The sequence below is a fragment of the Athene cunicularia genome (genome assembly GCF_003259725.1).
Source record: "Athene cunicularia isolate RWA chromosome 2 unlocalized genomic scaffold, athCun1 chr2_part1, whole genome shotgun sequence".
In the NCBI taxonomy this organism is placed as follows: Eukaryota; Metazoa; Chordata; class Aves; order Strigiformes; family Strigidae; genus Athene; species Athene cunicularia.
Window position 1 is genome coordinate 44669146 of NW_020799095.1, and position 442846 is coordinate 45111991.

At 40.1% G+C, this 442846-nt stretch overlaps 1 protein-coding gene and 1 long non-coding RNA gene across 3 annotated transcripts; one reads left to right on the plus strand and one right to left on the minus strand.

Moving 5' to 3' along the window:
• Positions 1 to 27025: 27025 nt before the first annotated feature.
• DPP6 (dipeptidyl peptidase like 6) lies at positions 27026 to 354333 on the minus strand. Of its 2 annotated transcripts, none has more exons than XM_026841734.1 (26): positions 354274 to 354333; positions 207588 to 207702; positions 199121 to 199219; positions 175022 to 175116; positions 171844 to 171918; positions 152210 to 152262; positions 134815 to 134896; positions 117558 to 117678; positions 87493 to 87647; positions 86291 to 86388; positions 81466 to 81589; positions 80526 to 80564; positions 70134 to 70241; positions 69455 to 69546; positions 67840 to 67887; positions 65588 to 65706; positions 45435 to 45482; positions 40785 to 40883; positions 38397 to 38466; positions 36218 to 36412; positions 35434 to 35488; positions 34439 to 34544; positions 33503 to 33561; positions 30948 to 31020; positions 30775 to 30848; positions 27026 to 29268 (listed from the first exon to the last, which is right to left on the minus strand). In XM_026841734.1, exons 1-26 carry the CDS (start codon positions 354322 to 354324, stop codon positions 29122 to 29124), a joined length of 2400 nt encoding a protein of 799 aa, XP_026697535.1. In that variant the 5' UTR covers positions 354325 to 354333; the 3' UTR covers positions 27026 to 29121. The 2 variants fall into 2 exon arrangements, with proteins under 2 accessions (XP_026697535.1, XP_026697534.1); XM_026841733.1 differs by lacking the exon at positions 354274 to 354333 and adding an exon at positions 290598 to 291309.
• On the plus strand, positions 176776 to 181258 carry LOC113476306. The gene is made up of 2 exons (XR_003397704.1): positions 176776 to 179915; positions 180422 to 181258. It is a non-coding gene; the product is annotated as an uncharacterized LOC113476306 (long non-coding RNA).
• Positions 354334 to 442846: the final 88513 nt, after the last annotated feature.

Genomic DNA, 442846 nt, shown 5'->3' on the forward strand with positions numbered 1-442846 from the left:
CCCCCGGGAACCCGTCGGTGCCGGGCGGCCGCTCCGCGCGGCCTCTGCTGCCACCTGCCGCCCGCAGCGACCGGCTCCCCCCGCCCCTCGCCGGGCCGCCACAACCTGGATTTTCGTTTTATGAAAATCAGGAAAGTTGTTATTTCCCCACGCCCCTCCCTCCCCTCCAAAAATGCTGCCGCAGCTTGCAGGAGTTTATGTGCAGAGAATGCCTTTCCGAGGGAGCGCTGAGGGGTGGCTCTGCCACCTGCGTGCGGGAGTGACCTCCTCTGCCCGTCGACAGAAAGGGCATCTTGTCCTAAATCTGCTCGCCCCAAGGGAACTTGGACAGTGTGAGGCATTTCTCCATCAGAAGACACAAAAGCCCAGGCCACTGGTAAGTCTGAAAAAAAGAAAAAAAAAAATCCTGATGATGCCTCCACCAGCTGATGCTGTTTCCAGTTACAATTTTGTCAGGGTGGCATTCAGAGAAGTAGATGTGTTTTGGAAGAGGGGCCCCACGGAACTGCTGAGAGTTCTCTTCACTTCTCTGACTTCTCTTCAGTTGAGAAGGCTGAACTGCCTTCTGAGAGCTGCTGGCACAGCCTCTGCCTTCGATGATGGGAGTGTGGAGCAGGAGCAGGGGGATCTGATCCTATCCCCATCCCTGCTGCACAATCCCTGCTCAAACCTCAGCTGAGACTTCTTTTCCACCTGTGTCTCGCTGGAAGTTTTCACAGTGGTTGCTCAGGGCTCCCAGTGCTTCCTGTGGAGGGCTGGTGTGAGACTCGCTTCATTAATATGTGTGCATCTCCTCGAGGAAAGTGCTATATATTGTAATTACAAAGTGCAGACAGAGATGACAGGCTGAGTCACTTCTGCTGTCCTCAAGTAGGTCCCCTCCAACAGCACTGCAGCATCCTGGCGTTAGAAAACTCTCTCAAAACATCAACACCCACCTCCATATCAGGATGCTGGGCACTGCATGAGCTGTGTCTGTGAATTTGAACCTTTTATGGTAAGCCTGAGCCTTACCCAGCTCTGCTAACCGTGAGCTAGCAGCCCTTGCACCTCTGCACAGTCAGGGACATGGGGAGAAGGAGTTTATGAACCAAACACCACTGTGAAATTTTGTCCATGACTTTGGTCCTTGTCTGACTTCTTCCTTCTTAAGCTTGAGTGATGGTACTCAGCCAGGTAAAAGCTAATCTCATCTCTCTTCTCACTTCATGGGAAAGAAACATTTTCTAGAACAGCAGAACAAACACCACCTGCTTTCTCATGTGTAACTTCACAGATATACAGTAAATTAATAGTCTTTCCATGAGGACATTTATGGCTATAGTTCAATCCAAGCACCTGTTTTCACACAACTCGTAGCTCAGTATCTTTAGGACTACTGTCTTTGCTAACACTGAGTAGCAGGTTAAGGAACCATCAGAGCTGGGGAAGGGAGCAGGACAGACAAGAAAATCAACATGTGCACCAGCGAAGAACAATTATGTAAGTCTTCCTTAGCTAAAAATGTGAGTTAGCCCCACATCTTGGTTTTCCTCTTTCTCATGTGATTTCTCTCAGTACTTTTATTTTTAGTGGACTAGAAAAATTTTCTGATTCTGTGGCTGCAGCAGTTTTTAACCTGTTTGTCTGGCTATTAGTGTGGTGGTGGAAGTTATAGAGCAGCCAGTGGTCTTTAAGTCTTTCTTTCTGATCTAATTATATTTTTTTTTCCAGGAATTTTAAATAAAAATAACAGGAAATCTGAATATTAAGGGCTAAACTTAGGAGGGAGGTGAATCCCCAAAATGGGAGGGCATGCTTGTGGAAGGTGGAGAACTTGCTGCTCAAATCCTTGCCTGAACAGAAGCAAGGCATGGTTTGTGTTTTGCCTGCATTGACATGGACCAGGAGCTCACGATCCTCGAGTTTAGTGATTTCGTGAAGACATTCACAGCTATGTGACTGGTAAAATCTTAATCCCTGCTTTGCTTTTGCCAGCTCTCATGAGCATCCTCCTCACATACCCAGAGCATCTGCGGGTGCTGCAGCAGAAATGAAGGTCGGATCTCGGCTGCCTGCGTCCCTTGGCCCCAGCAGCAACGTGAAACCTGATCGATGGCTGGGCTGGAGCCTACTCTGTGTCACACCCCTCGTGTTTCACAGCTCTGGTCTTGCAGGGGTCCTTGTGCTCCCGGAGTCCACTTTGCAGCAGGCTTCCACTAGATGGAGTGGTGTCTGAGCGCTCAGAAAAGCCGGGGAAAAGCTTGGATGCGATTTTAAAGCAACTGCAACGGAAACAGCTATTGAACCTAAAAAGTTTTCCTTTTCCTCAGACCTCTTTATAAAAGGAAAGTTTCCAAGCTGAGATTTGTGAGGAAGAGCTCTGTTTCCCTGTAGGGAAACAGAGCTTTTCTCCTTCATCCTGGAATGAAGTGACTTCCTTTCAGCCCCCAGTGTGGGAAGAGTAGCCGGTGGCACTGGTGACCCTGTGTCACAGGATGGTGACATCCCTGTCCCATGTCCCATGTCTCCCTCTCTCTACCCCCATCCCAGTGCACCGCTCCTGTGTCCATCCTCACAGCCAACACGCTGGCCCAGCTCACAGCGCCTCCCTGGGTTTGGCTTGGCTTTTGGCACCTAGATGTTCATGAGAACCTTTTGCCAACCAGCTGGAAGCTCTTGCTTCAGTTTGAGGGTCTGAGTTCACCCAGGCTGCAGCATAAACTGATTTCACCCAGTTGCATGCTATTTCCTGCAGAGGCAGCCTGAGGAAGACTGGGCCATGTGGCAAGCCATGGGCAAGACATCCTGGACTTCGGGTGCCCAAATGCTTCTTCTCCTTGAGTCCATACTGGGGCTGGAAATGTAGACACCACCCACATCTCCCCCCAGCGTGGTCCCTGGCCATAGACAAGGCATTTATCTGGATGCAGGAGATCAGATGTTCTCCCAGGGCTGGTGCTCAGGGCCCTGCTTGCCTGGATCAGGCACATCCTCCCTTCGCAGCTTTGTTGCCACTGAACATGCAGGTGCATTTGCCAGAGTGCAATGACTGCACGTGGCTCTGACCTGCATGGTCTTATGCTGCAGGTCAGAGGTGCCAGGCTGGGTCCCCGTTGGGGTCTATCTCACTCATTGTCTCTTCTGGAGTGGCCAGTGCCAATGGCTCTGGTGGAAGGTGCCAGCAAAACTGCCCTGTGCTGGAGGTAATATGGGAGAGCCTGCCCCTGCATTTCCTAGCCCTGCTGATAGCCCCATATCGGCTTGTGCTCTGAAGTCCTGACACGTCCGCGCGCAGAGGCATCCTGCGGTGCGTGCATATGTTTCAAGAGCTGCAGTGCCGGGTGCTCATGCAAGGCAGTGTGCATCGCAGAAGGGTCTGTTGCAGAGATGCAGACACAAGGCTGCAGAATCCCAGACCCAGTGCCCCACCATCGTGCTGGTGTGGGGTAAAGGTGTGGATGGTGATGCTTTCATATGACAGCAACCTTTCTTTTCTTAGAGATACACTGTGAGAGGAAATAGGGAGGGAGTGACAAATGGATGACCAAAGATTAAAAATAAGCAAATTGGTGTGAATTAGAGAGGCACATCCAGCTGCAGACCAGCAGTGAGCTTGAGCTGGCTTTACTGCCAGGTTTCACTGGGCAACGCTCCCTCTGTCACTCTGAGGCATTGCAATTCTGAATAACGTTGGGTTTTGTAAGGCTAAAGGCTGTACATGTCCAGTGCTGCAGACAGTTCTTCCCTCTTTAAAAGGCAGTGGTCAAAAGATAAATCCATCTGTGCAGCAAAGAGGGTGAAAACTGCAGGTAGCCTTAGCTCAAATAGTGAGTAAGGAATCACAAGAGTCTGAGCAGCCTCAGGCAACATATTTCAGAGCTGACAAGCTGGAAGACTTGGCTTTCTTCAAACATACCTGGTCTCCCCAGTGAGTAACGATAATAGGATCCAAGCAGGGAATCAGACATCAAGACAGGCTGAAGGTTATGGCACACTGTTCAGATGAGCTGGGGCCCTAGAGAGGCGGCCGCTTGCAAAAGCTGCACAACTTTTGTCAAGTGCCTTTTGAAAACTTTAACTGACCTTGAAGTATTGGGATTGAAGAAACATTGATCTGTGAGAAGTGGGAACCGTTTCTCTTGCTCTGCAATGTTTCAGTTAATTATTGGAGCAGAGCTTTGGACCCATGGGCCTTTCAGTTTGATGGCCTTTCAACTCTTGTTCCAAAGACCTTTTATGGTTTTTATGGATGGGAAATGTTTCACCCACCAGGAAAACACAGTAGGTTCAAGGTGATTATTCAGCAATATTTGGGTGACACAGATATTATCATTTTTGAGAAGGACATTTTTTAGGCAGTGCATTCAGACAGATGTAAGAACATGCCTGAGAAACTAGGATGACCCTTCCTGTGGTTCATCCACATTTGTGGGGTCTGTTCTGGTGTCTGTTCTGGAGGTACACCCTCTGAACCCTGATGGGATGATCCCTCCCTGCAAGATATCTACTCCTTTCGGAGAAGATGTGTAGTGGAATCAGGACTTCCAGAGTGGCTGAGTTTTTTCATTCGGTTGCAGACCCATCTGAACTTTGCTGAATGTTTTACCTTGAATCCTAATGTAGAGAGAAAAAATACATAATGGAGAGCTTTTCAGTCAATTCACAATAAATTTACATACTTTAAAGCTTTAAGTATTGATCAAGAAATCCATAATTTGATAAAGGAATGTGTATATTATCTGACTAAAACTCAGAAAAAATATCTAATCCCATCTGTCTCTTAAATTTAGAATGAGGTTCACTTTTAAGTGAGACATTTGCTGTGATTCAGCCCTTATCTATGGCTGAACTTCAACATTGTGGCAGCATCCTGCTCCCAAAGAATCCTTAAAGCTGAACTGAGGCAAACCAGGGGGAAGGGTTTTCCAAAACAGGAGCCCTCAGATCCTGCATGGGTGCTTTTCTACCATTAACCTCTAATCTTTTCTAAAAAGCAGTAATTGCTGTTAGGGGGGTTGCTCTCTGGAGGCCTTCTGAAGACCCTTCTGTCCGTCTGAATGACGTCAAACCGTGGTTGGTGTTATTTAGTTGTGCCTGTGAATAAGTTGAGTGACAGACACTGTGAAATACTCTAGAAAGGTGAAAACACAGGTGTGGCTCCACTCAGCACATTTGCTTTTAACCTTACCATAATGATATGGGAGAGCAGACCTGCACTAGCAGGATGTAATGACAGGACAGTTTTCCCATTTCTTGGGCTTCCCAACAGGGTTGGCTGCTGTCCTCCTGTTCCTGTCTCAAACTACTAGGAGGTCTTTTGTTGGCTCTGTAGGTGATGCCAACCTTTGACTTTGTGTTACTAGAAAAAACCAAAACAAAACAAAACAAAAAACCACTTATAACTGTTCAAAATCTGAAGTATCTTAACTTCTTGTCCAGAGTCCATCACACTTTAAGGGTAAGAAAGGCACCCTGGGTGTGGGGGGGTGTGCAGATAGAGAGAATTATGTTGATCTATTGTCCTAGAGCTATTAGCATACAGCCATGGAGAGCTTAATTTTCCTTAGCAAAATTGCTACGTAATGAATCTCTAGCCACAAATAGCCCTGCTTGGTTACCCATGAACCAGAGGAAATTTGATCTGACTTCTGTGCTCCAGGTCTCATGAGCAGGGTTGTTAGATCAGAAAAATATTTCCTTGGTTCACAATCAGAGCACGCCTGATCTGCAGTCACTGAAAAACCATAAATGTGAACACACACACACACACACACACACACACACACACACACCCCCATGTCATGTGTAGAGAGTGGCCTTTTATCTGAGGGCTACACATGATGGTGCTTGTGCCTGCAGCACTGTGCCGGGGCTGTAGGCTGTGATCCCTGCACGGGGGTTGCTCAGAGCTGAGCCTCAGCCTCATGTGCAGTTGACCCTGTGCCTTGGCTATCCTCTGATTCTGGCTGCACTTCATGGTGGGTATAGTGTAAAATAAAGCTTGTCTTGCTCTACCCCTGTGGCATTTTTCTTGCTGCTGATGGGAAGAGTTTTGGCTAATGTGAATGCAGTGAAATGCCGGTTACAGCTCAGTTAATTGCTAAGTAAGCAATTTCATTAGCTAGTAGTCAGTCTGCAAGATAATTTCATTAGTTGGATGTGCATCATTACCTCTCCTTTCATTTATATGAGAATTATAAATTTCATTTGGATGTGTATTTTTTTCTTCCTTTTCTGTTTACAATTTCTCCTCCCTGCTTCCTTTCACTGCCATCCCCCCATACTTGCTAATGATATCTTAAAGTGAGCTTTGAATAGTCCTAAATCAGAATAGAATAGAATAGAATAGAATAGAATAGAATAGAATAGAATAGAATAGAATAGAATAGAACAGAATAGAACAGAATAGAATAGAATAGAATAGAATAGAATAGAATAGAATATATTTCAGTTGGAACAGATTTTACAATGATCATCTAGTCCAATGGACTGACCACTTCAGGGCTGACCAAAAGTTAAAGCATGTTATTAAGGGCATTGTCCAAATGCCTCTTAAACACTGACAGGCTTGGGGCATTGACTACCTTTCCTTTTCTACCTGTTTTCAAAGCATCTGGCTTTTGGATGTACTTGTGCACAGCCATGTATGTAACCATGCCAGTGCCTTGCCCTGCATAAAGTCTGTGCCAAAGTATATTCTGAGTTCTTGCTTGTCTGCTCTCCCAACAGGTTGGGATGTATCTGTGGTCGTGTGACTTGAGGCATAGATAGACTGTTGAGATGTTCCTCTGGTGATGCCAAGTGTGTGGCAGCCAGCCTCACTAAAACTTGTCTTATCCATGTGCCTCGTACTTTGCACTTTTCAGGGGAGGGTGCAGATATATCTATGCTCCCTGACAGGGACTAAAGAAGCCCTGCCTTCCTCACGCTCCTCTTCTTCCATGCTGGATGAAACTTCCCTGGACAGAGGATGCTTGTGGTTTTCATGTGGCTACTCTCTGTAGGAAGGCATTTCTCATTGACCATGTTCATGGAACACACCCATCCGTCCATCTATCCATCCATCCATCCATCCATCCATGCACCACATTTCTTCCTTCTCTTCTCTGCTCCCTGTGACCATGCCACTGCTCACTCAACCATTTTTTTTTTCTTCTTTGTCAGCCAGGGGCTGCTGATGGGGACTTATTTCTGGGCTATGTGCTACCTCACCTGAAGTGGAATAGGCTGAGACATTCAGAAAGCAGAGACAAATTGATTGGTGGTATTTTACCTCTCTCTGAAATTTAAGATCTGCTTTTGGAGGCTTTTTCAGAAGCTATTCATGCACTGTTAGATTGAAATTGTATTTGCAATAACTTATTTCTGGAGCTTTTTTATTGTGCTGTTTGTGCTGGTAATTAATTATTGAGGCCGCTTATTTACAGGTGGTGCTTATTTTCTTCTAGCACCTCCAGTGAGATGTGAAAAGCAACATTCTTTGTTGCTGGTACAGAGTGGTAGATATATCCTCTTTCAGGGCAACACTGTAATCTAAGCAATAACTCTGAGAGAGATTCAACCTTTATTTAGAAAACCAGAAAGAGTCAGAAATTCAGCCTTTGAGATCACATGCATTGGTCAGTAACCTTGCACTTGTCTGCTGCTGCTTTTTTAAAGTTTTGTTTGTTTGTTTACACTTTACATAAAAGGAAAGGTTGCTCTCAGCTATTCCCATGCTTCAAGGTTGTAGTCTCCACAGCCCTTGCATTGCAGCACTTTGCAGCAGACTATTAAAAATCTGGCAAATATGAGTCCTTCTTCCTCTTCTGTCCCTTGTCCCTGGGAAAGACATATGTGCAGTGTTATCACTTGGTACTGATAGTTCAGTACCTTCCAACAAGCTGCATTTTGCTGTGCAGCTGCAGGTTGGGAACAGTGTGCTGGCTCCTTTGTCACCCCTGACACACAAGAGAAGCTGGAGAGAAAGTCCTTGTGGATGTATTTAGCATAAGCCTTCTCTATCCCAGAGCTCTGGATGATCTTCTGTTCCAGGCTGGGGGAAAAGGCAGGACTTGCACCATCTGCTGCCTGGAAGGCCAGTGAGGAAAATATCTGCAGTCCTTGTGGGCTTGAACAAGTCAACATGACTTGTTGACTTGGATCAACATGGGTATGACCCGTGGTTTCTTTAAGAACTGGTTAAAAATCAAAACCACACTAGGATTTGTGATTTTTTCTTTTTCTTCATGGTAAGTAGAAGCCATCTCATCAAAGCCAAATCTGAACCAACCAAAACTCAACCTGCATGAGCACTGGCATTTTTTTCTACTGTTTCTTTTTCTCTTACCCTTGTGTCTCTCTGCTTTACTTCTTCTTAGAAACTTTAAGCAAGCAGTCACAAACCCATCCCCTTTGAGACACCAACTGCATTTTTTCAGTCCCAGTGACAGTCACGGTGCTGATGAGATCATGGCTGTAACCACGCACTGGAGGTTCCTGATTCTGCTAAGAGAGATTTGGGTCATGCTTCTATCCACCATCTTCCCTGCAACTTGGTGGGATGAGAACCCCATGGTGGGCTCAGTACCAGTTCCAAGTCTGGCTTCCAAAATTGCCATAGTGCCACCGTGGACTTACAGCTGGACACTGTATCTGCAGGAATAGGCATATGTATGGGCTGCTCTGCAAGCTGCCCAGGCATTATGTACTTCCTTAACACATGATGAAGAGCTTTGCAATCTGGCATGTCCAGATTCAGGCATGATGCTTCTCTCCTTTTGTCAGTCTGCTCTATGTTTATTTATGTCCAAACGTATCACTGCAGTACTTAAGCTCCCTTAGTGCCCTGTTTTGGAGCAGGGTACATGGGCCAGCAGGCAGGGCCAGGCAGATATTGCTCCAAACCAGCTATGTGTCTGCATGAGCACTGCCAGGAGCATCTCATGCTCCCAGCACCTGCATCAGGGCACAACCTGGCCACCCGGAGTCCATTTTTAACAAATTACTTAATTCTTCTCCCCGCCTGCTGCTGAAGCTGGTTGGGAGTGGAGCAGTGGGAAGCATAATGCTTTCCAGAATCCCAGTCCTTTCCAAAAACCTTGCCTTGCCTTGAGTGACAGTGCAGAGCTGTTCCTGACACCCACCTGGACCCTGGGCTGCCCAGCCTGTGCTTTCCAATGGTCCTTTTTCTTCCTTTGGATGGTGCCTTTGGCAATGAGCAGCACACTAAAGTGAGATCCCTGTAGTTTTTCCTGCCCCACTCTTCAAAACAACAAGTCTCCTTGGAAGGCTCTTTTTTTATACAAACAAACACCGTTTTATCCTGTATTTTGCTTCTTCACAGCTGTGGCTCTGAGCTCTGGCACCTGCAGGACAAGGGCTGCCAAGAGGGACTGCAGGGCACGTGTGTTTTCACACTGCTGATGCTGTACCTGATGCTTTGCCTCTGGCACCCAGCTTGACTCTCTACTGAAGCGTGTCCAGGGGCTGTTCTCTCTCCCTGCATTTTAGAAATGTGTTTTAAAATAAAATAAAAGCTGCCCATGATGTCCCAAGGAGAAAGATGCTGGAGAAAGTCCACTGCTAATTTTGGATAAGCAGGAGGGCAAGTAAGTAGTTCCAGTTTTTATTGAAGTCTATCAGCACATGCTGCAAAAAGAAGCATATTCTGAAGAAGGAGGCTCAGCTTTCTCACTGTCTGCACATCTTCACAGATTTCCTTGTCTCAAACCCTACAAGGACAGAGGTGTGGATAAAAATGTGAGAGCAGGATTAGGCATCTGCGTATCAGGCCCCCAAGTCCATACTGTTCTCTACTCTCTCTCACCATTTGCACTCAAGCACAGTGGAGATCATTCATATCAGTCACAGTTATGTGCTTTTTTAACTTCTTTTTCCACTCAGTCTCAAAAGATGCTGAGCAGATGGAAACCTCTGAAAGATTCAATGACCTTTAGCAGGTTTTGGGTTGAGCCCCGATGCCCATCATGGGCTGTAACACTGGAGAATATTTAAACGTGTTCCTGCTATTGCATGGTGAGTAACTCCACTCACTCCCAGTCCTCCCAGGTCACCTCACTTAGGTACAACTGATATTGCTGACTCTGAATGTAGTGCAAAGCACTTAATCCTTGCCATGCTCTGCTTCCCTGCCTGTAATGTGGAGATAAGGGGACTCCCCAGCCTCTGGGGGCTGTGGTGTGTGCAGGTGCGAAGAGACCTTCAAAGCACCACATTGCTCTTGATGTGCTCTCTGCAGCCTCCTGAAGCCAAGCTGCTCGTGGAGGTGGACTAGGACCATCTGGGAAAGAAGCACTCACCATATAAAGTCCTTCAAGTCCGTCTCTGCTGCAGGTATGTGTCCAGCTTGTGTGACTTGCTTTGGCATTTGCTCCAGTGATTTATGCCCACAGGGTGGAGCAACATCATCTGGAGGAAAGGGATTTGTCTTTGTGTGTGCAGAGATGTTGAGGTTTAGTGTCTGAGAAGCAACAGGTGTTTCAAAGCCATGCTGTGAATATTTAAATAAATAAACAGCCAGTTGGCATTTCCCTGTCCTAATAGATCTGAAAAGGCTGCATCCAGTGCCCGCTGAAACCACTGCACGTTTCCCCAGTGATGACGACTGTGGTCCAGGCTGAAAGTGAGTGTGCTGGGGTTATCTGGCAGTTATGGAAGATCTGCAGATCCATAGCATGAGGCAGATGCTGACACATTATCGTAACTGATTGATGCCATCCATCAATGCCTGATTAAAATGAGCAGAAATGTTTTTTTTCTTCCTCTGCAGTGGAAGAGCTCTCATGCAGAAAGTGCTTCTCTTAATTACCACTCTGTAAACCCTCAGCAAGACAGAGCATCAGCATTGTAGCTTAATTCCTCTCTGCTGTAATAACCTTCTAATTTCATAAGTGCATAAAGCAGGATAATTCATGGGGTTTCGGTGGTTTTTTTTTTTTTGTTTTGTTTTTTTGTTTTGTTTTTTTTTTTTTTCTTTCATTTGTATCAGAAGTGTCCTTCATTCAGATGGAATTGCAGAAGATGTTGATAATAAGACAGCTATTCTTACAGTAATTAGAGGCAGAGCCATGCTGTAATCTTTGGGGTGTGGGGGAGTTCAGGCTGAGATTGCAGATCCAGCTTTCACATCTGGCTTGTTTCTATTATTGGCCCATCTGAGCTCCCTCACTCAATTTCTAGGTGAAACCCTAGTTTGACTGATGCCAGTGACAAAACTCCCATTTGCTTCAATAAGGTTGAAATTTCATCTTTTTTTTTTTTTTTTTTTTTTTTTTTTTTTTTATATATGCCATGACATGTTTAATTTGAATAGATAAAGTTACTTTTTAAAGTCTTTATGGTACAGGTATCTCAAACATTTAAAGAGGAGTGTCAATGGGTACCTGAGAGTGTAACCTCATTTGCAAAATCTGACTGTGTCAAGGAATCCCATAGGAAACTTAGGCATGGTTGGCACTCTTATATAGCAGTAATAGTTAAAGGGCATATATCAAACAGGGAGGAGTGTCTAGTGCTGTATGGTGAGATTTGGACAGGATCATGTGAGGGGGAGAAAGGGATGGGCAGATTCACTTAGAAGACACTACGCCCCTGAATTGCTGGCAAGCACACACCAAAAGGTATTAAGGAAATTTTGAAATCAAAGTTAAAAATTAGTTTTGTCTGGGATAAATGCCAGAGAGTGAAGGTAAAATAGAAAATAAATGCAAGGGAGGGAAGGTAAAATACAAAACAATGGCAGTTGCAGGAGAGGCCAGAGAGCAGGCATGGGGGGAGAGAGGGGTAAGAACTAACCCATGTGTCCCCTTTGCTTTGCTGGCTTATACAGAAAGTAGCAAGTGAATCTTCATAATGGTTTTCTAGATGCCTGCTGGGTTAAGAAGGGATTATTTCAGCCTAGCTTGGAGGCTGGTGTGGCAGCAGGATAGATGAGCACTGTGGCACCTTGCACCACGGCTACATCAGCAGGGATGTGGCTGCAGTGACACAAAGGCTGTGTCCAGCCCCTTCTCAAGCATCAGGGATTCTTCCAGGGCAAAACCCAACAGAGCCAGTGAAAACCAGAAAAGCCCTTTTGCACTTAAAAGTTTTTTTTTTTCTCCTTCCATTGAAAGCAGTACAAAGATCTAGGGAAGGCTGGTTTAACAACCCAAGGCAACAAGGAAGCAGTGAGCCGAGGATGTGGAGGCAGTGGCAGGCAGAGCAGGGGCAGCTGTAGCAGGCACAAGTGGAGTTGCGGTGCAGGGTGAGAAGGCTGGGAAGGTGCCCAGTGTTCTGCACTGGGTGATGGGAGGTTGGAGAGCCCAATGTGTGAGGCAGAGATAAATGCTGAAAAAAAGCCTTGTGCATTACCATTAGCAACTTGAGCCTTCCTGTATTGTTGCTACAAGAGGTAATGAATGTCTACCTGTGTCAAAGTGGGTTTACCTGACAGGTTTTTACAAGGAGAATAAGTATTGCTTTCTAAATCTGTGAGGAACAATGCCTGGGCAACCCAGAAAATGGTCAAGGATCCCCAGAAAGCCAGGAGCAGAGCTATAACCTGCACCCAGTTACCTGAATCCCAGGTAATCCCCAAACCCCCAATCAGCCTTTTGCTCCACATTTTTTGGATGTGGTTTTCCTGATAACAAACCAGACAAATCTGACCCCCAACCAGATCGCTGGGGCAATTTTTGAGCATCTGTCAAAGTCCCAGTCTGGAGAGCCACAGTCCCTTCTATATATTGGTACCAGGTCTGGTCCTTGTGATGAGAAGCAGAGTGGCTCTTGGCAGGCTGACTGGGAGAGCAGTTGAAGAGTTAAGTTTCATGAATCTTTAGCCCTGCAAATGCACATCCTCTTGGTTGGTGCACCCAATACGTTGGTTCTTTTAGGAGGGAAGTAGGACTTGTTTCTTGTTGTTTCCAGGGAGACCTCTCTGAAGTCTCCACTAGCATACCACCATATCCAGCTATAGCCACATCCACCCATGCATGGTGGTCAGAGCTGGGAACAGACAGGGCTCTGACCCAGGGACACCACTGGCATGAAACCACAGCTGCAGCACCAATGCCTGTGTGACCACGAGAAGGGCTGCTGGCACTGCACGTTTGTGCGCTAAGGAAATACAGGGCATGGACAGCCAGTGCAGTCATGCAGAGCGGGAAGTGGTTCGGAAGGGTGGAGACAACTCACTGAGGGCGTCTCCATTCAACTCTCAGTCCAGGTCAGGAACATTCTTTGGAAACCATAATCCTCATTGTCTCCAGTTACTACCACACTGGTTCTTGTCAGAGGGGTCTTGGGGCACATGTATGAAACAAGTCCCATGCCACTTGTGAATATAACATTAAATCCTCTTGGTGTTGCAAAGAGAAGACCTGCCTTATGCAGCCAACTACTGTCCTGATGTGGCAGACTAAGGTTTGTTCCAAGCCAAGGTTTATCTTGAAGCTCTTGTAATAATGAGCAAATTAACAACCTGGAAAAACCACACACCACAAATGGCTCTGTGATCAGTTTTATCCAATTCTGATAAGAGCACGTTTTGGTCAGCCATGTATGAGGCACAAGAGATTCGAAAACCTCAGGGAGAAGCACATTTTATCCCCCCGAAGAAGAACAGGCTGTTGCAACCCGATAGGAAACGCAGCTCCCCAGGGAGATGCCTGGAGGCAGGACTGCTCTCTGAACGGTGGCTCTGGCTTACCACAATATGGAAATATTAAGGTTGCAAAAAAATCACTTAATGGCCCCAAAGCCCAAATAATGTGCCATTGGAGTTCTCTGTAGATTTTTTAATGATTGATGATTTTGATGAGTGAAATCAGTTACCTAAGAAATCCCACCTTAAATTCACAGGGACAGCTATTAATTTTTGTATGCCTTGCCCAGGACAACTTGCAGCCCACAGCTCAGTGTCTCATCTGTGTCCTCCCTCCCTTCTCTTCTGTCCAGCTTCTTGCTCCTGCACCATTGTTTGAAAAATTACAGAAAAAAAACCCTGCAAGATTTTTCTTGTCTTCCCTTCTTCACTCTTATTTCTAGACATGGTGGTTTTTTAACATTTAATTGTTCTAATTGCCTAATTATCTGTCTCACACAATCGTGATTCACAGCTGTAAAATATTTCTGATCTTCTAGATGAACATCTCATTCAATTGCTCTCATGGAAACCAAGATGAAGTTGTTTTCCTTGGATGGGAGGATGGCCAGTGGCCATCAGAGCACCAGTTTCAGCTTCAAAGTGAGCTGTATTTGCTGTAGTTTCTGTTCCTGTGGAGATATCCCCAAGACCTCACGGGCCACAGCTCTGTGTTCCACCTCTGCAGGCTGGTTGGAGATGCAGAAGGGAGGAAAGTTTGGGTGCAATAAGCAAGAGACAACTGCAGTATCCCTTTGCCTCCTGGCAGAGTCAGACCTCCCTGTGCAACATTTTGGGGGTCTACTGTCTATAGGGATACAGGCACAAGCTGCTCAGGGCTTAAGGAGCAGAAAGGTTCCAGAAGGAGTAATTCCAGAGGTGAAAAAACATGAGAGCAGGCAGAGCTGAGGTCCGTCATTCCTTTGTATTCTCAATAAAGTCAATATCCAGCTAAATACCCAATGTTCTTTTCAGCAGCTCCTGAGGGCTCCATTAGCCATTTGAGAGACTTTGTACTCCTATGACTCAATTTATTTCAGAGTCTGAATCATGACCTTCTGCACCACAGCACAACAGGGTACATTAGTGTGGATCTTAGCCTTGTGCTTTTCCGAAAGCAAGAATGGTGTCCAAATCTGGTGGTTTGTTGTGGTGTTGTTTGAGGTTGGGGGTTTTTTTGTTTGTTTGTTTGTTTTTTGTTTTTTTTTTTAATTATTCCAAATGTTCCTATCTTGAAGAAAATGTTTGCACTGGGAAATAAGTCATTATCAATGCAAATGGCAGCAACCTTGTGGGACTGGCTCATCCCAGCAGCAGGGACACTTCCCAGATAACCCAGATCATCTGAACTGTGTGGTTGAACCGTAATCCAGCTGTCACAGTTTTGTGATGCTTTTAAAGAGCAGAGTTTTATCTGCTCCAGCTGACTGTGTGCAGCGAGGTGTTTGGCTGGTGACAGCAGAGGTGTTTGCCTCTCTCCCTCTATATAGTATTCAAGTTAAAGCTGTCAGAGTTGTACATAGAAAAATGGCTGTTTATAGTACTCGACAGAGTGAGCAAGTTATGAAGTAAAAGCAGACAGTCTCCATATGTTCATGTAGTGACTAAAAGCCTGGGAATTGCTAGACTACATTTTTTGTAGTAGGCTTTCCATATTTATGTTTTCCTGGACTCAGCAGCTAGACTCAATGTATATGCATTGGATTTGCTGAGCTTTTGCAGTAAAGAAGATGCTGAGAATCCTTGGCTCAAAACTGTGGGGTTTGAAGTGTATGGTAGAGACTGAATATGGCAGGTGTCAACAAATGTACTTAAAATGTGAGCAAGTGGTCAGTCCTGGGCAGGCACATGGCAGATGGGTTTGTTTTTCCATGCTTTTCATCTCTCTTTCAAAAACATGATTACTCATAAGTTAAATAAGTTGCCACACAAATACACCAACACTCTGCTATGTAGCTTATGTATATGGAAACCAACCCATAAACCTTGTAGCCTGGGAGTGGTCAGCAGATGAGAAATGTCCATGCCAGGATATGACTGCACTTGGAGAAAGGGCAACACTAACATGGTACAAAATTTAAAGCTGGCTTCTGAGTGACAGAGAGATGCATTTGGAGGATTTGAAATTCCAGCAAGTATTCCCCAGGCAATGCCCATGCCTTAAAGCAGGCCAGTGTCCTGTGCAAATAAAATGCTGTAGCACTGACTTGCCTACCCACTGGGGCATGTGGGGAGGGAAGGTTGCACAAGAAGCCTTTCACTTCAACACTGGCACTTTTTTTTTTTTTTTCCGCATGGATGTGCACTGGACAATTTCTTGCACACCCTAAATGTCTTCCCCTTCTTCAGGAGGACTAGGCACATTCACATCCAGGAACACAAGAGCTCTGCTCTTGAGCCAGCACTACTGATGCTGCTCCTCCCTTTCCATACCAGCCCCATGCAAGGGCTGATCTCACTTAATATGCACAGAGCCAAGGCTGGGTTCAGAGCTGCCACATCCAAAGTGCCTGAATAGGAAAATGAGACCCTTAGCCACTCTGAAATATGAGTCAGCTCCAGAAAATTTACTTTTTATTTCCTTTTTAAATTTTATTAATGAGAAAAGAAGGAGAAGGCAGAGCTGGAGGGAGAGCCCGACTGTGTAGCTGGGGAGCTCTGCCTCTCGGAGACCACTAATAAGCAACAGAGTGGATGTGACAATCCCTCTTTCAAAGATGTGCTCTTGCTTCTGTGCAGCATCACTGGCCCTGTTTGTGGAGCTACAAGAAGCACAGCCCTGACTCAGAAAGCGTCCCAAGGGACTGGGCTGTACAATGTGTGTACTGGGAGATGCCTGAGCTACTGGCCTTGCACAAAACCCCAGGATACCTCTGTGCGCTGACTGAGACGCCTCTCCTGCATCCCACTGGGCAGCAGGCATCAGTCCCATCAGCAGCTGGTAGTGGTTGTGTGCTTGGGTCAAGGCCAACCAGATCAGGGGAGGTGGGTCATGAAGCAGGGTACACAGTGCTCGCCTGGTTTTAAGGAGAGTGGGGAGGGTCTGAGATGCCATTGCTACAGTCTATGGGGATGTGTGGGGCCGATCCAGGCTGCTCCCTGGGCTGTGCAGACATAGAGTACACAGCTGTGTGGTGTTAGATTCATCAGAGCTATATCAAGAGGCCCTTTTCAGAGCCCCTTTGTTTTTGATGCTGTGCAAAAGCCACCCTCCCCAGATGCACATGCCAGTTCCCGAAAGACTTGGGAACACTCATACTGGGCAAAGAAAAAATAAATTAAAGAACTTTGCTGCTCTGGAAATGGTTTGTAAGCCTTCTAAGGGAAAAAAAAAATCTTTCTGAAATTGGAACCTGATATCCTGATAAATTGGTACTGATATCTCTATTACCCTCATGTTGCATCACCATGAATGAATTTATGACCTAATGTGTTTTTATGTCTTCTTCAGCACAAGTTTAAGAGCAACATTTATCTCTGATCTCACCAATTCTTGGGTCAACTTGGTGGCAAAGGTGATATTTGTTGTCCTCATGCCAGAGACTCCACTAATGAGGCCGAGTGTTTTATTCATTAAGGGCAGGGAAATCTGGAGCTTTATTCAAGAGGTCCCAGTGGGAAATTTGCATGAAAATTTCATGCTGTTCATTTGCAGGAGCCCTGCCCAGCAGTGTATGCCCTTCTGTGCCACACTGCCCTTTCCCTTATTTCAGGAAATGGCCTCGCTTTGCTTCAGCAAACCTTTTAATAGAAATATAACATACAAAGGGGGGTTTTGTTGTGTTTTGTTTGTTTTGTTTTTTTTTTGTCTGTTTGTTTTGCGAAAGTCATGGGACTGGGAAGCTGTTGTCTATTTAAAAAAAAAAAAAGTAGACCTGAACTTTGGAGACCTGGGAGGCCTTTTGACAGCTCTGGCCGTGTTGAAACACTAGGAATTTGCACTAGTCTTATTAAAGATTGAAAAAAAACCTTCTACAAGCTTTGAAGATGCAGAAAAGCAGCTTCCCAGTTCTGAGCAAATGAGTGGATCAATCTGGGCCAGCAGGTCTGTAGTGTTTGGACATGAAAATAAATCTGAGTTTAATTTACAAAGTTTGGCTTCAGATTGTCAAATGGGATTTGCTGAAGCTCTGGTCATGCTTGCATTTTATTTGACTGTGTCCTGCCTACTTGACTAAAGGTATTGCAGGCATTGACCAGACTAAATCCCTTTCCTGGGGTACACTAGCATCTATTTCAGATAACATTCTTTGCTTTGTTTCATGGATGATGTGGGAAACTTAAACCCATGCATGTGTCCAGGCTCTATGCTGCTCCATGCTGTGCTGTGTGATGGTGGCTGGACCCTGAGACTTTCCTTTCCAGCCCTGCCCCCCCACCCCTGACTGCCGTGGAAAGGGAAGTGAGGTATAGGTACAGGTACCAGATCTCCACTGGCCACAGAGAAGCCAAGGGGACAGCTGCACTGAGATGTCTATCCACAGACATGCTTGTAGATAACTCAAACTCTACACTGAGGATTTCACAGACATGAGCAGCCATAGGATTTTTCTCTAAACCCTCTGGATAGAGGACTTTGCCTCCTCTTTTGTTCCTAGTGATGCCTCCTGCGACGTTGGACCATTCCATGGTTATCCTGTGGGTCAGGCGGATGGTGACACTGCTGTGGTGGTGCACCTGCATGGTGCCAGGACTGTCTCAGAGCACAAGGGCACTTCAGACACACTCAGTCAGGCTGTGACTCTGCACTGAGACAACCTTTAGGGTTACTTTTGGAGGGAGGAGGTGATAATGAGGAGAGAGGGGTTTTTTTTACATCATTACATGATAGTGATGACCATAATCCCTGTAAGCATGATTTTCTGTGAGACTGTGAGCAATACCAGCTGGACAGTGGGTTGTGGATGTTTCCCACAAATGCTTTCTGCCATGAAACACAGCCTGGTGTGAAGGAACTGCAATTGCAGCATCCAAAACAGTCCCAGAAATTTCCTTCAACAGCAGCAGATGTTCCTCTGCAGCAGGAATAAATTCTTCTGTAACATTTCAGGGGAGACCGGTCCTGTGTCCTGTGTCCAACTTTTCCTAGATTTTTATTTATTTCAATGTTTTGAAGCTTGATTTCCTCCTTTGCTCTTGGAGCCCCCAGTCATTTCAGACATTGCTCCTCTGCTCTCATTTCAGAATGTCCCTTTCCACCTCTCAGACACTGTGTCCCTCAGGGAGCTCCATGCTTTCTCCTGCCCCTTCCTCTCATGGGGACAGAGCCAGGTCAGGTTGCCCTGTACGTGGGGTTCACACCCTGGATCTCACACTACAGAAAAGTCCCCACAGAGCCCAGTGAGTAAGACCTGCTTTCCATTCTCTTGTGTTTTGCCATCAGGCTTTTCCACATGGCTTCTTTGCTGTCTCATATAGTTCAGCTCAGCCTTTCCTCTTGATGAAGAATAACATCATCATCTCCTGCTGGATGCCTGTTTTTCTGAAGTTTGCAAATACCTAATTATCCTTGAGACTCTCTTTTTCCAGTAGCAAATGTCTACTGGGTATATATCTTATTCTGGGTATATACCTTACAATGGTTGAGCATTGGCGATATGCCATCTGCTTCTTCAAGTACCTTATTTTCCTGTTCCCAGTGCTTTGCAGGAGGATGTCACAGGAGAGAAGTTAGAATTAAACCAATCTTTTTTTTTTTCTTTTTTTTTTTTAATGGGAAAAAAGTATTGGCCCATAAAACACAACTAGCAAACCAACACATGGTCATTGTGATTGAATCAGTCCAACTTGGAAGCCTGGCTTTAAACAGAGGGGATGTGATGTATGAACCCCAGTGGAGGGGATGGGTCTGCAGTGTGAACGTGGCCAGGCATGATGTTTGTGGGACCTGAGTCCATGCATTAGCCACTGTGCCATCTGGTAATTGTAACCCCGACCTCAACCCACCAAGCAGCTGACCACAGTCTCTGGTCTTGTCTTCAGCATCCAAATGCCATTGGGAGAGGGAAGTGTCTTCAGGAAGGAAAGCCCAGGATAGTTTCAAATGGCGGTTCCTTGCTGGAGAAGTGATTCAAACTGCTGGGCTTTGTCACTTAAGCAAGTCTAGCTTGTGTCCTGCATGGAGGGTAAATTTAGGAGTGCAAGCTTTTGGAACTGTTGATTAATGATTGTTCTGGCAGCCTCTCAGAGTGAGATGTTGAAGCAGAGACTCCTCCAAGGGTTGTAGGGGACTGCACATAGCCCCTCTGAGCGTTGCCACTGAGCTGCATGCATCCCTCCCTGTGTGTGGCTCAAGGCTTTAAGCTATTTTTGAGGGAGAAGCAATTTTTCTTCTTGTTGGTGCTCCCAGCACTCCCCATGCCAGCTGCCCCGAAGGCTTGGCTGGCAACTGCGCTGCTGAAACTCCTAAGTAATTGATACCTTCTAAAATTGCACCTTCGAAGCAGTTGACTGGCTCCTGCTATGAGCTCCTGAATAATTGAAGCAATATTGGTGGGTTTTGCACTGAAGTACTAACAGCTGTGGTATGTTTTGATATTTATGAAGCCCAATAAATTATGGATTAGTCAGTGCAGTGAGCCCAGCGTGATGCTTATTACTGCTGGAGTGCTGGAGCTGATGATGTGCTATTCATCCCATTTTACTTCCATTGTATGGCTGAGGATGACTGGTATCTATTACTGGACTTAATAGAGCTTGCTTGCAGGTTTAAGTTCCAGTCCCCGAGAGCCAGCAGTGTGTTTTAATTTGTTCTTCACTCTACAGATTTTAGAAAGACATGCTGGGACTATATTTCAGGGTCACAGGGTGATCACATCGATTCACAGATCACATCACATTGACTCACAGATGTGGAGATGATTGTTTCTGCGGTGGTGGAGATGGGTGTTAGCAGAATTAGCAGCAAGTCTTGTCATTAAACTGGAAATTATACAAAACCCAATCTTCTTTGCAAGCTGATCTGAGGGTAAATATCGTATATCTTCTCTGGGATGCCTCTTTCATTGCAAAACTTTTCTTCATAACTGAGCCAGTGCTTGTGAGATTCAACTCTTCACTCTACTTTCTATTATCTGGCAAATTTTGTTTCATGGTTGAAAAAATTTTCACTTTGCAAATTATCCAAACTTATTCCAAATTTCCCCCCATCGGCACAAGCTGCCTGCTGCGAATGGATAGGAAGGGAGGAAATAACCGTTCGGAGCAGCAGATGGCATCCTACCACTCAAAAGCTTCCCTGGCGCTGTAAAGTATAATAAATAGATAAGAGCAAGTGTCTGTGCTCTGCTTATAGCTGCAGTAAGCAATTTGATAGAAAATTGAGGGGTTTGTTCGTTTCTTAAAAGTCATTCCTTTACAGATCTAATGCTTTCTTTGTTTTCCCTGTCTCCTCTGGTAAAAAAGAGGTATCTATAGCTCATCTGCTCACCCAGATTTGCCTGGTCCATGCAGCCCATGCAGCACCTGTCATCCCAAAGTGGGCATCTGGAGATGGTGGCTAGATATATTGTGCCCTAAAGTGCCTATTAGTCTTCTGTAAAAAAAAAAACCCAAAACTATAAAGAGGGCCTAGATTGGATGTCTAATCTATGGAGATGTTCAGTGTAAACATTTACATTTCAGCCCTGAAAACAGCTGACACTTGTCCAGAAAAAACTTTGTCGTGCTAACTTTTTCTTAAAAGCATCTTGGTACAGGTAACCCGGAGGCTTTGCAGGCAAAGTGAGCCTTTGCATCCAGTGAAATGCTTCAGACAGGGGATTTCTTGCTCTTCTTTCTTTTCTGAAGGTGCTGAGGGAATGAAGGATATTTTTTCTTTAGAATCCTGATGTAGGAAAGGGCAGTGCTTTTCCAACTGCTATTTGTTGAGCCAGAGTTGCAGATTTTTTTCAGGGAAGTTTGGGCTGAGTTTCTGGCTGCTGTTGCTGTGTTGCATGATGAATTGTTTACAGTCTGTCACTAGAGGCAAGTGAGACAAGTTTCTCCCATCCCAATTTCCTTGAAAATTATATAATTGAAAGAATCATCACAGTGAAAACAAAAGTCTACTGGATCACAGATAAATCCTACGCAGTTAATGAGGTTTGAGTTTAATGTTTCCAGGGCTTCAGTCTTCAAAAAATGCCTCTTCAAGAAGAACTGAAGCCCACTGTGCTGAGTCAAGAAGGGTGAAAAATACTGACATAGCACTGGCTCTGGTTTCCACTCAAGGCTGGGACACTAGTTGCTCTTTTCCCCTACAACACCATCACCACCAGCAGCTGACAGATGCCTTATTGCCAGCTCCAGTATTGATAACTGTGATTTTTGTTCCTGTTGCAGCACCAGACCCTCTGTGGCTTTCAGTACAACTCTTCACGGCTGACGTGGTTACTGCTCGTATTGCCACCACTGATTTCCTCTGTGACCGTTAACTTTCATGAACACAAGATGCAGGATAAAAATGCAGGCATGGCTGGCAGCTTTTGGGTGAGAAATGTGTCCCTTTTTGTTCCCTCCCAGCGCTCTCATCATCATCATGGGTGCAGCACTTCTTGCTCCTGGCAGCTCTGAGAGTGCAGGCTGTGATCAGCTACTCAGAGCCTCTGCCTCAGGGGAACAGCTGGGAGCCAGATCTTAGCCGTTTTCAACTCACTTTTTGATTTCTATACTACTAAAAATTTCCCACTGAGGCTTGCTAGCTAGTAAATTTAAGATTATTGGTGTTAGGTTTGCTTTTCTCATCTGCCTTTTGTGGACCTCTCTTAAAGCACAGACTGAAAATGTCTGAGGTGGAAGGTCTCTATGTCTTTCGTGGGCATAACCCTAACCGTATCAGGGAAGGGACCCCATCTCAGGATGGACTATCTCATCGCTGGGCTCTCTCTTATCTTTCCCCTTTCCTCTGCAACACTTTTTAATAGGTGGCAAACTTTTGGGTACATGCCAGACTCCTGCAATGGCTACATTGCCTCATGTAATGGCTATGTTGTTTTGATGAAGAAGGAACCAAGTACAGGTAAAAGAGCATCCTGAATTTCCTGCTTTCTGTGCATCCAAATGTGAATTTACAGGGAACAAAAGTCAGCCAGAAACTACTGCAATGGACTGCCCTGCTGAGCTCCTGAGTCTCCACACTCTTTTCCCATGGTGTTTTGGAGCAGAACATGGAACAGAGGATTTGCCTTGTTCAAGTTTTGCTCTGGGTTTGGTTTTCCAGGTGGAGGACTTACCCCACTTCAAGAGGCTCCTAGATGAGATGGTGGGAGCAGGTACTTGGGAGCTTGTGCAGGCTGGTTACCAATCCTCACTACAAGTAGTACAAAAACATTATTGGAAATACTCAGCACAAACTACATTTCAGGACGTTGAAAACAACTGTTGCAAAGACAGTGTAAGGCCTTTTTCAGCAAGGAAGAGAGCATTCACATCAGCTCAAAGAGTTGTTTCTTTCTTTAAAATGACTGAAAAGGTAAATTTATTATGAAGGAAGGAAAAAAAAAATGAAGGAACCTTGCTATTCCACAGGAATACTGAATCACTATTTACTTTTGTGCTTTCCTGGGGCCTCATTACATCTATATTTGCCTTTTACTTTTCTCTCTTGGTCATGGAAATGGACATTTTGATTAAACCTGTTATCCCAGTGAGGAGGCAGAATGTAGCTTCATTTAATATGAAGCTTTTAATGAATGTCTTGAAGCAAAAAAAAAAAAAAAAAAAAAAAAAAAAAAAAAAAAAAAAAAAAAAAAAGAGAAGAAAAAATCCATTTTACAAAGAAATTTTGAATCTTTCCCTTCACAACTTCTGACACCACAACTGCTGTAGCAGAAATTGTTGTTTACAAAGGACACCAATTATTGTGGCCAAATAAAGGACCCAAGACCACACTGGGAGGGTGATTTTACATTTGGCCATGCAATGGGGAGAAGCTGGTTCCTCCATCCTGGGGCAGTTCCAAGACTGGGCTGTTGGAAACCTGTCCCCGTCTGCCTCACATTGGTGTGAGAGTGGCAGCAGGGGTAGTTTCTCCCTCCCACTGGTCCCTGTCCCCAGAGGTCACTCCATTTTCATTCTGTCCCCTTTGGAGTTGGTCAGTCAGGGTGATCCCAGCTGAGGGTGATCAGAAAAAGGATGTTCTCAACCCGTCATTTCTTCAGCTGTGATGGAAAAGTCAAATGGTGTTTTAAGGTTGTTACAATCACACCAAAAAATGCACAGACAATAGTTAACTTTTGGGGCTTGTTTTGGAAATGAAAACTCTGGTTCTTCTCTAAACGCCTGAGTGCCACACTGGGATGTTTTAATAATAGACACAGGGTTACATCAGTGTCGTGACGTTGAGACAGTTGAAGATTTTCCTCTGTTAATGCTTAGCAAAGACATTGGCAGCTGCTCCCAGAGAGCAGGATCATTGCTTACCCAGTTTTCCTGTCATGCAGACTAGACATGTCCTCATTTCCCCTTGGCTCTGCAGCAAAATTAGGTGGAAGATGCGAAAAAGGAGGAAAGCCGAAGTCTTGTTTCCACGTACATGCTGCTTGCTCAGTGGCTTGTGTCACTATGGAGGTGAGCTCCTGATACCTGCTGTAAGCAATGGGTGATGTCTTGCTCAGAGCTATTTCAAACTGATGTATTCTTCCAACAGCAGAGGCATGGGCGCCCCTGGGTTATAGAGTCCCATCTGTCTGCACCAGCTGCAGTGAGCAGTGGAAGGGTAAGGTGGGATGCTTCACAACTTGAAACACCACAACTGGACACACTGACTGTCTACAGGCCTCTCTATGCTCAGCCTATCCTTTGTCAAAACATGAATATTGTGATATGGTCTCCCATCCCTCCCAAACACCCCTGCTTTTCCCTCTGTGAGCTGCATGATTCTGCACTTACCACAGGCTGCAAGGTGGATGGAGGGCTGGCTGGCTGGTGGGAGAGCCAGTCCAGCACATGTCTTCATATCAGGAGGCCTGGTGCAATAGGGAGGACAAGTAATTAACCTTTGGGATCTTCTCTTCCTTATTCCTTCACAGCAAAAGAATAAGCACCAAGCAAAGGACGCTAGCCAAGTATGAATTAACTATTAGAACAACAAATTTATTTTGGTTATGGCTTATTGGGAGAACTCACCATGATGCTTTTATACTTGTCTCTTTCTAGTTTCCAAGGGGGTGCTGGGTTTGCTCTCAGACTGTAACCATGCTGAAAGGGGACAAGACAGAATGATGGAGGAAGAAGAGACACGTTTTAGCAAGTGCCCTTAACTCTGCTCTGAGCCTCCAGCCTGAAGCTTAAGTTGGGAGAACAAAACAGAAATAAGAAAACAGCTGCCTCAATAAGAGGCAATGACTAAGGAATTGGCAACTGAGATCTTAAGCTTTTTCTGCTACCTTTTCCATTTTTGCCTTTTCCTCCTTTGCAAATGGAAAGCAGATAAGTTCAGGGAAGAATGAGCACCAAGGTGAGCCAGCATTTATCCAGGGCAAGGAAGAAGGTATCCTCAGCACTCACGGAAGCATGCCTGGAAGCTTCATGGCAGCCCCAGGAAGGACTGCAGGGCAGATGTGCCCTACGACCTGGTATGCGAAGTTAAAACATGCAGTGCCTTACCTCTGTCAACCTGAGCAAGATTTGGAGACACAACATGAGCATGACAGCAAAAGCACTTCTCCAGGTACCAGCACAGCTCCACAAGGATAACAGCATCAGCCTCGTTGTTTTGGTCTCTCCCACTAGACACCGATTTTTCCCTGTTGCTAACAGCACTCTCCACTGGTCTTCCCATGGGAAAGGTTTTGTGAGCATCCCACATACCCTTTCTCCACTCTTTTTTTTTTTTTTTCCTTCATACCCGTCAGAGATTTGGCATTTATTTGGCCCAAGCTTGTGGGCAGAGCTTGGATGGATTTATATGCTCCATGCCTGAACCCATAGATGATTACAAACATGGCTGGCTGCCTGGCTTTGTTAATTAGCTACCAGCAATGCCTCATTTTTCCCTTTGTGGTTTCCTTCTGAACTAGTAGGGCACTGCTCATTAGTTCTCTTCCGCTTTAGGATGCCACAGTTGAACATTATGGCATCCAGAAATGCTTTATTTGTTGGGACAATAAAAAAAATATTAGTTACATTTAGGTAATTAAGCAAAATAACAGCAAAGCTATTTTGTACTGGTACAATCTGCCTGCCCTGGACCAGTGCTCAAGCTTCTTGCTTCCTGATTTGTTGGCAACAAAGATTAGAGTAAGTGTCCACAACAGTTTCTTGGTTTTGCTGTGAAATACTAGATCTCTCTTCCTGTGAATCTGGTTCAGTCAAGTTGGTATCAGCTGATGGGCCATCGCTCTGGACACTGATGAGGTGCAGTGAGCCAGCAGGTGCCATTGGAAAGCATCCTTGTCACCCTTTACTTCCAAGTGGCAGCTTAGCTTCACAGCCTGGATACATGATTGTCTTTTAGGGTTAAAAGGTATTTTATGTCTTTATTAGGCCTAGAGATATGGGTGTTTGTGCAGATTTAATTTTTTTCCTGAAGTTATTGCTTGAGATGAAGAGGACAGTGTATTGTAGGGTACAGTCATAGCCAGGATTTTAAATTTGAACAAAAATCTCCATTTTCCCAGGAAATCTATGAAATGAAAGGATTTCCTTTCCAGGTGTAAAGAAGGTGTAGGAACATCCAGCTGATCTTGCAGTCCACAAAGTGCTGTTACAGACGACAGCGAGGGATGGCCCTAACTTGTCCCCCAGCTGTTTCATTCTGGGATAGTCACTCCTGTCTTCACAGCCAGCGGAGTAAAATGGGCACATATTAAAACTGCTGCTTGTTCAAAGGAGGTGTCTGAGGATGGCACTGGCAGGTATATGGCTGTCCTCTTGGCTTGAAGGGGAACAAATATCTGAATTTGGGTGGGATGACTCCCTCCTCGTTTGCTCCTTTCCTGATAGAGAATCATCTGCAGAAAATCTGCTACGAAACACTTGGTAAGTTTTAGTGCTTTGTTCCCACTTCATAACCCATAAGTGACCTTCGGGAAAAGGGACACTGGATGAAATGGCAGAAGTCCCTTCGATCAAGCTGTGGTGTCTGGCTGATGCCCTTAGGATGCCTGTGTGCCAGGTCAGCAGGCAGAAAGGGAGGAAAGGTGCATTTTTACCAAAGACTAGAGGGTCGTAGGGGTCTTCTCATGAACTGCTACGTTGGCCTTGAACTCACTTTGTGCTACTTCATGTTTTCCTCAAAAGCAGTCACCATTTACCATGGTGACACCATTTATCAAGGTTACAGGCAGACTAAATGGTGATGTGTATTCATTTATAAAAATTGGTTTTAATTTTTTTCATCTGCACCCTGGAGTTGGGGCTCAGTTCAACAGGAACAGCACTTCCAGCAATTCGATGCTTATTTAAGTACTTAACACTAAATAACAGCAGTAGCAACCAGGGTGGTAAAATAATGTTTTATTCCATGAATGAAGAAACACTACCATGCCACATCCTAAAGTTCTTTCTACAAAAGATTGTGGACAGAGCAGATTTTTACATTTCTCAAGTCAAGTTCATTTCAGGCTTTTGAGCCTGTTCAGTGTAGCAAAATCTGGACACGCAGCATTCTCATTGTCTATTTGGCATTTTGCCGGATAAAGCAGATTTATACTGTAGTTCTTGTTCACACAATGTCGATGCACTGTAAATTAAAGAGGATAATCAAAACCAAACTAGGTAATTTCTATGGTTTATCAATATATTTTTCATGATGGTCAAAGTACAACCAACATTCAAAGCTTAAAATAAAGATAATAAAAAAGACACACTAAAAGCCACAATGGAAACATCATCATTGCTGTCAGGATGTGAGTTTACCCACAGTACTATGTAAAAAGTAGAAATCGGTATTGACATTCAAGCTGTCAAAACAAGAAAAGAAATTACATTAATTGTTATAATTCCAAGCTAGTACTTCTAAAGAGTCCTGATCAGCAAAGAAGTGTTATCGCATGCATGCTGAACACAAGACTAATATTGGATTGGGGACCTGACGAATAACTGACTTACATTCCTTTATATACAACAAAATGAAATATACAGTATTAATACTGGCTGTACATTTGGTCAGAATATTTTACAAGGAGCGACACTAGTCAATTTTCTTACGATGTGGTAAGTGGAAGTGAATGAAGGTTGGCTTTCTTTCTGGGAGTTGCATGTTTTCATAATAAGCTTTAAAAGCTGCTTTGCACTGCTATAATGAAGTGTTAGATATTTTAAAGCAAAAATGCTCCCCCTTTTTTTTTTTTTTTTTTTCTTTTATGCTTAGCAAAACTAGTGTGAGCAGAAGAGATAATTAAACGTGTTTGGAATGTGCTAATCATTGACCTGGAATAAAACTAAGCTGCAGAGAGCATGTGAAATAAATGTCTGCACATTGGTTTTGTTTAAATGGTTTTATGAGATGATTTGCGAAGTATCTGGTACAAATTCCTGCTCCCATAGCCTCATCTAGCCTTTTTCCAACAGGCTGCCAACCAATTGTTCCAACACTAAACAAAGAAAAAAAACCTGTGACTGTCGCCTATTTTTCTGTAGTACAATAAAAATATCTCAATGTTAAGCTGATTTAGCTTATTTATGTGCATATTTTTCAAGGCTGCCAAAGAAAATACTCAATCTTGCAGGCAAAGGCTGTGCCAGGAACATGAGAGTGAGATTTCCTTTGCTTTAGTCTAATAGATTTTTTTAATGTCTGGGTACCTCAACCCTCATTGCCTCTTTTAGACCCCTAAGGTCTAAAATGAGTTGGTTAATTCAGTGTATGTTTTTTCCCCATCCAGAACAAGCTGAGAAGCTAATAAGGTAAGCATGAAAACCAATGAAAACAGAAGTAAAAGCTATGCAAAATTAAGAAACAATTACAGGAAGGTAAAGATCGGTGTAACTATAGTGATATTTTGTACAACTGAATTTGTGTGTTCTGTAGCAATGAGAAACCTTCTGAACATGGGAAAGAGCAGGCAAATATGTATGAATCAGTATCCTTCAAAATAATTGTGCTGTAATCTTTTCCATGTATTAGGTTAGATTTTTTTCTGCACAGTGTGATGCTAACTATAGTAACCTTAATATGGATGATGGATTTCACTGTTACTGCTTGGTTGCTTGAATGCAAAGAGACATTAAATCTTCCAGTCCTCAAAGCAGTTTCTTGGGATGTTCCTTCAAGTTCAATGTCTTGCCACTGTCATGCTAAAAGTCACTTTGTGGCCAACAGAACCAAAAGAAAATAAAGAGAAAAAAAAAAAAAAAAGAAAAAGAAGATGTTGGTTGTGATGGATTAATTTCAGACAGCAGTTTCTGCTGAGTTCACCATGCTGAATGTTCTTCCATTTAGGAAGGAGTTGCTGTCAAGTAAAGCAGATGAGCTGCTTTCAGTTTTCTTTAAATACATGCTAACAACGTAACATCTCTTTCTTCAGGAAAATGATCCAGTTGCATATTGTTAGAGAGATCTGCCTTGTGCTTAGCACGGACAAGAATGGTTAATCGTCATCCTCCTCCTCTTTCAGTGGGGCTATTGGGAGTTTGTCCTGAACTTGGAAACATTCTACAAAAAAGTTGATGATGGAGTTGTACAAATGCTGCTCTAATGCTGCATTGCTAAAGTAATGGCTTTCATCAGGGTAAATCTGCAAAGAAACAAGGAAATACACAGCATTAGGAGCTTAAAGTCTCAGGACTGACCACCTGTATCTGCAATTTGTGGTGGCCTGCAAACCCGTAACTCCTTGGCACTGCATGTCTTCCCAGGGAGGCACATGAGCTCCAGGGTAGTACAGGAACCACAGCACTCTCTGTGCAATTTGGAACTTCCTTCAAAAGGAACTTTTCTGGGGATGGGTTTCCCATTTAATTCCATTCTGAACAAGTTCAGACTAAGCAGAACCAGACCACACTTAAAAATAATGCTTGCTCCCTGTGAAGACTGAAAAAAAACCCAGTGCAAATCTGTGGAGAGAAATGGCGTCAGGTTTTACTGACTAAAATGAGGGTTTTAAAGAAAAAGTCATTAAGTAAAAAATTAAAATAAAGCTTACTGGACAAGTAATTAAATAGAAAAAAAAATGTGGGCAGCTAGAAATGAAGTAGTTTAAAGACAACAGGTAACTTTGCACATGTTGAAGGAAATGTGAGAGTATCATAATGGGTTGTCTAGACTGGGATATTGATGGGGGAAAAGAGTTTCTAGGGCTGGATGCTTGCAGACAGAACTGAGGTGCTCTGAGTACCTTGATACAAGATGTAGATCCCTCCCTTCAGTCCTCAACTAATCTTTGATGTGCATCAAGCACATCTGTGCCTTCAGGCTCCTATGTATAACGCTTCTGCATTGGGGAATGTACCGAGGAACCTGTTATTGTAGCGCTGACCAAATCTGTGATGGGCTCATTGCTTAGGTCCTGTGTCTGTGCTCCATCCTACCTGTCTTTGGAGCATGATGGAGCAAGCATACCCATCATATGAAGCTCTGCAGAAATGCAGCCAGAGGGAGCTGGTATTCAGTAAATCAGGCATTAGGAGGATTTGGGCACTGCAACACAACCGTCTATACTGTGAGCTGTAGCACAGCTCCTGGCATGGATTGAGACTGAGCTAGCTGCAGTCTCCTGGTTGTGGCTTGGGATGTAGTAGAGGGTAGGGACCATCCCCATGGCTGGTGGATGTGTTCATTTAGGAAGTTTTGATAGCTTGGATATGGGCCATTCAGCAAACCAGAGATGTAATTGGGTGGAAAGGGGCTTTCTAGACCAGAGTATGTTGTTTCCAGTGGGTTGTCAAATTTGACATTTCTCTCCTTAACTTTCCTGGTTGATTTAATTTAGATCCCTGTTTCCCTGTAATTCATACTAAATTTGGTCTGTTGTTCCCAAAGAAAGTCAACAGGCATCAATTTCCTAGAGATATGTCTCTTAAAACCTAAGTTACTGTAATTTAATAACTGTTCTACAACTGTCCAGACCAAAACAGTGGTATCAAATAAGCATGGGAGTATACAGAAACACATCATGTGCTGGTGCTATTTCTACTGCCAGGCTGTGTTTGCAGCTGGGTTTTCAAAGCTTGTTTCATAACAGCAGTTTGAATTCAAACTGGGAAATAACTGTTCAAATATGAAAAAATGAAACATACTGTACCTGCAAGCTGTAATTAGCCTTTGCCCTAATTAGGTGTGTGATAAGGTCTGCAGTATGCTGAAAATGGATTTTTTCTGTAAAAACAGATTACAATCATTAAAGAGGCAAATTTAATTAAGAAAAATCAAAGCCAAATCAAACATATAATGAGCTCAAATGATGGGCTAACTTACCATCAGCAGTAGCATGAATGATCAAAAATGTCTGTTCCTTCAGTAATGAGACTCTGTGTGCTAATTTGGTGATCTGTGAAGGTAAAGGTTGCAATAAGATTAAAAATCTCGCTAGAAATTAGCAATTTATATTGGAGAAAATAGAAACACTTAATTCCATTTGATACTTCATCACAAGGATAACAACCAGACACCAGTACAGCATATTCTCTTGGCTACTTCAATCAGTCTGGAGGTAAAATAGAACCCACCCTTCCAGTCTCAGTATGAGCAGCAGGAGAGGTCAGAGACCCTCTTCTGTTCTGCTAACGTTCACCAAAAGCCTGAACTGCAGAACACATTGAAAATGTCAAAGTGAATTTCCAGTGAATACAAAACACCGATGAAAAGTGTGCACAGGTGCCTATGCCCAAGAACTCTCCTGAGACCTGAAGTGACTTTGGTGTGGTTTGAAAGCCAACCTCAATGAGCTCTGACAGCCTAGGGGAGGATCTGATACTAAATTCAAGTGTCCACTGCTGAGAATGCCTTTGCCCCTAACTGTCTTTCAGATGCACAGGGGAAATACAAATCTGAGTGATGGCAAATGGTACTGGGTAAGAGAAATGAAGGACTTCTACACTTTTTGCTGCATTATTCAGAAGAATGCAAGTGTCAAGGAGACTCCAAAAGTCTCCAGAATAGTCTTGGAGTGGAAAAAGATATGTGTGTCTCATAATCACAGATGTTACTGCTTTATAGGAGGGCAGGAAAGAAGCTGTCTCAACTTAAATTCATGTTTCCTTCACTGTTTAAATGCATGTGCCCTAGCTCTGTTTTGCTTAAATGACAATGTATTTTTTAGTTAAGACACCCTTTTAGCAATCCTATCTTTTACCCGTTTTCATCTTCCCACTCTCCTACATGGTTTCAACAGAAAATAGACAAATGCATCTCCAAAAGAAACAGGACCTTCCATGCCTGGCTATGGAGGTCAAATTAGCTGGCTAAAAACGGTGGCATGTATTATTAAGTTATGGTCACTGTCATTTTACATTACAGGTATGTGTATCTCTCTTTGTTTAAAAGATAAAGCAATTCTGAACATAAGAAGTGGGCCTGAGTATTTCTTTGGTGCTAGAGGTAAATTTTTAGAAATTTTGGTTGATGCAGGCCTGTTCTGGCTTTCTTGAAGCTCCACACTCTGTATGGATGTCGAAAGTGTTTGAAAATTTTAAAAGGGTGCCCTCTTATCTTCCCTCTATTGCTGGACTTCATTAATGAGTTCTCTCATCCTCAGATTGCTGGCTGTGATGCTTAAGTCTCATGACAGTGTAGACACATATCTTGCACTCTGTTCTCCCCTATATGGCTCCTTCCTTTCTGCTCCTTCAGTTGTAACCTGCCACACAGCAATACAGCTTTTTAGGAGTCTGCATCAAGTCTTGGATTATGTGACCTTCAAACAGTTCATGTCAGGTCCATGGTTAGGAACAGTTCTTCTCCGTAAGCAACTCATGGCTCAACTGTGGCATGTAGGAGGTGTGTTATCAGTTAGGGTCCTACCCAGAACAGTGCCATGCTCTGCAGAGAGCTCAGGTGCTGTTCCTAGCAGATAATCCCAAGTCAACCAAAAGTACCACTATTTGCTTCGGCCAGCTTTTCAATGCACAGAGCATGTGGCAACACAAAGCTCTCATTCTGGAATATTTTCCCTTGCTTTCACCTCTTCTGACCTGCCTTCAAATTTCTAAATGGATTAAGAGAGTTTGAAACAATCGAGAGATCATGAGTGCAAAATCTGAGAGACAATGAACTCAGTATTTAGATAGCCAGGAAAAGCTTTCCCTGCAGGGGCAGAGGGCGCAACCCGCCTTCTCTGTAGGAAAACAGTTTCAAACCTTTGCTGCCTTCGTGTCTTCTAGCTGAAGACAAGGCTTAGTAGGCATTACAACGCTTTCTGTTTAAGCAAACATTGTTTGTGTGACTGTTCTTTATTAGGTTTTTCCTTCATGTAATTGAAGGAAAGAAGACGCCAATCCTATCACACATATTAAACAATATCTTCAGTAACTGGTGCCATGTCTCCTTTTCCATGTCCTGCTCAACTCTGGCATAGAGTTCTGCCTACCTGAAATATCACGTCTGTGCTTGCATTGAAAAAGTCAAGAGAAGCTGATCTTCACTTGACTTTGGGTCAAAAATTATACCTCAGAGAGAATCAAATTGGCAAGACCATTCGGATGAACTTTAAAGGAGATTGTGACATTGTGTTCACTTGGGCACATGAGAGTAACTCAGCTTCAGCTCTTTCAATCTGTAAAACTGGAATAACTGTATTTACCCAATTTAGAGAGGCAGACATGAAGACAAATCAATAAAAAACAAATCCATCATTACTATTAACAACAAAAGCAGTATGCAGGCTAAAGGACACCTTCCTGCCTTTTAAACATAGAGTTTTACTAGTGAGTGCATCTTGTATATCCTTCTCCCTCCCCAAAAGAGAACACATTGAGGAAGAGTTAAAACCCTGTTCACATTTTATTAAGGAACTGTAATGTCCATGCAGTTACCTCATATGCTCTGTTATCAATCCCATGCAAACCCAAGTATCTTTCAGAAAAGGCTGAAGCTTGAAAAGGAAAAAAAGAAAACATCTCTTTCAGTCATAAGTGAGTATACTGATGCTTCTGAGTCAAATACTGCAAATGCTAAAAAAGATCTTATTTTCTAACATTGCCTTAGTTACATAGGACATATTTCTAAAAGTTTCTGAAAATGCACTAAGAAGATGTACAATACTATGGTCTTTCATTGCCACCATGTACTTACAGTTTCTAAATAAGTCACAGAAGAGCTTTTTGGGTTTTTTTTACCTAATGCAACCCAGATATGAGAGAAGAGCACTATCGTGTTGTGTCCTTTCTCTTTTAACACGGGACCATCTCCATCAACAGTCTACTGCAACCTCCCGTTGGGCTCAGGGTTAACTGTACGGGACCTGAAGGCTGTCTTAACATCACTGACTTTCCCGGCAGTCCCCTGATTTTCACTGGCACTAAGTGCAAAGGCAACTGGTGTCCCTAAGAGAAAGGACCACCATATGCAGTGGAGTATTGCCATCAGAGAGAGGATGAGGCCGGCAGGCTGGACCACAGCTCCCACGGATGGATGGTTCAGGCAAAAAAGAAGCACATTCAAGGCAGTGGTACAGGTTGGTGTCCTGTACCACTGGACAGGCTGGAGGTGTTTAGAGCTAATTCTCCTTTATTTACAAGGAGTGAATAAGAGAAGTTATTTTATTACTCTGACCACCATGGTTGGTCCCTCTGGTGCCAGCAAAATTGCTCTTGAGTGGGATAAAAAGCTTTATAGCCCATCCTAAGAACACACACATAACAAAACAGGCAAGATCTTGCAGAGGGAAGAGAAGCTAACTGGGAAAGTTTAGGGCAGAAACATCATTTGCGGTCAGCAAGAGGGTTTGTGGGCTCTGGGATGGGGTTTACCATATAGTCTGAAGTCTGTCAGTGGGGAAAGAGCAGCTCCACAGGCGAACACCTGGTTCTCTTCACCGGCTGGAAGCATGTAAGTGCTCAGGTAGCCACCATAATCCTGGAACACAAAGTGGGCAGGGGCATCAGCAGTCCTGCCATGAGGCACTGCTGCTTCTGGATACAGAAACAGGGCAGCTGAGACCTTGCAGCAAACTCTCAGCCATTATAGAGCCCTTAATACCTTGCCCTGAAAAAACACAAAACAAGGGACACCTCCCTGGCTTTGGCAGATGTGGCTGAAGATGAGCTCTGCACTCACTGCACTCTCCTGAAGGCAGGAGGGTTGTGTGCCCAAGGGCTTGCCTCTTTGCATCCCACTTTATGGCTGTTGGTCTAATCAGTTATGTTACCTCTCCAGAATATTAACCCAGTCTTTCATTATTTAAAACGGACATTACAATTTCAGAGTCTGCCATCAGCCTGTTAACAATTTCCTGCAGAGATGCTGCTGTATGTACAGATCTCTTTGCCCACTCTAAGCCTGTATCTCCCACAACAAACAATTTCTACTTGCAGGCCCATTCTCATTTCAAATGCTCTGTACTTTGCAATTACTGGGTGCACACTGGGGTGCGAATCAGCCTCAGAAATCAATGTTGTTGTTGTAACTTGTAGGACATGCGCTAGATCGACCTACATCCCCAAAGACCTTAAGGGACAAGATGAAAATGAAATGAAAGTTTGCAAGGGGAAAAAATAATTATCTGACAGCGTTTTTCTGACAAATAGTCACTTTTTGTACTGGGAAGTTAATTAAAAAAAATAGACTAATACATTGATAAAATGAAAGCTTTCATCTTTAACATCTCTGAGCAAGAAGCAGTCTATCTAAAAAATAAATAATAAAAAAGAAGTCACCACTGACATATTCAATAAATCAGGATTTAGCTCAGCTGCTTAGTCACATCAGCTGACATCAGCACAGAGCAACAACAGGAAAACATTACCTTCCCAAACACACCGACTCGCATTTTATCAACGTAATGCTCCTTCAGCATTGTCCTAGAACATGAGAGAGGAGAAACAATGAGTTAAAAATGTTTTTCCCTTAGATATAGCAAACCTAGTGTGACTTTTATCAGCTTGAATTTGGGGTGGCCACAGAGAAACGGTGTAGACAATCTATATTCACACTGCTACATGCTGCTTTCACATGAGTCTCTGTTTGATTTAATCTTGCAACCTGTTGTGCTGGATTTGACCAAGCAATGGAAAAAAATAACCTGCACTACCTCTGAGTGTCATAATGAAGCTCATGCTATTTCATTATTCTGATAGCGGTTTTAGCATGATTATGTGCAAAATAAATCAAATATGACAGGACTTAACATTTAGGGTTTTGCACTGTTTTTTCTGTTTTAAAAAGTTTAAGGGTTTAAAGATGGATTTTTCTTCCAACTACCAGAGCAGCAAAAAATTAATGTAGGAGTTGATATTGAAGCTTACTTGTTTGTAGCTGTATGACTGTACAGAGCTAAAAATAAATAGGCTTTGAACACGTGATACAGTGCTCTAATTTAGCTCTGTTTAAGGCTTGTTTTTCTCCCTCTGCACTGTCTGGCATGAGCTCTCTCTCACAATCCATCACTTGGTCACAACTGTATGACTACATTGTCCTTCCCTCCCATCTCCTTGCTCTACCCCACACACCACTAAAGCAGTCAGGACTAATGACAGTCTTGGGTTAATTATGATTAATGAATTAATTTCTTTGATAACAGTGTCATTCACCGGACAGCTTCCAACTGATCCTTCTCTTCCAAAAGGCCCAGTCTCCTCTTAACCTCGTGCAATAGCTTAGTGCCTTGGAAGCCACTCCCGCGGCCGTCGAACTTCAGCACGATGGCATTGTGAGAGCTGACCATGACGCTTTCCCATGTCACCTCGAATCTCTCTGTTACGATCTGGCTGCCAGGCGTCCCGTCTCTGAAACAGAAACAGGCATCAAGCAAAGGCAATGGCACCAAGCACAGGCCAAATCCCCTCCCTGGGGCCAAGAGCTTGCTGTGGCAATGGGGACCAGCAGCTCCTGCATGCACCGTAAGGCAGAGAAGATTTCAAGAAGGGGAAACCAGTCTCTGCAACGATGATATGCAGAAGGCTGGCTGTGTGGGATAGGTTTTGAGGCTGGGGTGGAGGGTGCAGGCTGGTTTCTGCCACCCCCCTTGCACAGCAACTATTGCTGTGTTAACTGAGTTTTGAACAAACCTAGCAAGCATATCACTAACCAGTCAGGATTTCTCCTGTGAGTAAACCAGGGCAGTGACGCAGAGGTCAGATGATTTTTCCTCATTTATGCCTGCTCTAATCTATAGCTATTTTCTACAGGGATTTTTTCTGGTGGAGGGGTTTCTGTGAGGAGTCTGGCTTTGGGGAGTGCTGGCACTGCCAAAATATGTTGGATGAAACTTGCAGACATCAGTTCTCTTTTCCTTTACTGGCAAGCACTGGGGTTTCATTTACTGCCCACATTCACCCAGTCCAGATCTTCCCTCTCCAATGGGCTTCTCAACAGTGGCTGTAGACGGAGCTGCCAATCACTTCTGTCACCACTGCTTCACACAAGTACAGAGGGAAAGAGTGCTTTTAAAGTGATAAAACTAACAGCTTAAAAATGCCCGGGCTGGCACAAAATTGGTGGGTAAGGGTAAGGGTAAGGGTAAGGGTAAGGGTAAGGGTAAAAGGGGTGCGCAAGTCTCACTCTTCACCCTTCTGCTTAGAGCCCGGTCCTGCTTTATTCTTTAGAAATATTGACCCCACTTCACCAGACAGCTAGGAAAAATCAAGAGATGATAAGTAATATTTTAGGATGGGGATTACTGTAGAGCCACTGGCACTTCCATCTACTTCTTGTCCTTTCTGGGGTTCTTGGAGACATCAGGCAACTCACTGCAGGATTTTAATGTGCATGTGACTTCAGTCATTTGCATTTATTCAAGTGAGACCCAGGCACATCCAGCTTCAGAGGCAGCCTAATCAAGTGCTGTTAGCTTGATGAGTACCAATCTTCCTCAAGCACTTGTATAATGAAGTACATTTTCTCTGCAGTAATTTTGTGATGTAACGACACACTTATTGCAGTGTTTTTGTCCTTCATGGAGGGATGTGCAGGATGGTGTTCAGGCATTCATCAGGGATCCATCCCTCCTGCATGAGGCTTCTCTCTCATGGGGTGCTCCCTGTCAGGGAGCAAGTGATGCAGTGGGACGAAGCAGGGCCAAGCAGGTTCTTCCAAGGTCAGTGACTTCCCTTCCTCAGCTTCTTTCCAAATTGCCAGAAAAAACCTCAGTAATGTGTATTATTATTACTAAATGTTGCATAAAGAAATACCCATCTGCTACGCCTTCCAGGAGAAAATCCTACTGACCTAATATAAATGCTAACACTGTGGAGATCTTCAAAGGTTTCTAGCTCTCTCTTTACTGTCACTTCAGGGAACACCAGCATGTACGTGGGAAGGATTGCTGCATGAGGGCATCTAAAATTTAAGCTGTAGTAAGGCTGACTGCATCCCATTCTAAAACTACCTGTTAAGCCCATAGTGAGTGCCTTAAGCATTGTAACAGAAAGTCAACATCCATCTTTTATTCGTCCCTCTCCTGTTTCTGCCTCCAAAATAATTGAATTGAGAGTGTATGTGGAGCAACTTTACAAAATCCTACAATTTACTCTTCAGGATTTCACTAGGCACCTTCTTGAAAGCTCAAACATGGAAGAGAGAAAGGACCTATGCATAGCCTCTCCCAGCTCTGAGTTGAGATGGGGGGTAGGGGCCAACATTTTGGACTTAGGTGCTAAAGTTGTTGGGCATTCATTGTACAAAACATATCTTCAAAGTCTCTGATCATGCCCAAGGTTTCCATGCTGCCCTAACAATGTGAACAGAAAGAAAGGACAAGGGAGAACTTACACAACCAAAAGCAAGGGGTAGTGTGCGGTGTCTGAAAAAGTTGCTGGCTTTAAGATCTGCATTGGCAATTCTAGGAAAAAAAGCACAAATAACAACATGTCTTCAGTGTGGGAATGCTGACATAACTAATAGATTTTTCTGGTGTTTTGGCCACTTAGGAGAAGGAACAAAATGGCATTTCATCAGAGGCACTAGTAAATAACACCTTAGAAACACAGATGTTGTCAAAGACCCATATTATGATAGCCGAGGTGACAAGAAATGTAAATCGGGAGTACAGCGCGAGCTGTTCAGTCATGCATCACTTTTACAGCATTCAATTAACATCTGGCAATAGCTATAATTTTCTTTTTTTGGCAGCTGGATGAGTGACGCAGCCAGGAATCAATATTTCAGGGCAGCAGAGAAGGGGGAAAATTGGTGATGAAAATGATAATTTAAAACCTAATTAAGTATGGTGGCTGGGGGAGAATAGGATTATTTTGCTATAATGGTGCAAAGACAGATAGAGAAACATGTATTTTAATCCTAACTTCCAGAGGGCTTAATTGTGCTGTAAAACAGGAGGCAAATTGTGTCGAAGCCCGTGTTGTTATATTAGTACGGAACCAATGTAAGTGAGGGACATGCACACCAAAACTTCATTTAACTGCTTCCTATGGCTTCATATCGATAGCCAAAACCACTGCCATACAAATGCGTTCCGCATCAATGAGAGAACACATTTATTTTTAAAATGTTAACTACAATCCAGATTAGCAAAGACCCAACAATTAAATCAGTATTAGGAGCATTTTCAGTAGATTAATACACAGATTAACCACGCTGTTTAAGTGGTTTGCTTTGCAATTATTGTCTGACACTCCACCTAATTAGTTATTTCATCTGAATGCTAATAGCTGCAAATTGGATCAATGGCCCAGGGACAGCCAAAAAGGCCATCGCTTGACTTTAAATATAACTAAGCACTATGTGCAGTGTTCCCAAGGCTGTTCAGCCCAAAGTTTTGAAAATACAGGGAGGGCACAGAACAGCTACATGGCTGCAGCCAGCTTGTATTTATTACACATGTATGTATATATTTTACGTTGAATGACCAGAATTGCATTTCAGTGATACCTGCAGTTGAGAAATTTAGCATCAGGCTGAGTTATTTCTAATAAGATGACAATGCCACTAGGGATTGGCTCACAGTGGGGATAGATCGTGGTTTTTATGCCAGGCTCTTTCCCCATCTTTTCCTGCCCATAAGGCCTGGAAATGCATGCCTGTTCTTGTTATTTCATGCACTGGTTTATGTTCCTAATGCCCATGTGGAAGCAGAACATTGAAGGGCCATTATCCGTTTTGAATGGCAACTGTCTCTCAGCCTTTGCTTCACACTTTATAATACCTGGTGTTGGTTGAAATTAGTAACCTGCCATCTATCACACCTCGCTGCTTTTATTTCACTGCATCCAACCTGAGAGGTGTGCTCCTTTTCAGCATGGGAAATACTACAGGTCATACTTTGAACCCAGGTTCTTTGGTGTTTTGGTTTTTTTTTTTTTTTTTTTAGAGTTGCCACCATACGCAGAAACTGGGATTTTTGGGAGCCATTACACAAGTCTGAGTATGTGGATTTTCCACATATAGGTAAGATATCTGCTTACAGCCAGAGGAGATGCTTTTTAGGATGTTTCAGGTACAACTACAGAGACAGTTGGAAAATGTTTACACTTTGGCTGTTTGCCACTAGGCTTTTCTCTCTCTGTCATACAGATATATGGGGAATGCTTATACAAGTGGTACAAATAATGCACCAGCTGCAGATATAAACTGCTCCAAGTTTCAGCCTTCTTTACTCCAGGTGAAATCTCTTTTGGCTTTTCGCATAAAGCTGGTTTTTTTCAATCCTATCAAATGATATGGCTTTCTCAAAGAATCCTGAAAGGCTCAGATGGGCAGTCGTTGGCGACTCATCTTCATCCACTGCAGTTCTGTATTGTATACTGAAAGGCAGCCACAGCTGTAGCCAGCAAGCACATACAGTATCCCACTTCAAACCCATCTTAAATAATACACCAGTCCTGCTAGGGCAAATGACTGAACAATGGGGGCACCACACCATGTCATTTCCCAGTGTTTTTTTCTCTATGAACAAAATGTTAAAAGGAAAAAAAATCCCAACCCTATCATTTTGCCTTTTTTCAGCAGCATTCTCATCAAATCCTGTCTCTGTAATAACCTCCTTATGTAGCACATCTTAAGAGAGTGCTTTGCAAAGTGTGTGAGTTTATTGAGAGCCAAAGTAATTTTTCCTCCTGCCAGTCTAGCCAAGATGACTGTATCATTTCACAGCAACAGCAGTGAAAAAGAAAAATAAGAGAGAGGAAAGGTGCTACTTACTGTAATCGTCTATCCTGATTTCCATGTATTCTACCTTAGGCATTTGCCTGTCATTTACAGTCAGCTGCACATTTTCATTTACCTCCAGCTCAAACATTTCTGAAAGAAAAAGGACAAGATCACAGAAACTTTTGGCATTGTTTGTGAAAAAGCATTTTAACATTTTATAGACACCTTAGTATTTGTTACACAAGTCTCCTTATGAAAGAATTTCCTTCTAGTCCTCACAGACATCTAATTCAGTTAAGTCTTTGAAACCTCTTCCAGGTTCTGCATTGGCAAAAAGCTATATTTCTGAAATCAGTGACATTCAGCTGATTTACAGCAAATGGGAATGTGATCTGTGCTGAGACAGCTGGGTCCCAGTCAGACATATACCTGTCATGCAAAGCTAGACATCAAATGTTATCAAGTCTGTGCCCAAATTACACATAAAGAATGGGGAAAGGGATGAGACTGTGGAGGGCTTCAGGACAAGGTTGTGCTGCTACACAAGAGAAAATCCATCAGAAGGAAAGCCATGGGGAGAGAAGAGTGAACAAAGATCATACCAACCTGCAACATCAGGTTTTAGAGCAGTCTTGGCTTTCGGAGTGTTTCAAGAATTGTTCATTTTGCTTGTGTGTCCTACCCAAGAACTCTTTGGGGCTGAAATAGAGGATTCCTTCCTCCTTTCCAGGATTAAATTGTTATTCCCCACATCCTGGCCATGTGCTCTAGCCACAGAGCCTCTTCTAGAAAAAGCAGCCACCTCTAACATCAGAAAGAACAAGTCTTTCCCAGCTGGTAAGGAAGGGGCCCATCTTTACGAGACATTTCAGGTTGTATGTCCTAGGTGGTGGGAAATGTCTCCTGGTGATGGTGAGGCTACTGAGCCCCATGAGGGAGGGCTTCAAGGGCTGGGGGGATCCCACTGTGGTGATGGTGAATCCTGGTCTGGGGAGCCCACTGCAGAGCTCATCCCCATGGCATGAGGTTGGGTTTGAGTCAGGGGAATTCAGGGCATTTTCTCTGCCATGTGAACCCAAGGAGGGTTTAAGGTTTCACACCAAATTATGTGTTTTGTTGCCTGTAACTTCCCTTTCCAGGCACACTGATAAATAGATGTGTAACCCCAGCTGCTCAAATACTACTTAGGGTACCTGGTTATCATGCTCTCATTGCCCATCTCTGCTGAATAGGCAGGCACAGCACAAAAACATGCCCTTCCCAGTTAATATATTTCACAGATCTTTCAGCAATAGTATATTGATTCAATGACTATTCACCCTGCTTCTGAAAAGCCTGGCTCATCTCTATTGAAACTACAACCCCCACAAAAGTGCCAAAGCAACAGCCTATTACGTTTAGTTAAATATTAAGATTCTCATTTAATTATGGCACACACAAGTAGCTTTATCAGCAGAAAGGGGCTTGCCACGTAGGGGAATTTAGTCAAGCCGTTTTATTTGTTCATATAATTGCATTCACATAAAGCCAGGAAGACTGTGGATGAAATAAAAAAGATTGGCATATCTCCTAAAGGACTCTCTTTTCTGCTTTAGGACCACAGGGAGCTTGAGTCTGTGGAGTACAAATGGTCATTGCTTAATTAAATGTAAGCACGCTATAATATTCAGTGCAACTCACTATTATCAGATTATTGCAGAATATAGAGGCAAACTCCCTTTATAGAGTAATGGGCTCATATTAAATAAGTAAATTCAGTAACATGCAACTGTCAGTTGCCCTTTATTCAAAAGCAGAAGAATGAAGGTAAAAAAAAAGGAACCAGGGGAAATGCTAATCATATGCAGAAAATCATGAATTTCAGTAGCGGATGTGTTCTGTGCATGACTAGATCAAGTTCTCTATGTAATAAATGCTACACATATATATCTGTCAAAATAAGGTGTTACTTTTTCAAGCCCTTCATTTGCTGCTTTTGTTTTATAGTATCTCTTATTTTATTCACCTAAAAGTATTTTATAAAAACTGTACAGGAGGCTGTAACACAGTCCATGAGAGCACTACCCTCTACATGCTGTTATAACCAGTCAGTCATCCCCACGTCTATGGCAAAATTAAGGCATTGTGTTTAAGGGGGAGGAAAAAAAAGAAAGTGACTTTGGAGCTGCAGGTCAGAGATAACTCTCCTGGCCCTGTGGCAACATCCTCTGTGGGTGGAAGACCCTTGTGGGCATCACCAGGGCTGCTCTGCAGCTATGGTCAGCAAGGGCACTGCCAAGCCCTGGTCTGCTGGGAGGAAGAAGAGCTGACACACCCTTGTGCAAAGGCTGAGATATGAATGGTCACTGATGCAGAAAGATTGAAAAGCTAGGAGCTTGCAATTTGCTCTCAGTATTATTAAAAAAGCGAGACTTGCATTTTTGTAGACAAGAATAGCTACAAACGCCAACTTCTGCACATTTATATCAAAGAGTTTCACAAGGGATCACATTGGCACATGGAGCTATACCCCTATCCCACTATTGCCAACAGCAATAAACTTGGCTTCACAATGAGAGCCCTCCTCTGGACAGCAAAATCTGTCAGCTCCATCATGGCAACTTTTATCCAGAAATTATAGACCAGTGGGGAAACTGAGTCACGAGGAAATGAAATATTTATTTCATGGTCATCCTGGTAAGCAAGATGATGGCAGATGGTCTAAGACATGTTCCAGGGTACGCTGATGAGTGGAGACCTCTAACACCCTCTGCAACTACCTGAAAGGAGGTTGCAGAGAGCTGGGGATGAGTCTCTTTAACCAAGTAACAAGCGATAGGACAAGAGGGAATGGCCTCAAATTGCTCCAGGGAAGGTTTAGACTAGATATTAGGAAGCATTTCTTTCCAGAAGGGGTTGTTAGGTGTTGGAATGGGCTGCCCAGGGAGGTGGTGGAGTCCCCATCCCTGGAGGCGTTTAATAGTCAGTTGACACAGTGCTGAGGGATGTGGTGTAGTTGGGAACTGTCAGTGTTAGGTTAATGGTTGGACTGGATGATCTTCAAGGTCTTTTCTAACCAAGATGATTCTGTGATTCTGTTGTGCTGCCTTGCTTTGGCAGCAAAGATCTCTCTTGCTGCCCTTATAGGACAGTCATGCAGCAGTATATTGCTTTAACCTAACTTGTTCCAGGATGCTGCTAAATTTTATGCATGTCTTCTTCTGCAAAGGAACATTTTAATTGGAAAAAAAAATATGGAAAACAATGGAAGGATAGATTACAGTTAAATGTACAATATATCTCATTAACAATATGGGACACTTGACACTAGATGAAACACTACTGAGCATTTCTATTTCAATGGCAACAAATCAGATCTTAAATTTGATTTTAAAAAATTTCATCAGAATTTGGGATTTCACTTGACAGATCCTGCTTTACAAGCAAAACTGTTCTACCTGGAGTAAGGGCTTGAAATGCGTGTTGCCAACAGAAACTGAAAAAACAGAATAAAACAGGGAACACACAGAAACTGTATAAAGCAAGATGGATCCTATGCTTCTTTCTTACATGTCCTGGTGCCACAGGATTCCTTCCTTTGACACGTACCATCTTCAGTGGGAAATGAAGCAGCTCAGCTTTTCACAGAAAACCTTTAGTTTGAGAGCCAAATTCTCTGGTTTGCTCTGCTCCTTTGCAGAGACAGCAGTGTATTGTAAATCCAGTTAAGCTAAACTGATACCTGATAAACTGGCCACATATAGAGCAGCCATAATAAAGGTGTTGCTTATTATTAGGATACTAGCAATGCCTGAAGTCCCTAACTGCAGGCTAAGGCTGGGTTAAACGCTACATTAAAATGGAAGGTAAGGGTCAAAGTGACGGGAGCAGGTAAATCGTGGTTTCACATAAGACTCAGTCCCACACCCTGCTATGAAGTCTCCTGAGATTCTTGAAAGAGAGAAAGGGGCACCTTGGTTTAAGACCCCTGTAGAGAATGAACAGAGAAAGGCTTTCTATCTGAGGCTTCCTGCCACCCTGACTTGGGGTAAAAACCTGATCTTTCTGGATAATTTTTGTTGTTACAGGTGTGAAGGAGGAACCTGAGAAAATTCATGGCTCACTGGGCTCTACAGAGAGTCCTAAACAGTCTAGCAATGGCTACAGCCAGTACCAAAGATTTTGAGGGAAAAACCCCTGTATTTGGAATTATTCCAGCTTCACACTGGTGTAGATGTGAATCATTAGCATGAAAAACCTTACCAAACAGTAAGTGCTACAATCCCATGAACAGATCAGGAAACCAGGCAGAGGTACAACTTGTGGGGGGTCACTCCTCTGTGTTATCTCTTTCAACCTGGTAATCCATATCAGAGTGATTATTTTTGAAAATTATAGATTAAGCAAAACATTTCTTATTTTTGAGTAAGACACAAATGAATGTTTGTGAAAGACTAACAAAAAGAGAGAGAGATCTGGACTGTGCAGTTTTTAAGAAAGTCGATAATAAACATCATTCCCAAACCACTGTTTTCATACCCCAAACAGAAAGCTTTTGTGATGGCAGCACAACAGCTCTGCAAGTCCCTCTGACTTGCAGACTTGCATTTAGGCAGACTCTGGGCTTCCTGCTAGTCTAAGTTTACCAAACAGCAGCTACATCTCAGTGTTCTGCTTGGCTACTTTTCTCTGAAGAATTGCAAGGCTCAAGCCCATTCTTACTCTGTGCATCAGTTGCGTTGTGAACAGTCACCATCGGGACTCGGGGACCTTGAAAAGAGGAAGAAAAGAACTTGGTTAAATATCTATCGAAGCACACACAGACGCATATGAACCTGGTTTTGAATTCCATGGAGCTGAAGACTCCTGAGACTTGCTTTCCATGCAAGAGTAATCTAAAAAGCAAATCACCCTGGTATTAGAGTCTATGAATAAATGACAGTACTGTAGACTCGAAGACATGCGAGGTTTCAAAGCCCTTTCCCAACGGACCACTAAATGCATCTTTCCCTAATTTGTAAACATTAAAATTAGCACAAACACAATTAAATCACTTGATTTTAAAATTATTCTGATGACAACCCAAACATCAGAGCACAAAGCATTTACATTTTGTATGCTATGAATAACTGTTGCTGTTTGGCAAATGCTTTGAGTTTTATTTTATTTTTTTATTTTTAAATGAATTAAACACCACTTTTGATCCCACATTAAAAAAGACTACGTATGCTGTCCTAAAATACACCATTTGGGTATCAAAATCCGTCAGTATTATACAAAGAGGATTATCATTACTATGCAGTGTGCATGTGTGAACCAAAGAATTCACTGCTGTAGGATGCTACAGTCTTTAGGATGCCAGAGTCTTTACTACAGGGTGCTAAAGTCTTCAGTACAGGATGCTGTAGGATGCTACAGTCCTTAGCACAGTGGTCTTGATTCAACTTCTTGTTCAGAAAGTCACCAAGTGGCTGACCAATAGAAAAATGGGATGGTACATGAGATTAGGTTCATTTTGTATTTGTCAGCTTCTTTCTCTCTGTTTTCCAATTATAATCTGTTGACTGCTCTGGGAGACAGGACACTGGGCCAAGATGAGCTTCAGTACAGTCAGCCATATACACTACCGTACCTGTCCATAGCTTCTCTGGACACATTCCAGCCCCTCAATGTCTTTCTTGTAGTGAGGGGCCCAGAACTGAACACAGGAATCGAGGTGCGGCCTCACCAGTCCTTTATGGCAGGACTTCTCTTTCGTATATACTGTACTTTTAGTTCAAACTTAACTATGCGATGAGGGTGTGCAGCTGGTGGGAATGGAAAAATTTGGAACCATCCATACAAAAGGCCCATGGAGGAAAGATTGTTAGGTGTGTTTACGACTTTCTCAGGCTCCAACAGTCTGGTAGCACACTGCTGGCATGCAAGGGAAACCTGCCATTGAACTACATTGAATATCAAAACCCCCCTTTTTTAAGCTTCAAAATTAAGACAGCTTAAAGAGGCTTGATATTCACTGAGATGCAAGCTTCTTTAAGATATTTTGAGTCCTTCAACCTAGAAGCAAATCCTGCATGATGACCAGTAATGTGCACCAGCAATTTGTGTGGGGCTGGCTGAGAAAAAGTCCCTGAAATGCTATAACTGATAGCGTGCACACAAATGACAACAGGCTACTGTGAGCCATCCATACTGGTTCAGTAAGTGAAATACATTCCTGAGAGCAAGAAAGACTTTCAGCCAGTATGATTGTGTCAATGGCTTTCCCCACGCTGCCAAGAAAGCACATCCCATTGCATACAATCAAGAATGTTTAACACAGAGCTTAGCTATACAGAGGCAGAAAAAGGTTTTATTTATAATTAAGCTGACCAATGGGGCAGCCTGACTTTTGTTTCCTAGTGGTTGAGAACTTTCTTCACGAATAATCCAATTCCTTTGTTTGCAGCATTTTCTTAGAATGTAGATAGTGAGTATAATGCACAGAGGAAAACCATGCTTTACTCACCAGGATTTAGCTGAATTTATCTTTCTACTACCAATATACATTGATATGCTGACCATATTTATTCATAAATTTGCCCTGTCTTTTCCCTGCAGTCCCAGAAGCCAGTATGCTGGAAAAGCAACAAACCTAATAAACAATTCATCATGGGCCTGATAAAATCATCACTGAAAATAAAAGGAATCCTCCCAAATGACTTCAACTGGAGCTAGACCAGTCCTTTAATTAACATTAAAATGCCCAACAAAAAGAAAGGGATAAAGTGAGAAATACTATGCATATAATAATTTTATTTTCTAATTTATTTTTCCTTTTTGTGTTGGCACTGAAAAAAAGTGTGAGAAACTAATAAAGAAAAAAGCCAGTATGTAGTTTATAAAATTCCATGTATTACACATTGTTTCCTTAGTCTCTCACTACCTTACTGTCATTTCCCCACATCAATATTTTAAAGGTCCCATACAAAGTTATTCAGTTTGAGATAATATCAAATAAAAATATTTTAAAATATATATCAGTATCCTTGAAAAGGTAGACTTTTGCATTTCTCAATTTTTATTTTTCAACAAATGAGGAAAAGTGGCAAAATCAGGTTTGTGAGAAAGATTACTCTTGATATTAAACATTTCCAGTGATGACATTCCAGTTAAACAATGCATTGCACTCATGAGTAGGTTGGAAGTCATTAAGAAAAAATCACTTTTTTAAGGAATTATGTAAATTGCTTATCTCAATACCAATTTTTAAAGTAAAGCAACCTAGTTAACATGCTAGACTATATGTTTTAGTGCACACACATCAAAAGTCTTTCAACACATACAAGTTGAGTGCCTAACACCTGACAGGGACAGAACAAAATTCTTGAAATTAGAAAGTGTATATTCATTAGCTGCCTCCCGTACTGTATTTTTAAACCTATAACGGTGTGACAGCCCCATTACACATGCCATCTGGTAAATGCCATCCACTGTCATTTGTGGATCTGAGAGTGAAACCTAATTTGTTCAATGAACTGCTGGGAGCTGACAGAAGCAGAGCGAGGACATCCTCTGCTCCATGTCTCCTCTCTCCAGAGCCCTTCTAAACGGGCTTTGATTGGGACTCCCGAGCCCTGGCACATTCTGCTGCTTCTGTTATTTAATCAGCACTGATGAGTGCCTGTGTCTACCCGTCCCCCTTGGAAACTTTGCAAATGCTCTGCCTCTAGCTTACAGAGGTCCTGAGTGCATATGACCTTCAGGTGCAGGCTGGATTTAAGCATTTGGTTTTGCTCCTTGCAGATTAAAACACGAAGTGCTCTGCTTTAACTAAGTAAAGCAGATACCAAGCTGCTTTGCCCCTGATGTGAAAAGGTAAGAGAAACCCAGCACATACCCCATAACCTGGGTGACTGTTCCCAAAATCATGCACTTGCCTGCATGATGACGGGATGGTGTTGATGCTGTTGGATTTATTTCCCTGGCTGCGGATGTATAGTGGTAGTTACAAGTAGGACAGTGTGGCACCTGGCACTGCTGCTCCTTGCCACCGCCCCCAAAATTTTTAGGATGCTGGGTGACACTGTCCAGGCTCTGTAACCTCATTATCCTTCTCTGCATCCCTTTGACAGGAGCGAGACAGGGTGCACTGGAGTGCTATCAGCTGGAACTGCTTTACCTGGCTTGCAGGCTCCACTGCCCTCCGCTCAGCTCCAGCATTGCACTAGCTAACCCCAGTAACTTGACAGCAGTTTTAATGCTGCTGCTTTATTTATAGATTAAGAGAAAGGTCCAAAATGACTGATAGGAGAACTTCTGTGTGTACAGACATACTTCATACATTCCTGGATAAATGCATAGTTAATAATGGTGCATAAATCTCTAGTTACAGGAATGAGATTTTCAATTAATACAACTAAAGGTCTGGCTTTGTCATAAGGCCTTTGACTTTAAAAATGTTACTGTCATTATCCATGCTAGAAGTAAATTAAGCCATATCAGTATGACACAGGCAAATATATCATCAAGGAAGTGCTACCCGCCGTGATCTGAAAGTGCACTTTAACTCAGTGCCTCAGTAACTTGACATGAAAAAGCATTGGCTATGGCTTGTCATCAATTTTTTAAGCAGCTTTCATTATAATTTCCAAAAGGGTTCTTCTTAAAGACTATCAGAAAGAAGCAACTCTAGATATTTAGGTGGTAAGATCTAGGTTTCCAAAATAAAAATGGAAAATAATACAACGTTGAACAAAATCTTTACCAGATTATTTGTTTTGTAATACTTTTAAGACAATATTCCACAGGATTCCCCATGTTTTCATGATCTAAACAGTATAGGGAATTCTATCAGAACTTTAAAGTGAAAGTAGTAAAAAAGAAAAAGAAGTAAAATTGCAAAAAAATGTAATCAAAGTTGTATATATTTAAAAAAAAGAAAAAAAGAAAAAAGAGGAATTGTCTTATTCTTCTCATCCATATTCTCAAAGGCTTCAATGTGGCAGATAATTTGAGACCAGAAGCTAAATTCACAGTGTGTAAACAATGAAAATTCAAATGCTCTCTGCCAGCACCACCAGCATATCTCTTAAGCACTGATGAATGATTTAAAAGAGCAGCTGCAAGCAATGGGAGCTGAGAGGTCTGGCTCTGCACAAGTGAGATAATTGGTAACAGCCATCTCTGTGTACAGATTCCAGATCTCTTTATTTGCTAATCCATGAATTATTTATATGTGCTGCATAAAGTTCATATGTTGGGGTGATATTATCAGCCTAATAAATAAAGACATGGGGAGTTCTGTGAGCCACTGCTTACAATTAAAGTATTTTCCCATTTACAGTTTTTTCCAGTCTATGCTACAGACAGATGTTCGTGATGTTTGCTTTGGCAACCTTGTTGACACAAACATCAAACAGATTTATGCTGCTATTCACCCTCCCCAAGGCATTTAATTCTTTAATCTAATCTTTACTTCCTCAAATGTAACTTGTCTTGTAAAATAATCAATACCGTCTTGTTCCTGGGCAACACACAGGATTGCACAAACCACACCAATGGTACTGCCCCATCTGAAAACAGTAATAAATTTTATGCTTAATTTATATAGAGCAGAAATAAATCTGGTTGTTCTGACATGGTATCACCTTGCAGTGTCTAGAGGGCAAATGTCCTTAATTATGCTACACAAAATAGGTCTGATGAGTTCTTAAAAAAGGTTGCTCAAGCGAAAAAGCATGGTCACGTCCTCAGTACATTCCACAGGCTTTGGAGAGGTACCTACAAAGAGAGATGTGGGAAGCTGGGCTGATGATAATCAGCTCCATCCCACTGTGCATTCTGTGGTCACTGAAACACAGAAGGACATGGGACCTCTCTGTCTGAGAATACCCTCCCTTGCTTCTTCAGGTAATTGTGTATTATTTAAGTTTTGACAAACACCCTCTAAATATAACTCTGTTTTCACTGATGTAATTCCTACTGGTGTCTTGCTCTCCTGATAGAAGCTGCCTTCTAACTTGAAGCTACACTGGCTGTCACTCCAATTTACACCTTTCTGGGTTTGTTCCAGCAACCTCTTTTCTTCTAATCATGAGTATTCCCATTATAGTTAGAGCAGTCATGTGTCACCAAAACTCTCATCCAGTAGGATAAACTAGATTATTTTAGCTCCCTTTTTTAAGACAAAGTTTATTTTCCTCTTACTCTTTAATGCAAAAACATTCAGTTCCTCCTTCCTGAACAGAAATGACCAGGACTCTACCCCTGATGCAGAGGACATCTTAACGGGTCCTTATACTGGGAAACTGTTTGCCTGATCCATCCTAAAAGAGCGTTTGCCTTTTCCATTACCACAGCCATTAGATGGTTTGCAGTCACCCAGTGATCAGCATTGTATGTCCTGGCACTCATCCGCTCTTCTGATGCATTTGTAACTTCTGAGCTTCAAGCATACAACACAAATTCTTGCCCTGAGTCACCGTGTACTTAATTTTGCTCTTTGTGCTATTAATTTCTCCTACTCCAGCCCGGCAAGACAATCAGCTTCTCCAGTATTTCTCTGTCTTCTGACGATGCTTATCAGCTTTGTTGCCTTAACAAATTCCATTAGCTGCATCCAGCTTTGAGTTCACAGGCTGCCAAGGAACAATCTAAGTAAGGTCATTCCCAAGACCAACTCCTAATGAACCTTGCTGCTGATCTCCAATTAGCCTTATATTTCTCTTCATCATAATCTACTGCCTTCTTTCATTTAGCTGGTACTTAACCTTCCTGTACAATTCTTTTGCTAATCCCCATCCTCTCCTTCTTAATTAATATCATCCAATGAGGTATCACATCGACTGGACTGAATGAAAGCATTTCCTTTCTTTCATGAGGCTTTGGCTAAGGTTTTCAAAAGCTAAATGTAATAACATATGTGGACGGTTTCAAAGAGAAATGTAGAAAACCTACAACCTTCAAGAAACATTGCAGCAATTCATCCATTATAGTGGTAAGATCAGCTGTAGAAAGGAAGTAGGTTAGGAGAATTAGCTTGCAGAGTTCCTGAACCTGGTAGTGCACCATGACTGTATACCCAGAGACGTAAATACCGGAGATAGGAGGAAACCACTCCAGCTCATGTGAGGATCACTGACTTCCCAAAAGGCTAAGGTGTTTTGTTCTAGTATGCTGGTTCAGATCTATGGTTGGAAGAACTGAATCTGAACAGAGAAATCCCCATAACCAACACTCTTTTTTCAATTTCTGTTCTATTTGCTGTTATTTCTAATTGAATTCTTCATTAATTTAATTTCTTTCACTTCAATTTTAATTCAGGCTTTATGAAAACTTTGAAAAGAGAAGAAAGCAGAAGTTTAACACTTGTCGCTATTTTTAAAATGTTAAGTTTCTTACTGGGTTAGTAAATGCTAATCCTAAGAGAAATACTGTATGTGGAGGAACATGCCTGACATTTTCTGTATTCCCTGCCTACCTTGGAAAGTCTCTTGTGGTACCTTCTGTTTGCGTAACTCAGGATGCCCAGGAAGACTGTGCACTCTCCATCCCTGGAGACTCTGAAGACAAGTCTAGACACAGCCCTGAGCAACCTGGTCTGATTTCTTCTCTGATGCTGCTTGGAGCAGGAGGTTGTACTAGAGACTTCCTAAGGTTCCTTGCAACCTGAATTCTCCTATGATTTTGTGATTCCATGATTAAAAAGTATCACAAATGGCAGTACCACCATGCTGGAGACACTGTGTAGCCATGTCCTGGTAAAGCTGTAGAAGGGGAGGAAGAGCATTGCAGTCCCTGTTACTCCTCCCAGCTCCTCTAATAAACATACATTCAAGGGAAAAGGATATTTCCTTGTAATAGCAGCATGAAAGAAAACACTCTCTTCTCAGAGCCATTTACAACTCATTAACACTGACAGAATAAAATCCCACTTCATAATTTCTGTTTATTCCACTAAAAGCCTAGTATAAATTGATTTCAATAATCTTAATTTATTCTTTTTCATAAGTAAAATTCTCTTGCAAGAAAATAGTGGTACCGTAGCTAGTTAAGTAATAACTGATGCTGGGTATTAACTTTAACAAAAAAACACCATACAAATAACATTGCTTCACATTTTCTAGTTATTAAGCTGTTTTCCTCTCATGAGTTCTCAGGTTTTAACATATCCTTAATGTACTGACTGCATTAATAAAGGACTAAACAAGTATCATGCAAACAGAAAACAAAAGCCAGAAATAAACCTTACAGCTGGTCCAGCTGGCAAACAAGGTGAAAGAAGCAGTTTTCCTTAGAGGAACCTTTAAATCTTGTGGGATGGTAACATCTGTACTATTCACTGCAGAATAATGAGTTCAACCAAGGTCGCTCATATAGCTGGAAATAACACACATGCACCCTAGACTCAACATGCAGAAGGCCACTGCCTGATTTGTGAAGCTTCATTATTTGAAGCATTGGAGGAAGCCTGTTGTCGTGGTCATTTATCTCCTATGAGTGGAGTTCAGATAAAATTTTATATGTGCAGAATGACCGAATGACAAGAACCCTGGCTGCAAGCAGATGATAGATCACCGTCCTCTGGGCAATGCCAGACAGCTCATATTTATGAGCAAGAGTCCAAAAGAAAACAGGATCAAAGCATGTAAAACCAAGGAACACATAGTGCTTTGCAGAATGAGGTAATTTTAAAGGCGATAGGAGTTTCACTTTCATTCCACAATCGGTGTTTTTTCCATGGTACGATCCGTTTTTTTCCAACTGGAAATTACAGGTGTTTTATTAAATACTCATGCATATTTTTTTCCGCTTGTTCTATGTCACTGAGTATTTATGGGTACTTTACACCTCATTAAAGATGTATAACAATACAGTGAAATATTTTATAACATAAATGAATGGTCTACTTAAAGGAAGACAAAATGTAACTGGATACCCACAAAAGCCACCATTTTAATTAACCTCAGACCACTTTACTAACGATGTTGCTAACAGCTGATAGAAAAGAACTTATATTTCAAATTCCAAACAACTAATAGCATCGTCTCTTTTTCTGGAGAAAAAGTTTGCATAAAAAGCATTTTTCATATCAATCTGCTATTTTGAAGTTCTACGATCATGTGAGGGAGCGAGAATGAGCTCTCCCCACCCCAACCTGCATTTACCCATGGGATTTCTGACCCGTGAACTGCACACAAAAGAGTTGAGATGCAAGAGCCAACCTCGGCTGTTGAGTAAGAAAGGGAGTCAAGTGAATGCAAATGTGAATTATATAGTAATTATAATATAAATAGGACCCAGAGATTAAGTCCGTGCATGCTTTCAAACAGCAGAAACTAATTTAAGCTTCATAAGCCTCAGGAAAAGTTCCAAAAGGTCACAGTTTGCCTGGAAGCACTAATTATAGCCTCCCGCTACTGGGTATACAAAAACCCAAGTGTTGTTGTAATCATGCATGTATAGGAAACCATTCTGGTCACAACAGATAACAGTCACCCAGTGACCTAATATGTGTTCCAGTCCTTGTGGACATACAGTGCTGTGGTCCTCCAAGATGTATTGATGGAAAATGCTCTAAAGTGCTTTATAGGTAGTTATTGCAGTTCATAGCAAGGCAAGGTGGTGCACAGAGAGGCACAATCAGCCGGGAGAGCAGGTAGAAAGCACACCTTCCCCTGAGCCTTCTCCTCCTGGGAGCTATCACCACCTGGGAGCTATCGCTTATAGCACCTGCAGTAAGGAAAGTATTTAAAGTTGGCTTCCAGCCTTGGCTGGGGTCTTCAGAGCTATTGATATGACTATGCTGAAGTGTGGTGCATACGCCATTGGTAAAATCTGGGAAGCAACCTTTCACATTTGTTTAAACCAGAGCGTGCCTATTGCAATTCTCTATCTGTAGGCTCTTGACTTGGTTAATAAAACCCCTTTCCAGCACTAGTAGTTATTTCAGCATCCAATTAAGTCTCTTCAGACTACCTCAACAACGTCATTTACTATGATCCTCACCAAAGGTCACCTGAGTTGCCAGGCTCTGGCCCTCTTAGTAGGACCAGCTGCACTTGAAAAACATTTACTTGAATTTCAGTAGGAAGTGCTTTGGAGACTCTAAGATGCTTTTCCATTAGCATGACGAGTAGTTTTATGGTATTATTAGTTGACACTAAACCCACATGCTTCAGAAATATTTTCAGGCAGCAGGCTTTTTACATAACTAAGTGGGGATTAAATGTAGGTATTTCCTCTGTGTGCATTTTATTTCCTCTGTGTGCATTTAATGTTTGTTTCAGGCCCTGGAGTGAGATACTTGTATTCACAGCAGCAAGTTTTTCCCAGACATCTGCCAGAGATGCTCCAAGCCACATTGGAGTGGTTACATGGAGAGGCTAAATAGGAGCTTCAGCTTCTTCACCTCTCAAAAGCGAGAAAAAGAGTTTCTACCATTTTAACCTGGGTGTTATCAACAGAAAACACTCCTAATGAAACACCGTCCCTGTAGTGTTAGACAAGCAAACACTTTTTTCCCTGTTCAAATCCTTCTTAGAAGATCAATACTTTCATATCACCCACAAGGAGCAAACTGCACATACATACATATCTAAGGACCCTCCAAACCAAAAAGTCGCAGGATGATATCTCCCCTCACAGCTGCACTGGGTCTCCTAGTTCCTGACACGCTCACAGTGCTGTAAAAACATATAATACATAACGACATGCTCTAAGCCAAAATGGGTTATTATATTTTTCATAACTGCTTTACTGCTGCTATAACTCAGAATTCAATCCCTTCAAGGGGTTGTTGACTATCTAAAGACACTGAGCAATGCTATGGTGGCATGGGAGGTTGGTCTTGCTGGAGTCCCATCCTGTGACATGCCAAGGGGCTCCCTTCTGCTGCTCTGGGTACCTCCGGCTCCCGCTGTGGCTGGTGGGATTTAAGAGCATTCAGCACCTGGGAGAACTGTCCCGGCACTTATTAAGGCCTGTGATGTAATTACAGACTAGTTATTGAATTGCGATTGAGACGAAACATCACACAGTGCTGTGAGCTAACAGCAAACGTGTGCAGCCATGCCTTGTTAACTCTTCACTCCGGTATGATTTAATCACTTTACATGCTGGTTTTGTTACAGGAGTGCTCTCCTGCATACTAATAGCTGTGTTTCTGCTAGGAAGGTTTCTCTGCAGTGAATAGATTGAAGATTCACTGAATCTTTCAAAACCACTCTGGTAATTTATTCACCTAGGAGCCTCTATGTCCCTTATTGTCACTGCACATCTGAGCATTGCATTGCAGTCAGTAATGGATTTTATTTTCACAACATCTCTAGGAAGCTGGAATTACAAGACCTGTTTGGGATCTCTAAAGGAGCTTGTGACAGAGAAAAAAATCTAACATGTGTCCTAACTAGCATTTTGCAGCTAGTTAGGACTTCTCAGACCACTGTTACCAAATGTGTCTTTGAACTCTCCATGTCTAGATACAGACCAACAAATTAAAACAACTCATACAAAAACCACCTGTTTGTAAGTACATGTATCATAGGTGTCCACATTCAACTCAGGATTTAGAGAATCCAACAGTGCTATACACATGACATTATTATTTTGTTATAGAAAGGGAAAACAGAAAGCAATACCTCTACTTTTTTCAGATACATTTGCCTAAATATTAAGTTGTTTTATAAAGAGCCAAACAGATCCAGGGAAAAGCTAAGCTGTGTGCTTTCATTATTGCTTGTGCTGATGTTTACCTGAGCATAACAACTACTAAGAACAGTCTGGTTCCAGGAATGCTGTTGATGAGACTGTGATATGCAAGATTTCTATGTGATATGTAAGGCAATACATGAGCAATGTAGTTGGGTTTTATGGACAAAATGTTGCTTTATGAACTTGTGCTGTATGAATGGTAGACCTCTCGCATCCCTTTATGGCTCCTGGCATCTGCTTGTCTATAGTTAGGATAAAAAAAATCCTTCTCTCCAGATTTTCCATTGCTTTCCAGGGATGGTAGGTCTGGCCCAAATGGCACAGGTTAAAAGGTCTGATTAAATGAAGGAATTGAGAAAGATGTAGCAGAGGTTCATTATTCTCCTGCCTGAAGGCATGAGCCAACCTCTTATTGCAGGAGCTGGGCAGACATGTCCCTGATGGGTACATTATTGCAAAAATCCTGAAGAGGGTAATTATGCACCATCCACTGATGGAGACAGGCTACAGAGCTAGAAACATTTCTGGTCTGTTCCAGTAGCCAATGGTGCTTTGCCTTGGAGTGCTGTCTTGCAATATGAGGAAGGAAATGGGGGTCACAATACTTGACTGAAGATGTGGCCATAGGCGAGCCACTAATTCTTGGTCTACCTCTGCTCCCCACTTCGTAAAAGCATGAAAATGATCATCTGGGGCAAGGTTGCAAAGGGCTTTATACATCTTTCCATAACGCAAATTAAACACTTCATGCAGTATTTATTTTACCAACAATAAAACTTCTACTCCCTCTTCCCTGTATCCTGATAAATCTCAATATAGAATTATCCTGAGATATTAAAGAATATTAAGCTCTTCCTGTTAAAAGAGACATAGATGTACATATTACTGCCAATAACATCTCTGCAATGATTCCATGGCCCCCTCATACTAATGGAGAAACTGAAGCAAAATATGATTTGATTCACTCATGGTGAAAGACAATGTCATGATCTTCTTTACTGAGGCAGAAAAGATTCATACACTTTTATTCAGAAAGTAAGCCCCTAGCAGTAGAAGTACCTGTTTTTTTATGATGACTATTATAGACAAAAACCCCTCATGAGTGCTATTTTAGAACTGATTAGATTTTTTTGAAGAAATTTGTTGATTAAAACTCATACCTCTAGTATTTTATGGGATTTTTCAGGGGAAAAAAGTCGCCAAACTCAGCATTATAGAGGGTGCAGATGAAATGGACTGATTCCACGAGAAGATGGGCATGTTAAAATATTACTTTGTTACAGTGAAATTCATCAACAAATCCAAGCACTTTATCGGTTTTAAATTAGCTTTTCTTTGGAACACATTCAAGCGTTCATAATCCCACAAGAGAATAAAACCCTAGATTTTCCAAAATATCTATCTCCTCAAAAAAGACAAAATCTTCATGCAGTAATGGCATCTAAGTATAGCCAAAATACTAGAATCAATGCCCAGAATTTTATGTTTACCCACATTTAAAAAAAAAAAAAAAGATGGGTTTATAAATCCTTGAGCTGAACTACGTCAATGTCAATGGTGCTGGATGCTCGTGTTTCAAAGGATGTTGGCTGGGCTTATCTCATGCTGTAGATATGGGCTATAAAGCACATAAGACAGCATTAATGACTCAGTTTTCCCACTTTTCTGACAACCTCCAGCCTCCTTTAAAAGTTCTTCTGCACAGGAGTGCTGGGTAGTGTTTCTTAGTAAAATTCCCTTGCCACACTATTACAAGAAATCAGAAGAGGTGCTAACTGGATTTAGAAAGATTGCACTGATCAAAGGCATGAGCCCTGTTTTGAATCCTGGTCCCAACAAGCATAAATGCTGAGCTGATGCATTCTCCTAAAGCAGCCCTCATTATAAATTAATGATTTCCCTTAATGTCTTTTGTAACTTTGACTCACCTACTCTAAAAATTTCTGTGTATATGGCATCCTTCAGAAGTGTAAACATACATTTCAGACTTGTATCACCTCTGTGGGTAGGAGCCTGTGTTGCGACCATATCAGAGGGTAGCAAAGTCTAAATTTGTAAAATGATTCCGAAACGTGGTTTTAGACCTCTCCATAGTGGAAGGCTGAACTTTGATAAATCATGCTCTGGATTCTATGGTGTTAAAACGTGATTAAAAGTTAGGTCAGGACAACCTGCCACAAAGCAGAGCCAGATGATTTGATGAAACTTGGTAGTGAAAGACTTTACTTACTTCAACAAAAGTCTGGAAAATAAAATAAATGTAGAATAATAAAAGGACTTTTTAATGCTCAGAATAAACCTAATAAGTGAAAGCAGCAAGTAATGCTCCTAAGTGTTCTCATGTCCAGATGGTGTTTCCATATTCCACCAAGAGGGAGAAAAGATGATAATTAAATTCTGAAGAAACAGTTTAAGGAGTTGAGAGATTTACAGTTATGTGCTGCCTCTATAAAGAATAAACTTGCAGCACTTGTCTTTAAAACTCATAAATATACAGACAGAATGAATTACATGTACAATGGTATGAGGAATTTGATTCAAATTATCACTAATTTGGTTGTGTTTCTTCTTCATTACTATGAATCGCTCTCAAAGGGGATCCTTAAATTACAAAGTTTTCCTACACCTTGCTTTTGCACTACTTGTTCTCTGTTTAGGGGACTGAACCAGGATTTTATCTGGCAGGACCTAAGAGCTATAAATCCTATTTTAAAAGATTCCCCAGACCTATAGGCATCCTTCACTACTGTGGAGCCAGAAGTGTAGTTACATAGCTGTTGTCTTCATGGTTGCTGGCTCAGAGGACATACCTGAAGAAAAGCAGACATATACTCAGATAAATTCCTTTCCTGTCACTGCTTTAGGTATTTTATCAAGCACAGCTCAGTTACAACATATCATTTTGCTCTACAGCTACAAAATTTCCTGCTAAAAACAGTAGAAATGACTTCATTCCTGTTACCTGTGATTACTGATCCACAGCATCTAGGCTAAGCTACTGATAACCACAGTGGTAGACAGGACATCCAAATCAGGTGATAATACTTTAATGTTTTTATTAGAAGACTCAATTTTCCTTTCTCCAAAGAGAGAGACAGGTTTGAAGAAATTTGATTTGCACAATACTGACAGTCAGGACTACCAGTAAACTACAAACAGAGGTTCCAGTAGAGATAATCTTCAAAGAGCTAGGACAAAGTATAGTGATTTTATGGTATTTTGAATCAAAACAATCTTACTGTTTCTGGAAAAGGAGGAAGGACTTGAGACCTGTAGGAGAAGATATTGTTCCCTGTTCTGTTACACTGTTGTCTCTTCGCAAAGTGAAATCTGAATTTTCCCACATTGGTCAATGAATGAAAGGATAATACACAGTACAGTGGTAAAGGCACTTCTCTATCACCAGCAACCATGCCAAGCATGAGATAACAGTTTTCTCTTAGCCCTCATTACAGTTCCCTCTCCTCTGTGTAACTACCAATTTTCTTTGTGTCATCCCTAAAAATGATTAATCCCTTCCTGATAATGCATGATTATGGAGAACTTTAATTAGCAGGCTGGTAGGCATTCCTTTAATTAGCAGGCTGGTAGGCATTCCTACCATTCCCAACGACACCCCCCCTATCATTTTCATCATGTATTAAGTGGCATTAATTGCAGTAATGTATGCAAGTGCCAGAGGTCTTCTCACTATTCCTCTTGTCTCAGAGCTAGAAGGCATTAACCCTTTGTGGGGCAGCTCACACCTCCCCACATGCATTGAGCTGGCCAGGATCCGCTTATGGCTGAGGTCAGTTGATGGAGACTGAGCAACTAATGTGAAGAATGCTACAATGCCGCTGTCTGCAACAGCGAATTGAACCCCAGGATCCGGAAAATCTTTGCCAGTTCTGTGTGTTCAAGCAAAAGTCTCAGTGACTTCACAAATTTTTTAAGAGAGTTGAGACACTGTAACCAAACTTGCTACATGGAATGTCAGAGTACAGGTTAGCCTGCAACAGAAAGGGTTGCATGTCCTTTCTTCCTCCATGAACAACCTCCTTAGGACGCAAGTTTTAATAGTGATGGCAGGTTACACCAGGGAGCAAGGGAAGGAGCCATTGAAGACAAGGTACATCTATTTAAAATGGAAATTCTAAACCATTACACAGCTGACTACAGTGGTAGTTGTTTATAAGGCTTCATCCTTCATGTGAGAAGGAGCTATCACCTAAAAATGGTCTTTAGTGCTTTAGTGGCTCAGTGTCATTCAGCCTTGCATGGTTGTGTTGGTACCATGGTACTGCTGGGTAAAAAAAATGGCTGGATGGCCGGTCCCAAAGAGTTGTGGCGAACAGAGTTAAATCCAGTTAGTGGCTGGTCACGAGTGGTGTCCCCCAGGGCTCGGTTTTCGGGCCACTCCTGTTTAACATCTTTACTGATGATCTAGACGAGGGGATCGAGTGCACCCTCAGTCAGTTTGCAGATGACACCAGGTTGGGTGGGAGTGTTGATCTGCTCGAGGGTAGGGAGGCTCTGCAGAGAGACCTGGACAGGCTGGAGCCATGGGCTGAGCCCAACTGGAGGAGTTTCCATAAGGGCAAATGCCGGGGGCTGCCCTTGGGCCACAACAACCCCCAGCAGCGCTACAGGCTTGGGGAGGAGTGGCTGGAGAGCTGCCAGTCAGAGAGGGACCTGGGGGTGCTGATTGACAGCCGGCTGAACAGGAGCCAGCAGTGTGCCCAGGGGGCCAAGAAGGCCAATGGCATCCTGGCTTGTGTCAGCAATAGCGTGGCCAGCAGGGACAGGGAAGGGATCTGATCCCTGGACTCGGCACTGGTGAGGCCGCCCCTCGATTCCTGTGTTCAGTTTTGGGCCCCTCACTACAAAAAGGACATTGAATGACTCGAGCGTGTCCAGAGAAGGGCAACGGAGCTGGTGCAGGGTCTGGAGCACAGGTCCTACGGGGAGCGGCTGAGGGAACTGGGGGTGTTTAGTCTGGAGAAGAGGAGGCTGAGGGGAGACCTCATCGCCCTCTACAGCTCCCTGAAAGGAGGCTGCAGAGAGCTGGGGATGAGCCTCTTTAACCGAGTAACAAGTGATAGGACAAGAGGGAATGGCCTCAAGTTGCACCAGGGAAGGTTTAGACTAGATATTAGGAAGCATTTCTTTCCAGAAGGGGTTGTTAGGTGTTGGAATGGGATGCCCAGGGAGGTGGTGGAGTCCCCATCCCTGGAGGTGTTTAAGAGTCGGGTTGACACAGCACTGAGGGATCTGGTGTAGTTGGGAACTGTCAGTGTTAGGTTAATGGTTGGACTGGATGATCTTCAAGGTCTTTTCCAACCTAGACGATTCTGTGATTCTGTGTTTAAGCCCCACTAAAGAAACTGGAATAAATTGCTTTCCACAACCAAACCTTTTAATTTCTTACCCTTTTCTCTATGCAATTGAATTTTACATCTCATTCCAGATGAGAAAACCCCATCCACAACTAAATTTATGTAAAGTAGCAAATCCCTTCTATCCAGATCTTATTTCTGTTTATCTTAGAGGGAATCAGTGGTAGTGCCTGTGCTGGTTTATGAGAGGAGACAGAAGTGTAAGCCCGTATTTTATGATGAAAATGACAGTAGGACTGACCTTGCTCTAGCACATATTGTTTTTTTGACAGTGTCTAGAGGAGATAGACAATCTAACAGAAGTCTGCAAAGCATCATGTTTCCTTAGATCCTGCTATGGTAATTCAATTATAAGCATATAAAATTAGATGAAAAATAAGGTAACTAGCCTTCTGGGACTAAGTGATTGCAATAAATGTTGCCTCCTGACAGCAAGCATTACATTGTCCTCTTAAAAGAGAGGTTACTTTTTATTACAGCATACTTCTCTCATTTCAGTCTGTGCCAGGCAGCACTGCTATTAAGCACAGTCTGCAGAACAGCAAAAAATACTTTAAGACAATTATATGCTGCCTCTAAGGTACCAAAGCAGTGAGTAGAAAACTTCCAACTCTCGACCTTTGGGATCAAATGAACAATGGAACAATGCCAGACTTTTCTTATGTGGTTGTTGTTTGTTTGTTTGTTTTTTAAAGATATGTTTTTGCTTTCCATTGCCTTTCATTTAAGTATCACTGAGTACTTTATATGCATCGGTAAGTAAGTAAGCCTTGCCATCCATTTTAGATAAGTTAATCTGAGCAATAGTTGGTCTGTGTCTCTAAACCTAGCAAAGTTTGCAGCTGATCACAAAGCAAGTTAATAAAAGCAATGGAGTGAAACTGAGGTATGGTGGAGGTTAGTCTCTAAGTGTCAGTACAAAAATTCTTTTCAAACCAGAGATACTTGCCCATGCATCTGTCCTGTGGACAGCTGAGAAAATACATTTTTTTAAATTATTACAGGCTTGACTGTAGTAAAATCATTTATATTTATCTACCTTTGAAGATACATATGTGTCTGATATAAAGTCATACAGCAGTTACTCCTACAAACACACACTTTTGTAGACAATCACAGAGTATACAGCAAGCTCTGGGTGCTTTTATACAACATAGGTGGAGAAGAAAGCATCAAACAGCAATAGTACTGTCTGCTACTGTCTGATCATTAACATTGACTCCAACAGTGATTTTCTGGGGGAAGCAGAGGTGGGAACTCCTGACAGAAGCCCCTGGGTAGCAGATGTTGCAAAAGAAATACTTGGCCAATCTGGTGGGCTGCTGCTGCTCTACCTGCTTGAACAACTGCAGGGTAAGCAGGGCTCCTTGATACATGCTCAGTCAATAGCTTTTCCATCTATGTATTGTATGTGTATATGAATAAATAGGTTTTTCTGCTAATCAAAAAGATACTAGAGTATGATGGCTTATGAGCAATAAAATAATACCCTGAGAAAGTGAGGCAAGGCCAAGCTTTGTCTAAGCAGCCTGAGGAGCTGTGGAAAAGGAAGTCTCCTATTAGTGGATCCACCAAATCACAACAGCTCTACCCTAGTTCTCTGACCAAAGTCTTATGGGATGATTACTTTTATCCAGAAGTCTGCATTTCATCCAGAACAGATATTTCCACTGACATGACTCACATCAGCTGTAACAGGAACCAAAGGGAGTTGTCTCTGCTGTAAATGTACTCATAGTAGGTATCTGACGTTAGATGGATCCTACATGAAAAGTGCTAAAAACAAATGGTGTTTCTGTAAACTGCTTAAAAGCAAAGAGGTTGAATGATGTCTCACTTGCAGTTATGGAAATAAGGAATAACTCCACGAAATGTAATGGACTGATATTTTTGTAAAGTCTTTAAAAACAGAAATCTTACCAAGATCTCTGTATTTTCTCATCTATACATATTTTGCAAAGGCATCTGAATGGAGGCATTGAAATTAGCTCCATAGTTCAAGCTGTGCTGTGTTTGTGCTACTCTGAGATTACAGTTTGACAATTTAGTCCTGTATAATGAAAATTCAGACAAAGATATACTCAGCAGATGTAAACAGATCTAAGTCTAATGACCTTACAATGGAGGTACTGTTTACAGCATCTGAGAATCTGGCCCACAGCTTGTTAGGCAAAATCATTATGTTCTATACTTGGATTAATGTAGACACTAATAAAACTCATTAATCTCTTCAGATATCACTACAGGTTTCTGTGAATGAAATATGATGTTATCCAAACATATCACCTCATAATTGTTGATAAGACCCTTTAGAAACCTTTACCTTGTTATTCAAAAATGCTTCTAATTATGGTAAAGCAATTATCTTGGCGCAAAGGCAATAGACACTGTCTCTAGTAGCTACGGACAGCTTTTCTTGAAATGAAAACAAGAGGAAAAATGTACAGGGTTTTTCTTTTAAAGAGACAAACTTCATAAACATAACAACATTTACTATAGACCTGAATTTTTTTGGGGGAAATGACATTCTTCTGCCTATGTCTGCCATAACTACAGATTCAGAGATTTACAGGTAGTCTGTTGAGTTAATTAGTCCATTGTACTGTTAATGCTACTCTTATGTACTGTATTTCCAGGTATTTTTTAGAATACCTGTAAATGCCCCCAAAATACAGTCCATGTTCCCTCCTTGGGGCAGAACATGTTTTTACAAATATCCATGTCAAGACATATTGCTTGGTAATATGTTAACCATTCTACTTCTCCATTTTATTATCATCATTTTATTTGTTCACCACAAACAGCTACTGGCACCAATGAATACTTGCCAGTCAGAGAAGCGGTAGTCCATGCATTGCCAAACAGTCTGATAATGTTCAGCAGAGACATATATAGCTGCTTATGACAGCACAGATTTTATGTTACACACACGTTTGTTTTCTCCTGAGCTGTTGAAAATAAGGCGTTTCTTGTTGGCTTGCTGCTTTGCAATGCTTGTTTTGGAGGGCATGCAGCTATTCAAGCAGCTTCAGTCATAGCAGTGGACAACTGGTGTACATGCATTACGTATGCAATTTAAGATAATTAAGCAGAATTAAATTATGTAGTATTAAAGGCTACGTAGTTCTGAATTTATTCTTAACAGAACTAGAGAAAGCTGACTTTTATGACTCTTCTCCTGAAACATCCCCTACCCTTAGCCTTTTGGATACTCTAAGGCATTTTCAATGAAATCTCTGTTGGATCCAGAGATTACTCCAAGTTAAGGTAAATTTATGATGAACGAGCAGTGAAACACTAGATATCCTGTACTCACATTGTCCATTAGGTAGCTTTCTGCAAAATGCCTTTTCTTGGCATACTGTCTTTTCATTGTAACTTACTCTGAATCCCCTTGTTCACAGTACTGGTACAAGCTGATGCATTTGGAACTCAGTCCCAATCAACCACAGTTAATCCCACCTCACTGGTCTATCTCTCTCAAACTTTCTGATGCTTTATGGCCTCTAGGTTTTGCTGTTACTTTAATTTAAGTACGCTTGGAGTGGCTAGAGGAATGTACCTCTACCTTCAATAGTCAGATATGTACACATCTGCTTTCTAGTTAAAAAAAAAAAACCAAAACACAAAAAAACAGAAGAAAAAAGAAGAGTTAAAATTAAAGCTTTAAAAGCAAAGTGACACAGATACTTATGGCCAGTCTTTCAAAGCTGCGCACAGGTACACACGACATCTAAAGTTATCAATTCTGGCTCTAATTCCCATCCTTAGGCACAACAAGTGCAATAGCACAACCCAACATACCTTCACATGTCAGTAGGAAGTATTCCAGATTGTGACTGAAGGATGCACTGAAATAAGTACAGTTTTCAATCAGATCACAAGACAGACACCGTCTGTTGAAGTTTCCATTTGTGCTTGCACTGAAAGAGTTAATACAAGTCCATGAAGGTCATTGAGTAAATGTTATCTGGAAGAAACATTACTTGAACCTTACTGTACTGTACAAGAACATAAATATAATCTGTCCAACATTAGTAAGAGACAAAGCATTTCCATTTGGTTGAGTTTAAATAGCAGTAATGGCTTTCTTTTTTTTTCTTCCAGAATGGAGAATATATAAAAAGATACTGATGTCTTTTTTTCTTTTTTTGCAAGGTCAGGTGGTTATGAGGGAAATTATAGTTTTTAAAAGAAAATGATGGTTGCAATTCCACAACAGGAAGTAATTTGGTGAATGAAGGCATGAAACAATGGAGCGGTATTTCTACACCTACAGGCAATAAAGAGCTGGAATTGTTTTCTTTAAGTTTCTTACTGGTTGCCCCACTGGTCTGATTTGCTAGCAGCTGCCTCACAGGCCAAAGACCATTTTGGTTGATTAAATACATGCTCTTATAACATCCAGGTAGAAAGGAAAGATTGTATTTAGGGATCTGTTTCTGAAGAAGGTAACATGGCTTCTCCATATGCTCAGAAGTGATTTCTAAGAGTCTACTATATACTGAAGAATGAATTACAGATCATTAGCAAATATTAATAAATAGTATTTTTGCACTGCTAAAGCATTTTGAAACTTCAAAATGCTTCAAGAATATTATATAATAAATCTTTCCAGTATTACTGTAAAGAAGATGAGTGGTTTTTGCTACCATTTCGAGGTAGAAAGAGATGAGGCTGAGCAACCTGTTTAGGGCTATCGACTGAGCTGAAGAGCTCTCATGTTCTTGTTTAGGGTCAGAACATGTCTCTGACTTAGAACCCATTTAAGGCTTCTAAATCAGACAAAAAAAGAGAAAAAACCCAAGCAGATCTTCATCTGATATAAGCTGTCTGAGCTCCAGTGGAGCTTTGTCAGTGAACATATGCCAAGGTTGCTGCTGATCTGACACCTTTGGGCTGGGATGAGAGATGGTCAAACTACCCAGTGCAGGAAATCAAATACCTGATGTGAGGCCAAGATCCCTGTGTCATCAAAGTAAGGTCAAGGATGATGACATGTTGGGCATCTCTTTCCCTGTTGCCTATGTGGGGAGGTGAGGTTAATGAGGCACCAGAGTGAGCTGCATGCCAAGATGCTCGAGGAGTGGGAAGCACTTTGGCTCATGCCAGCAGCTCTTGAGCAGTTCTGCCTAGACTCAGCTTTTAAAATGAGATTTTCTTCCCATTTCAATAGAAAAGAATGGTCAATATATTTTTTGATTTTTTTTCTTCAAGAAAATAAACATTGAGCTGAGCTACTCTCAAAACACTGTGGAGTGCAGTGAAAGGAAAAAATGACTGAATTACATGTAATTTAGTTCACTCTCGTTTCCTTCCCACTGAGGGAAAAAAGGTATGACATATGTTAGAGAAGAAAAATGTACTGATTGTCCCTTATCAACTGATGTTATCACCAGCTCTGCCCTTCATTGCAGATGGTGAGATGACAGTGGGGTGTTTGAGAAGAAAAACAGGACGAATGCAATAATTATTCCAAAATGATTATTTAAAAGTTTGGATTTCCTCCCCTTTATAATCTGCTCTCACGATACTTCGCAATAGCTACACTACCAATAGCTTACTATTAAACTAGCCTTTTACTTATCATACAGTTAGGGAGAATACTAAAGTCATCTGGAATTGAAGAAAACCATTTGCAAACATAACATATTGTTATTTCTTTTCAATTTTGTGAAGAGGTGAGATGCTATCAATTTTCCAAGAAAACTGCTATCTAGAAGTATGTTTATACCATTAGTTTATGCAACTCTGAATTCTTTCAAGTGCTAAGCAGTTCTGTCAGAAAGTTTTGGGACAGTTTATCAATCTTGAGACCAATTTAAAATTTGCAATAAAATGAGAAAATCGCTAAATGTAAAACATTTCCAAATGTCAAGCGATTTTTTCATTATTGTTATGCTCTTCTGTCTATGCCAGTGACACATTGAAAGATATTGCAATGCCATTAAAGACAAACACATAAGAAACTGTTTCTATTGCAATTGCTTATATAATGATTCACATAAGACTGAAAAAATGGGAAATTCTCTTTGTGAAGTTAGTAAAACACACACCTGTATAAATGTCGCCTTCTTGGCAAATCTTCTGTGCTGTGGAAATAACTGGGGGAAAAAAAAATCAGAAGGCAATTGTATCATTAGAAGGGTGTTTACTAACATCTTAATTCACATCACCATTTTCCTGATTTTGTAAATGCAAGCAAAATTTCAATTGAATTAGAAAAACATACAGAGGGACACATCACTGCAGAGGCTCAAGCAAATATGTTGCAGGCTGCACTGCAGTTAAAACAAGGATGGAAATGTTTGGGTCCTAGACTGGCCAAGTTAGTGGATAGAAAAGGATCAAGTGGTTAAACGAAAGACCTTCACATTTTTACCTTAAGATTTATGGCTCAGAATTTTCTTCAAACACCTTTCTTTTTTCTCTAGAACCAGTTTCTATTTTTCTGACCACCTTTTATTCTTTGCCCAGATAGACAGCTAACTGAGGTCTGATGTGAAACCCACTGAAACATCGTCTTTGAAAAAGGGAATTGGACTTCCAGGGAAGACAGGGTATGAAGTACTGAATAATACTTTATTGCCCTTGTTTTGTGCTGAGACTGTGGTGAACTCCTTTTCTGGCTCAAAAGCGAAAGCCCTGTTGTGTGGTGACAGGTTCTGAAGGTAATAGGTACTGCTGGAGGTGGCCGGCCTCAGTCCAACATGCAGGGTCCAGGTCGATTCCCCAGATGCATTTCATGTGAATAATGACAGACCACAGGAGCAAACATAATGTTTGTGGGTTGAATAATGTCAAGCAGAATATTCAGCCCTGCCAATTTGCTTCCAATAAACTGCACTTGCCTAGATGTATATTTTGTCTGCACAAATTTTACGTCGTATTTTCTGCTTGACTGGCCAGCTAAAATGCAAATAAGACTTTGGTGCTAGTTTGCTACTTAGCTCTGCCAAGTGCTAAAGTCCCTTATATCCTACTGAAGCTATTGGTAATCAAGAGCATTCAAAGCCTTGAAGGAGCATTGTGCTCTTAATGATCATTCAAAGTTTGTCATATACCAGAGAGTTTTTACTCAGCTGTTCAGTGACCTGAAGAAACTGAGAGAGTATTGTATCCACTTGAAACTTTGACTGGAAAGGAATCTATATGGTATTTGACTCCAGAGAGCCTTCCAAACATTTTCTTATGTAATTTCTTGAAATGTATTTTTAAAAGTAAACATTTACAGAAGTTATTTTACAAGCATAAAGGGCAAGTCTGAAGAAGTGGGGTTGGTTTTGTATTCTAACTAAATACTTCTTTCCTGGTGCACTAGTGTTTTTGCAGGTCAATAGAAGATTCTTTCTAAACCTGGTAGTCAGTGAAAACAGACCTCTTTCTTTCAGAGGTTAATATCAGAAGTTGCGGCAAGAGAAATCACTCCTCTACACAAATGTATTTAATAGTCACAGAAAGAGAGGCTTGAACTATGCAGAGAAAGTCAAAATAAGACAAGATATATGTAATGGTGTGAGAGGTTAAGACAAAATGGAGACAGGTTCTCCTGCTCTCTTATCTCCATCTCCTTATGCTCATACATCTCAGATGCATCACACCATTGTAACTAACTCTATAGTCCAGGGCTAAACAAAGGAACACCGATCTGTCAGACCAAACCTTACTTACATTTTATGCCTCTTTTCATCATATGCCAATAACTTTGTCACATCCCAATCGCCAGATGTAATAGACTTTAAGTTGTCGCTGCTACTATTGGGCTGACAGAAAGAAAAGAGAATTAGATTACTTTATGCTTAAAAGAAGATCTCTGAGCAAAGCTTCTCTTCTGAAGAAGGGAGCTCTTTCTACTCCATTGCCTATTAAAAATAAACCATGCATCTGCAATTTCTCCCCCTCCCCCTGCTATTTCTTTGAATCTGTAGGGATAGAAATAATAGAGAGTCAGAATCACCTTAACCATAACTCCACTGAAGATAATAGGATGAATTCAGCACAGAATAGCTTCAAACCCCTTCCTCTAATCCAGCGTGCCCATGAGATTCTGATTAATCCTTTATGGCAGTGCAGGGATTTACTTATTTATGTACAACTAAGGCGACATTAAAAAATAAACCAAAGAAGTTATATTGTTTAGAAAGAGACAATTGGTTGACCTGTTTCTTCTAAGTATCTCACTTGGAAATTCATGTTATCTTATGCCCAGTAAAGCATCACTGAAGGTCTGTTTTATGCAGAAGACTCACATTCTGCATTTGCACCTTCCAGTCTCGCTGGTACAAGCACAGATACTACTTTTTATTGCTTGCTGCATCAGGTGAGGCCCAAAGCAGCAGCAGTGAGTCACCTGTGATGATGACATGGCGATGTGGTAGAACTTCCCACGTCCTCCCTGGGGAATGGCTCGGACAAAGAAAAACTTTCGACCATCCTTGGAAAAAATCGGCTCTTCATTCTGTAAGCAGCAAATTTAAGGGTTGTATTACTGTTAATTTATTGTATTTTAAATTGCTCAGCCCTGCAAAGCCCTGTGAAATTAATTCACAGTGAAATAGAGAGCGCTCTTCAACAGCAACCTGAGGCAAACAAAAAGCCCACTGAGTACTGGAGAAAGTTTTTAAGATTATTGCTTCTTGCTCTCAGGAAAGCAGACAGCTTTCAGCTGTAGAAAGACAGAGAGACAGGTAGCAAGGAGAGTTCCTTGCCTATAAAGTCAATTCCTGTTTGCAAAGCAAAAAGTACACATACAGCTGACTTCTTGGGGCAGTTGGAATAAAGCTTTCAGAAATGGTTTGAACCTCACTGACACAAGTATGACAGAGCCTGTTTGCTCTGCTGGAAGAACTGATCTATTCCTGTATTCGAGGAAACACAACTAACATCATCTAACTGCTGTCTTTTCCTGTCTTACAAATGCTTATTTCACTGCATTATTTAAAAAGGGGAGGACATCTTGCAAAACTGTCTTTGACACAGAGCTCCCAGGTGAACGTGATGATTGGCTTTTATTGGGTGACTAGAACTTTCAACCAGGGATAGAAGAGACTCAGCAGAAGGAAATCAAACACCACATATGGTAAGCAAGCACTTTCTAGAAGGGTCTTCATCTTCTTTTTGTACAGGAACCCTGAGGCACATGGGAAGTCTCCACTGCAGGAGTTGCTGAACAGCACATTACAAGGGAAAGCAGAAGGATGGGCCATATGGTGTGACACAGTAGCACTGTACCAAGTGAACTGGCTAGATGAAACTCCTCTACTCTGAATCTTGAATAGCTGGGACTAAAACAAAACCTGAACCTCTGATGAACCTCTCCTGTGATATCAGGCTTTTCTGTGGACTGGCTGAGCCCTGCCTTCCCTGGCCCAGCTTTACGTATCCTTCAAGGGCAGTTAACAGGGAATCTGTTGCTCGGCCTCTTCTGGGTCCTCCTCTGGGTCGGTGTTAGTCAAACACCCTGGCTTTCTGCTTGGCATGTGTCAAGATATCACACTTGAGCCAGCAAGAACTTAGTTGTGCAGGGAGATTTATGGCTAATGCAAACACCTACAGCAAAGAAATAAACATTTTTATTTCTCATAAGCTAACACATTATTTTTACTGTAAGTTACTTTGCTTCCAGTTTTTCACTGATTAATTATTTTCCACTATTTATCAGATTTATCAACACTGTATTAGGTGTTCAAACTGTTTGGTTTTCTTTTTATTTTCCCCTGTTTAGGTTTTTAATATATTTTAAAATATGCCCATTTACAGCCTGTTGCAGCTCTATGAAATAATGGTTTCATTTGTTTCTCACATTGTTCTTGAACCTGAAACATGAAACTCTGTATTATTTCCAAATGTCTTTCAAGACAAGAGAAACCTCACTAAAAAACCACTGTGATTGATAACTTGGGTAAACCTTCTGCTCGACAAGTTTTCCTTTACAGAGGTAATAGCAATGAGTTCACCGTACATTTCTATATTTGTGCCTACTTCATTATATATTCTAGCAATACATCTCTGCCAACGAGAGCAGGCATCGTGCAGATTGGTTTGAGCTTCATTCAGAGTTACAGGAGAAGGAGGGACATGGCACAGATGACAGATGTGAGGTTTTAGTACTCGGCTGATATATAATGAGACAACCTGTTTGCATATTCCTGTTGCTGCAAAGAAAATGCATTAATACAACCAGAACTTTGTTTAGATCTTCACAGAGATGGTGACTTATCCCAGATAGCAAATGGGGGGAACGTCAAGCTGAAAGGCTTTTCGAACAGGTTTTTATACTCTAGGGAGCTACACTGGGCACATAATTAAATACTCTGCATGTGATACAATTTGAGCCTTTAGTTGACTATTATCAGTGGCAGTCCGGTGAAGTTCCCACTGACTGGAAAAGGGGAAACATAACCCCCATTTTTTAAAAAAGGCAAGATCATTGAGCTATTTGGGGTACAAGAAAAATAAGGAGGTGATTGGTGACAGTCAACATGGCTTCACTGAGGGCAAATCTTGCCTGACAAATTTGGTGGCTTTCTATGATGGGGTTACAGTGCTGGTGGATAAAGGAAGAGTAACTGACATCATCTATCTGGACTTGTGCAAAGCATCTGACACTGTCCCACATGATATCCTTGTCTCTAAATTGGAGAGACATGGATTTGATGGATGGACCACTCGGTGGATAAGGAATTGGCTGAATGGTTGCACTCAAAGAGTCACATTCAACGGCTTGATGTCCAAGTGAAGATGGGTGACGTTCCTCGGGGATCAGTGTTGGGACCAGCAGTGTGTAACATCTTTGTGGGTGACACGGACAGTGGGATTGAGTGCACCCTCAGCAAGTTTGCCAACAACATCAAGCTGTGTGGTGCGATCAACACACTGGAGGGAAGGGATATGCCATCCAGAGGGACCTGGACAGGCTTGAGAGGTGGGTCTGTGCAAGCCTCGTGAAGGTCAACAAGGCCAAGTGCAAGGTCCTACACATGGGTTGGGGTGATCTCCAGCACAAATACAGGCTGGGCGATGAGTGTATTGAGAGCAGCCCTGTGGAGAAGGACTTGGGGGTACTGGTGGATGGTAAACAGACTATGAGCCAGCAATGTGTGCTCACAGCCCAGAAAGCCAACTGTATCCTGGGCTGCATCCAGAGAAGTTGGGGTTGTTCAGCCTAGAGAAGAGAATGTTCTGGGGAGGCCTTATAGTGGTTTTCCAGTACTTAAAGGGAGCCTATAGGAAAGATGGGGAGGGACTCTATCAGGAAGTGTAGGGATAGGATGAAGGAAATGATTTCAAACTGAAAGAGGGTAGATTTAAATTAGATATAAGGAAGAAATTCTTTACTGTGAGGGTGGTGAGACAGTGGCAGAGCTTGCCCAGAGTGGTTGTGGATGCCCCCTCCCTGACAGTGTTCAAGGCCAGGTTGGACGGGGCTTTGAGCAACCTGGGCTAGTGGAAGGTGTCCCTGCCCATGGCAGGGGGTGTGGATATAGATAATCTTTAAGGTCCCTTCCATCCTTCTATGATTATTGACTGGATCCCACAACACTAGAACAGAAGATCCCTCCTTGAAAATCACAGGAGACTGATTTAATGCTCGTAAAAAACCCCACCCTTTCCTATGTAGCATGTAGGGAAATTCTGGAAATTTTTGACACAGGAGGCTTATGGAAGCCTCTAGTATCAGAAGGTGTGAAAAGCAATTGAACAAACTTATTATTCATTAGCAGATCCTAAAGGGAATAGACACAGATATAATCTCAAGTATCTGTGATCTTTTTATTTTAGGTGATGGTGAAATATGAAAGGACTAGTCTGTGGAAAGCAGACAGCTCACACACTGTCCTTAAATACCATCAACCGTTGTGTCTGTTAAAGGCAGAATGATGGAGCAGAGGAAGCAATGGTGAGACTCAGTAGGGCACTTCTTAAGTTCTTATGGCTCTTGTCTTTTTTGCTCAGCTAGATGTCTGTATTGAGACAAATGAATTCTATCCAAAGAGTCAGGGTCAGTTTCCAGAAATCCTCTGCTTTGAAGGCCAAAGCTGTCCTCATGTCAGCTACATGTAGCAATAACTCAGTGCTCTCAGACTCAGGTATAAGGGGAGAAAAAAAGTAAGGTAACTTTTATGATAGGACATCAGCTTAAACAGAAGCTTAAATCTGACTAAGTAAGTGTGGGTCCCCAGTCCCATTTGCCTTTCTGATGCCTGTGTGAACAGACAGTGGCCTGGTTCAGGAAGCAGATCTATCCAGAGCTGCTCACCTGAGATGGGTGATAGCCCCTGGATGGAGGAGGAAGGAAACAGGTGGTTGGAGCTGAAGACTACAGAGTCATCCTCAGAGTTGAAGGAATAATCACTAAACAAAAGATGACCCTGTGGCTGGAGAAGGAATTTGGGTTAACCAACTTGCATTGCTATCAATAACAGAAAGAGGAAGCAACTCCATTTCCAGCAACCTGTTTATTGCTACGTATCAAAACGATGCCATCAAAGACTTCAGTTTTGGTGGAAGAGATAAGGTGATGGGAGGCTGCTGGAGAGCACTGTGACTCCTGGAGGGATCAGTGCTGGAGTTCAGAATTGTGCAATATAGGTCACTGCAAATGGTGAGGAGAGGGAACCAAGGAGTGCCTTGGAGGTTTATCCCAAGTTTGGCAGAAACAGGATGAATGAGGGGACCATGCTAAATGCAGTCTGAACTTCTACAGGTCTTAGAGAAGGGCATGAAGTCCTGGAATAAGGAACAATAAAAAACCCCAACCAACCAACCAAACAAAAAAAAAATGAAAAAGAGTGTATTTGGTTGTGTTTAGAGAGGGATCACTGAGCATCACTGGATCTGCAGCCACCTGAGGAAGACTCCTTTGGTGAAAGAAGGAAGGGCAAGGTGCATACAGGATTGTGGGGAGTGCAAAAGTATCTCTGATCTTGAGGATTTCCATGATCAAACATCCATTGGGACAAACATTAGAAAAAGAAAGTACCCACTTTATGGTGAGTCAGAGTGCATGAAAGCCACGGGGACCCATAAGTACAGCACCACCAAAACCACCCACACATTAACATGGGTCAAATACTCATATTGCAGCACCACAGGCTGCATCTCCAAACTGGTCTGTCTGTGCTCCCATGGTTCAACACACTCCCTACCTTCTGCTCTTCTAGAGTACAGTGCTTCACATGCTTTTGGCTGAACTCCATGTGCTTCCTCACAGAAACTGGTGGGAAAGCAGATTCTTTGAAGTTTGGTTTTATTACTGACTTGATAATTATATTTCCACAAGAATTACGTTTTCCTGGTTCATCCTCAAGTTTTAAAAAGGAAACCAATTAATCTGAATAACTCAATCTTTTTCTCTGATTCTCTGATGCATTTTTCCTTTCTCAGCAGTCTCCTGCCCTCTCTGTCTGATCCACCTTTGCCCATGTCCTGGGTTTGAGTGAGTGGTGGGGGGTTTTGGAAGCAGGAAAGGGGGCTACAATGGTGGAGAAGCCTCTCAAATCTCCCCTGGCTCTAAGTCAGACCCACCTCTGTCCAAGTCCAAGCCAATTAGTGACAGTGGCTGAGCCTCTGTGATAGCATATTTAAGAAGGGCAACTTGGGAGGAGGAGTTGGAGTTGTGAAGAGAACATCTGTGCTAACACTGAGGTCAGTGGAAGGAAGGAAACGCAGAGAGGAAGGTGCGCCGGGGGAAGAGATCCCCTGTAGCCTGTGGTGAGACAGCAGGGCCACTTCCCCTTGCCACCCATGGAGGTTACCAGTGGAGCAGATGCCTGCCTGCAGAGTGCCCCACACTGGAGCAGATGACTGAAGGAAGCCGGGACTCTGTGTGGAGAAGGTGTAGTTTGGCACTGGGAGGACTGCAATGCGCAGGGGTGACCCATGCCAGAGCAGCTAGGGAAATGCTGCAGCCTGAGGGAGTCACTCACGTCAAAGAAAGTTTGTGGAGGACTATCTCCCATGAGAGGGACACCACACTGTCAGAAGTTTCCCCACTGCAAGGTGGAAGAAGCAGCAGGAATGACTGCGCCCCGCATTCCCTGTCCCCTGTGCCACTGGGACAGATGAGTTAGAGATATTGGGAGCAAAGCTGAGTCTGGGGAGAAGGGAGGGGTGGGGGAAGGTGTTTTCAAGATGTGGTGATGCTTCTCATGGTCCTACTCTGTCTGTTACGTGTTGTTGTTAGTGTCTATATTAAATTTATGTTCTTTTTATTTTCCTAACCAATCTGTCTTTTGCCCATGACTGTAACGGGTGAGTCATCTCTCCCTCTCCTTATCTCGAAACTCAATCATTTTCCTTGATTTTCTCCATCCCAGTGCCTGGGGGGAAGGGGGGAGTGAGCAGCTGTGTGGTGCTCAGTTGCCCTCTGAGCTCAGACCATGACACCCCAAATCCCAGAAGTAATGATTTTGCTCCATAGGTATTTTTATTTCAGGGCAACGTCCTGATACTTTAAGTGTCACAGGGCCATAGTGCTGATAAACAGGTATGTGTGACATGAATCCTTTTAACCCTTTGCAGTTTGGTAAACACTTCACTGAAATCTAACAAAGTGTTAAAAATGTGCTTTGGCTTTACTGCAACAATGAAGACACCTCCTCTTTTGGGCACAGGAGGAAGATCTCTTTCCATCCCCTGCCACACTCAGCCCCTGGGGAAATGGGGAAATGCTGAGTTTCATCCTCCATCCCTGTCTCCATGCTCATATGAGGTTGGGTGCACGACACCAATGGCCATCTCTGAAGCCAGGGTACCTGCCTCAAGACACAGGGTCATCAAATGGAGAGGAGACCATGCTTCTGGGTATCAGTCCTCTCCAATGGATGAAATCAGAACTCTTCATTTAAGCACCAAAGACTCTCTTTGTAGCCAGAAGCTGCTTTGTTAGCTCTGGCAGATGAATTTGGATGTTTGAACTATGGGACTCCATGTCCTATTTCTGCTACATCTTTTGTCTTTAAAGTAACATTAGGTCAGTTACAGGTTGTCACATCATAAAAGGGCTTTACAGGGTGAAAAAGCCAGTTTTGTTTCTAAGGTTCTCTGAACTCTGTTTTTATTTTTAAAATCTCTTTTCATACTACCTATGTGTAAGAATCATTACTGGGTTATCATGCTGTCAGAATTAAGGCAAGCAAGTTGTAAAAGCAAAATGGTGTGAAGTTTTCAACATCTCAACCTTCTGACAGAGAAAATATCTTTAGTTTCAGACTGAGGTAATCTGAAACACTAGGGAAATAGAACTGGAAAGAAAAAGTCAACCAGAAGGAATTGTTATCAGTGGAAGCCAGCCGGCCCATGAAGGCAGTTTTGGAGGCTTTATGTCTCTGAACAATTTTGTGGTAATCTCCTGGTCTTGTCAACAACAGTGTCAAAGCCTATAGCCTTTGATGGAGTTGTAATTGCACCCTGGTTTATAATTAAATTTGTTCAGGCCACATTCACAATTAAATAAATAAACCAATTAAAATACCAGTAAAGTTTTCTTCATCAGGTGCTCAGAAATTGTCTTATTTCTCCGTTGCTGACTCATTGTCTGCATATGACCATCACTGGCACTATTGGAAAATGGCTTCTTCACAAACATTGAAACAAAATTGTTTACAGCTATAATTACTGTTTCAAAGAGTTTGTATATTTAAGCAAAAGTATGAGTAAAGTTCAGTCTGGCTCTTACGCTCAGAAGTGCACAAGCAAGTATATAAATAAAAGCAGTAAAAACTTCCAAAGTCCCTAGTCAGTTTTGGTGAACATGTGCTTGTTCTTATTTGTGCGTAAGGTTTGAAAACACTGGCTATATCATCTGACAAGGAGCAACAGATACTTTCTAGCAAAACCTGTGTAAATTCTGTTTATTTCTCATTATACTTTGAGTAATTTATCCTATTTTTCAGCTACACAGACAGTGACAGCAGTATTTTTCTTTCCATATGCTGGAAAGATACTCTCCAAATATTTTGGACTTGAATAAAATAAATTCATAAACTTAAGCCCAAAAGGGAACATGAGATCATTTACTATGATCTTCCATACACAGACTATTAAATGTCACTGAGTTACCAAACTACTGCAGCAACAACAAAATTGGAATTCATGGGTCGTATGCCCTATCTCAGAACTTCCAGTATTTCAGACAGATGAAAAAAGTCAACCCTGTCACCCCTGAAGACTCCTTCAACATCCTTGATCACCTGATGCTGATGCTTTTCTCTTCTCCTGCTGCCTCCCAGTCTACGGTGAAGCTTGCTCCTATTCCAGGAAGACCACATGCTCTTAAATTCCCAAGAAAAAGGTAAAGGTCTTGTATGCTTTTCAAACCAGGTGTATGGATACTTTGAAGAAGTACTCTAAGCAACGAGGCAAGCAGTTCAATTCTTCCATCCTAGTGATTTGAATTGGGGGTACTTCTCAGAAGGAGGTTTGGCCAACGTAGCATAAAGAACAAGTTGGCTAACCAGGCAGTGGGTGTTTCTTCATAGTGGGCTGAATTATGCTCAAGGTCCATTGACTGTGTGACCACACTGCTCACCATACTGGCTGTGTACAGAGGGGAATTGGGTACCTGGCTCATATAAATATACCTATATTAAAATGTCTCAACCAAGGAATCTTCATCTTGAGCTGAGTCACACTTCTGAGCTCCTTCAGTAGCTGCCTAATGTGCAATTCATCTCCTCTTTAAAGAGGTTAGGGTATTCGCAGTAGCATTTAACATTTTCACATCGTTCTCATAGTCCGACACACATGCCATGAAAATAACTTTCCAGTTATCTAGATTAATGTGTCATAGAGTAAAAGGTAAATACAGAAAATACAATTATCCTAGTAATTTCATATTCAATCAAAACTAGAATTTTAAGTAATTTTGTTGTCAGAATACAGGCAAAAGAGCTCTGTAATTCTTCAGACTCTTACAAAAGCTTTTGAAGAATAGTATCAAATGTCTCCAAAGTCCATAGCAAATGCTCTCTTAGTTTAGTGCTGAGATGTCTGACTCATTTGGCTGTAATGAACACCCTTCTCTAACCTCAAACTCAGTATATGATGTTTGGAGATGCAGTAAAGCAAACTATATTTCCCTGGAGCAGGCCTGTTAGAGAATGACAGATCAAGACAAAGCACCAAGCTTGTCCGTGTAACAGGTAAACGACTAAAGAACCACAGCAGTGTAAAAACACAAGGTCTACTCTATTGTGTTAATGGAGGTCCCTGTAAATAGCACTGAAAGGATTAAAACTATCCTTGGATTTATGAAAGAAATGAATCCTGTGAAGTACTAGTTTTTTAGATATAAAATATGAGCACTTTCATTTTCTCTTGACTTGGCTTGTCTTTGAAGCTTTTCTTTTCTACTCAAGCCAAGGCTGCTCTTATGTATGTAAAGAATACTTCAGCAGCATTTTTACTCTATACCTGAGTATACCAGCAAAAGATTATTTGAAATGGTTGGAGCACAAAATCTATTTCCTCAGTAAAATAATTTTTTATCTGGATCAGACATATCCCATTGCTGTAGGACAGCCACTGGAACAGAGGAGATCATTGTTCTTGCTGTGAACTGATGTACTGTAGTTTCTAGAGGTTCTTGGATCCTCTGAACAAGCTGTGACAAAAATATGAAATGCTTTAAATCTGGACTTGGAAGAATATAGTACAAGATCTTTATCTGACATGCAACTCCCTGTCTGCCATTCTCATATCCCATGAAAAACAGTTCACTGCCGTGGCTGAATTGGTATCAGCAGCTTCTCTCTAAAGAACAGCTTTATCAAATCTGAGGTCACTTCACAAACTGACTGCTGGGGAAGTGTTATAAATGATCTTCCAGAGATACACGTGCTGGAAATCTAGAGGTTTTATATAGACATATGTTGAAAAAAAAACCCTTTTAAAAAAAAAAAAAAAAGTATATATAAAAAGAAAAATCCCATCAATTGAAATTTGTTGGAGGTTTAAACTGTTTTTTTTTTTTTTTTTTTTTTTTTTTTTCTTCCCCCCCAGGATTTATTTTCATCTTTGTTCTATTTCGTTTGGGGTATGGGAGCACATAGTGATACAATGTAATAGTATTATGTGCAAGGTATGGTTTCAGAAGAATTATGTTTCACAGCTGTCTGTTAAAACGAGGTATTAAACTGCGCAGTTTCTCTCCATTCTGTGCTCCACATAAGATCTCATTGTTTCAATTGCCCAATCAACACTTTAATTTTATTTTTTACCTTTCTTACATTCTTAAATAATTTTGTCAAATTGATCTTAAATTACTTATAAGTCCTATCTGCATGATTTTGTCTCTAAACAGACATAGGCACATTTAATAAAATGACCTCTGATCTTCTGTTTTCAACAGTGGACTTCTTTCCTGTCTAGAAGACCAGAAAACAACTATTGTACTGCTTAAAATCACCATCAGTCTCAACATATGGTGTGAAGGACTACCTCTGAGGCTGACAAGTCTCACACAGATACTGTCAGTGGGTGAATTTCCACCAGCATCAGATTTTCACCTCTTTTAAATACCATAAATTGCAGGCAATGAACAGTGGGACCTACCAGAGAAGATGGCATCTTCAATAAGAAGAACTTGTATATTACTGTGAAACTGTTTTCTATAATACAAACCATGCCATCTTCCAAGTATCTTTCTCAGGTCTGGAAATCAGTTTTTCTCTTTGGAGGAAAAACAAAGAAAGAAGAAAACCTACAAAAAACTTGACCACAAATAGAAAATCACTATTACCTGTCTGTGCAGCCAGCCTTCACTTTCATCTTCATGTTTCTAAAACAAAACAAGATCATTAAATACCATACTTCGTGTGTATGACGTTTACTTATCAGTGCAGGAAGCAGTTTGATTTAATCTGAAAAGTTATGCAGAAGCACAAAGAAAACTGCTTAAATACGTGTTTAGGAGTATAATCCAGTGACTGCTATCCTTGGCTTTCCTCTCTGATGAATAAGCATTCACTCATTCAAGAAAGCATTTTACTCATACAGACAAAACACATAAATTCACAAGAGATATTATTCTCCAAAGAAATAAAGATTGTTAAGAAGTAAATAAAGGTTGAAATAAAAGTCGCTAAGAAAAGATTCTGCACTGTGCTCTATGCACTGTATTGCCTCATTTTTTCAAGGGATAGATATATCAGAATACTCTTCTACTGTGCAAACACCTATGCCAATTTAAAAGATGGTATCTGCTATTACTTACACAGGTTACATCAATACACTCTTTATATTAATATGTCTATAGAAGGTGTATTACAATTAACTAAAATGAAATCGTGGGTAGATGAGTATGAGACATTTTTAATGCCATTAAATATATATAATGCCATTAAACTGGAATGTTGCAAAAATATTCAGGTTACAAACTGTTGATGTGTGTGTGCTTGTGCATGTATACAGTTATTTCAGGACAAGTAACCACTCTCTTACACACACACATGTACACACACATTGTGTGCAGAGACATACCATTCCTGTCTTTTTAGAAGGTGTAAAAAAAAAAAAAAAAAAAAAAAAAAAAAAAAAAGTAACTATTGCAAACATTGTTTATATTCTGTGCCTGCCTAAGTAAATGAGTGCCAGCTGACCTGTCATCACGTAAGAATACTTTCTCCTTACATGGGTTATGAAAACTGATGGTGAGTGACCATTTAGCTCATCTCTCCTACCTTTGTGCAGACTCCCGTAGTGGCATCGCAGAGCGTCAGGATAGACACGTTCTGGGCCCTGTTCAGCCAGTTCACTGCCACCTTGGTGCTGGTTGCCCATTTCACCATGGTTATGTAGTAGTCCCTGTAAACACAGACATACATGAAAAAAAATCACAATACTGACATCCTCATGAATTGCCACATGGCAGAGCAGTCAGTCAGAGGCTGCTGCAGGCAAACGGTCCAGGAGACATCTCTGGTTATTAAGAATGTTACATCTTGATGTCTCTTGGCTTCCTTATGTATGGATTTCAACCCCTAAAAATGACATTTTTAGGGCTGTGAAGGTGTTTTATCTGCCACTTCTGAAAGTAATTTTCAAAGAAGAGATGAATGCAGAGATAAAGAATCTTTCAAGCTATTCAGTCTTCCAAGAAGGACTGACATGCCTGGAGCTACAAATTTATGCACAGGTGGAAAAGAAACTGCAAACAATTTCCATTCTGAGCACACTAACTGGCTGACTCAGACCCATCACTGCCAATGGTTGGATTCTTTATGCTTATGAAGAGTTAGTGGCCTCTAAATATACCTACTACACACCAAAATATCTACAAATGTTGCATTAAAAGGAAAATAGCAAGAAGGATCGAGTTTAGAGAGACATGGGGTTTTTGTAAAGCAGATGCAGCTGGCTGTCATAAAGACATCAGCAGAGATGTGACAGTTTACACTGGCAAAACCACCGTCCCAGACTCCCTGTACCATCCTCTACTGCTGGACATATTCAGGTTGTGATAATACTTGGAGGAAATCACCAGTGTGGGCTGCACATTCCTGTCATCAATATCTTGCTCAAGAAAACATGGGAAAAGGCCTGTGCAGTAGTGAGAAATGGAACCATCTAGGCTGGGCTGGGCTGGGCTGGAAAACATGGGCTTACAAATAAATACACCAGTGGTTGCCTTCTCGGAGCCAGTCTGCAGTGGTACTCACAGATGGCCACCTCTGCAGCAATTCAGGGCTTCAACACTTACCATCTGTAGGGTAAAACTCTCCCTGAGATGACAAAGCTGGTGATGTTATAATATACTCTGGGCTATGCGGGCCAAAGACATGCTTAAATTATAATATGACTTTTCACAGCATACAGTCTATAAAAAATTTATTAGTTCATTTGTTTGCTATAAAATATGTATAAGAAATTGTTGCTCTCATCGGAATTAATGTGCTGTGTCACTGGAGAGCACTTTGTGTTCTGGCAAGCACTCCTGCATATACTAAAGAGAAAGGGCAAAAGCAACAAAGGACCGTTTGTCTAGCAAAATAACAAGTTGGAAATTGATTTTGTAGTTTTCAGTAATATTTAGTGCCTGAATTTGGCTGGGGAAAAATAACAAAAGATCTCAATGACTGCATCCACTGCACTGGAGGGAAACTTACTTCCAGGTGAGACAACAGCAGTCTGAAAATTCAGTGCCTGAAATAAAATTGTAATTTTACTCTTTATCAGCAACATCACTGGCCCTAAGAGGAAAAAACCAACAAAGCAAAATTAAACTGTATAACCATCTCTTCTTTCTCTCCAAAATTAACTGAGCAGATTCAGCCTCCTCAGAAAGGAATGTGAATTTAGTACATACTGTGGCTTGAAGCCTTTTTTCCATAAATCCAATTTAAAGTTTGAAGGTAATATATTAAATTTGTACATCCCTCTCACAGTTTGAACACAGGAGCCACAGTTCTTTTTCAGGAATTTTTAATTATTATTTTAGGTCAAACATTATCTTCCCTGTCACCCCAGAGATGGGCATGGAATCTCAATTTCTCTCTGAAGCCTCTCCCAGCCATCAAGCCCATGGATACCTCAGCCAGCAGACAACTGCAGATACTTGTATAGCTATTATTCTAGTCTCAGCATAGTGTGGAGTCTTTAATTCACATCTCTTCTGTAGGACAACCAAGTTTTATGCTTCCCATTTTGCAGAGGAAAATGAGACAATAAGGTGTGATTCATCTCAGTTAATTTTAAACATCTGCAGCTCCAACAGCTGCACTGGCTGAGCAGCCAGCAGAGAGAAACAGGGATTCAGTGCGTTTCCCAAGCTCTCTTCCCACGACCTGCCCCAGATGTTATACAGAGATGATTTGAGGAGAACATGTTTCTTCCCACAGAGTGAAATCTAAATCAGGTGCCCAACAAGTTTGTGTGTAGATATTCACATCAGAGCAGGTTACATCCTCCCAAAGGAAAGGAATAGCTTGTCTGAGTCCCTTCAGGAAGGGTGCAGTGATGCTGAGCTTTCAAACCCATTTCCCCTCCCAGTAAGATGTTGATGGTTGGGTTTGTAATCATCCGAGACTGGTAACTGTGTATCGCCCTTATGCATACCCTAACTTTACTTGGCTGCTTTCTGGAAGTATGAATCTAAAATATGAATACTTAAATTATGACAACAGTAGTAAAGCCATAAACACCACAAAGAACAGACAATGATATATTATGTGGACAAATGACAGACAGCAGCCCAGCCCACAGTCCCTGGGGCACAGCTGGCTCCTGCCTCTGATCCACACTGGAGTTGTCTGAGTTTCTCCATTATTTATTTGTTTATGACCCATGCAAAGGCCAGTGCTGATTTCTGCACATAGGGGAGATAACATATTTCTTCAGTTTGCCACCTGGGATGCAAATATTACATGAGAAATAAGTTGAATCATGGTCTAATTCTGACCACCTGCTGATTTAAATCTTGGGGTCCAATGGTTTTTACCAAAATAAAATATGCTGTCAGGTATTAAGTGTTACAACACTTTTTTCTTTCCCCTGCAATTTCCACATCTTCCTTTCACTTTCTTTTTCTCCCAGAAAAGCATGGAACTGGAGAAAATCTGGCAAAAATGCTCAGAATGACAGATTTTTAAGAAGGAAAAATTATCAAAATTGTACATTTCCCTCAAAAATGTTTTCCCATCATCAGGTTTTATTTGGGCTTTTTTGTTTTGTTTTTGTTTTGTTTTGTTTTGTTTTTTTCCACTGAGAAACATCCCAATTCTGTGGAAAATTTATGACTTCCTTTAATTCTGAAAGAAAAAAGACCCTGGCATATCTTCACTTTATTCTCAGCTTTATTAATTGTACTAAACCACTTTGCTCCAGATAAAAAGAACACAAAGAAGTGCTGCTCTGTCCATATGTCATCTGCATTAACAGATTGAGCACATTGAAATGCTTTAGATAGGACTGCTCTGCTTGAAGATCCTTACCACCAGCTTCCCCTGCTTCTTCGAAACTCCCTTCTGTAACTAAATGTACGGTACATCCCTCTTGTCTGTTCTAATGAAATGTTATCACACTAATCCTCCCATTTCAGAAAACATATGCATAATGAAAATGCACCCCTATTGCTCTAGCAGCACTACTTATATCATGCCTTAGGGATGGAAACTGCCATGGTTCTGATGAAATATAAAGAGACTAATTAATTATGATATATTTTGCATCATTTTACAATATTGATTGCAACCAAATAAATTACAGCCACCCATAACCACATAGGACAAATTTATTAACAACACTTGGATCCCACAGTCTGAAGTTACTACTGTAATTAAAATGGTTTTGAGCCTCTGTGTCTACAGAGTATGCTACCAACAGAGAAATTATATTGCCCAGGAGCTGCAGTTCTGTGATCAGACACTGCGATGGGGATACCGTGATCCTGAACTGCTGCCTGCTGTATACAGTTCTGAAGTTGTTTTTTTGAAAGACGAGTGCAGTTACGCCCTTTCAGTTTGGTCACAGGTCATACATCTTTTGCTGCATAAATGGATTTGGAGTATTTTAGAATTATTCTGTGAAAACGTGTTCTGAGGTTGGCACCAGTTTTCCTAGCAAAGAAGGGCAACTCTCACCGTAAATAATTCCACTAGTTTAGCATCCTCTCATCAGATGACTACACATTCTATGCACAGGTCTTATATATTTACCATGCACAATGAAGAGCAACCCTGCACCCTCTCCTACCCTCCAAGCTGTCCTGTTTCATTAGCTCTGTGCTGTACCTCTACCTTTATTGGCACTGGAATTACAGATCCAGCAATCTAATTTAGCAATCAGTAAAAAAAGGTGAGCATGCATGTTGGTTGGATGCTCCTATAAGAACAAGTGAATTGCTGGGAGGATTATTTTGCAGCATTGCATTTGGAGGGGTCACTATGGATACTTGAGATTTCATTGATACTTGAGACTTGATTTCTCCCGGCCTTCAATAAAGCTATTTCAAGTTTAAATCAAAGTTACAGAAATCTGGATTTGGATTCTGATTTTTGCAGGGGCGAGTGCTATGCATTACCTAAAGCTGCTTCTTTCCTGAACAACGTGATCCTCCTTTCAACTGTCGACAGACCCATAAATGTAACTCAAGCTTTGACCACATGCTGAAGACCAAGCCAAACTTTCAAACTCTTGCTGAATGCAGACCTAAGCACTTTCTTAATTAGAAATGGGTGTCTAAGTAGTTGGCTGAATTGCAGGCCAACTTCTAAAATACGCTTGCCCTAAAAACAGCAGAGAGCTTGCTTTATTATTTTTAATGAAGATTGGGCAATGTATTTGCAGAATGTCTGCTTGGTTTCATTTCTATGTTCCCATCACAAAGCTGTGAGCTCATGTTTGCGATGTTATAGAGCTGTCCCGTTTCTGCTTCACGGTCTTTCATACAGGCTGCAGACAATATCCCTCCTACAATGCCAGTGATTACATATGAAATGAATGTGTTCTTATGGATTTAAAGTCCCATGAGAATTGGGGTCCAGCATATCAGGGTAAGAAAGCACCTACCTCATTCTCTGATCATCCGGGGGAGTCATTTCCAGGTCATGGGTAGGTCCGTTCAGACCAATCACGTGCAAAGAAATAGTTGGATTTTCCATTCCAGCCTGGATTTTAAAATAAGAATAAATTACTGTATTTTATACAACATAGAATGGTTTTGCTTTATTACATCCCCCTGGATTGTAAAATGCATTCCCACTGTATGGGTTTACAGTCTGGACTGCTGCGGTAGTTCACAGGGAAATTGTGACTGTAGTGCTGTGGCACAGAAGTGTGGAAAGGCTGGCAAGCACATTGCAAGGGGTAATTTTAGTTAGAACATCTCTAGCCTTGGTAAAAAATAATGCTACTTTTCATGGCAGCTAGAAATACTGCTATTTATCTTTTCATAAAAGGTTGTCTACCAGGATGATGGTAAATATAGTAAATCACTGATTCATTCTGTATTGTAGGAAAGGGCATCCCCTGCTGAATCATTGTTACTTTCCACAAAACCTGCATATATGTGGATCTCTCTCCTGTTAAATTATGGTTCAATTTGGACCAACATGCGAGGTCTTAGGTAATCAGTGCATAAAACGAGACACCCATAAGAAATGACTGCAGCACAGTACACTCCTGTACTGTCTTATAGCAGAAAATTACAGCAATAACAGCAGCAGTGTATTAATACTGTTAGAGAGCTGTGCTGGTGCTGTGTACCCACTGCAGGACTTCTCTACAGGCCTCTGCAATCAGGGGAAGATTGGCTCTTAAGTCTTCTCTGTCTTTCACTGTATTCTTTGCAATGTTCAGGCACTATGTGTCTTCAAAACCAGACTATTTTTTCTGACATTAGGTCATCTCGGATATTCTAAGGAAGCCCAAATACTACATTTTCCTTCTATAGAAAATAAAATTTATCTAAATGCAGAAATGCTGGCTTCCAAACTCTCAGACTTCTATCTAGCATGGAAGCACAAAACAGATTTTTAAAATTTTATTTTAATTATATTTAGAATGACTAATTCTCAAATCAGAAAAGGGCAATTTTATAAAGGCAACTAAAGTGTAATGAAGACAACATACACTGAGGAACAGCTGATCTTCCCTTAGATCTGTTTATTTTCATTGCTTATGAATGTGCACTATTAGTCTCCTCTCTGAACCTACTGGATTTTTTTTTTTTTTGATAGAATAACAGGACTGTTTGTTTTATTTTCCCTTACCTTTGGATAATGATAGGTTTTAACAGTAGGGTAAAGGCTGCCAGTGTATACTGGGATTTCCATGGTGGGGACTCTGGAGGCATTAATTGTTGCATATGCTAACCTGGTGCCATCAGGAGACCACCAATGAGCAATATGCGTCTTCAAGATCTCCTCTAATTAAAAAAAAAAAAAAAGAGAGAGCGAGAGAGAGAACAGAAAAATGGCTATTAGACATAAATTACTAGTTATCAATAAATGAAGCAGCTTAGATATGAAAATCCCAGTCTAATCACAGCACAGGGAAGATGTCTCAGGAATATCAATTAAAAATGCTCATTAAATTATTCCATATACACAAATGAACACAACTGATAACAATTACTGTGAATATATAGGTTATTAAGCATAATTATCTTGCTCAAGAAACATCGAATTATTCATATTAGTACACATATTCACGACAGCATAAAAGGCTCTGCTGCTCCCACTCTGCATCCTGTACATGGATATGTGAACATATAGAGATGCACACGTTGGCAGAGCTTGGATTCCTACCTGCCTGATGCTAACACAGTCGATGCTCCCTCAGGGCTAACAGAGCACTGTGATGACTGAGGTTTTAGTTCTCCTCCATAAAGAGTTCACAAAGTCATACCAGACACATATTAATGGATTCAAATAGCATTTATACCTAGATACAAGTGCTTCAGCTACAATTTAAACCTTCCTAAGCACTGTTGCCAGTTAGGAACAAACAAAAATAGCAATTTTCTGTAAGTGATGCAGTGCTGGAACTTTGTAACACTGTACAAGGCATCAGGTTTTACAGTCTGTGGCCTGGATATGATCTTGACTTTTATCGCTGTTTCATGTAATTAATCACTTTTGCAAAGCGGTATTACATAAATAGCCAGGGTCAAAGACTGATCTTTTTTACCACTGAATCTGGGGATTCCAGATTTTCTGGTGGTTTGAATAATGTAGTTGCTATTGAAACGGTACTCAGAAAGATGCCAATACAAATGTGTCAGAGTTCAACTATTTAAGGAGAAAACAAGATTGCCATCATAAGAAATTATTTTGAAACTAGCAGAATCTAAATCTCGTTAAGCACAAATTCAGAAAGAACTCTGAATTTCTAATACCTTTTCTTATAATTTAATATTCTTCATTGCAAAGATGACCTCAGCTTATAGATATCCAGAAAAGCTATAACATTTACTCTTTGTCCAAAGTCTTTTCAGTTACTGACATTTGGAAGACACTAACTTGGCTTTTTAAACCTCCCATTTTGTGGAAGGCAATAATGTAATCCATTTTCATTAAGAGGCTTAATATCATGAGTCATTCCTATTTAAACCATAGCAGAAGGACTTCCATATGCTGTACAGATTGATGGGCAGGAAGACAGGTCCCATTACTTTAATATGAGAATAAAAGAGGCTGCAGAGTGTTCCCAAGCCTTCAACACTGAAGTCCTGCTGAACAAGTCCAAGCAGCTCCAGTGTCTGCTGTTATCGCTAGTCATTGCAAAAATGAATGAGGATTTTCAGAGTTCAGACCCATCATGTTTGTACACCACCCTATAGTGACCCCTCGATCCAATCAGAATGTCCCTCTGGTCAGAAGAGTAGAAACTCACCAAAGACTGTTTTATTATTTTAAAAAAATCCTGGATGAGTGATCATTGGAGAATAGACAGACAATTATATTCATCATAGATCAAATGAACATGTTTGTTACTCCAGACTTCGATATAGCACAGAGATAAAACTCAAGGTAACATTAGAAAGGGTGCAAGGGAAAATCACCCTCAATAGTTACGCCTGCTACAAATAACAAATTAATACTTCATAGTAACATCTAAGTGAGATTCTGGAAAGATGTCTAGAAAGTTGCAAATATTACATGGGAAAGCACATCTCTGGCAAATTTGCTTTGCTGTGTTGTCCCACCTATTGTGTGCACATTTAAAAATGCTGCTTTTGACTTTTGTTGTTGTTGCTCTTTAAAGAGATAATTAAAGAGTATAAAGGAAAAGGAGCAAAAACGGCAGATGAATCCTTGACATTTTAACATTAATTAGGAATTACTTTATTCAGCAAACATTTTCTTCAGGATCTCAGACTTAATGAAGCAGTTCTCCTGAAGGTCACATGCCAAGAAAGGGTTTAGTGCAGGTTTTGTGGTCCTCTGTTAATAAGATTTAATTGTGTGAACCTTTGCCTTGAAACAAAGCCAGGACCTTGCCATTTTCAGCAAACCAGAGAACATCCTTATGAAATATAAAATGTATTAATACCAGAAAGTTTCAGCTGAAAGTAAAATACAATTTGTAGACAAATTGTTCATGGGGACACTTTAGTTTCTGCGCTTGTGTTTACCACATGCTCAGAAAAAACAGTTGCATCAATACTCTTGGGTCTTTCTAAAGTCAGTTCAGAACCCACTTCGCATATAAAAGAAAACAGTTTCTCCTTAAACACCAAAGCCCTTCTCCACATATACCTCATAGCCTCCTAGTATAATGTAATTATATTATAATTGATCAAATTATAATATTATAATTGATCTAAACTTTGGCTTTCTTCCTCAAAGCTTGCAGTTGCTTGGTGCTACATGATGTAGGGATGCTGTGAGTTTGCTGCAGAGATTCCTCACAGTCTGGTGGCTCACAGCCTGGTCACAGAGTTGATGGCTCTGTGCATCTTCTTTTTCCATAGCTTTGCTTGCCAGCCATCACACTGGGGTGTGCAAACCCTAAAAATAGTGAGAATGAAGTGTGCAGTTGCTCTAACTAAACAAGGACTGTTCACTCTGGGCGGCTGGAATCAGCCACAGTGTCTGAGACAAGTCAATGCTTATTCCACTTTAGCACACTCAATATTGAATCACTCTGAAACAGTTGGATGACCTTGCTTATAAGGTGTGACTTTTTGGTGGGGACATGCATTAGACAGCTGGTAATCCAGTGAAATGTTTATGCTCAAGAAGCGTTACAGTATGTGTATAGCTGAATAAGACTCAATTGAATGATCATTTCAAAGCTGTGTGAAACAGTCTTCTAAGTTAATCGACCCTCAGGAGGAGCATTTGAAGTCCTAGGCTGGAGTATATTCAGGGACAATTGGGTATATATCCATTTTAGAGACTTTAATATCACTGGATGAGAAAAGAAAGGAGACAATAATACAGGTGTGACAAGAGGCATCTTCCCTGAGCTGAATTAAAGGTTACTGCATTCAGTGTGTTACATAGGTGGTAGTCTTTGGTATCAAGACCTGAATTATACCCAGAGTGAATCAGGGTGCCCTCAAGCAGGAATGCCATCTCTTCAGAAGAACGTGTTTCCTGATAGATGCTTTCCTGACCATCATTAGGAAGCAGAAAGGAGGAGTCCTTTGCTGTGGTTCTCAGCTGTCAAGTAACAAGATGTGACGAACCTCAGTTTAACATGTAGCATTTGGCTGTGATAGCATAAGGGCAATCTCTGGATGGACTGCACAGTTGGTCAGATTGCATGGACACTTCTATCAGGTGCATTATCCAAAACTAGCCCAGCACGTATATACAAGGAAAGGAAGCATCTGTTTATTTCAAACTGTGAGTTTATGCCAGCAGTACTTGCAAGAGCAGTGAAATGGGCACTTGTATCTTACTTTAGGTAACAAACTTCTCAAGGAATCATAGTAAATAGGGCTGGAAGAGATTTCAGCATATGATCTGGCTCCCTCCTTCATGGACTATTTATCCATCCCAATCATGTAAGAATCTTCGCAAGTGGATTTTGCTATTCCTTTTGATACTTGTATAGCACCTTTAGTGGAGGTCTGGCCATAGAAATCAAACACTTAATTTTCATTTCCATCTCTGTTTAAGCACTTAACAGACCCACTGGAGTGCACCCAAACCTCTGCTTTTTCTTACAGAGTCAATGCAGGGAAAAGTATGAGCACTTTATGTTCTGCAACCTCAGCGGCAACCAGCAGATTCTGGTTAAAACCTGTCATATGAACCACATTTGGAAATCCACACAGATGGTTTTAATATTCTGAACCATAATCTGCCATTCTGGTATTTCAACAGACATTTCTATGATAACTCTACTTCTCAGGCTTGTGCTGAGTTCTAGACTGGCAGAGATACTCTTTGTTAATAGGTACATGTAAACACCATGGCCATGGGGTTTCTTCATGCATTTCTAAAAATCTAACTAGTTCTTTGTCCATCCCGAGTCATATTTGAGAATCAGGCCTTTCTGCTGAAGGAGGTAAAGTTCTCGCTTGCTTTTAGGGAAATGCCAAAGCCTTCACCAATGACTGCCTGGGAAATCCATTGGTAGCTTAGTGCTTTCTTTCAGTTTTTGAAGTCATCACAAAGAACTTGTAACTTGCAAGTGTGAGTTAATGGAAACAGAGACTAGCACAAGAAGACAAGGATGCTTGGACAGACCAGTCCTCTGACAGATACTATTGCAACCCCTTTCTATTACTTCCCCCCAAAAAGAATGAATATGATGATAGGAGGAAAAACTAAGAAAAAATAATAATGAAATAATTTTCAGGTAAAAAAAAAAATTTGTTTTTCTGTCATCACAGTTAACAGAGGCATATAGCTGTATTAGCTGTATAATTTACCCACCAAGGCTATATATCTACTAGCATCAATACCCCAGTATTGTACAATATACAACAAAAACAGCTGGAGACACCACCCTGATCAGCCACTTTCCTTTGGCTGCCCACATGCTTCTGCTCTGTACAAGGCAGGATCCCGTCACTCCACAGCCATTCTCCAGATGTGCCCGTGCCCATGTGTCCATGTTGCCACCCCTAGTTGGGAGCGCAGTGGTGATCAAACCAACACAGCCCCACTGTCAGTGGTACACAAAGCCTTTCTACAGGAGTGAACAAGTCAGTGAAAGACTGGTCCTAAGAGCTTTTCAATCTTTAACTGCTAACATCTTCTAATAAGGCGGCACAGGAAAAATATTACAATGAATGCAAAGAAATTAACCTTTTATCTTCCAAGGAAAATGTTACTCATAGATCCATGCTGCAGTTAAAGAAGAGATCTTCTGGAGATCTGAATGGTGTGTACAAGATGTAAGTGGTGTGTCCACCCTTGGTGAATCCCCTCGTGTTAGCTGATGAGCTGCAGTTAACAACTGCAGTGTCATTAACTTCAAAAAAATAACTTCCATTTATAACAACTGAGAAGGTGTCCTTCGAGACTGAGCAGAAAGGGTTTTTTAACTGCATCTAGAAGAGTAGAGGCTTTCTGCATCTCAAGAGGTCAAAATAAGGATGTAATGGATACAAGCACTTAGGAGGTTTTACCTATTAAATAAATCAATTTCTTTTGTACAATTAAAATTTTGTTCTTGTTCCAGACATTGCATTTTCTTCTTCAGTATGAAATAAAAACAATATTATTAATGTTGTGCCCACAGAAGATAAAACCAGATAATAAATAGTTTGATTCTCCTCTGAGTAGATAGATACATGCGTACACACACAAACATCTAATTTTCTGTTAATAGACCCATTAATTTCAGAATACTTTAATTTTTTAAAAAAGTATTATGCAAGATCTTCTCTGACAGAGGGAACTTCCCCTTCTATGTTATTTATTGCTGATGTGGCAAAGTGCAGCAATTCCAGGAAGCATAATCAGTGGTTTAGTTTGTGCGGTGTATTGAAGCTGGTGCTCAGATCATTAAGTATTTGGTGTGCTGAAGACATTCTGCTGTTTTATTAAAACTGTTAATAAAAAGGAATTTTAAAGAAAATGAAATTAAAGCCTAACATAAAGGCCATGGCTTACATTAGGAAAGAAAGCTCAAAAGAATTTGTCAGTAGGAAGCGTCAAAAGAACATAAGAGGAAGAGAGATCAGAGAACAGGAAGGGGGTCTAGGAAAGGAGAAAACAAAGACTTCTGAGACAGCAAAACCCCAAGGGTTCTCATAGAAACATCAAATAAATACAAATGCTTATTTGACAGCTGCCATCTGTTTTAAAATCAATTACTAGATCATCTCAAAGCACCAACCACCCTTCCAAATTGATTACTATTGTATAGTTTGAAAGCAAGTATTTTTGCCCAGTTAGGGAAAACATATTGTTCATATCGGCCTTCACTGACACGTGTTTCAGGGATGGCTTTAGAAGACCACTGTGCCATCTTTCATACACACACAAGCAAATTTTTCTCTCAGTTGCTGTAGTGTAGATCTACACCAATTTCCATTACGTCATTGTAATAGGTATAAAATGGATGTAAAAGTAGTTATGTGTATGCAAATAGTATAAAACTGGTTTATATTACTATATACAATCTATATTTGCCTGTGTTGACATTATTTTGTGCTGGTGTCAGCAATAGCCCTGCAGCACTATTGATTTCAGTGCAATTAATCCTCTTTCACAGTTGTCTAATTGAGTCAGGTGGAAAAAAAGTAATTTTGCAGGGCCACTAAACAATCCAACTACCTTCTGTGGAAAAAAAAAAAAAAAGTATTTTTTCGGCTGAGCCCAAACTCCAGGCTCAGCCCAATCCCACAGCCCCTTCATGCAGACAACAACCATTCTCAAGTTGTTTGTGGCATCATCCAAGAGATCCTTAAGAAAACCCGAGCTGCAGCACTCACACCAGTGACCCTTCACTCCTACGTGAAACACACGGCCTCCTCTGCCACTGACAGAGGACAAGCTTATGAAGAGTAAAGTACTACTTGCTTTTGTGGCATTTTTGAGGACATGCTTTAGAGAGCATGTTTTAAACATGAAATCCTTGATCCAGGAAGCTCACCACCTGATGGCAGCAGCATTATGCAGCCATGGAGCTGAACAGATGCGGGAAAGAAGTTCCCATGTGTTCAGCAGACAGAAAGAAGTGGCAGCCTCTCATCTTGGGGAAAGGAGGCCAGTCGGGAGATTTGCATCTCCTCAAGCACTGGGAAGGTGTGGGCTGCAAGTGTCATTTATTTCCCCTTAGTCATGCAGTTTAATTGCTTGAACACACGTTGTTTTCCACTCACGCAGTCGTGCACTGTGTTGAGACAGCGAGAGAGGGTTTGGCCAGTGCTTTCTGACTCCCTCTGCCCAGATGCTGGGGACCTGGAGAGAAGCTCATTTTGGGGAGCTGGTTCATGCTGGGCACTGAGGACAACTGCATAGGACTCTCCATGCATTATGCATGGTCAACAAGGTCGTGTCTTGCCTCCACACCTCTTATGTAGGCCCCAGAGCTGCTGCATGGCCTGAGCCAATCCCAAGCTCAGCAATGATGGAAACACCATGAAATGAAATCTGAAGGAAAACGGGCTGTGCTCCACCTTTGCTTCTGTGAGATGAAGGGACCCTGTGTAACACCACCACAAGCTGCCATGCTCCAGCAGAAGACGCGTCACCCCTGGATGATCGCTGATACCTGACAAGGATCCCTGAGGGAACAACACAGAGATAGGGAGTGTCCAGCAGAGCCAGAGCATGCACACCAGAGGCAACTCTGCCAGCCAGCCTGGCCAAATCCTGACCAATCCAACCTGGGCTCCTTATCCATAGTCCCAACTACCAGTAATACCCACCATTGTTTCTCTGAGGACAATCTTTAGGACACCTCTCCCCATGGAGGAGGACTGAGATCATGTTAGTATGGCATCAAGTTACTGACACAGACTTTCTGAGGCTACTCGTGTCACCGACATCAAAACTGCTGGTTTAATGCTTGAGGTTTTTTTTCCTTGGTCCATTGATTCTTCTAATTTGTTGTGTTTCCAACAGTAAAGGATTCTGTAGTTGTTATATGAGTCAGGGCTTTGGGGTGTTGTTTACAAGGTTATTGACAAGTAGCTGCCAGACCTTCTTTGCTCTCTGAGTGCTTGGAGGCTTCAAAATGCTGGTGGTATTGACTACCAGCCTGATTCTGTCCTCAGTTACATCTCTGCAGTTCCTACCAGGATACATGCAGGAGGCCAGGCTCAGGCTGTAATAACTAAGAAACCACAAATGTTTAAAATCTCCCTCATTCATTCAAATGGATTTGTTGAAAAGAAAAAACAAAACAGATTCACTCAAGTGTGTGATGTCATCTGAGAAGTGCAGGCGGATTCTCACAAGTAAGAGAAGAATTCAGCTATTTGGAAATGGCTGCTGGGGCTGGGGGCTCCTCCAGGCCATCCTGACACACTGGGCACACTCAGCTGTACAAATCCCACTTGAAGTGCAAAAAGCCACGGAGAGGAACCGTCCCTCAGACCTCACATGAACCCTGTGTCTCCACCAGGAGCAACAAACAGCTCCCCAGGAGGTCTGGATCCCCATCCAGAGCAACCAGGGCAAGCAGGCAGGGTTACCACATGTCATAGACAGTGACATACTATTCTGAGGACACATCAGTATTTTGGGGCCTGTTTTGAAACAAACACTGTCTTCTTTAGACAAACATGGCAGAACAGCACTGAGTTGACTCCACATCCTCCTTCTGCTCTTTTCAGAAGTTTTCTTCCCTGTGATTCTGTCTTTTTCTCCCCTGTGCATCATCCTTAGCAACCCTTAGTTGTTTGCTTTCAAAAGCATTAAAAATTAATGCTTGCAATAGCTACTAACAATTACCAAGTTTCCTCCTCTGGTAGTGTGAGTCAATCTTGGCCACAGTAGAAACTTCTTGGACCATGCTGGCTAGATGGACATGCAGACATTTCATCAACACAGGCAAGTATGTGATCTGTCAGAATGTCCAGATGTAATAATGAAAAGGGGGACTGAATTATCAAAGTTGAAATATTACTTAGAGATCATATTGTCAGATATTCCTGTTTCTAACACTCACTCCAAATTGCAAATGCATCTAGAAAACCTGTCCACAGTGTCACACTACTGTATGCCACTAATACATAATAAGAATGTATTTTTCCATCACCTGGTATAAACATAGACCCACAGCCTGTTGTCAGCTCTCCATGAAAGCCTCTTAGCTAGAGGCACTAAATCTGTAGAAACTTTTCCTGGCAAAAGCCTTCTAAGTAATTTGCACTGTAGCTCACTGCTGTGGGAAAATGTTCATTGCAAGGTCGTATTGTCCCTTTTCAATTGCTAAGGACCTAGACAAGGTAGAATTCATGTTGCCCAATTGACTGGATGCAGTAGGGCTTCTTATAGTCAAGTCCTTTTTCTTTTCTTTTTTTTTTTTTTTTCTTCCTCTGCCATTTAACAGGTTGCTGTGGGTGGAAATACAATTTGCTTATCTGTGCAATGCAGTGAGACAAATCAAGGCTTTCATTATATGCTGAATATTACTCTATTCAAACCTGCTCAAGTAGCTTCCACTTCACCTTTCCTTTAAATTAAAAGTTACAGGTTATTCCCAACTAATCTATGGGTTTTATGATAGGAGGAAGATGGACAGCCAACCTTGACACAAGGGATCCATTTCAATAGCTACAGGCATATCAAGAAAGTTAGTGATCACAAAACCCTGTGAATTTGACTATCAAAAATTCATTAGATGATTGCAATAGTTCAAGAACACAAGTGCCCAAAAGCAATCTCTTTTAATGTTTCATAAAGAAATATGAGAGATAAGAAGACTGAACAGGCTGACATTGTTATTAAAGAACTTGATTCTTCAACCCTATGGACTTTTATCAGCACTTGTGCGAGTTGCCTTTCTCTGAATTACTTGCATGATTTATTCACCCTGAGCAGCACCTGCTAGTCACCTAGCATGAGTGCTAATAAGCATCTGTTAATATTGCAAAATACAGCCCTGGTTTATAAAATGAGAACTATGGCACACTGGCTGAATACAGTTTATCTCCAAATTTTTTATCGAGTTTAAACTGTTACAGTCATTGAACAGTCATTAAAAACCCACTCAGAATTTATATTGCCCAACTATGGCAATATTCCCAGAGGTTTCAACCTGAACAGTGTTTCAGGATCTGGCTGTCTGAGAGATTTAGCTCAATAATGATTCAGAGGATGAATCTGATTTTACAGTACTGAATAATCAGAGGAATCTCTGAGATTATAATAGAGTTACCCAGGAATAATAAAAAAAGAGAGCAGGATAAAAACAGAATTCAAATTAGCTTATAGCAACATTTCAGAAAAAAATATTAAGTAACAGAAACATTAATTATTAATGAAGGTAATGGCATATAATAAGGCTATACCACTGATGGATCAGTGTGGTTTGATTGTATTTATCAGAGTGGTGGTACTTGCACGTCGAACAGAAATTCTGCTCTTTCCAGGTGCAAGTCCTGAGGGACCTCTACTATGGCCTCATGTAAGCACACAAAAAAGACAAACATACCTGTACGATTATGTCCACCTATCAAAATCTCTTTTATCTCTACTGCCACAAAATACTTATTTTTTCAGTATTTTTGAGCTGTGGACTGCTGTGTAATAATTCTAAATCTATTGGCAAAAGCTTGCATAATCACCTTCCTTGGACCACTTGCAATTACCCACTTCTCTCCAGGGAGCTGCAGACTTCAGGCTAAACCCCACTAATGCTCAGAAGATACTTACAGATGTTTTGGGTACAGGTGATGTCTTCAGCTGCACTATCACAGGAGGGAAAGCTGTGCGGTATCCTGCACCTAGGGCAAGGGCACCCAGTCTGTGTAATTCTGATCAACATCCACAGCACAGAAACTCTCATAAGTGAGATAGATAATAAATAAAACTCAAGTGTTTTGCATATGCATCATGTCTGATAGGGAAATGCTGGCAAACCATAAATCAGTTTGCAGCAAACGACATTTCTGCAACCACTGCTTAGAAGCCCCTTTACATTAAGGTGATAAGCACATGCCCAGACAAGGAAAGGCAAATTAGGGAAACCTCTTCTAGTGAGGTGGAAGGAGTGGAAAGAAAGCTATTGTGAGTTGTTTCCATTCACATTTGCAGAACATGAAGGGTATGAAGGCCTCCAAGGGCCCTGAAGGGGCACTGGTGGGGTGAGCAAAGTGGTATCACCCAACTCTTGCTCATGAGAGGGGAGCTGCCAGGAGTGCACAGAGTACTCAGTGCCTTGCCCAGTGAAGGTCTGATCCCTGACATGTTTCTCATCACAGGTACTAGCCCCCATATGTCTATATTCACTAACATTTTTATTTTTGAATTTATGACAATTTTAATTTCCTTGGAGAGTCCAAAGTTTACGTCTCTAACGACTACTGGTTTTCTTTAAAGCTACAACAATTAAAGTCTTCTAATGAGAGTTTTAATTGGAATTCCAGAGATTTAGAATTTTTTTCTTTAATTTTGTTGTATTGGAGTTTTTTACTCCCTATTGTATTTTGTTTCTCATAGTTGTACACTGATTCCATTATTTTCAACTTTTTAATTTCAGCTGATAAAAACCCCATCCATAAACCAGCATATAAAAATTTCTAACCCCCCCCGAAATGTATAGAAATGTATATATAAACACCACACACAGAGCCACGCAGTAACAGAAAAAATAAATTGTCTGCATAATTGGATCTAAAACTGGTATGAAAAAACCTTATTAAAAATGAATAACATAGAAAGGCAATTAAAAATTTTAAGGAAAAAAAACTGATTAATTAACTGCAAATTATAAGTATTACTTTGAATTGCATTGTACAGAACAGTATCAAATTACTAATTATCCTTGCCCGCTTTGTTCAAAGATCATGAATGTGCATTTTAATTTACACTGGAGTAAGCTAAATATACTGAGAACCAATATATAGAATTTTTCAGAAATCGCTGGGGATGAGAGGAAACTCCCCCATTACCATATAAATGACATGCACAGAGTTATAAATGACACACACTAGATCCAGCTCGTATTGTTCCTTAGGATGTAGCAGGCAAATACCAGAAATTATAATAAAGCTTATAACCTACCAGATAATAAATGTAACCCATACCCCATAAATCCCCATCTACCAAAGATAATTTTGTCTGCTGTTTTTTGCTGATTAAGAGGGGCTTCATAAAAAAAATACTCTCCCCCTTTCCCCTCTTTATCTGTTGCATTTATTGGCAGGATGGAGGTGGCTCCATTTTTATCTACCTAACAGCTCACAATAGCTAACGTAGACTAATCTTCATTTCCAAGGCCCTCATAGCCTGCTTACCCTTAAACACTTCCTATTAGTATCGAGGACAATTCCCACATAAAAAAAGACTCATTACAGCAGCTCCTTTTTCCACTGGTATATTTTTACCATGACATCCACGATGTTAGCAGCACTGCTGTGTTGAGATCACAGCTGACTGATACTATTGCCTGCAGCGGTCTGGGGACTGGGTCTGGTTTTACTTAGCACTAGACACAGTTATGCCATAGGACATACCCAGCTGGCAAGTACTTTCACACCACCAGACTATGAAACGTGTTTTGAAATGCCTCAAAATGTTTGGAAGGCAAACATTATCAAATTGCAAAGAAAATACCATTGTCCTTGTTGAGTAGGACCAGAACTGCTGAGTTGTACTCCTCACCCTTTATTATTTATCCCTAAAAAAAAGTAATTTTCTAAGTCATGTTATTCCTGGAGTATTCAAATGTGGGCGACACTCAGAGATGCCAATTTTAATATATAATGTCCTTTCTTTCTAAGACTTCCTTGGATACCTTTAATCTTTTCTAACTTTCCCCCTGGAAAACACAGCAGCTCTGGGCTGGCTGGACATCCCTTCCCACTGATGACGCAGAACTGCGGCAGTCCCTGAGGTGGGTACTCTGCCCTGCTCCTGTGGGGACAGAAACCCACGTGTGGGAACATCCATCAGAGAGGGAGGCTGTGATTTACTCTTTGGGCTTCTTCAGAGTGATGTACCTCTGTCATTCCCTCCAGCTCCTGAAGATTGTGTGCTCCAGTCTGTGGCTATGTCACAAATAGGTTGTTGGCACATTATGTGCTAGGTTTCATATTCATCGGGCTTAGCAGGATTCCCCTAGTATGTGAAAATACTCAAAGTATGGTTACAACATGATTACACAGTTTTTTACTATTTTTCAGAGCGAAGAGCATTTCTTTAAGAGAGATACCAGGATGTCTGGTTTCTGTTCTGCAGATCTGCATTCAAGAACTGAAAAAGAGACCTTGATATACTGCTATAAACACGACCACCTGGTTGGCTAATTGCCTGTAAATTACCTTTCTGTGCCTTGTGTACTCAGAAACCTGGCTTAGTGCAGTTTTAAGTCCAAATCCATAACTGGTAAAAATAATGTATCTAGTGATGCATACTAAGGATCCACTTATTGATTTTCAGTATAATATAAAGAAATGTAACAGTGTTATGCTTGGTCCACTAAGGATTTACATGTTCAAAGGAGACAAATCTACTCCTTTCATACCTGTGAGTGTACTACACGATTCATTATTTTCCACTTGAAAACAAAACCAGACATTTACTGAAGAAAACTGCAGCCAAGCAACTATTTTATGCTTCCTTCCCTTTTTCAAGCATTCAGCAAAGTGCACACTGTTTCCACCAATCTAAACTACAAGCTTAAAGTGAAGTCAGACAGGAGAAGCGACATTTGATCTTCAGGCACGTTTTAGCTGCTGCATTGAAGGCAAAGGGCTAGTTTCTCCTCTAAACCATCTCTCAGCTGTGCTTTCAAATGCATACTTTGTCCTAGAGGAGAACAGGTCAAACATGAGAGAGCACTGGGCAGGGACAGTCTCTGGATGTCCCAGGAATGTTATTTTGCTGGAACCAAAGCCAAATGCTTTGTGATCTGCTGTTTACTACCAAGCACTTAGTGGACTTGTGTCTGTAATTTCTACACAGTCCAAGCAAACAATTCATGCAGGTGAACACCAGTTCTGGAAGGGGACCAGAAAGTTTGGCTGTTTTAAAATCAATATGCTTAGTTAGGGACAGTGCTTGGGCTTTGAGCAACATGGCTACATCCATCACGTTGCCGATTTCCTCCTCTCCCTTGGAAAGAAGCTGTGTCAGGACTGGATTCTGTAGTTGCTGTTTTGAAAACTCAGTGGTGTGGAGGAAAACATACCTCTTGGCTTCTCCACTCTTCCTGCAACTTCCCTTCAGGCTGAGGTGCCATTCAGCAGTACTGTGCTGTGTGATCTGCTCATTAAAGATAACCTTGGACCTCAGTAATGGATGGATCATGTACTACAACACTTCCGAATGGCAGCTCACACTAGAAGAAAATTGTTATTACGTCTGCATTTCTGTCTTACTACTCCTACCTCTCATCTGGCACTGCATGCTATCTGCTAATGAAGCCAGAACAACACCGTTAATGTTATCATTTCTCTTTTTTGGTGTTATTATTCTGTCTTTCATAATTTTAAATCTCACAAAAGCATTGAAACATTTCTGATGCATATAAGGCTTTCCTGGTTCACTATTTGCCAGGTTGAGTTCTCACTAGTAAGGTCAAAATCAGATGCCCAAAATTCACAGGTAGGCTCTTAAATAACAGATGTCTCATATGCAGATTCAAGGTGTTCTTACTCAAACAACGTAACATTTCAACTGAGCTCAGCATTTCCACAAAAGGGTTTTTTAAAAGAACCCTGACTCTGTGAGTGGGCAGAAGTGAACTTCTTGTTCATTTCAATGCGTTGTCACTCGAGCTGTAGAAGCAGAAGAATGCCAACTTCTCCTACCACTGATCTAGGTCTGGCGTTTATCAGCAGTGTCCATGAGCCAGAGCAGCAGCCTCACTGACAGACCTGGCTAAAATGGGGAACCCTCCCATCCCACCAGTTTTCTTTTATCCTCAACAGCTGATGCAACCTCCACAGCTGTACCAGATGCCAAATATTAGAGAAAAGAGCTGAGAAGCAGGAAATAAATACCTTCATTTGGCTAGAAAATTATTTCTCCTGGGTATCATTGCACATAATACAATCTGGGTAAGTGGTAAATACAAGGGCTTTTAGACCTTTATCAAGAGCCTGCACATATACAGACCTTTGGGCAACACACAGAGTGTTGGGGGAGAAGGGTTGAGAGGAGAGAGAGAGAAAACAAGATAATTAATTAATCTTTTCCCTCCTCATGGACTGCAACTTTGTGCCGTGCCTCTGAGGGGCAGCACAGCCTCAGTTTTCACACCTGAAACTGTTCAGATATTGGGGGCACAGCTTTTACCTCCTGTTTTATTTTCATGATTTCTAACCTGCTGGTGATACTCCAGAATAATACGTAACAGTCTCTGGGTTAGTAGGGGTCAGTTCAATAATCAAGTGAAGTTTAATTTTTAAAATGAGATATTGAATCTTTCAAGTCATCTCTGTGCCTACAGTCTGAGGCAGGCTGGAAAATCAAAACAAATGCAATAAATACAATGATCTCCAGATTATTCCCATCAAGTAAGATTTATTTCTATGTCTGTTTTCAGACTGTTGCCTTCAATTTTCAAAGCACAATAGCATGAAAACCTAATGTTTTGCTTTTAGGAGCTGTTTTTCTTCAGTTCTATTTCTTACCAGTTTCTCAAATCTTTAATCTAGCTATCTTGAAAGCCTCCTTTAAAGAACTGCTCTTGATCTAGTCTTGCACAGTAGCAACCGATGCTGGTGGTTGGGTTTGTTTTTTTATCTGCTATTGTTGTTAAATCAAATACAAGACAATGACTCAACTTTGAGGAAAAACAAAACTAAGGTAGGAGGCAAATGCTTGTGAGTCATATGCGTAAAACAGGAAAGGACTGAGTGATCTGCTCCTATTTTCTGGGATTTGCAAGTCAGGTAAGAGCCCATCAGCCCCTCCACGATGCAGAACAGAAGTAATAGCCTGCAGAACTGGGGCAGCTTTAACAGCAGATGTTTGCCTTCTGCTCATGGGGTGCCCCATGATGGACTGGAAAGGTTCCTGCTCCTGGTGAAATCACTTGGGACCAGGCCAGCCTTCCTGCAGTGACTCACATAGACAAATCTCTCCAGTTGTGCATCCCTCATGCCCTGTGACCAAACCTGAAGAGGACACGCCAGGGGTCAGTGCTGGGGGTGATCACAGGAATGTGCTGAGAACAGCCAGATCTGGGTCTTTGTGTGATGCTCTGCATTTTATTTGGTGTCTGGGGGCCAAGGTGAGACTCTCACCTCAGTTTTGTGGCCTAATTTCTCTCATCTCCTCTAAAACCAGGTCAATAATTGTGCCTCAGTTTGCCTGTTTCTAGAAAGATGGTAATAATTCCTATGCCACCAGGACATTATGTGAAGTTTTATTAATTGATGGTTGCAAAAGGCATTAAGATCAAGACAGAATAATTGCCTCAGTGAAGGTCATAATTAGACACGTACCAAGAGATACAGCTGAGCATCATCTGCAATGCTCATTTAATTTCATTCTTGTATTTCAGCTACAAGTGTGTGGGTGCTAAGGAGGAGAGCTGTTCTTACAAAGGTGACTGCTGTATTTAGCATGAAGTTTAAGCACTTTGATACACTGACACCTGAACAACCCTGTGCAAGTGATGTTATACACATTAGAGATGAGAGAAAGTTTCACAGTGAAGACAAGAGACGTACCTTTCAGTGGAGTAGGACAGATGTCTCTGAAGGGAAAGCGAGTGAGGCCACCAGCAATCCCTGGTCTGGGAGGAGAGACTTGCCCAGCTCTCCTTGGCTGCGGGTCAGCTCAGGGGCCAGCGTTAATCTGATCAAAAAGGGGATTGTGAAAAACTTATCCGACTCAGGCTGTGAAATCATGCTCTTGAATCCTAGTAATTTCTACAGTAACCTGTTGTCATGTCACGAAGAATTATGATCTAAAGTTGGGGGGAAAAGAACAAGCTGACACACTTTCGTGAATCCCAAATCCTGCTGTAGGCAGAACTGGAAGACTTCCCGTTTGAAAATACTTATATGTCTATATAGTATGCCCTAAAAAGTTCTTTGTGAAACACTAAGGCTTATATTTCTAAAGGTGACAGAACTGGGAAGCATCCCAGGATTATCAGAGAATTTGAGAAAAATGAAAATTAATGCAGAAACTTTGGAGACGATTTCAAGAAAACATGCAGCAGAATGATGGATTTTTGTACTCACAAAAGCTTATAAACGACATCATTTTAAAAAGAGAACTTTTTAAAAAAAAAATTCTGCACTCAGCTCACTTTTCTTTTTCACTGAGTATTTTATGTAACAGAGTATTGAATTAAAATTCAAGTCAAACAAATCCCCCACAAACACACCGCCAAAGAACCGACCATACAAACTAATCACAAGCAAAATGGCATTTCAACTCACACTGCTTCTCTCTCATCAGGATGTTATTTGCATACTATATTTTTCCAGCAAATCATGCAGATTTCTGACTGCTTGCTGCACTCCTATCGAATCCTGATAGTGAAGGTAGCTGCTTCTAGCTCTCCATAGTCTTACCACATGGTGGCAATATAACTTCCACCTTCCTGCTAAGGAGTTGAGCTGCCTCCGATTTCCTCCATTACTTCTAACTCACTCTAATGATCATATTTGTAGGTGCCAATTAGAGTCTTCTGAGTTTCTGCTTTCCATTTCCTCTATAAATTTAATAGAGTATTGTTGGGTTTATCCTTCAAGTAAACTCTGCAACATTTCCAAGAACATTAAATCCTGTTCTATAAGAATTTTTCTTTCAGCTAATGCAATATTGCACATTTCTCGGATCTCTAATGAAGTTTTGAAGACCACTCTGGAATAACTCCTTTTTGCCGACAAGCATTCACATGTCCTTCTCTATTAACTCTTTCTCCCCAAGATAGTACCTCTCTCCTTTAGTCTACGTTGCTTTTGTTGTCTCATTGGAATTGGAAAGAAAAAAAAAAGTCTCAAATGATTTAAAATCAGCTTAAAAAGAATACGTGAAACACAAAAAAGAAAAATTAGGAGTATGTACATAGCAACCACAACAACAACAAAACAGCGAAAGATTCAGCCTGGAAAGGAATTACTGATGCCTAAGAAAAGGTGATTCATCAAGAGGTGATTCATTCAGATCTTTGTAAACCACAGTAAGGACTAAACTTGTAGTTTTCATTTTAAATGACTGTGCTACTGAGAAAATGAAAAAAAAAACACCCCACATCTCTTTGCTACTACTTCATTTTAAAATCAGTATGTAGAGATAGTCTAGATCTAAATTATGATGTAAACCTTTTTTCTGCATTCTTGAATAAGCATTGATACTTCTCAGACTGGAATACAACTATTACTATTACAAAGTCTCAGTAGAAAGGTATTATTCTCTTGTCCCCAGCCCAGGCACCACAGATTTAAGGCTTAATTGGTTATATGCAAAAATATAGCACTATATAAGTCAGTGGAAACACTCAAAAAAGAAAAAAAAATCTTGAAGCAAAACTCAGAGAAATTTAAGGATTTAAGGATCTACCTGTTAGAGGTATCAACTTCTGCTTAAATGTGTAATTTTGCTCTGGATCTAATATATAAATCAGAGTACTGTACTTACTAAGTGAGATTGTAATTGTGAATTTTATATCCACTTTTCTGGCACATTTGTGTGAATTATGTGAAATACTTTTGTGCTAATAAATTGGAATTCAAATACTCTGCCCAACAGACTGCAGTGGTTGCCCTTTGCTGTATAATCACTACCAGGTGAGACAAAGAGTAAATGTTCTCTTGGTGAGGCTTTCATCCATATGGCCATTTCAGTTGCAGAATCATCTAGGAAACCTAGCTATATCACAGGAAATTTTATGGATAAAAACAGAGCACTTGTTAGTTTGCTTTGGTACTATATACTGCTTCCACTCATTAAAATCTCAAAAATGCTTTAAAAGTGAAAAGAGATTCCTTCAAAATCCACAGTTAAGAAATTTGTTAATAAGAAGCATTTTAAATTATAAATAAATTACAGTATTTAACTCTTAGCAGCATTTTGTGTTGCCATGCTGTTTGATGTGATTCAAAACAATAGACTAAAATTTTCCACTGCAGAGTGACATGCAAGAACTTTCATGGTATTAAAGCTTCTTATGTTTGGACATTAGAGCATGACAATTTTTCAGTCACTATCCAGAAAAAAATAAAGAAAATAAAAGGTAGTCTAATCGTAATTTTCTGGTATGCAAACAATAGCTTGTCAAGCTGGTAGCACAAATTGGCTGAACATATGATCATTCAGCACCAAGATGACACAGATGAATGTGGAAATGGCCATGATCCTTTTAGAAGAAAAGAACCGGGAAGAATGGCATCAAATCCAGCTCTACAGGGCCTGGCTGTGCTGTGGAAATATTTCTCAAAGTAGGAAACACAGTTTGCAACAGAAAGAAAAGAAAGCAGGCAAAGAGGCTGGGGAAAACATAAATGGTTGGCACTGTTTTTGCTGGAGGTGCAGATCTAAGCAGATGTAGAAACACTGGTTTATCACTCAGTCTTATCCCCAGTGCAGTAGCTATGGTCTGGCTCTGCCTTGGTGGGCCGCAAAACATGTCTCGTGACGTATAACTTCACCTCCAGACCCTGAGGAATCCCAGTTTATGTGGGCGAGGGCTGCAGGGAGACAGGAGCAGGGTGCAGGTTGGAGCAGCGCCTGCCATTGTTTGCCATGGATTTGAAGGAAAATATCTCCTACTGGTTACAGCATTGCTTGGTCTCTGCAGTTCTTAGCCTGCATCTCAGGATACCAGGATGAGATTAAAGGCTTCTGCCATCCACCTGGATTTGTTTCCTGCTGTCCCACGCTGGATGCTTTGCACCACTGTGGACCAGGAGCAGCTGTAACCTCTGCAACCCACCCTGCTGCAAACACACGGTCTTTGCAGGCACCTGGTATCCCCAGCCTGGCACACAACAGCCAGTACCTTCCTGGCCACTTGTACTTTACTACTTACCCATCTGAAAGTTTTAAGATAATCTTTAAAATATGCTATTTACCTCCACTATTCTAATTACTGTTAACTCTGTGGCATAGTTTCCCCTGTAGACCTGTACCCATTGAAGACTGGAAAACAGCTGGTGCAGAAGCTATGCCATATGGTAGTTACTTATAGCAACATAAACTAATTGACTGTTGAGGGTGATATAATCCCTGGGTACTTTATCTTTTAGAAACTGCTGGTATGTCAACCTGATCGCTTTAAAGATCTGCCCTAGTTCTTCAGTTCTCCTGATCCAGAGCAAAACCCAGGTAGAGTCACCTCCATGTCCTGGTTGGTATCAACATTGCAGTCACACTGGGCTTCTTTGCCCCAACTTGAAAAATACTGTGTACTGTAACACCCACATCCCTCATGTCTGAAAATTCTGAGGTCCAGTGGAGAGCTGGTAGCTCAAAACACTGGTGCAAAAGAAGTCTTGTTTTTCCAGTACCAGGATCTGAGCACATTGGTTACCATTCCTCATACAACATCAAGCACATGCAGCACAGATAGGAATATTGAATGTTGTTTTTCACATATCAAGATTTAACCTCCTGCTTTTTCTGCTAGAGGAAACGGTGGACTTCAGCTCTGTGGGGACATCCCTCATCCCCAGCCGGCCCTTGGCAGTAACTCACCCTTTTGGGTTTCACAGGTCATTTCCTCCTCTGCTCTTCCAGGCAAAGACCCGCTCTGACCTCTGACTGTTTACAGCTGGTACTAGGATCTGGAGTTGTTTTTTAACTGCGCTTCAGTTTGGTTTTTAGTCTTTTTTTTTTTTTTTTTTTTTTTTTTTTTTTTTTTTTTTAATTATTTCTGATACTCTCTTGATTTTTATACTATAATACAGCAATGGACAGGCCAACTCTCCAGTGAGAATCACATATCTCAGCAGAATTTTCATCCCTTTCATGTAGCTTTTACTTGTTCTAATTTGGACAGAGTACATTTATTTTTGCTTTTTTTATTTCTCACAGCAGATACTCCTTATTCAGGCCAAGGAGCAGTGAGACAAAGAGGATAGCTATTTAAACAGCCCATAGTTTTTGCACTGGCCTCTGAATTTCCATAAGCAAGACTATACCAAGGAAGAACCGGTGTGGCAAGAAAAAAAATGACTAAAATTTATTTTTCAGGTCAAATTGATGGAATTATGCACTAACATAAAACTTCTATGGATTTCTTTTAATTTGACTGTTCTTTCTATCCTTTTAATAGCTTCTTGACTGCAGCACTTTAAAAATACTAACCTTGGTCTTTTTTCTTCAAAACGTTTTTCAACAAAAAGTTCATAAAAACCCTCAGAAGAAGAAAACCACCAACTTCCCTTGGGGGAATAATGAGGCAAATGTAAATTTATCACAATAGAAGGCTCCATTCTCTACACCTATCTTGTACAAGCAGTTTACGTGGGTTTACCCTGCTGTATATAAAAACAGGTATTCTGTAACTTCTGAAGGGATATTCCAAAAGCTTCTGCAGTCATTTTGTAATCTCAGAGCCAGTATGTCTAACTGCAAAGAGATCACAAAAAGCCATCAAAACTACACATAATTGTAGGTCTAGAAGAAGCTCAAAGAAATCTTCTAATCCCCCCCTTGCACTGAAATAGACTGATGCGTATCTCAGCAACCTATGACAACAATCTGTCTAATTCACTCTTAAAAATCCCCCAGGACAGAGATCCCTACAGTATCCCTGGGCAACATGCCCTAACAGATATATTTTCCTCCAATATTAATGTACATAGTTTTCATACAAATTAATGCAATTCTTTTAATCTTCTACAACATTCTGCAGCCTGGAAGATTCTAATGTATGTCACAACCCACAAGCTCAGTTCTACCTACACAGAAATTATGCATTTTTCTTTTATCTGCAGTGAACCTGACCACCTAAATGTATTCTCTGTGCTTTATCATATCAAACAACAGGTATGATTTTATGGAGGAAAAACATAGCTCTCAAATTTGAGTGAATTTGCAAATACTCTTTAACATTCACACTATTTTTTTTTTCTGGGAATAATGTCAGTTTAAGGTTGCAACCCTGATAGTGGACATAAACCATGAATATTACAGTGAGACATTCAGCACCCTGGTGCAGATCCAGAGCACCACCATTAAGTTCTGTGGAGTTATTCCAGACTTCAGATTGGCATGGTACAGGTCAAAATCTATTCTGCAATATTTAAAGTGGTGGTATACTAATTACTTATTAAAAATACCAGCCTAATCAGAAAATGGGAGCAGAGATCTCCAAGATAGTATTTCACCCACAGCTACTGTAAATGACTTTGGTGCAGAGAAACAGAACTCACATACAAGCAGAAAACCATAACAGCTCTGTTACACAACTTTTAATACACAATTAAAAAAAAAACAAACTTGACTCTGTGATACACTGTCTCTTTTCAGATACCTACCAGGTGCTACTTTCATACTCTGCTACTCTTCTACATATTTTATTTTTAATTTTTATTCACATACTCTTGCTTCAGTAGAACAGTAGCTAACTGACTGGGTTTAGTTTGGTTGCAAACTGGGTAGCTCTTTTCTCACATAAGGTAATTCAAGAGGTAACTGTACACCTGACAAAGCAGTGGCAGCGAAATAACAGTGGAAAAGAGAAGCGATTCTACCACAGCAGCTGGTTAAATTTTGTGGAAAGCTGCACATTTCAACTAAATTGCAGAGATCAAAAGACTTACTCTGGATTTAAACTGCTGTAACTGAACACAGTTTATGCTCTCATGTTTGCTATATAGACCACAAATCTGTTTTCAAGAAAAGCTTCATATAAATTTCAATAATCTCTTTAATCACATAGCCAAGCAGACCTGAACAAGTCAGTCACAATTTGTTGCAATGCAGATGAGTGTTGCCTTTCTGAAAAAGATTAAAATACTGGCAACAGCAGAGTATGACATTTTTATTTTTACTATTACTGCAAGTATATAGAAATCATTGAGTGATGATTGGATGATTTAATCCAACAAAGAAACAATTTCATCCAGCAAAGAATGAATTGCAAGAGACTGCATTGAACTATAAGAAACTACCTAAAATATTATAAAAACATTTCAGACTTATTTAAAGTCTTCCCTCTGGCTGTGACCAGGCTGGCATTATATCTGGAAGCATAGTACCTAATTCTAGAAAGGAGAATTTTCTTTTCCCTTATCAGCCTAAGCTATGCTAGCATTGAGGTCCTGCCTCCAAGCATGATGCCAAGAGAAGCATCAAGGCTCAGAGCTCTTCCTAAAGAAATGTACTTTTAATAGGATGTCTGTGAAAGAAGAGTGCAAGCTTCCGGGCAAACACAAACAAATTTGCTCACTGAACACCTCTTGACTTAGAGTACTGTCAGCTGCTGGCTGACCAGCGACATCAGGACGGACATCTGGCTTCCTTCCACCACCCCAAGGAGATCAGTAAATAACACTCTGTTTTCCTTCCAAAAGCCATCCCGAAGCCTGAATGATGGCAATCCAAAAATTAGAGGATGACAGGTGTTGGGGTTGGCTGGCAGCCCCTTTCCAAACAACCTTCTGGAAAAAGGGAAGGTTAAAGACTGGGCTAGAGCTGGCAAGGTTTATTGTGGTGCGGTGCTGGATCTTGAAGCCAGTCCAGATAACAGCACATTTTAAAGTTTTCAGGAGCTTGCTGATTTCTAGGCAGGCATTCTCAATGTGCATTGTAAATGGTTCAGTTTTTCCTGACCTTAGCCAACTGAGAAGGGCCAGGAGCCTGTTCCTGGTGATGCAATCTATAATATGAACTTCCCTATGGCAGGGCAACCTCTGCCAAAGCAAGAAGGTGAGGGAATTTCTACTAAACCTTTCATAACATAATCTGGTGAAATTTAGGGGTCTCTTTTCCTCTGCTTTAACATGAACAAGGCAAAACAATGTTGCATCTAGTTCATCTTCCTTGCAACAGAATTACGTATGGTGGAAATAGCCACTTCAAACACATGGCTGAGGCCAAGAGCTGCTCTTCATTCTTATTTTGACTGCAACTGAAATGGCCAGATGTTATGCACATTTGGTATAAATGGGCATGCTGATAAAGGTGCACCGAAAAACAGTCACCTACATTTTCAACAGGCAGCCAAATAATGGCTCACTTGAACTGTATGGCCCCAGGTGCTACACAACAGCTGCATATACTGAACAGGCAGCACTGAATGACCACCGATATGCAAAACAGAGGACAGCTTTCTATTTTAATATGATGACAATGTCACTGAAGCACCACACTGGCTTTGCTACTTCACCTGAACAAGCATAGAAGTGAGGGAACAAATTCAATGCAACTTCCCTAAAAGCCCTGAATAACATCAGCATGTACTTGAGGACAAACTAGTGAGTTTTAGACTTGGGGTGCATTTTTGACACTATCTGATGCCATTACCCAGTTCCACATGTTTCCCTACCCACCTTTATGACATAGCAGATGTGTATAACTGCAAATTTATCCATGTCCATGATTTTCTCTGTGACTGAATACGTGCAAGTTGTTAAAAATGAATTAAAATCTGCATTCACTGTCCCAATGATTCTTCACATTTTTCATCAAAAAGGAAACATCTGTAGTCCTATTAGTGCTGGCCCCTTTTTATTGTCTGGAGCCCTGGCTTTAGCATTCTTTTTGCAAGAGATTTGTTTATCCAGAGTATCTTAAAAAATTCAGTGATAACTCAGTTTAATTCTTCATTTCATCCTCCCCAACCAGGCCTTGGAGCTACTAATTACTGGGAAAGGTTAGACCTATACTGTGAAATATTAGGATATCTGATCTCCTTCTCCAGTGACACTGAACAGGAATTTTAGGAGTTACTTGCTTTCAGCCTAATTATGAATGTCCCTTTTTAAATTCAGGTATAATGTGATCATCAAAGTTCCTGTTTCCAAGTAGAAGTTCAGTGTTCTCATATTATACAATGAAAAATTGAGCACACAGACGAATTAGGTAAGGCACTGTTTCAGTAGACTTATCTATCATTTTCTCAGTATTAAGATCACTTCCAGAGTCACAGGATTAGTACTTCTAAACTTAAGAAATATATCTACATCACTTGCTTGAAAGACTATAAGCATAAAAGATACTGCTCAAAATAACTGCTATTTGATTTGGCAGCTGCTACCAGTCAATGCACCTCTGAGACCAGCCATACATGTTCTAAATATACCCTCTGATTTTTGTGAGTTGCTGATTATATTATGGAAAAGATTTTTCTTTTATTGTGTTCTCTTTCCTCTCTTTATAAAGTCTAGAAAAGGAACAGAACCACTATTAGCATGAATCAGCCAGTAGCTTTGAATGTGTAGTTCCCATAAGCTCAGGGAGAGTTTCAGGGAAATGCATGTGAGGGGAAATGGGGAGCCTTTACTAGATCCTGCAGCAAAAAATTCTGCAGTTTCATTGTCTTAATGACGATGACATCCTGGCCTCTCCCACCAGGTGTCACTGCGAAGTCACATAAGAGGGTCTGTTGGTGATAACGTAAACGCAGGCCGAATGAAGATTAATAAGGCATACAAGTCATTGCTGAAAAAGAGTTTCTTTTCACTCATCCTCTTGCTCCCTAGCCAAAAATAAAGCATAGCAGCACTGCTGTGCCTTAAGCTCAACAGAGTATTAATTTTAAATGATGGATACATATAGCTCATGTTGCATAAGAGCTTTAAATGCATGCCATGTGAGCTGGGGCTGGTGCCTGGCTGCCAGATGTGGTTCTTGCTGATGTGAGGTTGAGGAGACGTCCAGATGTGATGTCACAGCCATGGTGTCAGGACTAAGTCTGGAATGGGATGCTCACTTTGAGATGATCTTTAGAGACTTACAGGACAAACCTTTTCTGATTTCTCTGACGGCGACATGAGATTAGGGAGTAACTCAAATTCTTCTTTTTGCAGTCAAAGTCCCTAAAAACCAAAGTCCCTAAAACCCAAAAATGTGTTCTGCAGAACAAGTTGCAAAATAGCTTGCGTATTGATGACACATGCTGCAAAACACAAGGAAAACCGTGTTTCACACTCTGTGAATGGGATAAGCCCACACATAGGTGAAAATCCTTCCTTCCACTCCCACTAGTGGCAGGAGCACACACCAAAGTGTCACATCCTGCTTTCCCATGGTTTCCAAGCGCACACTTAGCAGAGTGTAACTCCAGAAGTTATGTACCTCTATCTGTGAACACAAACTTGCTCAAAGGAGATCATGCTAGGACTTGATAGTAGCGCAGCCCAGAAAGGTCCGTGTCCTGTTCAGCAGAGTCACGTTAAGGGACCCTGAATTACCCTGCTAGGGTGTCCCCGGTCTGCAGCACCGTGCCAGCACAGAGGAAGGTCCTCCTGCCCCATTCCCTACCATTTAGCACCACACAATCCCAAACTCAATGAGCTTCCAAACTGCAAAGCAGAACACCACAATCTTTTCTTTGCCATTTAGCAGGATCACCTCTGGCAGACCCCCTTGCTGCCATCCTGTCTCACAACATCTGAACAGTCTCTCCAAGTGCCTGTAGCAAATTAAGATGCTTTAATTACACCATGACAGAAATAATTTCTGTTGAAGAGTGCTCTAACAAATTAAGTGAAATGAATTTTACTTGCACTTCACTTTTAAAAATGTACATTATTTCTATTAAAGTACTATACTTACAAAGAACATATAAATACTCATCCTATCTCTTTGAAAGTACTTTGTGCTATACCACCATTTGCTTTAAAATTATCTTTAAGAGTCATTGTTTCTAAAATGTATTCTCAAACCAACAACAATCATACAGCAAACTGAAATATAAAACACTCTTTTCTGGTGCTATGCATTTAAATGCTTAGCTGTTTTCAGCTGCAGAACTTTTAAACTCTCTTTTATAGGATATTACTCCATTTTAGTGTAAGCATCTATCAGGCACAGCTCTGAAAATGTTAAGTCAGACTATGAAAACATTGTCAACGCTTATTTTAGTAATAAAAGCCATGTTTAATCTATGCATTCATGTTACAGTAATCTATGTAGCAATCTATAACCTTCCAGCTAAATGCACTAAGTAGATTAAGCTCTGATTGATTTGAAATGTTTTTCACTATATTACCAAAAGTCTACAGATCAGCATAAATACCTCAAAGAAATTTTTTGCCCTTTGGCAGATTTACAAAAGTAGAGATTAACTGGAATTGAAATGAACTTCTGCATTTTTCCAGGGCAAAAAGCCTGTCAAATCTACTCTGCTTCCAGACTTAGTAAAACCCGTGATTAATAGTACAGTGCATCTATTCTGTCGTGACAAAAGCAATCACGTTATGAAGAAAAGTGTTCCCTCTGGGTCTACCATTCATATGAAGTGTCAGGAGTTACCCCAAATGGTGGCACTGCTGGGACTGCCATCTGCATAGTGTGCTGTGCAAACAGCTCTTGGAAAGGGTGGGACTTTTGTTGATGCGCTCTTGCCAATTACAATAAAGGACTTTAAAAATTGGCTTCCTCAAATAGAAAACACCAAGTTTTGTGGGTTTTTTTTGTGCTGTGTTTAGGGAAAGTGAGAAGCAGGTCGTGAGCTGTCACAGTAATCTGGTGGGCGCTGCAGGGAGGCTTGGCTGCCACTGCCGGAGGTGGCGAACTTCAGCAACAAAAAGAGCATGCAAGGGAAGAGGAGTGAGCTGAACTCTCTGTGATCCCGTTTCAGCATTTCTCGCAGCTTCTTTGCAGACTATCTGCTGGAGACGGCTGCACAGATGGAATGAGATTTCTACATATGCTCAGCATTCATCTTGGTAGCTCGCTGAGACGGCGACAGCGCAAACAAACATGGGTCTGAGCATCCTCCCCAGCTCTGTTAGGGAGGTGGAGAAGACACATCTGTAAATGTCTGTGGGAATGGGGGAAGAGGAAAAATAGCCTTGAGGTGGTAAATCCCGATCCTTGCCCAGACGTCAAGTGATTCCAATCAGGTGAATCTGGATTTAAAATGTTGTTTGTTTATCCTACTGAAGAGGAGGCACCCCAAAAGAGGAGAGAATTTAGAAAAACAATGGTGCCAGTAGCAGTGTGTCGGCAGAGCATCTCAGCTGCTGCTAGGGTAAAACTTCAGCCTCACTGACAACAATACCTGGATTTCCATGGACTCCAGTGGGGGGATGTCATCCATCTCCCAGCAGTCCTTACCCATTTACCACCACACAATACTCCATTTCTTCTTGTATCCCACTCCATCCATGCATGCAGAGAGCCAACATCTGAACACTGCAGAACCATACAATCCTGGGACCCCACAAATCGTTCATGCATCTGCCATGAGTTCTCAGTGCTGATTCTGGTCCCAGATTCACCTCCACAAGGACTGCCCAAGTAACGTAGTGCAAGAAAAGGAGCTCAGCTCACACAGTCCAGCTCTGGATTTAATTTTGGATTCTGCACCCCAGCACTTGGGAACATTTATATGTCAGGTTTTACTGTGGGCCCTTCTACACCTTGCTTGTGAAGAAAGAGAAGTTTTACTTCGATATAAACTGTTCTTGGACACAAAGTGACAATTCCAAAGGGCTGTTTTATCCTTATTTCTGTAAAACGTACTCCCAGTAAATAGCAGGTTCAGTGGTCCTACTCTACATGCTGCTGAGGGGTTACAGAACCTTGCTTCATGCATTCATTTCTTATCCCAACACATTAACATAAAGTTAACAAGGAAGTTGTTCAAGGACAAACCTGAAAGACAATGTCAGCCAAGAAACTGCCTGAGCAATCCCATAATTGAATAAAAATATGCGTCAGCAAAACAAGTGTCATCACAGGCTTGCTGGCGTGCTTGGAGTTCACCAGCTTGACAAACTCCTCTCAGCATGGTGCTGTGTGGGGACTCTATGACAAGACCTTATGTACTAAATGATGTTTATCAGCAAAATACAGGTACTAATATGCACCTTTGACCTCCAGAGCGAAACAGGCTTGCCCGCAACTTCAGCAACAAATTAATAAATAAAATTAAAGAAAATAAGCATTTTGTAACTTCTTAGCCACTCCTGTGGTTACAACATGCTTCACAAGGAGGACATTCACTTGCAAATATTCAGTGGCATAGTGTAAACACACATGTAAATATCAAAAATAATCTAATCCATCTTATTTTTCCACTGATGCGTTTGATGAGTTTGTATACTGGTTTATGGGACCAGCTTCTCTGGGAGTGGCAAACAAAATAGTTCATTTTAATTCCCCCACTTTTGAGTCCAATGGCCTCAGCTTAGCTGTGATACAGAGTAATTTATGGAGTGATTCATATTTTTACACCATTTAATGGCGAACAGCATTTCACAACATATTCTGTTCCATTAAGCCTCAAGGAAGCTGGGAGCAGGCAACAGGGCAGAGTTAACAGACGTATCCAGACATTTCTTTTTCTAGAGATAAGAAAAGCTTGGGACTGTGCTGGGACCTACAGGAGAAAACTTTAGAGGGAAAATGTGTCACAATACGTTGTGTGCATGTTTCATGTATATATATGCTATATATTTTTTCAAATTTTAATTCAGAAAAGTATTAGCTTAAAAGCCTATAATATCCCCCCAAAGAACTGAGGATGGCTGGGATCCTTTCCTAAGCTAGTGAGCAGGTGAGATTATTTTGCAAGGAGCTGCTCACAGACACCTAAGGGACCATTTGCCAGCTGAAAGGCCCAAAGTGAAGCAGTGCTCCAGTGATGACCCTATACACCATCAGGCCCATTTTCAAGGGAAAGAAGCCAATTACTGTGAGGACCTGTTTGCTTTTTAAAAATTTGTAGGCAGCAAGATCTGAGCATCTTCCAGAGCCCACCTAGTGCTGTAGAAAACAACCAATCAAGTAAAATTCTTTCCTCACTTCTTCTTTTGAAATAAAACCTCTTTTCCTCCCCATTTCTGTCCTTTTCTGTGATTTGAAACTGGCCCATCTATGAGTGATTGCAGGTGCCATTAAATAATGAAGCAGTTCTGTTCATTAAAGCTTGGTGATTTATTACCTTTGGACTAAGGGAAAGAAAAACAGCCTGAAAACAGAATTCTTACATCATTTCACATTATTTCCAGTCCAGTACTTCAGACAACTGTCAGAATAGCAGATTTTCAGCTCCGAGGTCCACCAGTCCCCAGAAATGCAATGCTGAATGTCTAATTCCAGCCAGTTCTGTAAACCTAGAGTATAACGTAAACTCATAACTAACTGCTGCCCTAAATGTCATGTCCTACCTTCATACAGCCAGTCGCTGAGCCCATTGAAAATAACACCTTCCTTTCCTGTGGAGACCACTCGGATGGCTTGTTTCCCCACATGGGCACAGTAATAGATGTTATTCTCAAAGATAAATATCTGATTTGAAGGGAAAAAGAAAGAGAGAACAGCATTAAGCAGTGGCTCCATTATAAAATGTTGCATTTTGCTTTTACAATAATTGGCAGTACAAAATCACATATCACATTTTTATAGCGTATTTTGTCAAAAAAGGATTTCCACAGCTTGCTTCCAATGCCATCAACTAACAGAAAGATGATAATTTACAACAAACTGAAGCCTTGGTCCTTTGATACAAGCTTTATTTTTCTTGCTCCTGTCTTCATTTCAGAAATTGAACAGTGCAGTTAGAAGGCATGAAATGAAGAATGCCATTGCTCAGCATTTTGAAGAAGTGGTCCAGGACACAGTAGCAGTTTGCAGAGCTGATGTTGATGCTATGTGGTGACTGAACTGACTACTGGAAATTGCTTCTTGCTTGTTTCCAGCTGCTCCTGCTTCCTTAAAACACAGCTGGCACTCTATTAAATAAATCTGAATCCAATTTTTAACGCAGATCCAACAAGACAACATGTATTATTGAATAGGGGGCAGTCTATGTGACTGGAGCACACTGGCCAAGAAAGCACAAGAAGGCTGGTCTTTCAGCTGGGGAGCAGGTGCCACATGCTCCATGGACCCAAAGCGATGTGCTAGACCTTCCACCCTGCCCCAGTCCCCAGGTCACCTTCCTACAGGAACCAGAGTGGATGGGAGAAAGGCACCCTTGGGGTCTCACCTCCTTGCCAGCATGGATGCAGCTGCCATAACTCCCAGCCTATCTTTGGTAATCTTTCCCCTCCTGTTGCAAAAATCTAGTGGGTTCAGGTTGCTGAAAGATTACATAACCAAAATGTTACAGGACCTCACAGCTCCTCGGGAGGCCAAGGGCGGATCCACACCAAGGATCACTGTCAGGTACCTGAGCCTGTCTCTGCAAATGCCTGCTCACACCCCTGGTGCTGTCTCTGGGAAAGAAAGTGCATCTTGGAGAGGAATTTATAAATTTCTTACCAATCATAAAAATTTCAATTCAAGATTGTCAGGAAAGGAACCTAACATAAGACTCCCAAATAAGCCTTATGGGTTTTTTTAAAGCTAATTTCATGCAAGTTGTTAGATCTACTGTTATGAGAATGCTTTCAGGAATCAAGTTGTTTATTTAGTTGTTGAAGTGCTGATCAGTGAGAAAAACTTCAACCAGATATTTAAAAGAATATTGTTCCATGGCATCAGCCTTTATCATCTGGTTAAATGCTTTATTCTGTGTTTTGCTGACATTGATGACACAGATCCTGTCCTCCTCTCATCCCAAAGTGAATTGCATCCTGCTCGAAGTAGCACTCTTGTTCTAAAATATTTTTAAACTCCATTCATACTGCAAAGAAGTACTGAAGAGGGTATCAGAAAGCCATTTAGACTGAAAGAAAAACCATTAATATTATTTAGTAGATATTTACAGATGGGGTTTTATACACTTGAAGATATTGGAATAAATGTTAGGTATCTTTACCATGATACTAGAATGACATTTCTCATGTTACACTTATGACAAGACAGAACTGGGAAAAATATTTGCTTTCAGCTTCTGTTTCACATCCTATTATGGTACGTGTTTCACCTAAAGATGAGCTGGAGAGATTCCAGAAGAAAGTACATATCCTAATTGAATTTTGGCAGCAGTTATTGTGAGTTTGCCTAAAGGTAAAAAGTGTGACTGAAACTGTAGCTTGCTTTTATTCCTTTTAAACTAAGAAAAATTGCATCCAATTAATATTTTTTGAAAGCAAAAACATGTTGTGGAAGATACTACATTCTCCTTCCTACCTTGATTTTCAGTAAGCAAAGGAGCCAGAGGAGGGATGCCAAGTAAAGAATGTGTTAGCTAGTCTGCATATGGGAGGGTTGTTGAAGCTTAAATGCACATAAAAATCAGGAGGACTAAACAGAATTAGATACTTCGGACACAGACAAATCCAAATCTGTGTCCAAGAGGTAAACATGCTGAGGATGCTTGGGTGGGGGCTCTTCTGTGACAGGCACACAATCAAGTGGAGTTATTCAAGTGATGCAACCCTTCCCTTGCCCAGATTCTCACAGCAAGTGAGGGTTTTGCAGTATTTTGTACTGTATTCAATTTTAAATGAATTAACTGGAAAAATAAAGGTGATTGACAACCTGTTCCTGTCCTTCATTTTGTAAAGCATTGCAATGTTTTCTGTCTTCACTGTTTTGTCTTTCAAAGCTTCATTGCACTAATCAGGCTGCATAAGGTATCCAGTAGCTGCAATGGAAAAATAATACAGTACTCTAACTTCAAACTGTCTCCCATATAATTTGGAGTCAAACTGCAGCACCTCATAGAGAATTTAAAATTATCCTCCCAACTACAGTGCCTTGTACCCTAAAAATGTCAACCATAATCAAGATAAAAGATAACTGAAGCAGCACGAGGAATATTTCTGTGTAATGTATCTTATAAATTAAGAAAAAGCTTTTGAACTTGCGTTATTCATCAAAATGAAATGTCTTTGGATTACATCACATTCTGGGTTAGAAATACCTACATAATATTTTGTACTGTTTTGGTTTTATGACATCAGAGCAGTGCTTTCTATCAAATGATCACAATCCTTTCAGCTAATGAGAGGATAAGAAAATTTAGCAAAGAAAAATAATTTTAAAATGCATGGACATCACTTTCCCATTATTTTATGTTTGCTTTAGTTCTAGACTGATGTAATATGACAATAGAAGGGGTCAAGCTCAGTTTTATGCCTCTTTGTACAGGAGACAAAGACCAGATCCAAAATTTCTGGTGTCTTCTCTTTTGGTGTGCGTATTTGAGCAAGACTTTCCCCCCAACATTCTTGCAATATATATGCCTTTTATCATGGACAGCACATGAAGTCCAACACTGCACACAGCTAATGGCATGGAAAACACCGTGTCTGTTTTCATCAGGACACTTTCAATGCAGAGAAAAGAGAAGATATTCTGAAAGAAGCAAGAAGGATGGAAACATCCATACATAAATTGAAGAAACTGAAATTGCTAGTTCCATAGCATAAACAAGGAAGACAAAAGCTCTGCAAGATAATGCAGAGGAAACAGAAATTTCTCCAAAACAACAAGGAAACCAATGAAACCTAGAAGAAAGCTGCTTGAAAGCGGATAAAAATATTTTTCCTAATGAAATCAGAATTCATGCGTGGAACTCCTTGCCACTGGATGTAACAGAAGACAAGAATTTCACTCTGGATGCTGTAATAGATGCCCAAAAGATGAAATACCTCACAAAAATAATTGGAACATCCAGGGGGATTAAGATAAAGTTGTTGTTATTTAGTTGTTGGGGTTTTTTGTTGTGTTTTGTTTTTTTTTTTTACCAAATGCATTCACTTAATCCAAGGGTAATAAAAATCAATGGGGATTTTGCTGTTGGCTTTATGTGGCTCAGGATGTCACCTCAAACTTCCAGCATAAGATACAACCCCTTTAGCCTCAGGTATCAACACATCACTAACTCATGTAAGCTGAGAAGAAATCTCTGCCTGTTTGCTACTTGTACTAGAACTGATTAGTTCAAATCATTTGACATTCCTGTGTGACACAACTAATATTGGAGAAAAAATACTAGACTGGTTGGACCACAATCCTGAGACAGGGAGAGAATTTTAAGTCAAAAATTAAATATTTATCCAGTAAGATAAATTTATACAGTAAGGTAAATGTTTAAACTAACAACAAAATAAACTTAATTCACTTAAAATATACAAATGCCTTAAAAACACTGTTTGATTTAAGGAGGATTCATTTAAAATGTTTTTGCAACTGCTTAAGGGCTTCTCAGGTAATGTTCTCTACCAAACTGACCCAGAGTGGTATTAAGTAATTATGCTACAGTAATAAAAATACTATTCCTTTTAAATGGATTAATTTATGGACCTTTTCAGGAATCTAGTGAAAATAATCTCTTTAAGACCACACAGTAACCAAATATTTTGAGTGGATGAATACTACACCTCCTTTTACAGTTCAACCCACCTTCCTTCCAGCCAAAGAGGTGAGTGAAAGTCCTATTTCTTCACAGACCAAGAGAAAATAAATTCATATATATTAACCTGCATTTTTACTCCTTCTATTTATTTTCCCTCTGTAGGGTGGAATTCTAAGTATATGTTCTCTTTACCCCATCATTTCTAACACGTATAACTTGTCAGCTGAACGAGCGGCATCACTCAAACTTAGCATCTCCAAGAATAAAGTTAATGCCTGGATGCTTACTACTTTAAATTATTAGCACATTGCAGAAGCATGAATGTTTCCTACACATTAGAAAGCAGCCTTCCACACTACAAGGCCAGCCCACAGAATTTAACTATGAGAGAACAGTTAACATGGAAAGGTTGGCCATTTAATGTGGAGAGTTTGGTCAACAAGAACTGGCCTTCATGTATAGACAGGAACAAAGTCTTGCCTTGACACTGTTTTAAATTCCAAGTCAGTCCAACCTTCCTTGGAGTCTGAAAAAAACAGTCACAAAATGTGGGGAAAGTGAGTGGGGAAATGTAACTACAAATCAACATGCCACTCTCTCCTCATCCAACATAATGTACTTTATTGTCTCATGTTTTTAATGTTAAAGCCTTCTGTTTTGGTTTTGTTTTTTGTTTTTTGTTTTTTTTTCTCCAAGAGTAGAAGTCTGCTCTTTTGCTGGCAAACCAGTTTTCCTGAGGGCATATTCTGCAGAATAAATAACAGATTCATTTTATAATTCTGTGCATCTCTCAGAAATGCTTATATTTAGCTTGCAGAATCTGTAAGAAATATCTGTGTAAAGGTAATTATCCATGGACTTCACTGTTGAACAAATGCACAGAGAAGACAGTCCCTACCCCACCAGCACATCATTTTAATAGAAAGAGTAGTAGTATTGTACCCATTTAACATGTAAAAATGAGAGACCAAAGATAAGACTCAGTTGTCCAAACATAGAGCCATTTTAAGCCCCTTCATGAATCTAAAACATCTGGCAGATATGATACAAGATATATGGGAAACCTTTGCTCTCACAGAGTAGCATCTAGAAGCCACATACTTTTAACACTCTTCAGCTGAGTTGCTCTAGGAACCTGTGTTTAACCAGGCAAATCCTATTTTAAATATCACACAGGAAGACTGGCAAGACCATGAGATCAATTTCAAAGCCTTAACCATAAATCATCCTTACTGTAATTTTTTCGTATCAGGTAGACTATTACAAGTTTGTGAAGACTGGGAGAGAAGAGTTCCAAACTGTGTATTGTCCTGCCATGAAGTGCATGTCTAACTGATCCATTTATTGGCAGAGTCATGGTCAGCTTTAATGTGATACTTACTTGAACTCCTATCTCCTTCTGCAAACGCAGACTACGGCTACTGTAAAATCCCTTTTCCTGAATAATAAAGCAAAATAGTTCTTGTATGTATCTCACTTTGCACTTCTGCCATTGCATATTCACAGTGTACACTGGTAGGATTCAATACTGCCTCATCTTGTGCAGGACTTTTTGTGGCCTTTTGCAGATGGCATCATCTAGTCTGCCTTAGAGGCCAGGTAGACTCAGCAGAGATGCAAGTACCAATGAAGACACAGAGGAAGATAAAATCTCCCTAACTTCAGGGATTATCCTCCAGCAGCTTTTGCAGTGTGCTGGGTACTCTGAAGTCCAAATAAAGTCAGACAATGCAGTTCATCTAAGTTAGGTATCTTATCTACCCCTTCCACTGAGTACAAACAGCCAACAGCCAATGTCAGATGCCTTCATCCACTCAAACTCTGCTCCATTAGCTCTTTGAGGGTCACAAGCATGCACTCAGACCATCAGTAGATTAACATGGGAATAAAAAAAATGAAAAGCATGGTGAAAACAATCTTGGAGAAAAGACCATCCTCCCTCCCAGATTTACTGATAAACCAGACTCTGGCTTCCTCATGCACATCCTTCAAAGTCTCCGAAAGCCCTCACCTTCTGCTGCAGGACAGTGCAGCCCCAAAAGCAGGACTGTAGCATATGTTCAATGACTATCACCTTGATGCTGTTGCTCATAGTCCCAACCCCATCCAAGTCCTTGGGCTCTTCTATCTAAACCCCAATCACATGAAATTTCTTAAGCAACAGCCACCCATTTCACCACATAAGACCTATCAGAATATATGCGGGCAAATTAAGTTAATCATTTTAGGTAAATCCAGATTTCTGTAAGGTTAGGCAGTCCTTGAATGGTGCAGGACCACATCACTCTGATATATAAATGGGGATTCAACTGCTTGAAATCAATCTACATACAATTTAAGGTTCCTACCTACTTTCTGTCAATTATCTCTTCAGTCAAGAGTGCATGTGAATATTTGTATTGGGTTTACATGTCAAGTTTTGGTAGCAGCAGGGGAAGGAGGGCTGCAGGGGTAGCTTCTGTGAGAAGACACCAGGAGCTGTCACTGTGTTGAACAGAGCCAGTTCCAGATGGCTCCAAGACAGACTCACCGCTGGTCAAAGCTGAGCCCAACATCCATGTTAATAGTGTCTTTGTGACAATATATTTATAAAAGGGTAAAACCACTGCAACAGATGTGAGAGAGGAGTGAGAAAATGTGACAGAAACAGCTCTGCAGACACCAAGGTCAGTGAAGGAGGGGGAGGAGGTGCTCCAGGCTCTGGAGCAGAGATTGCCCTGCAGCCCGTGGTGCAGCCCATGGTGAGGCAGGCTGTGCCCCTGCACCCATGGAGGTTAACGGGGGAGCAGAGATCCACCTGCAGCCTGTGGAAGCCCTCATGCTGTAGCAGGTGGGTGTGCACTGAAGGAAGCTGCAGACCCTGGGCAGCCCAAGCTGGAGCAGGCTCCTGGCAAGACATGTGGCCTGTGAAGAAGAGCCCAGTAGGATTTCTGGCAGAACCTTAAAATTTTTTAACTTCCATTCATTTTTTTGTGGTGTCAATAGGAACGTTTTGTGCTGAACTGTGTATTAACTATCTAGATATTTATAAGGTGTTAATATATCACATTGGTCTGAAAGCCTCAGGAAAATATTTCCAGGGTTTCGAATTTTCATATCATGACTATAAATCGTTTTGAGCACGATCAAGCTCTTCCTGAAAATGGACACAGAGGAGACCTCTTCCTTCTCCCCTCCATTTCTAGCGCTCTCTAATTCCATACAAATATTTTGGACATAGCCCTTCTCAAGCCAGTTTTGTTCTTCCATTGCCATACAAAACCTGGAAGCTGAGGACAGTGAAAATTAAAAACTGCAAAGAGAGAAAGATTCCCTGCTGTTTTGTCCAAGTTAAATCTTGTCCTTACCACATGGAATTAGCATGCCCATCCTTGTCCATGCAGCATCTTGAAACAGATATGATAATTGTGTTTTCACTTTGAAATATCAAGGAAATCTGACAAGCATTGTACCGGAAAGGTCTTGGCATTTTGCAGTTATCATTCTTACATCAACTGCAGCAGAAAAATGTGTGATCAATTCAAAATCACTTCTAAAGCTTGTTGCTGATTGACTATGCATTATTTAATGAATACTCTGCCAATTTCTTCTTTTGAATCTCATAAAATGAAAAGTTTGATGTTCAAATAGCTAAGTTCTTAAAAAAGGGTAATAAAGCCATAAACTGCTTCTCACCATCTTACATAATAAGAGCTAGTATTTTAATTAGGCTTTTTTTTTGGTTGCCATTTAAATATAGCTTGATAGCAAGTGGAAAAAAAATGTAAGACAAAAAACTTCAAAATATTTTCATTTTCTCTATCAAATGGTTCATGTCTGCAATTTAGGAAAGAGATAGATAACAATTATGATGGAGGAATGAGATGTAGAATTTTTAAATCAACTTTTTTTCTTTGCAAAACCAAAATGTCATTATTAGAAGTGGTGATGAAGCAATAAAACTCTTCCACACAATCAACACTTTGCAGAGAATCACATCTTGATAAATTATTGACAGAAAAGGCTACAGTTCATTTTTTCATACCAGGGTTTCTTTAATTCAAAGAAAGAAGCTAACTCCTTACCAAGCCAAGGATTTAGAAGACATAGCAGTTTCTGAAGGTATGCAACAAATAGATAAGGTTTACTTTAATTCAACTTTACCCTGCCCAGGGATGGGCAAAGGTGGCATACAGACCAAAGCAAGGCCTATATCAGTTTTAAAATGATTCTGCAGGAAGGCTTTCAGGACAACAAAACTGAAAACACCCCAGCGGACCACTAAAACCAGAGAATACAGTAGTACAGCTTGATGCATGTAACAACTGTGCTGATCCATAAACACATCAAAACCAGTATTCATGACTTCTCATTGGAGATCGAAGGCTTGTACGCATCTGGTATCAGTAGTATAAGAGATTAACTGCATGGAAATCAATACAGTGAAAGGAAATGTAATTGATTCTGCAACGGAAAACTGTCAGAGTTACTGTAAAAGACAAATGAAAAATCTGTTGCCTTCAGTGGCTTTGATTGCATATCTAGAAAAAGAGGTGCAGAAGAGTCATCACTTGTAGATTGTGGAGATCTCCCAATTTTAGCCATCTATCTTGGAAACTGCTAATATGCCTTGTAAAATAAACATTAAGAACTTAGTTTTGGTTTCATCGCACATGATCAGCAAAGACACTAGGGAGTCGGAGAGAATGGAAAAGCATTCTTTCATGCATAGAAATATCCTCTATTTCTATGAGCAGTGTCCTGGCCTCATTTAAGACCTCTTCAGAGAGCATATAGCTCTCCATGTCGGTTAGGAAAATCAAAGCTAGTCTGGAGCTGAATTCAGTGAGGTACATGAAGAGCAATAAGAATGGCTTTGTAAATTAGCAGCAAAAGAAAGTCTAGGGAAAATACAGATCTGCTGTAAGTAATATTATTTAAGTATGAAGTATGTTCTCCAACACCTATATATTGCAATTACATGTTAGGAACAGTTAAGGTTTTTCTAAGATTAGCAATCTTACTAAATCATGTTTGTGGAGTGTATACAGTATTCAGTAAAGTCTGGAAACCTTTTCTCCAAGAAATGATAAAGCTCCCTTTAGAAAGCTGAAGAGTTTGTAAGATCTTGTGGTTTTTACGGTCTTTAGAGACAATCCAGAATTGGCAAAACTGATACTCGAGATAAAAGTCCCATATAATGGACTATAGGAGTAATGACTGAATTCTATGATCTAGAGTCACATTCCGTTTAAATCAGGCACAGAAGAGATTTTTTTGCCTTGCTTCTCCCAGCTTAAGTCTTTAAGTGCATTAATATTCTTCTCAGTCTTCTACAAGCTTCTCCACATTTTTGACATTGCATCATTACAAATGCTGTGTATTTCCATTTGTATTCTGTGAGCAGGCTAGCCCACAACATGTACAGATTCTGATTGCACCTAGAATCTGCCAGAGTCCAATGAAAGAAGCAATTATCATGATTCTGGAGATCTGGAGATTTAAAAATATATGTTTCAATACGTTGTCCTATTTTCTGTTCTTCAGTGAGAAGAAGAGGGTTTATTTCACCTCAACAAAGAGAACCATGTCTTCTTGGATTTCCTTGCCCTGGACTCTAATGGGGTTATTTTAATTTATAACTGCCTTGATATATTAAAGAATTTATCAGTAAATGTACCATTTAGTATGGAACTCTGATTCTGCTTTTAAATTCTGCTTGATGGATTATCTTGTATTCTGTAACCTAGTATTGCTGATGGTTATGTAGGGCATCACTACAAATTAGATTATTTAATGTGAGATGACAGAGTCTTTCATTTTAAATATTTTATTGTGTTATAGAATGAATATTTGGCTAAGGAGAGCAGATATTACTTGTCAGCATAAAGAAACTGGCAGCTGAGATTCAGGGTTCCTCCAGGTACACATCTGACCTTGGACAGTCAGCTAGTCAATGTAATATTCCTTTTTAATACAATGTTTAGTAATAGGAATGATCAGCATGTATTCCAGGAGCTGAAGAGTAGAGCTAACAGAACTATTCCTGAAGCTTTCTCATGGGTCTGATGAATGGCAGTTTCTGGGGAAGGAGAGACCACTGCCACAAATGAAGGTGAGCTTAGGTGGCATCTGTATCCCTTAGATGGCACTGCTTAGTCCTGCTTGTCGTGCATCCTAACATGTATCACATAATCATACTCTCACCAATTACTAAAGTAAAAGGTAACTATTTTCATGGCACAAAATAGCACCTTTCAAAAAAACCCACTCTTCGATAAACAGTTATTTCAATGGACATCATCTACCAACAACCATTTTGTAAGATGCCAGAAACCCTTCTGCACAGACCTAAAATAGATGCTTCTAGCTGTTAGATCTCTGAAATGAAAAATGCCCTTAACAAAAGATACAGGTTCAATATCCATAAAGTACAATTGAAATTAAAGGAATATCAACATTTTAGACCTCTGTAATAGGAGGGAATTATTTGCAGTGGAACTCACCCTATACTAGAGTTGTCCTCTTAGGAATTTTGGATTTTATGCAACTGCAGTAGCACATAATGTAGTGTGGTAACATATAAAGGAAGAGAATTCAGCTTGCCCTATAGTGCAACGAAACAATTGCTCTAAGCTAGCAAGTCCATCAATGCATGCATCTCCTGTAGGTACATACTTGGTTTTCTTAATGCAGAGTGTAAATGTCCACAACATTTTATATATTAATGCTGTAAATCCACTGTAAGGTAGGAATATATTGCCATCTTCATGCTGTAACTTACCCAGAAAACAAGGTGACATGTATGAAGTCACAGAGGAAGCCTAAGGCACTCTGTCACCTACAGGGGCAATGTCCTACACCCTACATCATCCTATGTCTCATATTTGGATGTAAAAGCAGTAAATTTCTCTGATTTATTGGTAAAACTTCTATAGCAAACAATAAATTGCATTTTTTCCTCTGAAATCTTTCACACCCACAAAAAGAGCAACAGCTTATTTACAAGAAAATCACCTGTATCTTCTTTCAATAACATTTATTGTAGCATCTTCAGTTATCTTAAATATTTTGCTCTTTTGCCTCTGATGAAAATGCAGTACAAAGATTGCTGAGATGGGAAGGGACACAACTGCTCTCAGCAGAGCTCCATAACACTGACTAGGCCAAAGCTTCCCTTTGGTGAACAAGGACCAAACACATCAAGCCCACTGATGCCAAAGGAAATTACAAGGATGCGCAAAAATAAAAACAGGACACTACTGCCACTGTAACCAAAGAGCAGAGCATCAAAGGAAAAAACGGACACAACACTTTTCCAGTGGAATTCTTTGAATAAAATGGGAAGATAGAGAGAAGGGAGAATCCCTAACCAGAATAACCTGTCTAGGTATTCAGTCTAAGTGTAATATGTCTTACTGGGGTTTTCCTAAAAAAAATATTCTGACATTGGAAGAGGGGATGAGGGGGAGACAGCACATTGTTATTCTGAAACTCCTGTTTTCCCAGAATTCAGGGACCATGTAAAAAGCTGCCTGAATATGCTTCACCATGCTTAAATAGGGCTTATATAGACATTAGGAAGAGGGTCTTTTTCTTCCTTGAAACTAGCAAGATAACCAAGCCAGAATAATTACATACAGCAGACCACAGCTAAATATTGATTCAGATGTCATTGGAAAAATGAAAAGGTGAGAGAACAGCTTGAAAATAATGATGTAAAAATCTATGAAATAATGGTGGAGACAAATAGACCTACAGCAATTATACACACAGCAGTTCAAAAGTTCTGTTGGATTAGGAACAACAGCAGATGATTCAGTACCTCCTGTGAAAATGGTTCTCCTCACTTTATATCTATGCAGCCCTTTTGCCTAGAACTAAACTGGCATGACAGCACAAAATCAGGTGAGGATAAACCTGCTAATTAGAGGAGTCACTCCAGGTGTCATCACTTAGTCAGTTTTTTTGCATCTAGATATTCTAGTTGGCAAGACATTTTTCTTAACTGTACTGCACTTTTAAAACAGTAATATGTATGACAATAAGCTGTTTACCAGCATGAGCATTCACTGTTTGATGGCACCAGCAAAGCCCTAACATAGTAGGGGCTGAAAGACTTTTCCTCCTTTTTTCCCCAGCATTTGCATTTCACTGAGATTGAGATTTCTTAACGTAACCTCTGCACCTGCTTGTGAAACATAACTTCTATTACCTTTGAACCGATTATACACTTCATTGCTGCATAATCTACAGGAATAAAAGTTAGTATTGCTGCTCCAAAAGACTTGACACTGGAAAAGGTTTATTGACTATAAACGCAGGAGAAACCCATTTTGACCATTCTCTGGGGTTGCAGTAAGTGCAAGGGCATACAAAACTTTGGGCAAGTATGATCCTCTTCATGTATGTTTTTAGTACTTTAAAGAAATAGTGGAAACAGTAGAAGACTGACTTACCAGGAGAACCTCAAAAAAAATGTTTCTCTTTGCTGAAGAATAAATACTATGATCTATGAGAGAGGTTTTTTTGAATTATAACTGCTGCCTCTAAAGTTGTGCAGAACTGCTTCTCACAGCATCTGATGTGTCACCTTTATCATTAGTATCTGTCAGGGCTGTTACAGATTCTGATTTAGGAGAAAAAAATCGGAAAATAGCAGCACAGCAGAAGTTCTTCTGCTTTTGAAACTGGAGCTCAACAACTCCTGTGAACTGCACTTCAGTGCTGACAATGCAGGCAAATATTCACTGCACATTATTAGAGCAGTCCTACTGCTTGCTCCTTCTTTTTGACAATAGGGCCCATGTATATAACTAGTTTGTCCTTACAGTACATATTTTGAACCTGGATGTGCTCGTTTTGGGATAACTTACATAACAGCCTCCTGAAAAGCTTCAGGTTTTTTTAATTCCTTGAGCACTTCAGCTACAGATAAGCATTAGACAGTAGCAGTCCCTGACTTCAGCCATGCTGCCAAGCAAACCAGCAAAGGAAACCTCTTCACACTGTACTTATTTTTCTTGATAAATAGAGGGGTCCAAGACTGTCAGGCACACAAGTTTTGTGGAAACTGAGTTCAGGGTCATAGTAACTATTAACATTTGCGTCGATATTATTGGGGCAAATGTACCACAGAAAACTCATGTGAGCCCTCTGCATGTGGGCAGAACCTTGCTCTAAAAGATGTAATGTGATGAAACTGATAAAACATTCTAATAAGATTAATTAACAGAAGGTTTTTTGTGCCAGAATTGAAACTCCAAAAGTGGGTAGCTGTTGAGTCATAAATGGCAAGATGAGAAAAAGAGAGGAAGTCTAAGGAGTCAAGATTTTTACAAAGATAACCACACACAAATCAGGGCAAAGACTTAACCTTAAGACTGCTTTGCAATTCTATAATGCCACCAACATCCTCATATTGCTAGAAAGTATGCCACAGACTGTTTGAGGATAATACAGCCTATTCACTGAAAACCACCAAGCACCGTGCTGAATGCCTGTAAGCTGATGCCGTCAAATACCAGGGGGACACTGGGCTGTCAGGTGCACCATGAAAAGGATGGGTTTTCATAGACATTTTGCATAGTCATTTACACCCACAAAGAAGTGACTATATCACACTGCTATTCCAATTTAATTCACTCATTCTACAAAGGCATTAATGATGGCTCACGTCATAGCACAAATGAGAGGAATGAGCCTTTTAATAACAGCCACCTTTAAGAAACGTGTTCCCTCTTGCACTGAAGTTAGTGTCTCTCCTTCTGTTGACTCAGGAGCTCATACTGGTAAGGGCCCAATTCTTCCACCAGTTTTGGAAGATTTAATTTGTTAAGACATTGACTGAGATCTGAGAAAGGCTGAAGCATTTTTCTTAGGTGCCAGAGTGAGGGATTTTTTGCATTCTGATCTTCTGACATAGATTTTCTCAGATCCAATATCTGCCATTATTTATACAGCTCTGTTGGCATGTGTGGCATTCTGCAGGGTAGTAAGAAGTCAAGAACCATGCTCTGAGGAGTTAATCATCTAAAAATTGGCATATAACTTAATGAGTAAGGACAAAAGAAAACAAGATAAACAGAAAATTGCTCCTGGGAAAGTTCCATCGTTTATTTTTAAGCACAAAGAATGCAGATCATTCAGGCTTCTTCTGTTTCAGATTTGTTTCTTTTTTGAATGATTACACATGCAAGAAAGAAAGAGGTCAGACACAGTGACCAAAAGTTCCCCTAGGAAGAATGAAATAAAATTACAAAGGGAATAAAAAATTTTGGAACCAAGCCCTGTTACTCTCCTTTGTTTTGCCAAAGAAATACAAACCAGGAGATTTCAAGGAGAAAGCTTTTTATTTCCTGAAAATTTGGGTATCTTCAAGGTGATGCAAAACCCATGCCCCCTTTGCTCCCACCTTTCCTGGGAGATGTAGCATGCAGTTGGGCTGCAGACTGCAGAGGGGTGCTGCTGTGAGCACAACTGGAGCTGACACATGCTCGTGTACCTTAGGTGCAGTTGTAGGACCCCAACATGTGTTTGACCCTGTAACCACTTAGAACCAGGGAAGCTGACATATAGATCCCAGCACATTACTCCTTTCCATTCCACTTGACATTTTTTTCCCTCCTCCTCCAACAGAACCCAGCCTACATTTAGGAAGCACATTCACACTACAGACTTCAATTTTTCTCTGCCTTTGCACTCAATGTCCCCACAGAAGAAGACACAAATTTCACTGGAAATTATATTCTGGGCAATTAGTCCTGAAATACAGAACAGTGAGCACTGTATATTTTCTCTATCTCATTTATAATGCTTGTAGATATTTTTTTTTTAAAGTTTCTTTCTCCTCTGTCAATTATCTGCTGATCATTAGCTACAAATAGATTATACTGATGCATGCATAAGCCTGCTTATTTTATAAACTACACTTGTAATTTTATTTTAAGGTAAATGACTGGCAAAGAAAAGAGCAAAAAGACACATATGTTAGAGGTATGTAAGAATGCTTAAGATACCAGTGAGGTTCTCCTCACCCACCCTGATTCCAAATGCAAGAACAAGGAATACAGCTGAATTACATGCCAACAGATTTACATATTTGGAAGCTAAAAAAAAACCAAAAAAAAAACCAACCCAAAAAAACCCCAAACCAAAAGAAAAAAAGGAATATACAGAACAAATCCACTGTTGGAGGATATTTCCAAGATTCATATGGAATTCAATAGTAACAGGAATCTTTGAAGTTACTTCAAAAAAATCTGCCATGAGTCCCTCAGAAAGGACATGTACTAAACTTGATGTCTTAGGGAATTAAGTTTTTTTGATGTATATTTCTTAATAAAAATTGGTGGAAAGGGCTATCAATTATTTCAGCATTAAAGGATAAAGCTGGGAGTGAAGACACCTTCTCTTGGACTGATTACACTGTCTTGTTGTATATATAATTTGTCCATTTTGATATGAATATTTTTCTTTTCTATATAGTTATGTTACTTTGGTAGAGATGGCAATGGAGGAAGTAAATTGGTCATCTTGACTTTGGTATGAAAAATGTTAAATCTTCTTTCCAAGGTGGAAGTTAAGTACACCCATTCAGCTTGGTAAAATAACATGAATGTGAATCAATAACCTGCTGTGACTCAAGGTGCTGAAGGCAAAACTATATTAAATAGCAAAACTATATTAAATACAGGAAGATTCACTTGTGAGATGGAAAAAATCACCAACGCAACTCAATGCTACCTTTCAATTAGCAGGTGTAGCTTTCACTATACATTGTGAAGCTCAGTTTGCTAGACTTAAAATAGAAGGAGCTAGTGAACAGTGAATGAAAAAATGCTGGTCTCTTGCTTTCTCTGCCATGTCCTAAAGGTAGTCTCTAGTTTTGAACTTAATGTGCATTATCATCAATTGGCCACAAACCCAATGACAATATCACATCAGTCTTCACCAATGAATACAGAAAAAAAGAGTTTGGTCATGATCAGACCCCAATCCCTGTGAATCAGTACAAACTGCTCAGCAGTGATCTGTTGGGCAGAAGACTAAGGAATTTGAAATGGCATATGTAAGAGGATGAAAGTGGGGCATGTGTATGTGTGCAATGAAAAAAATTAACTCCTCAGAATTCATTTTTGCATAGAGGTAAAAAGCTGCTGCATCTCCATTCCTATCAGATTTGAGATCAATGATTCTCTCAAACCTGATTTTCCCAGTAAAACAGAGGAGAGACGTTTCCTGTTCCTGCGTGTTATGTTTCCTCCAACCTGACTTGCAGATCAGCAATTATAATGTCTCCTATTGCTGTTTTTTAAATCACAAAATTTGAAAACAATCTAGTTAAGGACACAGACAAAAAATCCCCAAGAGGACTGGGGACAGGAGACATGCCAGATTTTATCAGATAACAAACTTGTAAAGCTCATTTCTTGGTATAAAAATTCTATAGCAAAAAAAGAAATTGCCACTTTTTCTTTTCTTGTTACAGTGGAAAGAGTGTTTGGAATACGCAAAACCTTAATACTGGATTTGCACCAGGAAACGAAGCCAGGGGATCTGACCAGGAAATATGTGCTCTAAAAAATGAGCAAATCCAAGATGGCAGTGGCTGAGGGACAAAACATTGGAGATTTCAGGATTGTTGCAGTATGAAGGGCTCCATGAAACACAATGAATCCCTGACAAATGGGGTTTTTTTTTAAGCCAACTCTGAACGCTTTCCAGAATATACTCCTACTTTTGTCTATTTCACAAACAACTACAAGGCAAATTCAGGGCAACTCTGCTCTAGAGAGGTGCATTCTCCAAACAGAGCTGCTAATATTAAAATATCCCTAGTGCCAAGTCTGAAGATGCCCTTGTGAAGCAATGATATGCTAACTAAATCATACTGTCTATTATGTCTACAATCTGTCTGTCCAGCACTGGGAGAAGCAGTTGCATCCTCTCATAAAGTGTTCTTCCCTTCCATAAAGAGTTCTTTCTCTTTATTTTTAGATAGAATTACTTTGTAGTACATGTGTGTATTTGGGAACTTTATAAATAAATTACATGATAAAACAATGCCCAGAAAGGTGCTAGAAGTTACCACACAGGTTTCAAGAAAATAGTCAATAAAGAATTATTCTTTGTTTAGTTCCACATCATAGCAGGATGGTTTCTAAATTCATTTGCACACTTGTTCTTTCTCTTACCAGCTGTTGCCCTTTTGGACCCCAACCAGCATACTGAAGCTTTGCATTGCTGACCTCAGGGGGATACAAATTCTGGGGATCCCTGCAAAAAGAAAAAAAAAAAAAAAGATTTCAGCTTCAGAAATGTCCTTATTTCAGCTGCTTTGGAAATCCACCATGACCTCATAAGGTGTCTTTCAGCTGGAATCATCTAGTATTTTGTGCCAGATGTCAGTAGATTTTTTTAGCATAAGGTAAGCACTATACCACTAGCAAGCATTGGTAAGATCAAGTATTTAACTGACAATTTCTGTTTCTTATTAATATAAAGTTAAACACATTAGTTCCACTGCTGACTTGCCTAAGCCTTAAGAATTAGTCAAGGGATGGCAAACAAAGTAATTGTATTTATCAACACTGATGGTGTCCACAAAGGATAAACAATAATTATATTTTTGAATCACACTGCCATAAGAAAAATATAATTTCATCTTCTTCACCCTGTGGCTTTTATGCCTAATAATTTTCCTTTGAACATGACGGTGAAAAGTTTAGCAACTGTATAACAACTGCTATGCAGCCTGCCTTCGAAGGGAAAAGCTCCTATTAATACCAAGTACCTCATTTTTTTGGAAAAGAACATAAAAATGCTTTTCTTGTTCCTTCATTCATTACATTCATTTTGTAGCAGAACTTCAGTGAGACACAGCAAATGCAATATAGAAAAAGGAGGCATTTTTGGTAAAGGTCAGAGCAGCATAATGTCATTTTATCACAGACAGCATTGCCTTGACTGTATTTATACTCAGCACAAATAATTACATTACATATTCTGAAGTCACACTGCTATAACTCTGTGTATAGTAATATTCTACAAACAAGAACACTAATAAAGCCTGTATACAGTATGCCTCATTAGCAGATCTCAAACTGCTTTTAAAAGTAAGGATATTATCATCACTGGTCTACAGATAGGAATAACAAGGCAATTTCAGGCCAATATAACCCAAAATCAGAGAAAAGAGCCAAAGCCTGCCTAGCCCTTAAGCAAAAAGCGTTCTCTTCTTGTACAGTTTATTTCTTCATTAAAGGGAATGTTTTCCAGATCATATTTTCAAAACAGAACAAAACTAAATGCAATAATGAGACACTAACTGAATTCTCTTTATTGCCTGCTTTGTGACCTGGTACCGTACCACAGTTACACTCCAGCTCTGCCCTTTCAGACAAGAATTCCCTTGGCTGCACATTCCTGCTGCACTGGGGCTGTTGTAGCAAGTACAAAGACAGCAGCAAGAGGAATGTTTAGAAATTTTATTTTGTGCAGTTTATCCAACGTGCAAAAACTATTTTTTCCTGTTAACTCCTGTTCAAAGGCCAGCTAGAATCAGGGCAGACCCTAGAGGAGGACACCAATGCCTATAGTTTCCCCCTTCCGTAACTCTTGCAGTTGAAACAGCAACTTCTGCTCTCCTGCTAGAATATGTGTATCAGTGGTTATAAATCATAACCCATAATGTCTGCAAGGCCCCTGAGAAGGGGTCTGTGGAGCCAATTAAAATTAAAGTGGTCAAAATTACATCTTTGATGCAGATGGGATCCATTAGGAATGTGGAGGGGCAAGAGCAGTTTGTTAAGGGACTGACCCTTCATGTCTGAATGTACTGCAGGGTGTCCAGATAGGCTCTATAGGCAAAGTGTCATCCACAATTACTGATGGTGGAGTAAAATGATATCTTCTCATGGTCTTCAACTAGAAGGTGTTTTTGTGGGTAGCCTCAAGTAATTTTCTTAAGATATGGACAAGAGACAACATAACTCTCATACTGTACTCCTACAGATAGTAGTCACAAAATTCATACTCCAGTAAGAATACCTATACAACTTCTCTTGGATCTGTTCAAGCCTGTATGCATTAGCTACTTCAGTTTCAAGTCAGCTATTCCTGTTAAGACTCTCTGGCTAGCTGTCTTGATTATCTTAACAGAGAGTAACCTTTGAGTATAGGAGGAAGAGAGAAAAACAGTGAGTCAAATCAAAACCTCTTATGGGAGAATAAAAAAGTACTTCACTATTTGTCAAACAAACTATCTAGTTCTTGGAGTTTTTTATCTATGGTGAAGAGCAAGACAGGCTGAGAGAGTTGGGGTTGTTCAGCCTGGAGAAGAGAAGGCTCCAGGAGACCTTATAGCAGCCTTCCAGTACTTAAAGGGGGCTACAGGAAAAGTGGGGACGGACTCTATCAGGGAGCATAGGGATAGGACTAGGGGTAATGGTTTTAAACTGAAAGAGGGTAGATTTAGGTTAGATATAAGGAAGAAATTATTTGCCGTGAGAGTGGTGAGACACTGGCACAGGTTGCCCAGAGAAGCTGTGGCTGCCCCCTCCCTGGCATTGTTCAGGGCCAGGTTGGACGGGGCTTTGAGCAACCTGGGCTAGTGGAAGGTGTCCCTGCCCATGGTAGAGGGGGTGGAACTAGATGGTCTTTAAGATACCTTCCAATCCAAACCATTCTGTGATCTATAATTCTATGAAATTACAAATAGAGGGGGAAATATAATCCCTAAATAAACAGATTATACAAACTATAAGATTTCAAACCTGTAATGTTTCAGATAACACAGGTGGAGCTAAAGAACAGATAAATACAGCCAATAATTCAGACCAGAGCCCAGACAAGTTCTGCTCACTGCATCATCTTTCAGAAGAGAAAAACTAACACAATGAGAAATGCTGCATAAACCAGATTTGGTAGCTGATAAGGCAGAAGGAAAAGCACTCCATCCAATCTACCAGCAAAAAGTTCTGCTGCAGGCAAAAAAGCGAAGTCATCTTCCCTTTCTCTGGTACGGCTGAGGAAAAATAGAATTGCATCTCCTGAGTTCCTTCTTAAATTGTTCAGAATAGCTGAGGAAACTGTTTTGTAGCAAAATCTTGCTTGTTTGCCTTGAAATCTTTTAATAAATATGCAGATAGAAAGGCTGACTGATAGAATTGCATATTGTCTGGAGGTGCCTGATCTACAAACCTAGTTACCATAAACTGCCCCTATATTCAGCACATAACAGCATGAACATCCAGGTTGTGATGTAGACCACTGAAAGCAGATGGTAGCCAGGCATCCATCATCACACTGTGAGTTACTCTTTTTTACCACAAGCTATGATAGCAGTCTAAGATCCTAGTTCGCCCCCACAAACACTCCTGAAAGATGGACATTTTTCTCTTGGTAGATTTTGTCTTGTTCCTCATCTCTTGTGAAGAGAATCCTCTTCCCTAGAGTAGCAGCATTCACTCCCTCACCCGCAGGAAACTTCAGCGTCATGTGCAAGGGTATTGAGAAGACATCCCTCCTTGCCAAGCCTGATCTAGCAGACTTCAGAGAAACTGCAGCAACGATCTGGAGATGGGCCAGGGGAGACTGGGCTGTCAGTAAGCCTGAAGGTGGCATGAAAATAAAGTTCGCCTACTTGTGAACCTTAATGTGAAAGACCAGATTCCCATGGGTTATGTTCCTTGGGCTATGTCAGGTGCATGGTCTGAGGTGGAATACATGTGGACTCCCTCCCTGGCAGCCCCAAGCAAACCCCTTTACGAACCTGTTATATCACCTACAGAGAGGAGAAGGAGTTGTCTACACAGTTGCTCCAGTCAGGATGGCCACAACTCTCTACTGCTCTCCCCAGGAAAGCTCTTAGTGTTCCTCAAACTAAGAAATCTGTCTGGAGAGCAGCTATCGAACACATTTCCAATTACCTCGTACTATTCTGGACCGTTAGCTCTCCTTGGTAAAAATCCATTAAGGGAGTGAGACCAAATGCACACCTATATCCTGGGAGAAACACGTCCATCTTCCAAGTGCTGCATAAATGGGATCGCATGGTGGTCAGCTCCTTCTAGGAGGTATGTTATTGCTGATAAGCTATAGTCCTCCATAGCTATGCCCTTGCTTCTCCTCCAAAACTGCCTGATTAAAATTCCACTCTATTTTTTTCTTGAATCAATCAATATTATGGATCATCTCAGCCTCTCCAAAGAGCTAGTACTCCTCACAGACCCTTATAATTGGGGCTTGTTTGGATCTGAGGCTTCCCCTTGTGAGCTCATTTGTGCAAGGATGCTTGCTTGGAAATAGGTTATTCTGAAAGCAGTCTGTATCTCTTGGTTTTGGTTTGCATGAAGAACTACATCCTGCATCCTCACACCATTTTCACTATTTCCTTAAGGAAAAGAACCTTAATCTTCATTTCCAGCCAAAGAAATGGCAAGGACTTATTAAAGGGCTGCCATTGTTTCTATCATCTCTTAAAATGATTGATTTTAAACCCCAGGAAAGAAGGGAATAATAATGTTGTTTTAGGTCTGACAGAAGATGGAGCAGATGCTGTATAAACTCTTCCACGTTAAGATGACATTGTCTAGACTAGAGGCTGTTAAACTGTTCCAGACATGGGCATGGTTTTATTAGCACAATGTTCAAAAAACATTATTGAAGTAGTAAATTGTGAAATTTGCTCATCTAGATGAAGTTTCTGCCAAAAAGTCTCCCCTCAAAATTTCCAAATAAGGGAAATTCTTGAGTGCAATTAGTGTGCTGTCTGCCAAATAATTTTTGCTTGTAATTTAGCTCAGAATATATACGTTGAATAAAAGAAACTAATCAATTATATCAGGTTGCCTGGTTTTAACCTTAAAAAATACCATGACTAATAAGGAACTAATTTTAAAGAGATTGTATTGTTTCTGCTGAAATTTTTACATCTGTGTGTTCTCTCTTCTGACATTTTCTCCTATTCTGAAGAAGACCAATTTCCCTCAGAGACTTCATGGCACTGAGTCTCTTGAGCACAAAAATGACAAATTGTTCTATATTAAGTTCTTTGGAAGCAACTTAAAAAACAACAGAAATGTTCCACTGTAATTGAGGGAGAGGCTCCTTTTACTTTAAAAAAAAAGTAAATATATATATATATATATATATATATATATTTTATAATGCCAGAGTGAAAAAGTCAGAAATTGAAAAAAAGCAGTTAAATTCTGGGGTATGGTATGTTCTTCTAGGGTCTGTTTAAATAACTTTTAATTTTAATTTTAAATGCAGAACAATAGGATTTGTATGGAAATTCTTTGCGCATGTGATTAAAATTAACAATTTGCACCAAAGGCTACTCTGATGTGTCCATCCTCTAAACAAATAACCAACACTATGGATATGAGCTGGAATTAGTTCTTACGAAAAACTTTGAACCCCCTTGCTTAACTGTGCCATAAATTTGGAAAATATAGAAAGTATATTACAATTTCATTAGTATAGACAATGAAGTTGAAGAAATAAAGACAATTTTAAAAAAGTGTGGGGAAGCCAGAAATATCCCCTCTTGTTATTTTGCATCAAGCCAGCACTGACTATTCCCAGCCCTAAGCACATCAGCTCACAGTACTTTAAGCCTTTTTCGTGGTTAACTATAAAAAACTATATATCTGATCTATCTGTCTCAGACCCAGAATGTGGTGTCTTCCCATTTACTTCCAATAGCATAAAATCAGACACGGGCTTGCACAGATTTCTTCTTCCTTAGAAAGGAAAGAAAAGAGACATAAACCACCACGTAGAGAAGAAATCTGGAAAGGTTATAAAGAACTGGAAGCTTCATAATATTTAAGATCTTCTGAAATGTAATAAGAAAAAAAGTGCAATGGAGAAAATTTGTGAAAAGAAATAGAAGTCTGTAAAACATATGTGTTGATAAATGTACAAAGAACCACGGATACGTACTTGGAAAAAGAGGGAAAGATTTCCAAGAAGCAGGAATGCCATTTCTTGAGAAACAAAAATGCATCCTTAAACAATTAAATGACTTGTTTACTTCAGTATTTACCAAGGAGAAGAGGAGACAGGTGACATTAAGAAAATTGCTTCCCAGGAGATACACAGAGACTCGCAGTGAGATAGAATAAAATATAATACAAATGGGAATCAAAGACTTGCCAGAACAGATAATCAAGAAATCAGACTGTCAGAAGATGCAAATAAAAGAATCCTTCTGGAATTCTAATAAATGTGCTTAAATAGATGGGTAAGGCTCTTCCATTCATCTAGGCTTGTCCGCTATTGAATATTTAATGCACATACGCACACATACACATATTTTCCTTACAGCACTTTTCAGTGAACAAAAGTAGGAGAAGATAATGAAAGCAATTTTAAACTTATTAGTTTCAACTCCACATACACATCAGATCATTCAGTTGTTCTTAAAAACAACTGAGCTCACCAGCCATTTTGTCCAAGATGAATGAATTCTATGGATTTAGAACATAAAAAAAAAAAAAAAGAAAGAAAAAAGCAGGGGAACCTAAAACATTTGTCCATAATTTGGCAATGCAGTCAGATTCAAGCCAACAATATGAGCTCAGAGATCTTTTTGATTATAGTCTGCCTGTGTCTGTAGAGCATCCATCAATGTAATAATTGGTACTGGGCTCGCAAAACCTTGCACAACACTAATACCACTTTAAAATCAATCACTTGTCAGAAAAGGAGCCACCAACTGCCATTGGAAATTATGTAAAATGATGGCACAGGCTTGCTTTTCTAGAGGTCTACAAAAACTGATTTAAAAATGCATCCAAGTCTGGTACACAGCTAGGAGTCACGGTAATGGAGGCTGAAGGACTGCAAGCCGTTGATCAAAATCTTTAGGTTTCCCTGAGTAAGCAAACAGTGGAAATGGTCCTTGGATACTGGTAGCATTACTTTTAAAATGATGACATTATCATGTTTCTCATGTGACCCCTCTAAATCATAGATGACAGAGTGAATTTTTACTCCATTTTTTAAAAGAACTTTTGTTCCTGGAGTTGTATTTTGCTTCCTAAAGAGACAATGAGAGGTGATAGCATTCAGGTGATAAACACAACCACTTAAAAGTAATTTTCTCTCATGCTATAGAAGTTTCTCAGCCAGCTCTGATCTCAGAGCTACTCCAGGCACTGGATTTATCAAGATTTCAAGTCTATTTACGTACAACAATCTTTACGTACAGGCATGGTAAAACAAAAACCTAAATATCTGAATGCCATCAAGAGTGCTATTCAGAATTACAGCTAGCCAAAGTTCAGCCATCTAAGTACCAGAAAAGAACAGGTTGAAGAAAAACAGCCCAGTAAGTACTGAGATGTTTAAGAATTAACTGGGACAATCTCAAAAATAATGAGCCTGGGATGAATGCACATGGTTCTTCAGAGCAACTCTGCCAGTCTCCAGGAAAGGATGTTTGTGATGAAACCTTGGCATTTTCCATCCAGCTGACCTTGTCAGACTTCCAAACCCTAACAAAAATATAGCACCATGATGTGATGCCTGCAGAGAGCAATACGGGATTATTAGTACATAAAATGAGATACAGCTGTGATCTCCTACTATCAGAGCCAGCAGAAGTGCCTTGTTACAATATGACTTAACTGGACACTGGGTCACACTTTTAATTGGGGCAAGATTGATTCTTGGGCTTGTGTTCTAAACTAATCTAACAGTTTGTGTTAGTGGGTTTCAGACAAAACCAGAATGACTCAGTATTCTCTGTATCTTTTTGAAAACTAAGAGTCTTTGAGCAAACCTTATTTATTCTCATGTGAACAGGATGAGCTCTTGGAGGTTTGTGTGTAGGTTCTGAGGAATACTGAAACACAATACACTGCTGAACAGCCTCTTTCCACATAGACCATGTCCTCATCAGTTAAAATAAACAAGGCATACACTTAGTAGAGACATTATCTCCATTTCTCATCAACAGTGATATGATCACTTTTAAGAAATACCACTATTAGCCTGATTTCAGATACAGTTTAAAAGTGGATTGTAAAATACTCTCCTTATTTAAAGGACTAAAATATCACTCCAGCCCTACAGTTCTGCCCCATAACAGAGATGCATAGACTGCAAGTATACTGGTAAGAGGAAATGCTTATGTTTGAAATGAGGTGTAACTTTTGCCTTCATAACTCTGCATATGTGGGGTCCTTTCATTCTTCTATTTCCTTATCGTGTGTGACATGGGAAAGCAACCTTTTCTATTCCAGTCTTATCTCCTTAAATTTGTAGTGGAGCATTCAATAAATGGAAGGTTAGGATAAGGGATGAGGAGACATCAAGGCTGATGTGACACAGTGTGGGCTATCAGCCTGGGATTATATCATCTTTTTTATAAAGAGACTTTTTCAGTGGTTACTGTATCAAGAAAAGCCCTGGCTGTAGCATCCTTTCTCCACCCAAAGGTCCTTTCTTGCATTTCCTAAATTTTCCCATTCCCTTCTTCCCCATATGTTCTGAGCTCCCCAAGGGAGCAGAATGCCTGTTTTGGGATAACAAGAGATTTTCAGCCTATTAAATTTGATTGGTGTCTACCTGTGAAGTCATCACAGAACCAGGTAGCAAGGAGGAATGGGAGCCCCAGGACACCACTGAGGTGCAGAAGTGCTATGGCAGAGACTACTATATATTGCTCAGAGGTGGGGCACAGATCACTACATAGTCCTCAGTGACAGGGCACAGGTCACTATATAGCCTGAGCCTAGGCCCCATTAAACCCCATGACAGTAACAAAATGCCCATAATCTTGCATGTTTGATTCCTCAAAAAAAATTTCTTTTCTTTTCAGGTGCCCGCAAAAAAATGAGTCTGTGGTTTGTAACACGCAGTGCACATTTTTTTGTAATGTGTAATCAAACGACAACGCACTGAGTGTTTAAGTAGGCTGAAAAAGTTTATCACCCAACCACAGCAACAAATAGTCAAGGCCCGGGCTGCAGGGTGTCTCCACTGCTATCATGGCCCCCTGGGGAAATGCATGTTTCTTGTTCTTATTTTAGTGGAAATCTCCCCAGAACCTTGAGCATTAGGACAAAAATGCAAACCAAAAATTGCAAAAATGCAATCCCCACAATGAAAATCCACCTACAGAACAATTTAATTTCTGGGAAGGTGATGCATGGAAACAGCAACTGTACAGGCTGTGGTTAGCTGCCTATTTGGTACTATGTACCACCATTTTGTATGCTTTTATTATCCACCTTTATTTCTGTTTTCTGTCAAAACTGAATGTACTTCTGTCAAAACTCAACCTTGTTGTGTAAGAATAAGGAGAAAAACCCATGGGTATTTGCCAAGTTTTGGTAGTGGTCAGGTTGGGATGTGCATGTGGACTGCGTCGGTGTCTGTGGTTTGGAGGCTGAGCCTGGGAATTGGAGAGGTTCATTCACACTGGGACATGTGAACATTTCCAAATCCAGTGAAGAATATTTACTCAAGAATAGAATCTAATAGTAACCCTGCCTTCATTTCAGGTGATGCTGCCTCATGCAAATACTATGGGATTGCTTCAACCCTTTCTTTCTTCTTTTTTTTTTTTCTTGATGAGCCATAAGATATTGACCTTTTCTGTAACATAAGGAGGTTGGTTGCTGGGCTTTTCTCTGCTAAACTGTTAACATCTGCATCTAACTATTAATTACCCAAGAACTTTTTTTTTTTTTCCTTTTTCAGTCTCAGCAGTCATTACTCTAATTCTTAATAGCAAATTCTCCCATCAGGGGACTATTCGTTATTATTATTGCTATACATGGTTTCTAAGGTGTCCACCCACATCACAGCTGATTCAGGAAGAGAGAAGCATGCGATAAGAATTGCTTTGCCTACACAGGAAAGGAACATTTCACAAAAAAAAAAAATAAAAGCAGTGACCAACATGGGTGAACAAATGGCAAATCCCCTCAGGAAATGATATGGTGTTGAACTGCTGAAGTGGATTTCCTCCCACCGGCACAGCTGAGTCCTGACTGAATTGTCTTCCAAGGTTGAGCTGCTTTCAACATGCCACTGCTTAGAAGTGAGTGATGCTCAAATAACGGCCTTGCTTGATAAAATGCTGGCTCTTTCTTCTTAAAGAGGTACAAAATGTGTTTGCAAGCAATAAGCCAGTATGTGATTTAACCACTGTTCCAGTGATTTACAGAGTGTTTAATTCAGATTATTATAAAATGCAAGAAGCCCAACGGCTCCAACAGGGCTTGAGCCAAATGCCAGTAAACTCAACTAAAAGATTCCTATCCACTTCAGAGGATTTAAGGTCAGGTTCCACAATAAAGCTATCAAGTGTAACTATTTCAAGGGCCAGTCTTCTGCTGTCAAAATACAACTGAAAAAGCGTATCACATCATGAGGATGTTGTTATTTATAGTCTAACATAAAAGCCACCACACTATGTAGCAGAGGTGCCTTAATTAACTATATAAACTATGTCAAAAAGATGATAAAAACTATAGAATCATAATTGGTAAAGAGGGATAAGAGAAAGACATAGCAATAGCAGATTGTGAACTACAGAATACGTTTTTCTACTCATTTAACAAATTTCAAATTGTTTTGGTTTTACATACCTTTTCATAAGGGTTAATTTCAACCTCTATTTATCATTGTTGGGGGAAAATATTCAGCTTCTCCAAGTACAATTTAATTAGCTGAAAAAGGACTATTAATTACAGTACTTCCCTCTTAAAATAAAATGGGGGTTCTTGTACAAGTTTATAAATGTTAAAGAGTGCAGTTGTGCAGCACTCTCTACAGTTATTATTACATATTGCCTCTCTGTCAGGTAAACAATATTTCTTTCCTTGCTTTGCAGATGGGGACACTGAGGCACAGGAAGTTTCTCTAATGATATAGAGAAGGGGCATTAACAGGCCAGAACAAAATAAAATATAACAATCTTGGTCAAATGGACAGATATCTGCAGCAGAGCCAGTTTCCTGAAGTTTTTTTAACCATAATTCTAAATAATGAAACACATTCTCTCACTGTGAATATGGAAATAGGAGCATGTGCAAGGAAAACCTTGTTGTCTTGCAAAACATTATACAACAGGGTATGTACAAATCTGATTAAGTTTTCTTTAATTAACTTTAACCTCTTTCCTGCCAGTAGCTCATATAAAAGAAGGAGACAGGAACATTAGTGAGAGCTCTCCAGAGAGATCTACAGACATCACTTTGAAAATTTACTTACAGTGAAGCACAGGCTCTATTCCTCCTCCTGTTATCACTTCTGTGGATCTCCAATGTATATTTTGCACTCATTCAACTCATGGGACTTCTCTTGAAGCTACTGGGAGTTCAGTGTAGGAGATGCATGCGGTATTTTACAGACCTTAGCAGAGCAGGCAGGAAGAGCTGAACTCAGCTCTGCAATTGCTCCTGTGATCTACTTGCCATGCTCCTCTGACTACACCATATAAATTTGTGAAAAAATATGGATTCTGCTTAGGAGTAACTGTGTACAATTCACTCCTTCCCAAACAAAAAATCAATGAGGAGTGGGAATAACTCCTGATTTTCTCACTGATCCCTATAAGCATATTTGGAAGCTCCCATTGACACATCCCAGCTGGGTGTGCTAACACTGCTCAGAGCTCACAAGGGGGTCAGCCCTAATCCCTGTCACCTAGCTATGGTCAGAGGTAAACAGTTCATGCAGAACTGGGTGAGCACTAGGAGGTCTGAGGAAACATATGTTTTATGCTGGGCTTTATTTTGGGGAATGCAAACCGACACAGAACTGTAAAAACATGTAACATTTCTGCTGGTCAAAGCCAAAAGTTAAAGGTAGATGTACCCCCTTGAATATCAATCTAAAATTAGCTCTTGCTTACGACCTGCAGTGCCAGATCAAACCAGTGGTCCAGCAGCACACACTGGTGTGAAATGACCTTAACACTGGTGAGGGAAATCCTGCAACAAGGTTAGGGGAACACTCTGGCCAGTCATGGCCTGACCATGTAAACTCTGAACAAACTAAGCTTTTGTCCTTATTTCAGTGAAGGACATGACTGACAGATCATCCACACTGAACTCAGTAAGAGCAACATTATTAAAACCCACCAAAGAATAAACCCATTTTCGGTGGTTGGATTTCATAAGTAGGTTGTTGCTTACATTGTATTGCTAAATTTTAATTTTCCCAAGTTAAGAAAAATAATATTGGGAAATAACTCTATATGGTATTTGTGTTCCATTTTTTCCCAGCACGAGATCAACCCATTCCACATCTAGACCTGCAGATGCTATTGCAGTACCTATAAATTGCAACTAGCTGGCAATTACAATGTGGCAAGTGCAACTGTGGGGTTATGAGAGGAGCTCTGCGAAAATACTTATAATGTAGACGGCTGTAAGCAGTTATCAGCAGATATATCCGAAAAGCAGCACTGTTCAGAGGAAAGCAGATGGGACTGTACGAAAATGTTTGTACCAGGGACCATGAGCAGCAAACTCAGGGGCTTGTTCCACTAGATGGCACACAACACCAGCATCTCATTTTTGGGTGAACAGCAGGAGAAAAATGGGTGACATGCAGGAAAGCTGAACTGAGCATAACCCCCCTACACACCTCAGCCCAGGAAAATGAGATCTGCGTGTCTTAGCAGGCTCCCCCTGTGAAAACTAAAAACCATGGGCCATTGAAAACAGAAGGCAAACGTGGCAAAAGCGGTAGGGATTTCTACCCTGAGTATACCAAGAGACTCTGAGGAGGCTGAAATAACAAAAAAGAATTAAATCTGTGCAGTATCCCTGCAGGGATATTTACTTTCTGCTACTTCATGCTTATTTTTATTTTTAAATAAAATCCATTGAGTCTATGTCATTAGCATATATTAGTTGTCCTATAGAGAGACAAATTTTTTTTTGCTACTCCTTATGTGGGGAGTTTACTTCCACAATAGCTCTGACGGAAAAATGTTGCAGTGCTGCACCCTGTATAAAATACCATTTGTGAATGTATGTGCTAAGGATGTGCCCAAATTGGCTTGTCAAACTTATGAAGAGCTCAGAATGAAATCTGGGAAAATGACGTTATGAGCCCCTTTTGACTTCAGACACAGCCTGAATCTGGAGAGTCTGCAGAACACAGCAAAAATAATTAGATATTTCCCTTTAAAAAGCAATTTAGGCTGGCAGATTAATGTCACGTTATTTAAAAAGTGATGCCACAGTTAGATTAATTGGCTTCCTTATTAGTTAGCCTCAGCAGGGGTGTAGCAAGGGCATGAGTGGGTACAAGGCCTAAACCGTCTGGCCTTTCTGATGAGGCAGATCATAGTTGAGGATGAGGAACAAGGTAGAGAGAGCACAGGGAAAATGACACTGTCACAGCCTGCTTCTAGAAGTGAGTGACTGATGAGCAGGAGGGATATTGCCAGGGGGACGTGAGTTTGTTCCCCAGCAGTCACTGCTGATTTGGAGGTATGCCGAGGCACCCCCGACAGGGTGTAAAGCTGGTGTCTACTTGCAGAAGAGAACTAATGCATGAAAACAGCATTTGTAGAAATGGCAAAGGGACTGTTGCTCAGTGTCAAAGGCTTTTGACACTTGTGTTATGGTCAGGTGGAAGGCAAAGATGATGCCTGTGGGTTGCAAATTTTGTCATTACCATAGGACTTGGAACGTCAAACAGAACTGAAACTTGTGCTGTGTACGTGTGCTTAGTCCTGCCCTCAATCATCTTCATCCACATACATCTATTAGAGCAACACTCTTGTGTTAAATATGAAATAAATACATGATGAACAGATTTCTACCCCTTCACCCAACAGAGGCTCTACTTTCAGTTGCAGTATTTCATCACCTGTTACATCATGTTTATCTGCTACACCTGTCCTCTTTCTTTATGCACCACCATAAAACATATGTGGAACTCCAAAGGCACAACAAATGCCCATGTTCTGGGGAAATGGTAATGTGCCACCCTTTCCAACACTCACATGCACTATGATCACCTGAAAGATCAGTGCAACTGTTACTGTACCATGTGGTTTGCAGTGGCTGCATACCTACTTACAGCCCAAAATACTTCATAAATCATTCCTGCATCAACATGAAATGCAGCAATCCTTCCAAACCTCCTCCTGCCAGTGGTCGCCTGATCCATCACTATATCCTGCTGCAGGACACTAATGTCTGAAACACCTGTGTGCCTTCTGGCACCCTCTCACTTCCCAAATCTTCCCCTTATACTGGATACCATCCTCTGACACATCCAACCCTCCAACTGCCTGCACCACTGTTCAACCAAACATGAAGAGCAAGGCGAAACACAGCTGAGACTGCAACATAGCTGAAGCTTGGGGGAACAGAAGGTTGGTTGTCAGGGATGAAGAAAGATCATGTAGTAGTAGCAAACTTCCTGGACCACTGTATTGTTAATTTTTAGCGGGTTTAATACATACTATGCATGATACTTCTATTTTTTCCACCTCGGTTTTGTCTGGAATAGAACTATGCTGTCAGTCAAATGCTTTTGCTCTTAGCCAGGTTTACTACAGATAAAAAGCTTATGTGCTTATGCTGTGTGTTCATCCTGTTGCTCAACACCCTTTCAGACCACAGCCTAGTTTTCAAAAACTAAATAAATCCTGTAAGTTCCTGGAAAAAAAAAAAAAAAAGAAAAAAAAACCCCAAACCAAAAAACAACCAACCAAAAGTCAAAAACAAAGACCAGATTGAGGTGAGGAAGGAAAGAGACTGAGGTCTGGAGTGTGTCACACTGGAAGACCAGAGCTTTGACATGGATGATGGCGAGAAATCTCCCAATTTCTGTGTTCCAACTGTACATGAAAATAACAAGCTCATAATTTTTTTGGTGAGACAGTCACAAGATACAGGGAAGCAGGTTTCACAAGCTCCAGGGCTCACAGATTTTAAATCACGTATGTGTCTGCTACAAAATTTTTTGTACAAAGTATTGTTTCTCTGTTGCTAGGTAGAAGCCAAAGAAAATTACTTCATTTTTTTGTTGTTGTTTTGTGGGGGTTTTTTGGTTGCTGGGTTTTGGTTGGGTTTTGTTTTTGTTTTTGTTTTTTCTGTGGGTTTTTTTGGGGGTTTTATTTGTTTTTGTGGGGTGGCAATTGTGATGAGACAAATCCTTGAGGAACACCTGAATGTAACTAGTATTTTTACGGGGAAAAATGCTGAGAGATGTATTTATATTTTGCCATTGGATCTTCTCTATTGTTAAATCCACTGATGAGTATACCAAAGAAACTGGATTGGAAGGAAAGCACGGGACTCAAAAAAGTAGGTGTTGCGATGTCTGACTTCTAGGACTTTTGCCCTTAAAACACCATTCCTGTGTTAAACAATGATGTCCGTCCAGTAGGAAGGCTGCTGATCCACTGTACAGAGGCATAGTCAGGATCCTGCCTTCTCTCAGGGACAGGCACCCATGGATGCAGAAATCAAAAGGACTTTAGGACCTGCCCCAGTGTTCTCCTAAACCAGAGACACTAATCCATTTAATATGGTGGTATGGGTGAGAGAGAATGGATATAAACTGAAAGGGGAGGTTCAAGTTAGATATAAGGAGAAAGTTTCTCCCCACGAGGACAGTCAGTCAGTGAGGCTGTGCAGTTTCCATCCCTGCAGGTTTTCTAAAAGCTCTGAGTAATCAGCTTTGAGCAGGAGGTTAGACCTTGGAAGAGCCTTTCTAGACTGAGTCATCTGGTGATCCTATGATCATCCTGTGTATAAAACAGGCAGATTTTTTTAAACTTTACAGGTCTTGCCAGCTATTGCAAGGATTCAAAACACCTACTACCCATTTAGCCATAATGTATAGAAATGACAGCTTAGTGAGAAAGAATAGCAAATACTGAAATTATGCTTTATAACCAGAGTTGTGTGTATGTTCTATGGAAATGGCAGAACACAACTATACTGACCCTTTTTACCAGTCCTGCACAGTTATCAACAATATGATACTTAAAGCACAGTTTCCTGGCTTTTAGCTTTGTATTTACTAACAATGATTTGAGGAATTTTGCTGTGCAACTTATGCATTTCCATTGGTGCTATGTAAATGTCACTCTGAAACACCATGCATGTGTCTTATTGGTACGGTGGCATTCCATTCCTGATCAGTTGGGCCAGTCCTTAAAGTATATATAAAAAAGATATCAAGGGAAATGCAGGTAGAAACTATGGGCTAAACTCTAGAAAAACAAGACAAGTGAAATGAGCTGCAGGGTGATGGAGTTGGAGCTGCAGGTAACCTGCAGTGCCATAAAGACAAAGATGAGAAAGAGGGATTAAAAAAAACTGCAACTAATCAAAGCTAGGTGATAGAGTGAGTGCAGAGGAGGGCAATGAAGCTGGTGAAGGGCCTGGAGAACAGATCCTATGAGGAGTGACTGAAGGAGATGGGACTGTTCAGTCTGAGGAAGAGAAGGCTGAGGGGAGACCTTATCACTTTCTACAGCTACCTGAAAGGACATTATAGAGAGGTTGGTGCTGGTCTCTTCTCACAGGTGATTAGTGACAGAACAAGGGGGAATGGCTTTAAACTCCAACAGGGGACGTTTAGACTGGACATTAGGAAAAAATTTTTCACAGCAAGAGTGGTCAGACAGTGGAATAGGCTGCCCAGGGAGGGGGTGGGAGTCACCATCCCTGGATGAGTTTAAGGGTCATTTAGATGAGATGTTGGGGATATGGTGTAGGGGAGAACTTTGTAGAGTAGGGATGATGGTTGGACTCGATGATCCCAAGGGTCTTTTCCAACCTGAATGATTCTATGATTCTATTCTATGATTCTAAAGAAGGTTCCCCTCAAGCTAATTGAAGTCTATGTTAAACACCGAGCCTACCTCAGGACCTCCAGTGGACAGAGACCTAAATGAGGAGGCACTGTGTGATGGAATTTTGTTACTTGTAATGATACAAAACCTTCCATGCTACCTGCTTTAGGTAAAGCAATATCCTTTCATTAAGTTTGGAAATGCTGTGCAAAGCCTATGTGGTGTTCTTGTTTGTCTGCACTTACCTCACACTCTTCTCTGAAAAGACAAACCATAAACCCGAAGGCTTGCAGCTTCAGTATAATTGTGAGTGCGTGTATCTAAGCAGCATTGAGATCCTGGGAACAGACTAATGGTCTATCTGCCTTCAGATGGGATTCTAGAGAGAGCATTTCTATCAAAGGAATCTGCTGAGAGACCCAAAACTGAAGGGCGATGCCTCAATTCTGACCAAATATAAGGTACTAAACACCCCTGGATAGATCCTCTGACAGTGCTCTGGTGAGTGGCCAACTGCAGCTCTCAGCCAGACGCCAACACATCTATATTCCAGACAAAAACTTGAAGACTGGAATATGAAATTCATGTAGTCTGACTCTCCAGGGAAGCTGAGTACTTCTGTTTCCAGACTATGTCATCTTTTGTACAACGCAGCTCAGTGGATGCTATAGCTGAATGCCAGACCATTGCAAAGGGCTGTCACAGGAAACCATTTGTCACGATATACATTATTTTGCAGAATTCTTAATGGCTGAGTTTTTAAATGAAGACATTGAAAAATTGCTTACCCATGAGGTATTTTGCTGAGGACATAATATGCCGTATATGAATGTTGATACACCTGCAAAACGAAATTAAGAAACAAAACAGAATTAAAAAATATATTAGTAATTGTCACCTGTGTTAATAGGGCTCTTTTTCTGCAAAAACAATCTAACATTTATGGCTGGGGAGCTCTTATAAACACTTCAAAATCTGTAGTAGAAAAGAACAATCATTAATTCACCTAACGCTGTTGTGTGTTCTTTTCATCTTGCACTTTATTACAGTGTTTGGCAAATCGTATACATCCAGATGCTCTGTGTCGTTACCATGACTACCAGGTCTTTGATTAAACCAGGGGCACATGGTCTCTGCAAGGGCTAAATATAGAACAATCATTAATGAGGACACCTTGGTCAGCTGGAGACATTCTCCATCATTATAACTAGACAAAACAGGGTTATAATGCATACTTTTTTGCTTTATTCTCACATAAATAAAACAGGGAGTGATGCTGGGTGATCTCGGACCGGGTTGTAAGACCCCTGTCAGTCATCAAATAAAGCCTTATAGACTTAGGGCGTAAAGCTGACCTCATGTTTGTTTGACCTGCTAAGCTGCATCTTCATATCAATTTGCATTCTTTGAGCCTTGGGAAACAGCTTGTCATCTTGCATGGCAGATCATCTCAGAAGGGAGAGTTTATTACTTATTTTCTAAATAGCAAATAATATCACCAGAGTCAAGGTCAGCAGTTTAAGAGCTGGTGATTTTCCACTAGTGACAATGAAATCCTTAACAGTGATCTGTGGTTGCCCAAGGTGAGCAATGCTGAGCAACACGAGAGTCAGAGCACTAGTGTGAAAGGCCTAAATATGAATGTCTTTATACACATTTATATAGGCACTCACTTTAGCAATTCTTTCCTGTTACTGTGTGCTACTAAATAAATAAATAAATAAATATCCTACTTCTACTTGAATCTTTAAGTCATTTGCTCTCCAGTAGGTCCCATAAAGCATCCTGTCCCAGAGGACAAAGGAGGAACTTCTTGAATAGTTTCTTCACCAATCAAGTTTGTTCAAAATTATTTTTCCTAGGTACCTCTGGTTTTGCACAATTATTTTATTTTATGTATGCCAAGAAACTAGAGATGCCCTGGACGGTGCTGCTGCCCTCAGCAGTGGCCATCCCAAGCACATCACTAGTATTACAGACAAGTAAGCACTCTCGAGGTCAAGCCTGCATAACGGCCTCTGGAACAGGCTTATATCTTTTGCGGGCTCAGATAAACACAACACACATCATCCTGTAGATATTAAAACAAACTTCTCTGTTACTGTTTAAATCCAAACACACTAAATTCTTACACCACTGCATGGACCCCCTGAAGAAAGCTACCACCAAAGTATAGAGGGGAAAGCACTAGATTTCTGCCTCTGAAATTCAGAGACTGATGTCGCATTGATGTGATTCCTTTCTTCTGTGCAGTTCACTTCATTACAAGGACAGTATCAGGTTACATACCAAAATCATTTCCTTTTAGCCATTCAGATACATAAAGACTCCTCCAGCAAGGTGAGTCTTTGGTGCATCAATATCAGGAAAGGTCTAGGAACACAAGTGAATTTACTGTGAGCTAGCATTTATTTTAGTAAAGGTGTCCTTTTTAGATCCACCTGTTTGAGATGATGAGAAATACATTACCATTATCTCATCCACATCCAATCATACCAAAGAGCTCTTGAATCTTGTAATTCTGATGTTGGAGACCTGGCTGATGCATGTGGCCTTAGAATTTATTCCAGCTTTGGTGAAGCTTTAAAACTGCTAAAATTTCTTAAAGGAAATGCACTGGAAGACCAAATTTTGTCTACAGAGCTGAAAAAAACCTAATAATACATTGCTATTAAATACCGAGCAACTTCTGTCTTCAAATATACTGGCAGTAGATGTAGAAAATTATGTAGATATCTAAATTAAGATCTGAGGCGAGGACTTGTGTTCAAGGTAACAAGCCATGCTGTGTGGTCAGGTATCAAGAGGCAGAAGCCAGCCCCAAAAACGAGTTATAAAGAGACACCTTCAGAAGAAAATAGAAAGATGTGGCAGGCTGGAGGGAAAAGAAACAACCAGGGAAATTCTGAGCAGGATATCTACTGATGCCCCTACTTATGGTACAGAGTCCCCACAGCCATGATAGAGAGTTTAGAGCTGTCTTAGAGCCATTAATGGAAAATAAAGTAAAACATTTTCTTTGCCAAGAGGGCATAGGAGTGGGGAAAAAGAAAGTTGCAAGACTAAAAGAACTCCTTTATTTTCTGAACATCATTTGTCATCCTCTTGGGTCTTTAGCCAGACTCTAAAGTATCTCACATCAACTGTGCCTGTAGCATGTAGTCTTCAAAGGCTTGCAGCTGGCAGAGTTCATTCACCGGGGCAATACTTCCTCAGATAAATCCTTAAAATCAGTAGGTTTGTTCATGTAAACAACAACTACTTGTATGAGCAAAGATTTCAGGACCAGACATTTATTATTATAGTTCTGAAGGACAAGAGCACATGCAGCATAAAAGTCCTTCTTATCCCTACTATTTCAAACCTGTTTAGAAAAACACACTGTGAGCAACCCTTCTAAGCAGACAGGAATCCAAAAGAAAGATCACTTATTGTCTTCTGAGAAATGAAATGGCTGCTCTCCTCTTACATATGAAAACCAAATGAAATTATTTTAACTTTTCGAGAGGATGGCTATGTCTGCTTAATATTTCAACTAAAATTTCTGCTGGGGTCAAGTTAAATTAGTCCATTCACCAGCAGAAAAAAAACACACCAGGGAAAAGTGCAGGAAAGAGACAAGCATTCTTCTGAAAGCCAAAGCTAAGCCTCAGTGCTTACTGGACAGTGCTTAAAAGTTAGTATTCATTACATTTAAACTCTCTTTTTCTGAGGCTTAGACAACAAAAATAACTGTTCTGTGTTCCCCCTCTCTATGCAAGGAGTGCAGCAAAACCCATTGTACTTATTTGATGCTCTTAGCCCTGATTTTTGGCTGGATTCCAGAAGCACACAGCTCCTCTCAGTATAGAGGCATATTTGAAGGTAGCAGAATTTCTGGCGTTTTGCTCTGTAGACCCTTGTGTCAACATATACCAACATAAGTTCGAACAAGTTCAAGGTTGCTCTGAAGGGTTCTAGGTATTACCAAAATTGGCTCACAAAAGCTCCCATGCCAGCTGTGACCAAAGACTGCCATAAAAGTCATTATACTAAAAATGCTGTTCCAGAAACACTCTTCCACTGGGCTTTTCATCCCAGGTCCCAGCACAGATCTTGCTTACTTTCAATATATGTTAAGCTCTGCAACATATGCATGTTTACAGTGAAACCATAAAGGGTCTAAGAGACAGATTTATCTGTTTCTGCTTAAGTCTTGGAAAGACATTTATCTCTCTAAAATTCAGAAAAATACAGGACTAATTATCCAGGACAACACCTGAAGCCACTGACCTCATTTTATGTAATCAACAAAATAAACCTGGACCTGAACAGATGACAGCAGAAATGCAAACACTGCAGCACATACAGAAGCAGAGAAGAGTATTCACCTCTCCTCTGCTACCAAATTTCAAAATAACAAATAAATTGTGGTTCTTACAAGCTACAGAAACAAAAAGGAAGAAGCAATTTCTGCGCCACATCACTGCAAAGTATGGTGTGAATGGTAGAGTAATGTCTCCTTGAAAGCACTTGCTTCATCTCCAAGGATACAGGTCCTAGTCCAGTGGGGTTTACTTAAATAGAAAACACATGTCATTTAATAATATAATGGATCTGGACTCATTTATTCATTGTAACTATTCATATACTCTAAATTAGAAGCCATAGCTCTTGTTCTTGACCCAAAGCAACTGCACAGATACTTGATATAAGACCAAAAAGACAGACAGGTTCCTGGTTACCTCCCTACATCTCCCCTGGTTTTCACACAGACACAAGCTGGACAAACAGAGACGCTGCCTTCATTAACTTCTTGTTAAAAGTTTTAAATTGTCTCTACTATTTTCAGTTTGGCACTGCCGGTTCAACTCACACAGGATTAGGGAATGGTTTTAGCTGGAAGTTAGGGAATTTTTAGAAGGAGATTGTGCAATGTGTTTTCAGCATATTTTGGCTAGTATGAAAGATTGCACTACCTGCTGAGAATTTATCACTAACATCTGAAAAAAAGGAAGAGCTTAGTTTACACTACCATCTTCTGTGCTGGTTTCTGTCACACTTTGTGACATGCTAGCACCAGCAGTAATCAGCATTTAGCAAAAAGCTTTCTTTAATGTTCATACGAAAAGGTGCTGAATTAATACAGAGAGGCACATGCAGACTTTCTTCCAAGGAGGTTTATAAGCAAAGAAGGAGGGAAAAAGCCCTTAGAAGAAGACTCCCCAAATCAGCCCAATGCTCTCATCTTCCAACAGGCTGTTCTATCAAAACATCTAATTTAGGGTCTTTCCACTCAGCATATTAAGCAGTTCACAGATCTGAGATTAAAACCAGGTGGACTGGCTGTCATGATCTCATGATTATTACTTACTTGATAAACAGAGGAATAACACATCCTTTGCATCCAATTTCTAATCACTTCACAGAACCTTCGTTCATAGGTCCTTCATGCAGTAGTGTTATTTGCATTAAAGAATTATCTAGAAAACTCACAAAAAGGCCCATAAAACTTTAGTGTGAAAGGAAACAGTTACAGGACAGAGTAGAAGTGCAAACTGTGCTATAAAGCAGCTTGCAAGGCTTAATACAAAATTTGTAGTACGTAGTGCCTTTCTTCTTTTTCAAAATGACACATTTCATCCAAAAAGTCATCCCAGTACCCCTAAATAAAAATGTCCACTCTAAATAGCAATCAGAAATAAAACTGTACAATGGTTGGCTAAAGTCTGAAAATAGCAAGAATATATTTTAATGTAATTAATTATAAAGCACTCAGTAGTTGTCTGGGTAAATGGAATAACTTCTTACTCTCTAACAATAAAGTATATCTCCAGTAGATCCCCTCAGGATTCTTAAGAGACTCAAATTGTCTTTATAATCTATTCCCTTTTACAAACTACAGTAAGACAATAAAAATACAGCACCAGTGGCCAGTGGAACAGGAACTGCCAGATCCATTAAAAGGGTTTCCCAAGAAGAGTCTCTAAAAAGACATTTGCTGGAAGTAGATCATGTATAGCCCATTTTCTGACCCATTCTATGAGCAGACAAATCCCCAAATGCACATATGAATGTCAAACTGAATGAATAATCATAAACATTTGACATAATCACATATTCCACCTTTCAAAAATTGTCCTGGCACCCTTAAATGGTAACTCATGCTGTGATGCAAAATATGCAGGTAAAAGATGAATTGCCATTTGGCCTTTAAAATCTGTGATATTTAAACAGGCTCTGAAGTTGACAAATTAAGAGGGAAAAGAGAATGAGGTAGACTGCAAGAAGGCTGATGCTCTGCATTGGCAAACAGCTCACATATCTGGTACCCTGTTATCTAACAATGACATGAAAGGGAGGGAAAAACAAGTTCAGAAGGAAAATCACAAGCAAACGTTAGCCAGAGGTTGTGTTTCTTTCTATAACATGCACATACCATGCACAGTAAAGCATGACACAAGTCACTACCACGCTGTCACACTGATTCTCATATTGGTCCATCACCAACAAGAAAATATTGTGTTATCTTTACAGTATAACTATGCCATTCATACAAGTCTTCCAGTAGAGAAAAGGATAATTATTTGACTAAAAATACCTCACTGCCATACTTCTTCATGGTATTCTGTGGAGAGTTAAAGCAGGTCACTGTACGTGTTTGTAGAATTTTCTTCATTTTTGATGAAAGTCAACATCAAAGACCAAATTTTCACTTAATGAGTCAACTTCATTTGCCTTGATCAAAAATCTTTATGATTACATCGGTATTGTTGGGGCCGTACAACTTGAAAACTGATTAATAACTTGAACCCTTCTGTTCTGTTCAGAAATCTTTCTTTTCTTATTACTTGTGGAACTGGCCCTCCAAAGGGATGAAAAATCCATTCCCATAACTGACCACCAAATTTTTGGTAATGTTTTGTTCAGTTTATGATCTTTCGTTCTCCCATGTATTTGTGATTTAGAGCATAAGGGGTAACTTCTGGTTCAGGCATGGTCTGTGGGGAGTTAGGTAATGGTCTTTTCGTTTTTTTCTGTCAGTGGAGACAGACTGGTCAGCAGTATTCTCCCCAGCCCAGCTACTTTAGCAAAGTATTACCACCATTTTATTGCTAATAGGCACTCCATAGTAACCAGCCTGGAATTAGATTCTCTGAAAAACCACATGCTATCTATTCCTTTTGTGTCACTGTAATAAAAAAACCACACCAAAATCCATACTAGTATTTTGTACCCTACACTCAGTGAAGCTCGATTGCTTGAAAGAACCAAACAAATCAATAAAGCCATATAATTTGAGGTCTTTTCAATATTCTCACCTTTCAAATTCATTGCGATACTGACCTATTTTGTTTTCTTCTGAGACGGCAAATTCTCTTTTGTCTGTACACTGAATTATCCCTTTACACTTTATCACTTCCCAAGTAATGTACCTCTAATACAGTCTCATGCCGTGTGCCAACCTGTTTCTACATCCCTCCAAGGAACACTGCCCATTTCTCTTTGTGTCTCTAATAAATTAGGAAAACCATAATGAAATGTTATCAACAAGCATTTTCTGTGTATTGATTCAGCTGGCAGCCAAATAACCCATAGCTGTTATCAAACACCTGATTTGGGATGCTCTTACCCACTGCACCACATCCAGCTGAGCAGCCACAGGTGTAACATGGCCACAGACACAGAAAGTGCACACTGAGAGTGCTGTGACTCTTCGGGACGGTCTGGGGAGCTCAGGAAAGGAACAGAGACAGGGGAAATAGGTTTGAGTAGGAAAGGTGATGAGAAGAAGGGGTCTCTGGATCAACTGACATACAGAGCATTTGGCAACTGGTTACCTTTGCTATAACTGTCTCTGTTCCAGAGGAACTAACTTAAATTAACATTTGGGCAAAAGAAGAAAGATATATACCTGGGGAGTGCACATACTACAGTTGAGTTATGGGAGGAAACCATTTTTCTTGGAAATAAGAGGGAACAATCCCAACCCAGCAGCATAACTCAATGAAATTACATTGCCAACGCTAAGCAGTTAATGTCTTGGAGAGACCCAATGGGTCAGTGCCTCATCTCAGCCACACCAGTGTGAATAAGGAGCTGCTCCACTGCTACAAAATGTTGTAGGAAATCAAGGATTAGCAACTGGGTATCTCCAGAACCAGGAAAAAAAAATCTAGCAATTATATGGAAGAAGGGAATAAAATGTTATGTACAAGGGATGGAGAGTGGAAGAACACAAGAGGCAATGGATCATCAGGAAGAGTCTTTGCATGGTTTTGTTTTTCAAACCTTTTAACAATTTAATCTCTGAGATTGACAATTAAATCACTGCAATACGAGTCTGAAGAAGCTTTTCTCCATTAGATTGTCCTTGAAGCATAGAGGACAACCAGGACAGCTCTCCAGTCATGCAGTGCTGCAAATACCCTGTCACTCACACTGGAGAGGCTTCCTTGGAGCAACAACAATCTCACATCAAGGTGACATCAGGAAGGGGCAGCACATTCATGCCACAGGGACTTGCATTTTAGAAGCATTTGTAACTCAAGCTCAAGCCAATTGTAATAGGGTCATGTGCTGCAGGCAACATGCATGGTTAATATGTAAATCTCTCCCACAAACATACAGGGGGAGTGCTGGGATTAGAATCTGATTTTCCAGCCACCAAACCAAAGGCTTCTGAACCAGCAAAGCCAAGAACTTACTCCTTCACAAATAAGTGTCATCTCTAGTTTGCAAAATAACCATAAATAAACTGTGATGACAACATCCACTACAGTAATAGATGGATTGCAGTGTTGTAAGATAATGCTGTTACTTCATGTTCCACAAACTGATTATTTATCTCAGTTGTTTCATGATAATAACTCTTTATTAAAAGATTTGTTTCCAAATTACACTTTTGAGAGCCTTATACTGCTGACAGAATTTGAAGGCCAGCTTTAGGATTTATCACTTTGTGACATGTTGGAGGTAAAGTGGATGCTCTTTTTGTTACAAATGCAGCTCCAGAACCAACTTGGGCTACTGGTATTAACATACAGTTCGTGTGCCAGTTCTCACCCCTAGGAAAGCGTTAATCCAATCTGCCAACTGCTGCTGCACTCTAATACAGCTCTGCCCTGCCAAGCAATTACAAAAGCCTCCTTTTGCTCCTGAGCCACCTGTCCCTCCCAGCGCTCCACTGGCACCAGCAGCACCAGCAAGCACTTACAGTCACTGGCTTAAAGGACAACTGCTCCGTTTTTAACTGGTAAATACAATGGCAGCTACAAAATTTCCTTAGCAGGATTTTTGCACCAGCCTTTGTGCACTTGTTGATCAGGTTATTGGAAAGGATCTGCCATCATGTTATTAAGAACTATGAGTGAGGTTTATGAATAATGAACTCGTTATGTTGTTGATCTTGTTTTTAAACTTTTATTGGTATTCACACCACACAGTATAAACTCCCAGGTTCCCCTCCCACTCTGCAGCAGGTGTGGTGTAAGACTAATTCTCCAAGCACTGTACTTGCCTGTTTTATAGGCCTATTCAGAAACTTGGAAATGAGAATTAAATTATCAAGTACAAAGTTAATGTTGTAATTCTAACATACCAAGCAATGTTTATCTTTTCCTTAAAGATAAACAAATAACATTATTACATAATAAGTACAAAAATAGCCTGGGGCCAAATAAAAGTTTTAGAAGGAGACAACAATTATCCCCAACCCAGGAAACACAGAAAACCTTCAAATCCGTACAAACATACACAAAACATACAACCCTGATTCTCTTGTAATATCTGTGGTCATGATAATACCTGTATTGAGTCAGACTCAAAGTCCATGCAGTTCACTATCCTGGCTCGGACAGTAGCCCAAAGTCGACTCAGATAGAAGACTGGAGTTAGCTTACTTACAGTCATCCTTCCCTCAAAATACTTTTCCAGGCTCTCACAGTTTGCAGCTTGGAGTCACTCTCCTTGCAGCTGTCTACCTTGAGGGGTGTCCCTGCCATTGACCTCTCCAATCATTCTTTACAAGCATTTATACTTTTTGCACTACAACCTCATGTAGCAACACCCTCTTCCCAGACAATGATGCCAAAATCCTGTTTGGGGTCTGATTCCTCTGACCAGTCTTTGGTGTCTGTTTTAGCCTTAGATTTACACCCTGGAGTACACTGATTATAAAGGTAGTCCAGGGTTGATGATGCATCTACGTTGTTTACATCTACATTCCCTTGACTGACGCTCAGCCTTGTTAACTCTGGAGTTGCAAGTCTGAGGGCTGAAGGACAGCATGAGAAATCAATGCTTAATAATCAATGCTTTTAATGAAACATTAGATAATGCCTTCTTTAAATGAAACATTTCTTGAGCTGAGCAGACCAAATGTGGAAAGATACTAAAAACCGTTTCTGTGAAGTTTACAATGCAAATGGTGCAGCTTTGTAGCAATTATGTGAGAACTAAGCCATGAAAATGAGCTGAATGCTTAGTATATCTAATTAATTTATTCACTTTTAAATAATCCACTTTAGCAGCAGAAATTAGCAACTACAGAACCACGGCATATGTTCTTTGTATTAAAATTTACTCTTAGTATATAAAAAAATGCTTTTTCTACTACAGCAGTTGAGAAGGTGAATACTACACAGCAGTTAGCACTATGACTGAAATCTTTTATGATGGCCATAGGCTCTGGGCACTCTTAGAAGACTCAAAGAAAAGAATCCAAGACAAGAAAGATTAGACCTTCAAAAAGCATTAGAGAGAAGCAATTTAAGAGCACTGAAATGGATGAGAAAGGAGAATGAAAGTATTCAGATACATGCCAGGAAATCTTGGTCTATCATCCTCTATCTGTTCAGTGAAAGATTCATTTTCCTCTTCTGTACGAGATCAGAAGACCCTGACCCAATGTACATGTGGATCTGAATCACTGGGGGTGGCATTTTTATTTTCTGACATAAGGAAAAATAAACTGAAATCACATATGAAACAGCAGGACATTTTGTTTGTCATCCTTGTGATGCTGTGGACATCTTCCAAGGGATAAATGGCCTGTGGTGATGATACGCATCTCTTCAGAAAGTAAAGTGAGAGCAAACAGGGCAGGAAGAAGCACAGAGCATCCCCTGTTCCTTGCCTGCTGCACAACCTTTCAAAGCACCACCATCAACATCATCACTGTGTGGGTATTCTTCCACTCCTGCACACAAAAATATGAGGACTCACACTTTTAAAGACCTGACTAAAGCCCTATGATTCATTTCTCTTTTCAAGAAAGAGCTTTTTGAGCAGAGAAAAGAAGAAAGGAGATTAGAAGATTCCATTTTCAAAACTGGGTCATTAGCTGCCCAAGGAGGAATGTTAATTATTGTTTTTAACATAGCCCTGATAAAAACTTCTGCAGGCAGCTAAAGAGGTAAAAGGCACTTGTTTAGGGTAAACACAGAGCCACACACTCCTTGAATTTAGGCATGTAACTCAGCTAAAGAGGAGAACATTTGCATCAGAAGATTTGCATTTCTGAGTACAGGAATTTCATTGGGGTGCTCTGCTTAGTAAGATCTGATTTTCCAGAAGAGGGCACTAAATATGTTTTTTTTCCTATTTCAGTGATTTAAAATAAATAAATAAAAGAGACTGGAAATCAGAATAATTAGACTGTAAACTCCTGCAGGCTGGGACTGCTTTATATGTTTCTGCATAGACACTAGAATTAAACTTTCTGATTTTGCTTTCTAATGCCTTTTGAATCACTGTTGTTTTCCCATTTTGCATTCTATTCTTAATATATTTCTTTCCTTGACATTTTAAAACAACTGTCTATACTTATCACAGTCCAGCACAAAATGGGATTTTTATTGTCCCTAGAAACTTAGGAAGCAAAAATATGCTAAAAACAGGAATGCACCTCTATGTAATTTTGAAGCCTCAGTATGTTGCAAGAAACCTAGTTCATTATTAAGTTCTAATTTCTTTTAAATAATTTTTATATAGCTACATTTATTTCATTCCTCTTAAAGAAAGTTCCCCTGTGTTTCACTAACATGGATTCCCATATGAGTGCAAGAAAAAAAATGCAATAATTTTACTGCTGACTGTCTATCTGATTTTGACTATCTAGGAGACCTTGTACAATCACCTTACCTATGTTTTATTCAAAAATAAATTGCAGGTTATTTTTAAGATATTTTGTGAATTTTGTTAGAACATTAATCTCTACCAGTCTGTCTGTTCAAGTTAGCTGATCTATACACTCAGAAAGGTAGAATGAAAAATCTAATCTTATCCAAGCAAAGAAAAATTGGTTATTTTTGTATCATAGTGTTTTGTCTTGAGTCTTTTTATTTTCCCTTCTCTGTTTGATGAAAATCTCATTTGCTAAAGAAAATATTTACAGAGAAAAGACTGCTGATAGCTGATACCAATACATAATATACCTATGTACTCTTGCATGAAGGCTAATTATTTCTGACTTTTGATATTACTCTAGTCTTCCCTGGAACTGTGGATTTGCTTTTTGTTTACTGATATATATCTGTGCCGGTGAATAAATGTAGGATACAGGTTGTTGGCCTCTGCTGTCCAACTTGGTTTGAAATATTTTGCACTCAGTCATGTCTGTGTTGAAGTCTCACAGCTCAAATCAAGAGGTTTAAAGTTTAGTTCTAACTCCATTTATCTATATTATCAGAAGAGTTTAATCCCTTGTTTTTAATAGAAAATAGTTAAAGCTCAGTGCCCAGCAGCTGAAGTCAGCATACTCCGTTTTTAATGTACTCCATTTCACACAGTAATTTTTTTCAATATTTTTTGCAATAAAAACACTAAACAACACTCCCTGGAATGGGGGCTCAGTAAGAAATTGAGATTCGGTGCAGTTTTAACTGAAACCACTGCCATAAAGGGAGCGTGCATTAGCAAAACTGGAATGTGGAGACTGAGGACTGCAGGAAGACTGGCTGGGCACAGCTTTGCTTCCTAGCTCAGGCAAATAGACTGTATTGTGTTTTATGAATGAATCATTATTTCAGAAGCACAAACTTCCTGTTGAAAACATCCCCTAGTAACAGGGACCAACAGAACTAAGAAAATGGGATCCTAATGGGGTTTTATTGCTTGCTCCTGGAAAGAGCTGCCGGCCACAAGTAAGCATAGTGGTTACCCATGGTAAATTCAGGGTCCCCACCAGTTCCTTCAATGTTGAGATGATTCCATTTCTAGAATACCTGCTGAGGACATGACGCTGGGGTGAGTACCCATTCCTTGCATTTAAGGGGTGCAATTCTATGGATAATAAACACATGAAGTCTTCACCCACCCATTCCTCTTTGCTGAATTCAGTGCCTATCATTTCCCCCTTATAAAGAATGAAAAATAAAGAAGTATGCACATTTGGATATGTCATTTCACTCCACATTTTTTGTTACTGCTTCTATCCATAGTTACAATGACAGACCCTTAAATTTAAGTAGGAACCCATTACCCCATGGCCCAAGGAACTTTACCAAAATATTCCTGCAGTTGATGCACTTGAGTGCCTATCCCCACTCTAACTCCTCGTTTAAGCTGGGAATTTTTCTGTAATTAATTAAACTGAGCTGTGCCAAAGCAGAAGGATTTCTGCTGAGAGCAAAGAACCATTCAGGCTACATAAAGGAATGCATTTTCTGATGGAGCTTTGTAAGGATTTGAAATGAACCATGAGGCTCCACCAAACCAAATAAAATAAAGAATAGGTTTGACCTCTTTTCTTCCCCTATGCTAGTCCAAAATTGGTCCTGAAAGCTACCAAGACGAAATTAGCTTCTGTAATTTCTTCTTCAAAAGGGAGCTCTAGGATTAAACTTGTCACTAATTATTGCTCCACTGTACTGTGCCTGTGTCCAAAAATTTCTATTCTAAACACACAATGTGGCAGAAATTGGACAGAGAGATGACTGCTGAGCAGTAAAAACAAATATCCCCACCACCTGATAAAATGTTTACTCAATTAAAATGGGTATCCACCCTCCCATAGCAAGAATTAGTAATTTTGTAAGCATGTGCAGCAGAAAAATATTTGGCATCAAAATGGCTCTGCTGTCGAAGGCACAACTGAAGACACCTGAGAAGACAGTGTTTGCACAATGCTGTAATAGAGTTTTGAAAACCCATAAATCCCTCTAGAGTTGTGTGGCAAACTTCCCTCTCTCTGTGCCACCGCAGATATCAAATATTAATTAGGCTGAACCAATTACTGATACCAAGACACGACAGAAAAACTCAGCATGTTGGTATGTGTGACAGAGATATTGCTACTTCTGCCTAAACTGAGATTCATTGTCAGGAAAACCTCCTAGCTGCTCAGACTTTGTTTATTAGCAGCTTTGGTTTATTTAATGCAAGGTGACCGCAAAGTGCTGGTGTCCTGGGTGAGCTGCACACCTCCAGGTCTGACAGAAAAGCAAATGGAAGTGTAGAAATGTTTTTGAATCAACCTTCTCTGATGCCTTTGAAAATCCTCTTTTGTCTTGTTGCTGTTCAGCCCACAATGAAAACGGCAGATTAGGGAATTTATTCATGGTGATTTTGAGATTAGAAAAGATAGGCAGTCTTTCACAAAGGATATTTTAAGTAGACCAGATTCCTAATTAAAAAAACTCCACAGCACTCTCCTTTTAAAATAAATTATATTCTCTACATTTTGTCAAATAATAACACTTGCTTCAGTTTCAAATCCAAAGTAAACTATCACCCAGAAAATTAACCTCCCCTATGTTCTCAGTACTTTCTTGTTAATGCAATACTTCTGGACACACAAACCTTAGCCTTTGTTATGTAAATATAGCCGGATCATTTCTGTTCTCCTTATCACTACAAATAGGATAAAAAGCACATTATTAAACAAGGATATTTACCCTACTGATCCTGGATGTTGTAATAATATGACTCAAAATAGGACTCAAAAATATGTAAGAAGGACCAAAAAGGTGGCCCCCACTTTCAGCCTTGGAGCCCCAGAATCACCTTGCTAAAACCCACACAGGCATGCTCATAAAAATCGTGCAGTTTTCAGAAGTTGTAAGCACTTAGCTGAATGGTATTAGCAATATTTATTCTATTCAAAGCAACCGAATATGTTGTTTTTGTGAAAAAGACCCAAGATTTAGAAAATCATCAGATTTGATGAGTAGTTGATCTATCTGGTTCCACTAATTCATTAATAACTTGACTTCTGCTCATTACAGAAACACTGACCGACTACAGTCCACTGGTGAATTGAGAAAAGAGAAGATAATTTGCTTGAAGATACACACAGATATAATAACAGAAAAACATTTTAACTAATATAGACTTACATTATTAGGACTGACTTTTTTTTTTTTTTTAGGAAGTGAAACTACAGTTATTTAGCCTAATAATGGGTAACTTAATTCTCATAAGTAAACAAAGTTACAGTGCTTTAGGCTTGAACGTATTGGGAAAATAGTTTTAGTCCCTAGCGTTTGATAATAGTCAACGCTGCCCTTATATTGTGCACTTTTACAGTAGAGATGGAGTCCTGGTTTATGAGAAACAGAGGTGCAAAACTGCATTCACATGAAAAAAAGGATATGAAAACTATAAACATAAGCTTTTTCCCTCAAAATGCTCCACTGAAAAATTCTACTGGTTTACAACAAACACCAAAAATTAGCAAATCATTTCAACCACGTAGCATTATTTTATGGTACAAATGTTCTAACTGTGCTCACTTTACATAGTGTGATCACTATACATTTTCATTGATCTAGAAAACAACATTGGGAGGAATGAAAAAAGTAAATTTGAAATATATTTATTGCCACAGAAAGAAAACAGGCTTATGCAAATTTCTAGCACTGGTAAATCCATTTCAATTAAGTAATAAATATCATAGCTACAATATTAGCAGTATTAGTGATGATAGTTATGACAGTGTCTAATTTTCAGAGGCATATTTATCATAATAATAGTTCTCACCTAACTCAAAAGGATGTTGTGAAGATTCATTAATATTTATACCCATTAGTGTTTTGGAAATAACAAGCATTATATTATTTTAATTTTTACATGACTAATTAAAGCAGTCTGAAGTTGTAATTGGAACCATAAGCACAAAAGCTGTTCATTCCACATAATCAGACTTGGACAAATATTAAAAATAGTAACAACAACAATAATAATATTCTACTTCAGATTAATGCTTTTTTACTTCAGTCATGCTCTAAATACAAAGTCTGGGGTTTGGACTGGGTTTTTCTGAGGTCTCTTTGATGTCACCACTCCCATGAGATCTATGACAACAGGTAGGGAGAAAAGAATTACTAAACTCACCACATAAACTAGTCCAATAAAAAAAAGTGGGGCCTGTTCTAATTACAATGATGATTAATTCTTTGCAGCTTTCAGCATTATAAAAATGCATTCCTTTAACTTCAAAATAGGTAATAGCGTTTGTTGTATCAGCTATAAAAGTCTCTAAGCCCTAATTGTTGTACAGAAGACTTAGCAGTTTGGTCTGTATTAATCAGGCAGGATTTCCTGTGCGTAATTGCTCTTAACTAGCTCAAACACAGTAATGGACTGGTAAATTGGAAATGAAGAACAAACAGCTTTAAGAAGATTCTCGGCCACTTTATTTCCTCTCGCATTACAACAACAGCTATTCATAATAAAGTCAATTAAATATTCTATTTAATGTCTCACCATGTCACTCAAGAAAATCACTTCTCATTTATTTTCCTCTATTTCTTCTATTCCCATTACACAAACGCCACTGGTTAACTCTGACTACCACAGAAAGCTACACGAGCCCGTGTGGTTTGGTTACTCATCATTATTCTTAGCCCATCACTTTTCCAGCTGCAGAAATGGTACTGAATTTAAGAGATGGTTCGTCACTTGGCTACTTGGGAAATCCCTTTTGGAGACCAGAGAGACCCACAAATGTGATTCCAGCCCAAACACCATAGATCTCTGTATCTCCCTGGGATGTGTGCAGGGAGCATGGAGCTTGTCCAGCAATGCTGGTGAAGCCATGTGCTGGGCAAGAGTGGCTTTGACCTGGCACCACCAGAGACAGCCTTGACCCTCCGCATACCTTCTGCTGAGAAGTGGTGGCTAAAATTCAATTTGCCTATGTGTTTTGGGGCTACTGAACTCTATAGCCAGAGCCCCACACACTTGTTTTGGTGAAGGATGATTTAAAATCAGTTTCTCTATGGGTGTGTTTATTCCCCAATGCTTTCCCAAAACTTCATCCTGTGGTTTCAGCCTCAAGTCGGACTCAAGCCTCTAGTATAAAGAAACAAAAACCAAACCAACAACAGAAAAATTGCAAGAATATTTTAAAGACAAAGAAGCCTGGCACCTTCTCTATGACCTTTCCAGAAAAAGAACAAATTTTCTGTGTTCAAGGTTAGAAAAGCTCCTTATTAGCACAAGGCTTACCCGGAATATTGCTGCCTGAAAGATTAAACTTCTGTAAATATAAGCACTGCATTTAGAATGAAACTTGACAGCCCGACTAGCCACTATGTACCCATGCCAGTCTCACAACTGCCTGCCAAGTTTCCTGGGAGAAATATATTTTAAGGATCATTCTTTAATTCATCCCCTAAGATGATGAAGTGATACAACAGGAAAACACACATTAGTTGCCTCAATATCTTTGCAAAATAGGTGACTGCCAGTTCAGGGCTGCGTTATTCCAATGTGGGTGTCAGTGCTGTTACCCAGATCAACACTGAGCAGAGATGTTTCTGTGCAAATAAAAACCTTAGAATAAAGCTATTACTGGAAGGAAATATCTTTGTAGCATTTTCCTTAAAAATATTTCACTTCATCGGAATGACACACTATGTTTTTCTATTTTGATTTTTATTCCTAGCTGGTATTAAAAATAGAGGCTGAATCCATTCATATTAGAATTCAGATAAATTATTAATTCATATGATGTATATTAAGATATTATACACATACGTAAATGCAGCATAACTCTATAGTGTTAAAAAATGAAAACACCTATACTCATAAAAAATTAAAAGACAGCTTGTCATACTTTTAAATGGCAAAAAGCAAAACTTTGACACCTGTAAGTACACAATAGTTTGAGTAAGTTTCTTCTTTGAAAGTATTTGTAGAATTAAACTTTAAACAAACCTTTGCCAATAGATTCCCTGAAATTTCCTTTTGACTTTGCAACAAGGACAACTGCCCAAGGCTTTGCTAATCAATTTCTTGTGTTGCAGAAAACAATGTAATTTGAATTTTATCCAAGAATACAATTTAAATGCAGAAAATGTGAAAAGCTAACTAATATGCAATTATTTGTAGCCACAGTCTGCATAACAAGTGAGAAGAAAGCTGAATAAGTAATTTAACAGTTATTGCAACTTTAATAAACGAAGAGCCACCCATCATGGCTTAAGGATGCAATATTCAGGAGTGAATCTTACTACCCCTCTATTAGTATCCTTCTTCAAAAAGATATCTTTGTATCCTTTATAAGCATCGACCTTAAAGGAAAAAGGAGGGCATTTAGTTTAGTTTAGTTTAGTTTCAGAAGTCTATGTCAGGAACTCTAGCTATCATAAACTCATATATGAATACTTGAACAGATTGCAATGATTTCTTTCACCAAATACACTTCACATCCTGAAATATTTCCAAAGGTCATGTTTCCTGCTTGTCACCTTATGTCTTCCTTTCTGGAAGAAGACACGGTGTCAGGAAGGAGCACCTGGCTGTGTGCTGCTCTCTCTTCTCCATCCAGGCATGTCAAGCACCACAAACTCCATTTTGCCTGTACCTCAAACCCACAAATCTGCAAGCATTGACATGCAGAGAGGAGGATGAAGAGGCAACACATCCAGCCCATCTCCTTCCATCCTTCTCCTCCTCCTCCACTGCCTATATCAAGCATTCCTCTGCAGGCTGAAAATGAAGTCCGGACTGCAAAAGCTCCTGTAACTTTGCTTCTTGCAGATCTGGGCATGCAGTCCTTTTGGTGGATGAAGGTTGAGAATAAAAAGTGAATTTCTTACTACTGCTTTTTAGGAATGAAATTTTAAAGACATTTTTCTTTTGTTCTCAGAGGAACTGAGGAAGCCCTCTCTCCTCAGGGCTCTTCTAGACTGTCCAGCGCATCTGAGCAGTGTTGGCACAGGGCTACCACAGCCAAAGCCCAGTCTCCACTAAAAGAACTGAATTTTACAAAACACCTCTGGCAGACAAGACAGGAGGGCTTACAGGCAAGGGCTTTGCTTGCTCAGTGGCCATTAGTTTTTCCCCATATTTACATTTAACTTAACACTTCTACATGCATCTGTTTAGAACTCTGTTAAGTTTCAGGCAAGTGAAGTTGCACCAGTAATGTAATGATATCCCAGTGAAAAAAGTCTTTAGGAATTACCCCTAAAGTTTCTGATGCAGATTTATTTGAACATTTTCTATAACCAGGCATGGTTGTCCTGACTTTTATAACACTGTGAGTCAGGAATAACTCCAAAGATAATAGCAGATAAATCAGATGAGCAACAGAACCACAACCTCTACTACGTAAAGGACCAACAAATTTCCTTTGGCTAGCAGCTGAAACTAGATTTATTTTACGGAAGAAGAATTACAGCTGCAGGTGAATGAATTATTTTCGTTTTGAGGAATTGGTGCAATTCTAGATTATAGAAACAAAATGTATAGGGTTATAGTTTATCCAAGTAGCACAGCAAAGCTATCATTCAAATATTTAATGTCTTATACCATCAGAATTTTAAAAGAAAATAAGTATAATTCATGCCAAAGAACTGCTTCCCATGTGTTTGACTCTATAGTCATAATTTAAAAATGACTCATTACACTTTTCTCTTTTGAAGTTTGGTAGAAAATTCACCCTAATCTAAAACTTAGGAGTAACCCAGTGGTGATTTCTTACAAATGATTTATACCTAACACTCTGAAGAAAAGGATTTATAATGAAAGTGATAGCTCAACTCTAACTGCAGCGCTGGGAATGGTGACACCATAATTAATGTATTATTTCAGTTGTGGGAGACACTGACAGTTGCTTTTTGTTCTGGGGAAGAAATTTATAGTGCAACTGAAAAAAGCACCATGGAAAAAAAAAATAATTCACAGAAGAGGAATAGAAATCCCTGTAGCAAAGACATGTCCTTACAATCCCCCTCCCAAAGACTATAAAATCCTGGCAATGACAATGTTTCCTCTACGGTGCAATTTATACCGTTCTCTTCTACTAGATGGCAGTATGACATGCTCTCAGAATATGTAAGTGCTGGGGAGGGGGGGGAGAAGGGGGCGGGTTTCTTTCTTTGTTTCATAGGAAGCAATTAATTTAAAATATAATTTTACTGGCATAGAAGCGACAAAAAAAAAAATATCCCGCCACTGGCTGTGTATTTTGAAATCAAATCTATTTACTTACTGGTTCAACATTAAAGGCAAAAAGTGCATATTCCCGGTCAGGTGATACTTCATATCGAATAGCCTTTAAGGAGACCTAGAAAATAAATCAAACATTGAAATAACTGTTTTTCAGTTTTCAAGCCAATGACATCCAGAACTAATTGTTAAGACCATCTTTCTAATGATAAAGAATATTGCTGAACTAAGTGTTTTGAAAATTAACACATCACATCTCTTTTCAAAACCCAAAAATATTATATCCCATAAAAGAAAGCGTAACGGCATTGTGACTCAGAGCAGGCAGCTACCTCAAAAATCAGAAATTTCCTTACCAAGTTACTGCACAGTGGCTGGTGGGGCAGCTGTGGGCAGCAAGTAGTTGAAAACTCTGATAAATGTTAATTTATTATTTCCTTCTTATTCCCTGCAGTCACTGGCCAAAGTGCAGCACATAACAAACAGTAAATACCTGCTGAGGAAAATTAGTATAAAACACACCACTACCTCTCCCAATTAAGACAACACTGAGGAAAATTATCCCATTTTCCCCAGTTACAAAAGTCTGTGGGATGCTGTGGCGATCCATCTTTCCAGGCGCACCCTGACCTGCGTTCTGCAAAAAGCTACGCTGTCTTACTCAGAAAAAGAGATGCCAAAATATCTCAGTCCTTTTTCCCTCCTTCACTTTTCATTTGTATAGGGCAGACATTTCTCCTTTCCAGTGTGTTTTCATACAATACACTGCTGGCACACATAGCACCAAGGTCAATGAGAGGTGCCACTAATGTGCCACTCATCCACTGCCTTTTAAATCTCACCCTCCCACCTAACAAATTAGATACAAGTCCTTCAGAGATTCCCATGGAGCAAAATGGAAGGGGGAATTTGGGCTGCGGGGAAATGCAGAGCATCTCACTGGGAGAGTCCTCCCCAGGGTCAGCAAGGCTGGAGGCGGTGCAGTGGAATCCAGGGGACAGCCAAAGGCAGAGGGGATTGATCGCAGAATGGTTTCTGTTGGAAGTGACCTTTGAAGGTCATCTAGTCCAACCCCTCTGCAATAAGCAGGGATATCTTCAAGTAGATCAGGTTGCTCAGAGCCCTGTCCAGCCTGACCTTGAATGTTTTCCAGGGATGGGGCATCCACCACAACTGGGCAACTAGGGGGGCACCAGGGTAGAGTGAGAGCCAACAGTGTCAGCATGAAGACAGATTTTATTTACTGTTATATTAATAACATGGATAAAGGAAAACATGCAAGGGCAGCAAAAGTTTTTTCTGACCCAGGGCTGGGAAGGAAGAGGACAAAACCAATGTGCCTGGATGAAATGTAACAGTGGTTCTTGTATCAGAACTTTTTGGATTAATGTGGAGGTGATATTATTAAGATTTATTTAATGAGAAGGCAGAGGAGCAACGGTAGAACAGGCAGTAGGAAGGTCATGGCATGGTAAAAAAAAAAGGATTATCTTGTAACACCGTGCTTTTCTTACAAATAGCAAAAATTAAAAAAACATGGGAATAAACAGAGATCAAATGGAGGCAGTCTGACTTCATCAAAATTCAGCATTAAAGGAAACCAGCCCATACCTTTACCCTTAGTAGAATTGTAAAGAAAGGGGTTACACTCTAGTAAAAGAGAATTGCTTATGTGATGTGAAGATGATCAGGGGGCTGGAGCAACCCTCTCTATAAGGACAGGCTGAGAGAATTGAGGTTGTTCGGCTGGGAGGAAAGAAGGGTCCAGTGAGACCTTATATCAGCCTTCCAGTACTTAAAGGGGGCTACAGGAGAGATGGGGAGGGACTCTTCATCAGGGAGTATAGGGATAGGATGAGGGGCAACAGTTTTAAACTGAAAAAGGGTAATTTAGGTTAGATAGAAGGAAGAAATTCTTCACTGTGAGGGTGGTGAGACACTGGCACAGGTTGCCCAGAGAGGCTGTGGCTGCCCCCTCCCTGGCAGTGTTCAAGGCCAGGTTGGACGGGGCTTTGAGCAACCTGGGCTAGTGGAAGGTGTCCCTGCCCATGGCAGGGGTTTGGGACTAGATGGTCTTTAAGGTCCCTTCCAACCCAACCCATTCTATGATTCTATGATTTAATGTAGCAAAGGTTGATGGTTAAATGGCAGCATGTAATGTTTAAGGTTGGGTCCTGCAATAATAATTCAGTGATGAATTATTTCTCTCATTAAAAAAGAATTAATAGTGTACTTGAGCTTTGCATGAGTCATATAGTGCAGAATAAAATCAACCTGGAATGTGGTCTTATAGTTTTATTGTAGATTTACTTTTAGCTTTTGGGTTTCTAAAGCTGTTTTCTGCAGATCTTGGATCATTAAGATAAGTATCTGTTGGCTATCCTCTGCTTTTGTAGCTTTGCAACGATACAGTACCACAAAACCACCTCAAGTTAGTAAAAATTTCTTGCTTTCACCAACAGGTGCTGCGTAAGTGACAATTTACCAGGACAGAGTGATTCATATCTCATTGTCAGAGTAAACATAAGTGTATTTTACTTCAGAAATTAACCTCTTACAGGAAATACTGAAAACACTCTGATATTATTGTACTAACTTCTGTGACAATGCTGGCTTCATCTACTACAAAAACCAACGCTGCAAAACACTTTAATCATTATAAATAATACTCTGTATCAGCTGTGAATTTATTTTCTTTTCATTCATTTTAATAACCACCTACTTCTTTTCCTAATAATTTCTTAGGGTTTCTCTCATATGCAACTCCACTTCCATTCATCAACACTATTCATTAACAACACTGAAATTACATTTCAACCATTAGGCAAGAAAAATCAGCAAATGCACAAATTAAAAAATAAGTATTTGCATGGAGGAACATGGAGAATGCTACCAATAAGCAGTAAATTATATCAATTGTTTTTTCTATGAAGCACACAAAGATGAGAATTATGCATCTTTCAATTATATATGATATGCAAGACTAGCTTCAAATATCTATATGGTACTTTTCTGTAGTATGAAAGAAACTGAGCTTGCAGAATAATAACAAAAGCTGGAGTTCAATTTCACATTATCAGTCACTGCGTAGCCCATAGTATTACCGCTGTATTGCTTTTCCTTGACAATACATGAAGTTGAAACTCAAGTCATTTTCTGCTTTACTGATCCAAGTGCAAGAGAACTGTGAAATTCTGCTCCTTATTATACGAAATACTTACAATTTTTTTGTTTTCTATTAATATTGTTGAATTGTTAGTTTCGACATTCCTCAGAATCACTGTGCCATTCTGGTTTCTATAAATGAATTCATTATCTGCAAGAAGAAAAAGAAAAGAACATTAAGGAAATCTGAAATTGTCTGTTTGCGTAGAACCTAATTATCGATTTGAACCAAAAGTACTGCTGGGAACTTCCCCTAAAGAACAGAGATTTTTTTTTTTTTTTTTTTAACACACATTGCTGTGATGTTGAAGTGGCTTCCAGGACAGTCATTAAACAACATGTTTTATGTTTTTCATGTGTTTATTCTGCTACACTTTCCCAGAGCTGAATGCAAGAGGATGACCTGTTTTGAATGTACATACACAACTTGCTATATTGTTAGTGTAGAAAAAAAACAGGTTGAAAAACATTCCTTATGTTTAAAGGTTTCCATGACCCTCTGTGTCTGTAGGAGGTTAATAAGCCAGGTGCTTAGAAGGTCTCTGAAAGTTAAAGGCAAATCACCCTCTAACAAAGCAGATTCTGGAATCTATTACTGTGCAGATCTTACAACTCTGCCATGCAAACTTTTACCAGAATGATACGCATGCAAAGAAATTGCCGTTTTCACATGGGACAAGACTAATCAGCTTGTCCCTACTGCACTTTGGGACTACTCCAGCACTCAGGACGTCTGGACAAGGACAAGAATCCCCTCTGGTAGCTGTTGTACAGGCAGGTGATAGTCCCCAGCTCTCAAAGCTCAAAACCTACTCGACAGAAAGGCTGGGGTAGACATATGAAAGAAACTCCAAATGAGGGTTGGGTGGCAGGTCAAAGGTTCAGGATGAAAAACATTACAACAATAAAGGGTTGTCATCCTGTCAGATGTCATAAACTGAAGTTCAAGTGCTTACGTGCACTGCCCCACAGATAAAACATGAAACATACATCTCAAGCACACTGCCATTAAAAGATTCAGCAGCTTTTCTTGACACAGGAGTAGGGTTAATGGTTTTTTTTGCAACCTGGCTAAACTAAGATTGGGAACTGATGGATCCTACTGAGCTTCTGCCTCCAGTTTCCATTAGGGAAACAATTCCTCACTGCCTACCTTTACTATGACTACCCCAGTGTGGTTATCATGGTGCATCCCACAAATGTTAGGGACATATGAATGGTTAAACATTACGCATGGGTTGTCCTGGGATAAGTCAAAGGTGAATTTATATCCTGCAGGATTCATACAAACACAAACTCAACTCATTGTAACCACAGAAAGATGCGCACTGCCGGGCTCTGGGTAACTGGGACAACACAGGGTCCATAGACCCACTTCTTTCAAAACTTTGGTGTACAGACCTAGTATACTCTTCCTTATCCGTGTTTTAGGCATCTTTTATTTCTAAACTGATGATGACAATCCTCACCGCAGTCATTAACCATCTGTGTAAAATGCTCTGAAAGTGCAGATGAAAAGTTTCTACACTCTACCTATTACTATCAATAAAAAAAATAATCTCCTACATGTTACAGTTTTATATGTAAGCATAGGAAAAAGAGGTAATTTCTAAGATTCTGTGAGGCAAAACTGTTTCTGCAATACAAATTATCCTTGCCAAACAACAAGATTTCTGAGTTAAGATTCTCAGTGTGCAAATCACAGCAGCAGCCCTTCAGACTCATAGGCAAAGCTCTCAAAGCATCTCTTTCTTTAAATTATGGAATAAATTTTATCAACACCTTTGATCCTGAATAAAAAATGCAGGATCTGAAGTAGATTAAGACTTGCATTTGAGACCAGAGTAATGAAGGAAGTTCCTGTTTGGATTTAACAGTATTAAAATTTTGTCATTACTAAAATTTTTGTCATTACTTCTGGAGTGTTGTCCAAGGGTATGGCATTTTCATAAGCATGTCTGATTATATTCAGGCCTTTAAAATATTGCTTCATACAATTTATGACTGAAAAAACTAAGATTTTTAAACCTGGGAAAGAACTGATTGAACAGAACTAGGACAGAAGTCAAAAAAGTCATAAGCAGCATGAAGAAGATAAATAATGAATACTCATTCCTTGTCTTTTCCAAGATAAATATTGGGAGGCACTAAATGACACCAGCCAGTGACAGGTACACACAGAAAGTAAACAAGCTGTGGAAGTCACAGTCCCAGAGTAGAGCAGATGCCCAGACGGCATGTGGGTCCAAACAAGAATTAGAAAAATTTAAGAAAAATCCATCAAAGATTATGGGTCTTGAGGGGAAATTCTTTTCAGAAAGCCCTTGAATCTGCAATTGTCAGGGACTAGAATATCCTGAGTTATCATCTTGAGAAATTCACCTGCGTTTTAAAATCCTCCCTGAGCATTTACTCTTGTCCTGGGCCAGACAACAGAAGAGATGATCTCTGAGGTCTGATTCATGACTGACTGATTTATAATTTTAACCTCCAGCTTCTGTGTCCAGATCCTTGAGAAATGCTTTCATGTGAACAATTTAGGAAATGATACAACAAAAGGTACTAATGCTTCCTCGCCTTTATATCCTTAGGCCATTAACGCTGAAGCATCATTTGTTGTATTAGGAAAGCACACAGTCCAAATTTTTACTTTCAGGTATTCCAGAACAGGAATAACTAAACTGAGAGACAGAATATTACCTAATTATCAGACATTTTGAAAAAGATTACTGCTTTAATAATCACCTTATGTCAGTAACACAGAATGTTTTCCAATTACATACATACTAAGTTCTAGACAGAAAAATCACATTTTAAATATGGCCAGCAAAGCATTTGGATAATTGTAAGACTCTCAGGGTATTTCCTAATTACAGAAAAAAAAACTAGCAATGAAACTCAGCTCAAAGTTCAGTACACAGGTAAAGTAGCTTATTAATCTAATGAGTCTGTGGGGCTGTTAATATTTGGTAGCTGTTTCTTGAGCATTACATGAACTGATGGAAGTTACATTACAGCCCATAACGATATTGCTCTAAACTTTTATTGCTCCCTACACTCCAAAACAACATAACATTTTAATAAACTGTGAAACTTCAAGATGATTATGTAAAAGTTGCTCCATAGTTGGAAGTAGAAAATGAAAGACTTTCCCATTATTTGTTAAAGTGTAACAAGTTTGAAATCAGGTGCTAATCTGCTGCATGTACTTCTGGTATGAATAAGGAAGAATAAATGAAGCAGTGCTGGTATGTTAGGGCTGTAAATCTTGCTATTATATTCAATACAAGCCATCAACACAGCATCTGAATTAATGAACAGAAAATTGGTCTGCTTAAGAGAAGAACAAATTGATCTGCATTATATTCCAAGCAAAACACTGTGAGGTTTAGATGGTCTGTAAGTCGTATTATCTTAGTCCTCAAAAGAATCAATGACAATATTCTGGACTTCTGTTTTGAAATGTGTGATTTGTTCCAGTGCAAGAGCATTTATTTAAACGGGACATACCTCAATCAAAGACAAAAAGCAATGCAGCAATCTCTGTCTGTAATGAATTCTGTCCAGCGAGCTGATGAGAATTTGCAGCCTGATTTATAGTTGTCACCACAGCTGATAAAGGTCATCACTGCATCTCATTTTTTATACTTGCCTTTCTTTGGGGTTGCTGTTCAGCGTAAATGATGCTGAAAATTGTAACTTTCAGGCATAAAGCCATTTATTCTATTTCTTTAACATCAGAGTTCACTTCGCCAGCTCCTCCCCTTCTTTTAACTTCCAGGAAATTGTCTGGTTGGTAGAACATATTACGTGTCTGTGAGTGTAGACACAGATATGTAGTCACGCTCACAAAAGTGACTGATTACAGAAAGCAGTGATTACTAGAAATAATGGAGCAGCCTTGGTGCTGTACAGAGTCAGCATAGAGGAATGGAAGAGCCTTGGCAGAAGGTTTTAAAAATCTGATAAGCAGAACAGATGAAATCAGAAAACCCAAGACCAATGATATACTTGCAGTGTCAGAGTTTTCCAGATTCTTTGTGCACAGCTTTTTTTTAATTCAGTCAGGAAATATGCAAGCAGAGAAAACGGTTCTAATGACAGAGAGCTCAGGTCCCTTGCAGTCACTGAGCTCTCACCAGGAACAGCACACATGTAGATTCACTTAGCCAGGCAGCTCTGCCCTCTGGCCTCTTTTTTAGGGTGAAACAAGATAAAATGTTGGGATTTTTCTTAAGAAAATAATGCATTATACACTGTGGCCCCAATGCGGGTTTTGCATTTTCAGGTGTGCTACCTTGCAAACCCTTTCCAAGGTTTTACCATCAGAAAAGGCATGGGGTCTCTGGAAACTTGCCCACTGGTGCTGCTGTGGTGCTGAACCTGGAACTGGCAGTTGAAACTCAGGAGAAAGATCATAAGGCCATCACAAATATCATTTGGGACTCCAAATCATCAGCTCAATATGAAGAGGCAGCCTAAACAGCCAACAAAATGATGGACACCATCAAGAGAGAAAGAAAGCATTGTTCCTTTGCCATGATTTAAAACATGGGAGCACAAAAATTCATGGACAACTGATAAACTGACAAATATTAAAGGAAATAGGTGGGATATATCATCTATTATCACTAATGCAGGGCTGCCTCATTATGGACTTCTAAAAGGGGCCAGGCTCAAGTACAACACAGCATCAGCTATTGCTGTGGTTAGCTCTTGTCTGAGTCAACACAGCTTTTTACATTGCTATGTGTCAGACTGGGCACGAGGATAAATAGCTCATCACAGTGGACTAGAAGGTCTGGGACAATTTTGCTGCTAGAAAGACTAAGTTTGAGTGCTGATGGTGCAAAGAAGCTGAAGGAATTACATCCACCTACAGGAACACAGATTTGCATTAGCGTCAGTGCTCATGAATTTATTGCTGTACAGCTTCTCTGACGAGACTAAGTACAAACCATCAGAGAGACTGGTTTATAATAGCAGGACCTATGTGCTTTTGAGGAGAATTTTCATTATTTTTCTGAGATTATGGAAAGCAGAAAGCAGAACTATGTGATAAAAGATGGGAAAGAATGAGAATTTAAATCCAGATGTAAAAAAGAATTTTAAATGAAATAGTAATTTTCTATCAGTTTAGCAACTGATGAATGAAAAACAGAGGGAAAATAGTTATAAAATTCACATGCATCAAGTCTGTAGTAAAAGTTAATGAAAGGCATAAGTCAGTATCAGGACTGTTAGGACAACTCCACTCATTTAAAGCCACAGACTCAAAGGAAAAGCCAACTTCTCAAGTACTGTAGTATCAGATCAACAGACGTGAAAGATAATTGAATGAGTCTCGGTCTGATGAAAGTCAGCATCGAGGGAATTATTGTTCTCAATCCCTAAGATTAAGGGAGATTGGTGAATAAAAGAAATTTAAATCCTAAAGTTGTTCTGAACCCTTTCAGCTAAATGAGCCTCCGGATACCAGCATGACTGACAAGGCTGGCAAACAGATTATGCTGTGTCAAGAGAGCAGAAGGCAGCATGCCCCGTGAGAGCCTGCATTGCTCCCTGGGGACCGAGGTCACACTGCACCAGGCCATGTGCACTGCTGAGATGGAGCTCTGTGCTGGCACAGCGAATGTCACAGGGCCACCAAGAGAGGATTGGAACTCTTCTGTTATTTCTCATCCCTGCTGCTGTAGGAAGGTCCTTGCTAGACCTGACCTCGGGCATGACCCACGGCAGCTGGCAGGCAGTTTGCATCTGATGGGCTTTACAGTGGTGTTAGAAACCCGGAAAGAGTTCTCTGAGCTTTCCACTATATTCTATTCAACCCCAAGAAGCCAATTACTGCAGCTGGAAACAAGTCAAGAGCCTGGTGTTATCACCTTCTCTCTTCCAAAAAACCAAAAAGCTGTTGTGGGGATTTTAATGATCCAAAGCAGTCAGAATTTTAGGATTTTATCTTACATCTGAAGGATGAGCCTTCCACCAGCCCTGCAGCACTGTCCACTGCAGTGCAGGGCATCACTTAGCACTCAGCCAGGCTGACACCCCTTTGCTGATGCAATGGCAGTGCCTGAATCAGCTGAGGGTTTCTTGGAGTCCTCCCAGGCAGGTATTGATCAGACATAACTGGTTAGCACTTACCAGATAACAAGATAACAGGCAGGAAGGTTGCAACAGTAGGACAGGTGTTTTTTCAGACAGAGTTGGTATTTTTAGACTGTCAACGGCATGCACTACAATCATATTTATTTGGAAAAATATGTGAAGATGAGGCAGTGGAATTAATTTTTTAAAATATCTTCTGCTTTTTAGTATTCCAGAAAGTTTTCCTAAAGGCCAAGTGAGCCCCAGCACAGTGGATGGAGACTAGAGGTGAGGAAAGGAGTGGGTGCTCCTCGGGTGGGCTTGGGCATGCCACAGCACACACACACTGAGGCCAAAGAGAAGGGTCTGCCTCTAGAAAGTCGACCTGTGGCACACAGGAAGAAAAACACTGGCTTACAGCAATTACCCACATTTGCAGGATTGGGAGAGGCTGCCAGTTCACACTGAAATACAATATGTCTCTGCTGGAACAGCATCATGACTGAACCGGGTACCCAGGCAGGCTGCGGGCTCAGCAGCAGGGAGTGTTCACCGCTGTGACTACCAGCATTCATCCCTGCAAGCCAGCCCACGGGCAGCAGAGCCCTGAGGGGAGAGACAAGCCCGTCACAGACAGGCTGTACTGGGTCTGGCTGAACTGGAATTGTTTTTCCCCTGTAGCAGCCCTCACGGTGCTGTGTTTGATGCTGGGAGCTGGCAGGGTGTTGGTGGCACCCTGGTGCTGTGGCTGCTGCTGAGCAGTGCTTACACAGCACCGAGGCTCTTTCTGACATTTCCCCCCTCAGTGGGATGGGGTAGGCAAGGTCTTGGGAGGGGACACAGCCAGGACAGCTGCCCCGAACTGGCCAAAGGGATATTCCAGACCATGTGACGTCTGCTCAGGATAAAGCTGGGAGAAAGGAGGAAGGGGGTGGGGGCACCCTATGGGAGCCCTGCTCCTGAGAAGGCCCCACATCGCCTGTCCATGAGAAGGAGAGAATAAATCTGTTTGCTTTTGCTTCTGCATGCAGACCTTTGCTTCGCTTTGCTTATATTAAAACTGCTTTTGTTTCAACCACAAGGGTTAGTTTATCTTCTTTCCCCTCTTTACCCTGTTGAGAAAACAAGGGGAAAGGGGGGGGGGGGAAAGCGATAGAACGACTTGGTGGATACCTGGCATTTAGCCAGAGTCAAACCATCACACAGGCAAAGCACAAGGCGTACGTACACATTGAGTACAGCCATCCATGCAGCTCACATGAGTCTCATGGAAAGGAAACTGGGGGGACTTAGGATTTCCTGTAAAAAAATGCTTTCTGAGCAAGACAGGGGAGGAAATAAGACAAGGTGAGGTTAACAGGCTGCTGTGCGTGGGGCCAAGACCTTAAAAAAAAATATTAATCCTGCCAGATGCAGCAGAAGCACAGACTTGTTATCTTCAGAGACGGGTTTTGAGAGAGAGAACCCAAGGCGTTGGGAAATAGTGGAAGCAGAGAGCAAAATAACAAAACAGGGTAAATTCACAGAGGAAATAAAACCTGTGAGGAAAAAATGGCAAACATTAACAAGAAGCACCAAAGAAGAGGAAGAAAGTTGAGCATGATATGAGCACAAGGATGAGCACATACAGGCTTAGAGAAATACTTATTTTACTTTGCTTTCATAGAAGGGGAAACTGTATCTTAATTAGTCGGCCTGCGGGATTACTGACCCACTGAGGACAACATCTGCCTAACTGGAGTTACATACCTTTGCATGACTATGAAAACGATCCTCCCAGGACCTGCACTCCCTTGGGCAGGTATGGTTTACTCCTCAGAAAAGCACAGGAAATAGATGTTCAAGAAATGCTAGGACCATGCATGCTCACTAACTGCTGTAAAACGTAACCACGTAGAACATAACGCAAAATAAAAGCACAACTAGTCCCCGATGGAAGCCTTTTCAAGTGTCCAGACAGGTGTAATCCCAAATTCAGGTGGAAAAGACCACCATTGTGATGATGCATTTAATACTATGATCTGTTGTTCTTTCAAGTCATACTGCAGTGCATCTATTTGATATTTATAGCATGTATCTGAATCTGAAATTCCCTCTCTAAAGCAGAAGCCAAGCTTGTTTTGATACTGAGCTGCTTCCCAGCGAGAAAATGAAGGGAAGGCTTCCTGTCCCCTGTCCCCTAGTGCTGCAGTAGTCTGCCTCTGGGATAACAGAGAGAGTGGGAGGCAAGGATCATGACTGGTGAAGAGCAAAGAAACCCCATTTCCATATCCACAGCTTCACCCCACCCTCAGTGAGAGCTGGTCCTTAGGACAGTCCCTGTAGACCTTGGCACTTCATTACTCATCACAGCCCCCTGTCACCACCCTGCCTTTTGTCTTCAATGCACCTGCCCGCACCAGCAACTCCTTTCTCTTCAGCCTTGATACTCTGCAATGCAGAAATAAGTAAGGAGTCTGTTACACTTCATGATGCTGATGCAAGGGAGCAACAGGGGACGGAGAACAGCTTGCCTTTAACAACATTGCTACAGCCTTTAATTCCAGGAGACAACTGAAATCCCATTTTTATCTTTCTGGCATTATGGGTCATTATCCTTTTACTGTTTCCAGCATTTTTTTTTTTTTCAGATGAGAGGCTGAAAGGAAAACTTCTTTAAATAGGTGATTTACCGTAATTTAGCTAAATGCTGTGTAACACATTGCATTGGTACATTAAGTAAGTGCAACATCATAGAATGTGCTTTATTATGCAATAAGTGGTTTTAATTGCTCATCACCTCAATGCAGTTGCACTTGGTGCACCAATATGGCACTTTTACAGTAGTACCAGTAAAACAAAACACAATTATAGCTCAGGAAAATTCCCATATCAATGTGCATCTCTAGCAGGCTTGTAAATTAATTTGACAAAATCTTGAAGAAGGCTGAATTCTGGGAAAACTTAAAACTGTAAAAATGAGTAATGCCAGTCTGTTTCTATTTTTTGTCTAATCCCATATCTTTCAAGACCCAAATTGAAAAAAAAAACTTATTCAGTCTCATTGAGAGAAGACCTCAACACCAAGCCTGAAATCCAGGCAGAGCACACCTTTGAAATTTCAGTCCCAAATTTGAAACTGGGGACAATTCTGCTGCTGCTTCTCATTTGCGAGACTGAACTCTGCTTCAAAGGGCCCCTATCTGGGAACTCTGTAGGCTCAGATCATGGCTTACTGGCACAGGCATGAAATGCTGAAGTCCGTGTGAGAAACAACTTCAAATAACTCCTCTTCCCTGCTTCTACCTGCTATTATAATACATGGAGGGAGGGAGGGAGAGACACTAGAATCAGGAAAAAAATGAATACAAAATCCTTTGGAGTATATTTTGACTCCTTACAGGGCAAAACATCCCAATTACAAAACTGCTGCAAAATCCTAACAACAACAGTGAAATTGTACATCTTGTTGCTTGCTGCCCTCAGTTTATCTCTGTAATGACTGACAGCAGCATGGGGACATTGCACCACACTGAGCTGACTTTGGCATATTCCGGAGCCGAGAAATCTTCCTCAAAAATTCTCTACCATCTACTTTTCATGTTCAGATGTGCTTATGCCTGCCATGTGCTCTTCAAACCCTAGATGTTATAGCAGGAAAAGTGTTGATGACCCCTAGGTTACCCGTGTCCAGATAGGTGGAGATACTAGATTATATTTGTCCCTTTGATTCCCTGCCAGAAATTTCCCACATTCAGCACAGGCCAAATGCAATTTAACCCCAAACAACTAATTTCCCAGGCAATGGTCTCTGATGCCTTTATTCACACCCCTCATATTTTTTATGGTCTCACCATGCATCTGAACAGCAAAACAAGGCGCAGACAAGCTCCGCAGTGTGACCTGCATGGGCGGTGCAGCCCCAAATACACAGTGGCACAGATTTTACTGGGAGTACAAAACCCCTAGGGCTTCTGCCACTGTAGTTGCTAGCTCATATGAGAGCCAAAGGTACCATTCTTGCTTGGTCATCCCCACCTTGCCTGCTCCGTGCAGGTACGCTCACACCAAGCACTCTCTGGTTGTCCCCCAGGCCAGAGCAGCATTGGTCAGCGACCTCCCTCTTCCCTGCCAAATGCACCGGACCTAATCTGCCTCATTTAGTTTGGCTTCACACAGGCAAGCACAGAACCCAAAGTGTTACACATAAATGTAATAATCCATTTGACACTAAGAAGAAAACGAATCCATTAATAAATTTTCATTGTGACCCCGTAGCTTGCTTTCTTAATTCCTCTGTGCATTTCCTTGACTCCTCCTCTTTGCTTCTAACCAAATTACACTTGTTAGTGTACACGATGAAGAGAAAGAAAAAGTAGGGTAGTAGGGTTTTTTCCTTTTCATTATTATTATCGTGGGCAGAACACTGGAATTTCAGGACAGACTGAATGACATCTTTGATTATTAACAAGCATATTTGCTGTGCATACAGATCTGGATAAAGGTTTAATTATCTTTGTGTGCAATATTTCACGATCCCTTTTACACTACTCCATCCTTTCAGATGTGTCTGGTGAGGTATGACTGCGCTGAAGTCTCACTGTAAAAGGGGTTTGGCAGAGCCATGGCCATCACCCAGACATCAGGTTTTTGAAAATCAATGTAGGTAAGACATGAAAACCAACGTATTACACACTTTGGTTACTGGTGTGTGATTACTGGTTTTGGACTGGTCACAAGAGGGCACCATATTACAGAGCCGACGGAAACACTTTCAACACTTGGAAAGCACCATTAATAAATAATTGGATGAGATGCTGGGCAGTGGGCTTGGCAAGGAACATTACTTCGAGGAGAACAGAGGCTCCCTGCACCCAACTGCAAGGGAACTGCTATCTCAGGAGCAGTTTGCAATCATATATACAATCCCATTGGTTTTAAACTAACTGATAAGGCAATGAAAAAAATTAGTGCAATCTTAGTAAATAACATCTCAGATTGATCTGCCTGCAGTGACTGGGGCAGCTCCTGTAGGGAGCCCCATACCAAACCCTATAAATGATCCCTGAATTTCTTATTTCACTTGTTCTTATGTTTATTTCTCTCTCCACCAAGGAACTGACATCATTCATAATTTACTGTCTTGGGTGATTTTGCTCTTGAATTAGAAGTGGTTGGCTGCTAAAAGGGCAAATGTGCTGATGCAGGTGCTGAAGCAAAAGAGCCAATATGAACAATGCAATGGATGAAAATTAAGTGCAATGGATGAAAAATGGTTACAAACAAAAGAATGACTGGTCCTTTCTTGAATTCTGGACAACCTTTTGTCCAAAAGTATCTTCTCAATGGGTTAATAACTTTCAGCAGATGGCAATGAAATCAAAGAATGCCCTTATTCAATAAGAAGAACTTGACTTCTTCAAATTTTTCTTTATTTTCTATTCTTACTTAATTTCTTTGTTACTCAGGGCAATTCTTCTTTTTATTGTGCATTTCCATGCTCCTGTCATGGCCTTTATCTTTCTCTGGATCATGTCTATTCCCAGTACAATCTATCTTTTCAGGATGGAGCAACCCAAACTCACTGTAGTGAACAAGGTAATAATGTCCCTCAAACTGGATAAAAGCATGCTATTTTCAGTACTGTTGTCTCCTGAATATAGTCCAATATTGTTTCCCCTGATTGCACCAGAAAATTAATTATATGTTCTGTTTCCTGCCCTAGCAGAAAGAAAGCAAATATAAAATATGGAATTCTAATTAACTCTCTCCTGTTTTTCATACTTATACTATTCTGGCTTGATAGTTTAGCCATATTAGCCATTCTGTGCCCATTAGGAAAAAAAACCCAGGAATATTACAATTACTGATATATAATTCTATTTATAAAAATATCTTCCTTTGTGAGGTACTAAAAATAGAAAAAAAAAATGTTAAAGGTTAATTTGCTTTAAGGATATATCTTATGTATGGTACTGAGTTTGGTATCAGCTAAATGCTTCAAGATAAAAGGTAGCAGTAAGCTCTCACAAATGCCACCCCTGAAATTGAAACCCAGAAGAAGGAAAATACAGAACATATGGAATAAATATCTATACGTACACATATACTCTGGGAGATATTTTTAAAAAAGGTTTAGGACATTTTTTATGTCACAGTTCACAGCCTGAACTCCCACTGGGAAGGAGAATAAGGAAGTAAAAGATACCTTAAAAATTTTAATAAGAGTCCTGGCTTATGCACAGGTCTTCCAAGAAACACGTCTTGCAAAATGAATCAGTCCATCAACTGAAGCAATAATAAACAGCACTGAGAACAGCTTCACGTGGCCCAGCATATGTGCATTAACCCCATTATGGTGTGGATGGGCCAGCTCAGCCCCCGCTGGCTCCGCTCCCTGCTGATACTGCCAGCCGGCTGAGCATCACTGCCAGCTGCAGGAGCAGGGTTTGGGTATGGGCTCCTGTCCACTAGGAAATGGGAAAATTGACTGCTGAGCAGAGAATAAGTGTTTATTAGATAATAAATTAGACCATTGGAAAAATTTCTGGACACTTTTTCCAGGCAGAAATGGTGGATTTTATATGTTTGTCCAAGACCTGATGGTCTTCTCAGCCCGCCTGAAGGTACCACACTATTCAGATATTACTACAGTGCATGAGTGGCAAGGCCATCACTTCCAAGCAGCACCTGGACTGACTTTGCATAAACGACCACACTAAACATAACTGCAATGAGCCCAAAGTCTCTTTGAACTACTGGATTTACCACCCCTGCAACATACAGATGATTTTTCACCAGGTCTAATGCATGCCAAAATAACCATCATTTATCCAGTACATCTGAAATTTTGCCCTTTATGGGGAAATTGTTTCTGAGATGAAACTTTTTTTTCTCCCCTTGGCTTGAGCTTTGAAATTTCCCATTGCCTTTTTACTAGACTTTGTTTACTTTTTTTTTCCATCCATGAAACTGAAATCTGTCTTCCCTGGAAAGTGAAAATGCTTTGAAGCTGATTATTCAGATTTTGTGAATTATTACAAATCTTAATCATTGACAAATCAGGTACAAGGCTTCAAAAGAATCTGATATTTTAAAAATATCTTTTCTAATGAAATTAAACATTGGATTCTTTTCATTTACCTTCCAAATCTGTTTAGCTTTTGAAGGGCCATTTATATATAACTGTAATAATATCTTTGAGTATGAAAAATTGTAAGATTTATTTCATTCTCTTTTTAAACCAAAGTAAGTAATTTTCTAAGTCACCTATCCCCAGAAGCTGGGACTTTAGGTCAAGTAGAAAAATGAAAATTTGGCATCATACCCAGCTGGCAGTTTTGTGAAGGCAAACTCCCTGCACAGCCATACATACACAAACCTGGCTACATATTCCATTCTTTCTCTCCATCAATCGGATGCTCTAGGGAGTTCTTTTCCATTCTCCTTTTCCTTGCATTTGTTCTCCTTCTTTAATCTATTCATACTTATCTTACCTTGAGTTCTTTTCCTGATAAGCATGAGACTAGAAATGTTTTTTAAGAGGTGTTATACTCTAATAATCTGGGATTGTTTCTCAGCATGCACAGACACTTCTCTCTCAGGATCATTTACAGGATCAGAGATTATTCCTCATTACTGGCAATGGAAAGAGATGTCAGCAAAGTAATCTGTTTTAAAAGTTAGGAGCATGTGCATAGACCCAGCACTGGTTTCACATAAAGGTGTGAAAATCCTGTTCGGACCTATATTGCATAATTTTATGGCATCATGATAACTCAGTGTAGTATAATTTGGTACCAGGTCCATAGATTTTAACTCTTAACACAGCGCAAAATCTTCTGGTTTCTCTTTGAGGTCAAACAAATTATATTACATGCATGCACTTGTCTTAAAATGCCATGAAACGCAAATAATTTGAACACATTTGAGAAACCAAACCTGATATTCCTCTGTAATCCTTGTGTATAGTTCCCATCCCATCCTCTCTTAAAATTATTTATTAGAAACAGAAAACATTCAAGAATTTACAAGGATGGTCCAAAGTACTGATCTAAGGCCCATCAAAGCAAAGCAAATAGGAGCAAGCTCCCAAGTAAGCAAAAGGAAGCATTTCCTCATGCAACAGCTCTTAGGCCAGTGAAACCAGTTGACAAAGGACATGGTGGATGCAAGAGGCTCTAGAGGACACTTGGCAAGTGCCTTGGAAGAGAAAAACATTTGGGGTTACTAAATAGAAAACCTAAAAGAGGATGTGATAATTCCTTGACCTAAAAAGTGCATGAATCTCACTGCCCTCTCACTCATCCTTGTGCACATATTGCTGCTCATGGAAACAGGATTTTGGGCTGGGCAAACCTTTGGTCTCTTCTGTTCTTAACTGAATTTTCACTGATGTGAGATTTGTATGTCTACCTTTTAAAGTATAATTATATGCCCTTGATCAGTGATAATTATCTCACTTTAAATTTATTTCAATGAATTATAAAAGTCTGGTACTATTTTTTGTAAGAAAAAGAAAAAAAGTACTGCTTCTTATATGTTCAAGAGCTTAACGCAGTCAGGAGATCCAAACTCACCAGGGACTTTCTTCTTACAGAAGTAAATCTTTGCCTGCCAAATTTTCAGTTACAAATATCTGATCTAAAGTTTAATCACCAGTATTTCCCATCTCCAAATTATGAAATTATAGTATCTCATCATATATTTATTTAATGTTCATTAAAAGGAATAAGTGGAAGAATGTTGGGATTCTAGAGGGCTTTATGCGAGAGAATGGACATGTGAGCAATCCTGCATGAGAACAAGACTGATAAGAGCCTCAGCCAAGCAAGACTTTGATAAGGATGTGACCCTGAATGAGGGGGGAGAAACTCGACGAGACAAACAACCCCCGGAAGGGGTTGGGATGGAAGAGGAACTTACACAAGGTGGGAAGCCTGGCAAGGCTGATGGGGCACTTCTTATCCAATCATAAGAAGGGTTAAAGCGCGGGCTAAGTTAACTGTCCAGTCTTGAGGACTTGTACTGCATGTTACTCACGTGTGTGGGAGAACATTACAAAAGGGCTTTCTTAGTTGTAATAAACGGGCATTGCTTGATCACGTTGGTCGTGTGCGTGCTCAGCAATCCCGCAGAAGAATACACACTGCTCTAATTAATCTCTGGTAAGGACTCCATTTTCATCAAGTGTCCAAGAGCGGTGGAGCAAGCTCTGGGAAAGCTACTGAGTTAGGAAAATGTGCTTTGCACCAAGTACAAATGTCAGAAAGTAATTAAATTTGGGCAGGGCAGTGTGAAAAATGGAAAACTGCCTTGTTAAAAAAAAAAAAAAAAAAAAAAAAGTCAGAAAGTTGCCTCTTGCAGAATAGAGGGCACCTAAAGACGGACTGTATTGAAAGACACAAACCTTCTAGAAATCACTATTAAGGTACAAGCTGTATGTATTAATTGGGATCAGCTGCTTACCAAGAGGCCCAAACACCCTGAAGACCTCTCCTTTCTCCATCACCCCTTTACAGTCCTACCTTGAATGTGCTTCTTGCCCAGCATATCCTGCAAATATGCACCTCATTTCTTCTCTCTTTCTTTCCTAGGTGTTCATCTCCCAGGTGCTCCTTTCCCAAAACTTTTCCACTCTCACACCAGCCTAATTGATAGGAAAACCTTCAGCAAATTCACGCAATGCGTCATTCTCGATCTTCTTTACCTACAGTTCAAAACTGAGTTCCCCACTTGTCTACCCAGATTTTCTGAGCACTGCTGGATCTAAATGAAATATATTTCTTACTCCCTCCCAAAGCAATTCTCCTCATGGTGAGACACTGCCAGCTCCTGGGCAAGGAGAGAGACTATCACCCTCTGCTGCATCTAGTTTGCTCCATCACCCAGGAGTATGGTTTTCCTTGTTTCTCTCCCTCCTCTCTCCTGTGTTATACTTCTCCGAAGAGGCAAATGAAAAAAAGCCCACAACTTTATTTTAGTACAACTTCAACCAGGTGGGCTGCAATTATGACCACCCTTTTAAAGGCTTATCAAAAGCAATTTTTGTCACAGCAGTACCCCCTTCCCCAGGAGCTGGGGACAGCTAGGGGCTCACCATTACCCACTTACAGGTGTCAGCTGGGGAAGCACATCCATCAGTGTCACACTGTACCTCTAGTTGTTCATCCAGATATTTTAACACCCACTGACAGAACACCTAATCCCTCTCCCAGTTAAACCCCGGTAAAACCAGTGCCTTTCCTTCAGCTCTGAGAGCAGTGGGTTTTGATTTCAAAGCACTTTGAACTAGATGATAAAAACCCAATCCTTTTTTAACTGGATTCAAACTGTTAAGCACATAGGCAGAACTGCCGCGTGTATTTCTTTTTTTCCAGCAGCAGAAACACTGCTGATGTGAGCCGCATCTTCAAAAGTCCCCCATGGATGCAGCTGCTCCCTGTGGCAGCGTGCTGTTTCCTTCCCGTTTCCAGTCCTGCTGTTCTCCTTTATTTTAATCAAAAGGCTCCCCTCTGTGAACTGGGTGCAGTTGCAGTACGTCTGCCTGGCTGGCACAGTAAAAGGACTCAGCACTGAATTTAGCAGCTTTCCATTTGCCACCGGCAATACAGAGCACAGAAACGCTGCTGCGCACCTTGGTGTGACATAAAGCATGACGATGCAGAGGAGCAAAGAGGGCAGCTTCTACCTAATTCCCATGGATTTTTGCTTCAAATCTGAAAACAAATCTAACATACAAAGGAGTCCAAGTGGTCCTAGTTTTCACACACCTGTTGCAGTTTCAAATTATTCCCCAAAGCTACTCCTTGCTAGCAGACATAGTCATGGCAGGAGGCATTGCCTTGCTTCTGAGTGAGAGAAAAGCACTAATTTTAGCAGAGCTGGACTTGAAAGGGAAATGGGCAATCTGTTTTTGCTAATGGCTGTAAAAAGTATAGGAAACCAGCTTGCTGGTCCAATGTGAGAGTATGACCATCATGTTGCCTGTTGGGGGGAAGCCTACTGTTCCTGCTTTGTTTTAAAAAATCAGTGGGAACAGAATTAGGCAGTTATGGGGAGTAGGTGTTAGTAGAACCCAGACAAGAAGGAGAAGAGAAGTCAAAGGACTTATCCTGCCTCTTCCAGCCTTCTTTCATTTGCTAATTGTTCCTTTCAATATTACCCTAGCAACTGGATGTGTTTTCCAGCTCTTCATCTTAAGCCATTATGACATTTCTCAGGCAACATCACCGTATTGACTTCCAGGCTCATTTTCCCCTTTTGCACAACTCCAGCTCCTGCCCCTCCTTGCATGCCACCAGGATCCTCCCCGTTTGCCTTGCTCCCCGGAGTGACTTTGCAGCCTGTCACACTGCCAATGCTCTCCTCATCACTCATTCCCTTTCATTTCATTTCTCTCAGGTGACCTTCAATCCCACCAGCCCTGTCTGTGGACTGGACTCTTCACTCAACCTGGCATGGTGCAGGGACATAAATATAAAGCTATTGCATTGAATGTCTGAGGCCACTTATTTTGGTACCTCAGGAGGATGTTTGACTCACAAAACTCAACAGCAGTCGGTGACACACAGGGGAACGGTTAGAGTCCAGCAGGCTTTGGAGAAATTAGGTTACCTATGGAGGCTCCTAAATATACGGTTAGGCACTTACAAAAATCTTGACCTCCTCAAGACATCAAAATACTCAAAAAAGCAACAAACAAAACCCTCTATTTGACCGTTACAATGTTAGTTCTTCTTTTCTAGGGCATGATATTTTTCACAAACAAGACTTTCTCCAGTACATATCTCCCTCCAAATTCAGATGTTGCTGTACGTGCCAAAGGATGATTTTCTCAGTCTGACAGCAGCATGTGTGCCCCACCAGCAACTCCAGTGCTGCAGTGAAGCTGAAGCGGGGCACTGAGATGCTGCTAAAGCCAAGGTACAGAGCTTCTCTCCAGCTTGCTCCTGCAGAATATATTAATTTTTAAAAGGGCCAAATTGATTTCTCATTTCATTCTCTCTACCAGTAATGAACAAAACAGCTACATGGCAGAAATGCTCTCCTCTATGGCTTATTACAGTATGTTAAAACGCCATTAATTCCCAGGTTTTCTGTCTTTAGTGAATAGGTTACTGTCGCTGCTGAACTTCAGCAATTGCCCAGCAGCTGAAAGTCAGGAGCAGGGCAACTTCTCTTCAGTGCTCTCAGAGTACAGGTATGCAGAAATCTCTGAAGAAGATGATCCAGGATGGGGTCTAAAATAAAAATTATGGTTCAAATGGTTTAACATTTTTTCTTTCTTATTGTGGCAGCTGTGACAGAGCATGAGCCCTTCTCTATTCTGCTTTGCCAACATAGGATGTCTCTTCATGAAGGCATTGTGATTAAGAACAGTAATCAACCATCTCTAAAGCACATGGACATTTCCTCTGACACCAACACTACCTAAAAATTGTGCTTATTTAACTACCATCCATGTATTCATGAAACACAACAGAGGGTTTCCAAAGGCCATCTCCATTAAAACATCCACATGGGGGTGGCTCTCATCTGACAGCATCTGGGTTCAAGCGTGCCTGCATGGAGGTGCAGCCTCTTCCTAAAGCAGACACCAAATACACAAAAGACTGCAAACTGCACTGCCCAAGGAAGACAACTTTGTTCCTCTGATGACAAACAAAAGGATGAGGGTTTTTTTCATGCCAACAGCCCAACCTTGCCAAGGGAAAGGCTCCTGCTGCCTTACGACTTGGATGGTTGCTTGGAAGCAGTCAGTCATTTTGGCCCGTGGTTGATCAGCCCAGAGAAGCCTGCACTCCAGCTAACCATGTTAGAGCTGTTTAGCAGCGCAATTTTAGTCTTGAGGGCTGTCAAAGAAGTACCTTAATGCAAATCTTTTTCACAATGAAAAATATTAGCATTTACAAAGTTCTTAATATCTATGCAAAGCAAACTATAAATAATTAATTTACTCCACAAGCATCTGCATCATTTGAAATGCATCAGTGCTTTTATCAATAAGGTGCAATGGATTTACACTGCACAGAATAGACTTGGGGGCATTTGGGCTATCCAACTATTGTTGATCTGAGCATTATTTACTAAAGGTAAACTGAAATAAATTACCTCAGTTACTACACAACGATTTTTTTCAGCATGGTAAATAAAACTTATTAGTTCTAGGTCATTAAATTCAATATTAGACTTTAAAAGAGCCTAGAGATTCTATGATGCTATTAGTAAAACATGCAACAAAACATATGTGCTTCAGTATTAAAGATAAAAGAATTACTCTATTATATTTAGATTTAGTTATGAATGCATTTTTCAGAAGGACTTTTGAGATAAAAGCCTAGCTGCCATTCTCAGATGCGAGCTAAGCACGCAATGATTCTGGCTCTCACCGAGTGGCAGGTTTCCAAATAACTAAGCCATTTCAGAAAATGTCATTCGGAACCTTTTGCTAATTTACCCACTATTCCTCTTTGGATAAGAATAAATAGTATTTTGTTAGTGTTGCAGGTGAAGCAGGTGGGCAGGGACTTTGGAGAGCCAGGCTTGATTTTCAGAATTTTTTAAGTCAACTTCCTATGACCCCAAAATGTGTCCTTTGGTGTCCTGTACCTCAGTGCTCCTCACTGCTTGAATATATTGTGCTTTTCATTTCAACCTTTATTCTTCCAATTTGGCTACCACCTCTCTGCAAGGACTGTCTTGCTGTGTCTGGCCAGTGTCTAGCACAAAGAAGATGCACTCCTAGTTGGAGCCTCCAGTCACTAACACAGAGCCAAAAATCCTGGCAACAACCACTGCTACATATACTCTGTCTTGCAAGATGCCAACACCAAGGCTGGGAAAACATCCTCCAAAAAGTAACTGATGACAGCACACTGCATCCAGTCAATCCAAACAACCATGGGCAGTACATTATAGGCTGCTACTATGTTCTTCTAACTACAGTAGCAACATTTCGATGTGGGCAAAATGTATTTGCCATTACTTACAAAGACAGAAGATAACCATAAGCCTTTACAAGTGGGGTATACGACTCAGTCTCTACTGCTTATTTTGACATTGGGCATGATGCTGCGTCCCCACTAAAAAGCAGGAGTACTCCCAAGATGCTGGGAGGCAGATTCACAGATGATGGGAATCCCTGCAGCTCCATAGGGCCACAAAGTCAGCACTCATAACCCAACCAGCTTCTCAGGCCAGGTCCAGGTAATGACTAGCACTTTTTGTTTTCACAAGAAATTGGACGTCTGAGCTGTTCTTCAGCATGAAATGCCAGCACCTTTCTTTATACTTTTTTTTTGTCCACCATTACATTGCAGCATCCTAGCAAGCTTTTCAGAAACCTGAGGCAAAATCCTGTGTGAGAGAAACTACAGGAAAAGCCCTGTAACTGTGAAGCCTAATTACAAAGTAATGGGGAGCTTAAGAGCAGACCTGCTAAGCAGTTAGAGACTAGACTAACGAGTGGGCCATCTGTCCTTAGGGAGAGGGCTAACAAAAGGCCGGCACAGGACACACTTGACAGTGTATGGAGGAAGATATGCAAATGAGGAAATGTCCAAATACAACATTTAAGATACACTGTACGAAATGAGCTGCTAATTGGAGCTTGTATGCATGCTTAGCATACGGACAACATAATTATAGTTGTAGAGGAAAGGGAAGTTCACAGTGGAGGATGGCAATAGAACTGGTGCGGACTGCAATGCACCGAGTGATGAGCAGCAATGTGCAAGAGGACGCACGCGATGGAAAGCGCTGGAACAGAGACACAGTTCAGACTCTTCGCAGTTGGACTGCAGGGTAGAAGGATGCTGTCTGAGCACCAGTATAAGCTTAAATTTCCTGTACTACATTGCTAGATACCTACTACACTATACTACTATATACTAAGATGTCCTGAAGAGTGAAACTTTCACAATAAATCCTGGGTTTACTTATGCTACAGGGCAAATGTAAGTGATAGCAGTCCCTGAAAGTAGAACTAGAAACAAGCTCTGGAGCAATCAGCTCTGGTCTACACATGCGTTGCTCCCCTCTGGAGTGCTCTTAATGGAGTCAATAACAATAGCTGGGGCAGTAGAAGACAGTGAAAGCAGCAGCTAATTGAGCAAAATATTATTTCCTCTCCTTAAATCACTGGATAAAAATGCAAACCAGAATTTGAAATTACAGGTGGCATTACAGAAATTCCAAGAGGTTCAATGTTCCACCTTTGACACATCTCTCACTTAAGTAAAATACATTGCAATTCCAATATAAAAGATGCAAACATAGCCACAAACCAGCCACAAGTTGTGATTGAAATCTTAGAGAAAGCCTGTAAGCTTTGCATTGGAAAAGTAGTTATGTCAGCTTTGAGACTGGTTCTCCCTTTTTTCTTTTTCCCCCTTTTTTCCATAGCTACTTTGAGATTGATGGAATGACAGAGCTATTCATCATAAATATGTTATTTTTCCATTTGCCCACTGCAAATCAAGAAAATGCTTAAGCATCAGCTCATCCCATCAATTTCAGTGAGCTTTCAGCATATTTTTAAGGGGAATCCTGAATAGAAATACTTTTTTTTTTTTAATTATTATTTTAAGACTTGCTGTAAGACTCATTCAAGTCAAAAGAAAGACCTTGCTCCTATGGAAGGTTTGAATCAGATGCTCCCTTACTGGGAAGAACACAGATATTTTTTACTGGCTGAACTATTTTGGAAGCAAATCCCTCACATGATTCAAACACTCCTAAACATGCAACACACTTCATCTTCGGTAAGCTTACCAAACTCTCATCTTCTTCAATAACAAAGAGGGAAAGGAAGAAGATAGGGCTTTGAAGAGTCAAGAGGACTGAATTTTGTAGATCTCTGAATAACCATGATATTTTTCCATATAATTAATAGGAGAAGAAGGGGAAGAAGGACTGAAAACAGCTACCTATATTTTAACAATTGTGTGGATTCCCCACAAAACATCAACTCATTTTGACATCCAATTTTAAACGTGCAATTTTTAAATACGTTATTTTTCTGCCAAGGCATTTCAGCACTCTTGTAAGTTTTATTAGTTTGGTTTAGGCATTTTCAGAGTCTTTCACTTGCATTTTAAAATCTGAGAATAAGAGACCAATAGGAATGTGTGCTTGGGAATCAGGCTACTGGTCATTCATCTTGCTTATCAGGGACCTTAATCAAGATTTCACCACTTAGCCAGATGGAGAGAGCTGCGAAAAGCAACTATAATGTAGAAAGGTAATTAATGTTATAAAATGACTTTGGGTCCTTGGATGAATGACATTGCAGACTAGCGTCTTGCCCTTAAATGTGAAGTCACCCTTGGGTAAATCTACAGAATCTATTGGCTTCATAAAATTTCTCTAGAGATATTAAAACCAGTATCAGTGGTATGGGTAGCACAGCAACAGAACAACTCCTCCTAAAATATCTGTGCAAGTCTGCACAATACTACTTTGTGCTTTGTCCTTTACAGAAACAATATTTCAACAATTTCAGATTAGGCAAGACTGATGCTAAGTTGTGCTGGAGTCAGTGAGAGTACATAATGTAGGGAGATAGAGTTTAAAAGACATCAAGATCAGAGTCTTAATAAGAGTGTATAAGGCATCGGTATGTGATCATAACTGGAAAAGCATGAGAAATACTGTTTTTTTTTTTTTCACAGAAGACCGCTGTATTGTGGAAAATATGCCTTACATTCATGTAAAGCTATACTCATCAAAGGGGCATGTTATACATAGCTCCATGGAAATACTTCATTTTCTGTTCCTGCAAAAGTTTATTTAATTCATTATCGTTCCCTCGTACTCTAGCACATAAAACCACATGCAGTTGGGGTCTCAATCAAACACCTCTTCCTTCATTAGGGATATTAGGGATATCAGTGCTATAAAAAATGGATCCTAAGCAACTAATTCTGAACTGCAATGCAGCTAGTATTTCTGTAATTATTATTCCTAGTGAGTGGTTATGGGGAGCATCATTGCCCCCAATTACACAACCTGAAGAGCTCCTGTCCATCGGCAGGTGTGTTTGTGAAGGTGCATATTGCCTGCAACTGCTTTCCCCTGTAGCTGAATTGGTGGGAGAAGTTGGAGACAGCTGTGCTGAGGGCAGCTGGGGAACATGTTTAGTCAGCACTACCCTTTAACACTCTCCCTTTTCATTACAGGTATTAAAATTGTTCCCAATGGGCATAACAGACAAGGAAGGCCAAATATGAGGAAGAATGCTATCCAGTTCCCCATTAAATTCAAAAGAAAAATTAATAACTTCAGTGATAATAGGAGTTGGACAGGAACCCACATGAACAGCATACCACAAATCGTTTTATTTTTGCCAAAGCTTGTTCAGACTGCAGCAATTTCCAGTGAGAGCAGGAATCTACATCCCCCAAAACAGCTCTATTCCAGCAAATACTACATGCATTAATTCAAGTATTATTTGGTTTTCCCCTGACTAGAAAATATAAGGCAGCAGAGGATAAAAAGAGCACATGGCTTGCGTGCAAGGACCAGTCCAGCTGCTGCTGGACCACTGCTTGTTGCTTAGCAATGCTTCACCTCTCTGCCAGGAAAAAAAAAAAAAGTTTGATGAGGGAATATAAACCTGAAGGTTTTTTATTTTTTTAGTTTTATTTTTTATTAAAATAGTGACTGACAGTGCTCCAACCACTTCCTTCAACCATGCCCTACATCACCTACTGAATGCTGGAAGCTCTCTGGGACAAAGGCTGTAGTATTCAATGCCTAGCTATGAGCCCACTGGAGAGCCTTAAATAAAAAAATTATAAAAACAGAGCAGTGGTGTTTGCATATTTATCAGGAGGAAAGCTGGAATAGAAATCTGGGGATTGAATTTTTGGGCATGGTTCTGAGCAAACAACTCCAGCTGCCCTTGCTTGAGCAGAGAGTTGGACAAGATGATCTCCTGAGATCTTTCCAAACCCAACCACTCCTTGATTCTGCAATTCCAGGAACAAAATAAAGAATAGGAGGAATAAAGAAGGAAATAAAAAAGATACACCCAGAGAGCAAGGAAGCAAAGCAAAGACACAGCAACACATTCATGCCTCACTCACCAGTTATCCATTTAGCCTCTGGGTCATGAATTTTGAATTCATCACTGAAGAGATCTTCCACTGTTATCTTCTTCTTTTGAGACAAGCTGTTATCTTCAACTGTAAAACATTCAAAACCAAACTGCCATTACTTCAACTTTTAAATGTATCTGAAAGTACAGCAACAGTGAATAGTGCCATGTCATATGTCACTCAGAAATGGTCTACATTAAGCTTTCTGTCACACATAAGCCCCTTCCCACTGTCAACATTATAAAAGTACCATCTAGTCGTTCACAAATAGAAACCTCCTGATTGTTTATGCCTGAACTCAACAACTACACAAAGACCAAGATACAGTCCAAAACACACAGTTTCAGACATAACCTGGTCAAAAAAGATTTTAAGTCATAAAAACACACTTATACATGTCACAGTGCTATATAATGATGACTAATCTGAAGAATATTAAAGCTGCTTAACACTAAGACCATTCTGAAATCATTAGTTAAATTTTTAAAAAGCAATTAAAAGTGACCAAGTTTTTATAGCTTTTTTATTTCCTTAAAAACTGTCACACACAAGCACAGTTGCAAAAGTATTTAGCCTTATAAGGGTAAGCCTCACAGAAATTATTTCAAGAATTCACAAAAAATTTTCCATGGGAATCAAGACACTTGGCTGCAGAAATGTTTTTGAAAAATCTATGAGACATAACCCTAAATCCTTAGATGTTGCATAACTAGTCCATACAAATTTTCATTTTTAGTGAAAGAATATAGAGTTTCATTTGCAAACATGGAAACCTGGACAGCTTTTACACTGAAGAACTAGACTGCCAGTTTAAGATGTTGTAAGATCAACCTGCAGTAAACAGTGTCCTTCATTTAGTTCATTCTTCCTAACTCTACAGTGTAGCACGCCACTTTCCCCACAAATACTTGCTGTATGTCTTCCTCTGCTGTCCTTCATACAGCCCTCGCCACATTTCTTGTGATTCAGTCAGAGATTGTCAACAGATTTCTGATGCAAAGCACAACCTGATGAAAATCCAGAACTGATTTCTTTCTGCATATGTATTATTGTTACAAGGAAATCTGTCTCATCTAGGATGTCACCAAGACTAAACACCCAAAGCCAACTGAATAAAACCAAGGCACAAATTTAACCACTTAAAATTTGCTGCAGCTAGCATCTTCTCTATGAAAAATTATACCTTTGCATTTCTATCACTACCTCTCCACTATGTAACAATTCTCATAAGCACAACACAGAGGCTCCTGGGCCTATAACTGAAGTGTGCATGCGGAATCGATGGATTCTTGGGCCTTACAGATGAAGAGTATATATATATATTACATCACAGAACTGTATAGTGGGTGCTCAGTTAATATGAAAATGGATGTTCATTTTCTCAAAGCTGAAACTTAGGAAAAAACTAAATCAAACAATTTTGATTAATATATTCCTTTTTTTTCCCCCAACAGTTTTTGGGTTTTTTTTTGGTTATGACAACCAGTCACCTTCCACGAATAATTTGTTTTCAACATTCCATTTTTTGCTGAATAACTATTTTCATAGAAACCTTTCAGTCAGTTTTAAACACATTTGCTCTTTAAAGGAACATGAGGCCACATTCTGAGTATTTCCACAGCAGGATTTTGTGCTTCAGCATCTCTCCTGACTACAGAATCCTCATGCCTGAGGTCTATTGATATCATGCAGCCTTAGCTATCTTTTAACATTGTTTAGTACTAAACTTTTTATATTGAACACACTCATGATCAGGAACAGTGGAATCAGACTCTCTGAAGCCATTTATTAGAGGAAATATGTCTTCTTTACTACACTAAATGGAAGCCTCTGGGCTACCTGAGACCACTGACAATTACATATGAGCAGTGTTTTGTTCCACTAAAAGATGTTTTAGTACAAACTATTATTATTAACAAATTAAAATATATTCTTCAATTTTCATTTTTTTTTCCAAGTCTAACTGAGGTTTCAATCTCACTGCTCAATGTGGCTTCCAAATACCAAGACACATTAATACAAGCCCTCAGCCAAAACCCTCTGTGTAACAGCATTGTGCTGAGTTCTTCTGCATAATTTTATTTATTAAAATGGAAAATATAGGTCAGAGGAACTCCAGGAAACTGTTTCAGTTAGTTCTCACCATGGTGCAAGGCCCCAGCACCCAGCACTGGATACCTGAGGAGATGAGGCAGTGCAGAGCAGGAGGTCAGAGTCCACATTCAGCCCTGGGCTTACTGTTGTTTCAGAAGCCACTTCCCAAATGTCACCCCAAGAAACATGGACACCCTCTTCCCCACCACGAGGGCTTCCAACAAACATGTTGGCATCCAGCAAACCTCTGTGCTGGAGATTTGGGAAGGGGCGGGGTGGGATGTCCTTCTCATTCCCTCTTTCTGTGCAGGATGGAGACAGCTAGTCTGGGAGCTGCCCCACCTTTATATCTCTGCAGCACTGCAAACTCCTCACAAGGGACAGTAGGAAGAGGGAGAGGTAGCACCTGAAGCATGCACAACCAGGAGCCTCCCTAAGGCAATGCTGTTGAGAATCCCTTACTGTGTCCTGCAGTGAGCTGTAATAGCTGAAATAGGTCCCATAATGAACCACGGACAACATTAATCTCAGCCATAGTGCTGGGGAGAAAACAAATAACTAAATAATCAATCAATCAATCAATCAATTATTTTTTAGTAAAAAAATCAGATTTACTGACTTGTCACTTAACACATAGGTAAATCAGAGAACTCCTTAAGAATGCCTACTCCATTCCTTTGGCCCCAGAAGAGACATTTATGGTGGAAGAAATGCAATTACAGGATCTCAAGTAGCCCACCCTGTCCTGAGCAGCAGTTTCTGAGCATGTTGTAAAGCATCTAAGTGAGCTGGTGGACACAAATTGTGTCCACACCCAGCTCCAGAGACCTTGATGCCTCCTTGGGTTTATGGAAGGAGGGGATCAAGCATGTGCCACCACCTGTTTTGCACTCATGTCCCCTGCCCCCAGCAGACCCAGATGGCAGCTGCCAACTGGGGACTGACAGCACAGCGGCATGGCACAGTGCAGGTGCCACAAGGACTTGTGGTTTGAGTGCCAAATCAGAAACCCACCATCCAAACAACAAAGTGACATGCTGAGAAAACCAAGTGAAAACCATGTCTGTTTTATTTTTCATTTAATATTAAAGGCATGATGGGAACCCTGTGTTGGTCAGACCTTTTTGGCTCATCTTTCCGCACTTGAAGCCAGCACACCCAAAAGAACATGGGCTGAAAACCTTCCTCTCCAGAACACAAACAGAACAAAGATCCTCCAGAAACCCAGAAAACTCAAACAGAAAAGGCCTATGAGCTGACCTCCCTGCCTGTTTTACCTCTGCAGCACCAATCCTTTCTTTCAAGCTCTGTCTCGCTTCCAGCAATGCTCAGAGGCTGTTTGATGGCTCAGAAAGCTTCAGTCACCTTTGGGTGCCCACTTTCTTTCTGTCATCCTTGGGGCTCAGCTACAGGTCAGTGTCAGATGCTTTTTTCACACGCCCCCTGGGCTATTGTGCATTGCAAGCACATGGGTAAGTGTACATCCGTGAATGTCCACCTCTCAGTCTCCAGCACACCAGGAACTCCCTTCCCACCTCAGCACACCTGCTCAAACCCTGGGCAGACCTAATTCTTTTTTTCCCTCAAAGGACCTCTCTGTACCCAAAAGGCATTGGCCACAAGGCAAACAGGGAGCCTTTCTCCCTTCTGTAAAATCCCACTTTTTTAAAATGGCATATAATACATAATAAATTTTATATATTATATATAATTTATAGATAAGAACTGTGAACAAATTGATTATACTCCTTCACAGCTGGTCACAGGATATTTCCTTGCTCTTCACAACTAGCAAAAGTCATACAAAGCTTTCTAGGCAATGTATTTGGCTGTCTGACAGCATGCTGTGGACTAATGCTATGCAGTGACTACCTCGGTACCATCTCTGAAAAAAGTTTCCTATGAATTCTGTAAAAATTTTAATATGGACTTGGGTGTACTTTCTTTTTTCAGCTAATGGTCAGATTTGAAAGGGGCAAACTTGATGTGTATCTGAAGAAAGATTTAAATATCAGGAACAGATGTGCAGGAAGTCCTTGTTTGCCTCAATTTCCAAACAGAGGGGACTAGAAAGCATCCTCTTCCTCAGCAAAATGTCTAATGGAATTTGGGGAAGGTTTTCTCAATCAAAATTTCTGTAGGATTTGGTCTTCAGCTTTGATATATGTGTGTGTGCGCAAGCACACGTGCATATCTATAAACTTTTGCATATCTTTCTATAAATACACAAACAACACTGCTAGGATGGGAAGTCATACAGGTGCCATATGCTGTGACAAGTGAGCAACCACCAATTAGGAAAGGCTCAGTCCCACACTTTCATCATTTGTATAAATAGGTTCACATTTTTCAAAGGTGGGTGGAATGGCAAGACTCACACACACATGAAATCAGAGTCCCTCAGCGTAGGCAATTGTGTGCATACGGTGTACTATAGTGTAATTAAATGCAAAGTTTCAGCAGTTACTGCTTCTTTTGAGAACAGTGCTCTAGAATACCAAAGAATATACAAATCACAGAAATGATGACATTTTATTAGGATTTTATAAAATAAGACCTAAACATTAGCTAGCAATAAAGCACTGCTACTGTAATTATAATGTCTGCTGAATGCAAAGAGCACTCTTCCCAGTTTATGAGCTAATCTTAAAGCCGGGTGAGTGACCTGCCTTTGAGAAATGCATACCAGTAGGGATTTCAGCCTTTCTGCAGCTGAATCCAGAGTTAAAACTTTCTTTAAAGGTTTGGGCTGATTTGCAAAAGAATCTTGAAGATATATATAAATCCCTTTTTTCCTCAAATATTAAATACTTTATCTGTTCTGATAAGCAAGCCATCCCCATTCCCCACTCTAACACTCTCGATTTTGCAGGAGACTACCTAGGAGACTATCCCAACTTTCACTGTATTGGGAAATACGACCATCATGATGCAAATTATGGGTCCAGTTAATCACTCTTCTTTGTCTGAATACAGATTACAAGACTGCATGCTGCACTCTATCTCATATATGTCCTAAATTACTCTCTGTAGGCACTGCCTGATGTTCAGCACTGGGTTTAGAGCATCTCTGCACTGCCTGCCTTGGTATTGCACTGCAAAACAGGCCTTCAAACTAACAGAAAAGTTTGAACTAACTAACAAAACTACTTAGAGAAGAATGGTTTTCTATCCAGGCAGATGGCCAAGATAGATAGGAAAAAGTAAGGAATTCCAAGGTAAAATGCAAAATGTTATTTGTACTAGTATGACAGTGTCAGGCTGGACTCCAACATTATAATCAGAAGGAAGACTTAAAAATATTTTTATTTTATTTAAAAGTATTTTCAAACATCATGCAGTGTCCATGCCAGACTGCATCACCCCACTTGAGACATTTCCAGTGAAGAAGGTTTTTTTGTAGGGTGTTCTTCTGATGTCACTCTCACACTTGGCAGTAGCTCCCCATGAATATCCACAAAACTGCTTTGCTTCCTTGCTTTGCTGTCCTCCTGTCCCTTATTCGCTCCTGTTCAAACATCCATCCATCAATTATTTTTCAATATTGCTACCAAAGGATAAACATTTCCTCTTCCAGTGAACTGTTTATACCAAGGAAATGCAGACTCTGCTGCTTCTTTTAGATGGGCTCCTCCATCTTCCCCACATCTATCTTGTTAGGATGTGCTATCCTCAGTCAGGATTAGCAATGTAATACTTCTTACATTTGTCAAACCGGCCTCAATGTCTCACTTAGCCCTGGCTGGTGGGAAATGCCTGTGAAATGAGTCTCCTGTTACCCTCTGCCATAGTGTGTCCTTGTGACAAGCTCCAAGCCACAGCAGCAACCTAAGCTACCTATTTTACCCTTGGCAGAGTCTCACCATGAAGCAGTCTGGATCCATGATAAAAACAAAAGCAGTACTGAGTTTAGAGGTTTTGTATTTGCATGCAGGGGACAGTTTTGAAACACCAGAAGAGGAAAAAACAACCCAAACCCAGTTTATCAACAGATCGGGTAATTAAAACTATCAAAAAATGCGAATGGAAATTTTAGCATAGAAAAGGATTTTGCATATTCCTAAATTTTAAGCACAGAGAAATGGTGCTATCTGGAGTTGTTGCTAAGTACATACCAAAACCATATGTGTATACATATGTGTGCATATGTATCCCAAACAGAGAATGTCTTTGTGAATGCATATACAAATGTAAACACACAAATACACTTTTAAATTTTATTTGTAACAGAATGTGGGTTCACATTCCTACTTCATACTACGTAAAATAGAAAGACATCATAATAACGCATATTTACTTGTGTCTTCTTAAATTAGAAACATTAACTATAGGGTCTCAATGCTCAGCACACCTTTTCTGTCTAGGCACTTACCTGGACAACAGCACTGCAGAATCTCTAGTCATAACAGTCATTAGTGGATTTTATGTTTTATTTTCTCTATGGAGAAGTGGGAGCAGCATTCAGAAGTCATAAATGAGGACTACAGTGGAGCCCAGAATTGAAACAAGAGCTGCTAAATCCTCATGAGATATCATTCTCACCATCCTTATAAAGAAATCTTTATTACAGGTGATCTTGTGAAAGAAAAGACTGTCTGTATTTAAGAATGTATAGGTATGCTTATGCTTCTCCCCATGTATCCATCTATACGGAATCATACTCTTTGATGGAAGTGGCACCCATGGTCTTACCTATTCAGTGCAAGCCACTGACAGCTTCTTGAAACCCACAGGTATAGGTTTAGGAATCTAGGCTTCAGTGTGCTTTTCTGAAAAGTATGGGCCTGCACTTCTGTAAAACAGAATGTGACATTTCCATACCTAATGGGTAAGGGATGATATTTTTCACTGCAAATAAGTGGTGCCTGATGTGAGTAAAGTCCACAAACCATGCCCCAAAACATCTCAGAGGTGAACTGCACTATCCAAAGGTGTTAGATCTGAACCCTAGCAAAAGTAATTTAAAAAATAATCCTTAATTAATCTTAACCTAAATTAATTTAATTACTTAATTACTCTGGCATGACCATGTGCTACTTAAATTTACATTGAAAACTTCAGGATAGCATGAAATAAACTTAGCATGGCATGATGATAAATAACCAAAAGGATAACAATGATTGTTTCATTCATTTTCAGATGAATTCAGTGCGGTCCTGTATTTCTTGATTTACCACTGTCTCCAGTCTACCATACAGCAGGACTGTGGGATAAGAATTATGCCAGTGAAGATGGCCCAGACCTGCTGAACTACATGTCAGTTCACACACTGTGAGCTAGAAATTTCTGCCACACAACTTCCATTTCGTTTTTCCACTTCACCATTCTGTGCTCTTTCATTTCTTATGGTTTAATTTCTCCCTTGCCTCCATTCCTCTCCTCAGCTCTGTGCTCTCTGTCCTGCTGTCCCCTAGAATCACTTGCATGTACTCATCCAAGAAGGATCCCCCTTCATCTCCTCTACATCCCTCTGCAGGGGACCGTCTGCTTTCTCCTGTGTTTTGTAGCTCCTCACCCTTTCTGACAATGAATTATCTTTTCTATGTCTTGTTTCTCATTTGTTTGTCTTTTTGTATTCAGATCACAATCTTCTCAGAGCCATGAAGGCGCATTATTTCTACAAAGTAAGCAGGCATGGAAATTTACAGGGCTGTATAAATATGTAATAACAATAATCATAATGATACCACATTAACATTCAAGCCTACAACCTCTGCAGCTACTGTAAGAGAAGTAACTTACAGAGGTTATGTGCAGAGAACTTTGCTGAAACATGGTAAGGGGATTAATTTAAAGATTCCCTTATTGGGAAGTTACTGATTACTTGCTGTGATTAAGTGCTATCTGGTACACAGTTATCTGGAATTGCTTTGTAAAGCTGAAACACTGTGGTCTGATCTAAAAATCAGTCCAGCTGAAGGGGATAGGATTTAGGTGCCAAAGCACAGGCATCTAATGCCATTTTAGCAGGTCTAGGATATGCCACCCAACTGACATGTCCCATGCTGCTCCATGTGGCATGAACTTCAGGAAGTTCTGTGTCTTAACTGACTGCCCTATGGAGATGGCTCTCATATCCAGGCGTATGTAAAATGATACTCCCTAACTATATTTAGGCAACCAAGTTTCACACTTGTACCTTCAGCTCAGCAGCCCTGATCTTTGAACTGAAATGTAAAACTCTAAAACAATCTACCTAAGAATGGCCTTGAACTCAGTGTCACACCAAGATAAATAACAGGAAGGATGATTCCTTTGATGTCGACTTTGCAGTCAGTTTGCAATCTCTTTACCCTTGGAAGTGTCAAATTACAGAAAAAAAAAAAAACCAGAATGAAAGCGAGTTAAAAGTTATAAATACCTGGTGTCAGGAGTATAACAGAGGTGACAATCAGGGAGCAGATAACGAGAATAACAAGTAAGGCAATTGCAATTCCTTTCCAGTTTCTTTGAGGAGGATTACTCCCCACCAGCTCCTAGAAACATCAAAGGAAAGTGAACATTCAGAAAAGACACTTAGCCAAGAAAACAAACAGCAGAATGGAAACAGAAAAATACATCTGCAGAACTACACCATTCACCCTGCGACCATGGTGGGTAAAGGCCATAAACCAAACAGAATTCATGCTGTTATGAGACATTGTGGTATTAACTGAATCCATCCCAACTCATATTATACAATGAATAAATGTGATGCACCCATAGGATGCTCAGTAGTGTAACGCACCGGTCGCTCACACCAGCACTCATCCAAACTCACTTATCAAAAGCCAATTTCCTACCAACTCTCATTAAGTCTGGGAATAAAGAGCTATACAGTAATTTTCCAGAGACTTTTATAATAAGATGCCAGAGAAGAATACAGGAAGGTAAAAAATTCATAGGGGCATGTATGGAGATAAAAATCAACAAGGATATTCTCATGGTGTTTGCCTTCCCAAAAAACATCACCTCCCCTCAGGGCACTTTGCATGCATTTCTATGTTGGTAGGTCTAAGGACATGAAGACAGGATCCACATCTAGCATATACATTAAGTTTAATCACATCCTTAAAAGTTTAGAACAAAAGCTCCATCACTATTAACCGATTAGCTTTGACTTCACTGTGGTTGTATCATATGTTCTATCTACAATGTATAAGACATCACTGCTCTCGAGACAGGTTTTTATGAAGCGCTGTGTTCACATTCACAAGATCCTAAATATTTACTGCACTTCATCCCTTTCGTGCTTTTTGCTGGATTCCCCTTAGCACTGTGCATTAAATGTGATTTGATGCACACACTGAAACATCTCCAGGAACTGTACAAAATATCAGTGCACTCCACTTTCCTGGAAGACTGAATTCACTCAAGAGATCTGGCCTCACAGCCAGAACAACTCTGTATGCTCCTCCTCCTTGTCAGCCTCACCAATTTAGAATTTTTGCCTCATTTCCTTTATTATGAGGGATGGTGGGTCTAAGACAGACCTGTTGGTACTTCTTTAAAAGATTCTTTTACTTTTTAAATTTTTTCAGGAAAACAAAAAACTTTATAATAGGCTAAGTTCTTCTGTAGTTCAGGGAGTTTGTTTCACTCATTGTAACTTTTTCTTAGACACAAAACATGACCTGAGCAGGGAGGTCAGGCAAAACTCACAGTTTTGGTTTCAGAAAAGGCTGGAAAATATTTTTCAACTTTTTCCCTATCAAGAATCCATTTCACAGAAGAAGATAATGTTGAGACTCCCTTCCTGTATGTTTGGAGATATATCCATTACAAAAGGCTATAAACCTGCAATGGAAAGAAGCCAGGTTTGAGGCATTAAACATCTGAGGTAGCATCTGTATTTCATTATTTATTCTAGTTATGGAAAAGACATGATGGTTCTCTTCCTTCAGGCAAAGAGGGGTAGAGGTTAGCACACCCTCCCCACCTTGTCTCCCCCTCATTTGCACTTGGCTTTCTATTTGAAATGAAAAATAATTGGAGGAAGAAATTTATAGTTTATTATTCTTACTGGAGAAAAATCTGAAAAGTAGGTCAGGAGCCTTGAGAAATGTAATTTTGCCAACAAGCAAACAGAAAGAATATAAATACTTGCATTTTTATAGCGTCTTCACCCTAAGCACAAATAAAAATGTTCATTAATTTAGACTTCTAACACCTTTTTTAGGAAACTGTTATGGTCCCCATTTTTCAGATGATGCAAATAGGTTCAAAAGGGAGCCCCTGACTTTCCCAGGGTCACACACAAACTGAGAACTAAAGCCAGGAAAGGAATCCAGGGCTTCTTAGTAAGTGGCAGAAATATTCTTCCTTTCACATCAGAGCACAGTGGGACCTAGAGGGATGACAGGAGAACGGGGGAGAAGCAGCTGAGAAACCACAGTACTTCTACCCAGCAAAGCCCTGACAGAAGGTAAGATGCAGGCAGCAGTACAGGACTGATGGCAACAGTCACATTCCTGAAAATAATCTAACAGCCCTCTCCACCCTGAATGGTCAGAAGCTTTAAAATTGAAAAAAAATAGTTCACAGAGTTGAATTAGATCTATAAACCCAGAAGTAGTTCAAAAGCTTAATAAAACCTTGCATTAAGTGAGGTTTCCCCGTCCATGACTCCCAGTGTGATAGAAACCCACACATGTGCTTAAGCTTTCAGGATATCAATACTTCCACTGAATCCATTATCACATCATAATCCTATTAATTCTTCAGTCAGCCAACCAATATTTGAGCAAAATAATAGGCAAAAAGAGTGGGAATTTCTAGTGTATCAAGAGGAGGAAAACTATTCATAAACAAAACTTCAGTGTTTAATACACTGCAAGGATGCAGAAAGGAACATTTTCACTTTATTTTCAAAATTCTGTCAGGAAATTTCCCCTGATAAAAAGAAAAAAGAGATAAATGACATTTCAAAGAAAGGTAAGCTTTATCCAGCACAGGTTTGGAAAGCAGCTTTTTTGTTCTTCTCAGCCATTTCAAGTCTCTTTTGATGGAATCACTTACAGTACAACTGCTGCACACGCATCATACCATAGCACCACCGCCTTAGAGCTTATCTGTATTTCTGTTAATTTCAAAGAGATGTTACGGTGTCACTGTGACCAGCTTTTACTTCCAGGAGGTTACAGCTTCACCACTGGTCCATGATACCCCATGTCCTTGGAAGCAAACTCCCACCCTTGAACAGGAGGAGTTCCCACAAGTGGACATCAGCTGCCTATTCACACTGCTCAGGAAAGCCTCTGTGCTTGGCACTGAAGCCAGGAAGGTGTTTAAACCCTAGGCAGATTCAAGCACACAAATAAATGTTCTTGAAGTGGTACCTCAAAGTGGTTTTTCCAAGGCACAGCACAAAGCCATAATTTGCCCATTCCTGAAAGATCCCAGCTTGCAGATGTAAAGACAGAGATCTAAACCAACCAGCAAGCAGATACCTTTCCTCAAACATGGCTGTTAATCCTAAAGATACCACTTTGGTTTTAATACTGAAATCTGAGCTTATTACACAAATGGAAATAAACAAAGCATGCCCAATTTCTGCTCTGATGGAATGATTCTACTGGAAACAGCATAAAAGGAAACATTAAAACAAAATCACTAATCATAAGTCACCTGCTCTATGCTTGTCATGAAGAACTAACACAATGCCTGCATGACCTCTGCAAGCAAGCTAAAGCCCTTCAGCCTGCTTTTTCTCCTTTTTTCCTTTGCTGTTTGTTTTCCACCCCCTTTTTTCTCTCACATAAAACCTTAATTGATTTTGGATTAGGAAAGTAAAACAGATGTTACCACAGGTTTTAACATAAGCACACTTCATTGATGCTGCATATTAAAAACTGTAAATGTTACCACTTTCATCTTCATTTATGATTGAAAAATAACGCTACCCACCTGTGAAGTTGACTTTGAAGCTGTAAATCCGGACACCTACAATATTTTAAGACTCTAAAATATAGATCTGTGATGACTTATTTTCCTGTCTGTGAAAGAATCACTGTACTGATGTGTTATGGATGGAAGCTGGATGTGCTCTAATACAAGATGCTGTCAACAAAATTATTTCTGGCATGTTTATTTTAACCTGACAAAAGTCTGCCAGCATGATGGCCATATTAGAGTAATATAATAGCTTCTTAAAACAAAAACTCATCATATACAACTTCTTTTCTTTTTTTTTTTTTTTTTACTAGTCACGTCTATATTGCAAAATGAAAGAAGGACAATATAGACATCACTCGTCAAGTTATTGGTATTATTTAATAAAAGCTATAGATCCTGGGCCAAAATCTCTGAAGTATCAATAGGGGGATAGTCATGGTAGGCCTCTTATTCCTTTTCAACATGGAGTTGCCACTTTTGGGCAATAACAATAAAACCTAGGTGTGTTATAGTGGAATATATACATTCCAGACATGTGTGCTGTATGTGAGGGCCCTTCCTGAAGCAGGTGACATTGGGTGACAGCTGGAGACAGGAGACTGATCTCTCTGTTATGCCAGTGTAAATCAAAAAGAAAATAAAAGAAAAAAAAAAAAAGGAAAAACCAAGAAATGAATGGTATGAAACAAAAACAGGTGCAGGATTCCTTATTGGCTTCAGAGGTGGTAGGATGGGGTTTATAGCAAGGGTTTGTATGGTTTCCATACCTGCAATTCCTGAAAGCTCTGGTTCTCGGGGTTTTTTGAGTTGCTTCTAAACTTTAACTAAATGACCTGAAATACTACACACTCACAAACATAATAAATGAAGAATCTTCTAGCAAGCTTGTCAACACAGTTAATCAGGAATATGTCTTCTACCTTCACCTCAGGCTACCTTGTTCTGAATTAAAACTTTTGCCTGATGACATAACAGTGAGTGCAATGTCTCTGGCAAGTCAGCTCACCAGTTTCAGAACATGGCCCAGAATAAAAACTTTGCTGAGGAATTAAGGTATGGAAACACTGTTGTCCCTGGCAAAAGCTCCGATGATGTTCAGTAGAAAAATAATCTTGCTCCTAATTAGTTCTTATAATACAAAATTGCTGCAGATTATAACTGCTAAACAGTACAACAAATGAGATAAGAGTAGGTAACTCATATGGTTAGATTATTAACCTTGTGTTGCAAAAAAAATAAATATTAACTGCAATAATAATGGCAGTAAAGTAGATGCATTACAGTGGTTACAGCAGGAGGTTTGCTGAGACCTCTGGTTACATTGCTGATCGATACTGCCTTACTGTCTCATTGCACTCCTCCGCCTGTCTGGATCCTCTGCCACTCTCCTGACTTAAATTTAGGATGGAGTTTCTTCGTGGGCAGGAATCATTTTTGGTACCCTGCCTGGCACAGTGGAAACCTCAAACACTAAAGAACTTAGGCAGTATAATAATATGGATAAACAATAGTAAGCATGTAACTGCATCCTTCTCATCTCTGAATTCAAGCTGAGTTACTTTTGTTTGGGTTTTCTAAATTTTCTTTTCTTTCTCCTCGCCACTCACCTCCCTCCCCTCCTGCTGCTGCAGAGCACCCTAAGCTGTGCTCCAGCTGGTGTGATGCTGAATAGCAATCGGTTTGCAGATAGGCTCAGAGAGCCTAAGCCCGAGGCTACAGCAAACTCAGTTGTTCTGATGCTAAAGGTGACATTTTAGATTGAGAAGAATAAAAACTTGGTTTATTTTTACAAATGAGGCATGGCATGCACGTGGGCTTTCCTGCAAAACCCCAACAGAAGGATTCAGAGGGATAAAACCATCCTTCCCATCACAGTGACAAAAGACAGCTAGCTACATTATGTTTGTCTTACATCTTCTGTTGATAATAAATGCTTTTGCTAATAGGGAGCAATGACTTAATAACAGTTAACATCTTTGCTGTCTACTCTCCTGCACCCCGAGTAAAATCTTTTACCCTGCACACAATGCAACACGCTATCCTGCCCTGAATTTCTGGGAGGCTCTTATATCAGTGCCTTAAAGCCACTCCTTTTGGCACTGTAGCACCATCTCCTCTCACAATTTTCTGCAAAGTGCACATACGCAAATGCTTTGAGGTTGGGCATTAATGGAGTGTTTGAGAGCAAGCGAGGAAAAGGCTGTAGCTGTAACACTCAGCCCTTTGTAAAAATAAACCTTGCATGTTTTATGCTTTGATGGAGCTTTCAGTCTTACATGTTTCTATTACAAAGCCAATAGGAGAAAATGAATGCCATCTGTACCTTACACCTAACTGTTAGCTTTAACAGATGATGGGTCTTCCACAGTTTTAGAGCAGAAGGCAACAGATCCTCAGCTAGCACTGACTGACACAGATCATTGGCTCCACTGGAGCAAAGCCAGTCTGTGTCAGCTACAAATGAAACCCAGTGTTACTTCTAAATTTAAAAAAAAAAACCTTGTAAAAAGATCTAAATACAGTAATATCTTGGGATTCCTAGCTGTACTGTATTGCTGAAATGGATATTTAATAACATCCCATCATTTTTATGAGCATTACGATGAAACAGTCTTGGATCCCCTCCATAGCTAGCAGCACTAAAAGACTAATTTAGCATCTCTGTATTTTGAACTGGCATCTAACATGACTTTTGTACTCAAGTATAGTAACTACACTGCAACATCCTCCTACCCCCTTACAACGTACAAATAAGCAGTAGTGCCATTTGAAGCATTCCCAAATTATTCCTAGTGCTTAGTGACAACGTGGCTACATGGAATTTCCAAAATAAATTCGAAGTTAGGAACATGGATTCTGAAATCCTGTCAGGAGCCTATCTCAAGGTGACAAAAATTCAAGCTGCAAACAACAACTGGACCTGTTGCACTAAGTGTGGCTGCGGCCAAGGGCATGGAGAAAGGAGACGGCAATGTTATATGTGTGGATGACACACGACATACGTTATTAGAGATACTTTTAGCCTAGAACTGTGATGGTCATGATTTAATGTCATCTTATTAATCTTCTTCACTTTCCCACCATCAATTTGGTTCATTCATTGCTGTAACCTAGATGTTTTTATAGCACCTGGCACAGTGGGACTGTAAATCCTCACAGGGGCCCTTAGCTGCTACTGTAATTCAAGTCATAATTAAAGAACCATTCCCAATAGTGACAGAGCCCATAAAATCAACAGCATTTCTTTGATTTTATTTCAGTGTTTGATATAAGCACACACATCCATCCACTAAAACAGAACCAAATCATCTCCTCGGGTGAAGTGTCTGCCATAGCACCAGTAAAACTTGGTTTGATGCTTAGAATTTTATTTCATAGGAGTCTGTGTTATCATCAGATCTGTGAAAAGGCTTGGCAAACCCAAACGCCACAGATTATATCACTGATCCCAAGACCCCTGTATGCCACAGCACTTGCTTAGCTCCAGTTTTTCCACTATAATGCTCTGACAGCCTGGCTCCCTCCAAACCGAGCTGCAACACACACACACGAGCCTTGAAACAGTTCGTACCCACACAGAAAGCATCTGCAAAACGTGATGATGCCAAGGCATGCCAGGATGACATCTCTCTAGTCTATTTCTTGTAAAATTACGATCTAAAGAAATGGGAAAAGATGCTTCTCTGCAATACTTGAGAGCTTGGCACAGCTTTGTCATCTCCCCTAATTCCAAAAAAATGCCATTCTGCTTACATTTGTAAACAGGCAATTACATTTTTTAGTGAAACTATATTTCAGAAAAAAGAAAATATCATTCAATTTATGACTCCGAACATCAAGGAAGAATTTGTGATAAGGGAAGTAGCGAGGTGTTTAATCTCCCTGGGTAGAAGACAGCATTACAAATTCTGTTTAATATTATATTTTACTAACTCCTAGGCATTTTTTTTCTTCTGTAATCTAGTTTGTAAATAATTTGTTTCTAAATAGTACAGGTAGGAAAACACAAGGTGAACAGAATTTAATTCCTAAATAATTTGTTTGGTAACAATGTGAGAAAGAGCTGTGAAGACAGCCAAGTTTTGAGGTCACCACATTGCAGAGACAGTGGGAAGAGGAATACAGAAACTGTGTGTACAGCACGGGGGGGAAGGAAATGGTTTTATCAATTTCATTTTGCACTCTCCTGAGGCGTCCATCAGACTCAGGATGCAGAAACAGCACTGCGTGCTAAGAAAGTAAAAATTACCTTGCCAGGTTACCTGCAAACGCTTCTGCGATACAGTAATTATTATATTAATTCATGTGTGAATTAAAGCAGCTGGGGCTAGGGGAGGGTCGCTCCTCCATGGGTTGACATATGTAACTCTCATTAAGACACAGCAAACCTTGATGCATGTATGGGAAAATAAAAAAAAATTAAAAAAAAACCCACAAAAAACAGAAAGAAAGAGAGAAGCACCCTCAGTACAACCTACCATGCCAACCATCATCTATCATTACTATCTGAAATGCATCGGCTGGTTTTTGTTCAAAATATATTTCTCTCATCATCGCTTCTTACAGGATGATGGTGGACTGGAGATTTCAGATGAAGTCCCTGGATGGTGTGAGGGCTGCAAGGTGACAACTCCTGAAGATCCCATGGCCATGGGAGCAGCTGGGCAAACCAGGTCAGAGGTGGGATTGACCCCTGAGTCCTGGAGTTACATGGGGAGATGGGGGACACAGACAGACCAAGGGGCAAGAGGATGGTGTGGGACTGCACTGCAGGGAGAACAAGGCTGCACTGACAATTCAGAACTTTTTCGTGGGAGAGAACATTTGATCAGAGCCCATAATAATGAGGTTTCAAAAGTAATGACAATTACCTGAACCTCCATGATGAGACACAACATAAAATGCTTTTATGTACTGAAAAAGTAAAAATGTCCAACCTAACAAGCATGTGATGATAAAATCTGTTTTGTATGCTCACTAAAAGACTGGCTGAATTTAGTAAAGGACCAGTAAAAATTGCATACTTCTCTCCTTGGTGGGACTTCAGCGATATCTGTTTTTACATAAAAGTTGAGTTCAGCAGGAAAAAAAAATAAAATTCCTCAAATGAGCCAGTAGGATCTCATGAGAGAGAAAAGTTCCTCCCTGTTTCAAGCCAGAGCCTGCCCGTACTGAGGTCAATAACAACATTTTTAGTAGCATTAATCAGATTATGGTGCTGGATTTCTCAAGCATCTGAATATCCTATTAAAATCAAAGTATAGTATAGGAGGTGTGTAAAATGCAAACTCCAGAGCTATCCTTGATGCTAAAATTCACAGGTGATTTTTGTCTTTTACACTACTTTTTGTTTAAGCACAAGTCATTTACTGTTTTGAAAAGAAGAAATTATTTGATGTATCAATATTTCAAAGACAACACAATTGTATTATTCTTAACTCTAGCAATATTTATATTAAGATGCTACTTATACTTCTACCTTTAAGAGAATCTTAATTTTTTGTTGTTTCTAGGATCAAGATATATTTCATGTGTGGGTCTCTAGTGCTGTTTCCATCTGTAGTATGCAGCCAAGATTTTAATTAAAATTATAGAAGGAATATTCTTCTCTGTTACAAATTTTAACAATGTTGAGCAAAGGAAAAATGATGTGTAAGTGTGGAACTGTGTTTTACACAATGCTTTTAAATGAAAAGACATTAGCAGTTCTTGGAGTAGCATGAAGCATGAAGGCTTTTTTCTCCAAGCAAAGTCCCTTTCTCCTCAACCTGTACAGCCAAGATCTTTTTGCTTAGTCTCTCTCCCCTTCTCATCTCCTGAATCTTTCATTCCTGGTTTCCTAAGTAAATACAAACCAGTAAATAAAGCATACCAAAATCTGTTCCCTTGTTCCAAGGGCAACTGGAGAGCACACCTCTCACCCACAACAGCCAAATCCTCTTACACTGCAGTTCAGCATGACTGTATGACTTCTTTACCAGAACAGTCCCTGGCCCACTCTGAACCCCAGGCTTTCCTGCAGCATTCCTGGAGTCCTACTAGTAATGGGCCAGAACCATGACTGGGAGCGTGCTAAAAAAAACACACCTATGCTTGGTCCCCTGCACCCCTCCAGGTTACTTCAAAATATAATTGAAGCCCTAAACTCCATCTGAGCCCCAACTCCAAAACCTACAGTCCCCAATTCACCCCCAGTTCTGCAATTCTTACTCTTAAGGAAATTAATTTGCTTAAGCTCGAACCATTACTCACACGGGAGAAAGAAGCAAGGGACACAACAGCGAAAGGAGGCCTGTCTTTTCCATTTTTACAATGTTAACTATTTCTTTCTGGCTAGCAGCAACCTGTGCTGATTTCTGTGAGCACTGCTTGGATGATGAAGGGAGCAGAGTCCTCAGGCTGCAAGACTGTCCTCAAAATAACTGGGAGACATCTCAGTTCTCCTAATGGGATTTGCTTGGGCTTTTCTCAGATATTCTTGAATCAGAAGCCACTTCATGGATCTCCTGATTCATGAAGTTAAAAAAAAATGAAGTCTTAATTCTCCCTGGCCCTTCTCCAGCTCTAGCTTAGGAAAACTGTAGTTTGAAGAATTACACACCTTCGAAGGGTACTCAGGGTTTTGGCGTGAAATGCCAGCAGGCTGGCTCAGCACCGACTGCTGCTGTCAGGCAAAGTGACTCCAAGGTCTCCAAAGGTTTATGACTCTTATGCTCGATCTGTTTTAATTGATTTCTATTTTTACTAGGGTTCTCAGAGCACATTACGAAGAGCTTTGCAAAGTAATTTATTTTCATTTTCAAAACTTTCTGGGCGGCAGTAAACACAACTAACAAAGTAAGTAATTTTTCCCCGGGAAAGCAAGATGCCAACTTTCTTTCCCATAGCGAGCTGTGTTAACTGTGGCACCACACCACAGGAGCATGACTCCTTGTAGGAAAAGAACACTTTTCTTGCTCACTTTTAATTTGAAAGAAGTATCCTTAATTCAATACAATACTGAGACTCAGTAAGTGGATTACAGAATGGAATGGAGACATTCACATTCCCATTCAAAAGAAAAAAGCAAAAATGACTGACACACAAATTGCAATTTTTTTCTTGCAGAAGATCTATTTCACAAGGGTCACTGCCACCCAGCAGCAAAGCCACTGCATTATCATGATCATTTTTAATCTCCCTACACAATTCATGTTAGCATCTTAACAGCACTGACAAAAGCACCTCTTCTCTCGAATCATGCTGCTGGTTTATCCGTCTGCTTTTCACTGGCTTCAAGCTTTAAAGTTTCTGCTGTAATCAAACTTCTTCCTTTAATTTCGTGACATTCTCATTTCTGATGTCAAAAGTGAGAGAGTGTGGGTTAGAAAGGTCCCCTTTGCATTTAAAACTGAAGTTAAATGTAGAAATATCATATTGATTTAAACATGCTGTAGGATTTGAAAAGAGAAAAATCACCCAAGCTGACAATACAATGACTTGTGTGTGGCAGTTTCATTGCATCCCATGAAAAATGCACCAGAGATGGGAAGGAAAAAGGCAAGTGTCCAAGATAGTTTCTTCTCCACAACTCACCAACCTGTTATTCTCTCAAGAAGTAGGGTTTGGCTTCTGAAACTAAGGGGTCTTAACAGACCAGCAGGCAGGGAGTGCCATTTCCACATTTCCCTACAGTACTCAACAGAGCTTCAGATCAACTCCTGATCTAAATACACATAAAAGGGTCCTCTTATCTTCATCTCTCTGTCCATCTCACTCACTTTACAAGACTTAAAGACATCCTAAACTCATGTGATGCTGCGACAAACATTCCAGTACAGACTTCCCTACCAAGTAACCCCAACTAGCCCGCTCATGCATGCTGCAAACACCACACTGAATCACGCCCAGTCCAATGTCCTCCGAGATGTTCAGATTCTTAATTACCTGTGGCTTCACCAGGATCCAGGCACAGAAGCACTCCTGAGGACCTGGGACTTGATGCCTCTCTTATCCCTATCTAAATTCAAAGATAAAACTCTTCCATAACTAATGAGAGTTCAGAAGTGATCAGATATGTAGCTGTGGGAGAAGGAAAATAATGGGGGCTGAAGCATTGGTATTTTTAAAGAGAGAAGAGCATTAGCACAGCCAGGATTTCATTCACCATGTGAAAAATCTGTCCGGAGCAGAATGGGAACTCTACCAATTAATATAATCTATAGATGCATCTCTCCAATAAGCAGAGTTACAGGGATCATTTTTTGTTGACACACACCGTAAGGGAATGAAAAGGTTAATGTAGTGTATGTGAGTGCATTTTTAAATATCAATTTAAGGGAATTTTCTCTGCTGTAAACTAGGCTCTGGCACCAGGGAAAACTATTCAACTGAAATTTTAAAAAAGGAACAAAAGAATTTAATTTAAAGCTACATTATGATTGCATTGCTCATTGGTGCACACACAAAAATCAGCAACATGTATTTCATTTTTAACTTCTTTGATTACAAAAAGGCTATTATCAGTGAAAGATAATGCTGAATCATAATTAGAAGCAGAACTCTCCCTCCTACCAGCCTGCACAGCTCAACATTTTCTGTACTGCAATATAAAGTAATTTTGGTTCTTCTCATATTCAGCAGCTTGTGACCCTTCTACCTGTGGTCACACACACTTCTGTGTACTCAGAAAAAGCAGGGTTTGGTTTCTGAACTCCAGACTTCCCATTCAGCAAGACCTTACACTGGCCTAGCTGCAGCTGAACACATGAAGAAATTTAAGGGCAAAAATGATGAAGCTTTTGGACTTGTGGGATCTGTATAGAAGATCTGAACCAAAGTTTTCAGGTTTCCACTAATGTTAACTGTCAGGAAAGCAAACGTGGGATCTGTATAGAAGATCTGAACCAAAGTTTTCAGGTTTCCACTAATGTTAACTGTCAGGAAAGCAAACCTCAGCTGAAATCCTGCTTTTTCAAGAGGGCTAAACCAGTTCTCATAACTTCACAGCATGGTCACAGGCTCTCAGTTTCCCATTATCTGACTTTCAAACTATGGACTCATATTCACACCAGCTATACATAGGGCATCTTCTTTACCTGCAGAGAAGAGGACACACAGCACTACAGTGACATTCACACTCAAAGGTACAGTAAGAGCATGTCCTCGAGCTGACACAGCTCCACATGATGTTTCCCAAAACTATCACCAGACATAGCCCTTGTGCTTTTCTCAAGTGACATTTTCTGTCACCAAACTCAGGAATTGAAAGGCAGTGCTGAGAACAGCAAGATTTTATGACATGTTCTGAATCAATGAAGTGAAGAAAGAATATGACACAACTGATCTGTGCTCATATGTTGGCCACCGTGCTGGTTGCCAAAAGATAACAGCAGCACAATGAAGGGACAGACAGGTCATATGAGCTACTCCAGATAAATCAGCTGTATTATTTTCCTTCCACTTCATTGACATAAATACCGGTGTCATTCCCTTTGTGTATTCAACAGCCTTTTATCTGGTCCATCACTGAAACGTCCCTCTATAGAGAACAGGTAATTGTCAATGTAAAGAATCTGATATTTAATGATGACAGATGAATCTTCAGCCATTGCCAAATGCTCTCTTGAGGAAGAGAGGTCAAGGCTCTTCTGCTCTTGGCATTTTACTCTGCTGCAGTGTCCCCTACAACGCTGAACGTGCCCCACACTGCCCTGTGTGTCCCTTCACAATATAATGGGATTTTCTACTTCTCCCTCCAGAAATTCTTCACCTGTTGGTCAAACATGTCAAGAGTATGTGATTATATATTAGTATAATCTTTTATATCTGACCAGGCTACTATAGACCGTTTATTCCCTCCTCTTACAGATAATTTGAGCTATTAATGAAGGGAGTGTCAAGTGCTAATCTTTCCGTTGTCAGGATAAAACATAATGGCAAAGCCCACCACTTCACCTAAAAATTTAAAACAAAGAAGCAAGGCACAATACTAAAATATTACAGTCCTTCTGTCACATTCATTTGGACAAGAGGAATGATGAAGGCAGGATTAAAAAAAAAAATGAAAGAAAACAATTAGACTTGCAGAGATTCTTACTACATTACTACATTACTAAAACAGAGAAATATATATATATGTATATTTACACACACACACACACACACACACACACACACACTCTCTCTCTCTCTCTCTCTCTCTCTCTCTCTCTCTCTCCTGTTTTTTAATTTCCATATCCTGGCATGGGAAAGCAGGGACTCACCCCCTGCACACACAGCCATTTAGCTCTCTATGAGAAGTAATTTATTTTTTATCCATTAATTTTCACCTCCTTTGAAATGTGAAACAATCTGTCCTTTAGTCAGCTAAGTGGAGCTGGACCTTGACTCCTCTGAGGAAATACCTTGCAAGTCAATAGCTGCAGCCCCTTCCCTGTTGGGTAGGACCAAGCAACGGTGGCAAACTGCAGCAGAGATTCATCATTTCAGCTAATCCCCTCCCCATACAGTGAGGGACTATACTGTAATAAATAATTAATGAAAGATATGTCTGATCAGTAGTTCAAAAGAATCAGAGGAATTGCAGAAGTAAAAGCTATTGGTTTGGGGGTTTGGTTTTTTTTTTTCCTTTTCTTTTTTTTCTCCCATGGGCTTCTTTGGGCTCACAGGGAAAAAGAGACCCTTAAATCTGAAAGCACATCCCATCACCATGTGTGCTCCTGAGAGCATGGTGGCTCTTGGTATGATATATCCAGTGTCTCCAGTAGCTCACTAGGGCACCTTGAGCCAGGCTGTCTTTGAAACATGGATCACCGTGTTACAATACCTGCCTGAGAAGCTGGGATAAATGCTGGGGCAGTCAGCCTGGGCTAAGCTCTTACAGCCACATGCTCTTGGGACCCCAGCGAGCTAATTTAAAGCTAGGACTTGGGACAGTGACTGCAAAGCAGACATGCTCTCATTTATTTTTTAGTAGGAGGAGGATGGAGGAGGAAAAAACGTGTGTTTTATGACCTCTCCTTGTTAGCAAGAAATATGATAAGGCTGTGCCTTAGTACCCAACGCTTTTTTGCAGTCTTGAAATATAAAAATCACTGCTTTTTTGTACATAGTATTTTGCCTTCATAAAATATCGCTATCATAGCCTTATAATGTGAAATGAAAAAGCCATATTATTTTCAGGAAATCTCATAGCAAACTAATGGGGCACTGCAAAACTCGAGATTGTTCTTTTTTTCATTTTCTTGGCATGAATTTAACAAAAAAAAATCAGAAGCTAGTTCATTCTCTTACATAACCATTTGTGAAGGACTCTTAAAATTCACATCAACAGTATCTCATTCCCACTTTTCCCTTAATTTCCATTTTGTTTAATGGCTTCATCACTATTTGTTTGTGATTTCAGTATTTTTTTTCCATCCTGAGAGAGAGGAAAACTCTTCTAGGTAATAGGACAAAGATCTGGAATCTGTCTGCTGCTGTTGTGCTTCTGTAAAAAATATAATAACAAAAAAATTCCCTTGCAGGGAATAAGCCCAGTTCTACTTTTTTCCCTGGGGTCTGGTAACACAATTTCAGTGATGCCAAGACTCAAGATGCAAGTGTCACATGAGGAGGTTCTCTCAGCACAAGTTATGCAGCACACCCCCTTTGCAGACTGAAGACATTAAGTGTAAAATAACCAGTCTTCCAAGGTCCTAACAAGCCCCTGTGTTACAGGCTGTACCATGCAGTCAGCTTCTAGAACAACAAAAAATGTCTGGCACAGATAGAAAAGACAGCTAGAGGCTTGTATTAAATTTCTTTGTGAAATTACAGGAGGTACTTAACCTTTGTCCTGTAACTTTTCATGGGAAATGAGAACATTTGCCATCCAGGCAGGAAGTCATTATCCCCCATGGGAATGAAAGATGTCTTGATATAATCCTGATCCTTTGATAACAAGACTTCTGAACCTGGATGCCCTCAAAATATGAGTCTACAAAACATCCATGCTTGGGTTCATGCTGAGCATGGACTTCCCAAGAGCCTCCTGTATTCTATGCCGTTCATACTTTACATCCTTCTTAATTACAATTCAACAAATTTCTTACTTACCTTAAGCCTTATATTAAAAATTCAAATTCCTAAACCAGCAAATGCATCTGTTGCAGAAAGAAATATGTGGAAAAGTCCCAGTGAGAGAAATGGTTGGAAAAGTTAAATTTGTATAGACTTTTTAACGCTTGTACTAGTTCAATTTTTGGATTTTGATCTAATTCCTCTCCCCCTCAGTCAGTCACTCCATGGTAGAAGTGACTAACTATGCATGGTGGAAGCCCACAGTACAGATCCGGTTTTTGATCCAGTAACAGACAATTTGTTAACCTCACTTAGTAGCGATGTTAACGCTGTAATCTGCATCCTCCTATCTCCTCACTGGTTTGTAGCTTTCGCTGACACTGTTTTCCCCATAGTTTTCCTTTTCACTCTAGGAACAGAAATCTGGGGGGAAAATTGAGGTTTTTACTAGGTCATCTATACAAGATATTTGAGTAATTACATTGAAAGAAGGGCTAAATTGTTAAAAGCCATTTAGATGCCTGTTTTTTCCCAGTTTCCCAAACACCTGTAAAAATTGATGCCAATTCCTAACCATTTGAGATAGCACCCTTTAAGAGCCATATACCTATGGGTTTCCTGCTCACATACAGAGAAAAAAAATCTCCCATAAGGGTTTTGAGGCAAGGGCTTAGCCTTTGAAGCTTAGCCTAACACATGAGAGGTTTGCTGGCCAGGGCACAGAGCAAGGGTGCAGCTCCCCTTATTTCTGCTCAGTGAGAGAGGCCAGAGCTGACCCGCAGCACAGCAGCCTCCCCACTCTGCTCCCACGTGCCAGCGGTATCTCCTCTGAAGCCATGGCCAGATAACAAAACACATGCTCCCACACTGCAGCTGGTCTTGCATCCATGCCCATAGGCAGCACATCTGTGGTGTGAGCAGCAAGGGGAGAGGTAAGAGCATCATTTCAAGTAAGAGGAGCAAGGTGGTTACATCACCTTGTCAGGATAGGAGCACTTGATCTTGGCTTGAAGAATACCATTGGGCATGCTATTTGTTATCTGCTCTTCTACACAGGTACACGCACTCTGTGTATTTTATTAGCTCCTGTTACGCTGCATGATTGGATACCACATATAGTTCCAGCTTACCGCTTTCATTATGAATTATTAAAACATTTGTCACAGAGGGAGGAAGAATCCCATTTCTCTCTGCTACTACTTGGACGATCGTAGCAGTCACAGTAAACTGCCTGAGCATCCTTCACGGAGTCTGATTCAGCAAAGACCACTGCCATGAGTGGACATGGTATCAGCAAGAGGTGGGGATGCTTGGCCTGCCTCATAATGGGCCTGCACTTGGAATCAGCCTCCAGAAAAACGCTTCCCATGTCCATTAGGGATGACATTTACCTTAGTCCAGATGGCACTCGTCACCCTCTGTGCACCATTTAAGCTCTGAGCTCAGAAGGAGGGTGTGTGGTGTATGGGGATGATGTGCGTAGTTCTTCTGAACTGCAACAACCTTCTTTTTTTTTTTTTTTTAAGGGATATGTGGGCAATTAAGCAAAGGAATAAAAAATATGTAACTTCCAAAAAAGCAAAACATGACTTTATTATAATTAGGTTTTGTTTGTCTGTCTATGTTTTATTAAGTAACTGTACAGTGTGCCTTGGAGTATTACTGATTTCTTCATTGAAATATAAATTTAACACTGCATATTATGGGAAGCTCCTAAAATCAGTAACTGTATTTAACACTTTACTAAATCCTTTTGATACCAATTAAGAAATGATGCTGTCAGTTAATGCATGATACTGCACTATGGCTTTTCTGCCTCCTTTCTGATACGATCCTCTCTTTCTTCCACAGGGAAAATAGTGCTGTGAAAGGGCCATGGTTTTCTTTGGCCTCACATGCCCCACCGGCACAGCTGTAGATGAACTCAGAAAAGCATTTCACAGGATGCCTTTCTGCAGTAGGGAAACAATTTAAACTTGTGCTCAGGTCCCATGGGCTTCAGGTGGCTGGAGATAGGAGTGCTTAGTCACTTCCTAGATATTCTGCTGTATGATTTACCAACACAGATACCTGCTCTGCAGAGAAAGGCCCAAGACACAACATAGGTGGCTATAACAGGGGTATCCTTTCCGTGGCAGGAGGATGTCTGTCCTGTGTACAAACTCTTATATCACCTCCCTGCAGCAACCAGCCCTCTCTGTGTACAGTGTGGGGAGCGGAACATGGGTGCCTGTCTCTAAGTGGATCTGGCCCTTAATCAGAAAACGGAATTAAATACTATGGTGTTTCACATGCTAATGACTCAAGGATATAAATTATATTTGACAAACATATTAAACATCTCATAAAACATGGCAGAATATATCCTGTGTTTTCCTGCTTTTTCATAATTTCAATAAATCAGATAAAAATGATGCCACAATGTTACAAGAAAAGATTATCAGGAGTGTAAAAATAAGAAAAACAGTCTGCTACCACACACTTGGAAGATAAAACACAACAAGGTCTTTACAACGTTGGATCAGAAAACAGAAACTCTAATTAAGTTTTGATATGATTGATACTGTAGATTTAAGTACTCCATTATGCAAAGCAAACCAGTGAAATTGTGGTATGTTTCCTTGTCTTGCTTCAGCCTGCATCTCAAGGGGGCTTGTGAATAGTTAAAGCTATATCAGAATTCATCAGTTTTTAGAGAAAAATTAAACCTCAACATTGGTAACTATGATATAATGACTTACAAATCAGTGTATAATTAATCTTGATATTAACTTCATACCCTTGTGGTATATGATTTATTATGGCTTATTCATCTAACTTCTTCTATGGGTATTACTTCACGCACATACAATCAAATAGCTTTCGATGTAGTAGCAGTTGCTACTTCATAATAAAGACGTTAACTTTTTTTGGAAAAGTACTTTTATATCAATTGATCATACTCTATTTTCACTTCTCTAATGGACTTGATAGTGATTAAAAATTAAACCTGAAATATAGATCTCATACTTCCATCTTCAACCTGACTGCGTTTTTCATGAGGTTTCATAGTATATTTTTATTTCGAAACCACGTTATATATCTATAGTTTCACATACCTACAGCCTTCTTAAATGTATGCTTATTCAGGGAGGTTAACATCCTCTATTGTTTCCTCTGATTAGACTGGGAGTTCCCTAAGAGGTTTAAGCATTTCAAGAGGCAGCTTATTCAGTTTGACTAACATGGCTCTTCCGGATGATGCTGTAACATGTTGTAGGATACAACCATTAGTTTTATTTTGGTTTGTAGCTCTAAATTGTCTTTCTCCCTACGTGAACCCCAGCTACTGCAAGACAGGTAGTTACTTACTTACACATCAAAGCAGCTATAAGAAAGACAGTCCCTGAGATAGCCAGACAGGTCCTTACTTGTCTTTGAGGAATGTTTCCAGATAGAGGTAAAAGAGAAAGCCCAGCACACATCAAATAATGTGAAAAATGCTTGGAAATAAATGCAAAACTAACAGCATTCCTGCAACAGCCAAGAAACATACAGGAGAACAAAATGTAATGACCAGAACAGAAACATAACTATTCAAAAGAAAATTTCCTATATTAACACTGCTTCTTTACTCTTTCTCAGATATTATTCCTCCTCAGACTTATCATTCATTTATAGACTCCTCTAAATTCAGCCAGCCTCCCAGTGAGGTAATGGGATGACTGGATAAATTGGCAATTACAAGCAGAAATGCTGCAGCATCTCAAGAAGATGGCGATGTTTGTGTTGGCATTGCATGGGGATGGTCAGGTGCAGGCAATAGACATACTCATATATCCACAACAAATAAAAGATTTTACCTGTAGTGACTATCATTCTGATAATAACCAGATTTTCAAATTCTCAGCAGTCTTGACACAGTGGACCCTAAAAGTTCCCATCAAAACTATGACCTCCCCATATTAGAAATTGTCCTAACATTACACGTAAAGAGCTTAATTAAAAGAAGCAGTGTTGACGCTAAAGCCTCTGTTAAGCAAATCACTGTTGACAACCTGAAATGTTTTAACATCATTAGTGTACCTCTGAGACAGCCAGCAGCTGAAAGCCGACATTCCCTGAAATTAAGGTGCTTCTCCCAACCCTGTCCATAAGTAAGAGCTCTTAAGAGTCTCCCTGTCCCTCTACATATGTCAGAGAGTTAGTTTGTTAATATAAATCAAATTCATGTGAATTAGGATCTATTTCAAGAGGCTCCATCTTCTGCTACCTAATCCTGCCTAAAGACAATGCCCTGCAGCAGATTCACACCTGGAATTGCATCATTCTGGCCAGAGTAAAAAGCAACTATGTTCACCATATGTTTACTAGTTAAAATAAGATTCTTGCATAGATGTGATGGATATCACCTTTGGAAGAGACAGTGAGCTACCACACGGACACAGAAGCCAGTAGCAGTCAGTACAGCACCAAAGTCCAAGCAGGTGGCACTGCCTGCCATAGTGAGCGATGTACATTGCACCCCAGTTCAGCAGCGTGTGTTCACACACAGAAATCAGGCTCTGTAGGCCAAAGTTACTGTTTCAGGTGAAAACGCACTAGCTTTCCAAATTGCTGTAAAGTCATAAGCCAGATCCATGCTAAGATAACAGCTGTTTGCACATGACGCCCTTAGAAAGCAGCTTGCCATGCTGTCACTGCGAATAACAGAAAGCTGCTTTAGTTTGGTTTTCCATAATCATTCCCAGCTATGCTTCATAGTTTAAAGATCTAATCCTGTTTGTAAAATTCAATTAGGCTTTAAAATAAAAAAAAATTAGTCATTAAAGTTTTAGATAAACAGATCTAAGCTAAGAACAAAGCTGCACCACTACTACAGTGAATTTCAGGATTAAAGAAAATCAATATACTGTATCATATTCCTGTAAAATATTATCTGCGGTATAGCTTGTTTTCTCGTTTGTGCATGAAGTTAAAATTTAAGTCTGATTTTCAGTGACTGCTATTATGGTGTAAACATTAAACAAAAAAAGAAGAAAAAATATTCACCTTCCATTTGGAGTGGCTGAGGAGGCAGAAGCCCTGGGTCTGAACAGCCTCCCAAAGGGGAGGCAGCACAGTGGCACCTGCCTTTTACTAGACATCTAACATAGCAGTGCAATGACAATTTTCATTTGCAATCAAATAAGAATTAGTCAAGCTATATTTTCACTTGCTATTTTGCTTTCCCTGGTTTTTTGCTCTCACAGATATCTCAGGGTGAGGCCAAGAGGAAGTCATGGTAGAAGGAGAGGGCAAATTTTCCTTGGACTGGTGGTATCTTACAAACCCCAAGTGTAGAAATGGCACAACTGTTTTTTGTCTCTCTTGTAAAGCAGATTCTTGTAAACCTGTATATTAAGAAATGTTAATTTTATTCCACTGTCTCTACGAGGTGATTTTCAAATTCCTGTTGATTTAATAAAGAATTTAGGTGTTCAGCACTTGCAAAAACACTGCCGTTTAGATAGACACCTTCAGACAGATTTTAGGTATTTAACCTGAAGAGTCAACATTTGCAGTTCTCCAGCAGGATTACTTAGGTTTTCAGGGCAAACTTCTACATAGTCACATGCGCTTCATATTGTGCTAACCTGGATCCTTGCCTTGCCGCTACAGATGTGCCCATACTAAGTAATTAAACATGGCCTGGCCCAGGCAGTGGGACTCAGTTGTCCATATCACAGCAACTCCATGTCCACACCATAAGCAAAAAACAAATACATCTCAGAGGAAAGTTTTGAGTTCAGCCCAGAAGCATCAAGTGGCCAACCTCATCTGCAGCGTAAAAGAGCTGAAACAGTGTGGAGGTGTTGGAGCGTGTCCTGCCATCACTGAGCAGGCCATTACAGTGTTTAGATTGTTGGTACAGATGTGAGGTTTCTGCAAACTCAGGAACAAACCCTTAATGAGCCAGGAAGAAAGGAAGAAGCTCTTTAATATTGTACTGAACATTTGTTGTCCTTTCATACGATTCTGGGATGCAAACTTTTCCAGAACCAATGTGGACTTTATTCCAAGAACAATCTACCTGATAAATTCCTACAGAATGGCAAGAAAATCTTGGGGAGAAGAATAAAAACAAGCATTTTTTTTCTTCTCAAATATTTAATAGCCATAACCTATAAAGAATTGTTGAAGATCTGCCAACATTTCCAATGATTTTCAAAGTCATACCATTTTTACTTGCTCCAGAACTGCTGATATCAGCAAGCATGCCCTTCTAAATAATTTATTGGCATTTCTACATAAATTAGGTACTTAAAGGTGAAGATGCCATGAACCTTGTGGAGGCTGAGTGCTCACTACATGGGCTATAATCCATCAACCCAACAGACAGATTTCCAAACTGGCTTAAACCCCAGCAGGCTCACTTCTTGGAAACAGTTCAAGGACTCCAGAGACTGCAATACGCTATTGAAATGTCACTTGTAGTAAAAGCACATTCTACACAAAAATAAATCACCATAAGATAAGGTATAAACCTCAGATAGTTATAAATTGATCATTTAAATCACATGTTAGTTACTGCTTGCAAAAATAAGCAATGCAAAAATTATGTTTACTTCAGCTAATGTATTATAAAAGACAGGGCCGTTTACAAGGCAGAGCCATCAGCTAAAACATGTATCTCCTCCATGAAGTTTAAATCCTTCAGTAACACACTTTAGTTCTGCCTATCAGTTTTTAAAGTCACCATGGGCTTTTTTTTCCCCAAACCTATATAATAGCGGATGACTGGTTTGCAGGATTTGGCCACTGGAAAATGTTATGTTGGTATGTTACTCCGCAACTACTATACTTAAAAAGGCTCCCTGACAGCTAAGAAAGAAACAATCTGATGATGGTGAAGAAAGATATTTCAAGATGAAAATTGAGGATGAGAAACCAGTAGACAAAACCCTAGCAAGGAACAGGTCAAAATCTTTAATCACCAAAACTTGTTTTGAGATGAAAGAGAAAAAAAATTATCAAAGGTGGCTCCCATGCTGGCTAGAGGACCGCTGCAGCTAAGTTTGCGTGGCTATTGTTCGGATGAATCCATTGTTTGGATGGATCCCTGAAATACATTAGTATGAGGGGGTGAGAAAAAACAGTGATGAAGTAAATGCTAAAGGATAAGGAAATATGATAAAAGCAGCATTTCTACCAGAACCATGAGAGCAGGAGTGGTAAACTTGCTACTTGAGATAGAACAAGACTAAAAAGGGAAATAAGGAGGACAATCAGCACTAATATCTGACGGGATTAAGTTACAAAGAGTAAAAAACATTACCAGCCCAAAATAGTTTAGTTATGAAATCAACACTGCTGGCCTAAAAGTTACGGAAAGCCTGAGTTACAGCAGGTGAAGGAGGAAGGAAGCTGCTGACACGGGAGATAAGAAGTGAGTGTCTTTTTATCTCCCTGGTCTCTGGGTGCCTAACCACAGGCCACCAAGAGATGGGGGAGTGCTCAGCCCTCCATGTATGAATACAGGTGCAAGTGCAAGAAGTCCTGTGTGAATACAAATCATGGTTTGCATTTATTAAACACGCTGCTGTTATGACCATTGAGAATTCACAGGAATGGACACAAGGAAAGATGCCAGCATAGTGAACTTTTCAGCTATTAGCCAAAAAATTATTTACAAGTGGGTTTTTTTTTATCTAATTCATAGCACAAACTCAGACTATGTGGGGGCCCAAACAAATTAATAAACTTAATGGATGCTGATTAATTAAACTAGGGAATTTTCAAGTATAAACAGAATTTGTGGATTCTGGGTTTTTTCCCATTTATTCTTGAAGTCTGCTTTGACAATGGGTTAAAAATGTTTCACTGCCCATTCTTATTGACTACCAAAAAAAAGGGAGAAGATTAAACATTTGTATACTTGCTGTAAACTATGAGTTTTGCATTGTTCCCTAGCTCTTTGTTCTTTTCAGTATTTGTTTCTGACTCTGACAAATCAGCTCCCTAAGCACTATCCAGACAATAGTTTCGAGGACAAATAGAAAATAAGGTATAGCATCATCTTCCTTGTGAGGAAGATTCTTCTGTTAATCAGAATTCATTCACCATAAAGATTTAAACCATGTTTGACTTCCTACCTTGCTACTTGCCATTTCTAACATTACTACCTGTTTGAGACACCCAGAAGAAATGGGATTCTGTGTTCACATTTACACTACACCATTACTTTATCTTAATGACTAACACTCCCTGTTTAATAAAGCCCTGGCATCAACTTTATTACATCCTGCAGTGCTAATGATTTGGTAGTCACCTAATGCATTAATCTTGATTCATGGCTCACTTGAAATATTTATATAGTACAAAATGCTTAAGTGAAGGTCAGTTGCATATAAAGCTTCGAAAAATAAATTGCAAGACTTTTGTCTTGCCTCTAGCTCCTTCTCAGGACAGCACGGCTCCCCCCACCCCTGGACTAGCCCTCGTTGTGCCCCCACACATATAACCCTGCTCTCCCATGCCAGAGAGGGCCAGGCACTCCTGTACATGGTCTGCTCCTGTTCCCCAGCTACCTACACCTAGCTACAAACCAAGACCTACCAAGGACCAAAATTCCTTACTCTGCATCCACCCCACATACATTGAAAGTGCCTGAGGCCCTAATCTCAAGCAACTAAAGTTCCCTAAATATAAAGGAATAGCATCATTTGAGGATACTCAGGAGCCAACCTCAAAAGGCCTTTGCATCATGCGATGGATAAAGCAGAAGTCCCTATTACTAGAGTATTAGCAAATATATGGTGACAAATAAGGTGTCGATATAGACAAGTTTAGAATTGCTGCTTCATAAGCACACCAAAAGATACATGGAAACAGTTGAAAAGCACACAATGGTACCTACAACATCAGTGGGCACCAGGGACCCTGGCAGGAAGGCAAGAGCTGGGTTTAGGAGATGGTCGAGCTACTGTGGGCAACAAAATGAGCCATATGGGAAAAAACCCAACATTTTATTACTGAAGGAAGAACTTTATTTTCACTGCTTTTTACATTCATAAAGGAACATGTACAAATGCTTTCAGCTGGTTTCATCATCATTCTTCTGACATTAAAAGTACATCCTGGCCCAGGGAAATTCAAGACATAGGACATAATGTGGACAGGATGGGATCTAGAATACAGGCAGAGAGATAAAATCTCTGAAAAGGCTGGATAGACCTTTCTCTAAGTATAAAAGGAGTACACTGAATCCCAGCCATAAGTGCTTCTGCAAGCCTATTCCCAAGCCACACCAGGCATGGTAGACAATACAATACCACAGGCTGCTGAGCCTGTAACCAGCTTTTTGCCACTTCTCCAGCATATACCTCAAAGCACACAGGAAATGTCAGTAATCTGCTTCCAGCAGCACTTACTTTATGTGCTACTTCTGTATGCGGTATGTGGTTTTCTACTAGAGCATTTCAGCATGGGTTGTTGGCTGCAAGATCTTGTTGAGGCTGAAAGTTAGCTGTAAAAGCTGGGGTTGGTGAGGAGGAATACTACACAGCCCTTTACACTTTGTTCTCTTTGCAGCTGTTTTTTGTTCCCTGTGCACTCTCTGATGATATGAATCATGAAACAGAAGGAACAGTTTAATCAATAAAGTGTTTAATTGCTAAAAATTATTCCACAACCACAAACTCACAGCCAAGAGGCCACACTATCTGTCACTGAAGATGCATTATGAGGGGGAAAGAAAGAGCTTTGAGTGTCATTAGCAAAACAATAATAAAATAACCCATAAAAATTGAAAATATGACCCAGAGAGAGTGTATAAACATAAAGCAGTGTGGTCTCCAAGATGGAATCATCTTGCATTACAGATAATTCCATATAATGTGGTTTAAAATGGCAAGCTACATTTGTATTTTAAGGTGTGCAGACATGTTTATTATGTGCAGTCAGTTTATTCTACTGCTTCATGAATTCAAGGAAAAATGGAGTTTCCATCAAATTGAATTACATTAAGTGGTCACTGCGCATTGAGAAGAACAGTGTATTACTCTCAAGTGAAAGATCTACCTGGAAACATATGTGAGATCATTAATTTCTAAATATTAGACATTGTGTCATATAGCAATGATTAAAATGAATCTGTTGCAGTTCTGATCCTTTATATACAAGGCTTCCTTTAATACTTACCCACTCTGCTACGAAGATACATGTAAAGAACCCAGCAAAATAATCTGCTTCAGCACTTGTGTTGTAATTAAATGCAGTCACATGTTGGCACAAGTAATGACCACCATCTGCTCAAATCCATGGCTAGTCTGTCCTTCACCACAAATCACAAATCTCCACATGTCCAGCAAAATGCCCGTTACCATCTGATTCTCCAAAGTACCATACGAATAATCTGAATATGCAACATGTTTGTTACAGATGAGTGCTAATGTATTTGGCCTCTAAAAATGCTGGCCTGGTTTTGAATGCTTTAATACTAATAACATTAAATGCTTAAAAGAAAATACACTAAATGACCTGGGTTGAAAAGGCAGGTTTCAGGCATTAGAAAAAGCCAAGGCTTATGTTGCCTCTTCAGGCTGCAAGCATTTACATGCAACATCATACCCTGGTCATAAAGCACCCTTGCCTATGACTGTATCTCCTTTATTTCACAAAGTTTATTTCACTCTGTGGGTATGCTCAATGCAACTCTTTCACTAATTATTTTTATTCTGTTTGTACCTCCCACCTTTTTACTACTCACCACTCAAACCTCGTTACATTTAAAGATTAACTCCCTTGAAAGTTTTCCATCTGCATTTCTACACCCTCAGATGAGGTCTGAGCATTTTGTGAAGTCTAGACTCTCCCACTGTTCACATAGTGGATTTGCAAGCACATAGTCTGCAGCAGACGGCCTCTGGGACAAAGCTCAGCATTTCTGCATTACTTCAAGCTCTCATTTCTGTCTGGAGGGACTGGGCATGGTTTTGTCAGAGTGTATCACATCCCAGACTGCTAGTAAGTATCTGGACACCAACTCTTCTGAGTCTTGCAATGGTTAAGATTCTACTACAAGGTGTCAATATTGACAGGCCACATAGCAGCTGTGGATGTAGGTGTGAACAGCAAAGCTGTGAGCCTGCTTTTCACCCAGAAGTATGGGCATAGTGTATGGTATTCATTAGTCCAACCCTTCAAGCTTTATCCACTTAAGGAATTTTTATTCCTAACACTTTTTTTAAGAAAGTGAGGACTATTATCCTCTTTTGACAAATGTAGGATCAATGCTTAGACAGATGAATGTCCAAATTTACTTCTAATTTGAGATGCCTAATGTAGAATTCACTATGTCTATCTCAGCTTCTACAACCGATCTTAAAGATGACAACTTATTTCACTACACAGCCTCAGCTTAATCTCTGAAGTCAACAAGCCTGGTGACTGAACAGGATAGAGGGTCCAGTGAAAAAAAACTCACCCAGGGTGCTCATGTAATTAAAGACAGTGCAAGGATACCTGTATATGCAAGAGACACTTTGTATTTGCATGCAGCCTGACTCTGCTAGTCAATCTACAGGCAATTTCTAAATGAACACTGCTAATGAATGGGAGTCTCTCTCATGCTCCTGAGTCTTCTGTTTTTTTTTTTATAGACCTTTGATGAACACAGATTTCTTGGTAGCTTTTGCATGCACAGCGAAGTGCAAGTATAATGGCCACAAGTTGCAACATGGGGAATTCTGATTAGACATTAAAAAAAAATCATAATAGGAGTAGTAAAGCATTGGAACAAGGGCTGTTATGCACACCCTTGAAGAGTTTCAAAGCTGGATTGCACGAGGCTCTGAGCAATCTGATGTAATGTAGTCTAGCCCTGCTTGGAGCAGGTTTGGGCTAGGTTATTGTAGCAGTACCTCCAACCTAAGCTTTTCTGTGACTGTCCTTCTGTGATGTCTCCACACAGCTTATGCTGCACAGTGGGGTGCAGTGACTTCTCCCCACTCCCCCATGGACATGTTCATTGTTCCAAATGAAAAGGAAATAAATGGAGCACATTCCTGATCCACTTTATTTTGAATCATACTCATATATGGTAGGTTATTTATGCACAATCCCTTCTAGGCCTCCTTATGACTGAGCAAGCATCAAACAAATGTATATTTTCCCAGTGAGATGCCACAGTTTGGCTCAGGCAATTGGATCATCATTACTGGAAATAGCAATGAACTGTATTCTATGTGACATAAGTAAATTCAAGGGAATGAAATACCTAGTTCCAATTATAGTGTCATCCATCTAGACTTTCTGATAGTCCTGGAAGACAGATGGTCTAGAAAATGGCTGTAATCATCATATAGATATAGTTTAACTCCTAAGACATGTTAAACCAGCAATATTTTCAGAAATATCAACCTGCAGATGTGAATGCGACCTTCTGATTGGGTAGGTTCAGTGAAATACATAAGTAAAATTTCAGAGAACTTTTCCTTCAGATATTCTTCACTTTCAAAAAGTATTTTAACAAAAAACTTAAACATGACCACTATTAACTGATTTACCATTAGTAATAATGAATACGTCAAGCTGAGACTCCATGATTCTCACTTTGAAAAAATCTTCTTTGAGATGGTTGGAAGACTTTCCAGGATATGAAAAACACAAGACCAACATGTGCATCAGTAAATGATGTTGAAAAGCTACATCTTAAATAAAAAGGCCAGAGTTCATTCTATGTTTCTGAGGCCAAATAACACAACTGCTCCTCAAATCAGGATGGTCATGTTTGGAAGGGTCATGGGACACCTGGTTCCCCAAACCGTGCCTCTGGTGTTCCTGTGACTGATTGTCAGGAGCCAAGAAAGTGTTCAGAAGCAGCTAATAGGAGCAGCAAGGCCAGTGCTCAGGCCTCAGTCCAGCCCTGCTGTCAATGCATATATTCATGTAGGTGTTGCAATGTGTAGGTACATGAATATATGTGCCAGGGAGACACATTTTGGTGCTTTACAATACAAACACAGACTTCCCCAATACACAGTTGTATACGTAACAAGGTTTTGTGTATTGTATACAAGTACAAAACATGATTCTTGACATTCTCAAAGTATTATCTGAATTTATCACCTAACAACTCTTACAACAAATAATCCAAATTAGTTCTCAAAACAGGACCTCTGTACCATAGTAATTTTAAAGAAGAGTTTCTGGAAGCACATACTGTCTCTGAAAGAGAAAACCAAAAAGTTAATCCTGATGTGATTTATTATCCCCTTCATCCCACGCAATAATTCGATTGTCCTTTGTGTCATGGCCTGATCCTGCAGTCCTTTCTTTTCTGAGTTGCCTTGTTTTCAGCAAAGGGAGGAACGGCTACAGGATTAGGTCTGACCCCCAACCAATATTCTCCTCAAAGCAAAATGATACATTCTGTCTGCTCAGAATTGCCATGAGAGTTGGTGGCACAGGGAAATGTAATATTTCTTTGGTAAATAAGGTTAAGTTATATTGCTTCAGTTTTCCATTTGAAGAGAGCCAAATATTTCCTTCTCCCAGTCTTACTGGATTCAGAAAGTCACACATGAATAGAGCATGTGGAGATGGGATGCAGAATATCTGTGGAAAGATCCATACGGCACATGCAGATGGGATTAATCTACTCGTTCCCTAGATGTAATTGCAGTTTCACAGAAATTCTGCTAAAAACACATTTATCTGGCAGTAAATAAGATGACTAATTGCAAAGGATAGCTGCATATAAATTCCAGACTGAAATTTTTGGCACATTTCTAATTGTCATATAAAAGAAAATGACATACTCTCTCAACTCATTTTTCCTAATTAAATGCAAAATATTACATTATTCCTACTACTCTTATTGATGGAAATGAAGGCTATTTCAGTTTAACTATCAAATGCAGCATATGGTTCCCTGATTATTGGTAGACTGTGCAGCAGAAGTCCTGGGCAGATGATTTCAGGAGAGGATCTGACCATAACTCTTACTGAGACCCGTATAGATATTCTCAATTCAGACCTGAAAACTCTTCTGTATAGAGTTGTTATGAAGGTGATGTGGCCCTAAATTACTAACTACAGGATTAGGGTTTGTTTTGTGGGTTTTTTTTCAAAGTTCTCTAAATAAATTTTCACATACATTTCAAACACAAATTTTGTATGATAATCAAGCTGTTAGAGCCATCACATGCTGATGGCTTATCAGCAATCTTTGCTTGCCTCTGACCTGTTTAGAGCAAAAGGCTACTACAAACCAATTACCCAAAGTCACATAGGATATATCTGGCAGAAGAACTCAGATCTCTAGTATTCAAACTGACTCTCCATATAGGATTTCTAACACTGTAAAGAAGGCTAAGAGAAATTATGTAAAAATTCTTTGCTGCCAGCTTTGAACAATGAAATTAAAAATTCCTTTAAAATAGCATACAAGGTAAGATATTCTAGTATATGTAACATTAAAGAAAACCAACCCTACAACAGCAGCACAGAGCAAGTCTAGCACAGAACACACATGTTTTAGTAGCACAGTGGGAATTTATTGTTGCTGCCTTTATCTGTACACACAAGAAGTGCTCTGTCATTCTGTCCATATAATAGGATGCAAAATATGCCGGTTTTTTAATTGATTAATATCTACCAAACAGCACAGTATTTTCCATGTGGGAAAACACATGTTAAGAAGGAAAAAATCAAAAAACCCCAACCCAAACCACATTTAAAGTGCAACATTTCTCAGCATTGGACATAAAAAAAATTCAGTAAGAATGCAGTTGGTTGAACATCATTACTTGCTCTGACTGTGAGTCCCTCTTTATGCATGAGGATTCTGAAGTCTAATGAGTATGCACAGGGCATTCCCACTGATTCACCAAGACAGAGAAGAGATTTGGCTGGGATTTCATACAGAAAATAGCTAAGAAAAAAGCAAAATACAGGTATGGAGAAGCTGTGCTGTGCTCCAGGATTCTATCTTCCCTTCGTAACAGAGCAGCCTCATATAACTGCAGCTATTTTCCCTGCCTTGCTGCACACAAACCCTCCCTAAAGCATGCTTTTGACATTTTTCCATTAGGAAGTTTTTCCAGACCCAAGGAAAATATTCTGCAAGGGCTCTTCCTCACAAATCTCATGCACTGAACTCCTCTGCTCTGCACAAGAGACTCAAATGTCTGGATACCATGGCCAAAAAAGACAGAGAACACCATTCTCCCTTTTTTTTTTTTTTTTTTTTTTTTGATAACTGAGCACTGCCAACCCTTCAGTAATCAAAGAACATGAGTCAGACTCATAAACACACCAAATTATGAGATTACTTAAAAGCCATGAATATTTTCAAACAGAAAACCTAAACTGTATCATTAGCTTTCTGGATTTGATCTTCCAATACATTCATTTCAAGGGCTTTTTTGTTTGCATATTTAATGGCTTTAAGTTGAGGTCTGTCTGCATATAGTCACTTGCTTCCTGGAGTAGGGACAGTAAGAGAAATACCAAATATTGTGAGAACTGTGATAAAAATAAAATAAAATAAAAAGGGAGAAAATGAGAGTTTACAGCCTTTGGAAGAAGGGGCTGGCCACGCACAGTGATTACAGAGAGGCTGTGAGGCTATGCAGGGTGGAAATCAGAAGGGCTAAAGCCCAACTGGAAATTAATTTGGCCTCTGCAATCAAGGATAACAAGAAAAGTTTCTATAAGTATGTCAGTAGCAAAAGAAAGTCCAGGGAGAGTCTTCATCCCCTGCTAGATGACGGAGGAAATTTGGTAACAAGTGATGAGGAGAAGGCTGAGGTGCTTAATGCCTTCTTTGCCTCAGTCTTTAATAACAAGGTTAGTTGTATTGATGAAATCCAGCCTCCACAGCCAGAATACAGAGACTGGGAGAACGACCCCCCTGCAATCCAGGAGACAGTCTGTGACCTACTGCATCACAGAGACACACACCAGTCTATGGGCCCAGACGGGATACACGTGAGGGTGCTGAAGGAGCTGACTGGGGTGCTCACCGAGCTGCTTTCCATCATTTACCAGCAGTCCTGGCTGACCGGGGAGGTCCCGACTGACTGGAAATTGGCCAATGTGACGCCCATCTATGAGAAGGGTTGGAAGGATGATCCAAGAAATTACAGGCCTGTCAGCTTGACTTCGGTGCTCGGGAAGCTGCTGGAGCAGCTCATCCTGAGTGCCATCACACAACACATGTGGGACAAACACATGCTCAGGCCCACTCAGAGTGGTTTTATGAAAGGCAGGTCCTGCCTGACAAACCTGATCTCCTTCTATGACAGAGCGACCTGCTTATTGGATGAGGGAAAGGCTGTGGATGTAATTTACCTTGACTTTAGCAAGGCTTTTGATACCATTTCCCACAGCATTCTCCTGGCAAAAATGACTGCTTGAGGTTTGGACAATCGCACACTTCGCTGGGTTAAAAACTGTCTGGATGGCCGGGCCCAAAGAGTTGTGGTGAACGGAGTTAAATCCAGCTGGCAGCCAGTCACGAGTGGTGTCCCCCAGGGCTGGGTTTTGGGGCCACTCCTGTTTAACATCTTTACTGATGACCTAGACGAGGGGATCGAGTGCACCCTCAGTCCGTTTGCAGATGACACCAGGTTGGGTGGGAGTGTTGATCTGCTCGAGGGTGGGGAGGCTCTGCAGAGAGACCTGGACAGGCTGGAGCCATGGGCTGAGGCCAACTGGAGGAGTTTCCATAAGGCCAAATGCCGGGGGCTGCCCTTGGGCCACAACAACCCCCAGCAGCGCTACAGGCTTGGGGAGGAGTGGCTGGAGAGCTGCCAGTCAGAGGGACCAATGGCATCCTGGCTTGTGTCAGCAATAGTGTGGCCAGCAGGGACAGGGAAGGGATCTTACCCAGGGACTTGGCACTGGTGAGGCCGCACCTTGATTCCTGTGTTCACTTTTGGGCCCCTCACTACAAAAAGGACATAGAGTTACTTGAACATGTCCAAAGAAGGGCTACAAAGCTGGTCAAGGGTCTGGAACACATGTCCTGTGAGGAGCAGCTGAGGGAAGTGGGATTGTTTAGTCTGGAGAAGAGGAGGCGGAGGGGAGACCTCATCACCCTCTACAGCTCCCTGAAAGGAGGTTGCAGAGAGCTGGGGATGAGTCTCTTTAGCCTAGTACACAGTGATAGGACAAGAGGGAATGGCCTCAAGTTGCACCAGGGAAAGTTCAGACTGGATATTAGGAAGTCTTTCTTTCCAGAAGGGGTTGTTAGGTGTTGGAATGGGCTGCCCAGGGAGGTGGTGGAGTCCCCATCCCTGTAGGTGTTCAAGAGTAGGGTAGATTTAGAGTTTAAGGATATGCTGTAGGTAGGAACTGTGCTAGGCAAATGGTTGGACTAGATGATCTTCAGGGTCCTTTGCAACCTAGATGATTCTGTGATTCTGTGTGATTCTGTGATTCTGTGAAAAATTGAGGTTTACAACCCAGCAATGCCTCTGCCTCCACCCATGTTTTGTCAGAGGAAGCCAGGTAAGGCCCACAGTGGCTGCTCTCCAGATCTCACCTGAAACTTATGAAGATGCTGGTGGCTATAGAGCATCCTTGATAGTGGGAGAGAAAGCTGTGGTATTTGTAGTAGCCGTGTGTGGTCAGGAACTTAATGAGATGGGTCAGGAAGACAAGCAACAGGGATCTGATGAGAAACAGGCCGCATGGGGACTGATGAGAATATAATCTTTCACTGTTTTTCCATCCTCATGAACACATCTCAGCCTAGCAATGCACCAGGCCATTGATTCATCAGTGCCAAAGACAAAATTTAGGATCATGAGATCCATGTACTGAGCATGGTTACAGTGACAATCCTGAGATGCTGGCTATCTCTGGAAATTTTGAAGTCAAAACCAGTTTCTTCAGCTCAGAGATACATATCTCCTTTCATTTTCTGTCGCTTAAAGAGTGTCAGCACTGATAGGACTGCAGGACACAAACCTTAGATGTTATTTAAATATATCAATTTAGGGGAAAACATCAGCAAGATATGGCAACAATATGAGCAGTTCTATCAGCCAGAAATATTTCATATCTAAGTCTCGAATTCTTTAGAGAAATCTTCAGACTCAAAGAAACAGCAAATGCTGTATAATTCATCTTCATAGCTGTGTGTGATTTTTATCACTGACATACTACTGCACTCCTGGCTTTTACTGAAGCCTGATTCCTGCTAAAGGTGTCCATTTGGCCTTGTTGAGGTACAATGCAATAAAATCACCTTTTCCTGTTTATTTCTTCTGGAGTCAGTGAAGGACTCAATGGCATTCTCCTGCTGGAAAGCTAATAGCTAGACCTTACATTTGTTTCAGCAGTGTAAATCTATTTCAATACCACTGATTTCAGTGACATAATATGTGGTTACATCTAGAGAAAGCTATATTTGGTGGTGCAAGTCCTTCTCCACAGATAGCTGGAAACAGGAAAAGTGTTTTGAGAAAATATAGCTGTGCCTTCGCCCTTTTTTATATTCTCTGTCTGACCTCCTAAGGTCATTCTTATGTTTTTTGTGGAGCAAAAGTGCACCTAGCCTACTCATTTAGACTGTTGAGTTATGCCTCAGAATCCATTTCTTTAATTACATAAAATATTTGGATCCTTTTGTTTAAGTGGATCCTCTTGTTTAAGTGGAGATTGTAAATAATGCACTGTTTAATACATTTTAAAAATCACCTGGTATCGACCAAACTATTTAATCTAACTTGGTTAATTTGGAATCAATATTATAATTAATTCTCTACTTCATCTGTCTCTTGAAGCAGTGGAACAAAAGAGCTTATATCAGTTCAGCCCTGTAGGACTGTGTGAAACGCTGGGACTGTATTCCTTCTTCCCCCTGCTAAGTAATATTAATCAGCAGAAGGAGTTCACGCTTTTAGGAATGCTGTATAGAAGCAAATCCTGTCAAAATTTTTTAAAAAAAGTTTCACAACTTCATTCTTCTAATCTAGTGTCTGATTTGATTTTAAATCATTAGTTGGGCTGAACTACACCAGCTGAACTTTATGTAAATCGTAAGGATTTGTCCTCCCTGCATTCCTGTTAAACAGTGAAGTACTCCTGGGCTCACTTTACTTGAAGCTCAAGGTACAGAGAAACAGGAAAAAAAAATCAGTCCCACTGACTCCAGTGAAGGAAAAGTCCAACCTGCCAGACTCCTCCAGTGCCACCCAGTACAGCACTCAGGTCTCCATTACTATCACAACCACCAAACATAGCTTCCATCACCCTTTCAGAGAAAAAAAAAAAAAAGCCTGCCAGATTTATAATACAGTGCATATTTTACATGCCAGCAAGGACAACAAACCTACTAGAAAAGCAGGTTATCACCAACCCCGTCACTCTCTTGTCTGCCAGTGACCCAAATGCTGAAGGATCATTGAAAATCGTGATAACACTTAATACATTTTCCTAACTACCGGTCAGCCAGACATATGACCAGAGGGAACAGCAATGGCTGAGAGCTCTCAAACACAGCCCACACTGCAAAAAGAGCAACTGCTACAGAAGTTAATTCTTTCTCCTGCAGCAGAGAGCTACTCTGCAAAACTTCAATTCCTTGTAATGTCCAATCCAAACATACTACACATCATTATTTTTTAAAACCCTTATTGAAGAAGCATTTCTGTTATCTGTCTCCCTCCTAGAAGAATGTCTTTCCTATCCCACAGGACTTGTACTGTGAAATGGGAATCAGGACAGGCTGGAAAAGTCTGTTTTCCACTTCTACCCTGAGAGCAGCGTTGGGGGGGTCTGGTGCTCATCCAGGGGCACTGGTCCCTTCGTTTGGTGTGATGCCAGGCAACATTGTAAGTGAAGATCAGAGTTGAGTAAAAGAGCCAGAAGCCTGTAAATAAAATAGTTAGAAAACATATACCACCATGGAGATACCAGAAGGATTTAATGATTTAAAACTTCCTTTCCAGAGTCTTCCTATTCCCATGACTCTTAATGAGTTTTATAAAAGCTGTGAGCATGCAGATTTACTCACCAGTATTGGCAAACTCTTGATACTTCCCTAATGCCATGTGTTTAATAAAAAATGCTTCTTTTTAGAAAAAAAAAAACAACACAAAAAAAAACCCCAAACAACTTTTATGATGCAGGGAAAGTTTGTTAACACAACTTGAATGATCCCTTAAGACATTCAGAAAACCAAAAGATAATTCAAGACAACATAACAGTTCAAATTTCCTGATTTCTAGGGCAATCTTTAAATCAACTCAAATCATGACTTATAAACCCCTGATGCCAACAACTCTGCAATGATTAAAAAACCTTTGTTGCTTTAGCTGACCAGCACAGTAAACATGTATTGGTACCTCAAGGCAGCTACCAGTGAACACTGCCCTGGCAGCTGGGCTTTCTTTGGTGGAGCAAAAATATATAGAAAAAGAAACCTCGCATGCAACAATATCAGATCCCAGCAGTGTTAACTGCAATCTACTGGTGTGCTGAATGTGGCACAAGGGACAATATTCAATCCATCTCTCACTACGAGTCATTTCTCTGATCCCTTCTCTGGTCGCTGACCCAGCAGCTGGACTTCCCGGGAGCCCTCTGGAAATTGTAATGTTCTGCCCATAAGTTCAAGTAGGACAAGTGAAAAACAAGTGTGCATCTGAATGACTTGCAGATTTTGAAGGCTTTGTCCTTAACGTTGTGCTCCTGGCAAAGTCGCACTCCGAATGCAAATGACCAGCAGGGGTGACAAAATCACAACAGATCCCTGATTAATACTGTTTGCCTCATTGCCCTTTACTACATCTCCAGTGACAACAGCCAAATGCAGGGATGGCGTTGGGGAGCAACTTTGAACCCAGACTGCATTAAGAAACAGATTCCCCCTTCCCCTGAAATTCCTACTTGTATGGCTCAAAGCTCTCTGTAATAATTTCCATCTTCCCATAACAGATGCCCCGGTAACACATTTGCTCCTGCAGGTTTACTGATTAAAACAGCTCAAAGAAGAGCCTATGAGATTTGGCTTTTAATAATTCCATTTAATAAGAAAGAAAAACAAAACAAAACAAAAAAACCCCATACTTTGTTTATTTGCCTCACTGCATAACAATTTTTGGCAAATGCTGCTACTCAGCTGAATTTAACAGCATACTAAGTTGTTGCAATACTGACAAATACAGAGCACACTTGTTATAACCATGTTAAAAACGATGACAAGAATCCAAGCTTTTCTCTGAGGATTACTGGGAATCTTGTGCCCTTTTCACAACTGAGATCCCCAGAGAAACTGCCCTGTGCCTTTCCCAGTTTAAAATTTTAAGATGACCTGCAAGAGTCAGAAAAAGCAGTAGTCAAATGCTGTTCTTCCCACGCCAGCCCCACTAGCTTCAAAGAAGGTGCACAGGAAGCAGAGAACAATTAAGCGCAGTTTTCAAATCATGCCATCTCAATACAGAGCATCACCGCTAAATTTTGTCCAGTAGCTAATTTATAATCTCAGTTACAGAAATTTTGAGAGAATTATGACAAGCAAACTGGGGACAAAACAGCATCTCAAATATCTTTGATTATTAATCTTTCTGAGACCAAAAGGGATCAAATTCAAAGTTGAAAACAACTGAAAGATAAAAATATTAGTCAGTCCTCTTTGAGCAGTGTTTTTAATTTAGTTTCTACTCCAGTGGGAATGCCAAGTACAGGTAAGTCTGATTTGGTATATGAAAAATTTCAATGCTCAAAGTGCAAAAACCAGAGCTTTGCTCCTTCTTAATGCATAACCACACAAACCTCTCCAGTGTCATTTTTGGACATCTGGTCCTTCTTGTTTGCTTTTTGAATTAGGTACGACATTTTCATCACACCACATTCCTCTCTTTGGCCTATTTGCACTATGCATGCTGATAAAATAAAGGGGCTCGTGAGCTCTTCTGAGGCAGCAAACAGCATTTGGATACCCAAGAGCAACTATAATGTATGTGGAGAGAGAAATAGCATATGCTATGTCCTGTGCTAAGAAAGCATCTAGCAACTTGCAAAAGGTAACATAATATTCAACCTCCACGTAAAAAGGACAGAGTAAGTTAACAGGCATATATTTTCATGCTTTAGCTTCCAAGCTTCATCTAGGGGGAAAAAAAAAAACAACAAACCAACTGTGGCAGGAGGTCCATTTGAAGAAATATTTCTAATGCTTTGTAGCTAGTCAAAAATTCTGAAATAAAATTTTTGAACCTGACACTATGTAGTCACTGAAACCAACACTTCTGCTGGGAATGTGTTGATTTTGATGAAATCATTAGAAAAGCTGTTTTACATTTCTAAATGGTTTGAACATGAGAGAGACCATCAGCAATAACAATAAAGAGGGATAAAATATAATTGGGTGGCCAAGACAGGCAACTCAGAAGTAGGTCAAAAAAGTCTACCAGTCTCAGAGCTGAGAAATGAAGTTGGCCACTCATGTCCCTGGTGAGTGGGTTTCTGTCTCCACGTGGCCAATCTGTTTTTCTAGCCCAATTAATATTTAATTGTTTATGCAGCTGCAACAGGAAAGACAGAGAAAACCAGCCCAGAGCAGCTAACTGCTGAATGGTTAGCACATTCCTTGGGGAGGTGGGAGAATGGCAAATACCCTAATTTCTCTGCAGTTTGCTCTTCTAAGCTCTATTTTTTTACCGAGAACTTATTCAGTTCTTGGTTTTTCACCCACACAAAACAGGAAAAAAGGAGCATATCTTGAAAAAAAACCACACAAACAAACAAAAACCCACAAACCAACCACAAACCTGAGCATTTTTGTTAGACAGAAACATTACTCCCCATACATAACCACAAATAAACCACCAATAGTGCAACTTTAGTCCCTCTATGGGCTCTCTGAGTTGATGAGACTCTCCCTATTTCTCCTTTTCAGGAAAACATCTAGTTACTCCCTCCCTTTTGCAGACATCTCACAGCAGGCTCTACACCAGTAGTACTTACACCCAGAGCTCAGCTGGGTTTGGTACCAACACACTTTTCTCTCCAAAGATTGCAACTCAAGGTTAGAAGTGATCGGATCAGTCAAAGACTATCAAATATTAACAAAAGAAAAAAAAAACAAGACTGAATGGAAAAAAAAAAGTTTTAATACAGACAAAAAGATCCATGAGGTCTAATTTACTCAAGCCTTTTATGTAGGTCACTCCTACACTCATCCCCTCTGAGATTGGGCAGCTGTTTTCTTTTCATCCCAACTCACCTGCCCTTTTGAAATCTTGCCCAAGGTCACTGTTATTGTCTGTGTCTTCTCAGCCTCTTCTGCAGTGTCAGAGGTGCACATCAAAACAGATGGCTCTACATTGTCTGATATCCCTTGAAACATCAACCAGGAGGTGTGATACTACCAGCTAACACAGTCCTCCCTCCCTCTCATTCTTGGTTATTTTTTATTAGCAAATTAAATATTCAATACGTGCCCTGATGAAATCACTGCAGTAGTTAGTCAACACATTGTATGTGTTACTTATCACAAATGTTTTTCCTGCCATTCTCATCTATCAGTGAACCACAAGCCAAAACAGAACAACTGTGGATAATGTATGTTTTTCAGAAGTTGTTCAATATACTGAAGTTACAAAGGGATCTGTAGGAGCTGGATGATTCCCACATCTACCACAGTGCTAAATGCCAGCTGTCCATTGCTAAGCTAGGCGTTTCAGCAATGGGGCACTTTCAGATGAAGTAGTCAGTGATATCTCTGCAAGAAATGTGAGCTATGTGGGGAGCTTCTACACTGCAGAAATTAGACACTGATCTGTGCATGTAATGAAAAAAATGGCTCATCTTCTGGCACTGCAATAGTCAATGTACAATGGCAACATTTATTGACCTATCCATAGCTGTGACACAATTAATGGCAATTTGGTCCCAGAAAAAAATGCGTGTGATTGACCCTACTTCATTAGTCTGGAGATTATTTTACAAACTGAGAGCAAAGTGCTGTGATTTAACAGATGAACTACAATAGCTGATTCATTTAATCTTATTTCAACTCCAACAAACCCAGTTACCTTTAAGAGATAATGTATTAAAGGAAAAGCCTCTCTACAAGTATTGGTCGCAGATGAAAGAAAGTAAGTGTCCTTTCTCTGGATTTGTATTTCAAATGGATCTTCATGTGCTTAACTTTATTGATTCAAGCACTAGGTATGTGATTAGACAGATACATAGATGTAGTGTTTCAACTGATCTACATTCATGACACCACACAAAAGCATTCAAACAGCATTTTAGCTTTAATCTCAGATATCCGACTCTGCAATAAATTCTTTTTCCAACCTAGAACATCAGTTTATGAAGCCGCATCTGTAACAATGATATGGAGGACTGCAGGAAACCTTTGCTAAGGAAAGACACCCTAAATACCTTTTAAGTCTAAGCTGTGGTGAAACAGTAAATAAGGCAGCTTTCCCTAGCCTCCTGCACTTTTATGTGGTGCAGGCACAGACAAACCCTTGTGTTTCCTCAGTGAAGCACTGAGACTGCAAAGCAGCCTTGACATTGACTTGAGTGGGGCAGGACTCAAGTCCCAAGGGGCAGGAGCAAAGCAGACCTAGAGACAGCCAAAACCTGAGGGGCAGAATATTAATATTAACACAATATTAATAACAGCAACAACGAAAAGGGTTTCTGATGAAACATTTGATTAATAGAAAGTTTATTTTTTTCCTTGTGATACATACAAAATGAGTCTGTTCTTGTGTCTTTTCAAATGTATACTAGCCACAAACCAACAATATTTTTAATTTGGTTTAATTTGGTTCAAAGCTATTAATTTTTTCCCAGCCCTTGGGGAAGAACCGTTTTTCATTTTTCCTTTGGGACTGATGTAGAAAGAAAAAATGTTCATTTGCATAGCAGTGTGGATGCAACAGTTTGGGGAATGGGAAGGAGCAGGGGCAGATTCATGGTCCCACGGCCTTTCCATACCCTGCAGATGCATCTGGACAGCATGGGGAAAGAAAGGAGCATGAAGTGCACAGTGGAAGAAAAACCACTAATTACATCTGGTATTTTCAAAACACCAAAAAGAAATTAGGCTATTTATGAAGTTGCCAAATTCCTCTAGGCAACGTGGTAATCCCAGCTAGACTACAAGAGTGAAACAGTACACAAAGAAAACTGCCATCCCTTCTGGGTCTGCCTCATTTGGGATAGCTCAGCATCTCCACAGAAGTCACAGCTATTTTGCACCCATTAGGAACCAGCCCAATTATTAATTTCAGTTTAAAATGTTCAGTTATCTTATATTTTAAATGAAAGGAAAATCTAGGTCAGATCACGCAGTTTATAGGAAGTAGACTGGTGATACAAAATCCACTACCGGACATGATCTGAATTAAGAAACCTGTCATTCACCCTGACTTGTCATTGATTACACCTCCTTTAGAGACTGAAAACAGCTGAGAGGAACAATTTATGCTGAATAGACTTCCAGAAACCATCAGCAGCAAAAACCAGCATCAGACCTTTCAGGGCTCTGGTTCCTCCAGGGAGTGAGAGGAGGAAGAGAACCGGTTGGCACAGACTGAGGCATGCTGTTGCTACTTGTTTTCACCTATCTTCTCCTTAGGATTTGTGAAGACGCACTGTCATTTCTGTCTTCAGCGTTCATTCAACATATATTGCTGGGTTGTCTTGCTATGCGCTTTATTTTCTAACGGGTGGGGGTGGTTCAAGCCCACGAGTCGCCCTCAGGTTGCCTGAGCCAAAGTAACAGGCAAATTAGAAGCCTAGAGGAATTAGGAGCAAAAAAGGTACTTGGAAATGAACATTGAAAGATATGCAAGCTTGACTCAGACCCTCACACCTCCTTCTTCTGTTGCAATAGTCAGGAGGAGATTGTTCTATTGTCTTCTGCAGCTTCCATTTTACACTCCTGTCATACATCTTTCTTATCTGTTTGCTCAGTTGTTTGGGGTTCTGTTTAATTTTCTTTTTAAAATTATTTTTATTGTTTTTTCTCTTGAAGATAATCTGTTTGCTAGAGAGAAGTCCAGCCTCTGTTGATTAATTCAGCAGTTAAGTGTCCTTTTGTTTTTCTTGTGAATTTTAAGATGTAGACTGGATCATCTTGAATCAAGGATGTTATCAGGATTGGGTTTTATTCTAATGCAAGCAGTAGCCTATTGCTGATTTCCAGCACAGAATCACTAGTCATTTCAATACAGTTCAGCTTTAATAGACTGAATCATTGGCTGTTTTTGTCTCTTACATAAAAGAAGAATCAGCCTCAGTAATCAGAGCTAAATCTCAATACTAGGCGGAAAAAAAAAAGCCCACTCTACTTCCCAGTGCCAAAAACCGCACATGCCCACTACATAAAGAGAGCACTGTTAAAATCCCTTTAGCCAATGCCTAGTAACCAAGGATCTTTTAATCTGGTTAGATATTTTACCAGCTCTTTGATAATGAGCATCAGAAGAAAGGCATACTTCACCCTAGTAAATTACCATGAATTTGTCCCTAAATTGTCCTTAGGAAAATTCACCTGATAGTTTCAGTCATTTTCCATTTTGTACCTTTTACCATCTAAAAATGTTCAGATACAGGTTCTTCCATGAGACAAAAGACATTTTTTCTCTGATCCTATAAACTATCTTTTCTGATTACTGTAAGATATTAAAAAACTGCAGATTTGCCTTGCTCTCAATCCATCCTTTTCCATACTCAGATTAAGTGCTTTACCTATAAAAGACATTTCTGATGCATTTCAATTACATTGGCATTATGAGACACACATCTACATGACGGACAGATGCGTCCATTTGCATGTATCATCCTGCTGAAAAATATTCTCTAGCAGATAAAGGTTCATGACCTTATTTCTCAAATACATTTCTAAGTAGCATCCTATTACAACACCCCTAATTTCAGCAACAGGGCATAGGAAATGACAAGAATCCCAGGCCAGGGTTGGAGAGAAAGCACTATCTGTTCATTGGGATGGCTCTTTCTTAACAAAGGCTCGTATTCTCTGAAACTTGGGAGAGTAATTTCTGAAATCACTTCTATATACAGCATTCAGAGAAGAGAAATGAAAGCAGCCTACTTCAAAAAAAATAATCGTTACAGCTCTCATTGTTAGTCAAAAGGGCAATGTTAACAGTGGTCCCTGCTATACAAAAAAGATGTGGACAGGCTGGAGAGGGTCCAAAGGAGGGCCACAAAGATGATCAAAAGACTAGGAAGCCTGGCATGTGAGGAAAGGCTGAGACAATTGCGTTGTTGTACCCTAAGCCTTGAGAAGAGAAGGCTTAGGGTAGACCTTATCACCAGTTTCTGTATTTAAAGGGTGGCTACAAAAATGAAGACTCCTTTTTACAAGGAGTCACATTGAAAAGATGAGGGGTTATTGGTACAAGTTACTTCTGGACAGATTCTGATTGGACATAAGTGGAAAATTTTTCACAATGAGAACAATCAGCCACTGGAATAATCTTCCCAACACTGGACACTTTTAAGATTCAGCTGGAGAGGGTGCTGGGCCATCTTGTCTAGACAATGCTTTTGCCAAGAAATGTTGGACCAAGTGATTTTTGAGGTCCCTTCCAAGCTGGCATTCTATGATTCTATGATCAGGACGTCCTACCAGAAGTGAAAATCTCATTTATCCCTGGCAAGGCAAGTTATTGCTATTCATGAAGATGCTCTTAAGTTATGCTCTTGTTCTGGGAGTCTTTTAAGTGCTTTTAACACATGCAGTTGTCAGAAGAACCAGTTGAAATTCAAGCAAGGCCAGGCATGAAGGACTGCAGCAAGCCAGTGATCCAGCTCAGGACTGTGGCACAAAGGACAGGTAGTTTCCTCTGTCTCACATTGACTCATATCTGCTGGAATTAGCTCTTCTGAGAGAATAAGTATTGGTTACTGCAGGACATAACAGTTGCCTACCAGATGAACTCACCTGGAAGACCGAAGGATTTGAGGACAAAAAGATTAAAAGCTTTGCAATACTGAGCAAGAAAAAGGTGTTATGCAAGTAATGGATTTTTTACCCTTTTTCTCAGTCTTAGGTTTCTAAACAATTTTGCCTGAAAGAAGTTTGTATCTGCAACACATTTACAAGAGTAATCAGTGATAAACAATTCCTAGTGGCTGCAACTTGCCAAAGTAGTAAGCTACTACTGCATAATTTCAGTCCTGTTTACAGAGAATCTAGGTTGTATTATAAGTATTGGGACAAAACCAAGCTGGCATGAGAGCATTGATTTACATATTCTTCTTTATGGTTTTCTAGAAGGAAACTGAGTTGCACTGCCGGAATGAAATGCAGACACACTCCCCGCCCTCCAAATAGCCAAAACCTCTCTAGGCTTTTCTGTTGGGCTGAATTGCCAAAGGAAGCATCAGTATTTCAGCCTCTCAGAATTAACAGCGATTATTATCTATAGAGCAGATAAAGCAGAGATGCAATTTTACAACTGTTTCTGTGAAAAATGCAAGTAAGTGTTAAGGAAGAGTAGACAGAAGAGTTTCTTTGGTACCTAATAACCAAAACCATTTGGGCTTCTATTTGCTGAATATGAGCAACTGACCCAACAGTTCCTGAAAAATACAACCAAATGGGTGAATTTTAAATTTTATCAAATATCAAAGGAAACCACTGCAGAGAAATACAGCTGGGAAAAAACCAAAACATTTCTTTAAAAGATGCTGAGCTCACCTCCTGCACCCCATAATAAAATGAATGAGAGCTGCCTTCTCATCCCAACAGGAGAACAAACACTGTAGCCTGAAAATTTGTCACAAAGGATCTGTTACAATGCCCTTTCAATGTTTTGTACATTTCAGACAGGTTTCCACTGCATCATTATTTCTATTGCAAAAGGCTCTAGACAAAACTGCTTTCACAGTTTCAGGCATTGCAACTGATGCATGACCCCAGCTTAAAGACAAGTAGAGTTTTTTTTGAATTACATGAAATGACTGAATATGGAAAAGAAAGGAAGAAAGAACAAAGGTACAGGAATAGAACAACACAGTCCCACAGATGCACAATCTGACCATCTTCAAATTCAGTGTCAATTTTATTACAGAATCAAGTAGTCAAGACATTAATTTCTAAGAGTAACCCTTCTTTTTGGCTAAATTAACATTAATGGACAGAAAACCATAAGGACTTAGCCTTATATACACTCTCTCCCATATCTAGTTGGGGTTCAGCTCTGAACACAGAAATATTCACCCAAAGACTAACTTCCGCAGTTCGGGCTTCATAGGCATGATCTCTGACACCTTTGGTGAAACAGTTCTCAGCGCGACAAACAGCATAGCTGTTGCAGAGACATGTGAAGTTTTCTTGAGGGCACTGGCCCAGTTAAGAACTATACAAACCACTGAATAGTCATCAGATAAGACTCTGGTCATTGAGGATTGTACAGTTAAATTTACAACAGTGGAATATAGATTAAATGTTAGAAAGCACAGGCCACAGAAATTACCAAACTATTTTTGCTGGGTATTTTTGTATGTACTGTCTATTTGTATTTCTGAGTAAATTTTGCTCTCTGTAACAAATGTTTAGACCTTTAAAATGATGGGATTGCATAGAAATAATCAAGGATATCATCAAGCTTACATTACATAAATGTTTTAACATTGATTTATGTGGCAGCACAAATTTTCAAAGAGGTATACACAGATGGTGTAATAGCTTGTGTCGTGAGATCATTTAGTAATTAACCATTAACAGTATAATCTCTGGGCACATTAAGGCAGTGTTAAGCCTAATTCAGAACTGCATTTCTTTGTGGATCTTGCTGAAAACTTTTACTGTTTTCTTATTTAGCTTTGTGTAAGCAGAGCATGATGATACGTATCTACTAGGAGAACATCTATTCACCCTTACTCTAAGGAGAAACAGAGAAAGGAATCACATCTAGGGAGTTGCTTTGACATCATTCCAGTTTCTATTTCAATGACAAAACCTATATCAAATTTTGCTCCCTTGTTCTCATGAGAGAGCAATTTCAGGAGAGAGCTACCAGTAGCCTCATTGTATACATCTAAATACCATGTTTTATCTGCATAAAACTGGCAGGATTTGAAGATTTGAATATCCTTTATAAAGCAATTGATACAGTTTTGGCTGAAACAGAGGCAGCAAGCTTCAATCTCAATACAAAGTGAGACACACTGTTCTGAGCTTCATTTAGTTATGTTAATCAGCTAAACAACTTGAGAGAAGAGCATCATGAAGGGTAACCAAAGGGAGAGGAGATAAGGCTCATTTCCTTATCACTTGGACAGAAGGTGGAACAGAAAGGGTTTATCAAGAAGGAAGGCTTAGAAAAATTGTAATTCAAAATAAAAATGAATCTGTTGCAACTTCAGTTCTAATATCCAGCAAAGTTAAGCAATTTATCCCAAATTGCCTCCCTCAAAGGTATTTTGTATATCTCCCTTGAGAGCTAGGCTCAGCAAGTCAGAGATAAAGTAGTTGTTTGCAAGAACCCTCCTCTGAGTACTGGCTTTTCTGTCCTCTTCCAATTATGAGCATAGAAATATTTTGGTGCAAAATCACTGTTTCACTCACATAACTCCAGGAGGGTATTTGGTATGTTAGAGAAAGTACATCACACTCTAAGGTTTCCATGTGTAGAGCTCACTGGTGATTTGGTTGTCAAGAACAATTTTTTTTGTTATGGCTTTGGTGTTATTTTGGCAGCTTTTGTATTTGTTGTTTTCACACAACCTGATTCTATAAAGCTTCTGATAATCAGTTTGGTGAGGTTTGGGAGAGCTGTTTAAAGGACAGAGGGGAAAGGATCAACATATGTTATTTTTCTAATGCAGAAGGTAATCATGGAGTAATTTTCTGTATCCCATATGCGGTAGTAGCATAAAGCCCCGAGATATCTTCTAGTAGTGTGCTTAAGTGTGTTTTTCAGGTGGTTCATTCAAAGATGTAATTATTTCCATAGAAAAGTACCTTGCTGCATGAAAGTTGTACTTAGATGGCTGAGATGGGCTATGTGCTTTTCCTTTCAGTGCAGATGCAGCGATGTCTAACTGCATCATGAGCATGGGGTGTGTTTTGAATAACAGCTTGTTGGTGTAGCAGTAAGAGCATAGGTTTGTGAGTTTTCTATGAATGCTTTCTAGATTGCTCTTTTTTCTGTTGAACATGATACTTACAATTTTTTTTCCTGTTATAGGAATATTCTTAAGACAATTTGATGGAGGACATGTAGTTAAGGAATTTGTGCTAAAAAGACAAAGAAGAGACTTATTACCTGTCAGACTGGAGAATTACATGTCCTACTCCTTTCAATCACATTAGTAAGTGGGTATATACTTGCCTGCTATTCCTACTGAAAATTCACTGTGGATGTCCAGCTGTGATTTTATGTTGCTTTACAAAACCTTATCAGCTATTAAAGTCCATTTGCTCTGGGGATTTCATTATGTGAATATTTCAAAATCCATTTGTCAATGAATAGCAGAATCGCCAGTCCTTTCTTGGGGGTCAGTTCACACTGAGTATTTGTTGTCTTTCTACTGACAGCTGAATGACAAACCAGTGCAAGCAGAACTATTTGAAGTAATATGAAACGAACCTATTTCTATGCTAATATGCTTGAAACACTATGTTTCTCTGACAATATCAAAATGTTGGAGTCTATAAAATGTCTATACAATATTTGTTCTGTTGCTGTGTTAATAAACAAAGATTCATTATTCTAATTTTGTCCTTGATTCTCTGTAACCTTTGTAGAAAGAAAAAAAAAGGCTCCTAAATAGCAGTAGTGATAAATTAGCACAGCGAACTAGACGTATTTACATGGACATAGACTTCATATCGAAACACTTATTACTGCGGGCAAATTTAGTTTTCCCTTTAATCAGATTTTACAGGTAATTAGCAGTCAACTAAGATTAATTACAATTCATTTTGTGTTAATGTCATCTTTTGGTCACAGAAGGTTTACACAATATTTTATTTGCCAGATGTAAAAGCTAATTCTTACATAGACACATCAAGGTTACACACATATGTTTTTAGTTCACCACATACCTCTTACTTGACCCACAAATACACTTTTGCATGAGATACCTGTTAGGTCTCCAGAGAGGCATACAAGATCCCCAGCAAGCCATCTAAAACCCCATAAAGCTCCAAGTTGTTCCACCCAACCAGACCTCTGCATTATACAGCTGCAGTCAAAAGGGTTATCAGACCTGTTAAGTTCAGTACGTTCAGTGTGAGATCATACTTTCGTATCTCAACCCATACTTCCATGCAGTTAGATTTAGGCAGTTCTGCAGTCTCTCTCACACTCCTTCCCCCAGTCCCAGATACAGCTGCTGCTGAGTCCTTCAGCTGTTGTGCTGTACTGCACTGTGAGGGTAGGATCTGCCACAGGTTCAGAGGAGCTCAGCGAGCTGGTGGTCTTTCCAGTTGTATCTTAGTACTACAGTCCTTCCAGTCAAGCAACCTTGTGCACCCAAATGATCTCACACCATGGAGAAAAAGGATAAGCCTGGGGATATTGCCTGGGAACTGCCTTCAGGGCAGGCTGGGAATCTTACAGAGACATCAGAATAACAAAGCAAGCCTGTAGATTTATGGCCAAATCATTTCAGGAAAGATCATTTGCTTTTCAAAAATGCAAGGTAAGACCTTGAGAAGGCTGTAACTCCTGACATTGAACCACGTTGCACCATGCCAAAATGCTCTTGCCTGGTTTCCTACTGAGACAAGTCTATCGTTCTGGTTTGCTTTCCTCTCTTCTATTGCAATCCATGTGCATTCATGTTCATACAGGAGACTCACTGCCTGAAGAGCTAGTCCTCCCAGGCTGAATCAATCTGATACACCAAATTAATAGAGCCACCAGTTTCTGTTCCCTCTCAGGCCACTTTTACAGAGATGTATCAAGTCCCCACATTACTTCATGCCCTACTGCATCAAATAATTGAGCTCACATTACAGATGTTATTCTATACAGAACCAAAGCACCTCCTGACCTGTCACCATTCAGGAATGTGAAAATGGAGAGTAAAGGGAATGAGATTTTAGGCCTCATCACAAATAAGACAGCAGAGCTGCTACTTAAACCAGAAAGAATAGAAAATCACATCTGAAAACCTGTTCAGATAGTAAGCTGTAAAGGTCAGACTCAAAGCTCATGGGCTCCAGCATCTCAGAAGGCATCAAGGCTTATTCTAAACATCCCACTTTCTGGGAGTAGGACAAGTGAAAACAGTATTTTGGGTACACCTCACATACTCAGAACTGAGAAAACATCTATCAAATAACAGAAGCTGAAAGACAGAAAGCATCAATAAACAGTTCCCAGGAGAGCCACACTGCCTCTGTGCAAACGAAAAGGGTGGCCCTGAGCAAAACTCACTGGCAAGAAATTTCTCTAAAACATAGATCTCTCTTTGGAGCACCACTGGCCCCCTTTCACATAGGCTTGATCTCATTCAGATCCCAACACATAGTGATTCTTTTTCAGCTGCCCCTAAGACTTTATAGGCATGAAAAACTCTAGGATGTCAATGACACCAAGACTGTGTGAATCAGTGGAGACTCAGTGTCATAGTCAGATGGAGGAGACAGGGGCAGTGAAATGCTGAACTGAACTCTCCTCCTGTCACATGCAACTTGTGCTAACTTTGTGCTGGTGTCAAGTGAGAAAACACTCATTGACAGGTTTTAATATTCCTCTCTAAACCAAAAGGTTTAAATGTCATAGTCTGATCTCAGATAAATAAAACCAAACCAACAGAAATCACTGTGGGAAGTCACACAGACATCTTCCTCTTTTGTTTTCCCATTGCCCTCTTCTCATCTACCTCAACAAAAGAAAACCAAGAAAGAACCAGAAGTATACGATCCAAAAATGAAGAAGTGGATGTAAATTTACCACGACTATTTAATGTATCTGACTGTGAAGCACTCTGAAACTGCTTAGCCTGAATGAGGAAATAAATCTGATTGAGAGGTGAATAACTTGAAGTATTTCATCAAACTCACTTGAGGCAGGAAAGCAGAAACACATATAAGGTGTGCACTCTGCAAAGATTCCAGCTGCAGTTACAAAACCCACAAAATTCATTTCTGACTGTAAGACCAGAGTTTGAGGAATTGTAGGGGTTCCCTTGCAACAGCATGGAAAACTCTTTTCCATTATATCAATTCCCTCCTGCTCAAGTGGAAAGTCTTTTGCAAACATCTGCCCCAGATACAAACAACTCAAATGCCTTCAGACCATCAGGGCAGGAGGATGCTTATCAAGTCTTTCTTACCATAGTACGACATGGCCTTTGAGTTGACCGTGCAACTGCGATAATGCAATCTAGAGTCACGACACAATTGGAAAACAGAACCCATTGGCACCCTATGTTTAACTTCTCTAGATGAGTCATCTGGCAGTGTAATAATTTAACAATACCCTGCACTGATAACCTGTTTTCATCTAGTAATTTCAAAACACTTTACAGTACTTCACAAAGCTTAACCTACATTACCCCTGTGAACTAAAAGCTACTCTACAGAGTTCTTTTAGAGGAAAAAAGTGAATGAAGGTCCAGGGTGAATAAGTGATTTTACCAAGGCTACTTTAATAATCAGTGATAAAATTGGAAACAGGAATAGGAACACTGATAGTCCAATTTTCATACATTAATCTTGGAAGAGTTCTCTCTCAGCAACTGTGTTGCAGAGGTGATCACAATGACTGTCTGTAGCAGTCAGGTCTCCTAATAGAAACAATTCTATTAAAATTAATAAATTTAAAATTTAAAAAATTCATTTAATGAAAATTAATTCTACATGCACATCAGTTCCATCTTTGTATTTCCTAATTAGAGCCTGCAAGTTCTTTTGTTTACTGATCAAACATTTAGAGAACTAAATACAGAATATCATCACTGTCTGTCACCAGAGCAGTTGTCCAGGTCTACTCTGGCCTCTGCAATAATCACCTGACTGTGAGGTCTGTGAGTGTCCCAGCACTGTTCTACCATGACAAGGCTAGATCAGACACGCCCTGTTGGTGTGAGCACAGGACTAGTGTTACACAGCTTTGTGCCCATCACTGTGCAAATTTTCTCTTCTCTCATTAAAGTAGATGGGTGTAGAAGAAAGACTTTTTCTTTCCAGCACTTCTGTGTTCAGCACAACTATTTTATTAAACTGGAGAATGAGAGCTCTAGCAAGACTTTATTATCTGCTTAATATTAGGAAGATATTTTTCCTGTCCCCTTTACCACACAACACAGTGATCCATGCAAGTAGTGAACCAGGTGATGCAGAAAAACTAAACCTACCATTCCCACTCAAGAAAGTTGCACTGTTGAGGTCAATACAAAAGGACCTGTTAGCCTTATTCATGCACAATCCCAACTTGAGGACATGGACAGACCTGACATAATGTTTTCAATGGTTCCAGCTTTTCAAAACCTTGAATCCTACTCTGCAGGGTTCAAGAGCCTGCCCTTGTTGCTGCTGAGCAGTAATTATGCTACCCCAATGTGGTTTCAAAGGAAACATTTTTTAGCTGAAGTTGCTGCATGTGTGAAACTAAAGTAAAGAGTTTGGCAAAATGAAATTGGGGCTCATGATCACATTTGTGTGCTTGCACAGCACCTTGCACCAGTCCCATCCAGGGCCTTTGAGTACTCCTGCAGCATTAATATCAATGTTCTATACAGACAGCAAGTTCATTAAACCCAGTCAGGAAGCGAAGTGAGTTCAGTAGACAATGGAAAGACCAAAAGACCAATTAAATGAGACCTTATACATAATTCATGGAGGCTTCCACCAGAATTCAATAAAAAAATTCTGCTTCAGCAAGCTAAGCAAATCATTTATCAAGAGGAAATAAAAAAAATGAGACAACTTTCAGTACTTACATATGATAAAGTATTTAAAAGTATTGTTGCAGTTTATGCAATACTTAAGGAAGGATACAGAACCTAATTTACATCAAACAACTTCTTAATATGAACTATAGAAACTTCAAAATCAGCAAGAATTTATATGAGTTATGTCTCTCTCTTCACAGAGAAACTTTTAATTCTTTTCCCTTTTCAATATTCTTCTATAAGTACTGCTCTCTGAATTCTTTATTCTCTAAAATCCCTGAGGCTATAGTTTATATTTCTCCAAACAGCATGTTGGAGCATGCCAGTGCTCGCTTTTATCTGTTCTACAGGCTTCTTATCTTCCATCCAAACCAGAGCATCAATGCTCTCCATTGCCACACTCCATTTTCTTTCTGACTTCATTTGTACCCTTCTAATGCAATATTCGTATCCTTTCCCAGTATCTCCTTATGACAGAAATGCCTTCAAGAGCAGACAAAATAATTGAGGCACTTCGCCCTGATTCTGAGTCACCTGCATCTATTCTGAATCACTATGAAACACTGCATTAAGCTCTATACTTAGAATATGTTGCAAATATAATGGGATTTGAAATACATTTCAACAACCAACTCATGTCATATATCAATATGAGCAATGAATCAGGAGTCTGCAACTACATAACTACATAAGTACCAAAATCCTGATCCTTCATGTAAACTAGGTTGAGTAGGAGAGCAAGTTAACTATTCTAAGTAACTGCAGGCATCTACTTTTGAACTACATTTTCATAATACTTTGAGAAGTCTCATTCTTTAACTTTAGAGGAACGAGCATTTCATGAGGTATGACTCGTCAGATAATATCTTGGCTCATGAATTCCCAAACTATGGTGCCTGGCAGTGTATCTCAATCAACAGTCTTTGGGCCACTGCAGTTCACAAAATAGCCTCCCAAAAGGTAACAGAATCTTCCACATGGGCAAATAAGAACACAAATAAACCAGAGAGAAATACCAACAATAAATGAAAATTACAAGTTTAGCCTAAACTTTATTTTCCTACGCAATTCTGCACAAGAAGGTTTGGAATTATTTTTTTAAAAGTATGTAATCCTTGAGTAAGAAAGGGCAAAGATACTCGTCTATGGATCTGCACAGAGCATTCACAGAAGCAGATGGCCACATGGTGTTGGTGTACCTCTGGTTATCATTCATTAACCTGCATTTAAAAAAAACAAACCACTTTACAAGAACCCATTGAGAGCTTGACTCCCTATATTTTGCAAGTTTCCAGCATATTAAGAGATAGCTAGAAATATCTACAGTGCTTTCTCAAAGCTACTATTCTCTGCAGGTAACTGCTATAGCTGCTGCTTTCATGTAGTATAATCCTTAATGGAGACAGAATATGACCATGGTACAACTTTTCTCGTACGATGTAGTTCACATGAGAAGTCTTCATACAACCCCCTCTCGGTTCAACATTTGTAAGTAGTGCCAGTCCAACTTTCTGCAATCATTAATGAAAATATCAGGCTGGAATTTCCTTCTTCAGCAACAATACACAGCAGGAAACTATGCAGCATGACTGAAAGTGATTAATAAGATTTCCTTGAAATAGGACACTGACAAAATTCTCCCAGTACTTTCAAACTCCAGTGAAGTAAAATCAAACTGAACAAAACCACAAAGTGAACCTTAGATTCTATATTGAGGATCAGAACGATGCTCTAGCTGAGTGGGTACCCTATTTCCAAGTGTCACTAACACTTTTAACCTCAGAGAGATGCATATGTGCTTCACAGACAACTACAAGAAACCCTGAACAAGTAGGACTCTTTGATAACAGCACATTTCATTATAAAGAGCTATGCCTTAGAGAGCAGGCAGGATTAGATAAGCAGAAATCCTGGCCCTGTATGGGCTTGTTTAAAACTCCCAAACTGAGTGAATACTTCAAATAATTTAGTAACATTATTTATTTCAATAAAAAGTAGATACTGCAGCCTCACCAAAGGAACATTTCAGTATGCTTATGTTCTTAGGCCATTTCCATCATTTCAGTTCTGATTTTATAATGAAAGTTAAGGACTAATCTCAGGTCAGAGACATGTCCTTATTAATCTGCTTGCTGGGAAGGGAGGTTATGTGTATTTATCTTTGTGTATTAAGGTTAACAGTACCGTTATTTAAGGTTATGAGCCATCCCCTTGTTTGCTCTTAGTAAACTAGGATAAAATTTCATCTTTCATAATGATGATTTGCTTCATCAAGAGATAATTCAGCAACTGATAGTGACACCAAAAAAATATATTTCCTAAGAGATGACAGAATAGTCATAACTATTTTTGCAGAAGGGAAGAATAAAATGCCAGCAGTTAGAACTGAGAGCATTAAAAAAAAAAAAAAAAAAAAAAAAAAGTTCTCATCTAAAATGTGCTGGGGGTAAAGAAATAATCTCCAACTAAATTATGCACATAGAGATGCAAAATACCATTCTCACCTAATCACAACCCGTTTGCTACTGCCAGCTCAGTGAGTGTCCTGAGGCCAACACCTGCTGCCTCCGTGAAAGAAACCCAGGCTACCCTCTTGAATCAAAATACAGCTTGTAAAGGGGTCTTAGACCTGGACAAAACTATTAAACAAGCAGTAAATATGCAGCAGACTACTTAAAATAGATGTCCCAAGCATATAGCAAAGTACTGAGAACAAGTTGAAATAATAATCTACATTTATAAGACTGGAAATTCTCTATGCAGGGAAAAAATCTTGTGCATAATACATAGGAAATAAGAATTAGAGCTAATATTTCTATAATGCTGCACGCAAAACATATTCATAAATGTGTACACATGCACACACATGACTCCAAATCCTTTCACACACCAAGGCATTTTACCTCCACACTTTAGTTACACTTCTTTCTGGAAAATAAAAATTTTAAATGGTTGCTTCCCATTCCATTACCTTTTCTCATCCTCTACTTGATACAGGTCCTTCTGTTTCATGGTGACTATGATAAATAGCCCATGAAAATATTATGCATTCTATAGCTATGTGTATTATAACATCTTTCAATGACTACCTACAATTTTCAGTAAAGGAGAATTTTGGGATAGATCCAATAGCCTGGACTCCCTTTTAATAAAATAAGAGACAGCACAATTGACTTTCTGTAGTCCTTCAGAATAAGAAATCAAAGCCTAGCATTCTTGATGTTTCAAACATTTTCTAAAAATGTAGAAAAAGCAAGTATAGATATATCTGTGCATAAAATAAATGGTCTTCTATGTTGAGCTTACATGACCATTTAAAATAAGGTTTGCTTTTCCTGCAGTGGATTGTTTCCTTTGGGTTGCAGACAGCAGGGAAACCAGGTACAAAAGAACTGCAGACCACAATATCCTGATAGTGATGCAGGATTTAAAGCCCCAACATTGAGAATCTATGGTTCTCCAACACTTCATACATGGAGGAGAGTCAGAGAAAACAAGATTTGTTTTCAGGTTCTAAAATTGAGTGAATATTGACAGACAAATTCTGAACTGAATGTCATTGTTTGATCTGTCATTATTATATGAACAATTTTTAATTAAAAGATACCTCCTCTAAACTTAATGGATCTACTCGCATGAGTCAGGTGTGCGGGTTTTTCCCATAAACATGACACAGCCAGTAATATAAAGGCTTGAGAAAGTAGTAACTGCAATAACAACTTATACTTTATTCATTACAGATGCATAATTAATAAGTTTATGTAACTAGAAATGGAGAGAAGTGCAAAAGATACGAGTGAAAAAGGGGGCATAGAGCAGCTTTCTATTTAATAAATGCATTAGTCTACAACTTAAATCATGTATATGCTTAACACATCTTAAAAAATGAAGCTTTTTGGTGACATTTTTATCTGGCTCTGAACTAGCTGTAAGTTCTTTGTCTCAACTGCATTTGGAAGAAATCAGAAGCATTGTGACACAAAAGGAATCACAATAATGCATAAGAAAACAGATATCCTCTATCATGTTTGTCTTCTTGGAGATAATAACATTTGTTATTTGTTATTGAATAAATTCTACCTCTAACTGGAACTATTCCACACTTGGTATTAGTCTTTATTGTGCTCCTATTTATCTCATTAGTAGTTACTTGCTTCTCTTACCCCTTGGTACTTCCTACTGTTGCCCATCTCTTCCACATGGTCCATGTCGTCTTTCAGACAACAGCCCTTTAGGGGCCATGACTGTTGCTTACTGTCATACTTATTTATGCCCAGTACAATACAGCTAAATTGTTCCTGGCCATCAGGTGGAATTTCAATATGCATATTAATGTACAACAGTAAAACATCTGTGTAGGATGGGAGTATCCTGGATGCTTTACAGAAATCAACAGTAATACAGATCATCCCCTGAACTGCATATGACTTAAAATTCTAGTTTGGCAGCCTTGTCTCCATGAGTACATCCTGTGGGTATACATGAATCATAGAGGAGGATTAGTGCCATTTGTAACAGTCGTTGCTGAGAGGCACAGTTTCCTCCATGCAGAGCCCTAGTGAAGACCACATGGTGCTGTGTGGGCACAAACATCCAGTCTGACAGCAGCCAACTACAGGAAAAAGATTTGGGGCCATGAACATTCCCAGTGAGTGATTATCAACTTGCTGGCTCTGGGAATCAGGGAAGTCTGAATTTTCAGGAGCAAAGAGAACGACACACTGACCTCTGCACACTCATTTGAAGGCCAATGTTAGTCTGCTCGTTTTAGCTGCAAAGCTTGGACACAGGCTGTAATTTGATTGTCTGGATGATACAAGCAAAGCTGTTACCTAACGAGGACTTTATGTATTAAAACAGCAACAACAAAAGGCTATAATCTATTTTTAAAAAAGAAAAAAGAAGCTGAATCAAAAATCACTGAAGAATTTATGATGGGGAATAGAAAAAACAACTTAAGAAAGGCAGTGTATCTGTTACAAGAATGTGGGGATATGTGTAGATTAATACAGAAGAAACAAAGAAAATTATGGAAATTAAGGAAAAGTAACATTACAACTATAAATCTCAAGTGGCTGTATTCTGTTTGTTGCTTCTTGATTTGCCAGGCTCTAAAACTTTTTCCCTATTGAGAGCTTCACAGGAGAGAAACCCATTACTTATGCTAATAAATATAACACTACCCAACATAGAAAAAACGCACATACGTGCAATTCCAGCTGGAAGCCATGAGTCTGCCTGGATTCTTTCAAGCAAATTACATTCTCTCAGGTGAAGATTTACAAAGCTGTTGAGTCCTTACTACATGAGTTCTCTCTTTGATGTATCTGAGACAGAAAAGTTTTCAGCTTCACACGTCATTTGTGGCAACATATGCTATTCCCTTGGGAATTAGTACAGTCACCGAGGATTTAGACCACTTCCCAACCTGCAACACTCCTGTCACTAAGCACTATGAAACCTGAATTTCTTTGCTTGCAGAAAACTTGTGGGGCAAGTGCTAAAACCTACAGGAATCCTGAGGATTGCAGACAAACCAAACAACTTCCAACACGTTCCTGCTCAGAACCTCAAACTTCACCTTCTAGACGCTTTTTCAACATCAACTCAATGTTATAGTTTATGAATTCTGGTTGTCTTGTTCCCCTGAAAGTTGATGTTGCTAAAAGGGAGTATCAAATTCTCTTCTAATCCTTACAGAAAGGGTCGGGGAACTTTACAGCTGTGATCTGGACAGAGTTACAGCCCAAGTCAGAACACTGGCCATGGAAGAGAAAACTACTCTGTGTGCTGATCAGCCAGCTGGCATGACAGCCAGATCATGTAAGTGTTGAGCTCATCCTCCATCCCTTCCTCATGTGGCAGCATCAATCTGAGTTTCTTTATTCCAGTACAGCCTTTAATTTTTGTATTTGGACTTAGTAATTTTGAGATCACTGTCCGCTCTGTCACATTTGGCTGAAATCAGCTGCTGAAATCCACAATTATTGGCAGAGATGGACAGAAAAGTGAAGGCATGGACAAAGAGCATGATTGTATTTATCTTTCCAAATCAAGCCTAGAAGTGTTTTTTCAATTATGAATTTTTGGTATCAATACACAAAGACTTTGCCCTACCAGAACGTATAGTTTTAGGTATGAAGCAATCCCGGAAATAACTTTATTTCATTTTTTTTTATCATTCTATTTCTTTCTAATTCTTCAGCAGCCACTATTTCCTGCTCCATTCCTGAATAAATAATAGTTCTGGAATTCTGGGCTTTGAAATTATACTAGAATTACTTTTATGATCCTCTTTGGTGGCATGCTGTCTTACATCTTAGTTTCAGTGTGAGCAACTGAGAAATTTCTTCTATATAAATTACAGCAAGTAGGTACATAATCTTTTGGCAATTACTGATGTACTTTGCTGAGACATACAAAACAATTTATGCCACTGTTCCTGCAAAATGCAAAAATTATGCTTTCTAAAGGACTGCATAAATAGTATGTATTTTTAACTTAGTTCATAGTAATTTAGTCTCTTCTGTCTACATTCTCTTGAACCAAGAGATCTCAGATACTGTCGTTCATATATGAAACACTTGAATAGAGAAGGGTCCTAGCTGTAATTCTTTCAATTAGACAAGAAATATTCTGTAAATGTCAAGCAGCGTTCTTTCCTTTCAATGGAAGTTTTAATCATGTCTGTATATATCATATCAAGACATTTGTTGTCTTCAAGACATTCATAAATGTATATAATTATCTGAGATTAGGTATACAGAATTTAATATGAAACTACAGTTATGGGATACAAAAGATACTACAAGAAAGGCAACATATAAAATCTTTAAGAAGAGCATTAGCTTCAACAGTCTAAGAAACTAAATGCTGCTGAAGTGTTGTGGATCTGGAGGATTGCATGGAAGGCAAATAACATTAGCTGATAGAGAGCATTGCAGGAAACCAAAAAGAAATGAAAGGTTACCAAAAAAAAAACCCAACAACCAAAAACCCAGAACTAAAAGGATAACAGTAGGATTCTGTTCCCTCATCATAGATGTCACATACTATTTCAGATGTCATGGGGCATTCTGTTTGGCTTCCCTCTGCCACTCCAGAAAGATGCAGGTCTTAAGTTCTCTGTATATGGTAGATGTCAAACTTGGGCAAATGTCTTGGACAACAAAGGGCATGAAAATGGCACTAGGCTTTTATGTTTTAATAATCAAAGCCATTCTTAATGCTAGGAAAAAAACGCTCATAATTCTATCTGAAGTCATTTGCAGACACAATGAATAACTGTGAGGTAATGACTGCTTATGTGCAATATCGTTTTGGCCTAACTTCAAGCTTTGACTTAAGGTCAAAGTATAAACATGTCTGACATAAATGCTATCTTTCAATGGGACCAAGTTCCAGGCCTTAGAAATAAGAAACGCTTTATGCAATAAGTAATTATCACAGCATTTCACTCTCCAGTTTAAATCCTACTAGAACAGTCTCACATAAGTTTCTGTTCATGTTTGTAGGCACTCTCTTCTAACTTGCTATGTAGAAAAAAAAGGTAAATTATTTTTCTGCAATTTAACTATACTGTAGGTCCATTAAACAAATCGTATAATTTAATAATGACTCTGATGACTAATGATATCCCCGCTTATAACCAGCAATGACATTTCTCAACATCACCCTTGCCTTGGTATAGTAAGGCTGTTAAGAAGAATGTAAATTTAATGCTTGAGGATGTTTTCAGGTTCATTGGCAAAAGGGGTTGAAGTGAGTAATGATTGTTTCATGCTATTTCAAATAGAATACCTTTATCAGAAACAGAAAGTTTCTTCCTACACAACGCTTCAAATATGCTCAAGTCACCACAAGTCTATTCCTACAGGAACTTAATTCAAGCAAATTCATACTTTGTGTAAGCTTTTACTTTTTTACTTTACCTTTTTTTTCTTTTTACTTTTTTTTTGTTAAGCCAAAAGTATCTATCAAGGTTCATGCAATGCTGAGCAGCCATTTTTCTGTTTACAGGTATCAAACAAAAATATTAAATATCACACATTTTCTAATATTAGTAATAAAACTTGACAGAAATAACTCAACTGATATGCAGTGATTATTTGTAAGTCTTACACACAGAAAGTTGCAAAATATCATTATAATAAAAGGCAGCCACTAAGCATAACTAGAAGTCTGCATATCAAGAGACATCAATAATATCTTTGATGTATCTAAGCTAAAAGCAGGACACTAGGAAGTATTTTCTCAGAACTACATAGGGAAAGGTTCATAATGTGTACAACAAGGGAAAATGCTTCCAAGGCGTTCATTCCTGCACATTTGCCAATAGAGAAGTATGTACAATAACTACAGACATGCAAAGTGCAGACATAACAGTTTATTTCCTTTTTATCAGGAGCAGACGTTGCCCCAGCAGACACAGAGAGGATGTCTCACCCAAATTCACCATCAAAATGATGTCTGAGGAGGAAACCACATGAAGGAAATGCAGTTACCAACAGACCAGAAAATAGTAGATGCGGTAATAGTAAATGTGTAATTTAAGATTTATTGAAGACCTCCCATAATTCAGGCATACTTCAAGCAAAACTGAGCCCAGAATTCACTGTTAGTAGACATTTGTAAGTAGATTGCAGACATTTTCCCACATTGATATGACTGGCATCCTGAGCTCAAGAGAGAAGCAAGGAGGGATGAAAGCATGAAATAATGTTAAATCAGAGCTCTGCTGAAAGATGATTCAGAGAAATACTAAAAATAAATAAATAAATACATAAATAAATCCTGATTTCAACTAGTTTTGCACCCAGGAATTCCATAATCCTTTGCTTTTATTGCTCACAGTATTTCTCAGACATTGTGTCTTTGAATAATTTGGATATCAGATGAAAAAAAAAAAATCTAGCCTGTGGCTAAATTCTGTAAAAAATATGTCATCTAGAGCAGATTGCTAAGAAATAGAATTTTGCTGAAATATCATTAGATCTGCAAGAGTTCATGGAAGATAAATAACATGAGCTTTTAGCAAGCATTGTAAGTTCCTGGGAAAGCAACCAAGAGTCACAAAAGAAATCAATATAACTAGAAGGATAACAATGTTTCAAGTAGTAGGGTTTAGTACCTCCAAATATCACTTGCCTTGTAGGTACTTTTAAAATAATTCTAACATTTCAGGAAGCCTCATGAGCAGTCACTGGTTATACTACATTCTCTTTCAAACAAACAAACCCAATTTTTAATTCTGACAACTGGGATTACTTATTTATAGTTTGTTGTTTAAATAGTTTGGTTATAAGTGTTTTCTGTTATGATTTGGAGAAGGTCGTAACTGGAGTATTTATACCAATTTCTATCGATAAAAGCAGACCATATCTTGTTCACTTTAATAAAATAATCCCAACAATGGACCCATTTGCAATGGGTCATACAGATGAACAAGTACTCTGTAAAGAGTAGGATGGTCCAGGTCCTTCAATGGACCAACTTGCAGAAATGGAACAAGCTCAAGAACTGCAGAAACCTTCTAGCAGCTGACGAAAGTTATTTCCTATAAACTTCTCCCAAGAGTCATTCTGCCACAGTAATGATGAATGCTGTTCCTATTCAACGGAGGAATAGCTTCTCCATCCAGCTCTAGAAAAACAGCTGAAGTCTCAGAGGAAATGGAATATGAAAATACATTAGTCATTAACTTCACTATTAAATGGAGCTTTGTAGTGCACACCATAATTCAATTTCTGGTGAAATCTCATTTTTGTATGTTTTCTTTATCTTATAGAAATTTACTGAGATCAAAGTTTTTACTCTCTCTCTTGGTAGATCAGTGAAGTTGGAAGAAGGGGCTGATTTTTTTCCTTCAGAAGAACAGACAGCTATCTCACAGATGCCCACAAAACCATAGGTGTGCAGTAGCGCACAGAGTCTGCTCTCATTCTTTCAGCAATATAATCTTGCTCCTTGTAAGAATAAATCATGGGGTGTGATAGAGGAGTGAGATTTCATGCCACAGAATAACAGAGACTTCCGAAAGTTGACTCATCTCTTACAGATGGGCTTACATGAGTGAAAACCCATGTGAAAACCCCACTGTGCTTAAGAACACATTTAACACATAATATTAGAGATTTAGTGATACATTCCTGTTGTGTAAGAGAATGAAATCTTGTTATTCCTAAAACTAATTTATAACTAACATTTAAAATCTCATCATCATATGGACTGCTACTATCTCATTAGGGTTGTTAGAATTTTTTTTTTTTCAATAATAAACACAGTAAAAAATAAAACAATACAGAAATGCAATTTAAACCTAATTTAAAACATATAGTTCAGTACTCATAAAACAGAAAGAGATGAGATACTAGGAGAGAAGGAATAATGAAATAATTTTGTTCAAATTCCCCTCTGAATTGGGTTGCCAGAACCACTGCAGGCAATAAGCACTGCAGAGTCTCTCTTTTGTGTCACTATCCAGCCAGGCTTGTTGAGCTGCAGGCTGAACTTCCCTCCTGAATACAATGGAGAAGGGATTCCACTTGCAAGTGCACTTTTCCTCCCTTTCAGAGTCCCACTGATTATCAAAAAGTCCCACTCTTTTGGGATGATTCATTGATCCTAGGTATTATGATGTGCTCAACGTACAGTCCTGTACTTTAGGATCCTTATCAAATCCTAGGAAGAAAGTGACCTTTCTATTGTCTTCCTACTCTTTTCTGTTTCACTGTTTGTGCTCATCATCAACATGATGTCTTGCTTTACACCTAGATCTTTGGAAATAGAGACCATCATAATGACCAGAGTTACTAGATATTATTACAATATGAACAAGTATATGATAACCTAAAAATAGGAGTGAGATTTGAGAATAAAGGGTGTTGGAAAGTCAATTGTATTGGAAAAAATAGGGAAAAATTTAGAGAATGCTTTCCCAATAAAGGATAGTATCTTCATCTAGTCTAGCCACCTCTAGATATGGTCATCTCTAAAACAGAATTCATCGATATAGACCTGTCCAGCATGGTAAAAAAACATTCCTCCATGATGTGCACCTTAGTTTGTACCTGGCCGTATCTGTGCTACTAAAAGATTATTATTTCTATTTGATATCACAACTCACCATGGCAGGTGGAACCCATGCAACAGTGGAAAAAAGATAGTGGGCTTCCACGGGGGAGAGAGCTGACAGATGTTATCCAAATCACTCCCTTAGTTTGTGAAAGTGGACAGCTTCCTGGAGTTAAGACTGGTATTGCAATTCAATTGCTAGCTCACTTGAAGTCTGACTGTGAGGAATACTTCCATTTGCTTCTGCAACTTCTAAGGAAATAATGTTTTCCCTGTGAGGTCCCATAAATTGTGGCAGTTAAAATGTTTCTTCTTTACTGCTAAGAAAATGTGCAGGATCAGGGTGTCTATGCCAAGGGTATGGTAGAAAATTATGCTGGTGGTGGGAGGAATGCACTGTAGCATTGAATTCAGTACACTCTGATTTCCAAAGTCCAAAGGAGACAGGGTAGGTGCTATGAGTAAAGCTATGATGAAAAAAATTCTCTTTTGTGGAGGAAGACAATTATTTGCTACTAACATAAGACACTGCGTATGTAAAAGGGATAGAAAAAGTCTTAAAAGTGTGGGGGGAAAATAAGAGGCAAAATATCAGTGCACAGACTGGAAGACTGTATCTGGAAAGGAAAAATTAATTAATTCTGCTAAAATTACAGTTCTGACCCAACAACTCTGGATGCTGCTAGTGACTCTGCTAAGGATGTTCTGTCTGACTTTGAGGAAGTCTCTCCTCTTCTTCAGTTGAGTGTAAAACAAGTTCCACTCCCTTCAGGCCAGATTCTGCCTCCTCTGTGTGTAAAACAGGAATAAGACAATTCCACTTAATTTATACTGCCAGATCTTCATGGCACTGTCTGATAAGAACCTGACACAATACGGTTTTGATCTCTGATGCTTGCCATAATATAAATAATACTGAAATGTGACTCTGGGTCATTTAAATACCACTTGGTGCATGTCAGATAAAAACCTCTGTAGGTTACCTCAAGGTTTCTGATGTTCAGAATCAGGTCAATGAAATTCTACATTCAAGGTTAGTAAGAGAAATAGTGCATACTCTTGTTATGCACTAGCAAACAACAATAAACACTGCCAATACCTAATTTTAGCATCTCACATACATGGTCGTTTTAATAGAAAAAGCTAACAGCCCTCGGGAATGACAAGAGCTTCAGTGAGTTCAAGCAATAAGTACTGCATTTTTTTTTCCCCGGGTATTTTTCAGACAATTTGCAACATAAATCAGGGTTTGTGACTTAAAAGTACTCAACACTGGTCTAACTCTGCTCCCACTAAAGTCATCCATAAAGTCCTGTTATCTTTACTGGCAACAGACACAGGACAGAGCCAAGTGATTTTGAAAATCTCAAGTGTATTCAAATATAACAGACAAAATCTAACTTAAGGTTAAGGTTCACACACAGGCAGCAAGTTGGGAAATGTCAGATTTAAGCCTCAAGGTCCACAAGCTGTAAATCGGCCCCTTGTGTGTACGTATTGTGCTAGAGTCTAATTATATATCCTACACGCTTTTAAATGCCTCAGCCATTGCACAAAGTGACTGGTGCTCACATGTAATGAGGCCTCTTCAATATTTCATTTGATCCTCAGGTCGTGTGTGTGGCCTTATTTGCAGTACACAATCCCACTCTGCTTTAAAGGCAGAGTTATCAATTGTCTCATAGTGGTTTCTTTGGAACTCATCACTACAATATGTGAGTGCTTCAAAATTCATCACTTTCTTTCCACAGCACCTCTACATGGTGAAGAGAAGATATTATCCTATTGCACAGATGGGGAACTGAGTCAGAGAATGATTAAGGTCAAACGTTTTGCTAATTTAGGGTGTTCAATTTCAGACGTCTGAGATCAGATTTTTTTCGGAGTAATTATCATAACTGTATATAGTTAAGTATAGCTCCTATCTAGTTCAATTGTAGCTAGAAATGTCTAGCACTCCTGAAAGTCAGGGGAAAAAAAAAAAAGTTTAGAATTCATAGTCTTACTGAGCAACTACATTCAGCTGAGCACTGGAAAAAAAATGGGACAAATGGGAACTGTGAAACCTGTGAAAACTTTGGCTAAGGGGATCAGTCAGAATCACATAGAAACTATGGCACAAGGGCATGAAGGGCCCCATGCATGATAGCATTTAACCTCCTCAGCCACCAGACCATCTTTCTTGGTCTCTACATCCCATCTGATACCTTCAACAACTGAGCCTGAAGTCCTAGATAGTAAACTCATCAGTAATACACTCCAAAATTCACCCCTAATATCAAGGACTCCTTTTATGAAAGACCTTAAATTACACATTTGGGCTTTTTTCAAGCTTCATAACATTTGGTTCAAGTTTTATTTGGTTGCTATTCTGAATAGGTGGTTGGTTTTGGGTAGGTGGGTATGTCCATTTACATGTGCATGTTTGTATTTATTGCTTGATAATACATGGATGTAATGAAAATAACAGGAATATTCTGAGTAGTTTTCCATATTATGAATTTTTACAAAGGAGTCATTCAACCAAAAGTATATGTACTATAGATACGTGTTTACTTAAATATAGTGTATGTACTATAGATATTTAAATTTGAACTATTAAGCCACGGAAGGAGAGTAATTTGAAATCATTAGATGCAAAGGGCTATCTTACTTAATTGGAAAATATTTATTGAAAACAGCATTTATTGCACTCAAACAAGTGCCCAAGTCCTTGTCTTTTGAAAAATGCAGGACTGTTCAGCCAGCTCTATACTACTAACGCTGCTAGAGTCACAGGGAAGGGGAAAGCCCACTTGGAGTATTTCAAGACACAGACTGTAGTTTCAGATGCAGAATTGCTGGAAAGAACAAGAAAAAGAGGGTGGTGATGATTTATTTTACTAGTGATTTCTCCTCTTCGCCACATATATATTTTTAACACACTACTATATCTATTTTCAAGGGAAGGCTTCCTTTCCTCCAGCCTCCACACTTCCTCTAGGCCCTCCTTGTCCTCATTAGTCGTAGCTTACTGAAAATGCAGTTTCTTTGTCATGATATGAAAACCAGAAAGAGAGACATTTCAGGGATTTTCCTGAAAACCTCATCATATTTCTTCTTCCCATGCCAACGACCCGTGGCCACAGAACTATCTGTCCAGTAGGACAGCTAAAAGCAGCACTGTTCACATGTCCCTCATGCCGTTCCTGTTGGCCCACTAAGGAGTGACATATATTCTGCCCCTCAAGGGAAGAAAATATATTTGCAGGCTATAAAATATACTCTTGTCACTGTTGAGTGAGGACAGGAGATACTGAATTTTTTAGGAGAAAGGCTAGTTTGGTGGTGGAAGCACTGAGGCAAGGGTTAAGTGCTGGGACTGACACAGAGCTGGATCATCTCTTTGTGCCTCTATCCTCCTCTCTCTGTGAAAGCAGAAGCACGAAATAAAGGTAAGTGTTCAGCCTGTGATAGTTAGGAAGACTAAGCAGGTAACCAGAATGGTCTGCTCAGGCTTCATAAACTATGCCAGCATCCCTACCGCTGAGGTTGAATTCATTAACAGTTGCAAGGCACTCAGATACGAGAGGAGGTTATATCAGTGCATGCGATAGGCAGTTAGTTCTAGGGCTCATTTTCTCCTGTCACTGCAAAGCATTCCACCCACGGCACTCGGATTTTTTTGGACACAAACCAGCAGATATCAAGAAATTCTCAGGAACAAATAACGAACCACTTCAGATTTAAAACCATATGCAGGGAAAGGGCACTATTCTTTACTCTAGAGATGATGAGACATTTTTTGAGAGTGGTGTACCAGTCTTTTTTTTTTTTTTTTTTTCTTCCTAAGTCAGTTATTTTTCAGGCCAGTAAAAATCCAGTGGGAGCTGGAAAATGTTGCCTCTCAAAGGGAAGAGATACTGCCCAACACCCTTCTAAAAGCATTTTGACCTTAACACTGTGATTTCTTGCTATCAGGTTCAGAGTTCAAAGGGTGCTGGCAGCCACAAGGATTCCTCTGATGATTTTCATGGTGGGGTTGTATGTCTGTGTTATCTGTGTGTGTATGCATGAACTTATATAATCATACTATGCACAAGTTCTCCTGATGGAGTGTTAATATCCACAGTTACTTGCTAAGCGTCTGGTTTCTTTAATGGCTGTCAAATCTCTAGAGGTGCCCATAAAGATCCAAAGACCCAAGGGTGTCTGATCTTATTTAAAAGAACTGAAACCTGAGCAATTGAAAGAATGAATGAATGAATGAATGAATGAATGAATGAATGATTGTTAATATTTTCAAAACGCTTAAGCAACGTAGGATAGGTCTACACCTTGCAACAAAGTGCCTGAAGCCAGCCATTGCTGATAATCCCCACAGCACTGAACAACATCGCATTGCAGGGGCTCAGAGGCTGAAACAGAGAAGCAGTTTAGCCCTGGGCAAGTCACTTCTGATTCTCCTATTAAGCTTCCCTTTCTGTCAAGTGTGGGTAACAGAGTTTACCGACATCACTGAGATGTCAGAACAAATATTTTTAAAAGCAGTTTGAGAACATAAAGTATGAAGAACACACTAGGTATCATTATATGTGGAAAGCACCATTTTAGCAACACACACCTTTCTGTAAGGAGGCTATATTTAAATAACATAACCCTATAATTACTTTTCATTATCATTAATAGTATAAATAGTTATTTTAGAGCATCTCCTGTCCTGAGGTCTTTCAGAGTCTGTTACATTCCAATTAAAAAAGAAAACAAACTATATTCCATCACTAAAATGGCAATTCAGGTCCATTATTGTCCCTTGGATGCAAAGAAAAAGACAAAACTCAGCAGGATTATCTAATGCTCTAAAAGCTGAGAAACTGCTACCTTTTTCTTCTTAATACTGACCAACAGACCACCTTCAGTTTCCTGGAATTAAATGCCATAATTTGACTATGCAGCAGTTCAAATGTGTTTGTTTCAAGTGTGGCACCTTTTTAGGTGTTTTCAAAAGAAAACAGAGGGAAAAATAAATGGCCAGTAACAGCAGAAAGCTTTTTAAAAAACCCATCCTTTTTACTACACAAGAAAAGTGAGCCTTCAAAGCCCGTGCATAAGCACCTACATAATTAGCTGGATTTTCAAGAGCACTGAGCTTTCAGTGGTCCCCAGTGAGACCAACAATAGCTTTTGGATGCTCAACAATTTATCACGACTCAACAAATTTTCCCCTGAGCATTATTTGCCAACTATGTGGTATACAGAAAGCTCAAACATTTGAGACTGCCATTTTGGGTTGTACTTGAACGCCTAACTCTATTAGGCTCTCCTAAAACATCCCCAAGTATTTCCATGTTTTATTCCTGGATCTTACAGCCAAAAAAATCAGACTTAATTTAAATGAACACTGCATGCTAGGACTCAAATGTCAAAACTGTATCATGCTGGTAAAGGTTATGTAAAGTAATGATTAATTAGTCTTTTTCCCCATTGAGGTTTTACTTGTCTGTCAATAAAAGACAATAGATGATTGCCTGGGCAAAATATGCATTATTTCCAGCTCTCTAATATCATTGAAAAGCAGGTAGCAGTTCAATTTGCCAGCAAAAAATTTATTATGTAGAATCAAAATTCTGCAAGTAACCTCATCTGTTACTTTCAACTTCTCCTACAACTACTTGATTTTCTTGCTAGCTTTTCATGTTAACTGGTCATCTCCTGACAAATCCCAGCTATATCTAAATAAGACTCTGCACCTTGTTCAGTATTTATAGCTGCATTTCATGCATGCAGACTCATTTCACAGCAAACAGGACCACATCTTTCAGTGCATTACTGAGACAAAACTCAGGAAGATATTTTTCCCAAATGCTCTAAAAAAAAAAAAAAAAAAAAAAAAAAAAAAAAAAAAAAAAAAAAAAAAAAAGCAGGAGCTGCCCCAGCTTTTTAAAAGCTGAATACATGGCCAAAGTTTGAAGCATTGCCCAACTGCCAAAAAGAGTAAATGGCTAGCAGGCACTGAAATCTGCTGCTAAAAATGGACGGGAGCTTTCAGTGTCACCCTCAGCCATCTGCCTGTGCTGCTGTGTCAGAGCGCTGCAGCCGAGGCACCGGGAGGATGGATGCTGCAGCCAGGCAGTGGGAAGCCACAACCTCCTGTCTCCAGACCCCTTTACAAACCATCTCCCAGACAGCCAAGAGGGAATCAGAGTGACTACCAACAGCAGCAGTTACTTCTGCTAAAAGCTTTCTTCCCTTAAATCCATAATTTCTGCAGGCGAATCATAGATGGATTTTCTTTCTTTCGTGGTTTTTTGTTTGTTTGTTTGGGTTTTTTTAATTTGTTTAAAGAAAGCTCCTGGTCCTCTCTTGCTCACTGGAATTTCACAAAGCAGACCTCAATAATTGTACTGGTCTGTTTGCTTAATCTAATAGTCTGGTTTAATAAATGGTTTTTTGTGTATCCTCTCCTCCCTCACAGGATATGAAAGCAAAATGAAAATGTAGTGGTAGTTAATATTTGCAAACACAATTGGAACAAATGGACAAGTGAATGCCACACCTTTTTCAAACAGACTTAGGTCTTCACTTCTGCACACTTCCAAGACAACCAGTCCTATTCTTGTGTTAGCTGTATTATCCATGTTGATGAATAATATAAAAAAATCCTGTTTAACAGGTTTTTGGCTTGCAGCCATGAACTAATCTTCATTTCGTAATTGAAAGCTTATATGATGGAAAGAAACTCTATGGAAACTGTCAAGAAAATTAAAAGTAATGAAGTATAAACATCCAAGTGTCACCTAAATTCAGTCTTCTTAGAGCAACTGTCATCTCTTGTTTTATAAGCAGTTTCAGCGATACAAATAAAAGTTATGCATTACACCCAACGAGCAGTCAAACACACGTAAAAGTACAAACAGTAGTTGGTGAATAGCTTCCAACAAGTTAATTCCTTTTTCCTCACAAAACCAGCTTCTCTTTGACTGACACAAAGCATTTACTCAAGAAATGGGCCAAGGAAAGACAAAACATAGATTCAGTGGATATTGGAGGCTGTGTTTCTTGCAACCCATAGGCATTTACGATAAAAATATAAGAGCCTCGATAAAACAGAAGGAAACATAATCTGGAACATGGTTCAAAAAATGTGTATCAGCGTCTCCCTACGCAGTGACTCCCCAGAGAAAGAGCACACTCATGTAGATTTGTTACAAGCTCTCATTAACCACTTCCCCAAACCTCTGCCAAATCTATTCTTCTTTGCAGGATTACACACTGTGTATTACAGTAGACTGTGCTGCAGCAATTTAGCTGAAGAAAGAATTGACTCTTGCTCAAACTTCTTCATAGAGGTCAAGGAAAAATGACAAGCTATTTGGGAAACAAAAGCAAAGAGAAATAAGCTCTAGTTTCAGTGAGAGGACTAGAAGTAGCATGAGCACCGAGCATCCCACTAGGATTCATTTAGGCTTATATTTTTAGCCTCAAGTACATACGTTATTTCTCATGTGTATTTTACATGGCCTGTTGAGCTCAATTACTTCATATCTTTGTGTACATAAAAAAATATTTTCAGAATGTTTTATTACAGAAGTAGCAACCAGCCAAGCCATCTTTCCTTTCCTAGAGCAAGATGGGGAGGAACCTTCTGATTTGAATTGAGGAGTGTAATTAACTGAAGTTGTATCACAAATTGGGACAAAAAATTCAGTTTTCAGATATTTTAAACCCCAAAGAATAAAACCAGAAGTTTATCACATATTTTGGCAGCAGAAAAATTTTTTAGAACAATAATAATTTTTGGTTTGGTAATTCGCAATCTCATATAATCTCAATTTCAATCTTTTTTGGTTTTCCATTTTAATGTAGATGTATATAAATTCTTAAGCAAAACTAGGTTCGTGGTCCAAACAAAGAGATTTTGAAAGGTCTCCCCAAAATATTTTGAGTTAGATATTTTAGTGGGAATATGCCTGCATGAATGAACTGCATTTTACAGAAAAACCCTATGCATCATGATTTTATACAGCTATAATTTACAGCAGAGTGAACACCGAAGACTTAAAATCTGGGCTTTGCCTGTGACAGTGCCTGTGTGCTACTGATCACTGTAGTCTTTCTGGAATTCACACCAAGATGCTGAAGAGCAAAAAAAATTTGCTCCCTTCTGGCTTGGCATACAGGATGAAAATTTATTTACTGACCCACCTAGATACTAAAAGCATTATAACTGACTAGAGAAGTTCTAAAATTTATAGGAACTTACAGGAATTTATAGGAACCTACAGGAATTTATAGGAAGAACAGTATCTAGTATGGAGGTTTGGCAGTGGACCTACTTGGTCCCCAAGTGCATTCTAGTAACCTCTCACCTCCAGGTCAGGAGAAGACCAGCGTGAACAGTATTTCCTCACAAGCAAGAGGATGGGAGCCAACGGGTGCTAAAATAAATCTTCTGAAACAAATGATGAGGAAACCAGGCCTGCAACCTTATTCCAGCATGTAACATGGCCTCATTTGTATTGTCGTCCTAATCCTAAAGAGCATTCTCAGACAGAGCTCCAACAGAATTCACACATCTGAGGACCTAAGAGAAATTTGACTTTTGAAAGAAGCATTTCTCCCCATCATGACAAAACAGTACAAAGAAGAGCCACTTACAGTATCAGCTTTTTATGTCATAAAAGCCACATGAAAACAGAATGGGCCAGCTGCAATACAACTGTTAGTTACAAGTTTGTTGCTCTTGTAGATTTAAAGCCTCAATTTTCTACATAAGTTTTCAGACTAGTGCAAGATAGTATAAGGGACAGTTTTAGGCTTGATGAAGTCAATAGATTTATTCTCAATTTCATTACTCGCTCCCAAAATCTCTTCATCATATTTCAGATACATGCACTTTCCAGAATTCCTTAAAGTTCTCTGTTTTATTCATGGATAGTCTGTCAACATACAGTCCAGTATTAACACTGAATTTCTCAACACATTTGAGCAAAAGATGCCTAGTAGATAACAAGACAGTCTCCTCATCTCCCAGAAGAGCACTGCAAAGCCCAGGTTGTAAACAAGGAACAAAACCAAATGAAGATATCGTCTATTTACTTACTACCAATCTTAAAGATGTTATGGGTAGGAATGTAACATTTCTCAAGTAGATGAATAGTAGCTGAAGTCAGCTAGTCCTACCTCTTAAGAGATAGGTACTCATTTAGGACAAGAGGCAATGGCCTCAAATTGTGCTAGGGAAGGTTTAGACGAGATATTAGGAAGCATTTCTTTCCAGAAGGGGTTGTTAGGTGTTGGAATGGGCTGCCCAGGGAGGTGGTGGTGTCCCCATCCCTGGAGATAAGAGTTGAGCTGACATAGCGCTGAGGGATATGGTGTAGTTGGGAACTGTCAGTGTTAGGTTAATGGTTGGACTGGATGATCTTCAAGGTCCTTTCCAACCTAGACAATTCTGTGATTCTGTGATTTGTACAAGAGAGAACTGAAAAGCCTTCAGCAAGGAAAGTCAAAATATTTCCTAATCAATATATATTTTACTAACGGACAAACCTTATGTGCTAAGCACTAAGTACTTTACAGGGCTATTTCAATCAGTTTCTCCTTGGATTTTGCTGTCCCATACATTCACAACTGCTCTTTGTTTTATCTGGCTGGTTTAGCTCGCGTTGTTGGAATAAAACTTCTAATTATAGCATGATTTTCAACAATGAAGTCAAGCATCAATATAATCCATGTAAAACCACACATTATAAGGAAAAGACCATGGAAAAGAATTCAATTTAATGCAACTGAAGCCTCTAATGACTAAGCTCACATACTCATACACATACACATATTCAATGGATCAGCATTCTCAGCAACATTTATAAATTAACTTTTACAACAAAGATATTGGACATGAAAATTATTAAAAAGGAGGCTCCTAGTATTACTAGATTCTATTAAACTATGAAGTGCCAGGGTTTCTTAAGTAAAAGAAACAAAGTTTAGATACAAATTTCCAGCTACTGGTACTAGTCAATGCTTATTAAACTTAGTGTAATGGCAACTACAGAATCTGAAATTTAGGTAATAAAAAAAAAAAGAAGTTTCATTATCCTTTCCCAGCTTGAGCAATTCTCCCTTTTTATCTAGTACCACATTATCTCAGAATAATGAAAAGCCTGAAGTTTTTGCTTACTACATCCTTCAAGCTGTATCATCTGTTTTGCCACAGACTGTTTTGTACATGAAAACACTCTCATTTTAACATGGGCTAGTTGCAATATATTTTCCCTGTCCATCCTTGAGTTTCTCTCTGCCAGTAGTCAGAAAATGCTGCATATGCATTTGAAAATAACCTGTTTGCTCCTGGTCATGAAAAGAGAGATATAAAAGTGTAAGGTTGTCAGCATACTTAAGGATGGTTACAACTTAATGTACCATTCATTAATTCCTACAACCACATTAAGATTAAGTATCAGACCCCTTTAAACCCTACACAAAAAGAGTTGAGAGGTTGGTCACAGTGTGTGATTAAGCTAAATTAAAGACCCGAAATGCATTCCACATAATATGCTACTGTATACATTCATCCCCAGTCAATTACATGTTTATTATGGTATCTCTGACAAGCTAAATTAACAATAAATTAATGTCTAAGTTGTGATTTCACTTTTCACAATAATATACTACAACTAAGTCTTAAATATCTGCATGTAACTATTCGGCTACAGACATAAGCGAAGGTAATGGAGTCAAAAACTGCAGACTAATTGCTTCAGATGAAGGCTTATTATCTCTCCAATTTCAAGCTCAGCAGCAGTTAAGCAGGAATATAAACTACTTTATTCTAGGCATTGTGAATCTTTATATAAAATTTACTTTTATTTTTATCTCAGTTTTTACAAACAAGAAAAGCAATGGCTATGTGTTTTCACTGACAAAGGTAAGGTTGTAAGATGAAGGATTAAAAAAACCCCTACCAACCAACAGTTCAGCCTTCAAATTTTCTTATTTTTACCATTTCACTCAAACTTTTCCTCTTCCCCTTTCTAATAGGTTTTTGCACAATCATTTCATGTATAAACTCAGCTTAACTCCTCTTTACTAAGTCTTTCAGCTTGTCTTATTCTCCCTCACTATGACACATACTTAGGGCTTGATTCTCCACTCATCTTAGACGTGTATTCATACCTGTAAAAGCAGATGCAACGACATCTACCACAGGGGCAGTGGCAGTGCAAATGCCCACCAAAGAGCTGTGAGGGACACACCAAGTCTGAGGTAGAGGTAGAGAGATGATGTCGAGATGTTCCTGCTCCCTTGGTGACTCATCAGGATCCCATCAACTAACTCTCTCCACCCCAGCACATGGCAGTTCTAATGAAACTAGACTACCGTCTGCACATGATCATCTGCAATTCAGCTTTTTTAAAGTGGTCATGGAGACAAGGAAATACACTGTCCAACAGCACTCCTCACTCGCAAGGATGCAGGGAGATTTCCTCATCCTTTCCACAGCCTGTACTGCCAAGGCCACTGAGCCTGGAGGCACAGCTATGACAATGACACTACAGGACTATTTAACAAAACAAGATCCCAAAACAGAGTCCCAGTTACATCCCTGTGACCAGATCTCGAGCAAACTGGAACAAATCCCACTCTAAGAAATTACAGTCTACCTGTACTTTTCACCTGCAGTTTCCATCACAAAATAGTATCTCATAATAGTAATAGCCATACCTTGCTTGCCAGTTACCATACATCATACATACAGCACGCAGGGTGTCTTTCAAAAAAAGCTTTACTCCAGCAGCAATAAGGGAAGGGCACCCAGGGATGGGTAATACAAGGGACAATGAGGAAAGCAGAGCCCTTTCCCTGGGCAAGAAGAGGACCTTAATCCTTTTCCTTCTCTTGTTCTGAGAATCTTCTCCCCTGGCAAATACAGCTGCTGCTTTTTCCCTAATGCACCCAGCCCATGTGACAGAATAGAACTCCTTGCCTTTAGTTAATACGTTATTAAGTACCTATTCTGAAGACAGGGTGTTTCTGAGGAGACATGGGTTATCTGAAAGCTGGCAAAAATATAGCCATCTTCACTGCTTCCCTCAAGGCAGGCAGGTAAACAGTTGCCAGTGAGTTACAGGATAAAGATACTGAGACAAAGCACTGCCCAAAGCCACAGCAGGAATGCTCAGCAAAGGCAAGAGAAGAGGCAGTGCTCTGAACTCCCTCTGTCACACAGGGTTTACAGCTAGTCCTTACCCTGCATCTCACTCCTGTGTTGGTGCCACCACATCACCCACACACTGCATGGACAGCAGCCACGGTCCCTCACTGTGAGCCCTCAGGAAGGTTGCAAAGCCTACTGAGATCTTCCATTGAATGCACCCCTGGGAATGACAAGCATCACTGCTGCTCGGTGCAACTTGGCTGTTGTACAGGGGACCGTTATCCTAACCATAACCCTGTAGAACATGGCCACAGCTGATTTTCCTCCTTACCCTGCCTCATCCATCACTTCTGCTTACAGCTCCCTCTGGGATGGGGAAGGGTGCTGCCATGTGCTCCCTGCTGTCTTGTGAACCAGCTGCCTACCTGCAGCTTCTTCCTCCACAAGCATCTTTCACCACCAAATCCAATCATACTTCTGTAATTCCCGTAACTCCTCCAGAGAGCTAATGGTTACTCTCTAGCCCATTCATCCTCTCTCTCATTTTTGTTGATCCGTGGAGGATTTTCACCAATGCTTGTAGGAAGCAGACATGTTCTCTTCACTTCAGAGCTCTCTCCACAACTTCCACAACTTTTGTCTGGGCTTTCTCTCTATAAGTGTGAGGCTCTGGGCTTCAGCCTTGGCTCTAGCTTCATTCTGACTTTCGGGAGGATGTTCTCCATCAACCTCCTGGGAACCTAACTTCAGCATCTGGTTTCCACTTCTGAAAGGTTTTGTTTTTGCCCTTGATCACACATATCCCTGGCTTGGCAACCCTCCATTTACTTTTCCATTTAATCTCTATGGTTTCTAATTACACTGCAGTATATATATTGAAAAAAAAAAAAAAATATTACTCCATCTGGGAAAAGGTCTATTTGCATTATGCAACAGAGAGCTGAAAGATGCATCTCTATCCTAACTCAAACTATAAAATTGCTTCAAGTTCCCAAAATCTTAGAATCAGATACAATCCCAAAATTCTATGCATTATCTCTCCCTCATTTGCAAGTTTGCTTATAACTATCTGAAGTCCTGCCAGGATTTACCTTTATCTTGATCTTTTCCTGCTGAAATTCTTATTCATATCTAAGTCTTCAGAATGAATTTTAACTTTCCGGTTTTCTTCTATGACACTTCCCCTACCTTCTCTAAATGTCAAGGAGTACACCTCTCTGATATCTCAGGTACTTGTGAAGCCTGAGTTACTACAGTATGTCAGAACTTCGTATTTCATGTACTTATCCTGAGGAGACTCCCAGGTCTTTTTTCCCCCCTTCCATCTTAAGGTGATAAATGGACTATCTCAGCAGAAGAACAGCTGCTGGCTGCCACCGAGGACCAAAGTCTAACACTCTTGCTCAAAGCCATGATGGAAGTTTGCAGCACAAGAAGCACTAAGTTTCATGCTCCAGCCACTAAACCATCACTCAAAGCTACCCAATATTTCCACTCAAACTTTACTCTTAAATCAGAAATTAATACTAACTCACCTTTCCATTCTTGATCACCTTTACTGATTTAAAATATAGGTTCCTCTCAGAATTTCTCTTTAACAAAGGTTTTGCAACCTTGATCAATGCACTCTCACTTCTGCAGTTAGTTCTTCACATCTGCAGCAGACCTTTGGTGAAGGAGAGTGCTCACCTTTCCTGTTCTGCTGCTGCCATCTCTCTCCTTTCTCTGAATCTATTTTATTTAAATCCCACTTCAGAATCAGAGATAGAAGGACAGAAACAAGAATGAAAGGAAGGTAAAAAGAAAGGGCAAAAGAACAAAAGACTTGAATGCAAAACATACAGAATAAACTACATAAATAATAGATGTTACTGTACTCTACATCATTTTAAAAGTGCTACCTTCTCTCACATCATCCAAAGTGACCATGATCCACCTCAATTTAATGCATGATAAAGATCACAAAGAAGCAGCATTAAAGGCATAAGAACTGAAAGCAGGTAAAACCACTGTTCACTAAATGACTCTAGCAATGCATAGCACTGCTAATGGACCACAACTGGAATGAAGCATCAGATGCTCTAAGAGCTAATAAAAAAAAAAACAAAACAACAAAACCCTGTGTTTTTTTCTTGTGGAGTTCAAACACACTCTCATGACCCCTAGATAACTGGTGAACTTCAGATAGAAATTATTCTGTTTTGATCCAACAGCAAAAGAAAGGCTTAATGAGAAAGACTGCAGTAGAAGGTATCTCTGCTAAGAATGGAGGGAGTAGCAGTCCATCAGCACTGTCCCAAGGACAAGTGGCAGAGTACATCCCACTTAACCTGTCAAAATATAGCCACACGCAATTCACAATCATATATATAGCCACACAATTCACAAAGCATACACAATCTCAAGCGGCATCTTATGAGAGTATACGACCCTTAGAAGCTGTGTGCTTAGAAGATCACCAATCATAATGCAGTCTTGACATATTTGAGGCTTTCCAGAAGCACTTCCATTTTGGTACTGAACACCAAAAATGCTTTACTACAGCCTTCCCCTTTCGAGACTCCGGTTTTATGCCAAACATGCTCCTTTCCATCTCTGTCCCTCCCTCCCCATTGCTTAGCTGCCTGCATTCCTCACGGCAAATTAACAGCTTCAATAGACTGCCAGTTTGATGCAATTTCATGTTCTTGAATACAGCGTTCTCAGGAGCACTATTACAGAAATTTAATCTCTTGAGAAATAGATCAGATACCATTAACAGAATGAAACACAAATGTTCTCTATGACTTCTTGCAGAAAGCCTGTGTTGAGTCTACAATAAGATGTGCAATTTACGGAGTTATCAAGAAAAAAAAGTATTGTCTCTTATCAACAATTTTATTTAAAAAAAATTATGCACTAAACCAACTAACACTCAACAGTCCCATTAAAACTGGAAAAAAAACAAACAAACAAACAACAACCCTTTGTTTTCTAATCAAGGTAGAGTCAGGTTTCTCTCATTTCCCTTCTCTCTGGCAGACACCTTCCAGAAGTGGACATCACAGCTGTAATAATCAGAGCCAGAGTACTGAAGCAAGTCAGCGAGAATGATTCTCACGAGCAGGGACTCACCTTTGGGATATGATAGTTTTCAACTCCAGCCAAGAACGTAGGAGCTCTGCTATCACAAGTCACTGAGATAATACGCTAAATTAGCTCATCTCCTGGGAGACTCACTCCCACCTGTTCAACAGCTCCAGGCCAAGCTCCTTTCAGCCCACTGTTGAATCTGGGTACCGCAGAAGTATGTCACGGTGCTCTTCAGTTCCTCTGCGTGGATTTTATGCCACTGGGATGCTGCGGTGGGGAGTCTGACTGTGCCAGCTAATGGCACTGTAAATCAGGGCTTTCTTGTAATGCATTCACAGCCAATCTGCTTCCAAACAAAAAAGTTACAATGCATAAACTTGAACCTTGCTAAGAAGACATAAGAGGATTCAGTAGTGACTCTATGTGGTCTAGCATATACCAGGGACGGTACTGACAAATAAAATTCCCTTTCCTTTTTCCAGAGATGATATGCACAATTTATAATATGTGCCTGGACCTGCTGTACACTACAGCCTGTTTACAACATGAAAGGATCCTTCGCTCTTTGGAGCCAACTGTATTGCTCACATGATGTAACGAAGCTTTAGTGACACAGAGAAGCAGGATTGTTGTAATCTTTCAGATAAAGCATGTTGAACTGAGACATTTGGCACCTAGGGATGATGATTTTCTGGACAACATGCAGGTCAGCAGAGCAGATCTGGAATGCTTTTAAGTCGCACCTCACAGGAAAAAAAAAATCACATCAATATTTAAGAATATCTTCAGATACAGGAACATGAAGTTACATTTATTTAACTGCACCTCCCCATCCCTGCTAAAGACATGTGGGGTGCATCTAGTACTTTTGTTCAATTCAGAACTCAGTGGTACCCATCTATCATGCTCTAACTCACATTTTATAGTGGCCTCAGAGTGCACAAACTGGCTTCCTTTTGGATGAAGTCAAATGAGAAGGTGCTGTTCAACCACTAATGGACATTCACACCAGTCTAGAACTAGCCTGAAATAACCCCCTATCCAAAATATGTATTTGGGACCTCAATACCACCTCTCTCCCCATCATGGGCTGGGTCCATACTACTTCCCAATGTCAGTACACCCGTATTTTTTTATTTCATCTACTCTGGGAAAGAAGTAACAGCATAGGACTCAGCTCACAAGGGTGGAGAATATTTATGACCTTGAAGGAAGGCAGCAGGGCAAGGAGGAATTGACATCCCTTGCTACAGGAATCCCAGAATTACCTGAATTATAACTATGTAGGGGAAAAGCCTGCATAATGCACTAAAGTGCACCCTTTTTTTCTTATTTGGATAAATTTACTCAAAGAGAGGTACATTTCAGCATAGTATATTAGATACTCCAACTGTACTCCCTCTTCCAAGATACTACAAGCTATTTCTGTGCAGTAGAGTGGCAGGGGAACATTAGGAACATGAAATATTAATCTTTCCATCATTTTATTTCTGTGTCTGGCCTAAGTTTTCCAAGTTAGATATGTTCTCTCTCCTCTTGAAGACACCTATTATCTGGAATTCCATCTGTTCTGTAAAATTCAAAATTGATTACCTTAATGACAGCTAATAGGCAGAACTGTTCTATTGATCTGACTCCACTCCTCCACAGAGCCCACTTCAATAAAAGGCAGCCCTCAAGCTATTTTGCTTCATTACTTAAGTTTTGGTATTTTACATGGAGCTGCATGCAAACAACCATTAACAACCTTGTCTAGGACATGTGCACATTTCAGAGTAGGATCTGATTCCCTGTAAGTCCATGACAGTTCTTCTATATACAGCAAAAGAAATGGGAACAGTCATTTATTCTGAGTATTCAAGTACCCAATTAACCAATCAACACTTTAAATATGATTTATAAAAGGTGTTCTTTGAGAATCTGTGATCCTGTTATCCCTGATATACTGACTCATTTTTTAAAATGCTTAAAATTCACATTTTAGCATTATGCCTATTACCACATTTTCATTAAAAAGCAGTCTCCTTATTTTTATGTACGACTCTGAAGCTATTTGCATTCCCAAGATATACCAAGACTTGGGCTAAACTAAGATAACAAATTTACAGGCGTACGTTAAAACACAAAGGTCTTCAACCAGTGTAAATTACTAAAGCACACTGACCCAGTACTTGACCTGCTGTTGCTATTTGCTTCTCCTTTTTTAATGGAAAAGTGGTTTTAATACTATATTCAAACATCCAGCTAACAACTCCCAAGACAGAGAACACTAGTCCTCTTGAGCCAGATCCCAAGTCTATTAGTGTCTGCAGGCTTTTCTACAGACTTCTGAGCATTGGGTCTAACAGAAACCCAACTGCAATCATTGTAAACTGCACGGTTTCCATCTCCAACCATTTGAACAAGAAACCAAAGCTGTGTCAAAAGCACCTACGCATACAGAGGCAACTACATTCCACTTACATCTTGATCAAGCAATCACAACTTGACAGTAAGAGACAGTATTACATATTACTTACACAATGTTTTCTGTACATGATGCCCAAAAGACTTAAAGTTCAGACTCATGAAACAGATAAGCAAGGAGATAAATGATTAAAATTCTGAACAGTTCAACTGTCATGGAGGTGAGCAACATTGCTTATCAGAAAGAAACCATATAGAAACATTTTTAATTAACAAAGGAAAGAAAAGGATGATTGTTGCCTGGCTTCAAGCAGGTAAGGCAGTGCGTTGCTTATCGCCACATCCCAATCATTTTCTAATTATTATAATTTTTGTAAATATCAAGACAGAACATGTCTTCATTTGCATATAGACACATGGGTCTGAATTAGATTTTTAAATTTATGCCTGCAAAGCTTCTGCAGATGTTTTCAAACTTTCTCCATTCTGTTCCTGCAGTGTCATTTCATGCCCAACTTCTGTTTGAGTTAGCATGGTAGGACACAGCATAGACTTAAGTGACACAAGTCACTTGTGTCACTTGCCTGCCTCTGGATGCAAGGAATGTCACAGTAAGGAATACAGAAAAGGGACAGTCACAATCTCTTACGACAGCAGCAGCTGCTTCCAAAAAAGACTCAGTCCTCTACAGACAGACTAGCACTTTGCCTTCAATTTTCTCCCAGCTACAATTTTCAGTTTCTTGATCAGTTTTGAGCAAGAAAAAAATCTCAGCAATTCTTGATATGCATAAGCCTGGAAATAGAATTTCAGCTGGAAATAGAATTTGGATAAAGCCTTTTTGCGGTAATGAACTTTTTAAAATAAAATAAGGGTTTAGATCTGTTTCTGGTGTTGGAAGATAAAAGTGCACTCAAATCAATGGACACAGATTGGATTTGACCCCCTACTGTCAAGCCATTTTACTAATAATGTATTGTGAAAACAAACAAACAAAAAAAATCGTGGGAGTGAGCAAAGTTGCTTACAGACTCAAACATTAATATTCATCGATATCATTGATATTTATATATGCTTGATATTTCTATTTCATGCTCACACTAGGGCAGAGCTCAGAGAGAGTGTACTTTCAGAACATTTAAGTGTACCATATGGGTATAATTGCAACTCAATCAGTTAAAGAATATATTCAGTCAAGACTATGTATAATACTAAAGACCTATTCTGGGCATATTATACTTCATATGGGAAGAGCAAAGTAGCAAGACATGGGATGCCAGCAGCAAAATGACATTAGGCAGGTAATGGTACTTGAACCAACAACACTGCTCCTTTATAAAAGGCAACAGACTTACACTTCCTGACTTAAAAAATCTGACACTTTTATGCAGCTTTAAGAAGGAGGAGGGGACAGCCCCACAGCTCGCTTTGTTCAGAAAAGGCACTTACACACCCCTGCCTCCCAGAAACACAGCTAGACTAATTTTAATCTGCAGCAAACAGTGACAAAAACATATATTCCAAAAGCAATGAACAAAGATAAGTCTGACAGATGTGAGGTTAGATGAAAGCACAGTTTCTTTACCCTCAGTATCAAAGTTGTTTTCTTCTTGTTTTCACTGAACCACTGAGGCTGTTTTGGCCATTAGTAAAATGTCACCCTGAAAATGCAGATTATATGATGCTACTTGTGGTGCCTAGTGTCTTCCCATGCTTTTTCTTTCCCCAATTTCCTAAATCAAAGCACCAAGGAAAAAAAACAAAAACAAAAACACCACACACAACGTGCAAGGCTCTCAGTCTATCATGCCAGGAAGAACTATTTTAAGAATTAATTTGTGCTCTGGGAGATCTGTTTAAATTATCCTCCCATCCTGTCCTAACCAAAGATTAAAGCAGCGAACTCCCAGTGTCTTAAGGAGAATACAAAAATTGAAGAACTGGAGCGTACAGGCTTCTCGACCATCCCCCCAGGCATGGGGCTGAGCGCGGCGAGAACATGGGGCCAAAGAGGATGAAGCTGCTGATCTGCCAGTATGCCAGGAGCCCACAAACCTTTGCCATTCTCAGCTGGAGCTGAGAGATCGCAACCAGACTTTCCCTTATGCCACCACTTTTTAACTATGCCTATCCTGTACAGCTGAGGAGATGTCCTCTTTTTCTGTCACTCGCTGCTTTTTTGACAGGGAAAGTTTTTACTTCATTCTGTCCTGGTAAGTGCAGTCAGATAGGAATACCCTCTAAAAAAACAGGCGTAACAAAGAAAATTAAGTCTTTAACTTTCTGCCTCTATAGAAGCACATAAAGCAGCTACCAAGAGAAATAAATTAATCAAGTTCAGACATGGTGAGAGCCCTGCAATTTTCCCCAAAGTCAATGGGAGTTACACCTACTTACAGCTGCTTTTTGCACCCCCCACCACCACTGCTTGCACACGCACAGCTGAAGCACACGCTGTACTCTGAAGTGTCCCTCCAAGAAAATGTCAGACAAAAAAAAAAATCCCTGAAAGTGCATGACAAAGTATGGAGCTGAAACCTACTTTTGCAATTTTATATCCATCTGCAGAGGGGCTCTTAAAGAGCCTTATCCCCTTCCTCTAGTGAGAAGGGGCCTCCGTCCCAACATCCTGCCCCCCACCACGCATGTAAGGGACAAGTTACAGGACAAACCTCTACAGCCTTCAGCAAGAGGTACAGGCTATTAAAAATAGCACAATTTCAGCTTCGCCCCCCCCAGCCTCCATACACAACGAGAAAGCAGACCTTGAACCCAGCTACACAGTACTTTCCTCCTGCCACTGACTGGTGACTCAGTTGACAATTTTAGGAATGCACATCAAGAAGATTAAAAAAAAAAATTTTTTTAAAATATCATACAATAAACACAGAGCCATACAATGCAAATCTGTATTTGTTTGAAATTGAGGAAAATAAGCATTACCTGTTCTTGTTGTTGGGCTTGTTTCCCTGATGCATTTTGCTCCTTGGCTGTAGTCATGCTCACCTATTTGTGCCCACTGCAGTGGCAAACAGGATTTTACAGTGTGTGTGTGTCTGTGTGTGTAAGCTTGTCTGTGTGTGTTCAGACATACACGCGCACACACACACACAAAGACTAAAGGGATGAGTAACTAGTCCATCACTTAATCACCAGCTGAGAAATTTCCCACCCCCACAAAAAGAAATAAATAAAAATGCAATGCAAAAAAGCACTAGTCTAGCTGTCTTCCCCCTTGAGCCTCTAAAATAAAAGCAGAAGCAGGAGCAGAGAGAAGGATGCTGTGGGGGCTTCTTCAATTAGCAACAGCCTCTGCAATCGTCACAGAAACAATGATAACTGCTTGGCAACCAGCAACTGGCAGCTCGGAGCCGGGAGGCAGCGATGTGGTCCTCGCTCCCCACCTCCACGGCGGCAGCCCGCGCCTTGCGCATGCACCCGCCGCCTCGCAGCACAATGTGCCGCTCGCTGGCGATGTGCAGAGCCGGAGAGCGGCAGTCAGCTCCCCTCCCGCAGCCAGGCGAGAGGGGCCGCAGGCACCCGGCGCTCAGGAATGAATTCCCTCATTCCCCACGATGCCGGCGCCGGGAGGCCCGCCGATGCGGACTTTCTGGCAGACGCGCTCTCGTCTTCTCCCAACTCGGGGAGGTTTCAGTGCCCCGGCAGCCCCTGGCTACGAAGGAAACCTGTGCCCAGGGCAGCCGCTGCCCCGCTGCCAGGGCACTGCTGGAGGATGCCGTGTGCGCTCGCTCCCAGGGAAGCAGGTTCCCACCGGTGGGACGCAGACAGCACCACTGCTCCCCAGGCAGCTGCTTGCCTCAGTGGCACGTTCACCAGGATGAAACATGCTCCCAGCCTCCCCCAGCCCCCTCCGTGTCCCTGATGCGACAGGGGCCACGTTGCATTTCTGCCACCGTGGCTGCCTCCTGTGCACTTGGAGCTGCCATGTAGGTCACGTTGCAGGGTGACACAGCGCGCTGCTGCTCCACTCCACGCTGCGAGCGAGCTCCCTGCAGACTCCCTGCCATCACAGAGATCTCTCCAACACGGCAGAGCACTCCAACAAGCCTTCCTAGCCTGCTCGCCCACCTTGCTGTCAGCATGGGGTGACACGGGCTGTGCCTGAGCAGGAGGCATAAAGCGAGTACCACTCTCCAGTAACCCTCAGGGGAACTTACGTAGTTGGACAAAACTTGCAGCAGTATGAAGGTTGTTCAGTATTTGCTCGGGACTGATGCAAGCTCTAGCTCACCTCAACATCAGGCAACATGAAACTGCCATGTTGCTGCTTTTCCCCTCCTCACCTCTTTCCCAGCACACCCAACATACTGGGTTGGATTGAGCCCATAGCTCGCCTCTGTGCACTCTGTAAAGGTAAATGTTTGCTCACTCACGTGATCCTGGGGTCTTGGCTGAGTCTGCAGATAACCAGCTAAGGAAAGGGAACATCACAGTATTTATCTGACAAGGAAGTCATTATGCCCCATTTGATCCTCAATTTGACAGCACAGATTTATCATACAAGGTCATATTCACCAGGAACATAACTCTGCTAGAGCCAATGTCTCCTTACACCTGGGATAAAGTTGATCCTTGGTTCAGGGACAGATCAACAGCAGGCCAAGTTTTCCTAGAGGTTATCTACTAGCCACTGCTCAGACCTAAGAATTTCTGCATTTTTATCACTATGTATCACATCAGTTCATAGAAACTACAACATAAAAGATTTGCAACATGGAATTGTGCTAGTAGGAAACTGGACAACCTTGCCTGGTCCCAGGTGTCAGGATCCAGGCAACAGCTCATTCAGGAAAAAAAAAGTGAGTAGCACCTCTCTAATAAGAAACAATAATCTACATTTAAATCTAACAGCCCGTGCCAACCTCTTGCTGAGTTATACTGTCCAAGCTTACATTGCAATTTCATCTCTTTAGTCCCAATAGCTTTAGTCACAATATTTTGTGTATGTTTATAGTGAGGTTATTCTTGCTCATACATTTTTCCCTAGACATCAGAACAGAATGTCTTTCAAGGTCTTTTATAAGTGGATCCGTTTGAATTTTCCAGTTGGCTTGGTCTATTTTTCTACCTGTTGTGGGTAGTAATGAAGGCTTGCTTTACTCCAAATTTTTGCTATTTTTCTTTCTAAGAGTAATTAAAATGAAACAAAACTGTATTTGGGGATTTTTTTACTTCTTTACAGTACATCCTGGAAATCTCTGCAAAGCAGATCTCTTTCAAAACATAGACCATTGACTGTGTCCCCAACCCCTCAGTAGTTACACTGGCAATCACTGAACATAACTGCACTCCTATTGAAAAGAAATATATTTGTACCTGTCTTTTTACCTTTCATGTCCTCCCCATGTGTATTCAATTCTTTCACAGTTAACAATCTAGAAGACACAGTTTTCACTAGTTTTCTGGAAACGACCACTCTACCTTACAATGTAGATTTTTTCCACTAAGCTTGTTGTTGGACACATAAGAATTACTAATTAGTCCAGCAGTTAGCTATGCAAATGCATATGGCTTAACACCTCATTACAGAGGTGCATTACGATACTGACTATTCTTGCTGCACCTCCCAGTATTTTGGCACAGCTACTCCGGTGTTACTGAAGTGACTTGATCTCTCTGCCTGGTGGTACCTCTCTGTCACCCCTGACCTGTGTGAGTAGTTTCATACTCTCAGAATGCCACGAGCTGCTGCTCACTGACAGGAGGAACATGGAAGCAGGGGACAGCCATGTCTTCCGGCTCTCTGCCACCATCCTTCCTCGATCAAAGGGGTTCAGAGGTTGCCAAACACCTCCTGGGGAGATGCTAGAGGAGGAAGCAGTGGCCACTGCCATTCAGAAATAGTCATTACTAACAGGCATAGAATAGTCTGCTCACATATTAGCAGGGCTGAGGCCACCCACCATGACCCATGTGTTATGGTAGGGTACCAACTTTATTGCTTGACTGAGACATCACTTATGAAAGGTTAATACATCCCTATCACAGAACAAGAATCACTATCTGCCAACCACAGCAGCTGGATTTATTTAGGGCATTTGCAGGAGGCACTGACAATAAGGATCATGGGAATACAACCTTCCTATCCATTGCACCCCACAGCACCCCAGATGATCACAGGGATACAGGCAGCACATTGTTCCTCCCTGCCAGGTTTGAAGATGCATCAGGCTGTTCATCCTCTACCACCCATCATTTGCAAGAGGTTTGTCTCCACTGGCTGCCTGGGCTATGTGCAGGGTCTGTCACCAGGCTTGCTCCCTGCCACACAGGCTGCACTCCCATCATGAGCAATGCTCCATTAATCCATGTAGTCCACACTGTGCCACCACTGAGACAGCTCAGGAGCACCACTGTGACCACAGACAGCTCTCCCTGTTAACCAAGATGCATGTTCAAAATGACAACTACAACCACTTGAATGGCATCCCCACACTTGACAGCAATTATCCCCTCCAGCATCATGGCAGGACAGACCCATTTACCTCCCATCAGGAGAGGAACCAGTGACAGGTGAAAGGAACTGTTCCCAGCTTCTCAACTCATCTTCACCCAGAGTGCTTCTTTCAACAAAATCATGCAGCGCTGCAGTAAGACAGATAATTTTTAATTACCTTGTAACAAAGTAATCACACATGTCTTACAGCCTTTCCTGTTAGAAGGGAAGTGCTTCATTCTCCTGAGACTGGCACAACAGGACTGTGGGCTGGGTTCATTCTCAAAATGCTATTTGGAGTTCTTGGAGGCCATCTCTACCACCACCACAAAGCTCCCTCATGATCAAAGACTGCTGCAGGCCTTGCACGCTGCAAATGGAAAATAGTGCCACAACGGCTCTGGAAGACAGGATGGACTAAAACCTTAAAAAGTCATTGCCATGAAGACCTACGAACTCTTAGGAGATAAAGCACAATAACTGTTGTTTATGACCATGCATTACAGCAATACATGCTAAGGAAAGAAGCAGTTTGCTATTGTTCCCAAACATTTTTAAGCAGATCAGTTTACTAAGACCATCCTTGATTTTGCCCCTCCGTGTAGATAGAGGTCTCTGCTGCTGGTGGATGCAGAGCAGCCCCTTCATGGGAAGAAGCAATGGCCTCTCAGGAGTCAGTGCTGAGCACTGCCTTCTCCTGCATGTTAGAGGCCAGATCCAACAGCAGCCTGTGCTCACAGGGAGCCTCACAGCTGCACAAGTCTGTTCATGGGAGTATAGACTAAGCAATGGCAGTAATAAGCCTACAACAGCAAAGGGTATAGCTATTGGATGCAGAATCCTTCTGCTTCTTTGAAACCTGGGGTTCAGGCTGTACCACGTTGGACTATTTATTCCCCCTTCATTACCACATCAAGGAAGTTGAAGCCAGCGGGCAGAGTGGGTACAAATGAATTCTACTTGATTAACTATACCTTTGCACAGTTTGCTAATGTCCTCCCCTGTCCAGATAAAGACCAGATCCCATGGAGAGATACGTATCTGAAATTTTCAGTGGGTCTAAACCATTAGTACCTGGGGTGCGGTAACGTGCTACCTCCAGCAGAACAACACCACAACATCTGCTTTTGTACAGCCAGTCCCTCTGAGTTTCACACTCAGTTCCCATTGGTTCGGCTCTTTTACTGTCAGTTCAGGAAGGACACATGCCCAGGAAAGCACATACTCTAGCAAGCTATGACAATGGAAAAAACTACTCACAGGTAGGTTACAAAGGAGAAGTCCTAAGGGCTACAGGTTTTTTAGAATACAGTGTTATGGAGGTAGTAGATGTTAGTAAAATAACTTGGGAAGAGAGACAGTCTGCCAGCACAGACCAGACATCCACTGCAAGCAAGGTGAGATCAGCCTTTAAAAATGTTGGTAGTCATGGATTTTAGCATTCGGTTATTTGAAAGGTGATGGATGTAGCTTAGATCAAAACAGACCCACAGGATGCAAGTGCTCAGTATGCATCAGTGCTGCTTTCCAGGGGGGAAGACAGCAAAGTGGGGACACAAGGCTGACAGCTCCTGGCAGCTCCTGCAGCAACTATCTGAGAAGAAGGTCTACCTGACTCATGCTCTTCTAAGACCAGTGACACAGTCCCCAAAAGATAAAACTATTTAATCTCTAAGTCTGATTTAATACATTTGCAGCTGCCCTACTGCCCGACCATTCCAGCTTTCCTAGAAAATTTTGAAGAGGAACAAGAGGGAAGGGTCTGTACAAAGCAGGTTGTGCATGGTGGCATCTTCATGGTCCTGCAGATGTTCCAAGGCATGCTGGTGACCAATTCACTCTCCTCAGTGCCAGTGCCAACTTTTCATACACACAAAGAGCAATGGCACAGCCTCTCTTCATTCTGCACCTCTATGGCCCAGATGGAGTAAGTCAGGGGGATCTGTGCTCCTCCACTGTAGATCTTTCTGGAGATTAAGCACTCCCCATATAGGGAAGGCCAGAGCAGAATAGAAAGCTGTAAAACCATGAGGGTGGCATGGTTAAAAACTCTCTTTAGAGGAGTTTATGCTTTTAGATGCTGCAAAAGCAGCCAGACATCCTGGCTGTTCAATCTGGAGATCTCTGTTCTGTGCTCATCTGAATAAGCTTTGGAGAGGGAGAATTTAATTCTGTTTTGTTCTGAAAGCACAGTTTGTGCCCTGCCCCTCTCCAAGAATGTGACAACAGTAATATCACATTATTGCACAGCAATGTCCCCAGTCAGAATTGGGAATTGGAAGCACTTAGACGTTAGATCAGCTGACATCAGCCCTAGTCCTACAAAGGCTGCAGAGCATCTCTACTGCTTACACACCATCCCCAGCACTGCTTCTCCACTTTGTTACTATTAGAAGACCACAAAAACAGTTAATCTTGTTCCAAATTAATCCCTGACTTCTCAGTTTGTCAAAGAGCATCCTCAAAATAATTTTATTATAAATGGGGAAAAAGCTTTGGCCTTTAAGGATATGTACTATGTACTAATTAGCTCTATCTTGCACCACCCCTGCTACTGTCGCCCCTCTCCGGTTGTCTCCAACATGTTAGTTCTGCCAAAGGTTAGTCACAGGGGTCTCTATGTCCAGTTCAGAGGCTCTACTGGGGACCTCTGCAGCTTGGTGATCCACTTGGATGATTTTTCAGATCAAAAGTTCTGTGTACATGCTAAAGGCAATAATAAATTATGAATACAGTTACAGATAAAAATATATTGCATTTCCACTGCCCATGACCAAGATCATTAAGAAAGCAATTTGGTGTTGTATTTTCATTTAACAGATCAAATCTAGTTTATTTAGCCAATGTCATTAACTAGTTATTTGCATGAATATCTGTTCCTACAGGGGATACACTTCAAAATGTTTCTACAAGCTTGAGAACTGATGTTTGAAACAGCAGGTACATGCAGCAGAGGACACAGAGACAATGGGCAGTGCAAGAACGATTTGTGGCAAGAACGACTGTGTAACAGTCCTGTATTTGCACATTACCAAAACTTTGCTAAGTTACTTTTTAAAAACAAACAAACAAACAAACAAACAAACACTTGATAAGGTAGTTTAAAGTGGTTATAATAGTTTTATTTGAAGCACTGTATTCTGCCACTTCCTGTTTCTTGCTGCAGCTTTCAGTTCCAGAACTCCACAGTTCATGGTAAACAAATAACACAACAGTAGGATGCAAACTGTGAAGGAGTCTGCTTGCTCATGCGCAGCTCGAGCTATTTTGCATAGCACTTTCCTGCGTAAATTGGAGCGTGACTCTGGGGACACAGCAGGTACTTGTGCCCTTCTCGCCTCTGGATTATGTTTCCACTTTGATTTGCTCATCCTAAAGATCAAGTGTGTGTACTGATAGTCAGACTTCCCTATTTAAGTGGATTATATTTTTCAGAAACATTACTTTTGATCCACTGTGGGGTTATTTTTTGAGTCAGCATATGTATTTTAATACATCATTCCAGCCTCAAAGGCACATGATTAGCAGTGCCATAGTTGTTTGGCACAGTGTTATCCCTGCAAAGAATACGGACCATACCACTGGCTTTCTTCTTCTTCTCTGCCTGTTCCTGCTGGTGTGACCTTGGCAGCTGTAACGCAACAGATGCCTCTTTCTCACTTGTTTATCTGTGCGAGAGAGACTTCTGAGGCCCCAACTTCAGTGCCAGCTGTGAATCATCTCCAAATTGGTTTTTCAAAGTTTGCCTCCTCACAGTCTGGCTTAGTATTTCTGCTCCCCGCGATCTTAGGGATCAATCTTCACTGACATTTCTCTCCTCTCCTCTGGTTATTTCTGGGTAGCAGCTGAATCCCTTCCTTATTGATTCAGTATGGGCTCTTTTTGACTGTTGTTTTAGGAGTGGAAGGATTTATTTCTTTGTTCCCTACTTTTTTCTCTCTTTATTTAAACATAAGTTTTACAGAATAGCCACAATATATATTTTGTAACTGAAATATCCAGGTCAGAAAATATAAAAGAGACCACCAGTGATGAGAAAAGAGAACAAAATAACCCCCCCCAATTACTGTCAAACAGAGAAAACCCATCTTCAAAACAGCTGCAAACATATTAGGCTATTTAGCAGCCTACTGCTTTGGAAAGGGAGAGCCTGATCTTCATTTTTAGCTGTAACAGTGATTTATAGGATGAATAAATGATCTGCATATAAGATGATGACTGGTTTAAATGTAAATGTTGTGAAAGACTTCTTATGTAAGCACATACAATTGCCTGAGAGATCTTCATACATAAAAGCCACAGCTGGAGCAAGTGGCTTTTTAAGCATTTGTTTTATGAAGTACACTTTTCATTGCAATGGCTGTTATTTTTCATTTACTTTTATATCAGCTTTAACCAAAAAAAGAGAGAAAGAATACTTGAACTATACGGCACGATCTGTACATTTTCAATAGTGAGGATATGTAAAATACTGACACTCTTCAAGCAGATAGATGCACATAACATACATCTTAAAGATGTCATATTTAGTTGGAAAATATACCACGACAACTGATGACGTCTCACAAGTGATGCAGACATAAGGACCAAATGTCCTCAGCTTCTGAATGTAAAACCTGACAGGTGGCTGAACTGGATGGCCCATCGTACACCATGGTAGCCTCGTGGTTAAATTATCACAAATGTTCCCAAACAACACCAAGAGGGGCAAAGGTGTCAGCTCTGGCACCTGCACTAGTGTTTTCACTGGCCTTTACTGCATCCCCAAAATGCTCACTGGAGCTGGATGGCTTGTGGTGGTCACTGCCCTCAACTACTGGTGAGGACCGTGATGGCTGTGACTGTTTGTATATTAGTGTGTTTTTTCTCAAGTGTTTCTAGATCTCTTGGGATTAAATCTGTTATGGTAAACATATGTTGCTGTATTCCTACTAGCTCTACGGTAGATAAGCTTTTCCATCACCCCAAAATAGCCTTTTCAAGAGTCTGAACAATGAAGACACTGCAGACACTTGTCTCATCTAAAAGAGGCACAAAGGGATCCAAGACCCTTCATGTCTGCTTCACATCTTCATTTCTAGAGAAGGCAAACCCACAATATTTCCAGATTCCTGTACTCAAGTCTTTGAATGTGTAAGGAAGAGGCAGAAAACAACACTTGGGCATAACCACTTCACTGGATGGATGAAACAAATGGTGCACAGATTCATGTCACTTCGCTCACTTTCCCCCTCCGTGCCACCGTAGGCCCCTAGCGTTCACCCCTCTGGATTGCAGGTCTGGCACGGTACATGTACTAAAGCAGAGAACACCTAAAACTTCTTATCAGTATTCTGAATGCCCTCTAATGGAAATGCTGTTTATGGGAAATGGGCCAATTGGAAAAGCCTACCCAGCATCCCTAACACAGAGGTAAAGAGGTAAAGAGAAAGGGGATAAACAGAGTTGACTTATTACTAGTGCAACTTTAATAGTCCACTTTCCTTGAGATGAAGCAAACAGAAACCAGAACAATGCCTTGCTCTAAGTTTAAAAAACTGACCAGCAGTTTTGATGTGCCACTTGGAGCACCTTTGAGAGGTTTTGTTTTCAGCAGATGAGAGGTGCTTTTTGAAAGAGTGCTAGCACTGTCTCTGGTTTAGCTGCCTCAGTGAGGTACTCTTCAATTCTGAGAATACTGCACCAAACCAGATTCCCAACTTACCTGAAGTCAGATGACACAGTAAAGAAAGTAGAAATCTTGCTGAATGATATGCAAACACATAAAATACATAACTGCCTGAATACAAACTTAAATAGCGTAAGTAATTCAAGTAATGTAGCGGCAAAGTCTTGTACCCACCCATTTATTTGACCTGCTTGTAACACAAGAGAATTGGTGCAGAAGGATGCATAAGATTTATACATCCTATACATCTTACTGAGTTCTGGAGAAGAGTAGGGCTCTGGGCACAGCATAAAACCTCTAAAAGGAAATAAGACATCCTTTACTTAGCATTGATAATGTTCATTAATTACAGAGACATAACAAGTATTCAGCAATGCCACCTCAGGCACTCAGGCAGAGCTGGTGCGAGGGCAGCTTGCACAGTGACTGGTGTGCTGCAGAGGAGGTGTGAAAGCCCTCACATCTCTACTTGAAATGACAAAGAATGCCTCAACTTTGCCCCCACCTGTCCATATTGGAAGCAAGAACAAGGTTTTAAAAGTCTGCAACTGTCAGCGGCACAAGAGCAGCAGCAGCAGAGGTGGGATGTCCAAAATGTACAGGGAGCATAAAAAGTCTCTTGCCAGGGTTCAAGACTACTCCCTGTGTCTTCCCACCCAAAATGTTTGCTCCTTTGAGGTCTAACAGCCAGGCAGAGGAAGGGTGAAGCAGCAAGAGTAAGTGGTAGTGATCGGGGTACATGTAATTGCTCTGGATGTCTAAGTGCTGCCATAGGGTCCCAGGAGTGGTAAGCAGTATTCATAAAGGACTGAGGACTTCTGCTTAACACACATTGATTCAACATGACTTTGAGATTGTCTCACTACATTTGCAGGGCTTCACTATTTTTTTGTGAATATGAATAAAATACAGCCTCCCCAAAACATTACAGATAGTGTGATGTAGCTAATCATACCTTCCCCACACACAACTCAGATCAACAAATGCATCCTTTCTATTGCACTCACCAGGTGAGTTTGTCTTCAGTAACACAGTTTTCACTATATTATTATTTGATATGCTATCTGTGACCTTTCCATTTTACCATATTCTGGAGACAGCATAGAAGAAATAATGACACAAACATTTCAAAGTAGCCTACAGCTGCATAAATGAGCATGTCTGAAAAAAAAAAAAAAAAAAAAAAGAAAAAAAAAATCCGTGATTTCTTTTAGTTTAGAAAACAGCACAAGGATTGGAATTTGAGATATCTGGAGACTAATGGAAAGTTCCATAACACTGCTAGGCAACCCCTAGGCAAATCCTAGGAGCTAAAAAAATGCTATGCAAGAATGTGTATTTTTCCTCCTAAATGCATATCCCTTAGGAAACCATGCAAGTATGAAATTTGCGCTTGAGTGTGATAAAGTGTACTAGACAGAACCATACGCTTGTCACAAATATCTAATGCTAGTCTCATTCACATACTTCTCAAACTGTATGTAATTACACACATATACTATGCTCATCATACATGTACAACATCAGATCATATGTACATCACAGATACAAGTGGCACATGTGATTGCCTACATATGCTGTAGCACAACATCAATGTCCACAAAGAGACAAAAGCTAAGGCCAAACCTGTTTCCAGTTGTCAGCCAAGACTTCTGTTATCCCACTCTATGGTCTAGTTACAAGAAGAGATGGCAGAAGGACTTAAACCCCACCTGCTAAATGTCAGCAGTAGGAGGCAGTAGCAGATCAATACCTTGTGCTTGGATCAGGCTTTGTTGTAAACAGTGTGTTCTGAAAGCCCTGGGTCGTTGCCCAGCTCTACCTGTGAAATATCTGCAACTGCAATGTGTTGCATTTGGAAGGCTTACAAAGTCTCACCTTCATACATGAACTGACACTGGAAAAAAGTTACAACACCCAATCACTGCATGCTCTGTTGAGCACATCAGACCTTTTAAAACAAGAAGGGGCAGATTTCAGCACACTCGAGAATATTATCAGCCTTTTATTGCAAATATCACCCAAAGATAGTCTTTTGAACATTTTTTTCCAGGGATAATAAGGCAGGTTAGGGCTTATATTTATTCATGGAATCATCAGTCTTTTCATTTCGACTGTTCTATTCTATAGATCAAGACTTCTGCTGGTGTGGGAAGTGGCTGCAGAATGGGACATTTAAAGGCTTAAGCTGCAAGAGCTTGGAAGAGCAGATATAGAAGTTGTCCAGTGGGGGAAAAAAAAAAAAATCAATTCCATCTGCCTTATAAAGCAATCCAGAGCACTGAATAGTTGGTTAACTACTTTTCACCTTGTGTTGTAGTTTGGTGATATCAGAACAAGCAACAGCTACTCTGAAAGGATTAATACCAGGAGAAAGCATAATAGATTGATGGGAAAAGTATACACATCAGGCTTGCCAGTAAGTCTGAGCTCAGCATGAAAGGGAAACTAAGGTATAAAGCTTTAACGGACAGGATTCTTCAACAGTATTTCACCTGATTGCTTTGCCCCTTCCAGTCATCAAAGAAAAGTCAAAGTAAATGGAAAAATTCTAACCAACAGATCAGGCTTTTAATTACATCCAGAAATTAAGTCAAGAAACAAGCTTTCTGAAACAGACTAATCTATTTTCAACATTGTTTTTCCCCTTCATAAATGCCAGAGACAGCCTGCAGGCAATTAAAAGTTACAAAACCAGCCGAATAGTCAGCTATAGTCTTGAAAGGATGCTTTCATTTTGGTATTTTATTCAAATTGATTTCACTTCAGATAGTATTGGCAGCAGAATGACATACACCTGACTCAATAGTTCATCTTACCAGTTAGGTACTAGCCTTAGATTGTTGGACCTATGTGGTAGTTGTAGAAGGCAAATAAATATTCATTTGTAGTCCATCCAGCATTACATTTTAATGCTTTCTTATCAACGGGTTCATTAGGATGGCATGAATTGTAATAAAAATGAACTCTTTGGTATCTCATTGCTAAATAAACTCTGCAGTATAATTTTCTTTGGTACAGATATATTCCTTAGCAACACAGTGAGAAGATTCAAGCAGTCCCTTACAGAAACCTTTTTTAAAGATTAAAATTTCTCCCCAATAATAGTATGGCATGTTAACAGAAGGTAACATTAACACAGATGGTAGAATAAACCCTTAGAATACATGTAGACCTTTGCTGAAGGAGTAGAGCCCACACTGTGTTGTGGAGCATGGTACCAGAACGCCACTTCACTTCATCTTTCTTTCCATGAGGAAAACGGGGTAGTTAATCTACCTGGGATGAATCCTTTTCCAGGAGACAGAAACTTAAGTATATTAATCAGATTTTGCACTGTAAATGAGGTTTAAATTTCTATAATCAAAGATGCCTGATTTCTTTAAAACTGATAGAGCTTCCATCCTGGCAAAATCCTATGCATCTTCTTCTTCCAGGCACTAAAGATCCTTGACATTACTCTGGCTCTGTAAAGTGTCTATAAGTGGCTTTAAGTGCAATGCACATCAATTTTAAAGCCTCCTTACACAGTCAGAAGCGTATAAACGAAAATACATTTTTGTGTGCTGAAGTCAAAACCAAAAAGCATCTATTCATAAAATAGTCCTGTGGTAGAGTTGCATGCAATCAATATAGTCAACATATTAGAAATTCATTGTAATGAAACTAAATAAAAGTACACTTATTTCTTTTTAAATTATTTGTGTTACAGCAGCACCCAGGAGCTGCACTGCCCAGGGTTCCCTGTGTTTTGGGCTAGAGATGTTTCCAACAGAACAACAGACCCTGCTGAAAATAACTTACAATCCAAAAAGAATATTCTGCCTGCCATCTGCCCAGCATGCTGCTGCCTATTCCTACAGAGACCGTTTTTACTATTAGTGAGTTTTTCTGTCCACACAGGACAGACATTTCTTTTTTCAGTACTCACTTCTAAGGTACCCTGTTAAAAGACTCTTTCTGTGTGTGTAGCGTTGCATCTCTCTCCATCCTTTCATAGACTTTTTCAAAGTACCCTTCCTAGATACAAAAAGCTTGGACAGTTCACATCATCATTCAGTAGCTTTCGCTGATGTCACATCTCCATTTGGGTTGAGCAGAATGTAAAAGATGCAGTTCCCTGCACAAGTCTCCAGCCTCTGTCATTTCTCCATCAGCTGTTGAGATTTGATGCAACCTCCACTGAACACAACATTGTGTTTCTACTTGCAGGGCTGGGCTTGGACACCAAGACCACAGACTTGCTGGGGGCTGGGACCTGGGCTTTACCCTGCAGCTCAGCATTACAGAAATGGACAGCTTTGTGCTAAGTACCAGGACGTAATTCAAAGTACAAGGCTTTTTTCCTTTTGTACAGTGTACATTTAAAGAATCATTCATGGATAAGACTCTTGATCCATACATAGTGGGACACAATGGTGTATTTACAGTCCAGAATCCATTACAGTTAATATTGCACTATTTACACTCATCTGCCATAAATCTAATGCTGTTGTTAGGGCTGTACCATTTAATGTACTCTAGGAACGCCCTTCAAGCCAGTATCAATTACATTTGTAAGTAAACTAATGCTTTGGGTTAAACAAAGTGAAAACACACTCTGAGAAATTTAGTACTTTGTATCTGCAGTTATTCTAAGTGAACCTTGCATTTTATTCAATTAAGTACCACAGAACATTAAAATGATCCAGAAAACATTAAATGAAAACATTGATTCTACAATAATAACGTTGGATGAGCCATGAACTGCTACCAGTAACATAATCATGACGCATCAAACTCGATTACAACTTCAAAATAGTCCTTTAATTTGACAGTAATTATTTGATGTTATTTTCAACTTGACTCTTTTGCCACTGACATTTGCACAAAGCTGTCTCTAATTTAAAGGCTGGTATTTTCTGACCTCAGTCTAGTCACCTGGCACACAAACTACTAGGTAGCATGAATCTTCTAGAATAGTATGTGTTCTCATCCTCTTCCTCTTTGACATTACAGTTTGCAAGACTAGATCCTGCAGGCATGTCAAGCTGCATGCTTTGTACCAAACCCAGACATTCATATTTCTTTGTATTTTACAGTCCTATGGGTCCCTGATGATGGTCTGCATTGGCCAGTCTAAACCTTACTGAACTCCGAAAGGTTTCAAAGGGAATGTCTTTGACTCCTTTCCCTTCTGTACTAAAAAACCAACCAATTCAAAACCCAATGAAAGCCCAAACCTCTACGTTTAAAAATGAGATACAGGAAGAAAGAACTTCCAACCTAATCCATTGTGCCATCATGGACATTTGATATAACAAGTATTTTTTGCAATACAGCGTACATAATGGGTATGACTTTATCAGATGTATTATTCCAGTCTCAGGACGATAGTTTAAAAGGTAATACCAATTCTCATTAGATCCACAGCATAGCTCTTAAAATGTCACTTTCCCCTTACAGATCAGGAGTCTTTCAGGCAGCCTTCTTTATAATTATGTTTATTATCAGCATCAATTTCCATTTCACCATTCAACTCAGAGGAAGAGCAGATGCCTTTCAACATTTACAAGGTAAACTGACAATAATTGCTTTACCCACTATGGAAACACAGCCAGTGCTGGGGTGAAGTGAAGCAGCTCTTTCCAAATCACAACAACCCCTAATGACAAGTTAGTCAGCAACTAAGAAAGAGCACCAGCCAGTTTTTTTTTTTTTCCAGGATCTCCTTGAGTTATCAACCTTTTACTCAGGGCTAAACTACACTTGCAAAGAGGGAAAGTATTTATGATAAAGGATAGTGCTTACAGGCAGGTTTGGAGAGGTTGCTAGAAGGTGCAACTAAATCTTCAGGAAAGAATGATGTACAGAGATTGCTTTAAACTCCTCACTCAGCGAGGCATGTGAGAAGCCCAAATTCTATTAAGAAGAAGAAAACAATCAATTTCTGGCCTTCCTGAAGAAAGGGAAAAGCTTGACTTCATTAACACAAAAAGTGCAAAACCCAGAAGAGAGATAGAGGCCCAAAACTGCGTTCCTTTTTAAAATGCCAATACCCGTCTTTATTTTAGATGCCGATACTCTTTTTCTTTTCTTTTTAGTATGGATTATTGCTTCTTGAACATTCAGGTTTGACAGTACAGCAGCTTGTCTACCCAAACATTTAGCAAACTTGACAGTACTTAGCTCTAATAACTTCAAAGCCTGAGAAAGCACAGGAACATCATCATTTCACGCATCAGATCTGTTTAAGAACAGATACAAAGTACTGTTCACAAGCTGTAACAGAAAAAATATTGTCCCAGCAATAAAACCATGGAATGGAAAAATCATAGATATATTACCCATTTTCAAGTTTCATGAAAAAAACAATCAAAAGTGAACAAGATTTTGGTCACGCTGCTTCCACTGGAGAAACTCTAAAGGAAAAATAGTTTAACATAGGGTAAAGAAATTATACATTTTCTCATCAGCTTGAAAAAGACCACCTAGTCAAAAATGAATTTAAACTAGTTTTCAATATGTAAAATGTAAAGGTTTTGTCTGGTTTTGTAGTTAGTTTTGCTATTGTTATCTGTGATACAACAATACTAAATTGAATGAGTGCATCAATCTGTCAAATATTGTAATAAAATAGGAGCCTCCAAGTACAGCCACCTTACAGGTGAGGACATTTCTGAATGAAGGATATCTCTGCATCAGCAGGCAAGATAAAAATCACAAAATACATTACATTGGATCAAACTGATGAGCAGTTCAGCGCAGCTCATAGTATGACAGCCAGAATCAGCCAGAGTAAAGTGCAAAAAGACTGTCACAAACCTGCTTAACGGCACAAATTTTCTGTTGTTAAGAGATAGTAATATTCCAGGAGTTCTTTTATCTTTATATCTTTTAATCTTTATGCTTATAATTGTGAATGCTTTTTGTTTGTGTAAACACAGGAGCACAGAGATCACCTGACTAGAAAGTACAAGCGGCTGAATCAATTATGTAAAAAGCATAATTAATTCCAGGAAGCATAAAAACCTGGAATGATGCTGGGCTTCCAGCTCCACTTATATCTTCATCCCTAATGTTTAGAATTTGACTTAAGTCATGGAGTTTCACTATTTCTCCTAAAGTGTGCTACTGCTAATCAGAACAGCAGTATTCTTAGTTTTGATACAAGTTTCCATATTCTTCCCAAACCTGGAAGAATCCTTCTCTTGACACCTTCTCATGGCAACAAGCTCCATGGGTGAAAATAATGTTTTTGTATTCAGTTGTATTCAACTCAAACACTGGAAGTGTCAGGCCTTCCACTTGTTCAGTCAGTGGCTTCTGGTTTCCCTTCTCCAGATCATGCCTTGCAGCAGAACTTCAAGTCATGCAGGGAAATATTTGGAGGAAGTGGGTAAGAAGGAAAACTATTTAGCAAGAGTCTGAGTGGAATATCTCACTGCTCTGGTTTCTGCTACCCCGTTTTCTTCCTCCCTGTAGCTTCTTGTGTATCTGTTTAACAATGGTCACAGCCATTTGTCCATCTGCATGTGAAGAAGGGGAAAAGATGTCCTGATAACCTGTTTAGACCCACCCCCTTCCTCCATCTTTTTCTATTGTGAGAGAAGAGGGCTCCAAACTTGCAGGTGCCTTAGCCCTATGCTCCACACACATCCCTTCCTTCTCCTACCCTAAGGTTATTTTGTACGTGCCCAAGCAGAAATATACCTCTTACTGCTTGACTACTGAATCACTGTTTAGTTTTATTTGCTCAACAACCTGGTATGTCCTTCTACAGGACACCATTCATTTCTGCCCGACTCCTTCAGACCACAACACCTCCCACTCACTCAATTCCCCCCATCCCAGGACCTTCCTAACCCTTGGCACAGGTCCATTTGCTGCATCCCTCTTTTGCAATCACCCTTGGTTCCCCCAGGCTTCCTTATCACCCTAGGGACAGAGAGTGGTATGACACATTTACCTCTCCACAGTGCCCTCAGCTCCTCATTCATCATTCTTCATTATCCTCATGCATGGGGTAAAATTGGGGATGCTAATTCCTGGCAGGACACTTGCATTTCATGGGCTAGATCTGGTCCACAGGTTGACAGCTGAAGAGCCCTGTGTAGCAGTTTGATATCCTCTTTGTGGTCTCTTTCCCAAAACTAAATAAACCCAGTATTTAACTAGATTTAACACAACCCCTATGCGTTAAGACTTGCTCAAGCCTCAAAACATGATCATCAGCCATCTCTGAGCCCAGCCCTGCATGCAGAGTTCCCAATGCAGCTACAGTGCTTACTTATATAATTATATTTATATAATTACATTACAATTACCCTCTGTATTATCCTCCATCCCATTTTTTATGCATTTTAACATCTTATTTGCATTTTGTTAATTCCTTTTTTTCCTGAATCCTGCTAAGCTCCTGGCCTCAGTGATGTATTGTGGTGATGTAGCTCCAGAGGTGCACTGTCATTCAAGCAATTACTGTTGTCCATTATCAACTAATTTCCATTGTCTGTAGAAAAACTCAAGGTCACACTATTCCACTGCAGCTTTGGGCTGATCACCCAAAAGAGTATGCCACTAATAATTACTATTTAAATGCTAGAATAGATGAATAGCAAACACATTAACAGTGGTTCAAATATGAAGATTATGCTAGAGGAGGAGATTACCACAATGCCAGATCCCTGAAGGTGCTGAGTACTTATAATTCTTGTTTTCATTCCTGCTGAGTCAGTGCAGGAGGGCTGTTCAAGACAGAGAACTGCAGTGGAGGCATGCATGAAAAGTGTACTCCCCTTACACCGTGGGTCAGATCCTACAGTGTCATGGTCTGACTATAGTTATATCTGCTTTGAATGAAAATCTCACCTGCAAGAAACTGTTACAGCTTTTTCTGTCTGCAAAAGAAAGGAATACCCCCTGAGAAAGAAATGCACATAGCCAAAAGCTGGAGGGGGGGGGAATGTCCCTCCAGTCCCCATCTTCCAGTCCGCATCTTCCAGTCCCCATCTGGTGCCTCGGGACACAGAAGGGTGGACATAACATTAAATTCTATCACTTTGAAACGTGAGGAGACAAGCAGAATATCACACACAGGATAGGGATGGATGCTGCCCATCACTGTGGCTTCTGGGGGCTCCCGTCTCCAAACAAGTGTGGGAAGCCTCTCTGGGAAAGGAGCCCACCTCAGGGAGAAATGTTGAAACTATCATGCTGCATTCTTCATCTTCTGTTAAATAGTTCCTGGCACTACATTCAGCTGTGCTTGAAACAATCCAGTTTACCAACATTAATACTTATGAGACATCACCCCCGACAGAGCCGAGCTCCTTTTGAATAAGGAACTGTGTCTGAAGGGCAGCCTCTGCTAACAGTAGACATAAGATTTTACACAGACTAAAGGTTATCATGCACATCCTTGAATGGCTTGTCATGCGCCTGGCCCTTACTGAACCTGAACTGTGGCACAAGGAAGGACAAGATTTCCACCTTTTTCCTCCACAATATTTTAAGTCTAATGTTCAAAACAACGCAAAAGTTGCACAAGAATGTGTAAGAGACCACCTAACGCTAGTCAACAGTGCACAATGCATGTTCGCTCTCACTCCCCGGTTCTTATTCCTCTGCAATGTTACTGACACTATTTGCTCTTCCTGAGCTAATTTTTAAGGAGATAATGTGCGTTTATTAAGTAGATCAATATTTTGCATTCTATGCTTTCAGTAAAGTCAGATAAATTATAGACTTTGCTTGACATTTATCTTCTGGTGCAATAATGTGTTTCAGAAACTCAAGTAAATTTATAAGCCAAGAACTCCCCTTTCTCGAGTCCAAGAAAACAATCCTCCATCATGTGCTTGCAGAAGTGAAACGTATTTCTCCCGTATGTTCTATTCTTACCAAGAATTGCAGAGACACTGGATTTTTTCATGAGCATTGCATATATATAGCAACTGCATTAGCCCCTCTACCCAATCCTCTTGAATCACCCCATCCTTGGAGATGGATTGAAAAATATCTGCCAAAGCTTTCAATTCTATTTGCTGCTTCCATCTCAGTTCTCAGATGTAACTCATCAGGACCTAGTGCCTTGTCAACTTTTAACAGCTCTAATTGCCTAACTATCTGCTCTGGAATAACCATAAAACCTTTCAGCATTTCGTATTGCCCCCAGGAAAATGTATTCTAGTCTTTTCTTAATACTAATAGCAAAGAACTTGTGGAGGCTCTTTGCAATGACAACCTCATCTGTCACTCCCTACTTCATGTCTCTTAATGCCCTCATTGACCTCTGTATTGCTACATTGTTTGTGTGATATTTAAGGACATTGTTGTTGTTTATCCATAATTCAGTTACTGTCTAATTGGCCCAGCTTAATTTTTGGATTAATTTTTCTTTTCTCTATGCAGATTTTTAAAAATTAAGAAAAAAAAACAACCTTTTTTTTTTTTCTGACAACGATGTAACAAGACTGAGCTGCATTGAAAGAGGATCTAAAATGTTTTTAAAGGAAAGGCATAATTAAACATTCCCTCACTCTCTTTATACATGTGCACACACATACTCATTTCAGAATTTGTTTTGGATGTCTTCTAGTTTAGATAGGTAATTTTCTTAATTTAAATCTCCAGCATATTGGGATGTTTACAAGGGGAAGAGGAAATAATTTGAAATAAAAACCTATGAGTGTTTACATCCAAATCTTCTGAGTCTCTGATATGTCTGATCCTTGTATTCATCTCTACAGAAAGGACTGAAAACACTGAAAGGAACCTGCTCTCAGCAGAGACTCTTAGGGCCAGAAGGGAAGTTAAAATAAAATGAGGATGACACCCCTTATCTTCTATGTCATCTTTCCCAGCAATTCATTTTTTCCCTACTGCTTTTTCCCCATATACTACACAGACTCTTCTGAGCAACAGGCTAAACTATCCATCATACATGACCAGCTCAAGTGCCTTATTGCTGGTGCCAGTTTCCCCATTCTTTGTATGTATTTTCAATACATTTTCTCATATATCTTCCCTTTTGACGTAATATTACCTCTGTTTTCTCTGCTGAAACCTAAATCCACAGTCTGCTCTGTGCGTTGGGTTAATCAGCCAATACAAATTCTTTTAATCCAGACTCACAAACCAGTTCCCCTTCATCTTCAGTCACTACTATTTTTTGTATATTCAAACATCTCCTTGGTAGCAAAGCGCACAGACCAGGAGCAGTCAAACAGAGGGGAGACATTCCCATGTCCCACATGTGTGTGACCTGGTCCAAAGAGGCATTCAGCTTTTGGGGAGTAATACCACATGGCAAAAATCTACTATTTCTCATGAAAGGTTTTAGCTAGGCCATTTGTCTTAAGCATATTCCCTTCCTTCCACTTCACCCAAACATATTAATTTGTGTTACACAAAGATGGCATTAACTCCATTATCTGTGAGTGTTTATCATCTCTATGTCTCTTTGTAGTCTTTTTCTTTTCTGCCTATTACTCACAGTTCCTCCCTATATAGCATCACACACAAATTCATTAACAGGCTGTTTACTCCCTCTTCAGGATCATTAAATGAAGATACTAAATGAAACCTGACCTAACAAAGACAGATGCAATAAGAATTTCCTTGTAAATAGAGTCTTTGCTATTTATCAAAAATTTTGTACTAATTTTCAGTCCACTCAAAGTTGTTTACATTGAGGCAATTTCTACAGGTTTTCAAATTTAGACTTGGCCCATTATTTCACACTGACATAAGTTAGTAAAGAAGGTCCATAAGACAAACCCAAGAGTTCTTCAAGATGTTAAACTGATTTCTGCAGATGCTCCCCCAAATCAGTAAGAAAATCTGAATACATCTATGGAGTCATCAATGGCATGAAACAAAATTGGTGATGCTTGGTTCTCTCCAAAGTTGGAGAGGTCATGTGTAGGGTACCAGCCGCACTCAGCCCTAGGCTGCTGAAGGACACAAATCTATTGGAGAGAGTCCAGAAGAAGCTCACAGATTTCCAAAAATACATCATATCTGAGGAAAAACTTGAAAGAATTCAGATGGTTTAATTTAGAGACACAGCAGCCAAGGAGATGTAACATGTCTCAGGAACAGCGTGGGTATAATTAAACTTGCCTTTGGACAAAAGGGTGAACTAGATGACCTTTAGAGATCCTTTCCATTCCTATTTTCTATGATGATTTGATTGCGTAGGTTGCCTACCCAAACTTCTCTTACAGACAGGAGCCAGAAGTCCTGCAGCCCTGAGCCTTGCATTTTAGACCCAAAATGCATTCACTGCTGCTCTGGGGTTGCATCTCCCTTCAGATCCCATGTCTGAGACAGCAGATGCTCAGTCCCCTGCCAAATCTGAATTTCAAGGGCAGGAAATTCAGCAAGAGCCATAATAAGTGCAAGTGCTGGAACCACTGCTCCTCAGGATGCCAGGGCCAAGGTGAAAGTCCTCTCACTGGGCACCAGAGAGAATCTCAGTTCTGGATGCTCCTCTGAGACACTCAACAGCCAGTAAATCACTTCTGAAAGGGTAGATTCTCAGTGGCCCACTAAGGACAGGAAAGTTGCTTGCATTGTTGTCTGTCACATGATTCACTCTGCCCTTCATTGAAGCAGGACATTCCTCAAGTCCTGCTGCGGTTACAGTATTGGCATTTTTTTTACTTCTAACCATCCTCTTGGCCTCTCTAAATGAAGAAGTGTCCTGATACTCAGCACAATTTATTACCAGATATAACCTGCCTCAAAGCACCTGCCTCTAGTCTTTATTTCTGCTAATACTTAGAGACAAAGTTTTTCCCTCTTTTTTCTTTTCCTTAACAAACAAGGCCATGCATCATTTTCCACTCATCTCTCCTTAGCTATCTCACTGGGTACTAGCCCCCACAAAACCCTTCTGAGCCAATCCCAGCATGCTGGCAAAGGAATGTTTACCTTCCTACATCTGTCCCCATCCCCAGAAGAGCTGCTTTTTATACTCTCTTGGATTTGTGAATTCATACAATCGATGCACAGAAATACTTTAACTGTAATAAGTCTGACATGTTTTCTTTCATAGTCATGCCCATAAACCTCAGATTAAATCTGCTGCTTAATTAATTTTCACTTAAGAGTGCCTGTCTCTCTCCCCTTTCCTCAGATCAATGCTTCTGCTCTGGTTTGGGCTCCCTGCTGCACTCACGACCTCCCCCTCTGCTTCCCTGGGGATATTAATTGCTTCTTTTTTTCAGGTATAGCCTTGTCTGTATGGGCTGCATACAGCTGGACAAAATTTACCATGTTTAGAAACAACTGTTAGCATGGGCATTTGGAACGGTGAATATCTGGTTTTAACCAGACACTTTAGGTAACTTTATGTATCTTTTCTGTTTGATCACTGAAAGGGAAAAACTACCTGTGTTTGCATTAGAAATCTCTGTTTGGAGTTAACTGTGTAACCCATCCCAGAGAAGAGATGCAACTCTTGGTGAAACAAGCACACAAAACCTTTTATTTGATCACAGAGATTCATGTAATGCTTTCTCCCCATTCCTTCTGCTTATTTACCTACAAAACATGCTCTCCCCTTTGGCTCCTTGCAGCTCTACTTCTGCCCTGGCTCTCTGCAGAACCTCATCACCCTTGTGTCCCCAGACCAGGCAGGTCACCCCGTATTTCCAAGAAAAAGGGGAGACTATTTCCAGTTCAACTTTCTCCCCAACAGCTCAGCTCCTGCTGACCCAGACAGCCAAGTGCTTTCTACACTTTCTGCACCTGGGAAAGCAGAGACTCTAAAGGCACCAGGAGAGTAGAATTGACTGTAAAAACACATCTCCTACAACACCCTGCTGGCTGATAATGATTGTATAGCTCCCCTCCACCACCAAAAGACAGAGAAGAGTATATATGCAAAAGCTGACATTTTCACATCTCAAAGAGAGCAATGTTTCTTGTTGTCTCCTTTCCCACCCACTGCCATGCATTACTGGTTCTGAGAGCTAGTGGGGCATCAGTAAAGGAGGTTAGATTAGCAGTTAGCACCTGTGAGTAGTGACCCACATATAGGAAAACACAAGCACTGAATAATTAGAGAGAGAAGAGAATAGATTCAGGAATACTCTGTGCCAGTTTTGCCAGAGTGCAAGGAGAAGGTGAGGTAGATATCCCCTTTTGCTTGAAAAAAAAAACACCTCCCAAAAAAAGAATCCTTCCTTTTTTTCCACCCAATATGTAAAATCATGCCCATTCCTATTCTAAACCATTGTTTCCTTCTGGAGAGCAGGGACCCTGAACACTGCCACACCATGGTGCTGCCCACCTGCCACGATGCAAAGGTCCATGGAGAGCAGGACAAGTTCCCACAAATCACAGGTTGGACACTGCCTGACCAGACTTTCACTGGCCTCAAAACATGTCGATCAGCCCCTGCCAGAACCTCCCACAATGTTTAAAAGCTACCCAGGACTCACATTTGGTACCCAAAGGGAATGCTAGGACCACTCTGGAGATGTGGCAACTGCCCTCATTCAAAACTATATATACATATATATATATATATATATGCACACACATAAACTTATATGTGAAATTTTCTGTAGTGGTTGGTTGACTTCTAGTACAGACTGCTTGTAAATCTATACACAAGAGCCTATCTAAGCAGCTCAGTGTTCCATCTGTATATATTTCTACCAGCCTGGCTACAGCCTGGCTGTTCCCTACACCAGGTATTACTTTAATGAAATGCTAATACTTAGAAACAGCTGAGCAAGTGTCTGAGCAATCAGGTAGCAAAAAACTATCAATGAGTTAGAGAATGGATTGCCTAGATCACACCATAAAGCATTCAGAAAACTACTTACTAGGTTTTATTTTTCCCCAGTAAAAATACTGCACTCTGTAAATCTCTTTAAGTTAAAGGAAACAAAACAGATAAAAGAACCAACCCCAAGCTTGAATATAGTTGGGCAGTATCTTAGATGAAATCAATTTGCACAAACTGTGAGAAATGAATGGGATTATAATGGATTATTTTAGTACAAGCTTTTGATGTTTTGTGTAAATATTTTTGGTATTTTTTTCCAAGAGGGATGTTTAATGACAACTGCTGAAAAAATCTATAAAATGCAGTACTTATGAGCACCGTGTGCTGCCTTGAAGTTGTGAGTGAAATTGCATGCAGAGGATAAATATATATATATATATATATATATATATATATTCAGCATTCAGGAGAACTACTAGCAGAATAAACAGTATTAAAGTATTTCTATTCTATCACTTTAATACTACAATTCCAAGGTGAAATCTTACTATAGACTTACTATAGCAGGCATAAAACTTGTGTAATATCCAACCCAAAAGAGAGAAGTTTGTGGAGCAGGAAAAAAATGCTGGCATATTGTGAAAATGTTAATTATGTCCAACAGGGTACTACAGACAGAAGTATTCAACCCTGTAAATCCTAGAAAATACCATTAGCACTCAAAAACATTACTCCTCACATCTGTCCAGCATCTTTGTCTTCAGCCATCTAAGAGCATCAGAGTTTTGCCCAGTGCACTGAAAAATATATCTACATCCAGAAATGCAAACAGAGAAGGAAACACCCACAATATTTTACATTAACAGAACTGCCTCCTCCTTGCCAGCAACCTGCCAGAAGTCTCTTTCTGAACCAAGCAGCTCAACACAGTGAAAACTTTACAGGTTCACGATATTAGTGGATAAAAAACTGAGTATGAGCCAGCAATGTGTGCTCACAGGCCAGAAAACCAACTGTATCCTGGGCTGCATCATGAGAAGTGTGGCCAGCAGGTCGAGGGAGCTGACTGTCTCCCTCTGCTCTTGTGAGACCCCACTGTGTTCAGCTCTGGGGTTCTCAACATAAAAAGGACATGGATCTGTTGGAGCAGGTCCAGAAGAGGCCATGAAGATGATCAGGGAGCTGGAGCACCTCCCCTGTGAGGACAGGCTGAGAAGGTTGGGGTTGTTCAGCCTGGAGAAGAGAAGGTTCCAGGAAGATCTTACAGCAGCCTTCCAGTACTTAAGGGAGGGATAGAACAATGGGTAAGGGTAAGGGTTTTAAACTGAAAAAGGGTAGATTTAGATTAAAGGAAGAAATTATTTACCATGAAAGCGATGAGACACTGGCACAGGTTGCCAAGAGAGGCTGTGGCTGCCCCCTCCCTGGCAGTGTTCAAGGCCAGGTTGGACGGGGCTTTGAGCAACCTGGGCTAGTGGAAGGTGTCCCTGCCCATGGCAGGGGGGGTGGGACTAGATGGTCTTTAAGGTCCCTTCCAACTCAAACCATTCTGTGATTCTGTGACAACCTCAACCTGATCCTACCATTCTGGGCTCTCCAGAGAGTCTGTATGGAAATAAAAATGAGCTACGTACTGCATGTCCTCTTTTCCAAGGCAGACTATATGAAAATTTCAAACAAAATCCAAGTGATATGAAGGCTCTTCATTTAAAATCTCATCAGCATAATCATCTCTCTTTTAAAGAATTAAAGAAACTAGTGCCCAATGATGACTTATGGTCACTAGAAGCCATTATCTTTGCTTAGTTATGACTACAGTTGTCACTATATAAATTGCATAGACCAGTTAGGTTATTCACATTACTAGAGGTATAACAGCTAATAATACAAATACCGCTTCAGGTCCTAATGATACCTCTGCTGTGGATTCTAAGACAGTACTTGTCTTATTAGGTGATGAGTGGTTTCTTGAGTTTGGTTTCTATATAAAAACTAAATACATGAACAGAGCAAAGAAAAATGTTATTTATAATCCTAAATATCATACCATTCCCCAGAGTGACAAGATCAATATTGCAGCTTGGCACTTGCTACTGTGACAGATGGTGCTATTAAAATACTGAACATATCTTTTCTGCAGGAAAAAAAAAAATCCTAAGTGAGGACATTATATGTTGTCCTCATCCAATTTGCATTTTAGGTTACTAAAGAATGGTTAAAAAAAAATAGAAAACACTTATGTGTTCCTCTTTCAAATATAACAGAACACTAAAAAAGACTATTATATCCTTTTTGGAACAGAGAAGTGAGGGATGCTTGCAGCAGTCTAAAGACTGTCAGAAAAGAGTTTTCATTATGTTCCCAACTGTATTTTGCATTAATTTCACCAGGTCTCTTTCATTTTTAATACAAGTCTGTACAAGAACAGATGAGGTTGGGAAGATTACCGATGTCTTTGTGAGCAGCTCCATTCTGTCAGCTGGGAGCTTTTTGCAAAATGCACCTGAGAAAAGCTTGGGTAAGAGTCAGTTGTTTCCCGATTCCCCAGGTATTTTAAATGAAAATTAGTTTAGATACTAACTATGGGTCAGCACTCACATAGCTCATTGTACTGCTGAAGATTGTCCCAACTGAAATCTCCTAGGCTGAAAGCCATCTGCAAGTACTTTAGCAATTGAGATTACTCACTGAATGAAAGCTCCCCATTTTTTATTTCTACCTATTAAGATTTCCAATTTGTTTTAATTACCTCCCCTCATCCCCATCTCTAGTGTTTAATTCTCCATTGTGAATTTCTCAGAGTTGCAACAATTGGCTTTACTCTAGTTACTTATTTATCTGCTCATTTAGATAGTTGTACTTAGAAGAAGAGGCATTGGAGGTTGAATCAGAAATTTTTTTATATTAATCACAGCTTTGCAGAGGATTTTTTTGTGTAAACTTAGACCTGACATTTCCTTTCTCATACTCTTAAGATGGTAACTTTTCTCAAGCAAGTTCTGTTCATTATGTTCTTTTCACTTCCAAGAAATTCTGGGCATCTAGGTAATTCAGAAATATGGTCTTGTGTTGTTGGTTTTGTTTTTTTTTTTTTTTTTCTTAGTAAGAGTTGGCTGGAAAAGACATTTCCAGTGGGAGAAAACCAAAAATCCACCTATTGAAAACTTTATCTTTTGCAAGAATCTTCTAATGACAAGTCTTTGAAGTAAATCAGGGCAAACTCAATGCAGAGCTTTCAACATTTGCATTAGCAAGTAAAAATATTTCTTCCTGCCCCTTGTAGCCTCATCTCTGCTGCCCAATTTCTGTTGCTATTGTTGTGGAGCAGAGCCCCATCGTGCTTCTCCTGACCAGAGAGGTTTTCCTGCTGATGGGTCACATCGCCCCTGAGCTGTGTGCAGATTAAACACACTACATCCACACAAGGGGTATTGTATTAGCTATGCTCCTAATGGTAAAATGAAACAATTTCTGTGTTTGGACAAGGCCACAGACTTAATATTGAATTTCTATTATGTCACACAAACAATACAAGAATACTTCCCATGTCAGGTGCCTGTGTGTGGTGGGAAGGAAGGTAAGCATCTTGACCAAAGAGAAACCTTTTGGGGGACAAAGGCAACACAACTGGACAATTTAATTCACTATCTACAGGACATGTGCCAGCTACTGTTTCTCTCCACAGTGAGTCCACTCATTCAAATGCTGGATTCTTTAAAAAAGGTTTCTGTGGGTTTCTGTGATCCTTCAGTAGTGCTGGACAGGTTTGTGTAATGACACAGAAGTTTAGGGATGGCTGCTGATGTCAGTTTCCCTCATTTCTCCACAGGAGAAACTAGATGGAGAATATGTTTTTAAGGTTTGAAAACAGGACAGTGAATGCTGGCAACAACTGCTGGTCTGTTAATGTAAGACAGGAATTGTAGTCTCGGGAGTAATAATGGAGAAGGGGTTAGTCCTAGTGAATGTAGATTTTTTTAAGAAAATGTAGTCTAAAGGGAAGTTCTAATACAGCAGAATCTAAGAAATAATAAAATCTCACAATAATGAAGTATAAAGTTCAGTATAAAGCATATAGTCATTATATGGAATATAAAAGAGTGCAACAGAGGACCACATTGGAGCTGCTGAATATATCATGTTAGAATCAGGAACTCTATTCAAAAATTGGGATATAAAATAAAAGAATGATGTGAACTTCCCTAGATAACGCAGTATACAGAGAGGTGCTGACCAATGAGAACTAATTCCATCTAATGCACAGGACATAAAGTCTTGCTTTAACATGCCTTTTAGCTGATGCTTGACCCAGGCTGCAAGCCTGTTCTGATATTGAAAAGTGAAGCCCTGTTTTCCACTTGCTCCAGTGGCAGGGTAAACTGCCAACTGTTGGTTTTTACAGAGGTTTAAAACAGATGTAGCTAACTAAAAAACAAAACAAAAAAACATAATTGCATTGTCTCCATGTGTTAAGGACATGACAAGGTGGAAGAATCATGGTTAATGGTTAACTTAAACAGGCACCAAGGAACTTTTTGAGGATGGAGCCTATTAAGAAGGCTTGATTTTCAGACCAAACAAAAAGTGCTGCATGCTGTTGGTAATGAAAATAAATATCTGAGCAACTGGTAGAAGAGATTTGGTAAGTGGGGGAAAGGAAGACAAAAGATGCTTGGGAAGAATCATGTCAGATGATTAATCCTACAAGGAGCAGAACTATATATTTATAGGGATCAGATGTGTTTTTTAGATGTTGGCAGGCAGAGCTAAGAAAGGTAGTCTAACAACAACAAATCCAAGAATCCTGATAGGAAAAGTTAACCCTTGTGCTGCTTAATACAAAGTAGTCGATCCTGATGTCTAAATCTTGGAACAAATTAGATGTCTAACTTAAAAACTGCTCCATGTCTATAAATTACCATTTTTGCTGAACTGAAAAAAAAGAAGAAAGAGTTTTAATGCCAAAACCAGAATGTAGAATGAAAACAAATAAAATCAGTAACAGAAAAATTAGGAAATGACATGAATTCCAGTATTATAGAAGCACTGACTCTGTAATTAGAGGTGACTGAGTCAACAAGTCAAAGCAGCCACATTTTAAACAGATTTATTCTGAAGTTAGATTCTGCTAGAAGTAGCAGAAATAGCGCTCTTGATATATTCCTTTCTTGTGTCTAGGTAAATAGGGGAAAACAAAACATCCCCAGAGCACACAGGTGGGGAATACTGGAGCCCTCCATGCACTGCCCAGGAGAGGGAAAGCCCTGCACTACCAGCAGTAATTCCCTTCCTCTTCAAGTGGTTTAAAGACACAGACCTAGAGGTTTCTTCATATGAACAATGTCTGCTTTTGTTTACTGACTTGACAACCCTCCAGTAACTCCAGCAAGGTGTTCCTTGCCTACTGGCATGCTGATTTAAGACACCTTTTGTCATCCTCTTAAATTTTCCTTTTAGAGAGTTTCTAAAGAGCAAAGTCAGTCACAGTAAATTTAACCTCCAGACACCCTTGGGAAAAAAAAAAAAAAAACAAAAAACACCAACAACAAAATCTTTGTGCAGTTTAATAATGAACAACTTGTAAGAATCCAGGGAAGTCCACAAAAATCAAACAAGCAAAACTACCAGAGAGCTCCTCTGCTTTCCCCAAATACAATTAACCAGCAGGATGCATAAGATCAGGCCAGAAAAACATTCAGGCAAAGACAAGCAAGTAATAAAGTCAGGTACATGTGTACACTTACTTTCTGGGTCTACTGCAAACCTCCTACTAGAGAGATTAAGATGAATTAACAAGACTACGAAGATGAGCAATAACCCAGTTCCCGGTTCACCAGTAGCAGGAAGCCCACAGGAAAGTCTGGTAGCAGCACCACTGTGGTGTACAAGTGGCAATCAAAGAGAATGAGAATGTAAATGAACCACTCCAATAGAAGAAATACTAAATGGATTTCTTTTCATGTGTCGTTCTCTTCAGAAGGTGAAGGGGAAATATTCATCCCAAGGTGACACTTTATAGGTAATGAAGCCGAGGAACTCACAAAGGCAGATGTATTGAGAAAAGAGGTGAAAGAACAGTTCAATAAATTTAAATGCAATAAATCACTCGGGCTGGTTGGTATCACTCCAAGGGTGTAGAAGAAGTGAAGGTGAGTAACTAATGTAAATGTATATTTTAGCATTAAACCATTTTAATCACAGCTTCAAAGTGGGAGGGGGTGGCCAAAGCAACGTCTGTCTGTTAAAAAGGATGCTAGAAGGTGAGATTGGGCTACGAGCTATGCATGACGCTGCCTTGCCTCAGTAACAAGGAAGGGCAGAGGGGACACTGAATGAGAAAGAAAAGGATAGGAAAAACCAATTCAGTGCTTATTATAAAGAATGGGCAGATATGGCCAAACCCACAAACCACTGTAGTATTTACCAGAGCAATTGAGCCTAATAAGATGAGAAGGGGTCAAGCCACTAAGCGTATTACTCTTTCTCAGAACAGACATAACAAAAAAACTGAAGAATAACAGTCGTTTTCCAAAAAGACCTTCCAGACAGACTGTCCTTAGGATGATATTCTGGTAATAACCCAGGGATGGATGGAATAGACTTCTGTCACACTTTAGGAAAGAAAGCACTATAATAGATGTACATTTATTCTTGGCAACACTGCAGGATGATGGCAGAGTCCTAAAACTAGAGGGCTTCAGTTCCTGGGCATGGGCTTCATCTGACTAAAGGAAGATACCCACACCTGAGCAATCAGTGGCTTTCTAGTCAACAGCTATTTGCCAATATATTCCATGGGAAGCCTAAAGGAACCTGGGTCAGAAATCCCACCCTTAAAAAGTGTCATTTTCTTTTTTATGACTATGCAGAGAGCCTGGAGTGACTAGATCAAATATATGCCCAGATACTAATTTTTCTGGCATTTATACTTCAGACGGAGATATCCCATACAGCCCAACATCATCGTCTTTAAGGCACCATTCTTGTTTTTTTTTCCCACTGCAAATGTGTATCAAACCTGTACAGAACATGTGAACGTTGCAGACCAGTTTCACAGCAAAACAGGGTCCTGCTTACAGCCCATTAGCTGCTCTATACTATTGAGGAACATCAAGTTTATGGACCAGCTGTTTCAAAGGCACCCCTCACCCAAAATGTAAATCAAATCCCGAGCTCCTCAGTGCAGGATCAGCTGTTAATTACAGAAGTTTACCTCCTTATGGAAGAGCAGCAAGCAGGTTTTGCAGGGAAGGAAGACTGAAAACACCAGACTGCTGGAGTGCTTTCCTAGAGAGCTATTATCTGCTCAGCCAGGGATGAAGCTCCAGGGGGGACACCAAAACCTTCTAACCTACTTTTCTCTCCAGTCAGACATTAAAATGCAGCAGCTGTTTCTCCGTGGAAGGCAGTGCTGTGAGCATAGCTGGATTTTTGCTCCACAGCTGAATCCTGCTGAGGTCCCAGTCTCCCATGGAAGGGTAAGGAAATGGATTCTCTCACAGAGGTCAACCTAGCTCAGAAGTTATCAAGCCCCCAGGCAAGCTGATTGACAGGTTATGTGACCATTATTTACATTGAATAATAACTTAATAATTAAAAAACCCTGGAAAAAATATTTTACCTAATTTATTCTTGCTTTCACCTGAAAGATCACCTTTTGCTGACCCTATTTTCTTAAGGTGGGCACAATGATGTTGCAGTGAACTCACTGTATGTGGTAAGGCTATTTTAGCTGACATGGGTTTGGAGCTGGCAGAGGAAACAATGTGACTCCAGTGACAGGTTCAGGCACCAGATCACCCTGTTGACCACAAACCATGTTCTATGGTATAAAACCCCAAAGTGGATGGTACAGCCACAGCATCCATCTCCGATCTTGCTGGAGTTTCACAGACATGTAAATTTACCTGTCTCTTCCCCCTCAATTCTCCTTCTCTAAATTTAGGATTGAGACAAGCTAAGAAGCTAATAAGATTTTTTTTTTTTTTTTAGAGACAACTGCCTTACATAGCTTCTCTCCTAAATTTCTGAGCAAACAATCCTTACGCTCCTTTGGTTGCTGGCAGCCAGATCTGTCAGGTCAAGTAAACAGTTTGAAGAGGTCAGGCCAAAACTCACAGTTTAATTTAAATGGTAATCCAAGACCCATTGTACTTTAGGGGTGAAGTTCACCACTTGCTATGCTGCTCTTAGCAATTTCTGTCCAACATTTTAGGAACCCCAGACTAGAACCAGGGAACCACCAAGATCAAACGCTCAGCTGGGACTCCAGGATGTGCAGCCTCTCAGACTCCAACTCCAGTCCCCAAAACACTGCTGAGCAGATCTCAGATGCTACAGGAACCTGACAGATTTCCGTAAGATCCCATTGCAGTATCTTGTGAGCCTGGAGACACCAGCATAAGATGATGACAGCTGCCCTTCTGCACTCAGGGAGGAAACAAGCTACTCCAGGATCCTGAGATGTCAAAGGGGATCACCTGGGGAAGATCTGACCAGTCCTCTGCATAGGTGTGCTACTTACATTATTTAATTATATCATCCCCACAGCAGGCTGGGGTTGAGGTTTAGGTGATAGTTTCTCCTATTCAGTGCAGTTGAGAGCACTCGCTTTGCTAATGCAGGAGACTATCTGGCTGTTTGCTTTGCCCCTGGGGAATTCTCTGGCTGTCTCCCACACAATTATTATGGGTCCCATTTGCAATCCTCAGGTCTTGAGAATTTATGTGTAAGCCCCAAGGACCAGAGGGATACATTTTAGAGAATTCACAACACTTTTAAACTGCAGTCAAGATTGACTCACAGAAATCTATTTACAAAATCTCCTCTTAATCCCTTACATTTATCACACAAACATATACAGAAACCCCAAAATATGCAAAACCTAAAATTGCTTGACATTTGGAGTTGAACTCAGTTTTACCTGTGCCAGTGGGAGTTTAGTCATACAAAGCATTGTATAAGGTGAGTATATTTATAGGCAAACCTATGCAATTATGATATGGTTATATAACATTTTTCTTTTTTTTTTTAACTGTGTGCACAGTTTCTAGGCATACCTTTTCAGACATCGAAAAGATTGCAATACTTCAACACTTGACATTTCTTTATCATCTTTCTTGCAAAGTTCCCAAAGCAATTTAAAACAAGTATGTCTCATAGCACCACTATAAACTCCATATAATTATTTCTATTTCATCCACTGGGGAAGCTAACAAGTGACCTGCCTAAAATGAAGTAGCAGCTGAACCTGGAATAGAAATTTGGAGTTTTGGTTCTGAACTCTGATCTAACTATTAAATATTCTGGCTCCTATATGGATTCAATAAACTTTGCAGAAAGAAAGAACAAGAAAAGAAGCCTACTATATTAGGAACTCTATTTTCTCATCAGTTCTCTTTTGGTCACCCAGAGAAACCAGACTCCAGCAGATAGGTTGGTGAATTTAAGACACCCGGGTTCATTCTTCCTGTTCCACAATTATTCCAAGGAAGCCACAGTCTCTGTGGCTGTTTCTTTCCTGAGCAATAAAGTTAACGGTACTGTCTTATTAATCAAGCATATTGTTGGAATCAACGCACTGCTTTAGTTGGTGCATTGCTGCAGATTAAGTACTATTGAACATCTACATGCTAGGATGAAGTTAAAATTAGCATTTGCTTTAGTTGAAGTTATCTCAATTTATCAGCAACTACTTCTTGAAGCTTTCCCTCTGTAGAGCTTTTTTCCTCAGCACTCTGCAGCTCTGCACTTATCCTTAAGTGAAATGATTGTATCCCACCAGCTCTTTTGAGCAGGATAATTGGCAATTACTTATTTTTGACATATGCAGGAAATCTAGTAAAGCATAATTCAAATTCTGTTACCAGTGATGAACTCTTTTTGCACAACAGTGCATTACAGTGCTCATCTCCACTGCCAATATCCCTGGCAGTTTTAATTCAAATCTCAGAAGTATTATGTGCAGCACATTGTTTCTTATCTGCAAGTTCCATGCTAGAGAAATTCTTTTGTTGTGTAACCTTGAATCCTTTTCCTACAATTTTTGAAACTCCTGCAACACTTGACTGGTTAAAAAGAAAACAGAACTGATTTTATCTTGTTCCTCTTTATTTTCATGGCTGAAGCTTTCTGTATAAAGTGTATTAATTATCTCTTGCTCTTGTTATAAACAAATATATCTAGCTATGCAAATTGCCAAACAGCAGCTAATCTTACTAAGGCATTTCTTTAATGAGAGTATGAACAAAACTGCCCACAGATATGTCTGGTGGAACTCTACCTAGAAACCAGAGTAATAGGCTCATTACAAAAAGATTACACATTAGATATGCTGCTCCCTCAGTGGGCACAATATGTGAGTGCGGATTATCCGTGCGCATTTAGAAAAAATAATTTTCCCACCGGTAAATTATACCTTAGGCCATCGGATATAATGGGTCTGCAGCGCATTACTGTATTTTAGCTGTATCCAAACCTTGATGGATTATCCCAAGTATTATATCATGCAGTGGCTGAATAAAAACTCATTAGTGGGTGTTTTACTTTTGTAAAACTGAAGTTCATTTAGAGACTGTGGAACAGAAGGAACCTTGGATAAAGTTTTACAATTAGAGCTTGTTTCCAGTTAGTAGAAGTGTTCTTGGTTTTGTTTATTTCTGAAGAAATTAAGATAATAGTTTGAAAATACTGGAAGTTACATTGAAGAGTTTTTAATTTTTCTATTTCTTCAAGTCCCAGTCTTAAAAAAAACGCATGCAAATCCAAGTAACATTTCTAGGGAGAAGTTGGTGCATAGACCCAACTATTCTACCCAACTCCAACTGAAGACAAATAAGCAAGACTAAGTAGACATGACTTTGTCCTCAGTATAATGTGTGAAGAGAGATCCTCACTCTTCAGCAACATCAGGGCAACTTTCAGAAGTACATGCAGTGCAAGGTAACATATAATTTATTTTAAAATAGAGTACCATGTTTCTAAAATTAGTGTTTATTGAGAATTTCTGTACAATTTAATTATGTGGTGTGTGAAGTTATTGATCTGGTCGTTTAAACACTTTTTAAAAAATTCACTCAGTTATAAGCTATTGGATTTTGTAATGATGTCACTCTTAAAGCTTACCATTATCAGTGCAATAAAAGAGAAGCCGTTTCTAATTAGATTTTCTTAATGGGATACTGTTCATTATGGATTGATTTTCTCTTTCCCTCTGCTATTTCTAAATGAGTTAGGTGAAGTTTCATTTTTGTGCAAGTAGAGGTTAATTTTCACTGGCAAAGAAGCAGAGATATTGTACAAAAGGTTTATGAAAACCTCCTTAGGCGACTTTGTCAGATCACCTCAGTGTTAAGTTTCGGTACCATTACCATTCAAGCCCCAAGCTTTAGGTCTAATAGATGCTGAAAGATTTGCAATATTACACAAACCTATGGTAACCCTGAAACTTTTTTCTTTAATGAACACAGATTACACCACAGCACAGCACTGCTGTTCAGCAGCAGTGCTGTTGTAATGAGGTGATTCACAAAAATTAATGACAAAGTGATTTGCAATAGGGATTTTAGTGCTGGTAAGTAGAGATAAATGAAGGACCTTTGATTGCGGGACATTCACGAGGTTATGTTGGGAAGACAGGCGGTGTGTGCATCCCATATCTACACACATGCCACCCCTCTCAATCATTCACAACTCAATCTGGGAATGGAGAAACACCATGAGGGGTGAGGACTCAATTTTTTCTTAATTTTAAAATTTCAAATTTGTTTTCCAAGTTGCATGTGTTCAGCAAGTGCCAGTTGCTCAGCGCGCACTGGCTTTCAGTGCAAAAAGGTCTAAATGCCATGTGCAGTTTGAGATGGGACAGCCAGCAAGCACGTGAACTCTTAATGCCAAAGCACAGGATAATGTTGTCAGTTAGTACACTGAACTGGTACAAATAGCACACTTCCAACAGCAACTGGACTGAGCCAACTTCCTTAATCTCATTTAAATGAATGCCTAAATGATTCAATAATTAGATCCAGGGCAAAAATATGGAGAGTTCTCATTCAGATAAGTGCTCTTGAACACAAATACACAGACACACAACGAGTTAAACAAAGCCCCAAGCTCATTTCTGTCATGATCTGAGACAAAAGTCAGTTTACTAAACACAGTGACTTGGCACAAGCCATCCCTTTACCAATACACAACTGGTAAGTACCTTCTTTTGCCTTGTTAACTCTTATGTACCTCTAAATCAATGATACTATCATTTTCCTTTACCTAGCTTGCTGAGGCTGAATTAGTTCCAAAAAAAATCCACATATATCCCATTTTTCAGAAAAGTGTAGTGAAAGACTTTGAAGAGAGTTTCATTACTAATTTTCCTCTCCACATGGAAACATCTTCCCCACTGCCACACGTACCACATGTGGTAAGAACTGGGAACAGGAGAGGAGCTGCTGCATCATGGAGATGCATCATATATCTGCCACTCTATAGCAAAGGTAAAATCTTAAAGTTCAGATTTCTGCTGGATCTCCCCCACTTTATTTAAACCAGTTGATAATTTTAAAATATTCCTTGTGGATATCAAGACATTAAAGCCTTGCTGAGAAGCATGTTTCAAGGTAGACTTCAGTGAAAACACAGGAGTTATTGGGCACAAAGCAGAAACAATCCCACCTCTAAAAAGTACAGGGAATACAAACTCAAAGGTTAAAGAAGGGGAAGAAGTTTCATGACATCATGTTGGCATCGCAGATTGATCCATCCCATTTAGCCAAGTCAATTTGCCGGAGTTCTCTGGCCTGCCCCGCGCTGTTCAAAGAACAGTGAAAGAGAAGTATTGATTAAATTGCAGCAGAAGCTGCTGTGCAAACACATCCTGGTGGCACCCTGGCGTGCATGAAAATTTGGAAGGGTTAAATGTAAAGACAGCAACTCCAGGCAGTTGCTAGGAGACAGTGTCCTGCCGTGACATCATGCATCAGCTTATGACAGGCTGTTCCAACAGCACAATAATGAGCTACTAGTTGTGTATGCCTTCGCTCCGTGTAGAGAAAACAGCTCTCACCCAAAGGTGAATCACTCTCCAGCCCTTTCATGTGTTTTCACAGATAAATTAATTTTTTAAAGTTATTTAATGTGGTTTCCTTCAGGATTCAGTAAATTCTACAAAACCCAGCAGAGCTGTAGAGATCATATTTAGTTATGCAAAAAGAGCAGTACTGTTGCAGTGCTCATGGCAGTCTGGAGGAAAACTACTCTGAGCACAAGTGAGTGTTGGATCAAACTGTTTGGCAGAATTTCTGGTCCAAAGATCTTGAAGCCTAAAAGCACAAAGCAATGCCAGGCAATAGCAGGAAGCCATAAAAAAATGAGTAACATATGGATTATTAATAGCAGTGCCTGCACAGTGTAAAGCAAGCCACCCTTTGAGAAAGATGTCAGCGTGAACAAGGTTGTGGCTGGGCAGAAGATGGGAGGACGTGCTATACCAGTGGGTTAGTCCTGTTAATCTTTTTCAAGATTACTTGCTGTCATCTTAAAATAAAGTCAGACTGAATGGCTGCAGGTTGTACTACTACTGCTAAAGCTGGCAGGAAAAAAGACTCCTGTGAATAAACACCAATGGAGGAGCTTAAATAAAGGAAATCACTTACACTAGTTGTCATCGCTTATGCTAAGAGAGGAAGCACAGTCTTGTCTTTAAGAAAAACATGACAATTCTAGGCGTTTTGTCTCAGTTCTGCTTTACCACATTTGACAAATCACTTCTCCTTGCGGCTCTGTTGTTCGTCCGTTAACGCAAGGATATTGATGTTTCCTTTCACATTCTATGTCTGACCTTTTTAGATTATAAATTCTGCAGGACCAGGACATTTCTTTATCTTTACCATTAATGTAATATGCCAGTGCTTTAAAAGCTTTAATGGATTATATCTTCACTGCTCCTCTCATGCTAAACACTAATAATAATCTCCATTCTGGAGGTGGAGAGTTGAGACACAGCTCAAATTAACTGATGTACCCAAGGTCACACAAGAAATCTGCAGCTAAACCACTGACCCCAGGTTTTGTTCTACACTTTTGTCAAAAAAACATAGAGAATAGGTGTGGAAAATCCTGGGAGAGGTTATTTGTCTAACTGTCCTTCCAAAAAAATAAGTAAACTCCCCCTAGGCCATTCCTGAAAGGTGTTTGTCCAGGATGTCCTGAAACACCACCAATAATGGGGATCCCACGCTACTGATAGCTGATCCTATCTCTCCTTTGCTTAATGCTACCATTATTTCCTAATGTATGATGTCAATCACTTATCACTGAAGCTGTAATTTCTTGTCATAATAACAACAAAACCGTGATTTGTAACATTTTTTTCCAACTATTTTAGTTGAGACCTCCTTACCATACTGTTGTTTCTCATGGGAAGTAATACTGCACAATGATTTAAATTAAATTCTACGTCAGCTCATTAATTTCTACTGCTGTAATCTGTGTCCCTGCCCTGTCATCCTTTCAGCTGTGCACCTCCACGAAGTGTTGCATCTGGCTCTTCTCCAGGCTGGACAAAGCCATCTCCCTCAGCCTCTCCTCACACAGCCCCTTCCCCAGCCCTTGATCATCTTGGTGGCCTTCCTTGGACTCACTCCAGTTTATTAATGCCTTCCTTTCTCCAGGGATCTCAAAACTGGACAGAGTACCCCCGATGAGGTCTCACAAGTGAACAAAGGGGAAAGGCCAGTTATAAAGAACAGAGGGATTGTACAGAAGTTAAAGGCAATGGGGAAAAAAAAAATCTGCCTCAGGCCTACCTGGAGGAGTCTGTTAAATAGTCAGCTGATCAGAATTGTTTTGATGAAAAACTGTTTTCAACACAATGCAAATGTTCTTAACAGATTTCTCCTTTTTTTTTGCAGAAAATGTTAATTTTAATACCAAATGACTGTAATAAAAAAATGCTGGTTGGACTAATGGAGGATTTGCTACTTTATCTATGGGTGACCCAGACTACCCACAGTAACCAGGTGATTTATTTTGTGATGGATGTGACCAGAGGTGCTCCTAAATCCAAGAGAGAAAACAATACGTAGTTCTGCCATGGAGGAGAAGGGAATATGGAGCTCAAGAGCTATGTCTCCTGTGAAGCATTATGGTGCCAATTATAAATACGTATTTTGGTTTTCGCTTCAAAATATATGAAAATGCACTCCCCACCTTCCACACACCAAAAAAAGAAACTAGAGCGCCACAGAATTTTTAATAACTCATCTTTTTAAATAGTATTAGGTAAATATAGTATCAGGCTAGTTTTTCTGATGAATGCTTAATGGTTTTGGCTCATGATTATGCCTCCAATGCCAGATTAAGTCAATAGGATTAGGCCCATTATGTCTCTCACATCTCTGTTCTGCACAGTTCAACTTCAATAAAATATATGTAAAGGATATTTACCTATCTCTGAGGGGTGGTGTAAGGATAAATTCAGCAGTATTTCCACAGTACACTGAAAATATATCTGAAATTTTCAAAGCCACCTGGTAGATTTTGATGTACCATTCCCATTAATGTCAGTGGGAAGTGTATATCTCAGAAATCTCAGCTGTAAAGCACGACAATACATGAAGAATAATGATGAACACAAAATTTAAGTAGGGAACGTAAGAAGATACACCTAAATCAGTATTCCACATAGATATTTTATTAATAATTTTTATGTCCTTATACAGACTATAGGAAATTAAATCAGTAAAATGTGAATCATTTTTTCTAATTACCCTGTTAAAACAAAAACTAATCTAATTATTTTTGGAGATCAGATCTTATGATTGCCTCATTGATATTCTCTCTTCTACTCAGGATGACCACACTTACTTTGTGTTTTTATTAAATTAAGGGATTCTAGAACCTGTTGTACAAATTGGCCTAATCTCCTTAACAATGATTCTATACACTATATTTGGGAGATTCTGCAATTTACATCTTGACAGGAAAGAACTTGTGAAGAGATTAGATTTGCTCTCTTTGAAAAGTCTGGCTGTAGTCTTATATTTAAAATAAATTGGAGAGTTGAAATCCACAAGTCTTGGCTTCTGTAAATTGTTTTCCCAACAAAGAAAGCTGAGAAGAAAGAAGCAGCAAATGGAAAAAAAAACCCCAACAAATAAATCCACGTTGGTTTCAATGTGAATAAATGTGTGACACATGAAAAGAGACAGTGACTAGCCTCTACTGATGGATTTAAGGGGGCAAGTACAAAGTCCCTCTACTTCTTGGAGCAATAGGAATATCTAGGAAATTGCTTTCCTAACCATGTATTGTTTACTGGTCCTGACTTTTCAGAGCTGCACAGCTCTCTCCATCATTTGTCCTTCTGTAATTCTACAGTTGACCTACCTGAAATTTTACTTCTAAAAGTGGATGAACAGTTGAAATTGATTCTACAAGGTCTCTTCTTTTGGGTGAGCCTAGTTAATCAGGAATCAAGACAAGCAAAATCTAAACCAGATGATCTTCAAAGTGTTCAACACCCCATTCCATATCCTGTTCCATGAAAAATTACTTTTCAAACCTATTATCTGACTAGGACTGGTCTACAGCAGTGATTTCCATCAGAAGGTGGCAACTAAGAGAGTACAATGGGATAAATTAAATTTTCTATCAAGCTTGTGCCTTTGCAGAAGGTCTGGGTACACTGACAGTCCTAGTGCTCCAAGAGAAGCTTAATGAGCTCCCTACTCCTCTTCTGCTGTTACATTCTGAGCTATAACATGTTCTGCAGGGACAAAAAGGGAACAGAAGGGGTAAAGCTTCTCTATGAGATACATGCTGACCCTTCTCCATTAAGAACACATGTTAAATGTTCATTACGACTGACACAGTGGTTATATTGTGGTCCTGAACCACATTATGTCTTTGAGGCTTTATCCTCTAAAGCTTAGCATCTCCACACTCTTCTCAACCTCAGGAAGCTGTGCAACGTATGAACTTGGAGCTCTTGCCATATAACTACATCTCCATGGAAAAAGTAGAGGGTAACATCAGACTGCAAGTGATGTGAATGAAGAATTCAAGTTTAGGAGGTATTTAATCCTGTATCTTCCCTAGTGTGAAAAGACCACTCAAGTCACAAGGCAATGCATAAACAGGTTCCTAAACTAGAGTTTAAGGAGTAATCCTTAGTAGTATATTCTATCGCACTTGGAAATATTTTGTAGATTAATAAGCATAATGATTAAGTAATATAGAAACAAGGCTCCCTATATTAAGGATTAATTGAATAATGATATGTTTTAATAAGTGCTTACATCCTGATTCGCAAAGTTTATGAAGATTTGGATCCCCTCCAAAGTTGCTCATCCATCCACACTCTTAATTTAAGAGAGTTTAATAACTACACTCTGATGACTTTTAACCAATGGCTCCCCTGGAAATTCAGAAAAGCTCTGAAATTCTAAGATAAAAATTAAGGTCTTTAAAAAACAAAAACCAAGACAAACCAGCATTTTTATAACTTTTTCAAAAGTAAAAATTATCTCTTGCAAGTTTTTCTGGTAATTGTAGCTCCCTGGAACTATTATACTCAAATGACTATCAACTAAGTTACCAGAAAGAATACAAACCAATAACAAAAGGAAGGACAATGTGGCATGGAAGGAGAACATTTTCAGCACATCATTGAGAAACCACTAACAAAATAAAAAATCAACTCATAAAACGTTAACACACTCACTGTTTTTCAGCTACTTAAAAGCTTAATTCACACGTGAGGATAACCAGGGATCCTCAAGAATGGTATCATGCTATTAATGGGATCCTTTTGGTTTATATCAGAGTGAGAGGTATGTGAATCCATACAATAGGAATGGAAAAAGCTTAATAAATTAACCTGGATGGTGCCAGTGGAGTAAAAATTCTGGTGGTCTGTATGAACTTGAAAGAATGTACACTGCAAATCCTGTTTGGCTTTTAGTTGTATTTCAGACTGCTCCCTTTTTCAAAAACTAAGGAAAAGCAGCTCTGAGTTAATTAAGATAGGCTCGTTTGAATCCAGATGCTAAAAATATTCATTAACAGTAATTGTTTTTTATTTATGCAACCTGAGGCCAGACTCAGCTTAGGCTGGAGAATTCACAAAAATGCTTATAGGACATTGAGAATGAATTAATAGTGTTGTACAACTGGTTTAGTGCCTTATGTTTTAGGGTTGTTTCCACTTTAGTCTCTTTTCTGAAACATTACATATTGATCATTTCCAGGTGCAAGATACAAACCTAATAGATGAACACCTTTTTGACAGGAACTAGCAAACCAGACACTAAGCGGGACTCAGGCTGGACTTGGAACATGGATTTGCTGCCAGGCTCAAGCTGAACACAACCGGGGCAAAATTAGAAATGGTGACTGTTTTCCTCTGTGATTCAGTTACTACATATGCAACAGGACATCCATCTACTGAAGTGCCTCTCAACAATAGCGTTAAGGGTAGCATACAGTGCTAGCACCAAAAGGTGCTCAGGTAGCTGTGAGGAAATGTATCCTACATATGGTAGAGAGGAGCATGACCTAAGGACCCAAACAGATATGGAAATGTCCAAGATACCAGGCTAGAGTCATAATTATAAATTCCACATAAAAGGTAATCTCACTAATTTAGAAGATGGTTCCTGATCCTGCCTCTGTTGTTAATTCAGGTATTTTTGTGGCTGGTACTTGTTCTCTAGGGTCACTGTTTCTTTTGCTGTCTCTGCTGAAATATCTATTTCCACTGAAAAATCTCCTCAGCATACCTGAGGGATACATATCTGCCACAGCAGCCACATTTTGATAATAGGTATTTTCACTAAGACAAATGATGCTGTGGTCCCAAAGTGTTCAAATCCACTAGGGTCCGCTTTACATACCTGAGGCAGAGTTAGCACTGTCAAGTGTATAGGAAGAGTGCAGTAGGGTTTATGTCATTCAACAGTTCCTTTGAATGCTGACCTTTGAGGTGAAAGATATGCCCAATCTAGCTGGGCAAACACAGAGTTCAAGAACAATTCTACATCAAGATGGCCAGTAGAGAGGAGATACAAATCTTAATAAAGACTGAGAGACTGCAGCAGTCAGTCTGTTAAGACCCTGCTCATGAAAAATTACAATGAGCAATTCTACCTTGTTGGCAATTGTTTCCAAGGACAAGTGTGAACAACCCAAAACAAAAGGCTTAGTCCTGTCGAACAGCCATGGTGCTGATGTCTCTGAGAAGATCCAATAGTGCAAAGTGCCCCAGAGCATAAATGAATACTGTTAACTCAGTTACTAATTGATGAAAAGCACTTGAAACTCCATATTGTATTAAAGCTGCTTGTTAATTACTATAATAGCAATGCCTGACTGGGGATAGGTGTGAGGGAGCTACTGCCTCAGAGGATCTAGCAGAAGGTAGCTGGAGCCAGCTACTGTGCCACCTTCACATCACATAGGACTCTCTGTGTTTGCAGAATCCTCCCTAAATCACCTTGGCTCAGTCATACTCTGAACAACACATCAGGAAAGTAATGGGCAGGTGCTTCCCAGCGGGAACCTGTTCCTAACAGACACTAGAAGAATGGAGCTTTTGTCCACTTAGCAGCCTCAAGACACCACATTGACCAAATTAAGTAGGTTCCCTGGAAAGATTCACTATTTTGCAATGGAAGACTTTCACGGTTGTTGCCTTGGCAATGTTTCCATCCATAATAAACCTTTTGTGTTACAAAAGGAAGCAACAAATGTTTGTAGTCCTTTAGATCTTGTGTCTTTTTGGGTGAAAAAACAAGAAAGTTATGCTCTTCTCTTTTTCCTGATCCTTTTTTTTTTTTTCCTTTGTGGAAAGGGGAGTTAGGTCATCAGTTTAGCTAGAAGTCAACATTCACAGACAAACACTCACTATTATTATCAGGTTTCTTTTTTGGATGATAAATATAAATTCTATTTGTTCATATTACAAATTTAAGAAGCTCCGAATAGACTCTGAGTACTATATGCTTCCAGGTTAGATATTTAGATTTTCACTGCTTTAACAAATTGGTCAACAACGTCAGTTCTACATCAACATATACAGCAATAGTTCAGAGGCAATGTATTTTCAGTGAGTTAGATGATAGTTTCACTGTATAAATTATCTTTAGATTTGTGAAGTAGAACAGAGGAAAAATGATGAAGCACACTGTACTAGCTCTTAATGCAGAACTACAGAATGTATAATTTAGCATTTATTTTATTGCCAGCATTATCTATATAATGTGTTAGTGCACAAAATAGCCTATCAAATGCATTACCAAACAAAAGCTATATAAAGACTTCTAGAACCAAAAGGCAACTTATGAATAATTCACATGCATTAGGAGTCATCCAGATAAAACACATAAAGTGCACTTAACTTGTCCCAAAGAAAACTTATAAATTATCTGAATAATTGTACATAACATCAACATAATATTTCAGTTACTTTGAAGGATAAAGTTGCTTTCTTGAATGACTTTGAAGACAATTTGCAAGCTTGCTCAATTTATGCTGACAGTAATTGCTGTACAGCTGCCTGATTTAGACAGAGGGAAAAAAAAAACAGCATGCACTGTGAAAGTTACAACTACAGAAGAAAAGCTGCCGGGCTACCTTTTGTGGTAGCTTTTGTACTCACTAACAGGACTAGTGCCAACTGTTCAATTACCTGTCCAGAATATTGGTAACTGTATTCAGAAATAAAATAAAAAAAAAAAACAAACCCCAAACCTTTTGTCTTCTGTAGTATTTAGCACTGGATAAACACACATTTATTAGATTAATATGGAAGATTTTGGGAGTATACCAAAATCATGATTACAAAAGAAATTGTATATTTCATGCCCAGAAATATAAAAGTTATCAAGAAAGTCATGGAGTGCTCCGATTCTAAACAATTTGTTGAGTCATGCCTTTACCTATTTTTGGTTCATTACCATTAATGAAATAACATCAAACTACATGTACAAGTCTGCAAATACACAAACAAAAAACCTCATGCATTCACAAATTAGCTCTACACATTCAATTTTAGAGGTGGTTTTTGCTTCCACACTAAAACCCCTGCATTACCATTGGATAGACTAAGATGCAGCAGCCACAATTCATAGCATCATTTCTACGGCTTTCAAATTTTGCCAAGAATCTCCAAGCAAAAGCCATACTGCAATTGTTAACTGATTAATGACAGACATATCAAGTCATCAATGTAAATGGAGGGCAATAGGGCGGACAACTGTGATTACATGATTTAACCTTAAATGGAGGTCACACAGTCTAAATATAGAAAGTTCCCCTATTTATGTTTTTTGTAGCTACTAAATCTTGGAGAAAGTGTAAAGCATGACCTAAGATGTAAAAAGGGGCAGAATTTTGGCATTTGTGCTCAGCTGGTAAGTACTCAGACAGAAAAGACTGAGAACTCTGGTATAGGCACACATCCTCCCAGACATGTACAGGACTGCAAAGAATTAACATGCTTTTAGGTAATCACTGTTGGGTGCAAAATTTCTTCAGGAGATATTGCCATTATCCTCAACTTATTCTCTTCCTTAGGACTGCAGCTGACTAATTACTGCAAAATTATTTAGAAACAATTAAATCATTTCTCATTGCTTGTCATTTGACTGAGAGCAAGTTTCTTGATGGAGTAATGAGCAAAGGCATACACTAATCACTCATTAACTGGCAGGGTGCTTAAACATCATTTCATCTTGCCCTAGAAAAGGTTGTGTGCTGCTTAATTTAGTGCCTTTGGTTTACAGGTTGGCTCACAAGCGAAGGCTGCTCAAATCGGGACCTGTATCTCTATTTAGTTGAATCTCATGTGATATGGAGCACATTTTCTTTTGACTACAAAGATCAGAGATTTATGCCTCCTCTTCCATCTTGTGGTCTTTTGGGAGGGGTATTTGTGCTCTAGAATGGGTGTAACAAACTGCAAGTCTAAGACACCACATACACAAGTTACACAAATTATTTTCACACTAAATAGTTGAGCAAGATTTTCTATATGCAACAATCAAGTCTAGGTCCTTTTTCAGGATATAATTTTGCTGTGCTTTACTCACAATATGAACTAATGCTGCCTCAGCTGCCCTCAGACTCTTAATTTAGGGAAGTAGCGCTGTTACCAGCAAAGTAAGTAAAGGGGAAAAGAGCTTTGCATGTCCTCTCTTCATGTGACTCCCAGAAAACAGAAGGCGCAAGAGCGAGAGGGCCAACACGGCACCATCTCCAGCTTTACCTCACTCCCTGCTCAGACAAGTTCTGCTCTACTTTTTTCTTTGCCACATCTCCCAATCTATTTGCAGAGAATCTGCTGCAGAGGATCCTGAACAGTTTATGAATTGTTACCTAAAACCCCTCTCACTGTTCTTGCTTCTGTCTGTGGATGTCAACTCTGCTGAGACCCTGCAGAGCATCATCATGCCCTCAAAAACCTGGAAATGGGATTCACAGAACTCCTCACTGGCTGCTTATTTTTAATCCGATTTTTGAAACCTGGTTTTCTAAGGAAACAAATCTGACATGACTATGCTGTATGTGTGTTTGCCCTGCTCACTTTTGGACATGTGGCTACTCAATAAAATTTGGCAAAGTTAAGTTCAACAAATATACTAAAGGTCCCAGAATTTTTGTGGAAATGGGCAGCCCAGTAGGGAAGATGAATCAGCATTAACAGCCATATGGAATGAAGTGATACATGATGAACACAATCATGTTAGTAGGCACGGGAGAATCTACCCTGGAGACCATTCACAGCAGTCAGGATACAGAGAAATCACTAACTGCAGAACAACGGCTTTTAAATAAATTCATTTTTGCAAGGTTGCTCAGATACACAAAACTTTGCTGGGAAGATCTGTAATCCTCTGCTGCAAATAAAATATGCACTTAACCTTTGCAGAAGACATTTCACTTGCCTTTACTTTTTCTTTGTCAGTGAATCAGACTCTCAGTTAGGAGATCAATTTTACAAATTACATAACCACAGAGTAATTGCTTGGCACTTATTATAGAGTGCAGAAAACAAGACACAACTGGAGCAAGTCTGAGTTCAGTGAGATATTCAGCCAAGGGTTTTTTTTTTTTTTTTTTTTTTTTTTTTGAAAAGTGCAGGATTTGGAAGATGGTGGAAGGCTCTAGGTCTGCAAAAGTGAAAGCAACATACATATTATAGGATACTGGTTAACAGTAAAAAGTATTTTTAAATCCTTGGTCAGTCTAGGAGCTTTCTAGTGAGTACTTACAGATAACTGGCAAGTATTGGTAGGTATGAATATCATATGTAAGACAATCAGAAATATAGGCTGAATCGTAAAGAGTATGGGTTTTTTTAAAGCTACACTTCTTTGTTAGCCCTGTTATGACTTGGTATACATGGGCTATTGACTACTGACATAGGCTATTGCTATTGACTTGGTAAACACAGGCTGGGGTTAATTTTCACCTCCATGTCAGTGACTCCCACGGACATGACAGCAGGGCAGATGCTGTATTCCGTTTGTACCCCAAACTGTTACAGAAATTCTTCCGGCCACCAAGCCTTGAAACTCGAATTTCCTTCACGTTTGCATGGGAAAAGTAGCCCTACTCCACATAGTCATTCTGCAGAGGAATTACAGGATCCCTTGAGATGATCATAACCTTTTAGTCACCCAGAAAGACAAAATGAGATCATTAGGCAAGTCAAATTTTGCTTTGAGGCAGAGATTATTCAGGGTTGTTTCACTGTCATTGATCTATGCACAAATTCAATCTTAGTCACTGCTGTGTCTGAACACTTCTCCCTCCTCAGTGGATATTATCTTCCAAGTATGCTTGTGCAGTATGGAAATATTATTATAACATTTTTATTTTTTAAAAATAAAGGATAATCAATTTGCAAGGTAAAGCAAATACTTGTCAAAGCATCTGTGACTAAGGAAGGAACTAGGTCTGGCTCTCAAGTTGTGCCTTGTTTAGGGGACGGTCCTTTTCAAACACTTCTCATGGAGGCATAGAGGACACTGCATGTAACACATCCCAAGAGAAACACGGGGGTAGAAGAGGCACCATTTTTATCAGGGGGCTGTAAAATCTAGGTAGCCACTCCTCGCAGCCTCCAAATAAATGTTTGGTGTGACTAATCCTAATCGACAATATTGTAAAGATTTGAAAAGGGACCTATAGCCCATTGGTCTGGGAAAATGGTCTGAGATCACAAAACTGCAAGAAGGTGGTGATGACTGCAATACAAGCTTAAACCAAATACTTCAAGAGTAGGCTCAAACCAGCAATGACCTGTTTTTCTCGAGGAAGTTTTGCAACAGCAAGACCAGACCGAATTTCAGCGCTAAAGCTGCTGTCAGGAAAATGAAGCTTCAGTAAGGATTTCAGTGAGGCTGTAGCTGAAGCAGGAGTTTTAAAATATTTATAGGACATTCACAATTCACAAGTTATAGGACGTTCAACCAATCACATTGTCAAACTCTCTGAACAGTCATCATGGTGTGTCTTCCATTTCATACATACGCAGCAGTTGCTTTATGGTAACAGTTGAAGCACAAAAAAAAAAAAAAAGAAATAATAAAGGGTTATTTTCTCCCTGCAGAAAAAATGTCTATCTACCACAAGTGTGTAATAGTACCTTTACCCAAGTGTTATTTTACTGTCTGTGCAGGTATCACATAACCTGAGCCGCCTGCCACCATCCTTTCATCTTGATTAGACTTTTTGAAATTTGGCTTGTGACTGTAGTGAAGAATAGCTGATAAAGACAGAGACAAATCCCAGTCACAACACTGGGCTTGCACATCCCTGGGAAATGTAGCCTTAGGTCTCAAGCATAGTCTTGGTGCTTTGGAATGGGACTCTTACAAGTGCCTTGTGCCTACGGAGATGAGATTAGGAAGGTGCTGGTACCTTGGCCAACGGGACTGCTGGGGCCCAACTCTATCGCAAGGAGTTTTGCAAAACCAGCCAAACCAGAACAAGAGGGTTTCTCTCCCTTAAGCAAAAAACAGAGAAAAACTTCATCTGGGTCAACTTCTCTTCCCAATTAAGTTCCCTATGAATTCTGTCATGCTCATGCAACCCAAACAGCACCACTCAGATATCTGATCTCTGCTCGTTGCAAGACTTCTTTGTGTCCCTGGGTTATGAAGCTTTTTATCCTCTTATCATGGCTGCCCCAGTTCTGTGTCCCATGGCCCTTTACATTGTCAGGGTGACCTTGTGACACTGCATTTGGTAGGCAACTCCACAGTGCTATGGCATTAGCTGCATACTGACATTGGGGCTGGAGAAATACACAGTATAAAGAGAGACCGGCATACAGCAATAGCTCATATTATAGTCGCACTGATTGGTGCTGGTGGGTATCCTTTATAGGCTTCTCATGGGCAGGTGGTTTTCACACTTCAATCATTCCCTCACAACGTGCAGATTTCCACTTCAAAGATTTGGCAGTGTTGAAAAGAGGTTTTTCAACCTACGCAGAGTTCATTTAAGTTAAGAGAGGTTCATCTTCCCCAAGTTTGTACTGCTGGAATGTCTTTACCACTACAGTGTTCAAAGTTCTCTCTACACACCTTTTGGTGAAGCAATATAGCCCTCCTCCCTGAGAATGACTACCATATGTGCACATCCACAGCCATGGGTGACTATGGCATATATGGAGTTTGCATGTCTGCGTGTATGAGTAAATATATATTTATGTATATACGTAAAAATAGAATAAACATATTTAGGGAATCTGCTTCTGAATTCTTTTGAATGACACCAATAACTCCATATCCATGTCTAACTGTTATTTTGTTTTTAATTATGTAATTTTGTTGCCTTTTTTTCTATTTCCCCACCCTGTATTGAGTTCGCAATGATAAGAGGAATTCTTGCTCCCAGCATTGGGCTTGCAAATGAGGGGATTTTGTTGTTTATGAAAAGCTCTTTTGCACGAGGCATCCCTCAGCCAGGGTTTGGCTGAGTCACAGACAGGATGGTGCTTCAGCTGTATTCCACTGCAGGGAGGCCAAAGGAGGGATTATGATTGGGAAGTAAATAATGGACTTTGATACCGTGTTAAGCCATGTAGGAAAGTTATCTGAGCATACCAGGAGCTTATAAATTAAAGAACCTCTCATGAACCACTTCAGAGATGTGGGAAGAAGAGACCTGTGAGACTTAATGATTCAATGAAAACCTATCATCTACTAGTTAGGAGATGAATCCTTAAATGACTGACCTAAATCCCAAGTAATGCTGAAGAATGGCAGAAAGACTGAGCTAAGTGCTGTCCTATCATTTAATCTTAAATCTTTCTGTAGTCCTATATTAGCAAAAGATAATACAAGGAACAATGATAACATATCCAGAATAACGTACCAATACATGAAGGAGCTTAGCACAGACAAGTAATAACTGTAGGCTTCATCTGTTCTGTTTAGTTACGCTAATAGAAAATAAAGATTTCCAGAAAACATTAGAAGTAAAGAGATTCAAAACAAGTGGCCACAAGCTTTTTACAGGCAGAAGTCAGAAAGCCAGCTGAGTTCCAAATCAGTGAATAAATATATTCATTACCTTACAGAGTAAAATAACATCATATTAGCCGTATGGATATTTGTTTACCATGCTTGTATTAAGATAATTTAATAATACCATATTTAGTTGCCTTAGAGAAATTAAGCTAACTTCATAGAAGTTATAGGATAATAAAAAGCAGATTGGTTTCGTACCAAGATGGTGTTCCTTGGCACTGAACCTGCTTTACGTTAGCAGATGGCCTGAAACCTCTCCTGAATCTTAACATATACCACTGAACTGAGGTAAGTCAGGAAAGATTTTCTCCCTGATTAAGTTACCTGCCTGTTACTGTTCTTGTTCTGATTTTATCAAATTCTCTTTTTTACATTTATTTTCTTTATCAATTCCTGTCCACATAATCACACATTCATATATTCTCTGTGACTGTAATGCATAAACCTGTCACATCATCTCCATGTTGCCTTTTACTAAGTATGTAAAATCCAAAGGTATTTGTATATAGTACCGTAAGAGTTCCATTTCTTTGGAAAACGCTCTTCCTTTGAGTCTTATGGTTCCCAACTCACATCTGGAATGTACACAGCAAATTGCATACTAGTGTGTTATCGTGAATGGTGTATATATACTTCCATAATGCAAAACATGATTACGTTCTAAAAGCTTTGCACAGGTAGTACATCTTTTCCTTCCATTATGGCATAGCTGTACATCAGGTGAAATGCTAACCCAGACTATTCTCAGTGCTGGACCTCTGGGGATGGACACACTTAAGCCTTCAGGCGAGGAGGCTGCAGGAGGTCTGCACTGGTGTGGGTAACAGCCAGGCCATGGAGGATGTCAGGGCTTTTACCATGCAGGCCTGGGGAAGCACCACGGCCCACAGACCTGCAGGTTGGGTCCATCTCCCTCTTCTGCCCAGTGCATATTCAGCAGCGACAGCTTCACCCAGGTTGTGACATAGTCAGATGCTGCTGAAAAACCCTTGAAAAAACTGCCAGCACTAGAATGGGTGATGCCTGTTTAAAAGTAAACAAGCATAAAAGTTGAAGGAAGAAGCTAGCACTTTACATGATAATGCTGACTTTGTCATAAGTTTGGACTGGTATGTAAAAATACAGTTTTCTAACCTAGAAGACCAATGCTAGGCATCTAAGCCCATTTGTAGACAAAAGTAAGCTGGTTTTGAAAGTTGCTGAGTAACTCCAGTGCATACAGCAGTGTATATTCACATCATGCCTCTAACTCTGAGAGTGATTTAATGTCTTTCTGAGGAGCCTAGCCTGTAAAATGAGGACACTGATGTTTGCCTGCCTCAGAGAGCTGCTCAAGAATTAATTACTGCTTGTGTAATTTCTGTGAAATTGTCCTGTGAAATTTCTAAATATTACAGAAGGGCTGCAGAAGAAATTTTGCTATAGGTAGTCTAACAAATTGTTTTCTCTGGGCCCGTATCAACCATACTGCACAGACACCATTTCTGCTAGAACAACATTAGCACTTCTCAATTAAAGCACTGCTGGTGCAAAAAGGAAATAAGAAACTTTTTTATTTTTCCCTAAGCAACATCAAGCTAAAATATAATATAGTCTGCAAAGCAATTTGATGTGATACCATCATAGCCTCATGAAGGCTGGAACTCATTGCAGCAGTTGCTGTTTATCCTCACTTCATAGCACAAAACCTAGAAACTACATCTCTGAAATTGTTTACCCTCTGCAGATCTTGCAAAATTCAAAGACCACTGGATCCTGGGAATTAGTGATGGAAAACAACCCAACCATTAGATCATTCAGACCATCTCTTTACTGATGCAAGACTGTTCTCCTAAATCAATATTTTAGTGTTTCCTCTAGGTCAATTGAAAATTTTCATATAATGGCAAAGGGATTTAGCTGCATCCCCTGGGAACTATTCCATAGCTGAAGAGATGTTACAGGCAGGAAGCTGTGCTTTATATTCAGCATAAATTATTCCATTTAAAATTTCATTCCTTAAATGTAAATTAAACTCAAACTTATTATGACTAATAATTTCTTGTTTTCCTCATGTTTACATCTTTCATAAATATGTAGACTGTTATAAACCCATCTCCACATTACTCATCATTAAATCAAAGCATTTTATACATATTTTACTGTTCTATCATATACTAATTGTTCCAATCCTTTGATCATTTCGTATTGCTCTGTATGTAATCCTGTGAAAGAGTGCCGAAGGAGACAAATTAATTCATAGCAGAAAGCAAAACAAACAGGGGTAAAGCAAGTATGATTTCTGGATTTGATATGGTAGGAAGAGAGGTCAAGGGGATCTCTTCAAGATATTCTTAGAAACACTTTTATCACAAATCAGGAGGTAGAGTCCTCTTTACAACATCCTGCTATACAACAGGCAGACAAGAGGTGAGGAGAGAATGAGGAAGGAAAATAGGCACAGATTACAGATATCTGAAAGGAACTGCTGCAACACACCCACCTGCATCCCGTGGGAGGCAGAACACCCTAGGCACAAGGCTGCACCCAGACCTGCTGCACCCTGCAGCATGGAACAAACTCCTCAGGAGACTCCCACACGTCCCTAAATCCTCAGTTACAGGGAAGCAGGAGCAGACTCACCATCAGAAGCAATCCCAGTGGTGAAAGAAGGAGCCTCAAAGTTTTTAATAATGAATTGCATAGAGCTCACTCTCTCTGCAAAACCTTCATGAGCTGTGTATCTGGCTACTCAGATATGGTCCTTGGAACAGACCTGTGGTTTTAGAGTGCTTATAAGCAGAAACATTAAAAATACTATCAGTTTATACAGAGGCATGACTAGAAGTAGAGGGGAGAAATGACTACAGGATGACTTACCACATAAGGTAATAGCTGGCCTGAGCAGTGGGCTGTGTCTTGCCAAAAGAATCACAATTCCCACTTTTTGGGTAGCTCTGTCAGCAGGGCATAGATTCTGCCAGAGTCATACCTAGCATTCAGATACCAGGGTCTAATTTAGGTTGTCATCCAGAGGAGCTTCATGTACAGGACAACTAGAGCCAACTGCACAGATTTTGAAGCTAGAGTGCATCATGGGTGTGCTCAATGGGTGACTTGTATGCAACCCCACTGCAAAATCAAGTCTGTAATCTCCAGTGGTCAAAATTAGGCAATCATCAAGCCTTAGAGGGATGGACTGGGAAAGCAGAGTCCTTTGCTGTACTTAATGTCTACAGTTTTCATATATCAGCTTTTGTGGTATCAAGATGACTAAATCCATCAGTTCTAAACCAGCAAAAGCTAGTTCCCATTTACATGGCAAAAAGTTGTTGAAGAAGAATACATAAAGAATTTATAAGTCATCACAAATCCTGTGATTTGTAGGGAGACATCCATGTATCTTTCAAAAAAAGATTTCAGCTTCACTTTATTATTTTATTGCTTTTAAAATAAGCTGAATTTATTCTAAGTAATATATGCCATTACTGCTTCATTTTCTGAGCAAACAAATGATTCTGGCAGAGCTGACAGGGAACACAACTGAAGCTGAGAGCTGGAAGTCTCTGTATCACATCTCTTTGCAGAGTCTCTGTGAAGAACAACGTGCCAAAAAACTTCATTCCACTCTAGTGTGGTTTTTAGTTGCAGACATCCATCAATCTCGATACAACTCAGGAGGGATTGCTCTTCACCAAAAGAAAGACAGTAGGATGATGTGTCCTTCTGCAAGAGGACTTTTTGCCCTATCAATTGCTATACATAGCCTGAAACTGTAGCAGTTGTTGAGGAGAGTAATATCCCATCTACTTATTGTCAATCAAGTTACTATTTGAGAGATACTTAGTTCTCAGGAATAGCTCCACAGAAGCAATAAAAGCAGTGAAATTTAGAAGGCAGCCATAAACATGTTTCATTCATGTGGTTCAGCAAGTGCTTGCTCCAAGCTCTATGGGAAGCAACAACAGGATAAGAGAAAGAATGGCAAGAAATACTCACTAGAAACCCTTTCCACACTCTGTACAGATCAAGTTCCAGCTTCAAACCAAATGATCATAAATTCTATCATACTTCCAGCTAGGAGTCTGGCCATATTCCCAAAGGATCAACGAAGTCAACTCTAAGGTCTCCCTGCATGCAAGGCCTCAGCTTTGTACAAGTCCCAAGTCTAGATGTGAATACCATCTTGGGGTAAGTCAGTGTACCCTCCTCTGAGGCACTGCACCTTTTTATTCTCTGAGAGCATCTGTGGGAGGTAGCTTTCCTACTCTCAGTGCAGCTCAACTACTGTAATACATTAACCCAACAGAGACATTCAAAACAAATGGGTACTCTGAATGATCAAGTGCTTTCAATAACAAAAAAGGCTTTTCTAGGTGGTTGAGACTAACATTCAGCTTATTAAAAATGACCTTTTTTCTCCCCTTCTCAGTCTCTGGGGATGACAGAATTAGGCTACATGCTCTCAGATGTACCCTAGCAGGTCTCCATCCACCCTCCTGGTTAAATATACTCTCTTGGGCAACACAAGGGTCCCTGCTGGCATCACTCAGCTCCAGATGTTGTCCTTTCTTTTGTGCAGAAAATTGAAAGGGCATTTCCTTTCCACCAATGAGCAAGAATGACAAAATTAAAACTGACCTTAGAAGGGTGCAAGAGACTCTCTTCTTCCCCCTTGTAGGTATTAAAGCAGAACGGAGTCAACACACAGAAATACTTTTCCCCCTTGCCTCATGCATCAGTTATTTGGAAGCCAATAGTAATAAAAGGAAAACCAGCCCTAATACAACAGTCATATGTCTCAAGCAAAGACAAAGGGGATCTGGGACTTGCTCTGGTAGAGAGAGAGAGAAAGAAAAATTCTTCTGTTTATTAACCTGTGGTAAAGCTGTCCAAAATTCGCTGGTAACCACCTTCCTGACCAATTCTTCATTTTAGGATATCTTCAGCCTAGGCTGGAGACCACTGTGATTTTTTGCCATAGGATATGAGGTGTGGGCAAAAGCCAGTCATCCTGACTGAAGACATGTATTAATAACTGAAGGCAAAAATCCATCTTGTCCCAGAGCACCTAGTAAAACACTTAAAAGCAAAGGGAGCAACTCCTCAGAGTTCAGTAAACCCCAGAGTTTGCATAAACAAATTCCTTATGAACTGAAAGACTTGCCATTTTGTTTACTGCCATCAGAATTCATTACTTTTACATGGCTTTTACACTCACCAAATTTGTGTAATTATGCAAAGTTCTGCATTTGCAGAGGCATTCTGAGCTATTAGCACTGTTTCTCTAATACGTGCAATTTTTTTGCCAGAAGGACACCATACCATTAATTCTGTACCCTCTCTAAATGCAGCAATTATCTACCAAATAGATATTCTGCGCCACACTTCAAGGATACTTTCACCTTCCCACCCTCCAGTGCTGTTGCTGGGCAAAGGAGGAGAAGTCACCATCACCCTCTAAGGAGACAGGGTCAAGAAGAGTCCCAGTACAATCTCAAGAGTTCTTCAAGAAGAGAGAAAAAGCAATAATAAATGCTTGTAAGTAGGCCTTCACTGACTGTGTCAATTGCCATTAAATTCTCCACATCAGTTTGCATGAGTATAACCTATAAAATTTACAGGTTAAATATTCAGTTTAGCACAGGGCACATGAAAGATTACCCAGCAGCAGTGTTCCTCAGGTGGCAACTTGGACCAGGCTCATGCACTTCCTTGGTTATGTAAACTATTCCTCATCTCAAAGATGCATGAGCCCTTGGGTAATAAACGCCCTCCACTTGGAGGAGGCAAACTGTAACTGAGTTGTGTAAGAAAGCCTCTGTAAGAAGGGCATTTCTCAACAGAGGTGCCAGCAAAAGGGAAAGGGCTGCTCCTTGCTCAGCGTGTTGCATTGGAGAGGGGGACCAATGTCACCGGCTGTGGTACCGGTGAGCTCTGTCATGACACAGCTCAGCTCCCACAGTCCCTCTAGACCCCAGGGAGCTCTCACCGCTTCAGGTAATGGGGAGGTAGCATGTCCCAGAGACCTGCCTTCACACTGGAACCATGGCACAGGGCTGAGCAGGATGAGCCATCTGTCTCGACTGGCCCTCCGAGGACCATGAAACTGTCAGTCAAGAGTGACTCAACCCACCTGCACTCTGTTCTCAGACAGAGAAACCCCTGAATCCTGCTAGCAAGGAAGTGATTTGTAGCACTGAAAATGTGTGAGATGGGAGCTTTCATTTTACGTTAGCATTTTGACAATCCTTTAAGTCTCTTTTTTTTTTTTTTTTATAAAAAGCTATTTTTTTCTGAAAATAAATATATACATTTCAGCTTCTCCCTCATTAACACTTTTGGAAAGACAAAACTGTTCACAGCTTTCCCCATTTTCCTTCCTGGAAAGAGACGGAAAAGGCTAGATCCTATTTAGTAACTCAAACTAGGAGGATTAGAGTCAAGCTCCTATATCCAGTAATGGCATACACACCTTTTACTTTAATAAACCCAAAGAGTCTACAAAGAAGATCATTGTGGTTATATAAAATGAATCAAAGGCCAAGTATCAGCTCCTCATCATTGTTTTGTTGGTGCTGAAAAGCTCAGTCCATAGGCCCTAAACACACATTGATGAGGGCAGTTTCTGAAAAGAGCAAAAGGAGACTGAGCTGTGGTGGGAAGAGGTCCCTCCATCCTGGAGGTAAATAATGCAAAATCAGAGAAGCTGCTTATGTTGTTCCTGAATAGGAGAGCTGAATTCCAGTGCGGTCCTTCCCCTTTCCCCTCTCTTTAGAATTTAAAAATAAATTAAATCAATTAAGAATATGTTGCATGTCATTTAAATAAGAGCAGAATATTTGGAGCTACCGAACTGTGCAAGCAATGTAGCTAAGGTCCTGTGCCACATGGCTTGTTAAATTAGATGCATTCACCCAGAAGACCCTCAGTATCTAATTCCTGACCTACAGTAGCTGGTGGAAGTCTTCCAACGACTTCAAGCAGGCCAGGATTTTACTCCAGAAACCTCAGATCTCATCACTCACTGTGAAAAGGCTGACTAGAAATGTTAAAGTAAATTTTGTACAGCATGCTGTCACTGCTAGCAGTGATTACAAGCAGCCATTAGCACAGCATCGGCAAGACTGACTTCCAGATAGACATGCAGTCAACCTCTTAGCATGTTCTGTCCTCCAATGAGAATCACAGATGAAGTGATTTACAAAAACAGTCAACACTTTAAAGAAAGTTTTAAATGCATATTTTCATTTGCTTGCTGAATTTTCCATTTTAGCTTTACATTACTGAAGTGTTTGAACTGCAGTGTCATCTTTTGAGAGCATTATTTCTTCTGCAAAATTTTGTTTAAAATGTTGTCCCTATGCTAAAGAGATTCTGATGTCATTCCTGGTATGACTGTAACTCAAACTGAAACAAAGTTAATAAACAAGCAGCCTCTCCTGTATCTTCAGACAAAATAACCTTCAAGTGAAAAGAACTTGCTAAGACAGCCAAAATGTTGGGAGCAGCCCTTTCCTCCCAGAGAGGTCTCCTTGGCAGTGTATTGCCAGGGTCGTACCTCCCACAGGTGAAGGAGATGAATACACAGTCCACCAGAAGACCATGCTTAGGATCCTGACCTGTGTAGCTATTGATCTGCTTAGCTACATTACAGTCAAGTCTATACAAAAACCTCACAACATTGCCAGGATAGTGAACAGCTACCTTCATTAATTTTTTAACAATGCAATTCATTAATTTTGTCTGATGGTAACATTTGGTAACATTTCGTCTGATGGTAGCAGTAAACATTTATAGATAAGTTAAATTTTATGGGCAATCCCCACAGAAACTAAAAGCACTGTTGCCACAAGTGAAATCATTTATGTGAGTAAGGGTTTGCAGGACCAGTGGGTTAAGTTTCAATATTGTTTTTTAACTACAGGGGTTTGCAAAATTCAGATGGAAAGCAAAAGCATCATTTCACAACAGCATGTGCAATTTCATTCATTCTATATTTTAATCTAAAGTTGAAATAGGATATATTTGTAGATTTTTTTTATAAAGTCCATTAAAAAAATTAAATCAAGTAATTTAAAGCCCGATTACTGAGATTTGTAAGCATGTGTAAATTCTCTAATCCAGTTTACACTTAACAGCTTTACCATACTTGGGAGTCCCTTACTGACCTTGGGGAATGAGCAGTGATAAACCTGACATTTAGATATGTACTGAATTAAGTAGTTCCCCTACATTAATTACTTACATTAATAGGTAAGTGTAATTAGAAACATCATAAGAGTTATAAAAGTAGCAATACATAGCAATATCTGTAATCTACATTTCTACTGTTTTATAGTTTGTTTCACTAGTTTCACAACACAAAGGACAGGCCCCGAATAACTAAGACTAGTTCAAGTAAACTTATCTTTTCAGGGAAGACCTTTGTAGCACTAATTGCCATGCTCAAGAACATACTAAAATGTTTTCCATTATTATTTTAAATCAGTGCAGCTTGTTTTCAGCAATCTTCAGCAGCAAGATGCATCACACCCAGAATAGCAGTGCTGTGGCCGTCCAAGATCAGCATTTGGACATTTTCAGTTTCATAAGCACAAAGGAATCAGTGACTGATTCACATTTATGTGCAACCGGTTGATATTTAATAGTTTTCCTGGTTCGCTTGTCTGAGCACTTTCCAAACGAGTCCTTTCAGCGTGGCTGAGCCCTGGGCCAGGGCACAATCCACTGATCTGGAGGGGAGAATGGCGGAGCCTCCTGACTCAGTCATGGGAAGTCCTTGAAAGAAAGGGACTCACAGGGACACGGGGACTACAAGCCACGTAAGTCACTGTTGCTCCTTACCTGAGGACAAAGGACTCTGAAGGACAGGAGTCGGTCCCAGCAGAAGCAAAGGTGGTGTGAGATGCTGCATTCAAATCCCTCCTTCCTCCACCTTTCCTCCACCAGCACATCAACAAAGCCATCAAAGGGGAGGAGAGGAGAAAGCAAAGGGAGGCCCACAAAACCAGAAATCCTGACTCCTCTGTTGCCTTGTTCCACCACAACTATCAGTTCCCCCAACTCACCTCCCACCCCTGTACCTCAGATTCTAGGGGTCTCTGTCACCCTTGTGCCTCTCAGACCCCTGCCAGCACTAACCAGATCGTCATCGGGCAGGTCCCCGCTGCTCATGCTGCAGGAGGGCTGCTCCAACTCTGCCCGGGCAGGCACCCATGGGTGCTGCAGACTCATTCTCTGCTGCGGGAAGGCAGGAGGTGCTCAGCCAGGGGCCAGAGGCTCCCCAAGCCCTTCCCTGCCTGCCTGTGCTGAGGGTCATCTGAAGACTTTCAGATGCCTCCTCCCTCTTCCCCACTCTTCTCCCAGTCATCCTTTTCCCATTAGTGCCTGCTGCAGAGGATGAGAGAGGCACCCTTGAAAATGGAATTGGGGGGAGGAGTGCTAATTGATGGGCTTTTGCACTCATTAGTCTCCTGTTAAAAGCTACCAGAGGGAGAGGTAGAAGCCATCGAGAAACTTCCTGAGATGCATGCTCCCTTCCAAAATCCATCTTTGTTCATGCAAATCTGCTGCCATCAGCTTTTACTATGTGCATACACTTTCTTGGGCAGAACAGGCAGAGCCCTGCAGGTTGCTATGACATAGCACAACCCAGAAGGAGCTGTCCTGCACACTGCAAGGAATAAATGGCATTCTTCAAAAAGGTTTAAAGCCACACCATATTGTGGCCTGATGAATGTGTTATGAAGAGCAAACAGAATGTATGAGGCCACGCTTGCTGGAACTTGCCCTAATACCCTATGCCTCAGCAATGAAACTGCAGGTCACTGCCACTTCAGTGAGGGTGAAAGCCCTTTTATCTAAATGTGAGGATTACAAGACTCAACATACATTCTGTTAACAGGTTCAAGCATTTCAGCCTTGTTGCTTTTGGGGCTATGGGGGGGCAGGCTATTTAAAAGCACTCAAATAAGACATTCCTTTTACATCTCAGCCCCTATGCATACTAACACAAGCCACCTAAAATAATATTATTCAAGATATGTTTTTAAGAAGCAGCAAGGCAGAGAAATTGCTCCAGAATCAGTGCTTTTATATCAATTTACAGCCTAAAATACACAAATTATGAAGTAGGAAAGTACAGCTTCCTGATGGAATCAGTGACAGTTCAAGGAGCTGTTCCTGAAGAGAAAAAATTGCTTCAGCCCACCATGATAAGCACTTTCCAGATCAAATTATAGGGATTTTTAAAAAAGGCATATTTACACCTAACATCCCTTCAAATACTTGGCATGAAGGACCATAATAGGGTTTTATAGTCTTCATAGTCTATTGGGTCAAAAATCCATTTAAAAATGGAGCTTATATACTTATAGGTATGATGGATCACAATAGGGTGTACTATTGAGTAAATAATGTGTGCTCTAAACATTTTCTAAATAAAGGTTTACACAAGAGACTCAGTGGCTTTGAAGTAGCCATTATATACTTTCATATCAATTTTCATGTTTCCATGACGATTGCTTTACTTTTTTATGACTAACAAAACTTGGCACAGTGTTCCTTCTAAGCTTTGTGCAAGTGTTAACCAAATATCTCTGCACTGTTAACAACTATTACAGATGAGCTCTCCAGACAGCTCAGTATGTAAGTTAAATATTATAACCTTCAGTCCTCACGATAGCCCAGCATGCCCATTAAATACTGTAATCTGTAATCTTCTTTATAATTACTCTAGGGAGACTTTTTGAAGCAAATGTACTCAGAATTGAGTGCAGAATGATTGCTTATTGTTGCTGCCAGTGTAGACCCTATAATTAAATTTTCCTGTTTTTTTCCAATAAGTTTGACTGTCCTTAATTACCTGAGTTGGCCATATCTTCAGGAGTGTTTAGTTACCAGCCACTTCACCAGCAGGGGTGGATACTTGCTGAACACTTTGGAGGATTCAACTGTCAGTGATATATGCCAACGCTTTGGACATAAACATGGAACACAGGCCAGATCAAGAAAACAATGAGAGGTTTCTCATTGACATCTGAAAGCACCGGAGAAACAAAAAGTGAAGTTTCCCTGCCTTTTACTGAAGGACATTCTATTTGGTGTGGAAAATAACCAATACTTTTCAAATAATGCTATCTTCGAGTGTATATAATATTTCAAAAAATCTTGAAAGTTTCATATTTTAATAAACAGTTCCTACATCCAGTTTTTTATTAATATGTTTTTAAAAGAGGAGTAGATAATTAACAGTATGATCCAGATCATCAAGCAGGCATAAATCATCATAGCTCCATTGGTTTCAATTTATACGGCTTGTGAAAAAGGCTCTCTATACCTTTCTGGAATCACAGAGTGAATTCATCATCCCCAAATAATTAAGGATTTAATTTAATTATCTGTTAATCTCTTCATTTTATGACTGGATTCTGAAGGATGGCAAGAACTATGGAGAGCTATTGCAAGGGATGTTAATGATAAGTACATTGTAAATCATAATTTTGATATATCCATAAATACTGAGCAAGTTAATGCCGAGAGTTAAGTGGAGGAAGGGAATGTGTGCCATATCATAGACATATAATCTCTTGCATAAATATATTATGGCTTATTATAAATGCACACTCTGCACAATAAAAGGTCTATCCCTTTTGTTTTAATCCCAACCGTAAAAGCCCTCTTTGAGATTTTGACATACCTCTATCCAGAATAGTTTGAAGTAGGAAAAAAAGCAACAGTAGCATTCAAAACTGACATTTGCCTCTGCAGAAATTTAATTTTAAGCTATATTACCCTGAAATATCAGGTACCACAATGATGGAATAGGGACAAACTCTTTAGGGACAAGAGCAGAAAATGCATCAATTAAAGGATGCTTAATAGCCTGCAGTTTTATAGCTTTTACAAATAGGAGGTAAAGGACAAAGTGTTCAGCTGCACAACAACATACACAGCTATATGCAAATAAAATGTTTCTATCCAAGAAGGACATTTTGCCTCTTAAAACTAAACCAGTCCCTGAGCCCATTTAAGTACCCTGCTTTGACTACAGTAATTATCTCATGTCACTTAATATGATATAATATCTACTTATGCTTCATGGATATGTTTTAATTTCTAAGGAAACTGTGCCTGTTTGCACAAATGAAACTTAGACGACGATTAAAATATAATTTTCACTCAGGCAATAACACTTTTCAACAAACAAAACCATAAATAGAGACATTACTTCTATCTGAAGACAGACTTAAAAATGTGGAAATCCTCTACTACTTGATGTCCTGACTATGAATTGCTGTTAATTACAGAAATCAATCATTTCTCATCATTGATGGATTTTCAAATCAAAGCTACTTTTAAATACTCAAATCAATATTATCAGGAAGCAAGTCAATAGATTTTCAAATCAGGGAAAATACACATTATTAAACTAATAATGCAAGATAATTTATGTAACAATTAACTGATATCAGAGCCCCATCTTCTGAAAGCATCCCAACAAATTTATTTAATGCCTTTAAAATTACTTATAAAATGACTACTGTTTGTGTCATATTTATCAATGAGGAAAACTGACAACAAACTTTTCATGAAAACCCATAAAAACCAGTTTATGAAACATTAGAGAGACACCCATTTCACTTGTTGCACCAAGTTAACTTCACATTTGGTAAATAATGTTCTGCTCAGTTTCTCTCTGGTCTTACTTTCAGCCTGTAAAACATGCAATTGTTTATAACGTAAATATGCCCTTTATTATTATTTAGTTCCTCTGACCATCATGCAAGATTCCAATGCTACGTGGGCTCTAAGTACATTCCATATAGTTCAGCTCTACAAGATATCTCAGCTCTAAAATACAGCCTGAGGGGAAAAGAGGGTTTTTCTGGTAATGCTTTTTTTATATTCATCCACCCTTAAATGGCATTTTTAAAGGCCACGGAGGAAATCGGTTTAGCTTAGTTTCCTCAAGGGTTTTTACTGTATAAATATTGTTGCTGTTTCAAATTCTCTAAAACTTCTCAAAACTCAAATTAACCTGAAAGCTTAATGTCTCTAGAAATTTGCAAAGATGCAACTGATCTGCAAAACAACAGACATGCAATCAAACCCTGCAACAAATAGTCTGCTCAAATATCTAGCATGCATGCAGCAGGACAGCTTGTCCTCAAACATCAAAATTATCTGCTTGTAATTTATTTGTTACCATTGCAATCTTTCTAATAGACTAATGCATATTTTTCACTCACCCTCCATAATTTTTTTAATCTCTTCACTCTGGACAATTTGGATTTGTTCATCTCTGATGTCTGCAACTCAAATATGTATCCTATATGGCTGTAAATATATTCTACAACCAGACGGGTGCCTAGTGATAGATATTCTTAAAAACAGAGGCACTCCCTGGCTTTTAATGCTGCTTCCAATAACCACACAGTTCACAGCTCAGCATAAAGTAACCAATAGCCGAACATGACATTAAAAAAAACCCCACAAAATCCCTCCTTTGAGATCATAGAGGGAGAAGTCTTGATCCATCCAATACTTGATTTAGGTCAGTGGAAAAAAAAAAAAAGATACTATTATGTCAGCCATCCAACTTTAAGACTTGTGAGCTGGCAGTCATGGCACTTTAAAGCACTGTCATGATGAGTCTTTACAAAGGGATTGTTTTAATCCTATCTAAAAAAACCCTGAAAGCTACTTAAGAAATATGGAAATCACATGATATTACAAAAATGTCTGCAATGTGATACAGTGGAATGATGCTGAGAAATAACTCATGTACTGTTTTATACTTCATTTTTGAGGTTTCCTAAAGATGTGAGGTTTATATGATGGTGGGAGTGTGCATATCTGTCATTCCTCCCAAATGATTTTTAACCCTTTGACCATTTTTAAATAAAAACTAAAAAATCATGTAAAATAGAAGCCTCAAAGATGCTAATTTTTAAGTTTCCTGAAAATCAGTGAATGATTTAGAATATTGTACTGATTCTTATTCTAAGGGGAAAGGTGTCGTGAGAGAACCTAGCCCGGAGGAAGTTCCCATTGAAAGTCCCAACCCTGAAAAGATTGATCACAGTTCATGTTACCCAGCTCACCAGTTGCTATAAGAGAGAAGAGACATTTAGTTTCATTGTTCATATATCTGGGCTTCTTATATTCCCTTTTATAATTTCAGGAAATGGAAAAGAAAGCAGAAAGTGTGTGAAATAAATCTTTCTGGTAAAACCCTGCCATATTGCAAACCCATTTCAGGAATGAGAAAATAAGTTTGTTTGACAAACACTATGACAGGTACAACTGACCTCCTGGGGTACTGATCAAAGCTGATCTCCTGTGGCGCTGTGGTGCACAAGAAGCCATCTCTACGGATGTGACTATGTAGAGGACACTCTCTGTAAGTGTCAGCTCTAATTGAAAGCCTGATAGTATAACCACCCAGGTGGCTGGAAGGAAGTAATTCAGAAGAGATACATAAAAGGGTTTTGCTTCGAGTATCTGGTATACCGAGTGGCTCTCTCTACAAGAATAAGGGGGTGACCACGACTTGCTCATGTGAATGATACTACTTGCTTTGCCACAATGTGCTACCCTAGATCTTTCCCTTGGTGTTATGGCATCACAGAAACCTTTTCTTCCCATCTTAAAATACTGTGCAGTGTGCAGATTACACCGCATATAAGACCACATTTGATATTACTGATCAGTACTGACACAGCCCTTATGAAACTTGCCTTCTCTTTCTCTTCAAGGAAAGGTCTAAACAGAAGTGCTGTGGGTCGGAAGTTGCAAGGTTCAACTTGTGCAATGTGTCATTGCTTACACAGTATAGCAAAACCCTCATGGGGATGTGCATTGACCTGTAATTCGGGACTTGACCCACAAATTCTAATGCTCATGAGATGTTTCACTAAATGTAAAGTTCCATTTCAAACATGGATGCCAAGTTTAGTTCACACCAAGAGCCATTACGTACTATTCTCAGAACTGACAGACTGATCCTAGGGATCAATTTGACCATTTTATTCTCACATTTGATGTCAAAGTCCTAATGTTGTTCCACTAGGAGCATTTCCATTTATTTTAATTGCAGTAGAATCTGACTTTTGTTTAATAAAGAAAAAAGAGTGACTCACGTCTTGTTTTTATCTAAAAGGACTAGCTATATATACCTCATTAGATTTTCTATAAGCACTTCATTCCCCCTTAGTAATCAGCTTCTCAATTATCTAACAACAGTATTCCAAACTTTAATATTTCAGACCTAATTTTCAGTCATTATGACAATGCGCTCTTAATCTGCCTGCCATTGAAAAGACAGATAAGAATATTTCAAACTTCCTAGTGTTTATTGTTAGTTCAACTAGTTTAGATGTAAGAAAATGTCTAGAAACCCTTCTTGATGTTAGTTTGCATTAGTGCTGAGGCACCAAGCACTTGCAGTTAAGCTAAATGCAAAGTGCTGTTATGGGAGGAAATACAGTAACTGTAGGTGCAGTTAAGGTGCAGTTGTATGACTTCTGCATGTAACTGTGCCTCTGACCAAAACAAGACTGACAGCTTTATGCTAACAAGTGCCTGCCCAGTAAGAGCTGAGTCAGTATCTTAGTGCTATTCTTCTCTTTCCTATCTTTGTTTATGCACCACAAGATACTGACTGCTGAAAGTGCATTTTCCTAGACTCCAGTAGTACTCAAAATTACACGGAGTCATTACTTGAAATGGTTCCTCTAGGCAATAGAAGAAGAAGAATCTGATTTCTCTGACCCCAAAACATTTACATGTATGTAAAGCTTCTGGCTTTACACACTATAATAAGTGAAATTGTTCAGGACATTCCTTTCGTTTGGCATGATTGGGGCTTATAAATAACACTGCATGTGCAGGCCAAGTCAAATGTGACTATACCTTGTGTCTTTCTTCTTTGTGTTTTGAATGTTATTAGAAGCCCAAAGAATTATATCTTCTGAATGAAACCCACCTCAGAATCATTCAAAATGTTTTCACCAATTTCAGTCTTTTGACATTGTAATGTGTTGAAAAGTGGCTTCCGGCACATTTTTACCATGGTTTCAGGATAAAATCCTAATTCATAAATAAACTGGTGTAGTTCACTCACTACACTCATTACACTGACTGGTGCACTTCAGGAAAACAGCTTCTCCCTAGATTTAAGAAGTCTGAAGCCCACAAATGTCAAAGCACTGGTATTTCAAGGTATCGCTAACAAGGTGAGGAAGCTGGAGGAGGTCAGAGTACAGCCCAGCTACTAATGACCAAATCACTCATGTCCCACAACTCCTTTCCATAAATTCTACCTCAAAATAAACCTCCTTAGAACAAGTATAAGGTGTGAATCTAATTCCTGTCCTCTCTTCATTGAACCGTAGAACTTCTACATGAACAGTGCTTTGTAAGAAACAGTCAAATGAAGAAAAGGAAACAAACACAGGTACAAAAAAGTTATATAGAAGTTTTGTAAAAAAAGCAACAGAACACTTTGGATATGAAAACTACGAAATTGTCCTCAAGTTCTTACAGATCATACTTTAATATTAACTTTCTCCATTTGATTGCATTGGTGGGTTACACACTAACAAACTCCTTGTGCCATCCAGCAGTAACTGCTGCTGTGGGTTTTGCTGCTTTGCTTCCAGTAAAGTGAGATGATCAGCTTTTACCCAGTAATTCAGTTAAACATAATGGAGTGAAATCATCCTAGAATATTTACTGCAAGCTCAAAATCTCACATCAGATGCATTTACTGAGAGCAATAGTGCTACGTGTGTTCCTGTAAGTATAATCAGGTTCCTACAGCAGCTCTCAAATTAACAGAAGAGGAAAAAGATTTGAGTGTACTAATCGATCACAGGATTATAAACCACCAGTGTGGAAGCCAGTGAAGTAGAAATCTGCAATGTAGGAGTTACTGAGAAAGTCTTTACTTTCCAGTAAGGTCTGAGAAATATTAGCAGGAAATCACAGAGTACTGCTGACACCTCATTTGGATAGCGGGTACAATTTTGGTCACTCTTAATCATGAGAAATGAAAGCAAAACTGAAACAAATGCAAATAATGGCTGGCAGATGATTGGGACAATGGAGAACTTGTCATGTGAGAGAAACTACAGAAGCCCTATTAAAGTAAGGCTACAAGGGGGACTGCTACCTATAAATACACTGGGGAAGGAAGAAGAAATGGGCAAGAAGAGCTATTTAAAGCCAAGGTAAACATCAAAACAGGACAGACGTATAGAAACAAGAAACGACAAACGTAAGCTAAAAATCAGAAGATGATTTGTGACCATCTAACTCTAGAGTACTTCCCTAATAAGAACAGAAAGGAAAAAAATGTTACATGGTCCTGAGATCACAGTTGAGTAGCTTATGAGTGGGACAGGACAACAGAGTGCCTGCAGTGTGAGAGGAGCAAACTACCCTGAAAAGCTATGAACAATTTCCTACTTCTCACAGCACTCTGGCGACGGAATTAAGCAAACACCTTTGTATGCTGGACCTGATGTTCACCTGCACCTGAGCACTAGCTGTGATCTTCTCCTGGCGAGCATACACTGTCCCAGGAAGTGGTCTTAGGACTGCCCTAACTTTCACCACCTACCTGTGTAAGTTCTTGGGTCCATATGCCACCAAAGCATTACCTGCTCGTCAGGTCATGATCTGATCATACCCCTGCACTTCACAACAGTCAAGTTCAAATTCAGAGCTGCCAAATTTCAGGAACATACTAAAGGACATCATAGCTGAAGCCTTACCTTCCAGCAGAATTAGACATCTCCTTGCAAGCAAATTGGATGCACATGATGAATCCACATTGCAAAACACATCTGAGTTTGAACCTTTGCTTTTAAAGATAACTCAGCTCGCATTTCATCTGTTTGGCTCCCAAGCTTAAGAAGGCACAGGACCCTCCTGGTTCACAGATGAGACATCACTCAAACTTTGTCCATTATCAACTCCAAATGTGTTAGCCTAGGATTTATCATTATATGAACACTCATTTTAACAGCCTTTGTCAGCCTTTAAATATTTTCCTGAATTCCTGACTGCACACAAAGGAGCAGCTACTTAGTTGTTTGAACATAACCCATCATTAGTAACAGGATGAATTTGGGGGACATGATTTCCTCTAACAGCTAAGAGAACCAATATCTGCACAAGACCATAGTGACACCTAAGGTAGGAGACACAGAATGTTCTGACAAGCAAAGTAATGAAAACATTAAAAAAAAAAAAACAAACCAAAGAAAAGCTACAGAGAGGAAAAGAGAGCAATCTGCAGTCCTGTTTGCTCATGAAGTTCTCATGAGTGAGAAGAGCAGAATCACATACTGACTCCCATCAGAGCTCTGGAAATGGGTGTGGTACCTAGAGCCACAGCCCAAAGCAATCAACAGGGAAAGTCAGAAGCTGAACTCATAGAATTGCAAAAAGAACAGGACCTGGCTGAAGTAAAGAGAAGGAATTGAAACACCCAACTGTCCATCTTATTTCACGAAGATCTTACAATGGCTGAGGCTTGGACACGTGTTATTATAGCTGAGCACTGTGATGAAAATGGGTGCAAACAGCCAGTGCTACAGTAACAGGTAGATGCTGTGCCCAGCTCTGCCCACAGACAATTGTGGCTCATGGTCAGAAGCCTGGAGAGAGGAAAATTTTCACATCTAGACCTCTACCCTATTCCTCCAGCCTAAGCTGCTCATTGTTGCCCCCAAAGATGACAGCAGCTTTTGGCCAAAAACCCAGAAAAATGAAATGCTCCGTTCTTCCCTTGCCGCCAGGACTGGTTGCACTCAGTTTGCCACTGACAGCACTGACTCTGTTGGCATGCTTAGAGGCAGAGCTTTGTGTGGCAACCTTTGCCTGTGCAGCAGTGAGAGAAGTCATCTCCAAACTGTATTTCCCTGCTGACTGCCACTATCGGGAGACTAATGAACAATGTGCCCATTGCCTACCCGACATCGCCCTGTCAGATGGTCCCTATGTGAGCTACAAAGATGGCTGAACATGAACTCCTGTTCACTTTACTTCAGTAACATCAACAGACAAAACCAGGAGATACTTTTAATGATGTTACTCCTTTAAATGTGAACCACACTGCAGTGTGCGGCCCCCTCGGTTGTTGCAATGCAACTGCTTGTGGGGTCACGCTGTGAGGTGGATCAGAAAATTCATCTTTTCTACCAGGTTATTTTCAAGGCAGGTCAGTTCGCTCATCAGCACATTGATCTGGCTCACAGCATGGCTGCGCAAGCAGTTATACTGGCAAGATCAGGACAAGCAGCTCTGTTTGCTGGCACTACTTTCCAGCCCCTCATGCTGGGAGCTGCAGTGAACTTCTCAACCTGCCCTCTGCTCCTTGGAAACACCAACCCTCGCAGGGTGAGAATCAGCCATTTGCAAGCAAAAAGCACTGGGAAGAAGTCACAGTACAGCAGTGTGAAAGTACTGAAGATCGTTAGCAGGAGGAGATAATGTATATTTAATGGTCTCTACTATTTGCATATATATTAACTCAAATGAAACTTCAGCCACATCCATGCACTGTGCTAGAGAAATATGAAAGGAAAAAAAAAGTCTGTCCTCATATATGAGTGTGCACACTTGCAGGCATGTACCCTTTGCAAAAAGTAGCACCTATTGCTTAAGTTATTCAAAGCCACACTCAGTGACTGATTTCCAGTCTGCAGGAGATGTGGGAGAGGAGCCTTGAAAGCAGCATGTGCTCTGGGTGGAACAAAATACTTCGAGACAGCCTGCCATCACCACTGTCTGTCACAAAATGTGCCATTTATTATAGATTTTATATTTTTTGCAAGCAGTGTCTTCATCAAACTCAGCTACACAGATTGTAGGGTTCCAGTATGAAGCATTTAATAAGGTCTCTTTCCTTGCATTGCATATGTTCTGCGTCTCAGAATATATAAAAGCTGTTGAACTCAGAGAATAAAAAGCAACAACATTCTCACATCTCCACCAGTGTGTTTAGACCATGGTATCCAAGATACCCAATGCCTTCATGAAATTCAGTCCCAAGAGGCAAAACCTTCTTACTCATATTTAAGGTAAATAGAGTCAGTAACTATTTTTTTTTAATTATTATTTTGTTTTCTAAACTACATGAAAACTTTCACTCTCACCCAATGTGGCAGTTTTACAGCAACAGGTACTCCTGATTTGCGCCACTGGGTTCAGTGGAAAGGAAGTCCCAGTGCCTTCAACCAGAAGCACCAGCGTTATGTGACATGCTGTCGCATTGAGAAGTCCAATGTCTTGAAATTTGGGACTGCAGTAAGGACTGGGAGAAGCAACTCCTGAGGACTGTGAGGTCTACTGTCCACTTCAAGAGATATCTGGGAGTACCACTCTTCTTGCTTGGGAGCAAGAGGGCTAAGAAATTGAGTAGGAGACAGAAGTGGATAGACAGAAGCACAGACAGAAGCACAAAAGTGTGCAAACCTCAACTATTCTGGTATTAAAAGGCTAAATTTATTACAAATTGACAAATATAAATAGACAAGAGATCTGTGGTCCATGGAAAGATGCTCTTGTCCGAATTACCAAATCCCTCCAAGCATCTCAGCTTCCCAGGTACCCTGAAGTTGGGGCTGTCCAGATTAACTGTCAGCACAAGCAGCTCCAGGGCTGTCATCTACTGAATTTCTGTAGTTTGACGGAGCTCAAAAACCAGGGCACGTGTTCTACATATAACAAAATACAGTGAATTACATTCCACCTCATTGTAAGAAAGTCCTGATTCTCTGAAACAAAATTTAAAAAAAAACCACCTTACAAAGCAGGAGTAGAGGGTTAAGCCCTTCCTGTCAGATATTTGTCCAACCCTAGTTTAGAAACTTCCACTGATGGAGACCTGACAACCTTTGAAGGCAATCTATCTCAGCCTCAACAGCTAGAAAGCTAATTTTTCAAGCTTGTTATTCTACACCATGCCTACACAAGATGTAGAGATAAATAAAAACTGTCACTGTGTGTTCTTGTGAGGGAAGGTATTAAATAATACCTGGTTTTATACTTTACAAATTAATTTCCCATCCATGATGTAATATTCATTGTGAGACCTCATAATATGTTCTTTTATAGAGGCAATTTCAGTTTCTCTCCCTTATTAAGTATAGATAAAGATTTCCACATAGTATTTACTGGTGTGTTGCTCTTTGGGGTGTGTGTTTTGTCTTTATATAGTATGTTGGTCTCTGACATTGATTGGTGATACAACACTGTGCCTTGCAGTTTTCTGCTTTTCTTTTCTTTACCCTGTGTAGACCTAGGTTGTTAGGAACAGTAATGGGTTTCCAGCCCAGATATTATTTCCATTAGAGTTGCTTAGCCACCTAAAGTCAGCCAGTCCGCAACCATGGGAGACAAAAATTTATAAAATGAAAGATCAACGAAATAGACTTAAATACACAGCAAGCTAGTTTCTACCCCTAAGAATATAACCTGCATTTTAGATAACCAAATATTGAATTATAAATAACATGAAATATAAAGCAATTAGGACAGACACAGACACAGTGACTTTGGAAGACACCAGATTTGGAGAAGGCAGGTAACTCTCTGTACATCTAGTGGTTGTGCAACCATCCCCTCAGGGTTTTTCCACCTCCTTTAAAGGACAAATTCTAGAAGGGAAATAGAAGCGCAATCACTGTCTCTGTTCAGACATATTTTTTCTCTGAAGTCTCCACCAAGGTGACCAATTAATGTTAATCCAGAGGGCACTTTGTGTGATCAACCATTAGCGATGCAATCAACCCATTCATGGCCATCTACTGCTAACACATTTTGGTCATTATGAAGACAGATCATTTTGAGCTGCTAGTTAAAAGTAAAAAGCTCCTTATCCCACTCCCATAATCATCTAGACTCCGTTAAGATGCAATTACTGCCAGGCGATAAGGGAGACTAAGGAGAGGGGCAGACTGAAATATGTCCCCAAGTGCCTTAGCTATGTTGGATCTTAATTCTTTAAACCCCCTTATCGTTCTAAAAATATTAGCTTTGCCACCAAAGGTGGGACTCATCTGGTGAAACACCAAGATCTGCCCTGTAGAGGTCTCCATCGGAGCTAGCCATCCTGGACTCCTTTTGCAGTTGGTGGAGCTCGAGTCAGTGGAGTCACTGTCTCCTAAAGAAGACACCTGGAACTGCTGGTGTCACTTTTTTGATTATAAAGGGAGTCTAGGGCGTCTAGACCAGATGGAAATGTCTTAGCTTGACTAAAACAAATTATGCCCCATGAGCTCCTGAGCAACTTTTCGCCTCTGACAAAATCCATTGCATTGCAACCCTTGCACATCTTTTGCACTTAGAGAACAGGATTTGTGTGTGCATCTGGATGCACATGTGCACATGAGGTCAGGAGGAATGATAAATGCGCAAAGGGCTGAATATAGCAGATACTGATATCCCACAGGGAAGTGAATTTCTTTGTTCTATTTACTAGAAAAGCAGAAATGCTGGCAGGCTCCTTCTGCCACTAGATTTCCTAGCAGCTGCCCAACAACCATGTTAGTGGTTGGTTAGGGCACTTATAGCACTCTCTAGATGTTTAATATTTTATTCCTCCCTTGAAGCATCTGGTGTAAGTCACTTCTGGAAACAGAACACTGGACCAGATGGAGCATTAGTCTGTGACATTCTGATCTGGTAATTCCTATGCTAATTTTCACAACAATTTAGATAGGCATTGACCACATAGCCCAATCTGAGTCAATTTTATTACAGTAAAAGGATGCCTTAACCCCCTCATCCTTCCTATTGAGAAGCATTTTATTTTTTTAATGGAGATTTTCACATTACCTGGAGAGAAGAAAGGGGCATTGCAGATTTCAGGAGTCAAGAGCTAGGCTCCCATTGCTACTTCAGACAAACAACGAAAAGAGGAACATTTTTCACAGTTGTTATCTGAAGATTTGGCAAATGTCTTCTAAACTTTTTGTGAGCTTAAGGACTGCATGATGTGTACCAGTAAATGCAGTGGTTAGTAGTATTACAGTCAGCATCATATAGATGCCTGAAGGTTCCCTTATGAAACCCAGTTGTTTTGGCTGGTGCTTAGAGAGATAGAGAAAAAAAAAAAGACTGTATTACAACATGCAATAGACTACATCTTTAGAAATTACCAGTAATCCTGAGCATATCAGAGTCCAAAAGGTCTAGCACAAGTGATCACAAAGGGAATTGATTTTCACTACATTTCTGAATATTCTTTCCATGTTACATTTAAGGATAAAGGCATCCCAAACTATCCAGCATCATTGTAATACCAAAGTCCGCTCTAAACTGGAGAAACACAGTCAGAAGGTTAGGCTGTGCCCCCACTTAAGGACAGTTTGATTGATCAAGGTCAGCTATGTATAATACTGACAATTTCATAGCCACATAATTTTCTCTAATTAAACCTCCAGCTTCTATCTAGGTACTTCTCCCTTATGTTGTTTTTGCTTGTACACCCTTATGATGCCATGGTGTGAAAAATTATATGGTTCATACAATATTGTCATTGTTCTGTTCTTAAATTAACATATTAATTCCAAACAACACAGAACAAAACTATGAACAAAAAAATGTCATTACTAAAGTGTGTCCTTGCAGGCATTTTAGAGATTAGCAGTGTAACAAATTATTTATTCCTCTAAATATCTAGATCTGGATAAAGAAACTGATCATACAAAACTGAATCACTAGCCTTTGGCAAACTGCCTCAGTTTCTGTTAGAACAGGCTGGTACAAGTTGAGAAATTGAATGAGTATTTTCATAACACAGGAAAGTAGATAATTTTCCCCTGTTAATTTCTATAAAATGAGTAAGACCTGAAAATAGCCAGTAGAAATATATTTGTTGTTTCCCTGTTGAGTTCATGAAGGATTACTTGTTTCTGTATGGCCTTTTAAAATATATACTATGGTTGCACTCAGAGGTTGATAGGAAAATTCATAGGTCATTTTTTGGCCAGTTTTTGTCCCCTTAAGTTACAGTGATGAAATGTCAAAGTGGTGACTTTGCCAATGAGTTTCAGAGGGCTGCACCAGCAATGACATATTCATCACTGATGAAATAGAGTTTGTTGCATGAACTTACTCTGGGGCTGGTTTGTACCAATAAGGCATCGCATTGAGTAGAGAGGACACAAAGTTGCATTGCTACCGGTGACATCAGACATGTAGCTCTCCTGCCCATTTGATGCTGTAGATGTATAGCAGAGCACTCTGGTGCAGAGGCAAATGTTACCCTTGTCCCTGACACCTGGAGCCCAGAGAAGCCAAGCTTTAGAGGCAAAAGGGTCCTGCCATTTCTGTACATCTTATGAAAGAGGGACTCATTGCTCTGAGAGCTCAGAGCATATTATCCTGCTGAAATGCCTCTTTTCAGCTCACCCCTCACATCTGTGTGACCTCTCTTCCAGAACAAGCATTTGCCAGAATTGTTTTTCTGCTTCACAATAGAAACCAGTTGGACTAAACCCAGTCTTGCAAGAGTGCATCTGCACCAGCAGTCCTGAGCGGGGGAATGGCATCCAAGAGACTGTTTATCTCAGAAATGTCACTTTGAGGATTTTTTTGTGTTACCTGGATAGCCAAGTGTCTGGTTTGCACTGAATTGAGTATTTTGACTGTTTTTTTTTCACATAAAGAAATAAATTAGCTTGACAAAAAGGCCTGAACAAACAAAGTCTCCACACACTCCACAGAAAGCCCCTAGATCAGCTGTTCCAGCAACTGAAGCACCTGAGGATGAGGAAGGAGCAGAGAATGCACACACACACACAGAGCCTGTATCTGGCAAAAAGAAACATTCGCATCAAGGAGGACTTTCTGCAAAATACAGCATAAAGTTTCTGGTTGCCTCATTATGCCACCTCATACCTCCCCAAAACCACCTTTGGAGCAGCAGCAAATTGCCAGTACAGAGGGAAGGACAACCAAGGCTGCAGCGTAAGGCTGTTGTGTTTGAGAAGTGTCAGGAGTGCTGTTCCTGGGGCTGTAAATGTCCAGGTTGGGGTGTGTGGGGTACACTCTGGAGACACAGGACCATGCACTGTATGGCTGCCTCTACCTGAGCCTTCCCACAGAGCAGGGAGGGAGAGGAGGTCGAGATAAAGAATTTATGAGGAGGAATAGGAAGGTAAGCCTGGAGCTAAAAGATATGGGATAAGAAAGATCCTCTTAGAGCACATCTGAGGGGATTGAAGGCCAGGGAAAAAAGAAATAAAGAATCAGTGATAAAGCAGCCTGGTGAGAAGGATATGAATAAGCAAAGGTTATGGGAAGAGGACATTGCTGAAAGGTGAAGAGAGGTGCCAAGAGGAAAGATACTCGGTCCTGACAAAGTGAAGACAGACAGAAGAAATGTTGTTATCTGGGACAGAGCAGCTCCCAAAATAGAACATAATCTTCTCCCCTATTTAGGGTAGGAAATGGCGATTCCTATCTATAGACATGTTTTAACAACTTCCGTATTTTTTCCTTTCTTTTCCCCTGCTGCCTCCATCAAAACCTTCAACTGTCTGAAGTCACATTAAGCAAGATCAAGATTATGCTAATATTCACATGGAAAAAATACATCACTTGTATAGGGTAATGCACACTTACAACACTGCTTTCACCTGCACACTGGTATCAACATTTCTGTGGGATGAGAGCTATCTTCTCTCAGCTTAAGTGCTTGTGAAGGTCATCAAAGTTCAAGGAGCAATCCATTAGTTAGAAAGGCTTGTTTTGGAAGAGTCCTGGCTGTTTTGCCAAGACAGATGATTTTTCTGAACTGATTTCAGAAAGATTAAGCTTCTGAGAAAATCATTAATTCCATCTTGGATACAATGAATAATAAGGGGAACAAAGAAAAGGCAACGTCCTGCTGAGTTCTCTGAAAGGTTACAGATTTCATTATTTTTAAAAGATAATATCAGAAGCATTACTGGACAATTTTTACCACTTCTGTTGATTTTTACAAGTATCAAAAGATGGATGCAATCTATTCAGTACATAAGTGGGATGAGTAAAAAAAGCTTCCTTGTTGGATCTCTTGGCCAAGTTGTTTCTTTGAAGCTGACACTTTTGTTACCAATGGAATTTAGTGAGCTAGTACAAGATTTTGGGAGCCTCTTGTGTGTGTTTATCAGAGAAAGTTGAAGTAGTATCACCAATCCAGGCAACTTTCAGTGAGAAAGAGGATCCTAAGAGAGATCAGTTTTGCCATTGGAAACTATAGTCCACACTGCTCTCCCCCCATAAGTGATGAGTTGCAGATTGGCTCAGAAAGCCACAGAACACCTATGCTCTATTTAAACCCCAAATTTATATTGCATACAAACCACTGGACAAGCAAATACATGCTCAGGTTGGATTCAGTTACATAAGGTCTAGAGCCTTGTAGGAGAAAGAGGACATGGTCTTCACCAAATAGCTTTCTGACTCTGACTCACATGGCCCATGATACCTGGAGATATCATCAGATAGCAAGGTTAACCAGGTAAGATGAGTGACTTCCTAACCCAGAAGGGCTCAACACCAGAGACTTGCAGACAGCTGAGACATAGCTATTTGCCTTGTAGCAATACAGCCTTACAAAACCTGGAGATGGTGTGTTGCCATCTCCCAAGCTCAGCCCAGCACAGTGGCAGGAGGCAATGCAAGGTCTAGATTTGAAAAATGGGGAGTCAAAAGAATTTCTAGGTCTAGCTACATCTGTCAGACCCCAGTGAGGACCCTCTTGACAGCCATCACAGCTGAAGTGTATTTCCCATCCATTGAGAAGGAAATAAAAGACTTGTCGCTACAACAGGCTGATGAACAAAATAGCCAGTCTTGAAAATATGGACACTGAGGAGGAAAATCAGGCCAAAGTAATTCATATTTCTTCAGAAGCACTGTCCTAATATAACACTTCCAATAAAATTAAAATAAGGGAAAATATGACAGAGCAGCAAAGTTTGATAAGCTGATATTAATAGCCTTGCCTCTTGTAATAATCAGAGAGGGAACCATCTACACCAGGAGACTTATTAAGTCTTTGAGTATAAGCAATATCTCCTTGCGATAGCGAGACGCTCAATTAAATAATCTGGAAGATTTTTTTAAAGTTTGGCCAAGATATCTTACCTAAGGGAGACTGCCTCTGAAACGAGCCTCCAGGCCCCAGTGGAATGTGCTTGGCTAAAAGGTAGCAAATTCCATCAAAATCATAGTATTATCATTAATGATGTTACTTTCTGAATGTTGGAGGACGAGGGATAGCCCTTGGCTCAGAAGGACCAGTGGTGAGATTAGCTGAACAATTACTGGCTCTGTCAGAACAGTCAAGCTTCTAAAAATAACGTTCAATGTTTTATTCATATGGGTAAATTACTTAATTTCAAGTCCCTTCATGGTGTTCAGCTTCCAGCAAGTCAGGGATTTGCATTCTGCCATACAAATGACCCTTGCCTTCACTGATTCACACATGCCTCAGAAAGAAACCAGTGAGAAAGCAGTGCTGAAGGGAAACTGAGGCACAGGGGACTGCAGAGGAGTGACAGCAGAGGGTGCATAATAACTATTCGGTGTCCTTTCAACACTGACTCTTTAAGCACACTTATTTGTTCTAAAAACAGGTAATTTTTTCAAAGTTTGTTATTTATTCATTCTCTTTTTTTTTTCTCTGAGGTTCAGAAACTAATTTCCTGTGTATAACTGATCCATGAGTTAGATACATTTAGTAAGTGACATTTTTAATCTGCTTTTGGTTGTATACACATGTATCTCATGTCAACCTCTATACATATACTGAGGAGTCCCATATCATCAATTACTCATATATTGCACCTGACCACTCAGTAAAGTCAAATGCTGTAAATTGGTTGGCACAATGACATATCATTGCAGATTTGTGATAATTCTTTAAATTTTGATTTGGAGGAAGAGTGTGAGAGCTCATTACACATGCCAGACTATCATCAACTAGTTATGCATCTTAAATATTAGCTATAGTTCCCTCTGTTTATTTTCCTCCCTCAATAGTGCAGTTTTTATAAGGCCTTTCTAGTACTATTCACTAGGCCTGGATAGGCAAAAGATGCTAAGGGGTATGGTTTTATTTTGTTTGGGTTTTTTGCCTTTAAGCTACTACCTTTTGCCCTAGGAATTTATTTCATTGTCATTAGGATGCTATATTAGGGGCAGTAGGAAATCTCTGAGTTTACAGTTTCAAAGAAGAGCAGCTCTAATGTGCTCATTATTTGCTTTTTTTTTCATTAATAATTGCATAAATGTATAGATTTAATGAAAAAAAAGCACATCCTTGTACCTTCTTTGATATGAGAGAAGTAGTCATGTGAGTCAAAAAATACTCCCTTCTGATAAGGGTTAAACTCTTGAAAAAGAGTGAAAGCAGTGAAGAATGCATTAATAAAACCACTGCAGATTAAGAGAAGCATACAAAAAACACACAACCAGCAGAAATGAGATGAAAGTAGCCCTGCATCTTAACTCATCAGAAGCAAAAATGTTTCCATGGTAAGAAAAACAGTATTTCAGGCTGTAGAATAACCTTTCCGTGTGTTTCACACAAAACAACACTTGAAGATATTCACAGCAGAACCGGACAAGACATAGCACAGTAGGGGATACACAAACCAAATAATCAAATAGATATTTTCCAATTCCAATCCTTGATGGTTTTGGCAGAGGAAAAAAACCAATTGTTTTAGTAAATACAATAAATCTCTTACTAATACCAAGTAATAATGCATCAATTAGTAAAGGTCATGACTTTAATTAAACAGCATTATTTATTTTATTGCCAGTGCCTCATTTTCTATTAAGTTAGATGCTAACCCAGCTAACAGCCACCCTTACATCTAAATTTTTTTTTTTTTTCATAAAATCATTCAGAAGCTCTATTGCTGGAGATTTTTTGCTCATGCAATGCTTAGAATTTGAATCTTTTCACACAAATAAAACAATACATAATACCTAACATTTTCTGCAATCTCAAGGTTAGAATTAATTTTCAGTGCTTGCCTCTTTGTACTTCTAACTGTATTCATTCATTTTTTCAGTACAGGCATATTCATCTGAATCCTACTTGCTTGTCAAATCCTCCAAGTCACATTGTGTTAACAAATCTCATCTATTACTGAAAGTACAGAACAAAATCATGATGCTATTTTCTTCCATCTAAATTATTTCTTTTTAAATGTTGGGATGGGGACTGTTTTCCACCAGATGTGATGTGACTACTCATTAGTAGACTTTATGGTATTATTTTTTCAATTGCTACTTCTGACAACCATATTTGTGCTACTGTTGTTCAAGGTCTTGATTTTCAACTCTGTACCTTTTACTCTCTTTGTTTCCCTAAGGTTTATCATAGAACTACAGAATCATTCAAGTTGGAAAAGACCCTTGGAATCGTTGAGTCCAACCATCAGTCCTACTCTACAAAGTTCTCCCCTACATCATATCCCCAACATCTCATCTAAACAGCCCTTAAACTCATCCAGGGATGGTGACTCCCACCCCCTCCCTGGGCAGCCTATTCCACTGCCTGACCACTCTTGCTGTGAAAATTTTTTTCCTAATGTCCAGTCTGAACATCCCCTGTTGGAGTTTAAAGCCATTCCCCCTTGTTCTGTCACTAATCACCTGTGAGAAGAGACCAGAACCAACTTCTCTACAATGTCTTTTCAGGTAGCTGTAGAGAGTGAAGAGTTCTCCCCTCAGCCTTCTCTTCCTCATACTGAACAGTGCCAGCTCCTCGTCCTGTTTACTTGCAGACATACATGGAGTTTTGCCCTAGTGCTGCAAAGGTAATCTGTGGATATGAAATTCACATCCTCAGCTTCACACTAACAGCTGATGAAAAGTCATTAAAAATTCGATGTGCAGAAGAGCCTCAGCTAGCATGGAAAATACCAACAAAAGGAGTGGAATGGATGAAACCCATGAGTCCTACAATCTGAGATACTTAAACCGCACAGCTCCACACTGCCAAGGTGCCTGTCACTGCTCAAGCCCAGCAGCAGAGTTTCCAAGGAGGCTGTCAGAGGGCTGTTCCTGCTCTAGATTTTGGACTTTGGAGCTTATCTCAGCCTTCCTCGTGGATTTAATCTGGAGCTATTTACAAGTGGAACTGATCTAAAGTGAGGATCAAATACCTGCTCTGAACTTGCTCAGTTTAATGGCCAACAGTCTGGGTGCTGAGCGAGCAGAGAGATTTCCTACAGACATTACAGATCAAAGTTTTCCCAGAACTGCAGTCCTGAGCCAAACTGTCAGGCACAGCATGGCCCTGTGGTCTTTTCCCTGAAATGCATCTTTTAACTTTCCTGACAGTCATACTATTCAAAATGTTTTCTAAGTGGTCTCCAGCCACAGTGTGGTTTAGGTTTATAATCTCCATGTGTTAAAAAGAATAATTCAGCACAGCCAGAGATGACAAAACCCTGAATTCTCAGGGACTTGGCTGCAGGGACAGAACATCATCAGACATCACAGAGGAAGAGAACCAAAAATGTCAGAGACTATTGAGATAAGGAGACAGATGAGGCTGGAGAGACTGTAGAAACACACTTGGGCAGTGCAGTCTTACAGGTAAAGTTGAGGATGGAGAGTTCTGTGTTACTGTCCTCTGGCAGAGAGAGTCAGGCTGGCCTGAGACTATTTTACCATTTATTTTACAAAAAAGGGAAAAATACTACACTGCCATGGGTTTGGTGTGCATAAGGCACTGCAACACTCTGTACATACTTGAGCAGCACCCCAGGCATTGCAATTTGGACTACCTGACAGCCGTGCACTGTACTCCTTCTGGACCAGACAGAACAATTGCTAACTTACTAGCACTATAGAGCTAGTAGCATTACATAGCTTTTAGTTACATCACGTACTGCAAATATTATGACTATTATTATAAGCTATAGAAAAGACTCGCCTATTTCAAATGTTTATCTCAGCTAAACTGAATGCTTTGAAGTCTCTGAATCCCTATTTCTCAGCAAACCTTCAAAGACATCCATGGACATGGGAAAGGGAAGAAAATGACAGATCTGAGTTTCTCTTCTGCTTTTCAACAATCACCCTGTGAAATAGATTTAAACAAATTGCAGTATCCAGGAGAGCTCGAGTTCAAGTTTTGCAACTTGAAATTCCAATGCATCGCCCTTCTATCTTATATCTGCATTTCAAATTGTATTTACCAAGTACTTCAAATTTTTCTTTAGAACAGGTTATTAATCTGACAGAGGATTTTACAATTCTTGTGCATTCAAATTCCTGCATAGTTTAGCAGATACATCTGATCTTGCTATTATCCTTCCTTTAGGAGATTTATACAGCATTCCTTCTTTGGAAAAATCATTAATTAGCATGCCAATAGAAAAAATGAAATTGCCTGCCATCTCCTATGTAAATGCTTCCCCATCTGTTCTTTTCTCATTTTCTCTGCATATACTCTACCAAAGGTAGCTTTAGTTTTTATACTGCTCTTATAAAATAGTACATTTTTTGTTGTGCAATTTAAATCTGTTAAATTGCGTTGCATTGTGAAATGTGGCTCTATTAAAGTAATATATAGTTTCATGCAGTCTTTCAGAATCTGAGCCAACTTGCAGCAAAGTTGGTGGCTGTCCTTTCCATAACACCTATGGATTCAAATTAAGGTCTAAGGAATCAGGTTTTGGTATTTTTGCATCTAAGACTGCTACCAATAATTTTTAAAAAATAATCTGCAGTTATATCAGGATTTCAGTAACAGCCCAGTGAACTCTGCTGGAAGTTTCCACATGGTACTGTAACACCTTCCACAGCTCTTGTTCTGCTCTGTTAAGAGAGTCATAGGCTGCTTCTTAGTCAAAAAAGCATCTACATGGAAGACTATTTAAAAAAAAAATAAATGTGTTAAGGATGTTCAGAACTGATTTTCATAGAGACTAATGTTATTTTAGTAAATATTTCACAAAAGGTGTCAACTTTGTGTAGCAAAAAGATAAATGCCCATCTTTTTACTTGAATTGCCAAGTAGCTCAGCAGTAAGCGATTTAAGGGGAATCCAGAATAGTTATATTTGGCAATACTGCTAGGGAGCCAATGGAGATTTGTTGTTCAGTTGACTCCCATCCCAGATGTTTTGGACTACCTCATGACATACAACGGCAACAACTTCTTATGGCTTTGGCTTGTCAAGCAGACAGGGCAAGAGAAATTCTGGCTGGCCTCATCACTCAGTTCGAAACAGTAGGGCACCTCTGAGGTGGATCCCTTGATAGTCCTCATCACATCTTGGTGAAGGCTAGGAAGCAGGTCTAGTACAATGAATAGATTCCTTCTGGATGAAACCAAACTGGCAGACCCACTCCAGATGTGCGCATAATGTATACCAACCATTAAGGAGAGCATAGAGGTCCAAACCAATCGATTGTGAAGTCCTCCAACATATACTGAGCACTCATTCCTCAACATTATGCTCTCAAACCACTACAAACTCATGCAGCACCCAGAAGAGCTTCTTGCACAATGTAAAGGGCCAAATGTGTCTGTCCCTATTCATAATTGCTGTCCTCCATCAGGCGTCATGAGGCTCTGCAGGCCCATCACGAAACTAGATGCTCTAAGTGTTTCAGTTACTGATAGAAGAGATGGAACATTGATGGATCATTCTCCTCAGAGGAGGGAGGCAAAGAGACCACGACAAATCTGTCATTTCACTGTGGAGTGAAACAGATGGGGGCTGTCCCAGAAGGTGTAGGGATCATCTGGTTTTGCCTCCCTACTACTCCACAACTCTCACCCACCCAAGGTGGTTTTCAATCAGAATTTCATATTTGGATGTCCTTTAGAAAACAGACATATTTTTCAGGGGTATGGAAGAGAGCGAGCCAACCCAAGGACAGCAATACTCATTACATTTAAAAGCAATGATTTTCTGCTAGAACATTATCATAAATGTTTCTGATTTGGGTCCAAGATTTTGACTACCTGATTGCTCATCACTTCCCACCTGGGAATTGAAACCTTGCATGATCAACCCAGTATGTTGCAGAGAAGAGTCTTCCTTTGGAGTGTGGCTGTGTGCTCTATCTTTGCTTTAGATTTCTGCTTTGTTTCAGCTTGAAAACAGTTTCCTGCTCACTTGTGCTCAACAAAGTTTTGCACCATATTTCCCATGAATTTTTTGGGACATGGAATTTTAAAAAGTAATTAGCCAGATATATTATCAAGTTGTCTTACTCATAAATATCAAATAGTAACATAAAAGAAACATATGCTGTTGTGATTCTCCAACTGGGTGCCAGATGGCAATACTAAGATTTAGACAGACTCTGTGTTAGAGTGGGTTGGGAATATACCACTTAAATAACTTTTTCTTTGCAGTAGGAAACACAATTTCCAGAAAAATCAACATTTTGCATGGAAGACTTCTGCTCACAAATTTCAGTTTTTCATATCTGCACTACTGAAATACGACATTTCAGTTTGTCAAAATGAATATAAACATCTTCATCTGGGTTAACTACACTCTGGCCTGTTCTCATCCTGAGCTGCTGGAATGCTCTATTTGTCATAGCTCAGATGCCTGGTATCCCCACTTTCATCACAGACCTGGTTCTCAGGTGTCACAGGCTTGGCTACAGTCAATACGAGCACAACACCCACCTAGGCAACACCCATGGATATGTCCTCTATGGCCTCTGAACAGCATGTTCAGTAACACATCTGAATAAAATTCACTTAAGCATCTGAAACAAAACTGGTTTAAGGACACTGAGATATTTCCCTTCAGCCAAACAAAATGTCTTGCATGTCAAATCAGAGATATCAGAGATTCTGATTTTCCAACCAGGTGTACATCACTGCTGAGAGAATGGGGAGATTCCCCAGTGTTTATATCTCCAGGCAAGACAGGATGTCTTCCTGGATGACAAATTGCACAAATTGCAGGGTTTGACCCAGACACAGGTGAAATTTTTTTTAAAAAAGATTATATGATCCCATGGTCTTTTGTGAATTTAAATCCTATAAAAAATAGGAACTTGAAAAACACTACACAAAAAATGACAAACCGTGAACTGCAAATATCCTGCAAATGAAATGCTCACAATGTTTTTCTGTAATGAGGTTTACAATGTCACTGAGCCTATTCCAGGGCGACACGTTGCAGACACAGTGACAAGATTTCCAATGTCTGATCATAAAACTGGCACCTCCTGGCTAGCCAGCTGACCTTGTCTGGTACCTGGCTCATTAGGCTATTTACTATCACACTATCTGAACCCAAATTTTAGTTCTTAAAATTACCGGGCAAAGTAATGGATTGGAATTCTTTTGTCATTGAAGTGTCACATGATCACTTACTAACAGAAGTTCAATGATTTTGAGTTTCCTGCTGTTTGAAGAGTTTGTGCATTGCTTTGTTTGCCTTTCCCTGTGCAATCTCTGCCTCTACCTGCAGGTAGTGTTTTCCTAAAAATTTAAGACCTAAACATTTAAAAGTTTAATTCATGTTCACTTCTAACTTCTTGCAAGCTCTGGTTTTCCAGAGTGAAGAGGGGAGCTCTGTCAGCTCCATACACAATGTTGCACCAGGTTTCTTCTCTTTCTTACCAATATTACAAGAAAGATACTTCCTGCTGCTATTCATTTTCATTTTCAGTAGCTTACTTAGAAGCTTAGAACTTCATTTGAGTCATTAATCACTTCCATTTTCTTTGGTCCCCTCCAGACACAATGTATTGTTTTGAGTAAGAAAGACCAGCACAGTCTTTATGAATTTAAAATCAATTCAAAAAAAGGGCCTTATATTTCAACTTCAGTCCCTCTCACTAAAGTCAACACTGGAAACTTCAAGGAAGGAGATCCTATTAAAGTCCTTAAGAATGCCGTTCCTTCAATGTTACCTCCCATTTCTCCTTATCCAAGCAAAGAAGAAAAGGTTTTGATTTTGCAGTGAACAAACTGTGTTTTTATAATAAGTTCACCAGAAAATGAGTCTACATTTCTACCATAGTTTGTTTTGCATATCCTTGATTTCCTTAAGTCCTTTACTTAGAGAACGGAGAAAGTCCGACTGCCCATCCTTCCAAGCTGGCTGCAGCCATGACACACCACTGTGCATCTACACCATGCAGCGTGGATGTGAACATGCATTCTGCATGCAGAGATGCAAATTTGTTGGGACACTGCTCTTTAACGTAGCTATATAAATCTCCACTTTCCTTTTCACCCCCAGACAGAAGAGCCTTCAGTAACTTTCGACCCTGGAATCCTCTATAACATAAAGCAGTCTGCTTTCAACAGCTCACTCTCAACAAATAAAACAAACAGGGATGGAGTTACTGAACCTTCTGTATTCTCATATAAGTAGAAACCAATTAGTCTGATTTGCTGAAGAACAGGGAACAACAAATAATCTCAGATGGTGTTGACAGACTCTGCAGAATATCTCTAGAATCACAGCAGTGGCAATCACAACGCATCATGTCTCGCTGCGAGCCCAGCCGTTCCGCTCTCATGAGATACTAGAGTAGCCCTGGAGGGAGAGATCAGATCTGTACTGCTGCTACATCAGAATAAGGATGCTATATAGTGTTTTGTGCCATCTGTTCTCCTAGGTTGTTCTCTGAATGTCTCATGAAGATATAGCAAAGCATTCAAAGGAGTAATACAGTGTCACCTTTCCTTCATAACTGCAAAGTTGGTTGTGCAGAAGCAGGAATTAAAACTGAGTTCTCTTGAATATTTTAGATACATATACAAATAGCATTGTGCAGTGTCTAATAAAAATAAGTAGCATATTTTATATCTTATATTTTATAGGGTGGGGTTTTTTTTCTCTAAGTGGTTTGCATTTGGAGCAAAGGTTGTGTTTCCAGAGTAGCATGGCACAAGCACCAGTCCAACTTTCAGTTGAATGGGACTTCAGCACATACATACAAGAAAGCAAAGGCCATATGGACTGACATCAGACTGAACTGCAGAACCTGAGACCTGGAAACGTCCTTTGAGTTAATGCATGCTCTCCACCTAAGAGAGCAACCTTCAACAAAACCATGTGGCCAGCTTGACCACAGAGGAGGACATGTTGTCATCTCTGACTCATTCATTACAGCAGCAGGGTGACGATACCAAAAAGATCAGCTTCTGCATAGAAAGTACAGGAGTGATTTGTGTCTCTCTGCTTAAATTCTCCACACCGAAATATGGTGAGGAAAGAGTAGGGATCATCCCTGCTTTTATTTAACAGGCTGTGATGTAGCTGCAGTGGCCAAGACATCATTTTTATGATACACTCAAAAGTCACAGCTGAGAAAGCACACGGCAAGGGGTACTCACTGCAGATGCTTCAGGAGCATCTGTAAAATCCAGCATCGTGCAGTGAAGACATCATGCATAGGCAGTCCTGCAGATAACTGGGAGGCATGTAGGGGAAATGCAGCAAAGGAAAGGCAGGTTCACCTCCCCAGTCCCCTTGAAGACTGGGACAGTTGGCACCAGATGCCAGTGGGTCCAGACCAACAGCCTCTGCAAAACCTCACCCCATTTCCAAGGGTTTGGCTGCCAGTGCTCGACACCAGCTCAGATGCAGCATGCCTGCACCCTGGGAGCAGGCTGCTGGGAAAAGAGCTGGGAGACAAGATGGGAGAAGCCTCTCCAGTGCCTTTCCTCCATCTCTCTCACCAGGTCCTTGCCAGAGCAATGCTGTAGCTATGTCTGAGCCTGGACATGTGTCCTGATGATATGAATTCTGTCTAGATGACCTATCTCATCCTACAGACATGTCTAGAGACCTGGCCTGTTGGCAGGCCCTGGCTATCATCCCTGGACCAGCTCTACTTGCCTTGCTCTACTCTGCCTTGCAGATCTGTTGGCTCCCTGGCTCCTGGCTGACCTTCGCTAGCTGAGAAGACCCACTTCGGCTTCTCCCCAACATACCCTCTCTGACAGAATCCCACAGACATGCCCTGCTTAAAACAAGGGATGAACCACTTCAGGATGGATTCAGAAATTATCTAACAAGGTATAAAAATAGCTTCTGTACCTTAGAAGTGCATTTCTAGAATTCCCAAGCACCTGGCAATTCAAATGCCCGTTTACATAAATGCCACATGGTAGTCTGACATAAAATCATTTACATTTGTTTCCTCTCTTCAAAACTACCTCAGAGGCTTTAGAAATTCTCCTGCCTACCTCACATTCAAAGAAAACAATCCCACAGGTTTAAACATTGTATTGAAACTGAACATTTTGCTCTACTTCCCCTTTCAAAAGAAACAATAGATGCCAGAGCATGCCAACATGACATCAAAAAACCTCCTCTTGCCTGCCTTTCAAGGACAACTAGAAACAGCTTGGTCCCTTGCTGACCTCAATACTCAAAGGCTGAAGAGAACAATCACAGCCCTGAAAGCAGACCAAACAGTTAACAACAAAGAACCTAGAAAGTATAAAATCAAACACTTTTTCATAGTGGTCACATGTAAATCAGAAGTCTTTGATACTCATAGTGATGCTTAAATTCACTTAAGCATTTTGGCCATTAGATTTCAAGTTCCCTGAATGGGAAATCCTTAAAAAATTGTTCAGCATCACCTCAGAGTCCCTGAAATCCTTACCTCTCGCTAGACTCACTGTCTACTTCATTGCAGGGTTGCAATGAATTTCAGATGAGGGGGCTCAGTATCACCATGATTATTACAGAAAAAGCTTCTGGTTTTCAACTGAACTGAGTTCAGGACATGTTGTTGTATTTTCACTTGAATCAACAGGGCTTAAAAAATAGTAATACAGAACTAGTAGGATCTTGCATTAGCTACTGTATCCTTCAGATGCTCCATGGCACAGACTCTTCTTGTTCTTTATTTTTTTTTAATATGCAAAGGTGCTATTATTTAGCAGACTGATAGTTCTACAAACAAGCTACTCATCCAAAAATGTGTAATTACTTAGGGAAGAGATGGTTAATGATCCTTGTAATTTTGCCTGCAGGCCTTTCTGAAATTAGAGCCTGTGGACTAGTTGTCGTGTAAACATCTACCTGGAGGCACTCCTTACCATTAAGTACTACCATTAAAAAAAAAAAATCCATACAGAGGGCTAGAGAACAAAGAGACACCAAATGAAGTCACTTCCCAAGGACAGCTGCAGAGCATATGTCTCCTGCAACCCAAACCTTCATCTTCACTGCAACCTTTCTTTGAACCCTATGTAAATACACATTCTGGATTTTGAGCAGTTATTTCATTCTAACATCATTATTGGTAACTGTTGAGAAGCCTAGAGCACAATCTGTTCCTGCTGAACCTTCCTTAATTGTCACTAGATATAGTCGTAATGTATTGACTAAAAGTGTCAGTAAAAATGAGAGAGGGGACTGCAGATCAATGAGATCAAATTTAAATTAAAATCTGGGCTCTTATAAAGGATCTGAGAAAGACAGAAAGGTTCACTCTTTCCTGTTTTTACACTTTTTAGTTAAGCATGGCTTGAGAAAAAGCATCTTGCACCACCCTTGAGTTCCTCATTTACTTACTCTTCAGGCTGAAATGAGCTTGCAGGAGAGGTAGTGGGCAGTTTAGGACACAGCAGAAAGCCAGTTGCCACTTACCAGGCAAATTAAGGATGAGGAGAACTTTGCCCTTGTGCCAAAAGCCCTCCAAGCCTCACAATGAAAACTCTGAGAGGCAGCCATAACGCTGCAGTGCATCGAGCAGCAGGATTGCAGTGCCCAATTGCTTGTAAATGGGGAAAAAAAAGGATGAAGAAACAGGGTTTTTGAGGAGGAGCAGAACTGTGACTAACAGACACTGAGATCCAAAAGTGTCGACTCGTGCTGTGGAGTCAGTAATTCTCAATCATCTGCAGACATTTTTATAGCTAGAAAAAAGATTCTAAACAGGTTAAACTACCTACTGTGACAAAAGGAAGTACTGCTTGAAACAGGGATAGCTTATTTTCTCTCCTATACCTGTTACTTTCACCGGAGTCTAATCAGTATTTAATACTCTACCAAACAGGCCAGAAATAATGCTTTTCTGTCTCATATCCCTAGGCAGAGTTGTGATTAGTGACGTTTTCAGGTTGCTGTCACATTCATTTCATTAACATGAAATAGCATTGCATCTTTCATTTGGAAGTGTTATTTCTAGCCGCAAGGGCTGTGAAGAAAACCTAGAACGTATAAGCTAAGCAAAAACACTGAATTCCTCCTCAATGTACAGATAGCTGTGAAACAACAGAGAGGGTGAGGAGGAAACCTGTATGTTCCGGATCTCCTCAACAGATTCTCAACCATGAACTTTAAACCCTGAACTGGAACAGTCACTTCACTAACTTCTGATGATTTTTACATGAAAACAGCAATTTTAATTATCATACAGTATCTAAATCCTTTCCAGGTATTTTTTGAACCAAATGCCCTATTTATTTTGTGTTAAAACTCGCCAACCTCCACAAGTCTATAATGAACAGCATATGCAGAGTCTCATGCAATGCTAAAACCAAAAAAGAGAGCATTACACACCACTTAGGGTGGGACTGGGCTTGCAGACTTATGCCTGAGTGTAGCCATGCAAGCCATGTCACTGAGTTCCCATTACAGACAATGGAGATCCAGTCAATGCAGCTAATGGAGTTTCAGGCACAGTTCAGTTCATGAGACAGATTTCTGTTTTAGGGTGATCTGCATTCTTCTCAATCCACTAATTTAATTAACAGCCTCTACTATTGTGGGAACTTAGTGGGCCGGCTCACGTTTAGATGCCTACAGTTTAGATCCCACCCTTAGGGTTTGTTTCAGTTGCCTAAACACAGATGATGGTGCCATCCAACAGACCGTAAGGTACCAGCAGAGTTCCAGCTGTCTCCCTGTGAAGGGCTTGTTTTTCTGAAGGTGGCCTTTTCTATTCACTTTACACCATTTAAATATCCTGTGACATTCCTGATGCATTTGTATCAAATTTATCTCTTAAAAAAACAAAACAAACAAACAAAAAACCCCCCCATTTTCAGCACACTCGGACCTGTAGCCAAATGTTCTCCACTGGGTAAAGTCAGACCAAAACTTCTGTCCTCAAATTTTCGGTCTAGGTGAAACACAAGCCAATTCCAGGGGAGGTCAATGGCAGGATTCACCTACCAAGGCACCAAAAAATGTGTGTCATAGTATTATTTTGTGTTGCACCATTTTTGTATTTGTATACTGAGTTGTACTGCTTGCCTTTTGTGTATTGGCTGTATTGTTTTCTTTGTATGAGTTGCAGAGTTATTATTACACAAAGCACTATGTAAGTGACTCTCAAACTATTATCTGAAACATGCAAGTGGTCTGACAGGTAATGCTATGTGGTTTACTTCAAGATCTGTGACTCTGTCAGTTTAAAGGCTGCTGATAGGGATCTGTTAGAAAGATATGGTTTGTCAGTGATCCCTAACTTTAGAAACTGATGCTCTTTCTTAATCCTTATAGAAAAGCAAACAGAATAAAACTCCTTGCTATGTTTGCCCAGCAACTGAGGAAGAGATCTGGGCTTTCTTAAAGATCTGTGTTCCTTTAAATACTGCTCTACATCAAGAAAGAGTTAGGTAATATGGTAACCTCAGTGGTCAAGGAAAGTTCATGGGATAAAGGCTCACTGATTATGCACTTTAAAAAAGACACGTTCATAAAAAGACCTATTGAAGACTATTGTCAGGAATAGTATCAATATAGGTAACGCTCTGGTCAGATACAATTGTTCTTGAAACATATGTAGATAAAATGTGTTTTATCTGGTTAAAATGACATTGACGCTCTCTGTCTCTCTGCTTTCTCTGGAGATGTGCCCAAGAAATGTCACTATATCATTTTCAATGATATATAGTCACATAAACTCCAGTGTCCTCAAGCTTATCCTTTACAATAGTAAAATCAGCCTGAAAGAAACAGCAGTCAGTGCCTATGTTTTTGAAAAATAGGCATCTTTTAATTGGGTGTCCCATTGCTTTGACTGAGCTTGTTACTTCTGAAAAAACTGACCTACAGTATCTCCCATTGGGCCTCAGAATCAGAGGTTATTTTAAAGCCACTTGTTCTTGTCTTACCACAGAAAAAGTGACTCTGTGCCTTCATTTGTTGACTTAAGGTGTTGAGATCAAGTACATTAATGAATAGAAAGACACATCTCCTTTTTCTAATAACACAAGGAGAAAAAGGAGAAACTGAAAGAAAATGTAAATTTTCCAGTTAATAGGTTAATGTTTACAGTCCTACTGTCAATGGCTGCTGCCTGTACATTATTTTCTTCCCCTGAGCAATGCCTTATTTCTTCTAAGGAACTTCCAGGATGAGAAGTTACCACCTAGGTGGAAGCAGGCAGCAAACTTGCACTGTTGGTAACTGGTAGGGTCCAGATAAACTTCAGTGTGTTCTGCATTATCCGTTGCATTAGGAATATGGAAGATGTTGGTATCTCATAAATCAGTATCTGTATAAAGGAATGGTGCAAAAACATACTCCATTTATAGCAGTGCAGAGTATACCTCGCTTTAAAGTTTGTTTCAGTGATCACTTTTTGAAAAAGAAATGAGAGGATGGTGCTACAGGAGTCAAAAAAAAAAATCAGAATAGAGCCTTTGGAGAGTAACACTTTTCTATATCCTAACAAACAAGCCCATCAAGAAGAAAGGCATCACTTGAAAGCAGATGAAAGTATGATAACTTTGACCACCTCAGAAATTTTTATGTTTAGTAAAGTGCCAGCACTGTCATCAAAATATTTTATAAAACTATTATTTCCATTCAGTTGAATTATATAACACAATTGAGAGAAGTTACTTCCTAGTTCCAAATGTTATGTGAAATATATTGGCTTTTATATTAGAGTGATTATTAAACTATACTGATTTTTAGTGAACCTCTCAGATATGTAAAATACTTTTAAAATAACAGTTATCAATGTTGCCACTTTTTCTATAAAGAAAATCCAATTCATATAAGAAAATAATAAAGCCAGGGGTCTACCAGCCTAAAACCATCTGAAACAAAATATAGTAAATACAAATAAAAAACTCAATAGGAGATTATTTTTCCTTATGGTTCAGCTGAGGTTGTAACTCCTTAGAGTAAGCAGCTGAAATAACAACTACTTCCCTCCAACGTGAGCACTCATGAATGGTGATTTCAAAAGCCCTTTTTGCCCTTCAAGATGACTGTAGGCAGGCAGACTGGCTAAGGACCAGCAGCAGAGACACAAGCTAGGACAAGCTGATTCCCTGGTCTTCAACCACAAGAAAATGTTCTGACCTGCCAAACTATGTGCTGCAATGATGTTTAGTTAGGACTACGTAGGAAGCTATTGAAAGTGAAGACTAAGTATTTCACATCTGGAAAATGCCTGGCACACTCTGGGGAGTTAGAAAATAATGCTGAAATTGCTGCAAGGACAGTATGTTTCTTCATCTCCTTTCTTCTCCATAAACACAGAGTTGTGTTACTAATATGATGCTGTCCTTGATCTCCTGGCAATGTCACTTGTGCTGCTGCACTTTTTTTGGTTTGGGGAACAAAGTGCCTTTTAATAATAGTATGCTGCTAAAGAGGAACAGGCTGGAGGAGGTGGCCAGACTCACTAGTGAGGGCAGAGATAATTAATGATCTGTAATATCAGAGGGAGAAACAACTCTGTGGCTGATAAAGGCAGGTCTTACATGATTCAGAGCTTCAAATGGGGAAAAGCTTTTGTACTCTTCATCTCCTTAACCCTGATGTGATTTGGAAGCTGTGCCCAGAGCCATAGATAGATTCCCTGTCGCTCCCTAAACGTGGCACCTGAAACAGACAGCGCCCAGAGCCACATGTGGGTACAGTGGGATGGAAACAAGGCTGAAAATTCCACAGCTCCTCCAGGAAATCTGTGCCTGGTTATTGGGGAGTGTCACCAGATGGTGACCGGACACTAAAGGTGGGATTCAACTTGCAATTTAGCATATCTAAAATCAAGGACCTATACTAGCCTGAAAATCATCCTTAGTTTTCAAGGCACAATTGACTGTATTGGCTAGATCTGCATAGGATGTAATGAGAGCTTAGACAGTCATGCAGATACTGATATTTAGGTGTCTTAATCTGTGAATTTAAGCCACCTCCAGCACTTTATAACACTACCAAATGGGCTGACATGCACATGGCATGCAGTGGCTGTTCAGAGCAGGCAGCCAGGAAGGGTGCAATGACCGGAGAACTACCCTATTTGCCAATTCTTTTTAAATTCTGTAAGAAAAATAGAAGAGAGGCATGTTTAAAATACCTCTACATAAAAAGACAGGATCGTTTTTTTCCCATCCACATCATCACATGGATAGAATACATGATCATATTTAGTCCAATTACAAACCAGAATTACTTAGCTTTTTTTTTTCCTAAAACATTAGTCCTTAGACCACAGCAAAGGAGCTATTCTGCATCTGTATTTTTCTTCCTTGGTTTTACTCTCCCCGGTATGTTTTAAAATCCTGCTCTACTGAAGGTCACTGGGATGAATACAGGGATGTCAGGGAAAAGTTTAATGAACTCTGCATGCAGGAATTCAGATGGGACAGTCCTTTCTGACTTGAACATCTATAAGTGTGGTTATAATCATTCTGAATCATACAGTCAGCTACAGCATGGGGAGGACAAAAGTTGGCATGGGGTCTGGGACTCACAAAACTAGTTGACTCTGGTGTTTTCTCATATCTTCAAAATACCCTTCATTTAATTTGAGGACAATCTACATCTGCAAGCTGCAAAATGGATTTGATGCTTATGTACCATTTTTGATGGAAAATCCTCTGTCCCACTTTTCAGACATTCTTACAGAAATATATAAAGAATATTCGGAGAATGCCTTAAGTCAACAGGATTAAGAACTGTCAAGTACATTGCTTAGAAGGTATAAATCCTGTCTACGTCCTAAGGATTTTATTGTACTTTCATGAGAATATTTGCACTGGCAGTTAGGGATGTCTATAGGGTTTAGCTTTCTTTCTCTTTAATGATAGCTAGGGAGGCAAAATAACTGCCAGTTGGGATAAGAAATTGAACCCCTGCCTCCCCGGCTCTCCACAGTCAGTTTAACTGAATTCATTGCATAACCTTTACTCTGACATCTTTTACACTTAACACTGCATCATTTCACTAACCCTTTGATTATCAGTGTGTACAAGTGCTGATGACTTTGACCACGGTGACCATGATTCACGCTGCTCCCTGAGGAAGCCACCAGAGTGCAGGGAGATCTGTGACTTGGAGAGGCTGGAAGGAATGATGAGAAGGTGAAGTAGGGAAGAAACCTGGCTTTTGAGGACAGATGAACCGAAGGAGGCAGCAGATGTAAAGAAAGCAGAAAAGTGCAGCAGGCACAGAGGAAGACTAAGTACTCAGAAAACTGGACAGCGTTGGAGAAACAGGCAGAAAACAGGGAAAGATAGAGATACAGAGTTAAGAAGAGAAACAAGCTGATAAACAAAAAGCCTGACAGGCACGATCATGGCTTTAATGAATCCCACTGTTTGGGTGTGGTACAAACATAAAGAGCAAATGATGCAGCCCCGGTCCCAGTGAAATGACAATCTGCATTCAATTCAGACACACATACATGAGTATGTAAAGTACCTTCTGCAGATTGGTACTCTACAGCCTAGGAGTGAGTAGGGAACAAGGACTCACAGTGGTATCTGCTGGAAAGAGACATATTAGACTAATCTTGGAACACCTCAACAGACAAAAATAAAAAGAAAAATTGAATTAAAAAGATAGAGCTCAAAAAAAATCCACTAACAAATTTTCAATATAAGTAGGAGGGTTTTAATATTTAAAAAAATATTTTTTCGGTGCTATTTTTTTCAGAGAAAAAAAATTTAGAAAATATCTAGAAGAATCATAGCAAAAGTTTTCTTTATTCCACTCTCGTCCCTCTGCTTTTACTGTCTTCCTCTCCTTCCCTCTTTTCCAGTAAATCTTAAAGAAAGAAAAGGCACAAACCCATCCTCATTTTCTAACCTCTAGAGAGGTGACAGCAGAGAGAAAGGAAAGACTAGGACAGTGGAACAAAAGTGCTGTGGGAAGCTTTGGAAAGGCATAATAATTTATAGTCAAATCAAGTAAAAAGGATGGGAAAGCAAAGAAAAGAGAGGAAATCTCCACAACAAAATGCAAGTTGTTTCCTTTATATGTTTCCAGCCTGCATGAACTATTACTCTTTGGAGCCAAAAATAAAGCTTAATTAATTAATAATATATATCAACTCTGCTAATATTATATCTGTGTTTTATTAATGTGAATCAGTACAACTGTAGATCTTACAATTTACTCTACATCAAAGAGTAATTTTCTATAGTGGATTAGGTATTGAATGTTTCTATCTCCATTCAGAAGGCCAGTTTGCTTGCAGATGAGGAGTAATGCAACAGACAATTACCAGATTGATAGAGCTTTTAGGGGATGCAATAACAAGGAAGGATTGCATTGACTCGGCACCATTCAGACTCTGACAGAGTTCAAAAAGTAGTACTGGATTGTGAAAGAATAGAAAAAAAAAATAAATCAAAAGTCCATATGAAAGAAGCTAAGGGAAGGAGGGGCTAACATGGTCTTCTGGCCTGCCACTGCTTATGTTCAAATCAGAGAAAACAAAGTCACCAGGAGAAATGCAAGGTCTCAGAGTCCAGCTCTCCAGGGCAAGGACCATCTGTCAGTTTTGTGGGGTCTTTGTTAAAAAACTTTAAAAAATAACATTGTCTTTTTAGTTGAAGGTAATTTAGAGGTCATATTTTGGGAACATAGATGGGTAAACAATGACTTTGCCTGCTTTATTAAGTTAGCATGGCCATTGCCTAATGGCTCTGGCAGCCAAGATTTTCCTGTTCTGGAAACATCTGCATTTAAGCAAAGGACATGCCATTTACTGGGGCTTTAACGTTCTGTAATAATACAAACCAAAGCACAATGGTGTTATTGTCTTTTCTAATTCTAATTAAACTACCTCTGCCCAAGTACTTTGACCATGAAAAAATTGCAGATTTCATCCTTCTCAGCTGTTATTACCAGAGATGGAGAGAACTAGAAGAAAAATCATCAAAGAAACAAGATCTGACATCTATGAACCACAGAAGAAAAACTAAAGGGTTGTATAGTCTGAGATGCCTTTATCTAGCTGCCAACTTCTTTGATGAGTTCACTTGGAGCATTTACACAGAACTGGGACTGAAGATTTTGTTTCTTAAACATCCCCTTCACTGAAGTCAGACTTTCTCAGTGCAGTTCTCAGTTGTGCCCTGTGGTATAAGCTACAGGTTCATTACCAAAGGAAGAGGGAAGGAAGTAAAAAACCTTCCACTGTCCCAATCTGAATTTAAGACCCATTGCTCTTCTTCAGCATGCAACTGCCACAAATGCCATAAAGTCTATTTCATTCTCTTCCCATAAAGACAGATGCAGACCATCACAACACATTCAAAGACATTAATAATGATGGGCACTATATTGAGTTGGAATATAATTAAAAACTGCAAATAAGGGAGAGTTCATCCTTGTGTTATAAATGGCCAACTTTGATATTGTTTTAAACATTATCAAGTATCTCCAGGACTCAGGAGGTCATAAACTGGAAAATGTTTTGATCAACAATGTTACATGGATTATAAACATCTTAGCAGAAGACACGAGGGTGAATTTGTCTCACCACAACTCCTGGAATAGACAGTATAATTATGTTGAAAGATACAGAGTGCTCTCATGAAACTTACTTTTTAAAATGGATTTACAGTTTTAAGGACAAACAAGTCTTACAGAAAGGGACAGCTAATCCAAATATCCGGTAGGCAAGTCAACTAAAGACAACTGAACTTCACCCACGTGTACTGAAGAGCTCTGTATGTCATGCTGCAAGACAGTGGAGCTGCTTAGGTGAAGCAGATACAAATGCTGAGAAGTCCAGTATTCAGCAAATCTGTCAGAAGGTAAGATATGGAGCAAGAAGCATCCAGGGATGGCCCCAGTTCCTCTGGCACACATAGAAAAAAAACAATTCATACATCAAATGAGCTGTTTGCACAGGGTGAAGTCAGGTGTTCATTTTTTGGTTCCGAGACATGCTTGTTCTTCATCTTCAGATATCCCAGTCATGCTGTTAGAGGAAATCTGGTAAATCAGACTTTCTGACAGTGGGACCAGAGGTTTGTACATTCTGGTTTCACATTCTTTTCACCTTTTTAAGTTGAAGACGACAAAATAATAAGGCATCAGCAATGGCAGGCTTAAAATGGCACATTATTTCATCAGACAGAGGGAGGCTAACTGACCTGATCGGTGGGTAGTGCATGAAGATGAACCTATCACATAGTGTTTCAATTACATTTTACCCACATAAGTGCCTGCTGTATTAGAAGTTTTTCTGAATACCTGAAATGGATCCTGCTGTGGGTTTTGTGGTTTTCCCAGTTGTTTCCTTCTTCCAGAAGGAATTATTTATTCTTGCTGGAATAAGACCCTTCATAATTTTTATGAAAATTATTTCCTCATCATTAAGATATGAGGCATAAAGTATGGGTCTCCAAATTAAGTATCTGCCATAATCAGTGTTTTTTGTTACTTCTGATTCTTTATTGAGCTCATACTCTGAATGCAAACATCAGAAGTCAGATCCATGTGTTTATGTTAGTGCTGCAACAACTTCTGTGCCTTGACCATTAAGTGTTATACAATAATGGTCTAAGAATGTTCTCTGTAACAAGAATGACAAACCTTAAGTGACAAAAGAGATTACAAAAAACAAAAAAGAAATCCCTTCCTATTTTAGAGGAGGCACAAACTACTCATCTTGTGCAAACCCCAAAACCAATTTTTGTGTTGGAAGTAAGGACTTCTAAGTCTGAACCAAGAAAACACTTTTCTTCCTTTACTTTTTCTGAAGCTTTCTCCACTTCGATTCTACTAAAAGATAAGAGGTATGTCAGTCAAACCTGAGTAGAAAAAAATATATCACTGTGGCCAAAGTGCTTCAATTTTGATGAGTGTATTTTTCTGACTAGTTGCAGATGAGGAAAAATGGCAATACCCGCATTTATTTTGATCAATAGCGCTGAAAAACTTTTAAAACCCCTTCTTTAATCTGAGCATGACCTTGAATGAAGAAAATGTAATAAAAGAGGAATCACCTTCTGTGAAGAAGGCATGAAATAATGTTCTTTATTACTTGTTCAACAAAAGGAGATTGTGACCTCTGTATCTCACAGTCCATTTTGGATACTTCAGACAACATGTGTGTGAATGTATCAAGCAGAATGTGTTTAAATATCTGTCAGGCTCAAAAGTTGTAGTATGATAATGATGATAACAGCATCAAAATAAAAAGTTTTGGATTTTGTTTTTTCAGAAATAGGAATCCAAAAGCTTAGCTGTTTGCACTGAACACCAAAGATACTAAACACTGATACCAAACCATACATATTAAACCATGGATAGCATTCAGTGAAATTAAAACACAAGCTTAACAGAATTAAATGTATGCTCAAATACTGTGGATTTCAATGGGACAGAAGCCCATTTTCAGGACTAAGTAATTTCTTTGATTGGGTTTATGATTACAAATCCATGTTACAAATTCATGATGTACCAGGCTCAAACTATGTTTGTGAAAGGCACAACTGAGTTTCAGTGTATTTCATTTCATAAATACCAACTTCCCCTGATGCATGTGGAAAATATTTAGCAGGCCGAGAACTTCATCTGATCAAAGATGACCATGTAGTAAATCAACAAATCAATTATACTAACAGAAGCTCCTTCTATAATGAGGCTTTACAGAGATTTCTCTTTAGTGATTTATATCTCAATATCAAATTGTGACAAAAGTATGGAGTCTAGATCCAGGCTTTAATGTATAAAGAACTAAGGGTGTTTCTCATAGCTATGCTTAAGTTTAGAAGAAATGATTGAGTGCATGACCCAAATCCATAGAGGCTTTCTGCTTTCAGTGCTCTGAATCATTTGTCCTTCAAGGGTATTAAATTTTATTTGTTAAAGTTTACTAGTGAGAGAATGAAAAGACCTAATTTATTTCCACATTTTTCAAGCTCGTATTTAACTTTTCAGAATAGCATACAATTTCTGAAATTGAATGCATTTCAATTTCAAATAGAATTTGCACCATACGAAGATCTATGTTGCATTATGCATTTGTTGTCTTATAAACAGGAATGTTAAAAAAGGGACATTCTACAAATGGAATTAGTTTCCTTTCTTTAAAATGTCACAAACCCCCTCACTTTCTCAAAGTTTAGTAAACACTGTAGCCTGCAGCTAGGACCAAAGCAACAGAAGTATTTTTTTTCATTTACTGATCAAATATAATATTTTTGATCCAAAACAATTTTGGATCAGAACAGTTTTTTCCAAAAAAAAAATGTATCCGTTTCAGTGTATGCTGAACTCACCGGGGACTAGTGATACACCTTTCCCAGAAAATCTCTCTGTAAGACATCAGTTTATCTCTGATAATTATTAATAGTATATTAACTACTAAGTGCACAAATATACTGTAAGCTTCTTTAGATTTAGCCCCATGCCTTCCCTGTGTATATAAGGGGGGGGGGGGTGAAATATTGCCTATGACCTCTACACATCTCAGTAAGCAAAGACTGCAAGTGCTGATCATTCTCCAACATCCTTCACATGTCCTACTAGGAATAACAGTGACCTTCTCCTGCCAGTGACTGGAAAAAAAAAATAAAAATTCTGTATTGTCTCAGTATAGTGCATCCCCAGGTCTGACAACCATGGGTGCTCAGATTGGGCATCTATTTTGGGGATTTCAGGCATAGCTGTTGTGACATACTCTTATTTCTAAGTTTCAAACTAGATGCATTTCATTTATTTTCTCTACTTCATTTGGTACAATTTTCCTTTCATAGAAGGCACAAGAACTATGACCACTGATATCAGTAGGACCAGGGTTTCATTCACCATCTTTGGCACCTTATAGTTCTACTCATGCACATCCACTCTAATGTTCATAGGCAAATGGCACTGAACAGAGCTAATTATTATCTGGAAACCTGCAGTGCAATCTGCCCTCATTAAATTATTTAAGTCAAGTTCAGTGTTCAGCATAATACTTTGCATTATGATGTAACAGTACATATAAATATTACATGCAATATAACATGTATAGTTGCATTGTGTTTTGATTTTTTTGTGTGTGTGTCTGTCATTAAATAATCATTAAGCATCAGGAATCAGCAACTGTGGGTTTGCTATATGTTGAATCTGAGACACTGTATGGGAACAGCCAGCAAAAAGAGGAACCTGACCTTTTTGCAGGAATGCACCTGATGAATTGTAATCTTTCCCTAGATTTGAGGATGGGCAAAGAGCGAGTCACAGAAAAATCAAAGCTGCCTTGGTCAATGAGTTGTCGTTACATCACGGCCCCGATGACTGCAAGAATTCCTGAGTGGTAGATAGTGAAAACAAGAACTAAGTTTCTCCAGTACTATTAAAACCCATCACCAGTTTGGGCATAATACCCTTAATCAGACAAGGTCATATTTCCTATTTCTGCTATTAATCATTTCAACCATGTTCCGATGCTTAATTATTCTTAGAATCATAAAGTTTTTTTCTGCTAATAAACTTAAATCTTTCTACTGAAAATTAAGTTCATCCACTCTGTTTCTGACTGACTGCCCTCCATTTTCTAAGTTCTCCTGCACTGGAGATGCCTTGAAATCCTCCAATTTTAAATCAAACAAATCAGCCTTCCAACAGGGTTATTTTATTTTTTTAAATCTTGTCATTCATCTTGCTTTCCCCTGGATTCTCTTGGATTTGTGCATATCATTCTTAAAGTGTGGCTCAAAGCACAAAAAGTTTATATAGCAGAATAACTATTTCCTACATCCAGCTCATGCTATTTATCCCCACATGAAATTCCCTTACATCTTTACAATAGCATCAACAATGTCTATCTACTTTATGATACACTCTAAGAACAAGTCCCTACGTGCACTGCTGCTGCCCAGTGAAATACTCCCTATTTTATATCTCTGCATTTTATTTCTCTTCCTTCAGTCTTGTAGTTAGTGTTTGTGTTTATTTAACTTCATTTTAATGATTTTAGGCTATTTGGCAAGCATATCCATGTCACTCTCTATTCTAATCCTGCATTTGAAAGTGTCTGTGACCCATCCCAGACTGGCATCAATAGGAAATGTTAGAAGGGTAGATTATCCTCCATCATCCAAATCACTGAAAATATTGACGACAATAACAAGGCCTAGCACTAGATGCCTTTGTAAATTTCAGTGAAATGCTCACCCAGCTCAACAGCAAACCGTTGACAGGTTACTCTACTGCTTTTCAAGCAGGTCTACACCCACTTCAAGATGATTGCACCCTAATGCATTTTCCTCTATGCCACTCGGGAAGTGTCATTTGGAACAGTGACAAAAGCCTTATTAAGTTCACAATGTATCACATCTACCACTTTTTATCCACTTGGCAGTTCTTATCCTTTTACAGGGATGACAAAATTTATACTTCACAAATCCACATAGTCTATTTTTGTCTCCATATTATGCTCTATGGATTTATTATTGCATAGATCCATTCTCCTTTGGGCTATAGGAGTCAGGTTGACTGGTCAACCATTCTCTCAGGCTTCCTCTTCCTCTCCTTGTGGTTCACTCCTCAAGTACTCAGTCAATTTTAATTAGTGGCTCCTGAACTAAATGTGTTTGACTTATCTACATACTTTCTAGCCTTTTCTCCTCCCTCTTTTAACCTGGCCACCTGTCTTCTTGTTAATATTAATCACTTTAATAATAGGGTCCCAAATTTATTTTAGAAGAATGAAACAAAGGACAATAAAAATTTCAGCCTCTTCTAAGTCATCTTGTTTTCTTTCCATATTCAGTAACTGCCTTTCACTTTCTTTTGAGTTTCACATTTTCCTAATGTATTTATAGTACTATTTCTTGTTGCCTTTTAGGTGACCTGTTTGCTGCAAGTTATTCTGTGCCTCAGCTCAGTTTCCTCTTTCCAAATTCTTGTGTTAGCCCTTCATGTCTGGCTTTCTAAGTTGCCTTTTGAAACAGTCTGACCTCTGAGAGCTGAACCTTATGTAACTTGTTGCCTAAACTAGAAAATATCAGAAACCATCATGTCACACAGTTTCCCCCACAGCGTGTTGCTAGCAGTCTGCTCGGCTGCATGAAGACCTATGACCACACACATCCACTGCAAAGAAGATTCAACTATTTAAAAATCTGGTCCAAAATGTATGTACTTTTTTTTTTCCCCCCACAGTGTGCCCACTTGTGCAATTGCCAAGTATTTTGTAAGTCAGAATACATGATGAACCAAAGCCACAAGGAAAGCACTAAATAAGCTATCATTTGTGGCTTTCACATACCACTCTATTTCAATAATACAATTTTAAATTATAGTGGTGAAAACACATAAATGTCAAGTATAATAGCATTTACTGGAGAAATAAAACAGAAACGGGCAATCTAATTGTTAGGCTTTGCACTGAAGTCCTGTCCTACCTTCTTCTATTCAGCTTATATAGCTGTTGCAGAAGGCTGTCAATACAGTTGTGTATTATTGTCAACCTATTTGTCCTTTCGATCAAACCGAAAGCAATTTAGCTTGATTGCTATGCAGCTGGAGTAATTTGCACCCTGCTCTCTGATACTTTCGTGGCAGCTGCATTTCCATGGCTTACTGCAGCACACCTGCAGAAGGACCACAGTCCAAGTGCTACAAAACACTATATTTTGACCATACTTATGGCTGAAGTGGAACAACTTAATTACAAGGGAATTGGGCATTCACTGAAAGTTGGGATATTACCTGATATGAAAAGATGAGTGCTGCTGCTTCCATTGCAAAGAAATAATTCTGACTGCTTAAAGTGGTGGTGGTTTTTACTGTATCACACCCATACACTGCAACCAAAAATCCCAGCCTGAAAAAGAACTTGAAATTCAAAACTCCCTCCAAGCATCTGTGTGCTTCACTGCACCTGCACATATTCAGTCAGAAAGTGTTTGATGGCAAGGGAAAATCCTGTGCTTGCGTGTTATTTCTCAGTTGTTGGTATCAGAGCAATAATACCAAGAAGTGCTGTGAATCAGTGCCTAATTTACCACCCACTGCTGAATGCAAGACGTCACACCTAGGATTGCTTTGAAGGGTAGGTACTTACTTTTTAGTTGGGCTCTCAAACAACCTTGTGGTCACACAAGGGCACTAGCATCTTGCAGGGGGTAGGGCATCTCTACTTTAAAACTGCTCCTGGGTTCCATTATTGTTTTGAACAACAAGAACAATTAACCACATAACCTGGACTTCCCTGCACACAAAGGGAGATGGAAGCCTATTTATTGAGAAGTCTGTGGGAGCAGCACAGAAAGAGGGTTCCCAGAGATTACAAACATCCACTGGGTTCACAGGAATAGCTTACTGGCTGATACTTCATTGCTGTGAAATAAAATGCTTTGTTTTTACTAAACATCCTTGCTTTATGCAAAATGAAAGATGAACTTGAAAGTGGCTCAGAGGAACAGTTTGTAAAACTTGTGAATAACAGCAATTGGTTTATTCTACATATCAGCAACACTGCAAGAAACAACAGCCTGACTTCAGTGCTCTTTATCTTGTTCAGCCAATTCACTTATCACTACACTTTTAGGACTACTATTCCTTCACGTGGTTTTACTCTGTCCAGTGACAAATCCCTGAACATGGTAAAGGTAGAAGAAGAAACAGTTCAAGAAGGAAATAACTGAGTTTGATTTTTAAGCCAAACAGTCCCAAGTAACAGGTTAAAAAAAAAAAAAAAAAAGAGGGGGACCTGTAATTATTTTATGTGGTGCACACATAATAGACTTTGAGGCAATTATTAAAGAAAATTCAGCAGACCAGAGTTCATTTCCCATGCAAAGCTCCCCCTCCCCTGAGGCTGCAGGCAATTGGGCTACGCAGCCCCGAGCATGAACCTCAATAACACAGTCTCCGAGGATTTCAACCCATTCGATCACTTTAATAGAAAAAGTGATGTGACACCTGTTTGTAATCACAGGGGTTTCCTTATGTAAGTCATTTGCTGCCATACAAGAGGCATGACCTCACACACTGTTCCAGTTTGCATGTCACCCTGGGGTTGTGTTTTGCCAATTATCAGGCCTAGCATAAATGACACAGCCAGCATAAAGATGAACCAATAACTAAGTTGCATTTGATACAAAAGGGTCAGTACATGGGTGAGCACTGGGGATACAAACAAGTCAATCAGGTTATACATAATCAACATCAATCCCAATGATTCCAACAACAACAACACTGCACAACCAACAATGGGTAGGATAAACAGTGAAATACAGTCTCACATAGAATGGATGGGAGACAACTGAGTCAACAAACCAAATACATAAGACCAAGGAAGCCACATAATGAATCCCTACAGAGCCCACACTTACAAAAGCCAGACCTGACTGGAGCCCAGTCCCAGGGAGGCAGGAGCTCCTTCCACAACAGAGAACTCTGCACAGGACATCCACCTCACAGACAGACACTGCCCCTGCCTGCAAGTGGTCCCAACTTTTATCCCTCAGTGGGACACCTGACCTTTACTTACTTACTGCAGACACCTGGGGCTCATTTACCCAATGGCTCTCCCTGCCAGGCCGGCCGCACCCTGGAGGGAAGCCTAAAGGCAAATTCACCCACCCCCACCCCCCCTTTTGTGAAGGGCTGTGGGAATCACCCATATGTCAGCCTTAATTTGGGGCTTGGGGTTGAAACCCCAGCATTTCATGTTGCTACTACTTATTAAGGGTTTGATCATTTGAGAGACTTTGCATCTCTCACTCTCAATATATCACCTGGAATTAAATAATAAAATACTCTGCATTTCTCAGGAGAAATCTTCTGATGCACAAATACACACCATAAGATTTCTGCTCCCCTCTTTTTCTTCAGTATCCAAAACTAAGGCACAGATCTGAGAGAGAGCAGCTGGAGCCCAGATTAGTATTAACACCGAGTATTTGTAACGATAGTCCATTGGAATCTACATCCTTTGCAAGCTCTCCCAGTTGTAACAGGCTTCTAGAAGGAGGCTAGAAGAAAGGTAGGTTTGGGCTTAGCAGAATGGTAACTGTCAAGAAATGAGAGGTTGTTTAAAATAGAAATTACTCCAGAAACAGCTGTTCAAGAAAAGCTATTCCAAATAACTCACCATGTGCACAGTCTTATAAAGTGTGTCTCAAGGTTTGGTTCTTGGACCCACTTTGAAAGTGAACAGCACCACTTAACCCTATAATAAGCAGAAAAACGAACTCACTGATTTCAACCCATCTCTTTTTTTTTTTAATCCATGATCAGAACTATGCCCTGAGGCTCAGCAAAAGTCAGTGCCACACTATGCTGGGCCCACATTTAAACAAAATTAGACTTACCAGCTACTGTGTGGCATGAGAACCTCAGAGCTCCAACACTGCAACTGCAAGCATGTGCATGCCTTGCCAAGAGCCTGGCAGATTCCCAGTGTTTTCATATGTGCATGATCAACTATAGGATGCGCAGCTCGAGCTGAAGTTACCTGAGAAGCAAATGCTAGGAAGCCACAAGAGAAGTCCACTGCTGTGATGAGAGACCACAGAGAGCCAGGAACAGAATTCCAGCTATGGACCATTAAATCTGAGCACCTTCTCCTTCATGCCAGTGTGCCTACCCAGATTACATGGACGAGAGCTTCCTTGTGTATCATACTTGTGTAAGGCTGGCTGTACCTCATAGCTGACAGGAAAATAAACTGCTTCTGCCATTTCTTCATTTCATTTTCCACCAGTGTACGTGGGAATTTAAAAGAGTGACAAACTCATTTTGGGTTCATGCTGCAAACCTGATCAGCTGGGGTTCTATACACATATCACTACTGTCTAAATAGATTTGCCAGAAACTCAAATCCAGCTGGGGCTGGATGGAGCCTGGGTGAGTGATGCACTTCTCGATTGACCTGATAAACTGGCAATCTTGAACTGCCACGCTTTGACTAATTTGCAGGAACTGCTATACAGAGCTTATAGGAATCATAAGTTCTGACTTTCTGGAGTCTTTGGTTCTACAGGTACCTGATTTTTCATTTGGACTCTTCTTCATGAAATGCCATGTTTCTCTAAACCAAAAGACAACAGGATTACAAACTGGTAACTGTAAAGGAGAGAAATAAACTGAGACTAGTTTCCATAATTGAACACAGGAAACATAACTGTATATACAGCAAGCACTTTTCTTCAGTCCTGTATTTCCCCCTTTGAATAGTAAGTTTCACAAGGAAGGGACTCTTGTTCTTCCCAGAACATTTTGGAAACCATGAATAATATGGATCAATATTCATAAAGACTTTATCTCTAAATATTTCTACACTTCATGTTAATTTTCCCGCCTGCTATAGATAGATAATTTTCTATCTGTGTTTTACAGCTCTTTCATCCTTCTTCTTGCCCACTGACTTGGTCCCTACCTGCATTTATACACTGTATTTCCTTATTGCTTTCATTCTTTAGATGTAACCTTTAGAACTGGTCTCTTTGTATTTCTTACCATCTTAGAGTCACATAGAAAGCAGCAGAAGCAGTAGAACTTTATTTCAGAGTTTCAATGGAGCTATTTGGAAATTTTTAAACTTTTTTTTTTTTCTGAGAAAATTCTGATACATTGCCACCTCGCACTTCATATATTGACATAAAACCTCCAGTAGCATCTGTTCAAGGGGAGGCTTAGGAATAAATGTCTGGTTTAAAGAGAATGAAAAACCTGGTGGAAAGTACAATCCTTCAGGTCATGGCTTGTCTCCCAGTAGCTAACTTGCTAGTAACCCTATTTTCCATGCAGGGAACTTCACTGCCCAGACTGATGAGATGACCCAACCGTGCTCAAACAAGAGAGGTTTACATTATATAACTTGTGACAACACTAGGCAACTTCTAGACTTTAAGACACAGAAAAACTGTAAGATGAGCCAATTGTGATGCATTCTCCAAGAGGCTTCACCTTGTACCTGCTGATGGTTGATGCAATAAATATCGAGCATTTCATGGAGAACATGACAGATGAGCTGAGGGCCCCTGTGAACAGGCCTTTGGCTTGATTGTAACACATAGGTCATGATCTAGTATGTCCTATAATTAAAGGCAGTTATTTGGCTCCATGTCTCTGGTATTTGACTGTCTCACAATTTGCAACATATTTATTCTCTCTGTGATGGAAGGGACTGATATTATTTAATCTTTAAATGATGGAAACCAAGGCACCAAGAAACTAAGTGCATTGACCAACTGTCTGTAAAAATGCTGAAACTGAGTACAAGGACTAATCTACTCATAACAGATTTAACTAGCAGTACCTCTATTAATTTGCACAAAGAAGAGGCATTTGAGCTGTAAGCCCCTTCTTGCAGGAAGGAGTCCTGAGCAAACTGTTCCTTGGAGGCTTGGCACTTGTTCCCTCTCCCTGTGCATCTCAGCTGGATGCCCTTCCAACAGGCACCCTGGAAAAGCCTTTAATGTGGACAACTGTTGGAAATGAAGCAGAAATCTCAGAGAAGGAAAGACATGCAAGGGAGTAATGATTTTGTGTAGCTTTGATTTATTGACTAGTTGAGGTTATGTATGTATGGTTAATGCCACTGGCTGGCTGAGCAGAGTTGTTACCTAATCGGAGTGTTTAATGCTGCTGAATGGTCATTATGTTGCTTTAAGCTTAATTAACTGGTGTGTGGTCTACAGGTTTTAATATAGATGGAAGTTTGCGGTTTTTTTAAGAAGAAAATGTTTTATTACTTGCCACATGTTTTGCATATTGTCTCAGTATTGGCTATAAAACATGTCAGAACACGGAATGAAATCTTCCTATTATGGTCTTTCTTCTTAATAGTCATTTTATTTTCTTACACTATTCAGAAATACTCCATCCAAAGCCCTAGCCAAACATACTTTCAAAAAAGTATTTTTGAATGCATTTATGGCTTCAGAGCCTTTCACATTTATATTTAGTTGCTATCTTTCAAGATTTGCACTGAGCTGATTTGATGGTGGAGTTTTAGTCTAGCCAACACACACTGCTCCGAATGGGTTCTAGGGCATATTCAGTACAAGTGAAGTGATGAGTTTGATGAGTTGACAGCCCTCTTTGATTTCCGATTTTCATGTTTCTATTCAAGTGTGTGACTCAAGCCTGTATTATTTCCACAATGACCCATGTCCCTGTGACATCTGAGGGACAGTCACTCAGACTGCAGGTGCTTTGTGATTTATGTCAGAACAAATGGAGCTATTCAATTTATCCTACATCCAGGACTTCATTACATAAATCCTGAACTAATCTCCTCTTTGTCAGAAATTAGACCCAGAACTACCTATCTGGAGAATATCTGCCTTTGCAGCAGCGGAAACCAGATACTTGGAAGAGATTTTTTTAGCTGCTAAGGTATGTGGAAGGTCCTAGGAAACAGCTCAAGGAATCTTTCTCTCTCAAAAAGGCAGGCACAAATAAGTCTGATGCAGTGTCCCTGCAGGTAGATGACCACTGGTCCCCTGTTTCTCAGGAACATCACTGGCTGACTCACAGGAGCCATAAAAAAAGGCTCATGGCATGTGGATAAACTTGTGCTTTATTCATCAGAAACACTGGCTTTTTGTAATCCAGGGAATTCTCTCATCATAACCATGATAATGATAAAATCACACTGTTAAGACGTGGTCTAAAGTCCAGCTATATCTCCTCACTGTAGTGCTCAGGACAGCATAGTGCCTCCTTTTCAACTCTCCCCAAGGGAGGGCAGAAAGCAAAGGGACTGTCACCATCTTCCTTGAGGCTGTCCTCTGGAGGACAGCAGGGATGACCAGGACATGCACACCGGAGGCACAGAAGCAAGATGTGAGAAGTCCAGTTTCTCCATGAGACTAATCTCTCCACAAGCGTCTCTGGACTGGCTCCACACAGTCCTCATTGCTGGGCTTTGCTTCACTGGGTCTCAGTTCAATGTGTGGCTCCTAATTGTCTAAGTGAGCACTAAAATCTCATAAAAAGATTTGAGAAAATACTGGTCCTTTTATACAGTGTTACTTCATTTATTATTATGTATCATTTAGTATTATGTATTTACCACTAGTGTATTCAATGGCAATTACTCTGCTACTATAGACATTTTCTATTACCTGCTTCTCAGTTGTAAGCCACTCTTAACAGTGCAAAAGGTACCAATGAATCTGAGTTTTGACCCATAGGAGGTCTCATGGAAAGCACTGAAGTGGTTAATTTATACAGCTCTGGTAAGATTCAAAGTGCTTTACAACAAGAACATCATATAAACTCTCCTAAATGCAGGTATTTAATTGAGTCTTGCAAAGTCTACTTGCCTACTCAGCTGGGACGAGTAATTATTTTTGATGGACGAGTAAAATGTCATTAGTATTTCCATCCTGCTAAAGCTGGAAGATTAGTCTTTGTGGCTGAGCTGATAAATTTCCATGACAGTTTTGCAAGGCTGAATGAATAAGTAGATGTAGCTGCGTTTTTAAAACTACACACAAAGCCTGTCCTGATAGGTACAGACACAACCCTTACTCAAACAGCAAGCCTCTTCTGTAGGCAAGAGGTGTGAATCCTACAGAAACACTGACACCTGCCCAGCTTGAGGTCTTGCTTAGTCTCTACTTTTTATTAAGGTACAGTCATTATCTGAAATTCTACGTAAGCAGCTAATAGCTGAGTAACATACCATGAGTACATACACCAGGACAGTATTTGTTGTGTGCCTAAAACTCCTGTTTACCTTGTTCCCATATGAATCTTGATCACATGAATCACTTCTCCTTAAACTGCCTATGCAGTATACATTGTCTCCTGAAACGCCTCTCAAATAATTTCTGCTCTTTCCTGAGTTCAGTGTTAACAACTTCAGGAACCCAACACCCAGCTGAATCCCTGCACAAAACGGATATGGGATACAGCTGTGCCACGTGCTGCAGAGTCTGTGCAAGGCTGATGGAGGACACAAAGCCTTTCCTCAGAAGAACAGGCCGGAGAGGTCATTGACAAGGAGCTGATTGCAGGAGAAAGATTTGAAGATTGCATTACTCTTCAAAACTCTTTAAGGAAAAGTCTCTTCAAAGGAAACCTTTGGCTTGAGAAATAGTAATAAGCAGCAGTCCCTAGGATTACATTGAGACTTGAAAGGGAAAGGGTGTCACAGCAGGGACAGCACGAAATAGCTGGGAGAACTGACGTTAGGTGTTTGATTACATGGGGTGGACATACTCTTGCTGAGACACATCCTCCTGCAGACTCCCACATTTCCACCAGCACTCACATGCATGGAAGAAAGCTTTAAATAAATGACACAGTCACATCCATGCCCTGTGCATCTGAGGTCACACCACAATCCTTTGCCAAGACAAGGGTGTACGCTGGAAAAGGCTGGTTGCACAGTAAGGTGAGATTCGGGAGTTAACACCTTTCCTCCTATGCTGACTTTCTCACCCCCGCTGCTGACATACCTACACCAACAAGTCCACATGTCTTCTGTAAGGACCCAGTGTATCCTCTGCTAGTGTAAAGGTCAGCTAGTTACACTGACAAAAAGCTCTTGCTGAATTTTAAGCTGCATCTTATGCTAGAGGGCTCTTCCAGGAGACCTTTTTTGTAAAGCCCTTACAGTACTGATGTGCTTTAACATGCCAGAGAAAAAATGTCCTTTTACCCACCGTGTTTCTTTGTTCTTCTCTGTTAATAAGGAAATGTTCTTCTTTGGTAATCAGGAAATGGCTGCCAGGTTTCTCATACCCTGGTTAACAAGTGGATGTTGTGACATTGTTAGATTGCTAAATAAACCTGCAGCCTGAATGTAACCTGAGACCCAGAAGGACAGAAATATGTACAATGCATTTATCAGATGCACTGAAAAATGGCAAGAAAATCTGCCTAGCAAAAAGTCTGATCAGGATATTATAGAAAAATGCAGTTATTAACTAGATTTTTAAGCCACTGTTACTGATAATAATAGATACAGTAGAGTGTATGTCAGAAAAGATTCTCTGTGAAGTATTTAATGCATAAATTGTAAAACAGTATTTGGGGAGAAAATTAACAGTAAATTTTAGCAGCTCCAAGTCCTGTCATCAGGGGGGAAAAAAAAAAAAAAAAAAAAAAAAAGTCGAAAAAAGTCGTCCCTGAACCCTAACATGCTCTCTTCCCTTTTTGTAGGCTTATTTCATTGCGTCTTCTTACCCACTATGATACTATCCTACTAACTTAGAAAAAAGCAGACTCACATTCTTACATATCAATGTCCTGGCAGATAAAGTACAATATGGGGCACTAATGCTCAAAGTAGGAAATGAACCTTTCCTTTGAAGCAAGAGGAATTTGGTTTCACGTGTCACTGTAGAGCGATACTGTGCCACTCCCAAAGCACAGTGGTGGAAACCCAGAAAGAGGCACAGTACCATGAGCTTTTTTGCTGTGGGATCATAGGGGGCAAAAATTACTACTTTTTCTGCTGACTTTCAAAGAGTATTAGGCACCTGAATGCCTGCTGTGCTTCTGAAAAATCTCCCTTAAGAGTATTTTTAAATCATAGTAAGGCAGTCTACTGGGTTACAGTATTTATTAACAGCAAGATTTAGTGAGCAATAGTGTTAATGCAACACACATCAACTACATAGAAAAGGGGACACAGATATTCCCTGAAGTTACTGAGTTACTGTAAAAAGAAAGGAAGTTTTCTTGGTTTCTTCTTAATAAATAAATCTATGTTTGCATCACATCACAGATGATGCAAACCTAAACAAGTGTGAATGGTTCCAGGCTTTGAAAGCGTATGCACTCTCCCACCTTCACTGCATTTCCTGAAGCCATTAACTTTCATATTCCTTTCACCTTGTGAATTCTCCAAACAACTGCTCACACATCTTTATTTTGACTTACCAAGGTAAAAACTCATTCAGCCATACCTGACCTAGGGAATTTATCAGCTGGTGGAAGGCTGCAATTCAAGACATAAAAACACAGCAATATTTTACCTGACACCTTTTCCAGCAATCTATGCAAATATATACATTGCTCTTTGGGTTGTTTTTTTGTGTTTTTTTAAAATATTATTACAACCAGACACAGGAAACTATCACAGTGGCATCAATGGCACGAAGAGATACAATCTAATAAATGCTGGATCAGAATTGTTCTGACAAGATTCACTCTAATAAATATATGATTAAAACAACACCTTGTTAATCACCAAAACACATTCCCTTACAGACACCAAGGGTTAGACTGGCTTATGGGCACCATACCAGGATTTGACAAAGCACTGAAAAAAGATGTCATTAGTTTCCCAGAACCATAAATCTAGCATGTCCAATTTTCAAACCACTGACAAATTATCTCCATACAGTAACTAAATTTTTCAGATAGCATCATCTCCCAAGGTCTAGTGGTAAAAATGCAAGAATCATAAGAAGAACCCCAAAATGCCAGTTTATTTTATGATTTATTATATAACTTGTAACAAAATTATTATCTTCCTGAACAAAATGACTGCCTCTGTGATCATGCTGCCAAGAAAAAAATGAATACTATCAACTACTAAATCAAACCAACAGGTTGGAGACCACGTGGAAAGGGAATTTAACATGGCATGTGCAGGGCACACGTCCCTCCCAGTGACGTCCTTGTGAATGTATTCATCAGCTTCAGTGGAACTAGGGTTAATGGTAATAACTGGCTCTAATAACAAGTGAAGACAGAAGAGCCAACATGTTCCAGACACTATGTGGGATAGGAAAGGAATGACACTGAGATTTGCTCAAGCGATTGTCACTTATCTTGAGACCAAACCATCAATGATGAAATGACCTACAAGAGTCCAATGTAAATACATGTAAGTGATGCACAAAGGAGAAACAATCCTAAAGTTTACATAGACAGCTTTGATTATAATAAATACACCTATGAAAATGTCAGTTTAGGGACCAGGAGCAGTCAAGGATGCAAATCAAATGCTGAGAATTATTAGGAAAGAAATAGGGAACAAAACAGAAAAAAACATACCACTGTATAAATCTATGGGACATCCTCATTCTGAAGTCAGTGTGCAGTTCCCATCCTGCTCCTTGCCCCTAAAAGGTTGTAGTAGAAATGGACAACATATAGACAAGGGCACAAGGGATGACTGAAGACAGAGACTGGCTTCCATATAAAGAATAGCTATATAAACTCAGACTCTTCAGCCTAGAAAGGGACAAGAGGATAAGGGTCCATATAAGGAGGTGTGGAATGGAGAAGGTGAGCAGGGAATGTTTGCTTATTCTATCTTTCAACATAATAACTATGCAACATGACATAAAATAGCCTAAAAGGTTACATGGATTCAAAAGGTATTGGACACAGAAGAAAAAATTCATTTAGGACTACTACATGCATGGAGAGCTCTGGTTCGTGAAATTGATGGAAGCTACAAAGATGTTCTTGAATCCTGAAAATCTATGAATTTCAACATGTTTACTTATCTAAACGACCAAATCAGAAAAGACCATGTTGGTTTTACAGTATCCTTTTTAAAATTTATTAGTGATTCAGCCACAGAACTGGAAAAATGCTCTGGTCATAATTTGACTGATCTGCAAACAGCTTGAGAATAGATAAAAGGGACAAGTCAATTGGATAAATGTATTTTAATTGCTCATTGATCCGGCTCTAGTGATACCATAATACAGCATTCTCTATTTCCTCTTACTTTTATTGGGGATATTCAAACAGTTTGATGTACTGTCTTGATCGTACAGAAGATGAGTTGTTGCTAAGGCTGATTTTTTCTTCAGGAAAAAAAAATATTTGCTAGCTATATTCTAATGGCTTTAGCCATTTTTGTGCTTTATACTAGAGTTTTGGATTTTCACAGGAACAGATAATCCAGAAAAACCCCATCAAAGTGATCACAACATGCATGACATATCAGTGTGCTTCTTAAAATGTCAGTTTGCTCTGTTAAATCGTGCTTAAACTGTAACAACCTCCCTTCTCAGCAGAAAGCATTAAGAGTTGTTCATGTTTTGCCTTATAACCTTGGCAAATATCACCAGACTTAGCAATCCAAGAATATCAAACTACCAGCAGCACCCTCATTTACTTATTTTCATTTAAGGATTCTGCTAGATACTGACTCACCAGAAAAATCCTTTGCCTGCTACACAAGAGCTATAGATCTTCTTGAATTGGCTAGGCAGATGACAGCTCTCGATCTCTGATTTTGTTTACTGGAACCCATAGGGGAATCATTTTCTGTTTAGCTCTTCGTCTGCTAGCCAAGCAGTAAAATCAGACCTTTTCAGCAAAGAAATCATAGCAAAGCTTTCTCTGACTCACCCTCTTATTCATGTGTCCCCCACCTCAATATAAAACACAGTGAAATATCCTTCTTTTAGTCAAAAGCTGGGAAAGCTCTAAAATAATGATCATCTCCGCAAGCAAATGTCTCAGTAGGTAATTTTGCGGTAGGGACAGGTTGTTATTTAATGATAGAGAATGTTGTTGAGCAATATAAAATCAATCACTTGAATCATTTAAAAAACCCAGAATTCTTCCAAAATGGACATTGATAAAACTCATGTTTTGTTAGTAAGCTGTTCATCTGCAGTAGTTATAGGAATGCTTCCTTGGCACTTCATCCAAATGAGAGCAACACAGCAGTTTTTGGTTCATGAGAAAGTCACCACAGCTAAGGGATGATATGCACTGTGACTGACTCCATGGGACCGTATCAGTAGCACGTATGTATGTCTTGATTCTGTATATCTCTTCTATGCCACCATAAAACTCCTCTGAAGCACAAAAAAAAAAAAAAATCTTTTCCATAGCACATAGCATGTACTTTCCATAGCTGTAAGATCTACAGAAAGATGCCACTGAAGAAGGCCCAGGAGAATTTCCAGTCCCTTCCAGCACAGATAGTTTCCCAGCTACCACTGACAGATGTTTGTCTTCGCTGTTCTGAATTATTCTCTTCACAAAAAATACTCCATAATCTTTCCAAAAGCCATGTAGTATTATAAAGTATCTCCTAAAATTTAACCAAAATCTCATTGTTGCAAATTAAGATTTCACAGAAGAAACCTTTATTACAAAAAAAAAAAACAAAAAAAAAAAAAACCAAAAACCCCCAAAAAACCAAAAAAAACCAAAAAAAAAGTCTTTGCATAGCTAAGGCTTTTAAAATTGTTTCAGTTTTCTCTTTTTTTCAACCAAACAAATACAATTTTTTCAAACTCCTGTCATGCTTCTCAATGCTTCTGAGTTCATCTGGACTCCTTGCAGTTTCCTTAATTTTCCCTCCAATCATTAGGCCCAGTACTCAATTTCAGATTTCTCCGGTACCAAATAGAGCTGAATAATTACTTCCCATAACTTAAATACAACATATCTGCCAATATACCCTGGAATGAGCATTACTACTTCTGCAATTGCACGCATTTTGGATCTATATTTAACTTGTCATCCACTATATACATAAGCCACAAAACCCCTTTTCCGCAGAGAGCTGCTTAGCCAATTACTCCCCATTTTGTCCTGGTGTCATATGACTTTCCTTCCAAACTACAATACGTAGCGTTTTTTTAATTGACTTTTAGTTTATTGATTTCAAACTGTCATTCAAATTTATCATGATCATCTGAAATTCTACACCTGTCCTCTTCGAAAGTGCCTGCAATTACCAATTTTGAAAACTTTAATTCTACTCCTCATTCCATTATCAAAAATTCTTACAGAACAAATACGTAACTATAGTGCACACTTTCTCCTCCTCATGTTAATATATCAGCCTTTGTAAAAAGAGTGCAGGCATGTGGAAATCTATAGTAAGATATAATTGTCTTAAGTAAAGCCTTTCCACTAAAAGAAACACCAAAAAAATTCCCCGGTTCAGACTTTGACCAATTCAAAGCCACGCTTCCCCAGCACCTCCTTCCAAGAGTATTTGTAAAAGAAATGGCCAAAGGTAAGTAACCCTTTGTAGGGAGCCTACAGTGCTCTTTACATGCTGACACACCACTCCCAGGGAAAACAGGCAATTAAACAGGGCACTTTCAAAGTCATAAATTCCACATTGGCAATAACATTAAGATGGAATCCTATTCTGCTTGGCAGCCAAACATCTGCATCAATGCAGATGAAAACGAGCTATCCAACACAAAAGAATTGCCCATATAGACTGAATTATGAGCTTATATCTAAATCACTCAAATAAATCTGCTTAAAGAAGTGGTAGCCTATTACTGATGTGCCTGCTTCATTATTTAACACAGGAATATAACTCCTCACTCTTCTGACGGTTACTGTCAGTTAACCATACAGAAAAATTGCCAAGCTCAATGTAAATTTACTTGCCAAATTAGTTTAGAAACAATGGGCTTTCAGTTCAAAGAAGAGTCAGGAAACTTGATGTGACTTTGAAAAACATTAATCTTCTACTTCAAAATATTAGCATCGGATGAATGTCCTGGACATTTCTTCTGAAGCTACTGAGCAGGCTCAAATTCTTCAGCTTCTCTAATCAGAGATGCAGATCCCCTTATCGAGTTCAAAACACCATTTCAGGCATGAAACAAACACAATCTACCTGTTTAAGGCCTTTTTATGTAGCTGTGGTCCCACAGTGTCTGGGAGACTCATTAAGTATATATCCTCGTCACTTCGCCAGGAAGTAAGGAATGCTATTATCCCCCTTTCAAGTGAAGAACTGAAAGCCCAATAGATGAATAACTGCCCATCCATGCAGCAGAGCTCAGGATAGTGACTCCCTAAGTTGGTGCATACTGAGTCTGACCAGAAGCCAGCTAACAAATGTATTTTTGGATGAACCATCACTTGAACACAACATCCTGCTTTGAGAACCAGTCTTTGCATGACCATGACACGCACTGGCAACATCGGATCCAGTGACTCCCATTCACTGTACAGATTTCTCCTGCACTCACAGGTTTATCTGTTGGCACGGGATATTGTGTGCTCTCAGCTATTATTTCCCACATGCTCTCCCTGGATTAGGGTCACTGAAAAAGTGCAGGAGATTCTGATACTGCCAGTGCAGCAGATGGTTTTAGAACTTATTCGAATAGCAGCAAAACTCAGCCCACATTCCCAATGTGGTCTAAGAGAACAGCTCATTTCAAAACATGCCCATCAGTTAAAAAGTCAGTTCAAATAATTAACATTTATTTAACATTGTTTTCCACCTTGAAAATCTCACTTTGAACAGTTACATCTTAGGCAACAACCCAGATCAATGCTAATGTACAACTCTTCAAACACCGCTGCATCAGTATGGTGGAAAGAGAGACCAGGTAACTTTTGCAGTTGTCATTTCTCCTCATGAAGAAAATGCTCCCCAAATCAGGTTTGGCCTAAAGGACCTGCAACATTAGCAGGTCTTCTGCGGTACTGTATCCTTATGGTCAAACTCTACAGCATTAACCAGCTTCAAAATTCTTCCCCACACAACGATTGCTATAAATCGTTTTGTGCAAGGATACTGCTCGCTTAGAAATATGCCTATTGAGGGCATGGCTGAGCAAGAAGGTTAGCAGAGGTGTAAACAGCGAAAGAGTAACCAACACACAAAGGAAAAAAAAAAAAAAAAAAAAAAAAAAAAAAAAAAAAAAGAAAAACAGGAATCACATAGGAAGAAAATGTTGCATGTCAATATAAGGCAGAAGGGGCAAATCCGGTCCTGATGTAACCTGCACTGCAATGATGTCCTCGGTTATCTGTATCCAACACGATGTGAAATGGAAAAGTCAGAGAAGCAATAATGCTGCCGAGAGACCCCTCTGAGCAGGGATCAGTGAAACACCCGTCGCACTCAGGCCTGTAGAGGAAACCTCCAGCCTGCTCCTCTCCTTTCCTGCTCCCACAAGACTTCAGAGCTTCTCTGTTCAGCATGATTCCTGCTGAATTCCCTCCTCCCTGGAAGAGAGAGCTCTGCTTACAGCAACACCCTCCCCATGAACTAAACACAGAGGTTTTTTGTCACCTGGGGAAGTTTTTAACCTTTTCCTGGCAGACACTAGGGCATCTTCATCCAGCATTAGAGGTTGCTCTCAGCCACACCTGATGTGTCTCCGAGAGATCCTATCATCCCTGCTCCTTCACAGGTAGCAAGAGCTTGGAAGCTGGTTGGAGCCTAGGTCTGTTGGCTTTAAATACTGCCAGCCATCAAGGCATGTTCAGGGTTCTGAGCGCCCACCCCAGCCCGCCTACCTGTTCCACTGGAGCTGCCTCCTCTACAAAGAAGTCTTCCATTGCTGCAGCTGCTCACGTCTGTGCGAGGAACCGGGGCGAGGGGCGGGGATGGGGGTGGAGGGGAATCCTGGAAACTGGCACAACCTAGATACACAGACTGGCAGAGCAACCAACGTTTAAAAAAATCTTAATTAATTACACAGAATCCAGCAAAATTCTGAACCACTGAGCTGACTCTCGGGTTGGGTTGGTTTTTTTTTAGGCGCTCGTTACTCTGATGAGGCAGAAGGTACTTTCAAAGGCTTTTTGCTCTTTGCAGAGAAGTAAGCACGGATGGCTGCCATCCTTTGAAGAAGACACACCACCAGCAGCTAGCAACGTGCCTTGGCACGAAGAATAAACAAGACCAGAAGGTGCTTTTTATCAGCAGTGGCACCTAAAAAGGGGCAGTTATTTAACCATTTCAGTGCTACGGTGGGGTTTAGAAGAGCTATTGGGAGTGCAAATGTCCCTCTGGAGCAACAGCAGATGGGAAAAGGAAGACAGAGGCATCCTGTAGGGGTACACTGAATGGGGACAGGTTTTGCAAAGGCTGATCGTGTGCCACCAGTTGTGGCCCCACACAGGTCAGTGGCTTTGAGTGACTCCAAAGGGAGGAAATTCCTCCCAGGACCAACAGCTGAAGCACTGCCTTGTCTTCACCTGCAAAAACGCATCAGGCTGCACCCATGTGGCTGGGATACATCTCTCTAGCATTACAGGCAAAATTCCCTACTGATTCATATGGGGCAGGATCAAGCCTGCAGGCATGATAACAACCCTCTGGTGAACACCAGGTCTTGCTGTAGTAGCTACAGGTTTTCATAATGCACAAGGAAAGTATTTAAAATAATCTGAACAGTTGTAAAAAGCAGCAGAGGATTCCTGAAGTAATAATAATATGTTCCCCAAAGAGCATGGAATTGGAAAAAAATTATTAATTGAAAAGTAAGTGATGTGGGATGGAGAGTCATATAACTGATGAAGGGGAAAGGCACTTCAGATCTTCACAGAAACAAAATCAGTTGGAAACTTTTTCAGTTTTTCACATCACAGCTTTCTTCCTAGCAATCATATAAGATTTTTTTTTCTGATGTAAGTAGAGAAAATAGACTTTCAAAGTTCAAGAAATTCCAATGAATTCTATTTAAAAAAAAAAAAAAACTGCTCAGAAACTTGTTTTTCAAACTACTGCATTACAATCAGACACCAAAAAAGAACCTTATCGTATTCATTACTAATTAAATGACCTTAAAAATCTACATTTCATTAAATGTGGTACACACTAAAATACCACAGGAGAAACAATGTATTGCTTTATTTAGTAATATCAAAAGCTGTCATTTTGTGCAACAACCTCAGGCTACAGAAAAGCATATTCCCATGAATAATTAGCATTTGGCATTAAGAAGTATTTTATTAAGAAAGCTGCCATAGCTCTAAGTAGCACAACTAGAAGTGCTGGATAGCATTAATGAAAGGTTAAGGTGACTGTTGGTCTTACCTATTAATTTGTCTTTGTGGAGTTAAAATCAGAACCTTTTCATGATTGTCAAATTTTATTTTAATATTAATGAAACTAAAGCCATATGAAAAGTTCTGTACAAGGAAGAAGAAAAACAGATGGACAATATCGGTAAGAAAAACAATTACTTGCAACATTCTGACTTGAAAATGGCCCTTTTCTCTGTAAATAAATAGCCCAGTTCAGGGAATCACATAAGCAAATTCTTAATTTCAAGAATACAAGCCTTCTGGTACCACACTCGATGCTTCCAAAACTAAGCTGCTCTCTACATTTTAAAGGACAGACATTGCCACATTTTACTGTCTGTAAGAATTTTTGCTGTAAAAGCAAAATCTCATGATCTTTATGGCTTTTTTCACCTGTCTGCAATTAAAAAATAGTCCTTTCTATTTCTGAAAGCTGGTAACAGAAAAAAAAAGAACACAGTTTATAGTACATTATCTGCTGGCATTTCTAAAGGACTTGAGCACAGGAAATTACTAGGCATCAGCTTCTCTGCAATAACTGCACATATCCACTTTTATGACCTGGCACTCAGAGGTAAATGTAAGGTAAGCCGAGTTAATCAAGCCTGGACTGATTGAATGATACCTTCAGTAAAAGAGGGACAAGCTACATCAAGGACCTGATGGTGGAGTAAGACAGATGTATATCAACAATCCTGAAGCAGCTGTCCTGAAGCAACTCCTGTAGTGCAATAACAGGTTCACATGGCAAAGATTTCACAAATCAGAGAGATTAATACATTCATCAACTATAAAGGACATTTATAGTAATTTATGCAGAAATCCTGATGGCTTCAGGTCTTCTCTGAATTTGAATTCTACTTGAATTAGACAAGTCATTAGTCCTGACTAAAAAATCTCTGAAGATGAAGTTCATTATAAACAACTCTTGGAAAGTTTTTCAGCTGGCAGGGTACACATACCTGCCTCATTTTGAAACCTTTTCCTACCTCCAGTTTCCTTCACTATGCTCTGTTTACATCTTTTTTGAGCAGATCAGAAAGATGCAATAGAACCCTGAACTTTCACTTTGATGAACTAAACACTTCAAACTCATTCAACTTAGCAAGGCATATTTTTTCTTCTCTTATTCAACATCAGAGCTTCTCTGGATCTTCTTCATTGCATTCAACACTCTTTTTGAAACGTGGACACTAGTCACTCATGTAATTTTTAATAAAGGATCCTACCAGGATCAGTCAAAGACCTACCGTAATTTCCTTCTTCTTATTGAAGGGTCAAATACATGCTAACATTTTTGGACACATTAATGCACAGGGAGCTTGTCCTTCACTTGTTATTCCTCAATGACACCAAGTCTTTTATTCACAGATACTGCTTCCCTCACCCCTCAAATATGACCCATTTTTTTGTTGTCTTATGTGACTTTCTTCAAATAGATGGGTTTTGTGTTCTTTCAGCTTGCCAACAGATCCCAGCTGTCCTAGGTCTGTCCTATTATCTTTAGTATTGACAGAAAACTTTGTATGCCATTGCTTCATGCATTCTTCTGGATGGTTTACACAAGGTTTAAGATGGTGGATCAAGAACCAGCCCTTGTAGAACTGAGAAGCGTATTTGCTCTGTGATGATTCTCCACGTATAATTATATTGTGAAATAGTCATTGGACAGATGATAGTCTAACCAGGCTGCATATGCTGAACTAGTGCACTTGCAGTTTCTTGAGTGTTGTGGAGGGCTGTGGTACAGAGCCAGCAAACTCTCAGCTGTTATATCCATTACACAACTAAGACTGTTCTTGGGAGGAAAAACGTTATATCTGATGAGACCTGATCTTTAGGATGTTACCATCTTTGGTTTTCCTTACCAAAGGTCTAAAAACTCAAATATCTAATTTATTATAATGATTACTACTAATAATTTTTTCTTTGCTTCCATGCTGATTTAGTATTTTTATATTTGTAATCCCTTCCCTCTTTGCATTTAAAAATCTCCTTTTGCTTTTTCTCTAGAAGAGATAGGTTAGAAAAGAAAAAACAGTATTTTTCTTTCTAGACTGTGGAGCCAGGTCATTTAGAGAACTAATCCCAAGCAGAACTCACCATAAGAGATCTTCTTGTCAAAGTTAGAGTGTCTGAAACTTTCCTGAGCTTCAGTTCCCGGAAGTCCATGCCCTTCAGCAGTTGTTGAGAATTCTGGATTCAAACCAACAGGCAAAAATCACAGCAAACATCTGCCAAAGTTGTCAGCTGTTGGTAGGACTTTCTCTTTTGACATTATGTCATTTCTACTTGATTCCTCTGTGAAACTATAAAGGAATCCTTTCTTGAAGAAATCACAACCCTTAGTCAACCTTCAGAGGAATCTAGCCTTAATTTTGAGAAATTATAGCCAGGAAAGTTTGACTTTCCCTCGGCCTTTCTCACAAATATTCTGCACAGGTCAGATGATGAGCAACATGTGTGTACCACATATTGTCAAACACCTTGGTGTGCATTCAGGAAATAACAGCGGTAGTCTTCCAATCATACTCAAATCAACTATGGAAACACAGCCATGAGAAGATTCTGATAACTTGTAACACTCTTTGTTTTGTTCAAGCTACAGTACAGACAGAAAAGAATCATAATCTTTTCCAGTCCTCTTTTCAGCAGTATTTCTCACTTTCCTTCCTTTTTCCAAGTATCTGGATGAAAGTTATAATAATTACTTTCTCTGAAAAAAATCCTCTGTGATTTACTGATCTTTGCATTGTAAACATGGAGTTTAGGACAGAGGAATATTTTGAAAAATCCAAATAGCACAGCTCAGTTTTATTCCTTCTTTGATACTGTTCTTTTTTATGTTGCTACGGTATGTGTGCGCCATGAGAAAGTGAGGTTACTATGGAAACTACTCATTATTTTTCAATAGTAGGCTAGCTACTTAAAAAAAATCCTACATCTTTTTAATCCCTAGAGAGTCCTAATTTATCCAATACACAGACTTTCCTTCTTGACAGTTCCTTTAATATTCACTGCACTGCAGTGCACATTAATCTGAACATGTCTAACAAATCCACAACTTACTTCTGAAATCAACTTTCTAGCAAAGTTTGGTTCTAAAAAAATGTTTTAGTTCAGCTTTTACCTGCTTATATTCCTCTGAAAGATTGTAGGTATGAACAGCAAAGCCAAGAACAGACCTCTGCAAGAGTCTCACTGCTTAGAGAGTCAGACATGATTAAAAAAAAAAAAAAAAATCCTTTATCTATAATAGATGGTAAAAGCTGCAGGAAGGGAGGATGGACCATGGTCAGAAGTGCTAGCCTGAACTTTGGGGTTAATTCCTTCTGATGCCACAGGCTTCCCCAGCCAGCACAGGCAGTGCTGCTCCCTGTTGCTTCTACCCTCAATTCAACACCTGCAAAATGGCATTTGGAGCCCTCCCAATCTGACAGATTAAATTCACCAATGATCGTCTCAAGTATTAAGGTAACAAACCACATCAGCACAGTCAGTGGGTGGGAGTTGTGAGACTTTCCAGAACTCCAGGCTGTCACCATGTGGTACACCTTACTGCTTCTCTGCTTAGACATCATACTGTCCCTTTTTTTTTTTTTTTTTTTTTTTTTAAAAAAAAAAAAAAAAAAAGTAAATGAAGTAACTTTTAATGATGAACTCATTAACTCCTTCCTACCCAAATCCTTCTACATTTTTGGGTTAAGTGAGAGAATGTTGTTGGTTGAAGGTCCCAACTTCAGAACATCAGCTGGTGCCTAAAAGAGGCTCCTCAAAAGGACTAGCCTCTCCCAGACAAAATATTCATTCCCCCCTGAGGATGTGACTATTCCAAAATATTCATCCCCCTCCAAGGATCTGACTATTACCACATTTCTTACTCTGTATCTGAAGTAGAACAGTGGCATCTCAGTGGAGCGGCTCTCATCAGAACAAGACAGCAAACTAAAAAAAGCCAATTCCCTCATCCCTTCTGTATTTTGCATATCCGAAGCATTGGGAGCACTTCCTTAGATTACTGCAGAAATTAACTGCTTCGACAAATGACAAATCTCATCTAATAATATACACTGAACAGCAAGAGGAACTCCAGAGTTCAATGAAAGCAGAATATGGCTAATACAATAATAAACTATCAAGTATTTCAGAGACTGCAAACAACATTTACATGGTTTTCACTGTCACTCTTTTTTCCCCAGTGACATTTTCCTTTAAATAACCTTGCACACATTTAGTATGTGCAATCCCATGTAAACCTTTTCAAATTTCAGCCACAGATGACAGCAACTAAACAGAAACTTTAAAAGTTAGCAGGTCCAGATCTAAGTCTTCCTCTATATATACTCAGCTTCTCCTTCTGGGGTTTCTGAAAGGAACCATTTTTCTTAATCACTGCCTATGACTCCCTGCACTGTACCATTTATTCTAATTTTAACAAAGCAGGGAAAACTTTGGGGTTTTTATGTAGTTCAACAAACTTTCCTACTAGCACACTGCTCACAGGTATTATATATGTATATCAGATGACATAAATAGCTCAATAACTTGCTACACACAGTCTGGAAGGTTTAAAGCTTCAAATGTCTTTATTACCAATTCAGGTAAAAGACTGCTAACATACTTAATATTCTCCCTAACCCTTTTGTCCGGTACTTATTACTGTGCTAGGACAAGAAAGTCTAGAATTTATTTTTGCTCGCTGTAATTGAAACTCCTTTCTGCAAGAGTTTTTGGCTTTTTCCTGACCTCAGCTGAGAAAAAATTCCCTGTAACTCTGTATTGTAATTTTACTTTGTTGAATTCTTCCACTTTTTTAGCATTTCCCAAAAGAGAGAATATGGCCAGCAATGATTTTCAAAACTATATTTATGAAAATTAAAACACAGTCCCTGAATAACATTCATTAAATATATCCTATATAGCTTAACTGAACCAAAGAGTTAGTGGCATGTTGTAGGTGGAAACCCAGGAAGAATTACAATTTTTTTTTCAAGCAGATCTAAGAAAACCAAAGCTGAAACTGAGAACAGCTGAAACTGGGGGGTAGGGTGGGGAGGCGGCGCAGAGTAGAGTGATAGTAGTGTAAGTATTGATGCAATGACATCTTCAAAATTCCTCCTTCGGGGGCTCTGGAGCTCTTTCCTGAGCCTCATTTCTCTCAGCAGAAAGAATTTCTACTCAGCAAACCCTGCCCTCTGCTGACGAAATGCCATTAGTGCCATACCTATACGCACATTCGCTTTATTGCCTATTTGCACATAGATTGTAATGAAAAATGCAAGCAGACATCCATTCAGTGGCATGTTTTGGATTTTGTTTATTCCCTCCTAAGGTCTTAATACAAAATATAATATTTTTTTTTTACTTTTGTTACAGAGAAATGTTCATGTTACCTACCCTAAAGACCACTGTGCATTACATACATAAACAAGTCATATTGTATTCAGCCCTCTTCTATGTAAACAACCACTCTTTCCAGATTGATCACACAGTACCACAGAATTATTGTCCAGCCTGATCCTTCTGCCACTCAAAGAGCAAATGTCTCAGCCAGTCAGGCTGCGCTATATAGAAGCCCCACATCTGCAAAGCTGAGATACACTTTTACACACTGGGCACTGCTACTTTGACATTATTATGACACCAGGCAATACTGGTGTTAAAAAAAAAAAAAAAAAAAAAAAAAAAAAAAAAAAAGGAGACAATAAATGATTGGCATAATCAAGGTCCTAAACTTAGCACATTTGTACAATCAGAAACTGAAGCCTTCCACAGACAATGGGAAAATTGTGAAATCTAGATAGGTACATGATCTTTGCCAAAAGCCTCCTTTTACACCTCTTATTCACCAGCTATATTTAAAGCCATCTGCTAAATTATTTTTCCAAACAGGCATCAGGTTAGCATGAAAATGTGTTCTGTCTGTACCATATAAGCAATGTATACCTCTCTCCCACTGAGCAAAAAATTTACATGGTTATAGCATATATACCTTTATGATTGCTATAGCCCAAAATCCAAGCATTCATCAAAACAAAATAGCACTTGAGGGGCAGAGATCAGCAGGTCACTGGATTTTTAGAGTGGTGGCCAGAGTTTATTGATGCATGGCGACACTGCTGAGAGCTGCCAGGTGCATGCACTGCATTTCTCTCTTAAAACTGAGGAGTTACCAGAATTTTCAGTGGGTTTTTTTTTCCCCTGCAGATTGCTAGGCAGCAGCAAGGCCTGGCACAAAGCTTGTCATGCTGGGACACATCTGGATGGGGAAGTAGAAAGGTGAGAGAGAGGCCCATAAATCACAACTTCTTCCCTGTCCAATGGCTCCGTGCCACAACCTGCTGGTCCCAGACTGGGAGCTGTACTGTGGAGGAAGAGTTGGGTGCCAAGTTGCAGAGAAGTTTTGAAAACAGGCTCCAGATGACCCACAGAGCACTTCGCTGGGACTGGACAATAGCTGAAAGACTGAAAACAACTGGGAAAACTGAATTTCTACTGCTCTCATTATAGCAGGACCCATTAGCCCCATGGTGCTAACCCTGTAGCCACAAAGACGGCTTGAGAAGGTATTAAGCTGATACCACAGCCAAAAAATTCCTGCTTTCTCCATCCTCTGCCAGTGACACAAATGTATGTGGGGCCACATGATGACACACAGTGGTGAAGCTAGAAATTGCCCCACCAAGGGGATGAAAGACAATATTTACCCTGTCTCAAAACTTGCCCTCTGCTTCCAGCTCAGCCCAGGGGCTGACAGTTAACTCTATTCATTTTGGTTCCCCATAATTGCTCTGAGAGAGATCCCAAAACCAAAAAAGCCTCTTAACCCTCATCCGGTGGATGCGCTAGGGAGAGAAAGGCGTTATTGCTCAGCAATGAAAGCTGCCTGCTCGCTCCTCGGGCCTATCATGCAAGTTGAGCAAGGCTGTTCCACTGCCCTCAGAGGATTCACTGGGAAAGCAGAACACCTGCAGAGACTCAACTCCACAGGAGCAGTGTGAGTCCTCCTGCTGCTGCTGCGGGGATGTGCCCTTCTGCACAGCCTAAGGCTAGGAGTGTGCCACATGCAAGAGCAAAGCCATCTTGCTAATGCACAAGGTGAAGGCAAAGCAAGCATGAAAAAACAAATAAAGCAGTACGAACAACAGCTCAAAGCACAATCAAGAGAACAATTATCAACCCAAGAGGAGAGACATTTTATGCCCTGCTACTCTCTCTCAGTCACAGGGCTACTGCTAATTAGAACAGATACAATTTTCAGGCAGAGTGTGATTTTCAAGTTGATGGTGTCCTTAAAAACGTTTTCTGGATTTCATTACTATTCATGGTACAGCAGTTTGCTCTCACTTACCCTGACTCAGCAAAGCTCTTAAACCAGTATATTGTGAGAACATGGGTCTTCTACTGAGCCAAGAGCCCCATGAAGAATAACTGGAGCTCCTGACTGGGAGGCAGCGTGTGCAAGCTGACTTCCAGCAGCTGCACATGGAGCACACAAGGGTCAGGTGGGTCTCTGGGGGCGTGAGCACGAATGATGTGTACTTAAGGTAGATGTGGGCATGATTGATGCGTGCTTAAGGGAGGTGTGGGCAGAGGCTCAGAATAAGTCAATGTGACATTGTAGAGGCTCAGATCTGCTATGGAGCTGAAGAGGTGTCATCAGTTAATAGGTGCCAGGGAACCAGCAAATGTGGGGACAACTGGCACTTGGAGCAGTGAGAGAAGACAGAGCACCCTGCCATCAAAGTAGCCATTACTACAATCTTGGGCAACTTGAGTTCAGCACAGTTTTCTACAGAAAGACTCCATAGCAGGAGGATAAGTCATTTTACTAGCCAGGGAGATGGACTCTGTGCCTGTCAAATGCCTTGAGGATGATGAAACATCAGGAGGCAATCAAAACCCAATGTTCTTCTAGAATCTTTTATGTGTGGCACCAGTCTCCCAACAACTAGAACTGAAATTGTACAGCAAAAGGGCCCTAACAGCCAATGTAGACAGTAGCTCAGGCCCTGAATTTGCAGTCAGAGTACTTGCAGCATGGCTTCATTACCTCATGTAATCCACTACTGCAGACAGCAGTGCCCATGCGAAGGAGCATTTCTGCTGCTGCAATGATCATCAGATTGCTGATTTCCTGAAGACATGCTGAATGGCTTGGAGACACAGAGAACATTTCTTTGCTGCTGACAATGCTGAGTCCTGTTCTTAGTACTAAAGTAATGGAAAGGAGGGAGAAAAAAGAAGACATAGTTTACTTGTAATTGTCTTGTCTCCAGTTCTGTCACTTGCTTTATATTCTTGTTTTTGTCTCCTCATCTGTTCCTGCCATAAATTTCTGGCTGTGCTTGTAAGGTCTTTTATTGCACATCAGCACCCAGGGGATGCAAGCCGTACACAGGGTTTACCTTCTGTCACAGGGTCTCCGGAGGGCACAACCAGAGGGTCCAAGGGAACACTGTGATCTTCATTTCAGTGACACATCCTGTTCATGCTGTTTTAATTGTGGTTTAGTAGCTTACAGCCAAGGCAAGGAGTGAATTTCAGGGCAGAAAGCAGACAGCTCTTTACTTTCATTCCAGTCTCTGATATCAGACATGGCTTCAAATCACCATATAGCTTGAAAAATGCATTACAGTGCACAAGCATGCCAGCCTGGTGGCAAAGTCACTTGGATGAAAAGCAGTGACACACATCTATTCATTTCTCATTTTTCTATGCATTGTCCCTTACTCTCTCTTTCTCAGTTTGTCTTCCCTTTCTTTTATCTTCCTCTCTTCCCCTGGAAATTCGGAGAATTCTACAGCAGCTTGAAACTCATGAGAGTTTTACACAGTTCTCACCTGGGACCTAAAAAATAAAGTCAAGTCTGTGTCACACTGCTTAGGAGACACTGGTGCCTTATCTCTCTCCAATACGGCACAACCTCACAGCATGAGGGCAAGAGAGACAGAAAAGCTGGGCTCAAACACACCTTCTTGGGAAGCAGCACGTTAACTTCACAGCAACCTCATTTGCCCTCCCCATCTCTACTCCCCACGCCATGTATTTCAAATGTACTGCTAATGCAGTCCAGAGACTTCCAGAACATACAGACCTTTGCTGCTCACACTCACTTGGGGAAACTGGCCAAGTTCTTCACCTCAATGGTAAATAATAATACGCTTCTTGCCTAGAATAGTTTGGCAAATTTATTGTGTTGTGCCCAAGGACTGCTCTGACTGGACACAAGGTCAACCTCTGTCAGTCCCAGGTTCTCTCACTTTGCTAGGCAGTAATTTAGACTGCAGAGGGAAGTCCTGTTCCTTGATATACTGAGATAGGATATGAAGGAAACTATTTCACTGTGTCCCAAAAAACTACTCCACTGATGTCTCAGAAAGAGAGTGGATAGGGGCTGACCAAGTCATATGTGGAAATACAAAACGGATGGCTTAACTGCAGGGGTAGGGCAAGCAGTGGTGAAGAGAGATGTCAGGGTTCGGGTATACAGGAACAGCAATGCTACTATTATTTTCTCCCCTTCTTACAAAAGACCTCTTTATTTCTTTCTTTTCCCTTCCCAACAGCAGATAGGTAAACTGTGTAGCTTGTTCCTCCAGGATGCTGTGTATACCACGTTTGTATAAAAAATCCAGTGACACAACCTTGGGCACAGAAACATCCTCAGCCACAGATGACTGGGAGGACACACGGGAAGGAGCTACACAGTCTGCTTACACTAGTCTAATTCTCTTTCTCTAGGCAACTACTATTGACAATTGTCAAAGATATGAAAAAATAAACTATTTTCACCTTTTTGGTACGATCAAGTATGCAGTCTGCTATCTTTCAATACTGGAATTTACTTGGTGACTTCAGCTTTCTTTTAGAAACCCAATGCCTGAAATAATAGAAGCAAATCATAAAAGGACTTACAAAGACTTAGAATTGTTTAATCTCCTGATTATCTTCAGCAAATCTCAAATTGCAGAGTCTCAAGTTTACACATGCTGGGAATCAGTAGTACTGATGCTGCACACCTCCTGATTCAGTACTTATCTGCTCCATTTCTCCATGACAGTACATTGCTCGACTCATAAAGATATTTTCTCCTGCTGTCCTGTGCTAGGAGGAATCTAGGAGGCAGCAGTAACAGAGGACTTAAGCTATGCATTGCTCTGGATGTTATTCTCAGCCTGTGTGTTTGTGAAATGTGTAACAGAACAGCCGATGCATATCCTGCCATGTGACATACCACCTGGTCTTGTGATGCAACAGGGATCATGATATGAATCTTCCCATTGCCTCCATATCCTGTGCACCTTCCCAGCATCAGCATGGAAGCAGAAGAGTAAAGATTTGGCAAAGCTCAGCCACACTTGATGTTCACTCCCAGGAAGGAAAGCAAGCTGTTCCAGGTGGCAAAACACATGCACAATGAAGCTGCAAAACAAGCCTCGCTGACCTGCTGTAATACCACTAGCTGATCAGTGCGGGTCCAGTTCTTCTTTGGGGATTTCCATTATCTTAATTCCTTACATTGATCTGGAAACTGGCAGTTGAGAGGAAAGGCAGAGTAATGCCAAATCACAGATCATGCATAATCCAATTAATGATGTCTAAACACAGCAGCTATAACCTAGGCTCCACTGTAACCAGTCCTCCGTGTGGCTCTCTCAGTGTGGTACTTGCAAATGCTTAGAGATAGAGTTTAAGGCACACATGGCCAGCTGGTTCGTTTTAAGCTGAGATCCACAGCTTAGAGCACAGTGTCATGCTCAACCCCTGTGGCTGCCCATGAACAACTTATATTCCACGATCCATAGCCTATCCCCAATCAGCACACACAGCTCTCAGAGGCATGCAGCAGGTTTTGTTCTGTGAACTGAGGGGCTCATTGAGATTCTAGTTATGAAACAGGCTGCTTCAGGGATGTCCAGAGTTTGAATAATTTAAAGTCAAACTGGACAAACACAAGAGTAATAGTAATGGAGAAAAGCCTGCTCTGGAAAGACAGGAGATAACTTCGTTGGTCTCACCTCTCTCCTCATCACTTCAACTGTGTTAAGAACTGATGCTGGAAAATGTTTTGCCCAGTGAAGTAACATTATGGTCATCCTGTGAAGCATCTTTTTTAAAAGCAGAACTAAGCACACCAGGAAAACCAGCATTAGCTGCAGTGCTGAAGACCTGCAGATGTGTCTGGTGAAGCATCGGATCTCCACAAATCAGCTTCTCCAGCAGCTGTGAATTTCAATTTAACCACACCCAAAGCTATCCAGGTTAGTTTACTATATACCCTCATACCATCTCAACAGGAAGGAGAAATTAATCTCTCCCTCTCCATCATTAGTGGCTCCTGTCAACATTTTTTCTGCACGTATTCCTAGCCTATTCTCTTAGTCCTTTTACCACCGTTATTGTATTTTTGCTTCTGCTTTTCCTCTCAATAGGCTGTTGTGTTTCATTATACACCTATAGTATATTTTAGGTAAGAGAACCGGCTGTTCCCCTCCTTACTTGTTCTTCTCCCCCTTTTTCTTTCTTTTATGCTTGAATTTCATTTGGGGTCTGCACATATCATTTTGGTGCCCAAGGCACGGGATTCTAGGCCAGCTCCACAGAGATACTTAAATGCCAAAGCCTTGCAGAGCTCTGTTCTTTCACATAACCAGTCTTTAATGTTCAAGCAAATTATTATTTGTAACATGTTTTATCATTATTTTTAAAGAGTAGTACATTCTAAACCTTTGCTTTCTGTTAAAACTATGACAGATACTACCAGAAGTGAACTTGTTTATTCAAACTTCAGTAATAAAATTTCACAGAATATCCATTCTGATCAGTCCCACGAACAATAAACAGGCAATTTGATGACTCCTAAGTGGTAGGAATTAATTTGAATTTCATGTCAAGAGATATGGATCAGAGAGAAATAAATTAAGAAACACAGTATATCTTCATACTCAGTGATTTGTTCTAGCAAGTTCAGGTTGCTGGAGCAGTTTAGCCCCAGCAGAAAGTTCAGCAAGGTCAGCCATGCAAACACAAACTTCTTGTCTCTGGCAGCCATAAGGAGACCACAGTGAGGTTTGTGCTGCCAGGACTAAAACTCCTAATGGCACTCAGTCAAAAGAGCCTATTCTCAGACATGGCTACACCTACAGGAGTAGCAGTTCTACCTCCACAGTTGCAGTAATTCCATTCCAAACCTTTGCAGCACTAAGTCAAGGGTATTTTCTGACATTAAATGTCAAAGGTAGGAAAAGTGAAAAAAAGGAAGTGACATTAGCACAGACCCATATATATCAAGCATTAATTCCTTGTCCTACCATATATTTTGAATGATTTAAAGTTTTTCAGCCTCCCAGCAGAGATCAATGCTTGAAATCTGAAGCCAGACAAATTCAGACAAATTCAGGTGAAAAATGAAGCATGCAGTTAAGAGTAAAGTGATTAACGACTGCATGACTTAAACTTCTCTGTCACCAAGGCATGTTCGGATCAGACTGGGTATTTTTCTCTGATTACACTCTATCTCACACAGCTCCTCAGTGCAAAGCAGGCATAATTCATGGAAGCTCATGACCTGCAGAAGGAAGTTGTCAATCAGACTTCTGAACAATTCAATCTCATGCAGCCCTTGCAGTTTTGAAGATGCCTTTCAGCCACAACCAGCAACCAATACTCCATGCATTCCTAGACCACGCCTGGACAGGATGAGATAGGGCTCTGGCTCCATCAACATCTGCCACACAGCCCTGGCAGCAGCAGCCCCCCTATTCCATAGGCAAAGAAACGCAGCATTTCCTGAGCAAGCACCTCCCTACTGTCTTCAGTAGGCTAAAAGAGATGGATGGATGGATGGATGGATGGATGGATGGATGGATGGATGGATGGATGGAAGTATCCCATGGACCACATCTGATCTGTGAGCTACCAGAAGGACCACAACAGACTAGACGATTGCAGTGAATTTAACCTTCTAGTAGACAAGCACATCTGTATTAAGCGCACCATTTCCTAACTTATTAAAGTCTAGCCTAGACTGATACAATGAATTGCCATGCCAGTAAAGTATCCTTATGAGATTTGGTTGAAGGAGAAATCTTGCAGATGTAATCTGCACAGGGGTATCCAGACATTTGTTCTGGGAAGGTATATAAAGAGTATGAGCTGATTAGCTGCAGAGATGAAAGACTCCTACTGGTCTCAGGGAAAATGAGAAACAGATCCCAAATAATAGGGACAGGGATACTGATGCTTTATGCACTTAAAATTCAAGTGAAGATCACAAGTTTAGTCTGAAATTTGAAGCGGCACAGCAGACATCTCACCCACGCTGATCAGTGCATCACTATATTGTCATAGTGCTACTCACAGATCAAGACTCCACTGGACAAAGCACAAACAGGCTGTCTCCAAAGAATGGATTGTTCCTTGGGGCGCAGGTGCAAACAGACAAGCTACAACAATCAATATAACTATCCCTTGGCAGCTGATCTGCAATAACTTTCTTTGTGCATACTTTTAGGCTATGTCAAATGTAAGGCAATTTGGATTAGTTTAGTCTTTACAGGGCACTTACTTCCTGACAGCTGCCACTTAACAGATCATGTGCCTAGACTCTGTGATTCTTCTTTAATAGTTAGGTGCAAGCTCACTGCATAGATCGGGCATGCAAGCTGCTCTTGTCTACATTAAATATGCCAGCACTTTTCCAGCAATGCAGCAAACTCCTGCTCTTACCAACAGAAGAGCTCAGAATGGCAGAATACTGAATGTTATCTGGTGCTCTCAAAATTACAAGCTCTTTGCTGGTTTGGTAAATGCACCCAAACCCACAGTTCTAATGCAGCAGAATCTTGTGACCTGAAGATCAGATAAACTGAACTTAATTATGGAAAACACTGAAAAAATCTACTTTATTTCTCCGGGTAGTTCAGAATTACTCCTTTTAGCATAGGACATAGCACCAAATACTGTTCCATCTGATCTTAAATCCATAATTTATTGTTTCTGAATACAAACTACCAAATATTTACAGGCCACAATCTGAAATTGAACTTTCTTTCCAGAAAGACTTAACAGTCTCAGGAATCTCACCCTTACTAAGCTTTCTTCCAAAGTGACCACACCTTAAATTTGTTTTCCTCTTTATGGCCAACCCTATGCAAATCTTCTTCCCAAAAGACATTTATGTCCTCAGAGCACACACAGGAATAATTTCTTATGCATTCATTCATAAACCTGCATCTGTTTCTTTTAATTTTCCTCCACAAATTTAGTCCTTTGAACCACTCAAGACACAGGAAAATTTCTACTTTCCAGGTACATGAAGTGTCTCCAGCCTCAGAGAATCTGGAAACAGATCTTTTGTCATATAAAACAATAATAATAAAAAAAAAAATCCTGTGGTGCTGCATTTCTCTCTTAGTAGGAGGACTACTGTTTTCCATTAAGCAATGATGAACATTTATTTCTATTGACACTAGGAACTGTTCTAAAAACCCTAAGGATGTTCTGTTTTATTAAAAGTAGGAAAATCCTCTAAGGTATGTTACACCATCTCTGAAGTTCTGCCTAAACTTAATGTAAACGTGATATCCCACAGAGCAGGAAGATGAATGGGAGACAGATTTCAATTAGTCTTTCTCAGGAATAAAAACACTGAAGAAATAAAATGTCTTTTGAAATGCTTCAGTAGAAGAAATAAATTGTATGCAGTAACAACTAGAATAATATAAAATTCCAGAAGAACATGCATAAGAACAAGAGGGAGTGTGAAAAAAATAGTTGTACTTTATGTTTTTGTGGACACTGCTTCTTTCAGCTTAGTTGGCTTTGTTCTACTGATGGACTTCCTGGAATTTCATCATATCTCAGGCTAAAGATTTTTGGAAATATGCTGGGAGAGGATACTGTCATTCTTTCCTACATGAGCTGATCCACTTTGCACGGAATACTTAAATTATTATGTAGGTCAGAGAACAATAACAATTCTCTACCATGGGGTCTAACATACTCTCTTGGGAAATCAGATACCTGGCTTTAAAACTTTGCTCCTGGGAATGTTTAATTATCTCCTCAAGGTGGTGTGGCTTCTATAAGTGTCCTGGTTTCAGCTGGGATAGAGTTAATCTTTCTTCTTAGTAACTAGAATAGTGCTGTGTTTTGGATTCAGTATGGGATTTGGTATAAGAAGAATGCTGATAATACACTGATGTTTTCAGTTATTGCTAAGAGATCGAGGACTTTTCAACTTCCCATGTCCTGCCCATGCCCAGGTACACAAGAAGCTGGAAGGGAGCAGAACCTGAGCACTGGACCCAAATTAGCCCGTGAAATATTCCATATCATGTAACTTCATGATCAATATATAAAGGAGGGGTGGCTGGAAAGGAGGGGGTTCTCTCTTGCTTCTGGGATTGCAATTGCAGGATCTTGGTATTTTGGGATTGCTAGCCAGGAACAGGTATCGGTCAGTGGGTGGTGATCAACTGCATTGTGCATTACCTGTTTGTACTTTCTACTATTGTTTTATTCTATTTCAATTCTTAAACTGTTTTTATCTTCAACTTACCAGTTTTTCCCTTTACCTCTACACTTCTGTCCCCCATCCCCCGGGCAGAGGAGGGTGAGTGAGGGGCTGTGTGGTGTGTGGCTGTCAGCTGGGTTTAAAGCACAGCAGTAAGGCAGACTCATAAAATCCTGTGTCTTAGTGATTAGGAAACTTTCTGAAAGACGATTTCACTCATCTGGACAGATTGTTACAACTCCCTTCTTCTCCTTTTTTAATTTAGGCTAAATTAAATTTTTACTGCCAAAACTGTCCATAAAGTCAGGACAACCTTGTCAGTTTCATGAAAACTAAAATTACAGAGTTTGGAAAAAAATTACAGTTCATTTGGAAAATAGTTCCACTAAGTTTACCTAACTAGCCCAGCACAAACCACATCCTCTCTTTCCAGGAACTGTATAAATACCAAGAGAAAGGTAAGTTCTAACAAAAATAATTTATTGTTAAAGCATGATATACAAAAGACAGATAGATGCATACAAAAGGAGAACAGATAGTGGAAATGCATCAGAACACTTGATCTCATTTCTTAATAAGACAGGTAGAAATTACCAAAATATGTCCTTTGCTATCAGAAAAGAATTCATCACTCTCAAGTCACTAGATATTTCCAGTGTTCTCACAGATTTGAAACTACAGAGAAAAGATGGACCTATTTTCCTGCAATAGCTGATTCTTAGAGAGGATGAGAACAAAACTATTCTCAGTTACTCAACGTTACTTAATGTTACTCAACTCAGTTACTCAACATTAACAGTCTGTGGTCACACTCTCCTACTTCTAACCTACTGATGAATCACTGCCGACTCCGTTTGCTGTCAAGTAATGTCATCTCCTGTTTTCTGCTTGCTTTTCTAAGATGGGGCTTCTGTAGACCCAGTGATCTGAGGACGTAACAGACAGGGTTTGTAGGAGGAAGTGCTATTAAATCAACTGATGTAAGAGGAAAGACTTCAAATCTGAAGTGCTCATGAACTTCAAAGTTTATCTGCCCACAAGACCAGTTACCCTAATAAAAGTTATTACTTTTCCCTGCAAGTCTTGCTTTAAAACTAAGTAGGGCACATTATCAGGGTTCTATATAGAGCTGCTATAGTCTAATGCAACCTTAAATTAGCCTTGTCTTCAAGTACACAGGGATTTCCACCACAAAGGCCATTGCCTCAGGAGGGAATTAGTATGGCCCATGGTAACATGCATGGCTGAAAATAAACAGCATTCAGTAAATGAAGCGTTGAGCTGGAAAGAAAGAGAAAGGACAGTTTCATGACTAAGCAAGTAGACTGACACCCTGAAGACACCGATGATTTCTCTATCTCTCATACAACCAGGTTTTGTGATGCTGGGCAAAACATTTAAGCTGAATTCTGCTAAGTGAGCACTACAGCGTTATTTACTTCACAAACATTCACCTCTGGGACTTCTATACTATTTGTAGAAATGCCAAGGGTCAGCGTTTTCACTGAGGTCACAGACTTGTGTTTTGACTTCCATAAGAACAGTCCCCACATCAAGGTTTTCTCGCTACATTAAGAATTGTTCCTCAATTCACTATCTATGGAACAGGAATAAACTCCTCCTCACAGCAGTAGTCCTGTGAAACCAAATTCACCAGGTTTTAAAACACATTCATATACGGTGGCAGTAAACGCTACAGAAGAGCCCATGAGAAAATTAAATAGCATCTGAAGACAGTGCAGATTAAGGCCTAGGGCCATACATTAAACAACAGGGGGAAAATGAAATGTTTAAGAGCTTTTCATTAAATCATTGTGAGCATAGGAAGAGGGGTCCTGTGGAAAAAAAAAAAAAAAAAAATTCACACAACACAACAACATGCAGTCATTTAATTAAAGACTATCATAAGTCACACAAGGAAACTAGAGTAATGAATACAAGAGAAAGTTGAATGAAGGGATTCACTATCAACTTTAAGTCCAGCATTGTTTATATTTTTTGACTGCCTGACGTGGTGATGATTTCTCTGATGTATATTGTAATACCATGTACAGATATCTAAAGGAGCCCTGAACAACCGCTATCAGCAACTGAAAGTTTACAGCTGTGGGAGTAATCAGTGGATAAATTAGTTCTGACTAATATGAGTGAGCAGCAGCTGAAAGCTGGCCCTGCAGCAGTGCACCATAGTGCTGGTGATACCCTCAGCACCTCCACAAGAATACGGCACTGGGCCACGCACTCATAGCCTTGGTGTAAGGGAAGCTCATCCCTTGGGCACACATGATCCCAGTGAGGCACTGATTTAGATCAACTCTGTGTTTGGTAGCATGTGAAATTCCAGCTCAAATAACCATGAAAATCCTGTGTCTTCAACATACATTAGCACTTTCAAGCAGTATAAGCTTACCACTTGATCTTTGCTGTCTTGAGAAATAGAAAAAAAGCCAGGAGTTTTAGTGCTTCACAGTTTGGATGTTTTGTTGGGTGAATAATTTCTAGCACAATGACTTTTAGCCCAGGGCTTAGAAAAATCATCAAGAATAAAAAGCACGAGCAGGATTATAGGATATAATAAGAATGCTTCATCTTAACAGCAGTGTAGAAACAGTATCAGATGGCTTTTACGCATAGCCAAAATCTTCTGGAAAATCTGCCCAATGCCACACAGGGATTTAAAAGCTCCTGAAAAATTAAATGGCATAGACGAATAGAAGCCAGCTTTCTAACTTTCAGTCACATGCTACAGCCATGGTGTTTGCAGACTTATGCTCGCATGCAGCATGCTTTCCCTCTGCTGCTGGGATGAGTAACTGGAGATTACTTTGGCAATTCCCACCACATCAACATACCCACTGTCCTGTACACCCAAACCACTTCTTCACACTTGTGAGAAGCTATCATCTGCATCCCCTGCTTCTAACCACACTGATATTGCATCACCACCTCTCCCTCAGCACTCATTAGTGCTCAGAAAGCACTATTCCTGCATTGTCCAAAAAGGGAGAGGGCTCTTCTGCCCATGTTGGAATAACTGGTAAGAAATTTTCTGTCTTAAAGCAGTCTTGCTACATTAAATATGTTCACATATATGCCTCTCATCGCTTTATTTGAAGAAGTGGCTGCATTAGTTTTAAACAAGTCTGTGCTGTAGGTCAAATTTTCCAAAGTGCTCAGGGACAGATGCAATAAAGGACACTGCTGCTTACAAGCCTGGCATTGCCACTCCTACTTTGTCAACATTTTGAGCCCACTGTGAGCTTGAAAAATCAGCATATTATGGGTATTAAGGGGAAGAAGCTATCATGAATTGCCTGGCATGTGTAGTATCCCTTCTTGAGCATTTTTTACACCCACATCTGCTGAGGAGCAGAGCCCTACCTCTCAGAGCTCTTCCAACCAGCATACAGCTGTGTTTGCTTTCCGTTGGTTTCCTTTCCAACTCACCTGTCTCTCCTGTGTTCAGAAAGGACAAGAGACAGGACAGCCTTTTTTGAGTCTTCAGCAACAGCCAAGGGCTCATTCTGGGGGAAGGGGTTTTGAATAAGGCTGAGAACCAAAGCCAGACTTCTCACTAGATGAATGCCACAGCTGCTAAAGCATCATGTGGGCAGTTTTGCCTCTTCGAGGCAGAGTTTCTAAAATTATTGGTGTTTTATAATGGACTCAAACCTTCCAATGCATGTTAAACCCACTCTGAATCCACACAATGCAATAATCCATTGAAGGGCACCAGGTGTGTTCCCAGATGAAGTGAACTCTTGCTCTGACTGTTTCTGATTCACAGAGAGACTTTGATGGACTTGGGTGCTTACAGCTGGGCAATTCTCTCAAACAGCACTGCTCTTGTGGCCTAGGGATCATTTATACAAAAAAATGGAAATATCCAGTAAGGTTGTTCAAACCCTGAGCTAGTTTTTTCAATCATCTGGATGTACTGAGCTACTAAATTCTCTTTAGATACCCAAATCTGCAATTTACATAATCTGGAGATAATTTGCATTCAGATTACATTATAGCAGTCCTATAACGCAAACCAAACTGTCTGATATTCTTCCAATAGTTTCTCAGCTGCAGGCTTTCCTTTGCAATCTGTCTTTGTTATGGAGATAGGCTAAGGTACTGTTTGTAAAGGACTCCGGGACTTTGTGTAGAAATGCTAGAGCAAAGCACTTTGACAAAACAAGAACATACAATTCTACAACAATAAGGGAAAAACAACTGCTCTCTATAAAATTTGTGCACACAGACTATTTGCAACTTAAATGCCTATAGATGCTGCTGCCCTTACAGTGACAGACCTCTTAACATCTTGCCTCTTGAAATGGAAAAGTGGCCTACAGGGGAGGTACCTAGAAGTCCTTAGAGAAATATCATGTACCTGATACAACTGACACAGATTGCTTAAAATGCAGCAATCCAAGGACTCTTGAATAAACCTGACTGAACAATCTTAAAAATATGTGCAAAGGATAGATTCAGCCCTGTATAACCCATTTCACTATTTTTTTTTATTTTTACAGAGTATAATAAACTTTACTCATTCAGGAGATTCTTCACAAAGTTATTTAGCCTGCATAATTAAAACTGAAATTCCTGTTACCTAGCTGGAGGAAGAGCCCCCTTCACTGGCTGCATGCAAAATTTCAATAGGTTTAGTTGTATAAGGGGACCTTATATTTTCTCTGCTTCCAAGGGCAGGTATAATCCCATAAAAGTAGAGTTACTGAAATCTATCTGAAAGCTAGATATGACTTCTATCTTTGCCCAGTCTTACTGGAAGACTGTTCCAATACTTTAAAGCTCAAGGTCTTAGAAATATTGTAATTTCCAGCCTAAATCAATTTCTGGAGAGATTACAGCCATCTATTCATATTCCAACAATATCTTTTATCTCAAAAAACTTTACTGGCCCCCAGAGAAGGGCCCATTGACCTGAATAAATGAGAAGCAGTGATTACTGAAGCTGACCAAGAAAAATGCTGGGAATGCCTGGGTCTGACAATGAAGCTTTCTCTCAGCTACATATCTTGAGGATGGACAGATTCTCCATTTCCACCATTGCCAGCCAAGGGGAGAGACCAAGCCATAGAAAATTCTAAGCTTTGATAAGAGATAAGACCCATTAAGTATAAAAAGCCTCTTTGCTTCTTAGCAAGCACATGAATTTACATTTAGAAACTCTGAAGATTATGTTATTGAGAAGTAAAGAAGAGATTTTGGTGCCATACGTGGCTGAAGTGCTCTGAGCTCCATGGAAAGTAAAGAGAAGTAACCACTAAGTATGACAGATATCTATTCTAAGTTTTTATCAGAAAGTTTAGCGATGTCAATAGACAAACTCAAATAACCCATTTGACTAAAAGCAATCACCAAATTTCTTCACCCAATCTTAGAAATTTTGGGTATCCAAACTCATGGTAAGAGTCTCAGTTTACAGATAATCTGGTTGCCCATTCACCCCTTAACAATCCCTCTGCCTGTTTTTCATGAAAATAAATGAAGCAGAACAGTAAAACAGAAATAGTCACAGTCTTGTCTATTTGGAAAGTCACAGCCAGCCTGTATGATAGGGGGAAAAGGGAGAAAACAAAGGCAATCCCTAATGCCCAACATATATTTTGCAATGAGCCAATCAATCATTCTTCTGTTTGTAGAAATGCCTTGAACAGAATGGTCCGGAAATGGTTCATCACTCACAAACATTTGATGAAAAGTGGATTCAGTTTTTGGTTTATGATACAGCATGCTGGAGGAGATGAGTTTTCTAGATGAGATACAGGCAGTACACATAAACCCAATCTATTTCTTTCTGCTTTCCAGTGCTGTGCAAGGCACTGGGTTAAAGAAAAACACAGGAGTGGGCTGCTACCAAAATCAGCCACATGGATCTCACTTATCACTGTTACAGATATTGATCCTTGTACAATTCACCTACAAGGCATTGTGGCAAACTGGAAAAACCTCTGTCATACACATGCACTATCATCTGTTCTTTAAGTTACTTTAAGCATAAAGCCTTGCATTTTATTAGTGTTCCCCTCAATTAATATCTATCTCAGCAATCTGCCATTCAAACAATGCTCACCAAACCTTTCATAAAGGTACCTGAAGCCTGCTGATTAAGTTGTCTCACAGAAGCCTTGATAATAATATACAATTGGAGTGCTTTTAATCATTTTATGAAGTTAGGAAATTCTCATCTATTGAACTCCAGTGGACCACAGAGAAATTTTATGGCTCATCACCAGTCGAGATCAGGTGAAAGAAATGCAGAATGGTGCTTTCAAATTAAATTACAGTTTTTCAGGTTGGACTGGCACAATCTGTCTTTAGCAAAAGAGGAACCTTTTGTGGAACTTTTAGAGCAAATTCAATCCTCTGATTCACACTGCTGCTCCCTGTATTTTCTACTAAATTGCACAGTTAAAAAGCTGACTATGGCATTCTCACGTATCTTTCCAGCCCAATAGAGTTGTGCTATCCACCAAAGGCCCACTTCCAGAAGAGCTTCAGTTAGGCACAGGAAGGAAAAAAAACCAGTGAAGGAACACGGTTGTAATTTGAGGGATTTCGCATGCAGATTTCCAGAATGTGATGAAACTGGCTTTAATCTTGCTCTTAACCTTCACCTTCTCTCTCTAGTGCCATGAGGCACTTCTTTCTAGCTTGTCCAAGGAGGAGAGCACCACTACAGAGCTGTGCAGTTGCTATAAGCATCCTTGTATCTGGAAGTGAAAGACAGTATTCCCTTATGACTCAACATCAGACAGCTGATTTCCTCTCTTCAACCTCCTCTAATATCAAGTTTGCCCAGCATCTGGAGAAGAACAGCTTATTGAGTACCATATAATTTGCTATTGACTGAACTGTAAAAACAAAACCAAAAAAATAGCCACAAAAGTAATCCTTTTGGCCATATTTACACATGCTCTGAATTTGCATCCTGGGAATGTGATAAGTGACCTACCCTGAACAATCATAGGATGAGAATTTCAACCCACCCTGAGCTTAAATGCTCATAGACAGTGAATGTTTCAGTGATGCTTTCTGAAACGTTTCTTACCAGAAACCTAACCCAAGTCCATGCCAGGAACTCCATTCCTGCAAACCCACATTGACAGACCTGGACAAGAGTCTCCCAGAATGACAGACTGAAAGAAGAAAGGGGTATAGAAAATGTGCTTTTCAGTTACAGATCTCCTAGCTGAGCAGGCACGCATAATGGTGAAGGGTCAGGAAAGATGAAGCCCATCCTGAAAAGCCACATAACTGCAGTCGTGTCACATAATGTAGGAATGTGGTCTGCACTGGATGGTGGTAGTGTGGGAAACCCTCAGCTCTTATCTGTAAGTGAAGGCCTGAGAATATAAGGAGATTGAGACCTCTCCAAACACATGTATGAAACACATGCTTCTATACAACCCTGTAATACAAACACTGTTAATCCAGGTTAAACTTACACCAAAAAGGGATATATTCTGGTATAAATTGAAATGGAAAGGGACAATGTTTTCTAAGTGCCAAAATATACCTTGAATTTGTTATCCACAATGCAAACATTTCATAAGGATAGTAATTTTTTTTCTGAGATTGCAGCTGTAACACTACATAATTGGTCACTAATTATTCTAGAATATCTTCCTAAAGACATTACAGAAGAGAAGAAGATGAGAACTATACACAACCAGCTTTTCTGTCAAGTATTTTATAAATATATGGAATACCTGGTGCATTATAAAGAAAGAAAGAATAAAATGTAGAAGTTATCACAGAACCAAAACATGGGAGAAATGGCTTCCAACCTCTCCCCTCTAGGGATATCAGAACACTTCAACAGAGGTGGAATAATGGTGGGAAAGACATTTCAGAAAAAAATATGAGACAAAAAATTCCTCTTCTCCCAGATTAGGGAGAACCTGCCCTCCTGCCCAGAACTAGTCCCTGGATTAGGTTAAATGGAAGGAAAGGGCAAATGTGGAATATTCTCTCACCCATGAGAAATAGTTTGTCCTATAACAAAAAATATTTTAGAAGCAAAATTCCTTGGCTTCCAGTATCAGAACTGGCATCCAGCTCTGTGCATCACAGCCTTCCTCTTTCTTCTTTCCCTTCGTTGTCCCTTGTCTGGTTTTCATCCCCTTGCTGTTTTCTCCTGCTTTTGGAGTCTGCCTCATTCTCTCTCCCAGTGGGAAATTAAACTGAGGACACTGCTTGAAAATTTACATCCAGCCTCTTAATCAGTGTATCATGGCTGTATCTCCTCTTGGGCAAAGAAGTTGTCTCAGAAAGGTTTTAACTCACTAAAGCTGCCAGAATAGCTGAGACATCACACAAACAAGGCAGAGTCTTTGAAAACAGGAAAAAAGAAACCTTACCGACAGCAACCACAAATTACTCCATTTTGCCCATCTTCCTTTCCACATTTGCTTCCTTTTTTTTCCCTCGGTGGCCTTTCCCACCTTACCAAGTACATGACTTTTAACCCAGACAACCCTTCCATCTATCAAAAGCCTGACATGCATGTTTATACTCCCCCAGGACTAACCTTGTCACTTTACCACATTAGCTCATGTTTCCATCTCTGACAACTTGTGGCATGTTTTCCCTCAACCAACAACCACTTTCTTTTATATGACACATAGCACTTAGCAGCCAAAGCACAACAGTCTGATAACTGCTCATCCAGCATCATGTATCTTCTTATTATCTGCTACATTATCCTTATCTAATTGCATGCACTTTGGCTCAATCTGACATTTTCAAAACTACAGATGCTTATTAGCTTTTCTTAGCTAAAAGAAAAATGTGCATTATAGTGATTATCAGCTCCTGGCACTGCCTGTGGAACATTGTAATGAGAGAGACCTTTAGACCACCATAAACAAGCACAATCAGCCCTGTTTTGGTTATTAGCAACACTCCCACAAATGTTGCCACTGTCAGAATTAATGACTTCTAATTATTAATAATCTCATGTTTCTATGGGTTCTTCTTACCCCAAAAGCATAAATTATTTAATTCTACACCACTGCAGTGAAGCCATAAATGAAGTCACAGCCTTGATTCCTTTACGGTACCCAACAGATGCAAGTCCTGCCCCACCATGATAAATAACTAGCTGAAGGTCATGCAGCAGGTCAGTGGTAGACCCAGGAATGACAAGACTTCCCTAACAGCCACTCCAATGTTCTACCACAGATCTATGCCACTTGGCATGGAAATGTGCCCAGAAATCAATGAGAATTTACCCACTCCTTGAAAAAGCCCCTTCCAAGCACACCAAACTCAGACACTGACTATAAACAATGCAAATAAAATAGATCAGGTTACTGTGATCCTAAGCCTTGGCGATGTCAGTCTTTAACAATTACTCTCATTTGCAGTGGACCCACTGTATGTGTTTTGACAAGTGGTGTTTGTGCTGCAGTTCACAACAGAATGAAGAAGCTGCTTCAACAGCACCCACCTTATTACAGACACCATTGTGAAGCACTATAATACCTTTAGTGTTTTCTCCAGGTGCCTCCTCTTGTATCTGAGATTACCAAAATTCAAATTAAAAAAAAAAAAAAAAGTTAATATAAAACAGACAGAGGAAATGTATCAATAAAGTGCTTACATTCAGTATGCCTGGCAGGAAAACTAGTAAAAGTGGAAATCTTTGGTTCACTATAAACCATTTATGTCTCTATGGCAACATTGTTGTTGATTTCTACAATTTCCCTATCAACAATGTAATAGATGCTTCGTCTTTTAAATATTACCCTTCATTTCTGGCACCTAAAGTAAATAGGAAAAATGAAAACAGAGCCAAACCATATTTAACATATTCAGAAACATGAGTAGGGATTTAGCAATAAATGACAAACAAATAAAGATAGGATTCTGCAGTCACATGTAACATAATCCCAAGCAATCTGTACAAATCTGAGACTGTGTGCAATAAAGTTATCTTGGGACAATCAGTCTCTTATGCAAGAGGCCAAGCACTATTTAAAGCAGATCCAAACATCCTCTTTCCTCTCTGCTCATGGCTCCTTGTGTTGCTCTGGAATACGAGATAACCTGACCTGCCTGTCCTGAGAAGAGACCAGGAGAGACAGGCAGCAGCCTGAAACTTGTGTTTTGCGGTGCCAGAGGGCATGTCATCGTGAAGCAGCTGGAGAGGAGCCATCTAAGGTTTTGCTGGGAGATCCATCTTTAGGCGCCAGGGCAGAGACAGATAAAGTTGCCAGCAGCCACCTGTTAGGCAGGGAGGAAGAAATGACTCATGGCCTACCAGCAGTACAAATAAGTTTTTCTCTCATGACATAGGGCTGGGGAAACGGGGAGTGGAAGAGTTGAGCTGTGCTTGCAGTCTCTATTGCTTCTAAGGAACTGAGAGGTCTTGGGAGCAAACAGGAAGAGCCATCCACTCCAGAGCCACTTCCCATATCACCCACTATACCTGCCAACAGCAGCAGCAGCTACCACCAGATCGCTTTTCTATGACCCTGACACAAGCATAAATGTCTGGTTTGCTACAGTCAGCAGTTCATTTCATACTTTTGCCAAAGGCTGGCCTTATAAACACAAGCCTTTTTTAGCCCACCTTAGCAAGAGGTACTGCAGGACACTTGAGTTCGTCTTCACAGACACAAACTCTACATGACTGGGCTCTGCAAACCACTGCTTATACCCTTGAGAAGGGACAACTTGCAGTAATAAGCCTCCTGCTGCTGCCCAGATGATGGGCATTATTCTCCCTCTGTCTCTGTCACAATGGGAGGAAAGCAGCAGGAACAGAGATCCTGTGAAAACCTGCTGCTGGCTCTGCTCACCAAGTGTCTTCAGATCTACAGCTTGGAGACTGCCGTAACGTCTATAATTGCTCAGCCTCCATGGGTTTAATTTCTCCTCTGACCAAAATATCACAACTACTTTCTTTAATGGAGAGTTGGAGCTCATTTTAATGGAAAATAAGGAACACACATACTTTTGTCACAAACACTTTAAAATTAATGACTGTGGTATAACTAGAGCTGAGGTTACCAGGCATTTCCCACTGCTACTTTTCCATTTCATGTAGCTCTGTACATCGAAGATAGCAAGCCTGGGGAGAAATTTGCATTTGATTTTGAGGTTTGCCTAGAGTGAAATCTACTTGAAATGCTGGAGCACATGCTATTGACAAATACAAAAAAGAAAAAGAAAAAAACACTACCCCACCCCCAAAATATTATATAATGAAAGTATTAAGATACTCCTATTGTCCCCGTAGGATGCTTTAAATCTCCCTTCTCTCAAAAGCAAGCTCCAAACCCTTGAACAGCAAGACGAAAACACCAGACATTTGAAATGTCACATGAAAACTGTCACTAATGAGTGCTAGATACAGCAAAGTCTTAAATGTGGCAGACTTCACAATTAGTTTTACACCTGTAAGAATATCCTTACAGATAACTGGAATAAGTTAGTCTTAAAGCCCCTGTGGGACCAGAAACTGCAATAGCTCAGAGGGCTGAGCCACAGCAAACCATCACTGCTGTGGAGCTGAGATGCACTATGACATGTGTCAATTCAGCCTCCAATTTTCCATCTGCAAAGTGAAGATAATAATGTTAAATGTAGTTTTAAAAGGCACAGAGACTGTAACTCATGGAAGAATCTGTGTAATAGCAGAGCTCTACTAACAAGCACCTTGTTTAGAGGAAAATAATTTACACTACGCAAATGATAAGCAATTAAAAAATATGCTCAAATGAAATCTGGTAAGATTTCATCAGCAGAGATTCACAATATTGGCCTTTTTCACATTACCTCACATAGCCCATTAGCTTTGCTTAAACTTGCTGCTTGCAATGTGGATGAGTGTCAGACCCCCTCTTCCTCTTTCCCTGGCTCCACATTACAAGTTCCCTGAGGCTTAAAAACTGTGTTAATCTTTGCTGGAATCTTTGGGAAGACTTTCAAGTGCTATTTAAAAAAAAAAAAAAAAAAAAAAAAAAAAAAAAGTAACTAAAACTCTGGCTGAGTGTGGGAAATGAAGGTTCACAAACACAGGTGAAAATGTTGTGGACTTGTGTTTCCACTACACAAAAGTCACAGCCCATTCACCTTCAAAACACATTACTGGACTGCATCACCATTCTCCCTTTGTTCCCTTTTACACTGCTCTGTGCTGCAAAACTTACATGTGCCCAGTTTTACTCTCATTTTTAGTGACATATTGGCAGCATAGACTACGGGACACTACATCTCTCCATAAAGACTAATGCAGTGACTCAAAATATGTTTTAATTAAGTTAACTCACCCACACTGAATGTCATCATTTTCAAACACCTAAAATTTAATGAATAGAGATAACATTTTCAGAGGCACACAGGTGAGTAGGAACCGGATCCAAAATAAGTATTTATGCATCTAATTAGTAAATAGATTCCAATACATATTTTTGGATTTGATCACAAATATCTTTTCAAAAAAAACTCTCGAATTTACAGACCTAAATTATCTGTGTGTACAGTACAAGTGCCAAGAGGCTTTGGGGAAGAAACTGGTTTTTTTTTGTTTTCCTTTTGGAGAAAAGGGAAAAACATGCCCTTACAAGAAAGATCTTCCCCCATGCTTGAATACGGGACCATTTAAAACTGCCGTGGAACCATTTTTTATGAGCTTTGAAAACACATATTTTTCCCTGACAGTGAAAAGGAGATTTACAGAGCTGTCATCAATTCAATCAAACCTAGAGAAAGCAATGAGTTGAATATAACCCTCATGTGTCGGCATGAGTACATAAACAAATGGTTGGTTGGTGCTTTACTATAAAAGCAATGAAATGCCAGACGCTCTATAGGAACAGTGTCATCAAGACACGCTGCCACCCCTTGGTCACAGGATGAAAATGCACGTACATCCCGGCAACGTGCTGGGAATCATTCAGCACATCAGGGAAAAATCCCAGTAAAATCAACTTGTACTTAATGAATAATGGGAGATTTTGATGGACCATCACAACCATAAATATATTAGCCCAAATTAATGCAAAGGCTTTTCTTTCAAGGTACAAAATCTTCTGACTCCCAAAGAGCACTTTCAAAGTTGTGATGGACACCGTAAGACCTGTCTTCCTTCTGGCCTCTTCTGAAACAAAAATATACAGAGGAATTGAGAACATAACATGCTCATAGATTTTTTTTCCCCACCCCCTATGTCTTTGAAAGCCCCATGAAAACCAGTACAAGTTGCTCTGACCCTGGGCTCAGTGTCTTCTTTCTGCACTTGAGCTACTAGCGGAAGTAACATGAGCTGAGTTTTCTAGATGAGGTATCCCAACTTACTGCACAGTTCACTACTATTAGAGAGATGATTCAGCCTCTTCACACAGTTATTCCTGAATACTTAAAAATACATTCTCTCTGGCAAATTTTTTTTAGGGCATGTATCATCACCATGGCTAGTAAAGATTGCAGAAACAGAGGCTGATTTTAAAGGCAGCAAATATCAGAAGGTGGTTTAATTCTAAATATAGCTAGAAAGTAAAGTATAAAAAACATTGCCTCCAGATCAGTGTCCATCATCCAGTAATCACAAAACATATGATGGGTTTCCACACAAATAAACTCCATGATTTTTACAAGGTTTATAACTATTTCTTTTGAAGGAAGCAGGCTGTAACTTTTAATAATTTCTAAAGGTGATCTTACAGAATGTCAGTAGAGCCTAACTATTTCCATTGAAAGAACTAGTCCCAGCTCTCCACATCTTAATGGCTGCAGGATAACTGAATTCAACATCCAAGAACTCACCAAGTAGAAACAGAAGAGGAGATTCTTACAGACTTAAACACTAGTTTCTGTCAATAAGCACAGCAGTTTAGATCCATAGACAGACTTCTAGTTACAGTTCAAATTACTATAACTTACAGTAAGGCTATGACTCCTGCAGTCCTACAAACCCTTCTGTACAATCAAATCACTCATCTCTTTGGGAAAAGACCATACCACTTCTGAAATGTCTGTTGTCTGCAGTTCAGGCCTCAACCTCTCTGAAACCCTGTCCTTGACATACATTTCTAGGAGGCAATACCTCTTCCCATTAGGGAAATAATGAACTGAAAATTAACACTTTCAATTACATGCAACAGCAACTCTGACATACCAAATTAGTTTTTTTTACACTAATGGCTTTGAGTCTCACTTTCTCAGGCTCACTCTATTAACAAATGATATTTGATTTACTTAATCCTTAATTTATTCAAGCAGGAAACACAGTTTTACTGAAGCATTTCAAAATTATCATTATTTATATTTGAACGAAAAACTTCTCAAAACATAAATCAATCTGAATAATCAATTGCAAAGCTAGTAAAGTATAATATATGGCCAAATATAGTTTTAAGCAAATGCAGGAGAGAAAGAAAAATTCAGAATTTACTTATGGAAAGAATATTCACAGTAACAGAAGCTTTTCTACTTTGGGTCTGGTCATTTTTATATGGTTATGTCTCTCATTAAAGCCCATAGGAGTTCTGACTAAGTAATGAATCTGTAAGAATGCAGTATATAGCTCTTTATATAGAGAAGTTCTAAGATGTTTCAGTGGAGGGTTCAATATTCTTTACACATAACTTATCATACAAAATTTAATTTAAAAAGGGCTTCTCTGGTCATCATTTTATAGTCAGCGCCTTATAAAATAGATCAATATTTGTGTTACAGAAAAGTGCTGAATTTCTTATGCACCTGATTAATGCATTGTTATCATCCCAGTAATTAAAAGGAGCAGGGTTATACACAATCAGCATGATACATCTTACTCAGCACCTCCTGGCAGTTGCCTGCAAAAATTAAACTCATTAATCACTGTGATGCCAAAGAACAAAAAGCTTGGAAAAAATGAAGAAGCTCTATTTTATGGGGAAAAAAAAAATCTCAAGTCAACAGCTAGGAGAAAATCCCTTCCACCGTACAACATGGAAAGCATTAACCTCAACAATCTAAAAATGATAATTATGTTACCAAAATTCTTCATAATCTGCTATACCACGGCACTAGGTTTTACTGAGTCTTCACAGATATTTCCTTGTATCTAAATGAATGTAGTCAAAAAGTAAACCTATAACAGAGTAAAAACATAATCATAATTTTGTTTACAGCTGTTGCAATAATTAGCTTCAGTATCAATACTGCCACAGAGTCAATTAGGAAGTGGTTTTCTGGGATCATTTATACAGAACCTACTTTCTTCATTACTCTTCCCATAAATAACATGATTGTCTCATCAGGCTAATAATTAACAAGAAAAAAAGATAATATTTAACCCAGATTTCGTTCACAAGTTAGGTCTACTATACACCTTTTCTCATATACATACAGTGACTTGAAACATAGTAAGAACTTATTAAAATACTGAAAAATGTTGTGACTTCTGCTTTGCTATACTTTCGTGTTACAAAAACAATATTCTCAAGTCCATCTCAATGGTGGCTGTAAAGTGAAGCGAACAGTTGTCATATTAAATCACAATTGTCTTTGTTTTAAATTTTGTTTATTACAAAATTACTGTTTCCTCTTCAGCTTCATATGGGTTTCACCTAGTACTTTTCCACCAGTAGTACTTCCAGTGGACAAAATGCTTACTAACAATACTGTGACCTTCAAAGGAAGATCCTGTGTTTCTTTCTGTTTTGTACTGCATTGAGGTCAGTACTGTGCTTAAAAATATAGTACTGAATGCAGCGCACATATTTCAATAGGGAAAGTCATCATCTGTAACCCATAAAAACCCTGCAGTTCTCTCCCGATTATTAATCACGTGACAAACTTAGGAACAGAACAGTCTCATTCTCAGGTTTGTTTTGGTATTTCCAAGTGTGGCTGGGCAACAAAACTTTGGTTCTATATGTTTAAGCTCTACCTTTTCCTACTAGATTGATGTTGAAGGACAAAACGCAATGTCAATGCCGTGCTATAGTATTTTTGCGAAACAGAAAACAAACATCTAATCATTTTACAGGTTACCAATGCTGCCTTCCCCATGATAAGCAGCAGCACGTGGTCCCGGCACCCTACACAAACAGACCCCCTCTTTCTGCACTTCTCCCATAGTCCTTGCCTGCTGCCTGCCTCACTTTTCCCTTTGCCTCGGGAATTTCATGCCCGGGGCTGCATTTGCTGGTCCTGGGCGAGCCCGCCTGATGCCGCCGGGGGCGGGAGAAAAACTCCTTCTCTCTGCCAGGATCTCGCCACGGCCAAGGGCAAGAGGCCGCCGCCAGCTCGCCTCGGCGCCGCTCTGGGGCGGGTTCAGCACGGCGGGCAGCTCCGCCGGGCCTGCCCCGTCGGGTTCAGCACCGCGGACAGCTCCGCCGCGCCCCGGAGGGTTGCGGTTCAGCACCGCGGACAGCACCACCGTGGGGTTCAGCACCTGTCTCTTATACAC

What these genes read in the sequence shown, in the direction of transcription:
- DPP6 (XM_026841733.1), bottom strand. Translation starts at nt 290,654, where the DNA reads ATGACTACAGCCAAGGAGCAAAATGCATCAGGGAAACAAGCCCAACAA. An exon ending in CAACGCAACTGATGCACAGA is followed by an intron (nt 40,884 to 45,434) that starts GTAAGAATGGGC and finishes TTTTTCTTTCAG; the next exon opens with AAATGTTTGAGCTGGAGGTA. An exon ending in GATCAGTTGGAAGCTGTCCG is followed by an intron (nt 35,489 to 36,217) that starts GTGAATGACACT and finishes CTCATGTTCTAG; the next exon opens with GACAATGCTGAAGGAGCATT.